Below are 535782 nucleotides of genomic sequence, written 5' to 3' on the forward strand. Positions count from 1 at the left end.
AACTTCGAAAACGCAATTGTAGATAGTCTACCGTTGTGTTAGGGAGAGGGGACGGGTTCGGGGCTCTCCTCCGATAAGTTTTCAAAATTTTAGTTTTAAGAACGCAGTTTTAGACTATCTGTGGTAATGTTAGGGAAAAAAGAGATTCGGGGACTCGCCCCCGGAAATTTTTCGCAATTTAAGTTTTTAAAAGGCTATTTTAGGCTCTCTATGGTTAGGAGACCAATTTTCTGAAATTGATCCTCTAAAATTGCAATTGTATCCGACCTTTGTGACGTTATGAAAAAGAGTTTTTGGAAACTCTCCCGGAATTTTCTCAAAATTGAAAACCTGAAAATCAAATTTCAGACGGTCTTTAATAATGTTGACGAGAGTGGAGGAAGGCAGAGGGGTGCTCCACTTAAATTTGTGAACTTATAGCTTAAAAAACGCAGTTTTAGTAGATCTTGATAATATTAGTAGAAAGTGAATTTCGGTGCCATTCGCCCGGCAGTTTTTCGAAATAGATACTCCAAAAACGAAATTCCAGGATTATGTTTGAAAAAAGCAGTTTTAGATGACTCTTAATGATAAAGAGGGTCTTATTCAGGCGTTACAGTTGGGGCGCTCTCCTGGAAGTTTTCCAAAATTGAAGTCGCATAGCCGAAAAAGATGGATCACACACAAGTACTCTGGCTGTTATTTTTCGAAAATCCTCAAAAATGGATTCAGCTATTCAACACATATCAAAAATTAGAACTCGAGAATTTTAACCGAGGACGTATATAAGGGGTGGGCTAAGGGGGCCCGGATCCTACATAAAATCAAGATTTTTTAAAATATAAATATAATTCTGTTGGCGTTTGTTTAGATAAATTCCGAACATTTAGCTCAAAAAAAGAAGGAAAAAGAAAAAAGAACAGAAACTTGCAACAGAGAGCAGCCGAGCTAGAGGTGGTCCGTAACTTTTTATTCCTTCATCAGTGGCGAATTGAAAAAAAAAAAAAAAAAAAAATGATGCTCTGCCGCTGTGCCGGTTTTGTGGCAGAAATTCCAAACCAGTACCTCGATGGAAATTTTAGAGGGCAACAAATTTAAATGCGGCTCCAAGCAAGAAAGCAAAAATGGATCATATTGACCCCTTCACGCGACCAAAGAGATCCTAAAATTCACTTTTAGATTTTTAGTTACGGAAAATTTCCATGTGAGAGCACCTGATCCTTACTGTCCTCCCCAATGTCACCTAAGATAACTAGAAAGTGCAATTTTACAACATCAATTTCCAAAAAATTTAGAGCGAGAGCTCATCTAACCGCATTTTCTTCAATAATTTAGTCAGTAGTCTAAAATGGCATTTAAGGAATTTAAAATTCAAGCAATTTCTGGTAGAGATTACTTCCTTACCGTCACCTGTTTCCAACGCATTCAAAGATAATTTCCAAATATGTTTTTAGAAAGGATATATATATATATATATATATATATATATATATATATATATATATATATATATATATATATATATCGATTTTCTTTCCCTAACATCATTTAAGATAATTTAAAATACCATTTATTGGCCTCAACGCCAATAAAATTTATTTTCAGGAGAGCTCTTAAATCTTTTTCATTCCCCTAACATTATCAAACATAGACTAAAAGTTAATTTTTAGGCCTTTAATTTCGAAAAAAAATTCCGAGAGAGAGAGCACCCTACCCTTTCAACGAGTCATAACATTTGCGTTTCTTAAAACTTCAATGTAATCAAATTTCTGGGAGGCAGCTCCTGATTCCGTTTCTTAACGCCATTAAAAGAGCATAAAATACATTTTTAGGTCATCAATTCCAAAGCAATTCTGGGGGAGGGTTTCCAAACCATCACCATTGATATAACTTTACTACCAAAGATGGTCTGAAAGCGCCTTTATGTTTCCAGTTAAGAAAATTTGAACCATAACTTACGTTTTTAAACTGAAAAATCGGAAACCTCTGAGGGGCGGATCGCCTGTCCTCGAACCCTTCCTTTCCTGAGATGGCAAAAATTGACTTCAATTTTAAATTTCGGAAAGTAACTTCAATTTTGAAAAACGTTCCGGAGGGAGTTAAAACCTCCCCTTTCCTCTTTTCTTTATCATCTCGGAAGAATTGATCCGCCTCCAAAAAATTGTAGAGCTGGCACAATAGCCTTCCAATAATTTTAGATTGTAAAAAAGAGGGAAAAGGAGGGGGGCTAAGTCTCTGGTCGTCATATCGGCCCCTTCAAAATTTTAACATATATACGCCACTGATTTTAACGAACCAAATATCCTTCTATGCATATCAGATATAGAAGAAAGTAAAAATGATTTACGAAAAATAATTAAAACACCTTAAGAACAACAGACTGTTCTGCTTCCATCAGCGAAAACCAACGTCACTGAAAGTTTTCATGAAAATCATCTAATGATAAATTGAAATAATCAGTTTAAAATTAGTAGTGACAGTAAAGTGAAATGAAAAATTCTACGTAAACTTAAGCTAGTTAATGAAGAAAACACAGTAATTGTAAGTGTTGATTGGATGTAGTGATTGCAATACCAGTATACCGGTACTTCGAGCAATTTGACGATTTCGTAATACTGGTATTTGCTTAGGTAAAACAACAGTATTTTCAGTATTAGCTGAAAATAATAAATAGATTCAATTGCAAAAGTTTAAATTTATCTTACTAATTGTATACTTTTATTTTAAATGTACATTTATTTTTTCATAATACAGAACCGAAGTCAACCTATTGATGTAAAAATTTGGCTTCAAAAGCACTACCTTAAAAAATATCATTAAACAAACGAAGTGAAAATTGCATAATAATATTGTCATTGCTAGATGGAGAGATGAATTGCATTTTCGTGCGCTTTTGTGCACCATGTTTTTATATTCTCCATTCCCCTAATCACTCACTTCCCTTTTTGCGAACGCTAAACTCGAGTGCAATTTTGAATGCATTTGTACTATGAACAATTTATTGCAAACATCAGTTGTAGCAATACTTTATGATTTCTTTTCTTGTTAGCATAAAAATTGGTAATTTGTTGTCACCAGTATTGATTTGTTGTCATGTCTCGCTATCTGGCTTTCTACTTAGCAAGATAATATTTAGAAGTTCCTTGAAAATTTGCATAGAGGTAAAGCATAATCAATTGAAACATATTTTCAGATATTTACATAATTATCATTGTGAAGAATTTTGAAAAAAAAAAGCGAAAAGAATAAGAGAAATTAACAAGATAAAATTTAGTTAAATTTATCGTCAATTTCAAACCAAAGGGCTAATAAAAAGCAAACACAAGTTCAAGAGAAAATTATGTTAATATTGGAAAGGTATCGTCTCTCGGAAAGAAATTGCTACAAGCTATAATTAAAAAAATAATTAAAATACGCACAATACAAGATTACATACACACAAAAGGAATTATCCAAAAATAACACGCAAGAGAGCAAATTATTTGGAGATGAAGGACTTCTAGACAATTAGAGGAGGTGTATCGCGCATTGTTGACAGTACCAACAACCTGCGTGAATTCAGAGAGATTATTTTCAACTGCAGAAAAGTTGAGCACTAAAATGAGTTCCAGGCTTAGAGACAATTGATAGATGGATTATGATTTTTACTATTATTGATATTTTATTGATTATTGATATTTTATTATAACATTTGTTCCCCTTCATTCAAATTTGTTCAAAATACGTTTTCATAAGTATAATACAATTTTTGTACAAAATTAAGAAGTGTGGAAAAGAAACAATATGTTTTCAAGCATTTTTTGAGAAATTTCAAATAACCGGTATTAATGCCGGTATTCCGGTATCACGTTTCAAAAATACCGAGTACCGGTATTGAATGTTTGGTCCGGTATTGCAATCCCTAATAGGGGGGAGGGATTAAAAATATGTTATTCCCAAACTTCAAAACTAGCTCTTAACGATTGTCAAGGTGCAAATGAATCAATGAAAGACTAGTAGAGCATAGTGGTCAGAATTATTACAAACAATGAATAAAAAACAGGGAAAAACTTTTTATTTTATATTCATTTTTGATCTCTCTCTCTCTCTTATTACTGTCACACGTATTCATCATGCAGAATTGTGCTACTTTCAGAAAATTTATAATTTATTAAGAAGAAAGCAAATCGTCTGATCCAACTTTGAAACGGACACAACTCCGTCCCGTCTCTGATGTTCCCTTTATTGAAAAAGAGACACGGTCATTAAATTTTGGAAAGAGTACGTGTAAAGAGTATTATTTATGCATCTATTTCTTGTTGAATAAGTTAAAATATTTTTTCTTTCAAAAAATCAAAAATTTCACGTTCTAACAAAAAACAAAACTTCTGGGAAAAAAATCCCCCCCAAAAATTTTGATGGCGCAACTTGCGCCATAATCCCCCCCCTGTGGGCACCCCTGTCCCCTAATAATACTATGACGTAAGCAGACTTTCAACGAAATACAAAACTATAACTAAATGTTTATCATTATGCAATCTGAAATTTTGAATATTATTCAAAAGTTTCAAGAATAAACCGCTATTCATAACTCTTTTATGTTGCTCTCATCTCGTTTTGTATTTCCGTGCAGAAGTATACACACAACATTGTCTTCCATAATCCAATTAAGCTGTCACCAGGAATATTTTACGCATTCATTGTAAACTTTCCCTCTTTAATGAAACGACGAGTCAGCCCCTTCCACAGTTGTCGTCACCACGTTGTATTAAACTTTCATGAAAAGTGTCCAGCTGTGCTTTATGGTGCCTTCATAAAAGACGATTTTCATACGCGGCCTTTTCAAGACGCCCATATGGCTTGGGACGTGATCTAATGTTTGTTAATGTTTGTTTTTGTAGTTTTGTTCTTTTTTTTTTTTTCGCTATTTTTGTTGCTTTTGTTTTTTGTTTTTTTTAATTCCCTAACTTTTGTTTTGTTGATTTGTTTTGTCATGTGATCCCTAATGGTTGTTTCGCTGTGTATCAATAGGGTGGTTTCCTTCAGTCAAAAGTACTACTTTTAGTCACTGAAATTGATAGAATAAGCGAAAATAATAACATGGGCCCAGAAAGTACTTTCATTTTCCCAGGGCTGTGGAGTCGGAGTCGGAATCGAAGAGTCGGAGTCGGACTGATTTTGGGATAAAGGAGTCGGAGTCGGAGTCGTTAGAAAACATGCCGACTCCGACTCCGACTCCGGGCTTCTTTTTTTCTTCCCTTTTCACTGACTCTCCTTGCATTTTTTGAAAACTGATTACCAATTGGTTCGATTACATGTGTAAAAGGATACTAATGAGAAAATAAATGCCATTATGGCAATCAGCTAGCTTGAATTCTTACCGAACTTTCTGTCGCCGTCCCCTAGTTTGCTTGCTTTTTAACTTAACTAATAGCAACTGTCAGCAAACGGTTTTGTTGCCTAACATTTTCAAGTAATCACTTTCAAATAAAAATAGAAATATAGTGTTTTGTTCTATCTCAGTTATAAAATAGTAAAAGAAACGTAACAAATTAGTAAGTCGACGCCCGTAGCTAAGGTTGAAACGTTTAAATGTGATCAGCAAATTCAAAGAAGTTCTGGCGCGAAAGCACGAATCCAAAAGATTCTATGAAATAATCTACTGTTTTTTTTCTTTATTAAGACTATTTCTGTAAGCTTGGTTCTCACTAAAAAGTATGGAACAAAATAAGTGTAAATGATTTCTTGATTACAACACTCAAGAATTGCAGTTAATCTTAAAATCTTCATATTTAGGTTAATTCTAAAGCAGCCAATAAAATTTAAATTAAAAATTTAGCGAAGAAATATAGGTATAGTAAAAGCTATTCGTACAAATTTGTATACCGCCGCGTTTTGTGTAAAATTAGCTCCTGACGTATATGTGCCCTATTTTCGTTGAAATTTTATTGATGAAATATAATTTAAAATATATTCGCGAAAATTTTCAGAATTAAAGTATTTATATTTTTTATAAACTCTGAAGTTAACTTTGGGTGTCATCTACCAGATGGGTGTCACCCGGGGCAAACCACGCCCTCTCAAGAACTTGGATTTAGAAAAAAAAGGTTTTTTTTCTCTCAAGTTACAGCTTTCAAAAATTGAAAGCACACGATTTGATCAATATCTATTTGTTAAACATTAAAGGGGGGAAAATTACAGATAATCCTTTAAAAAATTTTTAAAAGGGATTTTTAAGTCATCTCACTTTTTAATTCGTAACTATTGGAAAGTTTGATTTTTAAATTGAATTTCTAACGTTGTATGGCGTCTTGGGTTTACAATAAAAAACAAAATGCGAAATTTTCATAAAAAGGAATTAATATTTCAATCTCTGTTAAGAGGTTTTCCCCCTTCCCTTGAATGGAGAGAAGGAGTTGAAAAAATACAATTAAAAAATTTTTAAAAAATCCGGAGTCGGAGTCGGAGTTGGAGTCGGAGTCGGGAGTTTCACAATTCAGGAGTCGGAGTCGGGGTCGGAGTCAGCCATTTTTCTTCCGACTCCGCAGCCCTGCATTTTCCCAACAGTAATTTTTTAGTTAATTATTTTAAATGTCCGATTTTTCAAACAAGGCGTGGTCTTGATGACGTTGCAAATGACGCATTTTGGCGCATCTTTCTACAGCGTTTCCACGTTATGATAATCAGAAGCGAATTAAACATTGCACTCTACGCTTGCTATTAACCATATCGTTGCCAATACACGTGAGTGAAGATGAAATATTTTGCTCTGTGAGTGGCAATACTGAATGGCATTTCATCATTTGTTATGTCTTCAGCAGAAATATAAACAATGAAAGCGCACCGATTTAAGCACTTTTTTTTAAATATTAAATTTAAGCAAATTATTTAAAAAATGGTCAGATCCCACGTTTTTAAACATGCTCTTTCAGAAAAAAATACTTTTAAATTTTTGGAAACTAACCCATTGCTGTAGAATGATTATTTTCATGTTGTTTGTTTTATTTGTTGTTTGTTAGTTACTGTTTCTTTATGTCAGTGTACTGTTATCGTTTTGCTGTTGCAAGTGATCCTTTTTTACTTTCTTCTATATCTAATATATAGAAGAAAGTATTGGATTCGTGCAAATTTTCGAATTTCGAATTTTGACGGATTCGAACGTTTTGAGGTGTGCTGAGTCCATTTCGACCATTTTTGGAAAATGTCTGTCTGTCTGTGTGTGTGTGTGTATGTATGTATGTGTGTGTGTGTGTGTGTATGTATGTATGTGTGTCACGTCTGTGTGTGACCAGTTTTTTGTGGCAGCTCTACAACAAAAACTGCCGCATGAAATCGAACGAAATTTAGTACACATATGTGCCCCTATGTGAACTTGTGCCCATTAGTTTTTGGCGCGAATTCCTCCAAGGGGGGTGGAGCAATGGGACGTTTTTCGAGTTACGCGTGCTTGCTATTCCTCAGGAAGTAACTGGCGGAATCAAACAAAATTTGGTCCATATGTTGGTATTAACAGGAACAGGTGCTGATTCAATTTTGGTGTCAATAACTCAAACGGGGGTTGAGCTATAGAACGTTTTTTGTCGTCAATTGTGACTGCTGTATCTCAAGAAATAATGAACGGAATGAAAGAAAAATGTATCGGCAAGTAGACCTTAGTGGGTATAAGAGCTGATTTTATTTTGGTGTCAATAGCTGAAAAGGGGGTGGCGCAATCGAATGTTCTTTTTTTTCATTGTGAGTGCCATTTCTCAAGAAGTAATGCTACGTTCTGGATGAAATTTGGAATAAATGTGAATCTATTTGTAAATAGGCGTTGTTTCAATTTTGGCGCCAATCGCTCCATGGGGGTCTGATTTTTTTTTTTTTTTTTGTGTTAATAAAAATAGCTTTATAAATGCAACAATAAGAAAGATAAATTACAATATTCTCGTCTGCTTATTTCACGTGATTTTAATTTTCGGGAGATAATCGGAAATGTTATCGCAATGATTTAAAATTAATAACTGTTGCCATTTTATGTTTGTTAACAAATAAAACATCTAATTAATTCAAGCAAGGCTTTTAAAATAACTTTCAAGTCGTTCTTTGCTTTGCTTTTGCGGGAATTCAGGAATTCGGACGGTCGTCAAGTTTTTTTTTTTTTTTTGCTGGGAATATTGCATTCTTTTCAAGCATAGGGATTGATCAGAATTCACAAGAAAGATATAGAAGAAAGTTTCGTGATGGCCACAACATACTAGTTTTTTTTTTGCTTTCAGTAGTTGCTATTGTTGTAATTGCTGTTTGTTGTTGTTTTATGTTTTGTAACTGTTTTTTCTACTAGGTAAAACACAGGCAAAATTAGAGTCTATGTTCATACTAATAAAGCAGAAAGGTATGTATGTATGTCAGTTCGGGATTAGTTTAGGGCGAAGACCGCTTGGCCGATTTCCATAAAGATTATCACAAAATTAGTTTACAGCAAATCTGGTGTGCGCCTCATTTTTCTTTTTCTGTTATTATTATAATTCGATTTCTTTCATTTTTTTCTTTTCGATTTTGTGCACGTCAAATTTTATGTATCAATCGAAAGCCTCAATATTCTGGACAGAAAACCGATCAAAGTTTCTAAATCAATAAAGTTTTACAATAAGATACCCCGACCAACATGCGTATTTAGCATAAGAATGCTAAGCATTGAGGCGGTAGCAAACCGGAAGCAAATATACTATGTACCAGAAGTGTCATCTAGAATAGGCTAAAATAACAAAAAGTATTTTCGATATTCCAGCTCAGTTTTAAATCAACCAAAAAAGAGGGGGGAAGGTTTTATTTAGTTCGTTAAAATATAACTAGCTGGTGCTTTCACAGGAATGTTATCCATAGCAAAACTTCGATTCTACAAGTGTACACGGAAAAAGTGCTACAATCTTATATAATTAGAAACTGAGCTTATGGTATTTATGTATGTACCTACGTGTACGTATCTATCTGTGTATGTATCTTTGTCCGAGTTACTTACTTCTACGCCAGTGAACGGACCATCGAACCAGGAATCGACGGATTCGTAATTTTCTCGTTTTTATGTTTGGCTATTTAACATAGTCCTTCGATAAAAATCAACGGAGATATCAATTAAAAACTATTAATTTGGATAGAGTGGATAGAGTTCGACATAAAATCCCTATTTTTCGAAGGCTTTCCTCATTTCAAACTATTATTCAGTGCTTCATCTCAACTTTCCGTATGAATGCTTTTATTAAAATTTGTAGCGTGCAGAAAATAACTGAGAAGAAAGATTTGTTGCTATTTTTTTTCTAATATGAACAAATAAAATTCTGGCTTTTGTTTTGAGATTTTTCCTGTAACCGAGGGATTTAAAATGTTTCCTTTCGGGTTATTTTTCCGCAATCTGCCGCAAAATTTTACTGATTTTTTTCCCCTCAAGCCTGATTGTTGATCTCCTGTCACTTGACATAACTTTTATTTTGAGGCTGACTGTGCAAAGCCAGGCGATGCAGCTAATAATGTATCAAAATCGTAAAACGCTTAAAAAGAGACAAAGTCAAAACAAATAAATCCTGTTATGGAAAATATTTTCATTTTTTTCGACTCTGTGACCATGGTCATCATAGCTACATTAGATACGAAAAAACAAATGTCTGTAAAAAGAAAAAAAAGTGAAACAATGATGAGCATATAACTTATAGCTAGAGAAATTGAAGACAACCTTTGATTTTATGCTTTTTAAAAACAATTATTAATCATGCTCTAATTAAGTTAAAAACTATGAACGAATATAATCTGTCACAGAAACTCCGGCGTTTAGCTTCGTATAAAATTCTAAGATGTGCAAAAATATTTTTACACCCTATATACAGAATTTTTAATACATTAAACAAAGTTTGGAAAATAAATTCAAAAAAAAACTACTTTATGTACTCAGTCCATTGCTCCAAACTAATCCTATGCAAAATTTCAAAAGTGTAAGTTCTTTATAGGTTTCTCGGTACATTGCGACGTGACAACTTTTATGCTTAGCACGGCAGTATCATCTTATAAATAATAGCCGATGATCGAGTAACTCGCGTGCTTCAACAATGAAACTCACGCCATGGCATGATATTTTGATAATATGTTTTGGTAATGTTTAACATTCAGGAAAAGGCTTTATTGTGTCAAGGTTGAACTCGATCCGTTAACTTAACTGTTTTACTGGTAAGACTATGCCATTTCAGGGGAATGAAGAAACGAGAAAATGATCAACAATGAATCCTACCAACTGGAGTTTAGGGTTAATCCACTTGAGTTAGGGTTACCATTTCAACTATTAAAATATCACCAAACAGGCAATAGCTTCGTTCAAATGTAGAAGCAATTTTCACACGTCATACCTTGACGGGCGATATTCTAGTACTATTAATATTATCTAATATTGCTGGACTCATTTTCTTAGGTGTCATTTACACCATTTTTATAAAGTAGAACCCAGAGACACCTGATTTGTAGGAAGAGTAATGAGCGCACTACACATGGTGGTCACAAAAATGGTCATTTTTCTAATTTCAACTACGCAACCCCTTAAAATATGCCAATAAGCTAGAAAGTGAGCTGCAAAGTTTCAGCTTAATCGGATAATATTAACCCATTCTTCAATCAGGGGGAAGCTGAGGGAAAAAAAAGTGATTTTTAGCAACAAATCATAGTTCATTCCCCTAACACAAAAACTATTCATCCTAAAAACTTGGTTCTGGTCTCATTTCATACGAAATTTTGCGTTTAATCACTTTCACATTTTTGATGAAAATGATCGAGTGGTAATTTGGAATTTTTAAGGTCAAGTCGCAGTGTATACCGTTCAAATGACATTAAGAGATAAAGTCATTAAAATATAAAACACATTAATTTGCGACACCCCACTGAAATGTGCCAATAGGCAAGAAAATGTGACCTGCAAAGTGTTAGCTCAAACGGATAATATTAACATGTGACTCAATGAGGTTAAAGTAAGTTAAGAAAAAAAGTGATTTTTGGAAAAAAAATTGTAGGTTTGCTATGATAAAATGGAAGTGATTCGTCCGAAAAAAAAAACAAACTGTTTCTAGTCCCATCGCATAGGAAATTTTATTCTCTTGATGTCGCATCACATTTTTCCGCTAAAATTTACAGAGTGGAATTTAACATTTCTCAAGTCGGGTTGTAGTGAAAAAGAATTTCATGTAAAAGCCTAAAAGTATTAAAATATTCAAATACATTTGTTTGATCTTTGTCTTTTTCCTTTTGCATATTAAAATGACATTAGTAGGGGAATTTTTTGAAGTAAATGCTACAATTTTACTGAAAGAATCAAGAGTTAAGACGATGAAACAAAGAGTTGAAAGAGAATAAAAGTTCAAATGCATTTTGTTTTTACATTTAAATTATGCGTTATTGCTTTTCAAAATTACAAATTTAGGTGGTAATGGCTTAGATAGGAGATTTTTAAAAAATGTTCTCATGTCTTTAAGGAAATCAAGTATTCCCAGTCCTCCTAGATCACCAGATAGTTCACCCATACAGCAGGCTTGGGCAATGCTTGTAAAGTATCTGCAGCCGTCCTAGCGTACTGATTAATTATTTGAGCAACTGAAATGATTATGACATTATACTCTGCAGGGGTCATAGGCGACCTACTTCATGCCATGCCACGCCGTGTTTTGGCTTGTAAAGCTGCCAGAGAATGATATACTTCGTACGATTTTGTAACTTTTGTCACATTATAACTCCTTAGTAAAATTATCTTTTGCTCTGAATTTGTAATTAGTTGTTTATCTTATCATAGACCACATAAGGTAAACACACAAGTAGTGGCCAGTGCTTAGTAGCGCTTCAGTAGTGGCCACTTCAAGATTTATATTTGAAAAAATAGAATTCCATGTTTATCAATGGATTCAAAAGTGCAGGAGGTAATGTCTCCTGCACGTTTGATGCATTCTTGAATCCACTGGAAGACCTGGAATCCTATTTTTTCAAACATAAACCTTGAAGTGGCCACTAATGAAGCACTGGCTACTACTTACCTACTTGTTTACCTTTCTGTTAAGTTTCATGAAGATATCTCATTTCCTTCTGTGTGCTTTTTTTTTTTTTTTTTGGACAGAGTGCATCCCTTGAATATTCATTTGGTATAAATTCTCTCGGCAAAACTCAGTTCCGTGTGCTAGTTTGTTGTAAAGAGCGCCCAAATCCTTCGATTTGGAGCAAAACTAGGTGTCAAAACTCTCATGGTAATGGCAATCCGGATGTAGTTGAACTATATGGAAGAATAGATTTCTGTCCCTGGAAAATGAACTAAGTCTGAAAATAGTGAAGAACTAATACGCAGCCCTATCCAAAATAAATAAACGTTCTGTGCAGCTTCAACGGCGATAACAAATGTTGCCGCTGCAGCTGTCTACAGCCACTCTAAAGAGGCCAAAAATCCTAGAGCAACTTAATTATCCTTTTTCATCATTTTGAAAATCAGTAAACGATGTAGACGATTTGTAACGCTTTTTGCATTCATTTCTTTCTCCCCTTCTAAATCAACATCATCACACCATCAGATGGATATATGTTTGACAAATACATAATACGAATAAGACACGAGAAATACACAGTCCAGTCACATTAATGTGACCATCTGTCAAAAGCCAGAATAACCACCTTTCGCAGAGCGGACTGCTGCGAGATGTGCAGGAAGAGAGTCACTTAGGTCCCTGAAGATGTTCTCTGGGATGTTGAACCATGCCGACTCTAATGCCGTGGTCAGCTGCGCTAGATTACGCGGTTGAGGATCCATGGCGCGAACAACTCGATCGAGATGGTCCCACAGATGCTCGATTGGGTTTAAGTCAGGTGAGTTTGCTGGCCAGGGGAGGACGGTAAACTCATCCTGGTGCTCTTCGAACCACGCACGTGCACTGGTAGCTGTATGGCACCTCGCATTGTCCTGCTGGAAGATGCCATCATATTGAGAAAAAACAATGCTCATGTAGGGGTGGACATGGTCCGCGATGACAGATGCGTACTTGTATTGATCCATCGTGCCTTCCACAATGATCAGTGAACCCAGAGAATGCCAGGAAAACATTCCCCAGACCATAATGCTCCCGCCTCCAGCTTGGACCGTTCCGGCAATGGTTGCAGGGTGGTTCCTTTCAGAGGTTTCACGCCGTATACGCCAAAGTCCATCTGTCCGGTGGAGCATAAAACGCGATTCATCTGAAAACGCTACCTGTCGCCACTCAGTGGACGTCCAGCTGCTGTACTGGCGTGCAAATTCTAGCCTTCGTCGTCGATGAACAGCAGTCAGCATAGGTGCACGAACCAGGCGTCTCCTTCGGAGGCCCAGACGCAGTTTGGGAGACACCCTTGGTTCATTTTGGTGGTCAGTTGCTTAACGGTAGTCCGTCTATCTGCCCGAACGCATCTCCGCAACCGTCGTTTGACTCTGTCATCTATGGCCCGTGGTGCACCACATTTGCCACGTCACTGATTTTGGACAGTCCCATTTTGCCATGCACGGTACACTTTTACCACGGCGGCACGCGAACAGTTAACAAACTCAGCCGTTTCGGAAATGCTTTCACCCTTGGCCCGAAAGCCAATGACCATGCCCTTTTGGACGTCGGATAAATCGCTTCGTTTCTGCATTACGCCAACGATTGAATTGTTTTCCGAAGCCCTCACACACCCTTTATATACGCTCAACTGCACTGTGCTGCCACCGGCCTTCTGTGATTGGTTATTTAACTCTGACGTGGAAAGTACGTGGAGGTCACATTTATGTGACTAGACTGTGTACAACATACAAAGCAGCTCAAAAATTTTATTCAAGATGCGTCTAAAATGCTTGGTGAATGGATGGAAATTTCAAAAGAAAAATGAGTGAAAAATGCGCCAGTGTTCATGCGCATGGAGAGACACCACGTAGCAAGTAGCGCAATAAAGCGACGCATATTAGTCTGCTACGGCCAATCGAACGGTATGTGTCCGAAAACGCACGTCAAATTGGAGTGGAGCAACGAATTATGCCGAATCCTGCTATCTGTTTTCAAGCGCTTGTTGCTGCGGGTCCAACGTGTTCTCCCACAGTTGTACAGCACTAGAAAGTGGTGTCTATGGCATGACAACGCTCGCCCCTATACTGCGCTCCGTGTACGCACCTTCTTGGCTCACCGCTGTGTAACTGTGTTTGCACTTCCACTGTACTCGCCTGATCTGGCGTTTGCAGACGTCTTTTTGTTCCCCCACCTCAAGGGGTTTCCAAAGGTCACACGTTTTGGAGACATACCAGACATTCGCCAACGTTTGACATCGGTACTTCGATCGATCCCGAAAGAGGCTATTGCTGACTCATTCCAGCAACTTTATCAACAATGTCAGAAGCGTATTGTGGCCAACGGATGTTACTTTGAAGGTGAACAAAGAAATTTTGTTTCCACGTGTTGTTCTATTTGTTTAATGCTTCCATTCACCGAACTTTTTAGATGCACATTGTATAAACCTCGACAAGTCAGTACCACGCATAGAACAACATACCCATGAGTCCGCGCGGAAAGCGAGTAGCAAAGAGAGAAAGAATAAGAATGGGCGTGGCGGAAAGCCGCCAGAATAACTTCGCTAAGAAATACTATGTATATGTGAAGTCTAAGAAATGCCATGTTTTGTATATACATGCAAATATTGTTTAAAATGTCGTTGTGATTACAAATTGGAGTCTTACATCGACGTCAAAGCCTTTTTGTGTCTACATCAGGACCCATTGGGCCCCATGTATACAGAACCCTTCGACAGTTATAATTATAACTCTAAAATTTAACTACAAGACGGTAAAATCGGAGAAACATATTCTGAACATACCAAACAGCTAATTTTGTTATAGCAATCAAAGCGCCAACAAAACTTTTATGACACAGGAGTGAGATTCATTATCCATTGAATTGATGCTACAGCAGAAGACCAAAACTTATTTCAGAAGGCACATTATCCTTTTAAATGAGATAGGAAAACACCACGCGCCATTTTTAGTGAAATATTTTATACCCTTTAACGTAAAGTTTCCCGATGCCTGCCCAAAGGCTTTAGAGAACATCAGCGGAATCGTTTCGGTCATAAAAGTGACTTTTTATGATCCTACAAACCTCAAAGAGCTCTTTGATGTTTACGCACTACTAGAAATGACCAAAGGAAGGAATAAAATACGAGTACCTGCTAGGCTGGCAAAATTTAAATTTAAGACATAATATTCAGAGTTTAAGTTTGTATTAAAGTCAGATGATTATTCGGAAAAAAATGTCTTTAAAATGCAGAAGATTTTTGTTTATTTAGTCTCCGCTGATTCGGTTCTCCGGATAATCTGGTTTAAATATTTATGTTTTAAAAAAAATTGGGGAAAGTAGTCTAAAACGGAATTTGTCGGCTAAAACGGAGAAATTCGGTTTCTGAATGGTTTATGCTGTCATTATCGGTACAATGCATCTATATTACTTCTCATTGTCCATATACAGGGTGCGGCAGGAAACTTGACGATTTGAAAAGTCAATAAAAGAAAAAGTACTTCCTATATCAATTTATTTATTTTCGTAAGATATTATATACATTCTGAATTTTTATTTTAACTAGATTTAAAAATTACATCGGTCAAAAGGCGGCCCCATTAATGATGTACTGATTTATCCTAAATTTCAAGTTTTGTGCCAATCTTTCGAGCACATCAACAAGGATATTGGCGACGGCTAGCCGGATGTTGTCCTTTAGGTTTTGCAGGGTCCGGGCTTGTCTTTGTAAACGATCGATTTGAGATCGATTGTTTGGGTAGTAAAATGAACTCCTTTAAAATGATAGTTGGTGTCCCAAACTATTATCTATTGCTGAATACATGAAGGAAGGTCAAAATAATAAGCGTCCCAAGTTAGGGAGGGGAGCCCCAACTTGGGACAATATATTTTTTTTATGTTTTATTTTTAAAGGGACATATCTACACATCTATACCTTGTCTTGAGGTTAAGTACTAATACACATCCTAAAAACAGAATATTTCGTCCGAATGGAAAGCATATGATTAATATGATTTTAAAGATAAAAGTTCAAAACTGACCCAAGTATCGACATTTGACTGTATGCAAGTTCAAAAAGCGAGAAGGGGTTTACTCAGTATTACAGACGTTGAGATTGAGCATATGAAGATGTTCGAGTGCAAAAAAAGGCTGTATAAATGCTATACGAAGTTTCTAATTAATTATTTTTCTGCAAGAAGCTTATGCCAACTTAAAACAATAATGAATGCATGAGTTTTAGTTCAATTTTGCAATTTCAAAATCCCTTTATTTCACCAAATAAGTGTTCTTGATAAATTTTTGAGTTAAATGTTCGTATTTTCACTGTTTTAGTGAGTGCTCCACATTTTACTACGCCGGTTGTCAAAAACAACTAACTTTTATTTACTCATTCATTTGATTAAAAATAATTTTAATAATCAAATAGAAAATAGTTCATTCGAAAAATATTTAATTTTTCACTTAGCCCCATAAAAAAATTTATTTTTTTTAAATAAAAAAGCAATGTTTGAATTTTGAAGTTTGAAGTTTTAAACAAAATAAATTGTTATTTTTTGTGTACTGTAATTTTTAAAATAAATTTCCAATTTGGTCCTTTGGAATAAGGTAAGGTGCCTGACTACCTTCGGAGAGGATTTTTTGAAATATTTTTAAAAATTAATTCCTAAATACATTACATTATGAAGTTTGACTAAAAAAAATTGAAATAACATCAAGTATATCTGCATTATTTCACTGACCTCCGAAATATTCTTGAAACTCCTACAGTTTCCATTTTTCCTGCTAGGCCTTCGAAGTTGCACTGGCGCGTGTTGTCAGCTTTTAGTGGCAGGAACTCTGCATTCCCTGGTCCTTTTTCGACCACAATGCAAAGACATGATTTCCAAGTCCAATACTTTGCTTGTGTCGACAGAAATTGCAAATACGCAACCATTCAATGAGGTATAGCCCCTACGCTGCTATGTTTCATCGACTGATACTTCATATTCGTCGCTATTTGATTGCAAAATAACCTCATCAGCAGCATTTTTCATTGAATCGTCTGCTAATTGAGCCACAGCTTGCAAAACCTTGTTTTTTTTTTGTTTTTTTTTTTTTTTTTTTTTTTTGTTTGTTTTTTTCATGTGATTCATAAGTTTCTTTGGTTCATCGTGCTGCTAAACTTAAATGCTGCTGAAAAGCTCTTCCCAATTTGCCCCTTTCCATACACAAAACGATCGTCAACTTCAGAGTCATGTTTATTATTACTGGAATTATTACTGGGTGAAAAATGCTTCTACATTTTAACGAAGCAATTGCCCGCTTGGAGATATTTTGATTGTTCTAGTTAGATAACTCCAGTGGATTAACTTTAAAATCCAGTAGATAGCGTTAATTCGTTTTTCCATTCTCCTAAAATTAGTCTTACCAGTAAAACAGTTTACCGGATCCAGTTCAGCTTTTTCAAAATGAAGCATTTCCCTGTATGTCAGACATTGACACAAAATATTATCCAATTATCGTGCCGAGTAGCGAGTTTAATTTTTAGTGACGTCAGGAGCGATACTCGATCATTCGCTATTATACATATAAATATTTTCGATGAAACAAAACCTTTTATATAGTCACAATTTTTACATTTTAAAGCAAAATGGGGGCACAATCCATATTTTGAATTTTCAATAAGTTCAATCCAGTATTTAAACAGTCCCGAAAAGACTCTGCTAAAAACACATCCAACAGAATCTCCAAGGCAAAAACTCTTTTCCCGCTTACATTTTCAATTCCATGTGTAAACTCATTTCGAATTTCAACTTTTGAGGCGTTCGATGTTTCCAGCTTTGATGAACTAGCACTCGAACTCGTTGATTCATCATTTTTAGAAGTATTAGTTGCGGCATTTCTAGTAAATTGATTGCCAGTAGACTTCCTTTTCTTACTTCGTACAACACGCTTTCTCATTTTCATACGAGAAAAATATCTAATTAAAAGAAGAAAGATATATTCAGGCTAAAAAACTTGAAAGAAGAAAACTGCGAGCTCGTGGACAAAATGTAAACAAACACAATAGCGTGGCTTTGATGCCAGATTTTTAACTAAAAAATAGTTGACAGATTTTTTTCGATGTATATTAAACATCTGAGCTTATTATTTCTATTTTGAAATTAATTTCTAGTGTAAGAACAAGTATTTATGCTCATATTCAGTGAAACTGCAACGTGAACAGCGTAGCGGAAGGCGACTTCCGCTAGAGGAATGCTACTTCCGGTTACCGAAAGTAGGACACATTTAATTTTAAAAGGCCTGTAGCTTCGGTTTTAAGCAAGATAGAAGCAAAATTCAAACTGATTTGGAAAGCTAAGAAATTAAGCTTTAATACTAAACCAAAATCTTTTTTTTTTTTTTTTTTTTTTGACAAAAATTGCATTTTTAAGGTACACATGCAACGTAAATTATCTGAAATATTTCAATTTGGCCCTCAGTCCACTGTTGTATCCGATAAAACTGCTTCTGACATATGCGAATTATGCCGGAAATGGGGGTTTCCGTGGCTCTGTGGTAGAAGCTTCGTCTTCTAAGCCGGAGATCGTGGGTTCGATTCCCGTCGGTGACCTGGTTGTTATTTCTTTCTCTTGTGTTATAAATCCTTCCTGTGTGTGTCCGGAGGCAAGGCGGTTGGCATGCAGTCCTCTTTGTATGTGAAGCTGTTTAGCTTAAATAAATTTTTTTAAAAAAATGTCTGAAATAGTAGTGTAATAGTTGACGTTTTGTGTTGGCACCCAAAACTGATCTGAACTGCAGCTGTGTAGGTTATAGGAATTTGCTTGTTTCACTGTTCCGATTTTTTTTTTCTTTTTTAGACAGTATACTACAGTAATTAGGTTGCACTTTTCTTGTAGATTTAAAGTTATAACTTTATAAATGTTTCCTTCTGTATCAACTTTAAGTATGCATTCATTTAAGAATGAAAATTAAGTTAGAGAAATGCCGAAAATGGTGTAGGGTTATAAAGTGCTCTGGTTCCCGGCAAAAGAATATCATTAACTTGCAACGTGAATAATTAATTTATGAAATGCAGTTACTTTTGTGGTACCCCATAATAGGAAGCATCCACCGCAAACAAGTATCTTCCTGATTTTTCAAATATATATACATATAATCTTTACTAATAATAAAGTTCAAAGTCTCTCTGTCAGGATGTCTGGTGTCTAGATGTCTGGATCTCCGTGACGCGCATAGCGCCTAGACCGTTCCGCCGATTTTCATGAAATTTGGCACTAAGTTAGTTTGTAGCATAGGGGTGTGCACCTCGAAGTGATTTTTCGAAAATTCGATTTTGTTCTTTTTCTATTTCAATTTTAAGAACATATTCCGGAGCAAAATTATCATAAGATGGACGAGTAAATTACGAAATTATCATGACGTGGAATGGGAGAGCGAATGAAGATAGCCAATTGGCGAGAAATTCATCATCCATTATTTGTAAATATACAGGCGAACCAAATGACCTTTTAATTTTCTACTGCTGGCAAAGCCGTGCGGATACCAATTGTTTATAGATAAACTTGTTGTTTTATGCTTTTAAACTCAATTAATCCAAATTCCAGAACCTCTAATTCAATTTCTCCCTCAAATTTATTTTTCTTCTTAATCCCGTTAGTTGTGAGTGACAAAAACAAATGCTTTTACTCCATCCTTTTTATCAGAAAATTAACACTCTACTGTCACTACAGCACCCTCTAACTGGTGCGCCAATTTCGAATTGGAGCATCCACTAAAGATCAAGATAACAAATGGGATTGCCATCTCGATAACCAGAAAGTTCCGCATCCTAGTGATAATGGTAATGCGCTTTCGGAACCTAGGGTATTGGAAGGGTGGTCTTCCGGCCGAACCCTATCGAAGACCACCATCACCCGCTCTGAAATACCGACCTTCCCGTGACACGTCATTCCAGATAATGACTTAAATGCTGTTGGGAAGTTAGCACAACTGTCCCTGAAATGCTTTAAATATATTCTGATTAGATCAGGCGACGGGAGATGGCTTTTACGCTTATTTGGTAAATACTAGATTTGATTTATTTTTGGAGAAGTGGAATCGGAACCTTTTAGGCCGAAAGGGATATTTTGATGTTATTATCAGCAAAATACTTTATTCAGTTTGAACCTACAAGTTATTTCATCTTCGATAAGGTAAAATTAGCTATGTAAAAAGAAAATATTGTAATTGAAATGATTAATGTATTTATTCTAGTAACGTGCCTATATTGATGTTTCTGTTCTTTTCTGCTACATTCTTAAGCATCAAATGCCTTGTGCGTCAATTGCCTTGAGTTTCAATTGTGCATCACACTCACCTTTGCGGCAAAAGCTCAAATGCATTCGGATACCTGACTTATTATGGAAAAGGAAGGTCAGAAAAAATACTTTCCTATTTTTTCTGACTTCATAAACCCCATAGTCAATGAAAGTCAGATGAAATAGCCGAGCAGTTCAAAAAAAAAAAAAATGTGCATCGTAAAAACGCACGATAGAAGTGAACTTTTTTTCTTTTTACACTCTGAACTGTCAGTTCACAGGCACGTTTTCTCTCACATCATGCTCTTCTTCTTTCTGCGCCTGAATTAAGACACATTCACTGAACAATTGTATATTTTAAGGGAAAAAATAGATTATAAACAACAAGAAGAACAATACTCGAAATCCGCTGTTTAATTGATGCCAAAATCAATGAAAAATAATAGTAATTATAAAGTTAATTTTGTTAATAAAAGTTAACAAACTAATATAAAAGTTGAACGTAAGCAATATGGATTACGCTTTCAGACGATGACTTGCCTTGAATCAAAGAAATCTTTGAACCTTCATTATTTGAAAAGTTTATACTGCCCAAAATAAACAAATATGCTTCTTTAAGTTCAGCCTTAAAATTAATTTGTTAAATTTATTAACAAAACTGACAAAATGAATACTATTATTTTTCATTGTTTTAGCAACAATAAAAAAAACAACTACGTCACTTCCGTCACACTAAAAAGTCTTGCATATATAGTTCACATCAACAAAAACCTTTGAGAACTTCTAAAATGAATGACCCGAAGATTTCATAGCATCGAACCATAAATATTAAATATGATAGATATGCACAGTTTAAAATAAAGCTTCACTATTACGAAAATAAGTTAAACTTAAAAATAAAATTTAAACCCAAGTAGTTCTTCAAAGAAAATATTTCACTTACAGATATATTTAGTTGTAGTCTTACCGTTGAAAAGACTTTAAAAATATACGTCTTCGTGAACATGCTGGAATATATTCAAGTACTTATCCAATGAAATTCCTCCTAAAAATGTTACCTTTTTCTGTACCAATGTTGACAATATGTATTAAAAAAGTGTCCAAATATTTTTTTACAAGGATACACTCCGAAAAATGGATTTCGTCTTCTATTGGATTTTCCGTAAGAAATGTCTTTTTAGATGTCCCAAGAAAGCTTCTTGCAGCTGCAATTCTATTTCATAAAAGAGGAAATTTTGCAGCTATGTTATCTGAAATAAAAGTACTTTGCCTGAGCAGAAGTTTTTATGATAGGAGTTCTATTTTAGCAGTTCTTACGGTATTTTTCTGGAACGTTTCTAAAAGTGGCGGGAGAAACATAAGTTTAATCAGATTCCATTTATATTTTTTTATTGCATTATATTCTAATTTTTAATCGTATTAGGTCTACTGTTCCTGTTCCCTCAATGTTATACAATTAAAAACTGAGCGTATGTATCTATGTATGTACCTATGTATGTATCTATGTCCGAGTTACTTCTTCCGACCAGTGAACTGATCATCGAACAGGTATCGAAAAATTCGTAATTTTTTCGACTTTATGTTTGTTTATTTAACATAATCCTCCGGTAATAATTGGTGGAAATATCAATTAGAAATTATTAATTATGATACTTAGAAGTTCGAGATAAAATCCCTATTTTTCGAAATCTTTCCTCCATTCAAATTTTTATTCAGTGCTTCATCTCAAATTTCCGTAACAATGCGTTTATTAAAATTTGTAGCGTGAAGAAAATCAGTGAGAAGAAAGATCTGTTGCCATTTTTTCTCGAATATGAACAAAAAAAAATCTGGCTATTGTTTTGAGACTTTTCCTGTAATCGGGGAATTTAAAATGTTTCCTCTTCGATTTTTTTTCTGTAGTCTGCCACCAAATGTTAATGTTTTTTTTTTCCAAGCCTGATTGCTGAACACGCGTCAGTTGACACAACTTTCATTTTCTAGATAGACAGTGCAAAGCCGGGCGATGCAGCTAGTTCAGTATTATGATGTGTTTGTTTTCATTCCCATACTTAAACGATATTCCGAAGTTGCAGTACAAAAATTAATATTGCAGCTTCAGTGAAAGCTTAAAACATATTTTTGAGATGGTCCGTTGACTCTGGCATATATTTAAATGAGTTTTAGTTCCTGCTTTTGGTAACGATTAAGAAACATTTCCCACAACTTTAAACTGACGCCAGTACAGAGTAAGTATAATACAGCTTTTTTAAAACAATTTAAAATCCTTTATGTTAATGTGCAACAAAGTGTCAAAGTTTAAAACCATACCAACGTTGCTAAACTTGAACACTACAAAACTCGAGTACCTAATCATTTTTCTTCAAAATGAGCAACTCTGATGAAAACTCTGGAACAAGTTAACCGAAAAAAAAGAAAGAAAAGAACCAACGCAAACCACTTTGTCCTCCCCTTTCAAACTGTTTCTGAATAGAGTACTTGTATGAAGATCATCAAACCCATCGCACAACTCTTTCCATTAACTTAGAGAAAGGAAACCCTTTGTCTCACAGGTCCTTTTATTAGAACTTCCTTCAGTGGCTTCGATTCACTCAGAGTGAAAGCACTTCACTGTGAGAGGATGGCACCATTTTCAGAAACAATGTAAGTTGATGAAGATGTGGAAACGTCTGTGTTTGACCCGCGTTTTCTGTATCTCTAGCAGTTATTCGGGTTGGAAGATATAGTTTCGAAATTGTTTTGTTTTTTCTGCCATCTTTTAAATCAATAAATTTATACTTAGACAAATTAGCACTTAGTCGATTTAATGCTTTTAATTTAACGAAGTCGTTGCTAAAGGTTGCCAACTTTGGGATGACCGTAGGGTCGCCTCACAATACGTGAAAATCATTATTAAACGCAAGAAATCTTTTTAGATAGTACTAGTTGCGTTGCCCGGCTTTGTCCGGTCTACCTTGAAAATAAAAAATGTGTCAAGTGACGTATATACAACAATAAGGCGTAAAAAATAAATAATAATAAAAAAAAAACATCATGATTTCCCTTCCAAACAATGACGACAGATATTAAAATACTTTTAAGAAATTAAATCCAGAAAGATGGATTTAAAATACGTAACCATGGAAACACAAAATAAAATAAGTTTAAGGAATAAAAATTCGAGAGAAAATGGTTCACAATTTGAAAGGAATAGAGATTTCTTAAAACTTGATTTAAAAGGTTTGTAACTTTTTTTCCTTTCGAGATAAAAGCTTATTTTTTCGACCATGGGTCGAGTTAGATCTGGAGTAAAAAAGGTCGCTTTTTCCAATGGCGTCAAAAAGAAAGCTGTGGGACAATTCCTTCACTTTTTATTGATTTATTTAATGAAGAAAATAGTGCCAAAATTTCAGCTAAGCCTAAAAAAATTCGAGCAAAAAACGCAAATAACTCCCGCCGTAATAAAGTAAGAGCATTGAAACAAACTGCGTAGAACGCGGAAAATTCTACCCTTTCTAACGATATGTGATATTAATATGTGCAAGTAATTTTCCACCCCCATACTTGAGAATTTATTTGAAAATTGGACGTTAATTGGAATAAAAAAAAAGAATTATTCATCGAATTTTATTCGAACTGGTCTGCAAACCGTCTCAGGACTTAAAGGAACAAACTGAAAATTTAAGCAAAATCGGTCGGGTAGTTCTCGAGTTTTGCGAGTTCAAACACACAGACGCTTTTTGGAGACTTCATTTTATACTATGTAGAGATATACTTCATATTATAATGCATATACAGTGGCTCCCAAAAGTGTTCGTACACTTTGAAATTTTTTAGTAAAATTGAAATAACGCAAAACTGAATTCGAATATGAAGTCCAATATTTTTTCACATCATCCCTATATCATTCTAAATAAAACCCTGTAGTTTTTCCAAAATATTGACGGATTTTCTTTTTGAAATGGGTCAAAAAACGAAGAGACAGAGAAATAATACGCCACAAAAGTCTTCGTACACTCAAATATTTTCGAATAAATTCATGATTAAAATTTATCCTATGTCGTTTTTTTATTATTTTTGCATTGTGTTGACCCTAATAAATCATTTCGCTGTAATTTTTTGTTTATTTATTCTTTAATATTGTGCTTATTACTTTAAAATGGCTGGTATTCGTAAAAAACCACGAACACCATTCGAAATTTGATTTTTTTCCGCACAGTATTGCTAAATTAGTTTGAAATGTCTCTAAATTAGTTAATTTATTCCATTCTATAGTAAAGTGCTTGATAAAATGCCTTAAAGAAAAGAATCGGACCAAAAAAAAGGTAAGAAAAGGTCAACCGGCGAAGCTAACAAAGCGTGATCGAAGATTTACAGTTGAAAAATTTATGAAAAATACAGATTTGATTGCTGCCAAGGTTTCTGAAGAGTTAAATGAAAATTTGTACACTTAATTTTCTATTAAAATTGTTCGTCAAGTTCTCTGATTAGCTGGATTAAATGGGACCTCTTCCTGCAGAAATTTTCTTGGCCCAGCGAAAAACAGAATTTCTTTCGCTTTTCGTCGCAAAATCAATGATAAATAAGCTCAAAACGTTTTGGAATTACGTCTTACTTACAGATAGAAATGAAGTCAAGATTTTTGGTTTAATTGTTCTATAATTGTAAATAGAAGAAAAAAATTAGGAACATAATCTTAAGAACTTAGTTGGAGCAGTTAACCAGGACGGTGAAGGGGTTTTCGTGTGAGGGGGCATATCAGCACCGAGACTTAATAGTTTGGAATTTTTTGATGAAATAATGAATCATGCTGTTTATTTAAATATTTTAAAAACTAATTTTGAACTCTTGGCCGTAAATTTGGTTATCGGAAACAACTTTGTCTTTTTATCAAGATAACGTTAAGAAGCACACGGTTTTCAACGTTTGCGCTAATGCCTCAAAAAGTGTCCTAAAGTTTAGAAAATACCCCTTCAATCTCCAGATTTGAACTTAATGTAACATATTTAGAGATATCTGGAGGCTAGATTATGAAAATACGGCTTTGAAACGAAAACAGAGCTAGAAACAGTAAGACGCGAAGTGTGGTTGAACACTTACTCAGAAATTACGCAAAAAAAAGAAAGAAAAAAGAATGAAATCTATTCCCAGACGTTTAAAAGGTGTTGTTGATACTGCATGATATTCTACTAAATAATAACTTAATAAAAAGTTAGATTATTCAATAATATATAGACATTTTTTAAAGTGTACGAAGACTTTTGTGAGATAAAATTTCCGACAATTTTTGGTTTTTGATTTTTTTAAAATTAAGTTTTAAATATTTTTTTTAAAAATTTATGTAGTTTTGTTGAAAATTGATCATAGATCTTATAATTAAATACCTATTCCGAAATATTAATTCTAACCAATGGATAGAGTCTTATTTCATTGAAAGTCGTAAGTGTACGAACACTTTTGGGAGCCACTGTATGTTCTTTAAAGTGATGGGCATAATCGAGAACTCGAGGGATTGATAATCTAGATGTTTTGAAATCGAGAACTCGAGCGATTGATAATCTAGATGTTTTGAAATCGAGAATTCGAGCGATTGATAATCTAGATGTTTTGGAATCGAGAACTCGAGCGATTGATAATCTAGATGTTTTGAAATCGAGAGCTCAAGAGATAGACAGTCGAGGTCTCGAGATGTATAATCGAGAACTCGAGATGTAATAATCGAGAACTCGAGATGTAATAATCGAGAACTCGAGATGTAATACTCGAGAACTCGAGATGTAATAACCGAAAACTCGAGATGTGATACCCGAGAACTCGAAATGTGTTAATCGAGAACTCGAAATAAGATAATCGAGAACTCGAGATGTAATAATCGAGGTCTCGAGATGTGATAATCGAGAATTCGAGATGTAATAATCGAGAACTCGAGATGAGATAATCGAGAACTTGAGATCTTATAATCGAGAACTCGTGACAATCGAGTTAGCGAGTGATCTTGGATAATCGAGTAGTTCGATTATGTTCATCACTGAATCCTTACATTCGAATATACAACAAGTAAAAGTCAAAGTTTAAAATTTCGAGCATAATGTGCAAGTAATGCGCAAAATGTCACACCCTTGCATAGAATTGAAAAAACCAAAAATGTGGGTACTAGTTTTCGCAAGAGATTATGCGTATATGAGTAATAATTTATTCTCAACCAGGCCTGTCTTGATATGAAATCGAAATCATAGAAATCGGGCATGATCTTAAATCCTTTTTATGTGATTTCTCCGACACCAGAAGCATTTATATGCCCTCTTGAATGGATTGAGTATGTGTTCGAAGTTGCCTTCACTCTTTAAAAATTTATAGATCGTGCGAAACTGTTAAAATGATGCCACTAAATAAGAAGATGGTTATTCTACAGAAGAAATCAAAATCACATGTTTTTAAGAAATATTTCTTAGCATTAAGTTCGTCTTACTGCTATTTTATTCGGGGGGTTTTCTTTATATATATATATATATATATATATATATATATATATATATATATATATATATATATATACTAGCTGCGGTCTACCTTGCCCGGTCTACCTTGAAAATAAAAATTGTGTCAAGTGAAGTATATTCAACTATCAGGCGTAAAAAATAAATTAAAAAAAACATCATGATTTCCCTTCCAAACAATGACGACAGATATTGAAATACTTTTAAGAAATGAAATTCAAAAAGATGGATTTAAAATGCGTAACCATGGAAACACAAAATAAAATAAGTTTAAGCAATTAAAATGCGAAAGAAAATGGTTCACAATTTGAATGGAATCGAGATTTCTTAAACTTGATTTAAAAAGGCTTGTAACTTTTTTTCCTTTCAAAATAAAAGCTTATTTTTTCGACCATTGGTCGAGTTAGATCTGGAGTAAAAAAGGTCGCTTTTTCTAATGGCGTCAAAGAGAAAGCTGTGGGACAATTCCTTCACTTTTTATTGATTTAATTAATGAAGAAAGTAGTGCTTAAATTTCACGTAAGCCTAAAAATATTAGAGCTGAAAACGTAAATAACTCCCGTCGTAATAAAGTTAGAGCATTGAAACAAATTGCGCAGAACGCGGAAAATTCTACCCTTTCTAACGATACGTAATATTTATATGTGCAAGTAATTTTTCATCCCCATATTTGAGAATTTATGTGAAAATTGGACGTAAATTCGAATAAAAAAAGAACTATTTATCAAATTTTATTCGAACTAGTCTGCAAACCTTTTCAGGACTTAAAGGAACAAACTGTGAATATTTCAGCGAAATCGGCCGGGTAGTTCTCGAGTTTTGCGAGTTCAAACACACAGACGCTTTTTGGAGACTTCATTTTATACTATGTATATATATATATATATATATATATATATATATATACTAGAAAGTCGCCCGTCAAGGTATGACCGGTAAAAATTGCTTTTACATTTGAACGCAGCCATTGTCTGTTTGGTGATAGTTTGATGGTTGAAATTGTAACCATAACTCCAGTGGAACAACCCCAAACTCCAGTAGATAGCGTTCATTGCTGATCGTTTCTACGTTTCTTCATTCTCCTAAAATGACAGTATTAATAGTAAAACAGTCAAGTTACCGGATCCAGGTCAGCCTTGTCGAAATAAAGCATTTCCCTGCATGTCAAATATTACCCGAAAATATTATCAAATAATCATGCCGTGGCGTGAGCTTCATTGTTGATGACGTCAGCGTTACTCTATCATTTGATATTATATTATGAGGATTTATTTATTCATTTATTTATTTTTATTATTATTTTCTTATTTATTTATTTATTTATTTTTCTTATTATCATTTATTTATTTATTTATTTTTTTTTTTTTTTGAGCAATCACGATTGCTTTTTGTTTTGACCATGGTTAATGTCCTTTCATCTTATTTTTCTATGCTTATAATGCAAACTCTTCTGGTCCCCGGGCCTCCGCGAGTATATCCCTCCTCCTAGGCGGTGGCGTCCATATTCCCCGGAATCGACTTTATTTATATCATATATATTACTTCCCGGAGGGTTGGCTTTATTTATATCCGACCCTCTCGACTTTACGAAATCTAAGTTTTGACAAAAACAACATACAGCATCCAGTCCCTTGCATTTATTTGAATTTTGACGTCTAAAATCAAATTATGTTTCTCACAATTATCATTGCGATAGGAGCCATTTGTAGAAACAAGAAAACCAACGAGTGCTTGCAAAAAACATAATTTTAGTCCAAAATGTCAAAATCCCAATTAACTTTCTTAAAGTTTTTTTTTTTCCTCCCCTGTGATTCGCATAAGGGCAAAACATATAGTAGAAACGTCAATAAAATACTTCTATCTTAAACATTATGAATGTAAGGTTTTCACTGTTGCTGTGTTTGCAAAAGATATATTTTCTTCCCTTATGAATACTGTGGTCAATCCCATTTTTTATGCTGAAGAAGATTTTTATGTTAGGCTACATTTTAGTAAAATCTTAGATGAGCGTACTATTTTTAGTAGACATAAAAACTGAAAGAGTCCTACAATACATGAAGTTTAAGCTGGCACAAACAAAACTAGAAGTAAGAGTTTTGTTTAGTACTAAACTAGCCTTGTCTCCCATACATCAATATCGATTTTGTAACATGAGTCGTATCATGCATGGCCCTTGATAGTCTAAGCAGGGACGTGCACGGGGGGGGGGGAGGGACATCTGTTGGCCCGGGCCAGAGCCTGAAGAGGAAGATTTTAAGAGGAAAATTTTAAAATAAGGGGTGAAATATATGTTGGAACGTAGAGGGTAAACACTATGGAGGGGGTCCCTAAAAGTCTTTTGTGACGGGCCCCAAAATTTCTGTACACGCCTCTGAGTCTTAGACACAAAATTATTCCAAGTAAACACTTTGAAGAGTTATGATAAATTTTGTAAGCAAAATGATTCTGATTTGAAAAGAAAACAGTTGCATAAATATGAAAACGTTCATTTCTCATCATGAACTCATGTTCTTTATAACTCGTGTTCTGGTTAATTTAGGGATACCCTGTTAACAGTTTTGAAGACATGGAGCAAACTTTGTCAAAATAAGTAATATGAAACAAGCTTTCAAATGGTATTAATTTTGAAACGATACGCTAATTTCTTCGTAAAATAAAGGAGTGTTTTGCCGTTTTTTGGTTTAGAACTGATATTGAAAAAAAAACAATAAAATCACATTTTTTAGAAAATCCGCTGCGAGGTTCACACTCCATGCTCCAAGCTAATTTTGTGCCAAATTTCATGAAAATCGACCTAGCGCTCTTGACTCTACCTTGTTAAAAAATCAGGAAACTTTTCTGGTAAATATTACTGTAAAATGGAGTCTTTACAATAGAGAAAAAAAATTACAGTAAATTGTACTGAAAAAAATAAACGATTGCAGCGCCAATTGATTCACCACGTGACTTATAATGTGAATTAATAACACCGTATTTCCCCCTCATTCGATGTGTCCTAACTGGTATGGTGGTCAGCAAAACCGGCTGCGAACACGAAGTTTCCCGAGATCGAACCTGCTGCTCGCAAGTTGCGTTTTTTAACTCTCGATTATTCTGCCGTAAAATTTTACCGTAAGATAGAATTTTACGGTTAAAGTTACTAGTAACATGCATATCAGTAAGTTTTAATGTAAAATTTCCGTTTTTTTTTAAACAGTGTAGGTGAATCACAGTCAGAAAAATACTTTCATCCCAACTTTCTGCCGTATTATTAGTTGAGATAAAGAAGACTTTGGCAGAAAAAAATCACATATACAAGTGGTAAATATTTTCTGTTTTTATATAAGTCTGAAACTTGCTTTCGTAAAAAGTGAAAACCTGTCAGGTTAAAATGGATATCATTTTTTCCCCAATGCCTCATTCTTTTCACCTACAAACTGTCACCGTAACTTTTTTCCATCCTCGAGGTATTTCTTCATACTGCAATCAGTCTCAATCTTTCCAGCTTCTTAACATGAAAAACATTTTGCGCATTTTCTTTATAAACATGTTATCAATAAGGTGAAAAAAATCTTAACAGGGTGAAAAAAATCTTAACAATCTTAAGGAGGGACGTGCACGGGGGGGGGAGGGACATCTGTTGGCCCGGGCCAGAGCCTGAAGAGGAAGATTTTAAGAGGAAAATTTTAAAATAAGGGGTGAAATATATGTTGGGACGTAGAGGGTAAACACTATGGAGGGGGTCCCTAAAAGTCTTTTGTGACGGGCCCCAAAATTTCTGTACACGCCTCTGAGTCTTAGACACAAAATTATTCAGATGATTTAAAGCAAAATTCATTTCTAATTATATATTTGGTGTTAGATGTTTAACTGACTATATTCATCAATTTTCATTTTATGCATCCAGTTTTATATATATATATATATATATATATATATATATATATATATATATATATATATATATATATATATATATATATATATATATATATATATATATATATATATATATATATATATATATATATATATATATATATATATATATATATATTTATATATATATATATATAAAACAAATCTTTAAATTTAAAATAAAACGCATTTTTTTTTTAGAAAAGTTTATTTTTTATTCAATTGCAGTTCTAACTTTACATTTGAAAATAATGCAGAAATTCAACAGTACCCACACACAGGGTGGTTATAAATAAAGTTAACCTGTTTTGACCTACATAAAGCTCGTTCTAAAAACGTACTGCATTGAAACTTTGTATGTATGTCATACTAATCAAGGTTAAAAGAAAAATGCAGTAAGAATAATTAATGAGATAAAAAAAGTTTGAAAATATCTTGCTTTTTAAAGTAAATGCCCTCAGGATCACAGGATAATTCGGACAAGATTGCTATACTTGTTTTTTAAAGGTATGATCGCATACATAATACAGTGGACTCCCGCTACAACGCGATTCGACTTACGCGAAATGACTACAACGCGAATTTTTCATGAGTAACAAATTTTATAGCTAACGCGAATTTTTTTGGACGGAAGTATCAACTTTATATTGGCTATTAAATATTAATTTTGTGAATGTTATTACATCCCTTTAAGAATCACTGACAGCGAAATTTCCCATACCAAACTAGTTTACGTGTCACGTTAGTGTATCAAATAACCATATTCAGCATCTTTCATTTATTTATTTATTTAACCAAACGTCAGCAGCCAACAGAAGCACATCCACCGCCAAAGACGAAAGAAAAAAAAGCGACCAAAAACAAGATTACACGACAGAATAAGTTGGGGTTTTTGGGTTTTTCACCCCTCTGTATCTCAGCCCCATGAAGACCCTCGGAGTTGATTTCTGGTACATTCAATCTCTAGTGGCCCCTGACGCCGTATACTAAAATACAATCCCCTGGACCATCAGGGGGAGGAGGTATTAAAGTTATAAAATCGCTGTTCAAAAAAGTTTTCACTTTCTTTGACAGGGCTACAGCCCAGACGAAAAAAGGAATCAAGCTGAAATTTCTCACAAAAATTCCTTGTGCCCTACTGGTGTGCCTTTTGTGCCAATTGACCCCCCTTCCTTTCCCCCCTCATTTTCACCCCCCGGAATTGTACCTTCCCGGGGATCTATCACAGCTCCACGGGGGGCTACGGTAATCATTTTTTGCGTACATATTCTTGGGGGCCATTGAGTACACATACAAAAATTCAACCCCCAGGGACATCATGGGCCGGAGTAATTAAAGTTTGAAAATCACTAATTTTCCCTAAATTTTTATGTACTTACTCTCAGCTCATAGTGTTTGTTTATCTCGGACTGCAATTGCAAGGTTAGAACAGATCTAACAGTTATTCCAAAGCTGTCTTAGGAAATAAAATTCAATCAAGATAAAACATATCCAACAGTTGCAACTAGACGTTAAATCGCGGATATCACAAATTTGCCACAGCGACTGCGCATGCGCGCAGACTTAGCTCATTGGGGTTTTCTGTTTTCAGATTCTATGTTGTTTGTTTATACGTAAGCAGAGAAACAAATTAATGAATGAGATTAGAATGCTGTCCCCCCCCCCCCCCCCCAAGTTTTACTGATACGAAATTTCCTTTCCCCTGTTTTTCAGTTTTGATATATTTATGGAGGGAAGAAATTTTAAATGTCGGCGCGAAACTGGGGTTAAACCATTACAATATTTTACGTGACAAATTATATGAAACTGTACGCATATGAATACGGCACATATTACTTTTTAACTGAAAGCGAAAAATAGCACTTTTTTATTGGTTTGCTTATGGATTTTTCACAAACAACACATAATGAATTGAAAATATATGAAATACGTGTGTGGCATGGGCGCTCATATGCAAAATTGTAAGGGGGACTCTGATATTTTTACCATGGTTTAGCATGATATTTTCCCCTTGAAAGCCAATTTCAGGACAGATTAGAGTCATTAAAATTTGACATTTTTAATAACTTATTCATTAATGGCTGGAGAAGAGATATTTTTACATTTTTGCAAAGAAAAAAGTATTAAAAGCAAGCAAGTTCTAATTTCTAAAAGGGGGCTCGAGGCACCCCCCCCCCGTTGTCCCCCTATATGGGCCCCCTTGGTGTGTGGATATCCGTGCTTTGCAGTATTTTGTTAGCTGAAAAATTTTTTGCAATCAATTTAGGCGAGACTTTTAATGAGCTTAGTCCGCGCGCAACATGCGCATTCGCTATGGCAAATTTTGGATATCCGTGATTTGACATCGAGTAAAGTTGTACAGATCTCCTGACACATTCAAATTTAAAATATTTAATGGCTTCGTTATTTTTTTTTTTTTTTTTTTTTTTTTGCTTGGTGATAACATGCGTTATTTCGTTTTTTAAATGAACTTTTAAACAAAACTAGGTATTAAACAAGACAAAGACTTCTATCAAGAAAAAGATAAATCACCAAAGAATTAAAATTATCCCATAAAACGTAAAATAATCCACGATTTAAGAAAAAATGTAACTAAACAAAAAGTGAAAAGCTAGATTAAAATAGCCCTCAAGCTGTATAACATTTAAAGAAACCTTCATGAAAATGTTGAATAATCTGTCAAATAAAGAAACCGTAATAGAATTTATTGCTTAGTAGCAAAATACTCGAAAACAATATAATTTAAAATATAGTATTTTATTATCCAAGAAGTTTTCTTTGCAACAGAGAGGATACAAGAATTGCAATAAAATTTAAACCGACCAATTCTCGCAAAATGAACATAGAATCTTAATAGTCAGAAAATAACTTGACGTAAAATTAGGCTAGCCATTATTGTTCCTTAAAAACACAAAACAGCGTTGTTTCAATTGAAAATTTTCTGACTTGAAGTTCTCAATTCTAAAAATACAGACAAAGCGATAATATCGATGCAAAAAGATGTGATATCTCATCAAAAACAACCCTGTTGTAAAAAGGTTCCCCGCCAAGAAAACCTTGAACTTTTCCGCACAAAAAAGAAAACCTGCATCCTAAACCCAAAAACCCTCAGCCATAAAAAGTTATGATATCTAGTTTGCCCGCCAAGTATCTTCCAAACTATCATCCTCCCTCTTCTCCTTTTTCATCACAGCTACTTCCATTAGAACCTCCTCCCACCTTCAACTCCTCAGAAATATGGATAGATCTTTTAAATTGTTTATCTTGTTTGGCGGGAAGCTTTTCAAAGTGAAGTGGTTGCTTGGTGCACTGTAAAAAAAATCCGGAAACGTTTCTGAGTATATCGTGCAGCTGCGGTTCATGAAATTTTCAAAAACGTTTCTGAGTATTTCGGAATTCTCTTTCTGTAATGTCCAGAAACGTGTCTGAGTATTTCGGAATCCTCTTTCAATGTTTGTGCGTATTTTGGAATACTCTTTCTATAATTTTCAGAAACGTTTCTGAGTATTTCGGAATCCTCTTTCCGTAATTTCCAGAAATGTTTCTGAGTATTCTGTGCAGCTGTGGTTCATGAAAGTTTCGAAAACGTTTCCGAGTATTTCGGAACTCTCCAAACAATTTTCAAAAACGTTTCCGAGAATTTCAGAATCCTTTTTCCGTGATTTTTTCTAAAATATAATTTTTTACTATAGTATTGCATACCATATCAGTTTCAGTTCTTTCATATCTAACAGCAATGAAACAAACAATTTTAGAATCATTCGTGGATTTTTTTTTCTTTTTCTGAATTTCTGATGACAAATAGCATGGTTAACAGCATAACATATGCACAGTTATAAATTTTTGAAAATTTATGAAATAATATAGTAGTTTCATTCCTATATTCACAAAATCGTCAGGGGAGGGGAGGGGGGTACTTTCTCAAAAGTGGGATTGTTTGTTAAACAATCTTAAACTTCAGTTTTTCTCACAATATTTTCAAGACAAAATTATCAACATATTGTATTTTTAATGCAGAACTTAAAAACATATCTTGTATCAAACTTGACAGCTTTTATTTTCGGATAAAATTTGACAGAACTTACCTTCCCTTCGCGTCAAGTCTATTTCTCTGATGAAAAAAGTGTACCGAAAAGTGCCAACAGAGAAATTGGTGAATTTAAATATGACACCAAGTCCTCCTGTTGGAACCATTCGGGGTGATTCTTCTGTTCTTGCCCTTTTCCAGTTCATCACAAATATAAATACTTTATCAAAATAGGTTACTGATTTTATTTTTACAATGTGCGCAAAATGCATTACATATTTTATTTATTAAAACATTGAATTCTATTGCATGATTACTCCATTTCATATATACGAGATCCCCCCCCCCCACACCATAAGAGTGATGGTGAACCCATAAAATGCTATAAAGCGCCCCCCCCCCTTAAAAAAAGCAATCCCTGAAAATGTCAATGGCAGTCTGCGTGGTGAACGCCCCTCGTCTTCTCCCCATATGTACATTGTATATTTAATTAATAACATAGTATTTAAAAAAGGATCACTTTTAAAACAATGACATGAAATAATATTTCTTTTTATTTCGGCTTGTAAATGCAGCTGTTCCATTTTTGCCTCTGGCTCATTCCTCCTGACTGTCCTATATTAAACTAGTATATCCACGAAGGAAATGCTATTTACCGAACAACTAATGTCAAGGAATTTTTTTATTGTCAACCACATTTAACAAAATGAATAAGCACATGAATTAATTGCATAACTATGTAGCTTACTAATAGATAACTGGGCGATTTTCTAATGGTATAAATATTTTTAAATAAATGAATAAATTATAATAAAAAAAGATAAATAATACTGGCACATTTTTTGTGAAGCATATTACAATTCTAGAAAACATTTGCATTACCATATTTTTAATGAATTAAACAATTGATTTTTTTTTGAACCAATGTATGTATATCCAAGTATTTCGAAATAACTTTTCTGTAATTGCTTTTCAAATATAAATCTTATTTCTTTTGCGTAATTAATCAGTTTCAACTAGTTACAACAAATAGTACACTGCGCTCACAGGTATGTAGGATAACTTTAAATTAATTCGATAAACCCAAAAACAGTTACAATTGGAGCCTTATCAAATGCAAATCAACAAAAATATAAATGTATATAACAACACGTTTTAAAATATTCATTAATACTTACAAGTGAACATGAGCGAAAGAAAATCTAAGTACCTCCATTACAACTGTATAAGTAATCCAAAGGGTTTCGTTTCATTAAGTATAAAAACGGGTGTTGAAACTATTCACGCTTGAACACACAATATAAATGTAATCATGGTTGCACCGGAAATTGTAAAGGAGCAAATCGTTATTAACTAACTTAATAGCTGCGTACATCTTCTAAAAAATCAAGAGCAGCCCAAAATGCAAAGGCGTAAAATTAGTTTCGACACAATTTACTACTCTCTAGACATGAAATAACAAGCAATCCAATGCTAAACAGTTGCTGACTACAGCAACCATATAAAAGGAAAAAATTAAGCTCTCGTTATTTTCGACTCACTGGCGCCGAAGGATAAAATACGTTTCGAAGCATTGCGCCTCACTTCCGCTTCTAGATTTCTTGAAATAACAAAAAGCTTTCTGAGTAATGAGGAGTTCGCTATTGGATGAAGGATTCTTACTATTTCGGAGACGTTTCCGATATATCTAGAAACGTTTCCGAAATTTGTTACAGTGTGAGCAAAAAGCTTCCCGCCAAACAAGATAAACAATTTAAAAGTTCTATCCATATTTCTGAGGAGTTAAAGGTGGGAGGAGGTTCTTATGGAAGTAGCTGTGATGAAAAGGGAGAAGAGGGAGGATGATAGTTTGGCAGATACTTGGCGGGCAAACTAGATATCATAACTTTTTATGGCAGAGGATTTTTGGGTTTAGGATGCAGGTTTTCTTTTTTGTGCGGAAAAGGTAAAGGTTTTCTTGGCGGGGAAATTTTTACAACAGGGTTGTTTTTGATGAGATTTCATTCTACATATTAAAATTGATGAAATATAATGGTACCTTATTCTAAAGTTCGTGAAGATGGGAAGAAAAAGAAAGTTTCGGATTTTTAAAAAAAAAAGTAAAAGCAGAGATTCTCGATATGCTTGAACAACTACAAAACGTCGACGGTAACGCTACAACAAGTATGAGTGAATCTTCCATACGTACAATTAAAATTCAAAACAAAAAGATATCCGTAAAAGGTCAGAACTTAGTTTCAATATTGAAGCTTGCAGAGCAGTTTAGCAAAGTAAATATTATGAAAATGGAAGCTGATCTTGTATTGTGGATTAAAGAAATGAGGAAGAGGGGTTATATTGACACATATTGAAACGTAATAAAAGAAAAGGCAAAGCAACGGTATTTAAAAATTATTAGATCTGAATAACGATCTGATAATGAAGCATAAATCATCATCTTGATTTTTTAACTCATAAATATTGTTACCGTATCTACTGTTAGAGTACTATTATAGTACAGCATTTTATTATTACTAAATACTGTGCGTACTATGTTGTTTTATTTTATGTCTTTCCCTCCCATTGATCATTCATTTTGTGCATCTTAAGTATTTCATGTTGAATCAAGTTTTTTATTTCTTAAATACAGTAAAAGTTCAGTTCTTTATGTAGGAAACTGTAGCGTATAGTTGAGGAATGCTACAAAGCAGTTTGATAGGTGTTTATAAGTGTCTAAAAGAATTTGATATGCTTTAAAAAATTTGTATACATATATTTTTCCACAACACGAAATTTCGACTTAGGCGAGGAGTCTTGGAACGCATCCCTCGCGTAAGTCGGGACTCGACCGTAACTCTAAATTACGATAGCAAGAATGTATCGATAAGTAGGACCAACATTCACTTTTCATTTTGAGCTATAATAAATCCTTTGTGTGACCGTACGTCATTCAAACGCCAGTCGTTTTTGTAGCAAAAGACAATGAGCCAAGTTCGTTTAGAAATTATTTGAATGTCTTCAAATATACAGGGTGTCCTAAAAGCAATTGACACATTTTGAAAATTCATAGAAAAGCAACAAATTGTTGTGTGACAATCATGATTTGCCACACCTGTCCCCAACTGCATTTTCATCCTCCACGCATGTGATAACTCTATCGCACCAAGCTGCTTTTTCTACCTCGCGGTTTCGACCATCTGTAACTGCAACCGCACAGTTAATTGTGAGATTCCGGCGTGGTCTCAGTTTTTCCAACTCTTGAGTAGTTCGTGGAATTTTATACAAGAATGTAGTTTTGTTAAGAAGTCTCATCGACTCCCCGGCACTTTTTAGTGTTCGGGGGTCACGCACACAACTTTTGTGGAACTGTCTCAGCTGCAATGGTGTAAAAGAGAACTTTTTTTGGAAGTGTTACAAATTTAACTCAACAACCGCCGATGCTGCTTAGTGATCTTTATGTGGAGATCCGGATCCCTGATTTGATCGCCTGATTTTTTGCAGACGCCTTATGGAAAGATAGAAAGAACGGTAAAAGTTTCCTTGCCGGCTCACGTGCATCTAATTTCCCAGGTTCAAGAATTTTTCACTTTAATTAACTGATTACAATATCTTTCATTATCAGAGTTTAATGAGTGCACCGCATGCTGATCGAACCGCATCTAAATGGTGCTCAATTACGCCTCGTATCCACAAAAAGTAGACACATTGAACTCTGATGTTGAAAAGTTAGGTTTTTTATTGAAAAAAATAATCAACCACCTCACACACATGACATTTGTTTGTCTGTTAATGTGACGATACAGCGATAACTTATAATTACTTTCTTCAAATTTTCCTTTGATTTTTAAGATGTCATAAAAAAACTTTTGAACTTGTAAAATATCATATGGCAAAAACCGCATATTCATTCGACAATTTGTTGCTTTTCTATGAATTTTTAAAATGTTCCGAGGACTTTTCAGACGCCTTGTAGGGTAACAGCACCTGTAACAGACAAGGGTTCAGTAACAGACAGTCATAATTTTGCATTTAAATAATAAGAATTTTAGGCTGTTAAAACTCATGTTGCTGTGCCCCATGAATACGGGGCAATTATCTAGTGCTATCAGAGTGAATTTTATGAGCCATTTGGTATTTACAAGACAGTGGTGGAAGGTTATGAACAACAACGACGAGGACAGCTGGTGTTTCATTGTTCATTTGAACTTAATAAGGCTTCAGTTCTAAAAATAAGGGACTTTTGCACATTTTGAAGAAAAAAATGGGAATTTTGTCCATTACTTATCCTTTTCTCATCTTATCTGTTACTGAGATAAAATGACCGATTACATCAGATGACTGATTACATCAGATTTTTCGGCGTCTGTTACTGGGGAGTTGGACCTTTTTTGGAAATTGAGCAAATAAAAATAGAATTAACTAATTCAGAGATTCCAGAAGCAGCCAAACGTTAGAAGAGATGTATTTGCATGAGAGAAAAATGCTTAAAAAAGTCTAATTACATTAAAAGGCTCAGAAAGTTGAGTTACCCTGAGAGCGATGTCTTAAGCATGTCAGTGACTGGTATCGTTACTCTTTATTTTAATGTCTTCTAAACCATGATTTATGGGTAGTTTTGTTTTTGTTCCCAAAAGTGGTTTTTAATCACAATAAATAGGTCCCTTTAAAAATTAGTTTGGCTTAGTATGCTTATTTTCCGGATTTTTGAGTGTTCGGACTGCCTTTGGTGCCAGTTAGTCTGGATAAACGAGGTTTTACTGTGCTTTTAAATGACAAGCGATGTACTACACGCTTCGAGTTTAATTGACGGATTCTGTTTGTTAGTAGTGAAACTGTATCTTTTCTATTCGTTGATTCTTACCAATTACAATCTTCTTTTTAAAAAAATGTCCTCCTTATGACCAGAAAATAATTAAATGTATTTCCGAACCTTAAAACTAATAAATCATCTAAGATCCTTAATGAAGAAAGGGTGAGTGGTTGTAATCTACTAACGATGAAGTGTGACGTTACAGTCACACATCTGTGTGTAAGGGTGCCCATCAACCCCCCCCCCCTCCTCCCAAGAGCAAAAGCGCAACCCCTCCCCCTCCCCCTCCAAATAACATGCAGACCCTCCGCATAAAGAGATAAATACCTCTTAAAACAGCACCCCTCCCTAAACATTTCAATAGCTTACTACCAAACGGCACGACCTTGAGGGTCCCGGATTTGGACAAAATTCTAGATACAGGTCGATTCCTACTAGATATGAGCCCAGGTACAGCGGTTTGACTGCGTAGGCCCTAGTTTGGCTGCAACGAGGATGCAAAGTTGATAATTTAGACCCAGAAATGTAATGGAGTTTCCTTTAAAATTACCATTTTTATAGCTTTTTCTGCTATTGTACTGTAGAATGAGCCGTTTGCTTGCTTACATTTGAATTAATTACATTGAATACGAATTTTTAACAAGTGGTTCTCAAATTCAAATTAGCTGCTACTTTTAATTTCAATAACTTGAATGCCAAAATAACATAATAACAGGATATTTATCATTTGAAAATGAAACTAATTATTTTCGTTTTATATAAATCGTCTGCTAGTAAAAAGTATTTATCGTTTGCTTACAGAAACATGTACTTTTACTGGATATTTACCTTCTGCTATCAAAGATATCCCGCATTGATAAGCAAAAATGGGAGAAGAGAAAAACCTCTGATGTATTATTGCACATGGCACACACACACAAAAAAAAAAAAAAAAAAAAAAAAAAAAAAAAACAAGATCGTTTTGACTTTTCAAATAACTTAAATAATGCCGATGAAGAAAAATACGTGTTCTCTCTCTCTTATACTCAATTTACTAAAAAAAGATGCCAAAGGTGTTGGGATCCAATGGCAACGCCATTTCATTTCTGGAACCAAACTAGCAACTTTGGACCCTCGTTGCAGAGAGACTAGGACCTATGCAGTCAAACCGCTTTACTTGCACTCATATCTAGTGGGAATGGATCTATAGCTAGAATTTTGTCCAAATCCGTGACCCTCAAGGTCGTGCCGTTAGTCTCCGCTATTGCCCTTACCCTCTTAGGTGTGCACTCGTGTGTGTTTGTAATAATTGAAAAATATGAAAATGATTAACCTTAGTGTTAGACTACACAAAAACTGAGTCATTCAGGAGTTTTAGACTTATTTCAACTATTCTTAAATTTCAAAACTCTTCTCCACTTCACAGAACAAATGTACTTTTGATTTAAACAAAAAGATTTCAACAGAAAAAGAACCACCATTTTGGAGAAGAAAATGATATTCTAATCCAAGTCCCGGGGGGGGGGGGGGTGTCATGAATAATGCAATGAATAGGGTTTCATAAAGAAAGAATGTTCTCTTCCAATATCGGAATTCAGATTTTATGAATAACTGTAATCTTCTATTGTCTTCGTAAAATCAGACATTTTCCAGATGCTCCAACTTGGAAACAGATTCAGACACTGATCTTAGTTGTGATTTAGAGTTTTGTTATTTTTTTACTGGAATGCAATGATAATTCAATTGCGCAACCATAAAACAATTACTCGTACTTGTGGAAAATCATGTATGGTATTACAGAATGAAGCAATATTTATCGTCTACTTTTTCTTTGCTACTTATTGTTAATTCTGTGTTGCAGTTGCAGTGAAACCTCTAGTCCAGAGGTCCCCAAACTTCGGACCTCCGCAGACCCCCTCAGGAAAAATAAAAAACTTCGCCCCCCCCCCCCGGGGCGCCAAAAAAAAAACATTTGATACAGCAGAATTTTTTTTCTATTATATTTTTACTCTTTTTTCCTTAAAACTTATTAATTCGTTGTTGTGTATATATTTTTCAGAGCTCTTGTCTGGTTTTCATTTTTTACATTATTATTTTGAGTTATGGAAGTAAAATTCCATTTGAAATTCAATTGGCAAAAAAAAAAAAATGTTATCACCAAATTTCTACAACAAGTTTGCTAATAAAAATGAACTTTTGAAGTTAGTGAAGAATACTGTTATAGCCTAGTTTAAGAGCGTTAATTTTTCATATGAGTTGTATTTCTATGGCGTATTAGGATTTTAATTGTTAACTCCTCTGCTTGCTATTGTTTTATTTGAAGTATAATATCCTAGCTGTAAAATGTGCCTCAATGTTTGCATTTTACTGAATATAGTTTTGTATCAATATGAACTTCGTCATGTACATAGAATTAACTGTGTAATGTGTTTACTTCAGAGAGTTCCGAAGCAAAAACTCTTTAATTTCTCAAAAATGGGCTTTTTTTTGAATTAAAATATCGTTACTCTTCCTTCAATCTCAATTATATTTAACATTCTGACTGGATAGCATCGCGAACCCTCTGGCATGGACTCGCGGACCCCCGGGGGTCCGCGGAGCACAGTTTGAGAAACTCTGTGTCTGGTCAAACAATGTAAAAACTACTTGGAACGTACCTTAATAAACTCTCTTATTCATTTTAATTGCAGTCTGACTTGTTTATTTGAAAGTAGAAGTGACAAAAAACATTTTTAATGAGTTTCCCCAGGCCTTGAGGATTGGTTGCATCTGTCGTTACACAATCAGTATGCGCATTAAGAAGATAGAGCAAACGAAACAAAGCGTTTATTTTCGAGTTGCTATATCGTGGAAAACTTGTGATTGGTAAAGACTTAAAAACAAAAAAAAAGTGTTTGAAATCAAGTAATATCTTTCAACTGCGCAACAAGTTTGAAACTTAAAATAAAAAAAAAATGGAGAATTTCACCGTTCCTTTGGGGTTTTTTAAATATTTCTCTTCAATCTCTATAAAATGTTATTTGAAGGAAAAGTTGAAATTTGTGATAAAGCGCGACTGTACTTGGGAGCGTGCACGCGCCGACTGGATTCGACAGAAAGCGTTCCTAGCTAACGAACGAGCGGCTAGTCGATTGTCTCCGATCACCTGGAGAGTCAGGACAGGCATTTTCGCTCGACGTGTTTCTGTGAGTGGTGCAAGCCGAAAATGCAGTGTTCGTTAGAGCAGAGGTGCGCGATTAAATTCTGTGTCAAACTCGGTAAATCTGCCACAGAGACGTTTGATATGATCAAGCAGGCTTACCCAGATGTTGCTTTAGCAAGAAGTGGTGTGTTTCGGTGGCACCAGGTCTTTTTGGCAGGCCGTGAAGAGGTCGCCGATGAAGACCGTGCTGGAAGACCTTCAACTTCGACAAACACCGATAATGTGACTCGTGTGCGCAAAGTTTTGAACTGAGACCGTCGACTAAGTATTCGTTTAATTGCCCAAATGTTAAATTTACCAAAATCTGAGGTTCATGGTTTTGTGACGGTGCATTTGAACATGCTCAAGGTGTGCGCGAAGTTGGTCCCAAAAGTGCTCACTGACGACGAACAACTACCTGACCAAGGCCGGCATCCCAACGCTTCCGTAGCCACCCTATAGCCCAGATGTGCCCCCCCCCCGGACTTTTTTTTGTTTCCTCGCCTGAAAAGGCCGATGAAAGGCAAGCATTTTGAGACGACAGAGGGATCCAAGCAGCATGCACCGCTGCTCTCAAGGCTATTCCGGAGAATGCCTACCGTGACGCTGTTAATGCTTGGAAATCACGCTGGCAGCGCTGCATCCGCGCAGAAGGAGCCTATTTTGAAAGTTTTTAAAGAATTGTAACAATTGGCTCAATAAATTTTTTTTAATCGACTCAGTCCTATTACTTTCCGGACAAACCCTATATATTTAAATCGCATAACATCTTTCAAACGCGGAACAAGCCTGAGGATTTGGAAGGGAAAAAAAGGGAAATTTCATTGTTTATTTAATTTTAAAACAAAATTGACTTCGATATTTTTGTTAACAAAAAAGGTCTAAACCGTTGTAACGGGCTCTTTTACATAAGAAAAAAATTATCATCTCTGTTTACAAATCACCATTTGATTTTCCAAATCCATTAAAAACAATCAATGTTAATTTATTTCCAGTATAAAATTTTGGTAACTATGTAAGTTGGGCGATTCTACTGATAAATGACTGAAATTTTTGAAGCAAAACCATAAGCATTTTGTTACATTCTACACAAAATATTTATTATTTAAAAAATCTTTTCCCCTCGTTTATTGCTCTTTTTAAGCTAAATTAAAAAATTGTCAAAATAACTCTTGGTTGATTTTTTTAAAAAAATAGTTAAAAACATGGTAACTGACTGACATACTGGTTGCATTATTGTCAGTCAGTTACATGTTTTTGACTATTTTTTAAAAAGCAACCAAAAGTTATTTTGAGAATTTTTTCAATTCATATCCGAAAGAGCAATAAACGAGGGGAAAAGATTTTTTTAATAATAAATATTTTGTGTGGAATGTGACAAAATGCATATGATTTTGCTTCAAAAATGTCAGTCAGTAAGTAACCCGTGCAATTGCCCAGTTATAAATAATTCGTGTTTCGAATACAAATGTTTCAACTCGATTTTTAGAATATACTTATTTAAAATAACAAATAAAATGAGTTGCATTTTTACAACGAAACTTACTATTCACCGAATAGGGGTCATGTTAGATTTTCCACTTCCTTTTGAGAAAATTACTCCAGTTTAAATTCAATACAAGCCCTCAGTTATGCTAAATGCTACGGGTACCTTGAATAGCTTGTAATCTGACGTAATCTGTACCAAGTTGAATTGCTCCGTTGGCGTGCATTCAAAGGATAATTAAACGGAATTCAATGGCGCTGAGTAGTTTATGAGGAGGTCTCCATTGTTGCGAATTATCATAATCTAGGGTTAGTTCTTATGCTTTCAATGCACGTTTATTGCTAACAGTTAAAACGTTATATCAGGCCTTTTCAGAAAGAAAATGAGTTTATTAAACTGTTTAAAAATAATTCACTTTTCAAAAAAAAATTTCTTGACTAATCTTCATTTTCTCTCTCAAGTAGCTGAATGGAAAAGAACCCAATAATGGAAACATTCGTACAAAAAAACTATATTGACTGACCAGATGTAGCAGAAACAGCGCGACGCTATAACACCCATCACAGATTCTTTGTTGCAAACTACTTCTGAATTGAAAAGATTTTTCTTTTTCATTTTCTGTAGAATTTCAAGTAGAAAAGTTCAGTGCAAAATGATACAGAAAGAAAACGTAAAAGGCACCTAAATTTATTAATTTAGAAGCTGAACAGCTTCACATACATAGAGGACTGCGTGCCAACGCCTTGCCTCCAGACACGCGCACAGGAAATATTTACAACACAAGAGAAGGAAATAACTCCTAGGGTACCGGCAGGAATCGAACCCACAACCTACGGCTTGTTGACGAAGCTTCTACCACAGAGCCACGGAGGCCCCTGGCACCTAAATTCTATTTCCTATCTTTTATCCAATGAGCCATCAGCTCAAAAATCAAAAGAGGACTGCGTACTCTAGCGCCTAGCCTCTGCACCTAAGTTCTACACAAAAGTCAGCAGTGGATGAGAGGTCAAAAGCATTTGCTCTGGCAGCTACCTGGAACTCAGTTTAACATTTTATTTTGAAAGGGCCGTGGTAGCCCGATCGGTAGAGTGTCGGATTCGGGGGCCGGAGGGTCCTGAGTTCGAACCTCGATGGTCGAAGATCCACCGTCGTCATTAAAGGGGACTGGGCGACGTTAAATATGCTCGTGGTCTGAATGTCCTACAAGTGAAACGATACCTCTGGGGGTGCTAGCACCAGGTAGCTATTAGCTCCTGGTCTAGTTCTAAATTCTCATTAACTGTTCGATCCGGTGATGGTGCTGCTATCTATCGGTATAAAAAATAATGGAGGCAAGGCACTTAGTATGCAGTCCTCGACATAAATACAGATCTAGTCAGTTGTGACCCGGAATCGAAATCGAAATTTTATTTTGAAGCATTTTTGCTTACGTTTCATTTGGAATGCATTTATCTTCAGACCTCTTCCTTGGTGATTATTTATAAGAAGCTTTGGGGTAACGGCACCAGTCATGAGTTTGGATTTAAATAATATGACTTTTAGAAGGATAGAATTGATGTTGCTATGGCCCATGAATACGGTGCAACCATCCAATGTTATCAGAGTGAATTTTATGAGCCAATTGGTACAGTGAAACCTGTGTAAGTTGACCACTTGCAGTGCACTGCTTTAGTGGTCAACTTGAACAGGTGGTCAACTTATAGAGGTTGAATTATATGATATAGATCTGATTCTGTGCTTGAAAATAGCTGTCAACTTACACAGGTGGTCAACTTACAAAGGTGGTCAACTTTACAGGTTTTACTGTATTTACAAGGCAATGGTGGAAGACTATAAACAGACATCACGAGGTCAGATGGTGTTTCATGTACATTTGAATTTAATAAGAATTTAGTTCTAAAAATAAACTTTTTGAAGAGAATAAGGGAATTTTGTTTATTATTCATATTTTCCTCATTCTATCCGTTTCTGGGTTTCATCAGGTTTTTCAGTGTCTGTTACTGGGGGTCGGACCAATTTTCGAAATGGAGCAAACAAAAATAGAATTAACTAATTCAGAGGATCCAGAAGGTGAGTTGTAGTTTAGGTGAGTTGTAGTTTCATGAGAAAAAAAATAGTTTAAAAAGTCTAAATACAGTAAAAGGTTCAGAAAATTGAGTTAACTTGAGAGCAATGTCTTAAGCATGTCTGTTACTGGTGCCGTTAGCCTACCGATTACTTTACAGTTTGGTATCATTTGATATTTTATTAATTTAGAAAAATTTGATCATATACCTAACTGAAAGTTCTGCATCATGATAGCGAGCAATTTAGAAAACTTTTTGATAGATTATTTGTCTGCAAGTTTAATAACGTTTTACATCAAAATAGTTTAGAAGAATTTGATAGATACGAAAAATTTACCTGGATGTTTAGTTTTATTTGGTAGCGTATTAATTTGGAATGACTTATTATCTTGACGTTCAGTATCAATTGATATCCCATTAGTTTAGAAAAATATGATGGCTTATTTATCTGTAAGTTTTGTGTCATTTGATAACGTATTTGAATGGACAAATTTGGTGGCTTACTTGCATTAAAGTTTAGTATAATTTGATAACAAATTAGTTTTGATAACATAATAAGATTTTAAAGTGATTTTCTTGCTTTATATGGATTAGCAATATTTTATGAGTAGCATTTTAATAGCAGAGCGAAACTAATTTCATGCCACAATCCTGCGTGGTCAGGTAAACGGGAGTATCTTCAAAAGTAAGTTGTCGAGATGTTTGATGAAATGCATTTTGGATTCAATTCTAACTGTCGGGAAATTTTGGAACTAGACGTCTTTTTCGTGCTTCGTTTGCAGCGGAAACCAAATAAGCAAGCTTGTACAATAAAGCTCACGTAGAATAGATGACAAAAATGAAAAACAAAGAATAAAAATCTTCAGTTACTGCCCTTTATCTAACCACAACAAAGTAAAGCTTTATAACTTGCTCGTTTTAACAGCTTTGTAAAGTATGACATTTCTTTACTTTGTTAGTTTGCTTTGATATCCTACTAAAAGTTAGCAGCCTATTTATTTTGAGGAAATAAAAAGTTTTGTAGTTTAAATTTCTTATAAGGACTTTCTAAATGGGGGTGAAATAACCCTCACTTGCAAGAAGTTCTTAGTGCAGCTGATATGCACCCCAAAATAATCCGGAAGCAATAAATTTTGAACTATATTCCAGAAGGCTTCGCTACATTTCACGCATTACTGAGTGCCTGCCATCTGATTTCAAATGCATCGCTTCGGCTGAAATCCTTCGCTTGATTTTTCGCGATCTCATGTTCCATAGGAGATACATGGATTTTTTCTCTAAATGCCTGAATACTTGCATTTGATGGGTAGGTGACCTTCCATTCAAAACTGTCACATATTATTTTGAAATGAAACCCATCCATTTGTAAAACTCAAAAACAAAAAGGCAGTGCTATAGAGATCATGTGACAATTTTCTGTTCTTGTGTGTAGTACATTTTATATTTTTTCTGCAACAAATATATAATTTACCTTTATCCTATTTCGGCCCACATATATTAACACTAAAACCATTAAGTAAAATTCATTGGAATGCAGGAGAAGAAGCTTGTACCACTTGTAACATAGACTAGATCGAGGTGGCCTGATCGGTAAGACATCAAACTCGTAACCGAAAGGTCCCAGCCTCGATACCCGCCGGTCGAAGATCCCCCGTACTCGTTACTGGTGACTGGGGCACCTAAAAATGTGTAGTCACCAAGTCCTCCAAGTCGTTCAATATCTCTGGGAGTGTTAGACTAGGAATTGCTCATCTTCTGATCCGGATAAGAAAAACAGAGCTACCTTCAGAGCCCCATCCACCCTATTAAACCACAAACAATGGCAGGTACGGGGGACCTTGGAGTGTGGTGTAACTTAGATTAGACAACTGTATTCAATGCTTTTGAGTCACTTTCTGTAGGTGTCACGTAAAAATGCTTGAACCAAAACAAAGCTAAATATTTACTAAATCAGGTAACTCAAATTGACTTTTTACACATTTGTCCAATCGTTTAGTCTGCATATTCTATCAGTTTGGGGAGAAAATGGAAAAGCTCACAACAGAGACTCTTTTGAGCAACGATCAAGAGGCAGTCCGAAAAAGCGAGAGGTCGATTGTTTGCCCTTCGATTTAATGTGATTAAGATCAAGAACTGGAGGTCCATGGCCAAGAGGAGAACAACTTGGCTGGATCTTTTAAAGAAGGCCAAGACCCACAGCAGGCTGATGAGCCAACAATAATGATGATAACCACAGAGATTAGCTTCTAGGAAAAAGAACAAAGGAGCTCAAGACAGTTGACAGTTTTATTTCAGAATGCGGGAACTACACTGTTAAAAATGGGTATTCAAAAATAATGAAAATTTACTCATTTTTGAATACTTTCATTACTCAATATAGCTCCGAATCAATAAGGTTCAATTTTGAGAAACACATGTACTCATTTCATGACTCGTATTTCTCGTATGTTTGTATTTGATGCCACATTTAGTCATTTTTGAATCAATTGTATTCAAAAAAAATGAATACATTCAGAGTTTCATTTTTGAATACATTTTTTTTAACAGTGTACCATCTAGATATTTAAGAACCTTCACTTGCTCGTCTTGTGTTGGTCAAAAAATTAAAACGCCAACTTTTAAATCAATTTGTATACATTAGTAAATGACAGCAGTGATCTGTTAAGTCCAAGATCGTAGCTAAAGTACCGACACGTCCGCCATCTTGGGGCTTAATGTCGCTTTCTTCCCAGCTTGCTATGATGAACTAGCCTGTTTTGTTGCTTGATTTTCGTGCCTCTTGATTGTAGATTAACATGGAGTTATAAGGAACCACAATCAAGAAGCAAAGTACGCTACTTCATCATAGTGGACACAGGAAGAAAGCGACGTTTAGTCCCAAAATGGCGGATGTGTCGCTACTTATAAACTATGATTTAGGGCTTTAGTGGTCTGATCGGCAAGACGATGAACTCGTAACTGAATAGTTGCGAGTCAAATATCATCTCTGTACTATACTGGTGACTGGTGCACGCTAAGGACGTTGTGGTCACGAAATCTTCCAAGTTTAATTTCCAAATCAATCCTTTGCGGGTACTGGATAAGGGTTGCTCAGCTCCTGATTTGGATTAAAAAAAAAAAAATCTGCTGTGTTCGGTGTCATCACTCACCACTTGAGCCACGAGTTGTCGTAGTTACACAGTAAAGTCCCAGACCTTACTTTAGTAGCGGCACGTCCACCATTTTGAGGCTAAATTCCGCTTTCTTCCTTTGCCTGCAATAATGAAGTACAATAAAACCTGTAAAGTTGACCACCTTTGTAAGTTGATCACCTGTCGATCTTGACCACCAATATGCACCAAATTTGGCTGAAAATCGTATAACAAACCCTTTGTAAGTTAACCACCTGTCTGAGTTGACCACTCAAAGCTCTGCAGCGCAAGTGGTAAACTTACACAGTAGCGTGTTCTGCTTCCTTATTGCGGATTAACATCCTCATATATATCATATCCAATGATCGAGTAACGTTTCTGACGTCACCAACAATGAAACTCACGCCATGGCATGATAATTTAATTATATGTTTTGGTAATGTTTAACATGCAGGAAAAAAATTTATTGTGGCAAGGCTGAACTCAATCCGGTAACTTAACTGTTTTACTGGTATTTCAGGGGAATGAAGAAACGCAAAAGAGGTCAACAATGAACGCTATCTACTGGAGTTTGGGGTTAATCCACTGCAGTTAGGGTTGAAATTTCAACTATCAAAATATCACCAAACAGGTAATTGCTTCCTTCAAATGTAGAAGCAATTTTCACCCGTCATACCTTGACGGGCGATTTTCTAGTAGAGTTATAGTATAGTTAATAACATGGGCGCCCATATGCAAAATTTTAAGGGGAGCTCAAATATTTTCCCTATGGTTTAACAGGATACTTTCCCCATAGAAACCGATTTCAGTACAGATTAAAGTTATTAAAATTTGACATTTTTAGTAACTTATTCATTAATTGCTGGGGAAGAAATGTTTTTACATTTTTGCAAAGAAAGAATACTAAAAGCAAGGAAGTTCTAATTTCTTTGGGGGGGCTTGAGCCCCAACTTATCCCCCCCCTCTCATATGGGTGCCCTTGGTTAATAAGAAACCATAATCAAAAAGCTAAAACACACTTCTTAATCATAGCAGATATAGGAAGAAAGCATCGTTTATAGCCTCAAGATGGCGGATGTGTTGCTACTTATTTAACGATTCAGGATTTGAGTACAAAGGACGCTGGGCAGTAGCATAAGGTTTTGTAAAGTTGTATGTCGTGTCGTTTTGCATTGAAAAATCGGTCGATTTTCTGCAGAGTTTTCAATGTGAGCTCAGAAAAAATAAACAACCTTTGATTTAGTCTTAGTACTCAAATTCTTTTCGCAATTATTTTTTCTCCGAACTTATCTTTAAACTACAAAAAATGTCAACTACTGCTGAAAAAAAAAACTGATGAATTTCTAAACAGCAATGCAAAACTTTTTTTTATGGGAGAAATAAGATCAAAGTGGATTTTTATCCATTCTGTTGCTGATTCTTCTTCTCAGTTTGTTCGGAAAGAAATATTTTGATCTCCAAGACACAATGAGAAGGGGAAAGGATTTCTCTGAAACAAATTGATTATTCTCATCCTGTTATGCAAATGCAGGAAAACAACAATTCTTTTCATCTGAAACGGATTTTTATTCTGTGAAGAGTGTTTGAATAAACAACTGTCTTCTAGGAGAATTCATTTATTTCGAGATACAAACGCTTTCTTTCTTTTTTTTTTTGCTTTTTGTTCCTTGAATATTGGTGAACAAAATGCAAGTTGTGTGTGTGTGTGTGTGTGTGTAATACGTGGAAATGAAACAACTTTTGCTAACTATATCGGGTTTTTTATTTGTTTTATCTTGACAGCATCAAAGATCTTAATAATTTTATTTTTTGATATTATATACCACTTAAAATGCAATGTTTAAAACCCAAATAAGGGAAAATACTTTTTTGATTACCAGTTTCATCGGGAATTTCATTGTAAAACTTATCTCTAGTCTTCCATGTCATGAGCAATATGGAGAACGAATTTTTTTAAAAGTTGAAAATTTGCTTTTAACTATAGTTTCGTCCAGTATTTCTCAACATTTTTCTGGCTATAATCTACTCCTGAAAAGCCGAACCCCCATGTAGATATTACTCAAAACATGAATGTACTAGAAAGTCGCCCGTCAAAGTATGATGTGTGAAAATTGCTTCAACTCTTCTGCATTTGAACGAAGTGATTGCCTGTTTGGTGATATTTTGATAGTTGAAACGGTAACTCTAACTCCAGTGGATGAACCCTAAACTCCAGTAGGTAGCGTTCATTGACGACCATTTTTTCGTTTCTTCATTCCCCTGAAACAACTGTTTTACCAGTAAAACAGTTGAGTTACCGGATCCAGTTCAGCCTTGCGACAAATCACATCTTCGTACATTTATGTGCACCATGTTTTTAATGAAGTCGTTTCCAAAATTTTAAAAGTATTTTTTTCTGAAAGAGCATGCTTAAAAACATAGGATCTGACCATTTTTTAAATAATTTGTTGAATCGGCTCGCTTTCAATGTTTCTGCTTCTGTCCGATGACATCACAAATGATGAAATGCCATTCACAGAGCAAAATATTTAATTTGCATCTTTACTCACGTGTATTGGCAACGACATGGTTGATAGCAAGCGTAGAGCGCAATTTTAATTCGCTTCTTGTTTATCATAACGCGACATCGCGGTAGAAAGATGTGGCAAAGTGCATCATTTGTGACGTCATCACGACCACGCCTTGTTTCAAAAATCGGACATCTTGAAAAATTAAGTAAAAAATGACTGTTGGGAAAATGAAAGTATTTTCTGAGTCCATGTTATTTGTTTTGCTTATTCTAACAATTTCAGTGACACAAAGTACTACTTTTGACTGAAAAAAACAACTCCATTCTTCCACTTCCTGGTTCACTCACTTGTCCTTTTGTAAGTTAATTTCAAGTGTAATTACAAAAATAATTTGGAGGTAGTGAGAACCAAAGGGATGCAAGTGGCAAAATTAAAAATTTGTTGATAACCAGCACATATTGTAGGTGAACCCCTCCTCTGTCTTGGGGCTAGAGATAGTACTAGTAGCCCTGGTAGATGCTGCTGTACAGCATGATTTAGAAAAAAAATCAATGAAAGCCTACCTAGGACGTAATCTTTATAAGCGTTTTACTCAGAACTTGAAAATGTCCACTTACATCCCTTTGCTTCTCACTGCCTCATTTGTACAATGAATAATTTATTCCAACCATCAACTGCAGCAATAATGAATGTTATTATTTTTTAAATGTTTGTCTCAATCGTACTGAATTTTGAGAGACGCTTTTCCTGTTGTATAACAAATGGTAATTTATTGTAACCGACATTAGTTTGTTGACTTGTCTGGCTATATTGAGCAATTATACAGGGTGTTCCGTTTTAACTTGCAATACCTTTATTTTCGCAACCGTTAGTCCTAGATGTATACTTCTAATTGCAAAAACGTTCAAAATCAGAAGCAGGGTTAAGATATTGAAAGTTTGAAGTGAAAATAAAAATGAGTCAATAAATAAAAATAATTAACTTTTTATACGGACCGTAGGTCCTCCAACTAATATTTAGAGAAATAATCCCCATTGAAAATATTACGGATACAAAAAAATTGACCTTTTTGCGACCAAAATTCAAGGACATATCCGAGTTAAAAGTTTTTAGGGACCATACAGAAGATGAAATTGGAACTTATCGCCCTATCAGAAAAATGACTGGTTGTCAAAATTAAAAAACCGAGTATTTATATTTTTCATTGATATTCAAAAATAAATGCAAAAGTTATGCCATGATACGCAAAAACACACTACAAAGCCTCTAACAATTTGAAAAACCACCCTCTATGCACACATATAATTTTAAACCCTTGTAAACCGCTATATTTTCCCCCAAGAGGTGTTAGTGGCGGCTAGTGAAAAATGGTGTAATTCACTAAACACTGCATTTCATATCCCGTTGAATATTGATCGCATCAATGTCAAACTTCTTGTGTTGGAATTATTTTTCAATGGAGATTACTGTTTGACCGCGGATTGTATGTAATTTGGCAATCAGCCAAGTGAAGGCGATTCCATCTAAATGAAACCAATGGGGGAGATGGAAAAATTGCGATGGGATTTTGATGCACGCGTTTCATAATTTCACCAGGGCCTTATTTGTTTATTGTCTTTATTGGGGTGAAAATGAGTGGAAACACAATGAGTTTCTATGGAAACAACAAAAAAAAAATAAAATGTTTTCATTTCGTTCGGAAATTTAAAAGCAAAATCGTAAACTCCAAATTATGTTGTAAACAAAATAAATCTATTAATTTTTGAGTGAGAATATCGATCGAATATAGTGTGATTTAAAAATAATTGCAGTGAATAAATTGCAATTTTATAAAACTGAGTAGAAATAATTACGGGACAAACGCGCATATCTATCGGAAAAAATACTATCCCTAAAAGGTAATTGACGCGTCCATTTCCGTCTGTAAACCGGATATTAGCCTTTCCATACAATCTGTGGTTAGACAGTATTTCCGTAAATACAAGTTAGGGGATCTGGGGCCCATATAAAAAGTTACATTTTGTATTTTTTTACTCATTTTTATTTTCCCTTCAAATCCCCTCAAGACATCTTTTGTCGGATGTCTTTTCATCCATAGCTCACTACGTTTTGCATTGAAAAAGACGTTCCCTGAAATGCCGAAACATATGTCTGCAGTAATCCGCGAATTTGTGCTTCTTAGACGTTGTTACTTTACGTTACGTTACTCAACTAGTTCAAATTTAAGTTAAGTTCATTGTACATTTCAAACTAAAGAGTCAACAAAAAGCAGGTACAAACCCATCCTGTTTAAGAAGTCGTTGAAGGTGATGTTAGTACTGGAAAAGAATCGTGCTCAAAGATAAATTACAATTAATTATAAATAAAAATATATATACTACACATAGACACAGAACAAAAGGAACACAAAAAATGAAAAACTAAAAAAATATTACGAATCTGACTTGTCTCTAGTGATATGATTCTAGAATTTGGTTCAATCAGTAACACAAACATAAGCGAGATAAATATTGTAAGATTCTGTGCAACATAATTAATCATATTTGTTAATGATGTTATGAAAAAAATAAATAGCTTTTAAAGTTTCAAAAATTTAACTTTTATGATACAAATTTGCACTACTTTTATTAAATAATGCAAATGTACATCAAATTTTTCGCAAGATTCAAACTAACCGCTAGTGGCAGAACAACTTTGAAGCAGGTTAATATTTCATCTTAAATAATTTTTATAGTGGGGGTATTTCGTTTAGTCAAAAGTACTGCTTTTAGTCACTGAAATTGATAGAATAAGCAAAAAAAAAAAAAAAAAAATATGTATACATATATATGTAAGAACCGCCGCTCGGTTCTTATTACGAATCTTGGTTTTCGCAAGTTGCAGTGTTGTGCCGTGATAATCCACCACGTAGGAAGAGGACAAAGCTACATTCACAAATCACATCTTTATTTTTACATAGAATATAACAGCAGGAACTTCTCTTAACCAACCAACTTATTTAGTTGTGCCACGATTTTTATATAGGGAATATCATTAAAAGATTACAGATAATTATCCCTCGATCGTGTGATCTCACGTGATCTGTATAGGAGGAGCAGATTGCAATAACGAAATATTATTGGGCTTTGCACCGCAGACAGAGGCTGGTTTAAGTCTGGAGGGAAAAAAAGTGTCTGGTAGGTACTTTAAAGGGAATCTCATCTGAGCCCAGAACATAGCCATATATGGTATGAGAAGCATTTAAGTGTGTAATAAATAATGTATGTGACTCATACGCGCTGGTGGAAAAGGCCTAGCAAAGGATTTTTCATATTACATATATATATATATAAATAAATAACATGGAGCCAGAAAAAGCATTTATTTTTCCAACAGTTATTTTTAATTTAGTTTTTTTATGTCCGATCTTGGGAATAAGGCGTGGTCTTTATGACGTCATAAGTGATGTAGTTTGGCGTGCTACTCCATTGGGAAGGTGAATATTTGCGCATTGTTTAAAATAAAAGGTTGCCATTAAACAGTAATATTGATAGCAATCATAACGAGAATTTTGAATGAAGGTTTTTCTGAAGCAAACATTAAATTCATTATTATCATTGAGCTGTAATATTTTTATCTTTATCTAATGCCAAAATATTGCAGTCTGCACTAATGGCATCAGTAAGACATTTTATCTCTTGTGATGTCATGCGCAGAAGCGTAAAGAATAAAATTTAATCTGCGCATCGATAAAAAAAAATATTTTTTTTAATATTCAACTCTGCCAAATAATTTAAGAAATGGTTAAATCCTATAGTTTTAAGCATGATATTTCCAAAAAAAAAAACTTTTTAAATCTCGGAAACAATCCAATTATTATTTCGTAATTTTGGGAGGTATTTTTCTCTTTCGGTCCAATAATGCAATTGCACTATTAAAATATGAGTGGGATAGATAAAATTGTAGATCTTAGTTGCTCTGATTAACTAACTGATAAGGTATCGCTAACTATAAAATGAACAAGATTTAACAGCATCCACACTGCTATTTTAGAACAAACCTATGTTTACAAAAACTAACAGCGCATTTTTAAGTAAGGGGTCGTCCACAAACTGTGTCACGCTTTGAGGGGGAAGAGGTTAATGAAATTGGGACAGTTTGTCCCAAGGGGAAGAGAACGGGTAAAACGAAAGGCGACATCAGACATTTCTCTGTAAAAATATTCTGAAACGTCACTGATTATTTGAGTGGAACATTTCTGGATTTCACAGGTTTTCCCCAATTTCCAGTTAAAATTAAGTATCTTTGTCAAAAAGTTTCCTGAATTACCACCCGAATGAGCAAGAATGGAGATTTCTCACTATTGTGAAAAATATTTTTAGCTACCAGTTTAAAGATCAACTTACCATATTTATTAAGTGTATTGGCTTCAGCTCTGTTACGGCCAGTCCAGATTAAGCTCCTAGTGATTGTGAATAAAACCTCTGGATTCCACAGCTTTACAAGAGTTGCAGGTAAGTGAGATCTGTGTACTTGTTTTCAATTCTGCCTTACCTGTGGACGTGGTGGTGATAATGCTGTTGGAACTTTTTTGGTGAATCAGGATGGCTCCAAGCTGTTACTTTAAAACCTACTTAAGCTTACTCTGAAGGTACCGGAAACATGACTGACTTTAAATGAGGAGATTTCTGTATTATTTAAAGATCCAAGAATAGTTTCAGCAGAGTTACTGTTTTTTAGCGGAAAACGTTCCTTTTTTTTTTTTTGCAAGATCTGTTACTGGCAGAAAATGGGCGCATTAGCTGCCCATTAGTTTCCAGGAACGTTTCTGAATGATTTTTACAATGTTCAATTTAAATTAAAATCATTACAACAATCTTTATTAATATTACAAACTACAAAATCTCCCGTCAAGGTATGACGGGTGAAATTTGCTTCTACATTTCAACGAAGCATTTGCCTGTTTGATGATACATATTTTGATAGTTGAAATTTTAACCCTAACTCCAGTGGATGAACCTTAAACTCCAGTAGGTAGCGTTCATTGTTGACCATTCTTTCGTTTCTTAATTTCCCTGAAACGACTGTCTTACCAGTAAAACAGTTAAGCTACCAGATCGAGTTCAGCCTTGTCACAATAAAGCCTTTCCCTGCATATTAAACATTACCGAAACATATTATCAAATTATCATGCCGTGGCGCGAGTTTTATTTTTGAAACACGCGGGTTACTCGATCATAGGCTGTTATTTATATGAGGATACGAAAGTGACTTTGTTTGTTTGTTTATTTGTAATTCTTTCAAGCCTTAACTACTCAACCGATCATTAAAATTTTGTATGCATGTTGTCAGGGATGCCGGGGTGAACATAGGATACCTTTTGTTCAGAAAAAAAGTATTCCATGATTTTTATTCCAATTTTAAAGAAAATCATAAATTTGAAAGCATCTCATCGAGAAAAGGTCGTATTTGTTACGTTTTTGAAGCGGATTAAAGCTCTAAAAATTCTGCACAATGTGAACTTTAAACAAAGTTCGAGGGAGAGTTAGTACATCCCCTAAATCTTCGTTTTAAGTTGATTTCATATCCTAAAACGAGGCTTATCTTCATTTTTAAAGTATCGTCTGCGGTTTCTGGTATGTTAGCGTGACAAGGGGAAAGAATGGTAAAGTGTGACACCCTAAACACCTCTCACCTATTTATTTTGTAAGATTTCTGAAAGCAGAGCAGTTAGAACAATAAAACTTGAAATACTTCTCGGAAATGCTGCTTATTTTTTCTTGGAAAAAGAACAAAAAGCGAGCCTTGTTATAGCATCTAAATCTTAAATGTTTGCTCTTTCAAACAAATATCTTTTATGCTTTTCCCGCCGTTGCAATGATGCTCGTTCACTTATGCATCATGTTTTAAAAACGTCGCAAAATAAGGATCTGCCTTGACACCGTCGGCAAATTAACGCCAAATTGCAACCATAAATTTGCATTTATGATTCGGCCGTTAATGTAATTACTTCGTTTCGCATGAAAAAAAAACGTATGTAGAGTGAACGAATGGAGATCTTTCTTGAAGAGGAAAATGCAAGGAAAAAAAATGATAAACAGTAATCGTTCCGTAAAAGAAAAAAAGTGGGAGTAAATATTTGCTGATAGGTAACTTCTTGAGGAGAATTCTGACAGTAATTGCCAGAGCTAGAAAAATATTAGGCTTTTTCTCTTTCAAGATAAAAAGTAATGATGCTCGGATATACATATATATATATATATATATATATATATATATATATATATATATATATATATATATATATATATATATATATATATATATATATATATATATATATATATATATATATATATATATATATATATATCCGAACGTAACTACTACATATACCGTATAACTCCCCCCCCCCCCCCCCGCATCCCTCAACAAACGTAAAAAGAAAAAAAAACAATAATAACAATGAAATAGATTGAAATAGATAAATAAATTTTAATGTTCTAAGTAAACATGAGAACATGAAATTCATAGTTTTCAGAAATACTTACATTCGTTCATAACAACATTTTAAGTGGGTTAATGTGGTAAAGGCAAATAAAAACTATGACAGCTTTTTTTAATTTACTTGCCACAGAGGCAGGGCGGTTCCGAGGTCAAAATAATAAGAGGATGTATGAAATTGACGGCCCCCGTATTTATTTTATCTCACACAAAGAGTGTAGACATTGGGTTTCAGGTTTTGGTGTAAAGAGAAAAATCACTATTAGGTCTAAGTTTTAACGATATGAACCCAACGCTGAGTGAGTATAAAATTCACCCTACGATGTGGAGGGGGTTTCCGGGAAAATTTTCACATTTGTATTAAAAAATGCATTTTAGCTTTATATTTTTCAAAAACTTGCAATTTCACTATGGGTGACACCCCCCTCCCGATGGGTGACACCCTGGGCGGACCGCCCCCCCCCCCCCGGTAGTGACGCCACAGTATGTATGTATACGTGTTTGTGTGTGCGTATTACGATGGCTTTTAACACATAGGCGAAAAATTATCTACATATTTCAAATGAGTTTCACTGCCTATTTCTTTTATTTTAGGGTAAGTATGTAACAAGTAAAAGTATTGAGAAATTATTTAAACTATAGCACGCATCCCACAAAGAGGTTGAAAAATAAAATAAAATACAGTTGAACAGGGGCCTTCAACTAGATGCCCATGGGCCTCACTGGATCACGAAGGCCGCACTTTCAGATCGAGCCACCGTGGCTACGCATGTTTTGCATTCCAAGCATTTTATATTGTAAATAAATTTTCCCGTTTTCATAATATTTTTCATTGCTGCTCCACTCCTATTAGCCATAACGTGATGTTACATAGCCAAAAGCCTTCCTCAATGAATGGACCATTCAAAACAAAAATAATCTTTCAATTCGAAACAGTAATTCCTGGGATTAGTGCGTTTAAACAAACAAACTCTACTGCTTTATATTAGCATAGATTTCCCCTCCATCATTTTTTTTCACCTCAGAAATAATGACATTGATAAGGCCTGTCACGGTGGTGAGGAATTTCCATTAGTATAGGCCTAAAGGATACATTTTTCAGGAATTTTTTTTTTCTTCGTTGCTACAATCTGTACGTGTTAAACACCTACAAACATGTTCACTTCTTTTTTCAACACGCTTTTATTAGCTTCACTTGTATGTTTGTAACTCTCCTTTGGAATAAGAGTTAGTGGCTTATTACTGTTAGTACATTCCACCACTTTATGAGCGTTCGCGGCCGAGTGGTCTAAGGCGCGGGTCTTCGCTGACGTCCACCTCCGGGAATCATTGGGCGTACGTTCTAAACCCATCTACACCGAAATCAAATTTATAATCTTGCAACTCGATTTTCGCCCACTATTTGTGATCGGATTCTTTTAAAATTTTGAATGCAACATCAGACCCGATGACAATGCAATATTCTATAATCAAATTAATTTATTAACGATAAGTTATTAGTTTATCTAATTAACACGCTTTTATTAGCTTAACTTGTATGTTTGTGTGTCCAACTTTCCTTTGGACAAATAGCCAGTGCCTTACTAAAAAAACACGTAGTAAAACTAAAAGCTGCAGATTTATCTTTTGATAAGAAATGCTTACGTTTAGCAGACGACGAATGGGAACTCACACATGAATGCGAAAAAGAAATAAATGAAATAATATTTTAAAAAACTAAAAAAACACGCTTTAGTAGTAAAATGAACTAAAAGGTTAAAAATAATCCTTGGATGGCAAGTATATAAAGTAATTGACCAAACACTTAATTTTACTGTAATAGAAAAAAAGCGTGGGGGGCTTCTTATCAGTTGTCTTAAATTTCTTCCACTTGTTATCCATGAAAAAATGTAAATAGGCAGCCCCCCTCCCCCCACGTTTTTTTCTATTACAGTAAAATTAAGTGTTTGGTCAATTACTTAATATACTTGTCATTCAAAGATTTTTTTAAACTTTTTAGTTCAATTTGCTACTAAAGCATGTTTTAAACTGTTATTTTATTACATTAATTTACATCCCTGACATTTCAAGTTCACGGAGGTAAGAGTTCATAATAACCACACTTAGTTTTTCAAACAAAATCTATCTTCTTGTTCTTTGACGAAAATTTCACAACTTCTTTATAGCTGAAAATAAACAAGGGGGTTCCCTTGTATCATGGAACATAAAATATGATGTCAATACTGCCACGCGTTAATGAGAAATGCCGTTTTGTGTTTAGGTAACGGAGATGAGAATTTATTGAGTGACATAATTCCTTATCCTACTAAAACGAACTAAAACACAATATTAAAAAAATATATATATACTTAAGAAATTAGTATTTGAGACACTTGTGAAAGAGATAATAAATAAATAAATATATACTTTTAAATAAACAAGTTTTTAAGCAACATAAGCAGTCACACCAGGTGTGTGACGTGTCACAAAGGTGAGAATTCACATGTTGTGAACCGAAAATATATTTAAATAAAAATTGTTATTAAATGCATGTTTGCAGGTTTAAATAGATATATTTTTGATGAAATCAAAAAGCATTGCTAAATGAATTGTTCCTTTCTGTTTTTACAATGAAAGGCGTGTGACAGAAAAGTTACACTTTTTGAAAAATGACCCAAATATTGTTGAATTGTTTGCCCTCCTCGCCTCCCAAAATTTATAACGTGACCCGTGAGTAAAAAAGGTTTGATACTCCTGCATTACAACCTTGATAATTCGAAACACTTGCAACGGAAACTTAATTTAACCAAGGTAGACTTTTCAGAATTTTGTTTTTAATTTGTAAACAACAACACTAAAGTCATTGGAGGGAACTATTTCTAGAGCATGATTTGAATAACTTGTGCTCGTGTATCGATTTTCTTTCCCTTCCCTTCCTTAGCCCATCAGTAAATTTCTTAAACACTAAATAGTTCCAGTTTTTAAAATGCTGTTACATTGAAAAGTATTCGAATGTGACAGTAAAGTGCTGCTGTGTTAAAAAATAGTTCTTCATTCCTTAATCATGTTTGAAATCAAAGAACAAAAAATAAAGTTAAAAAGTTAACTGCATATGACAACACATTACAGATGAAAATTTACTGTATTATGTTTTACTGGTGGTACTTTCACGGCTTTGCCAGGAGTAAAAAATTAAAAGTTCAATGGGTTCACCTGTATATTTACAAATAATGAATGATGAACTTCTCGCCAATTTGCTATATTAATTTGCTCGCTCATGGTCGCATACGGTAGTTTGCTCGTCCATGTTATGGTAATTTGCTAATACACGTTGTGGTAATTTGTTCGTCAACGTTGTCAAATGGATAATATCCATTTGTTTTTTCATTTGCTCGGATAATTTTCTCAGTAAAATGTTCCTAAAATTGGAATAGAAAAAGAACAAAATCGAAAAATTGCTTCAAAATGCTCACCCCTATGTGACGAACTAATTTTGTGCCAAATTTCATGAAAATCGGCAAAACGGTCTAGGCGCTGTGCGCGTAACAGACATCCAGACAGAGATCCAGTCTTTCAGCTTTATTATTAGTAAAGATTAAATTTATACTACATTTTCAGGATTGTGTGATGTTCATTGAACAAGCTTATTGTTTATAATTAAAGTTACATAAATAAACATATCACATTTAATAGTTTTTTCAGTAAGTTACCGCCCTATAGCCAGGACTAAGGCAGAAATACGTAAAATTCCCCGCCAGCTCAGTCATTCCATCCAAGGACTGCAGTTTCGTGCTTATTAGCACTCATCAGCCTGGAAAAGGAAGTGCCTGAGCTGGAGGTGGAAAACCTCTTAAGAATGAGATGGCGGTGAATTTTAATGTTAATTTAATAGCGTTACTAGCCGCCTGCAGCGGGTTGGTGTGTATTCTCGTTCCCCTAAATACCGAAGTACACCGAGACCCACGTGATAACAGGCCAGACAACTCCCCTCCCCCCCCCCCGCTTCGTTACGCCACCAGTCGTCGATCTATGAACTTGGCGCGAAACTTTGAAAGCAGTGCAGTTTACCAGTAAACAATAGTGCTTCTTGCTCTGGTTGAAATAGATGAAATAGGAAATATGTAACTTCGGCTGCATATTTTTGAATACAATACTGTTGGATTTATCTCATCCTTTCCACGTACCGAAATGTAGAAGCAATTAATATATATATATATATATATATATATATATATATATATATATATATAATATAAGTCTTAAGTGTCTGCTGAGTGAAAGTGAGTCAGCGATTTCCACTTCCGAACAACCTGCATGTGAAGGGCGCCTCATGGAATAAATTTTAAAGTTCGGAGGTAAGTACTTTTCTCAGATAAACAAATTTACATTTCATGCATTTAAGTTCATGCAGTTAAGGTTACTTAACTTTTCCTTCATTACACAAACAATTGTCAGTTTTCTTTCTGATATCTTTGTCTGTGATTTGTAATTTCAGTATACTGCTTTAAAATTTAAAACGGTTAACTTGCAACTTTTTATTTTTTTATTTTTTCAACGTTGTACACGCATTTATTCGAAATGGATTTTCCAAGCTGACAATATACATATGTCAAAATTTTCGTCGTATTTAAATTCTAAAGACGGGCCGTGGTAGCCCGATCGGTAGAGTGTCGGATTCGGGGCCGGAGGGTCCTGAATTCGAACCTCGATGGTCGAAGATCCACCGTCGTCATTAAAGGGGACTGGGCGACGTTAAATATGCTCGTGGTCTCAATGTCCTCCAAGTGAAACGATACCTCTGGGGGTGCTAGCACCAGGTAGCTATTAGCTCCTGGACTAGTTCTAAATTCTCATTAACTGTACGATCCGGTGATGGTGCTGCAATCTATCGGTATAAAAAATAATGGAGGCAAGGCACTTAGTATGCAGTCCTCGACATAAATACAGTTGTAGTCAGTTGTGACTCGGAATCGGAATCGGAAATTCTAAAGACTATTTCTATACGCTTTGTTCGCGCTATAAAGTTTGAAATAAAATAAGTAATGATTTCTTGATTAAAACACTGCAGTTGATCTTAATCTACCCTAAATATAAAGACATTAAGATCAACTGCAATTTTTTAGAGTTTTAATCAATAAATCAAATATTTATTTTATTTCATACTTTTTAGCGCGAACTAAGCGTTAGAAATAGTCTTTAGAATTAAAAAATAGTTTTTATGTTTTTTTCTTTTAAGCTTCAATCTATGATTTCTATATTCTTGGGATATAATTCTAAGAATTTTTTTTGTCCCATTTTCTTTCAGATGGCAATGAATATTTTTTCTTTTCTTAAATCGCCTTCTGAGAGACGGATTTCGACCGAAAAAGCTCGCCTGCAAAATCAGCAAAGTTGCCTGTCAAAACAACTTGCCACTTATAAGCATTTTTCGACGGCGGAAGTGATGTTCTAAGAGGGCATTTCGTTTTCCAGTGTAACACTCTTTTGAGTATTTTTAGGTGAAGAAAAATCGTGCAATGAAATGCAAAAAATTCGAATGAGTTCTCAGGGTAGGAAATAAAAGCTCTTTCAAAAAAGAATGTATCTATGCACTTTTTGCGTTGACACTTCAGTTTCAAGGAAATAACAATGAAAACGTTCAAAACATGGAGTTATTTTTCTTTGAAAGTCTTGCATTTCTATCCGTGTCAGAATATCATCCAAAACGGGAGAAAAGCCTTTCAGATTCTAAACGATTATTATCTGACAGCAATTTTCGTAACTCTTTCATGCATTGTATTTTTGAAATTTCACTGATAAAAATGGAGCTAAATTGTTGTTTTCGCTCAAAATTTAGATAGAGCATTTATTTACGACAAAAGTAACATACGTATTTATGTGGGCAGTTCACACTACTACGAGGGAATTTTTTTTAAAGAAAATACCGTTTTCAAATTAAAAAAAAAAAGAACAAGTACAGATAAAGCAAAGAAATTTATTGCATAAAAATCTACCAGCCTTACGCTATTTTTCGACATTGCCCCCGTGATTTTCAAAGTATTTGTCATAGTGCGGTACAGGTTTATGTATACCTATATGTAGAAAGTTGCCACCTGTGTATCCAACCATGCGGTAACATGTTCTCTGAGCTCACTTTTGATGTTGTGCCATCGACTGCCAAGGAAAGACTTGATCAGCGGTCGGCAACCTATGGACTGAAGATCTACTTTCCAAGCTTAATGTGAGCTCTTGATCGACTTGTGTGAGGGGCAGTGGCGCCGACTCCATGGGACCTGAGGGGGCCCGAGCCCCCTCAAAAAAAATTTTGAGGGGGCAGAGCCCCCTCAATAATTTAAGAAAATTATTAGTTATTTAATGCTTTAAAAACTCACAAATTTGTCTCAGTATTTTTTATTTTCCTTGTTTGAAGATAGTTAGTTACCTTGTAAAATACATTCAGTAATGGGTTACAACAAATAATTTTTACGGTAAAAAGCAGGTTAACTGAAAACGAGTTGTGTGAATAATGATAGTGTAACGTTGCTGCGAGCGCTTAGAATTTGTCCCAAGTGTGTGAACCTGCGAATAGTCTGTTCGATCAACAATGGGGCAGAAGCGATTGAACAACTTGGCTGTTCTTCATAACCACCCAGATATTTTGGATGAATTGGATATTCGACCAGTCGTCAACGACTTCAAGTTCAGTAAAATTCAGTAATCTAGTCAGGCGGACGAAATTTGCACCTTTCTAAAGACAACCCTAATATTGGTATTTAAAGCAGTTTTAAAAATCTCTGTAAAATAGATAACTAACTACATATAGAATGTAAGATTTAAAACTTCGAAATATTAGTACTATTTTATTACCGTATTATTATAGTACTGCATTAATTATTTTCAAATACTTAAATATATTTAGAATATAAGAACCTATAAAAACCCGCTATTTACATACTATATTAACTTTATTAAACAAATTAACTGTGGGATATTATTTTTATTTAATGAACTCTGAGCCTTATTCAAAGCAAGTTTAAATTAGCTATTTCACTTATTAATCAAAGTGCGACAGCAATATCTTATGCTTTATTTTTTAAATGATAGTTTAAGATTTATTTAAATATAATTTCAATCTTTTTATATATATATTCACTATTCTGTAATAGACTAAAAACAAAATTATTATACTATAAATTAAATTAACTTTTTACAAAAATACTGTACATGAGGGTTTTTTTTTTTTTTTCAAAGCCAAAACATGTGTTGAGTTAGCGAGAGTAGAGTTTTCGGGATTCTAATGTTGATAATATATTACTCTAAAATGCTTAAAAAACTGTAAAACTTACTTTTTCCATCTCCAATTTAAAAAATTTCCCGGGGTTAAACCCGTGGTATGCCCCCCACTCTCCCAATATTTTTTGTATTTGGGCGCACTGGGAGTGCCCTTCCATGCAAGTCAAGTGCCCTACCTTATATCAATGCCTAGCCACGGAACAGCACGATTTCTCCCAAAATAGAACTGTAAAAATGTCCCACAGTGAAGACAAGTGACATGATCTAATTGAACCAGAAAATTTGTATACAAATTCTTAGATTGACTTTGAAAACGCCATGCCGCATATTGTTTGTCTATATAAATTATATACACCAGAAAATATGTAAATTGGCATTTTCAAGGTTCAAAAAATCTGAACTGTTTTTTTTTTGGAAAAGGGGGGGGAGGAAGGACGCCGTGGGATTACATAACCCATGGATCACCGGCGACGTCTAGCCCCCTCAATAATTTTTGCAAGTCGGCGCCCCTGGTGAGGGGGGCATGATGACATACACTTCAGACTAAAACAGATGTTTTGCATACAGGGATAAGTTGAGACTATGCTGACTCCAAATTGTAGGTCAACTCTTACAAAAAATACTTTGATACTAATTAAGTAGTTGCTTTAAATTGCAAAAAATGATGTTTTGTTAACCATAATCAGACTATTTTCAGCAACTAGTACAATATTTGCTTTAAAATTGAAAAAATTGTGACTAAAAAAGTTCTAGTGACTGTAAAAAGTTTGGAAAATTTTCAAACAACTTTTGATTTAGACGTTAAACGGAATTTTTTTCCAGAAATTAATGTTTAATAATTCTAGTCAGAGAAAAAGCAAGACACGAAATATTGTCGCGATCGACTCATAATGGGCTCGAGATCGACCGGTCGATCGCGATCGAAGGGTTGCCTACCGCTGCTTTAGATGGCAAAACAAATGAAAGTTGCTGCGAATGAGGTCGGTGTAGTCCGGAGAATGGTCAAAAACGTCCCAGCCAAAGCCTTGGAATAGTTCACATGGTTGACTACACAGGCGGCAACTTTCTACGAATAGGTATACAAAAATTTTTACCACGCTACGACAAATGCTTGGAAAATCCTGGGAGCAATGACGAAAACTAGTGTAAGGGTGGACGATTTTTGTGCAAAAAATTTCATGCTCTTTCTGTATTTGTTATGTTTTTATTTCAAAACGGTACTTACTTTAAAAAAAGCCCTCGTACATACAAATGTAACCACTACATGAGGTTTTTGCATCATTTTCTACACATTGTGGTTGTAGAACCACGTTTCGTATTTTATCCCGAATGCTTCTCAATGTTTTGTAGAGAGGTGAACAAAATATCAGAGTGCAACTTTTTGAGGTGAAAACTGAAAATTTGCAAATACGAACTTATAAACTCAATTCTGTTAAATTCCTATTGAACTTTCTTTCTGCTTTGTCACTTATTACTTTTTATTTGGTTCCCATAGAAGAGTAATTATACTCTTATATAGGAAAAAAACTACCGCATCGGGAAATAACACTTTTTTTTTCCATTTTTTTTCCAGAGAAACTTACTTAAATAAAGAGTGTTCATATATATATATATATATATATATATATATATATATATATATATATATATATATATATATATATATATATATATATATATATATATATATTTATATATATATATTTTTTCGGAAAAAAAAGTAAACTGTTTTTTACGTTGAAAATTATTTTGACAGTTGAAAAAAGTACTAACTAAATCTATCGCTGTTTATTTAAGTCCGAATTTATATGAACACAGTTTGTTTTAAAATCAACAGCGTTTGACCGTTCTTTATATAAAAACCGGGAAGTAAAAAACAAATAAATAATTCCAGACCTAAATGGAACAGTTAGCAAGGAATGCAAACATTTGCTTGGTAAAGAGGTGTATGTATAATTAGTGGAGTGGAGAAAACACCGAAAAGAAATATTTGAGACCAAAATAAGCTTCACATAAAATGAAAAGAGACTTTTGTGAGAAAAAGTTGGAAAAAAAGAAAGGAATAGTAAAGTTGTAAGGGAGAAAGTGAGACATTAAACAATGTCATGCCTGATTAAAACTTCATCGATTTCTTGAATCGAATTGACAAAAAAAAGTGCTTTTTTTATTTGATGCCAATTGTAGCTGTATCGACAAACGAAAATGAATAGAAGAGCACTCCTTCTTAGTGCAGTCATTTTGATTAACTCAAACCATATGAGTTAACTCTTCATATTTTAAAACATATTTGACTTCAAAAGAAACTAAAAAAATCGATGATTCACTCAGTGGGCAGATTTGTAATGTCGATTTGCATTTTTTTTAAATCTAAAAATTAATTCGGCAACAGTGTATACATACTGTTTGTCCACGGTAGCTATGGAATTGGCAAACGTCCAGTTAAGACGAGTCTATCTGAATAAGGCGGAAAATTAAGAATTTGATGCGTGTGTTTGCTTATTTCAATGTGACTACTTAATTTAGAGGCTGTTACGCATCTGCAAACGCTGGCATCCCTGAAAACTTAGTAGATGCGTCTATTTTCGCCTGTAAACCAGATGTGAGGATTTCCGTGTCTTCGGTGGTTCGATTAGATCAGCTATATATATAAAAGCCGATGCATCAGCTTAAGTTTAGCCATTTTTGATCGGATTTTTCATTGATGAGGAACCAGGGTTTACTGAACAAAGTTTCGGTTTTGCCAAATTGGCCAAAAATAATATTTTATTTAATTAACAATTCACGTGCCGTTGCTCACAATGAAAAATCATCAAACGCTATAACTTGCCAGAAACGACAACCATTCAAACACGCGCTCCGATCCCAAATCTTAAGCTGATTCGTCGATTCTTATATATAGAGATCTTAGGTAAAACTATAGCCCATAGCTAATTATGTAGTACTCTATCCATTAGCGGGGATGTGACATTTTTAAGCAGATAATTTTACTTTATTCCAGGATCTCTAAACTTTGACTTTTAATTGGGAAACATTCGAATGTAAGGAACTATTTATGTATCGTAATATGAAAGATTAACTTTCTTTTTTAAAAAATGTACTTGAAAAATAATGATTTGTAAACTCGTACAAATCATTATTTTTAAAGACGAGATGCTGTTAGTTCTTATTTTACTTTTTGTGCACAAAAGTATTTATTTAACAAAAATAATATTTTTTGGAAAGTTTATATTTCATGTATTGTGATCGATTTGGGTGCAGACTCTGTATAGTGGGTAGGTCGACCAGATAAGGGACACTTGGAACAATTCCATTTTCGAAAACACGTAATATCCATAAAAACTGTAGCATTTGCTTCAGGACAGTAAAAGCATTTTAATTGATACGTATTTGTATGCGTTCATTCATTGGTCGTTCTACATACTTTTTTTAATTTTAAATCTTTTTCAGTTGTAATAAACTGCAGCCATTTTCGGAAAAACGAGTCATTTTCGAAAAATAGAGTATGCGAAGTGCGAGCAACTACTTTTCTTTTTAACTTTTAAAGAAGTTTCGAAAGTTTAAACACATGCAGACATAAATCTAATTTCTTCAAAAAAAAAAAAAAAAAGAAACTTTCAAGCAGTCCTTTAGGAAATATTTTGCAGTACGTGATCTCCAACCAACTTCTAATATATTTCATAGGAGCGTGTTGATAAAAACTTTTCTCTGTAGATGGACTTTTTCCCTGCAGTATAGAAAAACTAATTTTGTCTTCCCATTATGAAACATTTATACTGCCCATCTATTTTGTTTATCCAGTCAAAAGCATCATATACCAGGTGATTCAGCTAAATTTTTAAAAAGCTTAAGCAATGAAATTACAAGGCTTTAAATAAACCCAGCGCACGCATGAAGTAAATGAGTTTTGACTGGTGGATAAAGAAACAATTTTAAGAATTTCCGATTTTTAACGCTGAAGCGCCATGATATGCAAAATTTGATAATAGAAGTAGAAACAGAGGCGAGAAAAAGTCCACATATGTGTGGCTGTCCGAAACAAAATATTTAAGTGGTTTTAAGGTGATAAAAATCTTATTTCATACCAAAACAACTAATACTGTTATATTGTGCAAGAAAATACTTCATGAATTCAACGCATTTATCATTATATTTTAGCTAAGTAACGAAATTCCTGAGAAGAAAGGTACAGGTGTTTTCAAACGCCAAAAAAGAACCGAACCATTCGAATTTAAATTTTAGGACCCGAAAATGATCTCTTTCTATAATATGAGGGCAAAAAAATGCTTGTAAAAAATTAGAATAAAATATCCACACAAACCCCTGATTTTTCTGCATCAGAAAAAAAATTGTTCCAATGTTCCAAAGTAATTAAAACGTGACTTATAACTGTTTGTAAATAATTCCATGCTAAAATGTAGGCAAGCCTTCAATTAGAAATTCATTGTTGAACAATGTTTTTATTAAACTTGTACATGGCCCCACTTAATTCTTATAGGCCGTGACAATCGTTGAAACCTATGGCAACAAAGAGGACAATACAGGTTTCCATTACTTTGCCACTGATTGGTGGATGCAGGGGTTCTTAGTGGCGCTTCTTGAAGTCAAAATGGACGACGTCCAATCAAAAGTACATATAAACAAACTTTGAAACATTGATTGTGATTGGTGGATGCATGAGCTGCATTCAAACGTTGACATTGATTGATGGATGCATGAGCTGCATTGGTTTCACACAGAAAAGTCAAAAATTGTCAAGGCCCTGACAATCGTTGAAACCCATGGCAACAAAGAGGGCGCTACAGGGCACCCCTGTTTCCATTACTTTGCCATTGATTGATGGTTGCAGTGGTTCCCAGTGGCACTTCTTGCGGTCAAAATGGGCGATATCCAAATCAAAAATATAAACGAAGTTGAAACAATCATTGAGAAGAAAGATCGGTTGCCATTTTTTCTCCGAATATGAACAAAAAAAATTCCGGCTTTCGTTTTGGAGGCTTTTCTGTAATCGGGGGATTTAAAAAAATTCCTTTTTGGTTAGTTTTTCACAACCTGTCGAGAAATTTTAGAATTTTTTTTTTTTTTCGCTTTTTCTATCAATTTCAGTGAATAAAAGTAGTACTGTTGACTGAAGGAAACAACCCCATTGTAAGGTTAATTTTCACCCAAAAGCTTTCTTATTTCTTCATAGAAAAAATGAAAAGGTGGTTCCTTGGAATCCTGAAACAAGTATCTGCAATCTGTTGCAAATTTGTGCATTTATTACGCTGGTTTTCTAATTGGTAAATAAGTAATGTTTGGCACCATCTAGCGGCCAAAGTATAAAATAAAACAGTTTTGAGAGCATTTAATAAAAATCACGAGCAGAGTCGAAAGGCGGAATGATTTTAAACTTTTAACAAATTAAAAATTTCAGAAAACACTTCAACTCTAATTTTTTGAAATTCGTCAGGCTCCTTGAATTGTCGTTGTTACCTAAAAAATTTGTTTTTAGTTGGAAATTATTAAATACATTTCCTACATTGCTGCATGTCTAATGTGACCATATTTTTCAAGCTAAAAATCAGGACACATGACGGGGGGAAGGGGTAGAATAGTTTTTTTTCCACAGGCTTAATATTTTACGTAACAGAAAAATGCCAAGAAATAACTCAAATGTACCAATAAAGAACTCAAGTTGAAAATAATGATAATCATACAACGTGTAAGAGTTACAATCACAATGAATGAAAAGAATTTATTTTCCCCGTTCACGACCAACACCTGACGCTTAACAGCTCCTCCGCTTCAATCCAAATCATATTGGAGGTAGTTCAGCGTATTAAACATTAAAGAATAACACTTTACATGGCGTTCTTACGTTTACTGACAGCAAAAAATCGAAAAAGCGTTTAAAAAATCTAGATTGTATGTTATATTTCTTGTGTGACGGAATTTAAACAAAAAAAGCGGGACTTTTTCGACAAAGCGGGACACTTAGGCGGGACATTCCCGCAGCGGGACAGTAAGACAAAAAACGGAACTGTCCCGCCAAAAGTCGAACGTCTGGTCACATTATGCATGTCCTTAAAACAGGGTTTAATTTGCATGGGAACTCCCGGTTGCTGAGCTCCTAAACTTCCTCTCATTTTTGTGAGAATTTTTATATTTTAGATAAACTTCATTCTTTATTCGTGTTATTATTGTTTCTTTTGTTAAAAATTTAGTCCTGTCCTAAAATAATCACAAGAAAAGTTTTTTTTTTTTGTATAACTTTTCTTTACTGCGATAAATGTTTCAACTAAGATAAATGTGAGATCATAAAAATGTATTTTATTGCACTTCCTATTCATTCATTAAATGGCCGTCAGAAAAAGCTGTTCCGTTCATCTTTTATGACCTCGACGATAACAATCATGCTAAATGTCTTCTGCAATTAAATAAACAATTTCAATATTAAAGAAAAATAAAACTGTTGAACTACAACTAATTTTTTTAATTCAGTATTTTTTATCACCCATTTTCACGGTTTTGGTACATAATACTTAAAACAAATGTCTGAAAAATGACAATTTTTTTGACACCATCCCCTTCTTCCACACACGCACCAGGCTCATAATGGCAAAGATTTTTTTTTCCCCCGTAAAATGATTTCCCGAATGAAAATCCATATTTCGCCGAACAATGACAATTTTGCTGAATAGAACTCCAACTTTTGCCGAATGAGGATATTTTTGCCAAGTCATCAGACAAAATTTGTCGAATTAGGAAATTTTTGGGAGGTCACAGTGACCTTCCATGGGACCCCCGGTAGCAGATTCTTGAGAAAGTCTGCAGACTACTTCTTAGTAGGGTGAGAAAAAAATATTTTTACGGAAAAAAAATCTTAATATCAGCACATTAAGATTAGTGCTGTATTTTCTGAGATATACATAAACATAAAAGTAGCGTGCACTTGTATAAGCATATGATTTTTAAGTATTTTTTTGTACCGATTTAAGCGTTTCTTGCGTCGAGTCGATTTGTTTTTTGGTTAATCTAAAACCAGTTTATCTTGATGACTATTTTTTTATTTTTAATCAGCATCACTGACTGCTGAAACAAATTCTGCTACCGGCAACATCTCTAGACAGTTCTGTTATACTGCAACTGTAATTCAGAAGAATTATTGTTCAAAAGTAATGTAGACAAGACAAAGGCCATTAATAAATTTCCATTAAGTAGTAAAGCCTGCCTCCCAGAGAAACTTTCGTATCCGGGCGACGGAAATTTAATTGAAACTGTGTACAGATCCCACTTGACCGGATGAAATAAAGGGCTCCAGTCCGGAGCAGAATAAATAGTTTCCGGGTCTTCGTTTGACAGATTGCTTGTGATGTTCAGAGAGAGGTCACAACGAAAATCAATGCTCGTGTGGATGTAGTGCGGTGAAACAGCTTTGGAAGGCATTTGTTTTGAGACAGAGGAACGATCTGAAATTCTCAGTGATAATGATGGGCCATCTTAAGTTAAGTTTTGCACCAATAAACAGATTATGCTCAGAGCAGGTTTGATAATATAAACGAATATAGAAACAACTTATCACACATCAGTGGGCAGCAGAGATGAAGATCTGGTATATTTTGGAATATTTTTAAGACATAATATTAGTGATGGAAATTTAACTGGCCACAGTGATTTATTGTATTCTGTTAAATGAACTAATTGATAGTGCTGGGCCATCTTACGTTAAGTTTTGCCCCAATAAATTGATTATGCAGGAATGACCTGAATATGGAAATGCCTTATCACACATCAGTACACTGTTAAAACAGGTTTCTTAGAATTGGGACAAAATCGCTTATTTTTGGGAACGTCACTTGCTCTAAATGGCTCCAAGACAATTCGGCTTGGAGTTGAAAAGTAAGAGATCTTACTTTTGAAATATACCTTCTTCTCAAAAACGATTCAACGTGTTCTCATTTTTGAAATACTGCTCTACTCACGAATGGTACAACATGTGCTTATTTTTGAGAGATTTGTCGAGAACATGTCGAACTGGTTTGAGAATACGAATGTCTCAAAAATAAGCCCATGTTGTACCATTTGTGAGTATGGTATTTTACTCGCCTGTAATTTTTGCCAAGTTTGGACTTATTCGCTCCCTTTGGGAGTTTAAACAGTCTGGAGGTACCGTAATCGAACTGAAGCCGATACACTTTATAAATACGCTCAGTTGATCTTTAAACTGGGAGATAAAAATATTTTTTACAACATAGAGTAGCCTGCATTCGTGCAACTTCTGGCAATTCAGGAAATTTTCTGACAAAGATACTTGATTTTTCCAGGAAATGGATAAAAACCATTGAAATTCCGAAACGTTACACGGAAATACTCAGTAACAATTCAGAATTTTTTTACAGTGTAACAGAAAGATGTTTTTGCCTTTCATTCATTGCCTGCATTCGCTGTGTCCCTGGTCCAAAGTGCAAAATGCTAATATTTTCTTGAATTCGTACGCTGAAAGGAGAAATTTAACTCCCGCTTTCCTTTCTGCGCCTGCATTATTTTTGAGGTAGTCTGCTTACTTGAATTTAAACTTGACGTTTACTTATTTCTAAGTCAAAACTGCTTGGAAAAAATAAGAAGATAAATGTTTTCGTTTCCAAGCAGATGATTTTTAACAGTGTAGGCAGCCGAGATGGGGATCTCGTATGTTTTGGAATATTTAAGATACGGAATAGCTAATAGAATTTTACTGGCCACAGTGATGTATTGTACTATGTTCAATATTCGTTAACATATTACACTGGGGAACAATTTGTAAAATGATTTCTGTTGAGTTTGGTTTTTGAGCTGTTTTATAGTTAATTAGGCATTTTTCAAAAATGTATTTAGTTTCCTTCTACCACGTCAAGTTTTTACTCTACAACTTAAGAGAATGTGACTATTCTCCGCGGAACTAAGCATGGATCGAGGCCTGGAGCTATATATTTTAGGCCCCCCTGCAACAAAATCTGTAGGGCCTCTCCACAGATACCAGCAATGTATATTTGCAACGTTAATAAGTCTTAGTGCTAGGTTTTTTTTTTTTTCAACCTTTTTTTCAATTTCTTGGGCTGTTGGGCCCTTTTAGCCCCCCCCCCCAGCGTTGCGGAGTCTATGCAGATTCGCCTCTGCGTGGATCTTAGGAAGTAGTATTGTTCGTCTAAGTATCTCATTTCCGGATACCCTAACCTTCCATTTAAAAAAATATAGGCCGGTGTTTTTGGCGGTCCACAGATTCGGCTGCTTCTTACAGATGAAACTTTCATCGGAACAATGTTTGAAAGTCAAAACAAAAATGCTTGGTTGGCATTCAAAAACATTGTTAAAGATTTTTTTGGTAATATACGAGCCCAGAATTACACCGAAATTGTCCAACAACTTGTGGAGAGTTTCCAAATGCTTGGTTCCCACATGAGCACCAAATAGCATTTTTTACATAGTCATGCATTACATTTACACTTCCTGAAAAATCTTGGTGCAGTCAGTGATGAACAGGGTGAGCGATTCCACCAAGATTTTAAGGTCATGAAGTCACGATATCAAGGTAGATTGGATGCGTATATGATGGCTGACTGTTTCTGGAGCATCAAGCGAGAATGTCTACAGATTAAAAACTCCAGAAAAACTATAAGCGATTTTTTTAACCTTAATATGTATAAATACATAATTTTACTTGTGTTAACTATTATAGCCTTTGTACGAATAAAACTGTTCATTGTAAGCAATGCATTTGAAAGTTTTTACTTTATTTTACCCATTTTGTTAACTTTTGAGGGTATCCTGTAGTTTTAAAAGTTGACGTTATAGACAAAACTGTCATTATATTTGGATTCAGAGGCAAAAAGTTAGTTGGAAACAAGTCACAGATTTTAGACAACGAAATTGCTGTTCCCAAGTGTTATTATTGAACACATCCAGGGGCAAAAAAGAGGGGGGAGCGTTAAAATTTCTCAGATTCCTTCTTTTTGGGCCATGTTACCAACCCCAGTGTGCCAATATACTTACATGAAGGGACTGTTATGACTAAACTCCTCCCCCCGCCTCCTGCTCTACTTCATCCAGCTCACCACCCCCTCCCTCGATCTCAAGCTGCACTAGTGCGCCAATAGCTCACAACATAATTTCTTCGAAGCCAGTGGTGACCAACCTTTTTTTTAACCCGAGAGCTGCACCTCATAACAAGGTAAATCTTGCGAGCCATACCACAGCACACATAAAAATTAAATATATTTGAATTATTTTAGACAACAATAGAAAGTGCGGAAAAGGAAAGAAAATTGTAAACCAAAAATATAATTGCTATTATTACTACATGCTTAACCTATTACACGAAGTTTTCATGTTCTTTTAGACACCAATTGCCTATTGTTTGGCTCCAAATTTGCAACAGTTATCGTTAATACCAAATGAAGATTATTGGTTGTTTTTGGAAGTTTCCAGAACGTAGTTTTCTATTCGCAAGATTGAACATATCACCAGGCTTCATGGATCCTTTGACTCTAAGTTGGCCACCACTGTTCTAAGCTGAGTCCTTGAAACATGGCGTTGACGTAAACGATATTTTTTATTTCCTCCCAAGGCATAAAGTCGCCTAAGAACAAATATACCTCTACTTTCTCTTGTGACGGAATTTGCATTTCCCTTATCTTAAATAAAATTTCTTCCATTTTACCCTCATCCCTCAAACAAAATTACTCACACATATTTATCGAAGGGCGAAAGGAAGAAGGGATTTTGCCACATTTGTTAATACTTGGAGATAATCCCTTAAATGGTGCTGTTTTACGGAAGTGATACATTTCTAAATATTTATAAAATAGCACAATCATGATCATTTCCCAATACTAACGAATGCCAGGAACCCATCTTTTCCTTCCGCCCGTTTAATCATCACTTGAGGGTCGTCCACAAATGATGTCACGGTTTGAGGGGGGCGGGGGCTAGTGAAATTGAGCCGTGGTGGCCTGATCAGTAAGACATCGGACTTGTGACTGGAGGATCCCGGATTCGATCCTAGTCAATCGAAGATCCACCGTCTTCATTAATGATGACAAGAGGGGGACGTTAAATATGCTCGTGGTCACAAAGTCCTCCAAGTGAAACGGTACCTCTGGGGGTGCTGGACCAGGGATTGCTCTGTTTCTAGTCTGGATCAAAAAATCAGAGCTGTCTTCAGGGTCCAATCCAACTGGCTAAACCACAAACAGTGGCGGGGGACCCTGGAGGGAAAAGGTTAGTGACATTGCGAACTTCTGACAAGGGGGAGGGAACAAGAAGTACGACATAAAACATTTTGCATATCAATATGCTTATGTAGTATAGCGTGTCATGTGACAAGGGGAGGAGAGGGGCTAAGGTGAAGTGTGACACTTAGTAACAAAGGAGGAAAGGGCCAAATATGAGGCAAAAAAGTGACATCGTATGGACTGCCCTTTCACAGAAACTAATTTATGAACTCAGTCGTTCCTTAAAAGTGTTTCTTCAGATTTTACTTCTTTGAAATTCCTTGATTCAGTTACTTTAAAAATTAATGAATTTTAAACTTCAAACTATAGATTAACTACAGAGCTCAAAGTAAGTCGGCTTCTCATAAAAAAAATTGGTTTGTGTTGTTTAAACAATTATCCCTCCGAATGCATTAATTTGTACAATCGAAACCTTATTCAATCTATGAAAAAAAAAATACTAATTTAAATTTGATGATTTAAACGGAACTTAGGTAATTAAATAATTACAAATGTTTTATGTAATTAACTTGGGAATAACTTATCGTTTCACAAAGAGTCAAATAAATATTGAATGGGCATGAACATTTCCATTTATATGTATAAAAATGTAGCGTATTTTTTGCTGACCAATTTTACACCATCAAAAGGCTTGCTTTTAAATCTTTTTAACCTAATTAAGAGCAACAAATTACATTCACGTCAATTAAAAATACTTCTTCGAGAAACAAATTAAATTATACTCTTGAGCGAAGACGAAGTTTTTTGGTAAATTTTCCTGTAACTCGATGCTTAATCGTATCTTTAAAAAATACCATGATTTAATTACTTGCGAAACAGTATCGACAAAAAGCAATTTAACATTTTGTAAAAAAAACAACAGATTTTGAATTCTTAAAAAGAACAGTGACATAACTTCGTTTGTCAGTTAATTGATAATTTAAAAATATTTTAATGGTACGCTTGAGGTTAATTTTTGGAATTTAAAAACAATTTTGCACAACCATGACAAAATTAGATTTACATACGATAATAGCTATAAATGGTTGATTTTGTGTACTTATTATGCAGATGATTTAATACATCAACTATTTTTTAGAAGATTTTTAGTTTTCTTCCTGCCCCAAATTCAAAAAAAAAAAAAAAAAAGGAAAAAAAAAAGAAAAAAATGTATGAACACCGTTACCATGGATTTTAAAAAGTTAATAAATTAAAATTTGTAAAAAATTCAGTGCATTCAATTATTCAACGTTATTTTTAAAAAGTAAATTTCTCCAATTTTTCTCTTAAAAACACAATATTTTTGCTGTTCAGATTGTTTTTCTACCTTTTAACAGTTTTTGTTAAGTTTTATTGCAAATCTTTTCCTTTTCCACATTTTACAACTGTTTTATGATCACAGAAATGCTCTATGGTAATTTATTCGCAAAAATTAATTACAATGGCAAAATATATGGGTCATTCTTCACAGCGCATTTAGAGTTTCCCAGAGAATTATTCATTCAGTAACTGAAATTGATTACTCCTACGTTCACCTCGTTTAGAGAAAAATACTAAAGATAATTTTGATCGAAATCACAAGAAGCTAGAAGTATACTTCTATTACGAAATTAAAATAAATGCCAAACATTTTGAGAAGAGAAGGAACCAAAGTTGGACTACCAACAAAATGAAATTTTATGTAAAATTAACAATTTTCTGTACATACATGTTTTGAGACGAAATCGAATGGAGAGTATGAATTTGCAACAAAATGTTAAAGATGGAATGACAACAAATCGGCAGAATCGTCGTACAATGAATATAATTGAACAGGTTACACAATTTCTCAACTATTTTCAAAGTAGAAAACGAAATTTTCTACACAGGATTGTCATTTTGAATTTTACCAGAGGGTAGAGGGGAGGGAAAAATAAGTGCCTGTTTACTCAATAGGTCAACAAGGCCGTGGCTATAACCCCCCACTGTTTAGGGGCCTCCAAATGGCTAAAAGTGTTTCAGCCAATGGCTAAAACTGTTAAGTTTTACTTATTGTTATAACTTACAATTTAGTACAGTTTACATTAAAGTATGCAAAGGGGCCCCGAAAAAGCGTTTGGCCCTGCCCCCCCCCCCACCGATATTTTAACCGGCCTTTCGCAAAGGGTTTGTATTCAATGCAAATTACACCAAAAAAAAACAGGAGAAAAATAGGCTTACTTACATGCAATTACATTAATTACCCAAGCCAGGGAGGGGGAGGCAACTGGGTTTCCAAAATGAAGGACCTGCTTTTACCATGAAGATACAGTGGTGGTAAAAAAAAATTGCATCATTCGCGAAATCCAAATATTTTTAGCATTTATAAGTAATTATGAAATATGTAACGGTTCTTGCAGCATATAACACGAATTGGCATTGGTAAATGACGCAAGCTACTGCGTAAGACCAGGGCCGCGCCAAGCCTGTTTGGCGCCGTCGTGCAAATGTCTTTTGAGCGCCTTTATGCTCTGGCGTTTGAGGAAAATATAGTCAACACCTGGAGGGAAGTTTTGTAGACAAAAATTAAATAGAAAAAAAAATACGTTCGGCATTTAATTTACACAAAAATAATGTGTGAATATTTAATTTCGCAATATGGTGTACGTTTTTACTTCATATCTCGAAATTATTTCGAGTTCAGCTGCTCCTCTGATACGCTAATAATGCATTTTAGAAGAAGAAAATATTTTAATATCTAAGCCATGACCACTTTGAATATCTATCTAATATCTAAGTGATGAACAATTAATAAAACTTTTATGTCTGTCTAAACATGACAAAAGGAACAGTGGCGCAACTAGAAGTAATTTTCTTTCAATTTGTGCCTCCCTAAAACATCTCTTTTAATAAGAGGGATCCGGGTTCTCCCCGGAAACATTTTGAAACTTATAGTTTGGAAAACGCAATTTTAGACGGTCTTTGGGTGTATAATCAACGGTAAACTTTCCTTGGTATTATGGGGAAAAAAGGTACAAGGGCCTCCGCGGAAATTTATGGAAGTTGAAGCCTTAAAATGTGATTATAGGCCATATTTATTGACGTTAGATTAAGGGATGGAACTCTGAGATTCTACCCGCTCGTTTTTTTTTTTTTTTTTGAAAAATAGATAGAATTCAGTTTTTTTTTTTTTTTTTTCTTTTCAAACCTCCAATTTTTCGAGAAATTGAACTTCCAAAAACGCAATTGTTGACAACTTGAAATATTTTTACAAGAAGGGAATTCTGGAGCTCCCTCCTGGAAATTTTTTTTTAAATTAAAGTCCTAAAAACCTAAGCAGAATTCTATGATATTAGAAGTGGTTCAGAGACTATTTTAACTTTCTAAATTCATGTTTGAAAAACGTAATTTTTGATGATATTTAAGAAAGGAGGTTCGAGGGCCCTTGCCCGAATGTTTTCTGAAATGGAAGTCTTAAAAACGTGATTGTGAGACCATATTTGGTAACATTAGGGCCGGCAATTTTTCGAAATTGAAACCCTAAAAATGCAATTTAAAGTGATTTTCGAACGGATTTTCAAGCGATGTTGTTTCGTATTCGGGAGCTTTTGTGAAATTGAAAACCCGAAAACGAAATTTTAGATCCACAGTGATGCTTCTGGTGGGGGGGGGGGGGGGATTCGTCAGAGTATCATTTTGAAAACTTTCTAATTTTCAAGCGAACTAGGAAAAAGAAAAATAGTAAAGAAAAAAGAAGAGAAATATATAGGACGGTGGGGGAGTAGCTGACCAATTAGCTGAAACTATTGAGAATTTTTTGCTCTAATATTTTTTTTAAAAAGAAATTAAAGTTTTACCCCAACATCATTATTTTTTCCTTATTAAAATCACTTTGTTTTCCAAATACGCGTTTTTTTTTCTCCCTTCAATAGTAAATATTTTTGAAAAACATTTAACTAAGCATTCTGGAAGGGAGTGGCACGGGGCCCTGTTACCCTATCCCCCTCTGGTTGCGCCACGAAACAAGGGGGGTTCTGATTATATTTCTAAATTGAAGAATAATATTGTACAGGATATTCCACCTTAAAATCTGTAATTGAAACTTGCTGGTAAAACGAATAAATCTAAAGTACGAATCGTTAAAAAGGCATTGAATTTAATATCTAAAACAAATACATTGTCCAAAGCTTTTTCTTTAATTTAATACACAAGTAGCTGAAGAAAAAGTGGGTGGTCAAGTCGTTACTTTCCGGAACTAAAAAGTTATTGTTTACAATATATGCATATTACGCACAAGTAGATAATATTTATTTTAAAACTCAGTCTAGCACCGAAGGGAAGACATTCACAAGTACATAATATGCAAATGTCCTTACCGTATTTTTTAATGTATGATGACATGATGCAGTGGAATTACTACGAACAATAGTTAAAAATAATAAAAAGGCATATTGCACGAATTATAATATAACATACTCACTGCAAGAACCAAAATGGGGAATAGAAAAATTTCTTGCGCTGCTTCGCATGCTCAATCTTGTGAAATTATAGACATACCGAAATAACATTTCTGGCTATACGTATGAAAAAAATTCTAATTAATTAGCATCATTTGTTTTCAGTGCAAAAGATTACGCCTTTGAATAGCATATTCAAACACAAGACAATATTTTTCCTTCTATATAGGCAACAAGGAGGATTGCTTGTTTTAATGAGCAGTATAATTTCACGCTACTTTTATAGATATAATGAAAATTTCAATTTATTTTTTTCGGTTGGAGATGTTTCCTCACATTTGGAGCATTTTTGATTGATAGAGCTCGGCGCCTTTTTGACTCTGGCATCGTCGAGCGCCGCAAGACCTTGCACATAGGGACGGCTCGGCCCTGCCTTGCACCGCTCTAAATGTCTCTGTAATTGATAAATAATTATTCAAAGTGTTATGCCTGTCAAATCACGACAACAAAGTACTGAATACAACGAATTAAAAATCACAAAAAGACAATAATTGCACTAATTGTAATACAAGATATTCACAGCAAGAACCAAAATGGGGATAAGCAAATTTCTTGCTTCTCGTATGCTCAACCTTGTGCAATAAAGACATACCGAAATAGTATTCACGGTTCCACATTAAGAAGGAAAATGCTAATGTATGCATTAATATTTTCAGTGTAAAAGATAGCGCTTTGGAATAGCATGTTTAGACACAACAAGTCATAATTTTCCCTTTTAGATTCTCAGCGAGACGGATTTTTTTTTGTTTCAATGAGCAGTATAATTTCACTGGCTCCATTAGAAAAAACGAAGAATTCCGTTTTACTTTTTGGGGTTAGAGTTTAACTTCCCTTCATTTGAAGCATTTTTGATCGGAAGAGCTCGGCGCCTTTTTGGCTCCGGCGCTGTCGTGCCTTGCACGACCTTGCACATAGGGGCGGCGCGGCCCTGCGTAAGACTGCGTCATTCTACTAACTGTATAAAAAAACAGTTGAACGTTCGACGCATTCATTTACAATCTGGACTTATGAGTTGCAGTATGTCGAAATGCGTGCAACTGACATCACAAAGAAGGATTGTTGCCGTTGCATTGGACAAAGAAGGATTGTCGTCACGTTCTATAGCAAAAAGAATAAACGTTTCGCAGTCGACTGTTGTTCGACTACTGAACAAGCTAAAGAGCACCGGAAGCACATATTAAGAAAGAGTGGCAGTGGTCGTCCACGAATATCCAATGCAGCGCGGGACAGGTATTTGATACGACTCAGTCTTCGGAACAGACAATCATCTTCCACAGATCTTAGAACAGCATGGGAAAACGAATCGGGTGTTTACGCATCCACGTCTACTGTACGAAAACGACTGTGTGATGCGGGTTTGGTGGCACGTCGACTACGAAAGAAGCCATTGTTGACCAAAACAATTAGGAAACACCGTCTAGACTGAGCAAAAGGTCACCAAGGGTGGACTGTCGATCAATGGAAATCAGTTGTGTTTTCGGACGAGTCCAAATTCAATCTGCATGGGTCCGACGGACAGCATACAGTTAGACGCCGCAAAAGAGAGGAATAGCATCCCGATTGCATTCAACACACAGTCAAGCATCCCTTATCCTAGATGATTTGGGGATGTATTTCTGATCAAGGAGTTCGTAAACTTTACTTTGTGTAAGGAACAGTAAACGCTCAGGTGTATATTGGCATTTTGGAGGAGAAATTGCTTCCTACTATCCGGAATCACTTTACTTCATTTCCCAGGATAATTCTGCTCCGTGATATAGGGCAAAACTGATAAGTAACAATTTAAAAACCTTTATCCTGCCATTAGATTTAAATTGACAGGGGGTTAAGTAATTTTTTTTTCTAAACTCACACGCAGGTTCAGAAATGAAAAAATGAGCATGCGGTCAGCAGTTTGCCTTGCCCCGGAAACAGCCCCAATTTAAATCCGATCGAAAATTGTTGGAATAGAATGGGTGTAGAAGTGATGAAACATAAGCCAACATCACTTGCAAAACTATCAATAATTATTGTCTGGCACCACGAACTCAGTAAAGAATGCATTTAATCACTCATCCGTGCAATGCCCCGTAGATGTCAAGCTGTCATTAAAGCTAGAGGCCGACCAACAAAATATTAGGTTATATTTTATGATGGTCCAACATTTCCATGTTACTTTTGTTTATTTTTGAACAGAAAGAGTGTTACAAATAAATCCTCTACTTACTTTTTCGCCGTCCACTTGGCAACGTGGATGCAGTTCACATTTTACTTGTTACAGATTTGATCATGTATTTAAATAAATAAAGTAAACAATTATCGGATTCCTGCAGCTAAATGTTTATTTCATAAGTTTTGCAGAATTGCACATACATTCATCATTAATCGGCCGACCAAAACTTCTCATATATTCCATTGTTGTGAAAATGCGAGGGTGATGCAATTTTTTTCCGTCACTGTACGTAAATTGATATGAAACTCTTACTTTAGTTGTATCCAGAAAGATGGCTGAAAACAAAAGATTGGGCGGCCATTTTGAGGCACAGCACCGGATCTTGGATTGTAATCATTTTGAATTCATCCCAGAACTTGAATTTTTGGGAAGGCGGAAATTCTCCCTTTCAGGCCCGTTTTAGCCCTCTCCCCAGAAGCCAGCAGCGCATATTTGTTACGTTAATAAGTATTTTAATGTTAGTTTTTTACAACTACGTGCTCCCCCCTCCCCCCCCCCCCGCGGGTACGTAGATCTGTGCCGGCTCATTTTGCCGAATGTCGAAGGCAACTCCAAATTTCGCCTATCGATGATTACTTTGCCGAATCGTCAGACAAAATTTGCCGAAAAAGGAAATTTTTAGCAGGTTACGGTAACCTCCCGCTTGGAGCGCCCTGTGTGATCCTTTTGATCTAATTTTCATTGCATGGAAATCAACGAAAATTATATTACAAAAAGGTACATAATCCTATCAAAATTCTTATTTTTTAATGATTTCTGTCGTGCACACCCCAATTATCTAAGTTCCGGACTTAGCGTATAATCAGATTTAATTATTCTCGATCCTTCCTTTTATCAAAAATACCCTTAAGCTGATAACACAAGCTGCAAAATAACATCGAAGCAAATCGGAGATTACAGAAAATATTTGCTCACGGAACAAATCGGGCACAATAATATTTCTCCCAGAAGCACTCGAGAAGAAACGTGAATTTTGTTAATTTCTTAATTAAATCTCCTTGGGGGTATATGCATCATCGAAAGCATTATCTCCGCAGAGCTTTCGGGCGAAAAGACAATTAATATTTCATCTAAGGAAGGATCCAGTGGAGCAATCATTCCCACGGAAGGTAGTTGAAGTAAATTGAAGGATTCATTATCTTTCATTAGAGGCGTGAATAAAATTTGCAAACGCGGTCTCAAGCAAAATTGGGTTTAAATCATTGATGCGAATGAGCATGTTTCCGAAATTTTCAAAGTATCTTTTTCTGAAAGAGCATGCTTAAAAACATAGGATCTGACTGTTTCTTAAATAATTTGCCGAAGTTTAATATTTTTTAACATAGCAATTTTAAACGATGCAATTTCATTTTTTACGCTGCTGCCGATGACATCACAAGTGATAAAATGCCATTCACTGATGCCATTAGCGCAATATTTAATTCGCTTCTTTACTCACGTGTACTGGCAGTGACATACAACTAGGCAACGATATGGTTGATAGCTAGAATGGAGTGCAATATTTCATTCGCTGCTGCATTATCATAAGCTGGAAACGCGGTGTACAGCAAGCGTAAGCATTGAGCTCGCCATTGCAGATGTGCCAAAGTACATCACTTGCGACCTCATAAAGACTAAGTCTTATTTTCAAAATCGGACATATTAAAAAAAATAATTAAAAATTGAGCTTTGGGAAAATGAAAGTTTTTTCGAGCTCTTTTTTTTTTTGCTTATACTATCAATTTTAGTGACTAAAAGTAATACTTTTGATTTAAGAAAACATCCCCATTGTGTTATTTTTTTGAAAATGTACGAAAACTTGATTCAGTGTTGGAAGTGGAATATTTAAAAGAGTGTACAAATTGTTCATATTCCTCATAAAAAAATTTGTTATTACGGAAAAACAAGGGAAAAGCAATTAAAAAGCATGGAGCATTACTGATTCATCTTGTAAAAGGTTATTTGGTTTTCAATTTAAAAAATGAAATTTTATTTACTGTTAAGGAAATATTGTTATACTGATAAAGTTTCAAGATATGACTAAAGCTGGTTTAAGCTTAAAAATGAGCACAACCCATGACGTTTCAAAAAAAAAGTTCAATCGTAATCGAATACTTCTTGGTCGAGACCAGTGGTTGGAAAAACTACATTTTTTTGTAGGGAACTACAACTACTTTAACACAAATGTAGTTAACTACAACTACAACTTTTTCCTACTACAACAACTACTTTTTCCAAAATGTAGCAACTACGAACTACTTTTGAAATGTAGTCGCTACTTCGCTATTTTTTAAAAAATAAATAACATACACATACACACCGTTTGAGGATTGAATGAAAAAATTTTCTGATTGATATATTGGCTTATTTGAACATGGAATACAGAAGACCCTCGTTTTACACGGGTTTATTCTACGCGGTTTAAGATTTGACACCTTTATTTTATTTTACGCGGATGAGTTTCGGTTTTACGCGGTTTCGGCAATGCAAACAGATAAAAATTTCCCCTCTTTCAAAATCCTAATTTCTAAAGATTGCAGATTGCACGTAATAAACTGCATTTTGGCGTGCTAATAATCGAGCTTGGGCCACTGGAGACCTTTTTTGCAATTGGTCCCAGAGCTCTTTCCAGAAGTAAAGTTATTAAACTCACACAGTTCAGAACTCACTGGAAGAAGAGCTTTTAGGAGTGACAAAAAAAACAACGAGGATACCGACTTCGGTGACGCATAACCAAGAACGCTCACCTTTAAAATTGTGTGCCTTTCCTAGACAATAGAAATGATCGTTCTGATTTTTAAGTGAAAAAAGATTCTATCATGGAAATGACGCAAGTGATCACGTATGCGTTAACGCTCTGCAAAGAATTACAGAGAAAAATTCTTAATGACTGCCAAAAGACTATCATAGTCAGCTCTTCATTATAAACAGAACACGAAATTAGTTTATGTTTTCTTTATGCATGTTGTGCATAATAATCGATATAAGTACACACTAAACTTATTACAATTAGTCATCACTGGAATGAAGTATTTTTTTATCTACGGAACCTACCCCCTATTTTAACACTACTATTAGGTCTCAATTTACGCGGTTCTGATTTACGCAGCATTTCCATGGAACGTAACCCCCGCGTAAAAAGGAGGGTCAAATGTATTGCTATAAATTATTTATTCTTTCTTGCCTTTACTGAAACGATTCGTCAATCCAAACAGTTTTTACCATTTGCACGAATATTATATTCCCTGCAAGAAAGGATTTAAAAGTGGAAGGAATTCAACCTTCAAATTTTTAATCCTTTCCGGACAGTAAATAGTATTTCATTCAAGAAGTGTAACTCGGCTACTTGAAATTGAGATAAATCCAGTCATAAATTGATTTAAATTTTATATAGACATACATAAACATAAAATTGATTTAGATGATGAAAAGCATCTTTTAAATGAAAGAGAAAAACTTTAATTTTCATTATATGAGTTAATTTTAAAGGAACTTATATTTCATAGGAATTAATTGCTTTTGCACTTCAAGCTAGGGTTCCGAACCTGGACACCATCTCTTTTCTTACCCCCCTGATAAAATGAAATAAAAGCATTTTTCAATTTTACCGAATAATCTCAAAAACTCACAACATTTAATAATTGACTTTTAATATGTTAATATATCAACATTTAATCAGTAAAAAAGAAAAATAAAGATATAAAAAAATATCCCAAACGGTACTACTAATTATCCGAAACATGAAACATAACTAAAAATGCTTACTTTACTTCAATGTGCAATTTTTAACAACAGTGGTTCGGGCCAACAACGCAATTCGAGTAACGCGAAATGTTTATATAGCGAGTTTTACTCGAGAAACGAATTTTGCAGCTGACGCGAATTTCTTTACCTGCAACACGAAAATTTTCGGAGCGGAAGCGCAGGGCTTATATCACCTTCTTTCTTGGGTACTAAATATTAGTTTCGTGAATGGAATTTTCCTTTTATCATCACTGAAAGCCAAAACTCCTCGCACCGTACTAGTCGAAACATCAGATTGTCAACGTACAAATCGCCGCTCCGCATTATTTTCGTTCTAAATATGAAGTTGATGAAACATAATTTCACAAAGCTAGCTGTTTATCTAAAGTTTGAAACGCATCCCTCGCGTAAGTTGAGATCCGACTGTATGTGCAAATGGAATTGATACCGAAAGCATTTTGCTTAACGGGCAAAGTTTGCATGAAAGGGAAAAACTTCGTTTCTTTCTTTCTAAGCCATGCTCTATTCAAGGAGAATATTGGGAAAATGGGTCAATTTCTATGCCAAACAAGCTAATAGCGTCAAACAGATAGAACGCGTGGCGTCAAAATAATATATCAGAGGTCAGCTCGTATTTTTCAGTCTTACGAATCTGATTGGTGCAAGTTTTACTCGCGTAAGACTTGCACCAGTCAGATTCGTTTGAAAAAGCGTTTTTTTTTTTTTTTTTCTGAAACTTTATTGAAAAGTAGTTTCCAGAAATCACTACAAACTACTTTTTTTTTTGTAGCGAACTACTCGCTACTCTACTTTTTTTTTCTTTTAAAGTAGTGCGCTACATTACAAACTACTAAAAAATGTAGCTACTACAGTAGCGTCGCTACTTGTAGCGCGCTACTTCCAACCACTGGTCGAGATTATCGTGCTACAAAGCGATTTGGAAAGAATCCCTTTCAATCAGGTCGAAAACTACTGCCAAAAACCGATTTCACTTCAAAATTAGTCTAATCCATGCTTCTACCGAACGCACATGTCAAAAACCTCCGAATGAAATTGGTTCGAGTTTTGGTGAAATTGAAGCTATCCACCTGCGATTTTTCAGAGTCTGGGTAAAATCTTGAAACAGCGCCATTACACATATTCGTTCAGGCTTCTAGTTTTTCTTGTAGAATTTCACCGAAAAATCGCAAATAGTGTATTTACCGCTCCCCAAAGTTGTCGCCCGGGGCAGGCCGTGACCACGGCCAGGCTTGCGGCACTATCCAAAATTAAAATGGCGATATCTCTTTCATTTTTCATACGAAAATTCTGTTAGGCCTTTGTGCTTAATTCTGTACTCAGAAAATATATACTAACTATTTCGATGTATATAATTTTGTTTTCACCTCCTGAAGATTTTTGGTAAATGGATATGATCCCTTTTGATAAATTAATTCTCATTTGTATATATTTGGCTATTCTCGATAATAAAAAATGTATTTAAAAAAGAAATCTTTTCGTTGAAAAAATTCAAATTGGACTTTTTTTTTTTCAATGAACTCTCAATTGATATAACAGTACACATTTAGTGCTTATTTTCATCTCTTCTGTACTTTATGTTCTGCTATCAATGTCAAATTTATTTAGAATCATACATGTATTTATATCAAAAAAATTTTACACTACATGGAAATTTTTTTTTTCTTTTTCGGTGACATATCTGAAATCATGGATATGTTTTTATAATTTTCAAAAATATCTAATTCATGTTTTTATGTACGCTTTATGTAATCACTTGTGTCAATTAATTTTAGTGCAGAAATATTTTACACTAATTTATTTCAAATTTGGACGAAAAATATCTTTTTTTTTAAAGTTTTAAGCCAATTGAATACTGAACTCTATTTAATTTGACAAAAATATAGGCATAATAATCAGCTGCGTTCTTACTCCTACACTTAAGAGGATTTTATTCAAATATGCTCTGTTTTTGTTGAGAATTTTTTTTCTTTTATTGAGTGTATACAGGGCCGGATTTAGACTTAACGGGGCCTTAAGCTATTTCAGATATGGGGCCCCTTTTGTAGTTTGAACAACGTCTCTCTCGGTGGTGTAAGAGGCAAATTTTTATTCCCCCCCCCCTTAACTTATGTTTGTCTCTTTCATTTGATATATACAGCAACACTTTTGATCATGTCTGTAATGTGCTTTCCCTGATGTCCTGTTCGGATTGACCTTAAGAGGGGAATGTTATCAAGAGAGTGACCCAGGACTCCTCTTTGAGTATATAATATTCCCAATTGTATTGAGTCCAAGGGTTTCTCCCCCGTAGGAAATTTTGAAAAATAGATATAAAATTCGGCATTTTGAAGCCTTATAAGATGTAGTTGGAACTACAAAAATATCAAGACAGAAATAGGCAAACAATTTTTTTTTAAAGTTATATACTCTTTCGAAAATTAAGATAATTCAATAAAAATTGTTTTTGATTCGACAAATCAATGACAGCAGTCGGCAGAGAAGAAAGCTCAGGAAGAGAAAAGACTATGCATTCTTCCTCACTCACATTGGCTTTCGGGTTCAACCCATCCACATATACAACAATGAATTAAATATAAACTGATCAATTATAGTAAAAAATGCTTTTAAAGAAATGGTGAACAGTTTTAGAAAATAGGTAACAAGAGTAACATACTGCCCGTTTGAACAATTCATACACTTGATAAGAAAATTGGGACCCACTCTGCTTAGGATTTTCAAAGACTTAACTAAATATTTTCAAAGACTTTAAAACAATTGAAATTATTTAACGAACTTTATTTGTACTTTCCGGTCACCCATATTTTCGTACTTGATTGTAAATTTTTACAGACCTGTTCCAACTTTGTAAGAAATAGCTATTTTAGATTTAAAAGAAAAAAGAAACTATAGATTTCTCATGAACACAACTTTGCTTTAGTTGCGGGGGGGGGGGGGGGGGGGGCAGGAAACGAAAAGGAATGAGGTAGTGTATTTTTTTTCCATAATAAACAGATTGAAAATATGCAGGCGAAGTAAGCTAAAAGAAAGCAATAACAAAAGAATTTCCAAAATACTGCATTTGGAAATGTGTAAATAGAAAGATATGAAAAATGCGAGTCACAAAAATTTATAACATGTTTCAAAATGGTAAGAACCATGGTTTTTACATTTTTCATGCAAGATGTAGCAAGGAGCTGAATTTGACATATGATGGCCTTCCTTCTCCCTACCCCCTCCCGTTTGTGGTTTTTAGCCACACTTTTCCAAATTTTCGAAGCACTAGAAAATGAAATTTACTTTTCAAGCACTTTTTTTTGTAACCAATTATGCTAATCTCTAGGAGTTGGGAGCACCGAAGCTATAGCTTGCTTAGCTTGTAGGTAAATCCAGGCCTGAGTGTAAAGAATGTTTCAGTAATGAACTCATGATTCCTGCTATAAAAAAACCTGCAACAAATTTAAAAAGTGCAAAAAGATGTTCAAATTAAGCTAAACCACCTGTACACCTTCTGTGAACTACTGTGCCTTTGATCTGAAGAAAAGAGCTCTTGAAACAAACTCACTACCATTGATGAACTTTTTAAAATTGTGGAACAGGATAGGCCATTGACATCTCTAGAAATGTTGTAAGCCCTGCTGTCATTGAAAGTATAATGTACAATTATAGACTAGAAACAAGGTTATCAGTTTAAGCATTCAAAAAATTAAAAAATCTTCCCACTTCAAACATAAAAAAATTACACCAAAATCGTTCTAAAACTGCGTAAACAACCAGTGGAGGCTATGGGGGGGGGGGGGGGGGGGGGTAAACAATGTAACTTTAATTCATGTCTCAGTGTTTCTTCAGGGAAAATAATTATGTACAAAAATCATCAAAATCTTAAGAAAACCGTGAGTTAAGTTGTTAAACTGCATCGATTTTCACTAATTTGCTTCAATCTTCTCCAAACCAGACGTAACAAAATTTTGCACTTTTTTTTCCATTTTTTGCTGCAGCTAAAATTCCTATGGCTCTCAGTTGACTTTTTTCGTTTTTGCCGCCCCCCCCCCAACCAATTTAACTTAGATCACCGCCACTGTAAACAACCTTTGTACTTTTCATTATTTGACATTTAGCTGGCTTTTTAACACTAATTTTGCATGTAACAACTAATTAAGTCTTAAGTGGCAAAAAAACAACGATTTTTTAAAAATTTCTCTCATGAATTTAATTATGTTCACTAGCATTTCATTATCTTGTAAGGAATTCCTAATTTTACTGTAGCAAATCTTTTGTGCAAGGTTTTTATTTACTCCTTTTTGTAGATCAATGACATCTTTCTTCAGGAATTATAGAAATTTGCCAAGAGAAAAAAACTGAATCTTCATTTTAATTTTTCTTGAAAGAAAATGGATAATATATTTCAAGGTAGAAGAGGGGCAAGTTTCAATATTTTGGAGAGAGTCAATTCTTGAATATGAATATCATGTTCACACAGTCGTACTTAAAACATCGCTTTAATCATTAACTTTTCGGAGCAATAATTTGTAGCATTTCCAAGCAAAAAATCAGTTTTGTTTTTAACTATATAACAAATGATAATCAACTTTCAAAGCTTTAACTTGCTGCTTTTTGACAAAACCTTTGATTGGGTTTCCTTTTTAAAAAAAATTATCTAAACATTTGACATTTGGAAAAAAAAAGGGTTATCAAAAGCAATTAACATGTATTTGCTAAAACAATTTTGATAGAAAAGGGTGAAAAACAGTTTAAGAAACAGAAAAAAAAAAATTTGTGGGGTTTTGGGGAATTTTATTTGAAATATGTAGTTTATCTTGTTACACATAAAATGTTGAATATTTAAAACATTAGGCAATATTTTTTTTCTTCTCAATATATATACCCATGAAATATTGAAATTAAAAAAAAAAGCTTTTCCTCATACCAGCCAGTAAGTTCTTGTTCAATACACTAAAAATTACTCAAATTAGTCAGTTCAATCCTTTACTTTGAGTAGGGTGTAATTTTTGTCAATTGTTAATCATTTTTTTAGCAGAAATTTGATATTTTCTCACATTACATTTAGTTTGGATGAGAAAATGAGCAAATACTTTTGATGTACAGCAAATTAAATTATCTTACAGCTTGCAATGTCCAAGTTAGTGCTTTCACGTGTGAACTGAACATTTAAACAAAGTATTAATCAAAAACATTTGAAGAAAAAAAGCATTGGAATGCAAATATTACAAATTTCTGAGTTGTGGCTGTGCAGTTGTCCTATGTACAGTCGACTTCCGCTACAACACAATTCCACTTACGCGAAATGGCTATAATGAGAGTTCTTCACGAGCAACAAATTTTAGAGCTGAAGCAAACTTTTAGCCCGCAATACGAAAATATTTGGAAAGGAATCTTGGTTCTAAGTGTCACCTTCATTATTGAATACTAACTATTGATTGGTTTTGTGAATGTATTCTACAAATTATTCAATTTTCAAATTATAAATGTAACTACACCTAAACCTCTTTTTGTGCGGTTTATGAAAATTTATAAAACGAGTGTGAGGCAGTATCTTCAAGTGATGACAGGGGCATCCCGATGGGATATCACTGTAAATTCCCAAAAATTTCTTTATTTTGAAAATTTTGAGAGCAGGCAAAATTATCATCACTTGGTTTATTTTGATTTCGTTTAAATATAACATTTTGGGTTATTTTCTACGTAAGACTTTTTTTAAAGCTACTGGTGAAGTTTCAAACATCTTCTAAATGCAAATATTTTTATGCAATCCCTATCCACTGCATAAAAAGAGGTTTGAGTGTATTGTTTCTTCTGTACAGTACTAGTGTAGTGCAGTGCTTTATCATTGTTACATACTGTATGTACCATACGGTTTTATTTTGTACCTCACTCCCCCATTGAACATTGATTTTGTGCATCACAATATTTTATGTTGATAAATGCAGGTTTTTTAAAAAATACAGTAAAAAATTAAGCTTGTCATATAAAAAAAGGCAAAACATAAACAGTGAAAAAATGGTCTAAAACAATTTGAAAGTCATTTAAAAATGTCTAAAATAATTGGGTATGTTAATAAAAAAAATTCATATGCATACCCTAATCTACAATGTGAAATTTCAATTTACATGAGAGCCTTGGAACGCACTCCTTGCGTAAGCTGGGATCCGACTGTATACTTAAATGTTTGTTGATAAATGACAATCGACAATTTGACAGATTGTCAAAAAATACATACCAGACAAAAAGCTTAATTTTTAGTAAGATTTATGCTTTTACCTTAGATTTTCCATCAAATTGGTGAGTGTTTCAAATGAAAACATTGCCATATATGTTGAAATGAGTTTTTGAAAGTATAAACATACAAACCAAGTAAATTTGTTTCAATACACTTTGATATTCATAAAAGTGACTTGGGGTTAAATTTTAAGTTGCTTTCCACATATTGAATAAAAAATTTAAACAAAGTAATCCATACTCATATTTATTTGCCATCTAACAAGCAGTAATACAGGACAAACAACAGGAGTATGGGTGATTCCAGGCATTCTATTGTGCAGAGATATACTTTAATTGAATGTTCTAAACAAACTATACACAACCAAAGTTTCAGGCCCACATGCTTTAATATAAATTAAATGGTTTGTTGTACATGAATTGAGATGCTAAAATTCCCTTTATCACTTTGTCGCCTGCTCTAAATATGCTATAATGTCTGCTCTTTCGGTTTTCTTCTTTAGGCCAGCAAACACCATCTTCGTTCCTGGAATGTATTTCTTTGGATTTTCCAAATAGATAAATAGCGTGTCTTTATTCCATGTAATACCTGAAATAAAATAAATTATATACTTGCCAACTTTTATTGGAAAACAAAACAAAAACAGGAGATCTCATAGGTATATAGATGATTTGTATTGAAATAGGAATTTTTTAAAGATATAAGCTAATTGGTAACTGACAATAATTTTAAATGCTACAAATGAAAAATTGAATAATTAAGAGAACATTCTGTTAAAACTTAGTACATTCTCTACCGAAAAAGTAATTACCTTAAAAAACTGAAGTATAAAAATAAAATTTTAAAAGTAAAAATTAAAATAAGTAGAAACAAAATAGCATAAGCAGAACAAAATAACGCAGGGGTATGTATGGGGCTTCGCCTTGTACTTGACCTCTGAGACAGCTTTAGCCAGTAAAAGAATTTAAATTGACCTTTTCGAGACGTAATTGACATTTCTTCGAAAAGAAAAAAAGCATACTTGCCAACCTTCAAAGAAAGAAAAACTGGAGATTCCACTAGAGGTATATAGGCGATTCACCAGCAACATATCTTCTTAACAGAATTATAAAATTATGCTTTTAAATAACATGAATACTAAATTTAAAGTGTAATGATTTTTCAAAGATGTAAGCTAATTGGTAGCAGCAAGAAAAATATGCTGCAAAGGAAAAACCAAAAAACAAGGAGTGAATTTGCTTAAAGTTTCGTACATTCGCCAGTCTCTACCAAAAAAGTAGCTACAAAAATTTAATTACTAAAATCCGAAAAAAGAAAAATCAATACATAACTAAAATAAAATACAAATAAGGTAGGTATAGGGTAGCTTATGTTAAAATAACTTCAAACTTCCAAAATAATTGAAATATATTCAAGATGGAAAAGAATTGAAATCTGCTGCAATTTTCGGCAAAGCACATGTTTTGTTGAACATGCAAAGTGGTATATCGTTCCAAAAAATTAATTTGAGTTATTAATTGGAAAAATTCTTATTCCCTGACATTGGTAGACAAGAAAAGGGCGCCATCTACTGACAAGAAAGTGAAACTTTTTAATGATTGACTGAAAAAAGTGCAAAAACTGGAGAAAATCTTAAAAAACGGAAAATCGGGAGATGGAAGCAAAAAAGCGGGAGTCTCCAGTTACAAACAGTAGAATTGGCAAGTATGAAAAAGGATTGCAGTACAACTTGTTTTACTTTAGCAAGTCATTCGAATTACTATTTTTCCTCGGGCATCGATAAACAAGCTTCATTACGTCACTCGAATTTTTTTTTCTGTGACCTTCTGTCTGTGAGCCACATTAGCTTCAACGGGGAAAAGCGAAAATTGTCTAAAGGAGAAGCTACCTAACAGTGATTCCAGGGTCAACAGAAGAATAGTTAGGTTTTAGGTTTTTAATTAATATCTTAGCTAACTAAAGTTGCAAAATTATAACACCTAGCTGAACATGTAGCTAGGAAAATTATAAATCTATAACTGGTTCAATGCTCACTTTTCTGTTGTTCACCAGGAGTAGCATTGGTGTTGATAGATAGGAAGTCACATACAAACGCTTAATTTTAGATGCTTGTGAAGATAAAAAGTAATCAAAATCATTGCTCAAAAGCAACAGCAAGTTGGAAATCAGGAGATGAATGTAAAATACAAGAGACTTCCATCAAAAACGGTCAAGTTAGGTAGTATGATTTTATTTGAGAGTAAAATAGAACAAACAAAATACAAATTGAAACTAAATACTTTTTATCCCGTTCAAAAAATTAATATAAACAGATAGAAGCAGGGTAGCTATTTCATCCACATTTTTGCAAAAAAAGTCCAGAACTGTGGAAGAAATTCGAAAAAACTGACAAAATAATTCTTGCGTTTCTGGCAGAGCTGTGGAGTCTGACAAATTTTGGGGTTGAGGAGTCTGAGTCGTTCGAAAACATGCCAACTCCGGGTTTCTTCTTTTTTCTTTAATTTTCACCTATTCTCCTTGCATTTTTTAAAAAGTGACTAAAAGTTAATTTGATAACATGTATAAATGCCTACTAATAAGAAAATAATTGTCATTGTGGCAACCCACAGGCTTGATTGTTTATCGAGCTTTCTGTAACTGCTACCTACGCCGACTCCTATTTTGCTTATTTTTTAACTTTATTTAACTGATAGGAACTGTCAGCAAATAGTTTTGTTGCCTAACATTTTCTAAGTAATCACTTGGTAAATTCAAATAAGTGTAAGGTATAGTAAAAGCTATTGGTACAAAGCTGTATACTGCCGCATATTGGCAAAATTTGCTTCAGATGTACATAAAGCCGACCTCTCCCCACAATGTAACACAATAATTTCGTTGAAATTTAAGATTTATTATTGTGGATTTTTTTCCAGAATTGAAGTATTTCACTTCTTATAAACTCTGAAATTAAGTTGAGGTTTTACTCACCAGATGGATATCACCCTTGAGGAAAAGGGGAAGGACTGCACCCCCTCAAGAAAAGTTTTTTGACTTGGCAAAAAAAAAATCTCTCCAGTTACAGCTTTGAAAAATTTAAAGCACGGGATTTGATTAATATCTATTTGTTAAACATTAAAGGAGAGCAAATTAATCCTGTTCAATTTTTTTTTAATGGGATTTTTAAATATTCTCACTTTAGAAATTGCAAATATTGGATAATTTGATTTTCAATTTGTATTTCTAACGTTGTAGTATACATTTTAAGTTTACAATAAAATAAAATGCAAAAGGAATTGATATTTCAATCTCTGTTTGGGGTTTTCCCCCCTTCCCATGGGGGGGGGGTTGGAAAAATAAACAAAGAAGCCGCAGTCAGAGGTTTTAAAATCCAGGAGTTGAAGTATCATTTTTCTTCCAGACTCCGCAGCCCTTGTTTCTGGTATGTAGATATTGGTATGATGCCCCAAATACAGTCGAACATCCATGTATCAAAGTAGCAAATTGCCGGAAAAAAGTTCGATTTATAGAAATTTCGATGTATAGAAACGATCTTATTTTATCATAAAAATCTCCAAAAACATTAAAATTAAAGCTAATTTTCGTGCATGAAACACAATTTCTAATTTATACGAGCATCGGATTAACGAAAGTTAATAACTGAAAAATTAGCAGAAATTACGTTTTTGTAATTCATACATCTTCATTCTTCGGCAGTTCAACTTGATTCGCAACATGAGGGGATTTTCGATTTGACAATGTAATCGAGAGAAAAGTAAAAAATCAATCTACTTAACTTGAATGACTTTTACTGAAGTTAAAAAGACTAGAAATGACAATCAACAGAAAAAACGGATATAACTTGAAATTGATTTACAGTGTTACTGGTTACAACTAAGATTTGAAATAAACTTGATGGATTTTAAGAACTTTAAAACGGAACAATGACCTATCTACACATCCCTCAAACCCAGATTTCTTATGAGTTTCTTAGCAACCTTTAGTAAGCATAATTTTCTCCCCTAACCTTCAATTTCACGAGACAAACAGTCTAAAGTGGGAAAAAAAAAAAAATCTACGAGTGTCTCAAATTTTTTTTTTTGATACATAGAAACAATTTTTCTATGTAATGAACAATGAAATTTGCTGGGATTTCGATATATAGAAAATTTCGATATGTGGAAGTTCGATTTATGGAGGCTCGACTGTACTTTAACAATGTTCAAGAAGAATTGTAAAGTAACAAGAATACTTTACAATGTTCTGCAACGTAAAATCATTTGACCAAAATTGTTCTGCAAGTACTTCAAGCATTGTAAGCGAAAATACATGACTTTTTCCACAAATTGGTTGCCCAAAATCATTTCACAGCTTTTTTTTTTCCCAGTTTTTAAAACTTGACTGTTGCTATTCGTTTCTGTGAAAATAAGATACTTTGGGAAACTTCACAGCTTTCAACCAAAAGATGATTTAAAGAGCACTGAATTAATGAAATTAGTTGATCATGAAAACTATGAAATCAAAAAAACTTTAACAAGTTAAAACCTAAACCGATTGAGTTTCTAAAAAAATATTTTATATATGCTTTCTAAAATGCATAGAAAGAGCAAAGATTCAAAATTTTATAAAAATCCAAACCTAGGTCATAAACTATGTGCTTTCGGTTAATTTTACATGACATGAAGGAGCAATAATAATAAATAAACTACTAAAATAATAAATAAATGAGTTGAGTTCGGGTAGCATATAATAAAACAAGTAAAACTTTCTAAATAATTGAAATATTTTCAGAATGCAAAGGGTTTGAAATCTGAAACAAGATACGCAATTTTCGGCAATGAACGTGTTTCAGTGTTGGCATTATTTGGAAAAAAATATATATTAATGGCAGTAGATGAAGATCAATTTGGAAAAAAAAGGAAAAGGGGAACCAAAAACACTAGAAAAAAAATCAGAATCTTTTCAGATTTATAAGAAGTATTAGATAGCTATGAGGGCTGAAAAAGTAAAACAGAAAGGAAAATTTTACAAACGAACAAAAAGCTGGAATTCGAACAAAAGCAGGAAAAACTGTATCCTTGTAAGGAGCTTAGGGGCATAAAGCAAGTTCTAGGCAGTCAAAGATGATTTTCTGCAGAAATCAGTAAAATTTTTGCAAATATCTTAATTTTATAAAAATTATTTGCAAGATATTTGATTTCTTTAAGTTCAAAGTATAAATCAAAAGTTCCCGCAAATGACTTATCAAATTCAACATAGCGAGCTTTCCGCCGAATTATCGTAATTTAAACGAATTTTAGATTTCCTTCTAATTTAAAGAAATCTGCAGAATTTCTGCAGAAATTTCCCAAAAATCTGTAGAATTTCTGCAGAAAATATATGAGTTTTCCTCTTACATTTGAACAGAATTGTTGTGTAGCTCAGGCATCTGTTCTACTACGTGAGTCCCAGATTTAGTACTATTCTGCTTTGGGGTATGAAGTATAGAAGCCTATCATGACTCAAGGACATTATTTATAAATAATCATTTACAGAAATGATTGCAGAATATCCAATAAATCGACGAAGAAAACTTCTGTACAATCGGTTCAAAAATCCGAACCAATAAACAAAAATTAGTTGAAAAAAATCTATAAAACCCCATGTAGTTATTCTGCAGTGCATAAATATGTATCTTGTGCCCTGCGCTGGTCCAGTTTTTTAAGAGCCGACTGTATGTTGAAACAACATTGGAAAATGTTTAACACAAAGCTTAAGGGACCGAAATAATTTTTCATGTTAAAAGAATTGTGTTAAAAGATTTGTATTAACCCAGAGTGATCGTGCACCTTAAGAGTGACAAAAGGGATTGTGCGGAATGACTGAGTTACCCCAATCAGTTTTATCTAAAATTTTCCATTAATCATTTTCTATCTTTTCATAATCTGCAAGATTACATTTGCAAGCTAGTATTCAGAGCACAAAGCAATATAAATGCAAAAAGAGAGCTAGAGAACGCAAAACTATGCTGCTTACAATGAGAAATTTCGAAGTAGTAAAAGTAGTATTGGGCCAGTGAGTTACCCCATCAACCAGGAATTCCAAGAAATGATAGCTTCACGTGTAGAAAGAAAATAAAAGTAAAAATAACACTTCTCCTACATAGGGGACTGTTAGATAGGATACTGAAAAGGTGATTGATTACAGATAAATATGTACCCTGTGACAGGTGTTTGGATAAGAATGGGGTGACTATGTGCCATGCGTGATCTTTCTTGGGTTAAACTGCACAGTATACAGTATGGATCGCTAAAAAACTTTGGCACCAACCGATTTTTCATGTTAAGAGGTTTAGGTCAATGTGCTTCAGTGTAAGACTAATACTAAATGCATTGCAAAAGTAGTTCTTTCATTCAATGTAGTGGATATGATACAGTCATGCATGTTTAAGCAAAGTGGAAAGGACCAAGAACAGGGGTGCCCCTATCTCCCAAAAAAGTCAATGGGGGTCGTGGTGCAGAACTGCAACCAGTTTCTGATTTATTTATTTTTTAAATCAAAGTCAAATTATTTATTTCAATCTGATTTTTTAAATTTAAATCAGATTTGTAAAAAACTTTAAAAATTTGTAGTTATAATAATTTATATTTATAAACAAAATATATTTCATGCAATAGATGAAGAAGCAACATTTTTAACTATGTAGCTATTTTTTAATAATAGGTATAAATAGATCAGTTTTAATTTAAATGCATGATTCAAACTAAATTTAATGTTTAAGATACTTGAAACAATAATAATACAAACTATTAATAAAAACAGTCATGTTACTTTTTCCGAGTTTTCAAGCAGAACTCTTTATAAAAGTTCTTCTATCATCATGTACCGCAATTTCTTTATAAAAAGGAATTGCGGTACATGATAGAAGTCTTACAATGACAATTAGAAATACTAGAGTACAAATTTCGATTATCAACCACTAGGCTTCAACTCCAGCTGCGGTAAAACATGTAAGGGAATTGAAGCTATTGCATTATAGCCATAAATTTGCAAGATATGGCTTAACTATAATCTCGCACAAGTTAATAAGCAGTCAGATTAACAATAAAAGTTTAAAAAAGGAAACAGTGAAATTACAAGTGTAATAATTACCTTTGCTTTTATTTGCATCTGTGTATGCAAAGCCGGGAGCTTGACCAGTTTTACGGCCAATCAGGCCATTCAAGTTGGGTCCTACTTTATGTTTGCCGCCCTTTTCAACTGTATGACACTGTGCACACTTTTGTACAAATAGCTTCTTGCCTTTTTCAGGATCACCGGGTGGAATTTCTTCAGCTCCCATTGCTGAAAGATAAGAGAACAAAAACTTCAGTTTTTTTTCAAGAAAGTTTTTTTCTTAAACATTTCAAAATGAAAAAAGCTTCATTTATAAACAAATAAGAAAAGATTTGAGAATAATTTCAATGCATTAATATTTTTATCTCAATATAAGTAATTGTTTAAATAAAGAAATTTCACTTTATTTTCTAAACAACTCTAATAAGTTATAGAACGCTTGGTAATTTACCAGATTAATGGGGCCCAGAGAACAGATTTGGTAATTGTTTCCGTAAAGTGCATTATGCATTTTTACAAGGTAAAAAACATATATCTTATATTGTCGCCTCAGAGTAACAGTAGGAGCGGTATTAGATTTCTTACTGTTGAAGTCGACAATATGTCGGCTGCATTTTAGGATGTTTAAATGACCCCCCATCTCCACAAACTTCTTAGTTTCTGGCTCTAAGTCTTAGGATAGCCATAAAGCAGAAGACAGTAGTGGGTTCATACCAATAATTAAGGTCGCGAACCTCGTAAGAAATTTCCATATTCAGTGAATTTTGCTTGACAAAAATTGTTGAATTGGGAGACAGCCATGAAAAATTACATTAAAATTTTTTATGATCAATGTCTATTCTCCTCATTTCGATGCAGATTTGTGGCGCATGATCATGCTGTATCACTCCATAATGATATAAGTTTTGCTCAGCAAAATAATATGAAATACCCGAAATTCTTAAGTGCAGTGTCTCTGAACATATTAAAAATTTAATCTGAAAACATCCAGATACCTAATTTTTAATTCTAAATTATCTGATTCAATACTATTTCAATGTAACATTCAGTGCAGGGTTAGCAAGGTTCCAGACACTATGGTAAAAACCCTGGTTTTTTATAGTCCTGTCCAAAACCTTAGTGTCCAAAACTATATTTTTAGATATATATATATTTTTTTTTTTGAGAACGTATCAAAAAGAGAATAAAATGCATCTAAGTAATGTTTTACATTGAACATTTATTCAATGTGAACATTCAACTTATTTATGCAGCTGATTTTAATCTAGTTACATAGAAGTTGAATTCTTGATTAAAATTTCATTTTGTATGCCTGAGCTTAATTTTTTTTTCTATAATAGTAATAGTGATGTGGATCGGGTAAATACCCAGCGGGTAGGTAAATATTTTTTGGGTATTTACCCAAGGCCTGGATAAATACCCAAAAACTGGGCATTTTATAAAAAATGCAAAAAAGTGAATGAGAATTTTTTTTTAAAATCTAAATATGAAATAATTGGTAAAACTGAGATATATACATATGTATTACACAGTTTATAATATTTTTTATTGAAAGACTTGATGAAATCATGAAAGAAATATATCGTGAACCAAAGAATCTTTCTTTTCAATGTCATAATTGGAGAAGTATAAGCAATTCATTATGAATTTCCGGATTTCAAAATCACAATCTAGGTCAGTCATATCCAAAATGAAAAAAAAAGAAGCATGAGGGATGTTTGGAAGAATAAACTGAGAAGTTATTAAGACACTATGGTGTTATTTATTTTATTGATATTTAAGTGATAACATGGAAAATATAGAAACAGTTTTCACATTAATAAGCAAAAAAAAAAGCAACATTTTCTTTTCTGTTGCCTTGTTCATTTGCATTTGCTCCCCTGTAGGGTGGGAAGGTAAATATTTTTTTGGGTATTTATCCGAAGGCAGGGTAAATCCCCTAGTAATTGCGCATTTTGCAAAAAATTTTTAGGTAGTATTAAAAGGTGACTATTTTCTTTTTTAAACATAAACCCTAAAATAAAAGATTAAAAATTTTAAATGTTTATGTATATTATGTGTGTATATATATATATATATATGTGTGTGTGATACAGAATATACCTGAACAATTGAACTAAGTTTGGAGGAAATTTCTGCATAAGATATACGTAAATAAATAGTAATAATAAATTGAGCGACATTTCGTTACATTTTGATGTCATGCAGGGACATATTACTGGGTTATAAAAGATTAGGACCTTTAAAAATTGATGTTTGCTTTTTTTTGTAACCAGTTAAGCTTTTTTCTTTTTGTAGAATGGCTTTTAATATCTGAAATTTGACTATCAACATTGATTAGGCATATCCAACACATTTAATGTGAATATCATATTAGATTGCTAAGCTGTTTCACACAATAATTCTCTAAATATGTGATCAAGATACATTTTTTGGGCAAAAATTTATTGTTTTGTATATGGTTGGTTGTATATATACATAATGGAATACATACAGAAAAGTATTTTAGTTGAATATAAATTTTTGAAATAAATACCTGGGTATTTACCCATTTTCGGTATTTACCCGGGTATATACCCTGGGTATTTACCCCTAAAAATAAATACCCGGGTATTTTACATCACTAAATAGTAACCAACTTTCTGTTTATGCATGTGTGCAAATGAAAATAGGGTTGGCAAGGTTTTTGCCAATCAAAACCCTTGTGTCCAAAAGTTCAAAACTATTGTGAGAAAATATCAAAAACAAGACAAAATGTGTCAAATTTTTGTATAAACTTTTTTATACAGCAGATTTTAATCTAGTTATGTAGAAATTAAATTCTTCATTAAAATTTCAATGTGTATGCACGAGTTTGTTTTTCCATAAACCAAATTTTTTGATATTTATGCGTGTGTGCAAAAGAAAGTATTCAAAATATAGTGCAATAATTGATGTAAATGCAATAGATTACAATTTTTTGTTGTTACAGAATGTATTATATTAAAAATATGAACTCAAAAAAGAATAGCGCACGTTTTGAAATATAAGTGTTTAATCATCGATTTCTTGTTCTTTAATCTTTGATTTAAAAAATAATTTTCGTAAAAACATCATGTAAAAATTATTAGCAAAAAACATTAACAATTATGCTTTTTTTGCAACCTAAATATTGCACATTTAATAACATTCCTTTGAGTTACAAATGGAACTGAAATTAGTTGTCTTGGTAGTGTTGTGAATTTCCTTTCATAACCCTTCCAACTGTTACATAAGGAATTTTTTATGTAATAGAGTTATTAGCAATTTTTTAAGTAAAAAAATTTTTAAATGAACACTTTGGAAAAAAATATTATCAAATACTCATTAATTAAACCTTTTAATATCTAAATTTTGCATATCAAATATTGCAGTAAATACAAATTGATTTTAATACACCCCTTTAGCTTTAACACACTTTAGGACAGTTTCAGACACTTTTGGGCAGTTTTCGAGTTTTGGACAGTAAAAACCGCCTGTCTGTCTTAAACCAGTTTTGGACAGTCCAAAACCCAACCCTGATTTGGTGAAAGTTCAATTAAAATTTGCATTTTCGTAAACTAAACACCACAAATGTCGATAAAATCAATGCAAGTATGAGAAGCTTTGAGATAAGCATCCATGAGGCAAGTTTTTACACAAGTAAAAAACTTACTGTATGAGCATTTCAGGAGTCAATGCAGTTTACATTTTTCTTTAAACAAGTGTGTCATCTTAAATTTAAGTGCAATGTATAAAGTACGTCACAGTAATTAAAGAATTAATTTGGAGCTTTTTTTAAATGCTTTTTTAAAATCGTGTATGTATCAAAAAACATTTCATTTTCAGGACAGATGAAATGGTTACAGAGTAACTCAGTATTAATTACTTACGTCATTTTTTAAACTCTCATTAATAATGTTAGGAAGATTTTTAGAAAAACTATGATAAGCACTTAAAATATATTATACATTTAAACAAATCCTGAAAGTAGTACGCGAAAATAATCGCAGAAAAGAGCCTGTAAATATTTTATGCATTAAAAAGAAAAAGGGGTCAAATTGAACATGCTTGCACTAATTAGCCGGGTAAGATTACGTAACATGCTGTAACCTTTGCATCATTAGGATTTTAACTTTAATAAACAACCGGAACTACACAATTTATCATTTAGAGTGCAAAACATTTTAATTTAACACAGTGAAATAGTTTAATATACAGTAAATTGTTTGAACGAGATAAAGATGAAAATAAAGGAAAACAAGATGAAATTGGTCGTGATGGAAAAAAAGAATATCAAAAACTTTTCAATGAAATCTATAATTTAATTAAAGGTAAAATTACTCTCACCCAAAGCTGTACCTTAAATATTTAGATAAAAATTAAATATGAGAATAAATAGTGGTAAAGGTGAAGCAACTTCACTCTGAAGTCCACACTCTTCCCAACACAGAGGACGAAAAGATCAAAATTAGTTGCGCATGCTTGAAGGAAATCCAGTTGCCACTATTAAGTTAAGAAATTAAAGCTCGACTGATAATTTTGTTTAAAAAGCTGATTTATAAATTTTTCTGCAGATTTAAAAATATTTTTCGATAATATTGCGTTCAAGAACGTTTTTAGTTATTTAAATTGCGATCTCGGATATTTCATCAAAAAAATATTACCTACAAACTGAATAACGACTCATTCGACGATAAAACGACAATTCTCAACTTTATATTTCGCTGAACGTCAGAAAGAAAAAGTGTCTTTTATTCAGGTGTTCTGGACATAAAATAATTATTTAACAAGTGAAAAATAAATTCCAAGTTCTAGTATTATGTGTATTGTTTTATAATTCATAAAAATTCACACTTTACGTCAGCAGTCGTGGCCGAGTGGTTAAGGCGATGGACTCGAAATCCATTGGGGTTTCCCCGCACAGGTTCGAATCCTGTCGACTGCGGTGTATATTTTGCACAGCTTTATTCGGATTCGCTTGTAAGATATTGTTAAAATGTTTATACACTTTCATAGCTTTGAAAGCTGCATATTAAGTCAGTGAAATTAATATATTTCCGCCTTTTTTTGCAATGCTCAATTTCTTTTTCGAACATAGGCGTAATTTTCCTTCTGCATATAAAAGATTTCTTCCGGTTGTCAGTTAGTAAAGTGGATTTGATGTGAAAAAAGCCAAATTAAAATTAAGAAATTTTACGATTTTCTCTCTCTATCTCTACACAAGAGGAAAATTTTTAAGCAGTTATAAAAAACCAAAATTGTCACTTAGAATGTTAACGAAATAGTTAAAACAATTTGCAATTTTCTGAATTTGTCTGTTCATTTAAAAAATCGCCAAACAATACCGTATTAATGAAGATTTAGTATTGAATGGGAGGAGGGCGGGTTACGGGTTATGAGCTCCATGGAACAATAAAAATGAATGTGGTGAACGTATGTGTATATAAGTGCCTCCCCCCCATCCAGAAAACTTTTCGCAATGACACTGAAACTAGCAATAACGTTACATTTTTTTGGCATCATTTATTTTTATTTTCTTCTGAAACCAGAGGAATGCAATCAATTTCTATTCAAGTTTTTTAAAGTAATTCAAAATTTTTAGACTTCCATAATGATTTGTTTTATGTTTCAAGATAAAAGACTCTCGAAAGTGTTATGGCTTTGAAGAGAACTGTTGCCCTGTTTGCGAGAAGATACTCGATCCTCCCCAACAGTACCAAGAGAATTTGAATAATTCGTCAATAAATTTGTTTTGAATAGCATAAAATTTATTTCAAGAAAGATATTTTGTTCACTTGACTTGTTACACTTTAGTGCTGCCATCTATTGACAAACTTTAACAGTAAAAAAAAACGATAATTTCGGAAATACTATTTTGTTAATGATCCCTATCCGCTTATAAAAATAATGCTGTTCTTTTCTAGATGGGAAAAAATAACTCGTAACTGTTTTGAGTACTAATTTTACTTGGAAATCGTTTCTAGAGCTAAAATGTGCAAGACAGTTTCCATGTCTATGGTTGCTTATCACGATTAATTAGCGTTATGAAGTAAAAGTTATTACTTGCAGAAAAAGGTGCAGGCAGGGGCGCCCTCAACTAAAGTTATCGTGAGGGGGGAAATTCTCAATATACTGAATAAAATACAGAATTTTTCCGAATGATGAAAAATGATCCTATATTTAATTGGAAATATTAGTCATCTTAAAAAGTAGTAGTTTTAAGCAATTTTTACAGTAAGCTGAAAATCATTATGATGTGATGTTTAGGGGTTAGCTTTTTGTTGTCTTAATTAATAATGCTCACTAAAAGTTCGAAAATAATTCTTTCAAATTATGAAATTTTAATGATTGATTATATTGTCTTTACGCATCCACACACCAGTTAGTTGGGCTAAGATGGGGCAAGTTTTGCGTCAAGAGCATTTAATTTTAAATCAATAATTAATACGTTTTCCCAAAATTTTAAGGTGTGGTACTTTCCTTGCCGAGGTGTGATATACAAAACCAACACGACCGAAATGAAAAGTCTACATTCTTTTAAATAAATACTAATTTTTATTGCAGTAAAGTAATGCACTTCAGAAAATTTTTAATGTTTTATTGTTAAAAAGATCAGTTAAAAACTGAGAAAGTAGAAAATACATACAATTGAGCTTATAAAATAGATTGCATGATGGACATAAAAATAATTTTTTTTTTTTTGCTGTTTATTCATATATTTCATGATTCCTGGAGAACTTCAGATAATTCAAAGAAATACCTCATGTTAAAAATTAGACAAGCACACATGGGAAAAGATATTTCATACAGTTCAAAATGGTTAAAGTTGCCTTATACATTAAGCTTGTGGCAAGCTGTTGACACAATTGGAATAATTAAAAATACAAATGAGGCAGTGAGAAGCAAAGGTATTGTTATAGGCCAAAATTAAAAATTTGGAGATAACCAAAACACAAATGGTAGGTGAACCTCTCCTCTGTTTTGGAGCAAAAAACACTACCAGTAACTCTGGTAGATGTTGCTATACAGCATCATGTAAAAAAAATTTTCAATGAAAGCTTACCAAGGACTATACCTTTAAACATGTTTTACCCAGAACTTGAAAATGTCCACTTACATCCCTTTGCTTTTCAATGCCTCAAATGTGGACCCAATGCATTATAGTGGAGTTGTTGATAAAATTGTGATAGAAACATATTGTTACAGAAGGAAATTTTTCTGCAGGACATGAAGTTTAAAAACCAGAAAATTTAAGGCTAGTGACTAGGAAGTTGTTGAATCAATGCAATTTAATAAATACATATTATTTTAGACTGATATTTTATTTGCGAACACAGCAGTATATGAAGGATTTCAGTCTTTTTTTGTGGAAATAACAGATGCTAGTGCCAGCCGGTAAACAGGGAAAAGAACAATGATAAACATCACCCCTCATTGATAGAGGCAATGAATATAAAATGGAATAAGGCAACATGGCATATGTTCCCTTTTATAAGAGGCATTAAAAAAAGTACAGGTACTCCAATTACAATGTGTTTTAATTTGAAGCTGTTCAAAAATACTTTCTTAAAACTTCAAATTAAAAAACAACACTTAGTTTATTGATCAAAATCGAAAAACAACATACATAATGTACAAATTGCCAAGAACACAAAGTGTTGTCATTTTCTTGACAAGTTGGGCTCTGTTTATGTTGTCATTTTGATATTTTAGTACAAACCATTTTTTATCATTTTTCTTTTAACTAAATTAATCGCTTACACATAAAATCTGGCAGGAAGTTTAAGTCTTTAGGTTTGAAAGTTTACAGTACATACATTAAAATGCTAACACAGAATTGAACTCTTAATCCAGGGGCACCCCAAAATAAAGATTTGGAACGGAAGAAATTTTCAATTTACCAAATCATTAAAAAAAAATGAAAATTAAAATACACAAATGTACATAGCTGCATTTAATGAAACATCAGGTTTCAATTAAAAAAGGTTCGAAATAATTACAATATTGTCTCCAATTTTTTTGAATTATCTGTCAGAACTTCTCAAAGGTTTGGAGGTCACAATAGCCTCTCATCGGAGTGCTCCTGTTTTAACCTCTTATGCGTGGGGTAGTATCACATTTGCAACATAAAGTTCTTGGTTCTCAGTAGCCTGGTTAACAATATGACCTTGCAGAATTCCTAATAAAATGCATTCTAAACAGACAATTTATAGGGAATTCTCAATATGCAGAATATAACTTCAATTTAACCAGTTTTAAAATTTTCAAGTTCCTTGACAATCCTTAAATTAGGGTTATACTGTATTTGTGATTAAAAATTAAACCTGATATCTGCATATATCCTTCTAGAGCATATTATGCAGCACCCAAAGCTTCAAAGGCAGTATAAGAACCTGGTTACTATTAAGAAATCCTAAAACTAAATTTGGTTTGAATTTTATGAGCAATTGAACAAACTTTCATTAAAGTGAGGACATTTTAAGTTTTAAAATGAGTTACATACCTTTACAATCTTTTTTTTTTTTTTTAACATAGGTGATTTTTTTTTAAATTTGAAATAGGTTAAATTTTTTGCAGTTTGATTTTTTTACATATGAAAATAAAAGGTTGCTATCAGACTAATGTTAAAGTAAAAATGTTTTGAAAATTTAAGAAGTCAAATTGTTATTTCTGCTTTGCATTAATTATGACAATGATCATTGAACATTTAAAATAAGAGACTTCATTATTTTTGAAATTTTAGATCAGTTTATGCAAAAACAAACTTTTGTAACCATGTAATAACATATGTACCACATTCAATTAACCACATAATAATATACCATTTATTACTTTTCTTTGATATGTTTTCAATAGAAATTGTTAATTCTGTTTCAACACTTCCACATGCTTTATGAGTAACATGCATAATACCTACAATACTTCTCAAACTAAACAAGTTCAATTGCATATATGAATGCATATGTACAGTCGCCATACGGATGTAATTTTAGCCTATTGAAGAAGTTGACAACTTACATGTCAACTGAAAACAATCCAAAAAGACTTATTGTACACACAATACAATAATAATGAAATACTATGATTTTGTAAGTTAAATGATTCACTTGTAACATATGTATGGTGTATTTAACGCTTCGCTTACGGCTCAGTTTTTATACTTTCCAGTCCTGAAATACGGGGTGATTTGTTCTTATTTTCTTTACATACATATCTTAAGATTCAGATCTTCATCAGTTCTTTAAAAATGATACAAGAATTTAAATAGCTTTTAAGCTTAAGAAAAATATATGATATAGCGCTCACTATTTCAGCAAGCGGGGTTTATAAGTTAAAAAATTCGTGCAAAATTTCTATTTTCAGATGTATAATTTTTACCCATTTTATCTCAAAAAATAATGCAGAAATATTGCAATAAAACAGAAAAAATGAAAGAAAAAGGTCAGCTTTCCTTTTTTAGAATATTTAAACAAACATGGAAAAAAAATCATTGTTTCTTATTCCTACAAATAACAGCGCTGACTATTCTGACTGTCAGCAAGTCCATATCTTTCATACATGTTCATCGAGCAAAACACAAACAAAAAGCTAAACAACGACAAAAGGTGGATTCTCACATAGGCAGGGCCAAAAAAAGAAAAAATCAAGCAAGAGAACAGAAATTCCGGAACTATGGTGTTCTTTTAACCTGCACGGGGAAATGGCCGATCTGTATTGAAGTAAGGGGGGCAGGGAATAATTCACCCGTGTTTTTTATGTGACCCATTGTCAGGAACGAAACAAACTGATACCCCGCTCAAATCGCGGCAGCCGTACGCAGAGGGTTAATAACCCTCTATCATAGAATATAAGCCAATAAAAACAAACTTACTAAATGACACTTTTAGAGCATTAAAAAGCACCAGATAATATACATGTTATCAAAAAACATGAAAACACATTTATATGCAGTTAAAATTTTAATTGTAGAGAACATAAAGAATAAGGTTTCTAAATGTAAAAGTAAAAATATTCCCTTAAATGAAATTATTTAAATATAGAACTAGATTCAGACTTTTTAAAATCTACTTTCTTTGCTCACGAACATAAATTTACAAACATATATCAACTCATTAAAATTACAGGAAAGACAATAGCTAAGTGTCAAATAATTAAAGTGGCAGAATTTTTTTAATAAATGTTTTCATCTTCATACAAAACTAAGAACAGCAGAATTTCAGACAACATGCTGCATGGCAGATTTACATATATAAGTTTCAGCACCCCTCTGACAAGTTAATTTTTGTTTTTAATAAAGTTTAAAATATGCTGGAAATTTTGAGTATTGTCTTTGAAAAGTGATTAAAAGTTTGAAAGAGGTCACTTTCAATTAGCATTTTTTCCCCCTTTTTTTAAGGAAATAGCAAAAATTTATATTGCAAAAAGTTCAGTGGCAAAAAAATTATCACAGTCAAGTTTTACTTGCACCTAATTAACCATTATCAAGAATTCAAACCTTTTTATCTTTTCACTTTTGTAATCTGTCAACACACATAATTTTATGTTTTGAATTAATGAAAATTGTGATATTTGATTGGATAAGAAGATTGGAAAGAGTAACTTTTAGTTTCAACATTCATTCTCCCTCGTTATTCACCACCGTGTTTTATATTAACATTTTTCAATCAATTTTATCATTTTTAAAGAAAATGTTGAATAACATAAGTTTTGAAGATTAGCAACATACATGTCATTCAACACAAATAGCTGTTTTATGCAATTGAACATAATATACAGATAATTAAAGAAATCAGCAATTCTTCATTTTAAATTTAAAACTACATTACACTATAAAAAATATATACTTATAAAATGGTATCAGAAAATATTGCGTTTTAGCAATTTGTGAATTTAAATTTCAGAAAATGATAGAATTTGACTTATTTCAAATTCTTTCCCCTAAACAAAACAATTTTTTTTTTATATTCAGATAATTTAGCAAGTATTTCGAAGATTTGTTAACTGGTGAAGTAAGAAAAAACGTCAGAAAAGGAAATTTTCTGACATTTTTTCTTACTTTACAGTTCAGCACAAAGGTATTTATTTATCTTATTTGTTAACCATGTTTTATGGTGGATGTTCATTGCTCAATAAGCTGAATTTTTCAAGTTCATTTTTTTCATTTCTTATGGATTCAGCAAATAGTTTATAGGAACATCTGTTAGAATTTGTTTACCTTTCACATTAAAGGGATTTAACAAATTTTTACTTTATTAAATTGGTCTTTTGTTTAAACATTGAAAAGTTACGGGAGGGGGGGGGGGTGTTACTGGTAAAAGTAATACCTTTCCTAAAATTATGCCTGATGAAATTACTGCTCACCTGTATTGATTCCTTGGTAATCACTAAAAATATATTAACTCTTAGGGAGGCTTTTAGAGGAAAAAAAATCTTGAATAAGTGAAAGGTACTAGCACAGCTAGAAATTCCTTCTGGAGGGAGAGTGCTTTGTATACTTTTATAGCTACAAATTCATTACTTTTATTTTAATAGTACATTTTCTGCATTATTTTATTTAGTTACACATACCTAACATCCGGGTCACCAGACATATGACACAATTTTATTGAATTGAAAGACTAGGAAATTAACTACTCCACATTGTTTCTCAAGAATAAAAAAAATAATAGATCACATCATAAAAGTAAAAGAAAAGTGGGAATTCAATTCAAATTATTTTATTTATGATAGTTCATTACAGAATAGCAACCAATATTTTAATTTTTTCAAAAATGTTTCATACTCAAGTTTATTTACTATTCACATTTGCGTAGAAGAAACATTTTTCATAAGCTCTTTTGAAAAGCACAAAATATACATATTTTGGTAAACATATACATTTTTGGAATGTAAAATGGACAATAAAACATGCTTATGCATGATCAAATTTATAGTGAAATCTGAATAAAATATAATATAGATATTTTTTTTCAACAAAACCAGAATGATTGAAGAAAGAAAGCAATTATTTCTTACAAATTATGTTAAAATCAAAATGTTTAAAGCCCAAGTCAATTAATAAAACTTCAGATCCTAAATATTTTCAATGGACTGCAACAAGACAGAATTCATTTGTTTCTAATTGTGATAAAATCTGAATAAATGGTTAAACAATTCATTTTAATTTCAGAAAATTTTTGTTTTCTTTTGTTGTGCTAAGACATGGTCACACTTGAATCTTATGGGCCCTGACAATTTATGATTTTTCTGTGTTAAATCGATTCAACTTGAAGCCTAATATAAAATTGCTCCTGAAATTCTCGAAAAATGTGAAACTTCATATGTCGCCTATTTTAACCGCAAGAGGCACTGAACTCAATCCTGTGTATCCACCAATCAATGGACATTTTGATTGTAAGAATGAAAAATAGGGATTGCCTATAGCCCCCTCTTTGTTGCCATGAATTTCAGTGATTGAAACGGCCTAAAAGCGTAAGCAAATCAAGTGCAGCCATAGCTGAAACTATGATATTTAGTTCATTATTAACTTAAATATTTTTATATCAAGCCTTCTCTTTTTTTCCATATTTATACTTTGTAACATGATGCAATATTTACAAAACACCAAAAAATTAGTACAGTTTAGAACCTGTGTTTATCATTCCAAAGTATCAGATCAGAAAAGCACAACTGAAATTACTAGAGCTTTGAATATAAGATGCTTGGTATAAAACTATATCTGTTTAGCTTATAAAAAAAGTAGCAAAAAAAGCTTATGATAGACATTGAAAATTTTTCTAAATAATTAACCAGTTTTGTGAACACAAAATTTTAAAACTTAAACCAACATTTTTGCAGGGATTGCACATGCATGTTTCTTTATATGAATGGGGAGAGGGGAGAGAGAGCACTCCTTTTTTTGTATAAAAATGGAATTATGCAAATAAAATTTTTAGTTTCATATTTACACATAACTTTAAACTTAAAATTTTACAAAGTACACGGTAAATTTGCATCATAAGAATGTTTAATTAGAATACTCAGCAAAAAATGTATATCATGGAAACAAAGTAAATCTATTCCTTTTTATGTAATGCCATTATAAAAAGCTGTTAAACAGGATGCTAAAAAAAAATAATAAAAAGGGTATAAAAGAAAGGAATAATTAAAGAATTTTTATAAAATTAGACAAAGATTTAAGTTCAGGTTCATATTCAACAGTTTAGATTTATGATTTTCCAAGTCAATATGCAGACACATAATTTTTTAAGTAATTTATGAACTCCAGATGCTGGTTGGAACTTGTTTCATAACATAACCAAGAAAGAAATAAAAAGTATTACATCACGTACATCAATACAGTCTGAAAATCAAAGGAAAGTCAGACTGTAAAAAATATTAAAAACAAAGAATGATTTTTAGAATAGAAAAAATGATTTTAAGAAAAACTGGAGCAATATTTTCCCAAATACTTTAAAAAATAAAATTGTTATGTTCTTAAAGTAATAAGTATAAAATAATGCACTGAAAATATAAAACAAACACTCAATAAAATAAACAATTAAAGACATCATTAAACAAACACTCAATGAAAAAGTCTTAACACAATACTGAGGGGACCAAAATGATTTTTTCTGTTAAAAGATGTGTACTAAATTACACCAATACATTGCTCAGTCTGCTACATCAACTTGTGTTAAAGGTATTTCACTGCACTTTTTCCCTTTGCAAAAAAAAAAAAATATTAAAATAAATTTTCAATTTGATGACGTCTAATTGTAAATAGATAAAAACATTTCAATAAATTAATTTCCAAATTGAAATAGTTACTAAGTTTTAAAATCCTTAAGACTTGGAAGAATATTCATTGCTTCAAGAAAAACAACAATAAAGAGAAAATAAGCATTATGGTTTGAATATTGAGAGATAGTTCAAGATAGGACAGTTAGTAGTGGCCCTTCAGTTTGAAGAAACTAGCCCAGGAAAGTCTGTAAAAGTCATTTCAAATATAAAAGGACGGATGTTTGTTCTAGCAGCATAAAAAAATTCTTCAGCTTTAAAATACAGAGTCCTTCACAATAATATAAGCTTAAAATCTACATATTAAAAAGAAGGAAATATTAATGTTATATAAAAAATGATCTTACACACAAAGCACTCGTATGTACTTGAATAGGGTTGAAAACCTTGACCCTCACTCAAAAAGGCACAATAGGTATAAAAGAGCATGAGTGAATGCAAGGGCACTGTTCTAAGAACAAGGATAAAAACTTAAAACACAGCTAAAAGCCAGATACAGTCTTCCACATCTTCAATTTGTACTTAGTTAAAAATCAACACTGATAAAAACAAGCCTTTCATACATACATACATACATACTTAATGATTTAACAAATAACACCATTACTGCTTATCCATTGTTCTTAGAAACACCGCTATCCTATAAAACATGCAACTTTTTAAAGATTTATACAAGATGCTCAAAAAACATCAAAGAGTTACAACACCATCATCTTCTGAGATAGAAGGCTTTTCTGGCGTATCCTGAACCATCGAGACCGTATGATCACGAATTTCATCTTCGTCGTAGTGATCATCATCACTAGGTAGAGATTGGTTAGAATGCTGAGACCCGTGAGACATTTGTGAAGAGTGGCCGACGGATCCACGCCTGGGAAAACCAACACTGGACTGGTTTGCCGGCCGAATTGTAATAATTAAGTTTGATGAATTAGCTACCATCATATCTGTGACTTGATCAAGGGTCTTCCCGGCCACTTCAATGCCGTTCACCTCGAGCACTTCATCGTTGACAGCCAACAGTCCTGTGCTCTCGGCAAGACCCCCAGGGACAAGCCGAGAGATGAAAATTCCAGGTACTTTTTCGAGACCATGAGGTGTCACCCTTACACTCGTTCCATCACGGATGTAGAAACCCAAGGGCTTATCTGACCCATGCTTGACAAGCCTGACTCTGCGGCAGGTCTCCGGAACAACATCTACGTCAATGATTGAAGAAACTTGACGAAAATCCTCCGGGAGACTTATGGATATATGAGGTCTGCTTTTTGGTACTACTGATGGTAACAAGTATTGGCCAAGAAATTTTTTCCTTTTCCAACTACTGCCATAACCATTCAGTTCTTCGCAACTCTCACCTACAACAAAGATAGAATCTAATGAAATAAAAACTTCAAAAGGTAATGTAGTACATTTCATAAAATCCTGCCATTCATTCATTTCTCTCATAGATTATAGAAAAATGTACCACAATTTTGCAGTCTTTAACCTTTAATAGTAAAGTGCATAAAAAGGCAATTAAAAAAGAGAAAAGGTTTTTAGGTTTGACAAACTAAAAATTAAGGATTTTAAAGAATATAAAAACTGGTTTATAAAAGTTAAATGCCCAACTTACAAATTGAACTAAGCAAGGGCGCCCATATGCAAAATTGTAAGGGGGGAGGGCAGATATTTTCCCTGTGGTTTAACAGGTTATTTTCCCCATGGAAACTGATTTTAGTGCAGATTAGAGTTATTAAAATTTGATGTTTTTAATAACTTATTCATTAATGGCTGGAAAAGAAATGTTTTCACATTTTTGCAAAGAAAAAAAGTACTAAAAGCAAGGAAGTTCTAATTTCAAAGGGGGGCTTCAGCCCCCCTTGCCGCCTATATGAGCGCCCTTGGAATTAAAAGAAAATCCAAAACCGGGAGGGGGAATGTTAAGAATAAGGTTATTTACACACAAAAAGAAAAACAAAAATCCGAGTTATTGAACACAAAGCCAGACCTTTTTCTCCGGTAAGTTCCCTGCATTTATTATTGGACAAATTTGAAGCAAATAAAGCAATCTTTAGTAGTAGTAATCTAAAACAACATAAGATGAAATCTGAGTGTGTAAAATATTTTTATATGTTTTGAGAAGCCTATTGATCCAAATTTAAAATGAATTTATGCATGGATTTTGTAACTTCAGATTGTGTTTTAGGGTCACTAACTTTCAGAGGCTTAAGAATATTATTGTGTAGAACCAAGAATGCAGAATAAATTGCACCTTGGAGATTTTTTGAGAGGGATAAAATTTACTACATTACCCTCATGCTATAAATAGTTTAATCTAGTTTTTATTATTAGTTCTCTCTCTATAATCCATCAAGTTAAGTGCTTTCAAGTTTACACACCAGTACTAAATAAAATACTGGCTTGGAAATGACCAAATAACAGGACAAAGTAAAAAAAAAATAAAAATCAAAGAACTTAGTATATGTCTCTGAAACTGTCCAAAAATTTTCTTTGTCCAAAAATTATATTAATATTTTGCATGTATTAATATTCAGCATCTTTTATGATTCACAATAAAGTGCCAATCTTAATAATAACAATATTTTTAATAATTAAGGTGGGAGCTCAAGCTGAATACTTTAAAAATAGTTCTTAAGTACAGGCGTCCCTCATTTAACACATTACTTCTACAACATGGTTTCGATATTACACAGTACCAAATTTGCGATTATTATAACATGATTTCGATATCACATGGTACGAAACCTGAATTTAATACTTCATGGTTCTGATATAATTCGAATGTTATATCTAAAAAAGATGGAATTTCATTTTTGTTTAATACATTTCGTTAATGGTTGATAACTCTAATAAGTTTTTACTTTTTCTTTTATGAAACTTGGTTTCGATGTAACACGGTGCACATCCCTTGATTTACATTATTTCCAAGTCTTTTATAACACGGTTTTCATATAACACAATATATCTTAACCTGATTTTTCTCATGCACATGCATAAATAGTATTAAAAATAAATAAAAATGTTATTTTAAAAAAAGTCTTGAATCACACGGTTTAAATACTACATGGAACGAATTAACCGTGTTATGAGGGATACCTATAATTAATAAAAATTACTAAATTACAATGATTTGCAACCATCACATATTGATATTTTAAATGAAACAGTACCAAAAAACACTTATAGCATTTAAATACGTGTTATAAGTCAAGTTCAAACAGAATAATGCAAATAAAGAATCAAACTAGAAGATATATTTTCCTTTCTATTACATCTAACAACTTACAAAAAAAGACAAAAATGAATATACATTTACCCTTTTGATTAAGTGTAAAATTTAAGTGCTAAACATATTAACATTATTATCTAGATATAATTTTATTCAGAAGGGTTGGGCATTTTGCTGGAAAAATGGTATACTTGACAGGGCAGTGTCAAAAACTGGAAAAAAAAACTGGTAAAAACGGCAAAAACTATGAAAATCGGCTAGACTTCAAGAAATTTAACCAAAACACAGAATTATTTTGTATCAATGCAGAATACTGAAATTGCATGATTGTGTAAACAAACACATCACTGTCAGTTTTTTTCACAATAGACTAGCAAGTTAATCTATGGATTTTTGTGTCAAGATCCAATTATTTTAATTGATTACATGAAATTAACAGACATGTTGAATTCATCCAGCAATCCCCCCCCCCACTTTTTTTCCCTCTGCGTACAATACTTACTTTTGTGACTCGTACTTTGATCTTCCTGAATTCATTAAAAATACTGAAAATCACAAGTCTGATAAAAACCTAATCTGTTCTGTAAATAAATTTTTGTAATGAAGAGGGATCTATGAAGAAAAAACTTATTTTTCAATCTTCCAATTTGATGTAAGTCATGTTGTCTTTTACAGTAATATGGTGTACAGGACAAATTTACACAAAAAAAAACACACGTAAACCTACAGTTCAACATTCAAGCAGCTAATAATTACTTCAAAAGCAACAAGATTACATTTAAAAAGTGCAAAATCAATCTGTATTTCATCGTTTTTTAAATACTGACTCTATTTTTTATATCCTTTTTTTTTAATTGGGAAAAAAAATTACAGATGAACAAGATTTTTTTTCCCCATAATAGATGGTTAAGTAGTTTTAATTAATAATTTAATGCTATAATTCCTTCCAAATGTTTGCTAGGTAAGGGTCAAGTGTGAATACATTCTCAGGCCGAGGACTGCTGATGGCCTTTGAAAAAAGTGAGAAAGGTGACAAATTTGAAAACAAAGGTGACTAGAAGGTGACAAAAAAAGTAACTAAAAGGTGACCAAAAGCAATTTGTTAAGAACTCAAAAAACAGAAAAGGATTATCTCTCTTTACTGACTTTTACCAAAATAGTCTATATACTTTTTGTAAAGATTTCTACAGTTTCACTTTCAATAGATGTTTTAATTTTTTTTCCATTTTCATAGTTTCTTCTTCACAATCCTTTCTTTTTGCTTCTGTTTCAATTCCAAATCCTTTTTCTTTTTACATTCCTCCATGCATGTTGTGTAATTTGCATGTGCTTGTTGTGCACATTTAATCATTTGTGGACCAATTGGTAAAGAAAGCAAATGAGGATATTCTTTTACAGCATCTTTAACTATAAGTATGCTGTTTAAAACCCTTTCAGTCCTTGCTGTCTTATTTTCACCAAAAAGATGCTTTGAAATGGAAAATAGTCTTTCAATGTCAGCATTACCATGTGATAATGCAAGTGAAGCTTTTATCACCTTAGAAACATTGGGAAACTTTAGAACATTGGAAGTTGAGTCCTTTTTTGAAATGTGCTGCTGCCAGTAGATATCAATGGTTTTTTTTTTTTTTTTTTGATGCTTCATCATCTTTTTCCAACTGCAAAAGTTTCCATTCATCTTGCAACCTATCGAATGGAACATTAAAAGGCATGATTTTGGTAATCTTTATCAAATCCTTACAGCTTCTAGATTTACTTCTCTCTTTTGGATCCAAAAATTTGAAACTTTTCAGTAACCCGTTTGATATGCAACTTTTTTCTATTACATACTTGCATGCAGTCACACAATACTTTTTAACACCTCTTAAAAACAAAACCTTTTCATTTTCTTTCAGTTTTGACAGTTCATCTGTCACCTATCCACTAACAACGAGATCTTCAAGAGGTAGTCTGTTACCAACTGCAAACAGTTTATCCGTGTCTACATTTGAAAATTCAACTTTCTTTATGACAGAGGCTTTTATAACTCGAGCCATAAAAGTTTGAACAATGGCCTCTATTTCTTGGTACAATTTGTGTATCATAGGCGTTTCGTGAACTGCATAAACAAATCAGCAGATGAAAAGATAAAATGCAGCTCAGCTTTTAAAACATTTGCAACAGCTTTATATGACCTGCATTGCATAGCTGAATTCTTTTTCAAAGGCACAGGTGTTTAAAAAAATAATACTGAAGAGCATCCCACTGTTCCAGTAGTCTGTTTGCTGCAGGTCCAAGAGTAAGCCAATGAGTAGCTGTGTGTTTCAGGAACTTGTGACGAGGTGTATTTAGTTGAGCTTGCACTTCTTCAAAGTCCTCCTAACGGGAAGGCCAACCATCAAAATAGCTATAAGTACTAAGAAGAAGTTCAGATGCTTCTTCACCTAAATACTGCAATGCTTTGACATACGCATTATGCATTGTATGAATACTGCAAGTACCAATATTTATTAGGCTTTTTTCTCGTGTCTCAAGGATAATAGTGTCAAACAACCTAAAAACCTATTTATTAACATCAGGACCATCCAAAGGAAAGCATGAGACATTTATTCATGGATAATTACTCTCGGTAAGTGCTTCACATAGCTTCTCAATCGAAATTTCACCAACTGCCTTGCCCAAGAAGAAAGTTTTGAGATGCCTTGTTGTGATGCAACATTGGCTTTCAGACCAATATTTTGTTGTTCGTTGCAGTTCTTTTTTGTCTTTGACATTGGTAGTTTCATCAAAGCTCAAAGTATAATAGGATAAACATGCTTCTTTTAACATACACTCCCGAAAATAAGGAGCAAGTCCATCTGTAGAAGGGATAGAAAGACTGGTTCTGCTCATAGGGTACAATTCCAAGCGATAAAAAGATTTCCCGATAGCATAGCTATTTTTCTTAAACAACAACAAGGTGAGGGGGGGCATATTTAAGGCTATTTTTAAATTAATTTCACTGTTAAAGCTACCATTCAGATACTTTTCAAAGATTTCATTATTTTTTAAAAAAATTCCTAAGACCATTTCATAAAAGGTGAGAAAGGTGACAAAAGTTGCAAAAGGTGACTAAAAGTAACCAAATTTTCAAAAAGTGACTAAAGGTAAGAAAGGTGACTGACTCCTCGGCCTGCATTCTTGAAATATCAGAAACTGAAGAGTGAACAAGTGTATACATTTTTTTAGTTCTATTTTTAGGAAAGTTGAAAACCCAATCAGGAACTGAAAAGAAGCATGTACATATCTTCTTTACTTTCAAGCTTCACATGGTTGCCAAATTGGCTTCTTTAAAGACAAATTTGGCTTAATTTCCATTTCTGCCGATTTGGGGAAAAAAGGCAAAAGGTATTTTTGCCATGACTTTTTTAACCAGTTTTTTCCACCTATGGCAAAAACATGCCAACCCAAGGACAGACAAATATGCCTTTTAAATTAATAAGAAAGTAATATTACATTGAACAAATGCAATATTCTAGTAAAACAACCAAATAAATATACAATATTATGCTGAATTACTGCTCACAAACTCAACACACAAAAATTTAACACCTTTAATGTCTGAAAAGTGTTGTTTATGGACCTCTCTCCCCCCCTCCCCTCAAAAAAAAAAAGCAAAAAAAATAAAGTAAAAATAAAATACACTAAAATGAAAACATAAACAAAACAATAAATAAACAAATAATAAAACAAATAAAGCAAAGCAAAAGAAAGTATAACTTAAAAAAGTAAATCAAAATAAATACTTAATTAGACAGTTTTTTTTTTGCTTCAATTAATTACTTTCTGATAACAAGGAATCATTCTTGATATCAGACTTGATTTTTCAATTATGAATGATTCTTAAATCAAGTAATTTAAACTAGTGTACTTGCCAACATCTAGTGGGAAAAATCCTGTAGAAGATTGCAACACAAATTTTAATTTTTTGTTGTTATTTAGGGAAGATAACTTTTTTAAAATTATCCTTTAAAATACAACTAATGCAAATTCTTAACATGTACACATGTGAGAAATGCTCATAATCCAGGATTCAAGAAAAACCGGTGGAGTTGGTAGATATGAATCAGCATGAAATTCATTCTGATCCTTTCTCATCGAGCTAAATACTTGTTCTCAAGTGCTTGTTGAGTGGAATGAATTCAATTATAAGGATAATATTGGGTATGGGTGTAAAACCATATTTATCCTTGCAGGTTGATTAATTATAAACCAAACTTTATCAATTCAATCGTCGTTATGAATGTCATCAGTGAAACTTACAAATTTAGAACAATGGAAATTTACTTTCAAGTTTACTCTTTTGGGTACCATTTACAAAAATGTTCAACAAAATAAACAGTTGAGCCCGCTTAATGAAACAGTCGATTGGTTACGAAAAATTATACTAATAAGTAGAGTATTCAATTATCCAGGACCACGATGACCACTTACAATAGTATGCTATCTTATATGTCTAAAGAATATATATCTATTATCTAGTATGAAGAGATAATTTTTAGAATGTAGTCAAAGTCCCATGCTGTTGTTGTTGTGGCTTACCCTTATGTCGTCTGACGGAGTCGGACAAGGTTCATAAGACTAGGCTTGCCTGATTTCAGAAACGTTCAACTGGGACACCGGAATGCCCCCCCCCCCCCCGGCGTCTCTAGTATTTAAAGTGGCTGACTTTTGGAGTGCTTTATAGGAGAGTTTATTCTTAATGCTATGAATAAATGATTACCATGAACCTAAAATATGGGTAGTAAAAAATGACATGAGCAGATAAAATCTAAACATTTCACTGCTTAGATGCAAATATTTACAATTTATTTTAGTTAGTAAAAACAAATTTAAATGAGGAATAAAAAATTGTGCAATATTTAGATAAACTTTTCATTTTATAGGACTTTTTTAGTCTTTTTTGGTTATAAAATCTTGTAAAAATCATCAGAAGCTAATGCGGTATTATTTTTACAAGTCAATGTTACAAATGATAAAGCAATTATCCTAAATAATTCTTCACAGTTAATTATTTTTAGACATTTTTGGTTATTTGTAATCAAATTTATCTTTTTCCGGAACGTGAAGTAAACCGGCCGGGACAATCTGCTTTTGTTTGAAAACCGGGACGTCTGGCAAGTCTACATAAGACCATTGACCCTTAAGAATTTCAATACGAGGAGGGGAGAGGAGTAAAGATCTTCCCCTACAAGTCCCAAGCAGCTCATGATATGTTCAGGAGACGCCCGCTGAGTTTGGCATTTTGTACAAAGAGTAAAAACCTTCTCGCCTTCATGGAAAAAGAGACTTTTGACAGTTGAAGGTGAGACTTTTAACGTGATCACTTTTCAATCTTGAGGCAGCAGTCCCCTAAATCTTATTAATGTATTAAGTTGTAACAAGTAGAACTGAACTTTTGGGCTTGAAGTAGTGATGTGGATCGGGTAAATACCCAGCAGGTAGGTAAATATTTTTTGGGTATTTACATAAGGGATGGGTAAATACTCAAAAACTGGCTATTTTACAAAAAAATGCAAAAAAGTGATAAGGGATTTTTTTTTAAAATCTAAATATGAAATAATTGGTAAAACTGGTACATACATATGTACTACACGGTTTATACTATTTTTTATTGAAAGACTTGATGAAATTATGAAAGAATCATATCGTGTGAACCAAAGAATCTTTCTTTTCAATGTCATAATTGGAGAAATATAAGCAATTCAATGATGAACTTCAGGATTTCAAAATCACAATCTAGGTTAGTCACATACAAAATGGGGGAAAAAAAAATGAAGCATGAGGGAAGAACTGAAGACTGAACTTGTTCATTATAGGGAAAAGACAGATATGAGGAAGGAAAATATTGTGGGAAGGATTAGAGAGTATGAATCCTTTGTTATGGTGGAGAAGTTTACATGGAACCAGTATTATATATAGTAGAAGTGGCTTTGCGAATTTTAAGTGCTCTTGTTTCATCTGCCGCTATTGAAAGAACTTTCAGTAATTTCAGTTGGATGCATAGCAAAAAAAGGAATCGATTAACATCGGAAAGAGCAGCTCAGCTTACCTATTTAGCTTATAATTGGAAACCTCTAAATTGTGATGAATCAAACCAAAAGAAACAAAGACTCCAAATGCATACTACCCCTGAAAATGAACAACCTACTACAAGTCAAGAAATACTCGCCTAAGAAACAGATTATTTGTCCAATTCTTCTGACAGTTCTGACCTGGAGATCAACTTAGAAACATCTGAATCTGATTCAGATTAGTTTTAAACCACAACCTAGGAACTTAAAACAATTACAGTTGCGATTGTTCTCAATTTTGTTTTCTGCATTTTCCCATTGTTAAAAGTGGGGGGGGGGGGGGGGGTATCACCTTTTCAAGAATTTAAATAATATCTGAAAACTGTTTGTACAAAGGAAGTCAAAAGTTTTCTAAAGTACACTTTTTGACATGAAGCAAAAACGTGTTATAAACATTTTTTTCTTTCAAACAATCACTTTTGAAAGATAATCTTTGTGCTTAGAAAAAAAAAAAGCAAATACATGATGTGCTTTTTAATGTTGTATTATTTGCTTTTATAATCACTTTTATATTAGGCTTAAATTTTCTTTTTAAAGTACAATTTTGGAATTTTATTTTAAGAGTTATTCCATTAGTAACACAGGATTTTTGAGACAGTATCAAAATTTCTTCCTGCTGCAAGTGCAGCTATCTTTAATTTTTCTTTCCCATTATCAGTCCTTTATGACTGAACAAATATCAGCAGTTTCTTTCCTTTAGAATTAAAAAAAAAAAAAATTAAACATCTTCAAACACATTTTACTGAAAAAGGATAGATCAAGTATTTTTACGCTAACATTTATGTTGTACTGTATTTATTTTTAGTACTAAACTGTTTTGTTCTTTAAATTAAAACATTGTAAAATAGCTGTACCGTCTCTATTTTTTTCTCACACAATACATGTGCTTGAAATACAATAAAAAGAGAAAGTCAAAATATCAAAATGAAATAAGCGAACTAAGGACTGATACGTTATCAGGGGGTAGACCAGCCACTTAGTTTGCAAGGTCCATTCTTCAGAACATTTTTGGTTTGTTACTTTCTATTTTTAAATTTTAAATGTTTCTGTATATTATGTGTGTGTGTATACATATATATATATATATATATATATATACAGCAAAACCCCTCCTAAGGGGCATCCCTCAAAGGCGGACACCCTTCTTAAGTGGACAATTTTTAACTCCCCAGTTCCAATGCAAATAACATTATTGAACTCTTGTCCTGCAGATACCCTTCTATTGCGGACAAGAAAAATTTTCCCGTTAGTGTCCGCATTAGAGGGATTTTACTGTATATATATATATGAGATGCAGAATACGCTTGAACACTTGAACTAGGTTTGGAGGAAATTTCTGCAAAAGATATGGGTAAATAAATAGTAATAATAAATTGAGCGAAATTTTGTTACATTTTGATGTCATGCAAGGACATATTACTGGGTTATAAAAGACTAGGACCTTAAAAAATTGATGTTTGCTTTTTTTATAACCAGTTAAGCTTTTTACTTTTTATAGAATGGCTTTTTATATCTGAAATTTGGCTATCAACATTGATTAGGCATATCCAACACATTTAATGTGAGTATCATATAAGATTGCTAAGTTGTTTCACACACTAAATCTTTAAATATGTGATAAAAATACAATTTTTGGGCAAAATCTTATGTAAGTGTAAAGTAGCTTAAAAGAATCAATGATACTAGCATAAATTTCAACAATAGCTAAAATGATAATGGATTACACACATACGCAAGCAAATCTTGCAAGCAGAAAAGTCCAACAGATCAAGATAGGTTAACCACAAAGAACAGGAAAGGGAGAGGAATTTTTTAAAAACTGGTATGGTCACTTGTTTATGCACGTAAGTAGTGTAGATCTAAAAATCAGGTTTCAACTATTTGGATTTCGGTGACCATGCAAAGGCTGATGTCATTGGAAGGTAGAGGGAAGAAATAGGAATGTCTAAAAATAGATTTTACACTTGTTAAGTCATAATTTGCACATTTATCTACATTCAGTTAGTCATCGGCAAATAAAAGAATTTTTTTAAAAACTGAAATGAAGTTGATAATTGGGAGCTGACTGTAATACCTAAAGTGTTGAAATTAATACAGCTAAAATTCTCTTTAAGAATACATTGATTTTTACATAGTACAGTAAAACCTGTAAAGTTGACCATCTTTGTAAGTTAACCACTTGTCTAAGTTGACCGCTTTTGTCAGGAACGGAACTAATCCTATTTTATATAATGAAGGAAAACCTCTGTAACTTGACCACCTCTCTATCTTGACCACCTGTCTACCTTGACCACTAATATACACCAGCTTTGGTTTGGAGTATTGTAAAAAACCCTTTGCAAGTTGACTACCAGGCAAAAGCATTAGATTGTACTAAAGGTTTCATCAGTTATGCCTCAAATAAATAACCAGACATTTTAGAAAATCCTATGAATATTTATGTTTCCATCGAAAAACATTGGGCTGATGTTATGTCCCATAAAATGCGCCGAACTTCAATAAGGAGTTATTTTGCTGGAAAGTAGATTACCATGGTTACAAATGTTCAAGAAAAAAATCAAAAGAAGAATTTGAGTTAACTTTTGACTTATGAATTTTTAGGAATTGTTAATATCAAGTAAGTTGTTTTTCATTTAGTAATGACATTTTTTTTTTTTTTGATTGATTCACAGAAATTTTAAATTTGTATGATACTTTACGAGTCATTATAGTCAATAATCCCTAAAAATATTTAAACAACATTTTTTCTTATTGTTTTAAAGTAATGTTAAACAATGAAAGTGAGTTTAAAGTATTCCAATTAGTTAATGAATGCATGGGAGAAGAAATAACAAAAAAAAAAAAATTCATTACTACCCTCTATAAGTTGACCATCTGTCTAAGTTGACCAAAGTTGTCAACTTACACAGGCTTTACTGTATATACGGAGCAGAAGTATATATTTCAAGTGCAAATGCTTTGCACACATCAACTAGTGTATATATAACCAGCCAAGAAACATATTTAGGAATTTTTAAAAATAAAAGAAAATGTCTGCAGACAATGCAGGATGAATATATAATCAATCAACAGAGAAATATGTTGATGCATGCCATTATGATGCTAGATGCAACATGCAATTGTCACAAACCACTTATGCCTAAAGCAATTGAGAGAAAAGGGAAAAAAACCATACCTTTTCCTCAATGTCAAAATTCCTGAAAAAAAGAAATGTGTTCAACATAGTATTGGTTTCAGCAAAAGGTATTTCAATTAGAGAAACAAGGTAACTAATCTACACCCAGTGATCCCCCTAGACAGAAAAAAAAAACATGTTAGGTGGTTTTCAGATTTTATTTAGTATAATTTGTGTTGCTTGTTGTTTGAGAAATCATTTTTATACTAATAATATACAGATGAAGAGTTTGTTTGAATGCGCTAATCTCAGGAAGTACTGGCTCGAATTGAAAAATTCTTTTTGTGTGGAACAGTTCATTTCTTGAGGAAGGCTATAAACTATTTTTTTTTTCAAAAAATTCAGATTGACCGAAATATTTGTAATTGCAAATTAAATGTTTAATTAATTGTTTAATTCCTAATAAACGGCGGGGTAAGTTTAGTTCTTTGAATTCCTAATAGATGTCAGGGTAAGTTAACTTATCCAGAGGGCGCTGGCCGACAGTGTCAATAGCAGCGAGAAACCTTGCCATGACTGAGACGCTACCTTATTGTGGAACTGTTGTAGTCAGCTAACTGATTTTTGAATGCGTTTTTTTCAACATATATGTACATAACTTGATTCTGTAGGATTTTTCTATTGGGTTTTGTTTTCATTATTTCTTCAACATTTGTTTTTGTTCTTATAGTTGAAGATAGTAACTAATCTAAGTAAATAATTTGATTTGTCATATTATTCAATTGTGATTGTCCTTCATAACGTCTTTATTATAGTATTGTTTGCTTGGCAAAACATTTTAAATTGCAGAAAAAACTCCGCTTCACTCACTAAAGGGAAGGCTTAGGATAGCGTAGTTACTTGGTGTGCTAAGCAATGAACTATACAGTTGAAGGATTATTTTGAGTTTTAAAACTACTGTTAATCTTTTGATGTGTTTTGGCAAATAGTTTTGTTAGACCAAGAGACTTCAATAGGTTTTTTGAAAAGGTGTGTATGCATTTTAATTGAAGAAAATGGATAATTCCTCATCAGAAGGGGGAGGGATATTTTTTTTTATTCAACAGACTTTCTTTAAATTCTTAGCATGGGCATCATCACATGCGGGTACTGTTAGTTATATAATAAGACAAAACAGAATGTAACTTGATTCTCTTAACGTCGAGTGGGGCATGAAGCCGCTAGAGTGTGTTCCATCCAGCCAGGTTTGATGTCTCCCTGGCACTCTCCTAGCTTAGCCAATCAAAGACATTCTTTCCTTCATGGCCAAAGGCAAAACAGATATAGACATAAAAATATTGCATCAGGACTTCAAAGTAATAATTTCCCCACAGGGAACCTAGCGATTATGCATAGCATTTTGGCGATTGAACAGAATACTCTGCCAGCCATTTAGCATTTTGCCTTAAATAATAAATTAGTTGCTTCAGATCTAATCTTTTCCATCTTGGTTTACTCTGTTTTAATGTATCAACAATCTAAAATTCAAACAAATAGTATGTTCCATATCACCTACTAAAAAAACAGAGTTGACCAATAGTAGACAAAAATTATTTTGAAACAGCATCTGTTTGCTGCCCAAATTTAACACATATTTTTGCAGTTCTGAAAACAGTAAGCAGAATTTTATTTGCTATATTTTTAAAATAAAATAATGCTCTTTAAGATAGTTGAATATATAACCCTATTTATCTGTGCTCTTCTTAGAATCTTTTGATGGCCATTTTTTAATAGTTCTCCAAAAACCCACTAGGATCTGTATTCAGCTAAACGAAAATAAAATGCCCCTGGGAAATTAGCAAAGAATGAAATATTTGCAATCATTCTTCTACATAGAATGAAATATTTGCAATCATTTTTCTATACAATAACTAAATGTCCTTTACCTTTTGTGCTTTAGGCTCATAAGAATGAATAGATAAAAATTCAAGATAACTATTGCACAGAAAAAAAGGATGGCGAGAGAGTAAAATTAGAGATTGTTTTCTTTAATTTTTAATAGACCATAAGTTTTATCAAGAAAAAAAAAGCCCTATCAATAAAAAAATACCAGGGTGGTATTTTATTAGAACACCTGAGAACTGAAGTGAACCACAAAAGCAAAAAACTTAAGAATTATCCATACAAAGAGATACAGAAAACTGTGAATAATGGAATAAGGCTCATAATTTAAAAAAAATATATAAGAGCAAACAATCGCTTTCATTATTTTTTCTTATACAAAATATTTGACTTCATTAGGCTGTGTGCCCGTAGCAGGCAGGCGTCATTAGGAACAGAGGGGTACCTTCTTTTACCTGGTCTCAGATAAGAAATTCAAAAATTAAATTTATAATATTAAACTATACAGTTCAATACTTAAAAGTCTTCATATCACAGGTTAGGCCCGTGTGAAAGAAACAACCATCATGAGAAGGCGAAGCCAGAAGAAAAGTGCAAGATATTCGACATAGGGCCCAAAACGTTAGTAACAATAAGTATAATCAACAAATTAAAAACTTAAGAGGGAGAAGCGCTCATTGGGGCAATCGGCAGAAGGGGAAATGTTCTCATTGGTCAAGGTGGAAAAATGGGGAAATCCGCTCTCAATCGTTGCGTCACTGTGCGGTAGTTGAAATTAATAGTTGCATAATTTTAAATCATATTAAAGGATTTGATAGTTGTCGTTCATTGGAAATATAATCGATTTGATTAGCAACTTCTGGATTATGATGGGGGTATAATTTAGTGAGGAAAATAATCACAGATGTAATAATAAAAGTGGAAATAGGTTCAATAGCTCCTTGTGAATCATACTATTTCTGACGTAATTTGGGAGGTCCGTCGTAGCCTTTAGAACTTTATTTACAAAATATTCGACATAAATTAGTTTTCATTTGCCATTTTACTATCTACATTTTAAACAAAAAGAAAAAAATAAGTACCTGAAACATTTGTGCCAAAACATCAATGAGCAAACAAAAAATTTACCTTTTTTCTGTACAATTAACCTAAGTAACCAAGGCCAAGAAGAGTTGATAGCTCTAGCAAAGTTATCATCATTGTTGATTGGCAGCAGATCTCCATGAACAGGATCCGTATAGCTGATTGTGAAGGAAACTTCATTTAATTTATGAAATTTTTCTATCAAATTGTAAAATTCTTCAAATGTAGTAATTTCACTCCGGTCCAGGGAAAAACGCCTGAATTCCGCTTCCAGCTGCAACAATTAGAATACATGTGAAAAATAAAGAATAAGCATAGGTAAATTTATCTAAATATGAAAAGATAAATTATAAAAAATAAGGAGAAATACTATGGCATTTTAGAAGAAACTCTAAATTTTATTCAAAAGTGGTTCAGGGGACACTGGTTAATTGAACCAACCGCTTTAATGAATCAAATTGTCAAAAACAGAATAAAATCCAGCTTTATTGAATTAGTCACTTTCTTGAATCAGCCGCTTTATGGGATCAAAAACGTTTAGAACAAACGTGATTCATATAAGCAGCCGCCACTGTATATATAATTTAACAGCTGCTTTTCGAAAATCATGAATGACGAAAATGCTTTAAAACATTAACAACAAAACTTTTAATACCCACTTTTCTTTTTATCACCTCATGTGTGCTTGATTTATTAAATATGGTACATCAACAAGAACCTTTCAATTTGACACCTACAAAACTTTTCTCAAGCATCAATGTGACATATGGATTGATTGTTTTTTAAACACTGATGATCCAGATGCATCTCTTTTACAAAGCTCTCATTTCTGAAATGGTGTAGCAGACTCCTGATTAACCAGGATAGTAGGGAAATGCCTTGGTCCAGATAAGAGAGCAGCCAATATTTTTCAAATCAGGTCAATCTTCTGATGATTTTCAGTCATATATATAAAAATATGAAACATGTTTGCTCTGCATAATTTTTCATAAAATGTGAGAGGATAAGGTGCAATGATCAACTTAATTTTTATATCAGAGGGGGAGGGTTACCCCAGCGGGGCTCACCCTCCCCTGAATATGTTACTGATCCAGGATAATCCAAATTATGCAACTTTTGAGAAAATTTTTTTGAAAATGATATAGTGTAGTTTAAATTAGGACATTAACAATACACAAATTAAGCAAAAAAATTATACATTTTTTAAAAAGTGGAAAGTTTTAATGCTTATGGATTGTTTTCTCCACAAAGTTAGACAAAGTCAAGTTATAAGTTATGAAAACAACTGGATATGAACTAAAAAATATGCAGCGAATCCCGTTACAACAAACACTAATACAACGAACTATCCATTTTAACCCCCTATTTTATATTTATTACAAATATATTTATATCCATTTTAAATCCATTGCTCGTTACAAAACAAACAAAAATTTTGGTCCTTTAAAGTTTGTTGCAACGGGATTTCCCTTTATTTAAGCAAATAAGAAAGAAATGAAGTAAATTCTGATAGGTTATGGCCTGCTAGGTTTGGTATACGCCCAAAATGTCGCGGCCAAAATGTCGCCGGCCCAAAATGTCGCCGGTCCAAAATATCGCCGGTCCAAAATGTCGCCGGTCCAAAATGTCGCCGGTCCAAAATGTCGCCGGTCCAAAATGTCCCCGGTCCACAATGTCGCCGGCCCGAAATGTCGCCAGTCCAAAATGTCGCCGGTCCAAAATGTCGCCGGTCCAAAATGTCGCCGGCCCAAAATGTCGCCGTCCCAAAATGTCGCCGTCCCAAAATGTCGCCGTCCCAAAATGTCGCCGGTCCAAAATGTCGCCGGCCCAAAATGTCGCCAGTTCAAAATGTCGCCGGTCCAAAATGTCGCCGGCCTAAAATTCGCTAGTTCAATTTGTACGAAAAATTTAAATGTACGTCGATGCTTTCCAGCATAAAAGTTGCGAAAGAATATTAATTGCCTTTCAAAGTAAGTTCCTTCAAAAATTCCAAACGTTTTCTCCTGTCTTAATTCGTAAACATCGGATTAATTCCAGAAAATTAATAGTTTTCAGAAAAACATACGTTTTTCTGTATACTATTACAAACGTAAACATGTGAAAGGCTGCTGCAACGGAATTCTCTTTCTCGTTTAATCTGATTAATAATAATACTCAAGATGTAACATAAAGGATCAAGATGTAACGCCAGGATTCAGACAAAAAATTGGTATGGAAGTAAAACTAAACTGTTCTAAACGCGAATGAAAGAATAGTGAGGCGCAATTTGAATATGGTAAGAGAATAGGCGGTTTGTATTTTTTGGCGTAATGAAGTAAAAACAAATAACTCCTTCACTCTAGCATATTATTACGGTAGCGACAGGTCAGTCATTTAGGGGATCAGGCGGAATGGTCCTCGACTTTGAATTTTTTTTTTATATACAAGTGGGAGTGGTTTTTATAGCAATCCTATGAAATTTGCATTGGTTATACATTCGCCGTTATCCTCCCTCTCCCCTTTCACTGGAAAAATTCGAAATCACGGGCCATCAGGGTGGAAATAAAGTAGAAAAGTATCTTAATGAAATTTAATTTTCTCATAGATTTATCAACATTACCCTAAGAACTGTAAAAAAAAAAAAAAAAAAAAAAAACTACGTTTTCAGTGAGATATACGTTGGTTAAAGTAACATCAAAACTGCCGTAGGAACTCTCATCTCTTATGAGTAAAATTCTGAAATTACGTCGAAATGTTCACCGTCAAATCTTTTGAAATCAATGAAACCCGTAACTGCTAAAACAGATGTCTTTCACTCAGATTTTTGAAAAACGACTCTACGCGATGACAAATATTTTCAATTCTCAACATTCATGAAATTTATATATTCGATAGAACATCAAGGGACAATTTCAGAACAGGTATTTTATTGAAGGTTTTCAAGAGGATACTTTCATGCATGCGAAGTAGCGCTTGTCAGCTAATCACATTTTCCAATTTTAAATAGAAAAGAAAAAATTTCATAATGTAGGGTGAAATAACTGATATCAATGAGATTATTCAGATCAATTTTGACCTAGACTTATTTTTGAAATGAGTTTCAAAAAGTAATAGTTCCAGCTCAATATAGCTTGGTAATTCAGAAAGAAAAGAATATTGATAATAATAATAATAAACAAATAAGTTTTTCTCTCTCAGAAAAAATTCCTGTTTTAATTAGTGAATTTTTACTACTCAAATTATATAAGAATGCAAACTCAGTTTTTATTTAACACTCACGCTAGTTAAAGTGCTACAAAAATGAGAGGAATACACGGCTAATTTAGATTTTATTGATATCATGCTCAACCTCTCATATATAAATTCAGTATATTTTTCATTGTTTATTTAATTACACTGACTCACGTAAACGATTACGAAACTCAACTTAGAACGAAAATAAGGCTTGTTTTCGTTTAATTTCACTTGTATACTACATTTTTGTATGAATCCTGGCATTACTTCTTGAGATGTAGCAGTCACATAAAACGATAAAAATTATTCTGTGATCCATCCTTTTGGGATGACTGAAGCCAAAAATAAATGAGCAACTCGCCCTTTAAGATATACCTGTAGACCAAATTTTGTCTTAGGACTAGTACAGTAGACCCTCGTTTTACGCGGGGGTTATGTTCCACGGAAATGCTGCGTAAATCGAAACCGCGTAAATTGAGACCTAATATTAGTGTCAAAATAGGAATTAGGTTCCGTAGATTAAAAAAAATACTTCATTCTACTGATGACTAATTGTATAATAAGTTTAATGTGTACTTATATCAATTTTTATGCACAATATGCATAAAGAAAACAAACTAATTTCGTGTTCTGTTTATGAAGAAGAGCTGACTATGATAGTTTTTTGGTAGTCATTAAGAATTTTTCCTCCAATTCTTTGCTTAGCATTAACTCATCCATGATCACTTGCGTCATTTCCATGATAGAATCTTCTTTCACTAACAAATCAGAAAGATCATTCCTATTGTCTACGGATGGTTCGAAAATTTTCAATGTGAGCGTTTTTGGTTGTGTGTCACTGGAGTCGGTATCCGCGTTGGTTTTGACCTCCTTTTTCACTCCTAAAAGCTCTTCTTCCAGTGAGTTCTGAACTGTGTGAGTTTAATCACTTTACTTCTGATGGAAAAAGCTCTGAAACCAATCGCATAAAATGTCTCCAAGGACCCAAGTTCGATTATTAGCACGCCAAAATGCAGTTAGTTACGTGTAATCTGCAATCTTTAGGAGCTTGGGTTTTGAAAGAGAGGAAAATGTTACCTGTTTGCATTGCCGCATCTGCGTAAAACCGAAACTCATCTGCGTAAATAAAATAAAGGTGTCAAATCTTCAACCGCGTATAATCGAAACCGCGTAAAATAAACCCGCTGAAAACGAGGGTCTACTGTATTACTTTTTGAGATATATCAATCACAGATAATAAAAAAGAAAGGAAAACACATTCGATTGCTCCACCCTCTGGTGTTATTGAGCCCAAAATCTGTTCCCCTGCTGCTTCCTAACATTTTATTTGATTCCGTTCATCATTTTTTGAGCAATGACAGTCACGCATATCGATGAAAACGTTCAGTTACTCCACTATTTTGAACTAATTGACGCAAAAAACCACGCAGCCCTAAATCATATATGAGTACTTGCGGGTATCGTTCGAATTCTTACTACAGGTTTTGACGTAGAATGTCCCCAAAAAATCGGTCACATACAAACGCACACTATTCTTGAAGAAAAGTTTAAAATAATTTAGCGAACGTCAGAACTGAACGTCGTCAGAACGTTTTACAGTTGGTAGATAGCGAGTCACAAGAAATAAGATAACGTAACGCTTGTATTCTATTTGTTTGCTGAAAAACAGCCGAGGGTTGCGAATCAAAACGGAATAATCTTTTTAGAATTTATCATGAAACTCAGTTAGTCCAGTTCCATTTTTAACGGAGACATTCATTAAAGGCAGTAACCATTTATTCTGCAAATTTGGTGTTAAACATCATTTTTGTACATTTAAATTTTTCTTACCAACTGAATAAACGAATTTTGGATCTGCAACATTTTGGACAGGCGACATTTTGGCCCGGCGACATTTTGGCCCGACGACATTTTGGACCGGCGACATTTTGGACCGACGACATTTTGGACCGGCGACATTTTGGACAGGCGACATTTTGGCCCGGCGACATTTTGGACCGGCGACATTTTGGCCCGGCGAAATTTTGGACCGCCGACATTTTGGACCGGCGATATTTTGGACCGGCGATATTTCGGCCCGGCGACATTTTGGGCCGGCGACATTTTAAGCCGGCGACATTTTGGACAGGCGACATTTTGGCCCGGCGACATTTTGGCCGCGACATTTCGGTGGCGACATTTTGACCCCAAACCGCTAGGTTTACAAGTGAATCAAGCAAAAACAAGGCGATGAAAAAAAATATTTTTCTCCATTCTCCTTCCGTTGGAATGCTTCCATTAACAGCAAAAATCAATTCATCTCATGCAATCAAAGAGTTGTTCATCATTCCTAAAATTGTTTTCTATTGACTCAATCCGCTCTTCATTATTTGCATTAGTGGATGAAATAGAGGTTCAGATTTCTAAGAGAGATGTACATTAACCACAACTTTCCTTATCAGTTGGCAACATGGAAAACATGATATATGATTCACAGTGATACCAGCATTACCTACATATGGTTTGCTTACACAGTTCAAAATGAAGATGGAAAAGATATCCACAAAAAAATAATGAACTAAGTGATACATACAGTTCATTTGGATATTTTAATAGTCATAATAAACCATTTAATAAGCAGGTGATCAAAATATGAGTGATAAAAATGTTAGGTTTAGGGGCATTCCACGGTATTTTTGACATTATGTAGAGTCCGTAACGTGACCTTTTTTTGCCATAACTTTTTAATTTACCATTTGATTTGCAAATTATTTTAATTTGAGCTGGTGTGTTGGTAGGAAAAGATCAAAATAAAATATGCTAATAAAAAAGTAAATTAAAAAGTTATGGCAAAAAAGGTCACGTTACGGTCTCTACATAAATGTCAAAAATACTTTGGAATGCCCCTTTATGCTGCTGCTTTTGAATAAATGTATAGTTCTTCCTCGTTTATCTGGACTAGCTGGGTTCAATGCAATCGGGGGACTCTTATTACCTTCATCATGCTGGTAATAAGTAAAATATATTCTTAAATAAATAGACACCATACATGCCCATATGGGGGAGAGGGGCAAGTGGAGCTCAGTATATATAGTAGCAATATATGCAAAGTAAAGAAGAATAATTAGTCTTTACTTGTTTCTGGTAAATAAAAATTATATTGCATTGGCATAGAACATTCTGGGTTTCTCTGGATATAAAATGAACTCATCAAGTCCACCATTTGCCACAAGGTTAAGAGGAAAAAATGTTTTTTTGGTTATTCCACATTATTTACATACTATATATTAAGGCATTTCACAGAAAAAATTCTGAAATACAGTGAAGCATCCTCATTTATACATTTATTTTTCATACATTTTTTATCAATTATATGTTTTTTAAATTGGTCCCTGCAAAACCTAATACATATTAACCTATACCTATTATATGTTTTTTCATTTGTAAGCTTTTTTCATACATTCCTTTCAAAAACGTAAAAACAGTTCTGCACTGTACTTCTAAATGAAAGTATAAGAATAAAAAGTTTTTAAAACGTTTACGAATCAATCATGAATCAACATAAAATTTCTCTTCAATGGCCTTAATAGTTTATGTTGGAAGAATAAAAATTTTGTTGTCATGTATAACAACAAAAATGTTTTAAATACCTATTGAAGTACATCTGAACTTTGGTGCAAATAATATAACATCTAATGTTGGCTACTCAATCATCTATAACACTTATATTATGATTGCAGGGGTCTGTCCAGGATTTTTCACAAGGTCCGTTTTTTGTGAAAAATCAAATAATTTTGTGAAAAATGAATTAATTTTGTGAAAAATCAAAAAATTTCGCAAAAAACAAAAAAAAAATTTTTTTTGTTAAAACGAAATTTTAGAATTTAGAGATGGCACAAACTGCATCAATTAAACTTAAAGTTGAGTGTTTTCCTCTTCTACGTCGAGAAAATCATTCTGGATTTTTTTTCTGATATTTGGCGGGGGGGGGGGGGCATCGCTCTTTCAAGTATCAATATTTATCTACCATTCTACATTATGTTAAATTATACTAGATATATTTCTGTACAGTACTTAAAATAATTGTAACAAAAATATAAATAAATAAAATAAAATTCAGAAAAGGGTTCAGCATTCAACTTTTTGACCCAAGACACTCTTAAAAAGCACAGAATTTTGTTTAAAACTTTTTATTTCAACAAAAATAAAAAGATATTTCAATTGTTTACCTCTTACCAAAGCGTAATAATCATCAAAAATTCGAAAAATCGGATTCCATAGCGGATGCAAAGAGATCGCAATTCTCAAATTGAAGGCATCAAAAGTATAAAAACGGCTTGTAAAAGAAATATTTTTGATAAAATTATTTTAAAATTGCATTTTAGAGTCCTATGATAAACATATCATTAATATCTGTGGACACAGTTGACCCAAAAAATACAATAAAATAAACCATCTATTCAGCATTTTAATTTTTGACTCATAACAGAAAATGGAATTTTGCTTTAAAAACTTGAAATGAGAGTTCTAACAGAAATTAAGAGACTTTTCATTTATTTGAATCCTAATAAAGAGAAGTTAGCTTGAAAATAGAACAAAACATGATTATCATATCGGATGTTAAAAGATTGCATTTTTCAAAATGTAGACATCTAAAGAAAAAAAAACGGTAATTAAAAGAGTTTATTTAAAGTTAATCACCCTTGTTAGCATCGAAAAATCAAAACCCATATAATTTTCTCCCAAAATAACAATTAAACATAGCACCCGGCATCCTAAAAACGCAAATACTGACAAGCTGGCAAAATGATGAGAATATTTTCTAATCAAGTCATTATAAAGGTTCAACACCAGACGCTAAGTGGTGATAATTTTGAAGATGGTAACCCTATCTGAAGCGATCATATTTTTTCCTCACCCTTACTATCCCTTTGCAGTTCTAAGTTCATTTCGCAGATATATATTATTATTGTTTATTAAATTATGAGCAGAGAAAAGTGCTTACCAATGCCTTTTCAGAAAAGTTTACAACAACACCGCTGCTAATTAGCTGTGATAAAACAAACAACCATTATATTTATTTGGCAGTAGCAATTATTTATCGCTTGCAGGAGCATCCCAAGAGTGCCGTTTTTTTTTTTTTTTCAAAATTAGCCGATTTTGTATAAGCTGATCCCTCTAATTTGACTTAAAAAAAGGTTCCAAAAATTGGAACAAATCTGATATACCCCCCTCTTGGCGACTTTTTCCTGTTGGCGCCAAAAAAGCGTCGCCAAGAAAACTACGTATGACGTCATATGTCATACATCGTTCTTAGCGATGCTTTTTTAGCGCCAACAGGAAAAATTCAAATTATGTCATTAATTATTTAATGAAATTAATGCATTAATTTTTTTCCGTTGTTTCTCCGGGATACGAGCCCTCGGTCTCATAGTACTTTCGTAATGAGACCTCGGCTCGCCGGCCCTGCCTCGGTCTCATTACGAAAGTACTATGAGACCTCGGGCTCGCCAGGACCTCGCTGCAGCTCGGTCCGTTATCCCTCCGACTTTTAATATACATCACAGTCAGATATAAGTCACAGATCTCCTCCGTTCAGTATACAATAAAGTCAGATTTTATGTGAAATTAACACCATTTTTGTGCTACAAAAATGCCAACCAGACCAAAATACAAACTACCAGAAACACACTAAAAACACAATAATTCAAAATATGTTCACTTACCTTTTTTACTTTTCTTTTACTTCCTCACGTGAGGCAGTGCACATATGTTCCGCTCTTAGGGAAATTATCCCATTTTTTATTATCATTACTTTACAAAAATATTTAAATATAAAATATATATATAAAAAATCTATTTAGGACTCCGGTACGTCCAAACGTTGGACGACCTGACGAAAAAGAAAAAGAAGATTCATTCAAAAATTTCAATTGATACATTTGGACAACATCACAAAACGAACTCATAATTAAAATAGAAAATTCAACTAAATTAACATTAAAAAACAACAAGAAAAAGAATACTCTAAAATAAAGTTTGAATTGAAACTTTATTTTAGAGTATTCAACTTAAAATCTCCCTAAGAGCGGAACATATGAGCACCTACCTCCTACCACACACACACGTGAAAAAAGACAGACTTCGAGAAACTACTTTCCAGCGTTCAAGTTGCAAAACCAGGGTTGCCAAGTTATCGCCTTATTGGCGATTTTCGTATCGAGCGAAAAATTAGAATCTCGCCAAGAGGGGGGCATATCAGAGGAGAGGCCAAAAATTATCGGTTTATACAGAAATATGCGATATTTTGCTTTCAGATTTGCTCTTTCAATAAACAATTTGTGACAGGTCTGATCTTGTTTATCAGAATTTTGTGAAGGGTGCGTTTTCTTTGATCGGGATTTTGTGAAAGGTCCGTTTTGTTTGATCGGGATTTTGTGAAAGGTCCGTTTTGGTTGATCGGATTTTTGTGAAGGGTCCGTTAACGGACCCAAATATCCTCTGGCCAGACCCCTGGATTGACACCCCAACATGAATAGGACCCATAACTTTATTTTTTATTTTTACAAACATAAAGATCACAAAACTTTAAATCCTATCCTGCAGACATGGATATTGCGCAGCACTTAGAAGATGTTCCGTAGCAGCAATGCCTTTCCCAGAAAATGTTCAAAGTTTGCAGCAGGGTTTCCGCTACGGTCGCATTTTTCGCATAATGCGAAAACACTACCTGAATTGCGAAAATAAAGAATGCATTTTCGCTTTTTTGCTCAAATAAAAAATAAATTAGTTTTTTAAATAAAGAAGAAATGTATAATCCTAGAGAGGAAGCGTGCATGGCAATAATCAACTTAATCTTTTTTAAATCTTAGCTAAGATGTTTAATCTACAATTAAGTTCAATAACTATTAATTAGTCTTATCCAGCATTATGTCCCCCCAAAAACTGCTTTATTAGGAGGAGGGGACTGCAACGTTCTAAACACCAATCATGTTTTCTTTATTTTATTTTTTAAAAAAAATTGCTGTTGTATTTATTTCTTCAAGGATGTCCCAAAGGAAATATGAATTTTATTTTCAACTGGAGATGAAACACACTGAGGCATATATAAATATATGAGAATGTGTAACATTTTAGCATTTTGCTAACATTTCTCCATCAATTTTAGCTTTTATGCTAAACAACTTTTGAACCCAGCTTAAACCCTGGTTTGCAGACAATATTGACATTTTTTAAACAATTACAGTGGTGTCACTACAGGGGCGGGGAAGCTGCCCCCCCCCCTGGGTGTCACTCCCCTGGGGGATGACACCCAAAGTGGAATTGCCAGTTTTTGAATATGAAGCAAAAATACATTTTTTAAGACTACAAATTTGAAAATTTTCCGTGGGACAAGCCTCCGGTAGGTAGTTTCATGGTAGTACTTGACTTGCTTTCAACTTCATGATATTGCTGTTGGCGTGATATGAGCCATGAGAGGAGCACAGGGTTTTTTGCAGAAAATTTTAAACAAATTACTTGAGTTTGCCGACAGTTTTAAATTATATAGGACATCTATTCATTACATGGGGCATGCGATAAAGAGGTATCAAAAGCTAATGAAAACAATAAAAATTTACATTAATGTTCACTTCGACAAAAAAATACTGACGTAGTATTTACCTTATACATTTACACTGTAACTAGGTAAGCGTACCCTATTCATCAGTGCATTTAAGTACCTGAAGTTTCTAACAAACCATAAATAAACTGACACAACAAAACTACATAGTTTAGGCAAAAAAGTTGCCAAATTGATTAGTAAAATTTAATTAGAAAAAAAAAACAGTAAGACCATGCCCACAAAGGAGCATTAGACTACTATGCTCTAGGAAATGATTCAAAATTGCCTAACACAGAACATTTAAACGGCAAATGCTTTATAGACATCAAGTGAAAAACCAGTACTAATTCATGCTAATCAAAAAATGATTAACGTATTTAAAATTAAACATTACTACATTTGTTATTATAATAAATGTTTCCACTTATTATGACTCAAGTATTGATCCTGTGAGCAGTAGAAATTGTCAGTAAACGCAGTTGTGAACGATAAATAGCCAAGGTGTTTAAATGATTCGTCAAAACAATAATTACGTAATGAGTATATTGAAAACCATACTTATATTGACAAAGCACGTGAGAATTATTTATAAATATGCGTGTGACAGGTGTCAATGGTAAATTTTGTTTGTACAAATCAGTTATCCATCAAAATGTCAGGTAAGAAAATAAAATAGTACAGACAAATTATGAAAAAGCTTGCACTCCCAATTAAGATGTCAAAAAACTATAAACACGCCAAGACGACAGGATAGGCATCCGAGTTTTCATTATACTTACCTTACTTTTAATCTCAATACGGCTTCTAGGAGAACGGTTAGGCGTTTTGGGAGTTTTTGACATGTTGATAGACATGATTTTACTTGAAAGACATTCACTAAAATAGCTTTTATTTCATGACAGAATGCACAAAAAATTATGGACGGCATTTAACTTTTTCATATCCTAGCCACCATATCGGCCGCAACAACTTGCAGCCCCCATGACGTCATCAAGTTAAGAGTCAATCAACCGTGAAAAAAAACACAAAGCTCGAGACACACCCTTTTGAAAAATATGAAAATAATACAAAAGAATTCGATTTCTATGATACGAAAGAGTGACCATATAAGTTAAGAATACAATTTTCACAGCGTTCTTTTAATACTTAAAACAAGAAATCCAAAGCGCTCCCTAAAACGAAAAGTCCCTAAAATGAGAGAACAACATCAGAAAAATGATCCAAAATAGTTTCAAAAAATCATCTCCTCACTTGAAAATGCAAGACACAACTTTACGTCAATCAAAGATAAAGCGAACGTAAAGTAAAACAGTCAAGTTGTAGGCAAAATTTGCTTTTGAAGCAAACATAATGAAGAATTTTTCCTGCTGTCAGGTAGAGGTACCGTGAAAGAAAGACTGCTTTGAATTCTCCTTTCCTAATTAAATCAGAATAACTTGAAAATTAGTTTCAATGTGCTACATTGAAAGTGTGAAAATTATTTTTGGCTTTTAATCGATCTTGATGCATATAGTATACACATACATTGACCAAATCTTTCTATCTATATTTGATGCTGAGTTATCGTCCATTTTATCCATGAAAAAAAGCGGGTTTTTCGAAAAATCAAAGTGTCATAAATAAAAAAATAATAGAGATAAAAATCTAAAAATTTAGACTTTTGATTACCTCAAAGGGTACAATCGATGAGCCAAATTTCAAAGAAATACAAAAAGGTGAGGGAAAAAACTTTGGATCACTTGACATGGAATGACCCTACTGCTGCCACTGCTGCGGAGTCGAATGGAATATGACCATATGATCAACTCCCAACTTCGACTCGGTACTGCAAAATCAGTTCGACTTCGACTCCACGCAGGGACAATTACAAAGGAGGGGCGATGTGGGCGATTGCCTCTCCTTTGAGGGACTTTCACCGGTAATTTCCGAAAATGAAGTTCAAAAAAGGCAAATTTAGACGAGTTTTATTGATGTTGTGCGAAGGGAGGTTTGTGTTTGGGACCCTATCTCGGCTGTTTCGGAATTGAAGTCCAAAACCTTTGTGATCGATATTTTTAAATCAGTATACAATATATAGTAAAAAGTAAGTAATGAAAATCAATCGCCCCCCCCCCCCTTGAAAAATTTCTGGATCCGTCCTTGACTCCACGACTCCGACTCTAACTCCGCAGATAAGGTAGAAATGCAGACTTGAAGGGATAAAATGTTCGAAATTGTTTTGGATTTTTTTTTTTTAAATGAGCTTTTTATTTTAAAATCTTTTTTTTTTTCTTAAAACGATTTAAGATATTTATGGGAAAAAATTAAAAAGTTAAAAGAGCTGTGGAGACTTTTTTTTTTTTTTTGAGCCATCCCCCCACCTCGCCTCCCTCTGCAGCACCACCGTCGACCGGCCCTTCCCGATGCTGCTCCTCTAGCGAAAACCGTCTCCAGATTGCGTCCATAACTTACACACACGCGCATACATACACACACCGACACAACACACACACAAATTCATACACACATAGATGCACACACACATACATACATACACATATACATACATACACACACAAGCGCATACCCACACACTCATTCCTGCACACAGACACAAACACACTTGAATACATACACATATACCGACACACACATCTACACACACACACACACTCGTGCTTGTACACAGACGCAAACACACACCTTCATACGCACACACACTCGTGATTGCGAAAAGCATAATTTGAATCAGTGGCGGCTCGTGCCTTGAAAAAGTGAAGGGGACAGATCATGGGTGCACTCCTCCCCCCCCCCAACGGTTTTAAAAATTAAAAATAATATTAAAAAATATATATTTTTTAATATTTGAACTTCCTTAAAATAATTATTTGTGTATAAATAAAATTAAATTCATTTTAAACATAGGACCAGCTACGAAATACTTAAACTACTAAAGAAATCACGAAAGATATTAATTTCATGTTTATGCCGATAGGGTGGTGCACTCCCCCCTCCATCCCCCTGACTTTCAAAAATAAAATTTAATTAATCAGATAGGGAAAAGTTAGAAACATGCATCACGAAGATTATTAATCTTGCGTTTATATCCAGTACGCTTTCTGGCGCTGCAGTACGCTTTCCTTGCAGGTTAGGGGCTGCAAGGGAGGCACTTTCACCAGCTTTTCACCGCACGTCATTAATTTTACTTTTATAACGGATTAGCCCCGGATTATACGCAGGAAATACGGTACAATCCATTTTTTATTTCAAGTAATAAATAAAAAAATAAAAAGTTATAAATTACTGTCTGAAAAAAAGTGAGGGGGCCTGGGCCCCCATCCGGCCCTTCCCATGAGCCGCCACTGATTTGAATTAAAAATGTCAAAATTCAAATTGATTTTTCTTTTATTTATTTATTTTTTAATGTTGCAATTTTTTTTTTCTTTCAATTGGACAGTTTTTTTTAAAAATATTTTCAGAATTATATATATATATATATATATATATATATATATATATATATATATATATATATATATATATATATATATATATATATATATATATATATATATATATATTTGGAAACAGGGGAAGATAATGACCGATGCGCTTTATTTTTACCCAAGTTAACGAAGCTTAGCCGTTAAGCATAAGCACAGGCGTTTTTTTCCCCTTTTTCTTTTTCTTTCTTTTTTTTAAAATTAAATGTATTTATTTTGATGAACTTTTTATTTTAAATAATTTTCTTCCTTTTTGAAAGCGTTTAAAGAATTTTTTTTATGGAATTTAGTATATTTACTGCATATGTTTAAAACATGCTACGATTTTATGTGTCCTTTAAAAAAAATTTCCCCTTTGCGTATCTAGTATTTCATCAGATAAGCAAGGCGTATTTTGTTTCTAGAACTGGCCCGCCGGCCCATCGGGCGCCATCTATGCACATTCGTTTTTTTTTTCTTTTTTGACGCCCTCAAGTCTGCCATTCCCCCCCCCCCCTTCGCTCTCAAACCAGAGCTTCTTCGATTGTTTTATGCCTTCTAAAGCGTGCGCCATCGTTTTTTCTTTATTTTTTTTTGTGCTCTCAAACCTGTGAGCCCTCGTTTTTTTTTTCTTTCTGCTCCCTCAAATCCCTGTATGACTTCGTTATTTCCTCTTTTTTTCCCTTGCAACCTCGAACCTCTTTTTTTTTTCATTTTATTTTATTTGTGTTTTCGAACGTGTGCGCCTTTGTTTTTTTTAAATTCTTTTTCTTTTGCACCCTCGAACCTGTGGGTTTGTGTTTCTTTTCACGTTTTCAATCCTGCGTGTCTATGAATCTTTTTGCACTCTCAATACTGCGATTTCGTTTTTCATTTTTTTTTTTTTTTTTTGCTCTCTCAAACCCTTGTGCGACTTCGTCCCCCCCCCCACCTTTCTGTTCCCTTAAACTTGAGCTCCTGCGGTTTTTCTTTTGCGTCTTGGAGCGTCTGCGCCTTGGTTTCTTTTTTTCCCCGCCTTCGAACTTTTTTTTTCAATTCTATTTTACTTTACTTTATTTGCGCCCTCGAACGTGTGCACCCCCGTGGTTTTTTTTTTTTTTTTTTTTTTTCACCTTTGAATTTGCACGCCTTTGTGTCTTTTTTTTTGTGTGTGTGTCGTCAAACCTGGGCATTTTTGCTTATTTATTTAGTTATTTATTTATTTTTGCGCCCTTAAACCTGTGCACCTTTTTTTTTTTTTTTGCCTTCTTTGGGAGTGAAGGTTGTCGCCCTCTTGGGGGACATAGTCCGCACATGCACACTGGACTATAATGCACGCAAAACAGTTTCAAGACCACTGATATAGTATAACGCTTAATTTTAAAACTGATAACGTAAGGCATAAGCAGATGATATAACAGAAGTATTGTTACATTCTTTCTTTGGGAACCAAAATAATACTTTTTTAGCATTTTAAACTAAATTTTGAGATAAATAATTTTTCTTATTCAAATTAGAAATTACGTATTTATGAAAGGTGTAAGGTTTTGAAAAATATTTCATTGCCAATGAGTATCCCCCTCCCCCCTTGTACCTTCAGTCGAAGAAGTAAAAAAACCCTCTTTAGGTGAAATAGTGTGTTATGGCTCACCAAATCTAGTAGTCATAAGCATTTTTATGCTGACAGTCTGAAAATACCCATAGGGCGAGATCCCAACTAGGCTTGACCTATCCTCATCAAGTTTCCCAAAATTGTTACCATAAATGAAGAGTAAAAGTTGTAAATAAAACGTGAAAGTAAGAATTTCTACCTCTTTCACGTGACCTAATCAGGGTTGCCAGGGGTAGAAAGATGCCTGAAATTGAGTAATTTACCCTTATCAAGTGTTCGAAAATCGTAATCATAAATGAAGAATGAAAGATAGAAAGAAAACGATAAACTAAGGTTGCCTACCTTTTTCGGGTCCCTAATCAAGGTTGTCAAGGGGTAAAAGGTTTCAATGAGGAAGATAATTTACCCTTCATCGTGTTTCCGAAAATTGTTGTCATAAATGAAGAGTAAAAGCTGTAAAGGAAACGTTAAAGTAAGGTTGCCTACCTTTGCGCGTGAACTACAGGGTTGGGCAGGGACTAAAAGGTGCCCCAAAATGAGTACTTTACACTCATCAAGTTTCCAAAAATTGTTTTCCTAAATGAAGAGTAAAAGCTGTAAAGAAAATGTCAAAGTAAGGTTGCCTACCTTTTTTCCGTCTTTAACTAGGGTTGCCAGGGGTGCCCAAAAATGAGTAATTCACTTTCGTCGAGTTTCCACATAAGTTATGTAAAAAATGTAGGTAAAAATGTTACAAAACCGATGGTATAGGGTTGCCTAAGCAAAACTGGTCCAATCATAGAGTTGCCGTTGTTCGAAGCTTCAATATTGACATGGGCACGTATGCGGTGGTTGATACTGCTTAGTTCCAGCAGTTTGTCCAATATTTGGTGAAATTTCGACCAATGCACATCGTAACTCATACTCCAAGTTTAATATCAATGCAATAACTGTTTATTTACAAATCACCATTGAGTACCGACGTTAGAAAGTTATTATATTTGATACACTGAACATTTTTTGCGATTGAATGATGGATCTTTTACTTAATTTTACACCTTGCAAAAATCCCCTTTTAACCCTCTGGGGGGTATTTACGCCCAGGAACCGACGCATTTCGAATGTCGCATGTATGAAATGTACTTGACGGTTATAAAAATCAATTATGATCCGTTCGCGACGAAGCTTTTTTATTATTTTTTTTATCAGCCGTAATCTATTTTATGAATAAGCTTTTTAAAAAATCAATAACATGGTTTTAACAAAAAAAAAAAAAAAAAAAAACGAAATATTATTAATAAAAAAACAGCGATTTACTAAATGCACCCTCTCCGAACCCTTACACCCCCCCCCCCCCTTCAAAAATAAATGTTGATGTTAAAGAAATTTTTGGTGATTTAAAGAATTGAAACTGTTTTATATATTCTGTACTTAATTTTTTGGGTTTTTTTTCAAGTCTTCATTTTTTATTGTACAATTGTTATTATTATTATTATTGTTTAAGTTTTCAACGTAACGCGAGAGTTCTTAAAAAATGTTTTTGATATTTTTTTAAGCTGGGAAAAAAGAAACTTTCGAACCAATTTTTTTTTTTTTTTTTTTGAAAACAAAATTTATCATCACCTTCAGTTTAAAAGCTTAAAATCCAGTCCTCCTTAATCATGATTAATAACTTATGTTAAAATGTATCTATCTTTTGGTTCATGTCAATGATGTGATACGACTAGAATTTGCATTAAAATCTCAGTGGACGAATTTTAGCCTTTTGAATCATAAATTTTTCTTGACACATCTTCTTTTGTTTTCCAAACTTTGTTTCCATGAGAAGTTATTATTCACGAGTTTGGAAAAAAAATGTAAGTGTCTTCCACGGTGTCACACCATTCAAAGAATTCATGTTATTGTGCTAAAGCATTTTTCCATTAGTAGATGGCAGCACGAATGCAGAATTTGCACTTTTTGGACTGCTTTTGGAGAAAGGTGAGTCTCGTTGAATACAAATAACCTTATGGAATTTCAAATTTTTAAGAAAAATTTTTGAATATTTTTTTTAAATTCAAGACATTAAAAAAACAGAAGTAGTACTCTTCCTGCTAGTTCTGAAAGTAAATTGACTTTCTAAATCCAAATATGACGACAGTTTTCTCCGTATGTTTTTATTTTGGAGGGAGCCCATATAACCAGGATTAACTCGCCCCCCCCCCACCACTTTTTTTTGTAATTTCATTTTTTTCTGAGGGGGGGGGGGCAACAGTGCCCTGATCTTCTGTTTTTCGAGGTGAGGCAAGGACATACTGTCACCCATTGGCGCTACCCAAAAAATAGTGTTAGGAAGGCACTCTTAAAAAATTCTCGCTTTCGGTGGGTAGGGGGTGGAGGGCGGTCCGGGGGTTCTCCCCCGGAAATTTTTTTGGAATTATAGTCCTAAGAACGCAGTTTTAGACGGTTTTTGGAAATGCTACGGAGGAAAAAAATTCGGGAGGCCTCCTGCGGAAATTTTTAGAAATTAAAATCTTTAAAACGCCATCAAAGGCTATATTTGTTAACGTTAGTGTAATGAAAGGAATGGGGCTTTTTGAAGTTGCCCTCGATGATTTTTTTAAAAAATAGAGCGAAATCCATCACCCCATCGAACAACTTTTCGAAATTGAAGTTCTAAAAACGCAGTTTCGGAATAATTTCATTGATGTTACGGGCAGGGCGGTTCTGGGGCTCTCCCCGAAAACTATTTTGAAATTAAAGTCATAAAAAAAATGAAGTTTTAAAGAGACATTCAGTGATTCTAGGTGGATGGATTTAAACGCTCTCCACCTTAAATTTTTCGAAACTAGGTTTCTTTCGCTTTCAGATTTCGCACGGGACCAGTCGGACCCTCCGTCCGATTTTTTTTTTCGTTATTAAAGTCTTAATACTGCGACTGTGGACCATATTTGGTAACGTTATAGGGGTTCGGCCATTGTTTAAAATTGAAGCTCCATAAAAGTAATCTTAAACGATTTTCGATGCTTTCAGAAGGAAAGGCGTTTGGTATTGTCCTCTTAAAAATTTTTGAAACTGAAGCCCTGAAAACGAGGTTTGAGTAGCTCTTTAATGGTTTTAGTGGGTGGAGGGGGCTTGCAAAGTGTAGCATTTTCAAGACTTTCCTATTTTTTAGTCCGACTAGAAAAAAAGAAAAAAATAAATAAAAATGGGACGAAGGGGGGGGGGGGTAAAAGAAATATGAGGTATTGGAGGAAATAACCTGATAAATAGTCAGTAACTATTAATTGTTTTTATTTTAAGGTTGTTTTCAAAAGCAATTCAAACTTTTCCCCCAACATCAGGCATCTTTGGAAGGGAAGAATTCGAGAATCCTCCTCTGAAAGGTAAAACGCAATTTCAGGTTATCTTTGGAGACGTATAGAGGAAAGGAGAGGTTTCAAGGATCTCTTCCTCCGAAACTCTCAAAATTGAAATCTTAAAAGCATAAATTCAGAATATTTTTGGTAGTAACCTTAGTGAAGGGATGTTGGTTCGGGGACCCTTCCTCCGAAAATATTTTGAAATTGATATCTGAAAAACACCTAAATAAATGCGTCTTTAGGACATCAATTTCCATCATTACTCCAACCGAACAACTAAAAATTATTTTAAATTTCTTGCACTGGACGCAAGTTAAGGGAGAGAAACATTTTCAAGACCCTTCTTTTCATACAGACTAGAAGAAAAAAAAAGAGGGGGGGGGGTGAGAAAGAGAGGGGGACTGAATTTACTAAGCGATAAGATGCATCTGATTAAAAAAAAAAAATTAAAGTTTTCTTTTTGGAAGAATTAAGATTTTTTTCCCAAAATAATTTGCTTTCCCTTTTGTTGAAATAACCTCGCTTTCCCAAGACACGTTCTTTTCTTGGGGTACGGATTCTCTGACCCCTTCTAAACAACATTGCCTAGTACCAGACCAGCTAACGGAATGTTCCTAAACTTTAATGGTTCGCGGCACCCTTTGAAGAATTAGAAATTTCTCACAGCATCCTAGTCAGATATATTGTTGTTACCATGGTCCCTTCGCGGCACCCCTCACCTCTTCCTGCGGCACCCAGTTCGGAAATCTCTGATCTGACTTTTTATAATTTTGTTTATTCCTTTTTTTGTTTTTGTAGCTTAAAGTTTGGAAATTATTTGTAAGCAACTAAAACCAAAAATAACTACCTTTAAGCAAAAAAAATTCCAGATTTTGGAGGGGGCCCGGGCCCCCTCAGCCCCTCCCTTATATACGCCCTTGACACACCTCTTTTTGAAAATGAGAAATGACGCTCCCCTATCTTTTTTTTTTTCAGTTTTAGACGATTTCTTTGCCATAATGGGGGGAGGGGCGGAGGTAGACTTTTGTCGTTAGGGGTCGCCAGGCAGAATCATTTCATTTGCATGATCAGGGGAGGTAATTATCCCCCCCCCGGATTTCCTGAACATATTGAACATACATTTGTTTATGTATTTTGTTGCTTTTTCCCAATTATATGCATTGAGTATCTGCCATTACCCCCCCCCCCCCCCATGGAAACCTTTGAAACGGCAGGCCCATGCCCCCCAGACAAACAATAGCGCCAAAATTAAAAGATGAAACGCATGTGTGTGTGTGGCAAGTTCGGTAGGACAATTAAAACTTGTAAACATTGAAACATCCGCCGTTGCCCATCTTCCCCCTACTTTTATAGTAAGGTTTTTTACAGAAAAAAAGAAATCGGGTAAACTTATAAAAAGTAAGATAATTTTAATACGAAAATTTTATGTGCAATTAATTCATTGCTTTTTAGGAAAGGATATCCTTAGTGAGGTCAAATAAGGAAGGATGGAGGGCGTGTTAGATCCAATGACACTCCTCGGAAATTTTTCATAATTGAAGTCTTAAAAACACAGTTGTACTCAATCTTTGGTGGTGTTAGAAGAGGGGTCAAAGTGTGTAGGGGGAGGGGGATTCAGGAAAATTTCAAAAGTTGCATTAGAAATTACACTTTCAGGAACCTTTTGTAATGTTAGGGGAATAAGGTTCCCTTGTAAATTATTTTTTTTTCAAAATTGAAGTCAATTTTAAGCTATCTTTGGTGACTTAAGGGAGTTGGGGGTTTCTCCTGAAATTTTTTTGTTACAGGAAAAAACTAGAAAACTTTAGGCATAGTGTTATCTAAATATAAACATAAATGATAAGTGAAGTGGTGAGAAAAAATTCGCTAACCTATCCCAATCGGCCGGAAAGTACCTTTCAGAACCAGGCGTTCTCTGCGAACACCAAATGTAGTAAACACTTACTCTCAAAATCTGGTATGTTTTATGGAGGAGAAAAAAAAACCTATCCACTGAAAATGCTCAAAATTTTTTTTCCCTGCTTCATAAACTGTGTTTGTATAAAAAAAAAAACTTTGCTCTATGAGCTACATAACTGTTAACATTACATAGAATATTTTTGAAAATGATATGTAACGAAAATTTTAGTGATAATTTTTGGGTTACAAACTGTAATATTTAATAAGAAAAAAGTTAAAGATAGGATTAGAAAAGCATTATTCAATCATATTTTACTGTGAGAGAGAAAAAAACTAACCTTTGCCTCATGTATGTTTACTTAGTTGTATTTTATCGTATTAATTAATTCATGGTTGTATTTTATCTACTGAAATTCTTGATAAATTAGAATTATTTTCAAAAGATAAAATAAATATCAACCTTCTTAATATGTCAGGAAAAAAAGAAAAAACAGACTATAACCGAAAATTTTGTATTATCTAATGTAAAAAAAGAAGAAAAAAAATCAAGCAAATTTAACAAAAACACTAGATAATAAGATCTGAATGGGTTTAAAAGACGATTTCTTGCTGTGAAATATCATTTTCCATGAGTTGACGCAAAAGCTACTTCCTCTTTGGACGAAGCACCAGTAACTTCATATAATCTAAACCTGTCATTCTCAATTTATCAGCAAAATCTCCACGGAAGGAAGGAACTAAGGACGAAGATCTTTAAATCGTACGAAGCACGAAATTGTTGTTCTTCTAGTAAGGGAGAAAACTTTCATTTTTTACGTTATCTAGAAATATCTTGTGGAGTATTATTTGATATTTTTGACACTGGTCGTAGGAAACGGTATTATTGATGATACTTGCTCACAGCTGAAGTTTAAATGAAAGAAAAGGAGAGAATATCGCCTCTCATACGATAGAGACTGTTCTAAAATGTCTGCAACAAAAATGTACGTACGAACCTATAACAAAAGTAGCAGTGTTAAACGAGCTAGCTATCTGACTGGGAATCTCAGAAAATTTGCATCGCTCTTCCCCAGAAAAAAAAAAAAAGGTTCGGGATAAGTTACAACTAGATCCAGATGATCCTCTTGGGAAGGGTGAATGACTAATAAATTATATGGGGGGGGGGGGGGGGAGGACTAACTAATTTTTTTAAGTTAAACTGAAGCACGTCTTTTTTTAAAAATTATTTTTATTTTTATAATATATGTGAAAGAAAGAGTTTAATTGAATGTTACGAGTGCTTTGATACAAAGAATGAAAAGTTTAAGCGTCAAAAATAGGAAAAAAAAAGGGGGAGGAGTAAAGGTGGCAGTATCAAGTTTTTGCCCCGTCTCGGAAAAATCGAAGATCCGCCTATGGAATCCCGAACACACTTCCCCGAAAATTTTGTTCTAAAAACGCAGTTTTCGACGACCTTTGGTGGTAGAAGGAGGCAGGGAGATTTGGAGGCTCTTCTCTGGAAATTTTTTGAAATTGAAGCTTTAACAATGCGATTGTTTGTCATCTTTAGTGACGTGAAGGGGAGAGATGGGATTCAGTTTTATTTAAATATGGGAGTTCCGAAATACGATTTTAGAGGATGTTTAATGATGCTTTGGACAGGGTGGTTTGGCAGAGGCTTTTCCCTAAGAAATTTTCGGAAATGAAGTCTTAAAGTGCAATTGTGGCCTATCAATGGTGATGTTAGGGGAAAGCATATGTTTCAGAACTCTTCCCCGGGAATATTTTGACACGGAAGATCCAAAAACGCAGCTTCAGACGATTTTCATAGTTAGGAGAAGAAGCACTTGAAGGCTTTTTCTCCGCAAATTTTTTTGAAACTGAAGGCCTTAAAACATCTGCGATACATTCAGAGCACTGAACCCAACTGTTACCCTCCAGCTTTTGAGATTCTTTGACTCAGCAGTAAAGTACTGGATTAGCATCCCAAAAATTCGTGGAATAAACATCGCTCACTCTGCTTCAACATCGGTAAGCCAGATATTGGTGACCCGGCTACTCAACAGATGGCGCCATGTAACGCAGCAGTAGACCCCACAACGACAGCAAGAAGCTACACCAGGACTCTCGTTGCTTACGCTAGAAAGCCTGCTTTATCAGCGCCCCATCTGATCCAAATATCGCTCTTTCACTTTCCCGCTCCATCACTTAGGGAGAAGTTATGAGACGTACATTCAGAGAGCACTTAACCCAACTTTGCCCTGAGGTCATTTTGGCTCAACAGTAAGGGTCTGGGTTAGTATCTCAAAAGTCTGTGGATCAAAGCCTGCAACGTCCTCGTGCCCCGTACGCCACAAACGCATTTGAAGACCATCTCTTATAACGTTGGGAGAAGAAACGGACTTTGGAATTTAGATCCGGAAAATTTTCGAAATTGAAATCCGAAAACGTAATTTTAGACCAACTTCGGTAATTGAAGGTTCGAGTGCCTTCCCTTGGAAATTGTTCAAAAATGGAGTCTTAAAAACGCTACTGTTGGCCATCTTTGGCAGCGTAAGGAGAAACGATGCAGTTGAGGAACTGTCCTTAAATTCTGAAGATTGAAAAGAACATTTTTAGACATTTCTGTGTTTCTGATATGGGATGGAGGCTCGCCTCTGGAAATTTTCCAGAATTGAAGTTCTAAAAACGAAATTTTAGACCTTTTTTAATGAAGTTAGGCATTGGGTCCGTTCAGAACTCTCCTCCGGAAATGCGTTAATATTGAAGTTCCAGAAAGGCAATTTTCGACGCTTTTTTGTGATATTAGGGAGATAGTATGTGGAAATTTTGCGGAACAGGAGTCTTTAAAACGCCATTGTATAAACCGACTTTGCTAACGTTAGGGAAAATGAAGGGAGCAAAGAATCTTCCCCATGCATTTTTTTGAAATTGGAACTCCAAGAACGGAAAGTTAGATGATCTAACGATGACAGGAGGGAGAGGCGGGGACTATTCTTTAGAAATCTTTTCTTTTGTAAAAACTTGAAGGAAGTGATTTTTGTGATGTAGGCGAGGAGGGGGAGAGGAGGTTCGGTGATCTTCTCCCGGAAATTATGTGCAGACCTAGCGTGATCCCCCGATGCAGCATTAATTCTTTCATGTCGCAGCATTATTGTCGGATGCCATTACTACGGTAATTTTGACGCCCAGTATCTTCGCCATATGGTGGTTACTGGGCTCTATTAGATGCGAATCTGCACCAGGAATTTAATTTTGCCAACAGCACTCCAAGCCAAACGAGTGCTGGAGGGATTTTTTACATGCTCCATAATTATACAGCATGGACGCTGTCGATTTCTTCATCTTGAAAATTCACCGACTGGAACCAGGACCAAACCTACGCCATTCAGATTTATTTTCCGACATCCGAATCATCTGGACCCCTTTTGGATAATCGAAAAGTTGGATGATTGAATTTTCTCTTAAAATGGGTCTATTTTATTTTATAACTATATGTATGTGGTATGAAAGATGGGATAAAGCATTATTTTAAAGAGAAATCGCTTTCAATTAACTAAGTGGATGGCAAAACTTTTACATTTTTAGCTTATTTACAAGTGTTGCACATTGGAAGACTTATAATAGAACTAGTAGTTCTATTAGGTAGTTCTGAACTACCGTGTGAGACAATGACTCATCATCCTAATAATGTTCGCGCTGCTCCGACACTAGCTTCGCAGAGGGAAGTACAATAACAAGCGTAGACAGAACCAATATTTTGCAAATCACAGTATGCTTCCAGATATTTTTTTTTTTTTTTTTGAAATTCTGATAGCGGTTCGGATAATTATTAAATCGGAGAGTCAGAGAGCTCGGATGATTGAGATTTTATACTACTTTTATAGATTTGGCTAAAACAAAATCAGTTTTAACATGAGTGTTTAAAGTTTTAACACGCAATCTTAAGTACCAGCCGTTATTAAGTCCTCTCATTATTAAGTTTAAAAAATATTTTACTTCAACCAAATTATTTGAAAAGTGCGACAGCTACCATCATTCATGAACAGTGAAACCAACTTTAACTGCAAAAAATTTGAATTTTGATCTTTATTTGGATTGATTTCATCACTTATTTTCTCTGCATACATGTAACGTTTAATTATTAGCAGCGCTCCATATCAACCAACACTTTGATATCTCAGGAGCAATTACGTCGCACCACCCTCGTATGGGGAAAATGATGTTTCCATTTCTAATTTCCCCACGGTAATAATGCACCTCGTGCTTGACTCCTCGCTAATGAGAAAGCCACACGCGTTGGACAGCAAACACGAATTCTACATGTTTGACTCGAAGTCGCCCGTTTCGCTCGAAATCAGGATGCACACCTTTTCCTGACCTCTTTCATGTTGGCTAAATGATTCCTACTGACGTTAAACAATTGCATCAAGGTAAAACTTTGAACAAACTGATTTAAACCAGGGCTGCGGAGTCGGAGGAAAAATGACCTGCTCCGACTACGGGAACTTTAGAGTCTTCGACTCCGACTCCTTTACTTCAAAGTCAGTCCGACTCCGACTCTGACTTCGCAAGCGATGGCAGAGTCGCGGAATTTGGGGAAAATGACCGACTCCGACTATTTTAATTTTAAACCTTCGACTTTCGACTCTGACTCCGACTCTTGAAATTTTTAACCTTCGACTATCGACTCCTATTCCGACTCTTGAAATTTTTAATCTTCGACTCCCAACTCCGATTCCAAATCTTGAAATTTTAAATCTTCGACTCCCGACTTCGACTCTTTTATCCCAAAATACGTTCCACTTCAAGATCACAGCCCTGATTTAAATTGCCTTATACTATTGAAACTGATCTTGTATCATGTTTTTGTGGAAGTATGTGGAACTTTTCCATTCCACTAAACTAAAAAAACATCCTCATATAGATAATAGATAATTCCCTGATCGAGTAACGCTCTGACGTCATCAACAGTGAAACTCGCGCCACGGCATGATAATTTGATAATATTTTTGTGGCAATGTTCGACATGCGGGGAAATGTTTTATTTTGACAGGGCTGAACTGGATCCGGTAGCTTAACTGTTTTACTGGTAAAACTCTCATTTCAGGGGAATGAAGAAACAAAAAAGCGTTGAACAATGAACGCTATCTACTGGAGTTTTGGGTTAATCCACTGGAGTTAGGGTTACAATTTCAACTATCAAAATATCACCAAACAGGCAACGGCTTCGTTCAAATGTAGAAGCAATTTTTTACCCGTCATACCTTGACGGGCGATTTTCTAGTTTGTAATAGATTCCCAAAACTTAAAACTCCTTCGGGGACATTTTTGGACGTAAAAATCTAATATTGCAGATGTATGTAATATTTATGGAGAAAGTACTTTAAAGAATATTTTAAAAAGCAGAAAAGTTGTAAAATTTTGATAAATGACAAAACATTTAGTACATTTATACAAACAAAACAGTGACTGACTAAAAATATTTATGACGGAAGGTTCAATATCTGTACCTCAGAACCAAATGTAAGTCTTTTTTGACGCTACTTTGCAGGAGAGCGAAAAAGCTTTTGTCCGGTTCATAAAAAAGATTATAATGCTGATAAATAATTATAATTTCGTTGTGGTGAGTCGACGCGAAACAAGTTTCTACACATAAAGTAATAACTTGAAAATTGGACTTATGTTAGTCTGACCCTGAGGTGCAGATATTAGTCCATACATTTATATTTAGAAAATTACCGATTTTGGTCGTCATGAACTTAGTTTACGTAATTTATTTGAAAAAAATTCTACGAAATTTTTTGACGCAAAAAAAGTGCTTTTTTGTTACTACAGAAAAACGTAGGGGAAAAAAATCACTGCACTAGAAACGTTTGATAAAAACTAGTGAAAATACAGGTTAGAAAGCTTTTAAAGATATTGGCGATGCAGATTTTATATACGTTGTTATTCTTTTTGGAGCTGGTTAGTAAGGAAATCTTTTTCTAGAAACACAGCCGAAGTCAAAAAAAAAAATTAACGATCTATTTTGCTGGATTTCAGTAGTAGAGCATTTTTTTAAAATGCAAGTGTAACTAGTGGGAATAGAATTATTTTTAAAAGTTCTTCGCCTTACTTACTTATAAGCCAATCACGTACTTCACTTTGAAAGCACTTAGGGTTAAATCATGATTCGTCAAACTTTGCTTTTTTATTTATTCCTCGCAAACTTTTAAATTTTGTTATGTACTAGTCGGTTTTTTTAATTTATTTTTTTTCAGTTTTAATGTAGTTAGAAACTAAATAGTTTTATCTAGATCAGTATTATTTTTGTAAAACAACATTGGACTTGCTGCAAAATTTTCGGAAACAAATAGGACTCTCTCTCTATGTGAACACCCAGATATTCTGAACACATTTTGATGGTCCGGCGAAAATCCATAGACTTAACATAGGCTGACCTCTCTGTACTCTGAACACCCTATGAACCTATATGAACACCCCAGTATTAGGAACGCTATTTTTAACCCCGTTCGATTATCACCTCTCTATATAGGGGAGACCGGGGCTAGTATGCGAAGGGGTAAGTGTGCGAATGTTAAATAATTTTCTCGTTTTTGGTTTGACAGCTCTGAGTGAGCTGTCACGTAACGACGTAGATGCCTCGCTACTGTCAGTGTGTTTTCTATGAAATCTGCCAAACCAAATGTGTTGCACGAGAAAAAGATGTTTTTTGCAGTGTTAAGTAATTTTTTTTCATCCTTAGTTATTTTCTTATAAAACATATAATAGTGGAGTAATCACCAAAACTTATTAATATTGAATAGCCCATGCTTCTACGCAACAAATGACGTGTTACTTGGATTATTTTATGAAACCATTTTCAAACCGGTGTAACTTGATTTCAATACGGCGAGTTAGAGCTAGTAGACGACATTTTGTAAAAGTAATACAACTTTTTCAGTCCATTTTTTGAGAAATTTCTAATACCGGTGTCACGTTTTATAAGTACCGGATACCGCTATTGAATCTTTGGTCACCGTACTGTGGAAATCCCTATTCTGTACTCTGGTGTAAGTGGAAAAAAACTCACCCAGTAAAAATTTTTCACTCTTCCAATTTATTTTGGAAGATTAAATTTTGATCTAATAAATTTGATATCGATTTGGCCCAAAAGAAAGGGAAGGATCTAAAGTTAAAACGTTAAAATTCTGTTTCTTTTTACCCCAATTGACCATTAGGGTGGTTCAAAAAAACTTTTTTTCAGCTAGAGTCCAGGACACCCACTATATTTTTAGACTTACGAATAGTATTATGCTGTAAAAGTTTTAGCTTCTTACTCAAATTTTATCAGGGTGCTCAATGACTCCTTAATTTAACATTAGCCGTAGCACAGAAAATGTCACAAATGTAGAAACATTTAATTTCCCTAGCTATGTGTTTTTTCGTAAATAATTACTTTATTGCAATGTATATGCATATTACTAGTGTATATTATAATGTGTAGCATTGTTTTTTCAGTTCAATGTATTTTTTTAACCCCACTCCCCATATGTATGAAGTTTGGGGGAGGGGGTTGAGTACCCTCTTTCAGTTGAAATAGAAAGCTAAAATTCTTCCAGTACATTGCTACCTACAAGTCTAAAAATATTGAGGAGTGTCCTATTATCTAGGAGGAGCTATTTTTTACATGTATTTTTGAACCTTCTTATTGACCATATTTAGAAAAAAATATTTTTGAAAGAGAAGCAGTGTAGCTTTCAATCAGCAGCTTGGCAAATAACTCATAAATCACTTATTTTGGTTACACGGACTTTTATTTTCTACTTTTTATTCTTACGGCCAAATTACTCCTACGTAATTTTAAAACAAACTTTTTCACTGCTTTGATTTAAACCACTCATCAGTTTAAATAAATACCGGTTCTTAAGTTCCTTTAATATTCATTGCAGTTTTCGCATTAGCTCATAAAATATCAAAACAGGAGCAATATCTGAAATGATTGATTTAAGCTCCTTAACGGCTTATATCTATATTTATATCTATATCTATCTATCTATCTATCTATCTATCTATCTATCTATCTATCTATCTATCTATCTATATATATATATATATATATATATATATATATATATATATATATATATATATATATATATATATATATATATATATATATATATATATATATATATATATATATATATATATGTATAAGCGGTGCATTTCATACATTCCTTATGGCTGTTTAGCTAACCAAAGAATATTAATTGTGCAGTAATTAAAAGATGTGAAGCAATATCAATTTTTTAAATATGTAAATTTATTCGTAAAAATCCTCTCAGTATATCTATATATATAAAAATGGAGTTTGGTAAATTTGTTCCCTAAGATCTCAGAAAGTACCCGGCAGATTTGGCTGAAACTTTCACCGTTTGTTCTTTTTGGCACTGGGGAGGTTTGTAGACCAGTCGGAAAAAAATCCGATTGATAGTTCCTTTTTTATTCTATTTTGTCCAAATTTTCGCATTAATGCCCCAATATGACTGTGAAAAAATACGTGCACATATTAAAATTATGTGTCCATCGAAAACGCTTATTTTTCTGCAGAAGATGGCATCTGTTAGAAAGTTCTAAGTTGCATGAAAAACGAGTTATGAGCTTTTTTTGTTCCATGTTCGAAGGCTTTCCTCAACCCAATTCATTATTTAGTGTATCATCTCAACTCCGAGTTCATAGTTAGAACTGTTAAATATTTTTGTGTTTCGTCTGACCGTTTGAGGCTTTTCTCAAGTCAAATCTTAAAGTAATGTTTTTTCCCCCAAGATTGGCTAATAATAACTAGATTTGGTTGATTATTTTAAATTTAAACGGAACTTTAGTGTAATTAATGGTGTTCTTTTTTATTATTTGTGCTGATTGGATTTTTTAATCATTATCCAATCTAACAGCAGAAACCTCGGCAAAATTTATGCAGAAAGATATCAGAAGCGGATGCATTTGGCAGTTTTTTCAACTGTCGCGGTTTTTGAAGTGAAAGACTACGTAATAATGTTTGTGAGCTTTCACCATGTAAACAAAATATCGTCAATCAAAGAATCTTTAAAAACTTTTTTTACTGTAAAATAATCCAGCAACTAAATTAGGCAAATCCATAAACAGCACAAAAACTTCCATTAATGTGACTTTGTGCACAAATTCAAACCCTCGCCAAATTTTACTTCTTATTTTGGAAACATTTCGGATGAAATTGTTTAGCGCCATTTTATGGTGACCAAAAGTATCTTAGCATATCGCGACAATATCTCTTTAACAAAAATTAGTAACATACCGTTTTACAAAGTAAGGAGGGGGAGCATTATCCAAGGTATCCCAAAACGATTCCAGCAAATTCGGTAGCATTTTAAATCGCACCAAGAACCCACAATAATTGAAATTTTTCAAAATAACTAAAGCAAGTTTAAGGGGATCACGGGCGCGGCTACATTTTTTTAAACAGTTCGTACTTCAATAGACAGACAGAGAAGGTAAGACTCCATGTAAAAAAATAATAAGTATTAACTGATAAATCGTTTTAAACATGTGAAGTTTAATTTCATATTTCGAAAATTCTTCAAATTTGTATATGCTTAAATTTCGTGTTTTCGTTTCTAAATGAGTACTATTTTGCTCTTTCTACTTACTGCTACTTTAGTTTTATCAGTAAGGAAAAACCTAGATTTTTAATAACGTCAAAAATGTGTGTTTTAAATTCTTCTATTTAAAACAGAAAACAAATGCAGGTAACGATTGTTTCTCATAATTATTACTGACCCAGGCAACGCCGGGTATTTTTGCTAGTAAATATATACAGATGAAGTTGAAAATTATTGTGCCGCATCTATCCGTAAATAAACAGTTATGACTCTACGCCATAAATAGAATCTTACTTACGTATGAAAGGAATGCGAATATGAGTTTGACATTAAAAGTGTTCATAACAGCTTGAAGATTAAATAAATAGAGGGGATTGGGGGAATCTGGGTATAAAAACTAAACTTTTTAGTCCTGAAAAATCTTTAATATTCTTTTCTTTTTCTTCTTTCTTTTCTTTTCTTTTTTTTCTTTTTTTACTTAGGATTGTGAATTTCTGAAACAGTTTTCAAAAAATTTCATGTTAATAGACCCATTTGCACATAAATGGCAAGCATAAGTTTACTATATCCAAATTACCCGGCAGATGGGGGAACTTGGGTTAGAGAGCAACGCATGATTTTAATAACACTCTTGTTCCATGTTATTAAGGGGACCGTGGACCTTGAAAGCTTTTTCTTTTGTTTATTAATTTTGAAATATGAAACTGGGCATAAAAGTTAGTAAGTTTATTAGCATGCAAAATATCAAGCCAAAAAATGCAACAATATAAAATTTAATTAAAATTAAAAATTTTGAAATTTAAAATAAACATTTTAAAATGTTCCATGCGACTCAATTTTTGCGCTTTTCTCAAACAATTTACATTTTATCAAAGAACAGAACATTGGCAAGAACTTTGGGTATCCATTTGAGGATTGGTCCATTATTAACTGCACAGAATTTTTTTCGCGTAAAGCAATAGTTTTTGTTGCGAATATTACATAAAAATCAAAACTTTAATATTTTTAAGCAACATAAAATTCTCTTAAACCTTAATGCATACCCAGTTTTATCAAACTACTACCAAAGTATCATATTCTGAAATTTGAAGCATATCGAACAAAAATTAAGTCGCATGGAGTTTTTTTCAATCTGTGTCGCATCGAATTTTCCAGTCTGAGATAAATGACGTTAAGGAACTACTTTGATATACCCCCCAAATCGGAAATTTGGCGACTTTTTTTTCTCACTCATGGTACAGTGAAACCTGTGTAAGTTGACCACTTGCGGCGCACTACTTTAGTGGTCAACTTAAACAGGTGGTCAACTAACAAAGGTGGATTTATATAATAAGGGCTAATTCCGTGCCTGAGAAAATCGGTCAACTTAGACAGGTGGTCAACTTACAAGGGTGGTCAACTTCACAGGTTTTACTGTACAAAATACAAGAAAATACTAAATTTGGCAACAGCAAAAACCTAAAAGCTGAAGGAACCTTAATTGGCAACACAAAAACAAGAAACAGCAACCCTAAAAAGTCCGTAGGGAGTGCCAGATTTGGCGCGTAATTTTTTTTTTTTTGGGGGGGGGGGGGGTATATCAAAGTTATATCGACGTTAAAGTCTAATTTCCCTTACATTTCATGTTCTTCGTATTTTAATACCTCCCGAAAGATACTTTCACGATTACTAAACATTTGACATTAATACCAATGTAAGAATTTATTGAAACTTAGTTTACATGTTTGACACTTAGTTTTACTTAGTTTTTCGACTTTGTTTACATGTTTTACATCCATTTTAATGGAAAATACGCTCTGTTTACTTTTTTTAAACGCATATAACTTCGCGATAAAACATCAGATCAACAAGAGGTTTTTTTCATACGATTCAGCACATTTCATATATTGTTACTTCCACGGAATAAAAAAAATCATGTTTTTGACCGATTTGAGCTATTTGGAAGGTCCACGGTCCCCTTAAATTTAGGTTAAATGTAAGTACGATAAATGTAATGAATTTGTATGTATACTAATTTAGATCTATTAAGATAGATTTTAGGCTTAAAATGCTGCAAAAATAACACAAAATGACAAACTGTTTTTTTTTTGACGGGAAGTAATTTCTTGTTACAGAACATTTAAGCTAATTTGAACAATCTTCCAACTCAAATTTACCATACATCGTCGGAATCATGCTAAACTAACGAATGTGAAAATTGGCACTGTTCTGGAAAGTCAAAACAATATGTTTTTTTTTTTACCTGACGCGTTTAGCTATTTTCAATGTTTTAATTTTTACAGATAATTTCAAGTATAAAACTATCGGTTGAAATAGTTATAACTAGTAGGTAGCCCTTTTCGAGAACTGCAGTAAACCTTCGAAATTGAAATACGTGATTCGCAAATTTTTCACATTCCTTAGTTTAGTATGGTGCAGACGATATAACCTTGGATTGTGAGGATGCACAAATGCCTGTTTTTGCAGTTCAATAAAATTATTATTTCTCCTTCTGATAAGTAAAATGTAATTTTTCCCCAAATTACTCCATGATTTTAAATTATTAATTAAACGAAAACTAATTCTGATAAATGTTTCAATTCAATGACAGATTAAATTAAACATATGTAATGTCTACGTACTTAAATTTGGAAAACATACAGTAGCAGGTTAATTAGCAGCACTATTTGGAAGTAGATGGTTTGCATTGTATTGCCATCTCCAGAAAGCTGAATTTATTTTTATCAATTTCAATTACAGTGTTGGCAAATTTTTTTCAACATGTACTCATAAATAAGGATGATGTTTATAACTGTGAATTTTTGTTGACATGTCAAATGGTTACTTTTCAAATTATTCAATAAAATGTAACTTATACCCAAATTACCCCGTATGTGCAAAGTAAAAGGAAAATAAAATAATTTTGATAATTTAAATTAGAATTACTTTGAATAACACTTAGCTCATTCGCGAAGTTACGGGATCGCGTCAGATACCCTTTTTTCCGTAGATTTTACCCGCAAATGGGTACAGTTTGATCAGAAGACCACACAAATGTTGAAATGATCAAACAAAATTAAAAAGTAGCAACTAAAAGAGAAGAATGAATTTCATTTTCGTTTTTTGACTCATACATCCCCCCATTTGCTTCCCACCCCTCTCCCGCCCCGCTGTTGAGATGTTAGGTGTCCGAGTCTGAATGTGAAAAAATCACATGATGTTAGATCTGGTGACCTTGAAGGAAGTACAGTCCACTAAGTGCTAAATTACCTCTCATTGATCGTCATTGTGACTGACTGAATAATAACTAATATATTTGTGAACAAATATAAAATGAAGGTAGAAATGTCATAATGAAAAATCAACAAGAGTAAGAAACATAATGCACCTATTGAACTGACTCTAAGACTGGAACTTGTTTTAGTGCACAACTTTCCTGCATCTGAAAATACTCTTTCTGAATTCACCCAGGCCGCTGGTACTGTTATCAATGCTCGATACACCTCCTCTAATTGCCTCCTTCATCTTCAAAAAATCCTTCATTTTAGTCTTTCATCTTCAAATAATTTAGTCTCGTGCGTGTTGTATTTGGATAAATCCTTTTTTGGGGGCACTCGTGTGTGTGTGAGTATGTTTCTTTTGTGTTGTATGCATTATTAATTTTACTATTGTTATTTTTTCATTTTGAATTTATAGTTAGTTGTAATTTCTCTTTGAGGGACGATACTTTTCCAATATTAATATAATCTTCAACGATTTTCTTTTGATCAAGATGAGCTTGTGTTTGTTTTTTATTATCCCTGTGATTGGAAATTTACGAAGAACTTAACTAAATTTGATCTTGCTAGTTTATTTTAATCATTTTCATTTCATTTTCAAAATTCTTTACAATTACAATTGCGTAAATATCTGAAAATATGTTCCAGCTGATCATGCCTTACCTCTATACGAATTTTCAAAGCCCTATATAAGTGTTATCTAAACTTGATAAACTTCTTGATTGAATAGTCTGGAACTTCTTTGACTGTTTCAAACTTTTATTTAAGCATCTAAGTGCTGCAGATTTTTACTAGTATAAATCCGATTCCTTCCCAAAATCTCAACATCTTTTTTTTTTATAGTGGACAGTACGCAAAAGAAATATCCAAAGCCACTCCTCAGCGTATATTTTCTCTGACAAAATTCGTTTTCGGTAAGAAGCTTATATTGAGTCAGTAGACAGCTTAGCTCCGGCGAACAGCGCAGCGATGTTGATATCTTGAGACGAAATGTCACAGTCGTCTGTTCAAGTTTCACAACTTATACCAAGTTGTCAGAAAACCTTCTTAACTCTCCCTGTCTCTCTTTTTTGATACTTGGAGAAAATATTTTTATTTTGCATTTCCGATTAATTACGTTTCACAGATTGACAGACACGTGCCGCTACTTCTTAACGTTGGAATTGCTAAACTATCAATATTTTGAGAAAAGTCTTTCATAGAAAAAATATTTTCATATAAGTAAGATTTATTCCTTTCTTATGCATTAAGTATATGGTGACTTAGTCGATTATACCGTAGCTTTTCAGTTATAGCGGTTTCATGGAATCTGTTGTTCATATTAGATTTTCTGACTCTTATATAACCTGTTTATAATTCCTGGAACGAAATAAGAAAAGTTTTGTTTGTGGAAAATTTGGCAAAGTTCAACTTAAATTTCTATTTTAATTATCTATAATTGAAGGGCTCGAGGCAAGAACGTGATAAGCCACACTTTTGAAAAACTGAGTATTTTGTTCTAAATGTTGCTCTGATAATTGAAATAAAAACGACAATGGATTATGTCACTGTCAGAAAAACGTATCTGGTTTTAGTATTGCAGAATATAGAATGTATAATATCGATAAAAACTAGATGTAGAATTTTTCAAAAGTTGGAAATTGGTCTACCGGAAAAAAAAAAAAAAACACCTCATGTGGCATATCATTTTCTGGCCCCAAGTCCTTCAATTACTATACAAAAATCACAATTATGCAACAATTTAACCAAAAATGTTAAATTCATTTTTATCTGTTAGTGAGACGTAATTTCAAAACATTTTGAACTTATTTATCATTGATTTTGCGACGAAAAGCGTAAGCTTTCTGTTTTTCGCACTGCCAAGAAAATTTCTGCGGGAAGAGGTCCCATTTAATCCAGATAATCAGAGAACTTGGCGAACAATTTTAGGGGAAAATTAAATATAAAATTTTTTATTTAACTCTTCAGAAACTTTTACAGCACTCGGATGTTTTTTTCATAAATTTTTTAACTGTAAATCTCCGATCACGCCTTTTTAACTTTGTCGGTTGACCTTTTCTTACCTTGTTTTCGGTGCGGTTCTTTTCTTTAAAGCATTTTATCAAGCACTTTAATATTGAATGGAATAAATTAACTAATTTAGAGACATTTCAAACTAATTTACCGTTACTGTGAGCAAAAAAATCGAATTTCGAATGGTGTTTGTGGTTTTTTACGAATACCAGCTATTTTAAAGTAATAAGCACAATAGTAAGGAATAAATAAACAAAAAAAAAAAAAAAAAATAAATAAATAAATAAATAAATAAAGCCAAATGACTTTTAAGGTTCAACACAATGAAAAAATAATAAAAGAACGGCATATGATAATTTTAATCATGAATTTATTCGAAAATATTTGAGTGATTGATACGATACCACGATGACTTTTGTGGCGCATTATTTCTCTGTCTCTTCGTTTTTTGACCCATTTAAAAAAGATGATCCGTCAATATTTTGAAAAACTACAGGGTTTTATTAAGAATGACATAGGAATGATGTGAAAAAATATTGGACTTCATATTCGAATTCAGCTTCGCGTTATTTTGTTTTTACTAAAAAGTTTCAAAGTGTACGAACACTTTTGGGAGCCACTGTATATGTATACATTCTCTGTTTTATTTATATGGATTAAATCATCTATTCCAGGATCTAATTCTTTTACCCATTTTCCTTTTTCAGTCAAGATTTAAACGATTTTTACTGAAATTTCACTTAAAGCGGAAAAATCTACATCTTCAATTACAGTCAATTCTCCTAATTTCTAATCAATTTAGTTACAGCTGCTTGAATTGTTGTTATTTTGTTCTTTAACTTTTCTGAAACGCCTTTATTCAAGTAATTTTTTTTTCTTTCTTCAAGCATATATATTATTTATGAAGTATCGAGATTTTAATTTTTTTGGCGCATTCGGCCTCAGTTTCGAGTTTTTGATACCAATCGATGTCCGAATTTAAAACTACAGTAAACTCCCCATTATCGGCTGTCGGATTATCCGCAGGTTATTTCACATTTTTTTTAAAACTTATGATTGTGTTATTGTTCTATTTTAGGTTTAACAGAAATTTTTATATGCAATTTTAGTAAATGCAATGCTGCAATGTTTTTAGTCATAAATTAAATGTATCGATGAGTGTTATTAATATTTTGTTACTTCGTATCATTTTTTACCTATTATTCGAATTATCCGTGGTTTTTTGCTCATTCGCCTGTATTCAGTTTACTAAGCGGAGAGTTATGTACAGAGTGGTCCAAATGTATGCTTACTCCCCCTCCCCCTTTTTGTCAACATTATAATTATGGGTGAATGCTTGTTATGCACAGTTACCTTGAAGTCTTAAGAGTCATAAACATCGGTAGAGCACAATCCATGTCGTAACACAGTTGAATACTGCGCCATTTTCTGGCACATGTTTTGCAGCTAAATATCAAAGAAATCCTGAAACTCTCGCAAAACATCTGTGAGAAAACAAGATATAATTCCGCTGTGTTACGACACGGATAGTGTTTTACCGATGTTTAGGACTCTTTAAGGTAATCAGGGTTCGAAAATATCATGATATTTTCGAAAATATCCGATATTTTCAACTAGCACAAACTAAAGTCTTCAAAATACTAGACGCATCCTCAAATCATTCTTTAATTTCTTATATTATTACAATTACAATATGTCGACTTTTAATTATGGTTTCTTTCATTATTTATATCTAATATTTCATTTTACATTTCTATCAGTTTTAATGGAGTTCATTTCGCATTAGCTGTTTTACTCATTTTTCTTCTGTTAGCTACTTTTACAAAGTTACATGACTTAGAAATAAAAAAAAATGCTAATCCTTGCAGTAATAAGACATTTTCTTTTTTTCTGAGCAATGTTTAATATTTGATTCGACACTTTTAATCTGATTTAAAATTGTTGCATTACTAATAATTTCATGAAGATAAAATACAAGTAAAAAAAAGAATATTATATTACATTTTTATATTGAAGATGTATTAGTACATCATAAAAATATAGTACATAACTTTTTGGTTATTTTTAATAATAAATGAACAATATTGCTATAATTAATATACTTTTGAAATTGTAAGTACAATAGTTAGAAAAATAAACATCGAAAATATCAAAATATCATGATATTTTCGAGATAAATATCGAATATATATCGTGATATATATCATGATATATATCGGCAAACCCTGAAGGTAACTGTGGCTTTTTAGGACTTTTCAGCTGTGTTACGACATGGATGATGTTTTAATGATGTTTATGACTCTTTAAGGTTACTGTGACTCTTTAAAAGGCGTTTTAGCTCTGTTACGACGTGGATGGTGTTTTACCAATGTTTATGACTGTTTAAGGTAGTTGTGAGTCTTTAAAAGACTTTTCAACTGTGTTACGACATGGATGGTGTTTTCCCGATGTTTATGGCTCTTAAAAGTATTTGTGACACTCTAAGACTTGAAGGTAACTGTGTATAACAAAAACGCATCCATAACACAATGTTGAAAATATAAGGGTAGATGAGCACTTTCGGACTAAGAAAGATTAAATAAAAGTTTTCGACAATACTCAAAAAATCAAATTATCTAGAAAGACCGGAGATTAGTCAAGAGTTCCCTGAAAAGCCCGGAACGGTCCGGATGTGATCCCGGACCGCCCCGGCACTTGCCCGTTTGCCTCCTGCGAACAATGCACCGAGCGAAAAAGGAAACCCCGTGCGCAGACCAAGTTCGGATGCTAAAATAAAAATAAAAATGATATGCTCTTAGTCCAAAACCATTATATTTTTTAAATAAACTAATTTCAAGACTTTGCAGCTGAAAAAAGGGGAAATTAAAAGTAAAAAGAACCACTTCCACCCCTTCCTATCGTTCTGTGAGCATTGCAGCAGGTGTGTCGTGCATCGATCGGCGCTTGCGCAGGTGACATCCGTTTCAATAAGATCGTCTGCGCGAATTCGAACCGCTCAGAGTTGCGAAAAATTTGAGCACGTTTGGAGGTCGGCATTCTACTTCCCTGCTAAAACAGCTCTTTCGGTAAAGTTTCGAAAAGCGTGAGAATTCGAAATCGTTCAATTCGTCGGTGGGCTCCGAGCACTCTGTAATTTTTTTTACAGTAGATAGAAGTGAATAGAGTAGAAGTACGTCATGGAGGAAATGAGGAAACCTCGCAAATCCAACTCGTTCAATTTTATGCGTCAATTCAGGGACAAAAACACGCGCGAATTGAAGAATTTGACTGCTACTCAATTCATGGAAGTGTGGAGTCACTATGACAAGGATGGTAAGTCCATTTTTTCCCCCACTTTGATTCAAATTTTCGTCATTAGATTTGTTACTTTAAATAAAATGGTTGAAAATTTAAGCAAAAATCAAATTCTTCAAGTTAAGGGAGTATGTATCATTGAATCTATAGAAACAACAGGGGCAAGGGTGCCTACTTGGGGGGGGGGGGGGTCATAGCGCAGACTGCGCCATTGAAATTTTTAGGGGAGGAGTGTTTTGAAAGGTAATTTTTTTATTTTTAGGGGGGTCTCTATGATATTTGGGGGGGGGGGGGGTGCGCCTTTGCTCTTAGGGGGGCATCCCTGAACAAGACTATGTATAACCAGGGCCGCAGAGAGCCAAGGCGGGCCCCTTGTCAGTTGTGTCGCCGGGCTCCTCCCGCCTCCTAAAAAAGAAAAAAGAACGAAAAAAAGAGGGGGAGGAGAGAAAAAGAAAAAAATAGGAAAAAAGAAGAAAAAAGGGGACGAAGAAAAAAAGGGGGGGGGGGAGGAAAAGATACAAATGTGCTTACTAGAGAACAATTAATTCTTTTTTAAGTGCCACAACAGTAAATACCAAAAGAGCAAATTTTACTAAATTTTTAAGTTTTCTCTTATTCGGAGCCCCCTCCCTTCTTTTCTTTCTTTTTGCTTCCCTCTTCTTTCTTTTTTTTTGCGTAAGTGTCGCCGCTCCCCCCCCCCCCCCCGCCAAGGCACGGGCCCTTAGTTTCCGACTAGGCTGACACGACCTCTCGTCGGCCCTGTGTATAATCTACATAAAAGGGGTTCTCAAAGTGGGTGCCGTGGCACCCGAGATGCCATGCCGTAGGGAAATCAAGTGTCCATAATATTAATATTTATGTATGTCAGAGATAAACTAGGGTGCCTTGAGAAAGTTCAAGTTCTTGAACAGGTTCCGCGAATCCGAAAAGTTCGGGAACCCATGCTATATAAAGTACTTAAAGGAGATACATATGATTTTTTTTCCGTAGAAGGGGATGTTTTAGGGATAAAATGAGAGGAACGCTGTGTAAATTGATTTTCATAGAAATCGTTTTTTATCGGTTTATTGATTTTGTTATTTATACTTGAATATATTGGTTGATGTATGTGACGATATTTTTTTTATAATCTTTTAAAATTATGTTCTAAAGGTTTTCACATGTTATGACAGTTTTATTTTCAGAAAAGATCAAAGATTTTTTAGAATTTTTTTAGGGAACTAATAAGTATCATAGTAATTTTTGCAGACAAATAAAGTGAATTGATTGAAATTTATAGGGTTAGCATAAATGTGTTTTAATAATGTAATAAACAAAGTTTAAAAAAAATGAGAAACCATTTCTCAGTGATGTTACGTAAAAAGTATATTTATTTCTATGCATTTATTTTTGCACATTCATAGCTTAATAACAATGTCTCCAAGAAATAACACAACCCAGTGTCTAAATCTGTTTGGTATTTTCCCTGAAAAGTGCATAAATGCAGTAACTTGACGTAAAACAACGAAACGGAATTTTTGCAGCTACATTTTAAGCATGAGTCGTACAAAAGTCAACGCGGTTTAGTCTTGAAAAATATCGAGAAATTTAATGCTTTCTAACCCATCCCCACTTTCAGAAATTCAGGTTTTAAAACTTTATCAGACAAAAACATAAGGATTGCCTACTGCACTTTTATACTTTAATAACTAAAAGGAATATTATTTATTCCATAAAATTCCAAATCTAGAAAAAAAAAATGCAAACGAAAAGAGAGAACTAAACCCCGTTTGCTTCTGAGCGAGTCAAAAACTTTTGTTGATTAAATATTAATTTCCCAATCAAAGTATTATAACTAAAACTGCTTACTGATTTTTAAAAAAATGTGTGTTGTGTATTTATTAATAGTTTTAGATACACTTGGAAGCGCAGAGAAGAGAAATTTCAGTTATCTTAGTTTCCTTGATCTTTCTTTCTTAAAAGGCGTGTAGTTACTTGTTTTTAGCTAGTTAGTTTAGCCTTCATCTTCGGGTTGCTCTTCACTTTTTTAATCCAAAAATTCTGTCCACAGCAGTTGCGTAAATAAATTTGACGACGATATTAAAATTTTTTTAGTCAGTATGTAAATCTTTATATAAATATCTAATGAACCAATATCTGTGTCTGTATGTCTTTATAATTATCCATATATATATATATATATATATATATATATATATATATATATATATATATATATATATATATATATATATATATATATATATATATATATATCGCAAAATGTATCATCTATACTTATCTATGTACCTTTATGCTTTTTTAATCTAACCTCCAAATCTGCCAATCCTGTTCCCAAAAGAAACAAAAATCAGACAAAGAACTGGGCGTTTAATTTATTTAATTAAAAAAGAAAAAGAAAGGAAGAAGGAATAAACCTGTCTCTGTGTTCCCCGTGGTATGTAAGAAAGAAAGAAAAAAAAAACGTGTGCAAATAATGCGCTTAATTTACAACAGACGTATCAAAACGTCCGAAAAATGTTTGGAAAGAAGAAAGAAATTTTTTTTTTGCTTTTTTTTTTGGTTATGCATAGTACTTCAGATGCATTACTTATAACACACACATTGACACTTATATATCGTCAGAAGTATTTTTTCCTTACTAAGGTTTTTTGAATATTCATTTTAAAGAACAACGCATTAAAACTGAAATATTTTCAAACATTTACAGTCTTTTTTAAGTACAGAATTAAAATGTTATGATTGAAAATAAAATCCTCCTTAAGTTCAGATTAGGCATATGCAGTACTTACTTCTCCCTTGTGATTTACTCTTAAGTTAATCAAAAAGTATATTTAAATATTTTTCAATTTATTACTTTTTCTTTTAAATTTAATTACTCGTAATTTATTATGTAAAAAATAAAATAAGAAAAATTCTCCTAATTCACTTGAGGTTTGGCCAACTATTTCATTAGATTAGTATAAAAAGGCAGCAATAACGAATTGGAGATAAGATTCACTTGAAAGTTTTGCTAAATCTATATGAGTTAGAGAATCAAACCTCATGAATCTGAGAATTCAACTTTTAATGTTAAAAAACAAATTTCAAGTTGAAGTTCAGCTCCTTTACATGTAGCATAGTTAATGGAAATTTCATCAATTCTATACCTCAGACCCAAATTAAGGTAAGTCACACATTCGCTACTTTACAGGAGAGCTGGAAAACGTTAACCTGGTGCCTTGCGAACTTTTAACACTAGTAAATTATTGCAAAGGATTTAAAAAAAAAAAGAGTTACTTTCACATGACTCGATGCGGAGTAAAATTCTACATAAATGCACTAATAAACGGATAATGGCCAATTTTGGACGTAAGTAAGTCAGACTACAGTTAATACTTAAGTTACAATCACAGCTCAGCCATGAATTCCTTCAACAATAAGTAAATATGCAATTTTACTGAAATCGAGTAGCTAAAATGTCAATTGCAATACTAGTTCATTGCCATCTATTACTTTACGAATAGAGTAGTTTCCAAAATTTTAGAAGTATTTTTTTCTGAAAGAGCATGTGTAAAAACGTAGGATCTGACCATTTTTTAAATAATTTGCTTAAGTTTAACAGTTTAAAAAAAAAACTTAAATCGTTGCGCTTTCATTGTTTATATTTCTGCCGATGACATCACAAATGATGAAATGCCATTTAGTGTTGCCATTCACAGAGCAAAATATTTAATGTCATCTTTACTCACGTGTATTGGCAACGATATGTTTGATAACAAGCGTAGAGCGCAATGTTTAATTCGCTTCTTGATTATAATAACGTGGAAACGCTGTAGAATGATGCGCCAAAATGCATCATTTGTGATGTCATCAAAACCACTCCTTGTTTGAAAAATTGGACATTTAAAAAAAAAATAAATAAAAAATAACTGTTGGGAAAATGAAAGTATTTTCTGGGCCCAAGTAATTATTTCTGCTTATTCTATCAATTTCAGTGACTAAAAGTAGTACTTTTGACTGAAGGAAACAACCTCATTCGTACACATGCACATTCAAATGCAAGAAATATAGCAGCAGTTAGTTACAAAGAGTTGAATACAGTGCTACTTGTGTAATTGATTTCATCATGCTTTTAATGGTTTCTATCATGTATTCTGTTACAAAAACCAATCAGTATTTTAAAATCAATTACGCTGTTTTTGGTGAAGTTTTACTATTTTCTCCCCCGTTTAGCAACAGTCACTACTCTAATGTTAATATTTTTACCCAATAAGTTTTAAATGAAGGTTCCTTTAGGGTCTTTATTTAGACTTCAGGTCTCTTTTCCCTATATGTATTAACCAAAAATCAGTTGGGAGCCTTGGACTAGGGTTATTTAAATTCCAAAATGCTTCAATTTTGATGTTCAAGATTAATTTTTATCAATTTATCATTTGAATAAAAATAATTAATGAAAGAATGAGTAGCAGAATGTAATTTGTGTGAAGCAGAGAATGATTTATTGCAAATATAACTATTTCACGTTTGATTACCACATTGATAAGAAATAAAGGTTGCCATTGTTAAAGCAAGGTCGGATCCAGCTTCTGGATTTGATAGGGACTCATTTCTGAAAGGGGAGGTTATAAGTGTTATTCTTGAGATAAAAAGGGTTTCGGGGTAAAATTTTCGAAATAAAAGCCCACAAAAAAATTTTTTTAGACTCTCTTTGGTCATTTAAAGGGAGGGGGGGGGGGGTCCCCAAGACAGTGGCGGATCTAGTCTATCATTTTGGGAGGGGCCATTCGAATTTTTTCAAACTTTCTTTGGATATTTGCTCTAATTGTCAATTCTCAAACAGATCCAGATCATTGATTTTTCCGAAAAACCACCGCCCCTACCCATATTCAAGTTTTAATACCAAGTTTGCATTTAAAAATAACACTAGAAATAGGGGGAATTTATAAAATTAAATATAAGATTAGTACCGAAAAATTCTTCATGTATAATTTATTGTTTTGAAGAAATGGATATCAATTTTTAGTTATCTTTGGGGACATTTGTGGAGGAGCATGGGAATAAGGGGCACTCCTCCAGAAAAGTTTCGAAATTGAAGTCATAAAACACAAATTTAGGCTGTCTTTGATTTCGTAAGCAATTGGTGTGCTCAGAGGACAGCAGCATCCATAGATTGCTCTAGTGCCCTAAGATCGTCCATCGTTTGCGTCAAGAAATGATGTAAACGATGAGGCAAAATTTTAGAAATAAAATACTTTTGTTTCAAGAAGAGGAATGTAATATCTCTCACATTTAAAACTTATAGTTTCTATAAAAGTAACACTCATGTGTTATTTTTTAAAATCTTCCGCATAAATATTTTCTTTCTTTTTTTTTAAATTCCTACATTCACTAGGTTTTGGGAGGGGTCATGGCCGCCATGGTCCACCTCTGTTTCCGCCCCTGCCCCCAGAAAGGGGAAACCTTCCCCTTGGAATCCCTCTCTCTGGATCCGCGCTTGCGTTAAAGAATAACGTTTGACTATAGATCGGCGTTTTGCAGAAATTTAATGTCACTCAAATGCAGCTGTTTGTCTTTTTTTTTCTCTGAAAATTTGTGTATGATAAATGATAGATTTGAATTACTTGATAGTGGTTCACGATAAAAAATACGATACCGGAAAAGTGATATATTTTCTTATTAAGAATGAAGTAACATTTCTGAGACTCAGTGTAGGTAACGACCGTATGCTCAAAGAATATTATATATATCTTTCGATCACTTTTATCATTCTTTTTATTTTTTATCTTGAATAAAGGTATTGTGTTCCATAAGGTTACTTGCGTTTGACATTCTTATTATTTTTCTGAGACAAAAGTATTGCCTCAGGTTATAATGTTTTATCATTATTATTCATTCTTTGACTTAAAGGTATTGTTTATCCTAAGATTACTAACTTTGATATTTGTAACACTGTGTACCATAGGGCTACTTTATCATTCTCATCATTTTTCTCAGACTTAAAGTATTGCATATCTTAAGGTTGCAGACTTTTATTATTTTGATAATTTTTCGCAGAATTAAGGTATTCTACACCTCAAAATTACTTTTATCATTCTTATTTTTTCTCAGATTTAAAGGTATTGTTTATCTTTAGGTTACTGAGTTTTTTGTTCTTATTGTTTTTCTCAGAACAGATTGCAAAAATAATTTGCGCAGTCGGATCTCCATACATTCAGGGCGATTTTTATTATTTGTCGAGATTCTTCCCCGATCGTTTTCGGCCAGCAGGATGGATATAATCGCATCCAGTTCACCAATCCGATATCAAATTCGTAACGTCTCCCGGTATAAAACAGTACCGAAGTTAAATCCAGGCGTGCGAGAATCAGACTGATAGTCTTGCAATAGACTCAATCGACCGGCTGTTGTGGTGATAGTGAAGATTTCGATCATGAGAAATAATGCTTTTGTATTTCTGGTCGAAAACATTTGGTTTTTAGGTGAGCTCAGAGATAGCCTCAGAGATTTTCAGCGTTGCTAGCATTTTTTTGTGGGTGCTGAAAGTAGTTTTTATGAAATCTTGTTCATTTTGAATGACGTTCGTGAAACTGTAGTTAGGAGTACAGTAAAAAAAAAAAAATAAGAAAAAGACTGCACTCCCTATAAAATCTCTCGACAACTGAGATTCTGTAAAATTTTCTAGTAGCCGATAAAACTTCTTAACGTTACTTTAGAATGCAGCAACGTTACTTTAGAAAAACTCTATCGTCTACCAGAAAATGTTATGAAATCGCAGTTTAAGAGATTGTTCAGTAGATAGTTAAAAAGAGTTGCTTTTTTTTCTACTCTACAAGAACGCCCAACAGCATTTTACATCATTTATAATTTGGTTAAAAACAGAGATAAAAGGAATTAATTTATCGATAGTTTTTCAGTAACACTCATTAATCATTATTAGATTAAGCAAACCACTAAACCAGGGATTGTTGGATAAATTTATGTCATGGCTTATTTTTACTCTTGAGAGAAGAAATAAAAAATTTCCACACAAAAAAATATGGAGATATTGCGTTTATGCTCTCCAATAGTTGGAAGACATTATGGGCATTGGTTTGAAGCATTCTTAATCGATATATTTCTTTTTTTCTTGCCCGTTAATACGGTACTTAATTTCAAGAAGTTTTTTTTTTTTTGTCGTTTGATAATACTCCCGCCTTGACATTTATTTCTTTTCCGATAATTGACTTTAATTCTTAAAAAAAGAAAGGATTGGAGAAACTACATCACTAATGTTCAAAGAAATCTTCGAATTTTTATTCTTAGGCATATTTTTACTGTGTACACTTGGGAACTAGTACATAAAAAATTGCAATATTGTACTTTTTATTTCTTAGATAATTCCCGTTATCTCAAAGAATCTATTCTTTTAAAATGTCTTAGGGAGCTGTCCATCAATAATGTCTCACCCTTTTTAACATGTTTAACCCCATTTTGTCACAAAATATCTCACTTCATCTCACCCTCTTCCCCTTGTTACACGTCACGCTATATTACGTGAAAATATTGTTGTAAAATTTTTTAAATTTTCATAATATGTAATGTCATATTTCTTGCTACCCCTACTCCCACTTGTCACAAACTGTCACAACCTCCACTCTGAGAATATTTTTGGAAGACCAATAGAGAATTTTATGTTTTAAAAGATAGTTATCTGAAGTTGAGTCAGATTTTAAGATAAACGGTTGACGGATGATGGTGAAATGGTTTATTTAACTAGGTTTCAAATTTTATTAATCCGTAACCATGTCACAACTGCGAGGGGCCCCTAAGACCACAGGGGATACAAAAATGTCCATTATGAATATTGTAAAAATTCCTGTGATTTTCAGAGAGGCCGCCAAAAATGCATTGCGACTGGCCCCTGTAAATCCGCTGATATTCCATAAGGGTTTTCAAAAATCCAAAATCATACGAAAAACAGAAACATCCATTAAGTATGCTATAGATTTTTTTAATGAAATTTCTTGTGTTTTTTCAACCCTTTTAGTCAGCTATTTTGAATTTTTCCTAGTCGTTTTACCTTTTAACCTGTAGGAAACTTCAATCAAAATATCACTTGCGAATTTTTACGCAGCAAATATTATGAATTACGCGAACAGAAATTAAAAACATTTTCTAATATTTTTACGTTTTGTTGAAACTCCTTTCTAGTCAAAAAATCTTAATAATGAAAAGAATGATTTCTTGATGATGTTTTGAATTATCCTTTCAATGATGTTCGGGAAAAAACACTGTTTAAGGTAAAAAATTCTGGTAATTGGTGAAAAGCAAGTAATGACCAAACTGAAAATTTCCGTGAGTGATGAAAAAAAAGCCTCAATTACTGAAGATACCACATCAAATGACTGATTGAAAAATTACAGCGACTAATTGAAAAGTTGTAATTGACGAACTGGGTAATTCTTATGCCTGTTTGCCTAAAATCCCACTGGCTAACGAGAAAAACGTTATGACCATGCATGAAATCTCAATCTCTGAGAAGAAAATAAAATGGAATAAGTGGAAAATACCACATAACTGATGAAAAATTACGAAAAAGAGTAAAATCTTAAACCAGGGGTTCCCAAAGTGGCTGTCGTGGCACCAAAGGGTGCCAAGAAGTGTGCAAGATATGAAATTTTTTTGTTAATTATATTAGAAGCTTTGTGTATACTCATAGAACTCTCACTTTGTTTCAGAAATTTTGCTCCGATTAAAAAAAAAAAAAAACTGAGGATAATAAAGCTAAAATAATAAAGGTAATAATGAAGCTAAAATTCTCGAGCAGATATTCATCGAAAGCGTCCGATGAAGCATTCAACTGATGGTTAACACAACCACTGACCCCATAGCTGGTCATGTGATCAACCGATCGGGAGCGACCAAAAGCGCTATGCGAACAAACCTTGGAATTAATGAAAAAAGAATCACTAAACATTTAAATAAATTTTGAAAAAGGCTAACCATTTTTAATATGTTAACAGATTATCGCATTATCAGAGAAAATTATTCTACGTTAAATTTATTTGCCATTTAATAATCAACTCCATCTCTTTGTGGCAAATGATCTTTTGACGAGCTGATAAAATTCGATATTGAAGTTTGACGGCAGCCATGATTGGTGGAATAAATTAGTATGCCTCTTGGAATGTCGGTAGTACCAATACGACGTTGCTGGATACCCCAACATTCCACGAAATGGTAATTGCTTATGGGTCATTTGTTTGAAAAGCTGTAGAGTTAAGGTAATGATATAATTTATCGATTACGTAATATCTTCATTTGTGCTTTTGGAGATTTATTGGATGCTTAGAAATTCTTACACGTGGATGCATTGAGAGTAGCTTTAAGAGATTGCCTGAAATGACCTTTTGGTATTGAAATGATTGAGTAATCCACTATTATATTAAAATCTGTTCGCGTCCGTCCGTCTGTCTGAAGATCGATCTTCTCGAGAACCGCTGCGAATCGAGAGTCAAACGAGGTACCGATGAATTCGAAATTTTCCAAAGAAAAGGAATAGGATCAGTCTTGTATTTGTGTGACGTTAATTAGCGGAGATATTTTTTAAAACGTTTGTTAACATAACGTTATTCAGGAATTTTTATTTCTTTCCTGTTGCCTGCATATGGGTGAGCACGTAAAATTCCAATAATTGTTTAAAAAAGTTTTTATTTGGCTGCTGTCCAAATCTCAAAACAACGTTTCCATCTAGAATTTCATTTTAAATTAGTTTAAAATTGGTTGCTCTATTCGGACATAGCCTTCTAATCGCCTCGATCTAAATTTATTCATCACTTGTGTTAGAGAACTGTAGTCACGATTTTTTGACTTATTCTTTCATTTGTGTAATATTTATAATGTTTCCAACCTTTAATCACGCCGTGAGCTTTTGGGTCTTCTTTTTTTTTTTCTATAAGATCCTTAATTATTTGATTGACTGCTATGATATTTTAATTCCATCCAATTTACTGTCACAAATATGACTCTGAGGGAGCCATTTATGGTTTAAAAATATTTTTACCAAATTTACTTATGTTGATCATATTTGTCTTTTAAAATTTTACAAACATTTAACATTCACTATCTCGATTTTTATGTTTTCAACATGTCATTTTATAATTTTAATATTACAATATTTTAAATGCATAGTTCGTTTCATTTGCTATTTTTATGTTATTTGCCACTGTGATTGGATTTTTTCTGCGGTGTGCAATACTTTTTAAATGAATAAAAAAATAAAAAATGCATCGTTCCTCTATATTGAAAACCTTAAAAAGTGCTTTTTTAAAGAACAAAAAAGGAGCGGGAAACAACTGCAGTTTCCGATTTTCCCCGCAAAAGCTTGCAAATATGTAAACATGATGATTATCCATTAACCACTCTCTCTCTCTCTCTCTCTCTCTCTCTCTCTCTCTCTCTCTCTCTATATATATATATATATATATATATATATATATATATATATATATATATATATATATATATATATATATATATATATATATATATATATATATATATATATATACATAACATATATACATTGCTGTTTATGTATAAATAAATACATTAATAATTTAATATACAATTGATGTACCATACATGACTAGGGTGCAACACGAAAATTTTTAATCTTAAAACGGTGCCACGACTTGTAAACGTTTGGGAACCCTGTCTTAAGCAGTGAATGAAACATTCCTAATGACCAAATGAATGAAATATGAAATCCCAAATAAATAATGAGAAAACTTTCCACTCATAAAAAAATGCTTTAGTTGGGGGAAACGCGGGGGAAAGACGTCCTCCGAAATATTCGGTTTGCTATTGCAAGAATAATACAGATTGAAAAACTGACTTAGTAATCTAAACTGGCTTTTTTGACCTTACACAATCAGTCACCGATGACATATATCAAAGAGAGGTATTTTTGGCCAAATATTTTTCCAACTATAGCTCTTGTCACAGAAAAAAGTAACATATTTTTGAATGTAGGATATGAATAAACAAAAAACTCCAATAACTGATGGTATAACTCTAATCATTAAACGAAAAATTCTATTAACTGACGCAACTTTTTAATGACTAAGCAAGAAAATCTGATGATTGCTGAGGAAAACGTAACAGTTGTGTTTTAAATCTCAAATAACCAGGTAAAACCATTACTTGATAAGAAGAAAAATATCAAATGACTGAGTAACGACTAATTGAAAAGCTTAAATGCCCTAAATCCTCAATGGCAAAGAAAACTACCTTACACGAAAAGAGCTGGAGTAGGTTACAATTTAATTACTTCTCCCTACAGCCTACGCTGAACACCATTATTGTAAAATACGAGCCTGTAAAGCATACATGAATATTTAAGGTTTCACTTTATTCAAGGGATTGATTATTTTTATGTGAATATTTTTTATGCAAAACAAAACACGCATGAAGAAGAAAGGTCTAGAGCAACAGAACTAGCCAAGGGAAAACAATAAATTTAATTTAGTTTTCTCTTTTAAAAAAATCAAAAGCTTTTTTTAAAAAAATGAATCCGCTTAAGATTTACACTTTCTATCTGAGAAATTCCGATACCTTCTTATTCATTCCAAATTCACGTATTTCTCAGAAACATTAAACTTTCGAAAAATTTTCATCTTCTTTTTTTCATTTTTTCCGAAAAGCTATTTTTGTTCTACCGCCCAAAAGAGAATCATACTAACGCAACCAGAGCTTGGAAACAAAGAAGAACGTTCGATTTCGGAAAGATGCATGTTCCATACATATGTACAGCGCAGAAGATGGATCCGTTTCACTCCCGTGGATAAGTTAAAGCGCTTCTTTTTTACAAGTCTAAAAAAGAAAACTGCCCAGAATCAACGAATGTAAAGAAACTTTGATTTCTAAAAGTGCAGATATAGAGGCTTTGGAGAAAAGTGTAAAGTTTTCCCTGAAAGACGTTACAATATATTCCGCATGTTTGGTTGCTTTTGGGCATTGCGTATTTGTTTTTCTTGTCTGTTTGTTTGTAAAAAAACAAAAAAGAATCTTAGGGCTATGTTTAAATTTCTATTTTTAAAATAATACTTCACATTTTAAAGTCAAATCAAAGTGCTTATTATTTTTTCATAGAATTTCTTTGCTTACATTTTGAGGTATTTTTGATCGTTTTAACGTTATCTTCATTAAACAACGCCTTTTGATTATAAAATTGCTCAACCAGAACCTGGACAACCAAAGAGTCGCGCGCTTTTTTCGCTGAAAAATATTTTTTCTAAATGGATAAAAAAAACGTCAAAAGTTACTACCATTTTTTTTGTGACTCTCCATAGGCTACTACTCAGAATTCTTAGTCTGCGGCTTTGATTGCAGTACACTTATATCTTGGGTTACGTTCGTATAGCGGTACCGGTCGACCGGTGACTAACCAGAGCGTTCTAATAGAGCTATCGGTTAACTGGTTGTTTCCGAAGTCGTTCTAGTTGCTTCAACAGAAGATCTACCTGTTGACAGCAATTTAAGCTGGTTGATTGAACCACGTTACATTTTTGGCCAGATAATAAGTATTTTACAAATGTTTTATAATATGTCTACGCCATCGCGTTAGTCGTCTGCGCAAAAAACCGCGTATTCATCGAAAGCGTCCGATGAAGCATTCAACTGATGGTTAACACAACCACTGACCCCATAGCTGGTCATGTGATCAACCGATCGGGAGCGACCAAAAGCGCTATGCGAACAAACCTTGGAATTAATGAAAAAAGAATCACTAAACATTTAAATAAATTTTGAAAAAGGCTAACCATTTTTAATATGTTAACAGATTATCGCATTATCAGAGAAAATTATTCTACGTTAAATTTATTTGCCATTTAATAATCAACTCCATCTCTTTGTGGCAAATGATCTTTTGACGAGCTGATAAAATTCGATATTGAAGTTTGACGGCAGCCATGATTGGTGGAATAAATTAGTCTGCCTCTTGGAATGTCGGTAGTACCAATACGACGTTGCTGGATACCCCAACATTCCACGAAATGGTAATTGCTTATGGGTCATTTGTTTGAAAAGCTGTAGAGTTAAGGTAATGATATAATTTATCGATTACGTAATATCTTCATTTGTGCTTTTGGAGATTTATTGGATGCTTAGAAATTCTTACACGTGGATGCATTGAGAGTAGCTTTAAGAGATTGCCTGAAATGACCTTTTGGTATTGAAATGATTGAGTAATCCACTATTATATTAAAATCTGTTCGCGTCCGTCCGTCTGTCTGAAGATCGATCTTCTCGAGAACCGCTGCGAATCGAGAGTCAAACGAGGTACCGATGAATTCGAAATTTTCCAAAGAAAAGGAATAGGATCAGTCTTGTATTTGTGTGACGTTAATTAGCGGAGATATTTTTTAAAACGTTTGTTAACATAACGTTATTCAGGAATTTTTATTTCTTTCCTGTTGCCTGCATATGGGTGAGCATGTAAAATTCCAATAATTGTTTTAAAAAGTTTTTTTTTTTGGCTGCTGTCCAAATCTCAAAACAACGTTTCCATCTAGAATTTCATTTTAAATTAGTTTAAAATTGGTTGCTCTATTCGGACATAGCCTTTATTCTATCGTCTGCCCTTTTTTTTTATTTTTTACATTCAACGTTCTTAACTCTTTTCAGCATATGAAAGTTATTTCTTTTGCTACGTTTATTGATTGTAGTGTAAGTTTATCATTCACCGGCCTCATATTTTGGTACACTTAGGATGTGCGACTAATTATGTTTATTTTGCTGAATTTTTTCCCATCACATGGGTGAGTTTTCGACTCTCTTTTTCTTTCCTGTTTCTATTTTTGAAATACAGTTCGTATCGCTAAAAGAACATGTTAAATTAAGATTGTTTGGATTTCTTTAAGTGAAACAGAGTTGAACAAAACAGATTGTTTTTTAGGATTTTAACTAAAGCTAAATTGGGATCTGATGACTTGGTATTAAATTAATGCTTATTGGTATTTATTTAGTCTTGGTGCTTTCGTTTCACATAATCAACCAAAAAGTGTGTGTCATTTTATGCAAAAAGCTGATTGTAATTGTACATAAATATTTCAGATATAGTCTATCAGATGTAATTCATTTTAACGTGAGCACAGATTATAGTTGATAATGCATATATTTTCATCTTTTGTGCTAATTGAAAATACTCATAACTTCTACCATTGATAACTATGATTAACGTTTAAGATATTTTTGCCAAAAATATGCTATACTGGTGTTTTTCAAACCTTGCATTACGCGTATTTATTTACTCCTTAGCACGTTAGAATCTGATGTCAGAGTAATACAAAAACATCAATTGGACATTTCTTTCATTTTTTTTAAGTAGCCCGTGCATCGCTGGGCGCGCAGCTAGTTGGTAGTTGTTATTCATTGATATTATTACTTTATAAGTTCCTTAATTATGCTCACAGATTACTTTTCTTGTATAACACAATGCTTAGTTCACGGAATTTCGTCATACATTTTGTTCAATTCGTTTAAATAAGACATTTTTACACAATACTTTTTTTCATTATATTATGATGGTTGTTGTAGCCATTTTACTACGGTTATATTAAAAAATCAGTTTAATAGAAACACAATATTTTATTGAGGCCGCCATGACTCTATGTTAGAAGCTTCGCTTCTCAATTCGGAGGTTGTGGGTTCGATTTCCAAATGTGTCCTGGGTGTTATTTCCTCTCTTTGTGCTGTAAACCTTACTGTTGTAGTTTTTTCTATAAATGAATAAAGAAATTTAGCCTCTCGAAGCTAATGGCACCCAATCTTTCCATGGTGTTTATTCACCGTGTTGTTTTCATCATCAACAACAATATTTTATTAGACGGTTACACTTATACGTAAGAGGGATTTACAACCTTGTGTCGTTTTTGACCACAAAGTAATCACTACTCTTCTTATTCATTGCCATTCTGCTTTCACACTTTTTTTTTTACAAATCTCACTTGCAGATTCCTTCAAAAAGAAAAACTGTATCCGTCCTTGCACATTATAATAATTAATCTCTATTAATCTATACTATCTGGATTCAAGTCCGCAATCAAAAATTAAAGTAGCTATTTCATTTTGCTAAAAACCTGCGAGAGTTCATTTTAAAATTTTCTCTTAATTTATGATAAGATACACTTTAAATTTTCTCACGTTGTACTTAGTAGTTCTATAGTCAATACTTTTCTATAATTGCTGCCATTTTCCCGTCAATCATTAAAATTGTTTTCATTTCAATTCATTTCCCTATAGTCTTTGGGTTTTCTTTTATCTAAAAAATTGAATTTTGTATTCAGTTACTTTAAGTTTCCGTCAACCACTAGAGATTTTGTCTTTGAGATTAATTTTTCCTAAAACTTGACATAGTCATTAGAAAGTTTCACCAAAGACCTCCATGAAATTCAAAAGTTTTTGCAAACATTCTTTGTTGAGGTTTTCTTTGAGAGATTTTACAGATATCTACTTCGAGAGAATTGCATTTTTCTATTGGAGCAAACAATTTGTTTTTCCTTTGTCTTCCATCAAATTGTTTCACATCGGTTTCTAAAAAAGTAGGTTTATAAGAGATTTTATTTAACATTTGGAAATTTTCCTTAATTTTAACAATCTGCTCTTTTCACGAGTTTATTATTATTTTTTTCTTTTTTTGAAGACATGCACGATGTTCTCCATTTTGCATAAAAATTAAATGAGGTCATAATATATAGCCAATCCCAGAAGTATATTTCCATCAATACTCTAAACAGCCAATGAGAAGTTGATTTGTTTTGAATTCGAGTCTTCTGACTTCTATATTGATAGACGTTTACGACTATTTCACGCCTTGCCTCTACTACCTTGATGTGATGTATCTCTTCAATGGGAAGTGACTAACTTATCTGTTTTTTAATTGTTAACAAAGCAAAAATGAACAATAATAGTTATAAGCTTTGTTAGTAAAGTTTTCAAAGCAATTTCAAGGGTGAGCTTAAAAACGTAAAATATTGTATATTTTTTCCTTTTTAATCTTCAAAAAAAAAAAAAAAACGGGTTTTCGAAGATTTCCTCCATTCCAGTGATCAACCGAGCATCAGTTTTTTCTGTGGTTGTAATAAGGTTATTAAACGAGAATTGCGTAGAAATGCAAGAAGATTGGTGGAGAATTATACGAGCAGGGGTCTCAGTCTCCACTTTACAAACAAAGATTTCAATGCATTATTTTCCCAACGTTTCACATTATTTGGGAGCAGTAAGTGCATCCATAAGTTTAGAAGTCATTCGTCAAAAGGAAAGGATCTTCATTGTTAAGCTCATGTTCTTTGGAGTGGTAAAAAAAGCTTATGTTTTGCCTCCCCCTAGACCCGCACATTGGGCCAAATAGCACATAGCAAAGATAACCCTTCGAAATTCCGACAAAAATGTTGTTTTTGACTATTCCTAATAAGAAACCTAACGATTACCTTTGCGTAGAAAAAATAAACTCCTTTAATCCCAAAATTTGGCAGTTTATTCCAAACGCGTGTTTTGTCACTATGAGGAACCATAAACATTTGGCAAATTCTGCGTTAATACCGTTGACTTTACATTTGTAACATCTATTGAAATCTAATTTATATTTAAATTTGAGTACTATTGCTTAATGTTTTATCTAAATCAATGAGTTGAAAAATCATTAAGATTTAAGTAGAAAAAATGAAAAAGAAAAAAAAAACATTTTTTTTTTGATAATGTTTTATAGTTTATTGAGCAACTCTGTTACAAATAGACATTGCACTAAAAAAAGAAGTATTCACTAAATTTGTTGAATGTGAATATAATATACATTTATAAAGATTTAGGCTCAAAATGTTTTGGGAAAAAGGATTGAAAAAAAAAATTCTGAAAGAATTTCTTATAAAACATAGAATTTTTATGCACGTTTTGATTCGATGCAACTACTGAAAATCAATTTTCTCGCACTACGTGTTTAAACAATGAAAATATGAAAATGTTTTTCAAACTTAAGCATATTCCGATAGTTTGTGAAGAAATTTGGTTAGGATGTTTTCGGAAAACAAATTGATATGCTTTTTTATTGGAGCGTATGCTAGCGAAAAGGAAAGATAAAAAGGTTTCCAAGTATTAAAGTTGTGAGAAATCGAAAAGATGCCATACGCGTCTTCCACTTTATTTTTTATTTTTTAAGTAAGGCTTCAATTTCTCATCCTAGAAATATTTCTTAGAAAAATAGTTTTCTTTGCTGAGCGCTCAAACAAAGAAAAAGAAGCTCATAACGTTAAAAAAGCCATGAGTTTGAAGTGCTTCTTACGTGTAATTTAAGATGTATGTGTATAATTTTTATTGATGTTATAGAAATGTATGTTCTCGAATGTTTTGCAGTAAAATGTTTTATTTGTGTGTTCACGCTTTTCGTGAAAAAGAAAAAATAATAATATTTTTCCTATGTGGGAATGGATTTCAAGAAGATGTACTAAAAATAAGTAAACAATTTAAAAAATCTGTAAAATAACCAATTTTTTAAAATTTAAAGGAACATTTTAAAAATTTAATTCATATTGTTCTTTTAAACCGACATAAGCAATGGCTTCGCTACGGGGGGGGGGGGGGGCAGGTGTCACCCGTTTTTTAAGACTACAAATTTGAAAATTTTCCCGGGAGGGGGGAAGGAGTTTCACCACAAACTACCGCCCCGAGTACCACCCATGTATGCCACTGATATAAATTCATTGATAAAACATGAAAGCATTATAAAGTATTAATCCTCATTTTAGATTCATAAAAACTCATATGAGGCAGTGAGAAGCAAAAGAATGTAAGTGGAAATTTTCAAGTTTTGAGTAAAACGCGTTTCCCCCTTGGCGGTTGGGCCGTCTCAGAATTAGATGTTAAATGGACGAGATATCTCGTCAAGAACTGCAAGATGGTTAAAGATAACTTCCTAGGTAGGCTTTCATTGATTTTTTTTCCAAATCATGCTGTATAGCAGTATCTACTATCCAGGGCTAATATAACTATCTCTTGCTCTAAGAGAGAGGAAAGGTTCACCTACCATTTGTAATGGTTATCTCCAAATTTTTAATTTTGCCACTTACATCCCTTTGCTTCTTACTGCCTCATATGTGCTCCTTATTGAAACTAATATATTTTATATAAATGATCAGATATTTTATATAAATGATCATTTATGAAATTGAAACAAATTGAACGGCTGAAGGGCAGAACGGGAACACATTGGCGAGATAATGTGCTTCTCGCTATTGAAAACTACAGATTTTCTAGTTGGCGACATCATACAACAGTATGGAAACTCCAATATTTCGCTTTATCTTTGTTCAAAGTTATATAAAATCTACTTATTTGGCGATATCACACATTATTTTATCTTTTTAAGTTACTTTTAAACAAAACAAGTTATTAAACAAGTATAAAAGCATCATCAATTAATTCATTAAAATACAATATGCCGAAACATTAAAACAAGCTATTTGATCGCATTAAAAGTTTCTTTAAAATGTAAGATATCCGCAAATTAAGTTAAACAACATTAAAAGTAAATGCAAATTAGTCTTCCAAATAAATAAATCATGCACTTAATAACAATAGAAGTTTCGTTAAAATGTAAAACGAGATCAGAACATTGCGACAGTGCCAACGGTATGTTTCTGTTGTCGCCGAGGTAAAATGTAAAAAATCAGCTAAACTGTAAAGTACCTGTATTCTACACTCTTACCTAAAAGTTTATATTGCGAAATATTTAATTTTTTTTTTTCAGAATTTTAGCGAGAGAGTCATGCAATATCTACATAAAAATTTGCCAAACTAATATATATTACAGTCTTCCAGGATAATGTAATAGCCATAGGCGGCTGGTACCAAAAAATTAGGGGTCAAAAGAAATGTAGGGGTTAGGGGGCGTGGCCCTTGGGTTGAATTTTCTTTCGTTTTTTGTAAAATTGGGCTATATTGCTGGTTTTGAAAAAAAATTAGTAACTTCTAAAATTGTGGAAGATGTCATCAAAATCGAGATGGATGGTCACTGTAGATTTTTTCCCTTGACTTAAAAGTCAAGTTCCATTCTTATTAAAAAAAATGAGAAAATATCATATATTTGGAGTTTTTAGTTTTTACTTTCATGAAAAAGACCAATCCACCGTATAAAAAAATCATTTTTCAATTGAGGTTGTGAGAAGCAAAGGAATGCAAGTGGACTATTTTAAGTTTTGAGTAAAACGCGTTTAAAGATCAGATAGGTAGGTTTTCATTGAATTTTTTTTCTAAATCATGCTATACAGCAGCCCCTACCAGGGTTACTAATACAATCTCTTGCCCCAAGACAGAGGAGAGGTTCACCTACCATTTGTACTGGTTATCTCCATATTTTTAATTTTGCCACTTTCATCCCTTTGCTTCTCCCTACCTCAATTGATCATTAATTTTTAACTGCGAAAAGTGAGATGGTAAGTCCCTTTTGCTTTCGGAAGTGAGGGGACAGGTTCCCCTCTTGTCCCTCCCGTACGAGCCGGCTATGTAGTATAGCTTGGAATCGCGAAGAAATTTTCTATACCAAAAGTTTGTAGCAAAAAGAGGGCTCTTGAACAGACTTTAATAGGGTTGTTTACTTCAGTCAAAAGTACAACTTTTAGTCACTGAAATTGATAGAATAAGCAAAAAAAAAAAAAAAAAAAAAAACATGGACCCTAAAAATACTTTCATTTTCCCAACAGTTATTTTTAATATGTCCTATTTTTCAAAGAAGGCGTGGTCTTGTGATGTCACAAATGATGCACTTTGGCGCATCTTTCTACAGCGCTTCCTCGTTATGATAATCAAGAAGCGAATTAAATATTACGCTCTACGCTTGCTATCAACCATATCATTGCCAAAACACGTGAGTAAAGATGTATGGCAACACTGAATGGCATTTCATCATTTGTGATGTCATCGGCAGAAGGGTAAACAATGAAATCGCGCCGAATTAAGTAATTTTTTTTTAATATGCAATGTCTAATGTTTTGGTCGTTTTTAACTGCCGTGTAAAATAATACAATGAATAATGTTTTGCAATGTATTTTCAATTGATATTTTAGCAAGTTTTAAAAAAGGATGTTTCTCTTCAATAAAACGTTGGAACAATGTTTAACAGAGTTTCTATTGATTTAGACTTTAAAACTGTCTTAGAGTAAAGTTAGCTTGCTGATTTCAGAATTGTAGTTAGGTTTCGTTTACCACACTAGATTTTTTTTCCTACTCTTTATGTGAATATGAATAAATGTGACCCATGTGACCAATTTATTATTATTAACAAAATATTATTATTATTATTATTATTTGTGAAAAGTTCCGATTATTTTTATTGTCCTAGCCGAAAAATAAATTATCAGTAAAAAATGGAAAATGAATCTGTGCACATCAGAAACACAAAAAGATAATTTTTGTATCTTGTGTACAATGTATGTAATAATTACTTACCAAAAAATCTTACGTTTCATATTTTAAAAAATATGTCATATATGAAGTAAACTAGTCGCTTAAGCCCTATGTAGGTTAAAAACTTGACTTGATGGACTAAAATTGAGATCATTTTTGGATTCTGACCAAAAGTTAATCAAAAAAACAAGTCACAGATCCAAGTCAGCCGAATCACTTTCCCAGTGTGCTCTAAAAATTTGAAAATGTTAAAAAAAAAATTATTTTTACCTCTAACGTTGATGATTCTGTTGAACTAGAGAATCGTCCGTGACGGATGAAAATTGCTTTTATATTTGAACGAAGCCATTGCCTGTTTGGGGATATTTTGATAGTTGGAATTTTAATCCTAAGTCCAGTGGATTAACCCTTAACTCCAGTAGGTAGCGTTCATTGTGGACCACTTTTTCGTTTCTTCATTCCCCTGAAATGACAGTCTTACCAGTAAACCAGTTAAGCTACCGGATCGAGTTCAGCCTTGTCACAATAAAGCCTTTCCCTGCATGTTAAACATTGCCAAAAAATATTATCAAATTATCATGTGGAGCGAGTTTCGTTGTTGATAACGTCAGGAGCGTTACTCAATCATTGGCTATTATATATATGAGGATAGCGCAGATCTAGTTTGCTGAATTTCAATAGCATGAGATAATATAGAGGCTTTCAGGGTATATTTAAGCCAGTTCGAATAACTTTGGGCCACTTCATATTTTTTATATTATAGTATATTTAGCGATCATGTAGAGCAGAGATTTTATTTTTTGACCTCGCTTTCAAAAATGCTTCATTACGTCTATCTTTTTTTCTAAGTCAAATAAACTGCAATGTATGAGACGGCGCAAATTCATCCGAACTGGTTTAAAGATACCTTGAGTGATTATAAGTTTTGATTGAAAAATTTCAGTAACTTGGCTGTAAATGACTTTAAATAAGTTCTAAAATTTAAAGCAAAATTTAATATTATAAGACGATAAATATATACTTCTTGGTAAATGCTAGGTAAAATTGCACAAGCGCTTCTCTTTGTTTCTATGTCCGTATGATTTACATAACTGACTGTTGTCATGGGAACTACCCGGTTCCTAGCAAATTCCACTTAGAAACTAGATGGTTCCTATGGTAACAGACAACTCTTGTGAAAACTTATGGAAAATAGATGGAGAGAAACTCCTTCTAAGTCCAAATATACGGTTAAGAAAGTTGTGAAATACTTTCAATTACTCCTTTCCCGCACACAGGAAAATGTATTTTCCATTTTAATCAACAGGTGTTTCTTGCACATTTTCTAAAATAAACAACTCAAAAGCCTTTTCAAAGAACGAAATTAAAATTTCGTAATCAGATCTCGAATTGTTCAGTAAACTTTCTAATTAAAATTTTTAATTTACTTTCATTCACCATTTTTCTTTTTTCTTTTTGGTTTTGATTTGTTTCTCATTTACTAGGGGGTAGATTTTCTTTTAAAATTAAATGTCCTTTGTTTTTGATTAGCTTCCAGTTTTTTAGAAGTGTTTTTTTTTTTTTTTTTTTTTTGGCGTCGTGCGTTGTAAAAGACAAATTAAACTCTTTATCGCAAAGATTGTTTCTTCTCCTTCTTTTTTTTTGGTGCGCGGATAGTAAGCAATGAATTCCACGAAATACAACACATTGGAACTGAAAATTCTTCTGAAATGTTTTTTGAGATTAGTAAGATAAGTTTTTCGACTGAAAAATATCGAATATCTTGTTTATTGTGTAAAAATTGAGCCATTAAAAAACGATACTACTTTTCCAATGGTCAGTAACGGTCAAAAAATAGTCAAGTGCATATTTTACTCTGTAACAAAAATGAGCACGTTTTATTAAAATTCTCGGGAAATTTGTTTTTAAGTTTTATTTATTTATTTTTTGGTGCGCAGATCGCAAACAACGAATTCCACGAAATACAACACAATTGAACTGAAAATTCTTCTGAAATATTTTTTGAGATTAGTAAGAGAAGTTTTTCGACTAAAAAATACAGAATATCTTGTTTATTGTGTAAAAATCGAGTCATTAGAAAAGCTATGCTACTTCTTAATACATAGTAACGGTCAAAAAACCAAGCCATCAGGTGCATGATTTTTCTCTATAAAAAAACTGTTAGTAAAATTCTCTAGAAATTTGTTTTGAAGTATTTTTTGAGCAATCGCCATTGCTAATTGTTTTCATTTGACCGTCTGTGGGGTTTGGTTTCTTTTTCACCCCCCACCGTCTTCTGCAGGCGCAGCTCTTTCGATCCTGAGCACTGACCCCCGGAATCCACTTTTTCTGGTCGGTGCGTCCATGTTTTACGCACACACACACACGCTCATACACATACTCACTCACACACACACACACACACACGTGCGCGCCTTTACACACATACACTATACACACGCCAACTTGCATTCACACAGGTCTACGCACACACACTAGCCTACACATACACAACTATAAACACGCCACCACACAAGAGGAGGGGCAGACTTGGGGGAACATGAGCCATATCTAAAAACAATAACGGACATGAGTAGGTGTCCTGTCGCAGCTCGTGATTGCGAAAAACATAATTTGAATTCAAAATTTCAGAATTCAAATTAATTTTTTTTTTTTTTTTGGTGCGCAGATCGAGATGTATTCGAACAGCAGTGACAGGGTAAAAAGTAAGAAACAGGGCTATTCCACCGAAAACGGTCATTTTATCCCGCAAATTGCGCCTCATATATTTCTTTAAAACTAATAATTTAAACGAGTAATGATAAAAATTTTGTTATCTAACAAATTGCAGACGAATGTTTGATTTCTTAAGCAAAAGATTCCGTCATTACTTTTTAAAAATAATTACTTTTTTATGAAACACCTGAACCCTCACATGCGAGACAAAGTAACTACGTTTTTGTGAAATGCCTAAAACATTTTTTTTTTTAACCGATGAGATATTTTTCCTTTACATTAGAACCTTTGCCCTTAAAATTTACAATTTATTTTAACATTAATGTACTAATGGAGCAAAACTGTGAACTAATTCAACTATCAAAGGGTCCTTTGGACCTCAAACTATGAAGGACTGCGTGCCAGGCGCCTTGTCTTCAGAAGACAACACAATAGATGGTGGTGCCATCTATGGACAGTTCGAAAATTTAGAACCAGGCCAGGAGCCGAATAATTTTCTGGTCTGGCACCCCCAGAGGTATCGTTTCACTTGGAGGACATTGTGACCACGAGCATATTTAACGCCGTCCAGTCACCATTAATAAAGACGGTGGATCTTCGACCAGCGAGGATCGAACTCGAGACCGCCGGCCCCAACTCCAATGCCTTACCGATCAGGCCACCACGGCCCCTTAACTAATTCATAAGCAAGTTACAAGAGATTGAGTTTAGATGTCCCGCACGTGACGCATGCAACTAAATTAATTTTAAGAAAGAAAACTTTTTAATAAAAATCATTATTGTTAGGAGTATCTTTGCATCAAATATCAAGTTAAAAGAAATTGCCTACCCCTGTTTCATTAAAATATTAAGAGACATGGCAAAATGTTAATGAACTTCGTGCGTTTTTTTTTTTTTTTTTTTTGTTTGTTTGTTTCGCAAGTGATGGTGGAATTTTCCAATACAATAATATTTTTAAAACAAACAAAAATTAATAGCAGAAAGATCACTGAACGTACAGAAAACCTCGAAGTTAGGTGAAAATGTGACCAATTATTAATAACAACTCCACACATAAAAAAAGTAGTGGATAAAGGAAATAATTAGTTTTTGCATTTCATCCTTCCGCTGGGCTTTCTTCATATATCCTTTGCTCATCTTCCTATTTGGCAAGAGAAAACTTGCCAAAAAAAAAAAAAAGAATCATTAAGCTTCTCCTGAACAGTACTTGGGCTGTCTTACGCTTTCTGGGATAGATCTAGCAATAGATCCCGTCATTGTAAGAATCCTTCGTATCGACAACGACCTTATGAAATTTATCTGACTTGTGTCAGATTAGAGGATTGGCAATAGTAAGCAAGACGGATCCAACTTGTCTCTAATTAATATTGACTTCATACATTAACAATGTCGTCAGGATTAGTTAACAAACATTTCAGTTTGCTGGTGAGAGAAGAGATAGAAATGAAGTATTTTAAAAACGCTAGTATTTTTATGGTAAGGTCGAGAATGACAATTAAGAAAAAAACTTTCAGTGAGTAATTTCATCAAGAAAGAATGATGTTTATTCTTTCATAGACGAGAAAAGTGTAAAGAAAGCACTCACTGTGCAGCCTGATAGACGTTTGATAACTTTCCCCGATATTCTAGAAATTGTTCTGCGATATACTTGTTTGCCGAAAAATATTGCATCTGTATATTGTAAGGTAAATAAAGGTAACATTAAAAACTTTTATTTTACAAATTAACTAAGAAGGAACAATCAAGACGGACAACAAGAGTAGTTCGATAACTTATGCTAGTATCCTAGAAATGGTTCTGCAATCAACTTGTTGCCACAAAGTATTTGTGTCTGTATTGTAAGATTGATAAAAGTGATTTTAAAAAACTTTCGGTTCAAAAATTCGCAAGAAAAAAAAAAGTGTTTATCCTGCTTTCGAAGAGAAAAGTGTGAGCTCCCTGTGTAGTAAGATAGTAGTCGGATAACTTATGCCGCTTTACCAGAAATTGTTCTGTGACTAGCCTGTAGGTCATGTCTGATTTAAGGCGACACACCAGTTCAGCTAATAACAGCTATATTCACCAATTGATTTAAACCTCATTCAGAGATCTGAACCGCTGATTGAAGCATTTCGATTGGTCAAAGATTCGGTCTACGATTCGGGTGCCCGACTCTTCAGGAACTAGTTACAGGAGGGAGCAAGTTCAATCATTGCCTTAGTTAAAGCATTGATCCCAAGTCACATGATTCAACTACGGCGAATGGGCTACGTTTTGCGTAAAACTTATGAAATAAACTTTTTTTTCATTCAATACTTTACTTCAAATGCTATCATGTGACTTAGGACATTTGCTTCAAGAATAAACGGCTTCCCTCTCTCCACGTTTGATTTTTTCTCAGTGGTCTGACTGAGTTCAACTCGACTGATGATTTTAGCCGTTAATTCTGTTAAAGTCTGAGGACTGGCTTAGACAATCAAGGAAGCTCACTCTCTGACTGGATGAAAACCAAATTTCAGTGTTGGCTTAACGGTTCAGAGCATCAGCTAAATGAAAAATGAAAACACAACTAAGAGTATTGAGCGAATACAGAAGTATAGTATCTTAAAGGATGTCTTTATTTTTTTGAAGTTATCCAAGAATTCTTCAGCATTCCTGAAGAGTAATAATAGCAGAGGAAAAAACACATTCTTATATCATAATACACCTTGCACTTCATTATTCGAACCTGAATTGCTTAGCTATACATCGGTTGAATATATGCTAGGAATTAACAACAACAGCTTTTTAGCAACTGCAACAACAGTATTTCAAATTTGTAGAAATTTGACCACAAAATGTAAAGCGCATAGGATATGTTTTTGTTTGCTTCCATATATAAAGGGATAGCAATATTTAACGTCGGTAGATTAATAATAGATAGACTAATGTTGTTTTGCAGTAAGTCACCGCTTTAAGCCAGGGCTAAGGCAGAAATACATAAAATACACCGTCAGCCCAGTCATTCCACCCGAGGACTGCATTTTCGTGCTTTTTAGCACTCATCAGCCCGGAGTGGGAAATAACTGAGCTGGAGGCGGAAAATCTCTTAAAGGCGCCAAGAGAGAAAACAAACTGGTAGCTAATGTTGTCTTTCATTTTTGCATCGAAACTAAATTTTAGATCTTGCAGTGATAAAATGTTCTTACACAGAATCACTATTCCTTACGACGCTAGTTTAAAATTAAAGTGGAAAAAAGGAAATGCAGTCTGAAAAAAAAAAAAAAAAAACTGATTAGTAATTGGTCTGGAATTAGTACACATAGATATATACTAAACTTTCTTAACTCCATGTGAAAACATAGCTTTTACGAGATTAAAAAGCATCACTCTTTGATGCCGCTGAAAGACCAAAAGATGAAATTGATGAAAGTAACTTCAGAGTAAAATCATATGATAAAAGTGATGACTTCACTTGCATCTCGCTGTTCTTTTTATTTGTTGCGGTTCGGTGGCAACCCTGCAACGAACTCCCATCATGCCCCATTGAAGCAGAAAAGTGAGCTGTTAACAGAAGCGGCTGTAACAGATCGCTTGTTGTATGACATGGCGTTGGAGGGTTTCGAATTCTTGATTCTCTTCCCATTTATCAATGGGTGATGTTTGGAATGCAAGTTCTAAGTGCTTTATTTATTTCAAATTATGTTCGCGAATTCGTAATTATTTGTGGCGGTCGTTTGCATATTTTCTATTTGTGTAAAGAATTTTTTGGCAAAATATTTTGTGGGATACCGCGAAAATTTAATTTTCTCAGCTCAAAATAGGAGTTTTTAATGGAACAGTTGAAAATATTTTACTGATTATATTAGTAGGAAATCTGAGGAATACGCAAGGGCTTTATGCTACATAAAAACATAGCTGCATGGATATTTTAGAAAAACGACTGTTAGTGAACTGTTTCAATTAAATATACTGCAGCTGTGAAAAATTGTATTTAACAATTTTAACGTAGAATGCTTAAAAACAATGTTTTATCTATATATTAACAAGCTCAACAAAATAATATAACAATACAGCTAGTTACACGTGAAGAGGTTTGAATAAAATATTTTACAATATAGAGCTCGATATGAACACAATCAGTTAAATAATTTTGCAACAAAGCTGAAAGCGAAGAGGCGTGATAAAGTATTTTAGATATATGACAAAAGGTGAATAGTTTCCGTTGAATATTTTAATAACTTTCTTAGTACATATTTAAACACGATAAACTCAATTGTTGATACATCATAACGATTTTAGAAATCCCTTGCCTCAATATTCATGCGCGATGTGTCTAAATTATGCTAGTAAAACTTAATCAGTTCATCTATTCAAGGATAAAGCAATGTGGAATAGTATCAAAATGTTTTTATAAAGTAACAAAACATTTTCATTTTCGTTTTCTCCCTCACACTGCTGTATGCCATTTTCGGGTTTACCAAAAGCTGAAAGATACATTTTTGGTACAGAAAAGCTCTGAGCATAAAGACTTAAATCCAGCGGTACCAAATTTTTGTCCCCAAACTCATCAGCCGCACCTGATATTATGTTGAATCTAGTGAGCCATAACATATTTCTTTTAAATAAGATGAGAAAACATGGGATACAAAAATAAATTACAAACCAAGACTTGTTATCATTATTGCATGCTGATTTTATTGGCAAAATGTTTCGTTCTGTTTTTTTTTTTAAAACAATTTTTGACTACAGTCTGACCACAAAAAATATGGAATTTGGCCATCAAATAAGTTAAGACGATTCCATCTGAATGAATCTTGCAGAGGAAAAAGGGAAATAACGATGGGATTTTAATGCACTCGTTTTATAATTTCACTAGGGTCTACTAAATTATTGCTTTCTCTAAAAAAATGAGAGGAAACGAAAAAAAAAAAAAGTTTCTAGGGATAAAACGAAAAGAACATAAAAATGTTTTCGTCAAGTCCGGAAATGAAAAAGCAGAATGGTAAAATTAAAGTATTGTTGTGAAATAATAAATCATTTAATTTTTGTAGTGAGATTATAAATCGAGTGTAGTTTAGAGACATGAACAAGCTGTCATTTTTACAAAACTGAGTCTAAATGATTAAGAAGCAAAAGCGCATATATGTAAAGAACAAACTACCAGCCCTGTAAACTAATAGATGCGCCCATTTCCACCTATAAACCGGATGTTTTCCTTACAGTATTTGGGTATAAATTTTTATAATAAACTTTCTTAAGATCGAATGAAAATGATCGGTTGTTTTGGAAGGTTCGATAACAACCGATCATTTTCATTCGTTATTGTTTTCGACTCGCTACATTGAACATAACAATGGTCAACATGGATCAGCTCCGCAGAATCAATATGGTGCGTTAACCCCATACAGAGGTATATAGAATAGATAGTTGCAGTAATGTTCCCGTCAATTTTTCTGAGGGTATACTCCCAGTAATCCATTACGCACAATTTGTGTATGTTCTCATACACATAGTATGTTATAATATGAAAATTTATGAATCTTGAGGGTATACGCTATATTTCTAAAAAAATGTTTGAGAGTATATGGCGTATATGGAGTATATCCTATGGGAACATCACTGGATAGTTGTATGTTGGACACCACTGGATAGAATGAACCTAAATTTCACATTGCTGGAAAATATTGAAGAATGTAACATTGAAGTCAAATTGTTTATTCAAAACAGAGAGAAAGCCAAGTCATTAATTCTTTTCTGTTTTTGACAAGCAATCTAAAACGAAGCCAATCAAAAGAGAAAAGAAAGATATTGAATATTGTTTTCAATTCGTTACGTGGAACGTAACACTGGGCAACATGCATCAGTTTTGCAGGATCTATATGGCCGTACGTTGGGCACCAGCCAGTCGAATGATCCTAAATTTCGCATTGCTGGAAAATATTGAAAAAGGTTACACTTAAGACAAACCGATTATTCAAAACAGATACAAAGCCAAGTCATTACTTCCTTTCCCTTTCTGAAAATTTATCTGAAACGAAGTCAAGTAAAAAAGAGTTTTTAAAGTAAATTTTTTTTAGATTCGTTACACTGAACGTAACAGGCAACATTGATCAGCTTCGCAGGATCCATATGGTGCGCTGGCCGTACGCTGGGCACCACTGCTTAAATTGCACATTGTCGGAAAATATTGAAGACGGTAACGCTGAAGTCAAACTATCTACTCAAAACAGATCCAATGTCAAGTCATTAACTACTTTCTCTTTTTGAAAAGCCATCGAAAACGAAGTCATGTAAAAAAAAGAAAATGCTTTAAATATATATCCTTCTTATTTCGCTCGGTTTACATTCTTTCATCAGTTCAGAGCAGATCGTTCTTGTTCGAAAGTTTAACATTTCCTTTCTTCAGAGGAACGAAAACATTCTAAGAGCTCTCCGGACAGCTGTAAAAACAGAACTTACACGTTTATGTGGAAGGGACCACCGATTTACTATCCGAAGCTTTCAGCAATGGCATCTAATAGAACAGCGAAGCGCTTTTTCGAATGGAATATAAAAACAGAAACTCTTTTTCTTTTGTGATGAAAGTAAATAGAACGAACGAAGTGATGAAATGAGTGCAAAACATACAAATCAGGTGTCTGGTTTTCGCATCCTGTTTGACTTTAGAATTGATGGAAACACTTTCTCTTCATTTAGAAAGAACGTGATTCATTGTAAAAGACTGCATTGAGCTCGATATGTTTACAAACTCATAGATGCTATTTTCCTGTTTAGAAACGAAAACTTGCTTGGATACCTTTTCACCAAGAGCAAATGTGTCTTTCGGAAGGCGGCAAGATCGTAGGATAATAGGGTATTGCGGAATCAATGAAATAGTTTGTTTCTATACAAAAAAAACTACAATAACTAAAATTTAGGTTTAATGAGCTTGCATTGAATTTGAATTCTCATTTAGCAACAGAAATGATAATCCTTTATTTTCTTTCATACATTTTTATATTTTACTAAGGCCGTTTAGTAAAGCGTTTCCCGAATTCCGTAGCTGAGAGGTAAAAAATTAGACAACTAGTGATTTATATATATATATATATATATATATATATATATATATATATATATATATATATATATATATATATATATATATATATATATATATATATATATATATATATATATATATATATATATATATATATATATATATATATATATATATATATATATATATATATATATATATATATATCAGTGGTGTCACTACGGGGGGATGGTGGTCCGCCCCAGGTGTAACCCGTCCGGAGGGGTGACACCCTAAGTGAACTTGCAAGTTTTTGAAAAATATGAAGCTAAAATGCATTTTTAAGACTACAAATTTGAAAAATTTCCGGGGGTAAACTCCCAGATCCCCCACTCTTGTTTCTTTTCTGTCCTTTAGCTCACACACAAATAAATGTAGTTGTGTTATAACACAAATGTAGTTGTTTCTGAAAATTGCATGACTTTCATGCTTTCATGTTTACATAAAAATTTGTTTTTCTTTTGCGTCTGTAATTTAACACTACAAATTACCGCCCCGGGTGTTACATATGCTAGGTACGCCAATGTTTATATATAAAACTTTAAAAGTTATTGAAATGTTATTCCCTTAGTTTATTTAGATTTTTGTTATGATTTACTTTCAATATACAGTAAACCTTCATTTTACGTGTGAGTTACGTTCCACGGAAATGTGACGTAAAACGAAACCGAGCAGATTGAGACTTAACATAGGGGTTAGGTTCCGTAGATGAAAAATAAATTCCATTCTAGTGATAGATAAATATATTTAATGAGTTTAATGTGTACTTATTCCAATACATACCCACAACGTGTATAAAGAAAACATGAATTAACTTAGTGCTTATCAAAAAGAGCTGTTTATGTTATTCTTTTGCGATAGAGTAAAAAAAAAAAAAATCTTTGTAGTTCTTTGTGGGGCATTAACGCTTCCATGATCACTCGCTTAATTTCCATGACGAGATCTTCCTTCACTAATAAATGAGATCATTTGCCAAATCCAGAAATGGCTCAAAATTTTCAGTGTGAATGTGAACTCTGAATTGCGCGAGTTTAATAACTTTACTTCTAGAAAGAGCTCTGAAACCAATCGCAAAAATTGTCTCCAGCTGCCCAAGCTCGTTTTTTAGCTTGCCAAAATGCAGTTTATTACCTGTAATCTAAAATATTTAGAAGTTTGGATTTTGGAAGAGGGGAAAATTTTATCTGTTTGCAATGCCGCGTCCGAATAAAATTGAAACTCATCCACGTAAAATCAAATAAAAGTGTCAAATCTTAAACCGCGTATAATCGAAACCGCGTAAAATAAACCCGCGTAAAACGAGGGTCTACTGTAATTTTAATGTAAGATAAGTTGAGGAAAAGATTGGTAGTGTAATTTTTTTTACATTTTAGGCAAAAAAGTTCTCTGAATGCAATTTTAAATGCATTTGTTTTGTTTTTTACATTTATTTCAACTGATATATTAAAGCTTTGGTCAGTATGTTTTTAATATCAAGTTTTAAAAGAATGCTTTTTTCCCTCGCTAGTCCTATGTCATGGGATTATTGGGAATAATTTATGGAGCTGTTGTGAAAAGCTACAATAATGAATAATTAACGTAGTTTTCATTGTTATTCATTTTGAATTAGCCTATGAATAAACTGTACCTCTCTTGCCACCGCTCATTTGAATACTATATTTAAATTATAATTGCAAAATATTAAATAAATCAGATCTGGTGATTGAAAACTCAGAAAAAAAAATCTTCATGCGAAAGATAGAGAGAAAAAATGGTGATAAATACACAGAAAAAAAAAAACAAAAGTGAAAAAAAAAATGTCCATTCAAAAATGAAAAAAAAATAAAAGTGGACCAAAAAAAAAAAAAAAAACCTCACCAAATAAGGAAGGAACACTTTTATATTCTTTGAACGTTTATTATCAGATATTCCAATTGACTCAAACAGATTAAACAGTGCTAATCTTACGTAAAAATTCAGACCTTTCAATTGGTTAAAAAAAAATGAAAAGTGTGAAAAATCTTTTGCTTCCTGAAATTTGGAAATAACGTGAAAATTAGCGTGAAATTTAAATTTAAAAAAGAACAAATGGATTTCGTACTGCATTCTATTTAGTTACATATTTTGCGCATATCTACGATACAGTATAGTTAGAATGGTATATGTTTTATTCCATTCCTCCTAAATTTAGTATTAAATATAAGTGACAGCTGATAAGTGAAATAAGTGACAGCTTTTGATATTCACATATTGATAGTTGATAGAAAAGTGGATTTTAGAAACGTTGAATGTTAAATGTCATGTGGAATACAAATGAAGGAAAACCGGATGGACATGAAAGTAAATCGATGCGAATACTTAAAAAATGAAACGACAAAAGTGAATGCGTTTTTGTTTCCTTTGTACTTATTTACAATGTATACGAAAGCTGTCCCCTCCTCCACACAAGCCATCTGTATTCAATCAATCAATACGGTTTTTCTCGAAATAATTTTTTCTGCACAATTTTTATAAGATGATCATAATGCCTTCAATGTCTGTTATTGGAAAAGAATACGAAGTATGTTTCTTCAGAAGATTGAGTGTGCATAAAAAAAATGTAGTAATATATACATAAAACAGGGATTAATTTTTAATCACGAGCGTCTCGATGGGAGGTCACAGGAGGTCACTGTGACCTTCCTAAAATTTCCTTATTCGGAAAATGTTGGCTGACGATTCGGCAATATTTGGAGAACGATTCGGCAAAATTATCATTATTCGGCGAAATTTGGAGTACCATTCGGCCAAAATTCGCTTTCAGACTGCAAAATTTAGAGTTCTATTCAGCAAAATTATCATCATTCGGCGAAATTCGGGATTCTATTCTGTAAAATTTGGAGTTCCGTTGTGCAACATTTGGAGTTCTATTCGGCATAATTATCATCATTCGGCGAAATTTGGAGTTCCATTCATTAAAATTATCATTATTCGGCAAAATTTGGAGTTTCGTTCAGCCAAAAGTTTAGTTCTATTCGGAAAATTTGGAGTTGTATTCGGTAAAATTCTCTTCATTCAGGAAAACTTGGAGTTCCGTTCAGCAAATTGAGAATTTCTGCCTTCCCAAAAGTTTAAGCTCAGGGCGCCGCAGTTTCTTACAAAAGAAATGCGTCAGAACCCTAAACTCTTCGAAACTTATTTTAATGTGTGAATACCCTGAATTTCACCGATTAGGAGTGAATTCACATATAATTGAAAAGAAATGTGGGAGCTGAGCTCCCGTTAGCTTACATGCATATCAAACCCTTCATGAAACATGATATAATTGTAGAATGATATTCGAGTTAATTAGATAGTTATTTGGGAGCACCAGTTTTCCAACACGTAAAACATGTTGGAAAACTGGTGCTAACAAAAAAAAAAGGTTAGAAAGAAAAAAGAAAACCTTTTAATCGCGCTGCCAACTGAATTACTTGTTTTGTTTAACCAACTGAATTACTCGTTTAAAAAATGTTCACACTCGTTAAGTCTTTTCTCTAATAAGCAGTAACGTGGAGTGCACTTATAAATGATGCAAAAAAACTTCAAGCACTGCTTCTTTAAAAAATAGATGTAATTTTTGATTGATGTGATTTTCTTCTTAATTCATTAATTTTTTATTCTTTCAAAGCTAAAAAAAAAAAAAGGCTATGCGAAACCTCACAGTGGACAATCGGAAAAAGAAAAAGAAGAAACAATAAGTTTCGTCCTAAAATACTGCGGCTTTATGTTCTGCATTTGAATCCTACATAAATAAAGTCTAAAACTTTTTTTCTTTCCTTCTAAAGGGGCTGCGTTAGGCTATTAAGCCTTTTACTGACCCAGTCTGATTTCCCAATGTGGCATCCAGTCTTTGATGAGTCACCATTAAGGCGCAGGTGTCATTGAAATAGGTAATTTTGATGCCTAGTTTCCCACCAGATGGAGGCATCTGGGATCCCTTCGATACGAAACTGCACAACGGATTTAATTTTGCTTAGGGCATTCAAAGCAAGTCTAAAATTTTAACAATTAATTTTCTGTCACCTTATTATTATTCCTTGTAGAGAGATTTGTTATATACTGTACTGTCTATCAACAAGTAAACCGGTGACAGAAGGAAAAAAGAAATTGTTATTTTTTTATATTTATTTTATCATTCACATTGCATTTTTATCCAATTGTCACTTTCCTTTAAAAGACGATAATACGATTGAAAAAAATAATTTTTCAAAAAAAAAAGGCATTCCATTTTAAAGAAACCTCTCAACTGCCATTATTATCGTTTGTCAGAAAAGTATGAACAATGATAGAAGAAACAGGAAAGTAAACCAGCAATCTCAAAACAGGTGTTTTAATTCCAACAGGTGCCGCCGCTTTAATACAAATGAATTATTCAGCTTGAGGAGTGGAAAACTCAAGAATAATTACGCTGAAACCGTCTGCTTGAAACGGCTCTTTCTCGGCTTCTAAATACTTGATGCGCTAAATTCACGTGCTGTTGAAATTTTAACGAAGGCATAAGCCACAGATTGCAGAAACTTTTCCGCAGTTTCTTTTTTCCCTCACGTAACCAAAATCAGAGGACTTTTTGAAGGATTTATTGTTTTGTTTTGTTTCCCTGTAGATCTTACATATATATTCTGAAAATATGTGATTGATAATTTCAAAATACATTCTTTATGTGGAATGAAAGTGTGTTTATGTTTGCACAAGTTTCAAAATAGTTTATCACTTTATAGTATGAAATAAGGGTTGTAATTAAGTTTTTGAGTTCAGGAACCTGTTACAGTTAGTTTAGGTGAATTCCAGAAAAAAGGAGACATGACACTTGAATTTTAAAAATTAATATTCTGTCACTTGCCATATACCATTATCTTCAGAAATAAATGAATTTCTTGAATCTTAACCTGTTTTTTTCCCAAAAAAGTTTGATGACTTTCGGAAAATCAAGTGCAAAATTAAGTTTTCTCTTTGTGTTTTTACAGAGCAAAAAAAACTTTTTCGTTACATACTGTAACTTCAATAAACTTGTTAGCAGCATATAATATTTAGGTTAACTTTTATCTTTGGAATGTCTAGTTAAACGTTTTGGTAAGTAATTTTATTTGTTTTTCAACCAGGAAATAGGTTCATTACTCAGGTGACAATTTGATGTCCTTCCATTACCAAAATACTACATCTCAGTTAGTTCACCAAGAACCTATTGTGTATAGAAACTAATGTTTTTTTAATGCAAAGCAGAATTATTTACCTTGTCAATTAGGCATAGTTAGAATTTTAATATAGATTTAATTTATATGGTTTTTAATGGTAACGGAAGGACGAAAAAATACGGTAAACGAAAGGACATCGAACTATAAGTTGGTACTTGGTAAAATTATAGAATGCTAGTACAAAACAAACTATTATTTAAAGTTAGCAGTCATATTTAAAACATATATGAGTAATACTTGTACGAAAATTATGTGTGCTTTTATTTGAAAATTTAACTTTTATTCATTTTTATAAAAAACAATTGCTTAATTTTATTTCTTCCATTGTATGTGATGAAAATCATGAAAACTACACTTATAAACTCCTAAGCATGTGAAAATCATTTGGTTGTTTGTGATATGACAAGCCAATTCAAGCAGAAATATTTGCTTAAAAACGTAAAATTGATATTGGAACAATACAATATTGAAACTGTTTTCTGATTTGCTGCCACAAGTCACAGGAAAGGACTGTTGAGAGCATTGATTTTACCGCTAAACGAACTGCGAAGAGATCAGTAAATTCATAGATCAACTTTCAAAAAGATGGAGAAAAAATTATCCAAAAATATCCATTCTCATCTTGACACACAAAATATGCGCTATTTGAATCCTGTAACAAGTTGTGTTACTGAATATACTAAGTACTTCAACAAATTAAAGGAAATTTCACTTAAAGTCAACAGACTGACTTTGAAAGTCAATAAATAGTGTTGAAAATGAAGATACAGTTGAATAAAAAACACCAAATCATAAGAATATGCCAAAGGATTCATTAACGTTCGGACAAGTTTTCCTAGTTTGATGGAAGGGAAAGAAATTAACAAAAAGCAATGTTGCACAGGTACTTCATATAGAAGATGGAGGAATAGAAATATCTTGTTTGAGAAAGCGTAAAAATGTGGAAGGATCTTTGTGTTTGCTGAGAAAGAAGATAAATGTTCTATGGATTATTATAAAATTCTTGAGTATTTAAAGAATTCAAAATGTAACCGTTGGCTCCAGCGTTAGATATCATTGTTTCAGATTGGTAAAGTAGCTGAATAAGTGTTTGTAAGTTGAAATTTACCAAGTTTAATTGTTTTGGACTTCTTGTCCTTCCGTTACCCTTAACAAATACATATTTCAAATGCTTAAAATTATAATTTTTTAAAACTAGAGGTCGAATTATAATGATTGAACACTCCCGTATGTGCTCTATTTTGCATACAATTTGCTCTTTTATAGTTCCGCTAAACTTTTGGGGAGAACATGATCGCGTGAAAAACATGTCTCAAAAATGTCCTTCCGTTACTGTTTTTTAAATTTGATTTAAAAAAAAAAGTTACTATCAAAAAACTCTTAGCTTTGGCTTTTTAGCAACTTACTATGATGTGTATAAAAGTCTAGGCATCGATTTTTGAAAAAATATGTATTTTGATATATTCACATACAGAAATGCATCGAATTTTTTTTGTAAAACTATCCTTCCGTAACCGTTGGAATTCACTCTTTATTCAAAGTTTATCGCAACCTCATTTTTAGCTTTATTTCCCCTAGATAGATTAAAAAAGGAAGAAAACTTAATGTGTCGTGAAAAATTTAAAACCAGAAGCAAAAGAGAAGTCAAAAACAGATTAAATAATCATCTAAAGGTTGAAAAGTTAAAATTTTGAAAGTAGCATCTGGGTCTGTCAGCGTGTATTTTCTATCTTAGTTGCTTTTGTAGGAATATTCTATTTGAAAGTGAGAGGAAGAGGGGGCTATATGACTTTCTTTTTATAAACATTTTGAAAAGATGATGTAGATGCTGCAATGTTATATAAATGTAATGTTTAATTTTGCACTTCCATAAAATGGCAACATCTGCATCATCATCTCAAAATGTAAACAACGGTCACCTAACTCATTGTAATATTTAATGTTACATTTCCATAAAATGGCACCATCTATATGATCATCTCAAAATGTAAACAACTGTGACATAACTTCTTGTAATATTCAATGTTATGCTTACATAAAAAGGCACCGTCTACATTATCATCTCACGACTGTCACGTAACATTCTTTGTAATATTTAATGTTACATTTCCATAAAATGGCACCATCTACACGATCATCTCACAACTGTCACATAACTCCTTGTAATATTTAATGTTACATTTCCATAAAATGCCACCATCTATATGATCATCTCAAAATAAAAACAACTGTGACATAACTTCCTGTAATATTCAATGTTATGCTTACATAAAAAGGCACCGTCTACATGATCATCTCACGACTGTCACGTAACATTCTTTGTAATATTTAATGTTACATTTCCATAAAATGGCACCATCTACACGATCATCTCACAACTGTCACATAACTCCTTGTAATATTTAATGTTACATTTCCATAAAATGCCACCATCTACATGATCATCTCAAACGGTAAACAACTGTATCGTAACTCCTTGTAATATTTAATGTTACACTTCAATTAAATGGAACCATCTTCATGTTCATCTCAGAATGTAAACGAATTTCATGTAACTTCTTGTAAAATTTAATCTTACACTTCCATAAAACGGCATCATCTGTATGATCATGTCACAACTGTCGCGTAATTCCTTGCAATATTTAATGTTAGACTTCCATAAAATGGCAACATCTACGTGATCATCTAAAAATGCAAAAGAATTTCACGTCCCTTCTCCTACTTACCTCTTCAGTTTTGAATCTATCATTTTTTCTTGAAAAATCTAGGTCAATGTATTTTCTTTTTTTGAACAGTTTTTCTATCAGTTTTGAATCGTTCAAAATAAATTAACAAATAAACCACTACACTAGCAGCAACTGTGTAGCTTAAGACATTTATGAATCTCGAGCTGGGAAAGCGAATTTCCATCGAACAAGCTTAAGGCAAATCCCTATCTAAAATCTCAATGGCGAATGATATGCTGCACCACTTCGTAAGCATTTTTTTTTCCTCTGAAAATGTTTGTCCAAAACTGTTCTTTTAATGATTGGCCCACTTATAAAGGATATGTGATTGACTGGATTTAAGCCAGGAGTAGGGATTTCCAATAACAACCGTTCGCAATGAAACCTTGCAAGTGTCAAATACTACCTCTATAAGCAACCCAGCTTTGCACCTGGTAATGAGTAGGTCGACAAATTCTGCCTGAAATGATCCGCTTTTTCCACCAGTATAAGAAATTTTCTTATGGCAGATTCAGTCAGTTTTTCTACAGTAAACAGGCAGCGTAGCAAGTAGCTAAGCATCCGCGAACACACTCAGGGTTGTATGTTAAACGCGGAGATATTTTTTTTTTCATTGTCATTTTCTGTCCTTATGACTCGTTGTTGAAAAACGCTGTGAAGTTCAGCTTTGCATTGACTTTACTATGCTATTTGAAAACTACTTCACACACCAGGGTGTGGTTTAACTGGTTGGACGGGCCCCTGAAGACAACTCTGATTTTTTGATCCAGACCAGAAACCGAGAAATTCCTGGTCTGCCCTCCCCCCCCCCCATCCCAGACGCATTGAATTATTTGGAGGACTTTGTGAACATGAGTATATTTAACTTGCCCGCCCCAGTCACCATTAACGAATATGGAGGATCTTCGACCGGCTGGGATTGAACCCGTGAATTTTAAAGCTACTACTCTCTCATCGGTATCAGTTTTGTTTAACATAACTACAGTGAAACCTGTGTAAGTTGACCACTTGCGGTGCATTACTTTAGTGATCAACTTACAAAGGTTGATTCATATGATAGGGCTAATTCCGTGCCTGAAAAAAGCGGTCAACTGACGCAGGTGGTCAACTTTACAGGTTTTTCTGTATATAAGTTTGGAATTGAACAACATTAAAACAGGTTAAGGCTTTTTGGGGGTGCGTAATAAGCATCCGTTATCATGCCAAACTTGTAGGGTCTTTTGTCCTATTCCTATTGTTTTCTTTTTAGATTTTCCCTTCAGTTATGAAATCACTCATAGATATATTTTTTAGACTTCTTTTAAACCTGCTCTTTAATTTTTTGCAATAGGTTTTTTTGTCTCTCAATTATTAAGTAAAAAAAAATAAATAAGACAGTAGAAACTAAATCGAATTAATTTATGTCGTATATCGTCAAATAAATGGCAGCTTGAACTTGGGGCAACAAAATTAATTTAAACGTCGCAAAATATTTCCACTTCCCACAAATTTTTTCCCTTTTCCGTCGTCGGAGTTAATGAAAATGCAGTGAAATGTGTCCCGACGCCCCACGTTTGCATAATATATGCGGATTTCATTCAAGTGTTGAATTCTTAATGATTCGTGACAAAGCGCCATTCATCCACCAGAGAGCTGTGCTCCTTGTCATTTGCGTTCAGCAGAATCTCGGTGGATGCATTCACTTGACGAGCTCGAAAACTTTTCCCTTCACGTGGTCTTGTTTGAGTAACAGGCTAGGGAAATGTTTCTTCTGTGATGGTAATCAAATATTGTTTCGTTTGCGAGTTATTTTCTTTTTTAGGACTTGAATGAACCATTTTTTGAATTTCAAAAATAGTTATGTGTTGGTAATCTCGTTTTGATGACTATTTTAAGCGAAGGAACCTCATGATACATTTTTATTTAGTATTACTATTTTGCTTAACGTAGTATAATAAAGATGACATTTTTTATACGGTATAGTTTCTCTTCACGTCTTCTTGTTTGAGTAACTGGATAGAAAAATGTTTCATCTGTGATGGTAATCAAATGTTGTTTCGTTTGCGAGTTATTTTTCTTTTATTATGACTTGAATGAACCATTCGTTGAATTTCAAAAACAGTTATGTGTTGGTAATCTCGTTTTGATGACTATTTTAAGCGAAGAAACCTCATGATATAACTGTTATTTTTATTTAGTTATTACTCTTTTGCTTAACCTAGTATATTAAAAATGACATTTTTTTTATACAGTACCCCTTAGTTTCTCTTCACATCGTCTTGTTTGAGTAACAGGCTGCGGAGATGTTTCTTCTGTGATGGTAATCAGATTTTGTTTGCGAGTTATTTTTCTTTTTTCAGTTAGTTATCTTGACTTGAATGAACCATTCGTTGAATTTCAAAAATAGTTATGTGTGGTTAATCCAGTTTTGATGACTATTTTAAGCAAAGAAACCTAATGATATAACTGTTATTTTTATTTAGTTAATACTATTTTGCTTAGCCATGTTTGAAAAAAAAAAAAACTGCTGTGAACGTTTTCCTATCTCCTCAGTCACTTAAGTGCTCATAGCATCGGAACTAATCGGAATTTTGCATTGACATTTTGGCAGCACCTCCTTGAATAGTTTTACTAAAATTTTATGACACCAATAAAAGTGGATATTTTGACCCATTTAACGGGTTTTCCCCTTTAAGCAAATTAACTGCTATTGAGTAACACTCAGACTGGCAAATAATCTAACGCGGGACTAAACAGCCTTTTCTCTACCGTGTTTATAGCCTTTTAAGACACATTGTTTTGGCAATAATCTCAGTGTTTTTATTTAAAATGTTTAAATACTTCTTGATATGGTTTCGAAACTTTTTCAAACACTGAGTTTAAACTGTTAGATCATATTTTTGTGATAAATAATCTGCTGAAAACGCTGTATGAAAATCTAATTTCCTCAAAAAAAGGAAATACATTGAAGTATTTTTAAACATTCGAAATATCCGTAAAGATGTCTGGCAAAAATGTAATATTTACAGTTAAATTTTATGGAATGTAAAATAGCATTCTATTCTAGAGAGAAACAGCGAAGTGAAAGAAAATTCATTTTTTTCGAAAATATTATCAATTTTCTTGGGAATCATAATGACTTTGAGATAAAAATGGAAGAGCACACATACAAACACACGCGTTTGAAGAAGTAACTTTGTAGATTTCAAGCAGTTCTTATCTTTGTTTCAAGAAGAAGTTCAATATTCTCCTATCTGATGTTATTTTTAATCGAAGAAAAGCAGTAAGAATTCGTCTTTTTATTTATCTCTAGCTATTAATATTTCAATATAACTTGAATTTCCTTTTTTTTTAGACGTTTAGTGCAAAGAAAATCTTAAGTGCTTTCTTTTCTCACTATTAATGAATAAGCAATTTTTAAACAAACCCGGAAAAATGTTTATTAATTTTTGTACATAATTTCTTAAAATTAAAAACTTCTTTTTTTACATAAATTCTCCGTTTTTGTGAAACATTTTTTTTTTGGCTCTATATTTGCAGATAGATGTTTTTCATCAGTATTTAAAGCAAGAACGGGGTAGGTCCAAACAATTAGACAGAGATAATATTATATTTTACTAAAGTTCATTAAAAGTGATTTCGCATGGGAACATTCAAACATAATCTTTACTGATATTAAAGCTCAAAGTCTCTCTGTCTGGATGTCTGTAGGATGTCTGTGACGCGCATAGCGCCTAGACCGTTCGGCCGAATTTCATGAAATTTGGCACAAAGCTAGTTTGTAGCATGGGGGTGTGCAACTCGAAGCGATTTTTCGAAAATTCGATTTTTTTTTTTTTCTATTTCAATTTTAAGAACGCGTTCCGGAGCAAAATTATCATAAGATGGACAAGTAAATTACGAAATTATCATGACGTGGAATGAGAGAGCGAATAAACATAGCCAATTGACGAGAAATTCTTCATCCATTATTTGTAAATATACAGGCGAACCGAATGACCTTTTAATTTTCAACTACGGGCAAAGTTGTGCAGGTACCACTAACTAGTGTTAAGTATAAAGTCAAAATCTTGATAATTTTTTTGTGATTTATGAAATTTGGTCAAAAGTGGAGCTCTAACCTCCTTGCACCGCTGTCTTAAATTGAGCTAATTGTATATTTCGAAATAAATGCTAATTATCAAAAGCAATGGCTATTTTATATTGAAATTATGTTTCCCCAAGAGCTTGGAATTCTTCGTTGATCAGAAAATATAACAAAAGAAGGATAAATATGAAAATAAATCATTATGAAATGGATGTATTGCACTTAAATCTGTTATAGACTAGTATATCCCCTGGGGAAAAAAGTATAGCTTCAAGTCACATAAGACGCTTTAGAAAATGCTGCTTTTCTTTCCTGGAACCTCTCCAGCGAAGCTCTGCATTTTGAACATATTTCGCATTTCGTTTTTTTTTTGTCGTTACTCTAAAAATTTGCATTTTGTCCCCCAAAAGCATAAAAAAGGTATGACGTTGAAGTTAAATACGGTTGCAGTTAAAGCTTTAACATGTAAAAGGGAATTATCACATCGTAGAACGTGCCAAATTGGCGATTAATTTCTCATCCAGAATTTTTCTTGTTTTAAGTTGAAGCTTTTTTTCATTGTGTATATTTTGAAAGATTTAAATGCCTTATAATTTTTATAGTTACCAATTTCTTTTTTTTAAACAAAAAACAAATGATTATATATATATATATATATATATATATATATATATATATATATATATATATATATATATATATATATATATATATATATATATTAGTTTCAAAAAAAAAAGAAAGCAAAATCCTAAACTTTTGGTACCAAGCTTGGTGAAAAAAATTTGAAGATATGTTCAATTGTTCGACGTAATGATATTTGGGTTGTTTCCCATTTTTCAAAAATATTTTTTTTCTGGAAGTGCATGGTCAAAAACATGTCCATGTCCCAAAATACATCTGTGGTAAGTTACTTTATTTGTTCTTCCTTTCGACTTATTTTCTGTCTTAAAAAACTGTCTTAAACGACATTCACTCGTTGCTTTCATTTTCGCTGCTGACGTCACAAGTTAGCAAATCGCTGAAATTACTAGAACCAAATTTCAAGACACGGCGAAACTTCGCCAAATAAATATTTCATTTAACTAAAAAATCTTGTTCCGCTAATAAACTGCTTGCGGTGAAATTTTTTTTCAATGCGATACCTAGCCAGAAAAGATAACCACGCTCTCTGATTCAAGATGGCTTTCATCACTTGTGACGTTGCACGATGAAACATTTTGGTTTTGCAATCAGACATTAAAAAAATAAAATAAAATAATAAATTTGGGAAAATAAAAGTATTTTTTGGGTCCATGTTATTATTATTTTTTTGCTTATTATACCAATTTGAGCGACTAAAAGTAGTACTTTTGACTGAAGGAAACAACCACATTCCGATGAATTTAATTCTTCGCTCAAATTATAAATATTTAAATTATGAATTACACCGAAATAGGAATGCTGAGCGTGTTAGTTTTTTCACACGCTTTTTAAAATATCGTTCATAAATATTTGAAATTTGGTGATATATTCTTCATGTGTACAGTGCATATTATGACATTTTTACTAAAATAAGAACCGCGGTTGACTATGGAGCAATAAATCTAAAGCCCAACGTGTGTTCTACAGCTTTAATACAGTCGATCAAGTTAATTTAGTTAAAAAGTTCCGCATTTTTATAAACCCTGCTTATGTTTTAATAGTATTATTGCATCTATTGGCATGAAACCGAAAAAAAAAAAAAACTCCTTAAACTAAAGAAATTATAACTTCTAAAATGACTTGAATTTTCAACTTGGTGCAAAACTGTATGGTTGTTCTGAGAAGTTTCGAGCCATGCGATAAGTGTGATGTAAAATAAATTATTTTAATAAAAGAAGTGCAACTTTGGTCGCGAAAAATTTCCAGCTGTTAAAAAAATTCTTATTTTTTTATTTCATAAAGTTACAAAAATTCTATAATTTATCATACTGCATAGAATACTACAATGTAAGACAAGAGCTTTCAACAACTTCAATTCATCTTTGAAGAGTAATACAACTGATTTCAAACGCCCAAAATAAAAGAAATCCTCTTAAACAACTTACTTTCTCTTCACTCAAGTACCCTTATTACCGCTGAAGTACCCAAAAAGAAGTAAAAAAAGCATGAAAGTATACTTCTTTTGACCTTTTTTTCTCAAGCCTTTGACTACAGTTTTGGATGAATCTACTATAATCCTTTAGCTACATTAGAAAAGAATATGAAGAGCTGCATATATTTCTTTTGGAGCTCTTCAGAACGTGAGGTTTTTTCTTTTTAAAGTGAAAAGAAAGAAAAAAAAGTTTCGTTCCTTCTTTTTATCAGAATAATTACCTAGATGGGAACTTTCCCTGAGGCTCAGGAAAATTTTTAGGTGGAATATCTTCGAGAAAAAAATGACGGAGTTCTTTCAGAAGGTAGATAATAATGTTTGACAAAAATATTCAAAAGAGGTTCTTTAGGATAACTTCTTATTATATGGAAACACATTCTGTCGGAAAAATATCATCTGGATTTTAAAGTCATCATGTGAGTTACGGTTTTATGACCATTCGGATCTGAAAACAATAATTGATTAACGAAAAAAAAAAAAAAAAAGAGCTTGTGTCAAAAGTTATCAGAGTTAATATGATGCAAAAAAAAGTTTGCGAGCTTTTTAAATAGGATTTGCATTTTAGATGCTAAAAAGAAAAGACCAGCATTTAAGAAAATTTGAAGACTTTTTACAAAGTTATGAATTATATTTTTTTCCCGAAATTTCAATCTTTTGGCACATTTGTACAACTTGTTTGCTAAAAATTCTTTTCAAACAGAATATTTAGCAGTGATAGAGAATATCCATCGTGACCTATTTCTATAGTTCTTCCTCGGCAACGGTGCTTCAATTACATTTTATGACTTTCAAGATATTTCATCAGTTTTATCCTGTTTGTATATAAACCAATGATTTTACTTCAATGTAGTGCCTAATTATACTACGTTAAGAAGCTAGAAATACGGGAAATGAAAATATGGATCGGGCGGTAAATTCAATTTGAAAACATAGGAACATGCAAAAGAAATCTTACAGAAATTCATTTATTAAAAATCTGATGTAATCCCAACGTAACTACTTTGTACGTCAGTTCAATTTACTATATTTCAAATAACCACAACTAGTTGGATGTGCGCACTCGTGAAATACTCGTAATTTATAAACGCGTGATCTTTTCTAATGTATTTTTATTATCTTTTAATGAGTTAGACGATTTTCCACAGATATAAAACTCTACACACTGTTGTATAAAGAAAGGGTATTACAAGAATAAAGAAAACTGATGCTTTTAGGAGAGAGGAAGGATAATTTATTTACTATAAAAAACTTTTAAACGCCCCTTTCGGAACATCTAACTGCAATCACAATGAGAGGTTAACAGCTATATGATGTAGTGATCTTACTTACGAAATCTCAAATATCCATATATACAAACAGACGTTAAAATTACATACACTCATAAATTCATACATACATACATGCGCATTTCATGCATACATCAATATTACTTACATACATAAGTACAGTTTTCATATATACATAACTACGTGCATATTACATACAAACGTCAATATTATTTACAAACATTACAGTTATCATACATACATAATTACGTGCATATTACATACGTGCATACATATTGTATACATACATATATATCTACATACATACGTATATACTTACGGACATAACGAAAAAACTAGTCCTCTAACAATTCACTTTTTCTCTAATATACGCTCCCCCCATCATGACCGCCAACAATACTATTCAAATTTTACTTTCTTTATTGCTTTAGCTATATCTTAAAAGCCTTCTTGACTGGAAACGCGAATGAAATCTTTTCTGCTTTCAGCAAAGATGATTTAGAATAGTCTACGTTATGTACGTTGAGATGGTATTTTGGAATATAAAAGTGCTCTGTTTCGAGATAAGAGAAGCGAACTTTCGCAAATTTTACTGGAAGAAAGCCATTACGGAAACTTCTAACTGGCCGAAATAGATGCAAACTCTCGCTCGTATCTGTAGTTGAATCAAGCTTAAATGTCATTACATTTTATTTCAATCATCTTAAACTGCATGGCGGAAATATCTTCCACATGATCACATTGTTATTATTTTGGATGTCTTCATTGTAGATAAATCTTTCCACAATGTGACTTACAACACACACACTATGTATACTCAGTTGGCTCTCTGTTTAACGACGCTCTATTTAACGACTTTCCCTACTTAAAAACTACTTTTCACAGTCCCGTATGCTCCACTGTAGTTTTAAAAGCATTCTATTCAAGGACGCATTCTACTTAAGGACGATTTTTTGTGGTCCCTTGAAAGTCGTTAAATAGAGAGCCAACTGATGTATATATATATTATATGTATATAATAATGAAATACTTCTTAAATACATATTCAAATAAAAATTCAAAAATTCAAAAATTTGGAAATTTAACCGAAAATGTGCTGTAGTGTCAGCACACAGCGGCTAGAAACAAAAATAGTATGAATATATTCAGGAAAAACAGAAAATTGAGAATGCCAAAATTTCAAAATACAAATTTAGGAAGAATACAAAATGAACTAATCGAATTTCTTATATATATATATATATATATATAAAATAACGAAGATAAACAACAATAACAAACTTGGAACATTAAAAATAAGAATTAATGAAATCATGGGTATTAATCGACTGCTACGTTTACGAAGAGCTGGAGCAGCTGGCATATTAAATATTCTGCAAGGTTTCTGTGCGGGTCAGTATCATACATGCAGCAAAAATTAAAAGTAAAAGTATGCGTATTTGAGTTTACGAACTTATATGTGTAGCTACGTATTAGGCTTAATACAGTAAGCAGGAAAATTATAAAACGTTGTATATGCTTACTGTTTGAATGAAATGCTACAAAGTTTACACGTATAAATAGTATGCGTAAGGTTTATTAAATATCTGCGTAACGTAGCAGCCGATTAATACCCATGATTTCATTAATTCTTATTTTTAATGTTCCTAATTTATTTTTTAATGTTCCAAGTTTGTTATTGTTGTTGTTATTGTTGTTTATCTTCGTTATTACATACACTTATCTCTGTGCTACCTGTGTATGTGAAACCACATACTCTACTATATTTTCAATACATTTAACTACTTTAGCTGCAACATTGCACTGTTTAAATGTAGTATATTTGACATCAATTTTGATCACTATATTATATATATAATACGTCGTGCGTCCCTCAACCCGCTCAAAGTCAAGTGACATTCTTCCTTGTGAGATCATATCTAGATCGTGCGTGATGAGCTATGCTTACTGTTATTCTCCCCGAACGCCATATATTGTCGCTTCAGAACAACAATAGGATATCTTACTGTTGTTTCTGGGATTAAGTGTGTTACGGTAGCTTTGAGGCGACTCGTATGTACAAGATAAATTGAGCAAACGCGTACGAAGTAACAACATTAGTCTCAATTGGTTTTCAACTCTTACCAGCGTTTGGTTTGCAAAGGAAAAAAAAAACCCCTTCATTTTTAAGCGCTAAAGAAAAAGAAAAATATCAAAATAAAACAAATGTTTTAGCTTGAAAAAGTTTCGAGAATACTGGTGCATCTGCTACAAGAAAACACGAGGAAATGGTTTGAAAAGTCATTTTTTCGAAAAAGTTAAAATTAAAAAAGTACGTTCTTTAAATTCTCGAATATGAAATGGTATTACCTACAGTGTGGATCAGTAGAGGGTTTTTAAGATAAGCCTTACCTCTTTTTTTGCACTTAATTACTTTGAGATAGTTATTTAAAGCTCCATTTAAAATTCCTTTATATGTTTTCTCACAAGATTCCCTACTTTCTCATTAAAAATGTTACTTAAGCGTCCTTCAAAAGGTGTTTAAAAGTGTTGATTTTTTAAAAAAAACTTTGCTTTTGTGCTCGTAATAACAGGGATCTTTATAATGTTTTCAAATTTATTTTAACAAGAACAGCGCCACTGTTAACTAAGCAAAATAAAGTAGACGAAGAAATCAGACCAAGTGAAAGTTTAATGATTTTCTGCTCGGAATATTAGCTCCATTTTACAGTCCCAGTTGTCGATAAATTCCAAGTTTCCATCGCTGGACATAAAACTAAGTTGGATCATGTTATTACTGAGTTCGTTAAAACTAAAAGAAAGAAAGGAGGAAAAACCGTTACTTCCAGCATGTAATCTTCAGTGGTAAAACGCATTAGAATTTCAATATCGAAAAAGATTTTTTCTCGAACTTTCTTTTTTTCCGAAAGTAAAAACTGAACGAAATAAAATTTTCTTTAAAATTTATGGGATGACAATATATTAGCTTTATCTGCTGTTTTTATTGCATTTTTATTCATGTGGTACTTTTCATGTAACTTGTGTCGTACGTGCACGGCTGTGCAAAGAAAGATAAGAGCATATTAATAACTTTTAACATCTCTTAAGTTATTTCAAATGGGTTGTTCAGGGCTTTTCTGCGCGAAAAAAACCAGTGCCATAATGTCACTACTGATTTGAGTGTATCAAATAAATAAACCTAATCTTAATATGTTGAAAAACTTTTTGCTCATAACGAAAAATTAACAAAAAAAGAAAAGAAAAATGTGCGTCACGGGACGCACGGCATAAGTGATAATTTTCATAGGATTAAATTATTATCATTATTTAATCCTATGAAAGTAACAATTGGCTTATGGTAGCTATAATAAGCAACGAAATTTTTGCATTGTATGTTATCTAAAAATCTTGCAAAGACTGCATCAAGTACAGTTCCGTGACTTGTAGTGGCTTCTTCTGGCTTATTTGTAATTGTAATTTGGATTGTAGTAACGATACTAAATTTTTAGCTCGATCAGAAGCAAAATTAACATTAAAATCTCCGGTTAAAATTAAAGGAATTGCATAATAATCTTCATTAACTAAAGCAGAACCTTCTTGTGTATAATTTAAAAGCTGTTTATGAATATATTAAATGATACTTGACATTCTTTTGTTTGGAGATATATATGTTGGCAATAATAATTTGTTGCTTTGCTTCACTGAGACATTCCACTATACACATTTCACCAATATCATTTCGTGTAGCCGTATTAAAGCTTGTAGCATTATTAACATGTAATCCTATATTTGGAGTGACAATATTTATGCAATCAAAATCATTCTGAGTAACTGCTACGCCTCCTGTTCTTATACACTGCTTGACAATTGCTAAGGAATAATTACGTTTTTTTGTAATAATTAAGAATAGATAATGATTAAAGAAACAAGACGAAGTATATAGTTAGTAGGGATGAAGTGCCTTTATTATAAGTACAAAATAATACAGATATTACTACATCAATGAAGTAAAATCTTAAAAATAAGAAAATAATCCTACTTAGATACTTTTCAAACAACCACAAAAAAATTATATAGGTCAGAATGATGGAGACTTGAGTACCTTAATATGATGTATGATTACCTGGGACACTAATGCCCATTTTGCATCTGTTTTTTATACTCCCCATTAATTATTGAGGATTGTTTGTGGGATGTTTTCCCATTCCTCTCTCAAGGCGGATTTGAGTTATTGTACTGTTTTGTTAGACGCTGTTCTTCGCGCAACACGTCTACCAAGGTCCTCCGAGGCAAGTTCAATTGAATTTAAGTCGGGAAAGTAAGCAGACCATTGCATACGGAGAATATTTTCACTTTGCAGTGTGTCTGATACTTCAATGCTCCTGTACGGCCGTGTATCGGTGTCCATAAAAAGAAAGTCTGGACCTACAGCCCCCTTAAAAAGACGAGCATTGTCCAACATAACTTCTTTGCAATACATTTGTGACGTAACGCTTTCTTGTTCAAAAATGTGAAGCGGTGTTCTGCCATTGTGCATGATGCCTGCAAACACCATCACGCCTGGGCCGTACCGATCACGTTCGCAAACAAATTTTTGTGCATAACGTGTTCTATGCTCTCTCCACAGTAGCTGGTGACCAGAATCACTTGTCACACTGAAACGAGATTCGTCAGAGAACATCACTCTAGATCAATTTTGACGATCCCAACCAACAGTCCCTTACACCAGCGTAATCTTTCTCGACCATGGTGTGGTTGAACTTGGATGCAACGTACGGGCTTCAGTGCATACAAACCAACATTATTTACTCGCCGTGATATGGTTCTTTCAGAAACATGCGTACTGGTAGCGGTTGTAAGATTTGCAGCTATCTGTCCAGGAGTAAAATTTCAGTTCCTTTTTGCCACGAGGGCTACATAGCGATCCTCTGAAGGTGTATTGTTTCTACCACGATCCCCGGCATGCTTTTGTAAAACATTTCCACCTTCAGCGGCCTTCTTTAATCCGGAGATGGCACTTTTTGATACACTCATTGCAGCAGCCACAGTGGTGACTCTTTGACCTACTTCCAGTCGTCCAATCGCTCGTCCACGATCGTAAGTACTCAAATGATGTCTTGCTCACATTTTACTCTTAAATATTTCATTAACCAAACAAAATTTCAGAGAAAAACCTTTTTTAACATTCAGCACTATTTTTGTTAAAAACAAACAGCGTGAATTTTCGTGCGAATCCTGAGCGTGTATGCACTGTCTTTTATACAGATAATGAGTCTTGATCTACCACGCCATCTGAACTTGAATTTGTTTCCATTGGCCAGCAGGTTGAGGTACAAATTTGCATAAATCACTTGTTCCTCAGCAACTGTCAAGCAGTGTATTTTAACGCTTTAATTGCACAATACGTTTAAAAGATGGAATAATTTTAGTATCATCATTTTCAAGCCATGTTTCACATAATAAAAGAATATTACAGCGTTGAAAGACCGAAACATTTTAGATTTTACTCTGTAATGAACAAATTAAATGTTTATTTATTATTTTTGTTTTCTCGGCCGTCCCCAACCCCGCGTTGCGGAGTCTGCGGGGATGAAGTTCGTTTAAAATATGTACACCTTATCACAGTTCAAAACCCTAAATGAAGCAAGATATTTTTAGTGTAACTAATCGCAAAAATGTTTTTGTTTTGGAAATAAATTTAAAGATTAAATGATGCTTTGATTATACATTGTTTACAATGCTATCGGTATTATATTGTATTTTAAACTCACCTTTCGTTAGGAGATTGCGTTATGTTGCGACGATCATCTATCTTCTGTTAGTTTCATTCCTTTTTCTACTATCACTTAACGCATAAAGCTGACTCAAAGAGTAAAGAAACAAAATTTCCCGGACCATGCGCGCTTCTGTCGCATGCGCGAACGAAAGGAATGCCAGACGAGAGTTGCACCGTTAGGCGCGTTATGTCACAAATCGATTTACCCTCCCATAAGAAGTTATCACTTCAAAACTTTGAAAATTAAAATAATTTGTTGGCAATATGATCACCTTTCGAATATTTTTTAATTCTTGAAAAAATATTCTGTATAGTATTGCAAAAGAAAAACATTTCATGTTATATATACATGGATATATAGGAAAAATATGTATTACCAAGAAACAAACAATGTCAAAAATACAAAATTTTTACTATTCCAAGTGTAGTTAGCTTCCAGAATATTATTAAAAATGCTATTTGTCTAATTAACAAAAACTTTTACCAGGGCAATTCATATATGAATTATTATTACACAAGTAATATAACCGAAATTTAATTTTGAAAGGTTTTTCGGCCGTTTTTTACTTTGTTAAATTCTTCCAATTTTTGAAAAAAATATTTGAAATGTATATATATATATATATATATATATATATATATATATATATATATACATACACAGGGTGTTCCGTTTTAACCTGCAAGACCTTTATTACCTTTATTTTCGCAACCGTTAGTTCTAGATGTATACTTCCAATTGCAAAAATGTTCAAAATCAGATGCAGAGTTAAGATATAGACAGTTTGAAGTAAAAATAAAAATGAGGCAAAAAATACTAAATTTAACTTTTTATTCGAGCCCCAGGTCCCCTAACTTATATTTAGGGAAATAATATTCACTGAAAAATAATTCCAACACAAAAAGTTTGAAATTAGCACGACTAATATTTACCGAGTTATGAATCGCAGTGTTTTGTGACTTACACCACTTTTCTCTCGCCGGCAATAACCCCTTTTAGAGGAAAATATAGCGGTTAACGAGTGTTAAAAATTATATGTGTGAATAGACTGGTTTTTCAAATTGCTCAAGGTTTTTTTAGTGTGTTTTTACGTATCATGGAACAACATAAGAATTTAATTTTGAATAGCAATGAAAAATATACATAAATACCTTGTTTTTCTTTGACGACCTATCATTCTTCTGAAAGGGCGATAAGTTCCAAGCTCATCTTTTTGTATGGTCCCTAAAACTTTGAACTGGAATATCTCCCTGAGTTTTGGTCGCACAAATGTCAAGTCTTTTTGTCCGTAATAGTTTTCAATGGAGATTATTTTTTTCAATATTAGTTAGGGGACCTAGGACTCGTATAAAAATTAAATTTTGTATTTTTTGACTCATTTTTATTTTTGCTTTAGACTTTCAACATCGTAACTCTGCATCTGATTTCGAACATTTTTGCAATTGAAAGTATATATGTAGGACTAACGGTACGAAAATAAAGCTCTTGCAGGTTAAAACGGAACACCCTGTATATATATATGATATGCACCGCCAGCTCAGTCAATTTCAACCGAGGACATATGTATGTATATGTATGTATATATATATTACTAGCGCAGCCAGAAATACCTTCTGGAGCACTGACATTGTTACTTTTAAACTTGAATCTTTGGCCGAATTACTTCAGCAAAAACACATAGCTGAATCAGCAATAATATCAGGTCAAAAAGGGTTTTACGAGAAATTAGCTATAGACTTTGGTTACTGTTTGTGAAATTTAGATTAGTGGGTTTAGTCATCTTCTTCTTTTCTTTTCTTCTTTCATCTATTCTTTTTTTTTTCCTTTTTCCAGTAAGCTTAGATTTGAAATCACATATTAATTCCATCTATCTATCTATAAAATTTAATTTCAATCTGTTAACAAAATGAACATGAAAAAATATATATATTGCGAAGACAGGACACAAAAATATGTAGCTGTTTCAAGCATAAAAAGCAGCACTTCTGTAGAACAAGTTCTGAAAGAAAACTTTTAACTACAGAAAATTAAAATGTTTTTCTCTCGAAAATATTAACAACATAAGTAAGAACTAATCTCTCGAATAAGTAATTAAATAAAAACTTTTGGAACCATTAACAACGTAAAAAGTATAAATAAATGCCCAAGCTAATAGAGAGTAATTAACAATAAAAAGAAGCGTCCAAGCGAAATCCAAGTTCTGATGTAGAATTAAAGTAAATGTTATGTTGTCTGACGGTTTTATCTGTTTTACTTTGCTCTTCGAAAAAGTTTACGAATGGAATTTGCATTTATAGTTAGAAATAAAATTACTTTTTCAATTTTAAGTAGTTCATTTTATTATTTTTTTCTTTTATTGAGTTATGACATTAGTACAAATGAATGAAAGTGGTAAGAATATTTTTCGCCATTAAATGACTTAAAGCATATTTATCTTAAAAAACGTATAAAAAATCTCGAATTACATTTCTAAAAAGTCGTTGAAAGGACTACTTATTAATAAAACTGCGAACAGAATTTTGGTAGTACTTAAAATGGTAGTTTGACATTCACATAAGTAGATGCGGGGAAAAAAAAGAAAAAGGTTTTCCCGAGAAAATTTAACGTTAGCTTTAAAGTGGTTTTGTTTGATGAAAAAGAAACATTTCTTAGGTAATGTGTACCTTTTTGAACAGCCTGAGCAATTATCTTAAATTTTAGAGGCTTAGGTGTTTCGTAGATTGCTGTATGTTAGGAGTGCACTTTTTAATTTGTATTATTATAAATGATTCTTCTGTCAGTGTATTTTAACAGGAGCAGTTGACGTCAAAAACGAATAAGCACCTTTACCTCTTTAGGATCACTTGTACAGTTGTATAGAGGAAGATTGCCGTCAATGAACCACATAACAGTTTTCGATTTTTTTTTAGAAAGGAAATCCAACTCAAATTTCACATTAATTACACAGGAATAATTTCTCAGTACATTTCTCTATTAATAATAATATTCATTTTCATGATAAATATGCACATTAAAGAATTAAAAATAAATACTTTAGTATGTGGTCTATTTATGGCAGCCGGTTGCTATAGATGGACCATCGAGTTTCCATCGATGAACCATATTCTCAAATAAAAAATCATTGCGTAACCTTACAAATATTTATAACAAATGATAAATAAACGCTACAAATAACAATAAGTTATAGAAAAAAAAGATTTATTTTCTAAAATGTTTTATTTTCGGAAAAGAGGAACCTTAAAAATAAAATTATAATAATAATAATAACAACAGCTTTTACACAACACACAGCTGTTGTCATCATACCTCGTTCACCACTTTATATTTTCCCAAGCTGTGCAACACTGTTCTTACGTAATATTTTTTCAACCTCTTTTGAACTGTAGCGAATTTTGTTAAATCGATTTTGAAAATTTTCGTTCGAAGTAAGATTATACTTGCTCTCTAAAATGTCAGAACTTATTGATCATTTTATTACTGAAACCAGAAACTTAAGTCTCAAACTACCAGAGAATATAGTACTAACAGACTTTTTTGTCTTAATTAAATCTGTGGCACATGTTATTTTTCTCAACCTCTTGAAAGGCAAATTCCCCCGATTTTTCAGAAGTCATCCCAAAAATGTCTTCTCTAGTTTCAAAATATGATTCATTAATCATATTCCTATTTCGCAGGGCTTACCTCTTAAATTTCTAATTAGTGACTAAGGCAACAACAAACCGATTTTTATCTTCCATGTGACTGTTTAAAGTTGCTTTCCAGACTCTATATTGTCGGCAGACTTCGATAAGGTCCTAGGTCTTTTCCACCATTTCTGAAAGCTAATGTAGCATGTTACATGCTCTCATTGACCATATTTAATTATATTTTGCATTTTTTTGGAACAGCAAAAGTATTAAAAGCTAAATTATTGTATTTTAAATTTTTAATCAATTTTATAAAAAATTTTACTTGAAATTATAATAAAGCATGAGAGTTTTCATAATTTACTGAGATTATTTTTTTCAGTGCCATATTTATTTTAAAACAATTAAGCAATTTTCAAAGGTAATTGAGCTGAAGTTACAACAATATTTGAGATTTTCCATGAATGAACCACTTTGTCAGGTGGTCCATTCGTGGAAACACCTAGCGGTGCAATGATAGCAACTGCGTCATTTTGAATATTCTTATAGGTGTTACCGCTGTGACGAATCATGATGAAACATGAAGTATGGGAATTGTACTTGAAAAGACAGTCTTTAAAGTCAATGTTCACGTTTAATTGATCAGTGATATTCAAAGCATGTTATAACTAAATGAAAATATCAATGATTAGTAGGATAATGGCAGAAAACTTTTCTGACCAAGAAACAATATGATGAAATAATTTTACCTACTTGACGACTCTGCAGTAGACTGTTTTCAGACAAACGAAGGTACTAAAACTGATTACGCGGTTGCACAAACTCTGGGAACGAGAAATATCTTCGCGGTCTAGTCATGGAACCGATTCATTGACAGCAACCTTCCCCTATACGTAATTACTTATGCTTGTGCAATGTACATACATTTTTTTTTTGAAATTTTGGATTTCTGAACGAAATACACCAATGACACTTGAAAAGAAAAAACAACTGTGTGTCAACTCTCTTGAAGCGAATAGCGCAAAAACAAATAACATCTGTTGCTATTTAGGTCTACACTGTTTAAGAATATCCCGAAATTTTACGGTAAAAGTCACTGGCACCCATGCTGCCAAAAACTTTTACCGTAAAATCCTATTTTATTGCAAAATTTTACAGTGGAATAAACGGCAGTTTAAAAACGCAAAATACGAGCAACAGGTTCGAACTCGAAACCTTCGTATTAGCAGGCGGCCTTGCTAACTACCATACGACTTGGAACATGTCGAGTTAGGGGAAGTACGTTGTTATGTGCTTCGCACTGTAAATCACGTGGTGTGTAAATTGGCGCTGCAATCGTTTTTGTTTTCGGTACCATTTACTGTAGCTTTTTTGAGAGAACGAGCGCTTGTTTAAGTTTAGGTCCGCACATCATTGTTTGTTAGTATCTTTGCATTATTACGCGAAATACCGAAGTCACTCTTAGCAAGAAAAAAAGTCTCGAATGCGTTACCCTTTCCCCTCCCCACGCTAGACTGATTGATGTAAAAGACAAATAAGCACATGTTTAAATTAAGGTCCATCGATATCAACTTTTGTTTGAATTTTTGCTTTATCATATGAGTGATGAAGTGAAGACGAGGAAAAACATGCGATTGCGCCTCCCGTTTGGTTCGATTGACGCCAAAAATGGATTTACACCTCTCTCCTCAGAGGTCCACCTCTGTGGAAGATTTCATCTGCCTATATTTCTTAAACTATTTTCAAAATGCAATTATTTTGGACAGATCTCTTCTTTTGTCTTTATCTGGCATAGTTCATACACATTTCACACCAAAATTAACTTAAATAGCGCAATAACATTTAGAACAACACAGCACCGGAAGTCCGTTCATAACATCCACAGACTGCAATCAAAAACGAGATGGTGAAAGATGACTTCTCACAAAAGTTGAGATTATCTTCAAATTGGTAATTAAAATTAATTTAGCTCACCAGAGAAAATCCTCAGTAATTTATTGCTTGTTAACATTTAAAACTATTAAGAATGTGCCACCTAAATAGGAAGGACATTTATTTTCAAGTTGTATTGTGCAATTTTCTGAATTTGACATAACACTCAAAACATGTAGCGTTAGTGGATGTTCTTCCAAGTTCACCTCAATATGGTGCGTTACCAGGATTCAAAATTTTATTTTATTCAAAATAGCAGTTAAATTAAGTAAATTAGAGAGCTTTTGCTTTATGAATTGCAGTTAGGCTATCACAACACAGTGTGACACATATTTGCGATGCTGAAGAGGAAGACTTGGGTGACTATGCCACTGCAACAAGATTGGTTATTATAATTTTAGTAATGTTTGTGGTTATGATTGGCCTCGTAATAATCAAAATATACCAATAATTTTTTTCTTTCTGATGGGGCTGCTGTTTTAAGAGGCCTCATTTTTATACAAACCTAGTGCTATCTTCCGATATAGCATAAGGACTTTCATGTGCCACATCCAGACTTTCACGTGCCACCATTAAGGAGCGTGATTGGCAAAGATAATTTTGGTTCCCAGTTTCCCATCAGGTGTAGTCACATGAGCTCTCTTTGATGAGAAACTGCACTAAAGATTTCAATTTTTCCGAGGATATTCAAAGACAAATGAATATCCAAGACATCTTTTACAAGCCGCATAATCATACGACATGGGTATTGTCGATTTTCTGCATCTCGAAAATTCACCGACTGGCAACTTGAACGTAGGACCAAAGGGATATGAGGTCAATGCCCGAACACTAGAAAAAAAGAAATAATAATCATTATCATCATTGAAAAAGCTATTCTGCAAATTCTATATTTGCCTGAAATAGTAGCATATATTTCTTTCCCCTCTCATTTCAATGGAAAACCGCTTCTCTCTAGTTATTATTTAGCATCTACTCATATTTATACAATCAGAAAGAATTAGCTACAAAAAGATAATTTACTACACAAAATACCCTAAAATGTGAGAAATTATTTTTGGAAGGCACAGTACATACCTGCTGGACCTGTTTCCAATCGCATCGTTATTTGTATTTTTCGTTCACTGTCGAAACTGACCAATAAAAAACTAAAACTTCTCTTTCTTACACTAATTTAAAGATCTAATACCTAGGTTGTTGTTCATTGCTTGAACGACGCTTTATAGATAACTTAATATGATAAATGCATGTGAACATATTGTAAATTCATGTGAGATTTTGATGCAAACTAAACCAGGGTGGGGGGGGGGGGCTATTACCAACGCGTTAAAACCTCTGTCCTTATGTTTTATACATGTTACCTTGAATGACCACAAAAGGATAATGGCGACTTTCATTGATGTTTCAGAGGAAATATTCGGTCTTCCACAGATGTTGCGTGTGTGGATGTTGATATTCACCTGCTAATATCGACATAAACTAGCTTTCGGACTTTCGCAGTTGTATGTACATACAGTGAAACCTGTGTATAACGATACTGTTTATAACGAAAACCTGTCTATAACAATATATATATATATATATATATATATATATATATATATATATATATATATATATATATATATATATATATATATATATATATATATATATATATATATATATATATATATATATATTTTGGCCTTAGCAAAATGTTAGCATGAATAATCAAACTGTCTTTTACGATAATCTGTCTATTACGATATTTTTTTAGGTCCCAACACTATCGTTGTAGACAGATTTTACTGTACAGAAAAACAGTTTATGGTGGGAAACATAACTTCACCTTCACTACAATGAAAATGACAAAACCTTCAAAAACTTAAACATAAAAATCAAAAACTCTACATTCAACTCAACATTAATTTTCGTTTTTAAAGCATTTTTAGTGAAAGTGTGTTAAAAATAATTATTGCAAAAAATGACTCTTGTGAGAGAAATTATTTTAATAAACTGGACGGCGAAAACATTTTCCTCGCTACATCAATACGTTTTGAAACAATTTAAAAACGACATTTCTCACCACAGTTTCTGAATTTATTTGCGTTTACTCTTTTATTTCTGTGCAGGAAATGAACGAGTTTTCGACAGGACTTTTATCACCTTTTTTTTAACCCTTAAAAAAATATTCCTTCGAAATGAAAACGAAGTCTTAAATGAGATTTGGGAAATTTTGTTTGCCTGGAAAATTACAGTAGTGGGAGAAAGTGTTTTCTTCCTCATTGTGCGAAGTGCTACAAAAACACTAAGTACGGCAATTTATTTTCCCTCCTAGAAATTGGAGAACTACTTTTACCTCAACAAAAGAAATGAATGGAGATATTCACACATTCAAACATGCATGCTGTGCTAGCATTAATTTTACATATTTGTTTTCTTTCCTTGGATATATTTGGCTTTGAATTACTTACGAAGAAAGAGAAGTAAGAATTTGAAACTATAGATTTAAAATGACAATATTCAAAACTTTTGAATGTGTATTTTTTGACAACTATATATTTTAATTATTTTACTGATTTATTTTATTTTACTCATTCACTTTTTGATTTCATAACGGCGTTATATACTAAGAGTGAGTCATAAATTTTGCAATGAATTGATTTATTTCTTTAATATTGCATTGGTGGTTTCAGAAATCAAGCAAAGGCTCACTCTATTGCACAAAATGCTCTCATAAATCCCTCAAACATTATTTCAGGAGCTTAGTATCAAAGCCAGATGAATCCATGAAATTGCAAAAGTTTTTATTTCATAAATAGACAATCGCCCGTCAAGATATGACCGGTGACAACTTCTCCTACATTTGAATGAAGCAATAGCCTGTTTGGTGAAACATTTTTGTAGTTAAAATTTTAACTTTAACTTCAGTGGATGAACTCTAAACTCCAATAGATAGAGTTCATCGTTGACCATTTTTCCGTTTCATCATTCTTCTTAAATTACAGTTTTACCATTTAAGATGTTAACTCAAGATTCGGCATTGTCAAAATAAAGCATTTCCCAGCATTTCCAACTTTGCCGGATAATATTATCAAATTATCATGCTATGGCGCGAGTTTCATTGCTAGTGATGTCAGAGTGTTACTCCATGAGTGAACTCGTTCATTTTTTGTTTCAATTTCTGTTAATAAGAAGTGGCCCTCATGAAGTTTTCTTGAGACGTATCTAAAAGCTCTCATAACAAATACCAACAAACAAAAGTTTCTGATCAAAAGAGATCCCGAGACTTTTAATACATAACAGAGGTCTTCAATTTGGGGCCCGCTAAACTTTCACAGAAGTTCTACAAGCGTCACTTACATTAACCCCCTGAACCCCCATTCAATCACTATTTGCCTAATCAAAATGGCAAAGTTTTAGTAAGTTTTGAATTTTTTAGATGATCGAAGTCTTAAAGTCGGTTTTCTTGTAAAATTAAATATGAATACATATTTTATGGGTAAAATAAAATCAGCAACTAAAAAAAATATTTTTATTAATTTGTTATTTTGAAAAATATTGTTTGTTTTGTTTATATGTCATGCAGCATAGTTAAAAAAAATCAATCACCTACCTTCACTAGCGCAGCCAGAAATACCTTCTGGTTGGGGTTTTTTGATCAAAAATACCTTCTAGACTATTTTTTTAATTAAAAAATACCTTTTGGAGGGGTTTTGTGATTAAAAATACCTTCCCTAAACGGATTTTTTGATCAAAACAGCCCTTTCATATGCATAAACTACTGTATTAGAATTTGCATTTATGTTAAAAGCAATGCCTCCGGGGGATGTTCCCCCCCCCCCTTCGCTGTGCCACTGCCTACCTGCCTACCTTACTATTCATTATCTCATTAAGATATTTTTGTTGTGATAAAATTTAGATGCAATAATAAATTTCTAAATTTGAGTAGGATAAAGCTTTGATATCCTACATTTTCAACTCTTTGATCAAGAGGTTTCTTCAAGTAAGCGAGCTCTAGAGATCCCCAGCGTAAAAGGTTGAATACTAAGAGTTTTCATAGAACAAAAACAATAAGAACTTTAAAAAAAAGTTTCGAATAGTTTGAGCATGGAAAATCTAAATAAAATACTTGCTTAATTTTAAAGCATCAATACATAAAATAACTAATTAAAATGGAGTCGCCAATCGCACGAATCTCTCACTTGCTTCTAATAAGGTATAAAATAACAATATACGAAGGGATAAAGAACCTCAAGCTTCAAAAGGAATGATTTTAAAAGTTGAAAAGTATTGACTCTTAAATCGTAACTAAGTGTTTATGTAACTAAATGAATATGAATTTTTCGAATACTAAGTGAATATGAATTTTATTTTTCGTTTTTTAAATATGTTTTACTCTATTAAATTTTGAATGTGAGAAGTCGAATAGTGGAACAGCCAAATTTAAATTCTCTTGAATTTTGCACTGTCTATTTGTTTCGAAATAATTAAAAAGATATTATCATAAAGGTATTATGATTACATATATTCTAAAAATGTACGATTGATTTATGAACATTTTAAATTTATTCAGTTTTTCAATGGGAGAAATAAAATTCCATTACTTTTTGCTAAATTTCATTTAAACCGATACTTCTAAAAAATCCTATTTTTCTAAGAAAAACTCCTTTTCCAATTCAGGGAAAGAAAACAAATTACAGTACTTACAGTTTTTTCTATCCCTTAGCACGAAAGAACAAGAGAAAACAATTTCTTTAAAAGCAGTAATTTCCACCGTAAACAATATTTTTCAAATCCTGTTTAAGACCTCGCTTCACGTTGTACAAATGCTCTCGTTAGTTTCAAAAACAACTCGAGGCAAAAAACGTTGACAAAAGTATTTTAAAGATATTTTTCGCGTGCTAAAAAAAGGCATAAAACAGCAGACACAAGTAAAAACAAACGAACACGAAGAAGTGTACGAAAAAAAGAAGAGCACTTTTAAATTGCTCTACCACCGAACCCTTTTTTTTTTTCAATTGAACTAAGTACCGCAAATAATTTTACTTTCAATTTTACAGGGAAAATTATCCTTTAAATGTTATTTTTCAAATAGAAGTTTTGTAAATTCGAATGAATTGTAAATGGGAAAGTGTGTTTTGAAAACATTTTACGAATTTTAGATGTAAGCTGGCACTATTATGTTTGTCACCAATGTTGGATATCAAGAATGAAACAAGTATGAGGTGAAAAAAAAAGCGTTTAAGAAAGTTCTTAAATTGATATGCTATAAAGAGAAAAAAAAGCGAACCAAAAGATTGCTAAAGGAAAGAGATGATAAATTTCATTCTTGTTCCAGAAAAGCTTTTATTGAAAACTCTTCTTTTGGATATAAAACATTTCTTTTTTGATGCAACTGTTTATTGATGCTTGAACTATTTATTAAGGTAATGAGGTTGTGGTATATAATATTATTCATTTCGGAAAAACCTCGAAAGCTCGGATTATTTTCAAAGTTTAAAAAAAATTCAGTTGTCCATTATACACAATTCTATGCTTGCTAATTTCAGCCTCGAAATTAATTTGTTATTCTAATTAACAACTAGAAAATTGCCTGTCAAGATTTGACGGGTGAAAATTGCTTTTACATTTCAACGAAGCAGTTGCCTGTTTGGTGATATTTTGATAGTTAAAATGTTAACCCTAACTCCTGTGGATTAACCCGAAACTCCAGTAGACAGCCTTTATTATTGACTAATCTTAAACAGTAAAACAGTTAAGATACCAGATCTAGTTCAGTCTCGTCGAAATAAAGCTTTTCCCTGCAGGTCAATCATTACCAAAAAGTATTATCAAATTATCATGACGGGGAGCTAGTTTCATTGTTGATGACCTCAAAAGCGTTAATCGATCATTCGCTATTATATACATATATATATACGAGGATGACCTTCATAATTACCATTATTAATTTTTGTTTTTTAGCAGCGATTAAACAGCTTACCCACCCACTAACCAATGACAGAGCAAGTGTATTAAAAGCTAATAATGAAGATTTTGATTTAACTAAACGCAGTGCCCAAATATAAGTTGGAAGTGATTTTTCGTACTAGATGTGACCACTGGAACCATATGTTTTATGCTTACAAATTAAACGAGGTGAGAAATTTTTTTCGACAGTGGCCCAAATTTTACCCGCTAATCTCTTTTAGTTTTGTAATAAGTTCCTGGGCTATTTCATCATAATCGAACAGAGGTGGGAAACGTGCGACCATGAGGCTACATGAGATTCTAGTTTAGGGCCATTCCGTGGAAAACAGTAATTTTGTCCCGTACGTGACCTTTCATATACTTCATTAAAAATAATAACTTAAAAGGGTAGTGATACAAATTTTATTTGCTTAACGAATTACAAACGAATGTGTGATTCCTTGAACAAAAGATTTCTTCACTACTTTTTTTAATATAATTACTTTTTAATGAAACATATGAACAGTCACGTGCAGGTAAAAGTTACTACTTTTTCGTGAAGTGGCCCAATGTATTTTTTTTCAATGGTTTAAACTAGTGTTTCTCTATAAATTGGATATGTTTCCTTTACATTGGAACCTTTGCTCTCGAAACATACAATTTATTTTAACATTAATATATTCATAGAGCAAAAATATTAAATAGTCTATAAGCAAGACTCAAGCGGTTGACTTTGAAATTCCGCACGCGATGCACGCAAATAAAGTAATGCAAATAAATTACGTTGTTATTTGCATCATAGTTTAGCGCTTATAGTTTAGCACTTTGTTCAAGAGTCGATTCCTTTATAGCTTACACTTCAAAGTTAAATTCATTTTTCTTTAAACTATAAACATTTCGAGCTATTTTTAATGAAATTTCTTTTAAAAACCAAGTTTTCTTTCCATTTTAATTTATTATTTTCTCTTTTGAAAATTACAATGACGTATTTTTGCATTTTATTAAGCTTCTTTGCTTGAAAAGAAAAGTATAATTTTAATTTCACTCTGTTGAATATAATCACGTGTAATTTTCCTTGAGGAAAACATTCAGAAGTAAAAATTAAAAACTGCAAAATAAATGTATTTTTTACCTAACAAGTTTAATTTTCCCTGCCTGTTTTTATATTAGATAGTTCTGAGAGGTGTTTCCTTCTTTAACTTAGAAAATGTCTGATAGAATTACTTTCTTTCGCAAATAGGGATAAAGTTTAGGTTTTAATTACTCATAAAAATCTGAAAGAGATTTTTCTTTTCTTTTTATTTTTCTTAGAGCAAATTTTAATGATTTCTTATTTGCTAAGAAAACAGTAAATTTTTTAGGACATGCAATGCTGTGAGTTTCTGAAAATATTTTTTTTTTTTTTTTTTGAAGCGAAAGCAAAATGTTTCTTCTAATGGACCATTTGAAAAACCTGCAGAGAACAAATATATCTACTTTTGCTTTTGTGTCTTCAATACAATTAAAAGTTTTAGTTTTTTTGCTTATTAAATAAATGCTAACGATTAGTTTTAGATTAACCTGACAAAAGAAGTGAATTTAATTACTTTAACAGTTTAATTTTCGCGCGAATGGATTCAATTGTTTAAATTGTAACGTAATACAAGTTTTTGTATTATTTTTCATCTTTAAAGTTCGATTTTAGCTGTGATTAAGGCAATTTCATGTATAATGTATATTAGGCGTTTTTGAAACGTTTTCCGAATGAAAAAAGGCTTTCAATATTTGGTTTAAAAAGGATATAAATTCAATATTTTTGCATTCTTACTTTAAGTATTAATATTTATAAGTGAGATTGATGATTGATGGTGAACTTAATTGCAAATCAGTGGTTCGTACATTTGTAATATGTAAAGCATCAGACAAATGACTACAATTGTTTCAAAAAGGACCTTTAGAGCTATTATTAGCAAACTGAAATTTGAATAAAATCAAATAATATACAGATCTCGGGAATGCATCGTTCTAGAAAAATTTAAAACAAGGCACCTGCAGTGACCAATCGGTTTGGCTAATCATTTGTGCAACGTTTTTGCAAAAAAAAGAATAAGAAAATGCAGTAAAAGCGTAGCCAACAGGAGTCTTAACTAAACGTCTTAAGGATACTTTCAAGTATAAATTACAGAAAAAAACGCCTCTAATTCATTTTTTACTAATTTGCGAAAAGGAAAAATTATAATTTATGAAATATGAAAAAATACTTTAATTGTAATAAACCAATAAACAAACTGTAAAATAAAAGAAACCTTAACTAAAAATCACGTCAACTCTTTTTACGAAGAACTAACGCATGTTTTCACTATTTACAAATTTGTTACCATAACAACAGAAGCTATTTTTGATTTTGCGGTGCATACCAATTTTATAGATTTTATGAATGAAATTAATCTAATATCTCAAGAGAAATAAACAAATTGATAAAATCAAAAGCACGAAAAATCAGCTGACAATTAACAGTCAAGGAGGTTCTTCCAAAAGCTGAATTAAAAATCGTTTTAGCTACTAGTAATCGTTCGTTTTTCCTGTTCTCATTTACATTGAAGCTTCGACTTAGATCGTTTTAATCGGAAAAATCGAGGCTTTCATATGGACTAAAAATTCAAATTATGGAAAGATTTTTTAGTGTAATTTGAACGAGTTCAGGAAAGTTTATCTTTAAACCCGGCCAAAAATGAAAATAGTCCAACATGTGTATAACTTTTACAAGTGCTCTTTTCCCATACTCTGAACTAATTTTATTTGATTGAATGGTCGTGGAGAAATACAAGTGTACAGAGAAACACATAAACTTATTTTCTCTTTTATAATCAGTGTCCTAATGATAATCTGTAGTTTAAAACTCCCAATTAACAATGTTTTCTAATATTATTTATTTAATTTTATAGTATAAAATGAATTTTTTGTCCAGATCTAAATTTTCTTACTGTTAAAAATAATTTTAGACCTTTTAATCAGAAGTTTGGTTTACTGGTTTGGGTTACGTTTTCATTTGATTACGTTTCATTGTGAAAAAAAAAATATTGAATCAAGAAAAACTTTAAAGTTCATTGAAATATTAAAAAAAGAGCTTTTGAGAAAAAAAGAAAAAAATTCCCATTGATGAAAGAATCGAAGATATTTATCCTAACTTTTTGTCTTATCTAACATTAGACAGTTTTGTAGGATATTAGTAAATCAATTACTTAAATTTTTTTTTATTTTTAACTAAATAAAAAAGTTGAGAATCGAACAACAAATTACTCTTTTGCTTTAAAAAAATTGGTACATAATTCACAGAAAATGATTTTAAACATGGTTATCGTAATAATAGTTCTTTCATATTTCAATACATTAAAAACACAATTCTTGACAGCATGGTAAAAAGCTTAATGTTTACTTGCGAGAACAAGTAATCTTCTAAAGCACTCTAACATCTAATAAAAGGACTAAGGATAAGATTTTTTTTATTGCCTGGAGTTTACCTGACCAAAATGGATGGAGCACCTATAAAAATGGATGGCTTCTATAGCAGAGTAAAAGATTTTATTGGATTCCCCGAGTTTTCCCTTTTGCTGCACATTTTCTGTATTTTATTTTTAAGACACGGAAGTCTACACAAAAGACTTAAAGCACACCAGAAAATCTTTGATTCGTACATCAAATGCTGTCTTCTCAGAACTTTGACAAATAAAGCAAGAGTAATGATTGGCAGTATTCTGAGTCAGCATTTTTTGCTTGCTGGTTTTAACCTATTTGTTTAAGTTTTTCATATTCTAAGTCATCTCTCATTGCATTAAACAGAAATTCAGTAACATTTATTTCACATCCTTTTATTACATGTTTTTGAACTGCATTTTAAATTTATATATATATATATATATATATATATATATATATATATATATAAATATAAAAATCTCGTGTCACGATGTTTGTTCGGGGTAAACTCCGAAACTACTCAACCGATTTTTCTCAAACTTCATATCTATGTGTCATTTGGTCCAACTTAAAAGATAGGATAAATTTTATAATTTTTTATTGCAAATTTCATATTAATTATGCAATAATAGTGTGAACTAATTGTTTAGTTCTAAAAATTCTTAATAGATGGCGGTGTAAGTTAATTAATCGATATAACTCTAACATCGTATGACTTACTGCTAAAACACCATGATAAATGAAAAATGAATGAAGAAATGTTGCATAGAATTTCCATATAACGTTTCGGGATATTACAGGTTATTATTCACTTCCTGAGAAAATCAACTATATTTTTCAAAACGTTTCCTTGAATTGCTACAAATTGCAGATTTCCCACCGTTGTGAGAAATATTTTTCTCCACCAGTATCAAGATTAACTAAACGTATTTAATAGGTGTATCGGTTTCAGAGCGATTACGGTTCGTTCAGATTGACTCAACACCCAATGAGTGCGGAGAGATATCTAGATCACGAAGCTTTGCAAGAGTTGCAGAGGAGTTACATTCGAGCTGCTTGCATGAGATTATCTCCGCGTTGGCAATGCGTGCATTAATGCTTTGAGAGCTTTCTTAGAAAAGCAGGAAGGTTCCAGGCTATTATACAAAACCTGCGTTAGGCTTCTCTGAAGGTGCCAGAATTATAACTGCCTTTAACCAAGAAGATTTCTGAATTATTCAAAAATATTCCAGGTTAATTTCAGGAAGGTTAATGAATTTAAGCGGAAAACAATTATTTTCTTTATTTTGTTCCCCAAGAGATTTTTAATATCATTAATTCTTGCAAAGATACGTTCGCAACAGAAAATTGCAGTGACAATTGCATCGTCAGGCATTGCTGCTACTTATTTAGATGGTAGACGAACAGCACATTCAGCTTTAAAGTTGCGTAATAGATATTCATAACAAACAAAACGCAATGTGTAACATTAAAGAAAAAAAAACGTGGGATGGCTGTAGTGTTGCAAGAGAGTGAAAGAATAATTTGGGATAAGTGTACTATGGCTCATGAGTAAAAGCATTCATTCGAAGCACATCATAGGATTGTGCAAGATTTGAACGGAAACGATAAACTTTTAGGAGAAATTGTCTGAATACTGTCTGGGGACTTCCGGCAGACATTACCAGTTATTCCGATGAAATCAACGCATATTTAAAACAATCGTTTTTTTAGCGTAATGTCGAGATAATGCGATTGGCCATGAACATGCGCGTATAAACGCAAAATAATCTAATCGTATAAGTATTTTCTAAGTAATTGCTGGGTATTGGAAACGGTGAAATTGAACTGTATCAAAATATACAGTACAACAAATAGCCAGACAATTTCTACACTGCCGTTGAGGCGAAAAGTGAACTAATTGAGAGTATATTCCCAGATAAATTTAATTTTTTTAAAATTATAATTGCCTCTGTAATCGCGCTGGTATTGTAGCAGTTTTGTTTTCGGTAAACATTCCCGAACAGATAGGAATATTTGTGGATCGTCAATTGTCGACTGTCAAATACATATCCCGATGCATGTCGCAAATGTATTTATTGGTCGCACAAAGTCATTGGGAGTTGACACTTTCTAATGCAGGTTTGACATAAGGAGAAACAGTATTCGTCAACTGTTTAAAACAATTTTGACGACATACTATCCAACACAATCATCATTTTTTAAGGAGAAACCATATAACTTTCACGTTTGAAGACGGATTTCATAAAGTTTAACAAACAAACAAATGTCCAAATCCAGATTTTACACCAGAGATGAATATGAAGCTTTAGTTTTAACTGAAGATTTTTCCGTTTAAATTTCAAATTTGCCACTTAGTTATTATGATAAGCCGTCTCTTGATAGTTGGGCCACCGACTTAGTTAACACTGATTTGCAACGTATAACAACAGAGCAATGACGCTGTCTTAGCTACAATTATTGCGAATAATTAGCCATTACTGACGGCTGGAAAAAAAAAAGCTCCCCATTGATGCTGAACAAGCCTATACAGTTGTCGATGAAAACAAAGCAGTAAACATTCCAACTGAATATTTAAATTCCCTGGATACACCAGGAATGCGACTACACGATTTCCGGTTGAAAATTGGCTCAACAATTTATTCTTTGTCGCGATTTAAACGCACCTAAATTACGCAACGGTACACGTATCCTCATTAAAAGTCAACAATTTTGACGGGAAAGTTTAAAGGTGAAATGTTTGTGTTGCCACGTAATCCATTAATAGCGTCATAATTTTCAAACACATTTGAAAGGCTTCAATTTTTGATTCGTTTAGCTTTTGCAAAGACCATAAATAGATCTCAAGAACAAACAATGTCTTCTTTCGGTTTGGACTTGAAACATAAATATCTCTCTCATGGGCAACCATATATCGCCTACTCACAAGTGGAAAGTTATCATACTTTTCGTATTAGCAAAAGACAGGTTAAGCAAGAACATTGTGCACAACTTAGTGCTTAGACAGTTTTCAGTTTTCAAATAATAGAAACAATAATTCGAAGTCAATGTTATCTACTTCATTGAAAAAATTTATTTTTTATATGTTTTTAATTTAGTTAGTGTATTTTGTAAAGATGTTATTGATTACACACTATAGAGAAAGCTGAGGTGAATAAAATGTAGTGTAGAATCTAAAAGTGTATGGTGGTTTACGCTTAGTTTCTACATTCGGTTATTTTACAATCAGTTTCGATATTTACTATCACTTTCAAGTTATTTTTGCTTTTTTTTTTTTGGCCAATGTCATACTTACAAAATTTACTAAGCGTAAGTATAGTGCTTTTTCCATAGAAAATTTAGTTAGTACTTACTGAATTCAATAAGTACTTTTTTCAGCCTGCACTGTAAAAAAAAAAAAAAAAAAAAATCCGAAACGTTATTGAGTAAAAATTTTCGATACTTGCTTGCAGTTCTGGCTAAGCTTTGGCTATGTTTGCATTACTGCTTATAGAAGTTCCATAATAAATCAGAAAGGTGCTAAGCTTTTTTTTCAAACGGGAAGATCTTCGAATTTTTCAAGAGGCTTCCGAGATAATTTCAGGAAGGTTATTAACTTTTATCGGAAAACCCTTTCCGGGTTTTGGCATGACATGTTACTGGCAGAAATTTGCCACATCAGCTGCCCATAATTTTCCAGGAACATTTCTGAATCGTTTTTACATTGAACCACGCCCATTATCAATCTCATATGTATTAAAGTCGGCTATACTATTTTAAGCTCTATTAAAAATATTTTTTTGATTCTATCAAAATAATGACTGAAAGTTTATTTTAATCCAACTTCTTTGCCACAGCAACGCGTGGCTGGGTCAGCTAGTATATATATATATAAATCTCGTGTCACGATGTTTGTTCGGAGTAAACTCCGAAACTACTCAACCGATTTTTCTCAAATTTCATATCTATGTGTCATTTGGTCCAACTTAAAAGATAGGATAGTTTTTATGATTTTTATTGCAAATTTCATATTAATTATGCAATAATAGTGTGAATTAATTGTTTAGTTCTAAAAATGCTTACTAGATGGCGGTGTAAGTTAATTAATCGATATAACTCTAACATCGTATGACTTACTGCTAAAAGCACCATGATAAAAAAACTCAGAAATGCTGCTTAGAATTTCTAAATAACGTTTCGGAATGCTACAGGTTATTATTTACTACCTGAGAAAATCAGCTATATTATTCAAAACGTTTCCTTGATTTGCTACAAATTGTAGATTTTACACCGTTGTGAAAAGTATTTTTCTCCACCAGTATCAAGATTAACTAAACGTATTTAATAGGTGTATCGGTTTCGGAGCGATTACGGTTCGTCCAGATTGACTCAATACCCAATGAGTGCGAAAAGATATTTGGATCACGAAGCTTTGCAAGAGATGCAGAGGAGTTACATTCGAGCTACTTGCTTGAGAGTCTGCCTCCGCGTTGGCGATGCGTGTATTAATGCTTTGAGAGCTTTCTTAGAAAAGCAGGAAAGTTCCAGGCTGTTATATTAAACCTGCGTTAGGCTTCTCTGAAGGTGCCAGAATCATAACTGCCTTTAACCAAGAAGATTACTGAATTCTTCAAAAATATTCCAGGTTAATTTCAGGAAGGTTAATGAATTCAAGCGGAAAACAATTATTTCCTTTAATTTGTTCCCCAAGAGATTTTTAATAACATTAGTTCTTGCAAACATACGTTCGCAACAGAAAAGTGCAGTGACAATTGCATCGTCAGGCATTGCTGCTACTTTTTTTAGATGGTAGACGAACAGCACATTCAGCTTTAAAGTTGCCTATTAGATATTCATAACAAACAAAACGCAATGTGTAACATTAAAGAAAAAAAAACGTGGTATGACTGTAGTGTTGCAAGAGAGTGAAATTATAATTTGGGATAAGTGTACTATGGCTCATGAGTAAAAGCATTCATTCGAAGCACATCCTAGGATTGTGCAAGATTTGAACGGCAACGATAAAATTTTAGGCGAAATCATCTGAATACTGTCTGGGGACTTCCGGCAGACATTACCAATTATTCCGATGGAATCAACGCATGTTTAAAACAATCGTATTTATAGCGTAATGTCAAGATAATGCGATTGGCCATGAACATGCGAGTATAAACGCAAAATAATCTAATCGCACAAGTATTTTCTAAGCAATTGCTGAGTATTGGAAACGGTGTAATTGAACTGTATCAAAATATACAGTGCAACAAATAGCGAGACAATTTCTACACTGCCGTTGAGTCGAAAAGTGAACTAATTGAGAGTCTATTCCTAGATAACTTTAATTTTTTTTAAATCATAATTGCCTCTGTAATCGCGCTGGTTTTGTAGCAGTTTTGTTTTCGGTAAACATACCCGACCAGACAGGAATATTTGTGGATCGTCAATTGTCGACTGTCAAATACATATCCTGATGCATGTCGCAAATTGTATTTATTGGTCGCACAAAGTCATTGGGAGTTGACACTTTCTAATGCAGGTTTGACATAAGGAGAAACTGTATTCGTCAACTGTTTAAAATAATTTTGACGACATACTATCCAACACAATCATAATTTTTTAAGGAGAAACTATAAAACTTTCACGTTTGAAGACGTATTTCATCAAGTTTAACAAACACACCAATGTCCAAATAAAGATTTTACACCAGAGATGAATATGAAGCTTTAGTTTTAACTGAAGGTTTTTGCGTTTCAATTTCAAATTTGCCACTTAGTTATTATGATATGCCCTCACTTGATAGTTGGGCCACCGACTTAGTTTACACTGTTTTGCAACGTATAACAACAGAGCAATGACGCTGTCTTAGCTACAATTATTGCGAATAATGAACCGTTACTGACGGCTGGAAAAAAAAGGTCCCCATTGATGCTGAACAAGCCCATACAGTTGTCGATGAAAAGAAAGCAGTAAACATTTCAACTGAATTTTTAAATTCCCTGGATACACCAGGAATGCGACTACACGATTTCCGGTTGAAAATTGGCTCAACAATTTATTCTTTTTTGCGATTTAAACCCACCTAAATTACGCAACAGTACACATTTCTTCATCAAAAGTCAACAATTTTGTCGGGAAAGTTTAAAGGAGAAATGTTTGTGTTGCCACGTAATCCATTAATAGCGTCATAATTTTCAAACACATTTGAAAGGCTTCAATTTTCGATTCGTTTAGCTTTTGCAAAGACCGTTAATAGATTTCAAGAACAAACAATGTCTTCTTTCGGTTTGGACTTAAAACATAAATATTTCTCTTATGGGCAACCATATATCGCCTACTCACACGTGGAAAGTTATCATACTTTGCGTATTAGAAAAAGACTGGTTAAGCAAGAACATTGTGCACAACTTAGTGCTTAGACAGTTTTCAGTTTTCAAATAATAGAAACAAAAGTTCGAAGTCAATGTTATCTACTTCATTGAAAAAATTTAATTTTTATATGTTTTTAATTTAGTTATTGATTGCAAACTATATAGAAAGCTGAGGTGAATAAAATGTAGTGTAGAATCCAAAAGTGTATGGTGGTTTACACTTAGTTTCTACATTCGGTTATTTTACAAACAGTTTCGATATTTACTATCACTTTCAAGTTATTTTTGTTTGTTTTTTTTTGCGGAAGTCATACTTATAAAATTTACTAATCGTAAGTATAGTGCTTTTTCCATAGAAAATTTAGTTATTACTTACTGAATTCAATAAGTACTTTCTTCAGCTTGCACTGTAAAAAAAAAAAATACCGAAACGTTACTGAGTAAAAATTTTCGATACTTGCTTGCATTTCTGGCTCCCCCCCCACCTTGGAGGAATTCGCGCCAAAAACCAATGGGCACAAGTTCACATAGGGTCACATATGTGTACCAAATTTCGTTCAATTTCATGCGATAGTTTTTGCTGTAGAGCGGCCACAAAAAACTGGTCACACACAGACGTGACACACACACACACACATACATACACACACACATACATACATACACACACACAGACAGACAGACATTTTCCAAAAATAGCCGAAATGGACTCAGCACACCTCAAAACGTTCGAATCCGTCAAAATTCGAAATTCGAAAATTTGCACGAATCCAATACTTTCTTCTATATATTAGATATAGAAGAAAGTAAACAAGAAGTTCCGTCTAGAACTAGACGAGCCTACTTTCCCGTATACCCATACTACTTTCTAGTACCTGATCAATATTCTCAAAAATAGCTAAAATCGCAAATTTTTTCAAACATATTTTTTTTAATATTTTAAGCTGATTTCTAGGAATAAAATATTCCTTACTTTTCTTCAAAAAACGAACAAATAAAATAGCAGCACCTTTTAAACAAAGCAGCTAATACACTTCTTTCCATTAAAAAAATTTTTTAACAGCTTTTAAAACGAAAAAATAATAATAAGTTCATTAAAATAAATACATCATATGAAAAAAAAATCGTTTCTTTTTCCCCTGTTGCCGAAAATAATTTTTTAAACGAATTAATGCACTTACCAAAATAAAAAAAAACAATAAAATGTCAACTTAAAGAAATAATTTTCATTGTCAAAAAAAAAAAAAAGAAAGAAAAATCGTCTGCGCATATTTTTCGAGTTTATTCACCGAAAACCAAATACCTAAATTAAAACTTTAGCGTGAAAATAAAAACAAATCATATCAACAATAATTATTTCACAGTTAAAACCACAGCAACGGAGTCGGAGTCGGAGTCAATCTCATTTTGGGATAAAAGAGTCGGAGTCGAATATCCAAGAATCGGAGTCAGTCATTTGTCCTCCGTGTATAAATGTTTGCCAAAGCTACGAAGTCAGAGTCGAAGTCGGGGAGTCGGAGTCCGATTAATTGTCGGGAACAGGAGTCAGAGTCGGTGTCAGGTCCCCCTAAATTCTCGGAGTCGGAGTCGGGAGTAGGTCGTCAAGAGCTATTTCCAACAAAGTTTGTTTGAAGTAAATCCGCCTTCAAGTACGGAATCTACATTGACTTTCAGTTTCCCCGTAGGCGCTAATGTTAAGGGATTTGAACTGTTCAAAATTGAACGGAAAATTGTTCAAATCAAAAAGATATCTTATATACAAGTTTTTTTTATCAAAAGCTTTTTCCTACAAAGCTTGTTTGAAGCAAATTCGCCTCACAGTTCGGAATTGCTTTGAATTTCCCCGTAGGCGCTAATGTTAAGTTTTTTTGAACTGTTCAAAATTGAACAAAAAATAGTTCAAATCAAAAAGTGAAATATGGGAATGAGGTGTCCTCGCCGAGATCTTTCGAACAAAAAAAAGTTTGTTCGAATCGGACTATTCATTCAAAAGTTATTAGGGGGGGACAGACAGACAGACCGACAGACAGACCGACAGACAGACAGACAGACAGACCGACAGACAGACAGACAGACCGACAGACATTTTTCCCCATCTCAATACCCTACTTTCCAATTTTTAATTTTTCAATATTTATTTAATTATTTTATTTATTTTTGACTTTTTTTTGTTTTTTCACGATATTTTTAAGATGCATTAAGCCTTCTTTCATGCTTTTTTCTTCTTTTTCTGACTTTTACTGGGAAAGTAGGCTAAAAAGGAAGAATGAAAAAGGGGGGGGGGGACTCTGGGACTCTGAATGAGAGAAAACGCAAAGTTTAAGTAAAATTTATGGTATTAACTGTTACTTTTTTGGTATTTATTGTAGTGGCACTTAAACTAGAGTTAATTGTTTTCTAGTAAGCAGTTTTGATTTTTTTTTCTTCCCCGCTCCTTTTTTTTCTTATTTTTCCTCTTCTTTTTCCCTCTTTTTAATTCCCCCCTTTTCCCCTTCTTTCCCCCTATTCTTTTCTTTTTCTTTTCTTCTTTTTTTAAGGGGGGGAGGGGCGGTGACATAACTGACAAGGGCCTTGGCTTTCTGCACCCTGATCTGACCAATGATGAGATGGAATGGCAATTATCCGGTTTACAAACAAAATGATCGCACCTATTAGTTTACAAAGATGCCAGCTTTTGTAGATGTGTGTTAGTATCTAAATTGAGCAGAGTCACATCGAAATGAACGAAACACGTGCACCAAATTTTCCCTAGCCTCCCTCATTCGGATACAATATTTTAACTGAACGTTTTTAAAAAATTCATTGCAATCGTGAGCAGACAGTACTTGAGTTTCTTTGAAAATGGCCTGGTGCCTTTTACGGTGCTGAAAAAGGTACAGTCAAGTACACCATCCAGAAAATCATGAAAAATCGTCAACGTTTAACGATGGCCATCTTTGGATCAACTGCCTTATTAATTGAGTAGGTACTAAATATCTTCAACTGCATTACAATAATTATTAAAAATGAATTTGCTCAATCGATATCATTCGGGACAGAAAATGCAATGCAAATTTAATAACAGAGCATTGTGAATTTTAATCTATCATTAATAATAATCTAGTAAACTTTACTTTTTGACCCCCGACACACAAAGGAAGGGGGTTATAAGTTTGACGTGTCTGTGTATGTGTGTGTATATGTATCTGTGTGTAATATGTATTTGTGTGTCTGTGTGTATGTGTATATGTCTGTGGCACTCTAGCGCCTAAACGGATGAACCGATTTTGAAAAAAAAAAAGTTCGAAGGAGAGTTGATCGAGAGTGTTCTTAGCTAGGTTGTGTCTTCGGATGACATTAATTAACGAAGATATTAATAAAAAACCTGTAAGAGGTTTTTCGTAATTTTTGCAGTGAAAACATATTTAAAAATTTTAAAATTTAGTATCAAAATACAGAGTTTTTTTTTTTTTTTTTTGAGCAATCACGATTGCTTATTGTTCTCATTTGACCATTTTTGGCGTCCGTGCCTTTTTCAGCTTGGACCAGGGACACCAGCACCACTCGCCCACCGGCCTCTGCAGGCGCGGCTCCGAGCACATTTCTCCTGGAATCCGTTTCTCCTGTTCGGGAGCGTCCATGTCCTACACATACTCGCGCACACACACACACACATACACACACAAGTCTTTACACACATACACACACGCCAACGTGCATACACACAGGTCTACACACACACACACAAGCCTACACATGCACGCAAGCGCTCCTACACATACACACACGCCTGCACACACACACACAACTATACACACGTAACCGCTGAGGAGAAGGGGTAGGCTTGGGGGGACGGGAGCTGTTTCTAGAATCAATAGCCCCCAATGAGTAGGGCCCTGTCGCAATTCGTGATTGCGAAAAACATATTTTGAATTCAAAATTTCAGAATTCAAGTTTTTTTTTTTTTTTTTTTTTTTTTTTTTTTTTTGCGTCTGATAGAATGTGTTTGGAACTTCCATGTTATTTAGAACCCGAATTATAAAGCTCTTTTAAAGCAGATTTTAAATACGGCTAAGCCTTTATTCAATTGATTGGTAACCGAATTCATTGTTGGCCGACAAGGAAATTAAAAGCAAAGCCTTAAAATTTTTATCTTTTGCCAGTTTTTATTTGTTAACAAATAAAATACTTGGAATTGATTTTTAAAGTATAATGCTTTTAAAAGGATTTTTAATTTTCCCTCTTATTTTTACATTTGCGACCCAGTCTTTTTTTTTAATTTTTAATTTTAGTTACTTGTAACTTTAATTTAAAACTCTTTTAACTTAACTTTTTGCTCTTCAATTTTAATGCATAGTTAAAAACTAACCATTCAATTTAACAATATTTTATTTTCAGTTCGATAGCTTTCAAATTTAACTGTATTTTAAAAACTAGAACTCTAGGTGCTTGCAGTAGTAATAAATGCTACAGGTGACTTGAAGTGAACTTGTTTAGTTGACAAAATTAAAAAAAAAAAAAATGAGGAAACTAATGTCGAGGCTTCGATTAAAAGGGTTTTAAATAATTTAGGTTCTGCTATACCAGAAATGTCCGATGCTGTCTCAGTTATGATATTTCTGAAGAACTATAAAATTATGAGTAAGAGTAAACATTCTTTAAAATAAAAATATATTTCAGAATTTCCCAAAGCTAAAATAAATAAATAAATAGAAGTTTTTAGAAAGCACAATTTATAGCCATTACTGTTTGTACAGGTTTTTGAATTCTTTTTCTATTTTTTCATCAAGAAGCCATTAAGTTATCGAAAAACATTGTCTAGCATGACTTCAAACACATACACAGGGAATTGGGGAAAAAATATTTTCAAAGCAACGAAAGAGCAGTAGAAAATTTTATGGTGTTCATATAACCATTTCTTATTCTGCCATTTTTCTGCAAGGCATAATGAATTGTTACGGTTCACTATATATTTTTCACCAGTCATATATTTTCTCATGTTGCGCTACGAAGGAAATATTTTTCAAAATAACAATGCGAAATAAAATATGGCTCGTATGATTGGTTTCGAAATTGAATGCAAACATTTTTGTGAGTTGGAGGGTAGAGTTCTTCCCAGCGAAAAATTGAAAATAAATAAATAAATAAAAATTTACGGTTCCAGGAATTCAAGAGACACTTTTTAGAATTAGTAAAGGTGAATGTCTTAACATAACAAACGAAGAAATGTAAATGAATTATTTCGTAAATGCCTACTTAAGTTATTTAAAACCTGAAAGAATAAGTAAACAAAATGAACTATTTCACTTTGTTCCGTACGCACTGGAAAAATTGTATTAAATATTTAAATTTTGACAAAATAGGTACTGAACTGAGTAAGTACTGAAACTCAACAGATCTCAATAATTACTAGAAAATCGCCCATCAAGATATGACGGGTGAAAATTGCTTCTACATTTGAAAGAAGCAATTGCCTGTTTGATGACATTCTGATAGTTGAAATTTTGACCCTAACTTTAGTGGATTAACCCTAAACTCCAGTAGATACGTCCATGATCACTTTTTCATTTCTTCATTCCCTCAAAGGATAGTCTTACCAGCAAAACAGTTAAGTTACCGGACCCAGTTCAGCCTTGTCACAATAAAGTCTTTCCCTGCATGTTGAACACTTCCAAAACATGTTATCAAATTATCATGTCGTGGTGCGAGCTTTATTGTTGATGACGTCAGAAGCGTCACTTAATCATATATGAGGATGTTAATAATTATAATATTCTATCATTTTATAATGGTAGATTTATAATTATTATTTTATATTGTTCTTGGAAAACCAAAAAATATTGCAATACGAGTGTATTTAATTTTAAAAATTTCTTGTATTTTTTGTGCCTTTATATTTAAAGAGTTACTTTTTCTTTGAAATGAATAAACTATATGTTTAAGACAATGGCGTCGCTACGGGGGGAGGTGGCGGTCCGCCCCGGGGGTCACCCGTCTGGGTGTGACACCCAAAGTGAAATTGCAAGTTTATGAAAAATATGAAGTTAAAATGCAGTTTTAAGACTACAAAATTGAATATTTTTCCAAGGGGGGGGGGGGGGTCACCACATATTACCGCCCCGGGTGTCACCCATGCTAGGAACGCCACTGTTTAAGAACATAGTTACAACATTGTCAGCTTGGTGGCACTGCCAGCGCTGAAAAAAAATACTATTTTACTTTGTCCCGCTATTTCAATTTGCTCCACACTCCCCTACATTAGAAAATTGCACTAGCTTTCAAGGAAAAAGTTGTTGTATTTTTTGAAGCTGATTTCATTACTTTAGACATTTTGTCGAAGATGTACGTTAGAACAGATGAATTTTCATCATAAAAATCTTCTAATTTTATCCGTGCTCATAATTTTATGTCATTTTTAATCATCAGCAATGGAATTTTCTCTGTTTAAAACTATTGCGGTTGTTGTTGTTGCTTATACAAAAACTGTTATTTTTTTTGCATACGAATAAATTTATTGGGCGGTTTTTCTAGTTCAGTAAAAATAAAAATTTTATCGAGTAAAATTTCCAAAAACATAAACCCTTTCCAAAACTTACCCCGAATTTCCCTTAAAAGTAGAGGGAATTAGATCTTTTCGTATTTGCATGGTAAAAACCGAAAAGATATCGATTAAAATAGGCTTATTTTTTAACAGTTATACAGTGCATTTTTGAATAGCTGAAAACACTAATTATAAAGTGGAATCCGAGTTTTTTTCAATGACATGTACTTACATATTTCAAAGTGTGAAAATGCAGAAAATATGATGACATGAATGTATGAGTGTTATCGAGTATAAATGTAGAGCATATGTTTGATAGGATCCAAATTTGGTACTTTCCATTGTATAACATTATCTTATGTGTAAAACACCCCCAAAACGTTCATTGCAATTTCTGCACAAAGTCGACAATTTGAATCATTAATAAAAAAAAATATTAAGACATTTTTAAGAGTAATGTGACCTTTAAAATATAGAAAAACCAAGCAATTTTCTTCTTTTTTTTTCTAGGTAGTAACGTTTTTCTTTTCCTCTTCATCATCAAACGACCTTTACATCCATAAAGGACGTTGTTAACTAGCTTCTAAGAAATCTTAAACAACATTTTATTTAATTTCTTTGAAATTGAATGCCGTTTTCGAAGCATAAAAGTAAATATGTATGACCTTGTAATAAGGGAGAATATTTTTATACTACTAAAATGGATCTCACTTTTAAGTTAAAAAGTACATCTTATTATTTTTGAAACATATATCGTGTTTAAGTCAAGTACATCTTTTTATTGAAACGCTACTTACTTTTAATTTAAAAGTTCTTCCTATGCACATTAAAATGTCGTATTTATGGTCGTTTTTTAGTTCATTTATGCTACGTTATTATCGAAATGCATTATTTGTGCATATGAATCACGTTTTTTAATCAAATGTATGCATGGGAAATTTAAGCATGACGGTTTTGGAAAAGTAATAAACTGCTTGCTTGTACTAATCTTATTTTCTAATAATTCTTTGGTGAATTTTTTCATAATTTAAAAACAATTGAAAACTCTCTCTCCCAAACTGCCATATTAGTAATAATTCTAGAAATTGTACAATACGTAATTTGCTTTGAAGGTTTTTTTTTTTTTTTTTGATATTTATACCAATTTAATTTGTTATTCTATTTCGATTTTTCATTAAATGTAGAAACTAGAACATTTTTTACTATAACAAATACAAAACGAATTTCCGCGAGGGACTGCTAGTCGCCGAATTTAAGTTTTTACGTATAATTTAATCATTTCCACAAACATAATCAAACCGTTTTACTTCATCCAGATTGATAAAACTAATTGAAATTTTTAAGCGCATCAAATTAATTTTAAACAAGATGAATATTTTAAAAAATATAACAAGAAAAAATGTATCATCTTCACCGTATCAATTTGATTTCCCCATAAAATACCAAAGAAATCGCACTCATAAATCAATTTAGGCTGAAAGACGAAATGTTGTTGCCAGGTTTTCTTTATTAATCGGATTTCGATCGTGCACATTTACTTCCAGTTTTATGCACGTTGCCATTCTGACTTCAATACAGGAAGAAAATTTTTCTCATTTATTTGCATCCCTTTGGGAAATAGCTTTTCTTCCCGCCCTTTTGCAAATGTTCCATCTGCCTCCCCTCCCGACCAAGATGAAAACAAATCTTCTTCCAACTTCCAATCATCGGGAAACTTTACCCATCTATCATTCCGTTTTCTATGCTGGCAACGAATTGCATGCGAAGTTCAGTTGCATTAAGATTATCTTTAGTATCTAAATTATATCTTTCTCATCTGAATCGATTCATCGGTATTGAGATTTTATTTGATTACTGGAGTTCCAGTTTGTTTTTATGTAGTCTATCATTTATTTGCTAGAATGCAGAATGAGAATGACATAAGATTTTTTTTCAGTTTCTGTGCGCAAAAGATGATTAAATGCATCTGTTTTGTAAAACCTTAATCAGGAGACCGGATTTAAACTTTGTAAAATATTTTGTTGACGATTTTTAAAGCATTAACTAGTTGCGTCACCCGGCTTTGCACGGTCCACCTCGAAAATAAAAGATATGTCAAATGACGCGTGTTCAACACTCAGGCTTGAACCAAAAAAAAAAAAGTCAGTGAAATTTTGCGGCAGATTGCGGAAAAAACCCCCCAAAATGTAAACATTTCAAATCCCCTGATTACAGGAAAAGCCTCAAAACAAAAACAAGAATTTTACCTGTTGATATTCGAGAAAAAAAAAATGACAATAGATCTTTCATCTCAATGATTTTCTTCACCGATATACATTTTAATAAAAGCATTGTTGCGGAAAGTTGAGATGAAGCACTGAATAATGATTTCAATGGAGGAAAGCCTTCGAAAAATAAGGATTTTATGTCGAAATCTAAGTGTCCTAATTAATTGTTTTTAATTGATATCTCCGCTAATTATTATCGGAGGATTGTGTTAAATAGCCAAACATGAAGACGGGAAGATTACGAATCCATCGATACATGGTTCGATAGTCAGTTCACTGTCGTTCGGGAGAAGAAGCTTGGCCATACATAAATACATAGGTACATACATAGATACATAGGTACATAAGCTCAGCTTTTAATTGATAATATAAGAATTAATAGAGAATAAGATTGCGGGCATTTAGGGCAACTGTGGACCAATTTCTTTATTTCTAACAGTCTTTTTCATACTTTAATTGTTTTAAAACAGAAGAAACACTCATAAACTATTGCGTTCTATGACTAAATTCAGAAATAATAGTTATTAATTCCTTTTAAGATGAATTAATAGCCTGGTTTTAAGCTAACCTACTGTTTAAGGTCACATTGAATCTCGTGAAAAGTGAGATTAATAGAAGCAGTGCAACTTCGATACCTTTCAAGTTAAAATTTCTAAATGTGTAAATGTACACCTTTTGTACTTCAAAATATTACATGATTTCTATTATTTATAGTATTGTGTAGTATAAAGGCAATTTTCAAGATTTTCATTTTTTGCATTTATGTCATCGATAGTACGTTAGTTTTACAGTACAAGCACGCTTATTAGGTTTCCGCCGAAAAAAAAGTTTGCCTATTGTTAGTATTGAATTCAAAACGCGTTTCTTCAAATGTCTCGAAAACTCATTCCTGCAGATACTGCCGTTTATCTGCTCATGCATAGCAGAATTTTTCATTGCATTAAAAGCTTTTTCAACAACTTCAAACATTGCTAGTATGTTAAGAGTTATTGAATGATGCAATGAGACATGTGTAAAAAATACAAACTTTTTTTTATGAAATAAAAGGTAGAAAATTTTATTCATAACCGTGCCGAGTGAGGGCAGGACTGGACCTTCTAGGTTTTTTGAATGTCAAATGTACTAAAATATTGAAGCGGCGAAAAGTTATTTGTAGTGTCTCAAAGTATGGCCCCACTAGACAGCGCTGACGCTTTAGGAGGCTTGACAATTTATGACTTTTCTGTGTTAAACCGATGCAGCTATGATCTGCTCTTGAATTTCTCGAAAAATGCGAAACTTCGTATGTCGCCCATTTTGACAGCAAAAGGAGCTGAACCCAATTCTGTGTTTCCGCCAATCAATGACAACGTTTCAAAGTTTGTTTATTTTCGATTTTACGTCGTTCATTTTGACCGCAAAAGGAGCTGAACCCAATCCCGTGCATCCACCAATCAATGGCAACGTTAGTGGAAAACAGGGATTGCCTGTAGCATCCTCTTTGTTGTCATGAGTTTCAGCGATTGTCACGGCCTATAAGAATTAAGTGCGGCTACGCTCAAAGTTATCCTCATTCAAATGTTTCACGTAACGAAGCAAGTGTTTCGTAATCATTGCGTAGCCTTTTCTTCTTCTTCTTCTTTTTTTATTTTCTCGGTTACAGAATCCCGGATACTTGTATAACAATTCAGTCTGAATCTTTTCTTTCTAAGAAGTTTTTGCACATAAATTTATCTATCCTTAAGTGAACTAAAACTTATGATTTTTCACCGTTGGTAAAGTGGCAACATTTTCACATTTTCTGTTCGTCTATATTCAGATAAATATGTCTGTTGTAATCTAGCAAACTAGCAAAACTTAAGCATTTTCAAAGCTAACTCAGACAAATTGCATACTTCTTCAAAAAAAAAAAAAAAAAAAAAGGGGGCAAGCTTTTATTTTTAATACAATTTAAATAATTTTTGATGACTGTTTAAAGGGAATTAGTTGGAAAAAATACTGCTTTTGAACGAAACATTAATAAAATTTATAGAAATGAAAGGCAATAAATACAGATCGTTTTACAAAAAGAAATACTTTTGCAGTTCAGCTTTAAAGTAAATGCACAAAAAATAATATTGGTAGTATCATTTTTTCGTTGTTGGGATTATCTAATCTACTTTACAAATTACTGTGCTAGAACTATTTATTATAAGATACACTGAATGTTAAGTATAGGGCTAAAGATTTGAAGAAAAGAGAAAAATATTTGTAACTTAAAATTTTAACGATTTTAATCAGTATAGTTTTTTAGTAATTAGCTTTAGGCATCTTTACTCACTCGTTTAAAAAGATTTTTAAAAATCTTTGAATACAAACACCGTTGTATGCTTACGTTAAAAAAAAAATGATGATATTGAAGGAATCGGTGGTATAGTGATAAGACCCAACTTTTTGCTTAGTATTGCTAATGAAAATAACCACAATGATTTCATAAAAGCTGATTATACGAGATGCAGAACTTTCTATATATGTTTTCAACCTATTAAGATTCTAACTTTTTTCCTCGCGGAAAACCATGGAAAGCATGTTTTCAAATTTAAATACTTGAATATATAAAGCTGCGAGATCGAGTAAATTGTTAAATAAAAAACCACCAAAATAAAATCAAAGATGACTACCTATATCTTTCAAACACGCTTGCATTTCATTGTATAAAATCGCCCATAGTATAGCCTGTAAGTAAATAAAATTCAAATTTTGTATTTTAGTGTTCATTTTATTAAAGAAATGAGTATAACTTTATATAAAGTCCTATTTATAAGTTATACCACTAAAGTCAAATTTCAAAAACAACTATGAACAATGCATATTTTGAATTAAACCAACACTCTAGAATTCGTTTCTTTTTGAGGAGTGCAGAACAAAGAAATTTACAAACAATAAAACGATGTTCAGAGAGGAATTTATGCCGAAGAGTAACGGTCATATTATATGATTAAACCATTTTTCATGAGTCCCCTGCCATGTCAGATAACGCATTCTCTCGTAAAAAGAACTAAAATAGATTATAAGGAATTCTGAAGATATATCATCTGGATTATCACTTTCGAGACTTTTCTGCTGTGTTGATACAGAATGCATGTATTTTATTTTATATCAAGAAAGTGTACTAGTCGAATATTCCTTTGAGTTCTGCAAGGTTGCATAAATCAAGATGATTTTCTTTTATTTTCTCACCTATATGTGAGTGAATGTCTTACTTAAGAAATTTGAGAATTTCTGGAATGGAATCGTTTCCGAAATTTTAAAAGTATTTTTTTCAGAAAGGGCATGCTCAAAAACATAGGATCAGATCATTTTTTTAATTAATTTCACTAAGTTTAATATTTAATAAAAATTAATCGTTGCGCTTTCATTGTTTAGTACGCTTCTGCCGATGACATAACAAATGATAAAATGCCATTCACAGAGCACAATATTTAATTCGCTTCTTTACTTACATGTATTGGCAACGATATGGTTGATAACAAGCGTAGAGCGCACTTGCTTGATTCGCTTCTTGATTATCATAACGTGGAAAAGCGGTTGACAGATGAGCCAAATTACATTATTTGTGACATTGTAAAGACCACGCATCATTTTCAAAATCGAACGTTTAAAAAATTAATTGAAAGTTAAGCGTTGGGATAATGAAAGTTTTTCCTCGCTCCATGTTATTATTATTAATATTATTATTATTATTATTTGCTTATTCTATCAATTTTAGTGACTAAAAGTAGTACTTTTGACTGAAGGAAACAACCCCATTCTGTTAATAAAATTTTTAGAACTGTGCCAATTTTGCAATACTTAAATATTTTAGCAGACTCCAAAGTGTGTTTGTGTTTTTTATATATTTTATTTTTTTCCCAATAAACAGTTTTTGACGTCTGTTAACGCTCAATTGAACAAATAATATTAAGTAATTTAATTTGAACGCAGATGATATTCTCCCGGTGGTGCAGTATTTTTCTGTTAGTTACATGTTTTTTGTAAATTTTTGTGGAAACATAGATATTTCTTACCGTTTTAACTCAATAAATTAATTAACTACTTTAAAAATTGATGAAAACTTAATAAAATATTTATTTTTTTACTAAAATAATTCAGAGTATCAAAAGAAGGACAGAGACAGAAAGAGAGACAGAAAAACTTAAATATACTAAATGTTCAACATAATTTGTATCGCATCGTTTGCAAAAGCTGAAAATTTGAAAAGTGTATTGAAATGTATTTTTGCATCTAACAAAAGGTAGTTTCTCAAAGTGAAAAAGCCTTGATTTTTTAATACTAGTGTTCGGCTAGTGCTCGAAGTTCGTCCATATTCATAAATGAATATTTGAGAAAACTTGTATGAATTTAAATATTTCCATCATTTTTATTTCTACCCTTATTCATGTTTACTGCATATCTGGAAATATTCATTTTTTATATGTACACACAATACTAAATAGTAATGATTTATTCCAGTTTTTCTTTTTGTCTGTTAATTTCAAAATAAATGGATGAAAGGGGATATTTCGATAATGGGGTCGTTTCCGAAATTTTAAAAGTATTTTTTCCTTTAACACAGGTTTTAACCATTTTTGAAGTAATTTTAAAAAAAATTAATTTTTTTTACAATTATTTTAACTGGTGTGCAGATTGAAATTCATTTTTTATGCTTCTGCACATGGCATCAAAAGCGTTGAAATGCCATTCACTGATGCCATTGGCGCACATCGCAAATTATCATAATCTGGAAACGCGATTGATAGCAAAGCGTAAACATTTAGCGCCGCAATGGATTAGCGTGCCAAAGTACGTCACTTGTAACGTCATAAAGTCCACGCCTTATTTGTATAATAGGACATTTAAAAAAATAAATAAAAAATAACTGTTGGGAAAATAAAAGTTTTTGTGGCTCCACGTCATTTTTTTTAATTTTTATTATTTTATTTATTTATTTATTTTTTGCTTATTCCATCAGTTTCAGTGACTAAAAGTAGTACTTTTGACTGAAGGAAACAACCCCAAGGAGGAATAAGTGTGGTCGTCAAATTCTTGACTTGAATATATATATATATATATATATATATATATATATATATATATATATATATATATATATATATATATATATATATATATATATATATATATATATATTTTGGATACCATGTTGCTTTGTGCTAACCCTATGCAAATAGATATTTTCGTACTCTTTGTTTACGTATGCAAAGAAAAAACATTTATCGCGCTATCATTGGAAACAAAAAATTTGATACAATGGATAAAAATCGCCAATCATCCAATTTTCGAAATCTTCCCATATGGAATGAAGCATCAAAACTCAATTTATACGTAAAACTTCTGTGTGAACAACAATATTACGTATAAAACGTCTACTATTATTGAGTAAGTTGCTTCTTCATCATTAGAAATATAAATTTTCAAGTATCAAATGAACGAACTCTACTCGTTGGTAACATTTATAACTGTCCATTCGAAAACACTGGACGTCCCAATAATAGTACAATTTTTTAAAAAGGTCGTCTTTATGATTTGTTTATGGTTAAGGGCGGTGCATAACTGATGTCACACTTTTTAAAATTTCCACCCTCTCCCCCCTCCTTTGTCACAAAGTTTCACACTTCACTACACCCCCTCTTCCCTTTATCACATGTCACGCTGTTTTTCACAAACGTTCCTATTACAAAAAGGCTAGTTGTCACATTCTCCCATTGCATGTTCCTCTTGTCATTTCTTTCCTCCCCCTTGTCACAGACTGTTACTTTTTCGTGAACCGCACCTTAAAACGTGACTTCATTCGCAGACAACCCGTATGTAATAACCGTATGCAAATATATATTTCCATACTCTTTGTTTAAATATGCAAAGAAAAACATTTCTCGCGCTGCAATTGGTGCCAAAAATTTAACGCCAATAGATGAAGAGTGCCAATTTCCCCAATTATCAAAATCTTCCCGAATGAAATGATGCTGCACAGCACGGATTATACATAAAACTTCTGCATGAACAATATTTCTTTTAACAAGTTTAATATTATTGAGTAAGTTGCCTTGACCTCTGCCATTAGAAATATAAGATTTCAAACAGTCAAATAAACGAATCGTACTTGCTACATTAAAAATTGTCCATTCAAAAACACTGGATGTCGCAATAATAGGGCAATTTTTTTTATAAATAAAAAAAATCGTCTTTGTGATTTGTTTACGGTTTAGGGGATTACTGACTAATGTACTTTTCAAAAATTTTGATCCCTCTCTTTTTTGTCGCAAAGTTTCACGCTTCACCATCCCCCCTCTGCCTATTTCCACAAGTCACACTGTTTTTCATAAATGTTCTTATAAGAAAAAAAGAAGCTCGATGTAACATTTTCACGATTGTATGTCGCTCTTGTTATTTGTTTCCTCCTTCTTGTCACGAACGGTTACAGTTTAATGAACCCAACCTTAAAGAGGGACTTCATTCGTTGTCAGCTGCTTTCAAATAGACATTTCTCTACTCTTTTAATGAAATCGGTTCGCGGCAACATATAATTAATTGTCCATGCGAAAGCACTGGACGTCGTAATAATACGCCCATCTTATCAAAAGTTGGGAGGTGTGTGTATGTGTGTTATCTTAAGAAGGTGATTATATCGAAGTCCTGCCTCACTCCGGAAAATGATTTAGTTAAATATTTAAATCGCGAAAACATAAACAAATGAAAATACTTTAAATGCCCGTTGTTACCCTAAAAGCCTCAATAATAAAAACAAATGCAAGAATTTGACGCCAATGGATTAAAATCGCCAATTTCCCAAAAAAATCGACATTTAACTGAATGAGATGATACCAGATCAGTTCATACGTCAAACGTCTGTATAAACAAATTTCATTTCTTTACACTCAAGCAAGAAATGGCAACAAATAAATCCAGCAAGAAATGGCATTCAAAAATTTCTTCACGCTAACTATGTCTCGTGAAAAATCAAATAAAAATGAATTTTCGCAAACTTAATAATTACTTCTAGCTCCTTTTCTAGTCATCTTAGCGGGTTTCTGTTTTTGAGAAACTGCTAAGATGACTAGAAAAGGAGCTAGACTTCTACTTACGTTATACTTCTAAAAACTATACTTCTAAAAAAACGGGGGGCAAACGTTTTTAGGAGTATTTTTCACGATCTTTCCAACCATACCAAACTCGAAGCACTAAAACGCATTTTTCGTGTAGAAAAAGCAGTTTAAAAAATGAATTAAAACTTAATGTTTCACGCTTCCAACAATGAATTTCAACAATGGAAAAAGAGATAAAATTAAAATTTTTGTGTTTCGCTAACTAAAAAATGCTTATAACTTTTTTTCTAGTGGATTTAGGTTATTGGACATGGCCAACTATATAGGCCATGACAATTTCTTCGTTAGGGAGTATTTTTTATAGCCCCTTCCAACTATATCAAATTGGAAAAATTGGACTATCCGTTTGCGTAAAAAGAGCCATTTAGGACGAAAATGCGTTTTTAATTAATATCTCCGTTAATTATCGTTCAATTTCAAAATTTTTTATTGAAGACAATAAAACTCTGCAAGAGCTACTGAACAAAAAAAGAATGAGTGAAATCGGTTTGCAAACAGAGGAGGAATCGGTACCGAAAAAAAAACGGCTTGCCTATTAATATATCTTAATATATAAAAATCTTCTGTGCGGACGTTTGTCACCATAAGGCTTTTAAACGGTTGGACCGATTTTGATCAAATTTTTTGTGTGTAATTAAGTTGTGGCAAGCATGGTTTCGAAGCGAGATGGATCGAATCGGAAACGTTTTTGCTAATGAATTAATTAATTTAAACATTGGATGGTAATATCTCCCAAATGATTAATATTTATTTTAACCTATTGTTGAGCGAGAACAGAAATAAATATTTAACCCGTTGCCAAAGGACAATAAGAAAGTCAGTTCTGCTTTCCGTAATGAAATTTCCTACTGTGATATGTCATTTGAGATTAGATAAAACTTAGAGAGAGAGAATGAAGCCTTCATTTCTTGAAAGCAACGATTTTAGGTCCCGATATATATTTTAAAGTAAAGTACTGGTAAAGTAAAGTTCACGCAAAACGTGTGTTCTGTCGTAGTTGAACCATGTGAGCGGATCGGTGCTTTAGGTTATCCTAACCAAATGATGAGAAAGTACCGTTCCCAGCAACATTTCTTTCTCGGCTCAAATCCATTTGAGTTTCGGCACCAATGTTAAGAATACTTTAATAATAAACTGATTAGTTTGATAATCCTTAAAGGAAAAGATGATGGAATTTAAAGACGAAACAAATTTTATTTCCGTCCAGAAAAATTACAACAGGGTAGTTCTATACACAAAAGATCAGTGCAGTGGAAGATCTTTATCTTTGGTGGAAAGAACAAATTAGACAATATTTGAAGTTTTAAAAGTTTTCGTTCAAAAGATCGGACCGCTAATCGATAGGAGTTGGCTTCGCTCACTGATCGGCTGGATTACAGTAACGTGGTAGCTTGGCGACTTCGGCTATAAACAATAGAGTTGCGTGATCATTTGTTTGCATTTTAAAGCTACTGTAAATGTAATTTATTGTATTTTTTGTTTATTTGGCGAATCATTTCAAATTGCAAAGAATTGCTTTTTGTTTTTAAAGAGTTTTCAGTCATTTTAGTTGAAGAATGTGTTTATTTTGCATCGGGAGAGGGGGGGGATGAGTGAATTTCGCTTATTCAGAGAACTGTTTTCACCTTTATCATTTTTTTTAAACGATATCCTTTCGATTGTTTTATTCTTTTTTATATGGGGGATGTTGCAGCGGGATTTCCCGTTTGTTCTAGATGCGTAGTTAGTTTTTAACACTTAATATCTGAGGACGCTTTTCATCCTTTGAGTATAGCTAAAGGAACAAACCATCACGTACGGGAGAAAAAAAGTTAATAAAATAACTGCTCAGTCGGCATTAGATAAATCAAGTTGTATTAAATATACGCATTTTGACACCAAGCAGCTTAAAATATTTCCCTTTTACTTATTTTTTTCAACAAAACGGTTCAAACTCTTGATAATTTATTGAAATGTTTTGACTTTTCAATTTACAAATTTTGAACAGAACAACGTCTGTCGGGTCCTCTAGTAAAGATATAAAATACTAGAAAGTCTCCCGTCAAGGTATGACGGGTGAAAATTGCTTCTATTCCTCTACATATGAACGAAGCCATTGCCTGTTTCATGATATTTTGATGGTTGAAATTGTAACCTTAACGGGTTACCCCTAACGGGAACCTTAGTGGATGAACCCTAAACTCCAGTAGGTAGCGTTCATTGTTGACCATTTGATCGTTTCTTCATTCCCCTGAAATGCCACAGTTTTACCAGTAAAACAGTTAAGTTACCGGATCAAGTTCAGCCTTGTCACGATAAAGCCTTTCCCTGCATGTTAAACATTACCAAAACATATTATCAAATTATCGTGCAGCGGCGCGAGTTTCCTTGTTGAAACACGCGGGTTACTTGAGTATCGGCTATTATTTATATGAGGATGTGTGTGTTCAACTTTTTTCTTCGGCACTAATTCTCCTTTACGTTGTCCTTAAGCTTAAAGCTTAAAATTAAGAGTAAAAATTTTATTTTTGTGCTTAATTTTAAGCTTTTGAAACAAAGTTGAAACATTTTACTTATGTCCATGGCGAACAAGCTTTCAGTGTGTATAAATTATAAACACGTAGAAAGACAAAATTTCCTGTGGATATTATTTTGCATACAACCATTTGTTCAAAGTTTTAAGTATTAGCTGATAATAAGTCTCCCTTGACAAAATTAGGTTGTTTCCCATTTTTCAAAAGTTTTTTTTTTTTTTTTTTTTTCACAAAGAGCATGGTCGAAAACAAGGGGTGAATTACTTTTTTCCTTAATTTTGACTGATTTTTTCTTTGAAAAAAAAATCTTAAAGGACGTTCAGTCGTTGTTTTCATTTTCACTGGCTAAAGTCACAGGTTAACAAGTCGCAAGGGTTTCCAGAATGAAGTTAAAAGGACATTGCCAAACTTCGCCAAATGAATATTTAATTTGAAAAACAATACTTATTAGAAAAGACAACCTTTCGATCCGATTCAAGATGACTTTCTTCATTTGTGACGTCACACGATGAAACATTTTGTTTTAGAAATCTGAGATTTAAAAACAATAAAAGTATTTACTGGCTCCTTTTTTTTTTTTTTTTTGCTTATTCTATCAACTTCAGTGACAAAATTAGTACTTTTAACTGAAGGAAACACCCCCATTGCAAAAGATAATTAAAAAAAAGCTATGATATATGTGTTAAGAAATTGGAAAAGAATTTTTTTTAATAACGTTTAATAATAATATTTGAATAAGGCATAGTAAAAAAAAGCACAATAACTCTTTTGTGCAAAAAAGCTAGTTCCTATATTACTTAAAAGTTCCTTTTAAAAACGAGCCCACTTTTAAGCTTTTTATTTTTTTGCTTAGGTAATATTTTATTCTTTTCTTCATATATGAATGCGAGAGCGAAGAAAAAGCTCTCTTCTTTTCTCAATTTTCTGGAGTTAAGAATAACCGTTATGCATTTACGTAGTCTTTTTTAAAATCATGAATTGCAAAACGAAAGAATAATATTGCAAAAGAGGGCAAAAAATACGGTTTTGGTATCGTTTGGCAAATTGACTGCTGTCGTTTCATTATGCCAATGATATTATTTAAGATTTAAAAGAACGCTTTCAGCTATTATTTTTCCCCTTTTCATAAAGAAATAATGCGTTTCTCATAAAAAGCGTAGCTCCGTTTTATAATTCAGCGAACTATTTTTTCTAAACTATTGAATTTTCAAGACACATCCAGTTTTGATTTTATCAGACGAAACTTATAAGAATTCCTGATTTGCTTTTGCATAAATGTAATTACAGTTTTGCATTATTTATGCAATGTGTGAACAATTTACGGAAAATGTCATAAAAGTTTTGTGTCAAAGATTAATCTTTTTTCTGAAGTTGTTCCTTTCTTTGGTTCCTGACAGAGGCGTAGCGAGGGAGTTATTTGAAGTAAATATACAAGGGGGAGTCATTTAGCCATATGGGCAGTTGTTGTTTTTGTTGTCGTATGGAAAGTACAAAATGAAAAATAATAAAAAGAGAGAGAGAGAGAGAGATTTAAATTGAGTCGAAAGCTTCAAGAACGGCTTTGGCGACTTCTACGGCCTTGTCTGTGTAGAGCGCCCACTTTGTGCAATTCAGGTTATTTTGAAGAGGTCCACTACGATGGACGGGAAATTGAAAATGTGTTCCGGATCAAGTTGTTTGCCTGGGCAATGTAAGCAATCTTGGAAGATTCTGAATCCATTAGGCATAATCTTCATGCCCTTCAAGTGCCCCGTTCTAAGTGTGATAATCGTGGTAGTTATGTTTGTGTAGTAAGTAGTTCAGTTCAGGTAAGGAGTATTTCTTCATTGACTTAGCAAAGTCTCATTTTCGGGACTGCATTTGCGTCAGACGATGTAGTGGGAAATGGAGTAGGATCAATAGTTCTAGCTACCTTAGCAAGAGAATCGGCTTGCTCGTTGCCCTCGATGTTAACATGAGCTGGGATCCATTGTAGGGTACATTATTTCTTTGATGAGGCGATGGAAGTAAATGGGCAATTAAAGTATCTTAATTAATATACAGGGTGATAAAGTTACAAATTTAAAACGCTCTAACTTTAAAACTATTGTCCGGAACAATTTCATATTTCACTAGAACAATTGTTTGGCCATCAGATTTTTTTCAGGTAAAGAAAAATAATAGTTCCAAAATGTGCCGATGAATGATGCTGTCACGAAAATTTAAGGAGGGAAAGCCTACAAAAGGGATTCGTTAAGAGCCAAAGGGATACAACGAATTCCAAGGGTTTACGAATATCTTACTACTAAAAAGACAAGATTCAGTGTTTACAGAGAAAACAATGTAACAAAGCAAAAAAAAAGTACTGATATTTGGATCTTGAGTGATAGCCGAAGCTCTATTCAGCATCTGTCTGAATGGTGCAAACAAGGTGACAAAACGACTCTGAACAATTGAACATAATCCAACATCTAAAACACTTGAGTAACCGTCTCACCATTACTTTTCAATGGATACCGTCACATGTGGATGTATTTGGAAATGAGATTGCTGATGGGCTGGCTCGTCAGGGGAGCCGAGAGATTTCTTCTCATAACGGATGCCTTTCTTTTCAGAAATTGCAACCCGTGTTAAGCAAAGCATCAGTTCTTCTTGGAGACAGCCTCCTATTAATGAATGGTACAAAGCATCCCACCCTGGTGCTGCTTTACTTCGGGCAAGTAGTAGAGAATATCAAACCGTCCTTGCCCGACTGAGAAGTGGACACACTTGAGCACAGCGACATGTGGCTGGTATTAAGGTTTTCCCCTTGTGCCCAAAATGCAATTTGACTCAGGCTGCTCCCGCCCATATTTTCTCTTGCATCGGCTGTGACCTAAATCAGCTGTATTCCGACCCTTCTGCTGTTTTGGAGGGACTTTGTTCGCACGGCTTCATGGACTTGGTATGATGTTTCTGTCTGCCAAGTGGGACAAGCAACAACAACAACAAAGCAAAAAAAGAGGAGTTCTATGAAACAAACATTTTTCGATTGATTAACGCATTAGGTAACGGACTTCCACCTTGTTCCCTTACTAAGTGGAAGATCATAGTAGCCTATATTCAGTAAATTACCGCCCAATAGCCAGGGCTAAAGCAGAACTACATGAAATACACCGCCAGCTCAGTCATTTCCAGCCGAGGACTGCAGTTTCGTGCTTATTAGCACTCATCATCCCGGCATAGGAAAGTGACTGAGCTGGAGATGGAAAACCTCTTAAGGAAGCCAAGAGTGCCACACAAACTGGTAGCTAATATAGAGTTAGGGCAGACCAGACGAGTGACCGAAGCAATGGTTCGGTTCAACTCGAAGATTGAAGGCAAGGCATGGTATATTCAGTAAATTACCGCCCAATACCCAGGGCTAAAGCATAAATACATGAAATACACCGCCAGCTCCGTCTAATTAACTGAATATACCATGCCTTGCCTTCAATCCTCGAGTTGAACCGAACCATTGCTTCGGTCACTCGTCTGGTATGTCGTAATTCTATATTAGCTACCAGTTTGTTTGGCACTCTTGGATTCCTTACGAGGTTTTCCACCTCCAGCTCAGTCACTTTCCTATGCCGGGCTGATGAGTGCTAATAAGCACGAAACTGCAGTCCTCGGCTTTAAATGACTGAGCTGGCGGTGTATTCCATGCATCGTAGTAGACTGTTCCACACTAGAATGGAGTGTAGCTGTGCTGCTTCTATGAATTTGATCTCTGGTGAGTATGTCGCATATTAGTAATTAGCATGCCTCCACAACAGCAATATGAATAATGACAGTGCCATCTTTCGACGCATTTTGGAACTTTTTTCCTTCACCTAACAAAATCCGATGGTCTTACAAAAAAAAATCTGGTCAAGCCACTGACTTAAGAATGAATTTGTCTCTGATTCAAGACTTCAAGCAGGGCCGCATTTAGGCCGCCTCTAGATCTTAAAGGATTCTTGTCCTGGAATTTGTTTTCGAATTGAGGTTCTAAAACAAAAGTGTAAACCATCTTTGATTTGGCGTTAAGGAAATGAGTCTGGTTCGAATTTCCCTCTTGGAAACCTTTTCGAAACTAAAGTTCTAAAAAAAAAGCGTAATTATAGACAACTTTCGATGATGCTACGGAGGGGATATTGCAGAAAGAAAGTTGGTGAAATGTACTGCAGTATGTGTGTAATAGAGTTCCATTAGTTTTGCGTAGAAAATGGCAATAAAATTACGTGTAACAAATGTTCATAGTAAAGAAGGAGGGGGGGGGGGATATTGTATTTCTACTGCGTGCTTAGTCCATCAGTTGTACATTTATCCTTGTGCACAACATTTATTATTATTATTATTATTATTATTATTATTATTATTATAAAACCCATTGTTTTGAGTCCTCCTGCAGATACTATATAGATAGCAGGTATGTATCCTGCAGATACATGTTAAGATCTCCCGCAGCTGTAGGAGAAGGGGACATTTGGCCGTTGTGTTTTTGGTTGTATGTGTATATGATTTGTGGTGTTATTCGTCCAAAACTAATTTTCGCTAGGGGAAACTAAAATATATGAAAAATAATTTCATATACAAACAAATGATTAAATCCACAAAAAGTTATATTGTTATTCATTTCCCCTTAAAGTGTCGAGTTGTCCTTAAATTGCAATAAGGCTTTCACGACCGACGTCAATATCAAGAACCGGGCTTATTGACCGTGGTCGAAATGGAAAAGAAAATCCAATTGGATTTTCTTTTCTGTTTCGACCAAGGCCAATAAGCCCAGAAATGTTATTTCTTCTTACAATATAATTATTACATACAATTGTGTTTATAAACTTTAACTTTTGTAAACTGAAAAAGAAAAATTTTTGAGTTCATATTCAACTAAACCGGCTTTATAATTAATACTGTTAGCACAAAGACTAAGTTAAAGAATTCTTCTTCTCTACGTTTTTCCTTGCTGTTTTTGCGGCTCAATTTCTTGCAGTATAAAGATGTCATTAAAAAAAAAAAAAAACATTTTCGTGTGAGAGTCAGAAAAAAATATTAACTTAATTATTGGCAAGTGCAAATTTAGACAAATGAATCCAAACTAAATAAACGAGTTCAGAGTTAATTAATAATTACTGGGTTTGCGTTCGCAACCCTCGACGTTAAGCCATTTCTCTTTTTACGACAATGTTTGTCTTCTTAATCACAATGCTACTCCATTCTAAATAATAAGTTTTATTTTGGGAGAATCTAATGAGAAGTTAAAGTGTTATGTGCGATATTATTATTTTTTGCAATAAAAGTTCAAAAAAAAAAAAAAAAGTTCGAGAACGATGAAGATAATTCTGATTTATTCATTTGCTCATTTTTTATCGTTTAAAAAACATATAAGCAATAAAAAAGAATAACAAAACAACTTCTCTGCGCACGTGTTTAAAAAATCGCTGAACGGAACTGGTGAATTTCGGAATGTTTAAACATATGATTAAATTTGATTTTTATTTTTTTCTTCTTCTAATTTATTACTAAGACATAATTATTATTTTTTTCCTTTTTTGAATTAATAGTAACAATTTCATTTATTATTATGACATTCCTTTCGAAACGCTATTTGAACTTTATCAAAATGTGGTGAATTAACAATAGCAGTAGGAGTTAAATTGTTGAAGATATATATTAAGGGGACTAATAAATACGTGTTAACTGCGATCAACTCAGCTGCTGCTGATAAAATAACTGCTCAGAACATGTGGCAAAATTTATCCTGTTGAAGGGGAACGTTTGTTCGTTTAATTCTGGTGAAACTAATTTTCCCATTGTCTTTTCTTTCTTTCTTTCTCCACTAAAATGTAGTTTTTGCAAAAAATCCTGTAGAAACATAATATAAGCACTTTTACTAGAACTGAACAGTGAAATAAAAGAACATAATACGACGTTACTGTTCAAAAAATTTTAGGAGACTGCAAACACGTGTTTCGGAGTCACAAAAAACCCTTTTTTTAAAGGAAAGAAGTGAAATCATAGATGAAAAAACATCACGTATGACAAAATGTATTTAAATGCATTTTTATTTCACACACCTATGAAAAAAATATCAAAGTGGGTGCTTTTTCTGATTTTTTAACAAATATAAAACCTTTTATTAATCATTTCAAAATGCTTATATTATGTTTTAAGATTGTTTCGAGACATTTTTTCAATAAAAAAAAGTATCTATTTCATCGTTTTTTTTTAAACCTGAAATATTAATTTCAAAAATATTAGCCTGGAATATTGGACGTATTATAACTCTTAATTTTTTGCTTACGAACTTGAAAAATTTCTCTCTAAGATACTTTTTATCCTAGTAAACTGTGTACCAAATATGAACATATTTGGCTAAGTATTTCATAATTCCGACTAATGAGGTTAAATATTTGGCTACTTCTTTCCAGGCTAAAAGAAAAACTCTACATTTCTAATCTAAATCTACTAGAATCTATCCTAGTTTTTTCGTGGTTTTTCCCATTTCATTGTTTGATAATTAAGTGCAGTTTGAAGTCATTCATCACTCATTTTTTTAACATGACCATGCAAGATTAATTGCCCTTTTCTCGGGATTGTCTAATATAATTTATTTTTACCTTTTCGCTGATTCCTTCATTTCTCATTCTTGATACCATTTGCTGTCTGCTACCACAAGTCTCTTTCTTTCTCCATAATCCTCTTTATCCTTCTGCTTCATATGATTCTGCATATACACTTTTAATAGATATTACGGTTTTTTTTAAAGATCTCCTCACTTCATCAAATACATATCAAAGGTTTATAGCATTTCATCCGTAATAAATTCTGCATTTAATTCCTTATGAGTCTTTGCCTTCTTTGTTAATAAAGGGGTTCATAGCACAAACTGTGTCATTGAAAACATTAGGGGGTAAGTTTAGAGGGGTTTTATCTCACCTTGGGGGCATCATTCTTGCAGGGAGGGTACCTTAGAATTTGAGGAGGTTGTTCCATAGCCCTTGTTGGGGGTGGGCACTCCTGATTACTACATGGATGCCTCAGGTGCCAAATCGATTAACTCCACTTTTTTAAAAAATTCTCATTTCTGCTTTAATCGTGCTTAATCAATGCTTAGAATGGGAATTTATATTAAACTTTTGGTTCAGTACATTTCTGATCCTGCGATGGCAGAAAATGTAACACGAGGACCATTCACTCCTATGGATAACACCATATATATATATATATATATATATATATATATATATATATATATATATATATATATATATATATATATATATATATATATATATATATATATATATATATATATATATATATATATATATCCAGTTCTTATTTTCTTTTACTGCAAGACATTCACACAAAGTTATTTTGTCTCTATCGGACATAAATCCGTTCTATTTCTATTTACTTTAAGGTGACAAAATCCGAAACACGACTATATTTACTTGAAAACTTCAGCTCGATACGAAACAAACAAGATATCTTTCAGAAAAAGAACCTTTTTCCTTGAAAAATGTTTTTTAGGACAGGAAATACCTTCTTCAACATTTCCTTTTTCACTTATTAGTTTTTTATTTTCTTTTGGAATAGTGCCAATTTAGGAGACCTGGTTGAATTCAAATTGTTTATTTTGCCTTCCAGGGAGTCATGCGAACTTATTGTGAGTTCTTCCCGAGTCAAATGACAGGAAATATTTTTTTCCCAATACACTAAAAACATTCTTTCCTTATCAATGGTTTTCGATAAGGGATTTTTGCCACGAAAAGTAAGAGAATCGGAAAGCAGAAAACAATAAGCTTTGTGACATCAGTTATTTATTTCTTTGCTGAATCAAATATGTGAATCTTACAAAAAACCCAGGAAAAAATATTTTAGGTATTTACATTTATCTTTGTTTGTATGTGTGTCTTTATCAATGTGGAGGAAAGAGATTCAGTTTAGAAACGGAGATTGAATTTTTCAAAATGTTTGACAGAGAGAATGACGAACATTTCACGGGCCATTAAAATTTTGCAGACCATGAACGGTATAAAAATAAAAGTAAAATATTTTTCCAAGTGCCGATTGGATTTCGGGGATCGTACTACTTTAAAAAAACTAACAATTAAAATTTTTTTAATTGTACCACATTTAAGTTCCAAAGTGGTAATAATAAGAAAGTGGAAACCAAAATGGAAATATCTATATCAATACAAATTCCATTTTTTAAAAAGAATTTTGTTTGCTTAGTCACGGATCTTATGTGCTTATATAATATTTCGAGTTTGTAAATCCTCATATTTACCCAAAAATCGTTGTAAATTAGGAATTATTTCATCCACATTACATTATCATTGTAGTGTGACAGGTGATACTGTTTGAAACATGCACACATGCATTGTAACAGTAGATTTACTGTGTGTTTATATATCATGATAACTATTAATGGACGAAAAAACAAGTTTTAAGAAAGCTGATTGAAGTAAAACCAGTTGATAGTAAAACGAGTTTGATTTAGCAGATAGTAACATATGCAAGAACAGAATTAGCAGATGTTAATCATGGCTACTAACTTTCTTCTAACTCACATTAAAAATGACTATTAACCTTTTTTTTTTCTAACTCACTTTGAGTAAATCTTCTTTTTTATTTTAAATCGACCGAAAATCGATCGATTTTTTAACTGGTCGAAAATCGTTTTCTGCGTGGTTGATACCCTAACACGACAATGTAGAGAACAAAAAAATTGTTTTCAGGTTAAAATATTTTTTTTATTGACTATATTTCATCTCTTGTTTAATTTACTTCATCATGCAACAAACTTATATCGATTTATTCAAAGAAACATGCATTTATTAATGCCAGCTTCTTTTTGTTACTCCTCGTATTCCTTTTCTAATTTTGCCAATATTCGATCAAAATTCGCTATCAAAATCACGTCAACACATAAATAAACTTAATTTAAACTTGTTTTTTGTTCACCGCCTCTTAAAGCAGAGAAGGACTTTGAAAGCTACTTGGTCATCCATACTAATGTTCTGCAAATAGTAGATTGCTGTGTGATGTCCTCTTCTGGCACTGACAACCTTTGTTCCGAAAAGAGTGCTGTTGACATTGGCGAAGGAAGACAAAGGCGTTTGTCTTTTTGATTAATGTCGTTTCTTTTTGTTGTTTTCCGTTGAAAGAAAATAAAATCAGCATTTTCGCATTTTGAAACGTTTGCTGATATATTGACTGTTTCAAGAAAGTATATATATATATATATATTTAACAAACTCTTCTCCAAGCTATTTCCTTCGCAATACTAAATCAAACATTTCGAAAAAAACGTACATATTTTGAAAAATACGTTAATTAATATTTAACCTATACTGTCGAACGGGGTGACGTTTCGTCAGTTTGAAATGAAATTCTGCCACATTGTATGTGCTAATATCAATTTAAAGAGGATAAATTAAATTACGCTAAAAATAAAGCAGAGTGCAGCAAATTTCAAGCCATCAATCTGTTGCAAAAACATCCTCCTATCACTTATAGTAATATCACAATCTATCTTTCACAATCATATAACCCTGATGTCATAAAATCACTCCATTCAATGGTATTGCTTCTTCTACAGTGAAAAAAAGTAGTTTAATGGATAATGTGTGCTTTACGGAGTGTTAAAGAAGGTTCAATTTTAAAAGTATGCAAAAATATCAGATATAAAAAAAATACAAATACAACTAGGAAATAAATAATAAAAATACCTTTCATGTTCTGACAATTAAACATCTTTCAGGATTGTATTTACGGAATAATTGTCTGTGTAAGAAATAATATCGATTTGTAGTTTACTCAATGCATATCCCGTTAATCACATCAGATATTATGCAAACATGTTATTACTATTTAACACAAAAAAAATTATTATTTAATAAAAAACAAAAAAGAAAAAACTAAAAAGAAAAATATATAAGCCCAGTAGTTTAAAATGTTATTAAGTACTACTGAATAACTACACCATTGAAATAGTTTTATAATCGATACACACATAGGACAAATCATAAATTCAAAAGCAAAATAGGTGGATCAACAGTTGGGGCCCATTCCTTTCTGACCAATCAAGGAAGCCCGTAAAATTTGTACGGACCCCGACTGTTGAACCTTCTATTCTGCTTTTGAATTTATGATTTGTCCTATGTGTGTATCGATTATAAAATCATTTCAATGGTGTAGTTATTCAGTAGTACTTAATAACATTTTAAACTACTGGGCTTATATATTTTTCTTTTTAGTTTTTTCGGTTTTTATGCAGTCGGGTTTTTTGTTTTTATTTAATAATTATCTTTTATTTTACACTCTTTAATTAATTTTCACTGACTTAGTCATGATTATAAGACAGAACATTTCGCAATCTTGTCATTATATTGAGAAAGTTTAAATCGTGAGGATTATTAAGTAACTTACGTTGGCCTAAACTGCTAATTTTAGTCCCCTTAATAACATTTTAAACTACTGGGCTTATATATTTTTCTTTTTAGTTTTTTCGATTTTTATGCAGTCGGGTTTTTTGTTTTTATTTAATAATTATTTCTTATTTTACACTCTTTAATTAATTTTCATTGACTTAGTCATGATTATAAGACAGAACATTTCGCAATCTTTTCATTATATTGAGAAAGTTTAAATCGTGAGGATTATTAAGTAACTTACGTTGGCCTAAACTGCTAATTTTAGTCCCCTTAATAACATTTTAAACTACTGGGCTTATATATTTTTCTTTTTAGTTTTTTCGGTTTTTATGCAGTCGGGTTTTTTGTTTTTATTTAATAATTATCTTTTATTTTACACTCTTTAATTAATTTTCATTGACTTAGTCATGATTACAAGACAGAACATTTCGCAATCTTGTCATTATATTGAGAAAGTTTAAATCGTGAGGATTATTAAGTAACTTACGTTGGCCTAAACTGCTAATTTTAGTCCCCTTAATAACATTTTAAACTACTGGGCTTATATATTTTTCTTTTTAGTTTTTTCGGTTTTTATGCAGTCGGGTTTTTTGTTTTTATTTAATAATTATTTCTTATTTTACACTCTTTAATTAATTTTCATTGACTTAGTCATGATTATAAGACAGAACATTTCGCAATCTTGTCATTATATTGAGAAAATTTAAATCGTGAGGATTATTAAGTAACTTACGGTGGCCTAAACTACTGATTTTAGTCCCTCTAGGGACCTAACTCGGCTTTAAAATACATACGCTTAACCTTTAGCAAAAATGCGCGAACTTAAGTCAATCAAAGCTATATAAACAGCCTGTATAACTCATGATGACGAGAGCTCGGAAGCGTCGCCTGTCAGATCTTTATTCGCAAAACTAAAAAAGCCCGTCAAGAAAGTACACGTCGCGAAATTTAGTCCCCTGAATCACGACAAAAACAAATGCAACATGATGAGAATCGAATTAGTAGACGTGAACAAGAAATTCAGGCAGTGAAAACGCTACCTGCATTTGTCGCACGCTGAGTCGCACGCAGGTAGCATGTGCCAAGTATGGCGACTGGTTGTTGATATGGGCAATTTTGATTACTTCCATGTGTATAGTGACACTCAAAAGGTTAACACAAATCGATTGACGTAAGAATCAAAAAAAGAGAAAAATTAATTTGAATTTTGACATTTTGAATTCAAATTATGTTTTTCGCAACCACGAGTGTGTGTATGTAAGCGTGTGTGTTTGTGTGGGGGGTATGTGTGTTTGTGTGTAGAGGTATGTGTATGTGTGTAGGCATGTTTGTTTGTGTGTGTGCTGGCATAAGTGTGTGGGCAGTTGTGTGTATGAATGTGTGTGTGTGGGGGGGGGTATGTATATGTGTGTGTAGGCATATGTGTTTGTGTCTGTGTGCAGGCATGAATTTTGGGGTAGTTGTGCGTATGTGTGGGTGTGTGTATGTTTTGTGTGTGTGTATGTGTAGGTGTCTGTATGTATGCGTGTATGTATGTGTATGTGCGTGTAGGTGTATGTGTGTGTATGTGTTTGTGTGTGTGTATGTATGTGTGCGTGTGTGTGTGCAGTTGCGTATGCATGCGCGTGTGTGTATGTGTATATGTATGTGCGTGTAGGTGTATGTGTGTGTATGTGTTTGTGTGTGTGTATGTATGTGTGCATGTGTGTGTGTAGTTGTGTATGTGTGCGTGTGTGTAGGACATGGATGCAACCTGGAGACGGCTTTTGCTATAGGAACAGCATCGTGAGGAGTCGGTCGACGGTGATGGTGCGGAGGGTGGCGGTGGGAAAATAAAATGATAGCACGCCAAAAACAGTCAAATGAAAGCATTAAGCAATTGTGATTGCTGAAAAATTGACCAAGGCGTTTAGCCTCTAAAGTGTCACATAGGAACAAACAAACATAGACTCATAAACACATTACCCTCATATGCGTCGCGTAAGCGCAGTCGGCTAAAAAAGACAGGAAGGAGAAAAATGAACTCAACAGATAATTTACTTAATAATCAAAATGGTACTTTTTATGTTCTCTTCTCATTAGTTACTTGCTGTGTCATAATACTAATGAAAAAGGTTACTTAAATCTCAAAACATCTCTTTAGCTTTTGTAAGCATTTTGATTATGATTGAAGTTTATTGAAGTAATCAGTGCTCAAAAACATTTTCAGTTTTTTTGTTTGAATTTCTGTAAAAAAAAAGGAATTTAAATACAATTGTTTTAAAAAATGAATGCGTCACATGAATCATCAAAAACGATTTATTATTTCTACTAATCATATAAAGACTTAGATTTCCCGAGTATGAGCAGGGCTCCCAACGAGTCCTAGCGAATAATAGCATTGCTTAAAACTTCTTTGCAAATATTTGCCAATCTTTTAGATAACATAACAAATTTTAAAGAGAAAATTTCATTCAATTTATGGATTAATACACATTGTGTTTTTTAGACAGGATTATGTTCTATATTATTACTATAAAATTCGAAACATGTAAGATTCTTGTTTACATTTTAATATCTTCTTTACATTCATTCTCTTCAATTTTCTTTTAATTTTTCAAATATTAAATAACAAAAGCATTCCATTGGTTTATCTTTTCACCTTTTTCTTAGTTTTTATGAATTTTTATTAATTAGAAGTAAATATGCAAATATTTAGTCCATGAAAAATTTCATGCAATAGCTAATTAAAACTCCAAACACACACAAAATATAAGAAAGTGACTAACGCTAAACAAAGTATACAATTTTAAATACGAAGACAAAATATACTAATTGCAAACAAAAGCATTTATGAAGCTAATACAAACACAGCTGCAGCTGACATTCTCAAGCATCATTTTATTAAAGTAAAAAATTTCACATATTGGGGAAATGTTAAAAAGAGCATTTTGAGTTTAAAGTTTTTTTTTTTAAACAGGAGAACAAAAATTGTTACGGTCTTGAAATGAAGCATTTAAAGAAAACGCTTAGTTAAAGTAGCTTAAATAAAAATGTAGTTTATAAAAAAAAAATCTTTACGAAATATGAAAACTCATAAGCATTTCTAAAGAAATATATAAATTTGATAAGTCTTTTGTAAAAATGAAACAGTAACTAAAAACATTTTAAACAGAAGATGTCATTGCATGGTAAAATTGTTAATCAACTTTACAAAAGTAGTAGCTCCGTAGAATATTAATTTTTTTTAAATTTTACCATAAAAGTTTGCAGTTTTTTTTGAAGCGTACAAGGGATGTTTTTATTTTATTCTATTTATATTTTACTAGAAAAGCTACTTTCAGTTCCGCATTCTTATTAGAAATGAAATTTTATTTAATGCTGCTGATGTGAAATACTTGTGTGTTTAGCCTACATTCCCGTAAAAATTAAAAATAAAATGTAAATAGGAAAGAAAATTATGAAAGAGAATTAATGTATAGAAAAAACATCGCTAAGAGAAAAAAAAAGTCTATTATAAATAAAATAATGAAATAAAAATTGAAAATACGGTTTTGAGATGGGTAAATATGGTTTTTCTGTCTGTTTGCCTGCCTGTCTGCTCCTTCCCCTATAACTATTGCACGAACAACACAATACGAACAAAGCTTTTTTTTTTTGAACGATCTTGGACAGGACACTTCATTTCCATATTTCTTTTTGTCAGAGGAAAATTACTTCGCTTAATTTTGAAGAGAACTGTTGAAAAAACTATTAACACCAACAATATTGATTTTTCTCTTACTCTAAAATAAAATCAACAATATAAAGAGGCGACTGCTGTTTACTTATTTGATCATGATTTCTTTTAGCAAAAGAGATACAGTGTTTGTCCGGAAAGTAATAGGAGTGAGTCGATTAAAAAAAAATTATTGAGGCAATTGTTACAATTCTTTAAAAACTTTCAAAATAGGCTCCTTCTCCGCGGATGCAGCGCTGTCAGCGTGATTTCCAAGCATTAAAGGCGTCACGGTAGGCATTCTCCGGAATAGCCTTGAGAGCCGCGGTGCATGCTGCTTGGACCCCTTCTGTCGTCTCAAAATGCTTGCCTTTCATCGGCCTTTTCAGGCGAGGAAACAAAAAAAAGTCCGGGGGGCCACATCTGGGCTGTAGGGCGGCTACGGAGGCGTTAGGATGCCGGCCTTGGTCAGGTAGCTGTTTGTCGTCAGTGAGCACTTTTGGGACCAACTTCGCGCACACCTTGAGCATGTTCAAATGCACCGTCACAAAACCATGAACCTCAGATTTTGATAAATTTAACATTTGGGCAATTAAACGAATACTTAGTTGACGGTCTCAGTTCAAAACTTTGCGCACACGAGTCACATTGTTGGTGTTTGTCGAAGTCGAGAGTCTTCCAGCACGATCTTCATCGGCGAGCTCTTCCCGGCCTGCCAAAAAGACCTGGTGCCACCGAAACACACCACTTCTTGCTAAAGCAACATCTGGGTAAGCCTGCTTGATCATATCAAACGTCTCTGTCGCAGATTTACCGAGTTTGACACAGAATTTAATCGCGCACCTCTGCTCTAACGAACGCTACATTTTCGGCTTTCATCACTCACAGAAACACGTCGAGCGAAAATGCCTGTCCTGACTCTCCAGGTGCTCAGAGACAATCGACTAGCTGCTCGTTCGTTAGCTAGGAAAGTCCTCTGCCGAATCTAGCCGGCGCGTGCACGCTCCGAAGTACAGTCACGGTGGAAAAAAATCAGTCCTATTACTTTCTGGACAAACCCTGTAGTGCTGGTAGTTTTCGTAAATTCTAAATAATTCTTAAATTCTTTAAAGATAGATGGTTTAGGCAAAAAAAAAAAGAAAAAAAAACTACTAACAACTGCTTTGATGATTTGAAAACTTAAGCAAGTTTTCCTGAAAGTGGTACGCTTGATATTTTTAGGTACAAAAAAGAAAGGGCAATGGAATGAACTGATAAGAAAATCTTGTACTTGCATTCCTAAAAATTTAGGTAAGACGCAGAAAAAAAAAGTTTGAAACTTAAAAAACAAATTTTTTCGCTTAATATAATATCGCTTAATTCCGGTATAGGGCCATTCCAGCGTTTCGTGTGTGACTTTTTGACACCATTTCTTTGCAAATAACAATAAAAACCAATATGATATTTTAAAAATATTTCTTGATAGTTTCTATTGTAGTAACAGAAGATATGTTTTTAGGTAGCAGTTTTTTTTCATAGATAATTCTAATTTTTTTTAAATAAAATTTTAAAGGCAGCGTTACGTGTGTGACTCAGAAAATTTTAAAATAAACTATACCTCATATTATTTTGTAATTCCCTGTGAAGTTTTAAAAGGTAAATTAACAGTATTTTTTGTGCAAGTGTCTAAGTCTACGAAGTAAGTGTTCCACAAATATTTTTTTTTCCTAAAGCTCGTACAGTAGTACTAAAAATATTTTATTAGCGTTACGTGTGTGACCACGTGCAGCAGCTACGAGAAATTTTCTAATAAAAATCTACATATTACGTCGGATCTTTGCCAAATTGCTCACAAGAGTTCTTTGGTGCTCGGGAATCTACATGGGGATTTTTGTCCTACGGGGAGGGGGGGGGGGCTCTGACCCCAACGGGGGTTTTCCTTATTCAAATTTAGTTTACATCGGATCTTTGCCACATTTGGCACAGAGATTCTTTGATGCTCAAGAATTCACATAGGGGTATTTTCGCCCCCTATGGCAGATCAACCCATCTTAGGAGGGTTTTGCCAGAAAATCCGTGAAACAGGCCTATTAGTACCAATGATCACACTTTTTTAAGTTTCAAAAAAAGAAAGCTAAGACGCTTAAATTTAAATTTTGAGGCATAAAATTGCTCTTTTCTACACATTGATGGGAAATGTTACACTTTTTTTTTTCTTTTTTATGAGCCTCATTGTTGTCACTTGACACAACTATTATTTTTAAGGTTGACCGTGCAATGCAGCTAGTAAATACTTTAACTAAAAGGATATATTCACAAATACAGAATAAAGATGAAATTAATTCTTATTTGTATACGAATTAAACAGTAAATGTATCAAGCTCATATACTATCACGAAGCACTTACTTATGTGGTTTAAAAACTATTTAGACTGTTTTAAATCATCGGTAGATTTATTCACTTCACTTCTTCTAAAAAACCAAAAGTTATTAAAAAATATTAATGCAAATTAAGGTAAATAGAACGTTTTAGTTTTGATCTCAAAGTGTGCAGATTCCGAATACTTAGTTTAAATTGTTCTTTGGGTATAAAATAAGCAATTTTTACTTCGTTCTATTTATTTATTTATTTATTTATTTACTTTTATATTATTTATTTTTTAACACTCACTGAGCCTTGATTTCAGTGCCAGCATACAATATTTGTAGTTGAATTATGTAAAGTGATTGTTTCCCTTACATTCAAATGTAAAGACCTAACTCGTAATGAAAGCCATACAGGAGCTTACGTCTGTGACGTCTTTCACATAGCTCCGTTAAAAATTTCCTGCTGAATGTTTGAAAATGGAAGTCAGGTTACATGTATTATATATCAAGTTTATTTATGATATGAGATATTTTTCTTCTAGTCTCCAATTTGACCTTGGAGGAAAACATTTATTCCTTTTGCGTTACGTGTGTGACCAATAAAAAGTGACCCGCATGTTTTTTTTCGGGGGGGGGGGAGGGGGTTAAAAACTTATCAAAAGTCTTCAATAAAAAAATGAGATAAAGTTATAGTAAATCATCTGTGTTCATGACATTTAATAGTTTTTCCAAAAAATATTTGATGATTAAGTAAAATAATGGCTCTTACATTTATTTCACTAACAATGCTCTTTTTTTTCAAATCGTCTTAATATTATCAAATAAGTCTAAAATCTGATACAAAAATATTTTAAACTCAAAATTGATGCTGGAATTGAAAAGAGCAGATATTTCTTTGTCAAAAAATAAGGTTTGTTTTCATATAATGTGAAAAAAACATTTTGGTGTGCCAAGACCACTTTTCGTAGGGAATTGCCCTAATCACGTTCAAAATCTTAAAACACAAAAAATAGAGAAAATAAAATAATATATTGAGAGAATTTTGCGTGAAAATTTTCGAAGCACGAAACTTGGAAATTCAATGAACTATATAAAGACATCTTGATTTAGTTCGTTTTTGCTGCATGATTCCATTCCGATCAGAATTGCTAACTCTTGTACATTGTAAGTATAAAACATATGGTGAAAGATCATTCGCTAGTTTGTTTTACGCTTCACACGCAAGATAAAACAATATGAACTGGAATCACCGAAAATGAGATCCTATGACAGCGGTTCAAATACATATTTCCGTGTAACGAAAATGTGGTTTCGACCAGAATATCAATTACATAGTGATCATATTTTCAGCTCAGTATGCATTCTCGTCTTTATTCTAGATAAATATAATAAAAACTCCTAGACAAATATGTTTAACACAACATTTTGTTAAGTTGAACATATTTGTTACTAATGGTACCCGCACTGCTTTGTCTGTAGAAGAAAATTAAAAGGTCATTTGGTTCGCCTGTATATTTACAAATAATGGATGATTAATTTCTCGCCAATATGCTATGGTAATTTTCTCGTCCACGTTATGGAAATTTACTCGTACATGTTATGATAATTTGCTCGGTAAGATGTTCTTGAAATTGGAATAGAAAAGGAACAAGATCGAATTTTTGAAAAATCGCTTCGAGGTGTCATGCCAAATTTCATGAAAATCGGCTGAACGGTCTGGGAGCTATGCGCGTCACAGTGATCCAGAGATCCAGACTTACAGCTTTATTATTATTAAAGATTAGCATAACATTTTGTGAAAATGTTATGCTAATCTTTTCTAATAATAAATTCTGGCTTTAAAATTGTACACATTCACAAAATAACTGCTAAACTACTAAGGTGTTTTCAATAATGTTATAATAACTATGAGCAACAAATTCGAGGGATAAATACTATACAAGACAGAAAATACATTGTAAAGGTAATAGCACATTATGTAGTAAACTTTTTTCATTTATTGTGTTACCAATACTGCCATACTAACCACAGAAGTCGTATCTGCACTTTTCAACAAAATTGAGTTACTGTCAGCATGTGGTTCTTTGTCACTTAATTTACCTAACCACAATAGAACATCAAATACAAGGAAGCTTAAAGCTTCTAGAAACCATTTCTCTGCTTGAACTTGGCTGCGGGTATCACTTTTGCACTTGGCACGGTAGAATAATGAAGTTAACTTTAAGTATTTAAAGACTACTTCTTAAAAAGGAAAATGTTAAGGGTCCCTAACATGAACTAGTGGTTTTGGGAGGGAAAATGATACAGAATTGCACAGATATACTTCGGTACCTGCAGTGAAGAGGTTGTTTTCAGTGGCCTTGGAATGATATTGCCAACTCCCCCACCCCCAAAATGAAATTCAAGGAAACCTGTTTCACGAGATTCTGGTCGAAAACGTTTCGGGTAATCGAGGTTTTGTTATATTATATTTTTCTAAGCAATGAAACTTTTTAATTGAACTTTCATTTTCAGGGGAAATGTATTTTTGAATCATGAAAAGAGATTTAAAACGAAACAATTTTCTGGCATAGTATTGAACTTTTCGAGCGAGAGCGTTCAACGCGAAATTTGAAAGATTTGTTGCAAGTTATAGCCCAAATGCTCGTACACAATATACATCCATTAGTATAGCTTATTTAATGGTGTCTTTTCCGTTAGTCAAAAGTAGTACTTTTAGTCACTGAAATTGATAGAATAAGCAACAAAAAAAAAAAAAAAAAAAAAACACGGACCCAGAAAATTCTTTCATTTTTCCCAACAGTTATTTTTTAATTAATTTTTTTAAATTTCCGATTTTGCAAACAAGGCGTGATCTTTATGACGTCACAAATGATGCTCTTTGGCGCATGTTGTACTGCGTTTCCACGTTATGACAATCAAGAAGCGAATTATAAAATTGCGCTCTACGCTTGGTATCATTCCATATCGTTGCCAATGCACGTGAGTAAAAATGCGAATTAAATATTTTGATCTTTGAATGGCAACACAGAATTGCATTTCATCATTTGTGATGTCATCGGCAAGAAATGTAAATAATGAAAGCGCATCGATTAAAGCATTTTTTTAAAAAATATTAAATTTAAACAAATTATTTAAAAAATGGTTAGATCCTATGTTTTTAAGCATGCTCTTTCAGAAAAAAAATTACTTTTAAAATTTTGGAAACGACTCCATTGTTGGCTAGATAGGAGGCTGTCCATACGTGATGTCACAGTGTTTTTCAACTCATTTGCACCACTTTCCCCCATGGTTGCATAATGTCACACTTCAATTTCAAGAGTTTCCCTCCCCTTAAAGGTGTGACATCATTTGAGGCAGTGAGAAGCAAAGGGATATAAGTGGAAATTTTAAAGTTTTGAATAAAACATGTTTAAAGTTGCGGGGTTCCGTAGGTTTTCATTGAAGAGTTTTTCTAAATCATGCTGTTTAGCTGATCCTATCTGGGCTACTTGTGCTATCTCTTGCCCCAAGACAGAAGAGGAGTTCACTACCAGTTGTACTAGTTATCTAAAAAATTTTAATTTTTCCACTGTACGAGTACATACATCCCTTTACTTCTCACTGCTTTAAATGCTTTTTTCTCGAAACTTAAAAAGTCCACTTACATCCATTTGCTTCTCACTGCCACATTTGTGGATGATCCCTAAGTTCCGTTCATTTATTCCTTGAGCTAAAAATGGAATGAAGTATTATATAGGGACAAACTATATTTCCTTATGCAATCTTGTATTGTATTAGTTTCTCAATAACATAATTTGTTTTAGTACTTTGAAGCCGAAAGGACACCTAAAAGTGACACGAGGTGCAAAAATAACCCATGAAGAGCAACCGACGTGTCTTTCTTTATCAGAAATCAATAATATCCAGCACAGCATTAATGTGTTTCGAGAATCCTTACTTGGAACGCAATTAAGCGCTAAATATAAAAAGAAAATCTATAAGAAGGTGCCATGCTTGAGGTCGTAAAATGAAAAAGTAGTGCGCAGTACTTCTCTACAAAAAATTTAGGAAAATTATAAACTTGATTTTTTTTCGATTTTACCCATTTAAAATTTTTCGCCTTTTTATTCAATAAAATTATTTATTTATTTATTATTATTTTTTTGTGTACTTTTTCTCTTTTGAGTTCTCAAATTAAAACTCATGTATGTACATCGTATAGTTAAAAAAAAATCACCCAATATTTTGTTTTATTTCCTTTTACAAAAAAGGAAGTATTGTATTCGCGAAAAAAAATTTCACTCAAAAATCGACCTTAATTTCCATTTTGCTCACCCCCGAATGAATGTTGAGATTTTCTTTCTGCTCGACTACACGTGGATAAGTGCCTAAGAACGTATAGGCACGCGAAATATCCATTTTGACGATTCCCGAGTTAGTTACGACGAGTTTTCTCGTGACTTCTGTATGTGCGTATGTATGTCGCATAACTCAAGAACGGTATGTCCTAGAAAGTTGAAATTTGATACGTAGACTCCTAGTGGGGTCTAGTTGTGCATCTTCCCCTTTTGGTTGCATTCGGGCGATTTTAAGGGGGTCTTTTGCCCCTTTTTGGGGGAAAATCATTGTTAATTCGGATGTAAACTCAAGTGGTGTTACAATTTGGCGGACACTTGGCAACATATCGCCAGTCTTTTGGTCGCCAAGTTTTGTCGCCAACTTGGCGACAAATTTGGCGATTTTTTTTTTCGATCTGGTTTTAATTTGACCACTGTTGGTGATATTTAGAGAGTAAACTATTGAATCACATTAAAATTATCAATAATGGGAAAATGAGATTAAATTGGAGTAAAAGGAAGTCATGTGAGACACACATCAGCTCGTTTATTATTATTATTATTATTAGTATCATTATTATTTCAATTTTAAACAAACACAATTCGTTTTGGTTTTTTTTAATTTCAACATTTATATTAATTTATTTTAAATATGTTTAATACTTAATAATTCGATTACCCTTTCCGTTGCAGCGATCAATACAATGTCATAAATGCAAACTTCAAACAAATTGTTTATGGTGTAAGCAACCCGCTTCTTCCTAGTGACTTTAGATCCATAAGCTCACATTATATTCTGCATTGGAAAGAGATTATTAAAAACCCCAGAAACATTTGCCAGTAATGTGTTGCACATTTGTACAATTATAACGTTACAGCTCTTACTGTTACTATGTTGCGCGAAGGTATTTCTGCATTGAAATAAGGGCTTCTTAGAAACCAGAAACATATCTCAGTAACGTGTTGCGCATTTGTACATTCATAACGTTGCATCTGTTACTGTTACTATGTTGTGCGACGGTATTTCTGCATTGAAAAGAGTTCTTAGAAACCAAAATCATGTATCAGTAATAGGGCTCGACCGATGACATTTTTTGGCCGATGGGCCGATGCCGATTCTTGGCCGATGGCCGATGGCCGATAGTTTTCCTCCAAATGGCCGATTGCCGATGGCCGATGGCCGATGCCGTTGGCCGATGCAAAAAAAAAGTTCAATTTAAATTCTGTTATTTTTAATTCAAATTATGTTTTTCGCGATCACGAGTTGCGACAGGACCCTACTTATTGGAGTTATTGTTTCCAGAAACTGCTCCTGACCCCCCAAACCTGCCCTTCTCCTGGGCGGTTACGTGTGTATAGTGTGTGTGTGTGTATAGGCGCGCATGCATATTCAGGCTTGTGTGTGCGTAGACCTGTGCACACACGTAGGCGTGTATGTCTCTCTGTGTGTAGGGACTTGTGCATGTGTAGGCTCGTGTGTGCATAGACTTGTATATGCACATAGGCGTGTGTGTGTGTGAGCGTGTGTAGGACATGGACGCCACTGACCAGGAGAAGCGGATTTCGGGGAACATTGCTCAGGACCGGAGGAGCCACGCCTGCAGAGGACGGTGGGAGTGCGGCAGAAGGAAGTGGGGGGGGGAGGGAAATAAAATCAGCCTAATATCAAGGACAGTCAAATGAGAACAATAAGCAATCGTGATTGCTCAAAAAAAATCTAACAGAAATAAATTGATAAGATTGTCAGGGATTTGAAGGATCATTGAAACAAGTATAAGAAATACGCAAAATGACATTTCTTAGCCAAAATAAATAATCGCTAAATATTTAAGAAATGCTTGAAACGACGAGGGTGGGTTTGGGGGGACACCCTCTGATTTTGGAGTAATTCACAACATTAAACTTCGGCCCCAACTTCAGTCTCATTTTTTTAGTACAGAACCGCTACCACCAACGCCTCGGAAGAGTTTCTGAATCTACTTCAGCACTTCCGAAGAAAAAATTCAAAAGTGCCTTTGATTTCCGAATTATGTCACCATTCAAAACGTCTTTAATCAATTTCTTACATTAACCCCTTCAGACCTGGTGTCCGGTATACCGGACATACTTTTAAACAGCTGCTAATCATTTAATAATTGATTTAATTAGTTGATTTTTTTTGTAGTTGACTCTTTACATTCTACTTATTATAATTTGAAGTAATTTTTCGTTTTGGGGTTGACAACACTGACGTATAAGGATTGAGAGATAGAGAGTGGCTCATTTTTCCAACAATGGATTTTCATTTGAAAAGCGAGGTTTTTTCCTGATTTTTTTAAAAATATACAATAATACAATAATATATAATAGTTTCAAACGCTTATATTATGTTTTATAATTGTTTGTAGAACATTTTATAATGAAGTTTGTTCGGTATTTTATCGTTTTTGTATATGAAATATTGATTTCAAAAATATAAGTCAGGAATATTGGACGAGCCATAACTCTTTTAATTTTTCTCCTACAAACTCAAAATTTTGTCAATAAGATACCCTTTAACATAGTACACTGTGTACAAAATATCAACATTTTTGGTCCAATATTTCATAATTCCGACTGAAGAGGTTAATGCTCTAAATTCTTCCTAAACAATATGTAAAGCTTGAAAAAAAAATCTCTAATTTTAAGAATGGTGTTAGTTTTAAACAACTAAGAAGTACAACCTAGAGTTTAATTTCAGAAATTGAGGGAATGGGAGGAGGGGCACTCAAGTGTTCTCGGAAATGCAAAAAAGAGTCTTAAAATTAGAGTTCAAAATAATCATAAACATTGAGCAGAAAAATCCTTTTAAAACTTGCACCCGAGTTTGTTTTGACGTGCAGTGGCGGATTTAAAAAATAGCAAATGTTGCAATTGCGCGAGAGGCCCATAACCATAGGGGCACCGTAGGAGTTGCAAAAATGCTTATGATAAATGTTTTATAACTGCTGTGATAGAGAAATAGGGCCCCAAAATGTATTTCGACGGGCCCCAAACTTGTAGCTCCGCCGAAGCGATACAGAAAAGACTGCATTACTGTGATTCACATTACAAATATCAAAAAATTAAAAATTACCATCGGTTTAACGGGATTCTAACAAAATGAAACTAAACCGGTTTCGATATCTCATATTTTTTCCATGACCTCCAATTCGGCAATACATCACCGAATAATCGTCAGTCTGAGACGCTATATTAATTTTCCATTGAAATAAGTAATTAATAGCCACAAAAAATGAGTAAATAGGCTTTTAAAAACACCCGATCGACCAAAAAAAGGGAAGTGCACAACTGGAACGTACGCACATCCCATATGCGAAAATTTAGCCTTCTGCAGCTTACCATTTTTGAGTTATGACTTATGAGAGATACATACGTACATCCGGCCGCAAGAAACAACGCAATAATTAACTTGTTTGGTACCTGAATGCAGTATTTAAAACTCTTTCAGGGGTGATTAAAATAGAAATTCATACTGAAATTTAAGTAAACTATTTTATATGAAAACAATAACTCCCTTCACTTTGCATTAAATGTAAAACAACAAAGGTCCTTTTTTTTTCCAAAAACATCGGCCAATTCCATCGACTTTTTGATGTTTTTTAAGGCCGATGGGCCGATGTTTCCTGAAAGTTAGCATCGGCCGCTGATGCCGATGCCGATGGATAAATTCTTGAACCATCGGCGCCGATGCATCGGTCAGGCCGATGCATCGATCGAGTCCTAATCAGTAATATGTTGCACATTTTTATATTTATAACGTTGCATCACTTACTGTTACTATATTGCGCGAAGGTATTTCCGTATTAAAAAAGGTTTCTTATTAGAAACCAGAAACATGCGTTATTACTATGTTACACATTTGTACATTCATAACGTTGCATCTCGCACTGTTGCAATGCTGCAAGAAGGTATTTCTGCATTAAAAAGAATTCTGAGAAACCAGAAACTTGTGTCAGTAATGTGTTGATCATTTGTACATTGATAACGTTGCATCTCTTTCTGATACTATTTTGCACGAGCGTATTTTTGCATTGAAAAGAGTTCTTAGAAACCAGAAACATGTGTCATGTACTGTCATATGTACATTTATAACGTTGCATCTCTTACTGTTACTGTATGTTGCACAAATATATTTCTGCATTGAAAATAGTTCTTAGAAACTAGAAACACGTGCCTGTAATGTGTTGAATTTTTTGTATATTTATAACGTTAGATCTCTTACTGTTATTATGTCGCAAGAACGTATTTCTGCATTGAAAAGCGTTCTTCTTGGAAACGAGAAACACGTGTTAGTAATGTGTTAGTGGAAGGTTGCCGTCAATGAATCGGTTCCATGACTCGACCGCGAAGATATTTCCCGTACCAGAGTCTGTGCAAACGCGTTATCAGTTTTAGTACCTTTCTTTGTCTGAAAACAATCCACTGCAGAATCGTCAAGTAGCTAAAATTATTTAATCATATTGTTAATCGGTCAGAAAAGATTTCTACCATTATCTTACTAATTATTGATATTTTCATTTAGTTATAACATCTTTTGAATATCACTAATCAATTAAATGTGAACATTGATTTAAAAGAGTGCCTTTTCAAGTAACATTCCCCATACTTCATCTTTCATCATGATTCGTCACAGCAGTAACACCCATAAGAAGAGTCAAAATGACGCAGTTGCTATCATAGGACCACTAGGTGTTTCCATGAATGGACCATCTGACAAAGTTTCATTCATGGAAAATCTCAAATATTGTTGTAATTACCTTTGAAAATTGCTCAATTGTTTTAAAATAAATATGACAGTGAAAAAAATAATCTTAGTAATTCATTAAAACTCTTATTCTTTATTATAATTTCAAGGCAAATTTTTTTTTTATAAAATTGATTAAAAATTTGAAATATAATAATACAGTTTCAAATACTTTTGCTGTTCCAAAAAAAAAAATGTAATTTTTAGTGAAATAGGACCAGTGAACAAGTGAGAGCACGTAACGTGCTACAGTAGCTTACAGAAATGGTGGTTGGATCTTCTGCCGACAATATAGAGTCCTGAAAGCAACTTTAAACAGTCGCTTAGAAGATAAAAACCGGTTTGTAGTTACCTTAGTCACTTATTGAAAATTTAGGAGATAAGCCCTCCGAAGTAGGAACATGATTAGTAAATCATATTTTGAAACTAGAGAAGAAGTTTTTGGAATTACTTCCGAAATATTGGAGGAATTAACCTTTCAAGAGGCTGAGAAAAATAACATGTCTCACAAATTTAATTATGACAAGAAGTCTGTTAATACTATATTCTCTGGTAGTTTAAGACTTAAACTTCTGGTTTCAGTAATAAAATGGTCAAAAATGTTCTCTGACGTTTTAGAGATTAAGGACAATCTTGCTTCAAACGAAAATTTTCAAAATCGATTTAACAAAATTCTCAACAGTTCAAAAGAGGTTGAAAATATATTAGCTAAGATTAACTAGTGTTGTACATGTAGGAAAAATATCAAGTGGTGAACTAAGTGTGATGACAACAGCTGTGTGTTGTGTGAATGATGGGGTTTTTTTTTATGTTCCTCTTATCCGAAAATAAAACATTTTAGAAAAAAAAATCTATTTTTCTATAATTTTTTGTTATTTATAGTGTTTATTGATCATCTGTTATTTGTAAGTTACGCATTGATATTTTAATTTGAGAATGTGGTCCATCGATGGAAACTTGATGCTACAACCATAGCAACCGGTAGCCATGAATTGACCAGTTTTTATTTTTCATTCTTTATTGTGTATAGTTATCATGAAAATGTATATTATTATTAAAAGAGAAATATTCTGAGAAATTGTTCCTATAATTAACGTGAAATTTGAGTTGGATTTCTTTTCTAAAAAAATCGAAAACTGTTATATGGTTCATTGACGGCAACCTTACCCTATACATTTTTACATTAATAACGTTCCATCTCTTAGAGTTACTATGTTGCACAAAGGCATAAAATTATTTCTTACATTCCATCGCATCACATTCCAACAAATTATAAATACTTTCTTTTTCCCAGACTAAACTTTTACTAATCTTTTTCCCAGAATCAATTTTCTATGCAATTAAAACGAAATTAAAACGGAAACGCAGCTGTGATTTCCTTAGGCGAAAAATACTTATTATAGTTTATTGTTCAGTCTAGAAATGCTTTGAAGAGAAAGTAATTTAATGAATGGACTGAATGAAAACGACCAAAAAAAAAAAGGCTTTGATATCATTTCTATTTCCATTCATTTATTTATAAATCTCATTATAAATTTTCAATGGAAGAATCTAATATGCTAGTTGCAATTATTGTCAAATTCAAGAAAAATGTATTTTTTGTGCAGCAATATAAAAATTAAATGAATATCTTCTTTATTTTTAAAATACAGGCGTCCCTCGTATAAGACGGTCAATTCGTTCCATGTAGTATCGGAACCGTGTTATATGAGATTTTTTGAAGAATAACTTTTTAACATATTTTTTACACTAAATAATCATGTACATAGTAAAAATCATGTCAATATGTGTCGTGTTGTAACGTAAACAAGTTTCGTGTTATATCGAAACCGTGTAATACGAGACTTAGGAATAATGTGAATTAAAGGATGTGGTTATATCGAGAGGCCTTGTCATATCTAAACCAAGTTTCATAAAAACAAAGTAAAAACTTATTAGAGTTGTTATCAAACATTAACAGAATGTATTAAATAAAAATGAATTCCATGTTTTTTAAGCATAACTTTCATGTTATATCAAAACCATGAAGTATTAAATTCAAGTTTCGTACTGTGTAATATCGAAACCGTGTTATAATAACCGCAAATTTGGTACAGCGCAATATCGAATCCGTGTTGTACAAGTACCGTGTTATACGAGGGACGCCGGTATACACTTTGCAAAAGAAATATTTGAAATAGTTTATTGAAACAAAATATAACCACTGCTAGGCCTGATTTTTTCGTCGTGCTTACTTTTACAACAGTTAAAAGGGACATTTTAGGTAATTGTAGGAACTTGTATGAGAAGGTGTTGCCAGTAATCTTCATGCCTATTTTAAACAGAAAACAAAGAGTACAAAATTCGCACCTTTCAGGTTTTGCTCATGCGCACTGTGTGCAAAATGAAATGTTAAATGGATTCTATTCGTCTGACATCACTGTGGGATACCTAAAATGAAAACACATATGCAGCAGATGGAGTTCGAAACCTTCTTCACTTAACTTGAATATGAACATGTTTACGGATCATGAACACTTATTTTTTCTTTGTTAAAGTGTTTTCAAAGCAACTAACTGAATGTTAATTTGGAATGATTTTTTTTTTCTTTTAATCGTATTTTGTACGCAAGGGGTTCCCAATGTGGGTGCCGCGGTGAGAGGCAAGTGGTGCCGCAAAATGTCCACGGTATCAATAAATAAGAGACTAGCTGCGTTGCCCGGCTTTGTTCGGTCTACCTTGAAAATGACCATTGTGTCGTATATTCAACAATCAGGCTTAAATAAAATTTAAAAAAAACCATCATGCAAAATTTTCCCTGCCAAACAATGGCGACAGATATTGAAATATTTTTAAGAAATTGAAATGAGAAAGATGGATTTAAAAAGCGTTATCATGGAAACACAAAATTATATAAGTTTAAGAAATGAAAATGCGAAAGATGGAAAGAAACAATGGATTCAAAAAGCGTAAGGGTGGAAACGCGAAAAGAAAAAGGTTAACAACTTAAATGGAGATGAGATTTCCAAACTTGATTTAAAAAGGCTTGTAACATTTTTCCCCTTTGGAGATAGAAGCTTAGTTTTCTGACCATATGTCGAGATAGATCTGGAGTAAAAAATGTCGCTTTTTCCAATGGTGTCAAAAAGAAAACTGTGGGGCATTTCCTTCACTTTTTATTGATGTTTTTAATGAAGAAAGTAGTACTTAAATTTCTGCCAAGCCTAAAAAAAAATCGAGCAAAAAACGCAAATAACTCCCGCCGTAATTAAGTTGGAATATTGAAACAAATTGCATAGAACGCGAAAAATTCTAAGATACGCTTTCAAAGATACGTGATATTAATGTGTGTGCAAGTCATTTTTGTTCCCAATATTCAGGAATTAATGTGAAAATTATCCCTATATTGAACTAAAAAAAGAATTATTCATCGAATTTTTTTCGAACTGGTCTGCAAATCTTTCCGATGCTGAAAGAAAGATAATCTAAAAATTTCAGAGAAATCGACCTAGTAGTTCTCGATTTTTGCGCGATCACACAAAAAGACGCTTTTTGTAGAAATCATTTTATGCTATGTAGAGATAGGTTAGGGTGCCATGAGAAAGTTCTAATTTTTCAAATGGTGCAGCTAATCGAAAAAACGTGGAAACCCTTTTTCTACACATTAAGCCTACTAAGTTTCTGTCTCTTGGGGAAATTAGATGAAAATTCATTCTTTTCCTTCAGTCCTTATCGTCCCGCTATTCATGTAATTCTTTCATGTGTTACAAAACTTACATGTTTAGAATGAACATAGGAAACACTTATTATCAAAGAACGACAGAATTTGTAAAACCTTAAGCACCAGGAAAGTTATGTTTCACATGTTATGGTAACATTCCGTATAACATGGTTTCTAAAAAATTCTTTTTCTGAAAACACTGGTCGTTGAACTACTATTTTAGTCACTCGAACGACTAAGCAACCAGGATTCATCGGACCTTGATTAATAATATTGACAACTGCTATTCGTTAAGTTTTGGAAAGCCTTTTATTAGAACTCATACAAAACTTTATTTTGTAATACAAAACTTTAAGAACATACCGGAGCCGCCGTGGTTAGGTAATTTGATTAAATAAATGTTTTTCTCCACACAGTAATAAAAATAACCTAGCCACAATTCATTTATTACTTTATTCATTTATTACTCATTAATATATTTTAAACGTACGTACAGTATAACCTCGGATTGTATGGAATTGGCAAAAGTCCAGTTAAGACGAGTCTATCTGATTGAGGGGGGAAAAGTAAAAATTTGATGCGCGTGTTCCGTTCATTTGAATGAGTCTTCTCAATTTACAAGCTAACATACATCTGCAAAAGCTGGCATCCCTGAAAATTAATAGGTGCATCCATTTCCGCCTGTAAACCGGGTGTTTACTTTTCATACAATCCGTGGTCAGACAGTACTGATGTTGATTTACTTGCGAATAAAATAATCCATAATAACAGACAATGGTTCTTTTCTTAGCCAAAAATAACTTTGCTGTTTTCAAGATTATGAAAATGAATCTGTAATTTCTTTAGGCAAATAACGTTGATTATCAACTATTGTAGTGCAAACTAATTTCAAAATTAGGAGGATGAAAACCTCCAATAGAAAGTAATTTAATGAAAATGGCTGCATGGACAACGGCTAAAAATGCGTGGGATATTATTCTTATTTCTATTCATTTATTCATTTAGTTACTTTGTTATATTTATTGTAAAATTAACGCAAATTGAGCTTGAAAGTTTTCTGAAAATAACTGGATGTAATGCTTCAAAAACTTAATAAGCTTATTGTTATTTTAAATGTTTTGTACAAATAATCAAGTGCTTGCAGGTCTAAGTAAAATAGTCACATTTCGTTTACATATTCAAGCATTTACTAAACCACTTAAGTATACCTTTATTAATTAAATCATATACGTTCATTCATTTCTTTTTTTCTTATTTATTCACTCATTTTTTTTCTCATATATTAATTAATTCATTCATTTTTTATTTGTACATTGTTTCATTGGTTATTTATTTAATAATTCCTTGTTTTATTTACTCATCCGTTTGATCAAAAAATATTTTTAATAACTATACACAAAAAAGTTTACTAGAAAAATATTTTATTTTTTACTTGGCCCCATTTAAAAAAAAGTGAAGATGTTGAACTTTTTTTTCTTTGAAAATACAAATTTACTGCCAAAAAAAAATATAATAAGTTTCATTATGAAAGATATTTTTCTTTGTTTATGTACTGTAATTTTCGAAATTAATTCCTATTTTTTTTTTTTTCATTTTTCAAAAGGTAAGCTATCTGTACTATTTCACTTTGCCTCACATCTCCTACTTCTCTCATTCTTAGAAAGTGTTAACTAATCAGAAATACTCAAATAGTCTATTGTGGAGCAATGCGATTTTTGAAAGATGGTGCGAAAATACGTTTTCGCTGCTTTCCAAAGTATTATCTATCTTGTGCCAATTTTCGATAAATGCATGCTGCTGTTTTTAATTTATTTTAGTAGCTGAAAATATCAATAAATCTGTACATCAGAGCCAGACTGGCGTAAGTCACATTATCGCTACTTTATAGGAAAGAGGGAAAATGTTTTTTTGGCGCATACAAAGGACAGGACGCGCGCTCTTTTAGCACTGGTAAATAATTACGAAGGATTTTTTTTAGAGTTACGTTCTTATGGTTTGATGAGCAGCAGGATTCATCATACAATGCACTAACAAACGGAAAATGGCAATTTTGTAATAATGCTAGTCTGGCTCTGAGGTGTATTAATATCATTTATATATTTAGAGTAGAACTTCCGCATTGAAAATGTATACCGTAAAGTGTTCTGTTTAACCGATTAATTCTGTTATTTACTGTTTTTACTTCCTTTTACAAAAAAGGAAGCATTGTATTCGCAAAAAAATTTTTACTCAAAAATTGACCTTAAAAAAAAAAGATTGAAAGAATGCATCTGAGCGTTGTTTCAAAAACAAAAACTATAAAAGAAAGAAATTGAAAAACAAGAAGACAAAAGTTGAAACAAAAACTCGAACCTACTCAGTAGAATCAATATTCTTCGCTGATCCCTTACATTCCCCTACTTTCCTCAACCTTAGAAAAGTATTAACTAATCAGAGATGGTCAAATTGTCGATTGTGGAGGAATACTTTTTGAAGACGGTGGGAAAATATGTTTCCACTGCTTTTAACTATCTTGTGCCAATGTTTGATAAATTCATGTAACTGTTTTTATTATATTTAATTTGCAGAAAATATAAATAAATATCATTTACAAATTGAAAGTAGAAACTTTAGCCCTGAAAACCTATAATATAAAGTTTCTCTGTTTGAGTGATTAATTCTGTTGATGAGCAATCCTGAATTGCTTATTATCCTCATTTGACCAAAGTTGATATCGCTCTGATTTTTCAGATTGTCATGACGACGAGAATAAGAAGGCCAAATTTTCATCGCCATGGTTACAAATCGTTTGCGCTTATTCAGGGTTAACTTAAGTAGATTTTATTTTTTTAAAAAGAAGGGAAGGGTGTATGTATAAAATTACGTTTTTAAAGGAAATACATCGACATAGATGAACTTAAAAAGCAAAACAAAATTTCCAGATTACATATTCCCATTTTTAAGATCGATAAGAAATAAAAATGCATAACGTTATACGCTGTAAATAATGTTTATAACAAGTGTACTATTGGATATCGGTCATAAAATCTTTGTCTTTACTACTGCACCCTAATCATCATTTTTTATGCATACGATTCGTATTACCTATTCTAGAAAATCACCAGTCATTCTGTGACGGGTGCAAATTTCTTTGCCGGTTCCATCCGTGAATTCAAACATAATTTGAATTCACGACGACAAAATACAAATTGATGATAGATGCTGGATGTGTTGTACCTCAGTTTTTAACAGTTTTTTTTTTTTTTTTGTTTTTTTGTTCTTGTAATGAAGCTTCAAATGATGAATTGTACTTAAAAAAAGAATGAAAGAATGAATCTCAGCATTGTTTCAAAAATCTAAGCAATAAAAGAAAGAAACTGAAAAAAAAAAAAAAAAAGACATAAGCTGAAACAAAAACTCGAACCCTCTCTGTGGAATCAATATTCTTCGCTGGTACTTGTTCCTCCCACTGCAAGTTTCCTTTTACTTTGTTTGCTTCGTGCTGCAGGACAAATCAAAAGATAAAGGATAAACTCTCTGCGGATAACTGCCTGTATCACAATTCTCTCGTCTACGGCTAATGGCATTGGCTTTGATCGCATTCGCCTGGGGATATTTCGACCAGGGTTGTTAATGGATCAGAGGAAGTGGATCTAATTTGGCTAATTGGGTTTGAGACTTATTGGATGGATTTTAAAACACGGGACCCCCGTGCTGGTTTAATGAGATGCTGGGTTTATTCGCCAAAGGTGTTTTGAGAATATCAATAATTTTGTGAATCAAGATTTCATAAGTTCCAGAAGTATAACAAATCTCATTTGTAAAGCAGACTGTAAAAATGAGTAATTTTTCGTACTTTGAAAAATTAGCATTATTTCCGTAACAAAAGCATGCTTTAAAATGCGTTTTACGACTTCACAAAATCTATGAGCTTATAAAAATCACAGAGAGAGAAAGAGAGAGACACAGAGAGAAATAGAGAGAGTAAGTTTTTGTGTCTGTTGTTGTTTGCTATTGTTTTTGAAAATCAAATACATGGTCTTAAAGTACTAAAAACATGTCTTCATGTCAAAATATCAAAAAATCTAATCTTTTACTCCTCCAAAACCAAACAACAAAAAAGATGGCAAATTAAAAAAGTCATAAGTTAAAGCAAGAGCTATTATTTTCTTTTAAGATCAATATTCTTCACTTGCACTTTATTTCTTTTGATATAAGTTTCTTTTTACTTTACCACTGCCTGAGGGCAAATCAAAAGATAACGGATTAGCCCTCTGCCTGTATCGCAGTCCTCTCGTCTACAGCTAATGGCATTGACTTTGATCTCATTCGCCTGGGGATATTTTGTGTCGGATAGTTAATGGATCAGAGGAACTGGATCTTATTTGGCTAATTGGGTTTGAAATTTAGTCGGAATGATTTCAAATAGCGATGTTTATTTGCTGGTTTAATTAACTATATCAGAAACATCTCCCGACTCAATTGGGTTTAGAGTAAAAGGGAAATAAATCAAAGAAGTAATACTTTCAAAAATGTTGAGGAAAAGTGTTTCCGAATAATTTTCTGAGCACGTTTTAGTAATAGTTTAATAAGCAAAGAACAAGACTTGAACTGAAAGTGGTTGTTTTATTATATGAATACTATTGCTACAGATTTAACTAAAAGCATGTACAACTCGCGTTGAGTCAAGTTTGATTATCATAAAAAATGCCTGAGAACATACCGTATTCTTCGAGACAATTTTTAAAAAATTCAATTTCCTCTCTTTTTTATTTGATTTTAAGTAAAGTTTTCCATTTTACTTTACTATCTTCACTAATAATAAAGCTGAAAGTCTGTGTCTCTGGATGCCTGGATTTCTGGATGTCTGTATCTCTGAATGTCTGGATCTCTGTATGTCTGTTACGCGCATAGCACCTAGACCGCCCGGCCGACTTTCATGAAATTTGGCACAGAATTAGTTCGTGTTAAGAAGAGAGTACCTCGAAGCGATTTTTCGAAAATATTTTTCTATTCCAATTTTAAGATCATTTTACCGAACAAATTATCATACCGTGGACGAGTAAATTACCAAAGTTGTCATAACGTATAACCGTAACATGGGCGAGCAAATGGACACAACAAATTAACGAGAAATTCATCATCCATTACTTGTAAACATACAAGTGAACCAAATAACCTTTTCTTTTTTTTTCTGCTACGGGCAAAGCCGTGAGGGTACCCCTAGTCAAGAAATACAAGAAAATGTTTCATCACTTTCTTTTTTTGTACCACTTTTAAAAAAATATATATATATATAAACTGAGTAAAATTAAATTTATTCGAAGGTCATGCACCATTTTATGATGCCCGTAGTATTTCGTTAAAACTCAAATTTTAGGATTATCCAAAACATTACAGTATATCAGAACAACCCGTTAAAGCATCAATCGATAGAAAAAAAAGTTGAATGCTTTGATGTTATAAAGCGTCATTTTAAAGAACATAGTAGTAGGCTGTTAAAAATCTTCCAAAATATTTTAAGTTGAGCCTCTTTTACGAGCACTCGGGTACAACGAGCAAATACGGAGTTATTGATTTATAAGATATTTTTTTACATTCCTAAATATTTATACCACTGTATAAATATTTAGGAATGTAAAAAAATATCTTTCCGATACAAAGTGTTGTTCTATTATTACCATCATTTCATTGCATCCCACGTATTAAGCAAATGTTAGTCTTTCAGTTACCGTACCCAATTATATGATAAAATGGTATCATGTTTGTGATATTGTTGCAGCAATTGGGAAAACCGTAAGTATCGTACGGAAGGAAAAGACTTAATAAAACCTGCTCAGAATAGTAATTTATTGAAAATGTGGTAAGATTTGATCTGTATGTTTTTCTCGATTCTCGAAAAGTTTTTTTTTCCTGATATTTAAAGAAACATCGACGATGTGACCAAGTAATCCACGAAAAAGGTGATTAAATAATCAGGTCTGTTCTGGAGTCCATGTGTTTGGGGGTTAATTTAAAAAGCTTTTGACGTTTTATGAATAACTAGCGGTACCCGCACGGCTTTGCTCGTAGTAGAAGATTAAAAGGTCATTTGGTTCGCCTGTATATTTACAAATAATGGATAATGAATTTCTCGCCAATTTGCTATATTCATTTGCTCGCCCATCTTATGGTAATTTGTTCGTCCATATCATGGTAATTTACTCGCTCTTGTTATGGTAATTCGTTCGTATTGCTGTAGAGGAATTAAATCCACCAATGGTGACTTAAAATTGGAATAGAAAAATAACAAAATTGAATTCTCGAAAAATCGCTTCGAGGTGCTTACCCCTATGCTATGAACTTATTTTGTGACACATTTCATGAAATTCGCCCGAACGGTCTAGGCGCTATTCGTGTAACAGACATTCAACTTTATTATTAGTATCAACTTCATTATGCAGACTTTCAACTTTATTATCCACTATAATATTAAAATCTGTTCACGTCCGTCCGTCTGTCTGTCTGTCTGTCTGTCTGAAGATCGATCTTCTCGAGAACCGCTGCGAATCGAGAATCAAACAAGATACCGATCAATTTGAAATTTTCCAAAGAAAACAATAGGACCAACTTCGTAATTGTGCAACTTTAATTAGCGAAGATATTAATTAAAACGTTAATTAACATAACGTTATTCAGGAATTTTTATTTCTTTCCTGTTGCCATTTTGCATATGGGTGAGCAAGTAAAATTCTAATAATTCTTTTAAAAGAGATTTTTTTGGCTGCTGTCCAAATCTTAAAACAACGTTTCCATCTAGAATTTCATTTTAAATTAGTTTAAAATTGGTTGCCCTATTCGGACATAGCTTTTATTTTATCGTCTGTCTTTTTTTTATTTTTTAAATTCAACGTTCTTAACTCTTTTCAGCATATGAAAATTATTTCTTTAGCTATGTTTATTGATTGTAGTGTAAGTTTATCATTAACCGGCCTCATATTTTGGTACATTTAGGATGTGTGACTAATTATGTTTTTTTTGTTGGACTTTTTCCCGTCACATGGGTGAGTTTTCGAATTGTAATAACTCTTTTTCCTTCCTGTTGAAACATAGTTTGTATCGTTAAAAGAACATGTTAAATTAAGATTGTTTGGATTTCTTTAAGTGAAACAGAGTTAAAAAAAAATTATTGTTTTTAAGGATTTTAATTAAAGCTAAATTGGAGTCTGATGACTTGGTATTAAATTAATGCTTATTGGTATTTATTTAGTCTTGGTGCTTTAGTTTCACGTAATCAACCGAAAAGTGTGTCTCATTTTATGTAAAAAGCTGATTGTAATAGTACATTAATTAGTTTATCAGATGGTAATTCATTTTAACGTGAGTACAGATTATAGTTGATAGTACATATATTTTCTTCTTTGGTGCTAATTGAAAATGCTCATAACTTGTATCATTGATAGCTATGATTAACGTTAAAGAGATTTTTGCCAAAAATATGCTCTACTGGTGTTTCGCAAACCTTGCATTACGCGTATTTATTTACTCCTTAGCGCTTTAGAAACTGATGTCAGAGTAATACAAAAACATCAACTGGACATCTCTTGCATTTTTTAAGTAGCCCGTGCAACGCCGGGCACGCAGTTAGTTAGTAAGGAAAATTAATTCATTTTCCGATAATTTTGGACGGCGGAGGTTTGCATTGCTCCCATACGTGCTAATGTTTTTTAAAAACTGAATTTAAAAAATAAAAACAGCTAATCAAAAACAGCTTTATATATTTAAGTAAAAAGATCTTTCTGCTGAAGTAAATATAAACTATACCTTTCAGGCGAGGATTTATGCAGCATTTAAATTTACATGTAAGTCACAATGATGGCGGTAGTCTAATCGTTCGAATTTGAACGAAAGTTGTTCTAATCAAAAAATGAAATATGAGAATGAGTTGTAGTGCCCAAAAGCTTGGAGATATAAGAACAAATTGCTTCGAATAGGGCTGCTCCCTCAAAAGTTGGGAGAACCTCACCTGCAAATTTTTCATTTTTTAATACCCAATGAAATGATTAATTTGTTGTTGACTTCCACTTTTTTCTTCCTATAATTTAAAGACATATTAAATCTTCTTTCACGTTTAAAAAATTTAAAAATACAAGCTGAAAAAAAAAGACTAAAAACATATTCTTGGTTTATTAAAACTTACTTTTTTTTAAACCGCAAAAACATCTTTGCTGCATAATGATAATCTTGAATGCGTTAACTTTCCTTTTTTTCAATAACGGAAGCTTCTGCATAGTGGTATCGACACTTGGCGGGTGGTTGAATATCAGGTGCAGGGAAGCGTACTGAAGTCAAAAATCTCATTGAGTAAATGTAAGATTAATGGGCAAACTTTATGTCGAGCTCCGTGTTTTCTCTTACAAGTATAAGTCCTTTAAAAATAATAATTCTGTTTTTTTATTGCGGTGCTTAAAAAAGAAATGTTATCGATTTTTTTAAGTAAGATTTTTCTAAGTACGCTTTGTAAACAAATTTTACAAAACATGACAAACACACCCCCACACACACTCGCAATAACGATAAATGATATATCCTCGTATATATGATAGCGAATTCACTGATCGAGTAATGCTGACGTCACCAAAAATGAAACTCGCGACACGGCTCTTTAATCCTCATATATATAATAGCCAATGACCGAGTAAGGCTCCTGACATCATTAACGATGAAACTCGTGCCACGGCATGATAAGTTTATAAAATGTTTTGGTGACGTTTAAACTGCAGGGAAAGGTTTTATTGTGACTAGGCTGAACTGGATCCGATAACTTAACTGTTTTACTGGTAAGATTGTCATTTCAGCGGAATGAAAAACGAAAAAGTGGTCAATAATGAACGCTACCTACTGGAGTTTAGGGTTAATCCATTGGAGTTAGGGTTAAACTGTCAGCTATCAAAATATCACCAAACAGGCAATTGTTTCATTCAAATGTAGAATCCATTTTCACCCGTCATATCTTGACGGGCGATTTCCTAGTTTGATAATATTTTTGATAAAGTTTGACATCAGAGAAATGCTTTATATCGACAAGGCTGAACTGGATCCAGTAACTTAACTGTTTTACTGGTAAGACTCGTTTAAGGAGAATGAAGAAACAAAAAAGTAATCAAAAAAATTAACGCTATCTACTGGAGTTTAGGGTTTATACATTGGAGTTACGGTTAAAATTTCAACTATCAAAATATCACCAAACAAGCAATGGCTTCGTTTAAATATAGAAACAAGTTTACATGTCATACCATGTCGAGCGATTTTTCTGTTTAAAGAATAATTATCTAAAGAATATTTCTATTAACTTGGTTTGCACTAAAAAGTATGAAAGATATTAATTAGTACCTATATAATTTTTTAATTACAATATTTAAAAATTGTAGCAGCTTATTATTTAAATTTTTTTTTTACTCCTAAAGCATCCAATAAAAATTAAGTTAAATATTGAGAGAAATATAAGCGGTATAGTTAAAGTTATTCGTACAAAGCTGTATACCGCCTATTTCTTCGCTCAAAGTAATTTAAATTTAATTGATAGCTTTAGAATTATCGGAAATATGCATATATAAGGAACAAATGTAATTTTTGATTGTTGCGACTAAGAAATCATATACGAACTTACTTTATTTCATGCTTTTTATACTGAACCGAATCAATGAAAAATTCTTTTAAGGTTTTACACGTTTAACATTTGATTTTACCGTTTTTTCTGTTTGAAATTTATTGGATTGGTTTTGAACTTCAATACATATTTACCTGTTGTTCTTAAATTTTAAAGAAGAAATTCACTTTTGTTGCAAGGTAAGTACATCGAGCATATAGAGAGAATAGCTTGCCTTTACCGTTACTCTGCTTTAATAATTAGAAATTCGTATGCTCGAATTTAAAAACAATTTTTAACCCAAACTAATATTAAATTTAAAATATTTAAAAAAAACAACCTTGAAGGCCGATCTCATAATTATATTAATTTTACGGGTCAGAACACATAACGTTTAAATAGAATTAGTTTTTTACTATATAACACAGGAAAGCGCAAAAAAGAAAAGATGCACCACAACTACTTAGTTTTGCTAATTTAAAAAGCGGAATCAAGAGCAATACTGAAAATCCCTTTAAAAATCTTATTCAAAAGGATTTTCACCTTTTCTGTATCATAAGCCCTTCTGACGATATAGAAACACAGAAAAAAGCAAAAAACATAAGGCAAAGTTTAAATACTTCTTTCCCTTAGATACGTTCTACAAAGTCAAGTAAAGGTTGACATTGTTTTATTTACATATCATTTTCATGCTGTAAAATATTGGATGCGCAGGAAAAGGCTGTCAAAAATAAATACAACGTTGAAAAAAAAACATAAACAAATAAATGGGATGAAATGATTTATGAAAAGAGTCAGAAAAACTTTGTGATACTTCTAGGAGAAGAAAATTCCCATCTTTTTCGTTTTCTGTGCCTCTTCAACTTCGCTTTGGTTTGGAGTTTGCTTTTGAAAAGACTTGAATAATGACATGTATGAAAGACTCATAGAGGAAATTTTTCTTCCCGTTAGGGGGATATCCCCATACAAATCTTTTTCTTTGACTAAACTTTTTCATCATTTTTCATGGAAGCGTGCTTTCCTGTATCTTGGCTTTCACTTCCATGGCTCAAAACGATGGAGGAAAGCACATTTGCAAATTTCTTGAAAATAAATTCGCCCAAGGTTATAAAAAAATCTGAAAGCCTTTTCTAGGATATTATTCATGGATGTTTTGATGCGATAGAACCCTCAAAAACAAGAATTTCATTCAATGGTTGAATACTTTTATAAAGCCTAATAACTTTTCTCACTTTTATACAACATTGCTATTACGCCTTCATATGCAGGACCTTCAGGGCGATTCTCTAAAAAATGTTCCTTGCGTAACGCTGTTTTTTTATTTTATTCAAATCATTAAAATATATAAACGCATATGATTAAAATTTGAAGTAACTGTTCAAATTTTAATCATATACGTTTTACATATTTTAATGATTTTAATCCATCTTTGAAGGACTTGCTGGGGGACCCACCCTATCCCAACTTTTACTCCTTCCTCCAGGAGATTGGTTTCTCCTTTTTAATTTAGTGTTAGTCTCGTCATTATGTGATTCCGTCCTTTCCTTACTTTCAAGATATTGTTTCATCCACTTTTTCTTAGTCTACAATTTGTTTAAATGTTTTTAACGGATGTTTTTTAAATACTAATACTTCAAGTTTTGTGCCTTTTACTTCAAAATATGCGTACTTTTCTTTTTTCCTGACTTAATTCTTAAATGAAAAATAAATAGTATATGATAAAAAATCGTTTGGCACAGTATAGCCCTCAAGGGCTCTTGCGCCATAAAAATCAAATAAACCAACCAACCAACCAACCAACCTTATTTTATTCAAGTAACTAATTATTAAATATGGAATTAACTGTTATGCTTTGATAGTATATTAAAACATGTATTGTTCCTCAACAGCATTATTTTTTGAAGGCTTTGGTTAGCTGGAAAAAATTAAAAACTTAGCATTGCTCACGGGACATTTTTTCGAGAATCACCCTTCAGATCTTTCTATAATGAACCTTCTTTGTTCCAAAAAGTAACAGGAAATGTAACACAAATATACAGATTTGCTGTAGACACGTGTTTCGGGGTTTCAAGGAATCCCTTTTTCAATGCAAAATACTGAGGTTTTGGATGTAAAAACATCCGGTAAAACATTCAAAAGCTCAGTGTTTTGTACTGAAAAAGGGGTTCCTCGAAACCCTGAACACATGCCTGCTGTAATTTGTACATTTGTGCTACAAATCGTTGGTTATTTCCCGTTATTTCCGACAATAAGTTTTAAAAAAAAAGTGCGTCACGGGACGCTCGGCAGAAGTGATAACTTTCATGGGATTAAATTATTATCATTATTTAATCCTATGAAAGTAACAATAGGCTCATGGTAGCTATAATAAGCAACGAAACTTTTGCATTGTATGTCATCTAAAAATCTTGCTAAGACTATAGAACCGACTTCAAAATTGCTCTAAATGAAAAATAATTTGAATCTTTGATCACCATTCAGACTACTTTTAAGCATAAGTTTTGATGTCGGCGCAAAAAGAATAGATGAAATGACGCGTCGTTTCTAAATATTTCGTTTATCAGAAAAAACACTTAAACTTACGAAACAATTTAAATTTTACTCTGTGATGAACAAATTAAATGCTTATTTATTATTTTTGTTTTCTCGACCGTCTCCAACTCCCGCTTTGCGGAGTCTGCGGGGTTGAAGTTCGTTTAAAATATGTACACCTTATCACAGTTCAAGATCCTAAATGAAGCGAGATATTATTAGTATAACTAATTGCAAAAATGTTTTGTTTTGAAAATAAATTTAAAGATTAAATGCTGTTTTGAATACATATTGTTTACAATGTTATTGGTATTATATTGTATTATTAAACTCACCTTTCGTTAGGAGTTTGCATTATGTTGCGACGATCATCCCTCTTCTGTTAGTTTCATTACTTTTTCTACTATCACTTAACGCCTAAAGCTGATCCAAAGAGTAAAGAAACAAAATTTCCCCAACCATGCGCGCTTCTGTCGTATGCGCGAACGAAAGAAATGACAGACGAGAGTTACGTTTACGCGCGTTATGTCACAAATCGGTTTATCCTCCCATAAGAAGTTATTACTTCAAAAATATGCTATGTAAGATTTTATCATGTAGGATCAAATATTCTTTGAAAGCAACATATTGTTTCACATAAACAAAGAAAAAAAAAAGCTTACGGACAATGGATTTTCCGTAAAATGTTCTCCACATAATTTTCATTATTACAGCAGAAAGCTTCAAAAATCACTTGAAATCGCGTTGATGTAGATTGTAGAACCAGAGCCTTCCGAGATGGGAATGCAACCAGAAAAAGCATAATTCACCAAAAAATAACATCTCGTTTTTGCACAATTTAATTTTACATAACAATAAAACAAGTTAAATAATTAAGCTATTTAAGTAATTACCCTACATTCAAAGATTTAGCGAGGATCTCTTTGCAAAGGCAGAAATTTACTTTTGATTTGTTTCAGAAGCGAGAAAAATATTTTGGAACAATAAAATATGCTAATATACTGACACTAATGATCGTAATAAGGATCCGTAAAATTATTAACTTTCTAATAATGAAATGGAAAGTGTTGGAAAACAAGAGATGTGTGTACTATTTTCACTTTTAACATTTAAAAAGTTTTAAAATCAAAAATTTAAAGAATTATGAACAGTAAAAGAAAACAAAAATTCTACTTGAATTTCTCCCATTTTACACGATGCAAAATTTTGATAAGATATAAAGCGTGGAAGTATACTTGACTAAAATTTTGAGGCATATTGACGATTTTCAATGCATGAAATATGCTTGCAAAGGCGTTAAAAATTATGTTATATTACAATGACGAATGAATATACACATAATTACGTTTTAACAATCGCAAAATTGAAACAGAATAAACCTATAAGTCAACAAACAAAGCTATGGATATGGATATATGGTAGAGAGCAATGCACATAAAAAGTTGTACATCGTGGAATGAATACTACATCAGTTTTTTTTTTTTTTTTTTGTGCTCTTTCGAGAAAAACTGAACTAGTTACGTTTTTTGGACAATGTGAAGATTTGATTTAAATCCTGTTAAATTGCCATTTCTAAATTCTATTTTATTAGAAATAGTCAAATCTTCTTTCGATCAAAAATTTTCAAAAAAATTGAAGCATCCTTTTTTGACAAACTTGCAGTTACCTAGTTGCAGTACTCAGTCCAAATGTAATTTAAAACTATGTCAATGCACGTAAAAATGGTTATATATGGGATATAGGACTGTGCTAATTCATGTAAAAATGGTTACATATGGGATTTATGACTATGCCAATACATATAAAAATAAATGGTTATATATGGTATTTATGACTACAAATATAAGTAAAAATGAATGCATAAAAGTACTGAAAACAACACTTTGGTTTTATTTGATACCTAAAATCTGGTGAGAACTTTTTTCAGTTTTGGGAAAATGGAATGTTTCGTAGTGGATTTTGTTAACTTTGCTGTGAACTGTTTCATAAAACCCTTTTCAAACTTAAAGGATTTAATGAAAAATTAAAACAATTATGTTTGCAATTTTTACTATCTCATGAAAGTAATAAATCCTAACTAAAAGAGAAAATAGCAACCCTTGCAAGTAGAGAAGGTACGTAGGTAAATTGGTGAAGAGTTGAGTAATAAATGATCACAAAAATAGAAAATGACGTATCTGCCAGTACATATACTAATAATAAGGAAACATGCATAAATATTTTATTCCATATAAAAGAATGACAAGATTCAAGTAAGTTTACTCTATTTCATCTAAGCTCACTTCGGAATATTGCACCTATCTTATTTTTTGCCGTCCGTGAAAACTCCTAAAATCTTTTCTCAACTTTATCAACAATTTCATTACCATAGAACATTGTACCCAAAGACTTGGAAATCCTCTTAAACCGGAAATGCGCCGACTCGACACGTGACGTGACTGAACAAGAACGGTAAAATAGACTTTATTTTCTCTGACATCCTATCCTTGTCAGCTATTCACGACCCAAGTTCCTGTCCTGACACCCCAAATAGCCAATAGGTTAGACGCATCGACAGGGCTCTAGAATGACAGTTGGGAATAATAGGCGTCCTATTTTAGAAAGTAGATGTCGTATGAGAATATTTTATTCCTCTTTTAATATGCATTCGGTGCAGGCTCCAGAAGTGCACATTATGGGGTATATCAGTTTATTTTGCGGGGAAAGGTTATGTGTGCATATTTTACTACAGAAACTAAATAACGATAATCTATCGGAGGCAAAGTTTGCTTTAAATGAAAAGATATATTATTGATAATATTTTATATTATTGATCCTTTTTGTGTGCTTGTGTATAAGTGTGGAGTTTTATTTAAATACTAGTGTTACCTACACGACTTTGCCCGTAGTAGAAAATTAAAAGGTCTTTTGGTTCGCCTGTACATTTACAAATAATGTATGGTGAATTTCTCGCCAATTGGCTTACACCATGTTACGGTTCCACGTTATGATAACTTGTTAATTTACTCGTCCATCTTATGATGATTTTTCTCGAGAAAATGCTCTTAAAGTTGGAATAGAAAAAGAAAAAAAAAACGAATTTTCGAAAAATCGCTTCGAGGTGCACACCCCCACGCTACAAACTAACTTTGTGCCAAATTTCATGAAAATCGGCCGAATGGTCTAGGCGCTATGCGTGTCACAGAGATCCAGACATCCAGGCATCTAGACATCCTCCAGACATCCAGACAGAGAGACTTTCAGCTTTATTATTATTAAAGATTAAAGATGTTAAAATACATGCATATTACTTAGTTTCGTAAGAATACATTTTTTACACATAGTAGGGGAAATTGTTGTACCTTGGACCACTTCTAAAACGTTTTGGTTTTCAAGAAAATAATGTGTGATTTTTATGGTTTTTAGTTATTAAAACTTAACTTCAAGCCTTTTTGCATAAGTAAAAAATATTTCGGATTACAAAAAAATATTTTTCTATTTTTGTATATTTTTCACAAATTTTATGTAATTTGGTCCATGGTACATGATGCTCGTGTACCTTGAGACAGACCTCTTGTACTTGCTTAACTGCATAACTTACGTTGTATTCAAGTTTATTGGACCTATTTCATTCAACTTTCTTAAATGCCTAGTAATGGTTGACCTGCTCACTTTGAATACCTTTTCGGCCTCCCTAAAAGTCATTTTTTTCTGTCAGGATCATTACTTCTTACTGCTTCAATAGCATTTTGCAATGCCTCAACATCTACTGAATCCCTCTTGATTCCAGTTTTACTTCGAGGCATGATGAAATCCTACCTTTAAAAAATAAATAAATAAAAAAATAAAAATAAAAAAAAACCTTGATCCAGTGGCTCAAGGTAGCTTGGTTTCAAGGTACACGAGGATGCATGTTTATACAAAAGTGGTTACCCTAAGCTGTTACCCTAACCTAACAGCTACGTAAAGAGCAAAGACTAAATGTTGAATACACTTACCGAGAGATAGGCAATAGATATAATGGTCAATCAGTTGGGTAACACTTGTCTTTAAAAGTAAAATTTCATTTAAGTAACACTGGAATTATTTACTTTTGTTTGCACAAATCACAAAACAATCACTGTTCACATAAAAGCTAGAGTTTCAACCTACAACTCACTCTGGCAGGTGGAGAGACTGCCACGGCTAGCATAGTACCGTGATTCCTCACTAGGTAAAATCAATAGATGATTAGTGTGCATGGCGCAAGGTACACCATGGTCAAGGTACACAGTCTCACCTAAATGTTTTTGTATTAGGAAAGACAAATTTAAATATTGTGAATATTGTGTTCATGCCAAAAAAAAAAGCCATTTTTCACATGTCCATAAATAAAGATTCTCCACTATTGGTAGCACTAAAAAATAACTCCGTACCACAGAACCAGAAGGACATAAATCAAAAAATTTCGATTTTTAGTTTATCAGTGTCTTGTATGTGTACCTCAGAGCCCCAGAACGACATAAGTCACATTATGATAATTTCTCTACCTCACAGCCAGAGGAACGTAAGTCACATTATGATAATTTTACAGCAGAGAGGAAACACTTTTTTATGGCGCAGGTAAAGGATAGGACGCGCGCTCTTTCACCCTGGTAGAAAATTTAAAAGGATTTTTTATAAAAAATTTCATTCACATGGCTCGATGCGGAATAGGCTTCCACATACAATGCACTAATAAACGGAAAACCGTAATTTTTGGACTTACGTCACTTTGGCTCTGAGGTTCAGATTTTACAGCAGAGGAAAAAAAAATTCTGGCGCGTGCAAAAGATTGGAACACTCGCTGTTTTAACCTTGGTAAAAATTGAAAGGGATTTTTTTAAAAGAATTTCGTTCACATAGCTCGATGCAGAATAGGCTTCTACGTGCAATGCACTAATAAACCGAAAATCGCAATTTTTGGACTTGCGTCGCTCTGGCTCTGGAACATTTTCCGTATCTAGGAAAGTCTGCACAATACCGGTCATATGCGGTCGTGCATTATCCTGCTGAAACGTAGAGTTTCGCAGGGCTCGAATAAAGGGTAGTGCCACAGGTCATAACACATCAGAAGTGTAACGCCGACTTTTCATACCGAGATGTGTATCCATGCCCCCCCCCCATACCATCACGCCAGGGGATGGGTCAGTATGACGATGGCGAGTGCACACTGCGAGTGTGCGTTCACCACGATGACGCCAAACCCGGATTCGACCATCATAATGTTGTAAGCAGAACCTGGATTCATCAGAAAAAATGACGTTTCGCCATTGGTACACCCAGGTTCGTCGCTGATCGCACCATTGAAAGCGCTCCTGTCAGTGATTTAGCGTCAACGGTAGCCGCAGCCATGGTCTCCAAGCTGACAGCCCATGCTGCTGTAAACGTCGCCGAACTGTTCGTGCAAACACTTGTTGTCCTTTTTTTTCAGCTAGAGTCCAGGACACCCCCTATTTTTTTAATACTTACTAATAGTATTATCCTGTAAAAGGTTTAGCTTCTTACTCAAATTTTAAGAGGAGCACAATGACCCCTTAATTTAACATTAGCCATAGCATAGAAAACGTCGCAAATTTAGAAACATTAAACTTTCCCAGCTGTTGTTCTTCAAATAATTATTTTATTGCAATATATATGCAAATTACTCGCGTATATTTTTTACGTAGCATTGTTTTTTCAAGTTTGGGGGAAGGGGTTGAGCTCACTCTTCCAGTTGAAATAAGAAGCTAAAATTCTTCTAGTATATTACTATTCACAAGTCTAAAAATATTGAGGGGTGTTAAAGTTTACAGACTTTACATGAGCTTAATTCGCAAACATAAATAAATCGCGTGACATAACCTACAAAAAAAGTTTCACAAACACAGCTTGATAGTGAACTTAAAAGCACAATTACAAGTGCATAGCTCTTTCTTCATTCAAATAAGATTTTCCGGAAATGACTTTGCCCACCATTATGAGAAGATTACAGACTGAGAATGGCAACATCTATCCGCAAACGATCTCTTTTATCTCTTGGTATATTAGCTGATGGGAAGAACAACTTATAACGAACGTGGAATGAAAGGACATAAAAGTAGCTGCAAGGAAAATAAATTTAAGAAAAGTTAGAGAAACTTTTGTCGCGGGAGATGTTTTTCTTCTACTATTAAACTGTCTTAACGTCATAAGTTTAGTGAACTTTTCCTTACAGTGGATTACGTGAAATTCCCAGGGTGGCATTGTAAAGGTTTATAGAAAATTAACTACCAAATTTAGCATTTTACTTCTTTATCACATAGCAATTGAATTTCGCATGGAAGGGGCAAGTGGAGCAAAGAAGACCACTTAAGATTTGACAACGCTTACAAAATCATTGTTTAATCTACAACACACAAATATTTTAGGAATGGTTTCACGTATTCATACTGAAAACTAAAATTTGTGTGACATATAATTTGAACAAAGGAGGAGGATTTTTTTTCTTGTACTATAGAAATACAAACACTTAACCCGCTACAGTCCACTGTAAAAAAAATCAGGCTCTTTCCTGGAACATAATACTGGTTAGTATGCCTAATTTCTGACAGTAACATATCTAGGAAAAACCATAAACATTTTCGACTGAAAGTCAGTAATCTTCCTGAATTTAAGCCGGAATCTTCCTGAGAAATTCAGCAACCTTCCCAATAAAAACCAGTCACCTTTCTGGAATTAACCAGAAACCTTCCAAGAAAACCTATATCTGTTCATAGTAATAGCTTGAGACCTTCCTGGTTTTATAGTTAAGTTCCTAAACCAAATATGGTGAAAGCTAGGGTAGAATTTCAAGCGAATTCTAACAACTTATTTAACTGCGATTCTTGTAAAGTTACATTACCCAGATATGGCATTTCACCCTTGTTTGGGGCTCAGTTAGTATGTAAGGATTTAAGAGGGCTGATTTTACCAGTTATTTCCTTTTCTATTCTGTTCAACTTCAGAATTTAAAATACTCATCGTTTTAGAATTATTTATTTCGAAAACGTATAATACATATTTCTATTTTTTATCTCTCAGTCTCTTTTGATAATAAACAACACGAAGGATTTATTAATATTTTTTATGGCATAATGATTCAAAAACCAAATTAAATAGGGTAACGGCCCCAATAACAGACATGCTTAAGACATCGCTCTCAGGTTGACTCAATGTTCTAAGCGTTTTAATGTATTTAGACTTTCAAAAGTATTTTTTACTCATGCAACTACATCTTATCTAGCTTTTGGCTGCTGCTCGATCCTCTGATTAAGTTAATTCTAATTTTATTTGCTAGATCACGAAAAAAGGTTCGACTCCAGTAACAGACACCGATAAATCTGATGATATCCAGTAACAGATAGGATGATGAAAGGATGAGTAATGAACAAAATTCCCCTTTTCTCTTCAAAATGTGCAAAAGTTCTTTACTTTTAGATTCAAAACATTATTAAATTCAAATGAACAATGAAACACCAGCTGACCTCCTGGTAGTTGTCCATAACCTTCCACCACTGCCTTGTAAATATCAACCGGCTCATGAAATTCACTCTGATTACACTAGATGGTTGCACCGTATTCATTGGCCACAGCAACATCAGTTTACTTGCCTAAAATTCTTATTATTAAAATTCAAACTTACGACTGTCTGTTACTGGACCCTTGTCCGTTGTTGGTGGCGTTACCCTATTCTATTATTGCAATTAGCTACCAAAACAAAATAGTAAAAGGAAATACCGATAACTCTTCCCAAATCTTCATAAGTCAGTTTTTCTTTTTTAAAAGATGTAATTTTTCAAAAATAAGCCATTTAAATGTATTTACACACCTTTTGACTAAACTGCATTTTTTGGAGCATCAAGTATTAAATTTTCAAAATTAAACAATATAAGCATCACTTCACAAAATATAAGAACATACTCAAAGCAAGTTACTCCGAAAAAAAAGCAAGGATTTCTTCACGCTTACTTTGATTTCTAGACTTGAAAACTTTTGCTTACTTTTTCCAAATGATTTTTTCTGTTTACGCATGAGATAGTTTAGGATAAATATATTGAAAGGTTTTTATCGTAATCATATACAAAAAAAAAGTATAAAAAAAACCTATTAAATCAGAAACCGCAAAAAAAGAAGAAGAAAAAAGCCAAATAGCTTAATAAATTTATGTTACATAAAAAATAATTATGCAAATTCCATTATTGCTCCATCTTGACGCATACTTTTAAATTATTTCTAAAAGCTTGAGCAATAATACTCATGAATAATTTCTGAAGGAGATCGCTCAGAAAAATAACTTTTTACTTTCTTTTTTAAAGGAAGCAATTTGCGATTTAATACTCTAAATTTTCAAAGTAAATGATTTTCAAACGTTAAGACATATTTTGTTATTCTGAACAAAAACATGGCATTCCCTTTTGTGAAAAAGGTCCACATGATTCGTATTGAAGTATTTTACATAATAATTTCTTCAAGAAGAGTATTTTTAAAATTTGTTATTAAAACGTAAATTATTGCATTGTTCTAAAATTCGAGATGGATATAAAAAATATTTTAAATGCATTTTTTTTTTGTCTCAGGACGCACAATAAGGCGAAAACGCCAAGAAGCGCTTAAAAATGTTTTTTAAACCTCCCTCGTTTGTTTGTTGACGCAGGCATGTAATTAGCGCGTTTTTTTTTTTTTTTTTTACTTGTTTGGGCTCAGTGTTCACAGTTCGCAGTTTACGCAGCTAATTCCGTTACAGGGTCTTCATACAGACCATTTGTGACTAATTAATATTAATTTGAAAGAGTACATGAGAGTAAATTTTTTTGAAGAGTGTTTTGAAAAAAGTAACCTTCAGTTCTTTAGTTTTCGGTACTGATCAAAATCGATTTTCGGTTTGAATATTCAAATATTCATTTTTTTCGTCCTATGACTATCGTTGGACCCGTGCGAAATTAAATGTACCCGCCTTTCATAAGGAAAAAAAAATATAGACTACATAAAAATTTTTACATTCCCGCACCCAATTTTCTTAAATTCCCGCACTCACGGTTCCTCACCGTCAAAAGGCTCCCTTTAGCCTTCTAGAAGAAAAATTCCAGTTCTGATTGCCTACGAAGCAGGCCTTGGCAAGTTTATTAATCCTCAATTGGTTGAATATAGGGGGGTAAAAGCTTTTCTAAGCTCCTTTTGGCGTTTTCATCCCACTGTGCGACGTCCATAAAATGCTGTAAAAAATTCAAGAACAATTAAATTTTCAAATATTTATCATCAAGCTTAGTCCCTTTGTTGTCATTTCGTGCCTGGGTCTATGACGTCACCAAAGAAAATTTTCCGCGTAACATCCATATAACATGGCAGTGGCGTAGCTACGCTTTCTGCCGCCCGGGGCGGTTCCTCAATTTGCCGCCCTTTTGATGGGAAATAGTTAATACATTAAAGAGTCAAAAGTGTTTTAATAAGATGTTAATAAAGAAGAAAGTAAAAAAAAAAAATCCTCTTTATTTTTCTTTCAGGGTGAAAAAAAAAAAGGAATTCAGAACCCCACCGGAAAATTCCATAAGTTAAGTCGAAATTCGGAATTTCAGGCAATTTTTGGTAACGCTTATAGAAAACAAGCGTTGAGCTACCTCCAGAATTTTTTTTTTTTTTTTTCAAAATTAAAATCAGTTTTATGCTTTCTTTGGTGACGTTAGGGGGTAGGGATTTCTCAAGGAAATTTGCAGAAATTGAAGTCTTAAAAAAGCAATTTTAGGCTATCTTTGGATACTTGAAGATATTGGGGAAGGTTCAGTGGCGTTGTCCGGAAAGCTTATCAACTAAACTGAAAAACACGTAAATGTAGGCTGTATCTAGTGATTTAAGGGCTCCTCTAACTCCAACAAAGACTGGATTTTCTCCACGACATATTTTCTAACTTGAAATCAATTTTAGTCTATCTTTGATGTCATTAAAGAGAATAGGAAACGTTTGGGAGCTCTCTAGAAATTTTCCTATGCCAAAGTTTCAAAAACGCAATTGTATGCTATCTTTGACGGCATAAGTTTTCAACTATTTCCAAAACTGTTATAAAGTCAGATGGTTTTCCCGTCTCCCTATGAAACTTTTTGAAAATGACGTCCTAAAAACGCGACTTTAGCCGTTGTTTGACGGACAACGTCAAGAAAGAAAGTCCGGAGGGTGGTTTCATTTTCACACCAGAAATCTTTTTCGAAACTGTTTATCATTTTAAGCTCTTCATCACTGAGAAAAGAAGGCTTTGCGATCTTCCCTCAGAAATTTCTAAAAACGAAATTTGGAGAAAACTGTGATGACGTTAGGTGATTTCGTGCACATTTGGGGTCCCTACTTTAGAATTTTTCTGAAATGTAAGTTTCAAAAACTCAATTGTATGCTATTTTTGGATGCGATAGGGATTTTAAAGTTCGAAGTTGATGTCCTTGACACACATATTAAACTATCTTTAATCACGTTACAAGAAGGGTCAGGAGTTGACGGCCTTCAGGAATTTGTTGGTATTGAAATTTAAAAAGATCAATATTGGGCTAAAAGATGAGATGTGAAGGGATAGGATGGGCGGAAATAGAAATGTTTCGAAGCTCAAGGTCTACAACTGCACTTTTGGGCTGTTTGGTGACGTTAAGGGATAGGAAGGTTCGGTTGCTCTTCCCGAAAAATGTGACGCCGTCCTTAGTCTGTAGCTCCACACGAAGGAAGAGAGAAAAAAAATATAATGCTGAGATGTCCACAAGAACAACACATGTTTTGTATTTACTTGTTGGGAAAACGCGTTAAATTTTTGCGCATCAAAATTGTGAAATTGCCGCCCCCCGAAAAGTGCTACGCCACTGTAACATGGTGTCAAAAAAAGTATGGACATCGAATATGAAACACTTGATGTATCTCTATTCTTTACTACTGGAGCAAAAAATTAAAAATATATTTGGGCTTTGATTATTTTCTCAATATTTTTTATTCTAGAAAGTAATTTTTGTATTATAGCATCTGAAATCCAAGGTAAGCTATTCCGTACACCAATTAATCTCTGTTGATTAAAACTATGAAAAAAATCTTAAATTTATTTTTAAAAGATGCGCATGAAATCAAATGAAAGAAATTACTTGTAGTCGTTAAAACTTTATTTTTTATCTCCTAGAAGTATTTACTAAATCGTTTTGGTATTTGCTAACTATTATGAGTAAATGCGAAGTGTGTGTATTTTATGTAAAGGATATGAAAGAGCATGATTATCTATACACTGTAAAAAAAAAAAGTGTAACCACACTCCCCGTAAAAGAGGTGGCAGCTTAGCTGCCTCCATAGCAATGGAGTAACTTAACTAATAAAAAAACTGGCGTACGCTCATAACGTTACACCAGTTTTGTCAGTTAAGTTACTGATAGAACTGGAAGAGGAAGCTAACCACGGGAATAAGGTTACACAAAGTGCATAATGCTGCCACCGTATTTACGGAGTAATGTTACACTTTTTTTTTTACAGTGTAGCTTGATTCAACAGATAGTACAGTTATTGTCTTTACGTTTTTTAGTTCCTAAGCTTTGACGACATTCAATACTTCCAAAAACCCTAAATTAATGTCTCTAATTTAATTCTATAAAGATTAACTTCACAATCAAAGTTTGTGGAAAGTCAGCAAAATTACTGCAAGTGACCCACTTAAACATTTATGCTTAAAATGATCTTATTCCAAAATTAAAGTTAACAAACAGAGTTAGTTCGCTTCCAAGCATATGAATTAGGGCTTCTATTATTATGTGAAATTCAAATAAATATTCAAAGAGAATGAATGCATGTAATGACCGAGAAGTTAAGCTTTTGCACTAATATTTGTTTCTTTGCCTTTAGGGAACGGTTTCATCGAAGGGAGGGAACTGGACAAATTCTTAAGGGAATTCGTTTCCAGCGTCAACTTCAATGATGTAGAACCGGAGGTAAGACTTACTTTACATTAATCATTTGGATTATCACGAGTTAATTTATGCTCAGTTTGCCTGACGAGTGTATTATTCAGCTATTATAAGAGTTTAGAAAATGACGCATCAGATATTTTGTATCCTGACGTCGCTTATCTTATATAATTTAAAACTGAGCGTATGTACCTATGTTTGTAACTATGTATGCAACTATATATGTATGCCCAAGTTACTTCTCCCGAACGACAGTGAACTGACCATCGAACCAGGTATCGATGGATTCGTTATCTTCCCGTCCTTATGTTTGGCTATCTAACATGATCCTCCGATAATAATTAGCGGAGATATCAATTAAAAACTATTAATTATGACGCTTAGATTTCGACATAAAATACCTATTTTTCGAAAGCTTTCCTCCATTCAAATTATTATTCAGTAACAATACTTTTATTTAATTTTGTAGCGTGAAGAAAATCATTAAATGAAAGATCTGTTGCCATTTTTTTCTCGAATGTAAACAAATAAAATTCTGGTTTTTCTTTTGAGGCTTTTCATGCAATCGGGGGACTTAAAATGTTTCCTGTTTCGGATATTTTTCTGCTATCTGCCGGAAAATTTTACAGATTTTTTTTTCGTTCAAGCTTGATTGTTAAACTACGTGATGTAAGTACTTGAAATAGATTTTACTACTTTGTTGTCTTAATAACGCGGGTGAAACCGTAGAACTCTGCTAAAAATAGATAAAATAAAGTATAAATTGTTTGTCTGTATTATTACTGATCCAGGCAACGCTGGGTATGTTTGCTAGTTATTGATAAACACGAAATAAGTATTTGATTTCTGGAATGTTCTTCATAAAGCGAAATAAATTCATTCAATCTTTGCAGAGTCAATTTCATCTTTTCACCGCAGTTGATTTTGCTGCCATTCAAGGAAAAAGTGCATCGAATTATGCCGTTTCCAATTAACTTCCAGATTTTTTAAAAGGAATATTCTCTTTTTACAAATGAATCTTGAATCCTCCTTTCGTCCCCCCCCCCCCCCGTCCATGATTTCGGGAATACCTACTTTAGAAGATTCTATCTTTTTGAATATCTACTTGATTTTTATCAACATCGATTAGAAAACCCATTTTCATATTAATTTTAGAAGGTATTTCCTAATCATAATTCTTTGATTATATCTGCTTGTTTCTTCGGCAGCCACGTTGTATTGTATTTCATATTATGTAAGGATTATATATAAAACCGATGAATTAAGTATTCGATTATTCTGCAAAATAAGTTTTTTCAATTTATTTTCTTTGAGTTATAATAAGACTAAAATATATTGCATTGGTTACTTATTTAAGTCTATATTTTCTGTTCTTTTAAACATTTCAGCGCATTTTGTTTTTATGACACTTGACTGGAAGAATATAACTTAAGTATTTCTATTATAAATGTAATTTTGAACTCAGTTCCCAAATAAATGCAAATAAACTAATTGCAATATATTTATTTAAGCTATATAGCATGGTTTTAGTCCTTACTATTTTTTGTCTATTTCTGTGCATAAATATGTTTTATGTGTTAAAATAGTCAGATGTTGATTCTTCTCTAGTTGATGTTTCAATTCCCATTAGTATTCTGAGGTGTTACTGTTATTTGTAATTATATCACCAGCTGGTTTTTGCATTTATTATGTATCAATCTATTGTGCTCTGCAATATTTTATACTTCATTGCATTATTTAGTTCAATAATCATTTGTGCTATTATTATTTTTTGTTTTAAATAAAAAGTAGTTTAATTGCATATTTATTTACAGTAAAAAATAATATTCTCCAGCAACAATAAGTGAGAAAAACAACATTCACATGCTTTTAAAAATATTTTTTTATAGCTTTATTCATTTTCCTGAACCGTTGCCATTAAAAAAATAATGAATAACGCAGACTCTAATTAAATAAAGTAATGCAATAAAATATGAAATATTGCTGAAGATAATAAATTCATAATTCAAGAGCTTGAATACGCCACCTTGGGGTGATTTACGAAACTAAGCAATGAGACAAAACATTTCAATTTTGTGCGGACAAAGTTGATGTCTCATTGGACAGGTAATATCCTACAAAAGAGATTCGGTTTTGGTTTTACCTCTACCTACCGCCATTTGCCACAGATTGTAGTGCCTCCTATAGTTTATTTGAATTGCAAATTGATAAATTATAAATATAAAGCACAGGAAACTAGTGTTACATACAAAGGGAAGGTCATAAGGGTCATGACCCCCCCCCCCAACCGTCAACAATATTATCCGTCCATATTGTGTTCAAGCACTTAATAAATAAAATGTAAACGGTTTCAGTAATCTTTTCCATTCATCATTTTTTTTAAAGTAAATATTTAAAATATTGCTTCTTTTAATTTCTTATGAAATTAATTACTAGTAACGTTTAAACTCTACTAAATGCCTTATTCCTGGCCGATTTGTTGTTTTTTATTGACCTTCAAGCAGTTTCAAAAAATTTTTAGTACCAAAACCGTAAGTTCGTTCGTGAGGGGGGTGGGGGGGGATTCTTCAGCATGACCCCTCCCTAGAATGGTAGTCTATATCCGCCCCTGCAGGAAACGCTGTTTTTTTTCTTTTTTTTTTCAAACAGCTATATTACAAGATGTTGATTCTTTCAATTATACGTGTCTTTATTGCATAATTAAAAACATTCATTGTTTCCATGAAAACATTTATCTTCTCATTTTTTTCCCAACCAGTTTTTACTTATAAATAAGTAAATGTCAAATTTAAATTCAGGTAAGCAGACCATCTCAAAAATAACGCATGCGCAGAATGGAGAGCGGGAGTTGAATTTCTCACTGTTTCTCGTTGTTGTGAAAAGCATTTTTAGCTCCCAGTTTAAAGATTAACCGAGCGTATTTATGAAGTTTATCGGCTTCAATTCGATTGCAGTTCGTCCAGACTGTTTAAGCTCCGAAAAGGTGCAAATACGTCCATGGACTTCTTAGTTTTGCATGAATTACAGGCGAGCAAAAAACCATACTGACGAATGGTACAACTTGTGCTTATTTTTGAGACATTCGTATTCTCAAACCGATTCGACATGTTCTCAATTTTTAAACAGCCCTATTCTCAGAAATGATATCGTCTGTGCTTATTTCTGAGTAGAGCGGCATTTCAAAAATGAGAACATGTTGGATCGTTTAAGAAAAGAGGGTATGTTTCAAAAGTAAGAACGCTTGCTTTTCAATTCTAAGCCAAATTGTCTCGGAGCTATTATAAGTATGTGATGTTCTTAAAAATGAGCGATTTTGTCTTAATTATAAGAAATCTGTTTTAACATTGTAAAAATTGGTAGTTATTAGTCGTGATGGTCAAAGTAGTGCACAGCACTAATGAGCGAAGCGATCGTAACCAATTGTTCTGAATCCCTGGTCTAAACTTTCTTAGGAACGTTCTAGTTGGAAAAAGAAATCTTAATAAGAGATCGACACAACATTTGATTTATGAAAAATACTGAGATCATCTAAAATCCACAGGAGACAGTACAATGATATCGTCAAAACCATTTCATGACCCACTTGAGAGCAATAAAACCGGAGATTATGTACTAAATGATGACGGATTTATGTAGAATTGAATGTATTTTATGAGCCAATAAAAAAATTGAGCTACAGAAAAGTTTGTATTAGAAAAATATTCTGTGGCCCTAAAAATATGAAAATTGCTTCAATGTTGGTTTAATACATCTAAGAGAGCTTAAATAGTGTGCTTTATGATATATTTGATTACGATTAATATTCTGTTATTTGTTATTTCTTACGTTAATAGTGTTAGTAACTGTAATCAAATAAATGATTCTTAGGTTAAAAATGTAGAAATATCTTTCATATTTAGGTAATATTTTAGTTTAATACGCAGGGAAAAATGCTTTTTCGAAATTTTAGAGATTGTAGCTGACTGGTTTTTGAAATAGACGGTTAAATTAGTGAAGAAAATTTAGCAATGGAGAAAACCAAAAACATATAGACTGGGAAGAAAAATTCTTTGCTAAGCATCAGTTTGTAAACCTAAAATTTTTCCTGAAATCAAACAGGTATCGTTGACAAATTTTAATTGCAATCATACCCTTATACCTATACGATAGCCATCACATCATCATTGTTAGAGTCTAATGCTTTCTTCTAAGGCCATTGAATATATTTTATGAATGAAAATATAAAGGTAAATATCTTGCTCATTTACAGTTGGAGAACAAAGCCTAATTTATCATTTCTTTCTCAATAACAAATGCTTTCTATTTGGTACACATATTTTTTGTAAGAACAGAATATAAAACCCCAAGAAGAGGGATAGAGAAAGTAAACAACTTTATTCACTCTGAATGAAGAAGTAATTTTAAAAACTGAATGTTGAAAAACAGTGAAGTTGCTTTTGTCAGTAGCTATTTTCATCAGCGCTTTGAAGTTCGACTGAATAATGTAGAAAAGTCTTTGAAGAAACAAAAATCTTCATTAGCCTTTAACAATCATAAGTGCTAAAAATAAAAACAATTGAATGAAATTCAACATAGTTTCGTTAACACATTTCTAAAATACATTTGGTAAAAGTGCCTTCAAAGACAAAACAAGTTTTTCTCAATGTTATACATCAAAAGAAAATAACGAAGGAAACTGAAATCAGTATTGTTCGTGTTAAATCTAAATCTATCTCGAATATAAAGTAATAAAATTTCTGCTAATTAAACGTGAAACTTAACTTAAAACTTTCAGAACTTTAAAATTCGAAAAAATGATGTAAGAAGCACTGAAAGTTAGAAATTCAAGGAAAGAGAATCTGGTGCTTTAAACACTCTTTCCCTACTTAAGAATTATTTTATTTAAAAATGAGTATTTTCAAACTGCGACTAACTCAATCAATTTTTAGTAAAAAAAATGGAGCAAAAAAAAAAAAAAAAAAAAACTAAACTCTTAACATATTTTAAAACTCGCTAGTTACTCTTATTTACAGATACAGAATGTGTATCAAAACCTCCCGCAACGAAAAGAAAAGCTTCGAACTATTTAAAAAAAAGCTATATTCATAAAAATATTCAAATACGGTAAAATATCCTTTGTGCGTCTTCATATTTATGCGTCGTTTTATTAACGTCTCGAATCATTCTTATTCATTTCAATGCAAAAATGCATCGTTAGTACGATTATCGTACGAAATATGGATTGTACTTCGTTTTTCCCACAATAAAAGTCGAAAAATCTTTGCTTGTCTAACTTTCTTGGATTTATTGACAGGAGTTTATTTACCTTCTTTGGTTATATATAATTAATACCCCTGGCTTGAAAGTTTATATTAAGTGCGGGAAAAAGCATTTTTCTTTTCTCAAAGTGTTAATGGAATACGATTTCATTAACTTAATTCATTATGCTATGATCATAGCGCAAAGGCAACCAGCATGTCACACAACTGGAAAATATTTTAAAAGTTAAATACCTGCACGTACATTTAAGAATTTTAATGATATAATTATATTAATACCTGTAGATATGTTAGGTATAATAAGTATTTAAGGTAGGGTAAAATAAAGGTATGATTTATACACATAAAACGTTTCATTAAAATTTGAATTGATGTTTCTTATTTTCTATAAAACTATGACTGACTGGTTGTACTAGTTACATAAAAACTTTCATTAAAACCTAACAATTGTTGTATGTGCACAAAATTTGCACGAGTAGGGTTAATTTGTAAAAACCAAAGTTATTTTCAATGTTTCAATTATATGTCGTTTTCATTTATGCTTCGTTATACGCCAGTGCGTTGAATGGCGTACAAAAGATACTTTACTGCAGTATAAAGATGTACGGGTTTTCTTTTTCTTTAATTCTTTCTTTATTTACTTTTTGAAAAAAGAGGCATTCTGGGAAAATCACAAAAATAATCTAATTTAGCTACAGATAATTCTACCAACATTTTATTTGGTTATGAAATAAAGCATAAATTCTCAGTATAATACTTCAAGATTCCTGCATAACAACGACAGATACCTCATTAACTAAGCAGAAAACTTTGGCAATTCGAACGAATTTAATGACACAATAAATTTAAAATCTTTCATCTCCTGACAGTTGAGAACATCCTCTAAGATCCACCTTTTCGCGCCTATCGATGAGCTAGAACATTATCTTCCACTAAATTTTCACCAAAACTTTATTAATTGTTTTCAGAAATCATTTGTCTAGAGAGCATATTTCCGACTGCTAGTGGAATTCCCAGTGCTTGTTTTATGGAGGTCTTTCGGCGTGAGATCATTAGTTGTGGCTGAGCTGACTTTAGCGAAGTTTTCCATATAATGATAAAAATTTATGAACTTTAGTGAAAGTGGGTAGAGTTTCGTAGTTTCAAAATGCTTCTGCAAATCTGTCTCTATTGATTTTCGACTCAACTCTTAATTTGGGTAAGTCATATTGCTTAAGTTAGACTATTACAAGTCGCCATTACTCCTTAGCTTATGAAAACAAGGGGAAAATTCTAAGCACAGAACAAAATATTAATGACTCATATTTTGATAATTACTCGTACAAAATAGTTACTTCCAAGCAAAAAAAAAAAAAAAAAAAAAAAATGCCGCATGTGGAAATCAAATTCATAAGTCCTGAAATTAGAAGTCAAAACTTCAACGATATGATGTCCTCAGTACCTTGTTATTTTCTGTAAGGACAACTGTAAAACATGTAGAGAGGTTTCTAATTTCCAGTTTTCAGAGTACATGTTTACCTCTACATTCAATATACCTGCAAGAAATTGATAGCTATTAAACGTTATGTACAGAAATACAATTATTTTGGCGAAAATAAAAATTCATCTCTTTCAGTATACCAACATTTCATTTTATGATGTCAGAATCAACGAAATATAATTTCAGACTGAAATTTGTTTGTTAATTAATAATATTAAGTGAATGCGCCAAATAAGGTCATGTATGCTTGTAGTAAGTTGAGAAAGTTTATAGCATTAATGCTTCAAATGATATGGAATCACATTTATGCACTACAGTTAAAATGTTCTGGAAATTTTTGCATTTTCTCCTGTACTAGATGTCACTACTGTGTGTCAAGAAGATACTAACTTTATCTACCAAAGGCAATTACTCATACCAAAAGTAAACAGCAACAGCCATTCATATTTTGCACCTAAATTTAGATTATCTCAGAGTTTGCTAACTCGAAAATATATCTTACTGTTCCAACTTACTGGAGGAACAATGAGACACAATTGCATTTCGTTTTTATTTTATTTTTTGTTTGTGTAAATTTGTAGTTTTTTTTTCTGGTGCATTTTTATAATGCCTGTTTTAGCGTCATATGTTGTAGCATTTGAGAGAAATTGATTTTTTTGTGTTTTTTAATATTAAAAATCGTGATTGATATTTCGTGTATTACTGTACCTACTCTTTCCCTTCTGTTATTTGTTTTTAGTTTTGGCTACGCTTAAAAAGCTTGCCCCACTGAACCACCAACAAAAGAGTGGGTATAATAAAAGCTAATAAAGAGTAAAACTAGTTGGACAAATGCATTTTGGAGGCAAGATATGCAAAAAAATATATGCGTTTGTGACATAGAGTAAGGAAATTAACGTAAGATGACATGCCATACTAAGAATTTAAGACGATAGTGGACCAATTATGCAAAGGTCCTTAACTTCATGCTTAAGATCTTGAGATACATTGAGTCAAAGCACTGCATTATTGAATCTCAAATAGTAGTTACTTTTAATATTGATAATTTTGCAAGTTCATGAAACTTGTTTATGAAAGTACATTAAAACGTGAATCAAAATGTAAACCAATCCACTAGCTCCTTTATTTATCACAAATCTCGGAAAACTACGTCGTTATCCTTGCCTCGCTCATTTTCTTACCAATTTATATCATAACTGTGGTTTCAATTTTTTGCTAGAAAGTAATTCTTTTGCATCAAAATATGAGTCTTGAATATTTCGTTCTGCGCTTAATATTTTCCTCTTGTTTTCATAAGCTAAAGCGCAACAGCGGCCAGTGATCATAGGTGTGCTAACTCAATGATTGTGACATTAAAACTTAAGTAATATGACTTACGCAAGTTAAGAGTTGAGTCAAAAATCAATACAGACAGATTTTCAGAAGCCTTTTGAAACTTTGAAACTATACCCACTTTTACTGAAGTTTGTCTCATTTTTATCATAGACATGTCACCACTTTTAAATTTCCCCACTCAATGTTGTTGTTGTTTTTGTTGAAATCGCGCTTTTACCTTACTAAAATATATTTCACGCCTAACCATTCTATGAGAGGAGTCTGTTTTGTTTAATGGAAATATACCGCAACAGATATAGCAAAGTACTTTTAACCAAATAGTTCCAACCAAACAATACCTCCACATGAACTACTTGTGTATAGAATTTACTGTACATCGTTGTGAAACTGAAGCAAGGTAAAATCTCAAGATGCATTGAACAACAAAATGACTCTTAAAGCGAAAATTTACGAGAACTCAATACTTCCGTTGAATACCCCCATTCTACCCGTATCATTACCACTTAAAACAACTAGGTCATTCATCCTGAAATACTCGAAGCGTGCTTTAAATCCATATAATTACCCTACTTACACCGCCATTTATAGAGTTTGCATAATGGCGCCACCAGGACACCGAAGTTATTAAAAGTCGGATTCTGATGGATATGGAGGCTTGATAAGGAAACGGAAATAGTTAATAGGATATGTATAGTTTTAAATTATTGTTGTTCAGCATCTTGTCCAGATAATTAAATTGTTTGTAAAAGTCACGACGAAATAATGATATCATGAAATACTTAAACAAAGAAAATTTATTGAAGTATTTTATTTATTGCGTCGTTAATGAAATCAATTGTCCTGTTCGAAAGCGGCCTTTTTGATCGAAACAAACGAAATATTATGAACACATAGTTTATTAATACAAAGAAGAGTATTGCCGTGGGCAAGTAAAGGGATGTAACTGCTTTTCTTTTCTATCTTTTTTTTTTTTTTTGCAATTTTATCATTAATACATAGAAACATGAATTCGGTGTAGCTTGAAAGTTCTTGATTTAAATAATTTGAATAGATAAAAACTGAAAAAATATTTTTTTTTTAGTGTTTTAGGGTATCTACTCCCCTTAACTGTACGTTGCAGTTAAAATAAACAACATGGTATGCAAAGCAAAAGAGTTGAATAATTATGACAGTGCAACATTGAAAGAAATGATCGCCGCAGCGTTAGGTACGTCAGGTTTTAAGATATTTTTAAGATGTGAGGTGAATGTGCTCTGTACCAACATTGATAAATCTCCATTTAAAGAACTTGACATATAAGTTACACAGCCGCAGTCTTTGATGTACCAATCAATTAATATGGTACACAGTAATGAGTTTTTTCTTCGCTTTTTATTGCATGCAACTAAAGATATTAAAAGTTTTTAGTTGCATACAATAGACTAGAGTTTCGATAACTGTGGTCAGCGGACGCCCGGGGGTCCGCGAGTCCATGCCAGGTGGTCCGCGGTGCTATCATTTTAAAACGTAACATATAATTGAGATTGAAGCACGAGTAACGATATTTTAATTCGAAAAAAAAGCGCATTTATGACAGGGTTGGCAAAAACCCGGGTTTTTTTAAAAAAAGCCCATGGACACAGGGTTTTTTGGGTTTTTTTAAATAAAACCCCAAAAAAGCTCAACTAAAGCTGGGTTTTTTAAAAGAAATGTGGGTTTTTTTGTCTTTTTTTAGGGAAAATGTAGGTTACTTGTAGCATATTGTAGCGTAAGTATATGGACAAAGCGCAAAAATTGTCTTGGGGTAAAAAAGCTGGAAAACTAGTTAAAATTCAGCGTTTTCTGAAGAAAAGTATAAAAGACGACAAAACCCAAGAATGGTGAAGTTTCAGATTTTTTAGTTTTCATGATCACCAACAGTTAAGGCAAAGTTACTTCTCGAGTGAAAAAATCTATTGTTCGTTTTTAATAGCTACTATTTTTTTTTTTTTTTTTTTTTTGCATTTTACTATCCTGTATTTCATTTTGTTATGCAAAACTACTGTGGAACCTCAAGTAGTTTTTACTCCATTTTTACTGAATTCCAGCTTAATCAAGATATTTCTTTCAATTTTATGTTGCCAGTTTTTCTATTTCTGTGTACAAACTAAGAAATATTAAACTTTTTCGTAAGATAATGAAAATACTGTACATCCTGTTCTGTTTTCTGCCCGACCGTTTGAAAAACCTGTTAATTTCTAAAAAATATACCTTGTGTTTATTCAAGATTTGCGACGTGTTTGTTTGCAGGAAATAATTCACATGAAAGCCTTTTAGCTAGAGTAGTTTCCTCTGTACAATCTGCAAATATTGGGAAAACCAGACGTGACAGGACTTAGTCAAAATAATTTGAGTCCATTTATTTATCAGTTAAATAAAAAAGTTAAATATATTTATTTAAAATCTTTGAAACATTTTTTTAATGCTGTTAAGAGTTGAGAAATACTATTTCAAAAAATTCATTTTTTAGAGACTTACCGAGTAGCACTTTGGCCGAGTAGCCGAGTACCGAGTACTCGGCCTTTCATTACTCGGCCGAGTACCGAGTTACCAAGTACCAATTATGTTTCAAGAAGAACCACTGACACACATGTGATGAATTTTGAACTTATTGGAATAGTATTATAGACTTGTCCATATAATAGTTTTTAAAACTAAATTAATGCTGAAATTTAATTACACATTATTTAAAAAATTTCGCTTTTGTCAAAAATTTTACAAAAAAAAATATTTTTAAAATTAAAAATAAATAAATAAAAGGTATGATTAATCAAGTTGGAATTAAAATAAATTATACCAATCTTATTATTGTTCTAGTCCGCCAAATGTAAATAATTTTTTTAAGCAAATAAAACAAATGTGCGCTAAAGAATGTAAAGACATTCGACAAAAAAATCCGACTTTTGTCGGATGCCTTTAAATCCACGAGCTCACATTTTGTGCATTGAAAAAGGAATTCCTTGTAAAGCCAAAACACATGCCTGCACTGTGCTTTCAACGTTGTTTTATTTCCTTTTATTTTTTAAGCAAAGGTATTTTTATATTTCTTATAACTAATTTTTGTTTGTAGCAAAATTCCATTTGTAATATAAAAATTCCATATTTCCTATTCTAACCTTTCTTGCACATTTTTTAATAAATAAGTTTTATTAACTTTGGGGACATTAAAATAAAGATTTATTCCATTGAAGCATTACAAACTTCATTATTCTCAAAAATTAAATTTGACTTGTAAATTTGAATTGTAAATGATTGAAGAATATTATATATACTTGCGCTTTTTTATAAATTTTAATATCTGTCTTGGACAATATTCAATTTTTTGCAACTACTCGGTATTGGCCGAGTATCTGATCAAAATTTGGCCGAGTACCGAGTACTCGGCAAATTGGCTGAGTAAGCCGAGTACCGAGTAGTTACCGAGTACTCGGTACGTCTCTATCATTTTTATGTCCAATGTCAGTGGTGAAGAAGAAATGAAAAAGAAGTTTAAATTGTGAAAGTATTTAAATTAATGTTTTTAAAAACTTCTCAAAAAATTTAAAAAACCCAAAAGTGGGCTAAATAATGGGTTTTTTTAAATGGATTTTTTCAAAAAAACATACTGGGTCCGACTCAATTGGGTCCAATCCGGCCAACCCTGATTTATGAGGAACTATCAAAAATTCCAGGCGTTGCCTGGGTCAGTAATGATTGGGCAAAACAGACGCTACTTTCTTTCGTTTTCTATTTGAACTGAAAGAACTCAAAACACACCGCTTTGACGTGATTAAAAATCGAGCATCTTCCTTACCCATTAAAGTAAAATAGCAATAAGTATGGAGAACGAACGAGTGTTCATTTAGTAAACGAAAGCACGTATTGAAGTACATAAAAATTTGAAGAATTTCCAATTTTTGAACTAACAAAAACAAAGATCACTAAAAAAAACCGTGCGCTTTATTTAATTAAATAGTACACACGCACGAAAAGAAAAAAAAAGCTCTGTACTGTTTCCCTAAGTGTACAAAAAGTAGAGTTTCCAAATGTTTAAATGGCTTTAAACTCATGTTTGCTCCAGAGAAGCCTTGATCAAAATTTTCGTTATGATTACTTTTAATATTGCTGTTGTAAGGCAACGAATTTTTGTAACAATGGATTTTATATTTAATCATTTAATGAGGAAATTATATGACATTTACTGTCTTCCATCATAACATTTTTAAACTAAGTTTTTTAGGAATAAATTGTAGCCTAAGTTGCTCCCTGATAATGTAGCTATCTATGGTGAAAAAATGATTGAAATCTGTCCAGTAGTTTTGAAGATTTCCCCGGACATACATACTCACAGAAGTAGCCATTTATGTATAAAGATAAAAAAAAAGTTCCTGCTTCAGCACATGCAGGAAGCAGCAGCCACTCACCCCTCCCTCGGAGCACTCGGGAGTAAACATACTACACATTAGTTAATTTTGTGTACATGATGAAGTTCATATTGTTGCAAAGCTATATTAAGTAAATTGAGGCACATTTTTTTCTGCTTGGATACTATACTTTAAATAAAACGTTTGCTCCAAAATTTTCAAGTCTTATCCATTTACGCTGAAAAAAAAGTATGCTGAATTATTTTAGGAATTACAGATACTGTAAATGAAAGGAAAGTGGGGAAAGCGGCGACAAAATAAATAAATTTAAAGGAAAAAAGAAAAAAATATATATTAGAAAAAAAAGCAGATTTAACTGTGTCAATCATTTTTGTGGGCGCCGGGGGGGGGGGGGGTCTGCGTACATCTTTATTTCTCCGGAGGGGGTCCGCGGAGATGTGAAGTTTGGGAACCTCTGCAATAGGCAATTGTTTTCATTACAGCTATAATAAATTTAAAGACTAAAAATATTTCAAACGGAAGTTCTATTTGGACCTTCCACTATTTGACATTGTTTGCAAGAAAAAAGATCTGGAGAAATGTGAGAAATTGAAATTTGATCTGGAATAGACTCTCTGAAAAAAGTATGATTGGAGTGCATGTTTACTGGAATAAAAAAAAAAAATTGCATTATGTTTCAATAGCAAATAAAAACATTTTAAAAATATTTACTCTATCATTTACAATAATAATCGTTTCTCAGGCGCGCCTCATTGTAACGACGAGCGGCAAATGTATTGTCCTAATATTGCAGAACTGGGAGAATGCCATTTGAGAATAAAATACCAGATCGGCTTGCTTTTTGTAATCGAATAGAACAAGGGTAAAATCGAAGATGAGTTTAATCTTCTGCTATAAGTCACCTACAAAAATAACAGCTCCTTCAAAATTAATATCTAGTATAACATACAAAGCTGTATCCAAGTGCCGTTTGTCAAAAAATAAGAACATCCGAGTGCATATTCCACGGAAGCACTTAAATGATGCAGTTACGAAGTTCAGAACAACAACTGTCGTTAAGTAATTATTAGGCTCAACATTTTTCCCTGGGAAAGCTATTATCCATTCAATTGGCTGTGAAAATTGGCGCTCAGTCAGCAATTTGGAGAATGGCAGCCAAATCGATTGATGCTGATTTATACAGATTTAACGGAAATGAATCAGGATGAAGAAATATAAAAGATTTCTCTTCTAATTTGAAAGAATAGGGTTTTTAATACTTTAATTTCATTATTGCAAGCAAATAAAGAAGATAGTTCGCAATATATATAAATAAAACAAAGAATGTATAGGGTAAGGCAGGTATTTGAGAACAAATTGATATGTCCATAGAAAAAAGAGAACGAATTGAGGAAGATGAGCATTTATTACAAATTAGTTTTAGTTCAGGTGGTCAGATACATAAAGGACAATATCATTAAAAAAACTCACCATCAGTGGTAATGACAGCTTCTATACTCTGTCGAAACCGACTGCAGGCAATATTAAGACGAGTCTTCGGAATTTTTGTCATTGTTTCAAAAATAATAGCTCTAACAGCTGCAACTGTGTTGTGGGAACGACTATTGGATTTCCACTCAACTACGCCCCACCCATTGTAGTCGATTGGATTGAGATCTGGAGAGCTGGGGGGTCAAATGATAGGCATGACAAAATCGTGAAATTTTTTTCAGAACCAATCTTGAGTAATTCTGGCTTTTATGGAATGGTGCAGAGTCTTGTTGAAAAACATTTTGTCTCACACGTGCTACAGTAGTTATCCAGGGCTGGAAAGCTCTGACTAATACCTTTGTGTAAGCAACTCTGGCACCTTGACAAAAAAAATGAGGTGGCATCAGATGTCTTTCCCCACACCAAGAATCATCCCTGATGCTGGAAATTTGGTATGAATAACCGCTGGTACATCAGCAGGACTTTTACACAGCCAACAGTTGAGTTTTTGCAGTTTTATTTTTGGTCCTGAACAAAATTCTTCTCATCCGAGAAAAACCAAAGCAGTCTTGGCTCTTCGAGAAGTCTTGAAATTGTTCAGAAGGCTCTTGGCTTTAGTCAAGTGATTAATCTTGGTCCCGTAGGACATGAGTTGTCCTCTCCGCATCATGTATGATTTGTAACAGAAGTCCTCATGAAGCATACGTCGGATAGTAGCCTCATCAAATTGCTGCTCATTAGTGAGTGCCCTCATCGATTTCCAAGGATCTTCATCAATAACAACATGGACCGGTCGACAAATTCTGGTGTCCTGGCACTATCAGAGCATCGACAATGTCGATTCCTTTGCAAAACTGCCACCCCCCCCCCCTTAGCACCTCCCAACTCTCTACGAGCTTCGTAAACAAATAATTGGGCGATCTTCAAGTACTCAGTAATTTCTGAATCGGTCTTCCCTGAAGCCAAGGAGGCAATAACGGCATGTCTCTTCATTTCCTGAGTAATAATAGGGTCTGCCATGCCTATCTCCAACGAAAAAATCTATGTTTCTGTAAAATGCAGAAAAATATGGCTCCTATAATGTGTGTCCTCAAATAGCTGCTGCACTCTGGATGTTTCCTATACAAATCAACAGTTTACGTTGGATCTCGACCAAATTTGGCATGGAGGTATTCTTGGGCACCGGATAAGGAACGTAGGGGGGGGGGGGGGGGGTCAAACCTCAGAAAAGTCCCGAACTGTTCAAATTTTGATTTTAGGACCCGAAAATGTCTTTTTTATAAAAATTTGATGGCGAAAAAATTCTCGCAAAGATTAGAATAAAATAACCGTAGAAACATCTTAATTTTTCTACATCAGATAAAATTTTTCCCAATGTTCCAAGGTAATTTGAATGTGAATTATAACTGTTTTTAGCTAATTTCGCTCTAAAATGTAGGTAAGCCTTTAATTAGAAATCCATTGTTGATCCACAGTCATTGTTGAACAATGCTTTGATTAAAATTTGTAGCGTGAAGAAATTCATTGAGAAGAAAAATCTATGTTTTGCCATTTTTTGCTCGATTATTAACCCCTTAACGATCGGATAATTTTCAAGAAAACGGTCATAAAAGTGTCTATTTTTTTATTTAAGAAAATGATATAAAAATAAGTGTATAAACAACAAGTGCATTCAAGTTTTCATTTTCAATATTTTTTTGATTGAAATTTTTAAAAAAATTTAAAATTTTATGAAAAGTCAACAAGCAAGCCCAAGCAAGCAGCGAAAATTTAAGAAATACGTCTTTTAAACATTAAAAATCTTTTGTGTAATATAAGTAAAGATAAGTAAATTTTTCTTGTGTGGTAAATTTTTTGTGAGATACAGAGGCCAACGTCACAATCTGGTAAGTTATTACCAAATTTCCTTTCTTCATCTCTGTAATTAAATTTAAAATCTGCAATTACATTTAAAATGGACTGCTGCTGCCATCTAGTGTATAAAGAGAGAAATAAAATGTATTCCGGGCAAAAATAAATGAATTGGTTTTAATAGTTTCGTCGCGTTAATATTGCACACCCCAGCACGGCAATATCACGGGAGCGAGAAATGTAGGTCAAAACCCCAGCACGCCATTTTCACGGGAGCGAGCGGGAAGGGGTTAACAAATGAAATTCGGACTTTTGTTTTGAGGCTTTTCCTGTAATTGGGGGATTTAAAAACTTTTTGGTTATTTTTTCGCAATCTAACAGAAAAGTTTAGAGATTTTTTTTTTCCGTTCAAGCCTGATTATTGAACACGCGTCCCTAAACATAACTTTTATTTTTGAGGTAGACCATGCAAAACCGGGCGACGCCACTATTAAATCAATAAATAAGACATTTTCAGTTTAGAATGACTCGAGAATCAATGGCAGTGCTGACCACATTTACCGTCTAACAAATAATGTAGTTCAGTAATGAATTTCGGTTTCACAAGCGATTACCTGAAATGTTTTGAAATGGTTTGGTGCTTGAAGAACGACGTTAAGACTAGCTTTTTAATTTGCCTTATCAAAAGTAAAATTTATTATCTTTCAAAGCTATCATACTTAAGGAAGTTTTCAGCATTACACTCAACTTGAAAATACCATTCTAAATCCCTGTAACAAAAGAGTGAAATTGTTACTTAAATGACCTTTCTTCTTTAAAGGTTCCTTGATATAGGATTTTAACTAAAAATTTAACTAAAAATCATAATAGGAAATAAAAATAAAAAAGAAAATGGATTGAATATTTCACCTCTTCCAACCTCTTGAGAATTTCTCCTTTGAAAGCAAGTTGATCCTTGAAGTTGTACTCTTTCCAAAAATGTAGGCGGGGAGAAAGTTACATCTTAATTTACTGATAAGTTCAGCACGGGAAGTTTTCGCTAATTAGTACTTCATATTATTTTTCAGTGCTGAAGAGAATATGAAGTAGAAAATTCATATTGAGGATATAATGAGTTTCCGTGAGATTTTAAAGGTTGACAAAAGTAAGAATCATGGGAAACTTGCTTTGGTAAAGTAATCAATGTTAGATATTTTCATTTATGACAGTTAAATTTCTTCAAAGAGCGATGATATTAAAACTTTCATATTACATTTAAGAAATATTTTAGAAAAAATAAAAACGAATTAAGTTGTCTAGTCTCTATATAAAAGGCGCACCATTGGGTTGTTTTCCGTTTTTCAAAAATATTTTTTTTCTGAAAGAGCATAGTGGAAAACATAGGGTTAGATACATTTTACTTGATGTTTACTCATTTCCTCTCTTTATAAATAATCTTAAAATACATTCAGTCGTTGTTTTCATGTTCGCTGCTGACGTCACAAGTGAAAAAGTCGTTAGGTTTACCAGAACAAAATTTCAGGACATTTCCAAACTCCCGCCAAATGAATACCGTAAAGTGGGGCTACTTGAGCCTCCAGGGGCTACTTAAATCCATGAGAAAAAAAGTGTTTAAAAAACCATCCTGGTCCTATATAACTCGATTAAAAAAGGGTTCAAGTTTGAATCATTTCGGGTTCAAGTAGCCCCACTTTACGGTATTTTATTTAACTAGAATGATTTCGTGTTCCGTTAATAATTGCTCGCAGTGTAGAACCACTAAAAGGCGATACCCTTCCAGAAAAAGACAACCACGTGCTCCGATTCAAGATGGCTGTCATTTTTGTGACGTCACACGATGTAACATCTCATTTAGAAATCTGACATTTTAAACATTTAATTAAAAATAAAGTGTTGGGACAGTAAAAGTATTTTCTGGCTCCATTTTATTTGTTCATTTTTTATTTATTTATTTATTTTGCTAATTCTATCAAATTCAGTGACTAAAAGTAGTAGTTTTGACTGAAGGAAGCAATCCCATTCAAACTGTTTTGACAACGTTAAAAAATTAAAACATAATAATCTGACTTTTACTTATTTATCAAGGAAAGAAATTTTTCAAACATTTTCTTGATTGAAGAGTTTCGTGCTTACGTCAAAAATTTTAACGCATCTAAGAGAATAAGGAAATATTTTTAAAAAGACGTTCAATGCAAACTTTCATTTTGTAAAATCTCTTGAGATCATAACATGAAAAGCAAATTAATCCTTGAAGCATCAAGAATAAAGGCAAGGAGAAAGTTACAACGTAGTTTAATTGGTCGTTAGGCTTGATGAGAGCAATTATATTCGCTAATTAGTACTCAATACTGCTTTGAAATGCTTAGCATATAGCCAAGGAAACTAAAAATTTCCGTGTGATTAATTTGAATTTAAATTTTGAGATAACAAAACTGTCACAAGATATTTTTTCGGAGGGGGGGGGGTTGGCATCATTGCATGTTAAGGTTTAATTATTTAAATTTCCGTGTCTGTTATTCAGTTATGTGTGATCAGAAATTGATTGGGTCATTGAGAAAACGGCCTAAACCCAAACTTCGAATTAAACGAAATGTAAGTTTCCTTACCAGAAAAATGATGTCTTAAAAGGGAAATTAATTTTTAAAAATAACTTTTGATTAAGTAGTGTTTCACGACAAATATCAGATTTGTTGAAATTAACATTAATGCTATAAATCGTGGTGCACAACCTACAGAGCTTGGGACGCACCCGACCTACTTAGCTGATACGTGGAACCATAGCTTTGTTCAATGTTATAAATTGCAAAGCACGAGTAATGACAATATTACTAAGTAGGAGCCAAACATTCAAAAATTGATTTCTGAAAAGCAGATGCATTTAAAAAAAGAAGCATAGTAGTGATAACAACAATTATTGGTTTTTAATTTTCTTTCCTTTTCCATATTTTCCCGTTATAGAATTTTCTAATATTTTGAAAGTTTACATGCGTTCTGACCCGCGAAAATCATTTCAATATAAGGTGCGGCCCTCGGGTAGAAAGAGCTTGGGCACCACAGCTATAAATGAATAAACAAACAATACAATAAAAATTTCGTCAAAAAAAAAAAAAAAAAGACTTAGGTTGTTGTTTCTTTCAACCCTTTATTTGCTTATGCATGTACATTTCAGGTATGTTATGGACAACGTTCGTTAATGCATGCATGTTTCTGTTAAGCATGAATAGAGTTTGGTTACCTCGTTTTTCTGCATTTTTTTCTTTTAGAGGAAAAGAGATCTTTCGCACTAAAAATAAGCAAAAAAACTCCATGTGAAGATTTTTCTTTGAATAAAATTGAAGCCTTTTACTGTTTTGTTAAACACAAAAGAAAAAAAAAATCATTTCTTGGGTAATGCAGGTCTTAATTTTTACGGGAGTCCACTGGAGCTCAGCTCCTATACACCCAAACCAGTTTTTGTGCGGGGATGGGGACCACATTTAAAAAAAAATCGCACAACAAAAATCGCATAAAACTTCACGAGTAGCAATAAAAAGTTATTTTCGCTGAACAGATTTTTTTTTTTTTTTCATGCGGTGGATAAGGACCGCATAAAAAAGTCTCACGTATAAAAATAACCCAAAAACCTACGAAATAACTAGGAATTGCTTCTTTAAACGAAATCAAATTAAACCAAGTTATGATAATTTTGCCGAATAGTCAGACAAAATTTCCCGAATAAGGAAATTTTCAGAATGTCACAGTAGTCTCCCATCGGGGTACCCCTGTCGTCACTGGAAGATACTACCTCGCACTTTATAAATAATTTCGTCAACTGAGTCCCAATTCAGATTGGGACTTGGAATTTTCATATACCGCACAAAAAAAAAAAAAAAAAAAGAGCGCACAAAAACAGGTTTGAGTGTACCTTTTTTTAAATTTATGTAAACTTTTATGTATTAAACGGAATTCAGACTGTTAGCGCATTGGTTCTGAGTGCCAAAGAGCTCCCGCACTTCCTTTGTTAGAAATTAAGCTCGGAGATAGTGTATAATTTATAAAACTTCCAGAAGTAAGCAGAAAATATTTGATTCATGATTGAGTTTCTATGGCTTGGGACTGAAACAAAATTACTTCTTATAAAAATCACTCAAAATGTCATCAATAGTTTTAAAAAATAGAGTGATTAAAGCTGCTCTTTTGAGATGAGGATACAAAAGCATTTTGCTAAGAGGTTGAGAAAGGGAGGTAGCAATTTAGTTTTTTAAGGTTAGCGCTGAAGTAATGAAAAAATCTCAGTTCCTTAAATGAGAGGATGAATAACTTTACTTCGCGAAAATGAGTTATTTGCAAGCCAAGTGGAATAACTCCCTTTTTGAAAATATTATGAATTCATCACGAAAACTGCTATATTGAAGTATATTACGTGAGTAGGATAAAGATCTAGATAAATACATTCGTAACCCTCATGGCATAAACGAGTTAGTTTATGTTGCTTCCACAGAAAAAAACATCATCAACTTTGATTTTCCTAATAAATGTCCCTGTGGAGCTAATTACTCAAACAGTTAAATGGAGTGAACAATTATGCTTAAACTTAGTTTCCATAACGAAAAAAAAAGAAAAGAAAAGAAATAAAGAAAAAACAACATCAGTGCATTTAATCTCGGTGAATGTTAATAATGAAGTTTTATTAGGGAAGAGCAAAGCAAAATGATGCCGTAAAAATGTAATCACTGGTGTTGCCTTATAAAAGTTAAGTACAAAATAGGATATTATAGGTATGTATTTCAAAAGTTATCGTGATTTTTTTTATTAGAGACAAAATGAATAAACCCATTTATTCATGTCACAGAAAGAATTGTTTTTCCAAAAACGTTCGAGGCATGACCTTTAACTATCATCATGCAGGTATGCACAGAAATTTTCAGATATCTGCTTAAAAATTTATTTTATAAGAAACATCCAAGGAAACAAAAATCACGAATCTCTGCTCCATAAATAATTAAAAGCATGTACAAAAAAAAAAAAAACTCCAGAAAAATAGTTTGCCTTCTAGTTTTATAAATCACTAGTGGTACCTGCACGGCTTTGCCCGTAATAGGAAAATTAAAAGGTCTTTTGGTTCGCCTGTATATTTACAAATAATGTATGGTGAATTTTCTTACCAATTGGCTTGTACCCATGTCACGGTTCTACGTTATGATTATTTCGTATTTCGCCAATTGGCTTGTGCTCATGTTACGGTTCTACGTTATAATAATTTCGTAATTTACTCGTCCATCTTATGATAGTTTTGTTCTTAAAAGTGAAATAGAAAAAGAATCACATCGAATTTTCGAAAAATCGCTTCTAGGTGCACAACTACAAACTAACTTTATGCTAAATTTCATAAAAATCGGTCGAACGGTCTAGTTGCTATGTGCGCCACAGAGATCCAGACATCCTCCGGACATCCAGACAGAGAGACTTTCAGCTTTATTATTAGTAAAGAAGCTAAGCAACGAGTGTTACGTAAAAGCGTGCTTCCTACACAAAATGTGATTTAACTACTTAGCCACTCTATGCAAAAGTTGAAAGAAATGAAAGAAAACCATAAAATTGAACTTTCGTGGGCTAAAAGGTTTTGTTACGATTAACTCTCAAACGAAAAAGACGTGTTACCCTTTTTGTTACCAAGTGAACTAAGGGGCTGATTCACTCACAAGGGAAGGAAGCCTGATTGAACTGAGTGAAGCATGATTAGGATTCCCTTAGAAATCTTTTACACAAATCTTAATAGTGAATGAATACTACCGCTTTTGTTACTTAGTGATCTAAGGCACTCACATCTTTCACCGTGAAGTGAATTGGACTGAGTGAAGCAAGATTTGAGTTTCCTCAGAAATCTTTTACACAGATCTTCCTAGTGAACGAATGTTACCTTTTTTTTTGTTACCAAGTAAAGTGAGACGCTCATTCACTCGCAGTGAAGTGAATTGGACTGACTGAGTGAAGCGAGCATGAAGCTCCAGCCGAAATCTCTTTCACACACCCTTCAAGTGAGTGGATATTATCGTTTCTGGTACCAAGTGAATTTAGGTGGCCATTCACTCGGAGTGATGTGAATTGGACTGAGTAAAACATGATTTTCGCTTCCGCAGAAATCCTTTACACGGGCCTTCCAAATGAACGGGTATTACCGTTTTTGTTACCAAGTGAAGTAAGGCACTCATTCACTCACAGTGAGTGAAGCGAGCCTGAAGCTCCAACCGAAGTCTCTTTCACACATCCTCCAAGAGAGTGGATATTACCGTTTCTGTTCCTAGGGAATTTGGAAGCGCTCATTCACTCGGAGTGGAGTGAATTGGACTAAAGAAGCATGATTTGGGCTTCCACAGAAATCCTTTACCCAGGTTTTCCAAGTGAACGGGTATTGCCGTTTTTGTTACTAAGTGAAGTAAGTCGCTCATTCCCTCACAGTGAAGTGAATGGGACTGACTGAGTGAAGCAAAACTGCAGCTCCAGCAGAAATGTCTTTCACACATCCTCCAAGTGAGTGGATATTACCGTTTCTGTTACCAAGGGAACTTGGCGCTCATTCACTCGCAGTGAAGTAAACTGAGTGAAGCAAGATTAAGGATTCGGCTGAAATCTCCTTCATAGACATTCCAAGTGAACGGATCCTACCGTTTTTGTTATCAAGTGAACTAAGACGCTGATTTACCCATTGAAGTGAATTCGTCAGATTGAAGAGAGATTAGGGATCCTGAAAATGGTATTAATAACGGATACAGGACAAAAACATATTTTTCAGGTGAAAGAGCATTTCTTTGAAACTCAATCCAAGCTCTATATTCAACTGAATATACTTTAAAAACTAGATAAAATTAAAATTTTAAAGATTTTTTTTTCTAAGTAGCTGAAAGGAAAATGGTCGATAAAAATTACTTAAATTATATTTTGATAATGGCGATGATAAAAAATATGAGTAGAAATATCAGAGCGTTAGACAACACTTATAAAAAGAAAAATCGATTGAAACTTTCTGTCCCTACAATCCCTTGAGATTTTCTTCTTTAAGAGCAAGTTGATCCTTCATGTTGCTCTCCAGTTTCAGGGATATAAAAGAGAAAGTTACGACTTAATTTAGTGGATCGTTAAGCTGGGAGAGAAAAGAGCTGGTTCTTACTAATTAGTATTCAGCATTGTTTCTGCGTGCTCCAAAGCAGATGAAGTGAAAAATATTGTGAAATTAAATGAAAATATCTTTTACTGATCGAATTTGGTATTAAAGTTTAACAAAAATAACTTTTATACGAAATTCAACTCGCTTAGTTCCTGCAAAACATAAAGAAGGTTAAAATTATAGATTTCCTCTGGCTACAGGACAACTAAATGAGAAAAATGGAGATTGAAAAATCATTTGTACTCCCAAATACTATATACTACAGATAAATGACCTTATTTTATACAAAAGGCATCAAACAATTGATGAAATCTCTTCCAGCAAAGTCAAAAGCTAACCTTCATGAAGGAATTTATTCAAAAAATAGTACTGACACTAATTAATGTATTTTGTTGTATTAATTTCAGCATTTATATTAATTTTTAATGTATTGTTTAGCACTTTAAGCAAAAAAATGTGACCACTATTTCAGATTTTAGCCCTTTACCTTAGAAACAGGAAGTTTTAAACTCTTATATAGTTCGTATGTTCACTTTTGATAAATGGGGACTAATTCATAGGATTACTTTCACTCATATTTTCAGGCAAAACAAAAAATAATAATAATAATTTTTTGCATTCGCTATCATTTTGTTCATTTGAAAAGGAAATATCTTTTTTATGCTCATTTAGGTACACTATAAAAGTGGCAATCAATTTTTATTCTTCTTGCGCTCAGTTAAGATCAAAATGAAGTACGTAACTTGGGGGGGGGGGGAGGGATGATGTTTTTTTTTACCTATTTAACTATCTGTTTATTTTTGCCATTTTTCCCGAGATGTGAAATATTTTACCTAAAAATTACTAAACCGCAGAAGTTTTTTATTTTGCAAGTTGCCTTTTATCGGAGCGAATATTTTATATATATATATATATATATATATATATATATATATATATATACAATAACGAATATTTCAGGAAATCTCTAGAAATTCGTCACTAAGATATACTTACTTTATGTACACTGTAGGAGAGAGTGTTATACCTTGGGACACTTTTCATTTTTTAATTTTTAAAGTCAATTATGTAAATCAAATTTAAATCTAAAAGTCCCATTAAAATACACCAATATACTTCTACGCAATATATTTGTAAAGTTCAGACGGTTTGAAAATAAAATATTGCCAGCCATTTACAGTAAGAGTTTCAAGCTGTCCCAAGATACAACATCCTATTGTACTTTGGGACACATCCTGTTGTACTATGGGAAAGTGTTCATGATTCAGGAAACAGCCAGATACTTAAACCAATTTTGAAACAGAAAACAAAAAAAAATATGGTAGTGAATTAAATTATGAATATCTAATAATGAATTATGAGTTATTATCTAACATAAAATGTGTTTAAAAGACTACATAAGATTAGAACATTTTTCCATGTTCCTAAACATATCTTAATTATTAACAAACATGCGTATGTTGTACCTTGGAACGTATCCTAAGGTACAATATGCTTGGCTGTCCCAAGGTACAATCACCGAGTGATTTAGGAAAAACCAAAATATAGCGGTCTATCTAGATGCACTATTTTTATATTATATTGCTATTATATTTTCTCATAAGCAAAAAAAGTTAAAGTACTTCTTTTTTGTAACAAAATTAAAATTCAGTTGATTAGTTTTACAAATACAAAGACAGAAAATGAAATAAAAATAAAGAAAATATTTACTTCGGAGTCATGAAATTTTCTTTCTCTCACAAAATCGTCAATTTTACTCATTTGATGCTGATTTTTACTACGACAACATTTAGTGGTGAAGGTTACTATTAGAGATTACAAAAACATGACTGCTCAAAATAGATTATTAGAAATTATCAGTGTCCCAAGGTACAACACTCTCCCCTAGTCGTAGATTACACTGCGAGGCAAAAAAAAAAAATCTTCAAAAGTCTTCTGGCATAAATATTACTTATTCTCGCGTAAATGGACCCCGTGAATCCAAATATGACCACCATTTTCAAACATCACGTCCAACTTTTTGAAAATGTTGTCCCTCATTTTTTGAGTTTCATAGCTATTATTTTTATTTGGAGGCAAGCCATTAACACTCTTTTGAGAGGCTAGAGAGGTGCAAAGCTCAAAAAGCATTACCATTTGGAGCAAGTTGAAAGAAACATATGGGAGTATTCCCGCCTAAAATATTTTGTAACTCGTCAAAAACGATCTTTTCTTCTAGAAATTTGTTTTACATTTTTTCTCGTATGCTTTTGACATAAAACCAGAGAATAGGACACTTCTCATGAGCCCCATGTTCAAAAAAATTTTCACATTGGAAAAAAAAATTTATATTGGAAGCATTCGCATTTTGCATAGTCAGAATCACATCGGACTTCAGTAAAGAAGCTTCCTGTATTAATCAACTTACATTCACAGATACAATTAAGATTAAAATGAACTTAAGTATACTTATAATATAGCATTAATCTATATTTTGATTTCTAGGGGTGCACTGCCTACATTGTTTTTCACAATGTCAAAAAGTGATAAACAATGGAGCCAGTGCATTCTCAGAAATACAAGGTCCGACTATGAATTTTCAGGACTGACCTAACTGTAAGAGAACGAAAATCCGGAGGATGACGCTAATGATTGCATATTGAAGAACGTTTTCTTTCGCATATGCAGTGCAATTGGCGTCATTCTAAAGTAAGTCGTTCTCGTGGAAAAGCGCATTAAAACGTAGCTCTCAAATTCATGTCGTCGAAGTGAAAATGGAGCAAAAAACTAATATTAAATTTTGCTTAAAATTATGTAAGACAGCTACAGAAACAAACGAAACGTTGAAACAAGTTCACTTGAACTTTTGAATGGTTTAAACACTTTCGGGATGGGCGCAAAAGCGTCGATGATGATCCACACACAGGTCGGCCGCAGTCCGTACGCACACTGGAAACAATTGAAAAAGTTCGCGTTGTGGTGACAACAAGAATTGAAGAGCTACGTTTTAAGGCGTCTTTCCAGGAGAAGCACTTACTTCAGAATGGCGCCAATTGCACTGCGCATGCGCAAGAAAACGTTCTTCAATATGCAATCATTAGCGTCATCCTCCGGATTTTCGTTCTCTTACAGTTAGGTCAGTCCTGGAAATTAATAGCCGGACCTTGTATAAATAATGCATTAATACTACTTTATAAACATAGCTAAGTTCCTTTTCAATCATAATTACATCTGGAAATTGAAGTTGAATAATACGGGAAGGTTCTTTACTGATGATCTGCGATGCGACTCTGACTACGCAAAATGCGAATACTTCCAATATTTTATTTATTTGTTTATTTATTCATTTTTGCAGCGCGAAATTTTTTTGGGGACATGGATCTTATTAAAGTGAGTCCCATACTCTGGTTTTATGCTGAAAAGTAAGTGAAAATTGCAAAGCAAACGCCTAGAAAAAAACTCGGTTTTGATGATTTTTTAAAAATATTTTAGGGGGGAGGGGACATCCTCATCATAGTCTCCAAACTTGCTCCAAATGTTCATGCTTTTAAATTTTGCATCTTTCTAGCCCCTCAGAAGAGTGTTAAGTGGCCATTCATTATTTATGTAAGGATCCCGAGGGGTGGGGGGTTGGAAAAATCTCTACATATCCTTACGGGAGGGGGGGCAGACCCATTCTTACGTAATATTTTCCAACTCGATATTTTATATTAGAAAACGCGCGGTCAAGTGGTTTGGTAATGAGTAGTGTAGAATAAAATAAAAGAATCGCACTGTGTATGGAATGTCTTATTTTTAATTAGTATCGCATCATGTACAAAAAATATCTGTCGAAAAAACATTCAGTCTAGATTTCTTTTAGTAAATATTTCTTTGCACAAAAAGGTTTTTAAAGAAAGTTGAAGAATAGTGAATTTAATAACGATTCCAGAGATGTAAGATTCGTTATTTTATTATTTTGAAAAACGAAATGGAATCTTATGTAGGAAGGGGAGGGGTCTGAAAAATCTTAATTTCCCTTACATTGGGGAGGGGGTATCAAAAATTGCCAAAATCATCCTTACGTAATTAATGAATGGCCCTTAATGACTAATATATGCTCCCCCCCCCCAAATAAAAATAACTTCTATGAAACTATCAAGAAAAGAAAACAACTGGAAGGAGGACGCCATTTCCAAAAAAGGGGGACGTGATGGGGGATAGCGGTGGTCTTATTTGGACTGAGAGTGTTTTTTTACATAAGAAACAGCAATAAATATGTCCTTTTGAATGTTTTTTTTTTCCGCCCAGATTTTTTTTTTTTTTTTTTTGGAGTCCAGGACACCCCTTATTTTGTTTTTGGACTTACAAATACAATTATGCTGTAAAAGCTTTAGCTTTTTACTCAAATTTAAAGGGGGTGCTTAGTTACCCCTCAATTTAACATTAGCCTTAGCATAGAAAATGACACAAAATTTGAAACATTTTATTTCCCCAGCTGTTTTTTGTATATAAATATTTTATTGCAATATATATGCATATTACTAGTGTATAGTATAACATGTAGCATTGTTTTTTTAGTTTAATGTATTTTTAACCCACCTCCCCATACTTATGAAGTTTAGGGGAGGGGGTGGAGCACCCTCTTTCAGTTGAAATAGGAAGCTAAAATTCTTCCAGTATATTACTATCCACAAGTCTAAAAATATTGAGGGATGTCCTGTTATCTAGGAGAAACTTTTTTTACATGTATTTTTGAAACACCTTAGTGGGTTATAGTGTGTGTTTATATTTCAATATGCAATACTAGAATTATTTTAGAGCAGTGAAGGGCGACCTTTTTGGGAAAAGTGCGTTTATCTGGTGAAAAGATTGTTAAAGCGATCAATTTTAATTCTTGAAACATGCTAAAAGCTGCAAAATGTTACAGAAGGTTCATCAGATTATTCGCATAAAATTCAAAGTGGGAATGAATGCTCACTAATTACGTGAGCCTTATCAGAAATTTTGTCTTCAAGAAGAACAGTTTAAATTCCTTCCAAATGATTTCGCTAACAGTTTGGGATTTAATGAATAAATTCTGATACCCTAGCAGGATTTAAAACCGATTCAAAATCTCCTACAAACACAATCTCCGGGGACATGAACGTCTGAAAGCATGTTGATTTTCTACGTTACACTCGTGAATACAGGGAAAGAAAGTTACGACTTAATTTATTGGATCGTTAAGTTACGAGGAAGTGCTCGCTCTTGCTAATTAGTACTCGGAGTTGTATCAAGAAGACGTTGAAGAGCAAAAGATATTGTGGGAAATTTCTCAGAGAAGAACTGAATAATTTCTTTGGTGAAAGACTCGGGTGTTTGGGTACGATAAAACTGTTTGCCTATGGATGTCAAGAGCTTTCTTTTTTTTTCCTTTTTTTTCATGAAAATCATGGGATGGTTTTGATAAAACATTTTCATTTCATTATTATAAATTTTTACTGTATTTACTGTCTTTGATGGGACAAACTTTTTAGTTGATGCCAAAGACAAATCCAATAACATTTAAAACTTTAATAAAGTTAATAAATTAATTTCAAAGCTGAAAAAATTTATGGGTTTTCTACTTTTAAAATATACTCAAACCTGTTTTTGTGTGCGGTCTTTTATTTATTTATTTATACTGAAGCTAAACGGTTTCACATACATAGAGGACTGCGTACAAAGCGCCTTGCCTCCGGACACACGCAGGAATGATTTACAACACACAAGAGAAAGAAATAACGCCCAGGGAGCCGGCGGGAATCGATCCCGCGACCTCCGGCTTAGAATTCGAAGCTTCTACCACAGAGCCACGGAGGCCCCAGTCTTTTTTGTGCGATTTTTTTTTGGGGGGGGGGGGGCAAATTTGCTTTTTAATAATTAATTTAAAATAATTTTTAAAAGCTTTTTTTTTTTCGTTATATAGGCTCAGTTGGGAGAAGAGGAATCATAATTTCAATGTGTCAACTTTATATCCTTCCCATTCTTTTAGATGAATTGAGTAATATGAATGCGCGCATTGTATCTAAGACGACAGTCTGTGAGAGTAATTATGTATGAAAAGTTTGACTTTCTAATGTTTTTTAGCGATAGAAAGCATGCTTCCTCTTACCCTAGAGACTAGGGGTTAGTATAAACACCTCATTCATTAACCTATAAGGTTGAAGTAGGTACATACTCACACTCTACACAATCACAAGCTCAAGAAGTTCTATACTATCAATAATCAATCTGTGACCCTTAGGCATCATGCGAATCGCCGAATCCACCAAATCTGAAATAAAATCTTTTAAAAAGAATAATCTTGGAAAAAAAAGAATAAATAAACTGTCCACTGAATTTACGTAAAATGCACACAAAATTTAAATTTACATCGTAATTTAAAATTCAAGAAAGAAATAGAGACCCCATATACCACATTTCCTTATACCCCATAGCACAGCATTAATGGGACAATCGAAAACATCTAAATTGCACTTCAAAAGTAATTGAGAAAGTAAAATTCATTACTAAATTGTTTTAGGAACCGTCCACGTGACTAGTTGAAACTAGATACTTTTACGTTTGTAGAGCTGCTGGAGAAGAAGAAAATGAAAGATCCCTAAATTTGCAAAACTTTTTTTCCCCACATTTTCATTTTCAAACAATGATTACACCTACGCAATTGGTTGAAAACACGTAAAACTCTCAGGATGGTGTCGTTTCCAAAATTTTAAAAGTATTTTTTTCCGAAAGAGCATATTTAAAAACATAGGATCTGACCCTTTTTTAAATAATTTGACTAAGTTTAACATTAAAAAAATATATATATTTATTTTCATTGTTTACTCTTCTGCCGATGATTTCACAAATGATGAAATGCCTTTCACTGATGCCATTCCCTGAGAGCAATATTTAATTCGCATCTTTACTCATATGTACTGGCAACGATATGGTTGATAACAATCGTAGAGCGCAAAATTTAATTCACTTCTTGATTATCATAACGTGGAAACGCGATGGACAGATGCGCCGAAGTAGAACTGCTGTATATGCAAGCACAGGCCGACGCACCAGCTTAAGTTTAGCCATTTTGGATCGGATTTTTCATTAATGCGGAATTACTGTTACCAGAACAAAATTTCGGGTTTTGCCAAATTTGCTAAAAATTTTATTTTATTTAAAAAAACAATTCACATGCCGCTAGTAACTGCTCGCAGTGAAAAATCACCAAACGCGATAACTTGTACGAAAGACAACCATTGAAACACGCACTCCGATCCAGAATGACTGATCTTAAGCTAATGCGTCGGCTAGTATATATAGGGGCCTTACTAATATAAGGCCACTACTAATATAAGGCATAGATTGGCCGTGCAGGTGATGATGATTTGCCCTTTACGCGTTGGCCAGCCAGATCCCCAGAACTAACCCCATGTGATTTTTTTTATGAAGTTTCGTCAAAGGCAGTGTTTATACACCACTATTGCCTACAACATTGCAAGAACTGAAAAATTGCATAAGTGTAGCATTGCAAAAACTGACAGTGAAACACTCCCAAATGTTTGTTATAGATGTGTGTCAGGGGTGCTCACAGGGGCGGGGGTTAAATTTTTCTAAATTCATTTAATTAAATTTATGTTTATTAGCTTTCCTCACATTTAAATTATCTTTTTTATTTTATTCTATTTATATTTTATTTCATTTAAGATTGTGTGTGTGTGTGTGTGTGTGTGAATGTGTGTGTTGTTGGCGTAGCACAGAACTTTTCTAATATAATAATAATAATAACTAAAAAAATAAATAAATATAAATGAGTAAAAAAAAATTTTTTTAAATAAATAAAAATAAATAAAATAATAGAGCTAAAAAATAAAAACGGGAAAGAGGTTGAAAAAAATCTTGATAGGGGGGGGGGCAGGAATTTGTGCCATTGAACTGATGGGCACCCCTGATGTGTGTCGCGTTATGAAAGACGCACGCATCGAACATTTGTGAGTGAAAAAAAAACTTTCACAGTTTATTTTTATTTTTTATAGTGCTAAGTGTAGTATTTTATGAAATATAAATTTTTATAACCGGGATATTCTTTTATGTTAACCCTGTATTACGAATAAAAATCAGAGATATTCGATAGCAAATCAGGAATTGTGTTTGCTGAAGCTTTAAGAATGTTTTTGTCCCAGCACTAATGCTTTTATATGAAATCTTTGTAAAATAGCACTACAAGAAATATTATCCCCTGTTTTATGAATATTGCAGCATAATATTAAATTGTAATTAAGTATAAAATCGCATACTTAACTCCAAACAAATACGAGCAGATAAAATGGGTGAAACTTCTATTACACACAAAATTTTTTGTCTACTGAACTGATAGGTTGAATAAGTTAGAGTACGAAAGTAGCAAATTTTCTATCACGAAACACTTTTATTAAATCTAACCAGGGAACAAAACGAATAGTGTAATAATGAAAAAATAAATAAATGAAAGAACATAGTAAAGCATGTTTTTGGACGTAAAAAGTATTTGCCCTAATCCCCCTTTATCGAAATATAAGATCTTAAAAATTTGCGCCATTTGAAGAAAAGAAATTTATCGAGAAATGGACGGTTTTGGAAATGGTCAACGAGGTGTCGATATCTTTTAACGTTAACGAAGCTATTGCGACTGTTAAAGTGCCCATTGCTAGCTAAATTTGGCGACTCTTTTGAACTGCTGCCGACACCTCATTATTTTAATAACGTGGGACGAGGGCAAATGATTTATGCATCAAAAAATACGGTTTACTATGCTCTTTTCATTAAATAATACCCGGGGCATCGGTGGGAAATGAACCCACAACTTCCGGTTTATGAAACGAAGCTTTTATCCCGAAGTCTAAAGTTAACATAGAATTTAATGTGAAACTCAGGGCCGTATGCAAGGGGAGGTTTCTTAGGGTTCAAACCCCCTCCGAAACTTTTCAAAAGCATTCCAAAAAGTGCTTTTCATCATACTTTTTTTTTTTTTGCTAAAAAAGTTATAAATGCTACTTTATTTTTTTTTTAATTTCTTTTCAATTTCTTTTTTTTTTCAATTTCATTTGAAAAATGATATTTTTATTGAAAAGTTGTACTATGTGCAGCATTTTTTTTATTTCTTTATTTTACTTTATTTGTAGTTATTAAACATCGTTTCTTACAAAAATATTTAAAATCATCGATTTTTTTTTAATTTGAGGCATTGAAGATCTGTTATTAACCTTTTTAATTATTGTGAAAACATATTACTTCAAGAAGCATTTATTCGAATGTGCTTATACGTGAGTGCGTGCATCTATTCTTTTAAACTATCAAAAATACATCTATTAATATGGGTACAAAGGAGTTATGTACTGCACACATTACACTGTTAAAAATTTTCCGGAAAATTGTTACTGGCATCCATATTGCCAGTAATTATTACCGTAAAAATCAAATGTTACGTTAAAATTTTATGGTTTCCTTGGTAGGCCACAGCAACCAATTAGAGCTGTGATCACTTATTTCTCCGGTATAAATTACGGTAAAAATCAGTGATGCTGTAAGTCCGCCATTTTACGGTAACAATTACCAGAAAATCTTCCTGAATTTTTAACAGTGTAGACTTTTTTCATAATAAGATACATACATCATACTTTTCATTTGCTTAAAATTGCAACAAAAATCAATAGAATATACAATCAAATCAAATGTAATTGATTATATACATTTTACGAAAAATATGTTTGGTAAAAACCCTCCCCGAAACAAAGGTCTGGTTACGGCCCTGGTGAAACTAAAATTCTCATATAACGCTAGGAGCTACATTTAATGCTTGAAAGTCACATAAGACTGATCCATTAGGAAACAAAAGTTTTATGACCTGTGAGTCATGTTTAATTAGGCAGACTGTGTCATATGATGATGATGATGATTTGCAGTTAGAATGTGACTGAGCAGTAGTGTGAACTTACATGCCCTTATGCAACCGAGTACATGCTGGGACAACGCTGAAAGCTTCGCTTTATTCTAGATATTAGAGTGACAATTTTCAAGCAGTTGCAAAATCAGCAGTGGGTACATTAATTGCTCTAAATGGAAGGACTTGCGGAGTTGGGATGCAGAATAATATCTGATCGCAAATTCTATTTCAAGCTTCAAATGCCTGTTTATTTTATCTAAAAACTTCTGGTGCATGTTAAATGAATGAATTACCAGCGTTTTGATGCACAAAAATTGCAAATTACTACGGACACGTGTTTCGGTGTTACAAGGAACATCTTTTTCAATGCAAAGAAGTGTGGATCCGAGGGAGAACAGCTTTCCTCTGATGACTTTTCGTCCAAAAGCTCACACTTCTTTGCATTGAAAAAGATGTTCCTTGCAACACTGAAACACGTGTTTGCAATAACTTGCAATTTTTGTGCATCAAAACGTTGGTAATTCTTTCATTTAATTTTCAAGCACAAAGGTATTTCTTCTTTACTTATGGGTATGTCCACGGTGACTGACGTTACAATTTGACTCTATTTTTAAGTTATAAATTCAGCACTGTCTTAAAATTAAATTTGTTTCTTCTGAAATTGATCTAAAATATCATGATACGGTACATCACTGCCCCCATACTTGTTTTCAGACTTGAGGGAAAACATTTTGTATGAAATTAAGGGGAATAAAAAAACGTGACTAATGTTACGCAGAAGAGACATTGAGAAAAGTGACTACTGTATAATTTGAAATTCTCTTTAAACTAATAACGTAAAACCTAAACAGATTTCTTCCCCTTAAAATAGAGATTTTAGACTTGATAAAAACACTTTGTTTTATTGAAATAACTTAAAACTAAAAGTATAAAAATTATTTAACACTCGTGACTGATGATGCAAAGATTTTGTGACTGATGTTACATTTACAATAAATTGCTGTAATTAGAAATTATTTCTCTTTGAAAATAAAATTAGCATTTAAAATTGTAAAATTGTATTTAAAATACTAGAAAAGTTCATTTATAAAGTTTTAAAAGTTATATTTTTGATGTATTTCACAAAGAAATGTCAGCTTGCCTTTACTACATCTAATGTGATAAATATTTTAACCTTTCTCATCTGAATAATAAATTTCATCCACATTGACAGACTATTTCCAATGTTTTACTGCTTGAATCTTGACAGTTGCTTAATACTCCTAGTTTTCAGTTTCAATGCATCTAACTTCTCGTGATACAATTGTTTCTCATATTCTTCAAGAATTTGTTCTCCATTTGCAATCAACAATTTTCGAACATGTTCTGCAGGAAGTGATTCCCTCCTCTACTGTAAAAAAAAGGGGACGTTGCTAGACACCTAATACAAATTTCAAATTAAAAAAACAGTATCACTCGAATAGAACTCTTTATAACATGATTGCAAGTCGGATGGTGATAGCTCTGAAATTTGCATGAAACTGTGATATTTAGAAATATTGCTGTATCGATGATATAGCACTTTTATTCAAACGTACTGCATGAAGAACTCGGAGTATCTGTTTATCAAATTTCATGCCAGAAAACGTTTTACAGAAGCTGTTTTCTTTTGTGAAGATATAACAAAGAGTGCTTTGAATGACATATTTTACCAAGGTTTCATTATTTTAAATTGGGGCAATGCAGCTGCTAATTTAAACCTGGGACTTCAATACTTTAAATTTGTTCTATACTTGTTCTATTTCTTCACCTAATTTCTCTTTTTAATTTTATTCTAAACCAACTTTGGTAATTATGCTAGATTTTACAAAAAAAAAAAAAAATATTTTATTTATTTTTATCATCCACTCTTTTAGTTTCTACTTTGTTTTACTTTTTGTGATTTTCATGTTTTCCTTTATTTCTTAATTTATATCGCCTCTTTTTTTGCCTTTCTGCAGCAGTCAATGCTATTTGTGCAATTCGTTTGAGGTTTATTAACGAAAACAGAAATGTGACTGATGTTACTGTGACTGATGTTACATACTTTAAATAAGTTTTAAATAATTAAATTCAACTATTTCTAAATATTTAAGGGATTAATACTAAAGATATCATCATAAATGAAGAGAATATGACATTTTATAAACTTGGGTTTGCTTTTGTTTAAGCAATGCAAACTTTTATACAATTTTGTGACTGATGTTACATTAGAGAGTATGAGCCCTAGTTTAAAAACATTTGCTACAAGACAATTATAACAGTTTAAAGTTTCTTTGTTGGTCTAATATCTTCCTCGATAAACCACATTTCAAGAAAAAATAAGATTGTAGACATAGCAATTAATTTCCTAAGTGAAAAAAGTAACTTTTAGAATTGTTGATGCAACGACACATGGGCACTGAGAAGTGTTGTCAAAATTTGCCTATAAAACTTATAAAAAATGTGCTTTTTTCGCATAGTTTTATGAAAATACAGTCTTTTTTACCTCATATGAAAGAAAAAAAATACTGATACAAGGAAGTTTTTTTTTTACTGTGATGTCCCTAATTTCATGGAACTGCCGTTATCCTGGTGCTTATTTTCGAAACATCATTGTTCAAAAGTAGAGGTGTACAAAATGTTCTTTCGTACACGGTAGATGCTTACAAATTAAAATTAATCGTATAGCGTTGTGTGACTTTATTTTCTTTTTCTGAGGTAAAGTGTTTTTTAAAAAAATATTTTTATGTTTTTGTTCTTTTGTTAAAATTTCCGCTAATGATTTTTTTTAACCCACGCAGAGTTACTTTCTCTCTTTTAACTTCCTTGTACGAAATCAGGGAAATATTGTACAAGCGAAACATTCTTCACTTCAATTTCAGCCTATTTTTTAATTTGTTCCACCTATGAGTTTTTTTTTTTTTTTTTTGACTTATTTTAAACCGTCAGCTTGTACATACATAATTCTCATAAACGTATTAATAACCGAAATATCCGTTCTGCCAGTCCTGGAGGTTATTAGAACGAGCTTTTTCTTTTCCTTCCTTTGTTATCAATATAAGTACGCTTTTCCTCATACTTAAGACAAAAACTCTCAGCTGTAGAAAATTTAAATTTGGATGCAGGGTCTTTATAGAGGTTAATTTTGCTACTCTTGATTCGGTTGCAAAGAGACGTTCAAAAAGAGCAATTGAATGGTGTTTTTTTTCCGACAAATCAATGTTTCTTTCAATCCAAATTAAAGTATCGTCGAATATTTGCAATTTGGCTATATATCGGCAGGTAGTTATAAATTTAATTCAAAAACTATATATATATATATATATATATATATATATATATATATATATATATATATATATATATATATATATATATATATATATATATATATATATATCTTATATATATAAAAATCTCGTGTCACGATGTTTGTTCGGGGTAAACTCCGAAACTACTGAACCGATTTTTATCAAATTTCATACCTATCTGTAATTTGGTCCAACTTAAAAGATAGGATAGTTTTTATAATTTTTAATTGCAAATAAAATGTTAATTACACATTAATAGTGTGTATTAATTGTTTAGTTCTGTAAATTCTTAATAGATGGCGGTGTAAGTTAATTAATCGATATAACTCTAACATCGTTTGACCTACTGCTAAAAACACTATAATGAAAAAAAAAACCTCCGAAACGTTGCTTATTGTTTTCATATAACGTTTCGGGATTTTACAGGTTTTTATTCACTTTCTGAGGAAGTCAGTTATCTTTTTCAAAAAGTTTCCTGAAATGCTACAAATTGCAGATTTCACACCGTTGTGAAAAATATTTTTGTCCACCGGTATCAAGATTAACTGAACGTATTTATTTGGTGTATCGGTTTCAGCCCGACGGCGGTCAGTCGAGATTGACTCAGCTCCCAATGAGAGCGAAAAGATGTCTGGATCAAGAAGCTATGCAGGAAGTTGCACATGAGTTGCATTAGAGCCAGCACTTACTTTAGAATCTAGCTTAGCAATCATTGCATTAATGCTTCGAGATCTTAGTTGGGAAAGCAAGAAGGTTCCAGATTATTATATTAAATCTACATTAGGCTTCTTTGAAGTTGCCAGAATCATAACTGGCTTTAACCAGGAAGACTACTGAATTCTTCAAAAATATTCCAGGATAATTTCTGGAAGGTTACTGAATTTAAGCGGAAAACATTAATTTTCTTTCTTTTTTCCGCCAGGAGATTTTTAATAACATTAACTCTTGCAAATATACTTTCGCAACAGAAAATTGCAGTGACAATTGCATCGTCAGGCATTGCTGCTACTTTTTTTTAGATGGTAGACGAACAGCACATACAGCTTTAAAGTTGCCTATTAGATATTTATAACAAACCAAACGCAATGTGTAACATTAAAGAAAAAAACGCGGAATGGCTGTAGTGTTGCAAAAGAGTGCAATTATAGTTTGGGATAAGTGTACTATGGCTCATGAGCAAAAAGCATTCATTCGAAGTACGTCAAAGGATTATGTAAGATTTGAAAGGCAACGATAAACTTTTAGTACTATTGCCTGAATACTGTCTGGGTACTTCCGGCAGACAATACCAGTTATTCCGATGAAATCAACGGATGTTTAAAACAATCGTTTTTATAGCGTAATGTCGAGATGATGCGATTGACCACGAACATGCGAGTTCAAACGCAAAATTAGGTATTCGCACAAGTATTTTCTAAGCGATTTCTGGGTATTGCAAACATTGAAACTAAAATATATCAAAATACACAGTACATCAATTAGCCCGAAAAGTTCTGCACTGCAATTGAGACGAAAAATGAACTAATTAAGCGTGTATTCCCGAATAAAATTTTTTTTTTTTTATTATGACCACTTCTGTAGTCACGCTATTTTGGCAGCAAAAAAAGTTAATGTAGACACAATTAACTTTTAAATGCAACAGCTGTTGCCCGGTAATTTGAAAAAAATTAAATCAATCGATACAATTGCTGATTAGAACAAATCAGTAAAGTTTCCAACTGAATTTTTAATTATCTGGACATACCAGGAATGACACTACACAATTTCCAGTTGAAAATTATTTCACGAATTAATATTCTCCATAATTTAAACCCACCTAGGTTTTTACAAATATATACGTATATTTGTCAAGAGGGTCAACGGAAATGTTCTTGAAGCAGCAATTTTATTGTAAAAGTTTAAAGGAGGAATTATCCTGCTGCCATGCATTCCATTAATATCGTCAGAATCTCCAATACAGCTTAGAAGGCTTCATATTTCGCTTTGCTTAGCCTTCGCGATAACCATAAATAGATCTCAAGGCCAAACAATGGCGGTTTGAACTAGAAAAATAGGTGTTTCTCCCATGGGTACAACTACATGTAACATGCTCATGTGTGGAAAAACCATCAAATCTGTTCGTCTTAGCAAAAGAAAGATTAACCAAAAATATTGTAAACAAATTAGTACAAAGATAATTTTCAGTTTTAATAATTTGAAATAATCGAAACAATAGTTCGAAATAAATGTTATCTACCTTATTCATAAAATTCCACTTTTATAGCTTATCAATTTATGTATAAACTGTGCATACAAAATCTGTATATTGGTTAATGCTTAATTTCAACATTCTGATACTTTACTTACCACTTTCAAGTTATTTTGCACCATTGGGCGATGTAAGTACACTGCAAAAGATTTCCGAAACGTTTCTGAGTATTTCCGTGTAACGTTTCAGGATTTCAGTGGTTTTTATACACTTTCCAGAAATATCAAGTATTATTGTCAAAAAGTTCTCTGAATTGCTACACGTTGCAATAATGCATTTTTCTCACTGTTGTGAAAAATATTTCTAGCTTCCAGTTCAAAGATTAACGGATCGTATTTATAAAGTGTATGGGCTTCAGTTTGATTATGGTCTGTCCAAGCTGATTAAGTGCCGATAGGGAGTAAATAGGCATGGACGACGTGGTTTCGCAAGAATTGCAAGCGAGTGTAGTGCACGATACTTTCTTGCAGTTCTTGATTGACTTCGGCGATGTTTGCAATAATGCTGATGGAACTTTCAAATCAAATCAGGAAGGTGCCGAACGATTATACCTACCTAAGTTTTCGCTGATTTTCCAGAAACATGACTGGCTTTAAACGGAAAGATGTCTGAATTTTTTACGCGGCTTCCGGAATAATTTCAGGAATATTACTTAATTTTAGCGGAAAAAATTCCTGATTTTTATAAGGTATCTTAATGGTAGAAATTGGGCATATCAGCTGCCCGTTATTTTCTAGGAACGTAGATAGTAATGGTTTTACGATAGAAAATTTAGTTAGTTCCTACTTCGGGCAAACACGACCATTCTCATTTCCCAGTGATTTTAAATCAACGGAACTTTTTCCAGCTTTGTTAAAAATATTAATTTGATCGTACAAAAATAATTTCCATTCTCAGCCACAGCAACGCGTGGCTGGGTCAGCTAGTATATATATATATATATATATATATATATATATATATATATATATATATATATGTGTGTGTGTGTGTGTGTGTGTGTGTGTGTGTGTGTGTGTGTGTGTGTGTGTGTGAGTGGGTGGGTAACCTAAATTTTTAAAATGAATGGGTATTTTTCAAAGCACTGTACACAATTTAAATTCCTTAATAACTAGAGAAAAGTACGTAAAACAAAACAATAACTTCTCAATCTTTATAAAAGCACCCTTATCAAAAGAATGGCGAATTCTCATTCAAGAAGCGTTCAAATAAACTGCCCACGCCCTGTTGATCTAAACTCAGGAATATTCTAGTAATGATTTTCTCATTTCCTCTGCGAAAATTAAACACTAAACAAACGTGACAAGAGTTTCTGAAAGCTCTAGACACGCAATAGGAAAAGCAGATATATTTAGGAAACATTCTGGAGTACAATAGAACATTGTTTTGAAGTCTTTGATGCGAAATCTCTAATTCAAAGTTTCTATAGTGCTGAAAACCAAGTTGGAAACTGAAAATTTTTACTAAATGAACTCTTCTTAAATTACAACATTATAATAAAACTCTTTTACGTCTCTTCCGAAATCGTATCTTCCGCTAATTGTTCCGAGTTTCTGCTCATTATGTACCTCCGTCTATACACTTTTGAAAAATAACAGCAATTTATTTTCTGCTTAACGTTTCGAATAACTCCAGGGTAGGGTGGTTCAAAAAAACTTTTTTTCAGCTAGAATCCAGGACACCCTCTATTGTTTTATACTTACTAATAGAATTATGCTGTAAAAGTTTTAGCTTCTTACTCCAAATTTAAGAGGGTACTTAATAACCCCTTAATTTAACATTAGCCGAAGCATAGAAAATGCTGATTAAACCTTTCGTCAAACTGAGTAAACTGTTCGTCAGATAGAAGAAAATTTTGTGGAATCTGAGCATTAGTTTGTGTTCCAGAAAGAAAAAATCATCGTATATGACAAAATTTGTCTAACTGTTGAAAAACACTCGGAAGAGAGCAATGTATTTCTGGGAACGCAGGTAGTATTATATGCCCTACTAGCTGCGTTGCCCGGCTTTGCCCGTCCCACCTTGATAATAAAAATTGTGTCAAGTGACGGTCTATTCAACAATCAGGCTTAAATAAATAAATTTAAAAAAACAAAAAACACATCATGCAAAATTTCCCTCCCAAGAAATGACGACAGATATTAAAATACAATTGAGAAATTAAATCGAGAAAGATGGATTTTAAAAGCGTAACCATGGAAACACAAAATAAAATAAGTTTAAGGAATTAAAATGCAAAATAAAATGGTTAACAATGTGAATGGAAATGAGATTTTTTGAACTGGATTTAAAAAGGCGTGTAACTTTTTTTCCTTTCGAGATAGAAGCTTAGTTTTTCGACCATAGGTCGAAATGGATCTGGAGTAAAAAATGTCGTTTTTTTTCCAACGGTGTCAAAAAGAAAACTGTTGGACAATTCCTTCACTTTTTATTGATAAATGTAATGATGTAAGTAGTGCTTAAACTTCAGCTAAGCCTAAAAAAATTCGAGGTAAAAACGCGAATAACTCCCGCTGTAATTAAGTTAGAGCATTGAAACAAATTGCGTAGAACGCGGAAAAATCTACCCTTTCCAACGATATGTAATGTTAATATGTGAAAGTAATTTTTCACCCCCATATTTGGGAATTTATGTAAAAATTGGGCTTAAATTGAAATAAAAAAAGAACTACTCATCGAATTCTTTTTTGAACCGGTCTACAAACCTTTCCGGTGCTGAAAGAACGATATTGTGAAAATTTCAGCGAAATCGGCTGGGCAGTTTTCGATATTTGCGTGTTTACACAAACAGATGCTTTTTGGAGACTCCATTTTATACTATGTAGAGATATTTTCTCCAGGTAGAACATGGGTGCTTCCTTCAGTCAAAAGTACTAGCTTTAGTCACTGAACTTGATAAAATAAGTAAAATAAAAACTAACATTCAGTCAGAAAGTACTGTTATTTTCCCAACATTTAATTTTGAATTATTTTTTTAAAATGTCAGATGTTATTTCTCTAGCAAGATATCACCTTTTGGTGATTTTTCACTTCGAGTAATTTAGCAGAACAAGAATTATTATTTAAATAATGTATTCATATGGCGAAACTCGGCAATGTCCTTGAATTTCATTCTGGTAACCCTAACGACTTGTTCATGTGTGACGTCAACAGAGAAAACAAAAACAACAACTGAACATATTTTTAGATTTTTCTTAAGCGAAAAAATAAGAAAAAATTAAGTTAGTTACCTCATGTTTACCATCATGCTCTTTCAGAAAACTCTCAGAAAAGACTCCTTTTAGTGAAACATGATTTAAATTTTTAGGTCTATAGTTTCCTCTTACGTCAACATAATGTATATTTTTTAAAAAAATAATGTTGTAGCTGTTCAATGAAAAATTTGAACTAACAAATAAGGTTCTAGGCAAAAATCAGTAGTGATTCAAATTTTGTTTGCACGCTTTTGACAAAAATCAATATTTTTACAACCTCTCTAGCAAAATTCTAATTGTATTTTCCTAGAGAAAAGAATAAACGATCTTTAAAATCTGATAAAAATAAATCTGTTTCAAACAGCGTTGCCAGACGTCCCGGATTTCAAGGGACAGTCCCGTATTTTGAAAAATTGTCCCGCGTCCCGGGGAACTTCCATACGGGACGGCTAAAGTCCCGTATTGTAGCTAATAACAATATTTTACGAAACGAGACATTATTTTATGGGGGAAAAATAAAGTAAAACACAAAATTAAATAAAGAGCAATAAGAAAATCACGAGGCGGCAAACGTAAAAATTGTTTTTGTTTTGTATGTTTTTGTTTTGGCGGCAGACCATGAAGCTTGCTCATTCAGATTTTCCCATTGGCTGGTGTGGCACTAAAAAACAAGCTTTGTTCCACGATTCCTTTCATTACTATTTCAGATAAAGTAGTCATATCTTTATAGTAAATAAAAGTAAGGTTTCAAAGAAATTCTGGAAGAAAGTCTTTGGCGGACTGCGTCCAGGAGACCCCATAGCACCTACAGCCTTGAAATTTTGTACAAAATTATTTCGAGCCCCGGGGATGTGCATCAGGTGTTTTATTTTTTAATATTCGAATTAGTTTTTTTTTTGTAATTAGTTTTTAAGCTCAAATTTCACGCAAATTGCCTATTATTGCATTATTAAAGGGGTGAAAAATTACTTGCACATATTAATATTAGATATCTTTGGAAATGGTAGAATTTTCCGCGTTCTACGCAATTTGTTCACTTCAATGAGTTATTTTCGTTTAACTCTAACTTTTTTAGGCTTAGCTAAAATTTAAACACTACTTTCTTCATTAAATCTATCAGTTAAAAGCGAAGGAATTTTCTTTTTGACACACTGGAAAGAGCTGCTTTTTTTACTACAGATCTAACTCGACCTGTGGTCGAAAAACTGAGCATCTATCTCCAACGGAAAAAAGTTACAAGCCGTTAAAAAAGTTAGAATATTCCTCATCTCCATTTAAATTATTGATGTTTTATTTGACGTTGCCATAGTTACGTCTTTTCAATTCGCATGTTTCTTCTTTCTCTTATTCACAAACTTTAACGGTTTCTATTTTAACAGAAAATCTTAGGTTCAACTCAATTCAAGCCCCGAGCTAAAGAGCATAACATATTACTGAGACCATGAATATACAAAATTGTAGTTTTGCAATGCTCAGGAGCCCATTAGCCCTTATGGCTCTGCAAGTTGGTACAAGTTATTTAGAAACCCGGGGAAGCGTTGCTTTTTGATCCAAAGGAAGCTCGTAATGCGTTTTTAATCTGTTTCTTTTTGACTGACGATTTAAATCTTTGCGAATCAAATAAGATTGCTAAGCAATCTTCGGGGGTTGGTGAGCGTTAGCGAGCAGCAGGCAAAGCCCCCTAATATTTAACAAGAAATTTTTTCGATTGCACCGTTTCTCTTGTAGCAAACGCAAGTTAAAAACTAATTAGTACCTGTTCCTATCAACGTTGATCTGTATGCTGAACAACATTATATTGCTTGCTTTATTCTCTGAGATAGAGTTCCTCCAAAATTTTTCTCACCTATAAACATACAGAGAAATCTTCCGAAAGCTAATAAAACATGGTTGTTTATCACCCCTTAAAAATACAGCATAACCAGTAATTGCACTCTATCTGAAAAAGATCCCCCCCCCCTTTTCTCTCCTAGAAGCCTGTCCCGTATTTACTGTTCTTAAATCTGGGAACCCTGGTTTCAAAGTCAAATTTTAAGTAATATGTTGATGCTGCATGCATATTGAAATAATGTAAGTATAGAAATATTGAATTTACAATATTAAAAAAAGTATCATATATTTTTATGCCTAGAAAAATATCTTCATTTTAATGCACGTAATTTATCATTTTAATCCTCGAGTAAAGTAAAACTTTTCTTCAGAATTTAAATCCCATCGAACAGACAAAATTGAAACCCAAGTCAAATGCTCAAACTTTCCCTGACGATTGCAAAATTTGTCATTCTCGGCACGTATATGGTAAAATCAAGCTTACCACCCGTTTATAATTATAGAAAAATATTTGGATATTTTTCTGGAGATTATCACGGAAAGAAATAAATCTAACAGCATACGTGATGTGCATCCAAAAATGTCTGTGTGATATGAAGACGGAAAAAAATTCTACTTGAATTGTAACTGAAAAAAAACCCCTCCATATTCGAGAAAAGATGAAATTCCTGAAATGCTGTGAGATTGTGAAGCGAAACTTATGAAATTCTGATACTTGCTAGGAAGAAAACAGAAAAAAAAAAGACTAAAAGGCATCAAATGTTCAATGGAATGATTTCATTTCTTCTGTTTCTGTGCGCAGCTGTGTAGTATCTTCCATTGTTAAAATGAAAGATTTAATAAAAGAGTTTTTTTTTCTTCAGATCATTTTAAATTTGTCTCCAATTCGATTTGAAACTTTTTTTTCAATTAGGGTTCTTCTAAGAAAAAAATTATCAAATAAGGTGAATTTTATTGCTTGAAGTTGCCTTTGATAGTTTTGTCATTTTTCGTTCCAAAACTTTTAACTGCGTTTTGTTTTTCAAAGTTTAACCCTTTCAGAACCATGCACTTTGCTAGTATGGACACTTTTCTTACTTTTAATAAAGCTGAAAGTCTGTGCGTCAGGATTTCTGGATGTCTGTTACGCGCATAGCGCCTAGACCGTTCGGCCGATTTTCATGAAATTTAGCGTAAAATTAGTTCGTAGCATTGGAGTGAGCACCATGCGAACACATTTTTCGGAAATTCGGTTTTGTTCTTTTTCTATTCCAATTTTAAACCTATTTTACCGAGCGAATTTCCATAGCATAGACGAGCAAATTATCATAACATGGACAAGCAAATTAACAGATCATATTGGCGAGAAATTCAACTTCCAATATTTGTAAATATACAGACGAACCAAATGAACTTTTAATTTTCTACTACGAGCAAAGCCGCGCAAGTACCGCTAGTTATACCTAAAGTTATTATATGGAGCAGTAACTAACATGAGTGTCAGGTTTTGGGAGAATTGGATTAGAAAATTTTGTGTGAACGGATGGGACAAATGTGTCAATTTGATTTTTTAAAGGTGCAAAACGGCAAGAGTTTTTTAAACTGTGATTAATTTACTATTCAACCCACAAATATCTGGGTAGTTAATGACATTACTTATTTTTAATCTTCAATTAAAGACTAATATTGAATAAAAGTAGAAACATCGCAATATAAAAGCGATGTTTTCAATGATTATATTTCATTTGCGATGTTTTCAAAACGAAATTATAGTGTATTTTTTAAACAATATATTTTTATTTTTTATTTTCTTTCTTTCTTACTTTTCTTTTCTTTTTCCTTCTCTTTTTTTACTTTTGGCTGATAATAAGATTTTTATGCCTCAATAAAATGGAGAAAATATAATTTACAAACTATTTGTATTCAATAATTTTTAAAATAAATTTTGAGCTTGTGGGGGAGGGGGATACACATGTCCCATGGTCATTCAAGTGCTAAAAAAAAAAAAAAAAGCCTTCTGTAGGAAGATTCCTAGGTATAGTGACTAAAAAAGATGATTTTTTTTTTTCAAATGTCAGAGAACGATGAGAAAACGTGGTCCATCTCTTCCGGAATTACTTTATTTACCTCTGACTTGCGTCAAGTTTAAGTCTACGAGTGTTGGTATTTCTATTTTTATTAATAACTTTTCCCTTTTTCATTAAGCCAGAAATTAACACAGAAACAGCCAGAAAGAACATATTTACAATCTGCACATGTATTCAATCAGTTGGAACCAAAAAATAATTTTTAGTGTTTGTATCTTGATAAAAAGATTTAAAATCCTCCCGTTGGTGTTAATATTAAAAATTTTGAATTGTTCAAAGAATACCCTTAAAATACCTTAACAAAAAAAAATCTGTCAAAGTTTGTTTGGAGCAACTCCATCATTTCATATGTTTGTCTTAAATTTCCTGGTAGACGCAAATTTTAAGTTTTATTGAACTGTTCAAAACTGAAAAAAAAGCTGTTCAAATCAAAAAGTTAAATGTGGGAATAAGATGTTCTCGCCGAAATCTTTCGAACAAAAAAAAAAAAAAAAAAACTGTCCAATTATACTATTCATTCAAAAAAAACTTTGTTGTTTTCTTTTTTTTTTCTTTCTTTTTTGTTCAAAATTTCATGAAAAATTGTTCAAATCAAGTAGTGAAACTTGGGAAGGAGGTTTCCATGCTCTTTAAACATTTTTTTTTCAATCTTTCGAATCGGATTTTTTACTCAAATGACTGTCAACGCCCAAAGAAAGTAATGGTGGAATAGAGGGGGGGAGAGGTTCTGTATTCTTGCTTGTCACATCATGGGGATATTAAAGTTGTTGTTAAACTAAGTTTGCGTATTTTAGACCACTGCTCTTAACAAGAAGTATCGATCAAAACCGCTTTCATCTGTATTGCCAAAATATAATCCTAGCGCACGCTATATTTAAAGTCCAGCTCTGTGTTCATAACAGCTTTTTAAACTTTTATATGCCCAGTGCACACTTGGTCATAAATTTGTATAAATATCTGTTACCTATTCCAAGTTTTCGCCATAACAATCATCAAATCCAACATCTCAATAAGACAAACGATCAATACGAAAATCCCTTCTCATATCAGCCCTCTTCACACTCTTACCATTATTCAAGTTCCGGCGCTCAAGCCATCGGTAAAATCTCCATTTTGTGTACATTTAACTTCCAACTGCATCGTAAACAACGATATTTGAAAGGGTTATTGCGTTCTCTGGCAACTGCAGAAGCAATGTTATTAAGTCCTCGAATATATTCCAACGTTTGAGACGTTGGTCGCCTCTAATTGTCTGGAAACATTCCGGAGGGTTTAGACGCTGCAATAATGTTCGAATATTCCGGAACTCTGTTCCAGAATACTTTGCTGTGCCGATGTCTTTGAATTCGTTTTAAAATAGTAATTTTAAAATGCGAAAGACTTCTAGACAGAGTTTCGCGTAGAGATAAGTATTAGTTTCTGATTTGGGCATAAGAAAGGAAATCTGATTTTTGGTTGGGCTTTAAAGTCTTGAAGTTATCTGAAGAAAGGCGGAGAATTCATAATTTAGCATAATAATGCATATTTGGAAAATTTAATATAGATAATGTTCAAAACGATGTGGTTCGTGCAACTGCTTGTGCTAGCATACAAATTTAATGCTTGATTCTTTATTTTCCCCCGTTTACTGTAGATATACTAACTATTTCCCGTAGCCTTATTAACCCGTAAGGTACAAGAGAATAAAAGAAAATTAAAGAACATTAGTTACCTTTAAGTCATTTATTATTTTGATTAAACATATTTACAGATGGAAAAGAGGAGAAATAAAATTATAAGATTCAAAATTATTCAATTTTTATTATTCTTTTGTTCAGTTGGAACCGAGTCGGTTCGAATTCTTCCCGCACTTTCTACAAATTAAAGAACATTAAGAAAAACCTTGTTGTTTAGATTAAACATATTTACCGGTGGAATACTGAAGAAATAAAATGATAAGATCCAAAATTACTTAGTTTTTATTATTCTTTGGTCTTGTTGAAATCGGGTCGTTTCGGCTTCTTCCCGCGTTTTCCGTAGTGAACCAAATAGCATTTGCAGTTTTACTTTCTATTCATTTTGGTGATACAGCCATTTATTCAGATTGTATACCTTTGTTTTAAAATAACCTTCCATCTAAACTGAAATATGAATTACCATCGACATTTGAACTTGAAATTTGTTGCATTTTATGAAATGTTATGTTTTATGAAAAATCTTATCTCGTCTTCAATATTATAAAAATCTAAACTTTAAGTTTTTTTTCTTTGGTTGATATTTTTTTAACTTAGAGATGTTGTCCAGAAAAAAAAGCGTAATAAACGTGCTTAGAGTAGCATTTCAAACCGAAACTTCTTATGTACAAAGCTTTTGAATTTTCATTGAAATAGTAAAATAAAATTAGTTTTAGGCAATGCTTTTCAGCTACATTTTAGTAACATTTCGTCTTTTTTCGGCTTGAGCTTTAGTTATATTTAACTGACTAAAGAAAAAACTTTATTTTTCAATTTTCTGCCTTTTTTTCTGCCTTTTTGCTGTAATTAATCGTCAGGTGCAGTATTTTGTAATATCCGCGCGAGAAAAGTTACGAAATATGTCGTTGGATATGCCATAATTTTCAAAGTTATTTAATTTATAACAGGAAACGAGTGTCTTAATCGTTTTTAAAAATATTTTAATTAATAACAAATTTTAGAAATAAACTAAAAACAAATTGAGTCATTTAGTATCAAAAATAGTTCAATCCTCTTTTTAAAATTTTTCAGGAGACAAAAAACATTTATGAATTGGGTTTTTTGTTCAAAGAATTGTTCTTTGACAAGTTAACAGCCTGTTTGAGTTGTATACATTTGAAATCGCTTTGCATCGCAATAGTATCAACGACAAAGCGTGTAAAACTATCAAAGGGAAACACGCTTTTGAAAATTTATGGATTGAGCAGATTTTCAACCTGAACGCCCGAGTTCGAATTTTTAATAAGAAACGAATGTCTTAATAGATATTTATAGGGGGATTCCGGTTAATAAGTAGTTGCTCTTCCTAAAAGAAAGAATATAGCTTATAATATAACATCGAACTCCCATTATTTCTCATAGCAAATATAATGATTCGGTCTAAGACGCCAGTTTGGGGAGAAATGACAAGTCTGTTACTACTACTCTTGGTGTTGACAGATGAAATACTGACTTCAACAAGACATGAGACTTTTCCCTAGTGTGAAAAGTCTTGTTTCATTAAGCGCGTGTACAATGATGGTTTCGTATCGCATTTACTCACCCTTGAATCGATTATATTCGAAAGGACTTAAATCTAATGGATTTTCGTGGGACTTACATCCTTTCTGAAATAATCGATTCACCTATTTTTTGAAATGGTTATCATTTGAGCTGGTGATTTAAACACTAATAAAATTCAATTATTCTATATTAAATTTATTCTAATAAGTTTTACCACATATGATGCAATGAGAAGCAAAGGGATGCAAGCGAAACAAATAAAAATTTGGAGGTAACCAGTACGCAAATGGTAGGTGGAATTCTCCTGTGTCTTGGGGCAATAGGTAGTACTAGTAGCCTTTGTACAGCGTGATTTAGAAAAACATTTAAGGAAAGCCTACCTAGGATCTGAACTTTAAATGCGATTTACTCGGAACTTGAAAATGTCCACTTACATCCCTTTGCTTCTCACTGCCTCACCTTTGTTACTTATATGAAGAGAGATACTACTTGAGGTTATTATTATTTTCTTTTTTCGAAGGTGTGATAATACTCTTGATATTTTTAGAGCAGTTAAATTAATTTTAAAGGAATTAAATATACCAAAACAGTTAAGACCGTAACAGTGATCAACTCTATAAAAAAAATTCTAAGGATGAAATGAAGGTGAAAATAATAGATGTGTATTAGTATGAGTTTTCTAAACGAAAAAAAAGATTGCGTGTGTGTGTATGACTGCACCAAATTTGGGAAAGATGTATCCAACATCCCTACTTGAATGATATGAAATCAAGGCATTACTTTTAAAGATTCAATACGTTTTAACTCAATCTGAAGGACTGATTATATTTTACAACCAAATAATTGACTAAGACTGAAACGTAAGAAAGTACACGTATTAGCACATTCGAACAGGCTCTTAAATATGCTAAAGAGAACTTTTAGCGATGTTGCTTTCACACCGTATTGATTTTTAAATATCCGTCCACGATTCCGTAAATATTTTTGGCCTGTCGACGAGACATTGCAAATTCTGCCCTGAAAGCTCATTTCTAACTAATTCCGAGCGCTAGTACTAATTAAAATTAAATGTGCTTCTAAAATTACTTCTTTGCCAGTATACTCAAACTGATTACCAAATTTCAAATCATCTTATTTAAGATGTGAATTTTGTGAATTTTCTTTTAAGTTTTAAAATAAGCCTTTAAACCTGCGACAAGCTGATTCCAAACTTTCTTCACAATCTAATCCCTCCTCATATTAGCATTCCATTGTAGAACACGCGTAGAATTCTAATTAGGAATATGTTCATCCTCTTCGATTTTAGAAAGTTTAATGGTTCTTTGAAGTATAGCTTACTTGAAAATTGCCTTTTTACAAATCCAGACTTCACTTCTAAAAAAGAATTTAATAGATTTTTTTTTTTTTTTTTTGAAAAGTCATAAATTACTGTTATTGAAAATATGTTTATCCACTTCGATTTTAGCAAGTTTAATAATTGTTTGAAGTATAGCTTACTTTAAAATTGCCTTTTTACAAATCCAATCTTCATTTCTGACAAAGAATTTAATCGACTTTTTTTTTTTTTTTTTTTGAAAAATCTTAAATTACTGTTTTTGGAAGATTTTAAAAGTATGAAGGAATTTGGATCCTGAAAATATTTAATGTAAGATGTTGAAATATTTTCCAAGATGAGTACCGATGATATTATTTATAGTTCGATTTATCGTAAATTTTACTTTAGAAGAAAATATCTTTTATGCCGCATTGGTGTACGGAAGCATTATCATGCTTATACTCTGTCACTCAATTCTTACGGATGTAAGAAAACTTCAAATTCAGATTATTTCAGTGATACCTATTTACGTTCCTTTTAGTTATTGTCGGAAGTTCGAATAAATTTTATTCTAAGTAGCTTTGTATATATTTTGAAATCTTACGAAATCGAGAAAAGCGGCATTAGTTTATTTGCGTCAAAGAAAGAAGTCGAGTTTTTGAAATATATTTTCCTAATACATTGCGGAATTTATACACTGTTGGCCACACAAAATGCAACACCAAGAAGGAGTAGTCCGAATTAAGCGAAATTTTACACTCGCGATGGCAATAATAACACTAGAAAGGGATTACGAAATGAAAGCAAAAAAAAAAAAAAAAACATTTTTTCTGGGAGGGTTCAATTCAGTCACATGTGTTGACACTCATGGAGATGCTCCCAGGAGACTTACTTTTACACGATAACGCTCGGTCACACACAGCAAGGGCCTCCTTCTTCTTCCACATTATGAACATTTATAGCCTGCGCGATGATCACAAATCTGGTTTACTTGTAATCACTTGAGATCGTAAATTAGAGAGCTTACGAGTTTGATAGAACTAGTGGCGCGTTTACAGTAACTGTGGTACGAGATGACGTAAAACGTCATACGAAACTGCCGCTAGAATGGTCTTCATCTTTTGCGATATACTGACAGTCATACGTTTCATATTTGCGTATAATTTATACTAAAGATATTTTTATAACAATAACAAATTTTATTCCGAGGGGTAAATAATTAGTGAAATACTCTTGCACCGGTATTTTAAAACAAATACAATGTCTGCTTATATGAAACGAATGCAGAACACTAGGAAAAAACAATCTTTGAAAAACTATAATGTGCCTTAAATTTCCATTAGCGTTCATTAGGGAGTGCCTCTGCTTCACCCATTTTGTTTTTATTATTCATTCATCTTTCTGTTTCGTTGAGAAAACTTCTTTCAAGGAGATTAGGATATTAATGACATAAAAGTGACTGTAAAGTAATTTTATTAGATTGATTAATGAATAAAATTGCTAGGTTATTTTAACCTCCTTCTTTTTGCTTCCTTGTACGAAGTACAGGAAGTGAAAAGAAGTATTTGAAAAAATATCTTCAAAATTTCGGTCTAAATGACCATCAAACTCACTCCCAAAAGAATGTTGAGTACGTTAGTATGTCGCATTACTCCAAGTTAGCGACTAAAACGAGATATCGAATCATTATTCTGGCGATTTATCATAATTTTGGCGATATTTAGCCCTTAGAGTGTTAAAAGTATCTAGCAAATCGTATTTTTGTTATTTTTTTACACATTTTATATTATTTTTCTCATCTTCAGATAGCAACCACCAATAAAACCAACACTTTCCTTTGCCTTTTAAAGTGCCTTTCTGTATGCTTACTATACTTTTATAGTTATAGGAAAGTGAATAAACTTATTACTAGCCTTGAAAATTTTCATGCGACTATGAAATATAAATTGGATTTTTTTCTTCGTCTTTTAAGGAAATGTTTCTTTTTCTGTTTCAAAGTTGCATTAATTTCATTAAAACAATTTATCCCAACATATATTTCTTGGCCAACATATAATCTCGGCAGGATGAATTTGAACTGATTTAATAATTCCATAAATTGTTCTAAATAGTTTTTATTAGTATTATTTCCTAACTTTCAATAACTTGTACAAAACTGTAGAAAGTTTTATGTCGTTATATGCAATAACACTTACAATATGGGTGGAGACGTCAAATATAGAGAAAGTTTGAATTAAAGTAGCCCTAAATAGTAACTAAAACACATCACTTAAACGCAATATTGGTTTCATCCTGGAAACAGATTTAGCAAAAGTATTTCAGATTGTTTTTGGAGGCAAACCATGGTAAGATCTTTTATGTAGAAGTACTGAAATTATGGGTAAATGATTACTTTTCCGCATACCAAAAATTATGATTACAATGCTTGTGTGTAAATTACTCTTAAACTTTTACCTTTTAAATTTAAAAGGTATTTTGTGTTTTTATATAAAATGTAAAACATATAGGAGATCACTGATATTTTCTCTACTATGTTTTTCTAATTAGTAACGATGATTTTTCACTTACACAAAAATTATGTATATTTACATATCTCAAAATACAAGGTCTCCTGGAAAGCACTAGCCACCACATATTTATCAATATTCTAATTGAAAAAAAAGCATGCTTCAAATCTACCGTATCCTTAATTACTTTCACTGTTTGTAAGTTTAAATTCTGGCCAACATATCACGCAATAACAAGCCCAATTATGCAAGGAAGGAAATCCAGGGAAACGAGTCACGGATAGGGTGTGGTATTTTACTAAACCGTGTCAGAGAAATTCAGAATAAATATTATAGGATTTCCTTTTTCTGAAACTTAATTCATCCAATCAGGATACGGAAAAAATGCCTTCACTACGTATGGTTGATACGCTAAAAAACTTCGGGATTAGAATTTCATTTTCGTTTTTGAAAACGCTGTGTGAAAAAAAATATTTTAAATGATAGTAACGAGTTTCTTATACAATGCTGGCCAAATTATTAGACTAAGATTGTTTTAAAAGCAAATTGTTTATTGATTGCATAACTATAGACACATTAACGAACAGTGAAATAATTATCTAATAATTAGTATGCATTCCCTTGTTCTTGATGAGCTTTTTAAGTATTTTTGGCATACTTTTCACAAGGTTTACACCATTTCTTAACACTTTTTTAAAAAGGAGGTAAAAAATTGTTTATACTCACTATTATATATACTCACATACACATACACACTAATTACCTAAAACGAACTTTAAATATAACAGAACACACTAATAAAAAGAACTAGTGAACTGTTTAAGCTGATTGAGGTTCTGTTCCTGATAAGTAGATAAACAAAGAACATAAACAAAGCAGACAGTGCTGCCACCTGCATACATTAAATTATGCTAAAATAACGTAATAATCAGTGTACAGTATGTACTGTACTTTAACAGTAAAATAAATAGTATTTTAGTACAAATAGTGAAAAAAAAAAAACTTTTTTTTCTAATAATTTGGCCAGCACTGTACACCATTAGAAAGATGAGAAATGAACAAAACAACAGATCTCTTTCGAAACTAGCTTAAAATCCAAACTTATTTAGCAGTAAACAATTCGACAATACTGCTACTTTAAAAAAACGAAGTCATAAGCTAAAAGAGAGTCGAACGAAAATAAATTTCTTTGGAAAAACTAAAAAGATCAAGAGTGAAATGCTTTTTCTGACCCATACCTTTTTTTTTTTTTGAAAATAGGTTGAACTGGTTCTGATACTAAACGAATAATTATTACTTTAGTTACTTGTACAATCACCATAATAAAATACACCATATCAAATTTAAACTACACTCGAAGAAGATTGACACTTTTCTTTAGTTTCAGAAGATGGTTCAAAACAAGAAGATATTCCGCGCAATGAAACAAAAATGCTGCAAGCATTCATGTTTTTAAAAAATCCAAACAAAGTCAAGCCCCATAAAATGTCAATAGCGTTGCACTTCCCTCAAAATCGATCTGATCTAATTTCTTTTTGAACCACGCTGGCAGAAACTTGATTTATGACTCGGATATTAATGCAATCCTTTGTAGTTCAAACGCCGACAATTTCCTAAAAAATTGCTTTACGCCATTTTTGCTTTGATCTCTCACTTGATGGATAACGTAGAACTTTACGGAAGAGAACTACCATATGCTCAATCACGAAGACCGTAAAAAAATGGAAGCATCAAAAGAGACAAGTTCTTTTTTTTTTTTAACGATGAGCGTAAAATTGCTTTTAAATGAAATATCACATCATCATTATCATCATTTTCTATCTTAATATCGAAGAGATAGTAGCAAATCTATCAAAACGGTCAATAGTGCTTTGTTTTTTCGCAATTTTTCTACTGCTCGGTTAGTTATTTGCCTAAATGCAATTCTGTTGATTTAAATTACCTTTTCTATAGACAGTGTTAGGTTTATTTATTTTAAAATTTTGAAAATCTGAAAATCCTGAAGAAACATTAACTATATTACTCTGATTTTTTAACAATCTTTGTGTGCAGAGTTACGGGAAAAAATATGTAACTCACACACACATAGTTAAATTTTATTTTAAAAAAATCTATTGCTTACAATGTGTGTATATCTGTTTATTACTATAATCTATAGATTTTTGCTCTCGGAGTTATATAAAACTATGCATTTACACTGAAAATATTCCGTATCAAACCTGTAAAAATATTCTACTTCTGTGATGTGATTTCATTTGTTAATGCAATTGCATTGATATGGAACCTAACCTTACATTAGCGCTATTTTAGGAGTTTAGTCGTTAACTTCGTTTAATATTTTCCTGCTCCAAAGTTTATAATGAAAGAAAATTTTCGATCTCCGTCGGTAAATGCCGTAAGTATCCAGAATAATTTTTATAAATCATCTGTCTAAAATTTTTGAGCAATCATAACATTTCATTCTAAACAATGTTCACAATCAAATAACAAATAAAGAAATGTTTTCGGGCAGAAAAATAAAAGAAAATATTTCAACGTTAAATCGCATAAATTTTCAGAGGGTTTCAGACACCAGTTTCAGAGTTACAAGTGAGCCCTTCTTCAATGTAAACGAGCTGATGTGTGCATCACATGACTTCCTTTTACTCTAATTTAATGTCGTTTCCCCATTATTGGTATTTTTAATGTTTCAATAGTTTACTCTCTAAATATTACCAACAGTGGCCAAATTGAAACCAGATTTTAAAAAAAAATTAATTTATAAAAATCGCCAAATTTGTCGCCAAGTTGGCGACAAAACTTGGCGATCAAAATACTGGCGATATATCGCCGAGTGTCCGCCAAATTATTGCACCACTTGAGTTTACATCGAAATTAACAATGATTTCCCCCCAAAAAAGGACAAAAGACCCCTTTAGAAACACACGAATGCAACCAGAAGGAGAGGTGCACATCTAGACCCCACTAGGAGTCTACGTCCCAAATTTCAACTTTCTAGGACATACCGTTCTTGAGTTATGTGACATACATCTGCACATACATACATACATACGTACACACAGACGTCACGAGGAAACTCGTTGTAATTAACTCGGGAATCGTCAAAATGGATATTTCGCGTGTCTGTGCGTTCTTAGGCACTTATCCACGCGTGGTCGAGTCAAAAAAAACCCAATATTCATTCGGGGATGAGTAAAATGGAAATTAAGATCGATTTTTGAGTAAAAATTTTTTTGCAAATACAATACTTCCTTTTTTGTAGAAAGAAGTAAAAAAGGTTGAGCTGCCGTATTACGAGTCTGCAGCTCCTTGTAAGTTTGGTACAACTTAGCATCGTAAAACTTTCTTTTAATTTCTTGTCGAGATCATGTAAACATTGCATTGGTTTCGTGTGATTCCGATTGTTGGGAAACTAATCTTATGTCCAACAACTAAACTTCACACAAAGTCTTAATTACTTCTTTTGCAATACATAAGAATAGTGATACACTTGCTCATAAATTTTGATAAAATTTCATCTCGGTATCTTCCATTTTGATGAAATAGATAAAATTAACTATTGTAGGTAATATTTTTCTACTTACACTGTATAAGCAGAAAAGAAAATACGTCATAGAATCTGCATAAAATGGCAGTGCATAAACATCATTTTTGTAGTTATTACAAAATTGTATCCACTATGTACGGTATGGGAGGCAAAGTGTATAGTCATCACGTGTAAAACAGAGTAATACATTATATTACAAGAAACAGTTTTTTATTGATGAAAATTACATCTTATTGTTTGTTTATTGAAAAATCAAAGAAATAACAAAACTAACCTGATTACGGAAAAAAAAAACGTTTTTTTTTTCAAGTTACATTGTTCCTTGATCTTGAATTTTGACATTATATGTGATATTTTTCACACATTATTTTTAAAAATAAATCGCTAACAATGTGTAAGGGTCGTTCTGACGAATCATGTCCGATACTGTTGAGTTTTGTTTATCAATTTAAAAATAATGTTCTCTAACAATTCTTATTTTTTCCTACTTATTTGTGTCCAATGCAGTTTCATTGAATTTTGCATAAGTAGTTTATGAAGAGTTTTTTTAAAATGTTGACCACTTCGTATAGCAAAGTGGACAGAAAGCATTTAAAAACCGTTCTAATCACAAAAAAAAGTTACAATTACAGATGAAACATATACTGAAATAATGATTCCAAAACAAATTCTCTCTGCAATTTCAAGAAAAAAAACTTTTCTTTTTGTCACTAACCAGTGTAACAGAAAGGACATTCAACAGTTCAAATAAACTACTAGAAAAAAGTACAGTGAAACCTGTGTAAGTTGACCACTTGCGGTGCAGTACTTTGGTGGTCAACTTAGACAGGTGGTCAACTTATAAAGGGGGTAATGATTTTTTTTTTTTTTTTTTTTTTTTTTTTGTCATTTCTTGCACCATGAATTCATTTTTTGACTAATTGACACTTACTATCTCCGTTCAACTCACTTTCATTGTTTTACATTACTTTGAAACAATAATTTAAAATGTTATTCCAATATTTTTAGAGGTTATTTTCTCAGAATGACGTATAATGTGTCATGTAAATTTAAAATTTCAGTAAATTGATCAAAAAAAAAATAATTGTTTATAAAAAGTTATTTGATATTAATAGTTTCTAAAACTTCATAGCTAATCAAAATTAACAAATTTTTCGCTTTTTTTTTTCTCATATACATTTAATACATTTATAACCATGATGATCTACTTTTCAACAAAATAACTCCTCATTGAAGTTTGGCGCACTTATTAGACACTAGTTTTGGAAATTCTATATGTGTCAGCTAATTTTCTCTGGGTTTCTCCTTTTTCAATTAATTTTAATACTTCATACTTTTTATCAATCTCAAGTTCAACTAACTTTCTTTTTGAAGCCATTTTATGTAAAACTATAACACAAAGAGCAACAAGATGATGAACTCTCCTAGTTCAATATGGCAGTTGAAAATGAAAATGTACCATTTCTTTATCCCTTGCACCAGAAATACTGCAATGCAAGTAACTTTTACTCTAGCACAATTCCAGTGTTGCCACAAAATATTGCAACTGGAAATAAATACTTTGTACTTTTCTACTGGCACATGTTTTCATTGAACAAAGAGTACAAAAGGTAATCTCAAATAGAACAACAGAAGAAAAACAAGTTTGGAGAATAAAAGGGTTCTTATAGTAGTTTTCCAATGTGGTTAAACTTATAAGGAGGTTTAGTTATGTTGCTGTTTTATTTAGTTGGTAAAATGCTGGTCTGGCACCAAAAATATTCCTGGAAAGCTATAAAAAAATAATAAAATAATTTGCTAAATTAAGTTTTAAAAAATAAACCAAGTGGTCAACTTACAAAGGGTTTTTTACAAGACTCCAAACCAAATTTGGGGTACAGTAGTGGTCAAGATAGACAGGTGGTCAAGATAGAAAGGTGGTCAAGTTACAAAGGTTCTCCTTCATTATACAAGATAGGACTAATTCCGTTCCTGACAAAAGCGGCCAACATAGACAGGTGGTCAACTTACAAAGATGGTCAACTTTACAGGTTTTACTGTATTCGACTTACCTAAATTGTCGACTGTAGGATTCAAAGTAGTAAAGCACGGAAGTTAACGAAGAGACATTACAAACTGCAATTTCATATGGCTGCCGACGAGACATTTAAGTGATTATTCGCTTCAAAGACATAAGAAATAGATTTTTGGACAATTTGAAATAAATAGAAGATGTAAAAAGTACAAGAAGATTCATTTAAAGTATCATAATGTAAGATGACGTGTCGGGCAAGATGGCGAATGTCTTAATTTTTCCGTTTCTCACTAGGAAGCAGCATCAACTGGATGCTATTGGTTCTCCTATTAGCCGTTTGTTCAGCAATAATATAGACGCGCTGAAATAGCCTTTTTTTTTTGTTAGTTCTGAAGCTCTGATTGCTTACCGCTGCCACGTTATAACTTTTATGCATGTGTAAATAAGCTCTGCTACAGATATAGGTATGATAGGTCGTTTCTCTTCAGTATTTATGAGTAACTTTGTTTACAGACAGCATATTACCACGAATAAACGTCAATTAATCTCCTTCCCTTATGGCAATGAAGATGAATCCTTTCAAACAGGCAATCCGGGGCACGATGGTGGACCGAAACACCGGGGCAAATTGACGAGACTTCCTCTTTACAAATCCTGCTTGTAAAGAGGAATATCGTGACCCTCTAACAGAAGAATGGATCAAGTAATGCAATGCCGAGAGTGGTGGCATGAAGAATGTTCCAATTATGAAAATGGCATTTTTACTTGTGACTATTGTTGACTGCACAACTAAACACTTCAACATTACGTTACAATGCATTACGCTTAATTTGATACGTTGTAAGGCGTAAAAACACAGTTATTATTTGTTAAATAATGTAATATATTCAAAAGATAAAATATATTCAACCCTTTTCAGTGTTGTCATCTTGTCCCAAGGACAAAGTCATCTTGCCCCAGTGCGGAGGCAAGATAACGATTTGTTAAGGTTATGAAAAAGTGAAAATAACCTTTTTTTTTCACTTGAAAAATTAAATGGTTATACATTTATAGCTACGAAGGACTACTCTAACAGCTCATGTAAAATTAATTTTGCTATTTAAAAATTAATTAATTAACAACATGTATTGTTAGCCTAGTCATCATGCCCTGGTCTCCCCTACATAGTTATCAGCAGTTGTGTCAAAACAAAATTCTGAGAACATTCAACAAGTGCTTTTACTTTCATTCACGGTTTATGTAGCTTGTTAAATGTTGCAGTCTTATTACAAAAACCTTTCAGAGAATAATTTTAAAGGTTTTTAAATCAAAGGAGTGCATTTTAATGAAAACTAATGAAACAAAGCCAAAAAACGAAATTCATAATTCATGATTCTTTTCAATTTGGTCAACAATGGGGTTGTTTCCTTCAGTCAAAAGTAGTACTTAATGTCACTGAAAGTGATAGAATAAGCAAAGAAAAATAACATGAACTCAAAAAATACTCTTATTTTCCCAACCGTTATTTTTTAATTAATTTTTTAAAATGTCCGATTCTTCAAACAAGGCGTGGTCTTTATGACGTCACAAATGATGCTTTTTTGACGCATCTTTCTACCGCATTTCCACGTTATGATAATCAAGAAGCGAATTACAATTGCGCTCTACGCTTGCTATCAACCATATCGTTGCCAATACGCGTGAGTAAAAATTGGAATTAAATATTTTGTACTTTACACATGGCAACACTGAATGGCATTTCATCATTTGTGATGTCATCGGACAGAAGCATAAACATTTAAAAGTAATTTTTTAAAAATATTAAACAAATAATTTTAAAAATGGTCAAATCCTATGTTTTTAAGCATGCTCTTTCAGAAAAAAACCCTTTAAAATTTTTGGAAACGACCTCATTGGAATTCCTCATTCAAGAGCTGTGATACTTCTTTTTTTTTTTTTTTGAAAGTATAATTGGATTTTCGCTGAAAGTCTATATGTTGATTTCCCGAGACATCTCCATAAAACTCGCATCAAAAAATTTTAAAAAGCAAAAAACTTTGAAATACCCCTTTGGACGCATCATCACCAAGTTGTCAATAGTCATAATGCTTTTATAAATCGACATGTCCCCAAAAGACAACCTTACCATTAGTTCGTTTTGCTTTGCCTCGTTACTGTGATAACTAGTAACTGATGGTTTCGCAGATGTTGCCATATTTTTCTGTGTAACTGATTAATGTTTGTGTTCTATCTTTTGGTAGCGAGTCGTATCTGACTCCATGATGGCTGAACTGAAGGAATGCTTCATGGAAGCCTACGATGATAACAAGGATGGAAAGATAGAAATAAGAGAAGTAAGACCCACTTACGTCATTGTAATTTTTTTTCTGATTTCTTCTTTGCTTGTTTAACGTTTTTCTCTTTCTTTCTTACTTTTTTCTTGAATTATTATTAAAGTTTTTGACAGTTTCAAGAGGATTGGGTACGGTGGTGTAAAGTAAACCCTCATTAATCTAAACATATCAAACCGATTTTCACTTAAACCGGACAACCAATTAGATGTAGGGGAATGTGGGGCAAAATGAAATACTTAAAACATTTTCATTTTTCCAAAATGAACGAACTAGAATATTGTTTTGAAATTTACGGTACATAAAGAAACACCAATGTATTTTATAATAAAACTTGCATTGAAATATTATTTTTACTTTTGGCCCTAAATTTGAAATTTTCAAAAAAAAAAAAAAAAAGTTGAAATTTTCAGTCTTTTTTTGTAGGGCGAAAAGAAAAATAAAACATTTTTTTTTAATTTGATAGTTTAAAATATTTTTGGTCTGATGGATCCGCAAGAAGAGATTAATAAATAAAGAAATGAATAAAATGATTAGCATATGAGAATGAATAAATGAGTGAATAAAAGTGTTAGCGAATAAAAAATAAGTGAAATATTAAATGAAAGAATGCAAATAAATTCATAAATAAATGAATACGTAAGTGATTTAATAAATGATTGAATATGTAAGCAAAATGAGCTATTTTACTTTGCCCCGCATGAATTTGACCAATTGTAAAAAGTATTAAAAATAATAATAAGCTTAATATTTATTAAATAAATACTTCAATAAGTATTAGTGGGTTTCAGTTAACATTTAAAATTTTAATATCAAGAACTTGATCATTTTATAGTAACAAAAGAATTTTTTCATTTTCTGAAAACTAATTGCAAAATGAGTATCAATTTTTGAAAACTACTTGCATTATCATATGCTTTGATCGTTAGAGATAACTTTTTCTTGACTATAATAGGCTACATAAGGTACTATATGGTTAGAGTATTACCTGCTAAGTGACGCATCTAAGCTCTTTCTTCCAGATAAGAATAACGCGCCTCGGATTTCATCTTTCCCCGTTATCAAAAAAAAATGTATATTTTAGAAAATAAATAATAAAAAAGCAATAAAATGTTCTCTAAAATAAATAATTTTCGTCAAAATCATCTAAACAGCTCTTTTTTTTTCTGATAAAAAATAAAGCACTCCGAACTTCCTTTTAATTCCCGTTGACAAAATAAAATTAATTAATCAAAACTGTAGAATGAAATTTAAAACAAATCTTCTCAAGAATCATTATTTCACAGTAAAAAACAGGGCTGCGGAGTCAAAGTTTGACTGATTTTGGGGTAAAGGAGGCGGAGTCGGGAGTTGAGTGTATGTGGCTTACAAAATGGACGAGCGATCAGTTTGAATACTTCAGAAAATGCATTACTGACATTGAAACAATAAAATAATGGAGAAAGGATTTAAAATTGCGTCATGCAAGCGGAAAACGAGAGGGTTAATACATAAGTAGTTTCATTCTACTCAAGTTTCAGTTAAAACTAGGCCTTTTTTCTTATTTGTGACCGTGAAAATTGATTTTACAAAAATTAAATACGATTTTTACTAATAATAAATCTGAAAATCTCTCTGTCCGGATCTCTCTCTCTCTCTCTCTGTCTGTCGGGATCTCTCTGTCCGGATCTCTGTCTGTCTGTCTGTCAGGATCTTTGTGATGCGCATAGCGCGTAGACCGTTCGGCCGATTTTTGTGAAATTTGGCACAAAGTTAGTTTGTAGCAAGGGGGTGTGCACCTCGAAGCGAGTTTTCGAAAATTCGATGTGGTTCTTCTTATATTCCAATTTTCAGAACAAAATTATCATAAGATGGACGAGTAAATTAAGAAATTATCATAACATGGAACCGTAACATGAGCATAAGCCAATTGGCGAGAAAACTCACCATACATTATTTGTAAACATACAGGCGAACCAAAAGACCTTTTATTTTTCTATTACGGGCAAAGCTGTGCGGGTACCACTAGTACATAATAATAAAACATTGAAAATGAGCTGATGTGTGCATCACATGACTTCCTTTTACTCCAGTTTAATGTCATTTCCACATTATTGGCAATTTTAATGTGATTCAATTGTTTACTCTCCAAATAGCACCAACTGTGGCCAAATTGAAACCATATTTAAAAAAAAAACAGCAAATTTGTCGCCAAGTTGGCGACAAAACTAGGCGACCAAAAAACTGGAGATATATCGCCAAGTGTCCGACAAATTATAACACCACTTGAGTTTACATCGAAATTAATAATGATCCCCCCCCCCCAAAAGCAGCAAAAGACCCCCTTAGGAACATCCGAATGTAACCAAAAGAGAAGATGCACAACTAGACCCCACTAGAAATCTACGTACCAAATTTCAACTTTCTAGGACATACCGTTTTTGAGTTATGCGAGATACATACACACATACGCACATACATACGTTCATAAGGACGTCACGAGAAAATTCGTTGTAATTAACTCGGGGGTCGTCAAAATGGATATTTCAGGTGTCTGTACGTTTCTAGGCATATATCCACGTGTGGTCGGGTCGAAAGAAAAATTCAACATTCATTCCGGTGTGAGAAAAATGGAAATTAAGGCCGATTTTAGAGTGAAAATTTTTTCGCGAATACAATCCTTTTTCTTTTTTCTTTTTTTTTTTTTTTTTTTTTTTGTAAAAGGAAGTAAAAAATATATTTCAAATTTTGAAAACACACATATGAAAAAAAGCACTGCATGCATTATCTTTCGATTATTTTTAGTAAAATTTTCTGTATTAATCTTTCAGTCTTCTGCCACATGTTTCTCTTTTTACTTCATGCAAAAACGTATAATAAAACTTGTTTTTTTTTTTTCTTCCGCGCATATTTAGCTCGCTTCATTTTGTTTCTACCCAAGACTTTACTAGGCAAACTTATTACCCGAAGCAACATCGATAAATAATTCATATTGAATTCCTTTCATAAATATGAGATTAGTTGCCTCGCATTTGAAATTTTTTCGGAGAATCATTTATATTCAAATGCATAGTAAAATTTTCATTTTGAAAGTAAATCATCTATAAGCTAATTCTTTGTTATAGTATTTTTCTTTTAAAACTTTAAAGAATGAAATTGAACCAAAGTGTTACTATGTTTAAATTTTCTTTTCCTACAAAAGTATTTGTTATGTAAAATATTCTGCAGAAACTTAAACATTTCCTCTATTGCCCCTTAAAAAAACAATTGAAATTACAACTTAAAATATACTTCCTTAAAAATATTATGACAATTTTGATCGCAAATCCGCTAATTAAGTTTTAATAATAAAAAGAATACTAATCACTTTGAATAACAAGGATTTTTTAACAGAGTAAAAGTTTTTTAATTGCGTACTTGAGAGTAAAAAGTATGTTCCTATATTTCTTAACGTTAAAAGAAATAATAGTTTTTATCAGCACTTCTTTTAGTTTTTTAACGTACAATCAGAAAAAAATGTTTCTTATGTTAAAAAATTGCGTATTTTGTTTTTTTAATTGCATTTCCAGTCTTTAAATGATAGTTTAATTCCTCATAGTTTTGAAAAAGTAGTTTTTGCTAATATGGCGGACCTGACTGAACAATAACTTATATTGAATGAATGCATAAAATTTTAACAATCTTGCTTTCTCATATCAATACATAAAATAATTCATTTAATGTACATACTTGCAATTAACAAATACAAATAAATTTCGCAACTCTCTGTAACGAAAAATTGACACTCGTTTTCTCTTTTTTTTTCCTCTCTCTTCTCTATCTATGTCTATCCACCGAGGTGACAAAAGTCATCGAATATCAATATACAAATATAAAGATCGTAATAGTGTCTCCTAGCAAATGCATTAATAGGCAGTTCACTGTCAAGGTACCTGTACTCAAGTGGTTTATCGGTTTATCCGGGAAAGTTTCTAAATTGATGTTGGCAGCACGGTGGAAATTAACAGACTTTGAATATAGAATGGTAGATGGTGTTTGACACATGGGACGCTCGAATTCGGGATCCATTGAGGAGTTCAATATTCTGAGGTTCCCTGTCAAAAGATTGCCAAAAATATTTAATTGCAGAGAAAACCACCCACTTTGGACAAACGCGTTACGTTACACGTATTATTGTGAAATGTAAATTAGTTTAGGAAACCATTAACATTTAAATGGTTCTAATTAAATTAGCACACAAATAAATCCTGGAGAGAAATAAAGATTAGTTTTTAGTACCAATTGTATAAAATTTTATGCGCATTAAGAGTTTTTTTTTTTTTTCAACCGACTTCAAAAAAGATGTTCTCAATTCGTCGGAACCTTTTTATGTATGTCTCCCGATAACTCAAACACGCATAGACCTATTTAGAAAAAAAAAATTTTAACGTATACTTCTCAGGCGATCCCATAGTCATCAGGTCAGATGAGATCCTTGAAATATGGAGGAAACTCTTCAAATTTTATAGGCAAAGTAAAAGGGATTTCTGTTGTTTTTTAGCGACATACTTTGATAAAGTCGAACTGATGATGAATACGATTTTCTTTGTACATAATTGCGCATTTGAAAAAGCCTTTCTTCAGTCTTCGTCCGAAACTCTGTGCTCTATTTCTTTCTCTATTGCGCTCATCTTTGCTGTTTTTAGACTCCTGTGCTCGACGCTTTCTTACTCCACATGTACGTAAGGAAGGCCTCTCCGTCATGTAGCATACTCTACCCCTCTTATTTTATATTTACACCACTAAAAAGCAAAAATAATAATAATAATAATATTTTTAAATAAAAAAAGAACCGACTTCAAAAGACAGAGGAACTGAAAAGTTAAAAAATACAATCTTTACTTGTAATATTGGTTATACTTACATACGATTTCCTACCCAACCTTTAAATCAAATTTATTTTACAATTCCAGTACAAAAATCAACTAAACTAAACATCTAATTATAAAATAAACACTGATTTTAATTACTATACGATGAAGCATTTTAATACCTAACTAATTATATACGATCTCTTAATTTTTAATTACCTTTTAAAGTCGGGGCCTCCTGTAAACTACTACCTAACGTATATGACAACACACCGAGTCCTAAGTTGAACACTAATTTAACTAAACGCGAAATTAGCTTTAAAACTAAACCTCCTCAGTTACGTTAGGTTGTATATATGAGGGCCCCACTTCAAAATGTTATTAAAAATTACGATAACGTATATAATTAGTTGGGTATTAAAATAATTATTCATCGTATAGTAATTAAAATCAGTGTTTATTTTATAATTGGGTGTTTTGTTTAGTTGATTTTTGTACTGGAATTGTTAAATAAATTTGATTCATGAGTTTGGGTAGGAAATCGTATTTAAGTATCACCAATTATTTTTTACTTTTCAGTTCCTCTTTGTTTTTTGAAGTCGGTTCTTTTTTTATTTAAAAATAATTTACTTTTTCTTATTTGATTTTAAAAGTTTAAACGACATTACTGGTCCAGTCTATGTTATTTCAAAAATAGGATTTGCTCTCTTGATTCTTTATTCCTAATCCCCCATTATTCCGGCGTCATTTTCACAACAAATATTCCTATTTCTCGGGAATCATAAATTTAGGACACATGCTTTGAACACTTAATTTACATTTAAAACACTTAATTTTTAATTACTTTCCCGCGCATAATTTATTATTTCAATTCTAATCTTTAACTGTGATTCCTGACGTGTGATTCCTGACGTCATCTTTTTCTCACTTTATCTCTAACCTTTATTCTGGGTTGTTTATTTATTTTTTTCTCCTTATCTCTCTTTACTAATTGGTCGATTTATGTCATTCGTCGTGTTTTCTCAGTTGCACAATTTTCTTTTCTTTTCCTTACTTACCTTCTGATTTCTATAGGTGTCATTCCTCGATTATTTTCTTAATCAGAAATCTTGAATTATTTCTAATGTCTTCCTAATAGATTGTTGTTGTTGTTTTTTTTTTTTTCACACTTAACTCGGGCTTGTTCGTGTAGTAATAAGACTTGATCGGCTAGTATTTTTTTACTCTGTTTTATTTGTTTTTTATTAACATATTTTTTCTCCGCAACTAATCACATTTATTTTTCTGCAATTCATTAAACATTTCTTTCAATTCTTCCTGTTATTGAATTTTTCTTTATCTTTTATGAAGGTTCAATTTACTTCTTGTAATGATATTTACCTCTTGTCGAGATGGATCTGGAGTAAAAAATACCGCTTTTTCCAATGATGTCAAAAAAAACTGCGGGAGAATTCCTTAACTTTTTATTGATAGATTTAATGACGAATTCATAATAAAGCCTAAATTTCAGCTAAGCCTAAAAAAGTTCGAGCTAAAAACGCAAATAACTCCCGCCGTAATTGAGTTAGAGCATTGAAACAATTTGCATTAACGCGGAACATTCTACCCTTTCCAACGATACGTAATATTAATATGTGCAAGTAATTTTTCATCCCCATCTTTGGGAATTTATGTGAAAATTGGGCCTAAATTGGAATAAAAAAAGAACTACTCATTGAATTTTCTTCTGAACCGGTCTGCAACCTTTTAGCAAACTTTTCCGGTGCTAAAAGAATGATACTGTGAACATTTCAGCGAAATCATCCGAGTAGTTCTTGAGTTTTGAGCGTTTAAACAAACAGACGCTTTTTGGAGACTTCATTTTATACTATGTAGAGGTAATTTCCAACTGTGTTACAGGCATGCAAGTTAACTTTTTGTTAAATTTCTAACTGCTTTCAGGTTGAGATTTACGTTAGTATAATAGTTACCATCTGGTCAAAGTATAACTGGATTTCAATAATATCCTTCGCATTTGCAAATTAATACATGTTCACTGAAAATTTCACGGAAGTAATTAATAGCTGATGAAGCTAGTTATAAGCTTTGACTACGGAAAAAGAAAATTGCCTTTTCAACTAAATAATACGTTATTTACAAAACAATATCAGTTTTTCCAAAAACGAACTTCACTATTAAAGTCAATTGTTCAATTTATTACTTATAATTCCAAACAGTAAGTTATTAACCAAAGATGGAATTGTTAATGAATGCTCAAAAAAAAAAAAAAAAATGCAGAAAAAGAATTTTTAAGAGGCAAAACATTTTGACATCGATTATCACCGATTATCTAAATTTATACTTAAACTTGATTCGGAATCCAAATAAACTATAGGAGGCGCTTCGGTCTCTGACTAATGGCTGCTGAAAGAGACGAAACCAACACCGACCGCTTATGGAAATATTTTACCTCCTTGACTAATTTCTTAAATCGCCGCAAGGAGGCGTATTCATGCTTTAAAAGTGCAAATTTAGAAAGAGTATTGTTTTTCAAATTCATTTTCGCTTTTACACGTTGTCTACGAACAATATTTTTGGGTGGATAATTTTATATTTTTAAGTACTTTTCGTTTAGCCGCAGCAATCAATAAGGCATTAAACAAATGATTCATAATTCCACGAGAAATTGCGTATTTGCAGTTCTAGAGCTTGAATATGCCACCTTGAAATGACTTAAGAAATTAGTCAAAGGTATAAAACATTTCAGTTTTGCTCGGCCAAGGCTAAGGCCCCTATATATACGAGCCGACGCATCAGCCATTTTGGATCGGAGCGCGTGTTTGAGTGGTTGTCCTTTCTGGCTATCGCATTTGGTGATTTTTCACTGCGAGCAATTATTAGCGGCACGTGAATTGTTTAGTAAATAAGTATTACTTTGGCAAATTTGACAAAAACCCGAAACTTTGATCAGGTAACCCTAGCTCCACAACAATGAAAAGTCGGATCCAAAATGGCTTAACTTAGGCTGATGCGTCGGCCTCTATGTATACAGGGTGTTTCGAAACTATTGGGCAAAACTTAAACGGCGGATATAGTACACATCTGGGCAAACAATATAATAGCAAAAAACGGGGTCCAAAACGTCTTCCGAAGGAGATAGGCGCCATTAAAGTTCAGAGTCCAAAATTTCAAATGGTCATAAAAAACGGAAAAATTAGTCGATTCGTTTGCGATTTTCGTTGAAGTTATTCTTTTTGTCAGTATTTTCTTTATAAAAAAAATTTGAAGATGTACTTTAAAAAAAGCCGGTAGAGGGCGCTTTAGACTTTGGAGTAACGCAACTATTTTACTACCTATATATATTATATACTAGTGGTACCTGCACGGCTTTGCCCTTAATAGAAAAATTAAAAGGTCTTTTGGTTCGCCTGTATATTTACAAATAATTTATTTTGAATTTTCTCGCCAATCGGCTTGTACCCATGTTACGGTTTCACGTTATGATAATTTCGTATCTCGCCAATTGGCTTGTGCCCATGTTACGGTTCCACGTTATAATGATTTCGTAATTTATTCTTCCATCTTATTATAGTTTTGTTCTTAAAATTGGAATAGAAAAAGAATCACATCGAATTTTTGAAAAATCGCTTCGAGGTGCACACCCCCATGCTACAAACTAACTTTGTGCCAAATTTCATGAAAATCGGACGAACGGTCTAGGCGCTATGCGCGACACAGAGATCCAGACATCCAGACATCCTCCGGACAGAGAGACTTTCAGCTTTATTATTAGTAAAGATTATGTGAAAAAGGGCTTAAAATTTTAATAGAAAATTAATAAAATCGAATTTTTGAAAAATCGCTTCGAGGTGTACACCCCCATGCTTCAAACTAATTGTGTGTTAAATTTCATGAATATCAGCTGAACGGTCTAGGCGCTATGCTCGTCACAGAGATCCAAACATCCATACAGAGAGACTTTCAGGTGTGTTATTTAAAAAGAAAAGAAAAGAAGAAAGATAAAGAAGTAAAGAAAAGAAAGATAAAGAAAGATAATTTTCGGAACAATTTCTTTCCCATTTTATTAAATTTCTGTTAAAAATGGGTTTAAAATTGGAATAGAAAAAGAACAAAATCGAATTTTCGAAAAATCGCTTCGAGGTGCACACCCCTATGCTACAAACTAACTTCGTGCTAAATTTCATGAACATCGGCCGAACGGTATAGACGCAATCCGCGTCACAGAGATCCAGACATCCAGACATCCTCCGGACATCCAGACAGAGAGACTTTAAGTTTTATTATTAGTAAAGATAATGTACGAGCCGACGCATCAGCTTAAGCTCAGTCATTTTGGCTCGAAGCGCGTGTTTGAGTACTAGTTGTCATTTCTGGCAAGTTATCACGATTGGTAATTTTTCACTGTGAGCAATTATTAGCGGTACGCGAATTGTTTATGAAATAAAATATCATTTTTGGCCGATTTGGCAAAATCCGAAACTTCTAACAGGTAATCTAGCTCAGCAACAATGAAAAATGCGATCCAAAATGGCTAAACTTAAGCTTATAGACGTCTCATTGGACAGATCATATCATACGTAACCGGATCGCTCTCGGTTTCACCTCTTTCAGAAGCGATTAGCCCCTAGAGACAAAAGAGCATTTTTATTTGAATTTCGAGTTAATTTTTAGCCATTTGGGATCTTCTAAAAGTACTTTTCCGCATAAATTGATAACACGTTGAAAATATGATATTACTTGAAGAACAGCAATGCTAAATTATTAACGTTAGTGAATGAGTCCTACTTTGTATTGAATTCAAAAACATACCAATCTGTAATTATAAATTGCGAAAACTTTTGAGTTTCCTAAAACTTTAAATGCTTTGTAAAAATAGCATGCAATTGTATAAATCATGAATGGCTGATACTTTTCTAGTTCAAACACTAGTGATATTTAACTGTTTCTCATGAAGTTCAATAAACTCCGCACTAAATGCAGTTCTATCTTGTGTGGTGTTTTTTTTTTTTTTTTCAACGGAGTACTTGAATTTCTTGATGATTTTTTCCCTTGCTGTGCATAGTGAGAATAATTCCTGGACTTTTTGCGTTTTTTGCTCTACTTGGCTTATATATTATTTAGTATATTGAGTTACATTTTAACTTTATTTTTCAGTTAGCTCATTTATTGCCACTTGAAGAAAGCTTTCTACTTCTGTTCCGTTTTGACAATCCTTTGGATTCTAGTGTAGAATTCATGAAGGTAGGTAAACTATCCTTCTTTTTGCTGATCTGTATTTTTATTTTATTTATTTTATTTATTTTGGAAAAGGGAAAATAATTACTTTGAAAGCTCTTGTAAGATAATAGCAAAAATAAACTAACTAACACAACAAATATAAAAAACAACTCGAAAAACGGTGTATCTTACAGCCGCAATGCTGGCGCTCTATATCCATCCACAGCCACAGACTGACGGATGAAAAACAGGTCGCAAATTTAGTACACAAGGATGACAGGCCACACAAAATATTAGCAACTTTTTTATTCAATTATGTCTCTGAAAAAAGGGCCCCAAGGGCACTGCGTAGGTGTGAATATGAAAAATAATTACTGGGGCGTTTAACCCGGCGTGGTGTGTGAACTTGAATCACCAATTACATTGGAATTTAAAGCTCAGCATTTCGACCCTGCATTTCAACGCACAAAGACCAACCTTCCGTTGCAGAACGCAACACATCGTTTAGCTGATCAGCTGTGATGCTGATCAGTTAAACTTCTTCCGTAACCCTTGCACTCAGTAGATGTAGATTGTGGCTTAAAACCTTGTATACAAGAGATTTAATGTAACTGAACGAAGAAGTCAAGGGGAGTCAGATCAGGTGAAGTTTTAGATTGGTGGCTATTTTCTGCTGTTTCGCTGATGAAACTAACGCATCTCTTCATATATTTGAACCCTAGTTTTCGTGAAACGATGGTTGTCTTTTCTTCTAAGGATATTGCTTCTTCAAACTCTTAAATATATCAATACTTTTTTACTAATTATCCAGTGTTTTCATGAAAATGGATCATTACCTTCAGAACACCTGCATATTAATGTACAAAAATTTAAATAGACTCTTAGAACAAAGCATTTTAAGTTTGACCTTTTCGAGAGGGTCATCACAGCCAATCTCGAATCATCAGGCATATCACGGAAAATTATTTAATTATTATAGCTTTAACTTGTTCTGTTAATTAATGTCGCGTAGAGTCAGTTTTACAAGTAACATATTTCTTTTCTGAAATTCATGAATACATTTAATTTAAGTGTTTTATACAGAGACAAAACAGTGGCGGGATTTTAACACAAAACAACTTGATCTCAAGCACTATCTAAATTGTAAATTATGGACACATTTTATAATTTTGTTTCTTCTTCAGAAGAAAGCATTAATCTTTATTATTTTCCCTCGGTGACATGACGTCGAATAAATTAGAATGTCTTATGAGAATCTGTAACATTTTTTGTTGTTTGCATCCCAAAAGACATTTTAATTAATCTGATCTGTTTTCAGTACTCGAAATTAATTTCAGGCAAAATTCTAGCACCTTCTGGATCGAAAAAGGAGTTTTGATGCAATTAATTTCAATTAGTCAGATTTCTTAAAGTACATCATTTTCTTTTGCAGATTTGGCGTGAATATGACACGGATGGCAGCGGATTCATAGAAGCAAATGAATTAAAGGTAAGAATATGCTCTTATGTTTTGCTTGAGATGAAAAATATTTGCCTTGTTTTTATATTTCTACCGTTGAAGAAATAACTGATAACATTTGTTACATTCTCCTTAAATGACGCCCCCCCCCCTTCTTTTTTTCCTTTTAATGCATTTTAGTTTATAGCTATATTTTCATTAGCCTAATAATTTCATATAATTCTTTTTTTCCTAATAATTTCATATAATTTCATTTATTTCATTAGTACTCTTTTTACTGATACAAAGCTTACTTCATCCTTCAAACTCTTTTTTAATTATAAATGCTTTTTTTTTCTTTTTTTTTTTTTTTTTTGCATAGAAAAGTAATTTTCGTCATCTCCACGTAACCTTATTTTCTCGGAGTAAAATTTTCATCTTAAAATCTTCTGCGAGGACGTTTGTCACCAGAAGGCTTTTAAACGGCTGGACCGATTTTGATCACATTTTTTGCGTGTAATTAAGTTGTTGCGAGCATGGTTTAGAAGCGCGATGGATCGAATCGGAAACGTTTTTGTTAATTAATTAATTTAAACATTGGATGATCAGAAAGTAATGTACCTAGCAACATTTGTTTCTCTGCTCAAATCCATCTGAGTTTTGGCACCAATGTCAAGAATACTTTAAGGATTATCAAACTAATCAGTACATTATTAAAGGAAAAGATGATGGAGTTTAAAGGTGAAACAAATTTTATTTTCGCAAGGTAAATTGCAACAGGGTAGTTCTGCACACAAAAGATCAGTGCAGCGGAAGATCTTTATCTTTGGTGGAAAGAACAAATTAGGCAATATATGAAGTGTTAAAAGTTTTCGTTCAAAAGATCGGACCGCTAATCGGTCGGAGTTAGCTTCGCTCGCTGATCGGCATGATTACAGTAACGTGCTAGCTTGGCGACTTTGGATATAAACAAGAGTTGCGTGATCATTTGTTTACATTTTAAAGCTACTGTTAATGTAATTTATTGTATTTTTTGTTTGTTTGGCGAATTATTTCAAATTGCAAAGAATTGCTTTTCGTTTTTAAAGAGTGTATAGTAATTTTAGTTGAAGAATGTCTTTATTTTACATCGGTTGGGGGCTTCGCTTATTCAGAGAACTATTTTTTACCTTTATCATTTTTTTAAACGATATCCTTTCGATTGTTTTGTTCTTTTTCATATGGCGGACGTTGCAGCGGGATTTCCCGTTTGTTCTAGATGGGTAGTTAATTTTTTACACTTAATATCTGAGGACGCTTTTTATCCTTTGAGTATGGCTGAAGGAACAAACCATCAAGTGCGGCAGAAAAAAATCAAGAAAAAAAATTAAGTTGTAATAAATAATGTACGCATTCTGACCCCTATCAGTTTAAAATATTTTATACATACATATATATATATATATATATATATATATATATATATATATATATATATATATATATATATATATATATATATATATATATATATATATATATATATATATATATATATATATATATATATATATATATATATATATAAAATTTCGGCACTTCGACCTTCAAAACTTACGGAAAATCTTCTAAGTTCATTTTTACGAGTTTTACAACGATACCAAATTTAATCGAAAAGATTGAACGATTTCTTCACGTAAATAGAGCTATTTAAGATGCAACAATCTGTTTTTAATTTAGTATCTCTCTGGAACTACTATTTTTTTCCTGGCCTATACCTCTTGATGTAGACCTGACTTCGTGTACGAAAGAACTCCATGATGATCGGGTGAGTAATTAACGCGTGCAAGCGTAACAAACAGACTTTTACGTAGTAAGAAGGCCGTAAACTAATTTAGTACATAAGTATTTACTTAACAAACAACCCAAAATATTGAGAAAAATATCTCAGGAATAATAGCAATTCCTTTAATTCCTCTCAATAACATTTCTTAAGAATAACCATTCTAGAAGCAGTCTGATACTCAGAGTAAATTACAGAACCTGTCAACAAAAGCCAAAGATCTGTAATTTGCGCTGATGTATATTAATATCCCCAACCAGCTAATTTCTGAAATCGATAAAATATCTTCAATCTTAGCAACATTAATGCGCATTTGACATTTTCTCATTTTCGATAGAAATTACGTAACAGTGAAACAGGAGAAATTGTTTCTTACCTTCTTTTTTATTTTTTACTTGGTGCAAGTTGTGTCGCAGTTATAAAACTTATTCGTTATTCTCTCTTTTACGGAAAATTCATTACAGTTACAAGCTTCTGAACATGAAATTCTTCTATAAGTAGATTAAAAAATAATGTTTTCGCTGATTACCTTAGAAAATAAATTCAATATTTTCGTTAGAAAACTTTGCATATTGACTATTGTCCAACACATCTTAAAACAATGTGGGTGGTTTTCGAAATTATTAGCAGTTTGGCGTCTTGACTTTTTCTGTTCAATTTCATATTGATAAAAATATTTTTTGCCACTGAATAAGCATGTATATTAAGGCATTGTTTTACATTTAATTCATTTCATTCAGTAACTCTTTTCATGATTGTTTACTTTAGTTAGCAAGTAATGAAAATTAATTTGTCCTGAACAGAACGTTTCCGTAACATAAACCTTTTTATACGATTTAAAGCATCTTTTTATTTTTTTTGTGAATTGAAGAAAAAATGTAATATTTGGCTAGTAATACAGCTGAAATAGATTTTACTTAACTGCTCATCATCTAACAATTTAAAATTTCAATACAGCTTTTGTCCTTTTGTGCACCGTACGAGTATTACCCCAGGGAAATTCCTATTTTTTTATGCGCAAAATATATGTTTATCGTTGTTAGCAACAGAGTATTAGGGAAACCATATTTGCTTCTTCTTAGAAATCTTGCTTCTTCACACAAATTCCGATTTTTTGCCACCTGTATTTCTCTTGGTAATTCACGTTATTCATTTTTTATTTTTGCATAATAATTCATTTGATTATTTTTTGATGAGATAGTTGCGTAAAATTAATATGCTGCCTGCGCACCTTTTCATTTTTGTGCTGAAAGAATTTCATATTAAATTCTAAGTTTTTTAGAATCGTATTTTTCGGATAGTCATTGCGTTACAAAGCGCTTAAATGCTTTTACGATAGTGGATGGGAAAATTTAACGAAGGTACTTAACGTAGGTTTTTAGTGTTCAAAAATCGGCCCACTAGACAGTTAAAATTTAAATTTATCATTTGTATTTACTTCGTTTTAATTTTAATATTGATAACACACCAATTTTAGCTTCTAAACTGGTACATTGTTCAGTACAACAAGACATTTTTTAGACTTTTGAATGTTTTTAATGATTTTTTTTTTTTTTTTTTTTGAGAAACATTTTTTTGTAAATAAAACAGTATGAGGATTTTTTGCAAGTGTTGTTGCATGAAGGTCTAAAAAATGAAGGAATAATAACTAAAGAAAACATTCTTAAAACGTTTTTAAGATGTTTTGCAAATTTTTTCGTGTTTTTTCCTGAACATATAGTTAATTAAAGCTCAACACAAAAAACTCAAAAGAAGCATTCATTCCAACATCTTCTCTTTTAATAGTTATCGAAGAAGAAAATGTTAAACTCTCAAATTTTTTTTAATAAACTTTTCTTTTTAAAATTCAGAACTAAAACTCGAACGCTTTTAGTCAGCAAAATAAAAATTAAAAAAAAAAACTCAAAAATAATCAAAATTGCAATCAAAGCATAAAAATCAGCTGCTGGTATGTGTTAATTATGTCGTGTATACCATCGTCAAAGTTGTTCTTTCATGAAACTGATGTTGCCATTTAAAATTTTTAATTAAAAAGGAAGTACAAATATTACAATTAATAGATCTTCACAAAAGGTTTTATGTAAAAATGAAACAAGCTTTTAGTTGCCAGAATTTTTCGAAAGTAATTAATTCGTATGTTTCTTGTACTTTCTTTTACACATTCCTTTGAAGTTGCATGAAGGTTAATTAAAGCTATTTTGAGTTTGGCATTCACTAAAGAACGGGCTGAAATGGTTTATTGTTGTTTGGATTAGAAATCTTAATGCTTCCACATTATCCAAGATAATTGCGCGAGAATAGCGATTTAATGTTCTGAAATTAAACATCTCAAAAGTTTTATATTTATATTTGTTGTTGTTATGCATTACTGCGTTACATGAAATATTTCAGCATATGAATCGTTTGAATTTTACATATTTTATATTTAATTTTGTTTGCTACAATTTGCTAGAAAGGTTTTTGGTGAAGTAAGTATTAAGTAGTTATTATATATATATATATATATATATATATATATATATATATATATATATATATATATATATATATATATATATATATATATATATATATATATATATATATATATATATATATATATATATACATATATATATATATATATATATATATATATATATATATATATATATATATATATATATATATATATATATATATATATATATATATATATATATATATATATATATATATGTATAGCACAATGAATTTATTACTTGTAATCTTGATAAGGTACAATTCTTTGGATCTAGTTCATCAATTTTAGTGCGTGTGTCTCATCGTTAAAAAAAGTAACACGTGTTAACTAGTAGGGCTCGACCGATGGCACTTTTTGGCCGATGGGCCGATGCCGATTGTTGGCCGATTGTTCAAAGATGGCCGATCGTTTTCCTCCAAATGGCCGATTGTCGATGGCCGATGGCCGATGCCGTTGGCCGATGTCAAAAAAAAAAAAAAAAAAATCAAACAGAAATAAATTGATCAGATTGTCAGGGATTTAAAGGATCATTGATTCATTTCATTTTACTTCCTTTCTACGAATAAAGAATTGTAATCACAAAAAAAAAAAAAAAAAAAAACAGATTTCGACCTAAATTTCTATTTTACTATCACCAAATTTATACTTCACAAGTTTTTTCTGCACATCTGTACATACATATGTACCTAAGAACATATAGATAACCAAATATCCATTTTGAACGCCTCCTCAGTTAATTATCGCAAATTCTCTTGTGATGTCTTCATGCGCGTAAACTTTCGTCACTCAAAAACGTTATGAAATAGTAAATTGAAAACTCATACGTACGTAGTATGTTCTAACAGTTCGAGGTCAAGTTGTATAAAACCTTACCCTGAATAGTTCACATTACCGAAGCATATATTTATCTACAAAATAGTCACCTTGAACGATTATGCACTTCTGCCAACGTTCGTATAGCTTTTAGAAGCACTCCTGGAAGACATTTTTCGCAAATTCCTGTAAAGCCTCTTGCGCTGCTGCTTTAACTTCATCGTGGGGAAGAAGGCGACTTTCATGTTGAGGATGCACGGTTCAATTGGTCAATACTTTGATATGACAATCAAATAACATAACGTTTCGTCGGACTTAGCTCCGTGTGACTTTTACCTGTTCCCAGCAAAAAAACATTTGCATAGACGCCGCTTTTTTCCGTTAGGAGAAGATGAAGCTGCATCATAGAAGGTAGCGAAAAATGGCTTCCAGGGGTGTTTCCAAAAGTTATATGAACACTGGCAGAAGCACATAGTCCCTTAAGGCGACCTTTTGAAGGTGGATGTGCTTCGGTAATGTGAACTATTCTGGGTAAGATTTTGTACAGCTTGTCCCCGAACTTTTGCATCATACTACGTACAATCTGTATAGGGTGTAGTTATGCTTCTCCTTTTTTGACTGCTATATGATGAAAGAGAGAGAACAATAGCCAAAAAAAGAAGGAAGAAAAGCAAAGAGACTGTTTATAACCAATTGATTAGTTTTTTTTTTTTAATTGAGCATATAACTAAGATTTCAGTAATGTTGTAATAATGTATGGATTTAGGTACACTAAACATAGTTAAAAAAATTAAATTACGTTGTTTAATCATTCAAAAAAAAAAAAATAAGAAGAATAAGAATAGAACTATGAAACCGTCAACAAATTACGCAATTAAAGTGGAAAGATTGCACGTAGACATTTTTTAGTCATCAAATTAAACAAAAAAGGTAACAGATAAATTACAATATTAAATCAAAATAGAAACGTTTTCATGCTTATTTAAAATTTATGAATAGAAAAGTTTGCATTTTTCAAAAAAGCTATAACAGTGACATACATTTTGCTGAAAAAAAATATCCATGAAAAGAGCAATGTTCTTAAAACGCAGGTACAACAAACAAACTCAATATTTACACCAAGTTAATAACTGAATACATATACTACTTGATCTGATGTTTGCACACATAGTATTGAACAATTTGATTGTTAAATCTTTTATGAAGCTTTACAAACAAGTTCAAATTAAATTTTTCAATTTAACAATAATTTTCTGAAATTTGAAAAATTGCATAATAGAAAATCTTTGAAACTTTTCTATAAAAACGAAAATAATTTATTCATTGATTTCATATAATACATAAAAATAGTTACTTACAACAGAAAAAAAAAATCAATCGCTATTAATGATGCAAAAAAGATGGCAATTTACGAAATATAGGTGAAACAAAAGTATGAGAAATACGCAAAATGACATTTCTTGACCAAAATAAATAATCGCTCAATATTTAAGAAACGCTTGAAACGACGAGGTAGGGTTAGGGGGGTCATCCTCTGATTTTGGAGTAAATCACACTTCGGCCCCAACCTCTGCCTCATTTTTTTAGTACAGAACAGCTACCACCAACGCCTCGGAAGAGTTTCTGAATTTACTTCAGCACTTCCGGAAAAAAAAAAAAAAAATTCAAAAGTCCCTTTGATTTCCGAATTATGTCACCATTAAAAACGTCTTTAATCAATTTCATACATTAATGCCCTAAATTTTTTCTAAACAATAGATAAAGTTTGAAAAAAAAATCTCCAATTTTATGAATGGTGTTAGTTTCAAACAACTCAGAAGTGCAACTAGAGTTTGTGATTTCAGAAATTGAGGGAGTGGGAGGAGGGGCACGCAAGTGTTCTCAGAAATTCAAAAAATAGTCGTAAAAATAGAGTTCAAAATAATCATAAACATTGAGCAGAAAACCCTTTCAAAACTTAAACCCGAGTTTTTTTTTTTTTTTTTTTGACGTGCAATTGCGGATTTTAAATATAGCAAATGTTGCAATTGCGAGAGAGGCCCCATAACCATAGGGCCACCGAAGGAGTTACAAAAATGCGAATGATATATGTTTTACAACTTCTGTGGTCCCCAAAATGTATTTCGACGGGCCCCAAACTTGTAACTCCGCCGAAGCGATACAGGAAAGACTGCATTACTGTGATTCATATTACAAATATCGAAAAATTAAAAATTACCGTCGGTTCAACGGGAATCTAATAAAATGACACAAAAATTGGTTTCGCCATCTCATATTTGTTTCCATAGTCTCCAATTCAGCAATATATCACCAAATGATCGTCAGTCTGAGACGCTATAATAGTTTTGCATTGAAATAAGTAATTAATAGCCACAAAAAATGAGTAAACAGGCTTTTCAGAACACCCGATCGAAAACAAAAAGAGAAGTGCACAACTGGAACGTCCGCAGACCCCACATACGAAACTTTAACCTTCTACAGATTATCATTTTTGAGTTATGACTTATGACAGATACATACGTACATCCAGCTGCAAGAAACAAAGCAAAAATTAACTTGTTTGGTACCTGAATGTAGTATTAAAAACTCTTCTAGGGATAACTAAAATTAGAAATCCATACTGAAATTTAAGTAAATAATTTTATATGAAAACAACAACTCCATTTACTTTGTATTAAAAAGTAAAACGGCAAAGGTCCTTTTTTTTCCAAAAACATCGGCCAATTCCATCGGCTTTTCGATGTTTTTTAAGGCCGATGGGCCGATGTTTCCCGCAAGTTAGCATCGGCCGCCGATGCCGATGCCGATGGCTAAATTGTTGAACCATCGGCGCCGATGCATCGGTCGAGTCCTATTAACTAGTACCTGAAACAAACAACATTTGCTGTAAAACCAAAAACCGTTTTCCAATTTGAGTTTCAAAAATATAGAAAATTGTATTCATTTTGAATTTTTAACCCCAAATGTAATAAAATCATAGGTTACACTGTTCTCAGATAATATCTCTGACAATATCATCATAATATGCAAGGTGTCTAAGAAAGGTCTTAACCATTTTGAACATAAAAAACAAAAGTGCTTTTTTTACAGCAAGATATAAATTTCAACTGGAAACTTGTGCCAATTTTCCCGTTTATGAGTACGTTGGGAAAGTTTTGATTTGCCGATTTATGTTTGCTGCACTCTCCATTTCTTGCGAATTTGATGATTCTGACTCTTCCACCGAGTGTCAACATTGATGAAGCGCACTGTACTTCATACTTAGGGGTCAAGATGTACCCACTACACATTCTAAAAATGAATATAGTTAGTATAGTTACTGTAAGAAAATTCCGAAATGTTACTGACTATTTCCTGGCAACATTCCGAGATTTGATGAGTTTCCACCAGTTTCCTGTGAAAGTGAGGAAGTTTCCTGAATCACTACAAGTTTCATGCATGCAGATTTCTCACTGTTGCGAAAAACATTTTTAGCCACCAATATGAAAATATATTTAGTTTATTTATAAACTGTTTCGGCTTCAGCTCAGTTATGACCCTTCCAGATTGACTAGCTCCAAACTAGGAAACATCTGGATATTGAAACACTGACGACAAGAATTGCCGTCAAATAAGCTGTTCGGCTGTTTTCTTGCAATTCAGTATTTGCTTAGCATCTGCCGAATTTGCTACAGGAGATATCCTGGCAAATCGGGAAGGCGCCATGCTATTACTGTAATCATAGATAAGTTTTTTCTGAAAGTTCCTGATTTTTTTTCTGAATCATAACTGGGTTTTTGTGTGGAAGGTTTCTGAGTTCTTCAGAAAAATTGCAGGTTAAATGGAGGAAGGTTACTGACTTTTACGGGAAACTTTCCTGTTTTTGCCGAATATATTACAGATAGAAATTAAATTATCCCATTATTTTCTAGGAATGTTTATGAATTTTTTTACTGTGTACGGAAACGTTGGTTTCGTTTCTTCCAATTTCCCTCAACATTATTTTATAATTCGTTCACAAAAATCAATCGCCGTTGTAAGAATTCAATTACAGTTACGATTTTTGTCCAAACGCATGGAATACTTAAATAAATCTCTTTCTTCCTTTCTCTGGCGTAATTTATTCAACAAAACTTATTTCGCTGACGAAAGCAATTTGAAACACGTTTTTAAATGTTTTTTTTTTTTTTTTAAACATAATTCATTTTAGTAGAGCAATGAAAATTTTGCGTGCCTTTAATGTTAAATCTTTGAGCATTAAAAAGATGTTTTTCATGCCGATCGTACCAAAAATGCTTTAAAACAGTATGTGATTGTTAAAGATTGGACAAGAGATTATGCTCCTAATTGTGTTTTAAATCGTTAGAAACGCTTTAATACATTTAAAGCAGTCATTTAGGAAGTAACTAAAACGTGGAAATGAAATATTGCTTTTAAACGTAAAATTTCTATTTGTTTCATTTCCCTTTTCAACATAGTGTGTATTTTGATAGGAAATTATGAAAAATCTCATAGTTTTAACATAATTTGTCTTTGCGGAAAATCATTATTAGATTTAGATGGGAAAGAATTTTTTCGGTTTCAGTTGGTGCGGCAGCTTTTTAGATAAAGAGACAAACATTTAAAATTACGATAAAACATAAGTTTTTTTAAATACAAAACAAAAATAACCTAATTGCGTGTTTGTCAACACAGAAATACGTGATTTTTCAGAAGCTAGGAAAAATACAGTGAATTTGAATCTCAAAAAAATTCTTGAAGTAAAGTGTACCAATCAGAGAATGAAATCCCTCAGGGACTGAACAGCTCATAATTAAACAGGAAGTTCGTCTAGAACTAATTGAACCTAATTTCCCGTAAACCAGCATCGACATTTTAGTATCTGTTCAATATTCACTTAATTAGCTAAAACGGCAAATTATGTCAAATATACATTTTTAACATTTTAAGCTGGTTTTTAAACACAAAATATACGTACCTCTCTCATCTGATGAAAAAGCTACGTTAAAAATAAATTAACGTACATGTAAAGTAGCAGCACCTTTTAAACAAATCGGCTAATATATATTTTTCCAAATAAAAAAAATCTTTAATCGTTTTTTTTTTAAATTAAAGCAAAAATAAATAATAGAAATAAATAAATTTTATCTAAAAACATTTGTTGCTCTTTTTTTTGGGGGGGTAAAAATAAAGTGCCTTTGGTTTAGTTTTCCCCCGTTGCCGAAAATTGTAATGAGTTTACAATTAAAAAAAATTGTAAGTAGTAAAAATTATAAAATAAATAAATAAATAATAAAATGTCTTCCTTAATAAATAAATCTCATCTTAAATAAGTAATCCTCTTTTTAAAAAAAATAAATGGTATGCACAGCTCTTTCTTTCTTTTAAAAAATAAAGTACTCCAAATTTCTTTTTATTTTCCGTTGCCAAAAATAAAATTAATTAATTAAAACTTTAGAATGAATCATAGACTAATAATAAGAGTAGACCGAGCTATGGCAACCCTTTTGCTGCTCATAAACCAAACCATGTGACTGGTGGATATCCTAGCAACAGCGGGCGTTAATCGTAGCAGACGATCACCGCCAGCGCGAAATAAAATAAATAGAATTTATGGAACACGGAAGAATGATCTTTTATGGAGTCCGATTTGTAAATTTGTTATTCTAAGTTGTAAATATTTTGTTAATATAGTGAGCTTTTCGTTTAGATAGTATTGTGTATTTTCTTTAGTCAATTTCAATAACTCTCTAAGCAATAAAAGATGCAAGCGACCAAGAAGAATCAGCAAACGGTAAGATTTTTACCTACAGTTTCAATTTAAGATACCGATTAGTACATTTTTGCGTTAACGCAAAACGTTTACGCCATTTCGTTCACGCCAACGCTGACAGCTCCAAATGAAATAAAAGTTACCGAAAACTGATCAAAAACTATTACTAATGTCAAAATAATGCATAACTAAAAGAAAAAAAGTTCAATCTCTGCACCTGGAAGTTTTTTTTTAATGAAAACACATTGTCTTAAAATACATGTCGAGTGCCAAACTATGGATAATGCTGCCATCTAGCAACCATTCTGCCAAAGTCTTCGCCAAGCCCTTCCACTAGTCACATGATACATCTATGAACCAATTTTCTTCATCAGCAAGAATGAGAAAGCTCGGTCTACTTATTATTAGTCTATGGAATGAATGTAATAGTAAATCATATCAACAGTCATTATTTCACAGTTAAGGCTTTGTAATTCCAAGGGTCGGAGACGGCCATTTCCACTCCGAGTCTGCTTCTGTCAAGGTTGCGGAGTCAGGGGTGCAGAAGTCAGAGTCGAAGGGCTTAAATTCTAGGAGTCGGAGTTTGACTTCCCTGGTAAAAATTTCCGCTCTGAGTTAATTTCATTTTGATTCAGTCATATTTATCTTGTACTTGTGTCAATGTTAAGTCTACGAGAGATGATATTTCGATTTTTATTGATTTTTTTTTTATTTTTACAAAACTTGAAACAAAAACTAAGAACATATTCTGAATCAGCAAATTTTTTTTGATATTTTGGTACCCGTAGGTATCAATTTTAAATTTTTTTGAATTGCTCAAAAAATATCCTTAAATAGCTAAATCAACAAAATAATAATAATAAAATTCCATACATCTTCATCAAGAGCTTTTTGCAACAAAATTTGTTTGAAGCAAATCCATTTAAACATGGAGATCTATGTTTACCTTAAATTTCCCTCAGGAGCTAATGTTAAGTGTTTTGAACAGTTCAAAGTTGAACGAGAAAAAGTGAAATAAGGGAAAGAGGTGTCCTCGCCGAGATCTTTCGAACAAAAAAGTTTTTTCGAATCGGACTATCAACAACTAAAAACTTATTGGAGGGGGGCAGATAGATTCAGGCCAGGGCCGCAGCAGAAAGGGGAAAGGGCGACACGGCATCTCGACCGATTAAAAAAATATTAGGAAAAAAAGTTTTTATTGATTTTTTTCTTAATTGATCATATTTGTGGAAAAATGTTGAGAAAAACAAAAACCTCGCAAGAAAAGAGCTAGAGGGAAAAATGAAACAATCCTTAGTTCTCAAAAAAAAACAAAAACAAAAACAGGAATTTACCCGTGGCGTAAAATTTTATTCGGATTCAATGAGTTAGCTTAAGAATTCTACACACAATTTGTATACCAGGGAGTAGACGGCGTTCTGTACCAGATGATTCCTTTTTTTGCTCGGGTGGCAATTTGTCAATTGATGTAAAAAGACATTTCATAAAACATAATAAGGTGAAAAAACCTCTAGTCAAAATGTAAGGCGTTGGTTTTTGAACAATGATATAATCTGTTTCTTGTAAATCAAAGTAAGGTTTTAAAGAAATTCTGGAAGGAAGTATGTGGCGAACCTGCGTCCAGGAGACCCCATAGCACCTACAGCCTTGAAATTTTGTACAAAATTACTTCGAGCCCTGGGTGTGTGCACCTTAGGTTTTATTTTTCAAAACTCGAATTAGTTTTTTTTGTAATTAATTTTTTATGCTCAAATTTTGCTTAAATTGCCTATTATTGGCTATTAAAGGGGAAAAAATTACATGCACATATTAATATTATATATCGTTGGAAAGGGTAAATTTTTCGCGTTCTACAGTGCACTACTTTCTTCATTAAATCTATCAGTAAAAGGCGAAGGAATTGTCCCACAGTTTTTTTTTCTTTCTTTCTTTTTGATACCACTGGAAAGAGCGGCTTTTTTTACTCCAGCTCAAACTCGACTATGGTCGAAAAATTATGCTTCTATCTCCAAAGGAAAAAAAGCTACAAGCCGTTAAAAAATCAACTTCGAATAATCTCATCTCCATTAATATTATTGATGTTTTATCTGTTGTTGCCATAGTTACGTCTTTTCGATTCGCATGTTTCTTCTTTCTTATTCACAAACTTTAAGGGTTTTGATTTTAACGGAAAATCTTAGGCTCAACTCAATCCAAGCCCCGAGCTTAGAGCAAAATATATTACTAGAGACCACGAATACGAAAGCAACTTTTAAAAGTTCAAAACTGCAGTTTTGCAATGCTCAGGAGCCCCTTAGTCCTTACGGCTCTGCAAGTTGGTACAAGTTATTTTGAAACCCCGGGAACGGGTGCTTTTTGATCCAAAGGGAGCTTATTATGCGTTTTTAATCTTTCTAATTGACGATTTAAATCTTTGTGAACCAAATGAGATTGCGAAGCAATCTTCGGAGGTTGATGAGCGTTAGCGAGCAGGGAGCAGAGCCCCCTAGTGCTAGACAAGAAGTTTTCCTTTTCTCTCACAATGCTAAAGTTCAAACAGACAGAAGAACGAAAAATTGCTAGACTTCCCTAAGCGTCAAGAACTGCGCCACCTCTCTACACCGCAAACCACATGCAGAATGTGGAGTCTTTGTTCTGGTGAATTTCGGTTGGAAACACTGGTTAGAGTTTAGATCTACGAGGGCTGTTCAATAAATAATAAGACTAAATTTATGAAAAATACAAAACAACTTTAATCGTCATAATTTACATGGTATTTTTAAAAAATAACTTCTGCGGGACTAAATGCATTTATTCCAAAGTTCTGTCCACTTCTTAAAAACTTGTAAATTTTACGTTTGTGAGAGCTATTTCAAAGCGGTCCCCATAGAGTTTAGACATGCTTTGTTGCTTTCAATATGTTTGCCTCGTAATTGTTTCTTAAATTGAGGAAACCACCAGAACTCACTGATGTAAAATAATTCTAGGATTCCACTTGATAATAATAGCAGCAGTTTTAATCATTGTCTTTGAGATGAACGTTGAAGGTTGTTCCTCACGTTCAATATCTTCCATATTTTGCTTGCCTTCCTTAAACGCTTTATGCCAGCAAGAAGTACAGAGTCTAAACATTGCTTCATCGTTGAAAACTTCACGTATCAGTATTAAAGATGTCCTATGCTTGTTTTTGCAGACGTAAAGAAACTTTAATCTCATAACTTTGTTCCTACGACGCTTCCATTTTGTCAACTGGATGCGTCTTGTAGGCGTCCGCCGACAGGCTTCAATTCAATCACGTGATACTCAGGAATATGAGTATGTACTTGCCAACTGTCGGTAGCTTTTTGTTTATACAGACAACAGACATTTTCTATGCCCCAGAAATTAACATTCCGATGAGTGGTTTCGCAGCAGTAAAGTTAGTTTTATTTCTTGTAGGTGCCCGCCAACAGGCTTCAATTCAATCACGTGATACTCAGGAACATGAGTCTGTTCGCTCCAGCTATCGGTAGCTTTTGTTAGTACAGACCACTTATGCCACAGGAATTATTACTTATTGAACAGCCTGCGTATTTGACAGAATGGAGTTTAGCTCCATGGTTCCAATAAGCTGACCTGAAATCGAATGTTCCTATCCACTTGAAAGAAGCAAGTCTTCTGTTTCCGATTCTTCATGCCGCTTTTTTCACAATATCACTTCAACTAATTAAATGCACTACTTAGAAAGTAGTGAGTATTATTCCACGATTTGAAAAATCGAAGAAGTTTCGTAACTCATTTTGAAAATATTTCGGTTGGGGTTTTTTGGAGTGCCAGTTTGGAGTTATGGTCACCAATTTTTCCTTAACAAAAACTAATAAAATAATAGTACGAAGGTTTCTATTTCTTAAAGTCGGGAGGGGGAGCATTATTATCCAAGGTTTCTTAAGAACGATTGTCGCAAATTTCGCATCCCTTCAAAAACTTGTACCAAGAACCCACAATAAACCATACTTTTTCAAACGAGAAATTTTTTTAAACACTGTACTTTGATGGTCGGATCAAGAAGGTTGGAGACTAGGTTTAAGAAATGAATAAACCTTTTCTAAACAATTGAGCTTCAATTTCCCTTTTTCTAAAATTTTCAATTTTAGGTATGTTTTAATGAAATGCTTTCGCTTCTAAACTAGTATTATATTGTTCCTCATACTCATTATTGTTCAATGTTTAAAATTATGATATAATTTTTTTATTGCTTTGATTTTTATTTGAAATTTCTCCTGGTGTTTTGAAACAAATTCCATTCAACATTAAAGCTGTTTTGAAATAAATAAATAAATAAGTACATTGCTATAAACTGAAAAATGTTTCTTCTCATTTAGTTCAAGAACGTACATTATTTATTAATGCATTCCAAATATTGTTGATTTTATTGAATTTGTGTAAAAAGGTGGGGGTTAAATGGGAGGCAATGACGCCTCGGACTCAAGTTCTTAGGAAGGGGAAAATTAACAGTTTGCCCAATGAAATCCCAATTTTACCGAATGATAAATTTCGAGCACTCACACACATACAATATACTTACATGCGAAAAAGCATTGAGCATCTTTAGAAACAATTAAAAAAAAAAAAAAGAAAATAGGAATATTAAAGTTGCAATACTCCGTTAAAATGCTCCCCATAAAAAAAAATTTGGAAGTCACAGTGATGTTAGGAGACTCCTCCCTTTCATTCTGACCATATTTTTATCTGTGAGATTGAACACATAGGTACAAGAACTAACACAAAATATCTACATACGAACTTTATTGATGTCCGCCATCCACACACTACAAGTCGCAGAGTTGCGCTTCCACTGAAACAAAAAAAGCAATCGACGACCTGTCAACAGAAGGTGTTATTTTATCTCGCGCCACCTGCCAGATAAATTTCTTTACATCAAAATTTGCATAAATCACAATAAATAAAGAATTGAATAATTAAAAATAGAAAACAGTTCAAAGTTCTTTTGTGATCAGTTTCACAACAGGTGACCTCCAATCGGTTCGACCCTGGAGGAGGGGAGGCGCAATTCTTTAAGTTCGCCAGGGGCGCTAGATCCCATAGGTACGCTACTAGATAGACTTTTACTTTGTCAGCAAACATGGAATGAACCTCTGAGACTCTTACGACGAGTCGGACAGCAGCATCATTACCATGGATACCAACATGATAGAAAATCGTTTGATTACTTTTTACACGTCTGTTTTTTTTAGTGATATTTTTGGGGTGTATTAAGCTTTTTCTCGTGCTTTTGTTTTTTCTTTCTTTGATTTTTACAGAAAAGATTTCTAAGAATAATAATAAAATTTCGAAAGCTTTATGTTAGTTGGCAGTACACTCTATTCATTTCCACAGGGTGCAGTTCATTCCCGGATTTTTTTTACTTTGGTACATATTCGATTTATATTTGTGATAAATTGGATTACATGGAATCATTATGTATCATAATATGAAGTATTACTTCTCTAAAAAAAAATATGTATACTTGAAAAATAATGATTTATACGTGGTTGAATAATGTAGCAAAATATTAAAGTACATCCAAAAACTTACCTTCACTTTATAGCTGAAAATATTTCATTCATTTGTTCATTTGTAGTTTTCATTGTTTCAAGCAATTCCTTGCCATAATGTTATTTATACATCAATTGAGTTGTCGGAAACTTGAACTCTCTTTCCTTAACAGCTTAAGGTAATCCCAAAGCAAACAAGTAAACCGTTCATTAAGTCCGATCGATTGAAGAAGTAAATAGAGCTGTCTTCGTTAAAGAGGCTTCGTTAGTCGGTTCGAAATAACACATTTATTTACGAATGATATTTTTCTGTAAATCAGATTAGCTCGAAAGAGAAAAATCAACGTAGTTCTAACATTTTCTCTAAAGATCAAAGTATGGGAAGTGAAATGCATTCAACTTTTGATAACTCGATGCCTTATAACTTGAATATTCTTTCATCTCGAAGTTTCATGGAACTTCGAGCTAGCTAGAATTGACTGCAATTAATATATTCTTGATCATGGAATGATGCTCTGTATAACTATTTTTTGGTAAGAAATACAGTCGAACTTGCTTATAACGAGCACGAAGGGGCTGCGATATTTGTTCGTTATAACCGAGTGCTCGCAAGAAACTGGTTCGTGGAAAAAAATCATGAAAATTTACACATGTTTGCTTTGTTATTTTTATATTTCTATACAGTACCAAAGAAGTTGGTTATTTTATTTGAACTGTCTTATTGTCACTTTTTTTTTTTTTTTTTTTGAGAATCCAAAAAACATCGTCATTTGCATCCGTTGCTTCAAAATACATAGTTAGAAGTTTTTCTACATTTTAGGAGCCAAAAGTATGTCGAGGGCTAACTAGCTTCAAATTCGTCACATTTGTCGTTTTGGTGGTACCTTTCATTTTTCCCCCTCTCTTGACTTTCAGCTACGATAATTAGAAGTATTTCTCGGAACATTCTCTTCAACAAATGTATAAGTTTTAAATGCTCCTCTACTCCACGAATTTCAAAATAAGAGCCGTGTCATCACATATTGTTCTCATGATCTATGTCTTATCGCTAACTTTTCGGTTGAATTCAAAATGTTGATGGAATTTTTCCAAAAATAGAATATACTTTTCTTAAGAGGAAATCAACAGAAAGTTTATGAATTACAAAAATATTGCTCGCTTTAAGCGAGGTTTGCTCTTTAAAAGCGAGTTATGTTTGCATAGACTTAACATAGTACCAACCAAATCATTTTAACTTCCTCGCTACACTGCAAAAAAATTCCGAAACGTTACTAGTTATTTCCGTGGAACCTTTCGGGATTCCAGAGGTTTTCACCTATTTCCCCGTAAAATCAAGTATTTTCGCAAAAAAAGTTTCCTGAATTGCTAAAAGATGCACGGATGCAGACTTCTCACTGGTGTGAAAGATATTTTTTGCTACCAGTTAAAAGACTGACTGAGTGTGTTTATTAAGTGTATAGGCTTTAACTTAATTACTGCCCGTCCAGATTGACAAAGTTCCCAATGGGGGCAAATATGTCACTGGATAGCTGCAGTCTTGCGAGGCAAGGAATCTTCGTGTAGCTTTGACCATGGTTGCTCCAATGCTTCCTTAGTAAATCAAGGAAGTTCTAATCAAATAATTTAACTTTTTAGAAGGTTCACGATTGGCTTTAACAGGAGAGATTTTCCAATATTTCAGAAAGGTTACTGACTTTTATCGGAAAACGTTCCTGGTTTTTGCAAGATATGTTACTGGTTGAAATTGGGCACATCAGCTGCCTATTATTTTCCAGGAACGTTTCTGAATCGTTTTTACAGTGTAAATCCGAATTCTCGTTAAAACACGGCTGTAAAAGAGTTCGACTGTAGTGTGATAGAAGGACTGCAGGAAAGTCTTGATTTTAATCTAATATTCCCAAAAGTTTTAAAAAATAATAATGGAATTAAATAGTAGCATAAGGATGTGCTTAGCATCTCATAAAAATGTACGAGTAGTTAAAGAATGATTGCAGAAAGTTCAGTTACTTTTCTTTAAAAGTAAATAAATAATTGGACTAAATAAGAGCAAAAAAAAAAAAAAGAATATTAATAAGAGTAAACAAGAGTGCAAGGGTAGACAATATCTCTCATGCAAATAAAGCTATTACAATGATTGCAAAACTTTTTGTTTTCTTTCCAAAGTGGTTGCTTTGGAACCATACCGTTTTGTAGACTTAGTGTAATCTCCTGATATGGCTTCCATTCTTTCATGTGTCACCATTAAGGCAATGGTATTGGAGAACTTTAGCACTCAGTTTCCAACAGGTGGTGGAACCTGCGCTCTTACGTTGCGAAATTGCACCAAGAACTTAATTTCGCCGAGAGACAAATAAGCACTCAAAGGATCACTAACATGTCACATAATCGTGTGAGGTGTGCGTTGATGACTGATTTACGTCTTGAAAATCCACCGACTGAAGACTTTGACCTCGGACTCAGAAACTGTGCCCAAAGACGTGCATGGCTTTTTTCCCCTTAAAGTAAAAAAAAAAGTTTAATAAAAGCATAAGGGTAGAATTTATTCCCCCACATAATGTAGCTAAAATTGAAAAGAAATCAAATCTTCCCATCAAACGTACGGATTTGTTTTGGATAAACTTTATCAAAAAGATAATTTGAGGTAGTGAGAAGCAAAGGAATGGAAGTGACAAAATTAAAAATTTGGAGATATCCACAAAACAAATAGTAGGTGAACCTCTCTTCTGTCTTGGGCAACAAATAGTACTAGTAACCGTGGTAGATGCTACTATACATCATGATTTAGAAAATCTTTTTAATGAAAGCCGACCTAGGATCGGTACTTTAAACGCGTTTTTCTCAAAACTTTAAATGGTCCATTTACATCACGTTTCTTCCCGCTGCCTCATATGACTTTAGAAAGGGAGTATGGAAGAAATATTTTATTTGAATATTTTTAAGGTTGCTTCCTAGACATTTCAAAAATATTTAAAATACTTGAAAAATGCTAATTTGCTACGCAGCGTTATTATTTCTATTCCAAAATCTACTTTCTCTGAGTTATTAAATAAATCGCTGATCCGTCAATTATTGTTTTCATTCAAAATTTAAATTCAAACATTTGGCTAATTCTTTATTTTTTAAAAAAATTCAGATGTAAAAACCTAAAAAATTTTCACTCTTACTGTTCGACTCCTTTAAGGGTTTTATGTGTTTAAGTGATATTGATTGTTTAGAATTTTTTGAAACTCTTAATGTCTCAGTCATGCGATTAAATTAGAAATTAGCAGATTTAACTCCATGTAATTCATTTCTTCTCCTCAGAATTTCCTGAAAGATCTGCTGAAGGAAGCAAGAAAAGAATCAGTTGATGAAGATAAACTCATCGAGTACACAGATACGCTGGTACGTAGAGCTTATTTTCATTTTAATTACAAGAGGTTTAGTCCAGAACTAAACGAACCTACTTTCCCGTGTACCAACATCGAAGCATGTGGTCTCTATTCTTTTAATTAACTAAATGTGCAGATCATGTCAAACATACATTTTTACCTCTTTAAGTTCATTTCTAAAAACTTAATATGCCTCTCTCATTTGATGATATCGCCTAATAAGCAGCTTCCATGCAACTTTTACCATGCTTGGCAGCAAGTAGTACTTAAAACTCAAATTATATACAAAGATTATAAATGTGTACAGCGACTTGAAATTCAACCTAACCAGGAAACTACGATTAGTGTGATAAAGGAAAAAGGACAAGAAGATAGCAATCGAAAGAACATCTTGAGAGATTTTTGGCGCCGTACCCTCTTAATCGAGATAGAAGGTCTTAAAGTCTGCCGAAATGTTAAGAAAAACGCCAATTTTAAAAATCTGGCAAGAAATTCATCATGCAATTTCACCGTCTGCATCCATATACAAGTCGTGTGAAAGCTGTCTTCCATTATTCACTGAAACTCGCTAGATTTGGCGACTTTTCTTAAAATTTCGGCAGACTTTAAGACTTTATATTTCGATAACGAGGATGAAAGGGAAAATAATTTATGTGCCCAAAAACATGTTTTACAGCGCTCTTTAGATTGCTACTTATTTAAATTTCTTTCATTACTGCACTATTGTGTTGCTTTCAGGTAAGTACATATTTAAAGTAAAGTTAGTTTCTTAAATCTTCGACTTATTGCGAGAGGGAGACTATAAATTCATACATATCTTAGCGGAAAATTAGAATTAAAAAAAAACACATTTGTATTTGGGGAAAAATTGATAAACATCCAATATTCTTATAAAGAGTATACATTGAAAATAGGATTCCTAACTTTTTTTGAAACATAAGTCTACTTTATATAGACAACTAACATTTGGAAATTCATTCCTGTGTTATTTATTCCAGAATTATTAATTAGTAATAAAGCTTTCAACAAAACTGTAAACACATTCACTTTTTTAAAGTATATTTATTGTTCGTATGTAAAACATCGACATCGACAAAAACATTAAACGCAAAGCATCGATGCAAGAAAAAACATCGACCCTCAAACATCGATTGTAAAAACATCGATGTTTTAACGAAAATATCGATGTCATCTGTAGTAACTGCGCTTAACAAGCAGGACACTAAAAGACTATTTTGCGATTATTTTCTAAATCTTTGAACATCTAGGAAGCAGAACACAAATTTTATTAATATAATCCCCTCAAGTCCTCTGCTTACAGCTTTCATCGTTTTATGCCAAGCTTAACCCCTTATCATAACAGAGCGAACTCTAAAAATAACTTTCTCCGCAGAAAAGTAGCTAGTAAAGTGAATCGGCCCAAAATCTCCAACCGTTGCCATAGTACAGCCGATTTTAATCCTTGGCAGCTATAAATGACTTCCTCCACGATCGTGACCGTAAATCAGAGGTGTTTTACGCTCTATAAAATCGAATACCAAACTTTTCTCAATCTCTTTGGGAAATAAGATTTCATCTAAGAAAATAAGAAGGAATTCAAATAAATATTGACTTTCAAAAGTTAATGGGTGTTACGCCGAGAAAAGGGGATCATTTAAGAATATAAAAGATTACTAGTGTTTGGCTATTTAAAATTCATAATGGGTGTGAATCGTCTTTTTTTTTTTTTTTTTTTTTTTAGCTAAATGATATGCTTGATAGAAACTAGTTTAATATACGGAAAACATAGGGGAGGGTGGTTCAATAGGATAAGTATAACTTTAAAAAGTTATTTTTTAGGATGGCAATTAATTTGTCGATTAATTTAATCAGTTTTTTTCTTTATGTTTTATAAAGAAATGTGCTGAATTTAAATTGGATAAGCACAACTTTTTTTGTATAATTATTTTATAATGGCAGGTAGTTAGTCAATTATTTTAATTATTTATAGCTTCATATTTGATTGGCAAATGTACCAAATCACAATTAGTTAAGCTTACCCGCTTTGGGCTCCCCGGTTCGGCAAAGCCGATTTTTCAAATGTTTGTAAAGTTTGACAATAAATAAATATTGGGTTTGAAATAATACAAAAATCACTGTTTATTTTGAAGCCTAAGAACCCTGCTAGGAAATAAAACCGAAGTTGTTACGATAAAAATCCGAAAACTTTAATTTTCGAGCGTTCTTCGAAAATCTACTCGCTTTGGGCCACCCTCCCCATGTCATATATATATTCGATAAATATATGCGTATATAACGTACATGCATAGGGAATGGGGGTATCTAGAGAGAGAGAAAAAGAAGAGCTGTCCCTTCCTTTTAAAATTGAAAACAAAATTTGGAAAAATAAACCAATAAAAAGACAATTTTTTAAAAAGTCTTAACTGAGGAAGTTTTTTTAATCTTAAAAAATAATTCATTTAAAAAACAAAGTTAGTCGTGTTTAGTTGGAGAAATACCGCTATGAAGATAATGCTAAGTAATACAGAGTCAAAAGCATTTCTCCTTTCCACAAAATTCCCACAAAAAAGTGTTATTTTTGCAATAGTGCATTTTTACACCATAAAACTCCGTACACTGTGAAAAGTTTAAATTTAGAAAAATGCTCCCCCAGGCACGTAATTTAAGTTTTTCCAGGGGCGTGGAAGGTGAAGGGTACATACTCAATACTTCAATACATTTTATAGGAAAAAACAGCAAAACGCATACACAATGCACATTTGTATTGTTTACAAGATGGGGGGGAGGGGCAATTACCTCCCTGATGGGACTGCTTCCTCCCCTTTCCCGTGTTGAGCTGGATAAGGCTTCGTTATTATTGTAGTATGACTAGTGCAAGAGGCTTGGAAGTAAAAAAAAATCTGTTTATATTACTGTCTCAACTACACATGGAACACGTCTGGGTGCCTATCAGTTTGTCAATCACAATTAAAGCACTACTTATCCAAAATATCGCATGTTAGGCGCCTTCTCTAGTTTAAATCCTACAGTATTTCCTTTCTTAACGAGTTTTCCATTCCGCTAGAATAAAAGGTAAAACAGTGAAGTTACACTTTTAATTACCGTTTTCCATCGCTTCAATATAAATAATGCTTAAAAAATCCAAATTCGACGTTCCTCTAATTATTTCTAGATTTCGTGCAAAACTAAGTCCAAACTGCAATTATTTTTTCGTCAAAACAAGGCTAATTAGTCTATCTTTGCTAAAAGCTTAGATAATCCACAGTTCAATTTGAAAAACAACAGCAACTAGAAGCGGTCCCCCCCCCCCTTTTACATCTATTATTATTTCTCGTTAGTTTGACATTTCGACTCGTACCGAGGTCATTAGTTTTTTAACATTGTTTCCAAAGCTCGTTTTTTAGCCTACTTTCCCAGTAAAAGTCAGAGAAAGAAGAGGAAAGCATGAAAAAAGGCTTAATGCATCTTGAAAATATTACAAAAAACAGAAAAAAAAGTTAAAAATTAAAAAAAATTATTAAATATCAAAAAATTAAAAATTGGAAAGTAGGTTACGGAGATAGGGGAAAATGTCTGTCAGTCTGTCTGTCGGTCTGTCTGTCTGTTCCCCTTAATAACTTTTGAGTGAAAAATCCGATTTGAACATTTTTTTTTTTTTTTTGTTCGAAAGATCTCGGCGAGAACAGCTCATTCCTATATTGCACTTTTTGATTTGAACTATTTTTTGTTCAATTTTGAACAGTTCAAAAAAACTTAACATTAGCGCCGACGGGGAAATTCCAAGGCAATTCTGAAATGTGAGGCGAATTTGCTCCAAACATACTTTGTAGGAAAAAGCTTTTGATGTAAAACTTGTATATAAAATATCTTTTTGATTTGAACAATTTTCCATTCAATTTTGAACAGTTAATATCCCTTAACATTAGCGCCTACGGGGAAACTGAAAGTCAATGTAGATTCCGTACTTGAAGGCGAACTTACTCGACAATTAGTCTTACTCCGACTCCCCGACTTCGACTCTGACTTCGTAGCTTTGGCAAAAAATTATACACGAAAGAAAAATGACTGCCTCCGATTCTTGGATGTTCGACTCTGACTCCGACTCCGAGAAGGATATAGGGAGAAGGGAAAAGTTTATCCCAAAATGAGATTGACTCCGACACCGCAGCCATGGTTTTAACTGTGAAATAATTATTGTTAATATGACTTGTTTTTACTTTCACTGTAAAGTTTTAACTTAGGTATTCAATTTTCGGCGGATAAACTCGAAGTCATTTATGTTTCTACATAAAGATATGCGTTTTTGAATTTTTTTTTTCTTTTGACAATGAAAATTATTTCTTTAAGTTGAGATTTTATAATTTTTATTTATTTTGGTAAGTGCATTAATTCATTTAAAAAATTATTTTTGGCAGCAGGGGAAAAAGAAACGATTTTTTTTTTTTTTGTATAATGTATTTATTTTAATGAACTTATTAATTTTAATTATTATTTTTTCGTTTTGAAAGCGGTTAAAGATTTTTTTTTTTTTAATGGAAAAAAGTGTATTAGCTGCTTTGTTTAAAAGGTGCTGCTATTTTATTTGTTCGTTTATATATTTATTCCTTTTTTTAAGCATCTAATTTTTTAGATGAGTGAAGTATATTTTATTCTTAGAAATCAGCTTAAAATATTAAAAAATTATGTTTGAAACATTTTGCGATTTTAGCTATTTTTACCCGACTGCGCGTGCGCGACGCAAAGGAGGGTAATGTGTTTATCAGTCTATGTATATATGTCTGTTCCTATGTGGCGTTCTACAGGCTAAACGCCTTGGCCAATTTTGGTAATTCTTACGTCAATCGATTTGTCTTACCTTGGGAGTGTCACTAAACACATGACAGTAATCAAAAATACCATTTCATAAACCTGTTGCCATTTTGTCTGTTCAAAATCGGCACACGTTGGGTGTTGCACACTGTGTCGTACGCTACCTGCGTGCAACAAATGCAGGTAGTTTTCGCTGCCTGAGTTTTTCTGTTTACTAAGTCTGCTAATTGGGGTTTCAATGGCCGAATGGTCTAAGCGATTGCTTCTCCCACTTGAGGCGGTGGGACAAGATACCCTCGCTTCGGATGTTCTTTCCCCTCTTTCTGATGTAAATTCTTTCATGTGTTCTTTATAGGTATTCTGAACTGTAATAAAAAATATATCATGCGTAACGAAATCAAGACACTCAGATTGTAGTCCTCATTAAAATAAACCCGTGCATTAAGCACCAAAAGAAAGAATGGTGTTTTTTGGTGGTGAATGGTGGCAAATTTTACGGTGTTCCTTGAATAAGAAAGGAATGGGCACCGACTGTTGATCCTTCTATTCTGATTTTGAATTTATGATTTGTCTTATCTGTGTACGGTTATAAAACTATTTCAACGGTGTGGTTATTCAGTAGTACTTAATACATTCTAAACTACTGGGCTTATACATATTCCTTTTTAGTTTTTTTTTTGGTTTTTACGCAGTCGGGTTTTTTGTTTTTATTTAATAATTTTTAATTGAGAACATTGATCATGTACTAGAAAGTAGTATGGGTATACGGGAAAGTAGGCTCGTTTAGTTCTACACGGAACTTCTTGTTTATTTCTTTTTTTTTATTCCAGCGCATAAAAAAACTTTTGACATCCATCGACTTATAATTAATTTAATTAACTATGGAATTAAGAAATGATTATTGTAATTTTGTTTTTAAATTTTATTTGCGCGCAATTTAGTCACGACCGACTTTTTAGAGAAATTCTTTATTAAATGGCTCGGAGAATCGCGCAGTAAAATAACTGTCAAACGTAGAAAACGCATTTCAAAATATATGATGAAAGTTTTATGTAAAAAAGCTTTTTAATAGCTCTAAGAAGGAGATCGGCCTGTAGATTTGTAAGTATAGTCAATTCCTTTCTATGCAATAACAAACAATTTTTGAATTACATGCTTTCAATGAACTTAGTTACTCTTTTTAAAGGTTTAATATGTTGTGATAGTCATCTGTAGTTTAAAGAAAGATTTAGTCTGCTGAATGTTATTTCCTTATAATAACGTTAATGTTTTTGCACCTACTATCTAAATATGTTTTTCAGTGCAATTAATAACGCTTACTTTTCAATGAGGTTAGTGCTTTAAAAAAACTGATTTTTTTTTCTGTGGTGTTTAAAACTGTTTATATTCTTTAAGATGCCAATATTTTTTCTATTTGTTTAGTTGCAGTTTATTTACTTACTAGTTTCACAAAAAATTTTACTGTTTGGAAAAATTTGTCTTGAAACAATGTATAATGTTTAAGAAAATATACAGACCTTTGGATCGGTGAACAAAGAGAGATATACCTGAATATTTCAATACGATTCCGGTTTCTGTCAAACATCTAATATTTATTCATATTTTTCATTTTATAGATGCCTAGATTCTGAAAATATCATGTAAGGATTTTGATTCTTGATTGTTTAGCCAAAAATGGTTTCTTTCGTGACGAAAAGAGTTTCGATATAAATAATTTATCGTAACAAAATAACGAGGTAGAAACTTAAATTACATATGATTTTATAGTGATATGGTATTTTATATATTGCTTTTCAGCCTACTTATAAGCGGAAATAATTTCCAGCTCATTAATTTTACTTTACAACTTCTCTGAATAAATAATTTTGGCTAAAAATTAATATTTAACATAATTTTAGTTAGAAAATTTTGATTTAAAAGGTCGGAAACTAAGATTTACCTTACACACTCACACAAAAAAAAAAAAAAACTCTTTATTACATGTCACCAAAATAATATGAATAAATATTTCCTCTTGAATCTGCATTATTTAAAACATGCAAAAATTCGTTACTTCGTTATTATATAACACTAATCGCTATTAGATGTTATGTCAGTGATAAGTGATTCTTTTTACGTGGTCTTCATAATTTTAGGAATGCGCCTAATTAAGGTATAAACTTGCGACGAAAATTTTGTGCTCTTAGTGTTGGAAGAAATGAATGTTCTTTATGAAATGCACAATCACAATTCTGTAAAATGAAAACTAACAAAAAGGAAAATCCTCATTTGAAAATTGAGTGGGAAATTTTCTACCAACATTTTTTTTACCTCGTTAAACATACAAAATCCGTAAAACTGGTTTTACTACCACTACAGTATCAGTGCCGGTAAAACAACTAGACTCCTCATCCAGTGAAGTTCAAAGCTTTCTCATCCAAAACAATGCGAATTTTTTGACCACATGTGGTCATTTTGACCACTGTGTAGCCCAGTGGCAATGTAATTCTGGATCTCTTATCATTTGAATAACTTAGAGAACCTGGGAAAACCAGGGGAATTTTTAATTGATTAAACACTGGGGTTGAGACTTAACCATGTGATTCTCTCTGTTGTAAATATTACCTTGCCTAATAAATTTTGGAGCTGACCGTAAGTAAGGGGTCCACTAAAGATAGGAAAATTCGTTAAAGTGTAATACCGTACAAAACAGGTTTGGCATAAATGGATGATAAGACTTACATATAAGATATTACATTTTTTTAAGCTGCATGGCGTCATAAGGGATTGATAAATCCTTGCTGTGTGATATTCATAACAGGCTTTTGCAATAGATTTATTTTGTGTGACCTCCGTAGAAACAGACTTTTGCGACAGACATATTTTGTGTGATATCCATAAGCAACATGCATTTGCGACATGTGCCTTTTGTGTGATATCCAAAGCAACAAACTTCTGCTATGACGTGTCTTGTGAGATAGGGGAAGGTTGCCGTAATGAACCACATAACAGTTTTCGATTTTTTTTAAAAAGGAAATCCAACTCAAATTTCACGTTAATTATTGGAACAATTTCTCAGTATATTTTTCTTTTAATAATAATATTCACTTTCATGATAAATATACACAATAAAGAATAAAAATTAAAACTAAATATTTTAGCATGTGGTCCATTCATGGCTACCTGTTGCTAGGGATGAACGATCGAGTTTCCATCGATGGACCACATTCTCAAATTAAAAAAATCAATGGGTAACTTGCAAATATTTATAACAGGTGATCAATGAACACTATAAATAACAATGGATTGTAGAAAAATAGATTTTTTTTTCTAAAATATATTTTTTTTTTTTTTGATAAGAGGAACATGAAAAAATCCCCATCACTCACATAACACGCAGCTGTTGTCATCACACCTCGTTCACCACTTGATATTTTCCCAACCTGTGCAACACTGTTCTTAGCTAATATATTTTCAACCTCTCTTGAACTGTTGAGAATTTTGTTAAATCGATTTTGAAAATCTTCGTTTGTCGCAATATTGTACTTGCTCTCTAAAATGTCAGAGAACATTTTTGACACTATCATTACTGAAACCAGACACTTAAGTCTCAAACTAACAGATACTATAGTATTAACAGACTTTTTGCTTTATTAAATCCGTGGGACATGTTATTTTTCGCCTGTTAAAAGACCAATTCCTCCAATTTTTCGGAAGTAATTCCAAAAACTTTTTTAGTTTTAAAATATGATTCACTAATTATATTCCTATTTCGGAAGGCTTATCTCTTAAATTTTTAATAAGTGACTAAGGTAACAACAAACCGGTTTTTTATCTTCCATGCGACTGTTTAAAGTTGCTTTCAGAACTCCATATTGTCAGCAGACTTCGTTAAGGTCCATACAACCATTTCTGTAAGCTACTGTAGCACGTTACATGCTCTCAGTTGTCCACTAGCAATATTTTACTAATTTTTGCATACATTTTTTTTTAGAACAGCAAAAGTATTTGAAACTATATTATTATGTTTTAAATTTTTAATCAATTTTATAAAAAATGCCTTGAAATAATAATAAAGTATAAGAGTTTTCATGAATTACTGAGATTATTTTTTTCATTGTCATATTTATTTTAAAACAATTGAGCAAATTTTCAAAGGTAATTGAGCTGAAGTTACAGCAATATTTGAGATTTTCCATGAATCTCAATTTGTCTGGTGGTCCATTCATGGAAATTCCTAGCGATTAAATGATAACAACTGCGTCATTTGGAATATTCTTATAGGTGTTACTGCTGTGACCCATCATGATGAAACATGAAGTATGGTGAATTGTACTTGGAAAGGTTTTTTTAAAGTCAGTGTTCGAGTTTAATTGATTGAAAGCATGTTATAACTAAATGAAAATCTCAATAATTAGTAAGATAATTGTAGAAATCCTTTCTGACCGATTAACAATATGATTAAATAATTTTAGCAACTTGACGACTCTGCAGTAGACTGTTTTCAGACAAAGGAAGGTACTAAAACTGATCTCACGTCTGCACAAACCCTGGTACGGGAAACATCTTCGCGGTCTTAGTCATGGAACCGGTTCATTGACGGCATCCTTCCCCTACATTTCAACGCATCTATGTGCACAGCATATTTTGTAAAATGTCCGTTGCGACAGACATATTTGGTGTGACATCCACAGCAAAAGAATTTTGCAGCACACGTGTTTTGTCGCCATCGTAAAGAGTTTTAAATCACCATTAGCGTAACACACTTCAATGCAATACATAGGAGTATGTAGGGTCGTAAAATTCAACTAGAATTAATCCCTGAGAATGAATATTTCGTGATTTTTAATATTAATATGTTATCAAATTTGAAATTATATGGGATGTTGTTTCAAACAAAAATTTGCTCTGTAGTTAAACGCATTTTCAATTTGGCTATTTTTCTGTTTAATCTTAATATTTCGTGACTTTGTAAGAAATGTAGCTATATTTCTTTATTTATTTCCGAGATTTCAAATAAGAATTTACTTTCTCTTTTCAGCTTCACATTTTTGACAGCAACAAAGATGGAAAACTTCAATTGAGCGAAATGGCGAGGTAAGTTGAGTATTTAGTGCTTATTTTAACAAACTTAATTCGAGATACTTCACCATTTAGCTTTTTTAAACACTTTTATTATACTTGGCCTAATTGTCACGGAAAAATCTGAGACCTGCTTCGCTTATATCTCAGCAACTAGACCACTTGAGGACTTTCAAAACGGATTATATCCAGTTTTATATTTTTTTGACAAAACGAAAAAAACGTTTTACGCACAAACACTAACTGTTAGAATTTCGAACTTTTCACAATGTATTGGGCAAATATGAGGGCTGTTTTTTTTTTTATCAACTTCCGATGCGGTATAAAAATGAAACTAGTGAGAGTAATTAAATAAATTTATTATCAAAAGATAGGTACATTATTAGTTACTTTTCAAGATAATCGCCATTTAAATTGAGGCATTTTTCATACCTGGGTACAAGCGTCTTAATACTTTCTTCATAGAAGTTTGCCGCCAGTGATTTGAGATGGGTTTTCACGGCGTTTTTTGTAGCCTAACTTGTCACCTCACTTGTAACCTTATGATAGTGTATAGGGCTGACCTTGAAATCTCAGGAAACTGATCGGATAGGTCCGTAATCATAAACCTCCGATTGCTTCTTACAGTTTGGTCAACTCGATCAACGAGGTCTTCGTTTGCGACCGACTTTCGTCCTTGGCCCCCTTCATCATGAATCCATCTCCCCTCGTCCATCTTTAAATTTCCTACACCAATCCTGCACTGTCACTCATAAAGCTTTCACTGTATACTCGTTTCATTCTACGGTGAATTTCTGCTTCGGATAACCCTTCAGCTTGCAAGAAGTGAATGACACTTCGCAACTCACACCTGGCGGGAGATTCTATCATGGTAGCCATGTTTATGTGTCGCTAGATAAACTGGTAATGGCGTCGGACGTCGGAAGCTCGAAAACAAGTGAGGTTGTAGTGGGGGTTGTAGTGGGAGAGGTGCGCAGTCGAGTGCCGCTCATTGCTGACCGATGCCGCTCGCTCTGCCGTCTAGCGGCACGATCGGAAGTTGAAAAAAAAACAGCCCATGTAACAAGTGACTATTGGCATACGTCTAGGAATTTTTCCTTAATGTTATCAGACCTAAATTGCCAATTTTATTTTGGATATACTCCATTTGGTGTAAAAGAGTGGATATCATCCCTTTTGCAAAAAAAAAAAAAAAAAACACTCATTTTCTTCATAAATAAAGTTTAAAACTGAAACAAAATATTCAACAATTTTTGATATAAATTTTTTTTTACTCTACTTTATTCCTTCCTACTTACTTTATTCCTTTAATTGAACATTTGGGGAAAAAAAAGACCTTCGATCCAATTAAGTATGAAAAATGAAACCACCCAAGCCGATTCAAATAACAACGTTGTAGGTATTAATATAATAGTTTTTATTGCAATTGATCACAATTTTTCAAATAATCACAATTTAATATTAATATCAATTATTTAATACTAATTTAGTAATCACAATTTGAGATCGTGTTTGCCTAACTGATATCAAACTTGCACAAGGCGCAAGGGCTGTAATCTTTTAATACGGACGGGTGTCATGCTTGATTGGAAATGCTCAACCAGTGTCTCGCTCCGCTATTTTATTTGTAAACTACTTTTGAATTAGATGTGGCAAATTCAAATTTGAATATGTGCCCTTTTGATACGAAAGTGAATGAATGCATACCGGCAAATAAGGGATAAATTTCCACTTTGCTGTAAAGGACCCGGCGGGAAATAAGGGGATGGATATACACCGTTTAGGTGGTAAAAGCAATGTTTACGCATTTTTTAACAGTAATGCAAACCACTTCGAGAAGAAAGAAATTCGTGGGTTGAAAGTTCTTATATTAGAGATTCTGAAAACAAACAAAAATAACGTTTTTTTCTTCCAAGAGTGGATATAATCCGTTTTGAAAGTAAACTTCTCACTTCGAGACTTCGGGATTTCACTAAATGATTTGCTTAATCTTAAGGCACAACTTGACGCTGAAAAATTAAATTCTAAAATAAAACTATTATTTCGGTTAGGATGTAAAACAGCAAATTTCATGTAATTTCCCCATGAATTATTTAAACATAAAACCCATTTGCAAATTTTGTTGCCTTGCAACAATAATGTTAGTAGTAATCATAATGAAAGTTTTGAATCAAGGCTTCTCTGGAGCAAGAATGAAATTTATTCACTGTCGTTGCTTTCTTAGGGTTTTTATCCTCATCTATGCCAATAATCGACAACGGGACTAAGTAAAGGGACATATTAGGATCTTTATCACAGTAATTTAACTAGTAAGTTGTGAACCATTCTTTTGCTTATATCTCAGCAACTAGGCTACTTAGAGACTTCGGAATTTCACTAAATGATTTGTTTAATCTTAAGGTACAACTTAACGCTAAAAATTAAATTCGAAAATAAGATTTTGTTTGAAAACGAAAAGCTTTGAAATAACAGAATTCTTTTAAAAATCCTAAGCATTTTTCATAATGCATTCAAAAGGACAAAATAACTTTTCTGGGTCAGAAAGGACAATTTAAGTATTCCTGTAGTTTTCAATTATTCCAAGAAACAGACTTCACTAACGTAGAAAAGTGCACTCAAGTCATTTCAAACCAAACTTTCCCATTCAGAAAAATATGCATGTTTCAATACTCACATTTATGCTTGAAAGCTAGATAATGATAAAACATTCTCTACATGACTTGACACGCACTTTTCTTCGTTTGTGAAGCCTTTTTCTTGGAATAATTGAAAATTACAGGAATACTTAAACTGTCCTTTCTGACTCAGAAAAGTTATTTTGTCCTTTTGAGTGCATTGTGAAAAGTGCTTAGTATTTTCAAAAAATATTCTGTTATTACAAGTATTCAAGTGCAAAGGTCCTCTTCTGCAGAATGAAATCTTGCATTTAGTGTAAAGCTCATTTACATGTTTTTTTTTTTTTTCTAAAAAATAGTGTTAAGCTTCGAATCGAAATTGAAAATTTTTCGTAGTTAATAAATGATGCCTGCAAGGTTCAGAAAGATTGAATATGTTTTTACAACAAAGTACATATTTCATTAGAGAATAGTTCAACATTTCCTCGGCACCATGCTAAACTAACGAACGTGAAAAATCGCGTTTTTCAAACACGATGTTTGCCGTAGTACTTGAAAAGGGCTACTGGTTATAATTACTTCAAAGGATAGTTTTTTTAGTGTTGAAGTTATTTATAAAAGTTTAAACATTGAAAATAACTAAACGCGTCAAGTGGGAAAACATACATTCAGTGATCTGACTCTTCTCAAAAGTTTCAATTTTCACATCGTTAGTTCAACGTGATGCCGACGATTTTAAGAATAATATAAAATTCAAATAGTGTTTATTTTTAAATGGGATTGTTTCCTTCAGTCAAAAGTACTACTTTTAGTCACTGAAATTTATAGAATGAGTAAAAAAAAAAACATGGACCCAGAAAATACTTTTATTTTTCCAACAGTTATTTTTTAGTTAATTTTTTAAAGTGTCCGATTTTGAAAACAAGGCGCGGTCTTTATAACGTCTTAAGTGATGCACTTTGCCGCATCTTTCTACTACGTTTCCACGTTATGATAATCAAGCAGCGAATTAAAATTGCGCTCTATGCTTGCTATCAACCATATCGTTGCCAATACACGTGAGTAAAGATGCGAATTAAATATTTTTCTCCCTGAATGGCAACGCTGAGTGGCATTTCATCATTTGTGATGTCACACGACAGAAACGTAAACAATGAAAGCACACCGATTTAAGTAATTTTTTTAAAATATTGAACTTGAAAAAATTATTTAAAAAATGGTCAGATCCTATACTTTAAGCATGATCTTTCAGAAAAAAAATACTTTTAAAATTTTGGAAACGACTTCATTATGTATGGAGTAGTTGTTATTCACTTATCTTGAGCGCTTTCGCCAATAATTCTGTCACAAAACTTTTTCTAAAAGTATAATTAAGATTGTTGTTTTGTTCTACATTTAAATACAAACAAGCGTCAAGTTATTATTGCGTCAAGTTTCAAATCTTTTTTTCTAGACTTCTGCCGGTGAAAGAAAATTTCCTCTGCCGCTCTGCCTTCAAGGTGAGCCCCTTTTTTCATTGCAGTAAAGTTACATTACTATAATTGAAAATTCTTACTTTAGTATTTTTTTCAAACTAGAAAGCAGTTAAAAAAATTGTTATCTTAGAGAAACAGCCTTTTTAAAAGCAGTTTTTAGTTTTGAATACTAGTATAACTATTCTTACTTTTACTAATACTATACTTTTAAAAAAAGTAATGCATTTTTCGTTTAATTATGTTAGATATAACAGAAATAGTTCTAAAAGCTAGTGAACTAAAATGAACTATAACATTTTACTAATTGACAAACTGCGAAATTTAACGTTTTCAATACTGAAATTTGAACACCGAATAACGTTTCGAACTATTCCAAAAAATTTCCAGAACAATGTTTCAGAGCTGAAAATTTAAAAAAGATAATTATTTATCAAGAATATCGAAGTTTTGGCATTTTATTCTTATTTTTCAATACATTATATCATTGCAGTAAATTTTACTGAATGCGAACTACAAGCTGCACTCTAAGAAAAAATCAGACGCGTTCCTGGAAAATAATGAGCAGCTAATGCGCCTAATTTCTGTGAGTAACGTATCTGATTAAAAACAAAAAAAAGGGAAAGTTTCTCGCAAAAAGTCAGTAAACTTCCTGCAATTAACCTGGAATTTTCCTGAAGAAGTCAGAAATCTTCCCAATAAAACCCGGAGGCGTGTTTTGGAATAAATCAGAACTATACAAAAAAACGTACATATTTTTATAATAACAGCTCGTTACCATCCTGATTAACCAGAAAAACCCCTAAATAATTTCAGCTTCTGTGGCCAAAGTTAAAGCAGAATTGCAAGCAAATATCTAACACCTTTTGCCTGCAATTCTTGTAAAGTTACAGTACTAAAAGCATTTCGCCCTCATTTAGGGCTGAGTCAGCCTGGAATGGCAGTAGTTGAGTTGAGAGAGAAAAACTTAATGAAACGCTGAGTGTATTTTGATACTGGTAGCTAAAAATATGTTTGCAACAGTGAGAAGTCTGAATTTGTAGCAGTTTGGGAAGCTATTTCGCAATGACACTTGATTATCTCCCGAAACAGGTGAAAACCCGTGAAATCCGGAACGTTGCCCGGAAATAATCTGTGGCCCTTCGGAATTTTTTTACAGTGTACGCAAAGCATTGTAACGATAAGCTAATTGACTTTTAATGCACGAATTCAAATAACACGCTTCCGAAGCTTTTCCGAGAGTGGATCGATTTTCGCTAATGCTTTCACAAACGGGAGTGGTGAGGTGATATATCATTCATCTTTAATGGGATACGAAATGACATGCATGCTACAAAATTCAAATTTATAAGATTCTTATGCGTTTAAATCCGTATAATGTTGAATGATGTTGAGAAGGTAGACAAAAAATACTACCTCTTAAAATTCTTATATCACATTTGTGGCAGTGAGAAGCATAGGAATTTAAGTGGCAAAATTAAAAATTTGGAGATAACTAGTACAAATAGTAGGGGAACCTCTCCTATGTCTCAGGGCAAAAGATAGTATTAGTAGCTCTGGTAGGTGCTGCTGTACAGCATGGTTTAGAAAAAACGAGCTGAAGTGTGCCTCATACGACTTCCTTTTACTCCAATTTAATGTCATTTTCCGATTATTGGCAATTTTAATGTTATTCAATAGTTTACTCTCTAAGTATCGCCAACAGTGGCCAAATTGAAATCAGATTTTTAAAAAAAATCGATAAATTTGTCACCAAGTTGGCGAAAAAACTTGGCGCCCAAAAGACTGACGATATATCGCCAAGTGTCCGCCAAATTGTAACACCACTTGAGTTTACATCGAAATTAACAATGATTCCCCCCCCCCTAAAAGGGGCAAAAGACCCCTTTAGAAACACTCGAATGCAACCAAAAGGGAAAGTGCACAACTAGACCCCACTAGGAGTCTACGTACGAAATTTCAACTTTCTAGGACATACCGTTCTTGAGTTATGCGACATACATACGCACATACGCACATACGTACATACAGACGTCACGAAAAAACTCGTTGTAACTAACTCGGGAATCGTCAAAATGGATATTTCGCGTGTTAATACGTTCTTAGGCGATTTTCCACGTGTGGTCGAGTCTAAAAAAAAAACTCAATATTCATTCGGGGATGAGCAAAATGAAAATTAAGGTCGTTTTTTGAGTGAAAATTTTTTCCCGAATACAATACTTCCTTTTTTGTAAAAGGAAGTAAAGAAACGCAATGAAAGTCTACCTAGGAGCTTATCTTTAAACGCGTTTTACTCAAAACTTGGAAATGTCATTTACATCCCTTGCTTCTCACTGCCTAATTTGACTTAATAATAAATAACCTGTCAATTCGTACAGCTCAGTAAAGTTGCTATTACGAATATATTGAGTTTGTCACACTTTTATTTTAGAGTGATACGTTTTATTATGTCTCCCTTAATTGGGATGACCTCCTTAAAAAGTTTTAAAAATTAAAATTTACAAAAAATACGCAATTTGGCTTACCTTTAATTTTAGTTTTGTGAAATAGGTGCATATTTTAGTTGAATGCTAATACAGGTCTTATCAGAAAAGAGAGAAAGAAATAAATTTAGCAATTCTCTCATTTTAGCTAGTAGGTACAATATGGATGACAAAATTGTTTTAACACCGAAGACTAAGACATGACGCACACATAGAATGAAACGGCCAACACTTCTTCAATTAGCATACCATATGGAGATGCCCCTTCGTTCTATTTGTGCGATATGATAAAACATTCGAATGCTAAAGCAGCTTTTACGTAAAAACTAAGCTGAAAACTATCACAGTTCAAAAAAAAGGAGACATTTACGAATCTCTCCTTTTAGCTAGTAGGTATACTATGAATGACAAAATCGTTTTAACACCGAAGAATAAAAAATATTAAAATACTACTAGCTGCCTAGCTGCGTCACCCGGCTTTCCACGGTCAACCTCGAAAATAAAAGTTATGTCAAGTGACGCGCGTTCAACAACCAGGGTAGAACAAAAAAAATCAGTAAAATGCTGTGGCAGATTGCGGAAAAATAACCAAAAAGGAAACATTTTAACTCCCCCGATTAAAGGAAAACCCTCAAAACAAAAGCCAAAATTTCATTTGTTCATATTCGAGAGAGAAAAATGGCAACAGATCATTCTTCTCAATTATCTTCGCGTTACAAATTTTAATAAAAGCATTGTTACGTAAAGTTGAGATGAAGCTCTGAATAATAATTTGAATGGAGGACAGCCTTCGAAAAAAAGGGGGTTTTTTGTCGAAATCTAAGTATCATAATTAATAGTTTTTATTTGATATCTGCACTAACTATTATCGGTGGGTTATGTTAAGTCGCCAAACATTAAGACGGGAAAATTACGAATCTATCGATACCTGGTTCGATGGTCAGTTCACTGGCGTTCGGGAGAAGTAACTCGGGCATAGATACATACATAAATAGATACATACACAGGTACATAACATACGCTCAGTTTTTAAATTTATAAGATGAGATCAGGAAGGAAATTTTTTCTGGGGTCCATTGTTTGGAAGCCGCTACAAATTAATCAAAACAAATACGTAAAATGTGGATTTTTGGAAAATAAAGCGTAAAAAAACAAAACAAAATAGTTATAAATTCGTTACTTTTATCCAAAAACATACAAGAAACACACATTTTCATCTATATGACATTTTTCATGTTGTACAGTGTTGTAACAAATAACTAAATTTCTCAAAATTACTCACATTAATAACTTACTAACGCTCTTAAATGCAAATATTGAAATTTTCCAATACTTTAAATTCAAAACGAAGTCCTACACAAAAAAAGATTAGGACGTAATGTTGTTTTAAAGAAAATTAAACTACGGAGCTTCTGAATAAATATCAAATACACCAATTAAATCTCTCGAAAAGCAAATACAAAAGCTCTACTACATTAAGGGGCAAAGAGCCGATAATTAAACTAATTAGTGCATCGTATTTACCCTACTCGTGTTATCAAGGGATCCATTAATTCAAAGTTCGTGACGTTCCATTCTGGTCGATAACATTAACCCTGTTAAACTAGTTGCCAACAAAAATAGCTGGAGGATGAAACTTTGATCTTAATTAATAACTTATTGATTTTTCAAGCAAATATCTTCAAAATGTATTTCTTACAGGCTTTAACGGCATTTTCTTCTTCATTTTTGCAAATGATCTTTTGTCATGAGAAAATGGCAAACACAATTTAAACGAAGTTTCTTTCTTTCGTAAATATTTGTTTAATTTTTTAAAAATATGGAAATGCAGGAAAGAATTTATCAACTTGCAAAGACTGCATTGCGGTTTATTTTTAAGAAAGTTTCCTGCAATGATTTTTGAAAATGATATAAACGATTTATTATATTTTGGAGGCATTTAAAAATGTTAATGAGTTTAAAGTTAGTTTGAAGTATTTTAACTACAGCTCTGAGTGGAATCTGCAATCATTAAAAATTTTAACTAATCGTTTATTTTCAGTTAATCTTTGCTTTAAATGTGGTTACTATTGTCAATGTACTTTAATAGCTGATATAGTTCATTTTTCAAAGTGTACGTTTGCACAAAATATGCCTATAGTTTTTGTGAGAATAATTACATGTTTGCTTACTCTTACTTATTTTGTTTTTTGAATGTTGGTTTGTGGTATTTAATGTGCAGAATATTTATTCTAGTTAACTATTTTTCTAATTTGAGTTAATGTTTTTGAAACATAAGCTCACTAAACATGATTTTATGATATAATATATAGATGATAAATAATAAATAACTTTAATGCATTATTTGTAAAAACAATGCAATTTACTTTTCCTTTCTATTTTATTTCTATGTTTGTCTGTAAAAGGAAAATTATCTGAACTTAAAGAGTTTATAGTTTATCATTACACATTGGTAGACATGTTATTATTGTGGAACTTTTGCATCTTATTTTATTTTACTAAACTTTATAATACATTAAGCAAGCAAAGTTGTTATATTATATAATATTTCAATTTAAAGGAATTGTCATGGTACTTTAATTAGAAAGTTTTGATTTTCTTTTATTTTAAAGATTTATTTACCTTTAAAAATATACATTAGAGGCATTGCTTACATAAAATGATAGTACCATTAATTTGCTGAAACTTTGCTGTTTGTCTACTTTTAATACAAAAAAAAATCTAATATCTTCCTTTTTTGAACTCAGATACATTCTCTGATTTTGTACAAAGCAATATAATTCCATAATTGTAAAAATATTTTTCTCAAGTAAAAATTATTAATTCTGGTACAGTAAAAGTTCTTTTAGAAAGCAATAAAGTGCTTTTTTATTATATTATTTGTAAAATATGTGTTATTTTAAAGAATAGATGTATATAATTGCAATAAGTTCGCAGTTTATCTTAGCTGATGTTTCTGTCTATCAAACGTACTTTGTGCATTACATGCTTGGTACTTTTAATATAAATGCACTTTTGTGGATTTTTGTCACAAATTTTGCTGCTTTTCCACGTTTGCTTCTTCACTATTTTTTGCTTTTTGATCAATTTTTGACCTAGCATAGTAGTTTCAAGCTTTTTTGCCACCTTCACTTTTTGTCCTTTTCTTCACTTGAATGACTAATTGATCGGTACGTCTCCAACTTCACAGTTCTTTTCTGAAAAGCAAGATTTTTTTCCTTTTGTCTTCAGGCAGTTTTTTTGCTCCAACGAATAATTTTCGACACATAATAAAGATCTGAGAAATTTATAAAACATACGTTATATTGTTTTAGAAGTGAACCATAATACTGCTTTCACACAAATAAATTTAATAACATCTTTACTCACCTTTCAGCTCAGAAAATTGCTCAATGCAAATAAATAAATAAATATTTCCCAGTAGTGTGTCGCGAATTTAAGATAAAAGTGGCGTATTCTAAAAACGGATATAATAAACTGAAAACAATGCGAAAAAATGTCATTTTTTTTAATATAAATATCAGAGATTTACATTTAGCGTCAAAAAAAAAAAACAAACAAAAAACAAATGGTTTCACTTAAAAATGCAAAATCTTATTACAAGCTTGACACCTTAGAAAAATACACCAGAACTTTTAATATGCTTTTTAATTATGATGATGATGTGAAACAAAAATCATACTGAATTAAAAATGTAACACATTTAATTTATCCTCAAAATATTAAAAACAGATGCAATATTGTCATAAATTGAAATGATTTGAAAAAATTTAATTACCTAATTATAGAATCATGATACTCAGTTGTTACATATAAACAAAGAAATAAGAAAGCGTGGTATAGCATTAAATTGGAAGCAACAGGAATGATACCTGTTAAAAAAATATCTATAAATAAATAAATAAGAAGAATTATTGTGCGATTTAAATCAAACGTCTCAAATATCAATTATGTAAAAACATTTCTTCAGGTGCTTCTTAATGTTTACTGGGGAAAAGTAGATTGTAATTCGAGTTCATGAATCGGTAATTGTTTCAACACAAAACTAGTGTACAAACAGAAAAACACAGATTTGACCGACCAGTCACTGAACAGACCCCAGTGAATGAATAGTTCATAATTTACATGAAGTACATCGCCAGCTCAGTCAATTCCAGCCGAGGACTGCAGCTTCGTGCTTATTAGCGCTCATCAGCCCGGTATAGGAGTGACTGAGCTGGAGGCGGAAAACCTCTTAAGGAAGCCAAGAGTGCCAAACAAATTGGTAGCTAATACAGAACTAACACTGACCAGACGAGTGACCGAAGCAATGGTTCGGTACAACTCGAATATTGAAGGCAATATAAGGCGGTATTATAGGGCGGTAACTTACTGAATATACCTGCCTTGCCTTCGAATCGAACTCGGGCCTGCGGCGTGCAAGCGCGAGGTGCTACCACTGAACACCAGGGCTTCTCCTTAAAAGCTCGAAACTCTTTAAAAAAATAATAGCATATATCAATGAAAAGAATTCAATGTTCCATGTGGCGAATTTTAGTTTGTAAAGACACTATGAATTTCTGCAATTGAAATTGTGCTCAGGGAATCATTCATACTTATATTACCTTAAGTGTAGATATGCGAAAATATGAGCGCCAAAACATTAAAAAAAATGCATTATTAGTTACGTTACTGAGATAAATCACTCAGAAATAAGATAATTAAATGCATATTTCTCTTGAGAAAAGGTGTCAAACATGATGTAACAAGAAAGTTTTTCAGCTATGTATGGACACTTTTCCAAATAGAAATGCTAAACGTGGTGCTACGAGCGTTAACCGCAAACGATATTTTTATTCAACCTATTATGAGATCATCTTTAATTGAGATTACCTTACCAAAAAAAATGCGTTGTCTCATACAAATATAAGCGAAACTTGGTTATAAATAGAATACACTTCTTAAGGAAAATCTGTCTGAGAAAAACTTAAAAGCAGCGAATGGAAAAGAAAGTGAATATTCCAAGTCACATATATAGCATAATCGACATGTTTATCCCATGACCTCTGAAAGTATACATAAAAACGTCAAATGCTGTTTCCAAAATTTATCTTGAAATAGAAAAGATCCAACTGGTGTGTCGCTGAAGAAGATTTATTAGTTTATCCATCAACTTCAGACTACTTCATATATGATGCGTTGAGGCTGTTATTGAGAAGATATTTAGGGAAAAAGCTTTTTAGTTATTTAAGAGATCCATCAACAAATCATAACTTCTTTCTTAGTATTTTCAAGTTGGATTTTCTTGAAAAAAAATTAACTAATGATTTGTTTTCAAATTGCCATGAAAGTTCTACAGCGAAGTTCCAAGACATTTGTAAAAATAGTTCTTTTAGAAATATATGTTAAAAAACTCGATTAGATAATTTCGTAGAAATTGAGAGTTTATGTTTGATTAGTTCAAATAGTCTTTACATAGTTAGCTTGCATCCTTTCTACTTTACAATTCATTTAAAACAAAATAAAGACTAATTAATTAATTATCACATTTATATTTAGTAATATTAATCTCGTGTTAAACTTTCATTTTCAGAATTGGAGTTAATAAAATTATACAAGAAAATAAAAAACATTACCTATTTTTCTAACATTACAGACTTCAGGTATGGTCTGTAATTGCATCACATGCATTCCTGACTACGAACTAACTGCTCCATATAGAACTTTTGAGTAATTCCTGTTCTTATGTCTGGTTTTAGATTCTTTAAGTTGTTTGATTTATTAATGTAATCTTTCGATTTTAAATAACCTGATAAAAGTACTTGGAGCTACTTTTGGAAGCAAGGAGATCTTTGAATACTCCTGACTTCGAAATCCCAGAACCGTTAAATGTCTTTTGCAGTAGTTGCTTTGATTCAAGACTTGTATGGCGTGTTGCTTCTTACTAAAAGACGGAGTAGTAAACGGCCAAAACTGCAATTTTAATGACAAAGGTTTCAGATTATTAGATATAAAAATGACATAAATACAATATTGATATAGGTACCGTACTATTGATACAGGATAATTCTACTGCACTCTTTTCATCTAAGTAAGAATGTAAAGCACTACACTCAATTTTCGTCGCCTCCAATTGAACACATACAGGTAGTTATCAAAATAATTGAAACACTCTGTGACAAGTCTACTCTGCCATAAATGTTCAGTTGATAAAGGTGCCTTCTGATTCTAATCACTCACACTGGTGAATCCAGATGATGATTGAGTTCTCTGGTTATTTTTGCTGATATTGTTAGTTTTTTAGACATTACAATCCTCTTCAATACCGTTGGTTTCATTCACTAAGCTTCTCTTTCCGTCCACTATTTTGCTTTGCCGAGCTTGTCTTACCGCGCTGCGTGTATGCTGTCATGACTTTAGATACTGTATCTCTAGAAACACCAAAAAGTTGAGATGTTTCAGTTACACTTGCTTCAACTAGACGCGCTCCAACAATTTGCCCTCTTTTAAAATTTGAAAGGTCCGATATTTCACGCGATTGGAAAAAATCCAAGACGTCCAGAACTTTAGTACATCCACCATATACTACCAGAATATGTACATTGCTATTTATATAAAATAAATAAATAAAGATATCTAGTTTTATTCTTTATTACGTACGAAGCACATTCAAAAATGTCACTTTTATTCACAGGTGTTTAAATTATTTTGATAACTACTTGTAAATTTTTACACTAAATAAAATTCCAAGAAATCACAACCACGATTTTATTTATGCTTAAATTTTTCAGACAAAAACAGTCCAGGATATCTGTTTAAGAAAATGCATACTCACGATCATCCACTCCACAAAAAGATGTTTGTGTTAATTAAGATATCAGGTCCTCGAATCTCAAGTTTTATTCAGATTTTTTTGAAAAATGTAGTAAATAAAAATATATTATACCAATTTTAAATAAAAATAAACATATAAAAACACTATTGGGATAATCATATGCTCTTGCACTGCGAAAAATTTCTGAAAAAAAATATTAAACCGTGTTTTATTAGCTGCCTTTTAAAAATCGATAATTTTATTAGTACATTGATCTGTTCCTGTAATAACGTAAATTTCAAGTTATTTCACCTTTAAAAGTTCATTTTTCAATTTTATGTATAAATTACGTGTTGCATGCCATTCTCTTCAATTGAAACTGGAATAATTTTGTAAATATTATCAAATTATTTCTGATATCCAAAATTAAATATTCGAATTATACGATGTAATAACCAAAACTTCAACATACCTCACGCACATACATTATGTTATTTCTGTATTATAAAGCATTTCTAATCATCTTTTACTACTTATCTTTAATGTACGTAACCAATTAAAGAACACAAACTAAGCTGAGATATAAATATCAAAAAAGATACCCATTCAAGTCTCTTTTTCCGTCTCATATAATTTGAGAATAAACAAATTTGGATACATATATTTAGGGTGTGGATTTGTATTAGATTCCCTATTTTTGAAAACCAGTAGTGAATTTTTTTTTTTTTTTTTTGAACGTCAAAGTCGATGACGTAGACAAGTTTCGTGACTTTTTTTTTTTTTTTTTTTTTCGTGTTTTGTCACTTTTTGCGAAACTATTTTTTCACGCTGCGAAACTGGAAAATCAGTTCGATAGAATCCTATATTCAAGCAAAAGTAAAATATTATTTTATCTGATTGCAATGCAAAAGTACTTATGAAGGAAATTGTATCCATTTTAATATTGTGCGTGTGCTTCCCGTCTGCTTCAGACAGTCGTAGAGGTAAGGTTTTACTAATTTCTCAGAACCATAGCTGGCACATAACCCCTTGCTTTAGAACAACCCATTTCACTCTGCATCTTTTAATAGGCGTACTCTATTAGGGTTATAGCAATAAATGAGGCATCTAATATTCTTATTTTTAGAGCTAAATATCCTCTAGGACTGCCCCTTAAAAGGATTACATGTTTGATTTTTTTTTCCGATAAATACAACCTCCTTCTTAACTCGCATTTCTGGCCATTGTATACAGGGTATGATTCAAAAGTTTTAAGACTAAACTCAGAACTAGAAATTTATTGGACATTTTAAGTACAGCGGACTAAAATTCTTCAAAATATGATCCTTCAGCATACACACAGGGCTGCCAGCGTGTCTTCCATTGTTCGTAGCCCTTATGGAAGTCCGTGAGCGACATGCGGTCAAGGGTTCTCGTCGAAACCTCCTGGATAGCGTCGATAGAGTCAAATCGCTTTCCTTTTAGGCCTGTCTTGATTAGGGAAAAAGGAAAAAGTCACTTGGGGCCATGTCGGGGTTGTAGGGTGGTTGCGGAAATGTTGTCAGGTTGAACTTGACCAAAGCTTTGTCGGCGGCGCCTTGTCCTGGTGGAGAATTTAATCGCCCTTTATCGCAGGGCGGACGCAGTGACCTCTGATACCCCAAGTGGCGGAGCACTCTAGCGTGCTGCTCCACTTTCGTATCTCCCACTTTTCGACCGAGATCAATGACCCGCACTCACGCACAAGCGATGCGCACTCTCCAGTGTTCCGAAACCAACTGCCGCAGCTTCCGTTCGTTCACCGACACCCCCACTACTTCCCCAGTTCGCCCACGCCAGTCCGCGATCGCTCCCCTTCTCGGAAAAAAATCAATCTTGAAGCTTCTGAATCATACCTTGTATTAACTTTAACGCTCTTGAACAAAACTCGAACTTTCTTTGTTACCTTCCTTATTGACAGTTCATCTACAGTTGGGGCAAAACTAACCTGACAGCATTGGGAAGGCTATGCAGATCCTAACCGCTGCATTACGATGCTGCCAGGTTAGGTTTGCCCGGGATATAGATTTGAAGTATTCTGAGTTGCAAACTGCTGTTTGCATTTTTTTTTTTTTTTTTTTTTTTGTTATTTTATAATGAGGCTTCAACCACTCAAAACATTTTACCTCAAATTCAAAAACTTAAACATAACATGATATGTATTTCTAAGAAACTTCGTAGTCTATCAAGTTTTGACACATAGATAATATATTTCATTTTTTACAATGAAACTTTTTACAATGATTTTTTCTTTTTCTTTTTTTTTTTAAGTTGCTGAGTTAAATTTTTATGCCCCGTGTTTTCCAAAACTCAACAGTCACAATATGACTTTAAATTTTAAAAAACATCATGTCCATTAATTTTAGCTTTTTACTTTTTGTGTCTTTACGCGTGACAAAGCAATTTGCAAACTACACTTTTTTAACTACCCTGTTTTCAATCCGTGTTTTTACTTTTTAATCCGTAACATTTTTACAGTTTATTGAGGGTAGAAAAGAAGAAAAAAATAAGATTCGAATACTTTTTCCTTAATTTTGTCGGAAATATCCTTAGAAAACTTTCCAAAAAGAAACGCATTTATTTCCCCAGGTAACACATTTCGTTTCATAAACGTTTTAAAATGGATTTCATTGTTGTGATAACCGTTTTAAAACGTTTATGAAATGTGTAAAGTTAGATGTGCTACTTGGGTCCCAAAAAAAAGCATAAACGCATCAGAAATTAATTTTCTTCCTAAGAAAATAAATCCGGTGAAGGGCTACGTATCAACCCAATTATTTTACTCTAATTAAGAATGTATTTCATATTGGATGCCTTATTTCTAGAAAATGCGTAGTGAATTTTAAAATAGGATTTGAACTTCTCTGCATGGATCTATCTTTGCATGATTTCATTACAAGTGCGCATAGCTGACTGCATACACTCGTGCACACTAAAAATAGCTAAAGCAATTTTCACTTTTAGCTTTAATAGGTCTACTATAGTATATTTTTTTCTGTAACACTGCTATGCAAAACAACACTTTCATCGTTATACTTAGAAGCACTTTTTTATCTTATTAAGAGTAACAATTTGATATTGAAGAATATGTGTGTTATTTCTACTATGGGTCTCTTCTGGTATAATTTTCCGCAACACTGTCATGTCAATTAACACTTTTGTCAGCATACTTATAAGCACTTTTTGGTCGTATGATTATTAATGAACTGATTTTGAAAAACTCGTTACTAAAATACATAATTTGCCATGCGAATGAATACTTTCTTCGCTGTTTTTTTTTTTTATCATTTTAAAGAATTAATGATATAATATTGGACTATTAAGTGCTCTTTTTATCCTTTCAATAGATCTTTTGATTATATACATTTCTGTAACACTGTCATGCCAATTGACACCTTTGTCAACGTACCTATAAGCACTGTTTTGTCGTGTTATAATTAATGAACTGATTTTGAAAAAATCGTTACTAAAATATAATTTTCCATGCCAATGAATACTTACGTCACTGGTTTTTTTTTTTTTTTTTTATCATATGAGACAATTAATGAATTAATATTGGGCAACTAAGTGCTCTGTTATAACTTTAATAGATCTTTTGTAGCATACTTTTCTGTCACACTGTCATACCAATTAACACTTTCTTGGTCGAAAATTTTTATCGTATTAAACAATTAATAAAAAACATTTTTTAAGAGTTCTCCTATCCCTTTAATAGGTCTTTTGTTGCATACTCTACTATACACTGCCATGACTAATAACACTTTTGTCAGTGTTCTTATAGGCACTTTTTTTTTTTTTTTTTGTATTATATTTAATGAATTAGTTTTGAAAAAATGGGTGTTATAGAGTAATTTGTCTGAAATACTGCCATGCCAATTAACACTTTCGTTGATGCATTTTTTTATCGTATCAAACAATTAATATTGAACATTATTAAGAGTTCTGTTATCTCTTTAATAGGTCTTTTGTAGTATACTTTTCTGTAACATTGCCATGCCAATTAATACGTTTATCAGTGTTCTTATAAGCACTTTTTGTCGTATTACAATTAATTAACTGATTTTGAACTAATTGGTGCTGTCTGAGCACGGATTGCATGGAAAGGCAAACATCCGTTTTACAGATGGAAATGGAGGCATCTATTAGTTTTCAAGGATGTCGGCTTTTGCAGATATATGTTGGTCTCGAATTTAAGCAGAGTCTTATTTAAATAAGCGGAACACGAACATCAAATTTTTACTTTTCCCCCTCATTCACATACGCTCGTCTTAACTGGACGTTTGCCAATTGCATACAGTCCGTGATTAGACAGTAGTAATATTAGCAGTATGTAAGAGTCAAATTCTTTCGTTTAGTATGAGAATTTGTCAGGTTTTGCATTCAATTCTAGACGATTTTGCGGGAGACTGATAAGCTTTTAATATTATCAAAGTTCAGTAAATGAATTAAATACTAGAGGGATTTTTTTTAATCAATTAGTGTAATCATTTTTCTTGTGTCGGATGGAATGCTTACTTATTAAGAACTATGGTAGCTTCATTTTAAAATCATATCTAAATATAAAAAAAGACTTTAAAAAAAACTATAAAAGCACGGATTTCTAAAAACTGTGCAATTAAGGTTCTATTTTAAGTAAAAAATCAACTATAAATTATTCAACATATTCAAATTTATGCGTTTCATACATAGGTTATAATATTAAAAATACGAATATAAGGTTGAAGTAATGGCGAACTTTTGAATTATTGCAAAAATATGATGCATTGTAGTTAATGAAAGAAATTTATCATCAAATATATACAATAAAACATCCGCGTTGTCAAAGATTTGAGTTGTTCCCAATGTTTGAACATTTTCAAAAGTATCTAACATTACATGTAGAGTATCAAAAATTATATAAAAATAAAGAAACACTCTTAACCATTTGGCAACATCATTACATTGATTTGTGCAGATAAGTAAATAAAAATATTGTGATTGTAATAAATAGCGTAGCATACAAATCATTCATTCATACAAAGATTTTCCACTATATTAGTTTGGAGAAATAACAAATTGATCAAAGAATTGAATGTTCATAATTTAAGTCAAACTAATCATTCCCTTAGATGACAATTTTGGACCCAATGAGGATTGATATCAAACCGATGAACTATTAATAAAATCTTTCAATTTAATTGAACTTAAGAAAATTCTTGAAACTCAGTTTCATTAATTAATCCACTATTTTATTTCTACATCTTTTTTTATACATTTATATATTTACTTACTTAGTTATTTTATTTTCATTTTGTTTATTTAACTATTCGTTTAGATATTTTTTGATGCTAATGCATTACAGTGCAGTAATAGTAGTTACAGAACAAAGAAAACTTACTGAGCAGAAGCAGATTTACGCTAAAAAAATCCATAGTACAGTTTGACCACTGATAAGATGGAAAGGCAAATTTCCGGTTTATAGGAGGAAAGGGACGCGTTTATTAGTTTTCAGTGGTGTCAGCTTTTGCAGATGTATGTCAGCCTCTAAATTAAGCATTCTCACATTCAAATAAGCGAAACACCAGCATGAAATTTTTACTTTTCCCTCTCATTCAGATAGACTCGTCTTAACTGGACGTTTGCCAATTCCATACAATCTGCGGTCAAACTGTATTATAGTGTACTTTGTCTGCAACACTGTAATGCCAATTAACATTCTCTTCGCTGTTTTTTTAGTCGGAGTAGAAAGAGAATACAAAACTTTTATCCCTGGATTGAAAACATTTAAGCCTTTACGAAATAGCTACTTAATGTGATGTTTTTAATTATATTACCATAATTAGAAAGCTCAAATCTGTCTTATAAAATGTCACACAAGTCAGAAATCACAGTCCTAACTTGATAACAAAAATCATGGTTAACACGTATCTTTATCGTCTTGTTAACAAGGTAATCAACCTTATTTTTTATCCTTATACTTTGAGCATAAATACAAAGTATTTCAAAATAATAACTGCATAAAATCATAAAACAATACTTTACGTTCATGTTCAACTGCTTACGAAAAGCTTAGCTCTTTGAAAAGTAGAGTTTTTTTTGCTGTTTGTGAAATTCGCTGTAGGCAAAAAAAGAGAGGGGGAGAGAAAACAGATGTGATAGAAATATTCGAAATCTGATAACCTGGAAAAAATATGTTTTCCTTAGCAAAAAGCTAAAACCAACGTCGGTTGAACGATGTTCCGATCAAAAGAGTTTCGGATAAGTGAAGGTTATACTGTTATATGCAATCATTTTTCGCATTTAACAGTTCTTTTCCTATGTTTAATAAACTACATTTTAAAATTATTATCATTGTGCCTGTCAGACATATGAAACAAAAGAAAGAGAATAAAAAGAGAAAAATCAATATGACGCTAAACAGACGGATTTTTTATTTAAAAAATGCAGTAACTTCTTCAGTAATAAAAGAAAATTGAATGAATGGTGAAATTCTAAACTCCCGCTGATTTAAAAAATGTTAAAGAAAAAGTGTTGAGAAATCTAAATTGCATCCTTAGAATGGAAGTAGTACGATTTATTTTCTTTTAACGACCTCGTTAGATCTAAAACAAGTTTGAAGAGGCTGATGTGTAAGATTTAGAGACAACAAATAACGATCATTTGCCATTTTTTACCCCTGTAAGAAAACTTAGCACGTAGTGAAGTCGTTACATTTTAGCTGAAAAGATTTTAACTAAATCGCTGAAAAATAGTGTACAAACCATCTCAGTCACGACGTACATTTTGAAGTCTCTTATATAACGATACTTTATATTTAATTGATAACTTAGCAATAAATAAATTACACAAACATGTGTTAGTTAGAGTAAAATGAAACATGGGGTGAAGGGGGAAAACTTTGTTACTACACTAGTGGTAGTTTTTAAAACTAAACCCCTGCTGAGTAAAGACTAGGTAACATGTAGACAGGGCCGCAGAGAGCCGAGCCCTTGTCAGTTATGTCGCCGGGCCCTTCCCGTCCCCTAAAAAAGAAAAAAAAAGAAGAAAAAAGGGAGAAAGAAGAAAAAAGGGGTTGTGGAGAAAAGAAAATGGGTAAAAGAAGAAAAAAGAAGGAAAAGAAAAGAGAAAAAAGAAGAAAAAAAGGGGGAGATCAAAACTGCTCAAAAGAAAAGAATTAACGCTATTTTAAGTGCCACAACAGTAAATACCAAAAACGTAAATTTTACTTAATCTATACTTTTTCTCTTATTTCTTATTCGGAGTTTTCTCCCTTTTTCTTTCTTCCTTTCTTTTTTTTACTTGTTATTTAGAAGATTAAGTTAAATAAATACCTTTTTGCATAAAAAGTAAAATCAGAAATAACAACGTCAAATAGCACAAATAGTAGATTACTGCAAATTAATCAGTAATCTGTGCAATTTGCCGTTGTTGTTTTTTATTTTACAATTTAGAAGGTTACTAAAAAAACTACAGTAGACCTTCAACTATCCGAACTCCGTCTATCCGAATCGCTGACTATCGAAATCCTTTTCGAATTTCAGAAGAAAAAAAATAGGAAATTTTTTTAAAAAGATTAAACGACGAAGCTAGTGTTGGAGCAGCGCGAGCATTATACGATGATGAGTCACAGCCCCATAGTGCTGTTCTATTATTGGAACTATACAACTCGCAGGCCACTCATGTGGGTTGTTTGTGAATTTTCACATACGTCATCCGATACTTTTTTTAATTTAACACTGTTGAATATGTACAAAGGGGGGGGGGCGTATTAAATAAAATTTAAAAGAAAAACAGCAATTAACCTTCTTTGCCAAATTAACTTTTCCCCTCCTAATGTTGTTGAGTCGCTATTTTATTTTTTTTTTTTATTTTTATTTTTTTTTTATTTATTTTTTTTTTTTGCAGTGCTACTTATGGAAAAAAAAAACTTTTAAAATTCAAACACACGAACATATTATAACTGCCTGGTAAGAGCAATATTTTCTAATTAACACTTCGCACTTGGTTTCTGATCTCAATAATGGTAAAAGAGAAGTTAAAAGCAGTTCGTCTTTCTTTTCAATAGTGTTCATGTATTTCCTGCTCCAAATGATATCACAAAAGATCTCCCCCTAAATATCGTCGCCTCGGGGCAACTGTAGTTTATTTTAGTGCTATTCCTGGGATTAGATGCCTTACTGTTGCTCTGAAGCGTCGATATTATAACTCGGCTTTTGTATAAGGAGTTATATTTCATACTAATGCCGCTGCATTGTTTTAAAAAAAAAAGATTTAGTCTTTTACTTTTCTATCAGAAAAATCAGACAATTAAGGTAAAGTGTGTTAAGCTAATGCTCAAAAAACTGTTCGTTAAGCTGATGTCTTTTAATAAAGCAAATGTTTAAAACATTACTAATTCCCTAAGATAATTTAAAATGCGTTTTTCTTTCTTCTCAAAAAAAAAAAACTAATTCGAAGTTATTTTAGAAAATTCAAAAGATTCAAATTTTTGTTTTATTTCAAGATGTTAGTTTTTGAAGCTAGTTTTTTATGTGTAAGCTATGAGGCACTTTGCCTCAAGTATGAATAATTAAAATCAATTCGGATTCAGATGGCTATTTTATCATTTTCTCATTGAATTCTGGAATGTTAATTAATTGTTTTCCATAATTCTTTTATATCAATTGATTTAATGAAGATTCTTAATACTGAGGTTTACCCTATTTTTCGCCGACATTTAAAATTTGCTCCCTCCTTAAATATATCAAAAGGTAAGGTTGAAACTGGTAAACAGAGGGGAGGAAATTTCGTGTCGACAAAAACTAGGGGACACCAATGCTGAGCTGTAACATCAGCTGAATTGACGATTTTTGTGTTACAGGCAAAACGTCACATCATAACTTAAACTGAACACTTTGTTCTCATTTTGAATAAAATGTTTTGCCTATTCTACTGAATTTATCTATCCAGCATTAATATGAAGTCCACTACACTACCATTTCATCTTATTGGTACAGCAATGACCTAATAAGGTGGCTTCGTTATCGCCAATGAGAACAAAACAGACTACAAAATATTTTAGGGTCACGTCAAAGATTTGTGTTCACGTATGATTCACCCTTCAATTTTTCACCTTCTTCAACAGCATTTTTCAAAGTCATTTCTAATTTCATTTTCGTATCCAATTCTTCCAGTCATTCTTCTCCCTTTCAAATGTAACAGCATAATTCTTGTATCACAAAATATTCGGAAAATCGTACATTTTAAAAAAGTGATGTTCATTTTACTTGCCTAAAGTAATTCATGTTTTTCAGGGTGCAAGCAAATTGACACGTGAAGACATTGAAAGGGTATTTAATCTCTATGACAGGGTAAGTAACTCTATTTTCTTCTTCTCAGCAACAGAATGATATTTTGCAGCGTGGGCTTTTTTTTAATGCTTTAAAAAAGCTACTGTTGTGAATGACTTTTACTATTTTTTAAAATTATTATTATTATTATCGTTACATTGTTTTTGTATAATTATTACAATTTATAACTAAATGCGGTTCAAGTCATTTATATATTCATTTTAAAAAAAAGTCTTGGAAGTGAACTCATTCTCATTTTCCTTATTTCGAGAGATAAAAATTCTTGTAAGCGAATATAAGTAGTATTGTTATTACTAACTATAATTTTGCATTTGTTTTCGTTTATATATATATATATATATATATATATATATATATATATATATATTGCGGTATGTACTGTTCAGTTTCTAAACACAGCTTAATTTCCAACGAAATAAGTGCGGGAGCCATGCAGTGCTGGAAACGTATTTCCAAAGGCAAATGCATTAAACTCCATCTAATGTGTAGCTATCCACAAAAACAAGAAGAAAAGTACAAAAGTTGAGACGCTTTTGGTTTCCGGTGGAAAAATAAGCTTTCTAATTGGTATAATAGAGAGAGGTCAACATGAAACATAAGCATGAGTAATACCAAGCAATATAAATACGAATACATATACTAAAAAATATTTGGACTTTTAACCTTCAAAATTTTTTGACTTTCTGAAAAAAATATATGTTATGTATAATTTAATTCCGAAAAACTTGATACCTTATTTATTACCTTACGCAAAAAACGTTTTGAGTTATCATAAAAATGCGTAACCTTTCCCCATAGAAATTTATTTTAACAGCCGCTGTTTAAGCCGCTTTTTCTCAGGTGCCGGTTTCGCCGGTTTCTCGTTTTGCGTGCGTGTTATCTCAGAAAGTTTTTTATACATTTCCGTAAAACTTTTAATGCATGTTTGTCGGGTTTATTTTTATAATCTGAACCTTTTTTTTTTTTTTTTTTTGAAATTTTATAAGTCGATATTAAAATTTTCCAAAATTTTGGGCGAAAATTTTTTATTTTTTAATAATATCTTTCATTTTTAGTTAAAATTTAGGTTCAGCTCATAAAAATTAACCAGACAAACATGCATGAAAAGTTTAACGGAAATATATAAGAAACTTTCTGAGATATCACGCACCGGCACCTGAAAAAAAGAGGCTTAAACAGCTGCTGTTAACATAAATCTCTATGGGGAAAGTGTCCGCAGTTTTACGGGGGGCAAACAGTGCGCATTTTTGCGGGGGGTAACGATAGCTTGAAAAGTTTTTTGCGTATGGTAACAAATAAGGTATCAAATTATTCAAAATTAAATTATGCATAACATATATTTTTTCCAGAAAGTCGAAAATTTGAAGGTTAAAAGTCCTTAGACCCCTGAATCATATTAGCTCAAAGATACCCTGAATGGATCAGTATCTATTAATTAATTATTTAGTAGTATTCAGTAAAATGACTAAAAGTAAGGTATTATAGTTTTTCTACAGTTTTCAGGCTAACTTTAAGCCACCTCCACGTTAAGCTAAGCCAGGGCTGCCCCTCCCCCCAAGAGCAAGGGTGCACCCCCCCCCCTCAATATCGTGGAGACCCTTCCCCCACAAGGAGAAAAATATCCCTCCAAACAACCCCCCCCCCCCCCGCTCAAAATTTTAATGGCGCAGTCTGCGGCATGACCCTCTATAGTGGGCAACCCTGAGATAAGCTGCTATGGACACATTCTATATACAAATGACGTTTGGAGTTTTTTGACGAGAGATATAATTTATTCAACTAAATTAAATATGAGATCTCATTTTTTTCCTTTCAATGCAAAAATAATTGATCTTAACAACTCTATTTTTCCAAAATATTAACCTACTTTTGAATTAAGATTTTCAACGCCGCTGTTAGAAAAAATCAAAATAAGATTTAAATGCTGACGAAAAGTTAACTTCTCGGTCTTATTCTAATGTCACCTTAACTTTACATATTCCAACGAAATAACACTTTTTAAAGCTCGGGTAAGACGTTTAATTTTGAAACTACAACTCAAGGAGCTCTAAAACACGAGAACTTTAAGGGTCAAAGAACCACATACACTGGCTGCATCAGGCGGTGTACTGTGAAATGAAAGTTACCAGTGCACGGAATGGTACGTTAGAACATTGAAAGTTAGCGCATTGTTATTACATATTAAAGTAGCACGGGTAGAGTATTCAGAATTTTTTACGAAACATAATAATGGTGAACTATTTTAAGAAAAGGGAACTATCCGGTTTGTTTAAAAATAAAAATAGCTCTTCAGATGTTATACTTAGTTTAAAATCAAATACGTTCATGAAATGACTTCTTTTTTTTAATTCAAGAATACTTCTTTTTAGGACTGTAATGGAACTATAGAGAATGAAGAACTGAAAGGTTTTTTGAAAGATCTGTTAGAGCTGGTTAAAAAAGTAAGCTTTATACTTCAAAAAAGTAAGCTTTATATTGACTGTTCAACCACAGATTGTATGGAAGTGGCAAACGCCCAGTTGAGACGAGTCTATCCGAATGAGGGGGGAAAGTAAAGAGTAAGTGTTCCGCTCATTTGAATAAGACTCGGCTCAATTTAGAGGCTGAGATCCATCTGCAAAAGCTGACATTCTTAAAAAGTAATAGATGCATCCATTTCCGCCTGTAAACCGGATATTTGCCTTTCCATACAAATCCGCGGTCAGACAGTATGTGAGAAAGTAATAGTTTCTTAAATAGTAATGAAGACACTTAGTGACTTTTTTTAAAAATTGAACAAACAAATTTGAAATGCAGTTCTTCCATATGCTTATCAATTTTAAGCCTTGACATGTACTATTTTGCTGTGGTACAAAATACGGAACAATTTCCAAACATCTAATCAACATCAAATTTCTGTAATTATTTAAAACAATAATTTCATAGTAGTTCATTTTGTTATACTCAATTAACCAAGTAATTTCTATATTAACATTTCCCTTGCTATTATTATACTACGCTTTTTTTCTCTACCTGTAAATCGTAAATAATTAAATATTATACGCAAAAGAAGAAAAATTTATCTAAATCTAATAATATCTTCTTTTATTATTTTCCTTATCTGCTCAAAGGCAGGGGTTTTCAGAATGAAGATGCACGCCTCCTTACAGGAACGTAGAAGAATTTTAAGGGAGTTAAAAGTATATAAAAAGTAAAACAGAAAAAGTTGTTTCCAGTTATCAGAACAGGCAGCTAGGCCTTACCAGACCTAGTGCGCCCCCAAGAAGGCATGAGTCTTTCATGTGCCATCGTTAAGGCGCTAATGAATGACACAAGTAGTTTTCGACGCCCCGTTTCCACCAGATGGAGGCACCTGGACTCGATTTTAATGCAAAATTGCACTAGGAGTTTAATTTTGCCGAGGGAATTTTAAGCCAAAAGAATACCCAGGGGATCTTTTACATGCCGCATAATCATACGATATGGGCGCTGATGATTTTAAATAGAAAGAAGTAAAACAAATTAATTTGTCAATTTTTCTTGTCATATGTAAATATTAAAAGGTGTACCAACCCTCTCACTAATGTTATAAAAGAACTGGTGTCACACGCTAACCTCACCTAGATCCTAGATTACCTCAAGAAGTATTATTACTCTTGTTCTAATAATTATGTGTTCGAGTAGTAATACGTTCAAAATATAATATGTGTACAGCAACACTGAATTTTGTACATTAAATTATCTAGATTTTTATATAATAACTAGATTTAGCTATCCCAACCAGCGTAAGTTTCCAGTTGCACTACTTAAATTGACCAATTACGGTGCTAGAGTATGAGAGTGGGGCAACTTCAGCAACTTCACCTCAGTGCTCAAAGAGGGATGTAAATCCTAAAAGGTTGAGAACCTCTGCTCAAAGGTACGATTTTTCATACTTAAAACGAGTTGTGAATTGACATGAAAGTGGAAAAGACAGCTTAGTTGAATGGAGTTGTTTCCTTCAGTCAAAAGTACTGCTTTTAGTTGCTAGTACATGTGAGTAAAGAAGCGAATTAAATATTGCGCTCTGTGTTAATGGCAAAAAAGAGCACAAAGTACAAGTCAGGGAACAAACTTCCCAAATGGTGGACGAACACAGCATCTTCTAGTCGTTTTCTTTTTGGAAGCTCAGTGGTTTCGAAAGGCTTAGTCGTTTAATCGTACATGGCTCGATCGTGACTTAGTCGTAGAATAAGTCATACTGAATTTACTGACTTAGCTTCGCGCTTCCACACCGCAGGCCCGGGTTCGATAACTGGATGGGGCACGATCGCTTTCATGCCTTCAGTAGGTCGATAAATTGAGTACCAAGCGTGCTTGGGAACTAAACACTGGGGGTTCCGCGTTCGGCTGACAACCTAAGCGGAATATCTGTGTTACACGCCAGAGCCTTCGGTCACGCTAATTGTGATGGCTTTGACCACCATGGTTTGTTGCGTCACTAAGTTTAGTTTAGTGTAGTTTTTTTTTTTGGGGGGGGGGGGGGGGATGCATAGCGGGAAGTTACTAATGCCAATTCATCAAAGAAAAAGGTTTGAAACTTTTTTTTTAATTTCGAGCTATTCATTATATTCTACGAATTAGACCTAAGTTTTTCCTCAACTCGCGGTACAAGTTTACCAACTCTCATTTTATTCTCTAATTCAAGCTATAAAAAGAAAAACTATGCTAACGACAATTAAATTTTTCAGGACTATGATGCTCAAGATCTTCAAGAATTTCAAGAGGCTATCCTGCGGGGATGCGACTTCAACAAAGATGGCAAGATCAACAAAAAAGAGCTCACCATGATTCTTTTGGCCCTGGCCAAACACTCTCAGGAGGATGAAGTCAAATAAATTAGCCAAGATGTTCGCCAACTTCTCTTCAACAATCATTGCGGTGTGTAAAAGCAAAAGCAGGCTAACTTGACGCTCTCTTTCACTTCATTCGTTCATCACTATATTTTCCTCTCCCTGACCAACTCTAAGAAGACACAAAATGTCTGTATTTCACTACTCGGTATAATATTTCTGTCATAAGACACTCAAAAACCTATCCGTAAAAGATACAAATATTTGGTAAAAAAAGGTTTCAGAAACGCTTTTAAACTTATGGCGTAAATCAAGGAAAAACCTCGAAAACTTTTTCTTTTCTTTTGAAAAGTTTCAAAAACCAAAACTTCCCGAATCCATGCTTTCTCAAGTTCAGCCTTGAAATGAATTTGATAACTTTAGTAACAATTAATTTCATAATGGCTATTATTCGTTTTTTCGTTCAGCAACGATTAAAAAGCATGTCTCACCCATCTCACCCACCCCAAGACAGAACATGTATGATAAAGGCTAATAAAAATTAATGCAGTTCATCGCAGTTGGAATCGAAAATTTTGACGAATAAGCATATTGTAAAAAAAATATCTTATCAAAGTATTAATGCATTTTAAACACGAAAAATTCAGTGGCGCCGGAATTTTTCATTGAAATATCACATAAAAATATTTCAACAATCCAAAAAATAATTCTGTAAGCACAAAACAAAAACAAAACTTTTCATACGTATACAAGCACAATCTCCTATTTCTAAGAAATATATGTTTCTCAAACTACAAGCAAAGCTGTTGCAATGACTAAAAATATGCCATTTTAGAGGGCATCTTGAAGGGTAAACTTTTGTGTCTTCTCATAGTTAGCTACCTTTATCACCGATCAAGAAACTGCTGTAAAGATACAGACAAAAAACATATAGTTGATATTAATTTTAACAGAAAGGTTAAGGCTTAGTAATTCCTGAGATTGTTATTTAAAAGCATTTTTTTTTTCAAAGTATTCTTTGAGTACATCCCTAATACTCTTATTAGAAATTCTTATTAGAACTTATTGGAAACTTGTCTAAACAATTTGTTGATCAACAAATGAATTGTAAATGCATAATAAAAGTAGTTAAGGAGTTAAGAGTTGGGTCGCTTTTGCAAAAAAAATCTATGGCACAAAATGTGTACTTAAATACGTGTATTATTTAAACATTGCGAACCCCGATTTTACGTCAAATTATTGCATGTTTGTTCCGTACTTTATTAATAAACAGTTTTAAACTATGGCTGATTTCACATTCGCACTTTTCGTAGAATACATTTTGTTCTTATTACTATGATTATTGATTGGTAGAATATTATCTCGTTCAATTTCGGGAAAACAGTTGAAAGATGGAGTAAAATAAAATCTATAATAAATGTTTTTGGTGAGTTTTTTCCCTCAAATAGTACTTTGATGAAAAGGTATTTGTTGTCCATTTAGATTTAGCATTTCTCAAAGCATTGAATGTGACGTAAATGCTGTTAAACAGAAGAATTTAGAAGTTGATTGTTTGTGCCTAAATTATTAGGATATGTGCAGATGACGGAATTTCGGGTCGATGCTGAAGTACGGTTGAGATTTAGAACTGTGCAATTCATTTAGCGGTGCTATGACGTCAGTATTGATAACTGATGAGACTTTCGTTTGAGTTTTTTGACGGTGCTCAAATCAACAGATTAATCAAAAAAACTGCAAACCACGGATTCTAGGTTTCTCCCACCAAGCGATCAAGGACATGATTATCTGCACGTACTGGATTCACTAACCTTGTTAAGCAAATGATTTAGCAAAGACTGATGTTCCCATCAATGTTTCCGAGTATACTCCCTGTAATCTATTATACACAATATGTGTATGCGATCATTTACATAATATGTCTAAAAAAATATGGAAGAATACGGCGTGTATGGAGTATACCCTATGGCCATTGATTAGTTTGACTGCGAACCTGTATTTTTAATTCTCCAAAGGAGTACAAAAAAAAAAAAAAAAAAAAGAGCTGTTACTTTTCCTTGTTTCCTTGAAAATCCGCTAATGGAATTGAATAAATAAGCTGGAGCAGTTGATTGGATACATTGAAAATTTGCGTGACTTCTGTATTAAGTAGATCATCCAAATATGTCAATGGTGACAAAATTGATGAGATTAATAGTTGAGCTTATTAATGGCCAAGTATGGAAGCCTGACAACTATTTTATAGCTTTCTTGAAACAAATATTAATAATTATGAATGCGGGGAGTACCGGTTAAACACTTGTGATCAAAGCTTTGAAACTTTTTTTTTTTAATATTTTTTTTTTTCGATTGATCACAGTGAATGATACATTCACTGATTGGTTGAGGATACGTAAGTTATAGAAGTTTTAATTATTTTCATCTTTCAATTTTCCAAAAAAATGTTAAAATTGCTGAATCCTACATTGAATCAACTGCTATCGATTCAATTCTTGGTGCATTGATGTGACATCGAGGTGTCACGTCAATGCACCAAGCTAGCGAATAAAAATATCTAAGTGATAAGTGTAAAAGAAAATCAAATGGCATATTTAAAAGGGAAAAAAACGTATGCACTCGTAACATCTAACCTGTTAAAAGATTCAGAAGTTTAAAAATAAAATCTAAGTGTTCATTAATGTTTTTGAAACTGAAATCAATGAATGTATAATTGAGTACCTTGTTAGTTCAAAGAACGAATCTCACAGGATATTGTCCGTTGAAATGGAAATTAGTTGTTGATATTTTATGCTTTCGGGTGAACTTTTCATTGATTAATATTATTCTATTTCCTTCTGTCGAAAATGTTTACCTCCATCGTGCATATGCAAAATTTGAAAAATCGGGGTTACACTATTTCTATTTATGATTTTTTTTTCTTTTTTTCATATGTGTGTAGGTTAAAATATTCATTGTAGTATGGGAAAAAATATTTTTCATCTTTAATAGACTAGATTCATCATCTAAAAAACTAAAACAAAGCTGAGAATTAATTCGTATTAGCCGAATTCTGATCAAATGGTCATCACAAAAAGCCAAAAAAGAAACTTCTCAAAAAAAACCCTTCAAGAAAAAATCTTTTTTCTGCAAAATTTAAAAAATAATAATAAAATCCTTTATTGGAAAGCAAAAACTATCTCATACTTCATCAGCAAATCCCCGAGAAATGCTCGCAGTTGTAGCTCTTCAAATATTAACTTTTCTTTCGCTATTGAACGTTGCCTTGTGTACTTGATTTATTTCTTTTACTAGAAGAAAGAACGCAGGCTGGAAAATCCAACTGAAGTCACGTTCCGCAGTTAAAATTGACCGAATCCAGGATTTAGCGAAATATTTTCAGACAAAGCGGCCTCGGCCAATTTGTCTTGAAATCGAAGTAAATAATACAGTGGCGATCAAAATTGAGGACACCTTTTTTTTTTGTTGTTAACTTTAAATGCTTTTAAAAGATGTTATGATTCAAAAAATGCAAACTTGTGTAGATCATTTCTTAAAAAAATTAATACTGAGCTCAATTCAGAAAAAAAAACTCAAATATTTACAATACAAAAATATATACAGGCGTCTCTCGTCAAACACGGTACTAGTACAACACGGTTTTGATACCAAATTTGCGATTATCATAACACGATTTCGATATCACACGGTACGAAACTTGAATTCAATACTTCATGGTTTTGATATAACACGAAAGTTATGTTTTGAAAAGATGGAATTTCATTTTTGTTTAATACATTCTCGTAATGCTTGATGATAACTCTAATAAGTTTTTACTTTGTTTTTATGAAACTTGGTTTCGATACAACACAGTACACATCACTTGATTCATATTATTTCTTAGTCTCGTATAACACGGTTTTGATACAACACGATATTTATTGACATGATTTTTACCATGTACATGATTAATTAATGTAAAAAATTGGTTAGAAAATTATTTTTAAAAAGTCTTGTATAACATTGTTTCGATACTACACGGAACGAATTAACCGTGTTATACGAAGGACGCCTGTATATATACGCTCTTTGACAAACTCAATTGTGGATTGGCTCGTAAGATCAAAGTTTTCTGGCCAATTACTGCTCTTGTTATGTATTCAATGTTAAATTGTTATTAAAACGATACGTGCGGGTTTGTATTTTTCGAAACGTAGCATTTTCTGATTATCCCAATTAACCAAAAAAACGAAGTTAGCAAATTTCAGTGGAAATCGAAGCAATTTTTACTTTCGGTGCAAATACATCGATATGACGATGGCCGTAAAGGGGTGCGTTACCCATCATATTTCTTAATTCAAGTTCCCCAGGAATTGAAATTCATTTTTATAGTAATTATTGTTGATGTTGAGCATTATTACGAAAATTGAATATTCCCTACGCAGTTACAAATTCAACGTATCAAAACTTAGCAATTTTGATCAACTATTTTTTCTACTATTTATATTATTTTTCTTCTTTTAAACTACTGCTTTCCTATCTAAACGTTTGCAAGAAATTTTAGAAGATGTCAAATCATATATATCTTTGAAATAATGTTGACTCTATTAGTGAACTCCGGAAATTTGTAAGAAACTTGAATTCAATATCAGAATTTAGTTCTTATGAAAGAAAAACAAAAAATTTATTTTCCGTTATCGACAGACTTTTCATTACTCTTTTCAATATGCATATTGTTGTTGGTATTTCATAAAATGTATAATCATTGAAGCCTTATGACTTCAGTCAACGTTGAATAATCTAAAACGTTGTGTTTTGGATATTAGATGTTTGAATTCTTCAAGTACAATCTATTTATAACAGTTTGTTTTGATAGTTCTGTAAATCTTGAGCATATAAAGAGTTGTTATTCACTTATAAAAAAGTTACTATGAACAAATAAGATGACTCATTTATATTAAGCACAGTTTAGAGTATGCTTAAAATGTTGAAAATGCTGAAAAAGAAAACTTTATAAATGATACATATTTTTATGTGATTTAAAATATTCTATCATATACATCATATTGTAAAGAATTTCAAAGCCTTACAACAGTGACTACCAAATCGCGCTCACTGAAAATCCAAATTTTTGTAAATATATTTTAGGGCTTCCAAATCATTTTATCAAATCATTACAATATATTGCAACATTGCAATGAAGTTCTGGGAAATAGTTTTTTGTTAAAATGTGCAAAGTGAAAATAGGAATTGAATGAAGCAGAAGGAAAATAGCTTTCGCCCACCCGTCAAGTTATTGAGCAGAGATCAGAAAACTAATTAGCCAAAATAAAATATATCAAAACTCACCAGCGCACCCAAAGTTTTTTTCCAAGGAAAGGTTTGGTCCCTGGAGTAACACACATCACATGGTACATCGCATCCCATGGTACATGTATTAACAGACTGGGATTGGCAATATTGCTTAAACCAAAAGTTCTAGGGGTAGATTTAACCCTCAGACCTTTTCTATCCCTGCATTACAGCCAAGGCGTAAAACCTGACACCTTTCAAAAAATTTAATTGATTTTTTCAATCCTTTGAAAGTTTTAATAAAAGCATTACTACGAATAAAAAATAACAAATATCTTTGTGAAACAAATTAATGATTAACAAAACATTGTTTAAAAAAAATCCAAAAAAAAGATACAAAGACAAAAAGATGTGTTTCTGAACAGTAAATGTAACTAACATTCAGTATCCAAAACGAAAGCACACACAGTGAATTGCAATTAAAATGCAAATAGTTTTTGTTTTGATTTTGCTCGAAACTAGTAGGGCTAAGGTTAATAATATACTACCAATTTATACTACTAATTGTACTACTAATTGCTGAAGAAAGCTAAACTGGACTAGTGTCTCTACCACACCTGCTTTCACCACCGAAGTTTCCCCAAGTACAGTACCTAATCAGGCAGAAAAATGATTTTCCATTTTATAACGTGCGTGTCATTTTCCTACTTCTTTCGAAATTATTCGGCTAAAGAAGGTTTCCGTGGAAACCTGGTTGTAAAATTCTGACTTATATGACTTAAATAATACGATTGGTCCGATTTTCGCTTTGCTTCGAAAAGTTTGCTCATTTTTTTTATTCCGTATTATCATTGTATATATATTATTGCTAAAGGCTGTGTTTTTTTCTGTACGCCATAGTTTCCTTAATACTTCATCAAACGTCATAAGTAAGGCTTCATTGCAAATATTTTTTTCATTTCTATCGGTGAAAAAATTTCCAACAATTCACATTTTGGCTGCTTTTCGAAAAACTACACTTAAAAAACGAATTTTTGAATTCCCACCTTCGAACTAGAAATAACAAGCGCTATTGAAAACAAAAGGAAACTTTTTATTGCTTAATTTTAAAAAAAATCACTAAAGTTTTCGTTTTCTCTTGACGTGTATTGAAAAAAATATATTAAGACGAAAGAGAATGAAAACGGGAAATCGAGAGATAGACGCCATGTTACCCATAATCGATCACTTATTAAGAAATATCAAAGACGAGCCAATCGATATGATGCATTTATCATTTAAACTTGGATTTAATTCCGACTTACCGACGCACTGACTATACAGCACGTTCCGCAAAGGTCAGCTATTTAACTATTCACAGCCATTTTATGTGCTTTCGTTTAAAGACATAGTGTACGGATCATTTTTTATTCAATAAGATATTGAGATTTGTCAATGTAAAATTCAGAGATTCCATACTACGTAAATTTTATTTCCTTGCTTCTATGAAAAACGGTTTGGTAGTCACTGTATCAAAGAATATCCATTTATAAGGCCTCATGTGCATGGTCCTATTTCTGGAACTTTCTCTTCTCAGTAAGCGCCCCCAATGCCTTTCCTTTATTGGTCGTGTGATATATAAACGTACATCTTACGAAAGTAGAACGTCATGCATTAACATAATCTAAATAGTTTTAATCGAAACTAATGTTTCCATTCCTTTATCTCCATCTTTTTGGATCAGTAGGTGAAATTAGAAGTGATAGTGCTCTAGCCATTAACTAGAATTCCTTGATAATATAGTCTAGGAATTAATCTAACGAAGTTTGCATTTTCTATGGATAAATAAGGCATCATTTAGCTCAAAAACATATCGATTTAAATCGCATATCGAAAAAAATCGATTGCATATCTATATTTAGGTTCTTAAAAAATAATCCAGTCAGTTTTTGTTAATTTATTTTTATTTTTTATTTATTTATTTATTTTGAAAATGTCTTTTGTGGTACAGTAGAAAATCGATATACCGAGCTAAAAGAAACATTCAAGGAGAAGTTCGTTCTGAAATTAAAAGGCTATAAACTAAGCAAGGGTGCAACAATTTATTCTGGTAAAAATGTAAGTTTTAGGTATTTTGTAGACTAAAGTTCGTGTGAAATCAACAGTTCCAACTGTTTTTCAGCAATTTTAGGGTAAAAAAGAAAAATATATGAAAAAGTTACTTTTTTATTTTTTTTAATTTATCCAGAGCGATAACAGAGAACGTTAGACAGAACTCAATGTGATCGCACGCAAGAATGATATTGATCAATCAAACTTTTTAACTTTCATCAATATTGCTTGATTTCGGTTTAAAAATAGTGAGAAAAAAATGTCTTTTAAAAAATGTTTCGCAAATTAGATATTTCAAAAAAATAATAATAATAATTTTGTGTTCCGAAAAATTCAAACATTAAGTGCTATTAATCATAAACTACTTGTGGAAAAAATTACTCAAAAAGCGTTTGGTGAGATATAATCCTTACATCTTAATATTCAGACTGTACTAATTGATAATAAGAATAAATGAACACTCAGTAAGTTCACCGCTAAACGCAATGTAACGTGTATCTCTTACGAAAAAAATTTTGCTCTTAGTTATTTAAAATGTATTTTTATTAATATTCAGGGAATAGTTAGTTAATTAAATAATGTATCGCAAAATGAACTTGGTAAAAAATCTTTAAACGTTTCTTTCATCATCAAATTGTCTACGGGTCACACCAAATGATGTTTGTTTTAAACAGAACATAAAGTCGATCTATCGAGTTTTTACTGTATCGTATTTTCAGTTTGAGGGTGCATCTTAACCTCCTCTTTGCTTTAAAACAGTTTCAACGTTGTTAATGGCTTTATCTCCTCGGAGAAATGATATATTGTTCAGGTTTCCTCTTTTACAGTAATATCTAGTACGTACGTTAAATAAAATACAAGCTTTCTGGTGAACATCAAAGTGAATGGTTATTGTGTCTCAAAATGATGTTAAGTTTTGCTTGTGAAGTGTTACATATGCTTGTACGCACAAATGGCTGTGTTGATTTCTTGTTATAAAATGTTATTTTACGTTTGTTTCTGCATAAATGTGAAATGAAAATTCTTCCTTACGCTGTAGATCTGTAGTTGAATAAAATCGTATTTTTATTTATTATTAAAAAGTTATTTCTGTGTCAGTGTTGCCTTTTCAGTCGCAAAACTGGAGGAACTCGTTAAGCTGGATTCGCCTGTTTTGAAATGGATGAAGTGTTAATAAATGAGGCAAAAAAATGTATAAAATTTTGTCAAGAACATTGTTACATCTAACTGTGTAAGCAACCCGGAAAACCTTGAAAGCCATAGAGTTTTATTTATTTTTATTTTTTTTCAAGAACTTGAAAATCCTGAAAATTTAGGTAATGTATGCATAAAAATCTGAAAAAACCTTAATTTTTTTTTATTCTGTTCCTTCTAGCCAAGAGCGAAATTACCGTAGTTGGGCGTGTGACATAGGAAGCGTGAGGAAAATAGAAAACGCATGCAGTGATTTGATTTTGTGTGCAAAAAGGTGCAACTGCACTGAAATTTATGGGCTTCAGCATGAAGTGTATAGTGAAAATGCAATATCACGTTAAGCTATCGTGAAATGGTGCAACATGTTTGAGAATGGACGTACAGATATTGATGATGGAAGACCAAGTTTAGGTGGGAAGTTTGCGATCACCCTCCCTAGCCACCTAAATCTTTCACCTCCTAACTTCCATGTTTTTTTTTTTTTTTTTTTTTTTTTGGTTCCATAAAACAAGAACTTTCAAAGCAACGATACCATTCGAATGCCGGAGTGAAAGCTGCAACCCTGCAATGGTTATCGGACATTGGACGGGATTTCTTTGCAGAAGGAATCGATAAACTTGTACCACGTCTCGACGAATGCTTAAATAACGGATATGATTGCGTTAAAAAGTAGATTTTGAATGGAACTTTAGAATAACAATAACGTTATTGTAAAATTTCAATTTTTTTTTTTCTTGAACAATGCAACTAACTTTCTGACTGGCCCTCTTAGAATAACGGTTTGATCACTCATCATCACTTTCAATTTTTTTTAGTTACAAATATCATTAATGGATGCATTGTACAGTCCCACTATAATGCATTTGTTTTTCTTCCTACATACTGTACGCAGTACTGGTTTATTTTATGTCTTTATTTCCCATTGATCATTGATTTAGTGCATCATAGCAGTAAACGGGGTTTTTATGCACTTTTATTATACTTGGCCTAATTGTCACGAGAAAATCTGAGGCCTGCTTTTGCTAATATCTCAGCAACTGGATCACTTAGGGATTTCGGGATTTCATAAAATGATTTGCTTAATCTTAAGGTACAACTTAACGCTGAAAAATTTAAATTCTAAAGTAAAATTATTATTTCGCTTAAGATGAAAAACAGTAAAAAATTTCCCCATTTAATGCTTAAATATCAAACCCATTGTTACAAATTTTGTTGCCTTGCAACAGTAATGTTAATGGTAATCATAATGAAAATTTTGAATCAAGGCTTCTCTGAACTAAGCATAAAAGGTGTTCACTGTCATTAATCGATAACGGGGCTAAGTATCCACCACCACACTAAATGCTTTATCACAAGTAACTTGTATGTTTTGAACCATAAATTAGTTTAGGAAACCTTTAATACTTAAATGGTTTTAATTAAATTAGCAAACAAATAAATCATAGAGAGGAACAAGGATTAATTTTTAGTACCAACTGCTTAAAGTTTTAGACATGTATATAGGTTTCGTTTTTTAGCACGGAGCATTTATAGGAAAAATTGAGGTTTCATGATGGTAACAGAATTCTATTTCTAAAATACATTTGCACTAAAATGAATAAAATAACAGAATTTTTTTTAAAAAAATACTAAGCACTTTTAATAGCGCACTCAAAAAGACAAAATAACTTTTCTGTTTTCGAAAGGACAATTTAAGTATTCCTGTGGTTTTCAAAAATTCCAAGAATGACACCACAAACGAAGAAAAGTGCGGTTCTAATCATTTTACACCAAACTTTCCCAATAAGAAAAATATACATGTTTCAATACTCAAAGTTATGATTGAAAGCTAGATAATGATAAGAGAGAAATTCTCTTCATTACTTGAGCCGCATTTTTCTTCGTTTGTGGTGTCATTTTCTTGGAATTTTTGAAAACTACAGGCGGACTTATATCGTCCTTTCTGACCCAGAAAAGTTATTTTGTCCTTTTGAATGCGCTATTAAAAGAATTAGTATTTTTTTAAAAATTCTGTTGTTTTAAAAACAAATGAAAATTCAGTTTTTTCTGTAAGAAACAGTAATGTATAGTTAAGAAATGGTTATTAACTGTTAGAGGTAGTAACGAAAATGATTGGTTATGTTTATAAAAGTTTTTACGCATACCCTTATCCACAACGTGAAATTTAAACTTACGCGAGGGATCTTGGAACGCATCCCTCGCGTAAGTCGGGACTCGGCTGTGTTACAAATGATACAAATCATGTTTCCGCTTCAAGGTCAACCGTCATTTCTGCTTGATCAAGCTTTACCAATGCTTGCTGTGTGTGTGTGTGTTTTTCGACTGAAGCATGATTCGATCAAGGTGTTCACCATCTTATCTTTACTTAGGGTCCGCCGGTCATTGTCATTCATTACATTATTCTTAATCAACAGTCTCATGTACTACAAAATCCTGCAAAAAAAACCTAAAATTGCAAGGATTATTTTATTTTTTATTTATTTATTTATTTTTTTTAATTTTACTTCAAAAACCGGTATAAGTGCATTTTTTTTTCTTTGCGTAGAAGATAAAACGTAAGGATGTGTCGTCCATGAACGAAGGGGACAAAACAAACGAATCCTTAAAATGAACGATTCTGTTCGTTCATTTGTAAAAAGAACGACCATTCTTTTGAACGGTGAGCAGTTTGGAATATTGCATTGATGCACTTGTGATACAAATCGCATTTTTTTTTTTTTTTTTTAATTACATTCATCTTCAAATTTTGAACTCTCAATCAATATCAAATTTCCTTTTTTTCAATTGCAGGGCAATATATTCATTCGAACCTTTTTACTTTTTGCTTTATTCATCATTTTTCTTTACTCGTTGCAGTTCATATTCAATTTTCTAATATATCCATTAGTTATGTCTTGTGTAACTTGTTCGGGCTACTAACAAAATGTTTGGACATCCCTACCTGTCCTGCGCACCTGCTAAAATCCTTCTCACGCTTTCTGTTGCCAAAATTATTTCTAAAAATACCTTTTATCACTTTTCTGGCGGTCCTTTTGTCTTCTATAACATCCCTATCAATAGACTTGTTAGATTTCTGAAATGTTCATCCAGTACACCGATATACCGGAAAATCTAAACCTGAAAAAGTACTGGAAGAAGTAGACAATTGCATCTGCACTGCACGACATAGGCACATCCTTGAAAGCTATGATAGCTCTGACAACCAATGCAGCATGAAAGACGCATTGAACCAAACGACGGATACAAGGGAAGGGGGTTTTACAGTTTGTTACTGTTAATTTTACAGAGCAGTTCCATTAAAAAACAGTATATTACTACTAACTTTACAGTTTATCCTTGTTAATTTCACAGAGCAATTCCACTAAAAGGCAGTACATAACTGCTAATTTCATAGTTTACAGCTGTAAATTTCACGGTAAAATTCTTTTATAAGACAGTATATTACTGCAAATATTACAGTTTAGAATTGAAGGGCTTGGGAGATGAAGGGGTTATGTAACAAAATCCTAATTTACAGTAAATTTGTTTCAAAGTTCTATTTTTCAACTTTTTTGTTTTCTAGTTTTGTCGTTAAGTCAGTGTAGGAAATTAGTCTAATGACAGCTATTTTTGTAATGTACCATGTTTTATTTTCTTACTTGTATCCATAATATATATTTTTATGTATTTTGTGTACATAGCCCTCATAAAGAGCAAAAAAACACAATTTTCATATAAATTCTCATTTAATTTTTTTTCATATAAATTAGGTAACGAAGCGTAAATGTTTTCAGCGTAGTATATCAAGTATACGCAATCTATCTATTTACGAGTATACGAAATGGATATATATTTGCGTGTGTGTGTGTGTGTGTGTGTGTGTGTGTATGCTTTTTATAAAAATCAACAGTTTACGTCGGATTTCTTCCAAATTTTGCACAGAGGTGCTTTGGAGTCCAGAAATTCACATAGGGTAGTTTTCGTCCCGCTATGGAGGCAAAACGCCCCTTAGAGGGGGTTAAAACAAAATTTTCACATAAATTCCCTACTGTGGGGGGTTAAAAAATGCTTGCACATATTAACATTATATGTTCATCGAACGCGCTGATTTTTCTTCTGCTTGTCCGAAATTTCTAAGTAGAATAAAAAACGAGTTATAAGCTTTTTAGTTTCATGTTCGAAGGCTTTCCTCAACTCAATACAGTTTTTAGTGTATCATCTCAACTCCCTGTCGATAGCTACAATTGTTGTATTGCTACATATTTTTGCTTTTCGTCTGACTGTTCAGGGCTTTTCTCAAGTCAAATCTTAAAAAACATTTTCGCATAAGATTGGCAAATAATAAATGGATTTTTCTGATTATTTTCCCTTTTAATGTAACTTTGATGAAAATTGATGTTTTTTTTTTTAATTATTATTATTTATTTATTTGCGCTTATTGAACACTTACTCATTATCCAATTGACCAGCAGGAATCTCGCAAAGCATTTTTGTGGAAAGATTTCAATAGTTAAGGCATTCCGCAAATTTTTCAACTGTCGCTGTTTTTGAAGTTAAAGACTACGTAATACTGTTTTTCGGTTTTCACCATGTAACCAAACTATCGCTATTAAAAGAATCTTTCAAAATTTTGTTGAAATGTAAAATAATCCGCCAACTAAATTAAGCGAATCCATAAACAGCATAAAAACTTCAATTAATTTGTCTTTACGCACAATTTCAAACAATCGCCAAATTTTACTACTTATTTTTGGAAACATTTTGGATGAAAATGTTTAACATTTTATGATCACCAGTAGTTTCTCAGTACAAAATATCCATGATTCATTCTTTAAGGATACTGATAAGCACTGTATTCATTCAGTTGTGTAAACCTTATTACCTATCAGAACTAGCTATATAATTTGTATGCGCATGCAAAGAAGAAGCATTCATTGGTGCCAAAATTTTGACGCCAATAAATAAAGATCGCCAATTTTCCAATAATCGAAATCTTCCCATGTTACCAAATATCTGACGCATTAAACGGAGAGCATTTTTCTTCTTCTTCTTCTTTCTTTTTTTTTTTTTTTTTTTTTTTTTGAGCAATCACGATTGCTTATTGCTATCATTTCACCATCCTTGGCGTTGTGGTTCCTTCTTTCAACTTGGACCGGGCACACCAGCACCACCGCCCACCGGCCTCTGCAGGCGCGGCTCCGAGCACTGCCTCCTGGAATCCGTTTCTCCTGGTGTATGGCGTCCATGTCCTACACACACACGCGTGCGCACACACACATACACATGCACATACCCACACACTCATGCCTGCACTCAGACACAAACGCACACGCACACGTGATTGCGAAAAACATAATTTGAATTCAAGATGCCAAAAATTCAAATATATATATATATATATATATATATATATATATATATATATATATATATATATATATATATATATATATATATATATATATATATATATATATATATATATATATATATATATATATATATATATATATATATATATATATATAAAAATGGAGTTTGGTAAATTTGTTCCCTAAGATCTCAGAAACTACCCGGCAGATTTGGCTGAAACTTTCACCTTTTTTTCAGTTTGGTACTGGGAAGGTTTATGGCCCAGTTCGAAAAAAATCCGAATGATAGTTCCCTTTTTATTCCAATTTTAGTCCCAATTTTCGCATAAATGCCCCAATATGGGGATGGAAAAAAACGTGCACATATTAACATTATATGTCCATCGAAAGCGCCAATTTTTCTGCTGAAGATAGCATCTGTTCGAAGTTTCTAAGTTGTATAAAAAACGAGTTATGAGCTTTTTTGTTCCCTGTTCGAAGGCTTTCATCAACCCAAGTCATTATTTAGTGTGTCATCTCAACTCCCAAGAATTGTTGTATTGTTGAATATTTTTGCGTTTCGTCTGACTTTTTGAGGCTTTTCTCAAGTCAAATCTTAAAGTAACGTTTTTCCACAAGATTGGCTAAAAATAAATGGATTTGGCTGATCATTTTACTTTTAAACGGAACTTATGTAATTAATGGTTTATTATTATTATTTATGCTGATTCGACACTTGCTCACTATATCCAACCAACCAGCAGAAATATCGCCAGAATTTTTTCAGAAAGATTTCAGTAGCTGATGCATTTGGCAGTTTTTTCCACTGTCGCTGTTTTTGAGCCCAAAGACTACGTAATAATGTTTCTCAGCTTTCACCATATAAACAAAATATCGCCAATCAAAGATACTTAAAAAACAAAGAAAAATACTGTGTAAAATAATTCAACAACTAAATTAGGCAAATCCATAAACCGCACAAAAACTTCCATTAATTTTTCTTTTAGCACGATTTCAAACAATCGCCAATTTTTACTACTTATTTTGAAAACATTTTGGATGAAACCGTTTAGCGCCTTTTTTTTTTTTTTTTTGACCAAAAGTATCTCAGCATCTGGCAACAATATTTCTATAATAAAAATTAGTAAGGAGGGGAGTATTATCGAAAGTGTCCCAAAATGATTCTCGCAAATTTGGTAAGATTTTAAACCGCACCAAGTGCCCACAAAAATTGAAATTTCCCAAAATAACTAAAGCAAGTGTAAGTGGAACACTGGCAGCTACATTTTTTAAAACAGTTCGTACATCAATAGCCATACAGAGAAGGTTTTAGATTTAAAAAAAAAAAAGTTCTAACAGATAAATCTTTTTAAACATGTAAAGTTTAATTTCATGTTTCGGAAATTCTTCAAATTTGTATATGCTTAAATGTCGTGCTTTCGTTTCTAATTGAATACTACTTTGTTCTTTATACTTATTGCTATTTTAGTTTAATGAGTAAGGAAGAAGCTCGATTTTTAATCACGTCAAAAAGGTTTGTTTTAAATTATTTCGCTTAAAACAGAAAACAAGGGCAAGTAACGATTGTTTCTCATAATTATTACTGACCCAGGCAACGCCGGGTATTTTTGCTAGTATATATATATATATATATATATATATATATATATATATATATATATATATATATATATATATATATATATTTTTTTTTTTTTTTTTTTTTTTTTTTTTCAGAAACACTGAATCAAATCGCTGCGCCCGTAAAATGTAGAATTTGAAGGCCGCTATCAAGCATAATTCACCGTTAAATTTTCGAAACCTGTTTGGGAACAATTATTTCGTTTTGGCATCGACTATTCCAATATTTACTAATCCAATTGCGTTAAATATCGCCTTATCAAAACTTGTGAGGAAAGTTCATAGCAGAATCGGATTAATTTCTTTTTTCCAATTCAATAAAAATTTCAAACTTATGTAGCTACAAAATTTATTGATATAGAAGCTTTGCTTCAGCTGAAATATGTGTCTACGACATATCAATAAAAATCAGCTACGAGCTTCCGATATACTTCAAATCTTTGTCTGGACAAAAGTTGAATTTTCATGTTTAATCCGTAAACTGTAAACAGATTTCAAATGAAAATAGAACATTTTGGGCTCTTAGTTTCGCATTTACTCTTGGCATTTTTTATATTTAATATTTTAAACGAAGCTATTATAATACTGACATTGTACACTCTGAACTTATTTTTAATTTTTCATGTTTCTGAAACAATTTTGCCAAAAGAAACAGAAACCCCAAGAATCCAATCTCTGATTACATCAGAAAGGATTCCAGGGCCTAAAGGTGTTCAGAAAAGACAGTCAAATTTGTTTATAGAACGCTGGAAGGAATTGAATCTTAATAAGCCTGTAATGTTTCCTTTGGATAGAATGGCTTACATTGATTCCATCAACCATAAATGCTACAAACACCATGCTATGTACCTCCGCAACAGTCATCTTCGGCAGCTGTCCCGAAAAGAGTTCTTCAGTGACACAACTGATGAACCACACCCGAAAAAGCTGGTCAATGATTTGTTCCTTCCGTACATTCATCGCAGAGCAAGGTTTTACTTGCTCAGGAATGCTCACCAGGTGAAAAAGAAGCAATTCACCAAGAAACGGCCCATTATTCCAGGTAGGCAAGAGCCAGATGATTCTCCCACATGGTCGCAGGCTGTTACAAAGAAGCAAGACGGAACGTTGCAGCGAGAATGGGCATACAATTCTCCTCTGAAAGAAGAAATAAAGGTTGAGAAACCACACTCTAGCTTTCAGAATACTGCTAAAACTTTGTGGAGGAAAGTTTCCTCTACAATTTTTGGTAAAAATAAAATTGGTAGTCCAGAAAAAGAAGATGGGGAGGAGGAAGATACAGAACTAAAAAGTGTACAATCAAGTAGAAGTATGTACCGATCCAGCAACATACATTTTTCCAGCTCAGAAACCACCAAGTCAATTGGAGCCTGATGTCTTTTTTTGATACGCATCCTACTGCTGACTGCTTCACTCAAATGTTTCGTTGTGTTTTGTCGATGTATGTGGAAGCAACCGTTAATATATTATGTTGAAAAAAAGGTTGTTCTTTTAAATTAAATTTGGTGACAATCAAAAAACGTTTGTGCTATTTTTCTTCTACAGAAGATATTAGAGTTTTTAACCCAATTTTTTTCAATAAAAGACTTGCATTTTAATCAGTTTTTTACGTACACTGTGATTTTCGGAAACTTCTTTCAAAGTAACAAAGTTAAGATAGATTTTCAACTGGCTGAAATCCTTTCAGATTGAAGTCAAATCATCTCTGCCGTTTTCGTGCTATTTTGTCATGTTTTTAACTTTGATACCTAAACCAACCAAAAAAATAAAAGTGATATAAACACTTCGTGATTTCCTTAAACTTCTATTGTCGTTATATATCTTTTCAGTAACTAAAAAAATAATGCCTTTAAAATAGTCGACAATTTCAAAACTTCATTAACTGCTTGCATTAAAATAATAAAAAGTTATGAAAACTCTTGGATCATCAACACTAACCAAAGGTGCGAAGCATTCAGAGGACTGAGGAGTCGGACTGATTTTGGGGTAAAGGAGTCAGATTCTTTTAAATTCCAAAACTTAGGGAGTCAGCCACTTTCCCTCCGTCCCCACAGCTTTGTCAGAGTTGAAGATCTGAAGTCAGACTGATTTTGGGATAAATGGAGTTGAAGTCAGGGTCAGTCATTTACTTGACAGCAAATATACATACTAAGTGAGTTATTTTCTCTTTAAAAGGAACAAAATGATATTGACACGAAAAACTGCTTGATACGAACCAGACGTTGTTAACCTTCTATGGCAAACCGTTTCAATTTTTTGACATACATGCGCCCGCACGTACATATTACATACATACGAATTAGCAAACGCAAGGCCACTGAGAGGATATGTCAGCCAAGTTAGAAACTGGTAACCCAACCAATGTAGTTTGCCTATTCATTAGTACCAAAGGTGAATTGGTGTCGTAAAGCACCAGAACGATGTGCAGGTACTGCAGAAAATATATTTTTCTTTAATATAAAATGTTTTAATTTAATTTTTGAATTGATTTCCATGGTTTTATTAGCATTCCTATTCTTTGCCTTCTTATTATTATTTAATTTCTTCATACTGATGTTCTCCCATCTCCTGCTCGCTGCCACTTTTATTAGGCACTTGCAGTACCCGCACAGCGATGCTCGTCCTAAAAAAGTAATGGAAGTCTGTTGAATAAAAAAAATTGACGCCCCCTCTCCCTCTGATGTGAAATGATCATTTTTCTTTGTATAAAATGCGTACACACCTTTTCAACAAAAAAAAAACTATTAAAGTAAAGTGAGAAAACCAACGTTAAAAAACGCACAAATTTGCCAATAACAGCAGGCACGTGTTTCGGCGTTACAGGGACATCCGACATCCTGTAACGCCGAAACACGTGTCTGCTGTTATTGTCAAATTTGTGCGTTTTTTAACGTTGGTTTTCTTACTTTACTGTTCAGCACAAAGGTATTTACTTATCCTATTAAAGTTTCTTTGTAATTTAAAACTTTTTGTCAAATCATTAAATTAGATTTACAGTTGTTCAAAAACTCTATTTAGCGAGTGAAGCGGTTTTTACTGCAATTTAAAATATTTCGTCAAGTAAACAAAAAAAGACATCAAATAATATCTTTCAAATGTAAAAATAGTTCCGTAACTCTATTGTTTATCGCCAAACTCGCTCAGCAACCACGCTATCATAATCCATCCGTCTAACGAAAAAAGAAAAAAAAACATCCAGTTGAACATTCAAAAATCATCGACAGAAAAAAAGAAGAAAATGTCGTACATTTCACTCGGATAGAAACAAATCAAAAGCTTCTCTTCTTTCAAAACAATGAATTACATTTACGTTTGATTTAAAACAATAATCCTAGACTGAACTGCTCAGCGCCTAACGCACCAAGCGACCACGCTACCGGAACCCAGCCCTTTTGCGAGTGAAGCGGATGTTTTTTCTTTGACAATAATAAATGTTTCGCCAAACAAACAAAAGAGTATAAAATCACATTAACCGTAGCTTTCAAATCTTTATGTATTAAGAGCTGCGTTGCCCGGCTTTGCCCGGTCTACATTGAGAATAAAAATTGTGTCAAGTGACATATATTCAACAATCAAGCTATAATAAAAGAAAAAAAAACACCATGCAAAATTACCCTTCCAAACAAGGATGACAGACATGAAAATACTTTTAAGAAATTAAAATGCAAAAGATGGATTTAAAAAGCGTAACCATGAAAACACAAAATAAAATAAGTTTAAGGAATTAAAATGAGAACGAAAATGGTTAACAATTTGAATGGACATGTGATTTTTTGAAACTGATTTAAAAACGCTTGTCACTTTTTTTTCCTTTGAAGATAGAAGCTAAGTTTTTCGACCATAGGTCGAGAGAGATCTGGAGTAAAAAATGTCGCTTCTTCCAATGGTATCAAAAAGAAAACTGTGGGACAATTCCTTCACTTTTTGTTGATAAATTTAATGAAGAGAGTAGCGCCTAAATTTCAGCTAAGCTTAATGAAGTTCAAGCTAAAAACGCAAATTACTCCCGCCGTAATTAAGTTAGAGCATTGAAACAGATTATTTAGAACGCGGAAAATTCTACTCTTTTCAACTATAATATGTGCAAGTCATTTTTCACTCCCATATTCGGGGATTTATTTGAAATTTGGGCCTAAATTGGAATTAAAAAAAAGAACTATTTATCGGATTTTTTCACATTATATAGATTATGCATTTAAAAGTTCTTTTAAATCGTTTTTGTTGACATAGGAAAACGCAAAAAGAAATGAAAATTACTAAACGAAGAATTACAAGCATAGCATATACAGCTACCCTGACTGCGAAATGCGTTTTTTCCTCTTTTTTTTTTTTTTTTTTTTTTTTTTTTTACGATGTCATAAAAACTCTTGAACATGTGAAGTATTATGGTGTAAACCGCAAATACATGCGACAATTTGTTGGTTTTATATGAATTTTTTAAATGTGTAATGGACTTTTACACCCTGTATTTCTGCCTAGTAGGTATTGACAGAATAAAACGAACGTTGTTCAAAACTTGGCGGTATCACCAAAATCGCAATGAGTAAAATATCCACTTATCTGCCTTAATTTCTGGACTCTTCCAATTCAGTTTTCACCCACTTCCTGTGCTTGAATCCTTTGAAAATTTGGTATACACCTGGTAACAATTCAATGTTCTATAATCACTTTATCTAACTTATAGTTATCATCAAAAAATTAGTTTGTTCCAATTTTTAGCCAAATTTTCAAATAAATCCTCTCGTACGTCAGAGTAGAAAGTCAGCAATAAGTATGTATTTTTCTTACTAGTTTCTCTTAGTTATAGCACGAAGTGTTTTTGAGCCAATCCTTTTCCATTTGTTTTACTTCAAAGTAATTATTACAATCGCTCTAGTTGCAGTGCAAACTTCGGCGAAGCTTCATCTGGTGTGGTTTCTCACGGGGCTTAGGGCTATACAGGGTGTTCCGTTTTAACTTGCAAGACCTTTATTTTCACAACCTGCTAGATGCATACTTAAAATTGCAAAAGTGTTCGAAATCAAATGCAGAGTTAAGACATTGAAAGCTTGAAGCAAAAATGAAAATGAGTCTATTTAGGGAAATAATCCCCATTGAAAACTATTACTGAGACAAAAAACTTAAAATTTGTGCAACCAAAACTCAAGGAGATATTCCTTTTCAGCCTTTTAAGGGGTCATACAGAAGATGAGATTGGAACTTATCGCCCTTTCAGAAGAATGACAAGTCGTCAAAGTAAGAAAAACGAAGTATTTATATTTTTCATTGTTTAAAAATAAATGCAAATGTTATGCGATGATATGCAAAAACACACTGTAAAACCTTGAACAATTTGATAAATACCAGATGCACACATATAATTTTAAACAATTGTTAACCGCTATATTTTCCCCCAAAAGGTGTTATTGACGGCGAGTGTAAAGTGGTGTAAGGAACCACTCCGTCCACAAAACGTTCCGTTTCATAACTCGGTGAATATTGGTCGTACTAATGTCAAACTTTTTGTGGTTGAATTATTTTTTAATGGAGATTATTTCCCTTAGTATAAGTTAGGGGACCTGGGGCCCGTATAAAAAGTTAAATTTTGTATTTTTTGACTCATTTTTATGTTTGCTTCAAACTTTCAATATCTTAACTTTGCATCTGATTTCAAACATTTTTGCAATTGTAAGTATGCACCTCGGACTAACGGATGCGAAAATAAAGGTCTTGCAGGTTAAAACGGAACACCCTGTATAGAACTTGAACTGATAGGTTAATTCGTTCGTGGAGGAAAATAGTTATTTTACGAAACTAAATTACATTTATATCGCTTTGGAACTTTTCTATATTTTGACAACCCCTATGCGAATTCCGGGGCAACAAAGTATAGTCGGATCGCGATTTAACGAACCTCTATTTAACGAATTTCGCAATTTAGCAAATTTTTATTTTTCCCCGTATAAAATGATCGCAAAACCCCCTATTTAACGAATAATAAACCCCTAACTAATGAATTATTTGAACAGCCTTTTTTTTTTTTTTTTTTGAGCAATCACGATTGCTTATTGTTCTCATTTGACTGTCCTTGACGTTACGCTGATTTTATTTTCCCCCCCGCCTCCCACTGCAGCATCACCGTCGACCGGCCGCTCCCGATGCTGCTCCTCTAGCGAAAACCCTGTCCAGGTTGCGTCCATATCCAACATACACACGCATACATACACACACACTCATGCCTGCACACAGACAAAAACATGCACACACATACATGCATGCCTGCATACAGATACAAACACACACGCATACATACATATACCCTAACACTCATACCTCGACACAAACACACACGCCTACATACACACACAGTCGTGATTGCGAAAAACATAATTTGAATTCAAAAAGCCATAATTCTTTTTTTTTTTTTTTTTTTTTTTTTTGAGCAATCACGATTGCTTATTGTTCTCATTTGCCCGTTTTTAGTGTCCGTGCCTTTTTCAGCTTGGACCAGGGGCCTCTGCAGCACCACCGCCCACCGTCCTCTGCAGACGCGGCTTCGAGCACTGCCTCCTGGAATCAATTTCTCCTGGTCGGTGGCGTCCATGTCCTACACACACGCACGCTTATACACACTCACACACACACACACACACACACACACACACACACACACACACACACACACACACGCTCATACACCCACGCTTTCATACACAAGTCTTTACACACATACACACACGTCTACGTGCATACACACACTCCTACGTGCATATACACATAGGTCTACGCACACACACAAGCCTACACATGTACGCACGTGCGCCTACACACACACACCCACAACTATACACACGTAGCCGCCCAGGAGGAGGGGCAGGCTTGGGAAGACAGAAGTCGTTTCTAGGAACAATAGCCCAACCCCCCGCCCCCCATGAGCAGGGTCCTGTCGCAACTCGTGATTGCAAAAATCATAATTTGAATTCAAAATTTCAGAATTCAAGTTAATTTTCAATTTTTTTTATTTTTTTATTTTTTTTTTTTTTTTATTATTATGAGCTAGGAAATATTGGATTGTTTTCCAAATGATCCATATAGTCCGAAGCAGAAAAAGACTTATTGGAATCTGCAATTTTTGCCTGGCGAGAGGCAACCAATAAATAGCGATTTTGATGCAGAAAGCAAAAATGAAACTCCCCTTAAAAATTACTTTTTCAAATGCCTTACATGGTCTGGAAACTAAAAACGTATCTCATGCTTCATGCAGCAGGCTGTAAATGACACAGTACTTTCTTCTCTCCATAAAGTCGAAATAGAACTATTTCAAGTCAAGTATAAAGGAAATTGTCAAATATCTGCTACTCAGTACTTTAAATTTTCAAATTAACTAGTGTGTAATATAAAGTAAGACAAAACAACGTTAGAAGAAGTGCTTCTTCTAACGTTGTTTTGTCTTACTTTACTGTTCAGCACAAAGGTATTTATTTATCTTAGTGTGTAATAATTCGTGGTTCATGGAATGCTGAACAAAAAGGTTATACTTTCTTATTTTGGATATTTATGCGCAGTTTCTTATAAGGGCTTTCAGATAAAGTGCATTTTTTTTCCACGCCCATATTACGAATAACCCCGATTTAACGTATAAAAGTTTGGTCCCGATGAATTCGTTAAATCGGGGTCCTACTGTGCCTACAAGAATTTGACGAACATTCAGCGCATACTATGGATTTCTATAAGAAACATACAAACAAGCATTCATGCGCACCTACAGTCTTTTATGTGTACAGATTTTTGCTTTTTAATATCCCTTTATGGGGTTTTAGATACAATCACAATTGTGGAAAAATCAAATGTAATTTCCGCCGAAAGAGGGCGCCAGAAGTAAGTTAGGTCCGCTCTCGTTCTGTTTTGATTTAGGTTGTTGGAATTCAAGTCGATTTTCATTGTCTAAAAATGTTATATGTTTGAGCTGTGTTAGTCAACGTTAATAAATGTTTAGTTTTTGTTATTCATCGAACTTCTATCCTTCATTTGTTGTAATAACCACTGAAGCATAGATGCTTGAATTCTGATACATCGGAAATTCATCAACAATAAACTATACATAATCCTACATTTTTTCTAAGTTAAAAAATTAAAAACTGTACAAAAAGCTGACTTTTATTGCACTGCATCTGGAAAATTGAAATGAATGCGACAGTGGAGTTGTTTCCTTCAGTCAAAAGTACTACTTTTAGTCACTGAAATTGATAGAATAAGCAAAAAAATAACATAACCCAGAAAATATTTTTATTTTCCCAACATTTTTTTTAATTTATGTTTTTTAATGTCCGGTTTTCTACCACGCATCTTTCTACCACGGTACCACGTTATGATAATCAACAAGCGAATTAAAATTGCACTCTACGCTTGCTATCAACCATATCGTTTCCAATACACGTGAGAAAAGATGCGAATTAAATATTTTGGTCTGTGAATGGCAACACTGAATGACATTTCATCATTTGTGATGTCATCGGGCAGAAACATTAACGATGAAAGCGCACCGATTTAAGTAATTTTTTTTAAATGTTAAACTTAAACAAATTATTTAAAAAATGGTCATATCCCACGTTTTTAAGCATGCTCTTTCAGAAAAAATACTTTTAAAATTTCGGAAACGACCCCATTCTTGCTTCTTGTTTCCCCTTCCAACAGTTTTTTTTTTTTTTTTCTTTTTCTAAGCTAACCATTCTTTTGAAACAAAAATGCGTTTTACAAATTCGCATTGCATAGAGACCTTCAGAAAATTTCAATTTCATCAAGTCCAATATAAAATAGACTGGAAATTTCAAAAGGATTCTTATATCAGAAAGTTTTTATTCTAGGGGCTTTTACAATGAGAAATCATGCAGGCAGAAGAAGAAATCGCTGTTTTAGTCACGTGAGCGGAGTCCCAATGACTCACAGGGGAACTATTGTGGATAGAAAAATTTTCGTTCACTACTTGCGAAGAAAAATGTTTGATAATAAAAAGGTAGTGGAATAGTTTCGCGTCTATATCGTCGAGAATTTTCTTTTTTCGCTTGAAACTCGTTGAAAAATACTCTGAAACGATGAAGACGACTTTACTGACTATAGAATAAATGCTGAGAAATAGAAAGTTTCATTTTCAATTCAAAGCATAAAGCTGTTCCTTCGAAATATGAAACGAAAAAGCAGACATTGGACACACCAGCTGTCTATTATTTTCCATTTACGTTTCTGAATCATTTTTACAGCGTAGGTTTGAGAAAAAACATGCGATTTAATTATCACGAGTTTTCTCATGACGTTTATTTATGGACGTGCGTATCTCGCATAACCCAAAAACAATCTGTCGAAAAGCTAAAACTTTGTATGTTGACTCTGAGTGTCGTCTTGTTTTACACCTTTCTTTTTAATTGGTTGCATTCGAGTGTTCCAAAAGAGGTCTTTTACACGCTATTTGGAACAAATCGGCATAAATTTCAATAAGTGATGTCATAATTTGGTGATCACGGTGACATGCAGTCGAACTCGTTTATAACGAGTCTGGATTGGACAAGGAAAACAAATATATTTCATTGCAACTGTTTTAAGTCTATGGGAGCAAAACCCGCTTTTAACGAGCAAATCCCGTTTGAAACGAGCAATATTTTTGTGATTCATAAAATTTCAGTTGACTTACCTTTCTAGCCAATTAACTGAAAATTAGTGATGAGTCATAAACCTTGAAAAGAAATGATGAGGGCCTTTCTTTTATTTTGTGGAGTAGAGAAACATTTTAAAGTTTTGTACCAGTATCCTTACTCCCAAAGACATTTATTCTAGCTGAAATTTAAGCAAAATCAGACAAAAAAAGTAAAAATAATGAACGTGATGATGACAGCGACAATTATGAACAATTTTAAGCTGAACCACTCCTAGTATATTCAGTGGCTTTTAAGTGCGCGAGAATTTTTTTTTTTCGAAGTAAGACTAGAAGTACAAGCAGTGGCATGGCTATAGTGTTTATCATCTATTAAACTGTCAAATGTGTTTATAATAAAACTAAAAAAATAACTTAAAGAGAAAAAAGTCGAATTTAAACTCCAACTTAAACTCCTTCTTTTTAAACTGGATGATCTACACAAACTTTTTACGCACCAAGTGGGAACGATCGGGGAAAAAAAAAAACATCTTTTTTCTTGTAATTCCCAAAAATCTAATTTCTGAACACTGGCCAATCTTACTACTATTATATATGCGAAAGTTTATCTGTATGGATGTATGGATGTATGGATGTTTGTTACTCTTTCACGCAAAAACTACTGACCGGATTTTGATGAAACTTTACAATAATATAGCTTATGCATCAGAATAACACATAGGGTAGTTTTTGTCCCGTTATGGGGGCAAACCCCCTTAGGGGGCAAAAAATTCAATTTTCGTGTAAATTCTCTAATATAGGGATGAAAAAATACTTGCACATATTTACATTATATGTCCATCGAAAGCTCTGATTTTTCTGCTGAAGATGGCACCTGTTCGAAATTTCTAAGTAGAATAAAAAACGAGTTATGAGCTTTTTAGTTCCATGTTCGAAGGTTTTCCTCATTTCAATACAGTAATTAGTGTATCATCTTAACTCCCTGTCGATAGCGGCAATTGTTGTATTGTTGACTATTTTTGCTTTTCGTGACTGTTCAAGGCTTTTCTCAAGTCAAATCTTGAAGTAAGATTTTTTCACAAGATTGGCAAATAATACATGATTTGGCTGATCATTTTCCATTTAAACGGAACTTTAATGCAGTTAATGGTTTTTAATATTATTTATGCTGATTGAACATTTACTCATTATCCAATCAATCAGCAGATCGCCAAAATTTTTGAAAAAAGATTTCCGTAACTGATGCATTTGGCAGTTTTTTTCAACGTCGCTGTTTTTGAAGCCGAAGACTACGTCATAATGTTTCTCAGCTTTCACCATGTAAACAAAATATCGCCAATCAAAGAATCTTTAAAAAAAACTTTTTTTTACTGTGTTAAATAATCCAGCAACTAAATTAGGCAAATCCACAAACAGCACAAAAACTTCCATTAATTTTCCTTTTTGCACGTCAAACAATCCCCAAATTTTACTACTTATTTTGGAAACATTTCGGATGAAACTCTTTAGCGCCAATATATGGTGACCAAAAGTATCTCAGCACCTGGCGATGATATCTCAATGAAAATTAATATCATATCGTTTTACAAAGTAAGGAAAGAAGGGGGAGAGCATCATCGAAGGTATTCCAAAACGATTCAAGCAAATTCGGTAAAATCGCACTAAGAGCTCACAATGATTGAAATTTCCCAAAATAACTAAAGCAAATATAAGGGGATTACGAGCGCGGCTATATTTTTTTTTTAAATTTAGTACTTCAATAGTTATACAGAGAAGGTTTTAAACTCCATGTTAAAAAAAAAGTATCAAGAGATTAATCTTTTTAAACATGAGAAGATTAATTTCATGTTTTGGAAATTTGTATATGCTTAAATATAGTGATTTCGTTTCTAAATCAGTACTATTTTGTTCTTTATACTTATTGCTATTTTAGTTTTATGGGTAAGGAAGAAACTCGATTTTTGATCACGTCAAAAAGATGTGTTTTAAATTCTTTCACTTAAAACAGAAAACAAAAGCAAATAACGATTTTTTCTCATAATTATTACTGTCCCAGGCAACGCCGGGTATTTTTGCTAGTGTACATATATAGGTGCATTAAAGTTGTAAGTTACATATGTCCGTAAAGGTTGAAACCAAAATTCTAGAATATCTTTTTTGTTTTTTAAAATTGTTTTAGTTCTTTTGAGAGAGCTCGCCAGTTGTATGGCAGGTTTGACACATGCCGCGTCACCACGTAGACCAAGGGGTAATAAGCTTTCCTAACCCCCTGAACAACCTTTTCGGCACTGTGTTATTCAATGCATTTAAAAAAAAATGTATTTAAAAGCATAAAATCAACGTTTTAAAGAACAACAATTGTACATTTTTTCGTACGAGTTTTTTCACCAAATGATTAACTATTCTTTTAATGATGCAGAAAATAGTCTTGAGCTTACACGAAATGCGATAAATGTTCCCTTTAGCAGCAGATACTAAAATAGCATGCTTGACATTAAGGATTTTATTTATTTATTTTTTTTTTTTTTTTATTTTATTTTTTTTTTTTTGCATTCACAGTATTAAACAGGAAAGCTGCGAATGCATAATATCAAACTTTTTCAAAGTTTTTATAGAAGTTTTGAAACGTTTGATTGAAACTGAACTGTTGAAGCTTCCTGTAAATCATGGCGAGTATTTTTTTTTTTTTTTGGAAAATTAAAATTTGAAGTTGATAAAAAGTTAACCCCATAAACCCACATATGAAACAAAATAAAAGCAAACAAAAAAGTTACAAAATATTTAATACGTTCTATCCGTGCCTGAGGTGTGCCGACTGCCAAGAGTCTCTAACGAACACGAATGCAACAAATACGAAAACACTCCTCATCATAAATTGTTCCCCTTACTCTAGCAAATCGGTTTTGCTTCCTTTTACAAAAGAGGAAGTATTGTATTCACGAAAAAATTTTCACTCAAAAATCGGCCTTAATTTCCATTTTGCTCACCCCCGAATGAATATTCAGTTATTTTTTCGACTCGACCACACGTGGATAGGTGTCTAAGAACGTATAGACAAGCGAAATATCCATTTTGACGATCCCAGAGTGAATTACAACCAGTTTTCTCGTGTCGTCTGTATGTACGTATGTATGTGCGTATGTGCGTATGTATGTCGCATAACTCAAAAATGGAATGTCCTAGAAAGTTGAAATTAGGTACTTAGACTTCTAGTGGAGTCTAGTTGTGCACCTGCCTTTTTGGTTGCATTCGGATGCTCCAAAGGGGGGTTTGATTTTTTTTATATTTTTATTTTCTTTTTTTTTAATCTGGTTTCAATTTTGCCATTGTTGGTTGTATTTAGAGAGTAAACTATTGAATCACATTAAAACTGCCAATAATAAGAAAATGACATTAAATTGGAGTAAAAGGAAGTCATGTGATGCACACATCAGCTCGTTTGTTTCTGATTTAGTGTTCGTTCTTTTGTCCTTGTTTCTGTCTTGTCTTTGTTTTGTTGTTTACATTTTTTGTATAAATCAAATTGTTTCTCAGTTACTCCGTTCGGCTCGTCGTTCAAAATTTAAAACTTCATTTATGTGTATATTTTGGCTCTTCTTTCAAAATTGTAGAAGTTTTATGTCTTTTGCCCCTTAACAATAAGACACTTTTTTGGCTCTTTTCCCCTTTATTTAACAATCGTTTGGCGCAGTATAGCCGCTAGAGGCTCATGCGCCAAAAAAAAACCCAAACCAACCAACCAAATACGAAAAATGGATTTATTTACAAGGTACAAATTTGAAGTAGTTTACGCTACACCGACGTCTGCAATCGACATGTTCTCAGTATTTTCAGTATCGCAAAAACAGTCGGGCTGTTGACAACATTTGTGTATCCCGCTAAATGCCTAAAAAAATTCTTCAAAAAACATATTTTCCATAATATATGCAGTGTGTTTCAAAAGTCTTTTGCACTGACACTCAAACACATTTCTTTCAGGGACTCCCAGAACCAAAATTTTTAGGACGAAGAAAATTCTCACTTTGCCAAATGAAATTTCAGTTTTGGCGAGTGATAAAATGCGAGCATGCACACTATATAAAATTCAATGAGAAGGAACACTAGGCATCACTTAAAACAATTCAAAAATTTGAAAAAGAAAAAAAAAAGAATTTTAGTGTTGCAAGATTGTTTTCAAATTCGCCGATACGTGAGCAAAATTTTCTGAATAAGGAAATTTTTAGAAGGTCCCAGTAACCACTCGTGACCTCCCATCATGGCGCCCCTGAATACTTTACACATTTTGAAGACGTTATTACACTTCTACTTGTGCACTTTTCGTAGTTCTGAGCACTGATGGCTTTGCAGGAGGGGGGGGGGGGGCGACATAGTCAATTACGGAATTGTGTAAAACATTTTCTTAAGTGAATTTTCGAGTGTTATTCGAGATATCCCTATGGCCATGAGGGTCCCTCGGAATTGCGGCATTTACGGCATGATAAATTCGATCTTTGCTTTGCTTTTGCGATGATTCGGAAATTGAAATGGTCGTCAAGTTTTTGCGTGTGTAATTTCGTTTTCATTGGAAATACTGCTTCCTTGTCACGCATGGGGAGGGATCAAAATTCATAAGAAAGATATAGAAGAAAGTTTCATGATGGCCAAAACATACTAGTTCAATACTGGGCAATTTTTCGTCCTCAGCACTGTGATTTCCCTGACAGCTGAAACAAGTTGTTATTTTCCTAGAGATTTCACGATCAAACCCACAGTCTGAACATTTGATCTCTCCCTTACAAAACTTGGCTGAGGAGCCAATTTTGTTACACTTGTTACGTAAAAATGGCTTTTCAATAAACTTGTTAACTTACAATTATTCCATCTAATTATATATCCATCCAATACATACTGTACTACAGATGTCCCATCCAATCCATTACATATATCCGTCCAATTTCAACCTCTGTACGATTGGTTATTCCTATTCTTTTTCGAGAACTACTGATGGTGTCTCAGATTTTATTTTATTATTTTTTTTTTTTAATCTTATGACCTGCGATATTACCATTTCCCCTATAGACAAAATTTCTTGCATTAAACCTAGACAGATCTTGATATTATACTGCCGGCGTCAATAAGAACGTGTTTTATACTGCATAAAGACTTAAAAAAATAATATTTCAATAACAACACGTAGGCAACATTTTATACGTCTTAAACTATTAACATTGATATTTCCTTGCATTACTTGCATTCATACTATCGGCATCAATATTAAAAAATATATTCAAATTATTATTGTATCTATACTTTGACGTCGTCAAGATAATTACTGATTTCATGCTGTCGCCGTCAGGGTAATTAATTGACAATAGAGCAGGAGGGCTTTGTTGGATAGTTGCGAATGTGCAGAGTTATTTTTTCCCAGCTTTCCTTGTATTGTTGCTTCTTTCCTGTCTTCTACTCGGTCGAGGTCAAAGTCTGCTGCACGTGGGTGCAATTTTTAGGCTTTGCTAATAGTCGGTAGCTTAACAACTATTAGTTCGGGATATTATAGTTTTAGGAATTACTTATAAATGATTCATAACTCCACTTATTTATTAATGCACGTGCGATTAATAGTAGAAATGGTCGAAAAAACTGTTTTTCGTTCCTAAACTTGGCTACAACTAGCAAGGGATTTTTTTATAATTATTTCAAGCTCACAAGTATGTTTAATTTTGTCTATGACTATTTATGTTATTCTTAAAGAAAAAAATATTTTTTCTCTAAACGTTATTTTCAATGCTGACATCCTCTCGAAAATGAACTTTTAGTTTATTTATTTATTTTTGCTTGTTATCATAGCTATTAAATGTGCTCTAAAAAACTTCCTCAATAATTAATCACAATTAGCCATTTTATGTCTTTATAGTACTATGACAAGCATAAATTTAGAACTAAATCAAGCATTCGAATGAAGACGTTTTCATTGCATACAAGAAAAGTGCGAAAACTACAAACGAAATATCTTTATGTGAATTTCTGATTGTGTGTGAACCTTACGAAAATATTCTTAGGCTACAAAATTAATTAATTCTTTGTCTTGAAGACTAGCAGAGATGGTTAAAGAATGAAATTTAATTCTTGAGTTGGAAGTGAAAAAAATACAAATAAATAAATAAATAAAACATCTGGCTCACGTACAGATTTCATACTGTCACGACAATATATCCTGTCATTTTTCTGTTGTGACAAATGACAATGTTTATGTAAGATGACAAAAGCAAGGCAAAAGCTTGCCTAAAGACTGGTTTCTCACTGTCATGACTACATCTTGTCATTCTCCTGTTATAACAATATGTATGCAACATTGCAAGCGCAGCCTACCTTGATATGTTTTTGATATTATATTGCATACAACTTGACTCAAAATTGCGGCAGTTTGCTAATAGCATAAAGGGAGCAACATAACTATACTGAAGCAGCATTGATGCTAGATGATCTTTCCTGATATGACAACCTTCATGCAATACGGAGGAAGCATATTTTGCTTATCATGTCCCAATTAGAGTCGATTCAATCACAGATGCAGAAAACGAAAAGAAAAAAAAAACACTACCACCTAATCACTCCCCTAACCTCGTTTCAAGAAGAGCAACAGATCAAATTCAGTATTTAAAAAATAATTATTATAAAATAAATAAAAACTTTTTATAGTAATACCTAGTAATTCTGTGTAAACTGGAGAGAAAAGACTTATTTTCAGAACTTTCCCTACTTTATCATACCTACTGACATTTATGATTCAGGCAATGGCAACAACTGGTTTTTCCCTATTCTGTGTTGCTATGGTGATTGAGGAGAAGTTCAAATAATGATTATGATATTAACGTTCAAGTATCCAATATTTCATAGAAAATATGAGTGAAGTAAACAGTTATAACAAGGAAGTAAGTGTAGGTACTCCTTCCAAAACCGGAAATGAAGGAAAACCTGGACTTGATTCAACTACTCCTGAGTTGAAAGAACCGGAATATAGTTCTACGGCAGAAGCTGTTTCTTCAAACTTAAATACTGAAAAATTGAGTATTTCAAAAGAAAATTTGAATAATAATGTGCAATTATTGGACACTTCGAGAAATTTAAAGTCTGAACCCAATGTGAATGAAACTGACATCTCTGAATTCTTAGCTGAAGAAAGTATATCTGAAGACAGTTTAGAACTAAACAAAGACAAGTCAAAAAATGACAAATCATCTGCATATTTCTGCTTGCGTGTGGGAGAAAGTATCCTAAATGATAAAGATATTTCACATCGTTTGGATGAGATGGCAGATGATGTGCTTAGACAGCTACATGAAGAAATTCAGTTAGTGTTAATTCTTATCGGGAACGCAAAAGACTTAATTAGTCTTTGGCTTTTAATTATACGATTGAAGTTTTTTTAATTATTAAAAAAGGGTAAGGGCGTTTTCTAAGATGAGAAGTGAAACGAGCTTGGAGCATTTTGAGCAAATTCTTAAATGATAGATAGGAGATAGGTTTTAGCCAAGCTCAAAACTTTGTGAGCGAAAGTTTGAAAAAAATCTTCAGAAAAATACTAAAATTTGGATGGTTAAATAATGCGCTCTCATATCTTTCTAATTGCCTCGATGTATTTCATGTTCAGTTGAAGGCTAAATTGAAAGTTTAGCCGTAACATCAAAGAAAAATAAATTTAGCTAATATTAATTTTTTTACAGTTGAAATATTTAATTTAGAATTTAGCAGTGATAACATGCAAGTTCTAGTTTTAAAACAACGCCCCTTGCCCCAATAAAAGGCAGTTATTGGTGGGACATAATGCCCATTAAGACTGAGTATTGTTGCACTTGAAATTATTTTAAACATTTTAGCTCAGATTTGTTACAAAATTAAGTTGAATACTGCTACACTTGCTTACACTAAATCAAAGATTGTTTTTTAAAACAATATTATTGAAGCAAAGCAGCGAAAATGCCTTGCTTCATTTTTATAATTTAGTTAGTATTTTTGCATTTTGCAAAGAATGCTACCATAGTAGAAGCTCTGGAAGAATTATTGTAACATAGAACATGTCAAATGAGTGGAAAGTTTTCCCATTGCTGAAATAACTGTTTGTCATTTTTGACTTTTGTACATCATATTTAATGAATCTTTTCATATTAGTTAATGACTTGTTTTTTTTTTTTTTTTTTTTTTTGACATCTTATTTTACAAGCTTTGTTCAATTATTTGTTGTTGTTTTTTTTCCCCCCACTGTAATGTAATTTTTAGTCTTGTTTAATAGTTTGTTTTGCTCGAATGTATAATTTAAAATTTTGGCTATATTAACCTTAATGTTTGACAAGCATAAGTGTTTTGCCTTTGATTAGATCGGCAAATAATTCTCAAATCTCACCTAATGTTTCTCGTTATGATAATACCTCCATCCATTAATAGAACTCTTCATGTTGATGAATGACTTGTTTTGTTTAAATTGGTGAATTATCTTATATTTTAATGTAGTAAAACCTCTCTTGAGCAATCCACCCTTTGAAAATTTGGCTATGCAGGGGTGGTGACCACTCTTAAAGGTTTTGATTATTATTAAGCAAGACTAAAACTACTAATGATATAATTTAACATTTTAAAAGGATTTTTCAAGTAAAGAAAGGAAAGAAAATGCTTCATTCTAATTTTTAGGGGGGAAATATTTAATATAGGTTACTTTACAAATTTTTAGTTTTAAAGAAACCACTTTTTTTTTCAAGTTTGTTTTTAATTATGAAAGCAAATATTGAATTGAGTTATCAGCTATTTCCAAATTAACAGTGATATCATATTAAATTTTCTCCACAATTTGCTGTGTTGAAAACTTCACTTTTTGTTTTTCAACAACACTAGTAGGAGCGTTATACAAGTCCGAAATTACACCTAAATGGCACTGACAAAAATTGTTTACAGTCGTGAATAAAGAAATGAAAAAGAAATTTTTAAAAAAGTTAAATTTGAATATTTACCGTAGAGCTAAAAATTAAATTGTTTACCTCCGACTGAATGATTTTTCAGCAAGCATTCTTTCTGGATAACACTGAGATCAACTCAATACTTTATAGATGCTTCCCTGTCTCACCACACAAAATATAAACATAGAAAACACCCACCCATTCTCTCAACAAACTACTACTCCATTAAAAGGGTCTGCAGCTCTTAGTGACATAAAAATCTGGTATGCAGTTAGAAGCCCTGCTGATTGTTTGTAGGGGAGCCCAAAATTTATAGATCCGGGCCTGTGGGAAAGTAACTTGCCTTGGTTCGCTCTTAACAACCCTGGTAAGATTGATTACTTTACAGTGCTTAAAAATATAACTTATAGCTCCGGTTTTTTGTACTTCTTTTAAGCAAAAATTTGGTTCCTTCTTTGCAGTTGCCACTTCAGGCAAATGCTTAGTCTTCTACAATGTACAAAAATAATTTTATTCAGTATGAAATTATTTTTGCAATTTATATTATTTATTGCAATTTTAGTCCAAGAAATTGAAAATGCAAGTTATGGTTATGAAAACTACTTGCACCATGGATTTTAAAACCATATAGATTCAATGCAGCCATTTGTTTTTCTTTTTAAACCTCTGAGAATAAAACTTAATAAAATTGAAATGACAAGAGCCTGTAATTTGTAAAATAATTTCCCAAATAAAGAGCCTTGTAATGAGACTGAGCTTCCCTAAATTCAGAGGTAAAGGCCTTGAAAGTGATCGTTTGCTTCTCTATTGTTGTTGGGATTCTTAAATATTTTATATGTAATTCCAAAGCATAGCAAGATAGCCGTTTTTTGACTGTAAAAATTATTTGACTGTTGATAAAACACAGAATTATCATGTTTTTGAAAAGATTTGAAAAATTGATTTGGTGCTGGAGAATTACTGAAGCATTTTAATTAAAGGAATCTTAATTCTGCTTAAGAATGTTTAAAAATTAATTAATGATTTAAAAATACGACCTGCCATTCATTACTTTTCCTGTGATTTATTTTTCAGAGAACAGAACTTGAATTTGTCCTTAGAAAATGAAGTTTTTGAATATATATTATGTGAAGATGAAGCTGTTCGAAATACTCTAGCAATGGTAGAAATTGATCAAGAGCTCTCACCTCAAGACTACACGCTGGCTCTTTCATCTGCTGAAAAGTGTTGCTTTGCCCAGAAAAAACTTGAGCAGGTACAGAAAGAGTTGGAAATAAAAGAAATTGAATGTAAAGATGCAATTCAAAGTCTAAAAGTAAGAATGCTATTTTTTTTTTTTTTTACTGAAGTGTATTGATTGTCTTTGCCATGTATAGTGAAACTTCTCTGATGCAACCACTCTCCATTCCTAAAAAAAGTGGTCGTTAATGGAGGTTGGTTGCTCTTAAAGATCATTTTCGAATATGCAAATACAGCACCAATAGCTGTTATTTATCTTCTTCATGCAGTGTATGAAACTTTTTTTCTCATTTTTTATATAAAAAATATACTTTTTACATTAATTTCCTTTTTGGTCTTCCTTTTTTGCGTAAGTTGATGACTTTTACATGTTTCTCGAGCGTGATATAACTTGCTTTTCCAGAATTTTGACTGCGATGTATAGTGATGAAATGCAGAATGCAACTTCACTGAAACCAATTCTTGAGCTATTGAAATGTGCTAAAAATAGATTTTGTCCGCTCTAATGAACTAGGAATGTACCGTTCTGACCCTCTTTTCCCGTTAGCAACCAAGAAATTTTAAGAAACAACCTTTTAAAGAAGTTCTATTGCTATCAGCCGCCCTCAATGACAGGCGCCCACATGACTTGCCTCGGGATGTGTATGTGCCACCGTAGCTTCAAAAGGGTCCGAAAAACAATACCCTCCTTTTTGTGACATTTTTGAAGTTCCAAACGGAGACAGCAAGAAAGAAATACGTTTGGATCCACAGGAGAATAGATTTTAATCCCGTATTCTGGTTTCCTTCCACCTTCGTTAACACGATAAAAATGAGATCTGTGTACAAACTAAATGTTCTATTGCTTTTCTTTTGCTGTCACTCTCTTTTTGAGTTTTGTCTCTTTATTTATTTGTTTTTCCTTTTTTACTTGGGTGTGAGTTCCTTGTGAGAATAGTTGCCTTTGACAATCTTTTTTTCTTCTTTGTTGGTTAATTCTTCTTAATTCAAGTTGTAGTTTTCCATCTGCTCAAATACAAACTAATTTTTCAAAAAAAGCATCATGTAGTACTTTGTCAAAAAGTTTTTAAGAATCGATATTGAGTTTTTTTTTTTTTTTTCTGTTATCTTTATGACTTTATCAAACATCATGGATGATAACTCCTTAAAAAATTATAATTTGTTACAAAAAATCTTTGTACTTTTCTGTTACTGGTACCTCACTTGGCTTGACAACTTGATTACTTTCTACCTTGTTAAAAATAGAAAATAACATTCGTGTCATCATCATATTTGCTCCTTTTTTCTGATTTTAAATTTTAATAAAGCCAATAACATTTGCTTGACTTAAAACATTTATTTAGCTGTTTATTTAACATGTTCATGAAGCATTTAAAGTTGGTTTGGGAAATAATTGTATCTGTATTTTTTATGTTACATAATAACTTGTTTGTTTGGCAAATTATTTTACTTTAAGGTCTTAATTTCAATATTTGGTGAATCGTTATCACTTTAAGGAAACTTTAATTATTGTTTCAAGGATTGTTTTGTTTAAAAGTCCATTAAAATAACAAAATGATGTATGGTATCACCAAATAGGCAGCTTCTACGTAAGCTTGTCCAAAGATGGTAACAATGAATAAAAAAATAAAAAAACAATCATTGAATTACTATAATCATACTAATAGCTGAAAAGTACCAAAAACTGTGAACAAATGACTCTTGTCAAGGATTTGAGAATACAAGTCCATTACTTAAAATACACTGGTGCAAGAAACTAAGAGAATTTTCAGATTTTTTCAATTATCTCTAAAACTATTGAACCTATTTTAATGAAATTTGGTGTGAACATACATTGAAACAATATTAAACAAATAACCCATCCAAAATTTAAAAACACACCCGTGATCATAAATAACACTCATTAGAGTTGGAATGTATGAAACAGCGGTGGCAAAATTGAACAAAAAACAATGGTTTGATCCCCTCTAACAGACATATAGGTCCTTATACTTGAAATGAAACAGTTTATTGGATCCTGAGGCAATTTTTTCGACTTGTTCAACAACGCTGTACCCAGGCTATGTAGGGCCCTTGGAGGGGTGTTGTGAGTTGCTAATGGGCCCCAAGAGAGTTCCAGTCATGCTCTATAGGACTGGAGTCTAGAGATCTGCTTGCCCAATCCATCCAGTTAATATATTTTTTTATTTATTTATTTATTTTTATTTATTTATTTATTTATTTATTTATTTATTTATTTTTTTTATTTTTATTTTATTTTTATTTATTTTTTTTTTGTAAATTGCAGCTATCAGCCATTATATTACTATGTTAACTCATGTTGTGGAACATCCTGATTTATAGATTTTGTGATTTTCTTTTAGTTTAAAGTGGAATCTCTAGACATTTCACTCAAAGAACTACAAGAGGAAAAATCAAAATTTGATGCTAACATAAGGTATGGAGGAAGGCATCCTGTTACAAAAAAAGTTGTTCTTCAGAAAGTTATGAAATACTTTGATGACAGTATTAAACATAAAGTAAGTCTTTCTGTTGAACTAATCAAATCTGCCTACCTTTGATCTCATGCATGCTTATTGTGGACATATTTTCTATATTGCTTTATTTTTTCTTATAAATATTTTTTGTGTAACATTTAAAGAGTATTCAAAATATTGAAGGTAATTTAAATGTAAATATTTCGTTACTTTTATTTTTCCAAAACAAAAGCTGCAATTCAATTGATGAACTTACATTCAAGAATACAGTTGATATTTTTACAACTTTCAATACATTTTAACTCTCATGTCTCAAAAGCTTAGTTCCTGAAAATGTCTTGTAATGTGTTTGGAAAACCAGAGAATTAATAAGGTTTTAATATTTAAATGTAAATATTCCGTTACATTTATTTTTCCAAAACAAAAGCTGCAATTCAATTGATGAACTTTTATTCAAGAATACAGTTGATATTTTTACAACTTTCAATACATTTTAACTCTCATGTCTCAAAAGCTTAGTTCCTGAAAATGTCTTGTAATGTGTTTTGAAAACCTGAAAAAACTGAGAAAGTTATTATTGAGGTGGAATAGATGCCTTGGGAAATTGTTGATTGTGTTTGTCAATGTTGCCATGTGCTGGTAAAGGGCAGTAACTGCAAATTTTTCAATTTTTTGCATTTTTGTTATCTATTGTGTATTATCTTTATTGCACAAGCTTGCTTATTTGGTTTCCGCTGAAAAAAGGAGCAAAAAAAAAAAGCCTAATTCCAACATTTTCCTATCATTAGTATTGTTGTACACTGTTTTGGTTCAGTACACATTTCTACAATTTTAGAAACGCATTTAAGAAAACTTTTTGAATATTGTCATAAGTCTTCTTTTAGAACACTTAGCAAATGTTTTTGGGACACTTTTTGTAGCGCTTATGGACATGATCCATTCAGTTATACCAGTAGTTCTTGCTGTTAATTTTAAAGCAATATTGTAAGGCAGATGTCAATTATTGCCATCAACAATGGATGGTCTTTGACCAGGGAAAGCCATCCTTTTTCCCGGCATTCTTGACACCAACTAACAGCGATTTATTGCAACTAAATTTCTAGTAGTTTCATACTGAGAGATTCTAATGGCTGGTAATCAGAGAAAGATGTTGAAATTATATTTCTACAAAAGAAAGCAATGATTCCCCAAGTATGCCAAAATATGATCCCAATCTGCTCTTAAGTTCAACAAATATCCCAAGCTGGACATATCATTTAACATGTTTAGAACATTTTTCCCCTCCTACTACTGTGTCTACCCCCCCCCAATGTATTGGGGGACCCCAAGGGGTCCGGGGACCACAGTTGGAGAAGACCTGGTTTATACTTTCAACTTGTGCTTTGTTAATTCTGTCTTGTAGCATGCATTACTTCACTATGTTCTCACTAATAAACCTAAATTCATAATGTTCAGCTTTTAAGTGTAATAACAAAGAGTTATTACTTCAACCCCAATGATTCGCACACAATATAGAGCAAATGAATCATGATTTGTTTAAAAGGCCAACTGTCAATAAAATTGTCAATGAAAGGAAATTTTTCGAAAAATACAAATACAAAAGTGACGACCAGCAACAGGCTCTGGGCGGCCCAGCTAAACTGGTCCTAGTCAATTTGGAAAATTGATTTCAAATCAGTTTTCCAAATTATTTGATTGTTGAAAGATTTGAGTGTTGAAATCAGTTGAAATCAGTTTCAAATCTTTGGAAAAACTGATTAAAATATAAATTAGTAAGAAAGTTGTAATTTTTTTGTGTCTTAATCTGAAGTGCTTCATGGAACTTGCAAGTTTGCCTTCATTTGATGTCCTTAGCCCGATTCTTATACACCTCGGATTAATCTTTACTTTCTTTTTAGTCTTGATCACATAGGAATTGACACTTGATGCAATTTCGACCATGTGACTGGTGAACAACAACATCAAAGGAAGCGTATAGTTCGAGAATCCCCCTGTATGTTATGAAAAAGTTTTCGAAAATATTCAACTATTCGTTGTTCACTCTAGTTTTAATAAGATGGACTTTTATGAAATTTAAACTCTGTATTTGATACTGTTTAAAAACATAAAATGCCGTTGAATTAAGAGCAAATTCTTTTATAAAACCTCCTTTGTCTCAACTAAACACAGAACAAAAGTCAAGTTATTTTAATTTTTATTACGTCTTGTCCTTTATTCCAAAATTTTATTTCCATTGCTGTGCACTGCCCATTTTGAAATTTCTTTTTAAAATTCTAGAAATTGAAGTTTTGTACATTTTTTAGATTTTGTTATCTTGTTTTCTTTAACAGCAAATCCCACTATGCCACTCTTTGCTAGTAATTAATAACTACTAACTTATTTAAAATCATCAAATCAGCACTGGTTTTCTTCCATCTCCGTATTTCGTCTCTCTCACAAGTTACCATTAGTCACTGGCATTAAGGGGTTTGTAGACTTAAAAGACCTTGAAATAAACTGTTCCAATTTCATGTGCTTGGAAACCTTGCAAACAATGCTCTTCTCTTTTTTTTAAAATTATTTATTCATTTATTTACTTATTGTTTTTTCTTTCCCATGTTCTCTCCTCTTCTTTGCTTTATTTTATTTATTTATTCATTCATTTATTTATTTTGCAATATTGTTTACACAATTTATTGCTAGGAAGAGAGATTGCGTGAAGCGTTTTATGATAGCTCATACTGGAATTCTCTCCTTAGATGGAGATGAGTAACAAATTCAAAGTACGAATGCAGCATGATACAATGGAACAAAACAAGATTTTGAATCAAGTGAAAACTGTAAGTGTTTGTTTGAAGTTTTCAATATTAAATCAGAAAAGTAGTACAAAATAACAACTTCTTTTGTATTTCATTTATATTTTGCATTTATTTCAAATTCAGTTTTAGAAAAATGTTTCTAGTTTCTCTTTTTATTTTTATTTGTTTCAATTTATAAAATACAAATGTCAACATTTCTAATTATTAAAAACCAAACCCTGTGGCACGACAGCCCGTGAGGGCTAAGCCCTACTGTGCCCAACTCGGTTTTCCTGACCAGGGCTCTGGAGTGCAAGGCATATGTTCCGGTTAGGTGGCAGCCTAACGTAGAACCCCCAGTGTTTGGTTCCCAAGTACTCTTGGTGCTCATTTTATCTACCCACTGAAGGGATCAACGGCTGAATTTCTAATTATTAGATTACATAAATTACAAATTACATCAGTTATGGAACTTTTATACCAACAACTGATCAGTGGGATTCCCCCTTCCCACACTGTTTTGTTTCATTTATTTGTTTTATTTTCCAATAAAGAACATAACTGGAAATTATAAAAAAAAAAAAAAGCAGAAATGTCAAAATTTTCAGAGCATAATTATTTGTTTTTACTTAGTACATCTGTTTACGAAACATCATTTCGCACTAACTTTTAGTTTATGCATTCATGGTTTAGATATTAGTAAATCAGTTGTTTTACTTAAACAAGAAGTTCCGTCTAGAACTATACGAGCCTACTTTCCCGTATACCTATACTACTTTCTAGTACCTGAACAATATTCTCAAAAATAGCTAAAATGGCAAATTATTTCAAACATATTTTTGATAATTTCCAGGAATAAAGTATTCCTCACACATCTGAAAAATTTAGATGCGTAAAAAAAAAGCAGCACCTTTTAAATAAAGCAGCTAATACACTTTTTTCCCCATAAAAAAATTCTTTAACAGCTTTCATAACTAAAAAATAATTAAAATTAATAAGCTTATTAAACTAAATACATCATATAAAAAAAAATCGTTTCTTTTTCCCCTGTTGCCAAAAATAATTTCTTAAATGAATTAATGCACTTACCAAAATAAATAAAAACAACAAAATGTCAACTTAAAGAAATACTTTTCATTGTCAAAAAAAAAAAAAAATCGTCTGCACATATCGTTATGTAGAAACATAAATGACTTCGAGTTTATTCGCCGAAAACTGAATACCTAAATTAAAACTTTAGCGTGAAAATAAAAACAAATTATATCAACAATAATTATTTCACAATGAAAACCATAGCTGTGGAGTCGGAGTCAATCTCATTTTGGGATAAAGGAGTCGGAGACGAATATCCAAGAATCGAAGTCAGTCATTTGTCCTCCATGTATAAATTTTTGCCAAAGCTACAAAGTCAGAGTCGAAGTCGGGGAGTCGGAGTCCGATTAATTGTCGGGCACAGGAGTCGGAGTCAGGTGCCTCTAAATTCTCGGAGTCGGAGTCTGGAGTTTGGCGTCAAGAGCTATTTCCAACAAAATTTGTTTGAAATAAATCCGCATTCAAGTACGGAATTGACATTGACTTTCAATTTCCCGTAGGTGCTAATGTTAAGTTTTTTGAACTGTTCAAAAGTGAACAAAAAAAAGTTCAAATCAAAAAATGAATTATGGGAATGAGGTGTCCTCGTCGAGATCTTTCGAACAAAAAAAGTTTGTTCGAATCGGACTATTCATTCAAAAGTTATTAGGGGGGGACAGACCGACGGACCGACAGACATTTTTCCCCATCTCAATACCCTACTTTCCAATTTTTAATTTTTCAATATTTATTTAATTATTTTTTTTTGCGATATTTTTAAGATGCATTAAGCTTTCTTTCATGTTTTTTTCTTCTTTTTCTGACTTTTACTGGGAAAGTAGGCTAAAAACAAGCCATACTTGTTCAATGAAATTATTACCAAGTGTTTGTGACACCTCAAAATACAGGATAAATAATGTAAGTCTAATTCATGTCTAAGTGTTTCTTCGTACAAAGCTATTGTGTACATTTCATCAAAATCTTTAAGAAAACATGAGTTAAGTCAAAAATAGCCCAGGCAAAATTTCGTTTTTTTTTTTTTTTTTAATTTTTTGACGCCACTTAAAGTTTTCTGGCTTTTAGTTGTCGGTTTTTTTTAACCCCTCCCTCCCCCTTTTCAGTCCCAATCGCCGCCTCTGCCACTGATAGCAAAAGTAATGTAAATCAATAAAACAAGATTTCGAGAAATGTAGTGGCTTTGTAGCCCCTCTGCACCAAACACTCAGGACACTCCAATGGGCGGACACAGTGACCTTCCAGAAATTTATTTATTCAAATAATATATTATCTGACCATTCGGCAAAATTTCGAGTTCTATTTTTCAAATTGAGAGTTTCAGCTCTCCTAAAAACTTAAGTTTGGAGTACTCCTGAAAACGCTACTGCTGTTCCGTTTTGTTATTATTTCTGTTGGACTTGCAACACTTTCACATGATGTGGAATGAAATTAAAAGCAATTAATACAAATACAAATTGTAAAAAAAAGTCTTACACCACTTTTGCTCTCTACAGCTCATTTGAACATGTCGATTTGTAATTGATTTCAAAGAATGATTAAATTTTAATCCTTTGCTTTTTTTTTTTTTCATTCATCCTAAATATTATGTGTAAAATTGTTGATAACTGAATAATGTGCATAATATGACTATTTTATGTTTGAGTGGCTGAAATGAAAAGCTTTTTTCCTAAATTCTAATTTCTGCGTACCTACAAATTTCATTTGTAGGTACAAAATTGGTTCAACTACAGACATAGCCCTATTGTTCAATTACAAATCATTATTAAGAATTATTTTTGCTTAGATTTTTAGCAGAAACACTAATAAAATATAATCGATCAATTGGTTCAATCTTGGATATTCCTATTTATGCTATCATTTGAATGTTTAATCATCAGGAAAGAAGAAAAACTTTAAAGCATTTAAAGTAAAATAATTGTTTTTTTTTTTTTGGAAAATAATTATATGCTACTAATTGATTGTATTTTATTATTATTATTATTACTATTTTATGCTTACATTGTTTTGTACTACTCACTACATCATAATTACTTGTATGGCAATGCATTTGGCAAAAAGAAAAAAAAAGGACCTCTGATAGTTAAGGGCAGACTTATAATTAGCCCTTTATTATCATTCTCTGTTGTTATTTGTGCTTGATCATCATCTGTGAAGATATTTATACTTTTTTAAATGTTGCATGCTATTACCTTAAAAGCTGTTTAAAAAAAAAAACAAGCATATGAACTGTTTTTATTAATTTGTGTTCCCTTGTTACAGAAACAGAAAAGACTTGCATCTTTGAACGTTACAGAATTCCAACAAGCTGAGCTTGCTCATAAAAACTCTTGTGATACTTTAAATAAATATAAAGAACAACTTGGTAAATGCAAATCAAAGTTCAGTCCCCTAATCCAAGATATGGCCAAACTAAAAGTAAGAATTTTCTTCTAAGTAAAATTATTACTGATTATTATGATTATAAAGGGGTTTTCAGATCTTCAATTGGCCCTCATAAGATTGTTTTCATTTTTTGTATGGGAAGTGACACTGCTTAAGATTAGCCATTTTGGATCGGAGCGCATATTTAAGTGGTGTTGCCTTTTCTGGCGAGATCGCATTTGGTGATTGTCACTGTGAGCAATTATTAATGATATGTGAATTGTTTATTAATTAAAATACTATTTTCAACACATTTGGCGAAATCTGAAACGTTGCTGTGTGGTAACCCTAGCAGCGCAACAATTAAATATCTGATCCAAAATGGCTTAACTTAAGCTGATGCGTAGGCCCATCTATATAGCGGCTCTAGTATGCGGTACCCTGGAGTGTGATAATGTATAAAAAATTGTCGACTTTACAGCTGTGTCTGAAACCTACTGACAATGCTGCAGAAACTTTATTTGTTTATTGAAAAGAAAAGTCAAGGAATTTTTTAAAGAGACTTTTACTAGCTAATCTGTAGCATATTTTGTATGATATTCCCCTTCAGATTGGTGTCCAGTATACAGGACATACACTTTAAACAGCTGCTAATTATTTAATTATTTAATAATTGATTGAATTACTTGATGTTTTTTTTTTTTTTTTTTTTTTGGTAGTTGTTGGCTTTTTACATTCTGCTTATTATAATCTGTGAAATAATTTTTCGTTTTGGGATTGACAATGCTGACACTATCTCAAGGATTGGGAGATAGAGAGTGGCTCATTTTCCCAACCATGTATATTTGTCTGAAAAGCGAGGTTTTTTTCCTGATTTTTTAAAAAATATATAATCTTTAATTAATCTTTTCAAATGCTTATATTTATCATTGTATGAAGAACATTTTGTGATGAAGTTTGGTTGGTATTTTATTGTGTTTTTGAATGAAATATTAATTTCAAAATCCGGAATATTGGACGTGCCATAACTCTCTTAATTGTTCTCCAACAAACTTAAAATTTTGTCTGTAAGATACCTTTTACCATAGTACACTGTATACCAAATATAAACATTTTTAGTCTAGTAATTCCGACTGAAGAGGTTAAGGCAGTGGTCTCCAACCTTTTTCACTCACGGGCCACATTGTAAATTTTTGGAGACGAGGCGGGCCGGTTCAACAATATTTTAGCTTGGATGTTCAAGTCCCCCCCCCCCCCCCCCGATCCATTGCGAATAAATTTTTCTATATGTATTTTATTTAAGCGCTCAGTGGTGATTTTGAAAATTGCGCTAGCTTTTAAATTGCTATATTTCCTTGTGCAGTGGCCACCGCTTATATGAATCACGTTAGTGAAGTTTTTTTTTAAAAAGGCTAATGAGTGAGTGATACAAGACAAAATTATTGAAATGTACTACAAATTTATTTTATTAAATTAATGCTGATTAAAAACTTGGAAATAAATAATAACACAACACGTGTAAAGCTTTTAAAATATTTTAAAAAGTTAAAAAAATAATGAGAAAATTGTTTTAGTTTGATAAAATTTCAGTCCTTTCAGGGACAAACTTTGTAGTTCCTATCATTAGGAGGCATTTTAAATGCTCGTCTGATTTAATATACTTTAAATTTGAAAACATCTGTTCACATTTGTAAGTGGATGCAAAAAGAGAAAACATAGCTCTAGCATGATTTTTTAAATTTTTAAAGTATTTTTCTGGTAGAGAACTATAAAATGGAAGTAGGTTACCTTCCTTGTGGCATTCCTGGAAAGCTGTCTTGAGTAAGTCATCAGTTATTAACTCAATGACTTCAAGTCGCATTTCAGAAGGCACCTTATCAATATCACACTTAAAAGGGTTTTGAAAGAGTTTAAATTTTGTCTGATGCTCGATCAAAGTCTTCAAAGCTATTTGTGAGAGACTTTCAATCTCTGTTATCAAGTTTTTTTTGCAAAATTCAGGATCTATCATTAAAGTATGGCAATGAACATTTAAATCTAGTGTCAGCCTCCCTCTCAGGCTGAGCTGACCACTAATTAAACAGTGGTGAAGACAGGAGTGAGCACATGTTTTTCCTGGGGCCAGAAAATGCCCCATGCCAGGGGACTAACAGGAGAATGTAGCACGGAGAAAAGAGATCTGTTCTCAAAAAGAGAAATGGGTGTTGTACTCGTAGTTAACAGTATGAATTGATTAAAAAATGGTTAAAATTAACGATAAAAAGATTTTAAATAATTGATTGTAATTAAAAATAATGCCTCAATTATATTTCCAACTAGACAGTCTGTTCCGAAAAAAAGAAAAAAAATTTGTAAGCTTCCCACGGGCCAGACTAAATCTGTTCCTGGGCCGGAACCGGCATGCGGGCCGTAGGTTGGAGAGCCCTGGGTTAAGGTAAAAATGCTTGTTACTGACATGAAATAAGTGAAAGCATTTAAAAAAAAAAGTTGTAACTCAGATGTTATTCTAAGTATATCTCTTCTCATTGAAATTTTCTTCAATTGTAGAAAGATTTAGCAAGAGAGAAATTAGCCATGGAGGAAATGAAAGATGCAGTTTTGAAACAAGAGCATTTGAAAGAAATCATGCTATTTGAGAAAACTCGCAACGACCAAGTAACTATTCTTTCTTACGGATTCTTATGGAATCATCAGAAATTGTTTATTATATATCTTCTGAAATGAGTATTTTGTGGGGGGGGGGGGTGTTTATATGTTATCTGCAAACCTGTACCTTTGAGTTTTTTAAGTCATATTACAGCTATAGCCCATGAGTTTTTTTTTACACGGAGGCTCATTAAAAAATTCCAAAGGTTAAATGTACTTACAGCATAACTTATAAGTTTTTTTTTTCAAATTCTCATGAAAAAACAGAATGGTGAAACATTTGATATCTTGTGGTGGTAGGTAATAAAGTAATAACACTGCATACAATGTATCTTTGAACATTGATTACAAAATAGTGAAGTACAATTTTTGAATAATGCCGCTTGTCTGTTTTTTTTCCTCTTGAGGAAATGTTAAAAAATGTAATTGTTTTTGTTCCAAAAAATTGATTTTACCAAATTTCATGTTAACTGTTACACTAGTTTGTAAATATTGTACAGTCATATCCCAATAATCGAGGTTGATTGAGGCAGGAATGGATACAGACTACCATTTTAGGGGGATCATGCTGAAGAATCCCCCCCCCCTCAAGAAGGAACCTACAGTTTTAGGTACGAAACATTTCTGAACGTGCCTAAGTGTCAATGAAAAACAACAAATCGGCCAGGAATAGGGCATCTAATCCTTACTAATGTTATAAATTCAAAAGTAACTTTGTTTATGTATCTGTTTGTAATTTTTTCACGCCTTAACTACTCAACCGATCATCATGAAATTTTGTGTGGATGGTGTCATGAGTGCTGAACATTGGCAACTTTTGTTTAGGAAAAAAGAAATCCATGATTTTTATTCCAATTACAAAGAAAAACATAAATTTGCGATTATCTCATAGGAAAAAGGTTATATTGTTAGATTTTTTGCAGCATGTTAAATCTCTTGAATAGCTGCACAATATGAATTTTACCTAGAGTTCGACGGATAATTAGAACGCCCACAAAATCTTCATATTAAGATAATTCCATGTTATAAAACGAGGCTAAAATTTATTTTTGAGGTATTGTCTGTGGTTTCTGGTCATGGAATTTAAATTAAATAAAACTGAAGATCTGATTCATACCATGTGATATTTTTGTAAAGGAAAGTAATCAGTTTAGTTTTCATGTTTTTTGTTTTCTTTTTAAAAATCAACTGAGCGTTCTGCCAGTTTTAATAGCTTTTATGGAACATAGTAGATAGGCTAAATTATGATAAGTTGATATACGATAGTTTTAGATTTACTTTTAGTCTAAGTTTTAAAATATTTTTATAAAATTTTCGGAATTTAATTTATTAATACTTGTTGCAGTCAATGTAGAAAAATCGCACTTGATGCTGCTTAATATATAAAAATGACAAACGTTTTGGGCAGTGGCGGCTCGTGCCTTATTTTAGTGGGTGGGCTCGCTGTATAAAGTTTTCTCAGTAATATTTATACAGATACAATGGAGAGGACTGCAGTTAGTAATGCTGAACAATATAAGATAGTCCTATTGCAGTTGCTTCCTTATTGCAGATTTTGTTAGATATTGATTTATTATTACGTTTTAAGCAAAAGTTGTCATCCAGGAAAGATAAATAAAATTTTCCCGCTTAATCGAATATTTCTTGGAACCGATGGTATTCGTTTAAGCGGGGCCGAAGGTATAAGAATAGCAAAATAAAATCAAAGGCACACGTCATTCAACGGTCAAGTGAAAACAATAAGCAATTTATGATTGCTCAAAAACAGTTCGAAATCGAGAAAAAGCGCACCTAGTGTGAGTGACCTAAAGTTAATAAATTTTTAAATAATTAAACTAGAGCGTTGAAACTCTCTTCATAAAGTTTGAAACAATCTGAAGTTTTAAAATAAACAATTTAAAAAAATCGAATAGTTTGGTCATTTTTAAGGTTATGTGGCCCTATGCCTTTAAGGACTTAAAGCGATGTACCGGATCAAATTGAAATAATTTAGGATTTTTCCGCCTTAGAGTACTACAGAATAGAAAACACATATCGATAAGACCTATTACACGATTAATACTATTACTTCAGCCACATATCAGAACAAAAAAGAATATTGAATAGATCTCGCCCAATTAAAGTTTTTTTGTAAAAGTTTCGGACCAATTCAGAACTTTTCACGCTCAAAACCAACTATTCGAAAACAAACTCTTCATTCAAAAATTCCGATCATATTAGTTCGAAACAGAAAAATAAATAAATAAAATTATGCATGTGATGCAATGCGGTAGAATCGGGAGGAACCCATAAAATGGTAAATGCCAGTTCCAGATATTAACAGCCGTTTAAGATTAAAGGCAAATACAAAAGAAGGACGGTGGAAAAATATAAGAGCACTTTCTTTCATTCAGTGGGCTAGCCAATTTTTGCCCTTTTCCGAGCTGTTGTTTCGTACAAGCGACGTGTGTCAAATCCTTCCCCACCTGCTATTGCCCTTCTGCTGCTATTGGAAGCTATTTTTCAGAGGGCTAGGGAGCTGGAGCCCATACAGATGGAATCGGGGTGGTGCGGACTTGCCGTTTTGGTGTCTGGTTGAATCGTCGTGATTGGTTAGGAGCGGAGGTGTGGCAGGGGTAGTCCTAGGGCAAATCAGTCGAAGCCCCAAGAATCATTCTCAGAGCTTGGAAGCGCAAACGCTAACAGATGGAAAACTTTTCACATTTTAGAAGCGATATGCAGAGTGTTAGAGATTTAAAATGTTTTTCATGTCTCCAATTCGTTGTTTGTTTGTTGTTTTTTAAAAAAAATTTAGCGAAATACTAAACGTTATTTTTACATGATCTATTTTAGTTGTGTACAATTTTTCTGGGTGGGCCTGGCCCACCCGGCCCATAGTGACGAGCCGCCCCTGGTTTTGGGATTTTAAAGAAGTCCAAAGAGATCTAAATTGAAACTTTGAGTCATAAATTTGCTTTTTTCTAAAAATGGATACAAAATTTTTAGAAAGGCCAGATTACTGAACATGCGGCTCTTGACACCATTCATTTTTGAGGTAGGCTGTGCGACACCAGGTAATGCAGCAGGGTATAAAGGTTACTAATTAATTTCATAATCAATAAAAGAAAGTAGTGGTATTTCAAATTATTTACTTTCAAAAGTATCTTATGAATTGAAAAAATGCTTCTGAAATCGTTTACATTTTATTCATAAAGTGTTTGAACACAATGTGGATGGATACTAATGCCAATGGTTTAGGAAGGGTTATGACCCTCCCCGTGTATTCAGCCGTGTGCAGGTAAACGGCAGTATCTACAGAAATGAGTTTCGAAATATTTGAAGAAATGTGTGTCGGATTCAATATTAATGATAGGGAAATTTAGGAATTAGACGTTCTTTTCATGCCTTTTTTTCAGTGGAAACCAAGTAAGCAAGCTTGTACAAAAAAGCTATCGTACCATAGATGACAAAAATGCAAAAAAATGAAAAATTTGCAGTTACTGCCCTTTAGCTGCACACGGCAGTATTGACATTGACATCAACTAGGATTACTGATAATTTAGATTATCCAAACGGGATAATAAAATCAAAGAGAGAAGCTCATTTTATATATACAACTAAAAATTAGATTAAGTAAAAAATGCATTTTAAGTAACACTCCTTTGAATCTTATTGAACTAGCCGAAGCTAAATTGACAAGTGGAGAAAAAAAAACCCAAAGAAAAGCACTGCTAGTTTAACTTTGATTGCTCTGAAAGTGAGAGCTTGAAAGTACAGTCGGACTTGACCCCAATTTAACGAACCTCTATTAAACGAATTTCGCGATTTAGCGAAGTTTCCTTTTTCCCCGACTAAAATGAAGACAAAAACCCCTGTTTACCGAATAATAAACCCCGAAATAACGAATTGCTTTAACAGTCAAAAATTGTTCATTTGAGATAGGAAATATTTTATTGTTTTCCAAATGCATCCATATTGTTCGAAGCAGAAAAAAGACTTTTCTTGGAATTGGCCATTTTTAAGGAGTGAGTAGACGACAACCAACGTATAGTGATTTTGATGCAGTATGCGATAGTGAAACTCCAATTAAAATTGTTACATTTTTTAATGCATTACATGGCCTGGAAACTAAAAACATATCTCATGCAACAGGCTGCAAAAAACATAGTATTTTCTTCTCTCCATTAAGTCTAAAGAGAACTATTTCGAGTTAAGTATCAAGGAAATTGTCAAACATCTATTACTCAGTAGTTAAGAATTACAAACTAACTAGTGCGTAATAAGTCGTGGAATGTTGAATAAAAAGTGTACACTTTCTAATTATGGATATTTTTGCACAGTTGCTTGTTAGGGGTTTTAGGTAATTTTTGTAAATGGCATTAAAAAAAATCACTCCCCGATGTTATGAATAACCCCAACTCTACGTATAAAAGTTTCAGGCCCGGCGAATTCGTTAAATTGGGGTCCGGTTGTAGTTGTTTATGAGTGCAGTTATCTGTATCACATATGTCACATTTATGCAGCTGTTGCAGTTGTATATCAATTTTCTAAAGTATGAGATTTAATATCTGATTACACTACACTGATTCAAAAGTCATGTAGAAATATTCTCAGCTATGTGTCGGTAATATTTCTACTATGTATATATATTTTCTTTATATTCTTTTAAAACTTTGCTTTACAAAGAAGTATCTTTAACGAGGGAAAATGTTAATTTTATTGAAACTTAGATTTTCTCTTTAATATTTTTTGTGCATTTCATTTTAATTAATGATGGAAGGTTCTTTACTGAAGATTTGTGATGGGACTCATATGCAACATATGATGTTTCCAAGATTTAGAAAACAAAGTTTTAAAATGTGAAAGTTTTTTCACAAGGTGGGGTTCATAAAAGTGAAGCCAATGTTCCTTTTTTCATACCAAAAAAAGGGAGAAAATATAGAGCAAGGGGGGGGGGGGAATCCTGAAAAAAAAAAAAGATAGTTTTTGATTATTTGTAAAGTATTTTAGAACTGAATTGTCCCCTGAGACTTCTTGTGACAAATGTTCATCCTTTTCAACTTTTCACTTCTCCAGCCTTTCAGAAAAATGTCAACAGTTAATATAAAGATCTCTCCCAAGGGCGTTCATATGCAAAATTGTAAGGGGGAGGGGGCTCAGATATTTTCACCATGGGTTAGGAGAGTATTTTCTCCATGGAAACCGATTTTAGGACAGATTAGAGTCATTAAAATATTTCTTTTTTAATAACTTATTCATTAATGGCTGGAGAATAAATGTTTTTACATTTTTGCAAAGAAAAAAGTACCAAAAGCAAGGAAGTTCTAATTTCAAAGGGGGGTCTCAAGCAACCCCTTGCCCCCTATATGGGTACCCTTGCTCTCTTCTCCTCCAAATAAAAATAATGACTATGAATCTTGAAAACCAGAAAAATTTCAGGGAGGAGGCACTATCTCCAAAAAGTGGTGGAAGATAGAAGACAACAGGGATCATATTTGGATTCAGGGATCCTTTTACACAAGAATCAGCAAGAAACATTTTAAAGGGTTCTTTTTTTTTTTTTTACTGTGCAGTGTTCTGTTAGACTCTCAAGACTCATATTTCAATATGTTAACCCCCCCCCCTTTTTTTTCATCTTTTTTTCTAGAAAATGAATGAGCTTGAAGCAACAATGCGGAAGATCAGGCTTGATCCCAGAAGGCACAACTTGCCTCAAGTCATTGATTATGCTGCTACAAAGAGAGAAAATGAAGCCCTTAAGAAAAGTATTAAAACTTGGCAGAAAAAAGTTGCTCGAGCAGAGGTAAGCTTTCCTTTTGAAGTTAATTCTGTGCTTTTGATGTAAACGTTTTTTATGTCAATTTCAAGCTTCATTTTCAATATGTTGATTTTTTAATGAATTGTGGTAATCTAGTTTAACCTTTTAAGCGCCAATGTTCCCAAATGGGAACATCAGCTTTGAAAAATCGTAAAAAAATAAAGTTTTGGGTGTGAGGACTTAAGCTGTTCTAAAATATTATGTAAAATGAATCCAGCTTATCTCTTTATGCATACGTGTTTTTGAGACATCCGGGCAGCTAATCTGACCATTGATGAGATGGAAAGGCAAGCATTCGTTTTATAGGCGAAAATGGACCCATGTATTAACTTTCAACGATGCCAGCTTTTGCAGATGTATGTTAGCTTCTAAATTAAGCAGAGTCGCATTGAAATTAACTGAGCATGCGCATCAAATTTTTACTCTTTTCCTCTTCATTCTGATAAACTCATCTTAACTGAACTTTTGCCAAATCCACATATCATCTGTAGGTAGACTGTAGGTAGACCTGCACAGCCAATTTGATGAAAGTTCTAATGAACAAGATTTTATAAAGAGAATGTTTAGATTTTATAAAGAGGCATTTAGATTTTTAAATGTTTCATAAGCAAACAAAAAGCATTTTATCCTCTAAATAAATTAATGCTAGTATTAAAATTTGTAATTCAAAAGTTAATTCTTTGTTAAAATCTAAAACAAAAACTATGCCCTTATTCTTAAATTTATTTCAAAGACATGGCCTTTTATTTGATGTATCACCATTTTACCCCCATTGACCGCTTTACCCCACCAGAACTTGTAAAACTTATAATTTGAAAAAAAAGTTATAAGTAAAAGGATTTTAAAGTACTGATAAAACCACAAAGTAAATTTCCAGAAAAAAATAATGTTCCTCTTGCTTTGTTAACCTTCTTCTTTTAAATATTGTTTTCCAATTTTTCAGCTTTTGAGCAAATTAAAAAAGAAGCCTTTGCCAAAATAGTAACGAAGCTTACAAAAGTATTCACATTTTTGCTTGCATTATTGTCATGTAATATTGTGTACCATGCACTTTGCATTAATAAAAATATTTTTACAAACTATGATATATTTTCTGCATGCTTTCACACATCTATTAGTGTCTAGTCTACTAAATTTTTGGAATATGAAAATAACTGAAACATAATTCACATGATGGTGGGTTTTACTTTAGTTCTTAACTATGAATTTCAGTCTTCATAAAAGTATGCACTAGCGTCGACTTCGTGGGGCTTTGGGGGGGGGGGGGGCTAGTGCTTTTGCTTGAGGAGTACTTAATATGAAGGCAAGTTTCTTTTTGCATAACACGTGTCAATGAGAATTGTGATATTTTTGAAACATTTGAAAGCCTTTATGAAACTCTTACTGTTAATGCAAAGAATCTATTTAATACGCTAAAGGATGTTCTCATCCGCCTAGACTAACCTTTCCAGGATTTAAAAGGGATGCTTTGCGGTGCGTCAAATATGAGGGGAGAGTTTGGTGAGCTTCAAAACTTGGTTTTAAATTTACAGCCCTAAGCAATTTATGTCCACTGCATGGCTTCTTGGCAGTAGCTATGGGTGGCATTAAGGAGCAATGCCCTACCTTTTGTGACTGATGTTCTACCTATAAAATTACCGTTAAAAACAGGTTATTTCCGGGGGGGGAAGCCCCCAAAGCCCCCTTTCTATAACATCAACAAAGATACTCTGAAGTTGTGTTTTAAGAACTTTAATTACTAAAAATTTCGGCAGGAGAGACCCGAACTCGAGAAATCATCAAAGGCGGCCCAAAATCGCATTTTTAAGACTTCCAATTTCGAACAATTTCCATCATAGAACTCCAAACCCCACCTTTTCCTCTTACGTTATAAACTATTCGCAACTCCAACAAACTATAGGGGGCGCTGCAGCCACTGTCTAATGGCCGATAAAAAAAACTAAAACAAACGCACGCTGTAACATATAAATTTCTTCTAAACTTAGGAAATGATAGATATTTTTGTTCGCATGTATGATTTTTTGTTCTTTATTCATTTGAAAAGATTTTTCAAAGTCTTTTGGTTGTTCTGACCCATGTAGAAAGAGATTAGAAATCAAAAAGTATTACGAAAGTAAAAAACTATGCAGAACACACAGTAAGTTGTTCTGAAGCAGCCATTTTCACGATGTTGAATTCGGAATTCATAAATTTTTGGTTCGCTTCGAACGGCATTTTCATTTTGTACCGTTTTTTCTATACATTAGTACATATTAAGTTCAGTTTTGTGACATTTCCGGCATTTGTTGACATTTTTGTCACATAGTGCACATACGTGACAGACTGTCAAGAGTAACGTTTAACACTAGATAATTTATTTCTACGACTATATGATTGGATATCAAAAAAAATCATCATGCATTTAATTCATTCGTCATGGAAATGATTTAACTGATATGCGAAATCTTTTCAAGATACATTATTCTTTCACACAATTTTAAAACCATAACCCTATAAACAGATTTTTGGCGAACTTTTATTTTTTATTGCTCAAATTCTTAACGTTCTTTCTGGATTTTTCAATCTGTTCTGCGATAAATATTTTCAAGAAAATTTATTTGCAAACTGTCTATTTCAGTAGGATAGTGTAGTAACAAAGGTTATTTTAATCATATATGTGGAATTAGGTTAAGGAAAAGTGTCCAGTCAATGTTGTTAAGTTCGGTTTTTTTTCATCGAATTGAAAAACTGATATTTATTCAAATTCACTCAGAACAAGATAAATAAAATGTGTACTCACAGTTTATATCAGATATTTTTGATGTTAGCTGTTGCGGATGACGATTCCAAATAATGAATTACGCAAATAAAAAAATACACGTAACAAACTATTTGTTTTGCCCAAAATGAACACATGGAACGCAATGTTTTAGTTTTGTCGGTAGTTTTGTAAATCTCCGCAAGGTAGCGTATTCGAGCGCTGGAGTTGCGAATAGCATATAGTAGGATTTTAGTTTCAAAAAGTTTTTAGGGGAAAGCTTTCGAACCTCTCCTCTCTCTAACATCGCTGTTGAATATCTCTCCACTTAGGAGACCTCTCCATTTGTGAGTGCCTCTTCGCTTGTGAGATGGCGATGGCTGTTAGTTGCCATAGTTACCATATTTAATTTTTGCTATTTTCTGTTGTTCTAAAGATGTGAATAAAAGTTTTCAAATGGTCCGTCGATTTTTTATTAAGGTTGCTTGTGCAACAACACTTTTGGTCCGTCGAGCCGGAATGGATAATTACGAGAATAGTAGTTAAATATTCTAAGTTCGGAAATGATAGATAGATGTGCTGTGTGATCTTCGAGTGACTTCGGTTTGAGTTTGCCGATTTGCGTCGAAACATTGTGCTTACAGTTCAAGCGAATCCGAATGGTAATGTTATTACGCAACTTATTTCTGGATAATTTATAATAATTAGTGTTTTTTGAGTCAATAGTGATAACCTGCTTTGAAGTTAGTGATAGAATTGTCTACACATGCCAATTACTGCCTTAAAACAAGCGCTGGCAAAGAAACGAGTCCAAAAGGCCCAGTTAACCAAACTTGCTACGAAATTACATGAAGGTTGTGATTTTAAAGATGTCAATATTTGTGAACAGAAACTTGCATCCATTATCGATGAGTTAAACGAGTGTTTTGATTATCTTTTTACTAACTGCAAAGACGATGAAATAGAAATTTATTCATCAGAACAAGAGCAGATTTATGATATTAGGGATGATATTGATTTCAAGTTAAACCGAATCAAACGTGAAAATGATGATTCAAAACAACCAGTCTCGGTTTCAAACCAGAGCACCACCGTGAGATTGCCAAAAATATCATTGCCTGTATTTTCTGGGAGTTTATATGAATGGCTTTCATTTAGAGATATTTTCAATGCAACTATTAATTCAAATAAGGAGTTGTCAGAGGGAATAAAATTACAATACCTAAAATCCTCTTTTAAAGGTGATGCTTTACGCATTATTCAGTCTATATCTATAGTAGATGCGAATTATCAATTAGCGTGGTCACTGTTAGAAGAACGCTATTCGAGTAATCGCGAGCAGGTTTACGCACATTTAAAACGTTTTATGAGCATTCCTAGTATTCAAAATGAGAATCCAAATGCAGTTTTGAGTTTAATAGATATCGCGAGTGAGTGTTTAAGATCACTCGAAATTTTAAACCAAAACATAGAAGGTGTTTCGTCTGTTTTTCTTGGCTACGTTTTGAGTCAGAAGTTAGATTCGAATACTAAAATGTGGTGGGAGAGAAATTTAAAAAAAGATGAATTACCGTCAGTAAATGAGTTAATGGATTTTTTGAAAAACCACGCAAGAACACTTAACGCTTCAAATGTGAATGTAAAACACAACAATTCTCCCAGAGTTTTATCAATTGTGTCAGAATCAAAAGAGGGAAAACTTCATAAGTGTGTTATATGGGAAATGGATAATCATGTTACGTGTAAGTGTTCAAAATATCAGAAATTGCCGATAAAAGAAAGAGTAGCTATTGTTAAGAAATTTAAACTTTGTTTTAATTGTATGCTTCCAAACCATTCACAAAAAACTTGTCAATCTAATTATTCGTGTTTAAAATGTAAGAAAAAACACCACACAACATTATGTTATGGAAATCAGGGCAATGGAACTACTCAATATGAAACAGATTTTCAATCATCGAACGTTGGTTCGATGAACCAAAAAAGGGATTCGAATATTACTCAAGCAAAAAGTGAAATAGTTGAGTGCGTTAGTCAACTGAATGCCTTGGCGACACCCTTTAAAACTGAAAACAGCGAAACGGTAGTCTTAAATAATGTTGTGTCTGAGTCAACAGTCTTACTTTCTACTGCAGTTGTTTATGTTCAGAATATTCAAGGGGAAATGATTTCTGCTAGGGCGATTCTCGACGGAGGTTCCATGTGCAACTTGATCACTAATGAATTGGCAGATTTATTACGTACACCTAAGAAAAAGATAAACCTATCACGTAATGGCGTAGGTGGAACAACCGTAAATATAAAGTGGAAGACAAGCGCTACGATAGAGAATAAGAGCAGAAGCTTTTCAAAAGAACTAAATTTTCTGATTACATCGAAAATAACAAATATAACCCCTTCTAAATATGTCCCAATAAATAAATTAAATGTTCCTTTTGATATTAATTTAGCTGATCAAGACTTTAATAAACCGGGAAAAAGTTCAATGTTGTTAGGTAATGAAGTGTTTTTTGAGCTGCTGTTATCAGGGAAGATATATATTCAAAATTCAAATTTAATTTTACAAAATTCGGTATTTGGTTAAATAGTTGGAGGAAGTGTTAGAGATCATGAGGAGAATAGAGTTCATTGTGGGCTAATTCGTGAAGAGGAAAATTTAAATGATGAACTACAAAAGTTCTGGGAATTAGAAGAAGTGGATGAAAGGTCATTTCTAAAAAATTCTGACGAATTTAAATGTGATCAAAATTTTACAGAAACTTATAGAAGAAACGAGACCGGTAAGTTCGTTGTGCAAATGCCTTTCAAAAAAGGCCCTCAGTGTTTGGGAGAATCAAAAAGTATTGCCCTTAGAAAACTTAATTCTCTATACAGACGTCTTGAAAAAGACCCTGTGCAAATGGCACTGTACACTGAGTTCATGAGAGAATATAGGGATTTAGAACACATGCAGGAGGTCAAAGAGGTAGAAGAACCAGGGATAACTTATTATATACCACATTTAGGTGTCTTTCGCCCTGAGAAAAATTCTACAAAGATGAGGGTTGTGTTCAATGCTTCGCAACCTACATCAACTGGGGAGCCCTTAAATTCCATTCAAATAAACGGTGGGGTGATTCAGGATGAATTATTTTCAATTATTTTGCGATTTAGAATGTATCGTTTTGCTTTTACAGCTGATGTCATAAAAATGTACAGGATGATTCTCATTAATCCTATTCAACACAATTTACAACGTATTTTATGGAAGGATTCCTCTAGTGAACCGGTGAAAGTATAAAACCTTGGTACGGTAACGTACGGAACTACGAGCGCTCCATACCTAGCTATGAGGTGTTTAAAACAACTAGCATTAGATGGTCAAAAAGAGTTTCCTATGGCATCGTTGGCTATTCAAAACAATTTTTACATGAACGATATCCTAACTGGTTCAGGAGATTTAGAATCAGCTAAAACTTTGCAAAGTGAGTTAGTACAATTATTTGAGACATGTGGTATGGCATTTCACAAGTGGTGTAGTAATGATTCAAGTTTACTGGAAATCGTGGGAACTTCTGAGAGTTATAACTTTAGCTGTGTTGAAGAAACTAAAGCATTAGGTCTCATATGGGATCCAAAGAGCGACACTTTGAAATTTCACTTATCAATGACAGAACAAAACCAGTTTACGAAAAGAGAGGTGCTTTCAGTAATTTCACGTATATTTGACCCTTTAGGTCTCTTAGGTCCTATAGTTACGGTCGCCGAGGTATTTATGCAGAAACTTTGGGCTTTGAAATCTCTGTGGGATGATAAGTTACCTGAAGATAAACTGAAAGAGTGGAAAGAATTTCGAGAGTCCCTATAGTTGATTGATGATATAAAGATCAGTAGATTTGTATTAAGTGAGGATTTTGGAGTTTTAATTCTTAAGGGTTTTTCGGATGCATCAGAAGTTGCCTATGGTGCGGTAATTTATGCCGTGAGTCAAAGCCATTCTGGTAAACTTGCCTCCTATTTACTATGTAGTAAGAGCCGTGTGGCGCCCATAAAGACCTTGACAATTCCAAGACTGGAACTTTGTGGTGCAACACTTTTGGCAAAACTAATGCATAAAGTGATGTCAGCTCTAAAAGTACCCCGTTCTTCAGTGTACTACTATTCTGACAGTACAATTGTTCTTTCATGGATTCTGAAATCACCGTCTGAATTAAAAACTTTTGTAGCCTCAAGAGTGTCAACTATTCAATCTCTTACTGATGTAAAACAGTGGGGATATGTTAAATCATCGGAAAATCCCGCAGACTTAATTTCAAGAGGATGCAAAACACAGGATCTAATATGTAGCAACCGGTGGTGGAATGGTCCACAATTTCTAGTTCAAGATGTTGAATCTTCAACAAGTGTACCTAAATTCACTGAAGTTCAATCCGATAATGAACAGTTTTACCGTGAAATTAAGATTCCTGCAAAAGAGTCTAGTAATACTACGATGATTATTGCTGCAAGCTCATCAGTGCTGGACGATGTATTGAACTGCAGTAATAATTATTTTAAAACTGTGCGTATTTTGTGTTATGTATTACGATTCATAAACAATTTAAAAAGACGTCAGCGTTGTTCAGGTAGAATCTGTGTTGAAGAATTTAGAATCGCGGAGCATCATTTGATTCGAGACGCTCAGAAAGCTCTTGACAAGAAAACCGTCGAAGGGTTAAGTAATTTAAAGCCATTTGTGGATAAAAAGGAAATAGTGAGAGTAGATGGAAGGTTGTTTAGAGCAAACATTCCTTATGAACAAAAATGCCCTATTATATTGCCTAAGAAGTGTAAATTAACTAAGAAAATATTTTTTACTTATCATTTAAAGTTTCTTCACGTTGGACCACAAGGGCTATTGAATGTAGTTCGGTTAAAATTCTGGCCATTGGGTGGTAGAGACTTGGCTAGAAAAGCAGTACATTCCTGCATTACATGCTTTAGAAATAAACCCCTTTTGAGTTCTCAAATTATGGCAGATTTGCCGAAAGTTCGAGTATCAGGGACTTTTGCCTTTAATTGCGCTGGAATAGATCTGTGCGGGCCGTTCTATGTGACTTACAAAAACCAACGTAAAGGAACTTTGAATAAGATTTATGTTTGTGTTTTTATATGTTTCTCAACAAAAGCAATCCATCTCGAGGTCTTATGTGATCTAACTTCGGATGCATTGATCGCAACATTGAAGCGTTTCATCGCTAGAAGAGGAAAGCCGGCTATAATCTATTCAGATAATGCCACAAATATGGTAGGTGCTAAATCAGAGCTTAAAAGATGGTCCAAATTAGTAGTAGCTCCAGATAACGAGTTCTCAGCTTTTATAACTTCTGAAGGTATCGAGTGGAAATTTATTCCTCCCAGGTCACCTCATTTTGGGGGATTGTGGGAAGCAGGTGTAAAGAGTGTGAAACACCATTTAATAAGATCTATTGGGAACCTGAGATTTAATTATGAGGAATTTGAAACCATCATTTTGCAAATTGAGTCCATTTTAAAGTCTCGCCCATTAACACCCATGTCATCAGACATTGACAGTTACGAGGCGCTAACACCTGGTCATTTTTTGATTGGACGGTCACTGAGTGCAGTACCTGAGCCCGAACTGACCACTTTGAATGACAACAGGTTAAGTCGATGGCAACGTACTACAAAGGTTGTTCAGAGTGTTTGGCGAAAATGGAAGAAAGACTACTTGAACACGTTACAGCAGCGGTTCAAATGGATGATCGAGAAAGAAAACTTAAAAGTTGGCTTGATGGTCCTAATTAAGGAAGACTCCTTGCCGTGCACGAAATGGCAACTGGGTAGGATTATTGAGGTGTACCCTGGCGAGGATGAAAAAGTTCGAGTGGTAAAGATCCGGACGCAAAACGGGGAGTTCAAAAGAACAGTGGCAAAAATTGCTGTCTTGCCGCTGGAAACTTGAGTAATCTTGTGACTGTTCTTCTGTTTTATATTATTTTGTGTGTGTTACTTGAACTATTTTGAGTATATAACTTTGTGCAATTTCATTTTATATTGCAAATTTTAATACTGATGGAAAAGGGAGTGCATTAGTTACTTTATAGTCAGAGGGTTGACAATTTTTTGTCGAAATGTGTCAAGGCGGGAGGAAATGATGAATATCTCTCCACTTAGGAGACCTCTCCATTTGTGAGTGCCTCTTCGCTTGTGAGATGGCGATGACTGTTAGTTGCCATAGTTACCATATTTAATTTTTGCTTTTTTCTGTTGTTCTAAAGATGTGAATAAAAGTTTTCAAATGGTTCGTCGATGTTTTTATTAAGGTTGCTTGTGCAACAACACTTTTGACAAGTGAAGAGGCACTCACAAATGGAGAGGTCTCCTAAGTGGAGAGATATTCAGCAATCGCTAAACGACGATCTAAAGGCGATCATTTTTATAACTTCAGTTTCTAAATATTTCGAGAAAATGCTCTGATTCCCATTCTTTCGTCTAACGTCATCAAAGATTGCCAACTAAGACTTTGGAACTGAGATTTCAAACTTTCTGGAGGAGAACCCCCTAAATTTTACCTAAAATCTTTGAAGATCGCCTAAAATTGCGGTTTTAAGACTTCCAGTTTCAAAAAAAATTACAAGGGTAAAATCTCTGAACCCCATCTTACCAAAGATGCTCCCAAAATGCTATTTTTAGCATTAATGTTTCGAGACATTTCAATGGGAAGGCCCCCAAACCTTCCCTCTCCTTAGCATCACCAAAGTTCGCCTGATGTATTTGAAACTTCTATTTCTAAAATACCAAAGGAGAGTTCCAAATGCCCTTCTTTCCCCTCATATCCTCACAGATGGAATACAGTTGCGTTTTCAAGAGCGTCATTAACGAAAATTTTCCAGGAGAGCCTCCTTTCCTTAATATAATTCAACATAGTAGTAAACTGCATTTTTGAAACTTCAATTTTGAAAACTTTCTGGGATAAATTAATTGAATTCCTAAGTTTCTTCTAACATGATCAAGTTTTTTCTTCAACCACGTTTAAGACTTTAAATTCGAAAAAATTACCAGGAAGGGCATCTCAATCTCCCCTTCCCAAACATCACCAAAGTTAATAGTTATGTGTTTTTAACTTTGTGTTACACTTTTAATAATTTTCTGAGAGAGAGACCCCTCGCTCCTGTTTCTGTACGATGTTACTTTACGTCTAAGACTTATTTGTCAATTGAAGGGCTTGCTGCAAAAAGGAAGTATCTCCAAATTTCAATTTTCAAAAGGTCCACCTTAGAGCTTAGAACACCAAATCATATTCTAAACTTTTAAAAATGTATATGGCTCCTCATATGTAACTGAATAGAGAAGCGTTTTGGGATAGTTATTAAAATATGAAAAAGAACGACAGGGTTGGTATTATACAAAACTTTTGAAAACATTAAAATTGAAACTAATCCCTTTTTACAGCAAATCCTTCAATTCTCTTTCTCTGCACATATATCTGATGCAATTCTCCGGATTTGTGTGCTCATATTCTAGTAATGATCCCATCCTAGTCCCTTACAGGGCCGCCGAGATTCAAGGCGGGCCCCTTGTCAGTTTGGTCGTCGCCCCCCCCCCCCCCCCTCCCCCCATGAAACTTACAAAACTTACTCTACTCCAACTCTTAGCTGGGCTCATCTAATGTCCACGCCCCTAATTTCCGGCTAGACTGAAGTGGCCTCTTGTCGGCCCTGGTCCCTTAAGACAAATGAAATGCTGTAATTGAACCAGAAAATTTGTATACCAGTTTTTAAATTATTTATCTTGAAAACACCGTGTTACGTATTGCTGGTTTGCCCCTATTAGTATGAGGCGATGCATCAGCTTAAGATCTGCCATTTTGGATCGGAGCGGATATTTGAGTGGTTGTCTTTTCTGGAAAATTTTTCGTTTGGTGATTTTTCACTGCGAGCAATCATTAGTGGCAAGTGAATTGTTTATTAAATAAAATATTATTTTTGGCCAATTTGGCAAAACCCGAAACTTTGCTATAGTAACCCTAGCTCCTCAACTGTGAAAAATCCGATCCAAAATGGCTGAACTTAAGCTGATGCATCCATGGACTAATAATAAGGGTAGATCGTGTTATGGCGACCTTTTTACTGCTCACATACTAAACCATGTGACTGGTGTGTGTTGTAGCAACGGCGTTGATTGTAACAGATGACGTTTTCCATATCATTAATTTCTAAGAAATAATGTTTGCCAAGCGCTAAGTTTAATTTCTTATTCAAAACATCCAAGTGCAAGAAAAATGGTTTGCTATTGCTGTGCATTTCCTTGCAAAGAAAAATATGTAGGGCAAAGTGGGGTAAAACCGGGAAGTCGGGAACAAACCGGGTACCCTCTTCTAGCCCCTGTAAGCGCTGCAATCACTTGAACAAGAGAGGAATTACCTTCCACCTTGATGAAAAAGCAGTGGCCATTAAATTAGAACGCACTAGACTTGCTTCTTTCGTTCCTGTTGAGAAAATTCTGTTTGAGTGGTTTTTGCTTAAAATTTTTGAACAAAACTAGACAGATTGTACTATAATCCTGTTTCTGCAACAGTAAAGGCATACAGCTCTCTTTTTACAACATTTAATTACCTTCATTATCATTCTAAGTAATTGTTTATAGCGTTCTGTATAGTCATATGACGGCATTTTTTATGAAAGCTGTATGTGCGGGGCAAAACCGGGTACTACTCAGAGCAAGATGCAGCCGAAAAAGGAAAAGAGCAAAGGAAAAATTGTCATTTTGACGGGATCCCCATACAAGCTTCATCTTCAGGCAACATTAGAAGAAAAGAAAAAGAAAAACGGTGGAAGGAAGACCAAAGATATGGATGGAAGAAAACAAAACTGAAAGAAAGATAAACGAATCAAAGAAAAGGCAACAGTTTAAAGATGCCAAAAAGGAACAGACAGAAAATAAGCGTCCAAGAAAAGAAAAACCGAAGGAGCAAATGAGGGATGAGTCCAGTGAAAAGAAGGACAATACTGCCTGCATTTACTGCAATGAGCTTTATTCTAACTCCAAGGGTGGTGAGGGATGGATCCAATGCATCCAATGTCGTCGTTGGGCCCTATGAAAGCTGCTCTTGGGCCGAAGAGGAAGGTAATTATTTTACTTGCGACTGGTGTCGATAGAACTTATATTACAGCAAAATATTAAAGGTAAAGACAATTAAATTTACTGTCAACTCATCAATATGCGTCTTTTATACTTATTCTAGTATGTTATGACAATAGTTAACATATGTCACTAAATAAAACTAGAATTTTGTGGAAACTTTTAAAAAAGTTTATTTTCCTATGGCAATAACATGATGACTTTTTTTGCAAAAAAAAATTAATAAAAATTAAAAAATAAACACTTATGGTTTTGAAACTGTGGTTGAATTAATAGATAAGTAGTGCATACATTTTCAAAATTTTGTTCCTTTATGCTAAAAACTGTGATTTCTGGAAGCCTGCGAACCTTAGGGTCCCGGTTTTACCCCACTTCCCCCTAAAAGGAGGAGCTGTATCATTTCACAAGTATGCAGTATTATTAATATTACATTTTACTTAATTTCTTGCAATTTTTTTTCGAGCCGTGTTTCGCTATGCATTTTATAACTATTTCTATTAAATGTTAAGTTAGCGTATTTTCCTGCGTATAATCCGCGGATTATCTGTTAAAAAAGGCAAAGTTTAGAAAGTGCGGAATTAACTGTGATTTTTTTTTTTTTTTTCCTTAACACCAACCCATTGAACCTCAATATTTACAGTAGGACTCACCGATAGAGATCGTACGCCGACTGAATGTTGTTTGTTTTCAAAGCTTGCATGTTCCTTCTCACTGCCTGCCTGTATGTTGGTTATTTTACATTGCTTGAATGTTCCACTTACGCGATTCAGGCCATGTAAAATAAACAAAAATACAGTGAATTAGAAAGCTATTTGCATATGATTAGACCGTTTGCTCCTTTGTCTTGACTCTGTTTTTCAAGTAGTTAGCGTACTATAATCATGATTTCAAGAAGAAATCATTATATTTTATATTATATTTCAGGTTAATTTTGATTATGCCTTCAAAGTAATTACCATTTCAAGTTTTTAGTTTAGTTGTTCAAATGCTATGTTAAATTCAAACTTAATTTATTTACTAGCATTCCCGTACCCGGCATTGCTCGGGTAATGGAATTAGCAGGGGTTAACAGTGCTTGGTGCACCTAGTTTCGAAAATCCCCTATAATAATTACTTATTACCTATAACTTTTTCTAATTTGGGGAGGATCCCGGGGCCCCTGGACTCCTTACATATATGCCTTTGTCCTTAACCGATCTTTAACTGTTATTAACGATCCTTTTAAAGTATTGATTATCTTTGCAAACACAGGCCATCCACATTTTATTGATATACCTATGTTAAAGCAAGAACTTCTTTGTATACAACATTTTTAGTTTTTTTTTCTGGTGCTAAAATTATTAAGCTGCTTGATGAGCTGACTTTGGAGCAAGCTACATAACATTGGCCGTGTGAAAAAAGGTCTTTTCTTAAATCGGTCCCTGCTACTTTTAATGTCTGTCCTTGTGACTTATTAATGGTTATTGCAAAGCAAACTTTAACAGGAAACTGCACTCTTCTAAATTCAAAAGGATAGTCCGCCTGTGATGATGTTCTTAAAAACTTCGTTTCTAGTTTTGACAAAAATGAAAGCAATAGACAGAAACATTATATGATTTGACTTGAGAAAAGCCTCGAAGAACCACGTGAGAAACAAAAGCAATATCAAATTTATAGTTCGCTGTCGACCAAAAGTTGAGATGAAGTACTGAATAATGATTTGAATGGAGGAAAGCCTTCGAAAATAAGGGATTTGAATTCAATGACAGGTTTTAATTTCGCAGAAATTAAGAGGTTTTAATTAATTTCTCCCGAACTAATTGAGATTTCAAAAAATCCTTTCTTAGCGGTTACTTTCGTAATCATGCGGACATGCCTACCAAATTTCAAGTCTGAAGCTTCAGCGGTTTCGGCTGTGCGTTGATATATATATATATATATATATATATATATATATATATATATATATATATATATATATATATATATATATATATATATATATATATGTTATCTCAGGACATTGATTTTTATACATTAAGATTTATTTATTTTGCGTTGTATTATCTACGGATTATACCAAGGCTTCACTGGATACGCATCTTATCAGGCTCAGTCATTTCAGTAAAAGTTGTAGTATGAAATCAATTAATCAAACAAAAAACCCGGTCATACTCAAGCGACATCTGTTGGATTTTGTGGTAACTTTTAACTACATAAACATCAGGTAATTTTATTTTCAAAGTGAGTATGTATTCAAAATCGAGTGCAAAAGTGTTAGAGTTAATTTAAAAGTGGATTTTTTCTTCCTGAGGAAAAGTGTTTAAAAAGATAATTTAGGTAAAAAGTGAAAAAATATGAGACTTTGTTTTCAAAAAATATTAAGTTTTTAAACAAAATCACATGAATATAAGTTGAAGAAGATGTTTATCTAGTTAAATCAATGTAAATTCCGTGTATGAAAAAAAAATTGTGATAAATCATTCCAACTTTTCGCAATAAAGCATTTTCAAAATTATTTGAGTAACGTAACTGCAAATCTTCAATAAATATAAATAGGAGTTAGCATTTATTGCAATTTATACATTAAATAACAATTTCAAACGAGCTAAGGAAGTTTTCTGTTTGAAAACGTATGTGAATAAAGTGTTTTGGAAATACTGTTTTTTTTTGGGGGGGGGGGGGAGTTTCTGCTTCCAATTAAATTAAAAAAATATAAATTGGAAATTTGATTCCGAATGAAATTATGCGTAATATTATAAAAATAAACATTACATCTTATGGACGAAACCATACTGTCTATTAAACATATGAACTATGCTCAATAATTTGTATCAAGAAAAAATATTTTTTTCAGTTCTATTATGCAAAAATTAATTACATGTGCTTCATCAAGCACAATTGATAAATGTATTTACCAGTTAAAACAGAAAACAAATGAAAGTCGCGATTGTTTCTCATAATCATTACTGACCCAGGCAACACCGGATATTTTTGCAAGTTGATAAATATATTTATGGAAACATTCAAAAAACGTTTAGTATTTTTTTCTTACTTTAATGTTTAATTCAAAATTAGTTATTTTTTAATGACATATTCTGAAAATGGTGAACAACTTAATTTGATATCTTTATTTTTTTCACAATAAGAACTAACAAAATGCACAAAAAAATGCATAGAGATACAATTATTTTAAAGAAAATTATGTAGAAAACACATCAAATAAAATTTTTGCCATGAAACTGATCGTTAGTTTCGATTATTATACATTACAATTTATATCATTAAGGAGTACGTTGTATGTTAAAGAACAAGAAATTTAAATCATTTAAAAGTACATTGAAACAATAATGAATTCACCCGGGAAAACGTGCGAGTAAAAATCTCAAAAAAAAAAAAAAAAGGAAACGATGGTAGCTTTTCATTTAAAGATTTTTATAAACCTACATTCCAGCATAAAATAATAATAATAATAATTCCTTCTAATTTGTTTTAGAACAAAACTTTTGCTTGTTGAAAAAATAAATAAATAAAAATAATAACAATCATTAAAAAAAATAAAAACAAACCTGTTAAAAAGGTAAACGATATTAAAACGCTTGCGCATTGTGAGGAAATTTTAAGGGGAGAAATTTCGCCACATAAATAAATTATGCCACAAAAAAACATGAAAAGTTCCACAATCTTTTAAATTATTTGCTATAGAACAAATTTAAAAAAAAAGCCATTAAGTAGCATAAAAAGTGACATAATAATGAAAAAAAAAATGTATCGTAAAATTAAAGTAAGCTATTTAGTAATCCGCCAAATCAAAACTAAACAGTATTAGGAAGCAAAAACGTTACTATAATCCAGCCAAAGATCAATTAAAGTGTAAAAAAATTCGCCAAATCAATATATTAATTAGTTAAAAAACAATAAAAGTTCCATCAAAGTATCAGAAGAACAAACATTGGCGGCAGCAATTTTAGCAATAGAAAAAGTTTTCGCCAATTTCACATGTTCCGCGAGGAGATAATTCCCCCATGATTTTAATGTGAATATTAAATGGCAAGAAATATAATGCTGTCAAATTTTGTGACGCCAAAGGATTACATATATGTGCGTCACGATGCATTTCAAATCTTGGCGATTATTTTTCATTTTATTTGTTGCCCCCGAATTTGGTTTTTTAGTTTCAATAAAATGAAGCTTTTATTGTTGTTAAATATAGTTTGTTTAGCGGCATTTTTAAAATTTTACTGCAACTTTTAATGTCGCTTCGTGGGTGGTTTCATTTACTGGGAGGATTATTGAAACTTTAAATAAATATATAGGTAATAAATATATAGGTAATAAAACTATATGTAATAAAACTTTAAATGCTTTCGATGATCTAATTTATTTATTTGTCGAAATAGTATGTTATTTTGTCTTCTTCGTGGATTTTTAATCAAAACAAAGTAAAATAATTCGCCAAATAAAAAACTAGCTACTAAAATAATATGAGAAATCTCGTTAAAATATTTCACTAAATCAATTTTAATTCCCATTATTATGTGACATAATCACCTGAATAAATCAACCGAGTCATAAATTAAAATTGAAAGTGTGTAAATTTTGTAAAATTTGGAAAAGAAGCGAACATACGACAATGTAAGCTTTATTTTTCAATTTTCACCGACGATGCTGTAAGCGCACTTGTTCAGCTTTCGCCAAGGTAAAGAGAAAACTCACCAAGCCAAGCGACGTACGTATAACGAAGTAATATCAAAAGAGAAAATGTGTATTGCAGTCTTACAGACATTGTGGGAATAAAACGATTATTGTCGAAATCTTGATGATTGTGCCATTAAATACCTCCTTTAAATATGCAGTAAAATACTATATAATTTATAAACAGCAAGCTTTCCTTCTTAGACATTTTTTTTTTTTAATTTAGAGGAAGAGTAATGTTTGAACCCTTCTCGACATCAACTCACATTAAATGTGTCAAAAAATGTATACGTATTCCCTGGGCCCGACTTACTAAAAATGAGGTCCAAGGCCCATACTGCTTTGTAGTCCCCTGTGCTTCAGGGATGCATTTTACCAGAAGTGAGCACCAATGAGAAATAGTTGAATACTAAGTTGGGACGGGGCCTTCACGATTTGGGACCAGCTTTACCTAAAAAGGGAATTTATTTTCCTGAAAAACAGACCTGTGGTACGCCATTTCGGCACTGCTGGAAGCTGGCGTGCCACAGACATCCTTTCACAATTTTTTCGACACTTCTTTTTTCCTCCAATGCATTATTAACTTGGTTTGGTACTACAGTCGGACACCGATTTAGCGAATACAACGGGACCGAAGCTTTTATACGTTAAATCGGGGTCATTCGTAATATTGGAGTTTGAAAAGAAAATTGAAAAAACTGCACTTACCTTATCTAAAACCCCTAGTAAGCAACTGCGCAAAAATATCCATAATTAGAAAGTGCACACTTTTAATTCCGCTTTCCACGATTTATTACACACTAGTTATGTAAAATTTTAAACTACTGAGTTAAAGATGTTTGACAATTTCCTTGATACTCTTTCGACTTTATGGAGAGAAAATACTGTGCCATTTTCAGTCTGCTGCATGAGATATGTTTTTAGTTTCCAGGTCTTGTAAAGCATTTGAAAAAGTAAGTTTTAATGGGAGTTTCATTATTGCTTTCTGCATCAGAATCAATGTTCGTTGGTTGCCCCCTCGTCTGTCAAAAATTGCTGATTCCAAGAAAAGTCTTTTTCTGCTTTGGATAAAATATTTAGAAAACAGTCCAATATTTCTGAACTCGAATTAACAACAACAACAAAAAAAAAAAAAAAAATTCTCTGCTGTTAAAATAATTCGTTAATTCGGTGTTCATTTTTCGGTGAATAAGGGTTTTTGCCTTCATTTTAGTCGGGGAAAAAGAAATATTCGCGAAATTCGTTAAATAGAGGTTCGTTAAATCGGGGTCCGCCTGTATAAATATGCTATACCTACCTATATTGGATAATAAAAGTCCACAAGAAAGGACTTCTTCCGAATCTATTTTGACGTTTTGTGTTGACACGCTGCATATAAAAGGGTGAGGTTTCCTACCTTTTTCGTATGTTGCTCACTGCTTTTGATTGATTTTTAGAGATGATATGCATCAACTAAATCTCGTTATCATTCCCAATGACAACACCGTGCGAGTGCTGCTTCTCCCGCGCGGGTCGTTTCATATTGAGGGCAGGTGGTTTTCTCTGCATTAACACTGCTCTGGCAGAAAAACAACTTTTAGAGAAAATCTACTTGACATAGTTGTCAAGTTGGCTTCATTTTTGCAAGCATTTTTTAGTTTTTTTTTTTTTTCTTCTTCTTCTTCTTCTTTACATTGTTGGATTTATGCCAAAATATTGATTAAAATTGGGATACATTAACAATGATTAGTTAATTAATTTGGTTACAGAATATTGTATTGTCATCGGGTCTGAGGTCGCCTGCCAAATTTCAAAGATTCCGATTGCAGGAAGTGGGCGAAATTTGAGTTGCAAGATTCCGTTATAAGATACATACATACAGGTGAAGCTAATAAAAGCGTGTTAGTAAAAAATGAAGTTCTTCTTGACATTGCAGTCGAGTTGGATTCATTTTTACTAATTTTGCATTTTTGTAGAACTTTTAACGTTCATTTATGAATCGAAAGATAATGTTTATTTGGAAGATTATTTTTCATGTTAATGGGGGGGGGGGGAATTACTTTAATACGATTTTTTATGTTACTTATTAGATTTTTTTTTTTTTTTTTTTGTGGATTATTTTACTTTAAAAACCTAATTAATTTGTTGACTATTTTCATTTTAATGGAAATTTTAAGTCATCTTTCAAGGCTTGCTTTGTTTAAAAATCCATAAAAAAGGCAAAATAATGTATGGTTCGCCAAATAATTAGTTTCAATGTACCTTAGACAAGCATATGGCGACAAAAATAAAATGAAAAAATATCGCCAAGATTAAAAATGCATCTTGAGAGATACCTAGAACAGAAAAGTACTAATTTACCCAGGAGTTCTCAAACTGGGTGCCTCAAGAACTGGTGAAGAGTGCCGGGAAGAACCCGGGTTTTGTGGCAATTCCCTCCAGGACTTGGAAGGTTTATTAAAAGAACATATCTTTTTTTACTAATAATAAAGCTGAAAGTCTCTCTGTCTGGATGTCAGAATCTCTCTCTGTCTGGATCTCTGTGACAAGCATAGCGCCCAGACGGTTGCACCGATTTTCATAAAATTTGGCACAAAATTAGTTTGTAGCATGAGGGTGTGCATCTCGAAGCGGTTTTTCAAAAATTTGATTTTGTTCTTTTTCTATTCCAATTTTAAGATAATTTTACCGAGCAAATTACCATAACGTGGACGAGCAAATTACCCTAACATGGGCGAGCAAATTGGTGAGAAATTTATCATCCATTATTTGTAATTATACAGGGGAACCAAACGACCTTTTAATTTTCTACTACGGGCAAAGCCGTGCGGGTACCGCTAGTTACAAATACAACAGCAACATTTAGACACACGGCAGTGTGTCAGCCAAGTTCGGAAATCAGGCGACACATCTGCCACGAACCATTTCAAGCTACTTTTGACCCCCTCATTCCTCAAAAACTATTAAACCTACGTGCTTGAAATTTTGTATGTCTAATAGAGCTGCATAGTAGACCTATAATCCTAAATTTCATGAGTGTACCTCTTATAGTTATAGAATTATTAAGATCTGAAAAGTGTTTTTTTAACACTGACTCACTCACTCACTCATCAAAATGTTTACGAACTTCCAAGTGTCTCACATACTTGAAATTTGGCATAAAGATAGATTTTCATGGATATATAATGGGAAAAATCTAAAAAGTCAAAAAAACTACAATAAAGTAACAAAAAATTACGCTATTTTTTATGAGCATCACGGCGTAATCACTTTACCGCGCGATTGCAAAATATTTCGCCAAAAAAATCAAAACAAAAGGGCTCGTCAAACGTTGCCAAAACAAGGTTGTTGATGTTTTAAATTAACAATTAAATTTCTAACCAAAATGGGGCTTTAAACGATACTTTAAATTCCGCTAAAATGAAAAATGATCCATCAAATAATTAAAATTGCAAATCTAGAGAGCCTTTAAAATAAAAAATAACCAGCTTTAAAATTTATTAAATCTTTAGATCTCAATTAAATGCAAAATTTTACTGGAGGAGCAAAAATGGCAGCAATAATTTCAACAACTGAGAAATATTTTCGCCAATTCTGCATATTTTACGATCTAAGTTATGATTATCCCCCTGAACAATAAATTCCAGACAGATTTTGAGATGAGTCAGCAATTTTCCTAATTGTCGACAAATCTGAGGACGTCAAAGACCAAGAACTAATGTACTTTGGCCTTGCTGATAAATGGGAAAAACATACGATTACTGCCTAAAATTGGCGATTGCACCAAGTTCCCAGCTATCGAAATATCTTCTAAACTTCTAATAAAGAGAAACCGCAAACCAGTAAACCGTAAGAGCAGGGGAAAAAAAGGAAATCATATAGTTCTATACGCTTTTGCATTTATAATCGTCTGAATTAGAACATAACCTTTGATTTAGCTTTTCAAAAAGTAATGATATCCCAACAAAACATAAATGTGAAAAAGAAGCCAAGTTCGGTCGAAATGAGGTTCGAGGTAGACGGTGTCCCCGACAAAAAATAGTTCAGATCTAAACTGTTACCAAGTTCCATAGCAGTTCCACATAGATGTTGGATTTTCCCGTGTTCTTCAATTCATTTAGAAAACAATTTTTCACTTTCTTTGATAATGGATTTAAAATTTGGCAAGTTGGAAAAAAAAAATAGCGATGACTAGAACTTGCCACAAGTTTAAAATCCATTATCAAAGAAAGTAAAAAATTGTTTTCTAAATGAATTGAAGAACATGGGAAAATCCAACATCTATGTGGAACTGCTATGGAACTTGGTAACAGTTTAGATCTGAACTATTTTTTATCGAGGACACCGTCTACCTCGAACCTCATTTCGACCGAACTTGGCTTCTTTTTCACATTAATGTTTTGTTGGGATTGACTTTACTCGAGAAAGAAACTTTACAAGTTTCATTTCCCAAATGTTCGATGTGTGAATCTTTCATAATACGACAAATATCAAGTCTTAAGACTAATTCTTCTGTCACTCATTGTTACATGTCATGATCAGTGGTCGTTCATTTTCCAACAAGATTGGACACCTCTCTTATCTAACAGACGTCCCCCATTTCCTCAATAACGAGCTTCCTAGTCGTTGAATTTGAGGAGGTTATGATGACGACAGTTACCTTTCTGCGTGGACACCGTTCTCTCCGGACCTACCGGCAAGATTTACGCTAAAAGATCACAAACGCATTTTCTAAGATGATGGTGACATATGTTACAGCGAGGGAAATGCGAATTAGACTTGATATCTGCTGCAGTACGAAAAGTCCATGTATTGAACATTTCGGAAACAAAACGTGTACTGTTAGCGTTATAGCTGTATCGGTACTATATAATTGTTTCAATCAGGCTTCCAAACCCAGAAAGGAATTTTTATATGCATATAATAGAGGTAGACTAGGATGCCGCGAAAAAAATCCAATTCTTTAAAGGATGCCGCGTGTCGGAAAAGTATGAGAGCCCCTGAATTAACCCACAAAAAAAAAAAAGAAAAATTAATTTGAATTTTGACATCTTGAATTCAAATTATGTTTTTCGCAATCACGAGTGTGTGTATGTAGGCGTGTTTGTGTGTGGGGGTATGTGTGTTTGTATGTACGGGGTATGTGTATGTGTGTGTAGTCATATGTGTTTGTGTCTGTGTGCAGGCATGAATGTGTGGGTAGTTGTGTGTATGTGTTTGTGAGTGTGTGTGTGTGTGTTTGTGTGTGTAGTTGTGTATGTATGCGCGTGTGTGTAGGACATGGATGCAACCTGGAGACGGCTTTCTCTATAGGAGCAGCATCGTGAGGACCCGGTCGACGGTGATGCTGTGGAGGGTGGCGGTGGGAAAATAAAATGATAGGACATCAAAACAGTCAAATGAGAACAATAAGCAATCGTGATTGCTCAATAAAATAATCTTCCAACCAAATAAAATAGCATTCATAGCTCTATTAATAAAATAAAAATAATGCGCCAAATAAACATATCGAGTCACTAATAAGTATTAAGTCCCATCAAAATATAAAATTAAATAATCAAAATTGTGAGGATGCCAATTTTCGCCTAGCAAAAAAGTAAACAAGTTGTCAAGTCAAATGACATACCTACATAGCGGAAAAGTATCATTTATTTATTTGGAGGACTGCCTTTACATTGAATGGAGCTTTTTAACTTACTTTGTTTAGCCGGAAAATTGTTTTAGTGGAATTTCTAATGTTATTTATTAGCTTGTTTGCATTTCGCTCGTTATTACTTTTTAATGAATTAATGTAATTACTTGGATAGTTGTCTTTCCTTTTTACGGTACTTGTTTATCGTCTCTTGTTTAAAATGCCATTAAAAGGACATAATAATACAGAGTATCACAGAAAAAGTGTTTTCAGTGTAACTTAGACTACATATGGTGAACAAAATTAAATGACAAACTAGCTGCGTCGCCCGGCTTTGCACGGTCTACCTCGAAAATAAAAGTTATGTCAAGTGACGCGTGTTCAACACTCAGGCTTGAAAAAAAAAATCAGTAAAATTTTGCGTCAGATTGCGGAAAAATAACCAAAAAGTAAACATTTTAATTCCCCCGAATACAGGAGAAGCCTTTAAAAGCAAATCTAGAATTTCATTTGCTCATATTCGAGACAAAAAAATGGCTACAAATCTTTCGTCTCAATGATTTTTTTCACGCTATAAATTTTAATAAAAGCATTGCTGCGGAAAGTGCAGATGAAGCACAGAATAATAATTTGAATGGAAGGAAACCTTTGAAAAATAGGGATTTTATTTCGAAATCTAAGTGTCATTAATTGATATCTCCGCTAATTATTATAGGAGGATTACGTTAAATAGCCAAACATAAAGACGGGAAGATTACGAATCCATTGATACCTGGTTCGATGGTCAGTTCATTGTCGTTCGGGAGAAGAAACTTGGACGTACATACATAGGTGCATACGCTGTTTTTAATTGTATAAGACTAGCAGTACCCACACAGCGATGCCTGTTCTAAAAATTTAATAAAAGTCCGTTGAACAAAAACAATTGACGCTCCCTCCCCCTCTAATGTGAAATGATCATTTTTCTTTGTATAAAATGCGTATATACCTTTTCAAAAAAAAAAAAAAACTATTAAAGTTTCTTTGGAATTTAAAACTTTTCGCCAAATTATTAAATTAGCTTTACAGTTGCTTTAAAACTCTATTTAGTGAGTGAAGCGGTTTTTACTGCAATTAAAAATATTTCGCCAAATAAACAAAAAAAGACATCAAATAATATCTTTCAAATGTAAAAATAGTTCCGCAACTCTATTGTTTATCACCAAACTCGCCCAGCAACCACGCTATCATAATCCATCCGTCTAATGAAAAAGAAAAAAAAAACATTCAGTGGAACATTCAAAAATCATCGTCAGAAAAAAAGAAGAAAATGTCATACATTTCACTCAGATAAAAACAAATCAAAAGTTTCTTTTCTTTCAAAACAAATCGCCAAAACAATGAATTACATTTACGGTTGCTTTAAAACAATAATCCTAGACTGAACTGCTCAGCACCTAACGCACCAAGCGACCACGCTACCAGAACACAGCCCTTTTGCGAGTGAAGCGGATATTTTTTCTTTGGCAATAATTAATGTTTCGCCAAACAAACAAAAAAGTATAAAATCACATTAACAGTATCTTTTAAATCTTTATATATTAAGAGCTGCGTTCCATACAATCCGTGGTCAAACAGTATTAAAATACTTTTGAGAAATTAAAATGCGAAAGATGGAATTTAAAGGCGTAACCTTGGAAACACGAAATAAAATGAGTTTAAGAAATTAAATGCAACATAAGGAAAGAAACAATGGATTCAAAAAGCGTAACCGTGGAAACGCGAAAATAAAATGGTTGACAACCTGAATCAAAATGACATTTTTCGAATTTGATTTAAAAACGCTTGTAACTTTTTCTTCCTTTGAAGATAGAAGCTAAGTTTTTCTACCATAGGTCGAGAGAAATCTGGAGTAAAAAATGTCGCTTTTTCCAATTGTGTCAAAAAGAAAAACCTGGAACAATTCCTTCACTTTTTATTGATAGATTTAATGAAGAAAGTAGTGCCTAAATATCAGCTAAGCCTAAAAATGTTCGAGCTAAAAACGCAAATAACTCCCGCTGTAATTAAGTTAAAGAATCGAAACAAATTGTTTAGAACGCGGAAAATGCTACCCTTTTCAACGATATATAATATTAATATGTGCAAGTAATTTTTCACTCCCATATTCGGGAATTTATGTAAAATTTGGGCCTAAATTGGAACAAAAAAAAAAGAACTATTTATCGGATTTTTTTCGAATTATATCCTATGTCACTGAGTAAGAAAGCATCTTTCATATAGTAAAGGAATTTTTCAAATAGGTGCAGTGGTTCCGGAGATTGCCTCGAACATATAAACACACAAAATCCGCCTTCTCTCTTTATTATATTAGTATAGATAACCACCAAGATTAAAATATCGCCAATTGAAGTAGGTATTAGAAAATTAACAGAACTTTTAATGTTATTGGAAAGATTGTTTTACTTCCTTGGTGGTTATTTTCAAATTTTAATGGTTTTTGATGGCCTACTTCATTTATTTGGCGTAATTTTGATTTTTTTTAATGAAACTTTTGAAATGGTAGTGACGCCAACAATTTTGAAAAATTGCCAAAATCTCGTTTCCGTAACGTTGCCCTTTTCCTGTATTAACTCTCTTTGTTACAGATAAATAATAAATGACGAATATCTCAATAAGGTTTATTTTTCTATGTTTTATAACGCTTTAAACTAATTTCTTTGCAACGAAGAAGGATCTTAAGTGCCTCGTCTGCATTAAAACGGAAGCAACAAGCAAAGCAATTTGCAGAAAAGCAAAAATATATACTTTATCGCTAGTGTTTTCACTCAGCAACCTAAATCTGGTTTCTCTACTTCGTTGATATTCTTGTTCTTTCTTAATATCTTTCACTCTTTCGAGCAATGAACGAAATCGAGCTTCCAAAGTGCTCAGCTTTTCAACTTTCATCAACTTCGAGTAATCCATGGCTTCTCCCCCAGTTGCCCATCTCAAATGAACTCTCACCTTTTTGTCATTTTCGAAATCACTTGCGTCACGTACGGATACAGTTATGAAATGTTCCCCGGCCATTTCTGATTGAAACGTGAACTTCCCTTCCCCTCCGTAAGATTTGGAAAGAATCAGTCTTCCAGATGGACTTCGAATTTCTACTTGGACACAAGATCCCGGGGAAGTCAAAGAAAAGGTATCCGTTTCTTTATCGTAACGTTCACACTTGTAAGACCCAATCGCCGGAGTTTGTTTCGGAATATCCAGAATAAAATTTAGCTTCTCATAATCAGCTATTTCGAAGTACATACCGTTCACAGATATCACAGTAAAGATAAAACTTAAAATCGTAAATGTACTCATTTCAGAAGCAGTAAGACGGCACCAAATCTTTCTTGTTTAACGAATTGATTTGGGAGGTTTTTGTTTCTTTGTATATGGTTCAAATATGTCTACAACAGTATTAAACAAATACTGAACGATAATTTCTTCGAAGTATCACAAAATTATTATCATTCAAAATAAAAATAATGATATTTTGGTATCGATTATAAATCGTTTGAAAAGAAAATGCTCCAGTCAGACTACGTTTGCAAATTATTATCAAAACTAAGTCCTCTTCTTTCTAAAACTATCTTAATTTCAACTTCAGCATTTTTAGTATGAACATCAAACTATTTTGAAAACTTAACTTTTACCTCATCGGAACATCCACTATGCAGATCTTTTTATTTGCTCTAGAAATCTGAAAACATTTGGCGTGCCTTAACTCATAAACTTTTGCACTTAATTAATTTCAAAATTTACTTTCTACTGCAAAACTTCAGAAGCAAACGTCAATTACAGATTGACTTAAGTTAATCGATTGAAAAAAAAAACTAACTTTTTCTTAGTTGTGTTGTTCTATTTTATGAATTTGTCAGAAGTATGATGTAGCGAGGCTTTGCTTATGTTTCTGGTGACATCATGTAAATGAAGAGTTTGTTGACTTTTTGACTTCGAAAGATTTGAAGGATTTATGATTATTTTAATTTTTTATTGCGCTTCAACTGTTAAGATTTTAAATGGAAGGATAAATGTTAATGTTGCATTAATTTTATCCTTTTTATTTTAAATTATTGAGGCAATCTGTCTTTATTTAAAACTATGAAAACTTAATTCAGCACGGTAAAAATAATTTATTTCAATTACACAGCCATGCCATTTTAACTTTTTTAGTAAGTCATATTTAAAGATAGAGAATAGAAATCTAAATAGAGGGCCGCGTTTGTGGTAAAAAGGAGATGAAAATGAAGTCGGAATTATGGGAAACATCGGTGCAAAGATGGATGGGGTTATGATAACGTGGTCGCTTCGCGAGAATGATCATCACCAATCTCGACAAGGGACCGCTCAACTCTCGATAACTTGAAGTGCCAAGGGACCGGCTAAAGCGTTCAAGTTATTGGTAGTTCGGGTAATGGGAAGTTTCCACAACACTCGCAAGACTTTGGGACCCAATAAAAACTTCGAGATAAAGAAATACTCGAGTTATAAGTTTCGAGTTATCGAGATTCGACTGTAGCTGGTGGATTGGTTTGCACTTTAACTCAAGTTTTAATTCAATTTCAAATACGTTCTTCATAAACTTGCAACAATATTTCAGTTTAAACTAGCCTCCAGGTGGACCCCTCGACCACACTGCCGACGGCGGTTCATGCAATCTGCCTGCGGCGGATTGGTGTACTTCGCCTTTGGTGGTGTACTTCGGGGGCTTTGCTCCCTTATTGCAACTTACGGCCAGGGGCGTAGCTAAGGGGGGGGGGTTTTGGGGACAAAACCCCCCCCCCCCCGAAAAGTTAGTCTCAAAAAAAAGAGAAAAAGAAGAGAGAAGTGAAAGAAAAAAAAAGAAAAGGAAAAAATTCCAAGCGATTATATATATATATATATATATATATATATATATATATATATATAAAAGAAGTAACCCCCCCCCCCCCCCGAAAGTCGGGTCTAGCTACGCCACTGCTTACGGCGGTACATTAATTAGTGACCAGTTTATTAATTTTTAACCCGACGCATCTCTGGAACAGTTCCATTCTAATTCTCACTTTACCATCAACTCGAATTAGTTAATGAATAATAAATTAATCTTCAGTGTGCATGTTCCATTGCCAGTCCGCCAGACCTCTTAACCATAGGCATGAAAAATCCGGTTCCCATGTCTCTGCTCTCAACAAGAAGCTCGAACCATTCAAAGATCGAAACACTTCTGCGTAAAGCATCAAAAGGCCATTGCCTGTTTGGTGATATTTTGATAGTTGAAATTGTAGCCCTAACTCCATTGGATTAACCCTAAATATCAGTAGGTAGCGTTCATTATTGCCGACCATTTTTTCGTTTCTTCATTTCCCTGAAATGACATAGACTTACCAGTAAAACAGTTAAGTTACCGGATCGAGTGCAGCCTTGTCACAATAAAGCCCTTCCCTGGATGTTAAACATTACCGAAACTTATTATCAAATTATCATGCTGTGGAGCGAGTTTCATTGTTGAAGCACGCGGACGCGGGTTACTCGATCATCGGCTATTATTTATATGAGGATAATTCACGAGACAAAAAATCATGTTTATTTTACTAGTTACTTGTGTTTCTAAGGATAAAACTTAACCATTTGTGTAGTTTTTAGTTATTGTTTTAGGGTTTAAACAGAGTTAAAACTTTGGAGTGTCGCCAAAATACTTAGTCTAAAAAGGGGTTTGCAATGTCCAAAAGTTTGAGATCGCCTGATCTAGAATAATCTCTTCAGAATCTATTCCTATTTTCCAAAGCCCCTGTTCCCCCTTTTTCCCTTATTGTTATGTCTATTGGAGGAACACCATTCAAAGTTTGCAAAGTGATGTGCGAGTAAGTTCGGTATCCTCCTGTAACAGTGAGAAGTGCCCTTTAAAATTGGTGTTTTAAGATTCGTGACTTTTAGTATTCATTTTGCTTCTTCAAAGCAATGAGTATGTACAAAGAATTTCTCAGAGTAAAAGTTTTTATGAATACAGTCGAGTTCCGACTTAAGCGAAGGATGCGTTCCAAGAACTCTCGCGTAAGTCGAAATTTCGCGTTGTAGAGAAGAGTATGTGTACGAATTTTTTTATTAACATAGCCAATTATTTTAGACATTTTTAAACAATCCTCAAGTTGTTTTAGACCACTTCTGAACTATACATTACCGTTTCTTACACAAAAAGCTGAAATTTTACTGTATTTAAAAAAAAAAAAAAAGCTGCATTATTCAACATAAAATATTGTTACAATGCGCAAATTCAATGACACTTAGACTCTACACTGCGAGCTTTATATTAAAACTAAATTCTGGACTTATACGGTCTGCCTTTTTCTTGACTTTCAATTGTACACATGGAAGATTCACTCATACCTAATTATCGTGCTACCTTTGGTCCACTTTTTTCAGTAGCGAATCCCCGCTAGCGGTGGAAACTCGTGACGTCATAGAACTGCGGAGGAACACAGAACGGTTTGAGATTGTTTATCAGGAATAAAGATGCATAAAAATCTTCTTTTTGTGTCTTATAATTAGGGGAAAAGGAGTCTTAAGTAGTTTTAAAAATAGTCTGAAAATATTTGTAACAAAAATAAGTAGAAATTAATAAATTTCAGGCGAACTACATTTTATTCGCGGATCAGTTGTTTACATTCATTTCTGCTTATTGAATTCAAAAGATGATTTCGCTCAGTATAAGTTTTAAAGTTCTAATGAAAGAATATTTATAATTTTTCATTCATCAAAGATGAAACAGGTATGTTTTGATTAGTTCTACATCCGTGTTGGGTGTGTGATGTTTTTTGGTGATTATTTTATTGATTTCTAACGGATTTATTACGCACCTGTCAAATCTACTCCGTTTTTATTTTTTGTTTGGAAATTTTCAATCAAGAACATGGAGTTGTTTTGCCTTTTGCTTAACCTTGTGCAATTGAGTTAAAAATTAGGTGTAATAATTAAGCAAACTATCTTCAATTTCTTGGAAATAATAATTCTTTTAAAATTTTTAGAGGATGTATTTTACTATATACTTATGGAATTTTTAGTTTGAGGTTATGATTTTCAGTTTTTTTTTTTTTTTTGCATCCGTAAAGTCAGTGTTACTGGCAATTAATCTAACATGTAAAGTGTTAATGTATAAATGCAATAATATTAATCTTTCTGTTAAGATGTTCAATTTAAAGAAAAAATGTACTTAGCCATCATTTGATGCATTTGTATTTCTCTTTGTTTATCTGATTATTTTATTTTTTTCTTAACATTGTCGAGAACGCTCGTTTGCAAGAAAAAAGATGATACTTCAATTTAACGAATTTGTTACCAAATCTGTAAAATAAAAACTATGTGTAAAACATTTTATGTACAGTTTTCCCACTTCATAGCTAAGGAATTTTTTAACGAAAGTATTTAATTTGATTCACATATAATCAAATTTAGTGCGAATTTCCAAAACCACATGTACGTAAGCCGAAGCACTGATGTTAATATATACTAACAATATTTTGATTATTCTCGAAATTTTACGAAAACTAATTCCCTATTCTTTCGCAACAGTCCTTTTATTTTTTTATTCATTATTATTTTATTTGTCTATTTATTTATTTATTTATTTATTTTATTTATATATTTTTTTCTATTGTTCTCCCTTTCTTGAGACTGCTTGAATTTAAGGTAGGAACGTAGGAAGCGAAAAATATTTAAATACTTTTTAAAGGACTGTCCACACAATTTGTACGTATGATTAATTCTTTCATTGAACAATAAGTAGATGGCAGCACTACAATATTTCGTCTTTGCACCCTATCCACATATTCCATGAAGATAATCCTCAATCAGCTTTGAAGTTTTTTTTTTCAAGTATCAACAGAACAAACAACACACAAATTGGCTGATTTTTGCGATTTTGCCGCCCGGGGCTCCGGCTTGCTCCCCCCCCCCTAAATCCAGCGCTGACGCCTTACCGAATGTTACAATAGAACTGTTATGGTTATTTTTAGGAAAAAAAAAAATGTAAAATAGCAAAATATGAGGGGGACCAGAAGATGGTTTTTTTTTTTCAAACAAATAAATTTTGAAAAGATTTTGTTTTAATCAACCATGGAGCAAAATATCCGGAAATGGCATCTTGGCTACAAGCCAAATTTTCGACATTTGGACTCATGGAAAGTATTTTAGAGATCGGACGAAAGAGAAATTAGATGGTGGAATTTGTGGCGAGAATATTTGTAATTGTAAAGGCACTTCTTTACAAATATTCTCGCCACAATTCCACCGAAGACCACATTGCTCAAGGCGAACCCTTAAAAAATTAATGAACTTTGGACTGCATCGCCGACCGTACTCACCTGAGATCCTGAGATTACACTATCTGAATGCCCTTTATTCCGAGGTATATGTGACAAAAAAAAAAAAAAAATGTCCGAAAACCAAAATATCATCTCCAAAAATTTTGCTCAAAATCCAGTTAGTTTCGATCCATTCGGGAATGAAAATTTGCGCTATACGGGCAAAAAATTGTTGATAGCGAGGGTAATTCGTTGATCAAAAATAAAACTTTCAAAATTTCAAAAATAAAGCAGCAATACATTCTGGTTCCCCTAGGACAATAACAGGACCGTAGCCTGAGGGTGACATTAAAGCTGAAATTATGTTTTAGAAACTTCAATTTTTAAAAATTTCTGGGAGGGTATCGAATTCCATCCCTTCCTCAAACGTTAAAAAAAAAAAAAAAATTAAAATCTATTCATCCGTTTAGGAGCCGCGATGCCACCGATAGGCACACAAATACACACAGACACGTCAAACTTATAACATTCTTTCTTTTTGCGTCGGGAGTTAAAAATAAGACAACTCACCAAGGCATTAAAAATACAAGGATAAAATCAAGAAAAAAAAAACACATTTTAAAGCAACATCTTAGAAACGCGCAGAATTGAAGTTGAACAAAAAATTTTTTTCAAGTGTCTGCTATAAATGAGTTATGCAACATACATATGTACATTAGGCGTCACGAGAAAAGTCGTTGTAATTAACTCGGGGAATGTCAAAATGGATATTTCTAGTGTCCGTACGTTCCTAGGCATATATCCACTTTTGGTCGGGTTGAAAAATAAACTCAACATTCATTCGGGGGTGAGCAAAATGGAAATTAAGGCCGATTTTTGAGTGAAAAATTTTTCGCGAATACAATACTTCCTTTTTTGTAAAAGGAAGTAAAAATATAAAAAAGTTGTACTTATCCAATTTAAACTCCAACATTTGTTTATAAACCATAAATAAATACCTGATTAAATTAATAGACTAATTAATTGTCATCCTAAAAAATAACTTTTTAAAGTTATACTTATCCATTTGAAACAGAAAATCTAAGTCGGCTCATATGTCAAGAAATTATAAATAAATACATGATTAAATCCTTTGCCCGAAGGCACGTTTTTTACTTCCTTTCACAAAAAAGGAAGTATTGTGTTCGCGAAAAAATTTTCACTCAAAAATAGACCTTAATTTGCATTTTACTCACCCCCGAATGAACGTTGAGTTTTTTTTTCCACTCGACCACACGTGGATAAGTGCCTAAGAACGTATAGACAGGAGAAATATCCGTAATGACGATTCACGAGTTAATTACAACGAATTTTGTCGTGACGTCCGTATGTACGTATGTATGGGTGTATGTGTGCATGTATCTCTCATAACTCAAAAACAGTATGTCCTAGAAAGTTGAAATTTGGTACGTAGACTCCTAGTGGTGGTCTACGTATTTAGTGGGGTCTAGTTGTGCACCTTCTCTTTTGGTTGCATTCGGGTGTTTCTAAAGGGGTCTTTTGCCCCTTTTTGGGGGGAAATCATTGTTAATTTCGATGTAAACTCAAGTGGTGTTAGAATTTGGCGGACACAAGATGGCAACAGTTAAAAATTTTAAATCATCGCGATTTTCCGGTCATTTTCCAACAATTAAAATTACGCGAAATACGCAGCCGACAGTCTATTACGATTTATCTTTCTTATTGTTGCATTTCTAAAGCTATTTTTATTCAAAAAAAAAAAAAAAAAAAAAGCTCCCCATGGAGCGATTGGTGCCAAAATTGAACCAACGCCTGTTTGCATATGGGTTCACATTTATTCCAAATTTCATCCAGAACGTAGCATTACTTCTTGAGATATGGCACTCACAATGGAAAAAAAAGAACGTTCGATTGCGCCACCCCCTTTCCAACTGTTGACGCCAAAATAGAACCAGCTCTTATACTCTTTAAGGGCTACTTGTCAATAAATGTTTGTTTAATTCCGTTCATTATTTCTTGAGATACAGCAGTCACAATTGACGACAAAAAACGTTCTATAGCTCAACCCCCGTTTGAGCTATTGACACTAAAATTTAATGAACACCTGTACCCGTTAGGGGCGACATATGAACCAAATTTTGTTTGATTCCACCAGTTACTTTCTGGGCAATAGCAGGTACGCATAACTCAAGAAACGTTCTATTGTTTCACCCCCCCCCCCTTGGAGGAATTCGTGCCAAAAACCAATGGGCATAAGTTCACATAGGGGCACATATGTGTACCAAATTTCGTTCGTTTTTATGAGGTAGTTTTTGCTGTAGAGCGGCCACAAAAAACTGGTCACACACATACGTGACACACACACACAGACATTTTCCAAAAAATGATCGAAATGGACTCAGCACAACTCAAAACGTTCGAATCCGTCAAAATTTGAAACTCGAAAATCTGTACGAATCCAATACTTTCTTTTATATATTAGATATAGAAGAAAGTAAAAAGGGAAGCTTAAAATTCTATGAAATAAAAATGCGACGTTGTACAAAAGTTAAAAATTAAAAAAAAAAAAAAATCCAGCATCTAGTCCTTGGCATTCATTTGAATTTTGAGTATTGAATTCAAATTGTGTTTTTCGCAGTCGCAAATTGCGATAGAACCCTACTCGTTGATACCTATGTTTCTACTAGTGGAACAGAATGGAAATGGAGAAAAAACCCGCACTCGTGATATTATGACTAATGTTCTTATCAATCTTAAATGGTAGAAATTAGCAATACGTAATAGGGGTACGACATCGATGTCGATGTTTTGGAAACATCGATTTTTTTGTTTAAACATCGATGTTTTACTTTCGATATTTTAGGAACATCGATGTTTTTGGTCCGATATTTTTTCGATGTTGATGTTTTTTTTATTTATTTATTTATTTATTTATTTATTTTTTTGAAAATTATAATAAAATTTTTCACAGAGAAGCAACATCGATTGATAAACATGCAAAATAGGCTCAGATATATACTGAATCCACATTGCTTGGAAAATAACATTGAAAAAAATAAAAATAAAAAAAAAATCGACTGCTGTTGGTGTTTAGATTATCTGGAATTTCCCAAAACCATTTCCGCTTCAACGGAGTAATGAATGCATTCAAAATAAACATAGGGATTTTTTTCAATGGTATTATAAACGTAAAGCTTCCTCCTGTCTGATTTGTTTATTTTTTCTGTTGACTTGCGCAATGTACATAATTGGTTAGAGAATCCTTCTTTTTATTTAGTAAAGTAAACTGCTTCTTTTTATTGTGGAAATCATGTTGTGAAATAAGAATTTACTTGAAGTGAGGAAACCTTACTGAAGTTCGACTATGCCGCCTAAAAGTCTTAATTTGAAATATTTCTCAAAAACCTCTTCTACAATAGCTAAATGCAATATTTGCATGAAATCCCTGAAATCATATGGAAATACTACAAACTTGATTGGACACCTGCGATCAAAGCATGGAGACATTCATGAAAATCATTTTCAGTCCTCAGAGAAGCTTAAAGCAAAAGACAAATCGCAGAATCCAGACTTTCAACCCATTCCATGTTCTTCAATCACTGTAACTCTATCAGAAGAGGAAGAAGAGCTGCGTCAACTTGAAGCTGTTAATTTGAATGCTGCAATGATGAATAAAGATTCCATCAAAAAACTTTGAGCGAAAGTTTTTCTAATCTAAATTCTTTTAAAGATGGTGGTGATTTGCACAGCAAAGTGTCACAAGCTATATTATACATGATTTGTAGGGATTCCCAGCCTATCTCAATAGTTGAAGATGAGGGTTTTAAGCATTTGTTAAAAGTAACTGCGCCGTTGTATACAGTTCCATCACGGAGAACAATTGATTCGTTGATCGATCGAAAATATGAAGCGGTTGCCCATATTGTAAAAGAGAGACTAGAAAATGTGGCAAATGTGTGTCTCACTACTGGCATTTGGACTGAAACGTGCCAAACGAGAAGCTTTCTTGGTGTAATAGTACATTTTATTGAAAATTGGGAGCTTGAATCTGTCATCCTAGGTGTTTATGAATTGCATGAAAGTCACACTGCCCAAAATCTGGCTGATCACCTAGTGAACACAGGCTCTGAATGGGGTGTAAAAGAAGAAAAAGTTACTGCTGTTGTAACTGATGGAGGGAAAAATATTTTAGGTGCAGTAGAAAAAGCATACGGGAAACAAAAGCATGGTAACTGCTTTGCTCATTTACTGAATTTAATGGCACAAAAATCGTATGAGTTGTAGCCAGATGTAGTTTCAATCCTCGATAAAGTTAAAAGCATTGTAGATGGTTCAAACACAGCGTGGTAGATACCGATAAACTTAAGAAGAAAACTAAATACACTTTAATTCAATGCGTATCAACTAGATGGAATTCCACTTATTACATGGTAGAAAGATTTCTTAATTAAGACAGGATGTGGCGAGCATCGTAAATTTCAGTAAATCAGCCCCACCAATGCCTTCAGCTTCGGACGTGGAGTTTTTGACGGAGTTCGTCTCACTGTTCAAAAGCATAGAATTTGCTACAAAACAAGCATCTGGAGAAAAATTCATAACATCAAGTTGTGTTATACCAATCGTTAAGCTGATGGAAAAGAAAACCAAGGACGTGGTTTGCACTTCAGAGCTTGCTGAGAAGTTGAAATTGAATATTTTGAAACAATTTCAGATAAGATTTGGTGACATCGAAAATAATCGTTTCTTTGCTATGTCATAATAGCTCGATCCGCGCTTCAAAAATTTTCATTTCGAAGATAAAACTGCATTGAACAAGTGGATCAAAAATCTGAACAATGAAATTAAGGAAGAGATTGAATCTTCGGAATCTGATGACGGGCACGTGTCTCCAGCTCCAATTTGCTCGCCAGGTAATTAATTTTACTTACTGGTGGGATAGTCAGCGAAAAGAGAAATGCGCTTCTGGGGGACAAAGTGAACAAACTTCTTTTTCTCCAAACTGTCAGCACCAAATATTGGGGGTTATAATGCTTATCGGCTTTCCCCAACAGTTCGTCCCTCTTTTACTTACAATTTGTGTTTAATTATGTAGCACTAACAGTACAACACATTTTTTTTTCTCTTAAAAAATAGTTGTTAGAATTAATTCTGTATTTATAGTATAATTTGCACAACTCTGTCTCATCGTTCAACTGACGGTAAGCGCTATGATACATTTTTTCTTAGATTCATTTTTGATGTAGATTTAATTTTAGTTTTATTCAGTTTGAAAATATTTTCTTATCACTATACTAGTTTGTATTAATCGTTGCATGCCTTACTATCATTTTTTGTATTATTATAGTATCAAGATGTTGCAAAATTATTCTTATTAAATTGTATACATGACTTGAGAGAGGTTCTGTATTGTCAATATATCCTTCGGCTGCTTAGAAATTTCTGAAATAATAGCTATAATTTAACGAATTGACGCAATGCCAAAGAATTTACTGATCAACTAAGAAACATTTGTTTGAGATAATCATATATGTAAATCTGTAGTGTAGTACATTCAAAAATGTATGTTATATATTGATGAAAAGATTGATGTTTTACAACATCGATATTTGAAAACATCGATGTTTTTTGGTCGATGTATCAATACCATCGATGTTTTAATTTCTAACATCGATATTTTGAAACATCGATGTTTTGCCATCGATGTCGCACCACTAATACGTAAGTTTTGTATTTAAATGAATTTTTTCCATTGAGTGTAGTATGAAGGTGTTTTCCCTGAAAAAACGTGATTTTACACGCACAAAAAAAAACTGTTTTTTAATGTAAAATCTGCTTGAGTTAAGCGTTGAACGAACGTTAACGATTTGTAACCCTGACGACGAAAATTAGTCCCTCTAAATAAATACTAAAAACAACGAACTAGACTTATTCTCGACCCATGGTAATCTGAAAATCAAAGCAACATCAAAAACGGCCAAGTGAGAATAAATAGCAATTTGTCATTGCTCAAATAAATAGAAATAAATATGGTGATTTATGTAAAAACTATTGAAACTGAATAGAAATATGTCCAGATATAGGGTAGACCGACCAGTGAGTGAACACCACCCAGTGAATGAACAGCGCGACATTAAAAAAAAAAAAAAAATAAGCTGCCAATTTTTTTTTTCTGAATAAATTCACTTCAAAAGCGTTCTTTATTGATATTCTAAGCTATCTGACACCTGATTGTTACTTTGGATACGTATTTTTTTCCTGGAAAAAAATTGAAATTTTTACTGCCGTGAATCGTTCCTTCTTTCTTTCAAAATAATAAGGCTGGTTTCGTGCTAGCAATTATTTTGATACATATTATTTTTATCAATAAATTTTATTTTTTAACTCTACGAAAGAATAATTAAGTCTACATATTTAGGCTATGGATTTAAATTGTTTCAGTCAATGCAGAATGCGTAGATTTTCAGGTAGAGGGGTGTTCAGTCACTGGGTACGAAAAATTGCGAAAACCCCGTGAATGAACAATGGCAAAATTTCTTTTGATTTAAAAAGAAATTTGAAGTTTCTTTGAGAAATTTTCATTTTCTTAGTTTTTGTAATGCAGATAGTTTTATATGCTTATTTATTTATATATTTTATTATATATTTTATAATTCCTTTATTTTTGTCTTTGCAAATAATGCAATTTTTACTGAGTCTACTTATCTTTTATCTGTCTATATCTCTATCTGTATATTAACCTACCTACCTACATCTATCTTTCTATATCTTTATCTCTCTTGATAAGATAGAGAGATAGAGAAATAGAAATATATATACAAAGAGAGAGAATAGATAGGTAGATACGTATGTATGTTTGTATATAGATAGATAGATAAATAGATAGAGGAAGATATAGAGATAGATATATAAAAAGTAAGAGGTAACTAGATATATAGGTAGATAAATATAGAGATAGAATAGGTAGGTAGATAGATGGATCGATAGATTTATTGATAGATAAATAGATAGGTAGTGGTTAAGAGATAGATAGGTAGATAGAGAGACTAATATAGAGATAGATAGCTAGGTAGAGATACTGATATAGAGATAGATAGTAGATATATATACAGGTGATAGACCGATAGATATAGATAGATGGATAGATATAGATATGTAGATATATTGATAAGGAGATAGATAGATAGGTAGATAGATAGACAGGTAAAAAAGCATGTAGGTAGATAGACAGATATATAGATAGGTAAGTATATAGATAAGTAGATAGATAAGTAGATAAATTGATAGATAGATAGATAGATAGATAGATAAGTACACATATATATAGATAGATAGATTAGTAGATAGATAGATGGATAAATAAGTATATAGATATATAGATAAGTACATTGATAAATAGGTAAATAGACATAGAGATAGACCGATAGATGTGTAGATAGAAAAATAGATAGATAGATATAGATAGTTATTTAAATAGATAAATAGATATAGATATATAGATAGATTGATAGATCTCAAAGAAACTTAGTTTCTTTTTGAATCAAAATTTATCATGTTCATTCACTGGACCAATTTTTGTTCATTTACTGGTTCGAGGTGTTCATTCACTGGGTCGTTGTGCCATTTTTTCTTTAAACACATAAAAAAGTCGGAAGCGGTACCACTTAAGTTCCCGCGATTTTTTAGAGATATTTACATAAATCAATTAAAATGTTTTAACTATCACGATCTGTATAGTATAGAATTTAAAATTACTAGGATTTTTGAAAAATTAAATTGTGCTTAACTGTTCATTCACTGGTCAGTCTACCCTATCCATCGAAACATACCGCTTCAACGTACTCACCTATCTTTTTCAAGACCATATTTTATTGCTTACTTCACTATCCCAATGTCATCTTTCTCTCGTTTTCAATAATTGAACTATTTTCCCTGTCTCCAGAACTCACCGTGCTTCATTACATTTAAAGGTATAATATATTCGTAGGCAGGGGAATTAAATTTGTTTTCACATTTTAGTACCTGTAAAGTTACAAAAACTTGACTTTTTTCAAAATTTTTCTCAAATGGCAAAGAAGCAGTAAAACATTAAATAGTTTTGTTCATCTAGAACAAATAGTTCGTTGATATTTTGTGAAAAAATCAACAAAAATAACAACCTCGTTATTTTTTGAGAGCCTTTTTTTTATTTATTTATTATTATTTTTTTTTTTTTAAGGCACATTAAATTGCATCTTTCATGCAGTGGCTGCGAGTTCAATTGATTATATATATTTTCAATAAAATTGCTGACAATTACCTTGAAATCTGCTGGAGTACGGAGATATTAAAAAAAATTATATTTTTTTCTCCATTCAGAAAAGAAGGCTCTGTGAGACTTCGAAATAAGTGTTGACATTTTTTTCCCGTATATTTCTGCTTTCAACTTGTACACTATATGATCGAAGTTAATGGGACACTTTCAAAAATTTACATTTTAAAAGTATTTCTCAAGAAATAAGAGACTGCTTTGTAACTTTTGTTACATAGCATGTATGCTCCAGGTGTCATTTTCTTTTAAAAGCTATGCTTGCTTTCTTTTCGGAGATCAATAACAAATTGAGGAAAACAAAAATGTTTTCTTGATCATCATTCATCGTATATAGCTGATAATAAACTGTAAAGTTCAGAAAATAGTTAGCTTACTAGGTACAATTGTTTTACATACTTTCGGAAAAGTATCCTTGATATTCACGAAGATATAAACATTGCTTTCAAAATTACGAATTTTACTTCACGGTTTTTGGTTCATAACACGCAAAGTTTTCCGTCAAAGCTTACCACACTTTCAAAAAAACTTGACCACAAAAGGAGTATAATACTAAAATTTGAAATGAAGATGTTGAAAGTTTGATAAAATATGGACATTTAAAGCAATCAGTTTTTCACTGCGCATGCACGAAAGATAGCAATTTATAACTTTCATAATGTAAAACCCAACTGGGTTCCTCGACAAAATTCAGATGAATATCTTAAAAATGCAGAAAGTTCAGCGATCTAATGAATTCAAATTTGAATAACTCTTCGATTGCCGAAGAATCATGAAGATTCGTTCGCAAGTTTGCAACATTTGCTTACAATCGTTCAGTGATATTCATGATAAAAACAGATTATTTGCCTCACTTTTATCGCCTATCCCATTGTTTATTAAAATTTGGCTTATTAGATCGCAGACAACTTTCTGAACTTTTACGATATTCAAAGGGAATTTTATCGTGAGTTGAGGAATCCAGTTGGGTTTTAGATTATAAAAGTTATAAATGGCTATCTATTGCGCATGCGCAGTGAAAAACTTATTGCTTTAAATGTCCATATTTTATCAAATTGTAAACATTTTAATTTCAAACTTTAGTTATATATACTTCTTTTGTATGCTGTGAAGTTTTCTGAAAGTTTGGTAAGCTTTGATGGAAAATTTTGCATGTTATGAACCAAAACCCTTCAAATAAAATTCGTAGTTTTGAAAGAAATGCTTTTATCTTCGTGAATATCAGTGATACATTCTCGAAAGTATGTAAAATAATTGCACTTAGTAAGCTAAATAATTTTTTTAATTTACAGCTTCTTCTCAGCTATTTACGATGAATGATGATCAAGAAAACATTTTTGTTTTCCTCAATTTGTTATTGATCCCCGAAAAGCAAGGGTGAAATAGCTTTTAATCGAAAATGACACCTGGAGCATACATGCTATGTGACAAAAGTTACAAAGCAATTGGTCTTTTATTTCTTGAGAAATCCTTAAAAATGTGAATTTTTGAAAGTGTCCCAATACTTTTGGTTATATAGTGTATCTGCAAAAGAATACGAAAGTACTGTTTTTTTTTTTTTTTTTTTTTTGTATTAAAAGCGTTCTGAGAAATTTTAAAACCATAAGTACAACAATAAAAGTAAACAGTACAACATGCAGTATGCTATGAAAGCATATGTACAGTGATGCTCGTTTTCTCTGCAATGATCATAACGGTAGATTTTCGACAAAACCAAAGAAATGAAATATGTATTTCAAGCACAAAATTAGTTGTACTAAATTTAAAGAAAATGTTTTTTAAACGGTGTTTTTTCAACTTGTTGCATCTGCAAAGTATCCCGAAGAAAATGCTTTACGTAAATAAAAGCACGCTAAGAGAATTTCAAAATCATGAGTACAACAGTTTGCAGAAATACAATGAAAACATATGTACAGTGATGCTGGTTTTCACTGCAGTGACCAAAATTATTTATTTTGGCAAATTTAGCAAAGAAATGAAAAATCCCCCCCCCCCCCCCGGAAAAAATGAAAAATGTATTTTAAGCACAAAATAAATTGTACTTAGTTTTGAAGAAGTTTTTTTTTTTTTAATCAGGGAAAATTATTATTATTATTTTAAATGGAAAATGAGCATTATTTATTTGATGATTTATCCTCTGAAATATTAATTTGATTTTTTTAATATTAAAGTCATTGATGATTTATCCTCTAAAATATTAATTTGATTTTTTTAATATTAAAGTTATTCATAAAACTTGACTTGTAAAAATTTTATTCGCTGAAGAATTTATAACAACAACACTA

The 535782-nt window shown here is 32.9% G+C and overlaps 4 protein-coding genes and 1 non-coding gene across 6 annotated transcripts; 3 read left to right on the forward strand and 2 right to left on the reverse strand.

Moving 5' to 3' along the window:
* Positions 1-93675: 93675 nt before the first annotated feature.
* LOC129225735 (cytochrome c-like) lies at positions 93676-105013 on the reverse strand. Of its 2 annotated transcripts, none has more exons than XM_054860232.1 (3): positions 104876-105013; positions 100553-100744; positions 93676-94033 (listed from the first exon to the last, which is right to left on the reverse strand). In XM_054860232.1, the coding sequence occupies exons 2-3, from the start codon at positions 100740-100742 to the stop codon at positions 93888-93890; spliced, it is 336 nt and encodes a 111-aa protein (XP_054716207.1). In that variant the 5' UTR covers positions 100743-100744; positions 104876-105013; the 3' UTR covers positions 93676-93887. The 2 variants fall into 2 exon arrangements, with proteins under 2 accessions (XP_054716207.1, XP_054716206.1); XM_054860231.1 differs by having other exon boundaries at positions 104864-105007.
* A 366-nt stretch (positions 105014-105379) lies between these two features.
* Trnas-cga (transfer RNA serine (anticodon CGA)) lies at positions 105380-105461 on the forward strand. The gene has a single exon. It is a non-coding gene; the product is annotated as a tRNA-Ser (tRNA).
* Positions 105462-114726: 9265 nt separating this feature from the next.
* On the reverse strand, positions 114727-141447 carry LOC129226064 (partitioning defective 6 homolog gamma-like). Its single transcript, XM_054860646.1, has 3 exons — positions 141273-141447; positions 129744-129972; positions 114727-115653 (listed from the first exon to the last, which is right to left on the reverse strand). Exons 1-3 carry the CDS (start codon positions 141345-141347, stop codon positions 114986-114988), a joined length of 972 nt encoding a protein of 323 aa, XP_054716621.1. The 5' UTR covers positions 141348-141447; the 3' UTR covers positions 114727-114985.
* Positions 141448-168638: 27191 nt separating this feature from the next.
* On the forward strand, positions 168639-450736 carry LOC129226430 (calbindin-32-like). Its single transcript, XM_054861032.1, has 11 exons — positions 168639-168945; positions 313201-313286; positions 373556-373648; positions 383629-383715; positions 385124-385180; positions 404836-404916; positions 414733-414788; positions 418842-418887; positions 437427-437483; positions 439853-439924; positions 442193-450736. The coding sequence occupies exons 1-11, from the start codon at positions 168810-168812 to the stop codon at positions 442337-442339; spliced, it is 918 nt and encodes a 305-aa protein (XP_054717007.1). The 5' UTR covers positions 168639-168809; the 3' UTR covers positions 442340-450736.
* A 23585-nt stretch (positions 450737-474321) lies between these two features.
* On the forward strand, positions 474322-491534 carry LOC129226825 (paramyosin-like). Its single transcript, XM_054861453.1, has 7 exons — positions 474322-474770; positions 477442-477682; positions 479970-480125; positions 482822-482902; positions 486209-486364; positions 488858-488965; positions 491463-491534. The coding sequence occupies exons 1-7, from the start codon at positions 474322-474324 to the stop codon at positions 491532-491534; spliced, it is 1263 nt and encodes a 420-aa protein (XP_054717428.1).
* Positions 491535-535782: the final 44248 nt, after the last annotated feature.

Source organism: Uloborus diversus, chromosome 7 (genome assembly GCF_026930045.1).
Source record: "Uloborus diversus isolate 005 chromosome 7, Udiv.v.3.1, whole genome shotgun sequence".
Taxonomy (NCBI): Eukaryota; Metazoa; Arthropoda; class Arachnida; order Araneae; family Uloboridae; genus Uloborus; species Uloborus diversus.

Excerpts from the sequence above, each read along its gene's own strand:
- LOC129225735 (XM_054860232.1), bottom strand. The coding sequence starts at position 100,742 with ATGGGAGCTGAAGAAATTCCACCCGGTGATCCTGAAAAAGGCAAGAAG. Across the intron at positions 94,034-100,552 it reads AGATGCAAATAAAAGCAAAG|GTATTACATGGAATAAAGAC; the intron begins GTAATTATTACA and ends ATTTTATTTCAG.
- LOC129226064 (XM_054860646.1), bottom strand. The coding sequence starts at position 141,347 with ATGTCTATCAACATGTCAAAAACTCCCAAAACGCCTAACCGTTCTCCT. Across the intron at positions 129,973-141,272 it reads GTATTGAGATTAAAAGTAAG|CTGGAAGCGGAATTCAGGCG; the intron begins GTAAGTATAATG and ends TAATTGTTGCAG. Across the intron at positions 115,654-129,743 it reads GTTAATTGTACAGAAAAAAG|GTGAGAGTTGCGAAGAACTG; the intron begins GTAAATTTTTTG and ends TCTTTGTTGTAG.
- LOC129226430 (XM_054861032.1), top strand. The coding sequence starts at position 168,810 with ATGGAGGAAATGAGGAAACCTCGCAAATCCAACTCGTTCAATTTTATG. Across the intron at positions 168,946-313,200 it reads GAGTCACTATGACAAGGATG|GGAACGGTTTCATCGAAGGG; the intron begins GTAAGTCCATTT and ends CTTTGCCTTTAG. Across the intron at positions 437,484-439,852 it reads TATTTAATCTCTATGACAGG|GACTGTAATGGAACTATAGA; the intron begins GTAAGTAACTCT and ends ACTTCTTTTTAG.
- LOC129226825 (XM_054861453.1), top strand. The coding sequence starts at position 474,322 with ATGAGTGAAGTAAACAGTTATAACAAGGAAGTAAGTGTAGGTACTCCT. Across the intron at positions 477,683-479,969 it reads ATGCAATTCAAAGTCTAAAA|TTTAAAGTGGAATCTCTAGA; the intron begins GTAAGAATGCTA and ends ATTTTCTTTTAG. Across the intron at positions 482,903-486,208 it reads TTTTGAATCAAGTGAAAACT|AAACAGAAAAGACTTGCATC; the intron begins GTAAGTGTTTGT and ends CCCTTGTTACAG.